The following is a 490,910-nucleotide window of genomic DNA, read 5'->3' as shown; positions in this document are numbered from 1 at the left end:
TGCGTGCCACCACACCCAACTAATTTTTTTAGTTTTTGTAGAGACAGGGTCTTGCTAATGTTGCACAGGCTGGTCTGGAACACCTGGGCTAAAGCAATTCTCCCGCCTCGGCCTCCCAAAGTGCTGGGTTGACAGGCATGTGCTACCACACCTGGCTGTCTTCCTCTTATAAGGCCACAGTTCTGTTGGGTTAGGACCTCACCCTTATGACCACATTTAGCCTTAGTTACCTCCTGAAGACCTTACCTCCAGATACAGTCACATTGGGGGTTAGTACTTCAATGTAAGAAATTTGGGGGACACAGTTTAGTCCCCAGCACTGCCATTTTTCAGAGTGTGCACATTTCCCCATTTATAAAAAATTTACTAAAGAACAACACAAACCATATTAGCTCAACTTTGCAAAGTTACTGCATTTGAAAGCTGTTTGTGCAAGGAGAAGCTATCCTACAAAGTGTGAATCCCTCTTTCTCTCTCTCTGGGCCTCACAGTGCAGGACTCACTTTGTGTGGCTCCTTCCTCAGGTTCCCCTGGATGCAGGAACTGCCCCAGGGCTTCAGCAGCACTCCTGAGCTCCTCCTACACCTGCAGGTCTACAGTTTCTTCGGGGCTGGGCGGGGAAGTTTGTGGGCTCTTCTGGGGCCTGAATGGGCCCCTCTGAAGGTGACTCATTCCCATGTATCAGCCCTGGGCTCTCACCTGGGGCTCAGCAGGGCTGTGGGTGGGCCTCCCTGTTTCTTTCCACACGCAGGGAGCTGGATTCTGGGAGCGCAGATCCCAGTAGAGCCAGGGAAGCCAGATCTCTTGTAGGCCCTGCTGTCTCCTAAGTCACACCCAGATTCCAGCCGTGGACTGCCGCACACACACACGAGCTGCAGGAGGGCAAGCGTCTGTGCCTGTGGACTTCATGCCAAGGATCCTCTTGACCTACAGAGCTGCTCCCCACCAGCAGCAAGGTCCTCAGCGCTGGCAGTCGTGACAAGTGCCTCCTACGTCCTGTGGGGCAGACACGGAGTGAACTCCTGTGGGTGAAGGCTTTGGGTGCTGCGTCTGTTTTCTGGCTACCCATGTGTCCAGTGGGGCCCTGTTCTCTCTCAGTGCTGGGTAAGGAAATCTGATCTTCCCTGCTGCTCAGCGTGGGGCTTGAACATACTTCAACTTTTGATTTAAATGATTTTCTTAGAGTAATTTGAATATTGGAATTTCTACCGGCATACCTGAATTTCATTCTGGATTTAATAGCGGTAGAAAGCTCAGGTTTGTCAACATTTCTGGGTAACGTATTGAACCGTCCATAGTGACACCTAAAGTCAAGGACTGATACTTTAAGGTAGTTGGATGGTTATTCTTAGCAATGAAAGAAACCACCTCAGTGTAGGTGTCCTTACATTCTTGGTGTTCAGGCCTGTTCAGTTCATTCTCACACTGCTATAAAGAACTGCCCGAGACTGGGTGATTTGTAAAGGAAAGAGGTTTAATGGACTCACAGTTCCACATGACCGGCGGGGCGGGCGCAGGAAACTTACAATCATAGCAACGGGGAGGTGAGCATGGGGAAAACTGCCACTTTTAAAACCATCAGCTCTCGTTAGACTCCCCCACTATCACCAGAACAGCATGGGGGAGCCGTCCCATGATCCAGTCACTTCTCGACACCTGGGGATTACAATTCGAGATGAAATTTGGGTGGAGACACAGAGCCAAAACATAGCAAGGCCTACGTCCAGCATGGCAGCATTCAAGTTCATGGGTGTCCATGTGGGCATATATCAGTGTGTTTGCATGGATTCAGATGTTGGACTTAATCTCTGCCCAAGTGTAAACTTGTTTGGTTCTTTTAAAACATCATCACAGGCTGGACGTGGTGGCTCACATTTATGACCCCAGCACTTTGGGAGGCTGAGGCCAGTTAGATTGCTTAAGCCCTGGAGTTCGAGACCAGCCTGGGCAATATGGCAAAATCCATCTCTGCAGAAAATACAGAAATGAGCTGGGCATGGTGGTGGCACCTGTAGTCGAGGCTGAGGTGGGAGCGTCATTTGAGCCCAGGAAGTCAAGCCCACAATGAGCTAGGATCGTGCCCTGCACTCCAGCCTTGGGTGACAGACAGAGACCCTGTCTCAAAAAACAAGGAAAACAAAGTCATCATAGCTAGCTTCCGTTTTCTTGAGTTTTATTGTTTTGTTAGATTTGTTTATGGTGTGGTTTCTAAGCGTGTCATTAAACACCAGTAGAGTAGTTCTTTCATTTCGAAGGCCCCTCATGTCTCTGCTGACAGTCTGGGCCTGTAGCTTTCTCTGATTGTCCCTGATTTCACAGATTTCACCATTATGCAGGGAGGGTCTTCGTATGCTTTGCCTCTGCCCAGCTGTGTTTGAAATAGTGTTTTTTTTTTTTTTTTCTGAGATGGAGTCTTGCTCCATTGCCCAGGCTGGAGTGCAATGGCATGATCTCGGTTCACTGCAACCTCTGCCCTCCGGGTTCAAGTGATTCTCCTGCCTCAGCCTCCTGAGTGGTTGGGATTATAGGCGTGAGCCACTGCACTTGGCAATTTTTGTGTGTGTGTGTGTGTGTTTTTAGTAGAGACAGAGTTTCACCGTGTTGGTCAGACTGGTCTCGAACTCCTGACCTCGTGATCCACCCGCGTCAGCCTCCCAAAGTGCTGGGATTACAGGCGTGAGCCACCGCGCCAGGCCTGGAATAGTTTTCAAGCAGGGCTTCCACTCTAGTTTAGTAAATCTAAATTTGTAATAGAAGTACCAGAAGCCAGATTGCAGACTTTTCTGCAGCATTATACACAGAAAGCCTGCCATGTTCATTAGCTGATTTTAAAATCATTAGTAAGCATTTAAAGCAGTGACTTAATTACCTTATTGTAGTTTGAGAATAATACAACCAAAGTTCACTAAAACTTTAAAACTCACCCTAGTGAATTTTAAACTCCCCTCCCCATTAATTTGCCTTAAATTACAGTGTTGCTTTTTTTTTTTTTTGAGACAGAGTCTCGCTCTGTCACCCAGGCTGGAGTGCAGTGGCCGGATCTTGGCTCACTGCAAGCTCCGTCTCCCAGGTTAACGCCATTCTCCTGCCTCAGCCTCCCCAGTAGCTGGGACTACAGGCGCCCGCCACCTCGCCCGGCTAGTTTTTTTGTATTTTTTAGTAGAGACGGGGTTTCACCGGGTTAGCCAGGATGGTCTTGATCCTCTGATCTCGTGATCTGCCCGTCTCGGCCTCCCAAAGTGCTGGGATTACAGGCTTGAGCCACCGCGCCCGGCCTTTTTTTTTTTTTTTTTGAGACGGAGTCTCGCTCTGTCGCCCAGGCTGGAGTGCATTGGCCAGATCTCAGCTCACTGCAAGCTCCGCCTCCCGGGTTTTACGCCATTCTCCTGCCTCAGCCTCCCGAGTAGCTGGGACTACAGACCTCACCCAGCTAGTTTTTTTTGTATTTTTTTTTTTTTTTAGTAGAGACGGGGTTTCACCGTGTTAGCCAGGATGGTCTCGATCTCCTGACCTTGTGATCCGCCCGTCTCGGCCTCCCACAGTGCTGGGATTACAGACTTGAGGCACCGCGCCCGGCCACAGTGTTGCTTTTTGCCAAGGTCCTTTCAGAGAAATGGGCCATTTCATCTACAGATTAGAGAAAAGAAGTTTAATTCTGGAATTAAAGAGTAAATGAAAGAGTGTGCTGAAGAACAGTAAGGCTTAAAAACCCAAGTTATGTGTATATTGTTTTCAACTCAAGAGAATATTTGCCTACATTTTCAGTCCCCTTTTAAAAAGTCCTCTGTGCTCCTCCACAAGGCTCTGCTGGCCGAGGCGCCTGCAGCTGGCCCTCACCCTTGCCTGAGCGGAGCGGCCCTCATCTACCCACCTCCCGCAGGCAGCCCCTGGGAGCTCTGTGTCGCTCAAGGACACTGGTGGAGAAGCAGCTGTGTCCCCTCCTTAACGAAGTCAGAGTGAAAGTGTGAACATTTACACCATTTCTGTCCATTTCAGTGCAAATCCAGACCCCGCTAGGAGCTCCAGTCTGCAAGGAAGTTTCACTGGGGGCTGGGCTGCAGCTCTGTCTTTGGTACTTGGGTTGCAGCTACAGCCTTCATGACAGCAGGTGGTCACTGTGATTCAGCAAGTGCTGTCCTGGTCTGTTCTACAAAATACCATGGAGTCTCATGGTGATGACAGGAACTCATTTCTCACAGATCTGGGGGCCGGCAGATTTGGTGTCTGCTGAGGGCTCTCTGTCTCCAGGGCAGCACCTCGCTGCAACGTCCTCGCGTGGGAGAAGAGATGGAAGGGGCTGGCAGAGCCCTCATGGCCTGGTCACCTCCCGAGGGCCCCACCTCCCCATGCCGTCATCTTGGGGTAAGTTCCAGTTTCAGGGTTTTGAAGGGACACACACTCAGGCCACAACAGTGCTGAGCGTCGCCCTAGCTGCCCATCAGCCCAGTGGTGAGGCGCTGCGGCTCCGCCCTGGACGACCCTGAGGCATGAAGAGGTGGAGCACTTGTCCAAGAGCCACCTGGTGGGATGAGCAGAGAGCTGGGACTCAGTGCTCAGCCCTGACCCGGGGCCCTGGAACCTTCTGTGGGAACCCTCCCAGAGAAGGGCTGGTGCACAACCCCGTGAGACGCTGGCATGCCTCCTCAGCCTCTCTCATGCTCCCTGGCCCTTTCCTCTAATGCTGCCTCTCTGAGGTACCCCCAGGATCGTTCTCCTCCATTGCCAACCTGCTTCGAGTGGCTGCTGCTGCTCTGAGCCATGGTCCTCAGTCCCCAAGGCAACTGGTGAACCAACAGAGGAGGTCACTTTCTGCTGTAACCGGTGATTGCTGCGGCTTCTGCACCAGAACACACTCGCCTGTGTGCGGGCCGGGGTGGCTGTTCCTGAGCACAGAGAACACTGGACTTGGAGAAGGAAAGATGCTCTGGAAACCAGACTGTTTTATGACTGACAGATTATCTTATTTTATTATTTAATGCATCTCATGTTTTTTCTGAAGGTCTCTATTGAGATAAAGAGATCCAGGGAAAGAAAGGTCAGAGTGCTCGGTAAATGGCCCAGCAAGTGGCGGCTCTGCTGCTCCGTGGGCTGAGTGGGTGGCCCGGGACTGTGACGGCCTCTAAGCGTGTGCTGAAGTTTCAGTGCTCTCCATGGTGGCAGTGCAAGCTTGGAATCCCACTTCAGGTTGTGTTCTTTCTGGCTGAGTTTCAGTTAGTTCATGATCCGTTTAAACCAGAGTGAGTACCTGGAGACCTTGGTGACAAGGACCGTGTGAGCCTGCCCTCCTGCTGGCTGCGAGCCCAGGACCCCTGTGAGGAACCAGGAGCCTCCGTGCTCTCTGATGACCACACTTCCCTCCATCCAGTGCACGGCCGCCATACTGCTTCTCTCACAGTAGGTCCTGGTGGTGACGGTCACATTCAGGACCTGCCCGCACTCCTCCCCCTCCACAAGTGTGACAGGCAGTGTGGTCAGCGAGTTACCCAGGTCAGTGCCATTGCGTGCCCAGCCGCTGAGGAGGCCCCCAGTGCGCGGGATGAGGAGGTGCTCAGCGAAGTCCTTCTCAGGGGTGCACACAGGGAGCCCCGCATTGGGGCACTGGATGGGCCACTCCAGCTCCAGCAGTGACAGGTCATTCTCCCCCGTGTCTGCGTCATACCGCATGTGCACATGGGCACGCATTATCTTGATCATCAGTGGGTCTTGGCTCGTTCTGTTAAAATCTGAAATCATGAACAATCACCAGTTCTTTAATCTGATTTTCAAGGGTGACATAATGCTCAGAAACGAGCTTCTCAGTGAGCCACATGAGGAGGGAGAGACCGACCCTGGAGGACCCGCAGGCTCACTGCCCCATGGTGTGGACACTGTCCGTTTCTGTGGACAGAAAGGCCCACTCACAGATTGCACGATTGCAACCAAGTGCCATGGCCTTTAAGAACAGTCAAGGTTAGTTCTTTTATTTTGGAGTACAGTGAGGTGTGGTGAAATGATTAAAAAGTAGGGAGCAGTGATGTGGAACTTCTCCAGGCCAATCAAACATTGGCTGTTGAGAAGTGGTTTTCAGGTTATTTTGTTGATTGAAAAATATTTAAGGGCCGGGCGCAGTGGCTCACACCTGTAATTCCAGCGCTTTGGCAGGCTGAGGCAGGTGGATCACTTAAGGCCAGAAGTAAAGATCAGCTTTTCCAACATAGCAAAACCCTGTTTCTACTAAAAATACAAAAAATTAGCGGCAGGTGGTGGTGCATGCCTGTAGTCCCAGCTACTCTGAAGGCTGAGGCAGGAGAATCACTTGAAACCAGGAGGTGGAGATTGCAGTAAGCCGAGATCGTGCCACAGCACTCCAGCCTTGGCGACAGAGTGAGACTCTGTCTCAAAAAAAAAAAAAAAAAAATTAAGGATGAAGAGTAAAAACATATTTATGTTGAGGTTCTTCAGAGTCATTATAGAGCATGTTGACAGGTTAATATGGAACTTTGCAGCCTCCTGATGGGGTAGAAACTATTGTGTGTTTGGATAGATAAGGAAATAGGCACATGGTCGGGGGCAGTGACTCACACCTGTAATCCCAGCACTTTGGGAGGCCAAGGCAGGTGGATCACCTGTGGTCAGGAGTTCGAGACCAGCCTGGCCAACATGGTGAAACCCCATTTCTACAAAATTAAAAAGAAATTAGCCGGCCACGGTGGCAGGCGCCTGTAATCCCAGCTACTTGGGAGGCTGAGGCATGAGAATCGCTTGAACCTGGGAGGCGGAGGTTGCAGTGAGCCCAGACTGTGCCACTGCACTCCAGCCTGAGGGATAGAGTGAGACTGTCTCAAAAAAAAAAAAAAAAATAGGCACAGATAAGCCAATGAAAAGGGCACTGTCTCAGCCCAAGGTCTCAACTGCTGAGGGATTCAAGCCCCATTCTTCTGATTTGTAGTCAATTACCCATCTCTTATGCCACAACTGCTCGATTTCAGTGGGAAAAGAAGTCATCCTTAGTAGGCTGTGATTCCCTCCCTTGCCAAGTGTGAGTTAGCACCTGCCCGTCGCGATTTCCTGCCTTGCCGAGTGTGAGTTAGCACCTGCCCGTCGCGATTTCCTGCCTTGCCGAGTGTGAGTTAGCACCTGCCCGTCGCGATTTCCTGCCTTGCCGAGTGTGAGTTAGCACCTGCCCGTCGCGATTTCCTGCCTTGCCGAGTGTGAGTTAGCACCTGCCCGTCGCGATTTCCTGCCTTGCCGAGTGTGAGTTAGCACCTGCCCGTCGCGATTTCCTGCCTTGCCGAGTGTGAGTTAGCACCTGCCCGTCGCGATTTCCTGCCTTGCCGAGTGTGAGTTAGCACCTGCCCGTCGCGATTTCCTGCCTTGCCGAGTGTGAGTTAGCACCTGCCCGTCGCGATTTCCTGCCTTGCCGAGTGTGAGTTAGCACCTGCCCATCGCCGGGCCCCGGTGTGTGCTAGGTATTTTGCATGTGCTTCCTGAGTTTATAAGTATCTCAGTTTTATTGAGAGTAAATTCAGTTCTATGTTGCATTAGAAACAAACAGTCCAGTTTTAAATTTTTCATTTCATTCTTACACAGAATAGTGTATTTCTAATGTGGTTTTATAAAAACTCATGATAAAATACTTACATGTTTTTGCACTAATATTCCTTTGTAACAGTGAACATCTTGCTGTTGTCAGTACAAAGTTTTCATGTATTATAACACCACCACAGAAGTCTTTTCCTTCGGCATTTGTTAACTTTACCTTTAAAAATCGAAACAGGCAATAAATAGCTGCTGACAGTTTGCAGGATTAGGGGCAGTAAAGTCTACTGGTTAGGGATATGGACTCCAAAGGCAGACAGCCGTATTTGAATCTTGCCCCAGCACTCAAATGGCTACAGGATTGTTAGCAAATTGCTGACAATCTAAGCTTTTATTTGCTCAGGGATTAAATGGGGCCGGCACTTCCCCTTTCGGCCCAGGTGAGGTAACAGTGATCAGATTTACGCTCCCACCTGAAGCAAAACATGGACAAAATCTGTGGAATGATGGTTTTCAGGGACTGTAATCCCCAAGAAACAACTGTCTCAGCTACTGTCCAGAGTTTCCCTGGTACAGGGCAAGACAGGGCATCTCAGTTGGAGCCCCGCCAACTCGCTAAATTGAAGAGAGAAAGCTGAGAGCCCAGCGAGGCCACAGTGCCTGCAGTTTGCAGAACAGAGTCCTGCAGAGGAGAGAGCTTGGTAGAGAATGCTGGAGGATGGCCACATGCCTAGCAGTTTTCAGCAGAGCAGTGGTGATCACATGTGCACGTGGAGACTAATAATGGCCAGGAAAGAACCACTCAGGAGGGTGCGCGGGACCCGTGCTAGACACTCACACAGGCTGGGAATAGCGATTCCACCAGCTGAGTTAAAACATCCCTGACTCGGGGGCACGGGGCAGGATGCACAGAAGGGTTTCACTTCAGTACTCAGAATAACTCTAGACTGAGCGCTGCCCTGGTCCTACTGACAAATCTTAAGAGCAGTATGCCAAAGGATGAAAGTATTTCCAACTTAACTGGGTCCCAGGACAATATCCAAGTGTATGTATAGAGCACAAAATAATCAGCACCTAACAAGATAAAATTCACAATGTCTGGAAATCCATTACGGATCACCAGGCATACAAACATACAGGAAAATGTGACCCGTAATGAGAATCTCCCAAAACTGAGTCAGCATTGACAGATATTAGTAGACAAGGACAATTAAACAGTGATTTTAACTATAGTCCAAATATTCAAAAAGTTAAGTAGAGACAAAAATATGTATTTTTAAAAGCCTAAATTAAATTTTTGGATGACAGCTACAATGTATGAGGTTAAACATCCCCTGACCAGGATGAATGGAAGATTAGACATTGCAAAAGAACAGATCGATGACCTTGAAGGCATCACAACAGAAACTATCAGAAGTAAAATACGGAAAGAAAGGAGATTTTTGAAAAACAAACAGACCATCTCTGAGCTATGGAATTTCAAACAGCTTAAGATACATGTAATTAGATTCCCAAAAAAGAGCAGGGAGAAGGAGGAGAGAAAGAAAATCTCTGAAAATGATGGGCCAGTCGGGCACGGTGGCTCATGCCTGTAATCCCAGCACTTTGGGAGGCAGAGGTGGAAGGATTGCTTGAGCCCACGAGTTTGAGACCAGCCTGAGCAACATAGCAAGACCCCATCTTTACATGAAATTTAAAAATTAGCTGTGCGTGGTGGTGCTGCACACCTGCGGTCCCAGCTACTCGAGAGGCTGAGGTGGGAGGATCAGCTGAACCCAGGAGGTTGAGGCTGCAGTGAGCCGTGATCACACTCCAGCCCAAGCAACAGAGTGAGACCCTGTCAAAAAAAAAAAAAAAAAAAGAAAGAAAATCATGACCAAATATTTTTCAAATTTGACAAACACTATTAGCCCACAAATCCAAGAATCTCAACAAACCCTATACGTGAGAAACATGAAGAAAACAATAAAGATACAGTATAAACTCAAAATCCATGATAGAGGAACTCTTAGAAAGTTAAGATTAAAAAGCATTTAAAACCTTAAAAGTGCCATGGGAAAGAACATGTGAGGAATAGCAGCAGGGTGACAGGAGCCGTCTTGTGGCATGAAGCAGACAGGAAGGCCGTGGGGCAGGCCCAAGTGCAGAGAGGAGAGGACTGCTGCCGGCCGGGGGCTCTGCACCAGACGCAGTGCCTTTCACAGATGAAGGTGAACAAAGACGTCTCCAGACAAACACAAGAAGGCCTCTTCCCCAGACGCCTCACAGCACAGCAGATATCAAAGGGATCCTTTAGGCAGGAGGAAAATGATACCAGAGGGAGGCCTGGATCTACACAGAGCAGCAAGGAATACTGGAACAGGTTATGACATCCCATTAAATATTTATCCACATTCCAGTATGTATGTAAGTTTTTTTTCTTATTCTTTAAACTTCTTTACAAGATACTGTTTAAGCAAAAATAATGGAAGTATAGAGTGGCATTTATAACATCTCTGGATGTGAGACCTATTCCAAAAACAGCACCCAGGTCCGGAGGGGAGGAATGGGGCTTGATTGCTGCAAGGACTCACGCTACAGCGAGCGGATGTGGCGTCGGCGAAGGTGGAGTGGACTGTGCTACGGTAAAGATGTATTCTCCAAACTGGGAAGCAACCACCAACAGAGAACCAGAGATGGTAAACCAACAAAGGAGCGAAAACAGAATCCTAACAATGTATAGTTAATCTAACAGAAGGCAGAAAAAGGGGAAAAGAACAGATGAGAAAAAAAATAGCAAGATGATAGCTTTAATCCTAAACATATCAGCAATCATAATAAATGTAAAATGGCCTAAACAGCCCAATTAAAGGGCAGAGATTTTTCAGCCTGGATATAAATGAAAGCCAATTATATACCACATATAAAACATGTACCTTATTCATTTTTTAAACATGTACTTTATAAAAATACAAATAGGTTAAAAGTAGAAGATTGGAAAAAGATAAATAATGCTAACACTAATCATTAGAAAGCTAAAGTGTCTATATCAGTATCAGACAAAGGGGATTTTAGAGCAAATAATATTTTCAGGGATGCAAAAGGAGAAAACAAGTTATTTGAAGGATTAAATGAAATAAAGCTGTACCCATGTAGTACTGGCCCTGGAAGTGTTAAAAGTGTTACAATTTTCAACAGCCTGATAAAATACAAAATGCTGGGCAAAGTAAAAAAGAGTTTTCAACTTTACCGTGGCATCGTTCCTGGAACTCTTTATGTGTTTATGAGTAATAGCTGCCACTTGTTGAATACCTACCATAAGTCAAGAACATTCTCTGTAATCCTCACTGCAACTCTGGGGGTGAGAGCCTCACTTTAAAAGGGATAAAACAGGCCGGGCGCGGTGGCTCAAGCCTGTAATCCTAGCACTTTGGGAGGCCGAGACAGGCGGATCACAAGGTCAGGAGATCGAGACCATCCTGGGTAACACGGTGAAACCCCGTCTCTACTAAAAAATACAAAAAAAACTAGCCGGGCAAGGTGGCGGGCGCCTGTAGTCCCAGCTACTCGGGAGGCTGAGGCAGGAGAATGGCGTAAACCCGGGAGGCGGAGCTTGCAGTGAGCTGAGATCCGGCCACTGCACTCCAGCCTGGGTGACAGAGCGAGACTCCGTCTCAAAAAAAAAAAAAAAAAAAAAAAAAAAAGGATAAAACCAAGCTCGAGAGAAGGCAGCACTTATGCCATCAGTCTGCCAGACTTTTAGTAAAATTTCTTTGCTAGGATATAAGAAACAAGGAAGTTCTAAAAATAATCTTCAACCCTATATCCTGCTAGGTCATTTAATTATTCTCCTTTTCAAAGTTTGTTTTCGGGAAATTTCATATATTCAGTTAAATAACTTCAGAACAATGTATAATACTGGAGTAAAAATCTAATAGTATGTAGCCTGCCTAAGTCAATAATGTCCTGTGTCTTAAACACACCAGCTGTGTTTAGAGAATGCCACCTCCTCGGTTATATGGCTCTTAGCCTTGCCGGTATGAGTGCTACAGTTGCAGACTAGAACCGCACCCTGTCTTCAGTTGGGTAAGCTGGGAAGCTGGAGACAGCCTGCAGGTGGTAGAGCCAGACCCTGTCACCACCTATGGAGGACCACTGCACTCTGGGCCTCCCAGGTACCGACCCTCAGCTCACTCATGGGGCAGACAGCGATAGGAAGAACTATTTTAGAAAGCTTGGGGAGGAAAGATGAGAACAGATTGAGAGGAAGTTTACGAAGCTGGTGATAGACCATTCCCGCTTCCATCCCCGCCTTCCATCACTCTGTCTGCTTTGCCTCCCTTCGGTCTCTTCCTTTCCACCCTGGAGCTGGGTGGCTTCAAGTCCTTGAGCTCCATCCTGTTCTCTCCCAGTCTACACAGCTGCTAGAGGGGGCTGGGCAGAGCTATCTTGTAAGAATCAGGTGAAACTGAAGCATGTTACACACAGAAACTTCAGGGGCTTGTTGCTCACAGGCCCTCACGAAGGGGGCCTCTGAGGCTGTGCCATCCACACGGCCGCCACACCCAGGTACAGATGTGGACATGAGGGCTGCACCTCAGTGTGAATTCACCCCAGATTCCAAAGATTCAGTGTAAAGGAAAAAGGCAAATGCCTCAATAATGTTTATATTCATTACATGGTGAAGTAGTGACACATATTGGGTTAAATAAAATATATTATCAAAATTAATGCCACACGCTTTTACTTATTGTGGCTACTAGAAAATTTTACGTGGTTTACATTGCGTTTCTGTTGGACAAGGCTGTTTTGAAGGATGTACTCAGGCAGAAGGAGATAATAGTGTTAGAGGTGTGAAAGGCAAGGAAAGTGGGAAATGAGGTAAGTAAATCAAAGCCAGTGTTGGTGGCGTAAAACCATAATAATAAAAATCGTAATATCCATTTTGTGAAGCTATACAGAAAGCAAGAAAAGAATAAAATACTGGCCAGACAGCAAATGGACCGAGAATGAGGTGCTGGGAATTAGCCTGAGGAGGGAGAAATAGCCGACTTTACATGTGCTGAATATGGATGTTTATGTGTCAAGAGTGACCATTAAATAAACAAAGTGAAGATGAGGCTAGGCATGGAGGCTCATGCCTGTAGTCCCAGCACTTTGGGAGGCTGAGGCGGGTGGGTCACTTGAGGTCAGGCATTCGAGACCATCCTGTCCAATATGGTAAAACCCCGTCTCTACTAAAAAGATAAAAATCAGGCCGGGCGCGGTGGCTCAAGCCTGTAATCCCAGCACTTTGGGAGGCCGAGACGGGCGGATCACGAGGTCAGGAGATCGAGACCATCCTGGCTAACACGGTGAAATCCTGTCTCTACTAAAAATACAAAAAACTAGCCGGGCGACGTGGCAGGCGCCTGTAGTCCCAGCTACTCGGGAGACTGAGGCAGGAGAATGGCGTAACCCGGGAGGTGGAGCTTGCAATGAGCTGAGATCCGGCCACTGCACTCCAGCCTGCGTGACAGAGCGAGACTCCGTCTCAAAAAAAAAAAAAAAAAAAAAAAAAGATAAAAATCAGCCGAACGTGGTGGCGCATGCCTGTAATCCGAGCTACTCAGGAGGCTGAGGCAGGAGAAGCGCTTGAGCCCAGGAGGCAGAGGTTGCAGTGAGCCGGGACTGGACCACTGCACTTCAGGCTGGTTGACAGATCGAGACTCCATCTCAAAAGAAAACAGAACAAACCAAAAAAACTCCCCAAAACAAGTGAATGGTTAAGTTCTAAATCAGCCAAGGAAGGGAAAAGGAGGAGAACAAAAATGAATGCCAAACCAGAGAAATTTAGTGAGCAAAATAACAAAGCTAGAATGCCAGCCAGGCCAGCAGTCGAGAGCAGAGTCGGTGCCTGAGCTGGTGCTCGAGCTGCCGCTCAGCCGCTCTGTGGCAACACCCAGGTCCCCAGGTTGGGGCAGCCCATCGCTGAAGCATTTCCCAGGCGTGCTGTGACTTCAAGATGCTTATGTTCTGAGAAAAATGACATTGGTAACAGTTGGGAACTGCAGAGGAAAGGTTTGGGGGCTGTAAATAATACTATCCTTTTGTATTTGGGGCAAGCAATGAAGACAGCTGAAGTTATGAACTTGGCATTAGAAAATACTTTGAAGTGTGAATAGAGGTTAGTCAATGCAGTCAATAATAGCCCATCGAAGTCAGGATGACTGATTCACTTAGTTGTTACATTTCTATTTAGGAAATGACGTAAAGTGAAAGTCATAACAATAAATTGAAGCACGCAGAGAGCTCTCTGTTACCTGCCACGGGAGGTCCTGTAGATCCAGTGCACGCTTCTCGGAGGTCAGCACCCCGCAGGCACACTGGTCTGCATTTGCAGCAGCAACATGAGAATAAAAATCAGCGCCTTCCCAGTGAATATCAGACTCTGTCTATGGTGTTAACCATTGCATAATTCCGGCTGTGGTACTAACCATTATAATCGTATCCTTAATGCTGATGAATGTGCAATAATTCACACAGACACGCAGACTGGAGTTAAACCACCCCCCACAGCGCTCATGGTTTAGCTCAGAGTGGTCTGAGCAAGCACAAGTGACAGAAACTGCACTTTCTAGCATTGCCATTGCTCCAGCATGGAGATGCGGACCACCTTCTGAGTCGTGGCAACTCCTTATCACAAATCTGTGGGCTTCACCCAGTACTACGAAGAAGGGAGGAGGATGTGGACAGGGTCACTGGCACTGGAAGCTGGAGGCTGCTGTGGTCTGAGCACTCACCGTGGGGAACGCACTGTTTGCGGTCCTCACCAAGCCTGTAGCCTTGAGCACAGCTGCACGTGTAGGATTCCTGTCCCGGGAGGCAGAAGTGTTGACACCCATCAGTCCGCTCCAGGTGACATTCATTTTTAGCTGAAAAGGAAAAAAAAAAAAAGAGAGAGACCAGAAATGCTGCCTTGGAAACAGGCATTTGATCACAGCCTTGCACACAGAGTTCTGGTGTTTTGGTCCATGTGTCCTCATTCTCTTCAGACCGTTGCCCTTTGTGTCAGTGTTTGCCACACTTCCATATTTCAGGAATGTGCATATTAAACAAAGACTCCATGAGTGAGGCCGGGCGCAGTGGCTCACATCTGTAATCCCAGCGCTTTGGGAGGCCAAGGTGGGTGGATCGCGAGGTCAGGAGATGGAGACCATCCTGGCTAACACGGTGAAATCCTGGCTCTACTAAAAATACAAAAATGAGCCTGTCGTGGTGGCAGGTGCCTGTCGTCCCAGCTACTCGGGGGGCTGAGGCAGGAGAATGGCGTGAACCTGGGAGGCGGAGCTTGCAGTGAGCTGAGATCATGCCGCTACACTCCAGCCTGGGAGACAGAGCAAGACTCTGTCAAAAAAATAAATAAAATTTTTAAAAAAGACTCCATGAGTGACGGCACTTCCATTTGTCCTTAGAAAATGTGGCCCTGGATGTATTTCCACGTGGACTATAACCCACGCGCCTGTTCTCCCTGCTGGCTTGCATTGGCTGTTCCCTTTAATGTGCTGCTTTGAGGAGGGGTCGTGGGATGGGAGGGGTTAGTGAGACATCAGTGCTGGCCGAGCAGCTGGGATGGGGGCTTTCCACCCAGACGGAGGAGATTAAGAAAGGGGCAGGTGGGTGAAGGTCAAAGCCCCCTTTGGTGCGTGGTAAATTTGGGATGTCTGTGAAGGCACTAGCTGAGGCATCAAGGAGGCAGATGGAGCAGAAATCCAGATTTCAGAGGAGAAGGCTGGGCTGGAAGGAAGGTTTTTCCCCAGAGAAACGGGCTCCCAGTTGACCAGTGGTGCTGAGAACGGAGCACACTTGTTGGCTGTAGTTGGCGATTGTGGACACTGACATTTGGCGGGTATTTAAGGCTATTTGTTTATGTGCTTTTCGTCTTCCTGGTCTGCAGTCTCCCACTGGGGTAGGTCCAGCCCTGAGGATGCCTGTGTGTGACCCCCAGCCTGTGAGCAGATTGTGAATGGTGGAGGCGGGGGTGGGGAGGAGAGGGGGCCCATGCCATGAAAAGTATGGGGGACATGTCTGGAAGGGGCAGCTCAGAATTCTGCCAGCCCCGCCGGGTGTCGTTTCCGGAGGAGAATCTGGTTGGGATGAGAGGAATCCACTGGGGTGAGCCAAATTGTGGTTCACACAGGCACCTTCGTGTCTACACCCCAGGAGGGGCCCACTGGGACCCTGCCTGAGGATGTGAGGCCCACCTGCCCAGGGAGGCCCTGGGGGAAGGGGACGGCCGGGGCCTCACCCAGCTCGCAGTTGCTGCCCTCATAGCCGGGGGAGCAGGTGCAGGTGTAGCCCCAGATGCTGTCCTGACAAGATCCGTTGTGGAGGCAGGGCTGGGAGATGCACGGGGAGCCACCTGCAGGAGGAGGGTGGGGGTTGGGGTGGTGGTGACAGGAACAGGGACCTGAGCAGGAGGAGGGTGGGGGTGGTGACAGGAACGAGGACCTGAGCAGGAGGAGGATGGAGTGGGGGGTGGCAGCAGGGACAGGGACCTGAGCACCTGAGCAGGAGGAGGGTGGAGTGACAGGAATGGGGACCTAAGCAGGAGGAGGACAGAGTGGAGCAGGGATGGGGACCTGAGCAGGAGGAGGATGGGGGAGGCGGCAGGGATGGGGACCTGAGCAGGAGGAGGATAGGGGGAGGTGGCAGAGATGGGGACCTGAGCAGGAGGAGGCTGGGGGGCAGGGGGTGGCAGGAACGGGGACTGAGCCCACTCGTGCTGCTCCCCATGCTGTCGCCTGGCCCCCAGGATACTCCTGCTCAGAACATAGGGCTGGCTGCTGGTGCCTCCTGCTCTGCTGGGCACCCTTTCTTCCTCTGCATGTGGCCTGCTCTGTCCCGCCCGGTCAGCCCTTCTCTGGCCTCCCGGGCCTCTCCCGCTTCCTTCTGTGCCAAGTTGTCCCCATGCTTGTCTGGTGGTGGCTGCAGCTCTTTGCTGACTCATTCCCAGGCCTCCCCCAGCCCTGTGGGTCTCCGTCTGCGTCACTTCTGTCCCATGCTCTTCTGCAGTTGCCCACCTAGAACTCCTCCCTTGGGAGGAGTCCCGCAACCAAAGTCTCCATGGGGGCCATCACTTTCCAAAATTTGAGACGGGTTCTGACCCTGCTGCAGCATGAGGCTCCCCAGGAGCCAGGAGCCCAGGAGCCCAGGAGCCAGGAGCCCAGGAGCCCAGGTGCCCAGGAACCAGGAGCCAGGAGCCCTGGAGCCCAGGAGTCAGGAGCCCTGGAGCCAGTAGCCCTGGAGCCCAGGAGCCCAGGAGCCCAGGAGCCAGGAGCCCAGGAGTCAGGAGCCCTGGAGCCCAGGAGCCCAGGTGCCCAGGAGCCCAGGAGCCCAGGAACCAGGTGCCCAGGAGTCCAGGTGCCCAGGAGCCAGGAGCCCTGGAGCCCAGGAGCCAGGAGCTCAGGAGCTCAGGAGCCCAAGAGCCCAGGAGCCCAGGAGCCCAGGATCCCAGGAACCAGGAGCCCAGGTACCCAGGTGCCCAGGAGCCAGGAGCCAGTAGCCCTGGAGCCCAGGAGCCCAGGAACCAGGAGCCCAGGAGCCAGGCAGCTGGAGGAGCCCAGGAGCCAGGCAGCTGGAGGAGCCCAGGAGCCAGGAGCCCAGGAGCCAGGTGGATGGAGGAGCTGCTCTCGGGGGGCCTCCTGGCCTGTGGCCTGTGTCCCAGCGTGCCCAGAAACTACCCAGACGCTGGGCAAGACAAACTGGCCGCTGCCTGTGGCCCTGGGGGAAGAGCCCGGGGGCTTCCTGACCTGGTCCTTGGGTAGAGTCCGAGCTGCGCCCTTCCCTGGAGAGACATCATGGGTTCTGGAGCCAAAGGCTTGGCATCCGCTGACCTAGGGTCATGAAGCGTCCTAAGCCCACCCCTCACCTCATCCCGAGGAATTAATACTTCTGAGGAGGTGGAGGAAACCGCTTACCCTTATATCGTCTCCAGAATTCATCCTTTAGAATTAAAACATAAAAATGTTACAAATGGGACATTTGTTTTTCTATATTCTTTCCTGTAGATGAACTTGCAGGTAAGAAAATGTTGATTTTATTCACCTAACAGGACAATAGTGTTTGAAACAGTGTACAGTTGTCCTGTTCTACAGCCTAATTGTTTATGTTAAATGTGTAGTAACTAGATGTATCTGTAAGATAAATTACTCAACATGTGCTTACCACCACGTATTTGAGGAAAGCCGGAGTCTGTGACGTGGCACAAACCCGCCACACGCAGCTCCTAATGTGGCCCTTCCCTCCTAGGGCCAATCTCCACGCCACCCTCCACAAAAGCATGTGATACAGAAGTCACATCACCTTTTCACTTTTTATAAACCGAGTTGAATTTTAAAGCTATGTACCTGTGTAGGGAGTGGGGATGCTTAGTTTGGAGTAGGAGTATCTAAAATTAGGAGAATTATTCAGACTTGAAGCCTAGAAAGAAAATGTATAAAAAATGGCATATCCCAAGATCATATTTGGACTTCTAACAACTTGAATAATGTCATAAGTAGTAAATGAAAACAATTTTCTGTACCAGGAAGTTTGAAAAATGAAATTTAGGGCAAAATACTTTGAAAAATTTTTACACTTTTCACATGCCTTTAGGATTTCTCTGAGTTGTATTAAAAATCGTCTATTTCAGAAGAGTTATAGATAGGTATTTAAGAAACTAGAATTTTAAAAACATTAAAAATTATACTAGAGAAACAGGTCAACATTTAATTTAGAATCAATTTTAGACTGGGCGCGGTGGCTCGCGCCTGTAATCCCAGCACTTTGGGAGGCCGAGGTGGGTGGATCATGAGGTCAGGAGATGGAGACCATCCTGGCCAACATGGTGAAACCCCGTCTCTACTAAAAATACAAAAAAAAATTAGCCAGGCGTGGTGTCAGGCACCTGTAGTCCCAGCTACTCGGGAGGCTGAGGCAGGAGAATCACTTGAACACGGGAGGCGGAGCTTGCAGTGAGCCAAGATCACACCACTGCACTCCAGCCTGGGCCACAGAGTGAGACTCTGTCTCAAAAAAATACAAAAAATAAATAAATAAAATAGCAAATTCTTACTTGTGTTATTTAGAGCATACACACAGTCACATGTGAAGCAAATCATTTATGTAATCCCAAGCATGGATTATGATTTTCTTACTATGTGGCATCCCAGAGAGGACGTTTCTGTTTTCAAGTTTTTTTTAAGGTCTCCATTAAAAGCATGAAATTCTCTGAAAGTCACCGCAAGCTGGGCGGCATGTGTGTGGGACTGTCTGATCAGTATGTGGGCCTTGTCTGACCTGAGGAAAGTCCAGTGGGGTCTGAGCTGACTTCCGGCCGCACTCACCTGCTGTAGGGAAGGGTGGATCAGTGGGTGGATTAAGTCACTTTCCTAAATTGTTTCCTCATCTGTAGAACTGGGATTGTGTCAACCTCATCGGTAAGTAAATAGGCTAATTAATTAAGCTGAATCTCTGAGAAGTGGTGCTTCCCTGGGTCAGCAGAAATCTAAATAACGAGGCAGCCTGTGGTTCGTGGTGGGGGGGTACGTACAGTGACTACTTCATTTTCAAACACTTCTCTTGCTTCTTCATAGGCACAGATTTCTTCATAACATTCTTTTTCCAAGTTTCCCTCGAAGAGTTCTTCCAGGAGATAGGAGCCCGCACGCTTCCACCTCACCAGAACGTCGTTTGCTTTGGAGGCCGGGAGAAGTACTACAGACAAGACAAGACGACAGGTGACTGGGAGCACCCAGGGCCCTGCTTTCCAGAACTGCCTGGCTTCCGCCCCAGCCAGCCGCCAGCCCCTGCCCCCTCGGTCTCCACAGCCTCTCAGCCTGCGAGGGCCTCAGGACCACCCCGCCACCCCCTCCCCCGAGGTAGGCAAGCACTTCATCCTCTGGGCGAATGGACCAGCCCCGGGATCCGTGCAGATACACTAAGGGTCTGCAGAGAGGCCACGGGCCTCAGTCGGGAAAGTGAAGGAGGGAGGGCTCCAACTGGGTTTTGGGTCCCAGTGCGAAGGAAGGCCGAGCTGGGGTCAAAGGTCACTGTGCTGAGAACTGGGGACCAAGAGCCATCAGGTCCTGGGCTGCCTCTGTGCACAGGATTTAACATCTTGATAAAACACAAAGAGAAGAAACTTTGCAGCAGGCTCTGCGATTTCCAGGAGGAGAAGGCAAACCAGTCAGCCCGCGGCAGTCGTTTCGAGAGGCTCTTCCCGCCCAAGGGCCCCAAAGCACGTTCTCTCCCTCTCCCGGAGGGTCAAAGCCCAGGTCCTTCACATCCTCCCTCCCTTTCTCTCAGTGCTGAGGGTTACAGCAGGGACGGCTCAGCTAAGTCCGGCCACGGTAAGTGCTGGGCAGGGCGGTGGGGGTGGGGGTGTCAGCCTCTCAGGTGGGAGACCATGGGGCCAGCGGGAGACCATGGGGCCAGCAGCGACGCTGGGTGTTTGACTTGCAGCTTTCCTGGACGCCTGTGCAGGCAGAGTCAGGATGGAGTCCGCGTCTGTTCCTCCAGCAAAGCGGCTGGTGGTAGAAGGGTGGCAGGCGGGCAGGGTGGCTGCTCCCTGGCTGTGTCTCCTGACTCAAGACTGAGCACTCCTGGCCAGCCTGGCCAAGGCACTCTCTGCCCACATTGCAGTCGGGGCTCGGCCTGCCCCACCCCCTCCCCCCTGTCCAATGCCCAGCCCAGGCCTGGGACCCCCCCTCCTCCCCCCTCCCCGCTCCCCGGCCTTTCCCCACCGAATCTCCTGCACACACGCTTCTTTCCATTTGGGCATCTCTTGGGAGGACCCCAAGTGACACCATCATGTCCCAAATACTTGTCACCAAATGATAAAGACCTAAACGGCTTTTTCAGGGGAATTAAGACAAGTCTGGGCACTCAGGGCTCCTCCGGCTCCTGGGAAAAGTGTCATCTACAAATCCACCGTGGACTGAATCAAGGACACAGCACAGGCACAACAGACAGGTAAGCCAGACGCCTACCTGAGGGCTCCGCACGCTGGAGGGCGAGGACCAGGACCAGGCCCTGGAGCAGCGGGATGCAGCCTGCCATTCCCACCCGCAGCACTGGGACAGGGCTGCAAACACAGCCAAAGTCCAGGCTGGGGGAGGTGCTGGCAGCAGGAGCCTCGGGGCATGACCTGCGCAGCTGTGTGCTTCCCTCCTGATGTTTTCTGTTTGAGGCCAGGCAGAGAAATGAACAGTGAAGGCTCAGAGGGCCCTGGGAGATATTTAGGGAGACAGAGAATGGAGGGTAAAGGCAGCAGGTGCAAGGTGGAAGGTGACACCCATGCCGTGTGTAGTGAGTTGGAGGTGAGACAGGCACAGCCCCAGCCTGGGGACACAGCAGTGGGTGGGACAGACAAAGTCACAATGCAGCTTATATTCTAAGTGTATGTGGAATACACAGGAAGGAACGAGGGAAAGAAAAAGGAGGGAGTGAGGGAGAGAAGGATGGAGGATGGAAGGAAGGAAGGGGAGAAAAGGAAGGGAGGGAGGGAGGAGGGAGAAAGGGGGGAAGGGCCAAACGGTGTCTGTCACTACAGCTCAGCACCATTGTATCAGAGGCAGCACAGGCAATCTTGAATGAACACTTGGTTTTGTGCCAATAAAGCTTTATTTATAAGAGCTATTAAGGGGCCAGATTTGGCCCTAGGGTTGTAGTTTGCTGCTTTCAGATGTAGGCCCTTTGTATTAGTCCCTTCTCACACTGTTATGAAGAAATACCCAAGACCGGGTAATTTAAGAAAAGAGGTTTAGTTGACTCCCAGTTCCACATGGCTGGGGAGGCCTCAGGAAACTTACAATTACAGCAGAAGGCACCTCTTCACAGGGTGGCAGCAGAGAGAACGAGTGCAAGCAGCAGAAATGCCAGATGCTTATAAAACCATCGAATCTCATGAGACTCACTCACTGTCCCAAGAACAGCATGGCAGAAACCACCCCCATGGTCCAATCACCTCCCACCGGGTCCCTCCCTCGACATGTGGGGATTATAGGAATTACAATTCAAGACAAGATTTGGGTGGAGACACAGCCAAACCGTATCAGCACTTGAAGCCTGAGGTAAGAACCTGGTGTTTCATTTCTACTGTGTTGGGAAGATATTGGAGGGAACAGGAATTGACATGGAAAGATTTGTGCTCTGAAGTGATCCCTGTGGCTGCTGTGTGAACAGAACATTCCAGAGAAGTCAAAAGGGAGGCTGCTGGCTAGTCTAGGACGGGGCGAGGGTGCAGCCATGCAGCGGGAAGCATGTTTGCAGTCTGGATGCTTCATGAAGGGGAAGCTGATGGGATTCGTGATGAATTGGGTCGGGCAGCATGGCTTCAAGGTTTGGGCTGAGCGATTGGGAGGATGGCAGTGCATGTGCTGAAATGGCCAAGCTCCAGGAGGGCAGAGGGAAGCAAGGTTTGGAGAATTTGAGGTGTCTGTGAGAAGTCCAGGTAGAGACAGGAGTGGGCATCAGAGAAGCTAGGACTCACCGTGGAGATTCAGGTGGTAACAGATGAAATGATGGCGTTGTCAGCATGTAGATTTTGTTCGATTGAATGATACTCAAAAGTGGCAAAGCTTAATGAAAGGATTCAAATACAATTTTGTTAAAGTGAGAACAGAAGAAAACTAAGAAGCTGACAGCCTTTGATTAAGAGGGCATGCCTGTGAATACACTGAAGTTGTGAAGTTTGCTTTAAAAAGCTGGGAAAAGGAAACAAAGTTTATCTTTAGTGAGTGAGCTAAAATAATTTGAAAGCCGGAAATTGACTGTATAGGATAGATCTTGGGTGGATTGCACCAGACTGGTAATCTACTTGGCCTTCTCTTAAGAAAAGGTGCCTTTTTTTGTGAAAATATATTCCCACATGGAGATTTACATACTTTAAAAATACTTCTGCGGATAATTTTTAATTTTTTTTTTGAGGCGGAGTCTCGCTCCGTCGCCCAGGCTGGAGTGCAGTGGCCAGATCTCAGCTCACTGCAAACTCCGCCTCCCGGGTTTATGCCATTCTCCTGCCTCAGCCTCCCGAGTAGCTGGGACTACAGGCGCCCGCCACCTCGCCCGGCTAGTTTTTTGTATTTTTTAGTAGAGACGGGGTTTCACCGTGTTGGCCAGGATGGTCTCGATCTCCTGACCTCGTGATCCGCTCGTCTCGGCCTCCCAAAGTGCTGGGATTACAGGCGTGAGCCACCGTGCCCAGCCTTCTGTGGATAATTTGAAAACCATCAGTAGCTGCTTAAAAATGGAAAAGCAGACAGGGACATACACGTTTGATCAGTAAGTATTAATTAAGCACATCCTACATGCCTGGCGTGGGTATCTGAGCTACAGGCTCTTCCTGCATGGGCCATGTTAGTCCATTGGGGCTGCGATAACAAAACCCCTTGGAGTGGGTAATTTACAATAAACAGAAACGTAGTTGCCACAGTTCCGGAGGAGGGAAGTCCAAGATCAAGGCACCAGTAGACTCAGTGTCTGGTGGCAGCCCATGGTTCATAGACATGTCCTTGGATGGTGGAAAGGAGGAATGTGGGTGCTCCCTGCAGCCCATGGTTCATAGACGTGTCCTCGGATGGTGGAAGGGAGGAATGTGGGTGCCCCCTGGAGCCCATGGTTCATAGACGTGTCCTCGGATGGTGGAAGGGAGGAATGTGGGTGCTCCCTGGAGCCCATGGTTCATAGACGTGTCCTCGGATGGTGGAAGGGAGGAATGTGGGTGCTCCCTGGAGCCCATGGTTCATAGACGTGTCCTCGGATGGTGGAAGGGAGGAATGTGGGTGCTCCCTGGAGCCTCTTTTGGGAGGGCAGTTGTCCATCCATGAAGGCAGAGCGCCCCCAAGAGGCCCCACCTCCTAGTACTATTGCACAGGGGTTAGGTTTCAACATGAGTTTTGGGGGATGATATGGTTAGGCTCTGTGTCGCCAACCAAATCTCACCTCGAATTGTAATAATCCCCGCAGGTCAAGGGCAGGCCCAGGTGGAGGTAATTGAATCATGGCGGTGGTTTCCTCCGTGCTGTTCTCGTGACAGTGAGTGCATTCGCACGAGAGCTGATGGTTTTATAAGGGGCTTCCCCCTGCGATTGACACTCAGTCTCTCTCCTGCCACCCTGTGAAGAGATGCCTTGTGCCATGATTGTGTTTCCTGAGGCCTCCCCAGCCACGTGGAACTGAGTTGATTAAACTGCTTTTCTTTATAAATTACCCAGTCTCAAGTATTTCTTCCTAGTGGCATGAGGAGACTCAGACAGGAAGGCACCAACATCGAGGCCACAGCTGTGACTGGCCATGTTGTGTGTGGACTGACTGTGTTGTGTGTGGTGATTTAACTTTCTCATCTGTCTTCTCAAAGGTATCACCTTTGGACCCAAAATTCTCCAATAATACATTGTCCAAACATGAAGATTCACCTGGTTCTACTCATCTTCGTCATCTCTCATATGAATCATCTTTCCTCTCTCACCCTCTTCTGTTCTGAAAAACAAACCACCCACCATTGGGAGACTTTTTCCACTGACTGGTTTACTTTCCTTCTGTACACCTGAGGAGAATCTTCCTTCCTTTGGGGTCTTTGTTGTGTCCTTCAGATGTTGGGGTGTCCTCTGTGGGGGTCCCCAGCTTAAATCAACTGACCCCACAACTTTGTATGGAACCTGAAATGAGCAGCCTATGGAGAACCTGGTCATTGAATATTTAGATCTTGCCACAGTCCCTATTTAATCACCTGTTCAATCAACTCCAGGACCTATGTTTTACGTTTCAACATCTCTGAATTGGCCTGTTCCCTACAACAGCTGTGTTCTAATGTCAGCCTGGACGAGGCCCAGTTCTTCCTGAAAGGGTTTGTGCTTTATGTTGCCCCCTGGGGGCACTGCCACTTTGGAATCCCTTTAAATACATTTTTTTTGTGTGTGTGAGTTGTGGGAGGCCGTGTGAATAGTGCAGATTTCTTGCAGAGCTGGGTGGGTTTCTGGCTGGCCTGTGGTTTAGGTTATCTGAGCTTCCCCCTCTTGCCTCCAGGCTGAGCTGCCCACAGCTAATTTGGGTATATGCTCTTTCTCTGAGGTTCATCAATAATGGTGCGTCTTAGATTCGCAGAGTACAGTGTGGTCTAGTCCACTTTGTGGTGCTGTAACAGAATATCTGAGACTGGGTAATTTACAAAGAACAGAAATTTATTTCTTATAGTTCTGGAGGCTGGGACATCCAAGGCCGTCTGGCGAGGGCCTTCTTGCTGTGTCATCCTGTGGTGGAAGGTGGAAGGTGGGGGGGGGGGACGGGGGGCACAGACACATCCATCAGAGCCCTCGTGAATTAACTGAGGCCACCACTGTAAGGGTGGGTTCATTATTCTGGAATAAAATGATGAGTTTGGCCCCTTCCTCTCTTCTCTCTCTCTCTCTCCCTCTCTCTCCCCCTTCCACCTTCCACCTTCCACCATGGCGGGAGGGAGCACTGCCTGGCTCAGGTCTTCCATCCTGACAGGATGCTGCAAGGGCAGGAGTCCTGGCCCCGTGACCTGCCCTGTTTCTGGTCTTTGCTGATGCTGATGTGTTTTAAGAGTCTATGCTTTCCGCCATTTGGACTTGCCTGACTCAGGATCCGGCTTGGCTTAGTCCGTGTGTTGGCAGCCCCCTGCCCTCGGCTCAGCGGGAGGCCGTGTCCCTGGGTTTTGCCATGCTAAAGCCGTGCTTCCCTGGTATAGTTAACAGACCAGTTCTGGGGTGACCCTCTGAGTCTTGAGGGTGTGCAGTTTCTCAGTGCCCTTCCACCAAGGTGGGGTTTCATGGGGGACGCCTGCCCACATCAGTGGTTACCCTGTGGCTGTGGAGTGGGGTGCTTCTAAACGGGAGCTTAACCCCTAGCCCTGCTGAGATGGCTCCATCACAATGATGGGGGGGCCGAGGTCCGCCATCCGCCAGCTGTCCTGGCTGAAGCTCTCATTCCTGCTTCCTCTCCCTCACAGCCTGGGCTGCATGTTCCCGGACAGCAGGCCCATCTCCCCATCCCAGTCCAGCTCTGCCCCACACAGGTTGGTCTCCCAGCACCCACGAGGGCCTCCCTGCCCCACCAGGCCCCCGACACCTGCTCTCACCTGTGTCCTCCAGAGGTGGCCCCCAAAGCTCCCCTTCCTGCCCGGGGGCAGCGGAGGAGTCACTGGAGGAGGCGATGGGGGCAGCGGAGGAGTCACTGGGGGAGGCAATGGGGCTCTCCGCAGGTTCTCTCTCCCCCACTCTTGGGGGGAATCACTTCCCCCGTCTTTGCTCCCCGCCATGAGCGCCTGCTGCTTGTGGTCCTCAGGCTCTCACCTCACACAAGCAGCCGCTTCCGTTATTTCCCGAAACAGAGCTGGGCTTCCCTCAGGGAGTTCTGGGGGGTCTCAGGTCACAGAGTCTCCCCAGGCCCAGGCCCGGCCCATTCTGAGTTAACATGGAGATGACATGGGTTTAACCCACTTGTCTTTACTTATGAAGAAGGAGATGTTCAGGCAGAGAGAAAATCCCCGCCAGGGCAGCACAGGAGCCCACGGAGCTGAGACATTAACACCGAGCACGCCTCCAGGACTGGGGCCTCTCCTCCCGCCGCCTCCCTCCCGAGGCCTCCTCTCACACCTCCCTGGATGAGACCCTATTTCTGGATGGGGCTTCGGCAGATGCTGAGCTGCGACCCCCCAGGCCCTTCTCTCTGCAGCCTCCGGTTTGCTTTCCGTCCTGAGATGGGCACGGGCACCAGGCACCCAGTGTGGCAGGAACCAGGGGTGCAGACAGGGACGGCGATGGTGGGCTTCACTTGTACATTTTTCCCCAGAGTTCTCTCTGGACCCCACTCAACCTTTGATTTCCAGAAATGGGAATCCAAGTCCAGGGTTTACCTCTGGGGCCCTGGGGACCACATTGCTGCCTCGGAAATGCAGCCCAACTGCGTGCTAGTTCCGAGGCAGAAGTCTCTCCTCCAGCAGGGGCTGGCGAGGAGCCCGACAGCTGGCTCCATGGAGAAGGCCTCAGCGTGGGCAGGCCAGGAACGCCCTCCTGCCCACCCCGGGAGACAGGCCCTCCTCGGACCGCTTCTGGGAGGTCGAACACCTGTCCACTTTGATCTTCCCTAACTTCGCAACATCTGTTTACGAACAGTTTTGCCCAGCTCATGACTTTTTGGGGGAGTTTTTGTACTAGAACTGTTGAACTTTGCTTAGGGACATTACACAAGACGCAAACTGCAGGGGCTGTTTGGGAGACACACGGCAGGCCTTGTCTGGAATCTTTGCTGTTTACTCAAGGTTCACTTGGTTTTCATGGCCATTTAACTTGAGGCCTAGGGACAGCGCTGGATGGAGCGGGAAAAGGACTCAACATCTGGACCCGAGGAGAGAAGGAGGAGCCCCCTGCAGCCCCTCCTGCCACACCAGCCCCATTCAGCACCTGAGGTGCTCCAGAAGCTTCCAGAAGCTCCTGGCCAGCTTCACTCCAGAGACTGATTTCAGGGGCCAGGCTGTGGCCTGGATGCAGGCATGCTAAAGCCCCCAGGGGGTTCTAGGGGTGGCCAGGGTGGGGGCCCACTGTGCGAGGTCAGGTCACCGCCTGGTGAGCAGGTCACCCACCCGGGGGATGTTCGCGTGCCCCCACCGTGCAAGCCCAAGCTGGGGTGGGGCCTGGCACCGTGGGGTTGAAGAGCACCCGGTGGTTTAGGTCAATGTAAAACGTCCGCCCCAACAAGAGGCTTTCTGGACGTTTCCCTACCGGGGAGTCTGCGAGTCATAGGCAGTCCCCGGGGAGGTGTCAGTTCCCCAGGGGAACAAGAGAGACCAGGCCAGGTGGGAGGTCTTGGGGAGGACATGCCAGCGTGTGGGCCCCTCCTGATCCCACGGGGCCTGCACAGGCTCCCACCTGCCTCTGGGCGTGACCCAGACATGGGAAGCTGTCCGGGGAAAGGAATGCCCATGGTAGTCACGGCACAGTATCATCCCTGGAGCCTCCATCCTGCCCATCTAGAACTGACTAGAACATTCCCTGGAGGAATCCCCAGCCTAGCTGGGAAGGGCAGGAGCTGGTGTTCCAGACATACTTCACCTTCCCACCCCGACAGGGCGGGAGAAGCCAGGGCAAGGCGGCCATCGAGAGACAAACCAAGCCTTGTGTGGGATCTCACTTTAATGGAGAGGACGTGCTGACCTCTGGGGCACGGCTCTCAGCCTTGGGCAAGCCCCTGGTTTTCATGGACCTGTCGATCCACTTGAGGAAGGCGGTGACCTTGGTGTAGATCCCGTACTTCCCCTTCCGGGCACAGCCTTCTCCCCAGCTGACGATGCCTGTCACGAAGTAGGTGTCCTTGAAGCGGGTGACGTGGGGGCCCCCGCTGTCCCCCTGGCAGGCGTCCTCCTGCTTGGCGTGGTAGCCGGCACAGAACATGTTCTGGGTGATGATGAAGCTGCTGGAGAGCTTGCAGCTGTTGCGGTCCACATAGGGCACCTCCAGCATCTTGAGCCTGGTGGACTGCCGGCCCTTCTCGTGGGTGCGCCCGAAGCCACTCACGATCCCCGTCTTCTGTGTCATCAGCGTGGACTCGGCCCAGTCGCGCTCGGGGAGGCAGGCGGGCGCCACGTTCATGCGGAAGGTGATGGGGCTCTTGAGCCGGAGCACGGCGATGTCGAAGTCGTAGGTCTCCTTTGTGAAACGGTTGTGCTTGATGATCACCTCCACCTCGTGCACTGCCTCGCCGCCCTCCTCCTGCTCCATGTCCCGGTCCCCTGGGACAGACGGGTGGGACTGTGCTCAGCTCAGCCGGGGACATGCTTTTGCACATCCGTTGATTTTTAAGGATTTTTTTTTTAAATTAAAAGTGACACGTGGTCACTTTTGAAACTTTGGAAAATAGAGGGGACTGCAAAGCAGCAAATAAAAATGACCGTCAGCCTTGCTACCCAGGGAACCACTGGTCATGTCTCACACGTTTGGTTCTCTGGACGGTCGCCACTCCTGTGTCCTTGGGCGGGTGCATCCTCCGTGCCAGTCGTGGGCACCAATGAGGTGTACCAGGGCCAAAGACTTGGCATCCCAGACTCAGGCTGTGCAGTGTGGCTGCCGGCCGAGAATGTAAAATAGTTGTGCCATGAGCGTAAAATAGAGACTTAGCATGAAAGAAAATGTGCAGAATGTGTTATGACGCCTTTAACATGATTACACGTGGAAAAAATATTTTCAATATGTTAAGATAGATTGTGAAAATCTGTATGTATGTGTGTATATATACACATATATATAATATACATATATAAACATACATGTATGTATTTTTTTTTGAGATAGTTTTGCTCTGTCACCCGGACTGGAGTGCAGTAGCACAATCTCAGCTCAGTGCAACCTCCGCCTCCCGGGTTCATGGTTCTTCTGCCTCAGCTTCCTGAGTAGCTGGGATTACAGGCCCACGCCACCACGCCTGGCTAATTTTTGTATTTTTTAGTAGAGATGGGGTTTCGCCATGCTGGCCAGGCTGATCTCGAACTCCTGACTTCAGGTGATCCACCCGCCTCACCCTCCCAAAGTGCTGGGATTACAGGTGTGAGCCACCGCGCCCAGCCTGTTTTTTATATTTAAAAATGTATAATAGAACATTTAGTGTTAGAAAAATACCAGTCGACATATATTGCTTTGCATTTGTAGCTTGTGTTGGGTTTGCACTGAGCAGCTCTAGGGTCTAGTGGACAAAGACAGATGCTAATGAAACAATGTCACAAATAAAAATAGAAGAGACAGAGGTGCTTGGTGCTCGGAGTGTGTTCAAGAGTGAGGGAGGTCTGGAGGGCTCCCAATAAAAAGCACTGAGACGTAAAACATTAGCTGGACACAGAGACCCAGAGACCCAGGACCCAGAGACTCGGAGACCCGAGACCTAGACACCCAGTGGGAGAAGGCCTGGGCTGCTTCCCCTCCCCCTCCCCACCCCCTCCCTGTCCTCCTCCCCACGCTTCCCCTTCCTCTGCTTCCTCATCTTCTTCCTCTGTGAAATGCCCCTAACCCCCACAAATAGGATTTCAGGATTTTAACCAGTGTTCCCAACAAATTCCATCAGCTCTAGTGGTCTCTGAAAAGCAGACAGTGACTGTCCCTCCCACCACGGCCCTGGGGGCTGTTGCTCACTTACCTACCCTCACCTTGAACCTCGTGGCTTGGTAGAGACAGTGGGCTGCAGTGAGGATGTAGAACTCGCTCAGAATGGTGCCACCACAGAACCCCTCGTTTTCCTCGTTGATGAGCAGGGCCTGTGACAGACGTGACAGGCTCAGTGTGGCTGACCAGGTGGATGGGGTTGCCTGACTGAGAAGCCAGCCCTTCAGGTGGCACTGCCCGGCCCTCCCCATACCAAGCTGTCCTCTCCGGTCTCCTGTTGTCCACCCAAAGACAGCTCCTTGTCTGTTTTCTCCGCCTGTGCCACACACTCACTGACACAGGGAGTCATCTCGTCTTTCTACCAAATCCATCACAGTGCTCTCCAAAGTCTCAAACACACAACACGTCTGTCCGCGCTTTGGAAGAGACGCTCCCTGTGGGAGTCTCTGTGGCAGGATTTCTACCCGGGACCAGGAGACGCCAGTCTGTGCAGAAACATCTGCCTCGACTGGTACGCCTGCCTGGTGTCCCGACGGTTCAGCAGTGTGAGCCTGTCCCCCCACGGTGCACAGACGCCTCCGTCCCAGTGACTTCCTGGGGGTCCCTGTGACAGCTCCTGTGAAGGGTCTCCTCCCTGCCAGGGCTTGGAACGTGGATGGTCCCAGGGGAGCGAGCACTGACAGGGCTGCCACAGCTGTCCCAGGGGAGCTGGACTTGCATATTTTGGTTTTCTTTTCTCCGGGGAGTTTCGCGTCCTGTGATAGTGGCTGGGCGCATGTGCAGACCAATGAAACTACTGACAATACCGAGTCTTAAAGGATTTCTTAAAACATTCATGGCTAGAAAAGGGGTCATGTTTTTGCCTCTTTTTTTGCATAATTTGTCAACTCATCATCCAGCTTACATGAGGGAAAGTCAGGCTTTCTAAGACATGAACACCAACCGTTCTTCCTAAAGATGCAGATGAGGCCACTTGCCAAGACTCGAACCAAGAAACAAGAATCTCAAACCTCAACAGACTGGACGAGGGCCCCTCCAGTGAGCCCTTGAGGGCGCCCCGCCCTAGTCCCCCAGCCCGGGACCCCCTCCAAAACCCCGCCTGGGGCTCCAAGTCCAGCTCCTCAGCCACACAGGAGGCTTTTCCTGCTCATCTTCAGTGGGGTCTCCTGCATTGAGGTTCTTACCCCAACCACATAGTGCCTGGGATTGGGAGGATTTGGGTCTCAGCTCCCTAACTAGGTTTAGATTTCTGTGTGTCGGTCAGAGAGGGGTTTCATGGTTTCATATCCCACCTACGCAGCGCCTGGCTCAGTGCCGGACACGCAGAAAGCCCTCAACAAACACGCGTCACAGCGCCGCCTCAGTGCACCCTCCCTCTCTCGCTTGGCTCTTTACAATTAGTCAGAGGCTCACCAGCCACATGGCCTGGGGTGGAGGAAGGCCTGGGGGAATTCATGGGTGGTGCGCTGGCAGCTCTGAGATTCTTGCTTGTAGGAGAGGACATTCTGGTTTTGGGCATTGAACATTCAAGTCCAAGTGAGGGTTGCCAGAGTAAATACAGGATGCCCAGCGACATGGTTTGGCTGTGTCCCCACCCAAATCTCGTCTTGAACTGTAGCTCCCATAGTTTCCATGTGTTGTGGGAGGGACCCAGTGGGAGGTAACTGAATTGTGGGGACAGGTTCCCGTGCTGTTCTGGTGGAAGTGAGTAAGGCTCACGAGAACTGATGGTTTTATAAGGGGAAACCCCTTTTGCTTGTTCTCTCATTCTCTGTCTTGCTGCTGCCATGTAAGACGTGCCTTGCACCCCCTACCGTGATTGTGAGGCCTCCCAGGCACATGGAACTGTGACTTCATTCAACCTCTTTTTCTTTATAAATTACCCAGTCTCTGGTATGTCTTTATCAGCAGTGTGAAAACTGACTAATACACCCAGTTTGACTTGAATCAGAAAAACAGTAAGTAATTTTTAGCATATGTATGCTTCATGTAATACTTGGAACATACTTACACTAAAAGTATTTCTAGTTTATGTGGAATTGAAATTTAATTGAAAGTCTTGTGTTTTGTTTAATGTGGCAGCATTAGTCTAAATCAACAATCAAAGATTAGGACCTGGTATAGGGGCTCACGCCTGTAATCCTAGCACTTTGGGGGGCTGAGTCAGGAGAATGACATGAATCTGGGAGGTGGAGGTTGCAGTGAGCCAAGATGGCACCGCTGCACTGCAGTCTGGGCGAGAGTGAGACTCCATCTCAAAAAAAAAAAAAAAAAAATTAGCCGGGCGTGGTGATGGGTGCCTGTAATTCCAGCTACTTGGGAGGCTAAGGCATGAAAATCACTTGAACCCAGGAGGTGGAGGTTGCAGTGAGCCAAGATTGCGACACTGCACTCCAGCCTAGGCAACAGAGCAAGGTACTGTCTCTTAACAAAAAAACCTCCAAGAGTGATTTTCTTTTTTACCTTTCAAAATAAGTAAATGTGTTTTTATCTAAGGTACTATCTGCCTCCATAGGATTTAGGTGTTTGGGTAAAAAAAAATTCCAAAATTAGGCCGGGCGTGGTGGCTCAAGCCTGTAATCCCAGCACTTTGGGAGGCCGAGATGGGCGGATCACGAGGTCAGGAGATCGAGACCATCCTGGCTAATATGGTGAAACCCCGTCTCTACTAAAAAATACAAAAAGCTAGCCGGGCGAGGTGGCTGGCGCCTGTAGTCCCAGCTGCTCAGGAGGCTGAGGCAGGAGAATGGCGTAAACCCGGGAGGCGGAGCTTGCAGTGAGCTGAGATCCGGCCACTGCACTCCAGCCCGGGCGACAGAGCGAGACTCCGTCTCAAAAAAAAAAAAAAAAAATTTCCAAAATTAGACATGAAGCAAGGACACCGATTCTTCCTGCCTCCCATCAAACAGAAGAGCGGATGGAGACCTCATCCACCCCCGCGCCATCCTCTCGCCTGCTGACACCCTGCCGTGGGCTGTTCCCTGGCTTTAGGCCTTGCCCACCCCTGCGCCATCCTCTCGCCTGCTGACACCCCTGCCGTGGGCTGTTCCCTGGCTTTAGCCCTGTCTCCTGGTATAGGGGAGGTTTGAGGACACTTGAGCGCCTGGCTGCGCCTTCTCCCTCTTTTCTGTTTCACAGGACAGCATCATCCTGGGCACGCCACGGGTAGCCACGGAAATGCCCAGTGGGATGGGGGTGAGGCGGACGTTACCCGGGCCCAGCCTCTCCCTCAGCCCCAGCCACTTCCCTGTGGAGCTCACAGCCTCCTTGGCTGCCCGGAGGGAGGCAACAGGTAGGTAGACTTGGGTGGCAGAGACCCTCTGTCCTAGTGCGGAACGATGCCTTCCCGGATTGCTATTCCGAGTGTCAGGCTGGCCTCCCCGAGGTGCACAGCGGGACAGGTGGTCCGTCCAGCAGGCCCGAGGGGCCGTCCTACTGTTACCTGCCAGGGACACTCCCCGTTCTTGCATTCCCGGCCGCCCACGATCCTGATGAGGTTGTTGTCGCCCCTCTCGGGCTGCGTCTGGTTGAAGTCAAGCAGGTCAAAGGGGTTCTCGGTGGCATCCAGGTCGGCTGCGTCATCCGGCTTCCATATGATGCTGTCGGGGGCTTCCCCGCTGCTGTTGGTGGCCTGGGCCACTGACCTCTTCCTGCGTTCCAGGGTCTGTTTCCCACAGGGGTAGGGTCCTGAAAGAAAGCGGATGGCTGGGGCCTTCAGCACAGAGAGAGGCTCCCCACATCCTGCACGGCTCACCCTAGTGGAGAAGAGTCAGAGAGCTGGGAGGCAGAGCACGGGGGCACCCGGAGGGGCAGCGGGCCTGCGGGGCAAGCCCCACATCGGCAGGGTCGGGTCCATGGGTGAGCACAGCCGTCTGAGCGTTGGCCTCCCCTCACGTGACAGCCTGTGAACAGTGGACCCTAGGCAGCAGCCCGGGCAGCGAGGGGAGTGTGGGCATCTGCGATTTGCCTGGAAATGCAGCAAGAAGTCAAGAAAGCTTGACGGATGGACAGAGCCAAAGGGGCTGGGCAAATGGGATGAATGCACCTGGCCGGAGGACGCCGACGGGAGAACCCAGGTGCTGGGCCTGTGCGGCTCCCTGCGAAATTCTTTCCAGTGTGCTGTGTGTTGGAAAAATTTTCCTAATGAAACACTGAAGAAACAAAAGTTTTCAGGCAGAAGGAATAGCGCATGCAAACAACCAGAGGCACAGGAGAGTGTCTGGAAGAACACAGCTCCTGGAGAGGCCATGCTAGATGTTAGGAAGCTTCCTTTTGTATAAGCAATTCTCCTGCCTCAGCCTCCCGAGTAGCTAGGATTACAGGCATGTGCCACCACACCTGGCTAAGTTTTTGTGTTTTTTGTAGCGACAGTGTTTCACCATGTTGGCCAGGCTGATCTTGAACTCCTGACCTCAGGTGATCCACCCATCTTGGCCTCCCAAAGTGCTGAGATTACAGGCGTGACCCACCGGACCCAGCCTAAGCTTTTTGCTCTAGGAAGTAGTTTACATAATTTTATTTTCACACATCACATTTTTTTGATTTTTTTTTTTTTTTAGATGGAATCTCGCTCTGTTGCCCAGACTGGAGTGCAGTGGCACAATCTTGGCTCACTGCAAGCTCCACCTCCCGGGTTCACTCCATTCTCCTGCCTCAGTCTCCTGAGCAGCTGGGACTATAGGTGCACACCACCACGCATGGCTAATTTTTTTTTTTTTTTTTTTTTTTTTTGTATTTTTAGTAGAGACAGGGTTTACGGTGTTAGCCGGGATGGTCTCGATCTCCTGACCCCGTGATCGTCCGCCTCGGCCTCCCAAAGTGCTGGAATTACAGGCGTGAGCCACCGCGCCCCGCCCACCCTTGGTTTTAAATGGATTTGTGATTATTTCTAGAATTAAAAAATATTCACATGTATGTCAAGAACTGACTTCAGTTAAAATATTTTTTAGCCAGCTTAAGTTTGAATGTCATTGCCAGTAGCAAGGTCAGCCACAGTGTCTTTCACTTGCTGGGACATTTCAGGCATGTAATTGAAGCAGTGCTTGAAGGATACATCTGGAACCCGGTCTTTTCTTCATCAGTCATCTTTGGAAGTAAATTGTTTTCAGTAAGAGGGATATGAAAGAAGGAGTGACAGGCCGGGCGCGGTGGCTCACGCCTGTAATCCCAGCACTTTGGGAGGCCGAGACGGGCGGATCATGAGGTCAGGAGATCGAGACCATCCTGGCTAATATGGTGAAACCCCGTCTCTACTAAAAAATACAAAAAACTAGCCGGGCAAGGTGGCGGGCACCTGTAGTCCCAGCTGCTCGGGAGGCTGAGGCAGGAGAATGGCGTGAACCCAGGAGGCAGAGCTTGCAGTGAGCTGAGATCCGGCCACTGCACTTCAGCCTGGGCAACAGAGCGAGACTCCGTCTCAAGAAAAAAAAGAAGGAGTAACAGAACACTCAGGAGTGACCTGTGTCTGGAGGGGACAGTCATGGCAGTGGGGGGCAGGACACAGTCTAGGGGCTGAGCCGCACCTGAAGCCGGAAGGTAAGCTGGGTCACCAGGCTCTTGAAAAGGCGGGCCTGGGACTCTGCACTTTGAATGTGCCCCTGGGTGAGGCTGACGCTGTGGGTCGAGCCGGCTATGAGTGGGAGTGGGGTCACTGTGCAAGGTGCAGCTGTGACGCCTAGGCCCCGCCTTCGGGGGCCCCACCTGTGCTGGCCGTGCGGAAGTGCCGGCAGCCAGGCAAGCCCAGCATAGGCGATGCCCACGGGGTGAGGACAGGGAGGCTCGTACCCCCCCTGCCCAGTCCCTGTCCTGTCCTGTGCTCACTGCCCTCTGGCCGCTTATTGTCCACATTCATCAAGGAAAAGAAAAACTAAGTTCAATTAACACTGGTCCTGGTAAAAGGAGCTCAGAGCCTGAGCGTCCTCTGCCTCCCACCCCAGCCCCGCACCTTAGCTCCAGTTCCTCGGGCCAGCTCTGCCCTTCGCCCGCCGTGGTGCTTTGAACCCTTGCACTGGATCCCCCACAGTCCTAACGCAGACTGAGGGCCTGTGGTGGGCCAGGCATCGTGCAGAGTGCTCCAGGGATCACCCAAGCAGTCAGGCAATAGTGTTGGTCCCATTTGTCAGATGGGGAAGCTGAGGTTAAACAGCACATCTGGCTTACAGAAATAATGGGTCTATTTCCAAACCTCATGGTCTTCATGTTTGAATCACCTGAGCCCAAAGCCCAGGGCTCAGTCCTGTCCTGTTGGTGCCGCTGTTACCTGCCAGGCCCACCCAGAACATGCCCACTGGCATGGGCTTTTCCTCCCTGGCCCGGCCCAGCGGCAGCTGGTGGCAGTGGCCCAACGTGCCTCCTACCTGTAGGAATGCAGGCCTTGCCGTTGTCAGCCAGGGTGTACCCCCTGGCGCAGGAGCACACCACTGAGTTCTGCTCCTCGTGGCAGAACTGGTCACAGTCTCCGTTGTCCAGGCTGCAGAGCTTCCGTGTGACTGCAAAGGAGAGGCACATTGACTGTGGGGACAGCTGGGGAAATGGAGGCTGGGCTGGCCCAAGGGTGACAACTACATCCACTTGCCTGTCAGCCACAAAGCAGCCACTGGGTTGAGCAAAGGGCCAGAGCCAGGCAACAGGCACACTTGCCTCGAAGGGCAACCTCGCAGGTCACGGGGAGTTCGTGGTGCCGTGCCTGGTGGAGCCTGGCTTCCTTGGCAGACACCAGGCTCCAGGGACCTGCCCCTCACACCTCCGGGCTAGCTGGCGCCCCCTGCCCCAGTAGCACTCACATTACGGTGACTCCACATCGCTCTGTGTGGGTTTTGTTGAAAAAGTAATCACAGTGCAAAGATCAACATGCGTGGAATTTTGGAAAACGTTCATAATAGCCCTGGGAGCCTGAGCACGGTTATGCCTCGTAAGTTACCAAATGGTGTTCCAGGGAGGCACTCTGGACTTATAATGAAATGATGCATAATTAATATTCCCATCAGGGAAAATTCAAAAGTAATCCAATCTAAGAACATGGTATAAAGATGATCAATTAAGTACTTTAAAAGAAACGCAAATCTTTTTCCTTAGGGAAAATTGATCTAATAGTAGCCTAACTTTTTATTTAAAAATTAACCACCACATTAGGGAAAACACTTAGTGATTTTTCCGTGTAGAACTAATTAAATGTATCAAGTTTTTATAATTGGACAATCACAAATATTCACAAATATTGACACCTGCATCCACACACATAAATAAGAGGTGATATAGAATCACTGCACAGGGTCACCAGGAGCAGGAATAACAGGGCAATGCACTTGGCCCTACGGAAAACAGAGTCTGCTCTTGTTTACACATGAATGGATCACACGCTTCTTCAGTGTTCTACAGTCTCTCTTGGAGGAGCAGAGAAGTGACTGTGTCTCTCTCATCATACCCCCAAACCGAGTCGTTTGGGGGACATATTGGGGCTTTTCTGTTTCTATTGCTATAGTGGCACAGTGTAATAGAGCCCAGACACTGTAAATCAGAAATGACTTAAGATTGTTTCATGAGGCATTTTCACTTCTTCCCCTGTCCCACCTGCCACTCTTCAGGAGAGTATGATCTGAAGGTATACCGAGCAGAGGAACCTACACAATTCACAGTTTTTGCCTTCGAATCCTTCTAAACAGGTGCAAGTGTATTCCCCAAGGCCGTCTCTACATTCGCCCTCGTTCTGGCAAGGACTGGTCTCACACTGGTCGCCATCTGCAAAGAGAGGATTTCGAAACTGGAGTCTGCAAGCTGTTTCCGGCATCATGGAAACAGCTTTGCTGTGCTAACCTTGGCACTGCTGTTCAGATAACTGGAAAAGGCTTCCTGTTTCTCGGTAAACAACTCCTCCTCTTTGGACTTTATTTGATCCACTCCCTTTTGTGGCCATGTGTACGTGATGCCTTTATCTAGGTGGATCACCGGCTTGGCTTTTTGATTTTTTTGCCAGTGTTTTGCAGTGTGTTTACAGTCAGAGGTGACCACAGGGACCAGCTGGAAGGATAGAGGAAAGGTGAAAGCCTGATGCTCATTTCTGGGCTGGGCCTTGATGGGAGAGGAGATTAGGGTTCCTCTTTCCAAATGATCCTGGGGCAAAATGAGAAGGGCACACACTAACATGGGGCTTCCCATTTCTTGGAGGATTTACATAATCTAATTTAGAGATAGGCCCAGTTGTCATTCTGAGAAATGTGAATACTGTTACCAGGTAGTCATGACTGATGCCATTTCAGATGCTATTAAGCATGAAATGAAGGTGGTTACCTTAGTCAGGAATCTAATCTTTCATACTCTGTTTTTTGCTTTTACCGAATACACTTGTATTTTAGAAAAGTTATCATGGAATTTGGTATCCTCAAATGAGAATGAACTGATTTAAATATATATCTCTAATTCAATAACAAAACTAGGATTAGTATAAAATTACTGTAAAAACTCTCTTACAATAACTATTATGGAAACACCCTGAGGGAAAAAGTCTTAAATGAGTAAAATTTAAACAAAAGCAGAAAGGAAATTCAGGAAATATGGTCAAAATTCAAATGTCCTAATGAACCCCTCTCCCTTAAGGTTAAAACAGAAAAAATACTGACCTTTGTATTTATTCCAGAATTCATTCTACAAGGAAAAAAGAGATTTAAAAATATATTAGGGAAAACAGAGACATTTTATACCAATAACAACCATAATTAAGTGACTCAAGCTGAATAGGATGTTTTCCCCAACAGAAGTCACTTTCAGGAATGAATTGTTCAAGAACTATTCAATCTAAAGAGGAAAGCTATTCAGATCTTCTGCATCTGTGAAGATGTGGCTTCAGTCATCTTAAATGAACCATCTTTGTTGAATATTGAAAATATTTTCAAGTTAATTACCTAGAAATGGGTTGCACCAAAAATGGCTTACTCTGTTTGCTACTCCTGAGCTGGTCAATGGATGGTTTTTAGTTGCTCTGCCTGAGCTAAACATTCAGACAAGGGTCACATGCTTGTCAATAGTCATTACGTTAGTTGAAAAATACTCGTTGCTGATTAGCTTAAAACAGGTCGTCAAGAACCTAGATTATACTAAAAAATGTCCATAGTCTTACTGTTTTTTAACTCTCTACAGGTGGTTGAATAGTGGCCTCCCTGTTAATTCAGGTCCACCTACAGCCTCAGAATATAACCTTAATTGGAAATCGGGTCTTTGCAGATGCAACTAAGCCAAGGCTGTAGATGAGATCATGCTGGTTCAGTGTGGGCCCTAAATCAAGGAGAACGTCCTTATAAGAGACAGAAGTCACACAGAGGCACAGAGAGAGAAGGCCATGCGAAGATGAAAGCAGAGACTGGAGCGATGCATCTGCAATCCAAGGATGCCCACGATTGCTGGGTGCCCCTGGAAGTGAGCAGAGAGCCTGGGACAGAGACTCTCTCAGACCCTCCAGAAGGAATGAACACTGCCGACACCTTAATTTCGGGCTTGTCTCCAAACCTGCAACAATAACTGCCTGTTATTTTAAGGTGTTTGTAGTGCTTTGTTATGGTTGCCCTAGGAAGCAAATACACTATCTTTTTACTTTTTTATTTTAAAAATTCTCACATAGTAAAACCAATGTTTTGGTGTGCACTTCTATGAATTTCAACACATGGAGAGACTTGTGTAGCCACCAGCATCATCAGGATGCAGAACAGGTCCATCCTCCCCCCAAAATTCCCCATGCCATCTCCCCCACCTGCCAACCCTTGGCAAGCCTTGCCCCACCACTAATCTACTCTTCATCACAATGATAACGACTTATTGAGAATGTCATGTAAATGAAAGTGTATATTACAGGACCTTGTGAAACTAGCTTTTCATTCAATACAAAGCCTTTGAAATTCATCCAAGTTATTGTTGTATCAATAGTTTCTTACTTGTTGTTGCTGACAACTATTATATTGTATGGCTACACCCTGCAAAAGACATTTATCTTACTTCCAGCTTTTGGCAATTAGGAATAGAGTTGCTGGCCAGGCGTGGTGCCTCACACCTGTAATCCCAGCATTTTGGGAGGCTGAGGTGGGTGGATCATTTGAGGTCAGGAGTTCGAGACCAGCCAAGCCAACATGGTGAAACCCTGTCTCTACTAAAAATACAAGAATTAGCCTGGCATGGTGGCACACACTTATAATCCCAGCTGCTTGGGAGGCTGAGGCAGGAGAATCGCTTGAACCTGAGAGGAGGAGGTTGTAGTGAGCCAAGACTATGCCACTGCACCCCAGCTTGGGCAACAAGAAGACTCCGTCTCAAAAAATAAAAATTAAAAAAAAAAAAAAGACTAGAGTTGCTATATACATTGATATACAGGATTTTATATGGAAATAAGTTTTCATTTCTCTAGGGTAAATGCCCAGAAATGGGATTGCTGAGTCATGTGGTAACTTATAAGAAACTGTCAAACTCCTTTTCAAAGTGGCCATGCCATTTTGCATTCCCACAAGCAGTGTATCAAAGTTTTGCTTTCTCCGTATCTTAACCAGCAATGTTATATGTCAGTGTTTTTTATTCTATAAGTATGTAGTCATTTTCATTGTGGTTTTTATTTGCATTTCTGTAATAGCTTATAATGTTGAGTATATTCTCACATGTTTATTTTCTATCCATATATCCTCTTTGGTGAGGTGGCTGTTAAGGTCTTTTGTTCATTGTTTAACTGGGTGTTTATTTTCTTCTTTCAAGCTGTAAGATTTCTTTATATATTCTGAATATGATTCCTTTGTTGGATATGTGATTTGCAAATATTTTCTCTCAGTTTGTACCTTGTGTTTTCATACTCTTAACAGTGTTTATTTTTGAAGTGCAAAAGTTTTTAATTTTTATAAAGTCCAATTTATTACATTTTTCTTTTATTAATCATTCTTTTGGTGTCATATCTAGGAATTTTTGCCTAGCTCCATGTCATAAATTTTGTTGTATTTTGTCCTAAAAGTTTTACAGTTTTGTATTTTATCTTTGGATCTATTATCTATTTTGTGTTAATTTTTGTATAATTGTGAAGTTTAGGTCAGGTTCTTTTTCTGCATATAAATATATAATTGTTCCAACACTGCTATGGTCTCAACATGCCCCCCCCATACATATGTTAAAATTTAATCAACAATGTAATAGTATTAAGGGTGAGATTTTTTTTTTTTTTTTTTTTTTTTGAGACAGAGTCTTGCTCTGTCACCCAGGCTGGAGTGCAGTGGCGCGATCTCGGCTCACTGCAACCTCCACCTCCCGGGTTCCCACCATTCTCCTGCCTCAGCCACCTGAGTAGCTGGGACTACAGGCGTCTGCCACCACGCCTGGCTAATTTTTTGTATTTTTAGTAGAGACGGGGTTTCACCGTCTTTTACACCTGAACTCACTATTCTGTTCTGCTGAGCTATGTGTCTATTCCTTTACCAATACCACCCATTAATACCTCTGTAATTAATGTAGCTTTACAATAAGTCTTAAAATCAGGTAGTGTGACTCCTCCAATTTTATTCTTCCTTTTGAAAATTGTTTTAGCCATTCTAGTTCCTTTACCTTTCCATATAAATTTTATAATCAGCTTGCCTCTATTGGCTAAATTTTGATTGGCAGTGTATTGCATTTATAGATCAAATTGGCAGAAATTTGTATCTTAATATGTTGAGTCTTTCAATCCATGAACATTGTATGTGTCTCTATTTATTTAGGTCTATTTAAATACGTTCATTGGAATTTTGTAGATTTTGGGATAAAGATCCTGTATATGTTTTATTAGCTTTACATATAAGTATATAATTTTCTTTGAAGCAATTGTAAATGGCATTTAAAAATTTTTGGCTTACAACTAACTCTACATTGCTACTACATAAAAATATTAAAATATGTGTGGTGACCTTATATTCTGTGACCTATTACACTCATTTGTAAATTTTAGGAGCATTGATATGGTTTGGCTGTGTCCCTACCCAAATCTCATCTTGAATTGTAGTTCCCATAATCCCCATGTGTAGTGGGAGGGACCCAGCGGGAGGTAACTGAATCATGAGGGTGGTTCTCCCATGCTGTTCTCGTGATAGTATGTTCTCATGAGATCTGATTTTTTTTTTTTTAAAGAGGATTCCCCCTTTGCTTGGCTCTCATTCTTCTCCCTCCTATAGCCATGTGAAGAAGAATGCATTTGCTTCCTTTTCTGCCATGATTGTAAGTTTACTGAGTTCTCCTTAACCATGCAGAACTGTGAGTCAATTAAATCTTTTTTCCTTTATAAATTACCCAGTCTCGGGTAGTTCTTCACAGCAGCATGAGAATGGACTAAAACAAGCTTTTTTCTCCTTCACATTCTTTAGGATTTTCTATATGCATGATCATGTCATCTTCAAATAGTGATAACTTTATTTCTTTTTCTTGACTTATTGAAGGTCTTCCTTAGAGCTAGGGCTTCCAGTATAATGTTGGATTAGGAGTGTTGGGAATGGACATTCTTGTGTTATTCCCAGTCTCAGGGAGAAAACATTCAGTATTCACCTTTAAGTATAATGTCAACCGTAGATTCTTTGTAGATGAACTTTATTATGTTGATAAAATTCCCTCCTATTCATATTCTGCTGATAGGTTTTTTTTATACAATCATAAATGGACGTTAAATTTTGCCAAATTTCTTTGTTGCATCAATTGACATGATTATGTAGATGTTCTCTTTTGTTTATATGGTGGATTACATAATTATTTTTAAATATTGAGCCAGGCATGTGTGGCCTAGATAAACTCACTTGGTCATGGTGTATTATTATTATTTTAAAAATATATTGCTGCACTGTTTGCTAATATTTTGTTGAGGATTTTTATGTCTAGGTTCATGAGAGATACTGTTACGTAGGGTGGTTTTCATTTTCATTATTTGTCTGGTTTTGACATCAGGGTAATGCTGGCCTAAAACAAACAGAAGTGTTCCCTCTTCTATTTTCTAGAAGAATTGTATAGAGTTGGTGTTCTTTTTGAAATATGTGGTAAAATTCTACCAGTGAAACCATCTGTGCCTGAACATTACTTTTTCAGAAGGTTTTAAATTAAGAATTGAGTTGGCAGTTATCTCTTTCATCTTGTGTATGTTTTGGTGGCTTGTGGTGTTGAAGAATAGTTTCATTTCATCCAAGTTGTTCAAATCTCATCCAAATTTATATGTGCAGAATTGTTCAAAGTATTTTCTTATTATACATTTAACATCTGCAGTTTCTGTAGTGATGTCCCCTCTCTTCCATTTCCAACATAAGTCCTTTTTCTTGCTTTTTTCTGTCAATTTTGTTTGAGTTTCATCAGCTTATTAATTTTGCCTATTATTTCAATTTCTTTGATTTCTGCTTTTTCAATTTCCTTTTGGTTTATTTTTTCTTTTTTCTAGTTTATTAAAGTAGAAGCTTACATAAACAATTTGAGACCTTCTTTCTTTTCCCATATGAGTGTTTAATGCTATAAATTTCCCTTGAAACACTGCTTTTTTAGCTGCATCCCACAGATTTTATGTTACATATTCATTTTTGTTCAACTCAAAATACTTTCTTACTTCCCTTAAAATTTTCTCTTTGACTCACAGATTATTTATACATGTGTGGATTAATTTCCAAGTACTTAGGGAAGTTTCCAGTTATTTTTCTGTTAGTAATTTTTAGTTTAATTCCATTATGGTCAGAAAACATACTTTATGTGAATTCAGTCTTTTTATTGAGGTATGCTTTAAGACACAGGATATAGTCTACCTTGAGGAATTTTCCATATATGGAAAGAAAGCGTACTTTGCTATGTTGAGAATCCTATAAATGTCCGTTAGATTCAGGTCAAGCAATGTCTGGAAGACTGGAGGAAAAAGTGATAAACTCACAGTCAGTTGTATCATATCATACATCTAATTCTAATCTTACTCAATACACTGCAATTTACTTTTTAGGGTCCTCAAATAGCTGCTGCATGCATTCTCTCCATGTTTTGGAGCTACACTCAGTGGGAGAGGCAGTGTGGAATGTGCTTTCTTCATCTTATCTGGAATTGGAACTTGTTGATAACCTTTAATTCAGTCATCTCTCTCTGGAGAAGCCGTTCTTAGGTGATAATCTAGAAGAAATGCATGCATATGTGTTTTCCTAATAGCAATATTTAGAAATAACTTATATGGCCAAACTCTGAGAGAGTAAATGCATCATACAATAAAATATAGCTTAGCTATAGGGTAGCTATGTAGAAGTAAAGAAGAGTGTCTGAGAAATGATGCTGAGTGAAACATAAACTTGGATCAGCATTATTTAATTAAAGAAAAATTCTACCAGTGGGAAAAAATACATGTATATATAAGAAGTAGTTGAAAATAGTTCTGAAAATTCTAATTTTTTTCTATTAGAGAAAAATCATTTATTTGCTAACAAGGAATAAAAAGGAATTCTTAATTGAAGAATTAGAGTAGACCTTGATCTTTTGCAGAAATGCAAAGATATCTGAGTCACACAACTTAGACAATTAACATTTTCTAGAAAGAAGTGTCAATGTTGTGTTTCCATTTTATTAGTGGTTGCTACATTCTTTCTTGTCTTCAAGTTTCATGCCAGGAGGCAGAAATATTTCCATGATGTTGTGGGAGTCTGTGAGAAACATGGTAACACATTTGATTGTCATGCTCCAACTAGCTGTGGGCAGAAGCCCATATTCCAGGGTTGTACAGAAGCTTTCATCTATGAATGTGGCCCCATCATCTTCACTGGCCTTGTCTTGTTTGTCAACAGCTGGTGCTGTTGCTGCATGGAAACACTCAGCTATCTTCATGACAAATAGCTCAAAGTGCTCAATGAGACCCTCTTAGAATGATCCATTTGGTCAAAGAGCTCATTATCTGCAGGTGATAACAGATAAATGTGGGACTGATGTAAGTCACTTTCAGGAACTCCTTGACAAGCTTATCAAGGAGCCTGGATGTGTTCTGAGGTGGAAGACTTTCAAAAGCTTTTGTTACATAGACATCACCAAGAATTTTTTGAGTTTCTTCAGTTCCAAAGAGGTTAGTTTCTGATAGCATCACACCCAGCACTTTTTCTTTTTTTTTTTTTTTTTTTTTTTTTTTGAGACGGAGTCTCACTCCGTCGCCGGGGCTGGAGTGCAGTGGCCGGATCTCAGCTCACTGCAAGCTCCGCCTCCCGGGTTCACGCCATTCTCCTGCCTCAGCCTCCCGAGTAGCTGGAACTACAGGCGCCCGCCACCGCGCCCGGCTAGTTTTTTGTATTTTTTAGTAGAGACGGGGTTTCACCGTGTTAGCCAGGATGGTCTCGATCTCCTGACCTCGTGATCCGCCCGTCTCGGCCTCCCAAAGTGCTGGGATTACAGGCTTGAGCCACCGTGCCCGGCCTCACACCCAGCACTTTTTCAAGCTCTTCTACCACGCTGATTCTCCAGAAGGGTGAGGAGAAGTCAACCCATAGGTTTGGTTTTCTGAGCCATCTGGATGGTGGGTGACCTTGTAACCACCTGTGATGTGCTTCATCCCTGACGTAATCTTTTCTTGGATTTCAATGAGATCATGATAGTCTGCACAGACCATGTAGGGTGGCAAATCAAATACATTCTCTTATTCCTTAACTGGCCTCCAATTGCATAAATCCAGTCAATGCTACTAACCAGCATCTTAAGGTAGAGCCCTCGAGCAATTCTCAAATACAAGTTAATACCCAGCTTGTGGCAGGTGATGAAAGGCTTAGCCCCTGCTACCCCAGGATGACGTTCATCATGAGGGTTTCAATGTCTAGAAATCTCAACTCATCCAGAAACCTCAGATATGTGGTGATCTTAGGGTAGATGATACACTGCTTTCTCAGAAAGTCACTCAGGATCAAGCCCAAGTACTCAAATAATATTGGGTCTCCTTTTCTTTGAGGCTAAAGTAAGGATGGGGCAACATGTGAGCCAGGAGACAGCCGTGCAATTTTGCAAGGGCTGATGCTGAGCTCACCCTTCTTGCTGTTTCCCAGATTTTCCTGGACTCTGAGTATGTCTCCCTGAGGCAATTTATTTATTGACTTATAATTCCTAGACCTGGCCATAACTTGCAACTTCACCCTGGTCCGTGGGGGTGTCCAGAAGGTGAAATTTCCCCAGCTCTTTTGGCGTGGATCTTCAGCGTGACATCAGTCAGGTGGCCCCAAGCTGCAGGCGACTGCACTCCTGGATGAAGCAAGTGAGTGATGTCCACATGGAAGCTGCAGGGGCCTTCCCCAGTAACCTTCGGCGGTGGCCTGCGCTGGGGGAACCTGTCAGGGGACTCCAAGTTTCCATTCGAGTCCATAGTCAGTGGTGTGGCTGACGGCACCAGCCGCGGCTGGCGTAGCTGTTGCTCACTGAGCTCCGGCGTGGCCCCCTTGCGGCTACTTTCTTCTCCTCAGCTCATTCTTGTCAGTTGGGGATCACCGCCGCCCACTTCCACTTCGGAGCCCTGTCCTGCAGGCACCTTTCCTGAGGCCTGGGGTGAGGAAGTCGAGACCCCTCAGCCATTTCCAGGTTCGACCGCAGCCCCGCCTCGTCGGGGGAGAGGAGGCTGGTGCCATCCGCGCGGAGCTGCTGCGGCTGCGCAATCGTGGCCTGGTGTCAGCGCGCTCCTCCTGCTGCGCAGGCGCAGTGCTGGGTTCGCGGCCCAGCCGCAGTGCTAGTCCTCCTGCTGCGCAGGCGCAGTTCTGGGTTCTGGCCTGGCGTCAGTTGTGCGCCTGCGCGCTGGCCCTCTAGGCTGTGCCTCTCAGCAACTACGGAGGGCAAGGCCGGAGGCGGGCTGAGGGCGTGGGTGGGCACGATCTCAGCCCCCTGCAACTCGGCGAGGCACTGGCCGAGGCCGTGACTGTTGGTTTTTAGGTTAACATTTTATTATTAAACGGACTTAACTCTGGCAGAAACCCTGTAACCCTCAAGGGACTTGGGCACATCCCTCCCCGCTGAGTCCTCGCTGGGAAGGAGTCAGCGCGGGGGCGGCACTGATGTCCCTGTGGACAGGACTCGGCGGAGGCCTCGATTCGCTGGACCCCGCCCCCGCCCCGGAAAGCCCTCGCGCGCTGCCCCTTCCTCCAGGCCGCCCCCTGGAGCTCGGGCCAGCGAGGGGCTCTGGTCTGAGCTCCTTCCCCACAGCCCAGCCCTCGCTCTTACCGTCTTGTCGCTGTCCTCGAAGACCTCGCGGGCCTCTTCGTATGAGCAGATCTCTTCCATGCACTCTCTTTCAAGGTTTCCTTTCTTCATCTCTTCAAGAAAGGAGTTGGACCTCCTGACCCTCGCCAGGACGTTGTTGGCCTGCTCCCTGCGGATGAACACTGGAGGCGGGAAGGACAGGGTTAAAAGCGCCGGTCGCCCTCACCCAAGTTCCCCTTCACCCAGACTCCCCTCACCCAGGTTCCCTTTCACCCAGACTCCCCCTCACCCAGGTTCCCTTTCACCCAGACTCCTCCTCACCCAGACTCCTCCTCACCCAGGTTCCCTTTCACCCAGACTCCCCCTCACCCAGGTTCCCTTTCACCCAGACTCCTCCTCACCCAGACTCCTCCTCACCCAGGTTCCCTTTCACCCAGACTCCCCCTCACCCAGGTTCCCTTTCACCCAGACTCCCCCTCACCCAGGTTCCCTTTCACCCAGACTCCCCTCACCCAGGTTCCCTTTCACCCAGACTCCCCCTCACCCAGGTTCCCTTTCACCCAGACTCCTCCTCACCCAGGTTCCCTTTCACCCAGACTCCTCCTCACCCAGACTCCTCCTCACCCAGACTCCTCCTCACCCAGACTCCCCCTCACCCAGGTTCCCTTTCACCCAGACTCCCCCTCACCCAGGTTCCCTTTCACCCAGACTCCCCCTCACCCAGGTTCCCTTTCACCCAGACTCCCCCTCACCCAGGTTCCCTTTCACCCAGACTCCCCCTCACCCAGGTTCCCTTTCACCCAGACTCCCCCTCACCCAGGTTCCCTTTCACCCAGACTCCTCCTCACCCAGGTTCCCTTTCACCCAGACTCCTCCTCACCCAGACTCCTCCTCACCCAGACTCCTCCTCACCCAGACTCCTCCTCACCCGGACTCCCCCTCACCCAGGTTCCCTTTCACCCAGACTCCCCCTCACCCAGGTTCCCTTTCACCCAGACTCCCCCTCACCCAGGTTCCCTTTCACCCAGACTCCCCCTCACCCAGGTTCCCTTTCACCCAGACTCCCCCTCACCCAGGTTCCCCTTCACCCAGACTCCTCCTCACCCAGGTTCCCTTTCACCCAGACTCCCCCTCACCCAGGTTCCCTTTCACCCAGACTCCCCCTCACCCAAGTTCCCCTTCACCCAGACTCCTCCTCACCCAGGTTCCCTTTCACCCAGACTCCCCCTCACCCAGGTTCCCTTTCACCCAGACTCCCCCTCACCCAGGTTCCCTTTCACCCAGACTCCCCCTCACCCAGGTTCCCTTTCACCCAGACTCCCCCTCACCCAGGTTCCCTTTCACCCAGACTCCCCCTCACCCAAGTTCCCCTTCACCCAGACTCCTCCTCACCCAGACTCCCCCTCACCCAGGTTCCCTTTCACCCAGACTCCCCCTCACCCAGGTTCCCTTTCACCCAGACTCCTCCTCACCCAGGTTCCCTTTCACCCAGACTCCCCCTCACCCAAGTTCCCCTTCACCCAGACTCCTCCTCACCCGGGCTCCTCCTCACCCATGCTCCCCGACTGCCATGCCCCTTGCCACACCCACATCACAAAAGGCGGATCATTCTCTTGTAAACCAAAAATAAAATTCTAAGCCCCCAGCCCACTGAGTGGGCCGCTCCTCTCTGCCGAGGGAATTCCATAGGAATCGGAAAGACGAGTTGAGGCCATGAGGGGAAGTGGGTCCCACCTGCCTCGTTATTTCTTCCTCCCCTTGGAATTCAGGCACAGCTGACCAGCATTCACATTCAGAGACCTTAAGGCTGACCAGATGCTTTGTAGCAATAAGATACCAGTTTCCAACCTGATTTCTCTAGTGTAGGATCACATGACATATAGCAGTCCCTAAAATAAATGATTTTACTCCAAATTGTATTTCTTTGACATATTTTGAAATGGCCCTGCAAAGCTGTTTCAGGGAAATCCACATTCTGTAGAGAACCCCCTTACCTTTCCAGGTCTTTTTCTGAGCTGAGAGTCTAGCACCGTTTTTTTTTTTTTTTTTCTCTCTCTCTCTCTTTAAGATGGTGTTTTGCTCTGTCACCCAGGCTGGAGTGCAGTGGCACAAGTTCAGCTCACTGCAACCTCTGCCTCCCAGGTTCAAGCCATTGTCTTGCCTCAGGAGGAGATTCTCCTGTCTCAGCCTCCCGAGTAGTTGAAAATACAGGCAAGCACCACCACACCCGGCTAATTTTTGTATTTTTAGTACAGAAGGAGTTTCACCGTGTTGGCCAGGCTGGTCTCGCCTCAGCCTCCCAAAGTGCTGGGATTACAGGATGACCCACGGTGCCTGGCCATGAGTGTAGCACCTTTTAAAGGTCCGAGAGGAAACAGTTGCCATCTGTTGCCTCTAAGGATGGCCACCTGTGAGTCTTCATCTACATGACAAAAACTTTGGTCTTTACCTCTGATCTTAACCCGGATACTCCTTTCTGTTTATTCCAGGTCTTTAGACAATAACTTTCTTTCTCTTTTTTATTTTTTTGGACAGTCTTGCTCTGTCACCCAGGCTGGAGTGCAGTGGCACGATCTTGGCTCACTGCAAGCTCTGCCTCCCAGGTTCACGCCATTCTCCTGCCTCAGCCTCCCGAGTAGCTGGGACTACAGGTGCCCGGCACCTGGCCCGGCTAATTTTTTTTTGTATTTTTAGTAGAGACGGGGTTTCACCGTGTTAGCCAGGATGGTCTCGATCTCCTGACCTCGTGATCCGCCTGCCTCAGCCTCCCAAAGTGCTGGTATTACAGGCGTGACCCACCATGCCCGGCTGATAATAACTCTTTCAACTGATTGCCAATCAGAATATCTTTGAAGCCACCTAGGAACTGGAAGCCCCCACCTTCCCCTTTTCTGGAACAAACCAGTGTACACCTTATGCTTATTGACTGGTGTCTGCATGTAACTTCTGTCCCCCTAAAATACATAAAATTGGCCGGGCGCGGTGGCTCAAGCCTGTAATCCCAGCACTTTGGGAGGCCGAGACGGGCGGATCACGAGGTCAGGAGTTTGAGACCATCCTGGCTAACACGGTGAAACCCCGTGTCTACTGAAAAATACAAAAAGCTAGCCGGGCAAGGTGGCTGGCGCCTGTAGTCCCAGCTACTCAGGAGGCTGAGGCAGGAGAATGGCGTAAACCCGGGAGGCGGAGCTTGCAGTGAGCTGAGATCCGGCCACTGCACTCCAGCCCGGGCGACAGAGCAAGACTCCGTCTCAAAAATAAATAAATAAATAAATAAATAAATAAATAAATAAATAAAATACATAAAATCAAGCTGTGACCTGACCACCTTGGACACATGTTCTCAGGACCTCCCAAGGCTGTGTCATGGGTCATGGTCCTCACATTTGGCTCAGAATAAATCTGTTCAAATATTTTACAGAGTTTGGCTTCTTCGTCAACACTTTCCTCAGGCACTTTGGGGACTGTGGAGGGCAATGCCCATCTGCCTCCCCTGCCCAGTTCTCTATGAGGTACAACATGAGGCACCTGCTCTAGACCCATGCACCCTTCTCTGGAGAAGTAGACACATCCCATCCAATCAGCTCACCAGCCTCCTCACATGCTCATGCCTGCTCAGGCTGGCCACCCAAGCCCCCTTCCTTGAATTCTCCCTCTCCAGGGTGCTTTCAGCCCACTCTACTCTGTGCTTTGGCTCGAACTGTGCCCCTTCAGCCTGGCCCCACTCGTCTTTAAGGTCTCTGCTCTGTGTTATGTGGGGATTGGTGATGCTGTTTTGATTACAAACTATAAAAGTACAATTTATAAAGTGCCAGGATACACATACATGCCAATTTTCAAGAAATAGTACTTATTAGTATTTCCTAAAAAACAGTACTTAGGACAAAGTGTTCTATTTGATTGTACTCTTTTTTTTTTTTTTTTTTTTTTTTTTTTTTTTTTTTTAAATTTTAATCCTGAGTTGATTTCATGACTGGTAAATGAGTCTTGATCTGCTGGTTAAAATGCCCTGGATCCGAAAATCTGTGTCCCTCGCAGGGTGTATGTCTGTGGACTGTGCTGTCCCCATCTCTCTGCCTGTGTCTCCTCTGTCTCTCACCCACTCCTCCTCCTCTTTTCATTGTGATAGCCTCAGTTTCTTTTCTTGGCCCTCTGTATACATTCTTTTTCTGTACTTTTTTCCACTGAAAAATTCAGTGTCTCACTACAATAAAGATGACTCTTCCAGTTGATCTCTCTAGCACTGACTTTTGTCCTGAGTTCCATGTTTTCAACTCTCACTATGACAGATGCCTTCCCTCATCTCAGAACTCCAAACTCTCCATGTCCAACATTTAAAACAAGACAATCTTGAGTTTCAAAAACATCTTAGTCACTTATTTATTATTGGCAGATGGGAATTATAATACCTACTCTTAGAGTTGTTTTAAAGATTGTATAAACTCCTAGTGTTGAGTTTGGAGTTTGGTATACAGAAGGTGCTCAGTAAATCTTGGGTTCATTCCTACCTCCAGTTACTTTGCCTTCCAAATTCCCCATTTCTTTTAGTGACACTGACATTGTCCCACCAGCGCTAGGCTTAGATTTATTATTTGTTGACCCTGCCGCATTACTCTGAGTGTCTGCTCCACTCCCACGCACTTGCTCTGAAATGCAGCCCACACATGGCTCCTGCAAGTCTGCACACCTGGCTCCCTGCAACCTGCAGCCTCATGTCACCTCCACTCCACAAAAGGCACTTAAGGAAGCTGGGGGGCAGGGAATGCTCATCTCCCTTGGGGCCCCTGGCTCTCATGTTGGGATGACCACAGGTTATCCAAGCCTGGCTTAGTGTTTCCCAAATTGGGACTTGCGGACCTTCCTGGGCTCCAACTGGGGTCTGAAGACCGTGTTCTGCCTTGCCCTCGGTGTTCTAACGCATTTCCACGTGAACACCTCTCTTGGTCCCTTCTCTCTTCCCCTTGGTCTCCTTCCTTGTGGCCAGACTGACATACACTTGGTTTTCTCTCTGCTGCCCTAGAGCCTCAGTGACGGTTCACAGACTTGCCAGAAGACTTGGTCCCCACTCAGCCAGGGCCTGACGCGCTCACTGTCTCTGGTCAGTCCCTCCCGCCTCCTCTGACCTCTTAGAGGAACTCGCTGTTCTGCAATGCCGGCCACAGCTCTGTTCCCCTTGGCATCCACCCCCAAGCATTCCCAGGCTGACTGACCACTAAGAATGCACCTTTCCTTTGCAGCCCTTGTCCAATTCTCGCCTTTTCCCATCTCCCTGAAACCTGCTCAGCTCTCCCCAGCTCATGGGGGTGGGACACTGCCTATAAGGTTGAGCTGGACTATGTGGGGAGGTGGATACAGGTGGCAGGTACGGGGTGGAAAGGGTGATGCAAGGAAGTCAAGGACCACCCAGAATCTGCCTCTAGTGGTCTTGGAACAGAGTCCAGGGTCTTTCCATGGCCAGGCCTCCCAGGCCACACCACCTTCAACCCTGCCCTCATTCACCTCTCTCTGCCACACTGGGCTCTGTGCTGACCTTGGCTGAGCCCAACACTCACACCCCAGGACTTCTGCACCGGTCACCTCCCTGTCTGGAACATTCTTTCCACAGATACCCACGTGGCTCAACCCCAGCTCCCCGCCGAGATCCTCCCTGACCACGCCCTCTGACGTTGCCCCAACTCGTGTCTCTTCCATCCCCTTAACACTGTGCTATTTGTCTTCTAGGGCCTAACCCCTCTCTGACATTACGTGCTGACAGGCTCATCCTTCCCTCTGCTGGAAAAAGACGTGGTGCGTTTGGTCCCAGCTGTTTCCCCGTGCCTAGCACGGCCGGGACTTAACCAATATGTGCTGAGGGAATGAAGGAAAGACTGCACGCCTGGCTTGGCCCTCTGGACTGAACCTGGGCACTTCTGCTGTGGCTGAGTTGCATCCATGCTTCATTCAGAATGAGCAGGCCAGGCCTCGGCCACGGGGCCACACTGTCTGATGTGAATAAAATGGGATTGGCAAAACGAAATTAAAACATGCCAAGGTTTTTAGACACTTGTCTCCAGAAATTAATGGAACACTCCAGAGCTCTGATGTGGAGCGTCCAGATTGGTAGATGTTTGTTGTGTGGGTTTGTTTCTTCAGAAGCCGTCGGGAGTATTGCAGTCCTTGAGCACATGGTTGTGTTTGTGGTTTTGGCAACATCAGTGAATTCCACAGTCAGCAACTGCATTTGAGCAAGTTTTACCAGCAAGCAAAATTTTCAGTCACTAAGGTCCAAACTCATGAAGAAGGGACTTAAACTTGCTGAATGTAAAGACTGAAACTGAAGCCACGTAGCTTTAACGATTGCCAGTGCAACAGCGATGGTTTAAAGGCTGGCACTGCAGGTGCTCTGCATATTCTGATTTTATTAACATAAAAAATTGATTGCAGAAAATGCTCACAGGTGGCAGGACAGGGCTGAATAACATCCCTGCAAATTCATGTCTTTCCCAGAACCTCAGAACGTGACCTCAATTGGAAATAGAACTTTTGTGATGTACTTAGTTAGGAAGACATTTTATGGGATAGGGTGAGCCCTAAATCCAATGACTGGTGTCCTTCTGAGAGAAAAGAAGACAGAAAAACAGCCATGGTGAGAACCCCACTCGATGATGGAGGCAGCGATGGGAGCAACGCTCCCACAAGCCACGGGCTCCGAAGCCACTGGCACCCCGAGGCCGGGAGACAGGCTCGGAGCAGACTCTCCTCCAGCCTCTGGAGGAACCAGCACTACTGACGCCTTGATTTTGAACTTCCAGCCTCCAGAGCCGTGGGAGAAATGTTTATGTTGCTTTAAGCTACTTGGTCCATAGTCTTTTCTTATAGCAGTACCAGCAAAGCAGTGCTGAGGTCCCACTGTCCCAGAAGAGCTTCCGTGACAGGCAGGACAGCCGAGTTCATTTAAAGGCTGAACTGCAGATGCTGTGTGCATTCCGATTTTATTAAAATCAAAAGTGTGCACAGCAGGGTCCTGGGTGGGACTTTCTGGGACCTGCGTTCAGCCCCACCCACCCCACAGTGCAGCTGCCGAGGTCTCTGAGGCGGAGTAGGGGAGGGAGACGGCCTGGCCCTGGCTCTCTGGGGCTGACTATGTCCACCCAGGGTCCAGGCCGGGCCCCCGGGGACACCACAGGCCATGGTCATGGGTCAGGTCCGCATCACACAGCTAAGGGTGTCAAGACCCTGTGGACCCAGAGGTCCGTGAGGTGGGCGCCTGCATTTCCCATTGGCAGAAAGGGAGGCTGGCGCTCCACCAGGACCCCGCGTGACTCCCCTACTTTCCTCCTGTGGGTCTGGGTGGGCTCCTGGCCTGTCCTCTCATCTCCACCCTCTGCTTCTTCCCAGGAAGAGGAGTCCTGCCAACTTCCACTCCCAAGAAGCCAGAGCGGCTTCCAGAGCCTCGGGCTGGGCTTAGGGTCTCAGGAGCCCCGAGCATTCTGGTTGCAGAATTTTCTACCAATGCAATGAAGCATCTGTCTGTTTGCAGAGTGGCTTTGCTGTCGACGATGACGGCATGGGCCCTTCCAGGGCCTTGCTGCACCTGCGCTGATCTCATCCCACCACACGCATCATGGTGGGCTCCTGCACGGGGCGGTGTGGCCTGAGGGGCGGGGAGAAGGCTGGGCGAGACGGAGCCACACAGTACCCCGTGAAGAGTTCCGTTCTGTGCGGGAGACGGGAAGACGTGGCTCAGGGGGCAGAGGCTGGGGAGGGCAGGGGGCTGAGGGTGGGATGGAGAAGACCCCCGGGTGATGTGACTGGAGCTCCAGGCCACCAGGTAGAGGGGCCGTTTAGGTCAGCGATGCACTGAGGATCCATTCAGCCTTCCCGGGAGTCTCCCCTTTCCACCCCACGAGGGTCTCCCCCTGCTCCATCTCTCCCTCACACACTCCCTTCCCAGGCCTGGGTCCCCTTGGTGCCCCTGCCTGTCCACTTTATCCAGGATGCAAACAAGTCTAGGGTCCCTGTCTCTCGTGTCCCCACCAGAGGGGCCTCCTCTTCCTCCGCTGCCCCCAGCCTTGCCTGGCTTCTGCCCTTTCTGGGCCTCTGCTTTTGGAGAGGCCTGGGGTCCTGGACAGCCCTGCTGCCCCCACCTGTCCAGCTGTGCATTAGGCAGCCCCTTCCCAGGTGGAGCCAGTCCGAGGGTGGTGGCACTGGCTCGGCTCAGCCTCCTCTTCCCTGGTAGCTCCTCTGCTGTGCCCCTCGTCCTGTGCCTCCCTGTGGTGGCAGACAGCCAACTGTCCTGCCTTTGCCTGCTCCCACCTCTCCCTCTGTCTCTGTCTCTCTGTCTATCTCTGTTTTTGCCTTTTGGCCTCCCATCTCACTGTGTCTCCGTTTCTCCCTCCCTCTCCCTCTCTCTCTCTGACTCCATCCTTGCGTTTTTGTCTCTGTGACCTCTGATCCGCCCGTCTGACTCTCAGCCACAGGGAGCCACAGCTGGCCTTGAGGACGCCCTTGGCTGGAAAGGCCAAGCCCAGCCATCTGAGGCCAGCCTCTGACAGCGGCCAAGACACCCACCGTCCAGGCTGTGGAGATGAGAGTGTTTCCCCAACTGCCGCCCCTCCCTGCTCCCCAGGGCTGCCTTTGGGCCTGAAGGGCGGGGGGCACTTACGACTTTCCCCGGGAAGCAGGAGGCTGGCCAGGGAGGTACTGAGCAGGACAAGGTGCAGTGGGCGCCCCATGGTGTGGCCGAGTACCGTGTGCCTGTCCTCACTGGGACAGGCTGCCGGAGCAAAGTCCACGCCCCGGCTGGGATGGCTGTTGTCTGGCTGCTTGTCACTTGGCTTAGGCCCCCTGATTGGAGCCGAGGCCCGCTGGCGACTCAGGGGAATGACCACGCTGGGAACATAGCCACTCTGGCCCCACCTTCCCCAGGCAGAGCTGGGCAGCCAGAGAGGCCCCGTGGAACCTCATCCTCATCAGTCACCAGGGCCGCGGGCGCGGGGACTTTCTGTTCTAAGAATGAAAATATCATTTCATGCTTGTTTTGTAGTTTCCAGATGTTTACATTTAGCTCTCAGTCCTCACAATCACATAAAAATGTCATTTTTCCCATCATTTTTCCAGAACAGAAAACTAAGTCTGGAGAGCACAGAAGCCTGAGCCCGAGGCCACCGGCCGTGAGTGTGGGATCTGAGCCCAAGACTTCTGCCCCAAGGCCCTGCTTGCTTCTGGGCGGGTCCTTCCACTCACGGCCATTTTCTGGGTGGTGTCAGGTGGTCTGATGTCACGGGGGGGCTTGGCATCTGCACCACGGTCTCCCACAGGCCAGGCTGGTACCTGCCCCACCCACCCCCAAACTTTCTGTGCCCACATGGTCCCAACATGTATTTCTGTGGGGAGTGGCCCTCCCCTGACCATCTGGAGGGACAGGCTCTGTCTGAAACCCCTCCTGACCTGCCCACCACTGGCCACACTGTTCCGAGGCTGAGAGGGCTTCTGGGCTCATTCTCCAGCACAGAAACCTCCTGTCACCAGGTCCCTGAGCATCTCTGCTCAATGGCTGTGGGAGTCACTGGGAGGTGCAGCCAGGATTTTTGCTTCTGGGGTCCCTGGAATAAATGGTCTAAAACTTGGCCAGTGTGGCAATCACTACCTGCTATGCCGTAGTGGCTGGAGCAACGCCCCTAAAACCCACAGCGCTGGCCACTGCCTCACGTTGTGTCTGCCTTGATGTGTCGCCCCATCTCGCAGCCACCTGCACCTGGGCCTGGTGTGCACACATTGTACGTCATTGTGCCTGGCACACAGGAGGCGCTCACTGAGCCCCATGCGACTACACAAACTGATGACACTGGGTGCCAGCGCCAGGCTGGCCTCCCACGGTGGGCACCACACACAGCCCAGTCCTCTAAGAGGGGCCTTCCTGGTGGCACCAGATGTCTGACTCCTGCCTCTCCTGGTCTCCACCCTCCGATATCGCCTCTAGGCACGTTTGTATGGAGAGACCCATGAGGTGTGTGCACCAGCAGCAGGATGCTCATGGCAGACATGCAGTCTTTGTCATCAACGCTGGGTGGTGATGCTGGCTTTGGAGGCCCGAGCCTGCCGCCTCGTCCCACCCTGTCGCAGGCCCATGGCCAGTGACCTCCCTGTATTCTATCTCGCCACTCACAGAAAGCTGGAGCTGAGCCATGGCAGGTGGCACGTCCCATATGAAACGTAGCCTTCGGGGGCGCCCAGGCTCTTCAGCAAAGTTTCTGGAGAGTCCCGGGCCCCTCCTTCGGCAGCACCGTGAGGTGGGTGCCTGCATTTCCCATTGGCAAGAAGGGAGGCTGGCACTCCACCAGGACCTCGTGTGACTCCCCAGTCACTCGGACAAAAGAGAAAGCAGAGCCAGCTCTGACCTGATCAGGGCCCGCCACTGACTCCCGTCCCTGTGTGGGGGGCATTAGGAACCGGGGTCTGGCCAGGGTCAGCCAGCATCTTTGGCAGAGGTCCTGATGCTAACCATGCTGGGCTTGCCGGATCAGCTGGTCTGTCTGGCTGGACATCTCTGTCACGGCCACTCCATGGACACTAATGTGGGTGTGTTCACATAAAACTTTATTTACAAGAGCAGGGTGGCTTGGAAGAGCCCTCGGCTGTAGTTCACGGACCCCGTCTGCTCTAAGTAGATGTTGCCTGAGTGCCCCTGAGGTGGGTTGCTGGTGCCTGCCTCACAGCAGTGAGCGCCACTGGTGCCCAGGACAGCCCTGCAGGGATGGCGTTGAGTCCGCTCTCAGAGCCATGCTTGCCGGAGTCTGAGTGCGGGCAGTGTCTGTCACCTCCCCATTTCTCTGTTCATGTGTTTCTCATTCTTCCCCCACCACCCTAGGGACTCCGCAAGAGTGCAGCTTGCCAGGTCCTCCCACTGCAGCCAGGGCCTGGGAACCTGCATTTAGTGGTACGTCCCTGATTCTCGAGCAGGTGCTCCCAGGGTCTCTGCGAAATATCACTGACAAGGGCTGTGGCAGGGAGAGAACATCCAATTCCACAGCGTCCTGGGAGCTACAGCCTCAAACATCTATCAAAGAGCTTTTGTTTTTTAAAAAAAAAAACAGCTGCCGGCCGGGCGCGGTGGCTCAAGCCTGTAATCCCAGCACTTTGGGAGGCCAAGACAGGCGGATCACGAGGTCAGGAGATGGAGACCATCCTGGCTAACACGGTGAAACCCCGTCTCTACTAAAAAATACAAAAAACTAGCCGGGCAAGGTGGCGGGCGCCTGTAGTCCCAGCTACTCGGGAGGCTGAGGCAGGAGAATGGCTTAAACCTGGGAGGCGGAGCTTGCAGTGAGCTGAGATCCGGCCACTGCACTCCAGCCCGGGCGACAGAGCGAGACTCCGTCTCAAAACAACAACAACAACAACAACAACAACAACAACAACAACAAACCGCTGCCATGGAGGGTTCATTTCAGCGATGCTGAAAATTATGAAAGAAAAAAGCATCTCAGAGGATGAGCACTGGGGGCTCTGAAAATGAATCACAGGCTACACAGTGGGTGGCAGGCCCCACAGGCGTGCAGAGGAGATGCAGCCGTTTATTGTGAAGTTGGGAAGCCAGTGGGGAACAGCCTGTGCAGCCCGGCACCCAGCGTAGGGAGAAATACATTTGGGGGAGAGTTTGGGGCATTTGCCAACATGCATGGTGATGCTTCTGAATTGTCTGAAATGAAGATGATAATGGATAAGAACGAGAAAAGTGAGTTAAACAATCACCTTCAGAGGACAGCACACATGGAGTCAGCATCAGTGTGTGTGCATCTCAGAGGACAGCACACATGGAGTCAGCATTGGTATGTGTGCATCCATGTGTGTGCATATCTGTGTGTGTACATTGGTGTGTGTGCACTCATCCTTGTGTGTGCATATCTGTGTGTGTGCGCATCTGTGTGTGTGCATATCTGTGTATGTGCACATCGGTGTGTGCATATCTCTCTGCATCCATGTGTGTGCATTGGTGTGTGTGTGCATTGGTGTGTGTGTGCATTGGTGTGGTGTGCACGCATCCGTGTGTGCGCATATCTGTGTGTATGCATCCGTGCATGTGCGTATCTCTATATGTGTGTGCGTCAGTGTGTTTGCATATCTCTGTGTGACCCTCTGTGTGTGCATCTGTATGTGTGCATATCTCTGTGTGTGTGCACTGGTGTGTGTGTATGCATCCACGTGTGTACATGCCTCTAGTGTCTCCAGCAATGAAGGCAGAACAGCAGCCTGAGGCCAGCGGATCACGGGCAGGTGGGCTTGGCTGAAGGGAGATAAGTAGGCTCAGCTGGGCTGTCTGCCTCCAGGACAACCGCGGCATTCCCCTGCCCCTCTGTCCAGCGCTGTCTGCCTCTGCATCTCATCTTTTCTATTCCTTCTCTGTGTCTCTATTAGTCTCTTTGAATCTTGGAGTCTCTTTGAGTCTCTCTCCATGTCCTCAGAATCTCTCCCTCAGTCTCTCTCTGTCTCTTTGTCTCTCTGTTTCTGTCTCTGTCTCCCTCCCCACCTCTCCCTCCCTCCCATGCCCTCCTCTACCCCATGAACTGCGGAAGAATTGATGGGATTTCATGCCAGGACAGTTCCACATAGCCTTGGCTTTCTCTCCAGGGGGCAGGGCTGCTAGGCTAGGGAAATGGGGCTCGCAGGAGGACGCCTGGGTGTGGCTCCGAGCGCATGAGCTTTTGCAGCCACTCGATGTACTGGGAGACTCTGGTGTACACCCCAAAGTGGCCCACGGCCGCGCAGCCCTGGCCCCAGCTGACGACGCCTGTCAGGTACCACGTGCCCCGGTAGCGGGTGGCGTGTGGGCCTCCACTGTCCCCCTTGCAGGAGTCCTTGCTGCCGTCCGAGTAGCCGGCACAGAACATGTATTCCGTGATATTCGGGGAGGCGTCCACCTTCCGTGACTGCTGCAGGCAGTCCTGGGTCATCAGCCGGGGCACACTGAGGGCCATGAGCTCCAGGGCTGTGGCACCACGGTCCAGCAGCTGACCCCAGCCACTGACCAACGAGAAGCGCACAAAGGCCAGCGTCCTCTCGGAGAATGTCCGTTCGGGCAGGCAGAGGGGCACCACATGGTCAGTGAGGACCACGGGCCGCTGCAGGCGGAGCAGCGCGATGTCGTGGTTGGTGGTGCCCGGGACATACGTGCTGGGGATGATGACCTGTGCCACCCGCCGGCTCTGCTCGTCCCCTTCGTGCTCGCTGAGGTCGTGCTCGCCTGGAAGGAGGGAGCCCTGCTCAGGCCCATCCCACTACCTGCCGCCTCGCCCCCTGGTGCATGGGGATGGGCTGTGGCCATTTCTAGGTCTGCAGGGGCTGCAGTCTCCTTTTGGGGTGAGGGAGGCCTGCATCCAACCCCAAGGTGACCTGGCCGGCCTGCCGCAGGTGGCAGCCTGTGGCTCATGTGGGGACGTGTGAACTGGAGTGAATCTGGGGCCTGGGTGTTGAGGTGGGGAAGGGGTGCTATGCCCTGGCAGCTGGGGGGACAGGGCGTGCCCTGATTCTCCACAGTTCTTCCCAGCCAAGTGCCCTCCTGGGAGTGCTCATCTCACCTGTAAACCCAGTGAGCACAGTCCCTGCCACCCAGTGGTTCCACGAAGCCCTGGAGTCGCATCCTCCTATGGGCTCTTGGCCAAGTGAGGCAGGATGGGCAGAACCCCCGTCTTTTACCATTTTATTTGGGCATGGGAAAGTGGCTGAGAGGACGGTGGCCACAGCAGTCATGCCCAGCACGGTTGCTTCCCTTTTGGAGACGTCTGTCTGTCTGTGGAAGTGACAGCACGAAGCCCAGAGCTGTGGCCCCTGAGACACTGAGAGCCATGGTCAGACAGGGGAGAGTGGCGCCTACTCAGCACCGTCGTCAGATAGGAGAGTGGTGCGTAACCAGCACAGCAGTCAGACGGGAGAGCGGTACCTACCCAGCACCGTCGTCAGACAGGGGAGAGTGGCACCTACCCAGCACTGCGGTCACACAGGGGAGAGCGGCACCTACCCAGCACCGTCGTCAGACAGGGGAGAGCAGCACCTACCCAGCACCGCGGTCAAGTTCCTCCAGCTCTTGATTTTGTCGAAACAGTGGGCCGCAGAGACCACCCAGAGGGTGTTTATCAGGGTCCCTCCACACAGCTGAGCTCCATTCACCAACAACAGGACCTGGGCGGGGCACAGGAGGCGTGGAATCACATTACTGTCATTGTTTCTCTGATGACTCGCCCTCCCAGGCATGCCAAGGGACCTCTGGCATTGCACAATTTGTTTCTGACATCCTGGGGTCTTTGCAGATCCCTCCCAGGCAAAGCTGCTCAAACCTGGCTCTGGGAGGCTGTGCCCCTCTCTAGCCGAGACGTGCTCTTGGGCACAGCCCAACAATACAAACGTCGCTATGAGATTTCACTGTTCACCTCACGGGATCTTCACATAGCTTTGATCCAATGCTCCTGATTTTGCAAAGATCAGGCAAAGATCCCACCTCAGAGTAACAGTGAGGACAACGTGACAACTTGGGAGGGGCATCTCGCAGGGTTCTCTGCACAGGGTAGACCCTCAGCGAGTGCGTCTTCTTTTCTCCTTCCTTGCCCCACTAAAAGCATGGGGGTGCAGCGAGCTGGAGGTTCTAGGTGGGCTGAATGGGAGCCTGGTGGGTTTGGGGCTAACCTGCCCATTTTCCCTTCCAGAGCTGTTGTTCAGCTCACATTCAAAAGGCTCCAAGACCCTCAGGGCTTGGAATCCTGAAGCCAAGGGAAGCCTTACCTGCCATGGACACTCTCCTTTGGGGCACACCGTGCCCCCGACAATCCGGCCTTGGGGTTTGCTGGTGTTTCTTTTTTCCAGAATAGGTATTTTTCCACATGGATGCTCAACTGTGTAAAACAAAAGTCAGAAAGACGCAGAAATTTGTGAGGCATGAACGAGCCACGAGGAAAGATTCAGAAACACCCATCCTCTGAGAGGCCTTGAGGCCGAGGCTATGGGAGGCCCCCAGGAGCAGGAGCTGCCAGGGCCCAGGGATGGTGGAAGGCAGGGCCTCGGCTGGGCCTGACTGGTGGGGCTGGGCCATGAGAGGCCCTTGCAGAAGTGGCTAGCTGAGGAGACAATGGTCAGGGTTGGTTTTGGAGGAAATGGAGGGCTTACGTCTCAATACCGCACTCTGCTCACTTTTCAGGAGGAAGATGTGTTGCTTGACTTTAGTAAAAGGTGAATGAAATTCTACCTAAAGATGAATCAACGTCACAAACAACTGTGTTGTTTTGATCCCACGCTTAGTTTTGATCTGATCCAATCAAGGTCTTGGGCCAGAAAGAAAACCTGAGGAGGTGGCGGGCTGAGTCCCAGGCTGTGTGGCCAGGGTGGGCATGTCCACCTCTTTGAGACACAGTGGGCATGGGGTGTCCCTGCCTTTGGAAGTGCAGCCCATTTATTCCAGGCTGGTTTGGAGAAACATCCCATTTTCCCAGGAGACTTTACAGGTTTTGGAATTCAGAGCGGGCAGCAGTCAGTACAGACATTGGCTGTGCCAAGGTAGATTCACAAACCCCAGTGGAGGTCCTGCGAGTGGGAGTTGGACGTGAGATAGAGCCTTGCTTGGCTCCCCTGGTCTGCCTAGCATGGGTAGGGGACCTGAGACCATTCAGGGACTGCCCCCAGGGTGCCCATTCTAGTCACTGTCGCTCTGGCCTGTGCCACCCTTGGTGCCCAGATCCTGCCTCACGGTTGGTCAGCACATGGTTGGTGCTCAGATGTGAAGCCACCCCCACCCATCTTTTGTCCAGTAAGAGAATCCGTAGTGGGACAGGGACTGGTGTCATCTGGGACTGGGACATGAAGCCTGGTCACCTGTGGGCATGCAGGACACCCCGTCCGCCAGCAGCGAGTACCCCTCGTGGCACCAACAGGAGCGCTTGGCGCCCGTGTGGTCACTGCAGTACTGCTCACAGCCGCCGTTCTCGTTCACACAGATCAGCTGGTTGTCCTTGTCTGGGGACAGGAAGGGGATACCCTGAGAGGGGCCTCTTAAGGTCAGTGAGAGCCAGCCCCGGGGGAGGCCGTGCCCTAAATCAGCAGCGGCGTTCTGCCTGGAAGGTGGCACTGAGCTGTGGGCGACAAAGCCTGAGCTTGGCACCGCCTGCTCCATGGACTGATCCAAAGGACAAGGCCTGGATCAGAGGAGTCACATGTCTGAACAGCCTTGCCAGTCGGGGGCAGTGCTGGCTGCAGTTGCATTTGGGGGGTGCCTGGCTGGTGGGCAGGGGCCTCCAGGGTGACCACTCTTCCGAGCAGCTGATGGGAAGCTGAGGGGAGCCTGGGGGAAAGTGAAAGTCCCTTAGGGATGGTAAAAGTGTCCAAGGGACTTCCAATCAGAGACTCAACTGACAAGAGGACCAGAGCGCTGAGACAGTTCTCCAAGCTGCCCTCATGCCACCGTGAGCCCGCCTGGGGACAGTCAGTCCCAGCACTGGCAATGGGCTTGGACAGAAACAGCAGAACCGGCAGCCCGACTGTGGTTGACGTGGGCAAGGGCAGTGGCCCTGAGTAAGTCCAGGACTCCGGCGGGAAGGCCTGCCCTGCAGGATGCACACCAGGGCTGCTGGGCACCAGGGCTGAGCAGAGATCCCCAGGCATTCCGGACCCAGATGACCAGCAGGAAGCCTCTCTCTTCAGCCTACCCCACCTTGCCAGGCTCTCTTCTACTTCGAGAAGAAAGTGGCTGCTGTGCCGGAGAGCTCGTTCAGTGTAAGAATGTGGTCTTGGGTGGTCAAGGATGAACTGCTCTTCCCAGAGAAAGGGTAGCCTTTGCCTTGTCTCCTGGGAAGTGATCGCTAAGCCCTGAGGGAACGTTGGTGTTTACCCGGGCCTTGGGCCATGCTGGATGGTCTAGCTGACAATGTGATGATGGCAGGGCCTTGGGCCACACTATTGGCTTGGCCTCTGGAGGGGCTGAGACTGAGGTCAGCCACGTGGGTGGTCAGCTGGGTCTATGAACCCTGAAAAAACCTCTGGACACCGGGGCTCATAGAGCTTCCCAAGTTGGCAGTACTTCCCACGTCTCATCGCACGTCTTTCTGGGAGAAGTAAGAACTGTCCACATCACCCCACAGGGAGAGGACAATGGGAAGTTTGTGCCCAGTCCCTCTGCAGACTTAAGTCAGCTTCCTTTGCTGTAATAAATGGTAATGTGAGTGTATCCACTTCAGTGGGTTCTATGAGTCCTTCCAGTGAATTACTGAACCTAAGGGAGGTTGGGGGCCTCAAACTTTGCAATAATTTAATATTCAGATGGTTAAAAAAAAAAAAACACCTCAAACCTTTGTAATGGAAAGTAGAGAAGGGGAAGTTTACCAAGCGGTGCTGCCTGGTGGGACGTGGAAGTGGGACAGGAACACAGGGACTCTCAGCTGGGCCATCTCGAGGGCTGAGAATTGCCCAGGGCCAGGAGCCCAAGGGGCCACTGAGCCTGAGAATTAGAACCTTGGGTCCCTGTCAAAGACCTCAGACTGGAAGGGACTTCAAGGTCACCTAGACCAACTTCCAACTGGGGCTGAGCCCAGAATGCCCGGTCCACACACCCCAGCAGGTTGTGCACCCTGCAACCCGGTTGGCCAGGCCACCGCTACCAGCTCCCCAGGGCCCTCTGCAAATATGGGACCCAAAGTGGGGCCTCACTCTTCTCACAGTTCCGGCCCTCAAAGGAAGGGAGGCAGAAGCAGATATAGGACTGGAGCTGGTCCTTGCAGGAGCCCCCATTCTGGCACGGATTTGAGGCACACTGGTCCCCATCTGTGGAATGGGCTGGCGTCAGTACGCTGAGGAGAAGGGTTGCAGGCAGGATGGGTGGCGACCATCTACTCACCACTGTAAGAAATCCAGAACAGCTTCTGAGGGAACAAAAGAGAAAGCCTCGTGAGACGCACCTTCACCAGCGCACCCGATGGTAAGCACTGGACGAACCACGAGCTGGGGTTGGGGGACGTGGACCTGGGCCTGGCGGGGTGGGCTCCGGAAGCCAGACTTTCCTGCGGAGCTGAGGCAGATTTCTTCAAATCTTGGCCCCTGCCCAGGACATCGGAAACTATGGGTGACCACACATTTCCTGCTCCCAAGTCAGAACACCCGAGGTTCAGCCCTGACTCTTCTGTCGCTGAGCTGTGGACCTGGGAGGAGGTACACAGGCTCTGAGCCACAGCTCCACCTCTGACAGGGTGGCCACACACACGGGCTGACACCGGGAGAGGGTGCAGTAGCAGATGCAAAATCTTCCACAAACAGCAAAAGCACTCCACAGAAAAAAGTGATTGCTGAAGAAACTGTTGGCCACCTGAACTTAAACTCACAGGGTGCTGTGAGAATACAACAGATGAGAAATGCTTTGAAAACTAGGTGGATAAAAATGCTAGGCATGGGCCGGGCGCAGTGGCTCAAGCCTGTAATCCCAGCACTTTGGGAGGCCGAGACAGGCGGATCACGAGGTCAGGAGATCGAGACCATCCTGGCTAACACGGTGAAACCCCGTCTCTACTAAAAAATACAAAAAAACTAGCCGGCCATGGTGGCAGGCGCCTGTAGTCCCAGCTACTTGGGAGGCTGAGGCAGGAGAATGGCGTGAACCCAGGAGGCGGAGCTTGCAGTGAGCCGAGATCGTGCCACTGCACTCCAGCCTGGGCGACAGAGCGAGACTCCGTCTCAAAAAAAAAAAAAAAAAAAAAAAAAGCTAGGCATGACCACCCTCAATTTGCCCGGAAAGGGTCATGTTAGCCTTTGTCTCAGACAGCTGGACTTCCTGTGAGTGTGAGGCTTCCTGTGAGCATGAGGTGCCCTGTGAGTGTGAGGTGTCTTGTGCATATGAGATGTGGTTCTCTGTGACTGTGAGGCATCCTGCGTGAGACATCCTATGAGTGTGAGGTGTGGCGACCTGAGTGTGAGATAATCTGAGTGTGAGGGGTCCTGTGAGAGTGAGGTGTCCTGTGAGAGTGAGATGATCTGTGTGAGGTGTGGTGACCTGTGAGTGTGAAGGGTGCCTTGTGTGAGGTGACTTGTGAGTGTGAAGTGTGCCCTGAGTGTGAGGTATCCTTTGAGAATGAAGTGATCTGTGAGTATGAGGTGATCTGTGTGAGGTATGGTGACCTGTGGGAGTGAAGTGTGCCCTGTATGAGGTGTCCTGTGAGAGTGAGGTGTCCTGTGAGTGTGAGGTGTCCTGTGAGAGTGAGGTGATCTGTGAGTGGGAGGTGAGGTGTGATCTGTGAGTGAAGTGTGCCCTGTGTGAAGTGATCTGTGTGAGTGAGGTGACCTAAGTGTGAGATGTCCTATGTGAGGTGACCTGTGAGAATGAAGTGTCCCCTGTGTGAGGTGATCTGTGTGAGCGAGGTGATTTGTGAGTGTGAGGTGACCTGTGGGTGAGGTATCTTACGAGTGTGATGTGACCTGTGAGTGTGGTGGATGTCCTGTGAGGGTGAGATCTATGTGAGCTGATGTGTGTAAGGTGTGGTGACCTGTGAGAGTCATGGGCCCGGTGTGAGGTGACCTACGAGTGTGAAGTGTGCCCTGTGTGAAATGTCCTTTGAGAGGTGACTGTGTGAGATGTCCTGTGTGAGGGGACCTGAGAGTTTGATGTAACGTGTGTGAGGTGATGAGTGTGAGGTGTCCTGTGTGTGATGGGACCCATGAGTGTGAAGTGCACCCTGTGAGTGTGAGGTGACTGTGTGAGGGGACCTGTGAGTGTGAAGTGTACCCTGTGTGTGAGGTGACTGTGTGAGGGGACCTGTGAGTGTGAAGTGTGCACTGTGTCAGGTGACTGTGTGAGGTGTCCTGTGTGAGGGGACCTGTGAGTGTGAAGTGTGCACTGTGTGAGGTGACTGTGTGAAGGGACCTGTGAGTTTGACAACCTGTGTGAGGTGGCCTGTGAGTGTGAAGTGTGCCCTGTCTGAAGTGTCCTGTGAGAGTGAGGTGTCTGTGAGTGTGAAGTGTCCTGTAAGAGTGAGGTGATCTGTGTGAGGTGTAATGACCTGTGAGTTTGAAGTGCACCCTGCGTGTGAGGTGTCCCGAATGTGAAGTGTGCCCTGTGAGTGTGAGTGTCCTCTGAGTAAGGTGATCTGTGTGAGGTGTCAAATGTGAGGTGACCCGTGAGTGTGAAGTGTGCCCTGTGTGGTGTCTTGTGTGAGGCGTCCTGTGTGAGGTGTAATGACCTGTGAGTTTGAAGTGCACCCTGAGTGTGAGGTGTCCTGTGTGAGGTGACCCATGAGTGTGAGGTGGAGAAAGTCCCAGGTCCCCAAATGTTTTTTCTCCCCGGCATGTGCCCTGCGGAGGTGCCGCTGGTGGGGTGGTGTGGGCCGCGAGCAGCTCCCCCAGGCCAGCTTCTCACCACGTCCCTTCTGTGAGCCGCGCATCCGTGATGCGCAGGCTGCCCCGGATCCTTAGGGGATTGGCGGTCCTCCCTTGGGAAGTTAAGGGGGACACCCTAAGTGTGCTTTTCAAATCGTGTTTTCTGATGTGAAAACTGGCATGCGCGGTGTGGCCGCGTAGGGAGAGCGTGTGCCTGGTAGGGTGTTCCTGGAAGCGGGGAGGGAGGGGAATCGCCCCGGAAAGCGGAGTCACCCCAGGCGGAAAGCGACCCCCGCAGGACGCGCAGTGCGGCCGCCGCTGCGTGTTCGCCGCTCACAGCCACAGCCGGAGAGACGCAGGCGGCCCCACACGGCCTGGTCCAGCGCCGCCTGCAGTCTCAGCGGTGCGGGGCGCCCCGAGGCTGGGCTCACCGTCCTCTCCAGGTCCTTGAAGATCTCCCGGGCCTCCTCGAAGGAGCATTGCTCCTCCTTGCACTCCCTCTCCAGGGAGCCCGGCCGCAGCTCCTCCAGGAACGAGTTGGCGCGCCGGCGCCTGTGCAGCACGCCATGGGCTTCCTCCTGGGTTATGAAGACTGAAAAGCGCCAGTTCCGTGAAACGCTCACCGCTTGCCGCGCCCCGTCCTCGGAGACCGCCCCACGCGGCCCTGCCCCACGCGGCGGGGGCATCGCCGGTTCCCGCCCGTCCTGGGGGAGGAGAGCGGCGCTGCTCGCAGGCCTGGCTGGGCGTCCTCCCTGCGGTGCTCCTGGGGCGATCACCCGCCTCGCTCATCCTTCCCGGCCCGGCCTCTCCGCTTCCAGGGGCTGATCCCGAGGGCGCGCTCAGGGGCACGCGCGGAAGCTGGGCCGAAGGGGGCCGCGGGCGCCCCGCATAAACGTGAGGCTGGGGGTTAATACCGGCGAGGAGAAGGCGGCGCGGCCCGGGGCTGGGCACCCCCTGGGCCCACATGAACCTCACGCCAACACCACCTTGGCGGTGCACAGCCGCCCGCGGAAATCCAAATCCCTCGTCGCCACCCGCGCCGCGTCTCCGGCGGCCAGATCTGCCTTCCCCAGGCCCCCGCCCTGGTCCGAGGGGCGGCCCCTGCCCGGCTCCCGCGACACCGAGCCCCAGGCTTCCTCGCCGGCTCTGGGCGGTCCTGGGCTCCTGCCGCCTCCCCCTCCTCCGCTTGGGGCCCGTCTGTGCCCTGCGACCCCTCGGAGCGCCAGACCTCGCGCGGATCCTCCTGGGGCGGGTCCTGAGAGCAGAGCCCCCCGCGGCAGCTCCTGGCCTCTCCGTAACCCCGACGGTCACTTGTAGGCAACTAGGACCCCCGCTTTGCCCATGGAAAACGGGGTCGGCGAGGGCCCAGGACGCCCAGGGCGAGGCAAGCCCGTGCGCTCGGCTCCGAGCAGGCCGTTCTTCAGGACGCCTTACAGCTGAGGGGACCGTCTCCCGGGAGCTGTGAGCTGTGGGCACCACGCGGTGGTGGATGAGCAGTGACCCCCGGGGCGGCCGAGCTGCCTGAACCCGCCTCAGCCCGCGAGGGGAGACCGGCCGTGGGGCAGGCGGGAGAGGGAGGCCCGGGAGCAGGCGACGGGGGCCGAGAGGACGCGCGGGAGGGGCTCTGGAGAGGCCGCAGGAGGCGCGCTCGGGAGGGACGACCTTTGCTGGGAGGACGAGGCCTCAGGTGGACGCAGATGGCCGGTGGGCAGGAGCCCGAGTTCTGCAGGAGCGGCCTAAACCGGTTCCTGAGCGCGGAAGAAGGGACGCAAGGTGAGCGCTAGCGGGCCACGTGGGGCCGGGAGAAACGCCACCGCCTGTTTCCTCTAAAATCAGTTTCAAATGTTGACGTCCCTAGAGAACCGGTCTGGTTTGGAAGAAGGCTGAGGATGCAGGCGGGGACACCAAAGAATCCAGGAGGTGGGAACTCATGGACCCAGAGTCCTCAGGGGAGGTGCCCCCAGCAGCAGGAGTGGGAGGGGAGGCCCATGTCCCTGCAGTCCTCGACATCCACGCCCCCAGGACATCCACACTCCCGGGACACCCACACTCCCGGGACACCGGCTCCCAGGACCCCCACGCCTCTGGGACACCCACGCCCCTGGGACACCCACGCCCCCGGGACACCCACACTTCTAGGACACCCACACGCCTGGAGCCTGGCGTGAGCCCTTGGGGGGCACTGCAGTAGCCACCCCGCGGGCTGGCTCCTTGCCGTGGGAGGCGAAGGAGGTGATGTTGGCCTCCACTGGGCCCGGGGACAAAACCAGTGGCAGTCCCTGCTCAGCTCTGTGAGGCCACGGCTTCCACAGCATGTCCTGTGTTTTCTCCTCCTGAGGCCTCAGCGACCCCGCCTGGGGCAGGAAGGTGGCTGGGGTCGTAAGGCCATGTGTGAGCTAGGGCTGCAGCCCCTCATCCCAGGCACTGTCCCTCACAGCCCACCCCTCCACTCGCCATCCCCACACACCATCCCCATGCCCCACTCGCCATCCCCACGCCACACCCTGTACTCACCATCCCCACACCCCACTCACCATTCCCAGGCCCCAGCCCCACTCGCCATCCCCACCCCACAGTCACCATCCCCACGCCCCACCCGCACTCGCCATCCCCACGCCACACCTGCCATCCCCATGCCCCACCTCCCATGCCATCCCCTCACCCCATCCCCCACACACCACAGGCCCTTTCCATGCCCCATCCCCCACACCCCACACACCCCATCCCCAACACCTCCATGCCCCATTCCCTGCACTCCACATGCCACTTCCCACATCCCATCCCCCACACCCCACACACTTTCCCACACCCCACTCCTGCACCCCATGCCCCATCCCTCATACCCCACATGCCGTTTCCCAGGACCCACCCCCTCATGGCCCATCCTCCACACCCCACACGCCATCCCCACCCCCCACACCATCCCCACCCCCCATCCTCACTCCCCATCCCCCATGCCCCAGGCGCCATCCCCCACGCACTTGTCCTCCCCAGCCTAGGAGCAGCCTGTGAACACCTCCCATACGCTGAGAGGCCCCAGACTCCCTGTGCTTGTCGAACCTCACAGGCAGGGGCCCATGGGGGCCAAGAAAGCACCACCCACTCCTAAAGTTCTTTGAAAAATAATCCCACCAAAGCCTGGGCCACTAAGAAGGGCTTCCCCTCCTGTGCCTGGATGCTGGTTTCTGGAAGGAAAAAAACTGAACAGGAGCCGCCAGAAAACCCTTCTGGTGAATGGGGGTGTCCAGAGCAAGGACGGGCTTTGGGAAGCCCGGGTTGGCTCCTGGATTTGCCCACTGCCCTTCCACCAAGTTTATGGGGAAAATCTCCCCGGACGCACCTGCAGCCAGACAGCCCTGAAGCCCAAGCAGAAGGCAGAGGAGCCCGAGGGCTTGGGAGACCATGATGAAATCTCTGCAGCGCTGTCCCTGCCTGTTGACATTCCCCATGGGACTGGCGGGCAAAGTTCTCTGCCTCCAAGGGCAACAGAGGGATGGGGGAGGGGGGGACAGAGGCGTCCTCTGAACATCCCAGCTGAGAGCTGCACCTGGCCGGCCAGTGGCTGTGCATCCCCTGCTGCCCAGCTGCTGAGCTCAAGCGGGGAGGACAGGAGAAAGGTCAGGCGGCCCCAGCTGTGCTGCAAAGCGGATGGTTTTGTTGCCAGCAGGCATGTTGCAGCATGCAGGTGTGTGTGTGGCACCAACACTTCAAATACGATCTAGAATTCCAAACCCCTAGGACATAGGAATGTAAGTTGGGAAACAGATTTAAACTGCAGATGAAAACTTGGCCCACAGCAATAATGCGAGTCAAATCTTGAGAGCGTATCTTGGGTGTGGATGTAAATATTTGAAGAGAGCCTCCAGGAGACCAGGCCAGCTAGGCCATTGCCTGCAAGGGAGGCTGGTTTCTTAGTTGAGCCACAGAGCCTGACTGAGAAGTGCTGGGAATAGGGTCATTCTGGCCCTGAGCTAGGCACCCCCACTCTGTTTTGACAGCAGGCAGCACACCTGTTCTCCAGCGGTCCGTGTCTTACGTCTTTTTGTTGTTGTTTTTTTGAGACGGAGTCTTGCTCTGCTGCCAGGCTGGAGAGTGCACTGGTGCAATCTCATTGCAACCTCCACCTCCCGGGTTCAAGTGATTCTTGTGCCTCAGCTTCCCGCGTAGCTGGGACCACAGGTGCACGCTACCATATTTGGCCTATATATATATATATATATATATATATATATATATATATATATATATTTTTTTTTTTTTTTTAAGCAGAGATGGGGTTTCACCAGGCTGGTTTCGAACTCCTGACCTCAAGTGATCCACACGCCTCGGCCTCCCAAAGTGCTGGGATTACAGGCGTGAGCCACTGCACCTGGCTGGCGGCAGTCCATGTCATTTCTACATGCTCTCATGGGCCCAAGCCACAAGCTGGGGTGACTGACCACCCCAGGTTGCCCAGGGACTGAGGGTTCTCCGAGTGTGGGACTTTCCATCCCAAAAACACCGGGGTAGATAGTCATCCAAGCCTCCTGGGTTGCCCAGCAGGCCTGGCTGACCCCTCAAGCAGGGAGTACCCTCAATGTGAACAGTTGCATTGCTGACGACTTCTTTGGAAGCTGATGTCCAGTTCTTATGGCTGGAGGGAGGGAGGTGATTCCTTCCCACCAGCCAAGTTTCAGCTCAGGGGCGCCTTTCGAAGCAGCCCCCAGCACCCCCGAAGCCTCCCTGCTCGCTGCTGACCTGCGTCTCAGTCCAGGGAGCAGAGCACTTGCTGAGGGGCCAACAGGCATGTTTTCTCTTCCACCCAGCGCAGCTGAAGCCCCTCTGTGCCCCTCCATGATATCGATCCCAGGGAGATCTCTTACAAAGTAGCTGCTCGGTCTGGGGTAGGGCTCATGTCCAGCTCAAATCTGGTCCCCGCAGCTCTTGGCCAGCACAGCCCAAGGTAATTTCAGGATGTGGAGAGGAGGGGACCACATCTTAACCACACCCCTTTCCCACCTGAGAGTAGATGCCTGGCTGGTCTTGGGGCTCCAGGTCAGAGGTCCTCAACCCTCTCTGGGCAGCAGAATGACCTGGGGAACCGCAAGTGCCAAAACCCCCTGAGAGATTCAGCGGCTCATGGCCTCGGGGCTGGTGAAGCTCTTCAGGTGGTGGACCCTCACCTGCGTGCCACCCTCTCCGTGCGGGCAGGTGGGAGAGGGCAGGAACCAGGCTATCTGACTGGGCTCTCTGCCCCTCTCACTGCTGGTCAGGGTGGCTGCAGGTGCTTGCCTATGGCCATTGTCCTGGTGTGGGTCCTTGAGATCACAGGTGTGAGGGGCTCCACCTGGCTCCGGGAACCTGCTTCATACCTCCCTGAGGGGGCCCTGACTGCTGGTCTCCCTCCCACGTCTGTCCCAGGGGCATGCCTGGAACCTTGCCTGGGGCTGGACCCGGCCACATGGAGCAGCAGGTGTGGGGGCTGCTGCCCCATCCCTCTCACCAAACCCCACTTCCTTCCTTCAGGGAGGCTAACCAGGCTCTCCCAGGACTCCCGGGACCTCCTCTGGGGCCCCCTTGGACATGCTGTGGCCCTGTTGCTAGGATGGGAGGGTCCTTCAGCCCACCCTGGGGAAGGGCATGGCCACAGCTCCGTTCCCAGGCCAGGCCTCCCTCTCCTGTGGCAGCCTCTGTTGGTCCACCCAGCCACTCATTCCAGCAAGAAGGGCTGGGCCTCCGCCTCACAGTCACTCTGGAGTGTGGAGGACACAGGAAAACTTTGGTTGTCATCTCTAGGCAAGTTGCTTGTTCGGGAGCTACAGAAACCACGTCAACACCTTGTTCATTTGCAGCTATCCCTGACTGTGGTGCTGGGCACACGGGAGCTGTCTGGGGAGTGTGCGAGTCAGATGTCTGCGACATCAGGATCTCCTGGGTGGTGGCTCGTGCCTGTAATCCCAGCCCTTTGGGAGGCTGAGGACTGAGGATCGCGTGAGGAAACAGTTCCAGACCAACCTGGGCAACATAGCAAGACCAAACCTAGACAAAAAATTAAAAAATTAGCCGGACTTGGTGGTCCGTGCCTGTGGTCCCAGCGACTCGGGAGACAGAGAACCCGAGAGGCAGAGGTTGCAATGAGCTGAGATTGTGCCACTGCACTCAAGCCTGGGCGACAGAGGGAGACCCCGACTCCCTCCCTACCAAAGAATCTCCATGCTCACACTTGTACATGAGCACCACACTCACGCAACCCAAACTCACGTCATACACACGCCACACTCACACAACCCAAACTCACACTATACACATACCACACTCACACCCACCATACACACGCCACACTCACACCCACAATACACATGCCACACTCATACCCCAAAGTCACACCACATAAACACCCCTATACACATGCCACAAACCTACACACACGCGATTTCCAGGCTCTTCCACACCCGTAAGGAACTGGAATCTCTGGGCAGGTCCCAGGAATAGTATTTAACAAACACCCAGGGAAACTGCTATGTGTTCTCATTTCGAGAACCTGTGAGCACATCCCACCCGGTGCCAGATGCATTTTGGTAGGACGCGTGCACGCAAGGGAAACAGGCAGACGCTGACAGGATTTGAGCTTGGGCACCAACTGGTGCCGCTAGAAGCAAGCGTTTCCTTGCGACAGAGGGTGCAGGGCATGGAAGGACAGAGGAGCTGCGTGCACAGATGCCTGTGTGCCCTGTGCCCATGAAGCCGCCATGGCATGCTGTCTTGCAGGTCAATTCCACTGGCTGACGGTGTCTGCCCTGGCGAGGAACAGCCTGTGCTAAGCGGGCCTCTGCTGTCTGTGTAGAGAAGGGAGCTGGGCCTGGGCACCACTGTCAGCCATCAGAGCCGGGGCTGCTCCCTCCTCCCCACCCGGGTGCATTGCCTTCTTGGGGCCGCAGCTGGAGACAGCTGAGCCCTCGGGCCGGCCGGGTGTCACTCCAGTGCTATAGGATGCTAAACAACTTTCAGTTGAAGAGAGAATGGATGCAACGTTGAACAGTTATGATTTTGAGCAGAATTTGTTTTCTTCTCTGGACCTTGGTCCTACTTTTCATCCTTGTCTGGGGTCTTAGCGTGGAGAGAAATTCACCATGGGATGTGATCAGATCGTCCATCTTTTCTTTTTGTCCATCTCTTAGAAAGTGCAGCTTGTCTTTTTTAGACATCTATCCTTGCCCTAGACAATAAGAATATTCTATATTCCTCATAATAATCTTTTGATATTTAAGATTTCCTTTCCTTTCCTCATAATAATCTTAATGTTTTAATCTTAAGTTTGGGGGGCGCTACCTTACGCCATCATCCACATGGAAAGGCAGTTGTCCCAGTAACACCCGTTCCTGAAGAGGCCATTCTGTGCCAAAGATTGACCAGCCCCAGGACAAGCCAGGTCCTTGCACACATCCCTGCCTGGAAATCCGAATTCTGCTCGACCCCTTGTCATGACTGATGGCAGGTTTATGATCTATCCAGATTCCTGGTAGGTGAGCCCTCCCCCTCCTGCCTCTGCTCCCCAAATCACCATGGCTATCCTCAGACCTTTATCTTCTATGTTTATTACAATCAATTTCCTAATTCCACAAAGAATTCTGTTGGGATTTTGATTAAATACACGGATTAACTTGGGGGAGGGTTAACACTTTGGTGATACTGAATTGTCCTATCCATAAAAATCTCCCATTTAGGTCTTCTTTTATGACCTTCTATCATGTGTCATGATTTTTTCCCAAACTTTTGTTACTTATTTTAGTATTTAGGTTGCTGTTAAAATAGTATTGTCATTGCTAGGAATATTGATAACTTTTTGTGGGGTGATCTTGTGGGCTTCTTGGTTTCAATAGTTTATGAATTCACCTGGATTTTCTAGATATGAAAAGTTATTTTTCAATTAGCATGCCTTGTTTCCTTTTTCTTTTTTTTTTTTTTTTGAGATGGAGTTTCACTCTTGTTGCTCAGGCTGGAGTGCAATGGCTAGATCTCGGCCCACGGCAATTCCTGCCTCCTGGGATCAGGCGATTCTCCCGCCTCAGTCTCCTGAGTAGCTGGGATTACAGGCATGCGCCACCACGCCCGGCTGATTTTGTATTTTCATAGAGATGGGGCTTTTCCATGTTAGCCAGGATGGTCTTGATTTCCTGACCTCATAATCTGCTGCCTCGGCCTCCCAAAGTGCTGGAATTACAGGCCTGAGCCACCGCGCCTGGCCTCCTTTTTCTTTGTTGTGGTAATCACTAGCACAGCCGCTAAATCGCATTGGAGAGTAGCAGGGTCCCTGTTCAGTTCTGCTGCCAATGGGGATGGTTCTAAAGGATTTCAGTACTTAAAATTTTTGCTGCAGCCGGGCGCAGTGGCTCACGCCTGTAATCCCAGCACTTTGGGAGGCCGAGGCTGCAGATCATGAGGTCAGGAGATCGAGATCGTCCTGGCTAATGCAGTGAAACCCCGTCTCTACTAAAAATATAAAAAATTAGCCGGGCGAGGTGGCAGGCGCCTGTAGTCCCAGCTCCTCAGGAGGCTGAGGCAGGAGACTGGCGTGAATCCGGGAAGTGGAGCTTGCAGTGAGCCAAGATCGCGCCACTGTACTCCAGCCTGGGTGACAGAGTGAGACTCTGTCTAAAAAAAAAAAAAAATTAAAAAAAATTAAAAATAAAAAAAACAATTTGCTGCAAAGATTTTGTTATACTTTATTTAGTTAAAGAAATTTCTTCTACTCCTCATTGGCCTAACATGACAAGTACATGTTGAATAAAAATTGAATTACTGTTTTGCCTTTGTTAAGATGGTGATTTTCCCCTTTACTTTGTTAATATGGCAAATTATAGCCCATATTAACTACCCCTTGCATTCCTGGGATAAATTTACTTGCTTAGAATGTATTACTTTTACTTATAACATACAATTGGGTTTTATTTAATTATATTTCATTTGGAATTTTTGCATTCATCTTCATAATTTTATTTTTTCTTACATTATCTTTTTGTTTGGTTGATTTTGAGAGACAGGGTCTTGCTCTGTTGCCCAGGCTGGAGTGCAGTGGTGCCATCATCATAGCTCACTGCACTGCAGCCTTGGACTCCTGGGCTCACTTGTAAGGTCTCAGCTTCCCAAGTTGCTAGGACTACAGGTGTGCCCCACCATGCCCGGCTAATTTTTAAATTTCATGGAGAGATGGGGTCTTGCAATGTTGCTAGTCTCAAACTCCTGGTCTCAGACAATTCTCCCACCTCGGCCTCCCAAAGTGCTGGAAGTATAGGTGTGAGCCACCTGGCCCAGCTGATTTTTTCTTACATAATCTTTGTCAGGTTTGGGTACCAAAGTTAAACTTGATTCATAACTTTATTGAGTTGCTTTTTCTTGTTATATTCTTTTAAATAGTTTTTATAAATATTTTTGTATGCTTATAAAATCGCCTAGGTCTGGTATCCGTTTTTTTTTTTTTTTTTTACTGCAATGTAATTTCTGTCATTGTTATTCATCAACCCAAGTATTTTATTTCTTCTTGACCCAATTCTAACAATTAAATCCTATTTCTCTATTTTCAAATATATTGGCAGAAAGGTGTTCATAATGGCTCATATTTAAAAATTTTTATTTGATATGGAATGTCTTAGGTTTTCTATAAATTAGTCAGTTTTATTGGATTTTTCAGGTACAAAGTTTGAGTTTTACTTTTGATTTTGTTATTCTCTTTTCTCAACTGTCCTAATTGACAGAAGTATTTAAATACTTTCTTTGGGTTACGCTGGTCTTATTTTTTGGCTTAAATGGTTTAGTCGTTTGTTTTGTCGTGTATAAAATCAGACACCACTAAGCTGTCGACGCCAATCTGAGCTGGCCATGGCTGTTTCCTCACGTGGCTCTGCGCACTCAGTCCAGTTCTAGAGAGCCGACTCCCCGCATCCCGTGAGTTAGAAACAAGCTTTTAAATTGCCAAACACTGTTTCAATGATCTTGCCATTGTTCTGTAAATATTTTGCTTGTGCTCCATGTGTGCTGGAAAATAACGCAGATTTCTCTGCTTAGGGACAAACAGGCATCACTTTTCGTGACAGTCAACATCTCACCCCGACTGCCAACTTTGCTGTGTTTTGAGCTTTACAGTCAGTTGCTTACGAGTTCCTGATTGCCATGCAGCCCCCCTTTACTCTATGAACTGTCCTGAATTCCATTTCATGTTGATACTGCTACATCAGCTTTCTTATGGTTAGTGTTTGTCTGTTCTGTCTTCTTTTATTTTAAATCTTCAATCTTTATATAATTTTGCTTGATGGTCTCTAAGCAGTGACTTGTCATGTCTGATCTGAGGCTCTTCCAGGAGGCCAACGTAAGATGATGTCTGTTGTGAGTCAGACACATCTGGGCTGTCTCTTCTGTCATATGTTGTTTCCTGTTCACCATGCTGTCCCATTTCTCCACCCTTCCCTTCTTCTACTGCATCAATACCCTCTCTTTACGCTCCCTTTCCTGGTCTGGAGCGTATTGGCTGCATTGTGATTCTGTAATGGTTCCTCTACGCTTCCTCTGCTGCCTTTGCGTTTCCGACACGCACAACCTTGTTGCTGTTTTGTTATCATCGCTGTCTGACAGAAGAAAGCAAAGGGGTTGGTTGGTGCCTGAGCCGCACACTGGGCCCTGCTCACTGCAGGCTTCTTTTCTGTCTCAACAATGACTTGCCAGGTGCAAGCATGGCGCACTGCAGCCCTGGAAACCCTGACCGCTAAGATGTTCTGTGTCTTGACAGACAAAGGCAGATGGCAGAAGTTGCTGATATTTATTCAAACTTCATCCATACAATAAAGAACTCTGCTTTTAAAATTCCATTTACATCAGCAGTTTAAAAAAAAGTGACAATGGATGAAACATGAAGCTGTAAAGTGCCTTTATGAGGAGGGTCACACAAGGGCGCGCAGCTGCGCGATGAGACGGAGGCACCGTGCCTGCACAGTACATCAGGGACATCGCAGGACACAGCACGTTCCAGATAACTTACACATCAGAGGAAAAACTACCGAGTCTCTGCACGCTTCCTATTGATTCCGCACCCTGGAGGTCTGGCCAGTGATGGCTGCAAGCCGCCTGGAGGGAAGCGTGAGGGGAATGCAGCCACGCCCGCCTCCACTGTGCTGGGACTGGGAACCGTGAGGCTGTGAGGCGGCTCGTCCAGCAGCACGGGGACAGCGAATATGTCCTCTCCAGCAAGACACACACGTACACACATGGTCAGAGGTGCACACATACCAAAACATCTGCAGACTAGACACTGAAAGGCTTTAAAATAACAGAATATGTTTCTGAAACACAAGAAGGGGTAAAACAGGAGAGGTTTTCTTTCCAGTTCTGCTGTGACTTGAATAAAATACTCTCCCCACTTACGCTTCTGTACTCAAGGGGGTCACCAGGTGGCAGGTGGACCTGGGTGGGAGGCAGGGGGTGTCTGGCGAGGGGAGCGGAGGTGCGGCCTCCGAGGAGGCTGCCGTGCAGTGAGGCAGGGGCGGGGCTCTCTGAGCTATGGTCAGCAGCACTGGTCCACGCGACACCCTGCAGAAACTGCATCTTTGTATTTTCTTTAAAAGCAATAAAAATATCCAAATTCAGTGAAGCTCTTCAAAAAAATCAAGTCCCTACTTTTTTTTTTTTTGTAGAAAAGAAAGTTAATTGTTTAAATTATAGTTTAAATTTTCTTTTGAAAATGAACCCTAGGTAGGTAAAGGAATCTCCTTGGCTTCTAACCGCTTTTGGTGGTGCAGACACCACCTGATGTCACCCAGGGACACGTTTTCACCCACCTGTGACCAGGGAGCTTCAGGGAGTGGCAGCCGTTCCCACGGGAGAGTCCCCCAAAGTCATTTAATGGTATAAACAGCGTGCTTCTATGTAAACCCCGGTAACAAAAAATAGTTTTCTATCAAATACAGTATCAAATTGTCATTTCATGTAAACACAGTGATTCCTGGTAAAGAATTGAGGCCAAAGTACCACAAAAAATGGCCATGGGATTGATCCCTGCTTAAAAAAAATCCTAAAACTTGTAAAAGAGAGAGAGTCCCCAGCCCCGCTCTCCTCAGGCCATTGGTCAATCATCCACTTCTGCCCAAGCAGCTCCACCATGGTCTGCCCGCGCCCTGAAAGCGCCGTCCGGAGGCAGAAGCAGCAGGGTGGAGCCAGGAGATGCCGCTGCCCGACGCCTCCTGCCCGGGGCTGTTCCCTGCGGCCCGTCCTCTGTGGGCTCTGGAGTCTCCGAGGAAGCCCCAGCGGGCCGGGGTCTTCCGTGGAACCAGCCTCTGCCCTGGAGGGGTCCTCTGCAGCCCGCACAGCCAGGCGCTCTGGGTCGGGGCGGTGAGGTGCCCCTTCCTCGGAACGTCCGGGGGCACTGCGCCCTCCCCGTGCCACGCCAGCCCTCGCAGTGGCAGCCCCAGACAGCGCGCGGGTCTCCTGCGCCCACGCTGCGCGGCGCTACCCCTGCAGGTCGGAGAAGGGGGCCTGGCCGCCCTCGCTGCAGCTGGACGAGTTGCTCAGCACGGCCGACCCCGGGCTCGACTCTGCGGGGAGATCAGGCGGGGACAGCCTTCGGCGTCTGCTCTCCTGGGCACACGCGGAGCAGCTTCCTCGCACACGGGCCCTTGGCAGCGTCACGGGTGGGCTCGGGGCACGTGGGCCTTACCTGAGCTGCTCAGGCACTGGGCCGAGCCGGACGGGCCGAGCTGGACGGACAGGCTGCTGGCCGGCACCCAGCCCTCCTTGCCAGTGGTCGGGTCCCTGACGTACCTGCAAAGGGCGAGGGTCAGCAGCGGCCACGTGCGGGGCAGTCTGGGGGTGAGCACCGGGTCTTACCAAAGGCCCTCGTCGCCCTGCTGCACCAGCTCCACCACGTCCCCGCTCCTCACGACCAGCGCGTCAGGGCCTCCCTTCTCCTGGTCCGCCACGACCGTGTATTTACCCGGAACCTGGTGGGAGACGGGCAGGGGCACAGGCAGCATCAGCCCCAGAGCAGCCAGGCGGAGAGCTGGGCCTTAGTGCCCTGCCCCGTGGGAGCTCCTAGCCATGGCTGGCTCAGGGGAAGGGCACCAGCCTTAGGAGGAGGCCGCAGGTCATGACCACGTCAGAGGGGATGGAAAGCGTCTGTGAATCTGTCCGTGGGCCCAGCTGCCCCAGCCTCATGCTGGTCTCCACACAGAGGTCTGGGCCCCAGGGCCTCTGCACCTGCATCCCCACCTCCCGGAGGGCGCTTCCCTGCCTTCGGGTCTTATTTCCATGCTGCTTTGCTGAGGCCTTCCTTGGCACTCCGCGACTCGCCCCTCCTCTGCCCTCCCTCTCCCCCTACAGCTGTCCTGCCCAACCTCCCCAAGCCTCACTCCTCTTATCTCCTCGCTGTGAGAGCAGAGGTTCCTGTCTGTGCTGTTTCCGCTTTGTCTCCAGGGCCTAGAACTGTGCCTGGCACACAGCAGACACTGCACAGATGTCATGGAACACGTTCCGCTGGGGAATGGGGAACCGGGAAGCAGCAGCTATTCCTACAGAGTGGGGAGATTCACAGCCTCCTGGTGCTGCGTGCGGTGGGCTGAGGAGGGCTGCTGCCGGCTGCAGGGCCTGGAGCGGGAGGACGGTGACGGGGCTGCCTGCCCTCACCCAGTGGCCTGTACTGGCTCCTGCCCCTGTGGTGCCCAGAGTAGCCGGGATCACACCCCACACTCCAGGATCATCCAAAGAATGAGATCCAAATCTCTCTCCAGGGCCCCTGCACCCTGGTCCACCAGCCTGTTTCCCCTCCTGCCACGTGGCCTCCGCCTCTGTGTTCCCCACGTTTGTTCTCACGCCTAGGCCTTCCTTTGTGCTGTCTCTGTGAGAGAGGCCGGCAGCCCTGAGGGCCCTCCCTACCCTTCCATGCCTGGCTTCTCTGCCCTTCCAGAGCCTCCGGGACCTGTCCCCTTTGCACCTCCAGCCTTGGTGCGTGGACCAGGCATAGCACAGAAGGTGCAGCAGACGCTTCTTGGTGTAACCCTCACTGGAATGACTAACACATGGCAGCTTTTTCTTGCTTCTGACATTAACAATGAATGTTGTTTCAAATGCAAATCCATGCTTAGCAGTCCCATTTTCTTACAAAATGAGAGAGAGTTGTGTGCAGTCAGGAAGGCTCAGCGTTCTGTGACATGAAGGGTAGTGGAGTGGGGGCTGCCTCCTCTGAGGAGTGTACCCGTGAGTGGGCTCTACAGGAGGCTGGGTGGGCACCTGGAAATTAACCCAGAAACACAAAGTGCCTGAGATAGAGGAGCCAGGAGGAGCTAGGGCTGTGTCCTAAGACCCAGGCCTGGGTGGACCTTCCAGAGAGAGTCAGGAGGAGCTGAGGCTGCCCCTAAGACCCAGGTCCAGGTGGACCTTCTGGAGTCAGGAGGAGCTGGGGCTGCCCCTAAGACCCAGGCCCCAGGGGACCTTCTAGAGAGAGTCAGGAGGAGCTGGGGCTGCCCCTAAGACCCAGGCCTGGGTGGACCTTCCAGGGTTAGGAGGAGCTGGGGCTATGCCACAAGACCCAGGCCTGGGGGGACCTGCCAGAAGCACCCCAATCCCCGGAGGGCAGCCCCCATCCCAAGTGCCCGCAGGGAGGCCTCGGTTACCAGCTTCTTGAGGCCCAGCCCGCCGTCCTCCTCGGCGTCGGACGAGTTAATCTGCTCTTCTGCACTTGACCAGCCCCCGTCATCCTCAGGTGCCTCCAGTGAGTGTGAAGTTTTGCTCCAACCTGAGAGAGACAGAACTCGTGAGGGACCCCCTGGTGATGAGCTGCTGTCTGCATCCATCTGAGGTGAGGTCACCTAAGTCCCACAGACCCCCTGAGATGTGCACCGTGGGCCCCCAACACAGCCTGTCATCTTCCCTGCTACATAAAGAGCTGAGCAGGACACCCCTATAGGCTTCCAGAATGCCTGGCACGTTTCAGGGTTTGAGAGCATCTGCTTCCAGTTGCTGGGCTACCCTGTGGGAGACCTCAATCCCCAGGCCCTGGGGAAGCCACGCCCTTGTCAGGCAGGGCAGTGCCCCTTAGCCAGAAGGGAAGCGGCCTTCCTGCCACAGAGGACCCCCCCAGGGCAGGTGTTTTCAGTGAGTGCCACAGTCATGTTCGACACCTGGCAGACCGAACCCGGAATCAGTTTCTAAAAGCAACAAGTGAGGCCCACTGAGAGGGCCCGATGCCCTTGACCTATGGGATACTGAGGGCTATGGTCCCCACTGGCAAGAGAGTAGCCCCTGGCACAGTGGCACTGAACCAGAAGGCTGAGGCCACGCAGGTGCCGTGGCAGAGATGGGCTCCCACTGGCCACACAGTTCCAAGCGGGAGAAGAGGAAGGAGTTTCTTCCAGACTTGAGACCACACATGTCCCCCTCCCCGACCCAGTGTTCCTCCTGCCAGGTGCCCAGAGGACGGCACCCGCCTTTCCCATGTGGGGGAGATGGGAGACACCCTCGCGGCTGAATAAACACGCAAAGGCAGCAACCGGCAGCAGGCCCAGCGCATCCCACCTGATGCCAAATGCATCAAGGCAGGACACATGCACTCTAGGGAAAAAGGCAGATGCTAATGGGATTTGAGTTTGGGCACAAACTGGTTCCAAATCCTATTTGGTGCCACTGGAAGCAAATGCTTCCTTGCGATGGATGATGCGGGGCATGGGAAGGCTGACACTGCACTGGCAAGGAAAAGCTGGTGCTAAGCAGGCCTCTGCTGTCTGTGTAGAGAAGGGAGCTGGGCCTGGATGCCACCGTCAGCCAGCAGAGCATGGAGCCGCTCCCTCCACTCCACCTGAGTGCTTTGCCTTCTTGGGGTCACAGCTAGAGGTAGCTGAGCCTTCCAGGCACCAAACCAGGCCTGCATCTGTGTGAGAATTGAGGACTGTGATTTTCCGGTTGCAGACCTGCAGCTTGGCCTCCAGAGTGTCCTGCAGCTGCCCCCAGCAAGGGAGGCTGAGACACAGCACAGGATGGGGGCCCAGCTGCCTCCTCTACAGCAGCAGGGACTGGCCTGTGGGGTCTGGCTGCCAGCGTGCCCTCCCTGTCCAGGCCCCCAGTCGCTCTGAGGCACCATACCTGGGGCCTCTGGCCAGACAGAACCAAAAATCTGATTGAGGACAGTGGGAACAAAAAAAGGGTGGCTGCTGTGTATGCAGAGGAGCCAGCATGGCTCGGGTAGGACCTCACACACGAACCTCTCCACGGGGCAGCGAGGCCGGCCTGTGCAGGGTGATAACCAAGCGGCTCTGCCCCGGTGCCACCAGACACACAAAGGGATTCTTGAGCTGCCCTGGCCGTGGGTGCTTAGTGCTCCCCAGAGCCTCTCTGTGGGCCATCAAGAGCGCGCCGTGTTGGAATAGGGCACGGGGGAGGCCAGCAGCAAAACGCAGAGGTCTGATTGTGATGGGAACGGCAGCGCCTGGGAGCGGGCAGCCACAGGCCAGGCCAGTGGCACTGTCCCAGGAGATGGGGAATTCTATGTGAAGGCAGGAGGCTGGGTGATGGCCAGGATGGTACCCTCTGTTTTCTGTACAACAGCCATTGGCCTTTGCTCGATGGAGTCACCACCTGCAGGGCTTGGGGAGCGGGCGCTGGGCAGCGCCCCAGGCCACCCAGGATCACCTGGGCTCACTGCCACCACCTATGGCAGAAATGACCCAAGGGCAGTGGCCCGGCTTTACCACCACACTGGCTTCCTAGAGACCCCGCCAGGCTGCACCGTCTCATTCACGGACGAGGAGGCGGAAGTGGAGGCTGAGCTTGGCCAAAGTACAGCAGAAGCGGCGTTTGGCCCACAGGGCCAGCCCGGCCCACCTTCGCCACCAGGGACCGGCTCTGCCGGCTCCAGGTCACAAGCGGAGAGGGCTTAACAGACAAGAGTAGCCTCTCCCGGAAGACTGTCAATGGGGAAATGGCTCCCTTCTCCCAAGCTCCTGGGGCCTCCTGGGGCCTCAATGCAGCGAGCCGGGCGTCTACCCACTTGCAGGCAAGACGGTCAGGAACGCCGGGCCAGCTCCCTGCCTCTGAACTCACGCCCAGGGTGGCCACAGCTTCCGCCTGGCTCCATGGGGCTGGCAGTGTCATGTGAGGAGGCTCTGGAGGCAGGTGGGATGGGGAGGCTGGTTCTGCTTACACCCCTGGGAACCTTTGCAAATTATTTGAAAACTCAGGCCCCCTCCCTGCACCTGAGGGTCCTCAACAGGTCAGGGGAGGTCTCTGGACTTCTCAGGGCAGTTTTCACCCTCAGAATATAAGGGAAGCAGGAAACAAAGAAAGCTCAGGTTCCACAGGGAGCTCGGCCTTGCCGGCCCCAGGAAAGGAGGGTCTGGGTCGGCCCGCCAGTTGCTCTGTGATCCTAGCAGGTAGTGTTGGGGCAAACTGTGCTGCAGGGAATGGCGGGGAACGGGGTGCTCTATAGCCGACAGCAGCCACTGGGCAGTGAGACCCCACCTAGCTCCACCAGCACGGCTGGGTGACCAGCGCAGCAGCCGTGGCCAGCAGCCACTGACGGGGTGGGCAATTCCACAGGCTCCTGACAGACCTGCTGAGAGGAGTCGGCTGAGAGGCGTGCTGTCCTCAAGGACCTGTCGCCAGAGCATCACACACTGAACACAACCACGTGTCTGCCTCTGGAGCACAGAGACCCACACGAGCTTCCCCCTTAGGTGGCCTTGACGGCCACCCGACAGCAGCTGGGCCGCGCTTCCTGCCGACGCAGAGCGGGTGCCGTGCCCGAGGGTGCCACTCTACCTCGCAAACCAAAAGGAGTCGGGTCGCTCTTTACTTCATGCCGCTTGGCCTTTTTGTCAGGACTGGTAGGAGAAGCTGCAAGAGGAGGAGGAGGCAGAAATACAACCAGAGAGAGAGGGTGAGGAACGGCAGAGAGGAGGAGGAGGCAGAAATACAACCGGAGAGAGAGTGAGGGATGGAGGCGGCGAGGAGGCTGACCCACGCTTGTGCCGGGAGGGGACACCCACGTTGTGGCCCCTTTCCACTGATGAGAAAGGAGCTTCTGTGAGCAAAATGCAGGGAGCCGAGGGGCCGCGCGGTGAGGGAGGGGCCGGGAGGGCGTGGGACTGGGGGCTGCGGCACTCAGAGGCGTCCTTTCAGGGGCCGTCTCTAGGGATGTTTTCTTAGTTCTGCGCTAGCAGAGTTTGCAGCACCAGAATCTGTTGTTCGTTTGTTTGTTTCAAGTTTCAAGCCAACTTAAAAGCATTTTTATAAATTGGAAAACACTCCTAATTCTCTGGAAAGAGCCATTGTCCACGCTGGCCTTCAGGGCTTCCCAGAGGAGCCGCCTGCACGCCAGGGCCGGCTTCCAGGGCCTCCTGGGCCTCCTGGGCCCATTCCCCCACCATGTATTTCCCAGCACGGAGCTCTCGCAGGTGAGTAGGGCGTTAGACATCTGTCTCAAGGGTCCCGTCAGCCCTGTTCACAAGCAGATGCCCCAGAAGATGGCTGAGCGGCCTCTGTCACTGGGCAGAGCAGAGCCACGCAGCCGGAAAGGTCAGCACCCTGCAGGGAACTCTGAGAAGGCGGGGGTTGGGGTGCAGGGAGAGGAAGGAGGGGCCCTGGAAAGCCAAGTACAGCTCCCGTTTCTGAGCAAGCCTCCATTTGAAAAGCTCGCCTTCATTTTTCCAAAGGAAAGCCACCCCTAAAGGATAACTCTGGGTGTCTGTGTGTGAGACACAGCATCAGTGAATAAGTGATCGGGTGGAAAGAAACGCTTTTGCGTGGCCGCCCTTGTGATGAAGGAGGCACGAATGGTCACACACGATGCATGACAGATGCCACCACGGTGACGGTGGGTTTCGGGCAGATGCTACTTTTACCTTTCTGACCTTTGAGGTTAGCAAAGCCCTGCAGGGTAAAGCGCTTTCTGGAAAGCGCAGAGCTTTCTGAGGCAGAGCTAGTGACCGTGTCATCTATGAAGGAAGAGAAAAAAACCATGCAGAGGGCATCGCAACCCGGCGCGGAGGCGGGTCCAGCTGTTGCGGGGAGGGCCCAGGGCAGCTGCGGGTTGCACGCTGGGTCTTGGCCGGGGCTCTTTCTGGGGCTGACCTTGCTGACACGGGTGCAGAGCAACGGAGAGGGAGGGGCTCTTCTGTGAGGTCCTAGGGCTCTGTTAAGGGGGGAGCAAGGGGCCCTGAACGCTCTGCAAACCTTCTTCACACTGCAGGAAGCGCGTGTTTCTCGGACACAGTGAGCAGCTCCATGTGAGGCCTCCATGTGAGGCCTGGTCCCTGCACACACCCACCTTTGCTCTTTTCGGGGGGCTTTGGCAGTGGTGCTGAGCTGACATATCCCTCCAGGCTCAGGGGGTCTGTTTTCCTTTCTTCCAGCTTTTTGAGGTTCCTTGAGTTTCCTCTTGAGGGACTGATGACATCAGACAGATCAAAAAAGAAATAGTGTGTTGTCTGGTTAGTTTTTCAAAACGCGCTGAGGACCTGAGGCATTCAGATATCTCTCAGCACCCAGCCTGATGCTAAAGCAGCATCTCTTGCACGTTTTTTTTTTTTGAGATGGAGTCTCACTCTGTGGCCCAGGCTGGAGTGCAGTGGCCAGATCTCAGCTCACTGCAAGCTCCGCCTCCCGGGTTTACGCCATTCTCCTGCCTCAGCCTCCCGAGTAGCTGGGACTACAGGCGCCTGCCACCTCGCCCGGCTAATTTTTTGTATTTTTTAGTAGAGACGGGGTTTCACCGTGTTAGCCAGGATGGTCTCGATTTCCTGACCTCGTGATCTGCCCGTCTCGGCCTCCCAAAGTGCTGGGATTACAGGCGTGAGCCACCGCTCGCAGCCTCCTGCACGTGTTTCTAAGTTAAACCCGGACGGGCGGGATGAGAGCAGGCGCCCACCCTACTCACTCCAAAGTAGGAGGTTTGTTTTTCTCGGCGGGGGGGCGGGGGTTGGCAGGGGGTGTTTCTTTTTGAAAACTACTGTTCTACAGATTATTTTTTAGGCCGTGTCTGTGTCCTGTTTCATGAATGATTAAAGGAAGCTTATATAAGAAACAGGATCAAGTGAAAAAAATAAGTCATGAATAAAATAAAGAAAAAACAAGGGAAGAAGAGACATGATGAAGCCACAGTCAGGATTGGAGTCTGAACTGTGCCCATACATGTGCTGGGCCATCAGCGTCGGGTCCCCACTGGGCACCCACTGTCTCAGGATCAGGAATGCTGGGGCGTGGCTGTGATCTGGACAGGCTGCGCACTGCCGTGCCGTGAAACAGCCCAGCCCGGGGAAGAGCTGGAGAGGGGCGGGCACTGCTGGAGGCACACATCTGGGAAATGTACCCTCTGGGACTGACCCATGAGCACATCAACACCAAGGGCCTCAAGGAAAACCCCAATAACCACGGGGTCCCACTGACAGAGGCCGAGGACCCTGGCGTGCAAATCCCCCACTCGGAGTGCTCCAGAAACACAGGCCTGCGGCGGTGTGTCTGTCCTCACCTGGTGCTGGTCGGGGCCGGCAGGGGCAGGCTCTGCGACTGCTCCAGCGTCCGGTGCTGGCTGGCTTCTGCAAGGAAGGAGCAGACAAACCACATGAATGAGCATCTTTACTTCAATGCCAAGGCGCCTTGCACACACAGGGACTGTGCGGTTGCTCTGAACACATGTAAAAATGCACCTGGAGAGGAAGCTACGGGAAAACGATCGCTTGAAGACAGCCTCACCTCGACAAGCCTGCAGCTGGCTGGTCAGCACTTTCCGAATTTCATTCACCCATGCGGCCTTAATCTCAGGAGTTGGTGCCTGTTTCCCCAAAAGAAACGCCAGGAGGTGAGTACTCAGGCCCCCGAGGAAACACACTTTGGTTTCACTCTCAGAACATCCAAGGATCATCTTAGGAGTCAAAGGTCAGATGGTTGCGTGTGACGGGAGAGGAGGGAAGCGCTGCGGGCTGGCCCCGGGCTGCGGGACCCTCTGTCCCCATGCACGGGACTGACTGAAGAGGTGTGTCTGGCACTCAGGGCACAGCACCCTCTCCACCGTGAGAATCGGCCCTGTGTGCTGGACGTGTCCGCACACTTGCGCTGTCCAGGGATGCACGAGCTCCCCTGGGGAGGCCAAGCCCATTTCCTCGCAGCACCCCCTCTGATGTGTACTTTTCCCCGCATTTCATCCTGGGTCCAGCTCAGGGTGAAGACAGCCCAGGGCAGGACCCTGAAGTGCACAGTGGCTGCTCCTGGCCTCGATGCAACTTCATGGCAGATTCTAGCACTGGTTCCCGTGAGAAACGGTTCATGGCAATGTGGAAGAGGCCAGGGGCAGGGTGGGTGGCCCACCTGGACGATGTAGACCTCCTCACGCGCGTTGTACCAGATCTCGAACTTCTTAGCATCTCCCTTCACGTTCTCTGTAATGCCGACGGCGGCCATCTGCCAGCAGAGAGCGGAGACGGGGTTCGTGCCCACAGCGGACCCGCCGCCTTGTTTTAAAAAGGCGTTGGTGCAGGCACGAAATGATGGAAATACTTTGGGGATGGGGGCTAAGAATGGCAGAATCCCCCACCCCCATACCTAAGGATGAGAGCTGGGTGTCAGCATGGCCACCTCAGACCAAGGTCTGTGGCAACAGGGACCCAGTTACAGATTTCCCCCCATCGGGGTCTGTGGCCAGGAGCTGCTGCTGTGGACCTGGCCTCACTTACGTTTAAGGACTGCTTGTAGCTGTAGGAGGGGGCTTTCTCGTACCCCTCCCCATTCTCCTCCCGCTTCTTACAGAAGAGCACCGCCTTCTCGTGCAGGAACAGGTGCCGCTGCATGGGCTTGAACCTGGCCAGCTCCTTCACCTTGGTGTGGCCCCTCTTGTGGTCGGTCCAGACGCTGAACGAGCCTTGCATCAGCAGCTTGCCCAGGTCGCTGAGATTCCCCTAAATGTGCGACAGCAGGGGTGTGTTAGGAACGGGATGAGCGTGGGGCCATGGGAGCACATCACCGAGTGAAAGCAGCCGTTTGCAAAGCCCACCCACAGTGGGATTCCAGCTGCAGGGCGTCCCAGGAAAGGCCAGCTCATGGAGACCGTGACAGGTCAGCGGGTGCCAGGGGCTGGGGGAGGAGGGAGGGACCGGTGGGGCACGTGGGCTTCTAGGACAGTGAAGCTGCTCTGTGTGATGCTCTAGCACTGGGCGCAGGACGCCACACGCCTGTCCAAACCGCAGAACGCGCAGCACCCAGAGTGAGCTCCGAGGGGAACAGCCCTCAGTCACTTATCAGCGTCAGTGCCGGTTCGGCACGTGTGGCCAGTGTGGCACCCATGCTGGATGTCAACACTAGGGGAAGCCTCAGGGCCTGGGATTTACACTGTTATCTCACAAACCAAAAATTGCTGCAATTAATCAACTCTATTACCTAAAACAAACAAACAAAACCTGAGAAGGAGGCTGGGGGGACATAAAGAGGGGGGCAAAAGATGAACAAGCTGACCTGACGTGGGGCTCTGTGGGGAAAGTGACATCTGCCTTCGGGGGCCACTTGCTCTAAGTCACCAGCCTGCAAATCGCAGCCCAGGAAACAGATGTCACGTCTGCTCCGAGCCACGCCTCCTCCCCAGGAGAAGACAAGGAGGGAGGTCTGAGCAGCATTCCTGCTGGAGATGTGTGCCTTCCAAGCAGGGGACGCTTCCTGATTTTCTCCATGTCCCAGAGAGCCCAGTGGGGTCTGTGGACCCGGCTGCGGGGCCTGGGAGTGGGCTTATCTAGGGACCACCCCAGACCTCCTGCTCAGAACCTGCACATTCACACCAAAGCGTGGGGAGTGTGCAGGGAGGCCGCCAAGTTGCTGGCCTGGCATATTCCATGGAGGCGGTGGGGAAGGCTGGGCCTCTGGGCGCCTTACGTCATAGCCGGTGATGGCAATGAGGTGCATGGAGTCATTCACCGCCTTCAGGATGCCCAGGATGGAGCTCAGCGCCTCCTGCAGGTCCTCAGCCCCCTCGCAGTTCTTGCTGTATTTCAGCATTTCCTGAGGTCCACGGGGTGAAGCAACCGTCAGGACACGCAGAGCTCTGGCTCCCCCAGAACAGACCCCTCAGGAGCTTGGCATGAGGCAGGGACGCTGCTCACCCTCCCCTGGTCTGTAGGGAGCTGCTCTGCCCGCCCTCCTGCAGCCAGGACGGACTGAGCGGTGCTGCAGAGGGGGCAGAGCCCCTGCCAGGTGCAGACCCTTGGCACCTGCTCCCCGGGGAGCTCCCTCCTGCCACCCTAATGCCCAGGTGCAAACCCCTTGCACCTGCTCCCTGGGGAGCTCCCTCCTGCCACCCTGCTGCCCAGGTGCACACCCTTGGCACCTGCTCCCTGGGGAGCTCCCTCCTGCCACCCTAATGCCCAGGTGCACACCCTTGGCACCTGCTCCCTGGGGAGCTCCCTCCTGCCACCCTAATGCCCAGGTGCACACCCTTGGCACCTGCTCCCTGGGGAGCTCCCTCCTGCCACCCTAATGCCCAGGTGCACACCCTTGGCACCTGCTCCCTGGGGAGCTCCCTCCTGCCACCCTGATGCCCAGGTGCACACCCCTCGCACCTGCTCCCCAGGGAGTTTCCGGGGAGTTTCCTCTCGCCACCCTAACCCTGGCCAAAGGCACAGAGCTGCAGTTTCCTGCCTGAAGGTTAGAGGGGCCCACGTGGCAAACTCATAGCTGGAATCCCCAGTCTAGGCCACCCCACATCCCTGCTGTGTGCCAGATAATCCAGGCACGGTTCCACCCTGGAGGGACGGGTCAGCACATCACAGAATCCCGTGCGGGCCGGGCTGTGTGGAAACCCATGGGGATGGGGACTCGTCTGCTCACCTGCGTCCTCAGCACCCCTAACAGCGGCGCACAGTAGGGTCTCGAAAGGCATCCCAGCCATCCCAGCCTCAGCACAGGCTTGGAGGAGGTGCCCTTGGCCTGGGAGGGGCAGGGCGCGATGGGGACGGGACCCCAGGGAGGCACAGAGACCTGGCCAGCGGGTGCCGGGGGAGGCCGGGCCACGGTTACCGTGGAGCCCACCTTGAGCAGCAGCTGGTACTTGGTGATCCTCTGCACCGGCTTCAGCAGGTAGGAGTCCAGGCTCAGTTTGTGGTCCAGCTTTCTCTGGCATTCCTGGAACCAACCCAGAGCCTTTGGTTTGCACAATTTTCATTATTCCGCAGGAGTCGGCTAGGAAAGGGGGTAACGTGCTGAAGGAAGGTCCGGGGACACACCTGGAAGAACGGGCAGTCGGAGCACTGTCTCCACAGGCTCTCGGAGCGGGGCTTGTTCTGACAGTACTTCTCATAGATCTGGAAATCCTCCATCTGCACCAAGGGACAGGCACCACATCACACAGCGTCTTCCCAGCCCCGCGAGGCACTGCTGCTCGCCTCACAGCTTCCGAGGGCCGGCACTGGCTCCCAGGCTCTGCTGGGGGGCCTGCCCTCCATTCATGGGGCTCCCTGTCCCCGCTGACTACCCAGAGCACAGGCGTGGCGTGGAGACGGGGTTCCACCGCAGCCATTCTTAGAACGCCGTTTATGGTGTGGTTTGTTGATTTGTTTACATAATAAACTTCTAGCATTTTCTCTGGCAGTTTTACAAATTACCTGTTATTTAGCAAAAAACAGACCCTAGCCCCACTGTGAAGTGTAATTGCTCCTGGGTGCCTCTAGAGCACAGGTGGTTCTAGGGGCACAAAAGGTTTTAGGGCACAGGGCTCAGAAGTTTCTAAGGGCATAGGAGGTTCTGGGGTTCAGGAGGTTCTGGGGGTTCAGGAGGCTCTAGGGGTACAGGAGGCTCTGGGGGCACAGGAGGTTCTGGGGCACAGGAGGTTCTGGGGGGACAGCAGGTTCTGGGGGTTCAGGAGGTTCTGGGGTTCATGAGGTTCTGGGGGTTCAAGAGGATCTGGGGCACTGGAGGTTCTGGGGGTTCAGGAGGCTCTGGGGGTACAGGAGGCTCTGGGGGCACAGGACGTTCTGGGGATACAGGAGGTTCTGGAGGTTCAGGAGGTTCTGAGGTACAGGAGGTTCTGGGGGTACAGGACGTTCTGGGGTACAGGAGGTTCTGGAGGTTCAGGAGGTTCTGGGGGTACAGGAGGTTCTGGAACACAGGAGGTTCTGGAGGTACAGGAGGTTCTGGGGTACAGGAGGTTCTGGGGCACAGGAGGTTCTGGGGTACAGGAGGTTCTGAGGTATAGGAGGTTCTGGGGGTACAGGACGTTCTGGGGTACAGGAGGTTCTGGAGGTTCAGGAGGTTCTGTGGTACAGGAGGTTCTGGGGTACAGGAGGTTCTGGAGGTACAGGAGGTTCTGGGGGTACAGGAGGTTCTGGAGGTTCAGGAGGTTCTGGGGCACAGGAGGTTCAGAAGGTTCTGGGGCACAGGAGGTCCTGGGGTACAGGAGGTTCTGGAGGTTCAGGAGGTTTTGTGGTACAGGAGGTTCTGGGGTACAGGAGGTTCTGGGGCACAGGAGGTTCTGGGGGTACAGGAGGTTCTGGAGGTTCAGGAGGTTCTGGGGGTACAGGACGTTCTGCGGTACAGGAGGTTCTGGGGTACAGGAGGTTCTGGGGGTTCAGGAGGTTCTGTGGTACAGGAAGTTCTGGAGGTTCAGGAGGTTCTGTGGTATAGGAGGTTCTGGGGTACAGGAGGTTCTGGGGGTACATCATTTTATCTCAGCCAAATTGAAAACATTTGCATTCTGTGATTTCAGTTGGTTAGAATGGGAACCTGCAGTAGAATCTGAAGTCATTATTCAGTAATTTTGAGAAGCTGTACATCAAAGCACCACGTACCCTCTCCAGAAAGCATCTTCCAACCAGTTCTGGGCAGTCGGTGTAGTTTTCCAGCTCCCTGAGGAATATCCTAGACAAGGAAGGTTTTTAAGTAGTATGAGAGACAGGCCGAGTCACGTGGCATTGGTGACAACTGGACAGACATCATTTCTCAGAAGCCTTTTATGCCTTGCTGTGTATGTGGCAACAATGCCCCGCATGACTTGGGGACGCTGCAGCCACGCCTCTCCTGAGCACCAAGCTCTCAGGCGCCAGCAGGTGCAGCCCCAGGCTGAGTCTCCTTCTATTTCTGGCCTTGGCTGCACACAGAAGTTGGAGAGAGCTGCTTTTCCCTCAGCACACACATGGCTCACAGGGCTACAGGCAAAGACAGAGATGGGACCCTTCAGGGCCCTGGAGGCGCCGCCCCCATAACTGACCGTGGGTCTGTGGGTTCTCTGCAGACACACCCTCAGTCCTGGCCCTAGGCAGCGCCATCCCCAGGCTCCTGGGCTGTTTCCCTTTAGTTTCTGACTTGCATCTGTCCCCTGAGGAAGTCTGGCCAGAGGGGAAAATCGTCTGGGGGACGGATTCGCGGCATGAGCACTAAGCTTAAAGCTGTGGGGACCCCTGTGTGCAGGACTGGCCGAGACCTGGGGGACTGTGAGGACAGATACTAAGGGACACTGAGGTTCTGCCCAATCTCCGTGGACGTAGAAGTCTTCTTGGTGGTCAACTGCGGACCTGCTGCCTCCTCGTAAGTGGCAGGTGAGGTGATGATCACGGCACGGGGCAAGAAGCAGGTGTCAGAACCACGTCCCAAGCACTGGCGATTCCCATGGCCAGTGGGGTACGCTGGTCCCCATGCACATAGCCACACGGGAGCCACTCACATGGCCTCCCTCCAGGACACGCAGCAGGGGCCGTCCACTGCAGCCTCCCTGGCACTCTGCACTGCATGCTCACCCTACACCTTCCCATGAGTGCTCCAAAACTGTGTTAAAGCAGCCCAAACAGCTCAGAGGAGTGGAGACAAGAGGCCAGACAGACAGACCACCCGCACTGGAGAGGCCACAGTCACTCGGGGGACAGACCACCTGCACGGGAGAGGCCACGGTCGCTCGGGGGACAGACCACCCGCACGGGAGAGGCCACGGTCACTCGGGGGACAGACCACCCGCACGGGAGAGGCCACGGTCACTCGGGGGACAGACCACCCGCACTGGAGAGGCCACGGTCACTCGGGGGACAGACCACCCGCACTGGAGAGGCCACGGTCGCTCGGGGGACAGACCACCCGCACGGGAGAGGCCACGGTCGCTCGGGGGGACAGACCACCCGCACTGGAGAGGCCACGGTCGCTCGGGGGGACAGACCACCCGCACTGGAGAGGCTACGGTCGCTCGGGGGACAAGCAGTCCCCGTGACGAGTAAGGAATGCCTAGTTTGCCGTCCTTTTCAAAAGTGTGGGAACAAAACAGGACTTGCCATGTGGTGTGGCTTTCGTGACCTCCAAAGGGCTGAATACACACCTGGGAGGGGTTCCAACTTCCACTTGCCCAGCAGGATGAGGAGGGGATGAGGGGCGGGCAGGTCCCATTTCCTGCACCACAAAATGGTGCACTCGGGGGGCTCAGAGCCCTCTCCTCACGGCTGGTGGCTCACTTACAACTCGGCTGCCTGGGCGCAAGCCACCAGGCACGGTGCCACGTGGGCACTCAGAGACGGCCCCATGTACCCACACTCATGCCTGTGCCTCTGTGAGTCCACCCCTTGGGCGCCCCTTCCCAGTCAGGCATGGCTCGCATCCCCCGTTCCAGCCCCCTGAAGCCAGTATCATTAGCCGCGAGAGATCATGGGTGCATGCCTGTGTCGAGAGGAAGGGCCCACCTGTTGTGGAAGTGATAGATCTCCTCCATGTTTCCAAACAAAACATCCTTCTTGTGGTGAAGGCCTGTTGACAGGAGGTGAGCCATCAGTGGGTTATCCATCTCCGCGGCGTAGCCCTGCAGGGAGAGCAGAGGGCAGCGGGGGTCCTGGGCTGCAGCCCACCCACAGGCTCATCTGTGGGCTAGGCCGTCCCTTCCTCTTTATTCTTAGGTGATTTCTAAGACAGTTATCTGGACAGGCATCCACCAAAGCAGAAGTATTATGAATAGCACCAATTTGGGGGAAAGGGGTGGAGGTTCTACCCTTCTTGCTTTAAACCTTTTATGATTCAGCTGTAACTGAAACAGAGGGTGCAAATCTTCTGTCTACACTCAGGTGATCACCACCTGTGCACACTCGGTGAATCAGACACCCGTCTACACTCAGGTGACTACCACCTGTGGACACTCGGTGAATCAGACACCCGTCTACACTCAGGTGACCACCACCTCTGCACACTCACTGTCTACACTCAGGTGATCACCACCTGTGCACACTGGGTGAATCAGACATCCGTCTACACTCAGGTGACCACCACTCACATCAAGCTCACCCAGGCAACAGCCCACTGCCAAGGTCACCCCTAATCTGCCTCCCACCCCAAACCAGTTTTGCTTGCCCTGGAGTGCTCTGTGCCAGGAACCGCATGCACCCTGTGGCCTGTGTTTGCGACAATCTGTGTGTGGTTCGTGCATCTGTTGTGTGTCAGCTCCTCTTTCTTGTTACTACATTTGTCCCCTGTGCGGACCCCCTGAGCTGCCTTGTCCCCTGTGCGGATCCCCCTGAGCTGCCTGGTCCGTGTCTTGCTGATAGGCCCTGAGGGGCTCCCCGTCTGGGGCTGCTGTGACCAGGCTGCTGTGGACGCTCTTTCACGTGCATTTGGTGGACAGCAGCGCTGCTCTGAGCAGCAGTTGTCAGAGGAAGCCCCACCAGGTAGTGCAGGTGAGTCCACGTGGTGGTCGGCCCTCCCCAAGTCCAGCCTCACCTCCAGGACACACAGCAGCTCCTCCACGTAGGCCCGTTCTGTGTCCAGGAGCTCACTCATCACGTGCCTGGTGGCAGGTCATGTGGAGAGCAAAAAAGGTTAGCACTGCCTCCCAGTGGTCTGCTCCGCAGTCTCACAGGTGCCACCTAGAACGATGGCCTGCCCAGCAAGAGGGGACTGGCATCAACCCAAAGCTCATGGGCTGGACGCTCCTTGGGGCTCCCCTCCCAGCTCTCAGCCTCAGACCCTGCAGATGGAGGCCGGACTCTCCCTGGTTCCCAGACTGGCCATCACTCTTGTCCTGGCCTGGGACACACTCCTGGTAGGAGGGATTCCCCACCCCGCCTCCTGGGCTTTTGGGTACCACCTGCTCAAAATGAGCTCAGTTCCTCATGCTCATGGGCGAGTCAAACCACCCCTAGGATCCATCCCTAGAATCCACCCGAGTCTCTTCTGCCAAGACGACGCCCGCCCGCTGCCCGGCCTCCCTGAGCCTTCCTCGTGGTGGGTATGTGTGGGCCCGTGTGGCCAGGGTGGGGGCCTGCCATCACCAGAGCTGCCCCCTGCCCACACCCTCACACCCAGCAGGTGGGCAGTGGTTGTCTAGGGAGTGGCCCAGCACCCGCCGCGCTGGATCCGGAAGGGGAGGGCGCACAAGCTGGCTGTGCAGGTCTTGTTGCTGGTGTGAGCATCTTTCAGCAGCCTACGGCTCCTGCTGCTTATGTGATGCACAGAAACTGGAGCCAGGGGGCTGGGCTGGTCCTAGGTTGAGGTTATTCAGCAAGTTCATTCCAAAACAAGCGGTCGGCATGTAAGGGCCCCCACCTTGGCACAGGGGAGAGGAGTGGGGAGCAAGAGGGCTCGGGACTCCCTCTCACAACCCAGGAACTGCCAGCCGAGGGCCACTCCTTCTGTGTCTCAGGGCTGAGCACTTGCTGCTCCTCCGTGTGGACGCCCCTCTGCCTGGACCTTCCTCCATATGGACGTTCCTCTGCCTGGACCCTCCTCCGTGTGGACGCCCCTCTGCCTGGACCCTCCTCCGTACGGATGTTCCTCTGCCTGGACCCTCCTCCGTACGGATGTTCCTCTGCCTGGACCCTCCTCCGTACGGATGTTCCTCTGCCTGGACCCTCCTCCGTACGGATGTTCCTCTGCCTGGAACCTCCTCCGTGCAGACGCCCTTCTACCTGGACCCTCTTCTGTGTGATGCTCCCCTGCCTGGACCCTCCTCTGTGCGGACATTCCTCTGCCTGGACCGTCCTCTGTCCAATCTTACGGAGCCTGCCTGGACACTCCTCTGGACAATCATCTGCCTGGAAGCTTCTTGGCAACTCCCCCTTCCCCCCATCCTGCTTCACCAGCTTCCATCAGAAGCCGGAAGTGACAGACTGAGCTTTCACACCAAGTTCAGTTTACTGTAATTCCCAGTTTTGCTCAGTCTCCCAACCCCGCAGCATCATTTGGCCGCCGCCTGTGGACACCTGCTTGTCAGCACATCAGGAAGAGCCTTTCCTTCTTTCCTGATTTTGGAGTTTTGATGGTCAAAGGGGCCTCCTGCTGTTCCTCGAGGGCCTCTGGGAGGGAGCCCCATGCGCCTCATGGGTGCTTGGCTCCTTCCCAGTGTTGCTCTGGGGACCTGCATTCCCTGGCCCTGCACCAGTGAAGTCTTTCTTGAAGGCGAAGGAAGCCAAGAAAGGGAACTGCTTTTGTTTGCATAACACTCCCTGAATTTGAGGGTCCAGGAATCCCAGAGGAAGAGGAGGGCTGGAGACGATGCCGTCCCCTACACCAGCTGCCTGGCACCACTGCCTGCCACACTCAGTCCTGAGCAGCTGTTGGCTGCTGCTGTGGCTGGCGCTGGTTGGGGCCTTTGAGTGGTGTCTCCTGTGGATGGCAGTGGAGGGTGGAGGCTCTCGCTGGGGTGGAGATGCCCCTTTATTCTTGCATTCAGCCATCGCCCTCTCTTCCCTCCCGAGTCCCCCAGTGGTGCGTGTGCGGCATGTGTGTGCTTCACGTGGTGGGGACCAGGACACGTGCTCGAGCCACGGCAGGCCCTCTGGATATCGGTTGGTGCAAAAGTAAGAACCACAATGACTTCTGCACCAGCCTTCTATCTGAGGCATCCATTCGAGTGCCTGACGGCACCTAGTGGTTCAGGCTGCGGTCGGAGGGCCCCTGTGAGGCTAGAAGGGCAGCGCACCTACCTGCGCAGGATGGCCAGGCTCTCCTCCTCCTCCCCTGCAGAGCTGCGGCCCTGCCGGCTCTCACTCATCTCACTCTGGGGAGAAGAACAGTGTCAGGTCTGAAAGGCGGGACAGAGCCTCAAGGGCCAACTCTCAAGGCCAGAGCCCACTGGTTCCCGTATGGGGACAGGGCTGAGCTCCCACGATGGGGAGCTGGCCAGGCAGCTGGGCCGCGCCTGGCAGGGGCCATGTGGAGAACCAGGCCTGGTGTGAACCAAGCAGGAGGGTGTGGACGGCGGGGTTGTCATGGGCAAGCCTCACCTTGGCCCTCCGGTAGGGCCCTCTCCGCAGTGCACCGCCCTCGGAGCTGGAGTTCTCCGAGCCTCGCCGAATGCCTGTTGGGAAGGAGTGGGGCCTGAAGTCCCCTCTGACCCTCTGGAGAGGGGACGTGCGCCCAGCGGGAAAAGGCCCCAAGGAGAGGGCAGGACTTGGCCTCTGAGGCCATAGGCAGTGGTGTCAGAAGGGGGAGGACCATGGGGTCTTGCTGCCCTGAGTCACCCCATGTTCCCACAGCCCATGGGGACACAGTGCCTGTGGGCTCCGGCCTGGGAGAACTCCCAACAGGCAGAAAATAAGGTCGCCTGGGACCCAGTACAGGAAGGCAAGAGCCTGGCCAACCAGGGCCCCTGAGATTCACAGCTGACTTTCACCAAGCTGGGGTGGCAGCTCGCCTCGTGGGTTCGTGTGTGAGAAACCAGCAAAGATGGGAAGAGGGTTTGTTTTGAGACATGGAGGTGGCAGGAAAGTCTCTGGGAAATGGAGCGGCACCCGGCTTGGCGTAGAGGGCAGGTTTGGGACCAGCAATGTGGGCCGGACTGAGGTGCGTGGACGTGGCTCTTCAGGGCTCCGGGAGCCCAGAGTCTGGGCCATGTGTGAGGAACGTTGTTTGGCAATAGCACCGGGAAAGGACAGACTGCGGAGAGGCTGGAGCTGGGAAAGCTGGAGGTGGTTCCTCCGTGGGAACTCTGCGTTTTCAGTTTTGGGTCACGTGGACTTCACTGAGACCACGGAACCCTGCCAGCCTCGTGGAAAAGCAGCCACAAACAATGCCTACAAGATGTGTGTGGCCGGGTCCTGACAAAATTCCATTTATAAACACGGGCAAGGGGTGGCAGGAACCGGCCCTCAGGCCCTGAACTGGGGCCCGGAGGTGGAAGGGGAGGAGGCGTGTGGAGACAGCTTTTGCAGGTGGCTGCTCAGATGTTCCAAGCTCTCAACGCCCGGGGCTCCCCGAGGGTCCCACAGCACCTGGGGCACAGGGTAGCCACACAGACCTGGGGAGGGGCAGGGAGACTTTGCCAGTGCCTCGGGTCTGGGGGCCACCGGCTGCACGGGCCGCGTCTGCCTGGCCGCCAGCTTCTTCAGGCTGGCCTGCCTGCGGTGGAACACCTCCTCCATGCTCGCCTGCTTCTGGAAGACCTTTCGCACGTGCTCCTGAAACCACACGCTCAGTAAGGCGCCTTGCACGTGTTGGCATCATTAAAAATACACGATCATGTGCAGAATGTGCCAGGGCACGCCCAACCCCCACTTTAAATGTTCTCCATGCTGAGTCTGTCAGTGCAGCGTGGCTGCGTCCAGCCCTGGCCGCTATGGACGGTGAAGGGGATGCAGCCCACCCACGGGATGGGACCCCGGTCTTGGGAAAGGGCAGCTCCATGCGAGGGAGGGGCCTGCGGCCTTCCCCAGGCATGTGGAGGGCTTAGGAGGAGCCTGGTCTCAAGGGCATCACCAGGTCCCAGGGCCAGGCCCTTCCTGAAGAACACGCCCACGCCACGAAGTCTGCCAGCAGAGATGGGATGGCAACCTCGCAGGGTTGGCGTGGAAATAACTTCTGTGTTGAAAGGAAAATTCAACTCGACCTCCCAACTGTGTGTTTCTCTCAAATGCCTATTATTTGGGAGTAATTCATTAAATGGGCCGGGCGTGGTGGCTCACACCTGTCATCTCAGCACTTTGGAAGGCCCAGGTGGGTGGATCACCTGAGGTCAGGAGTTCGAGACCAGCCTGGCCAACATGGTGAAACCCCGTCTCCACTAAAAATACAAAAATTAGCCGGGTGTGGTGGCACATGCCTGTAATCCCAGCTACTCAGGAGGCTGAGGCAGGAGAATCACTTGAACCTGGGAAGCAGAGATTGCAATGAGCCAAGATCGTGCCACTGCACTCCAGCCTGGGCGACAAGAGTGAGACTCTGTCTCAAAAAATAAATAAATAAAAATAATTCATTAAATGATTCTTTAAAACTCCCCACAGAGGAATGCCCCACTGCTAGGGACGGTGAGCTGCAAACGGAGAGCCCGAGTCAGCATTACCATGAGGTCTTGGTTGAGGATGGATTCGTATTCTTTGTAAATCGTGTTGAGCTCCTGGATCTTATTTTCCGCACTGGTCTCCAAAAACTTCTCGATTTCCTGGAGGGCAGCCTCCGCGCCGTCCTGGGACTGGCACTTGTCCACAGGTTGTGAGGCCAGCAGGTAAATCCCTTCATCACACCACTTCAGGGACTGGAAACACAGAGCATTGCCAAGGGCAGGACGCCATGAGAAGGTGAGCGCACCACCCTGTCCAGGCACATGCTGTCGGGGCGTCCTCCCAACATGATCCCGGACTACCAGCTCCTCATGCTCCCGCCACCGTGTCCAAAGCACCCTGAGGGGACACAGTGCTGGACAAGGCCAGTGAATTACCCAGGGCGGGGCCTGGAGAGGCAGGGAAAGTACAGTAGGATCAACCAGGCCTTAAGCTTCTGGACCTTTTAAAGAAATCATTATGGGCTGGGCAGGGTGGCTCACGCCTGTGATCCCAGCACTTTGAGAGGTGAAGGTGGATCACCTGAGCCCAGGAGTTCGAGACCAGCCTGGGCAACATAGTGGGATCCCATCTCTATCTCTCACACACACACAAATACAAGAATTAGCTGGGTACGGTGGCATGCACCTATGGTCTCAGCTACTTGGGGGCTGAGGTGGGAGGATCCCTTGAGCCCAGGAACCAGAAGTTGCAGTGAGCCAAAAAAAAAAAAAAAAAGAAATCAAACTGTGCAAATGAATTCTAGAAAAAGACCCGCTAGGCCAGCAAGACCAGAAAGGAAGGACGTTTTCCAGCCAAGGAGCTGCCCTTCCCATGACAAGGGTCAGCCGGTGGTGGAGGCGGGAGGAAGAGGCTGGTTTCACAGCTGGGGTGTAGTTCCGGCTCGGCCTACCGTCTCCAGGCGGCGGTGCAGCTCCAGGGACTTGCTGAGCAGCCCCCTCCTCCTCACGATCTCTGCAGAGAACTGGTCGCAGAGGTGTCGGAGCTCCTGGCACTTGGGGCGGATGGAGTCTACAGCGTAGTGCTTGTTCTCGATGAGCTGTTCGCCGTCCAGGGACAGGGCCCGGGCCCTCTCCACAGCCACCTGCAGACGGCCACCCAGAGGACCAGCTCAGGTCTCTTTCTGTTCGAGGCAGACGGCGCCTCGCTGTACGGGATGTGTGTCCCGGGGCACATGTGTGTCTTGCTTTCTTTCTTTACTGCTGTGGATGACTGAGATGCCGCCTAATGCCCAGAGCTGTTCTGTGGCAAGTGCTTCTGGGGGCTGTGGTGGTCCCAACAAAGGGCATTGCCTGTCTCCAGGGAGCTGACCCAAAGGAGGCCGGGCAGGGCCACGTGCTGTGGGTGGGGTGCGGGAGGGGAGGTGCACAGGCAGCAGCCCCCACCCCAGTGGACGACCCCCAGGGGCTGTGGGGGCCCTTTCTCCGTTGGCGGGAGGCCCATTCCTGCGCCTTCCTGAGCGGTACTTGATGCTGCTGCTCACACTCTCCCACCGCCCCAGCTGGGACCCCGCCTTACACCCGATTTCTCCTCGAAGCTGGCCAGGTCCCTCAGCAGGTGCTCCACATGCGCCAGACTGTTGCCAATGTCCGTGAAGGTTGCTACCTTCTGGCACACTGCGTCCAAGATGGCTTTGACCTGGAACAGAGGAGGACCCATCTCAGGGGAGCGTCTCCCTCACCTGAACAGAGAGAACCCGCTCCAGATCAGGGAAGTGACGGAACTCAAAATCGGGCCAAGTGGTCATCAATGAAGCAGGGACCACAGTCAGGCAGGCGCAAAGTCAGCCCCGAGTGGTCACCCATCAAGTGGGGACTGTGGGGCCTCTGGGTACCCACCAGTGACCTCACTGACCACTGGCAGGACACTTGTTTCTCTGTGGCCTGGGTGTGCCTCTGTTTATCAACCACACGCCTGAGAACAGCATGAGGAGAAGGTGAGATCACGCAAGGACAAGGGCTTTGGGAGCCGAAAGCGGCAGCAACGTGGACGCTGGAGCTATCGGCATTCCTGCTGGATCCTGGGCGTGGAGTTACGTAACTCAGTCCCTTCTAGCTTGCTACTAACTTCTAATGTCTACGATTTCTGCTGTTGGCAGGAAGACAACGGGTGTCATATAAATGATTTTTATTTTAATATTTATTTATTTATTTATTTATTGAGATGGAGTTTTGTTCTTGTTGCCCAGGCTGGAGTGCAATGACGTGATCTTGGCTCACTGCAACCTCTGCCTCTCTGGTTCAAGTGATTTTCCTGCCTCAACCTCCCAAGTAGCTGGGATTACAGGGGCCAGCCGCCACGCCCAGCTAGTTTTTGCATTTTTAGTAGAGATGGGGTTTCACCATGTTGGCCAAGTTGGTCTTGAACTCCTGACCACAGGTGATCCACCTGCCTTGGCCTCCCACAGTGCTGGAATTACAGGTGTGAGCCACCATGCCTGGCCTGATTTTTAAAACATGTAACTGCTTACTCCTTTAAATACAAAAGATTTTAACTTTTGTTATTGGAAATAATCCTGAGAACGGGTGTGTATGCAGACATCCCAGTGCCAAGGAGATTGTAGTTCAGATGGCCTGGGGCTGAAGGCCAGGAAGGCAGGATTCTTGTCCATCCTTGAACCTCCTGCATCTGGCACAGCTGAAGTCTGACACTTCCTTCCATGTTACCCACAGCCACTGAGTTATGGATAATGCACCACCTCTCAGAAACTAGCTCGGATATAGAAGAACTCAATACCATCAACCAACAGAATCTAACTGATATTTATAAAAGTTCACCTAACAATAGTAGAATACACATTCTTTTCAAGCAAGGAACATATATAAAAAAAGACCATATTCTTGGCCCATAAAACAAATCTCAGCACATTTATAAGAACTGAAATCATACAGAAGAGTATGTTCTCTGATCACAATGAATCAAACTTGAAATCAAGAATGGAAAGACAACAGGAAAATCTCTGAATACTGGAAGCCAAACAACATACATTTAAATAATTGATGGGTCAAAGAGAAAGTTCCAAAGGAAATTGGGGGAAAAAAAACTGGACTAAATGACAAAGAAAATACAATACGTCAAAATTTGTGGAACACAGCTAAATCAGTGATGAGAGGGAAATTTATAGTGTTCTTATTAAATATGCATGTTAGAAAAGAGGAATAGTCTCAAATAAAGAGTGTAAGTTCCCATCAAAGCAATCCATAGAAATAATAAAGGTAAGACCAGAAATCAATTAAGTTGAGAACAGAAAAACAACAGAAAAAACTAATGAAACAAAGAACTGGTTCTTTGGAAAGATGAGGAGAGACACATCTCAACCTAGATTGACAAAGAAAAAAAGAAAGAATATGCAAATTACAAATATCAGAAACGAAACAGGCAATATCACTACAGACCCTGCAGACATCAAAAAGATAAAAAAGAAATACTATAAACAACCCTACACATTGCCTTGAAAAACACACTACTATATCTCATTGTGAAAGATAGTTTCAATAGTTGCATAACTATTAAAGACACTGCATTCATAATTTTAAAAGTCTCCCAAAGAAATCTCTAGGCCCAGATAGTTTTATTGAGCATCTACAAAAATCCTACAACTAACATTATACCTGATAGTGAAAAACTAAACGTTTTCCCCCTAAGGTTGGGGACAAGGCAGAGATGTCCAGTCTCACCACTCTTATCAAATGGTGGAAGCTCTAGCTGGTGCAGTATGCAGTGGGGCAGGGTGTTGGGAGGTAGAATAAAAGGTGTATCTTCAAAAAGGAAGAAACCAAACTGTCCTTATTTGCACATGACATGATGGTCTCTACAGGAAATTTCAAGGACTTTACAAAAAACCATCTAGAATATGTGTGCTCAGCAAGGTCGCAGGAGACAAGATAAATATACAAAAATTAATCGTATTTCTATATGCAGCAATGCATACATAAATACCAAAATTAAAAATATAATACTGTGATGACTTCTTTAAATGGAATATTAAAGGTAAGTCAAACAAAATACGTACTGAACTTGTGTGCTGAGAACTACTTGACACTGATGAAAGAAATCAAAACAAGTGCTGAGAATACCATGTTTGTTGACTAGAAGACTCAATACAGTAAAGACACTGATCTTCCTCAAAATACAGGTTTAACACAACTACTATGAAAACCTCAGGAAATTGGTTTTTGTATATGTAGACAAGATAATTTTAAAATTGGCATGAAATGGCAAAAGAACTAGAAGCTAACACAATTTTGAAAAAGAAAACAAAGAGGGAAGAATGAGTGTACTTGATTTCAAGACATTATATAGTTGCAGTAATTAAGACCCTGTGGTATGGACAGAGGAACAGGCATGTAGATAAATGTAATTGAATAGAGTCTCCAGTCCAGACCCACATAAATGTGCCCACAGTTTTGACAACGGTGGAAAAGAAATCCAGTGGAAGAAGGAGCCTTTTCAACAAACGGTGCTACAGCAATTGGACATCCAGAGGAAAAACAAATCACGATCTAATTCTCATACCTTATACAAAAACTAACTTAAAATAGGTCATAGACTTCAATGTAAAACTATGACATTTTGGGGGAAAAAAGCTTAGCGGAATATACTTGGAATCTAGGACCAAAAGCATAATTCTTAAAAGGAGAAATTGACAAGTTGGAGTTCATCAAAATTAAATGCTTTGGCTGTGTGAAACGCCCTGTGAAGAGGATGAGAAGACAAGTTACAGACCAGGAGAAAATATTCGTAAACCACATAGGTGACAAAGAATGAGTATCTGTAGTATATAAGGAATTCTCAAAATGTAACAGTAAAACAAAAACACAAAACCAAACAATCCAGTTAGAAAATGGGCAACAGAAATAAGGCATTTTACCAAAGAGGATATGCGAATGGCAAATAAGCACACGGAAAGGTTAGTTTAGCGCCATCAGCACTGGGGAAACGTGACGGAAAACCACCGTGAGATTCCGTGGCACACACATCAGGATGTGAGCATAACGTAAAGAATCATTACACCACCACATGCTGGGGACAAGGGGAAGCAACTAGTCACTCATACGCTGAGAACCGTTTGGCACTTCCTTAAACAAAACATGCAACTACTATATAACCCTGCAATTACATTCTGGGCATTTAGGCCAAAGAATTACGAGAACTGACATTTATACCAACATCAGTACATGAATGTTTGTAACAGCTTTGTCTGTAATACCCAAATCCAGAAACAACCCAGATACCCTTCAAATGTGAATGATTGAAAGAACTGTGGTCCGTCCACACCAGGGAACACAATGAGTGAGCCACCGGCACCTGGGGGTCTGCAGAGAGCTGTGCCGAGCACCAAAGCCAATCCCGAGAGTGACATTCTGTGGGATTCGTTGGCATCACATTCTTGAAATGGCAAAAGTACAGCCATGGGGACAGACGAGCAGTTGCTGGGGGCTGAGGAGGGGTGGGCTGCGAGAGACACGGGTGAGTCTCTCACGAGGGGCCGCAGGCGGGAGACGTGTGGGTCTGGCTGCACCGGCTGTGTCGACGTGCACCTCAAGACTGTGACACTGTCCTACAGTCTGGCACATAGCAGGGACATCATACATGCATGTTGAATAAAAGGGCATGCAAATGACTATGAAGGGAGAGCAAAGGCTTCCTGCTAATTTACGAATAATGCAGGTGTAAGTGCATTGCAGTAAGCCGATTTTCAATCACCTTTCCATACAATGACGCAGTCATCAATGGTGCATTTCAAGGCTCAGCCCCACTTAATCTCACAGGCTCCACCCGGCAAGTGGAGACTTTTCTGCATTAAGCCGAAGTCAACCGCATGGCATGGCTCAGTTCCTGGCACTGGGACCAGGGCACAGGCACAGGAGGCCCCATGGGCATCAGGGCAGCTGCCGGCTCCACCCAGGGCCACTCACCTCCCGGAAGCCCTGCTCGAAGTGCCGAAGCTGCAGGCACTGCTCCAGTTTCTGCTGATGCTTTGCCCAGAACTCATCGAAGGCAGCCTCCGTTTCATTCAGCTGGGCCAGGAGCCTGGGAAAGAGGAGGAGCTGACCGTCTGCGTGGCCCAGGGTGCCCACACAACGTGGAGCACAGTGAGAGTTCTAGCGACCCCAAGGCTCACTCCACCCTGGGCCTTCCTGAGATCCTGGCCTGCACTCACTCCCTGCACCCAAACCTGGGATGTGCAGGCCCAGGCACTCAGGGCGTTAGCATGGGAGGGAGGCTCTGGAGAAAGCATCAGGGGCTGCCTGCTTTCCTTCCTGCTTCTCTCCCTCTAGGTCACTGCGACGAGGCTGCACTGCCGAGTCTGTTCATTTCATTTTTATTTTTAGAAATTTAAAAACTTTTTTTTTTTTTTTTTGAGACGGAGTCTCGCTCTGTCGCCCAGGCTGGAGTGCAGTGGCACGATCTCAGCTCACTGGAAGCTCTGCCTCCCGGGTTCACGCCATTCTCCTGCCTCAGCCTCCCAAGTAGCTGGGACTACAGGCGCCGCCACCGCGCCCGGCTAGTTTTTTGTATTTTTAGTAGAGATGAGGTTTCACCATGTTCACCAGGATGGTCTCCATCTCCTGACCTCGTGATCCGCCCGCCTCGGCCTCCCACAGTGCTGGGATATAGGCCTGAGCCACCGCGCCCAGCCCACAACTTTTTTTTAAATTTATTTTTTGAGATAGGGTCTGGTTGTGTCACCTGGGCTGGGTGCAGTGGTGCAATCTCGGCTCATTGCAACCTCTGCCTCCGAGTAGCTGGGACTCCAGCTGTGCACCACCCAGTCAGCCCCACGCCCACCCTGCCAGGTGTGTGCACGGATCAGCTTCACTTTACAGATGAGGAAACTGAGTCTTTGGGAAGCTGACAAGGTGCCCGACACCGGCCAGGGCAAGGCCAACCCTCATGGGCTGTGCTCCAACCTCCGCCTCGTGGACCACAGCACCCCATCTACGAGGAGCCCCTCAAGGATGCGTCCTTCAGTCCCCGGGGCCTCTGGTGTGTCCCTGGCACAGAAGGCAGCTCAGGGTGTGGGCCACGCTGCATGGGAGTCAATGGCAGCTGAGAGTCAAAAGGACCAGCTCGGTCTAGGCCTGGGTGCGCCCCACACACCCCTGCCCTGCTCCTCAGCTGGGAGGCAGGGCTGATAGCACCCACCAGCGTGGAATGGGACAGGGGAGGCTTGGGGAGTCTTGGGGAGGATGGGATGGGTGAGGCTCGGGGAGTTCTGGGGGGTTATTGGGGGGGGGGGCCTCAGGGAGTTCTGGATATCCTAGAGCACCATGCCAACCACACAAATGCCCTACCCTATGCTGCTATAAAGCTGGAAGCCCAAGAGAGGAATATGAGAATCACACTTTTACAATGAAAGTAAGAAACACTAGCTCCAGCGAGGAGAATCCCAAGCTTTCTCCCTGTCCGTGGAAGCCCCACTCATTATGCAGCAGCCCCACGTCTAAGGCCTCTGCTTCCCCTAACGTCTACTTCATGCCTGCAAAAGGGCATTTGCTCTAGGAAATTGTCCCTAGAACAGCGGCTTTCTGTGGGGTTCAGGAGAAAAGCATTTCAGCAGGAGGAGCCAGGTCCACACAGAGGCCTGGAGGCTGGCTGCTGTGCTGGCCCCGGCCAGGAGTGGGGCTGCCTGCCGCGCCGCTTGCCGTTTCCATGGCCTCTTTCTTTCCCAGAGGCTGTGTGCCTGAGAGGATCCTTCCCTGGACTCGGACAGCACAAGGGCAGGAAGGCGGCCGGGCCTCACCTCTGCACGGTGGCCTGGTTGTCGAGCTGGTCCTGGTTCACGCCGGGCTCTGAGCCCTCAGCCTGCAGCTCCCCGAGGCTCTCCAGAACGCTGTGCCCCTCTTTCAGTGCCAGCCTCAAATCCTCCTGTGGAGAGAACGCAGCCTTGCACCCCGGCCCCATCCAGGCACTCAGCGCAGGCCAGTGGTGAGGCCTTGTGGGGCCTTGCTCTTGAGGGGGCGGGGACTGAGGAGGGGTCAACCCCCAACCCCCGAGTCTTCCCAGTCTCTTCTGTGGGGTCGTGCGGGCAGGGCAGGCCGATGTGGGGGACTCCCTCACTCCTGTGTGCCCCGGGGCAGAGTTGCCGTTACAGGTCACTCAGGGCAACGGGTTATGGTGAGAGTCACTGGAGACCCAGACACCAGGCAACCAGACCAGGAGACCAGGAGACCCGGAGACCCGGAGACCAGGAGACCAGGAGACCAGGCGACCAGGCGACCAGGAGACCCGGAGACCAGGAGACCAGGCGACCAGGAGACCCGGAGACCAGGAGACCCGGAGACCCGGAGACCAGGAGACCCGGAGACCCGGAGACCAGGAGACCAGGAGACCAGGCGACCAGGCGACCAGGAGACCAGGAGACCAGGCGACCAGGAGACCCGGAGACCAGGAGACCAGGAGACCAGGAGACCCGGAGACCTGGAGACCCAGAGACCAGGCTTTCTCATGGTGCCTGCTCCTGGTCCTCACAGCGTCCTCACGGTGGAGTGGCCGGGTGAGCACAGAGGCACAGTCCTCAGGGACACACCAGCAGGTCATGGCCCTGGGCCACCGTTGCTGCAAAGCCAGGGGGGCAGAACAGCAGGGAGCATGTGCTCCTCAGAATACATTTGTCTCAGCAAGGGCTGTGGACACGTGAGCACTGGGAATGTTCTGCGAACAGGAACTCCAACCACCACTTCATTGCCTGCTCGGCATGAGAAAGCGGCACAGACATCCTGTCTCGGTCACACTCAGAAGCAACAGAGCAGTTTATTCGGGAGCTCCCTGCACAGATAGCCAAAAGCGCTCCTGAGAGGAGAGCCGCCCCCCGTCCCACTCCTGAAGCCACGGCTGACCAGGGCCAATGGTTGACCCAACGCCATAATGGCAGCCGTAGCTAGCATGCTACAGGGTTCATTTATGCTGCTTTTATTCCGTCCTCATCGGAGAAGGTGCCCAGCTAATCGCCATCAAAAGGCATCTCAAGCCTGCTGACTTCTTGGTTTCACACGCTGCCAACACGAACTCCCGCAGGGACGGAAGACCCCCCCGCAGCTTCTGACCGGAGCCCCTGCAGCTTCCAACCGGAGCGCCCCCACATACCTTCGCCTTGTCCTTCTTCTCTGTGTGCGCACACAGCACTGAGCTCGTCGACTGGACGTCATTGGGCAGCTCTGTTTCGGCCAGCTCGGTCCCGAAGGACTGCAGCATCTGAGCCGTCTGCTTCACCATGAGGGCGAAACTTTCGATGGCCTTGGGGACAGAGAAAACACAATTGCACGCCTTGTGCACTGCACCCACCTCCTGCTGCCCTGAAAGCAGACACCGGCAGAAACCATTCCCGCGTAGACCCGTCAGGCGAGGCTAGCTAATGCGAGGACAGTGAACACCCTCCCACGGCGTCCTGCCCTCCTTGACCTCTTCAGAAACATACCAGGCTACTCTACACATGTGCCCGCCGCCTAGAGTCGCCTGTGCCCGTGCTGCCTCTCCCTGTCAAGAGCAGTGAATGTTGCAAACCACAACCCAAGAGGTTTTTTTTTTTTTGGCCTCCAAGCCCAGAGAAAGCCACTCCCAAACTTATTACTCATGTTACTTCTTTACAATGACTAAGGTCCACTGAGACCATCTCCTCATTCTTGGGAAAGAAAACGACTGTTAATGTGAACATGTTTTTGGAAAAGGCTGTGCTGTGACGTGAAAGCAATTCCGTGGAGGTGCTCGAGCTGGTAGCAGCCAGCCCCGCCCCCCGCCGGCCCCGACGCGGCTCACCATGCGCTGGCACAGCCACCGGGAGTGGCAATAGTCCAGGGTCCCGCCCAGGTCCTCGGTCAGCTGCGACTTATCGATGTAACTGTGTAAATCTGGTACGGAGCTCAGCATTATGACCTGGAGGAGAAAGGGAGTGGGTGGTGGTGTTTGGGATTATTGTTGGCTCCCAAAAGAGCTACCCCTTCAGCAGAACACACAGCAGCACAGAGGCGACCACTTCTGCCTGGACTCTGTGGGCGGCTGTGCGGATGGGGGCACCTGGACGCTGCGGGCGGCTGTGCGGATGGGGGCACCTGGACGCTGTGGGTGGCTGTGCGGATGGGGGCACCTGGACATGGTGGGTGGCTGTGTGGACGGGGGTGCCTGAACGCTGTGGGCACCTGTGCAGGCAGGGGCACCTGGACGCTGTCGGTGGCTGAGCAGACGGGGATGCCTGGACGCTGTTGGTGGCTGTGCAGATGGGGGTGCCTGGATGCTGTGGGCAGCTGTGCGGACAGGGGCGCCTGGCTTTGGACCTGTGTGGACCCGGGTGTGGGTCCCACTCGCCCACAGGCCAGCCGCCCACTCTCTGTCTCAGCTGCGTCCTTCGTAAATGGGCATGTTGTGCCTGAGCTGATCACGCCACGGCGAGGAGCCAGTGACGCTGTTGGAGGTGCACAAAACCCAACGCAGAGTGGCCTGTGACGGCCACGGACACGCAGCAGGCATTTACACCTCCTCCAGCAACATCATCAGACAGCGCTCTGATGGGAAGGATGCTCATTTTTATGCCTGTTCCTGCCAAAAACACCCTGTGGTCATTGTAGACACCAGCTGAAATCAACACCCCACCACTGAGGCCAGACGGGGAGAGGCTGGCAGTTCCCGCATGGTTATGGTTACGCGGGAAACCCGTGCTTGCGACGGCTGCATAAGCTCCATGTGCCTTGTCTTCATTTCTCTGCCTTTCTCTTGCACTTTTTGAGGCCACTCCATCCATGGGTTTGGATAAAATCTAGGCTTGGCTTTGCAAGCTGTCAGACGGGACCACAAAACGGGCCTCCCGAGGTTTGGCTCAGGGGTTATTTGACACCACATGATGTATTATTAAATACCGTATCAGTCTAGAGTGGGGACTCTCAACTGGGGGTGACTGTGCCAGATAGTCAGCCATGGCAGCAGAGGTGCCGGGGCCACCGTTCTCCCTAATGTCTCCTTTCTAGGGCTGAGTTCAGCACCCAGCACTGAAACACGGACACACACGTGTCAACAACTGCATCCTTCACATCATCCGCTCTGTAACTTCAAGAATTATCTAAGCGGGGCTGTGAGTTTGAAGATACTGCTGATTTTTGTGAAACCCATTTTGATGGCTTGCTGTGGAGCCACTGTGCAGGGGAGCCTGTGGCATGGATGACCCGTGAGGTCAGCCTTGCTCCCTGTGACACATCTGTGGTCTCAAAGCCTATGGCTACTGTGCAGTGCCTGCCAAATAGGAGGGAAGGAGGGCACACGGAGTTATCTCTATCATACCATAACACGCACACACCACCGTGAGAGGTGCTGTCTGCGGGGCGCTGAGCTGCACACACAACGCCTAGCTCGTCCTGGTGTCAGGACACGAGCCTCCCACTGCCCACGAGTCCCTGCTCTGTACGGTTTTGTCACTGGTTGTCTCTAGGGAATGGACTGTTCAGAAACTAAGGCTTCTCCAAGGCTACAAAAAATGGTGCACGCACAGGGTTTCCCAGTGGCTCGGAAGCCGGTGGTTCTGGGGCCATCAAAGCACGATGGCATGGAGCCCCATGGGGTGCCATGCAGACCGCCCTGCACCTGCAGTCACTGCTCCAGACCAGGCACCAGGGTCACAGGCGACACCCAGAGTGGACTGCATGGGGGTGGGCAGAGCGGATGGGGCCTTGTGGCCCCCAGGGCTGTCTTGGGCATTGGGAGAGGAGGGGGAAAGGGAGGAAGAGAGGGAGGGGAAAAAGGGGGGAAGGGGAGGGGAGTGGAAGGGGGCAGTACATGGGGGAAAGGTCCCAGGCCGTTTTCTTCCCTGTCAGAGAAGGGCTCGTGCACGCTTGGTGTTGAGGTTGTAGCACAATGAGGGTGGAGAGGGAGGGCTTGTGCCACCTGATTCCCAGGGCACAGGGAGTAGCTTCACAGCGAGCGACCTGTACCCCAGATTCCCTGGCTTCCAGCAGCATCTGGCTGGTGCCATGGGGTCTCTCAGGTGCCTGGCGCTGGCCCATATGTCTCTGTTCTCTTTGTGGCAGAGAAGATGTGAGCTCGCCGAGTCAGCTGACCAGGGCTCTCAGGGGTGCTGACACAGCTGGGGCTGGTGACCGGGCTCCACAGGCTCCAAGAGACTTTGTGAAGCCTTTGTTCTTTAAAGGACAGCGGATCAGGGCTGAAGGTGCTTTCTCAGTGGGCAGTGCTGGGAGACGCTGCCCTGTGCCGGGCTAGTGTGGTGGCGATGGGGTAGTGGTCACCCTGTTGGCTGCTCCAGGACAGGTCTGGCCCATCCCTGTCAGCAGTGGGTCCCAGGTCCCAGGTCCAGGGACGCTTACAGCCCCCTCCCCAGCCCTTCTCTCATCCCTGGGGTGCAGGCAGGGCCTGGGCTGAGTTCCTCGCAGGTGGGCCGGGGGGACTGTCAGTCCTTAGGGTCCCGAGTTCTACAGTTTTCCTGGGGGTAGGAATGTCGCGTGACCCGCATCCTGATGGGACGCCCACACAGTGGCCTGTCTGAGGTTGATGCTCGGTGTACCCCCGGTGGGGTGGGGGCTGGGGGCGAGGGCGGGGGAAGAAAGGATTGCGCGGCTTCTGACAGCGTTGAGGAAGTGCAGCTTCCCACCAGGTCCTGCAGGGTTTTGTTGACCACGTGGCCCTGAAGTCAGCTCCTCGGGGATTTCGATGATCACAGATGAGCCAGGACGGCAATTAGTTCCGTTCTGCTCCCGCATTGTGTGTGTGGGGGGGAGGGCGGAACTTACCGGCACCTTCATCTTAAAGTCATCTCTATTGAATTTGAAAGCGATGTCGGAGAGAGTCCTTTGGAAAAAACCCGTCGGGCGAAGCACAAGGACGAGCTGCAGGTTTGCCGGGAAAGATGCCTGCGAGACAGGGTGAGAGACAAGAGCCTGCAGCGCGCTCTGCAGACAGCGGTCCCCTCGCGCAGTGCCTGCACACTGGGCTGACCAGGGAGGCACAGTTCGTGGGCCGGGCATCCTCAGAGTGGCAGGTTTACACTTAGATAAACATGGCAGAGATGCTGGTCTCTGTAAGAGGCATCACACTTTTCTAAAAGAAAAGAAAAGCCACATGCCTTGGTAGAATGTTATGCTGCTTACACATGTAAAAGTCAAAAGCTTACAACCGTTGTTAGGGGCTGAATTATGTCCCCCCCCAAGTTATTATGTTGAAGCCTAACTCCCAGTGCCTCCGAACGTGACCTTGGTTGGCGACGGGGTCTTTACAGAGGTAACCAAGCGAAAACGAGGTCACTAGGGCGGGCCCTGATCCCAGCACGGCGTGGAGAGCGCCCAGAGAAGATGCTGGTGGAGGTCAGGGCGGTGCTTCCACACCCAGGGACACCAGGGAGGCAGCCAGGCCAGAAGCTGGAGAGAGGCCTGGGGCAGAGAGATGCTCCCCGTAGCCTTTAGCCTCATAGCTCTAGCTCGGAAGGAGCTGGCCTGGCCACACCTGAGCTCAGATCCCGCCTCCAGGGCTGGGAGGGAACACGCTTCTGTGCCTCCAGTGGCCAGTCTGTGGTTACTTTGTTACAAGGCCCCAGGAAACCAAGACACTTGTCAAATTTTATAAAAGCCACGTAGACACGTATGTGTGTTACCTACAAAAATAAAAGTAATCTTGGGTCCTGGTGCATACACACGGCCTTGGACACAGTTACATGAATTTACTTGGAAACTGGCTCTGCCTCCTACAAAGCGTGGGCCTTGGGCAGGTCACTCCCCTTCTCTGTCTCTGCTTCTCCATTGGGAAAGTGGGGAGAGCGGCAGTGCCTACTCATGACACCCTTTCGAAGATGAAATGGACCAAGGCGTGCGTGGCGTTCAGTGGGCGCCTGCACCAAGGAAGCGCTCAAAAGCCACGATGATAGACGTGCAGTGACAGCTGCTCTCGACGCCAAGTTAAGTCCAGATGCTGAAATCCAGGGAGACCCCATCACCAAAAAAGAAATTGTGAAGCAACTGAGTTTGATTTCTGGATAACTAAGTTAAATGCACCTAAAATTTGACATATAGAAGAGAATGGCATTACCCTAAAGCCCGAAAGGAATATAGCAGCAAGGACTGGAGGAGCGACTGCCTCATCAGCATGTCCTGGCTGGGCACTGCCCCGGCCACACTCGAATGTCCAGGCTGGTCTAGCAAGGACGATAAGAAGAGGGCCCTGAGGTCAGGAAGCTGGGGGAGGGTCTGAAGTCAGGAGACGTGTGGGGTGTGGGTCAAGGCTGGGCCCTCCGGCCACGCTGGCTGCAGGGACACCTGGGTTCATCTCCACTGCTGACAACATGGTCTCAGGCGGGAATTCTAGATTGCGCACCCCAAGTTCCAACCCAGCTCTGGGATTACAACATAAGCAGCTGGGACCTCACTCAGGATTATACAATGCCTTTTCCACAGTTGTGGGATCCTAGACCTTGACAAGTCTGTCCTCAGCACCCAAACTCTCAGCACCCACGCACTCAGCACCCAAACAGCGCCCAAACACACAGCACCCAAACACACAGCACCCAAACACACAGCACCTAAACACTCAGCACCCACTCAGTGCCCACTCAGCACCCACACAGCACCCACTCAGCACCTAAACACTCACCACCCAAACACTCAGCGCCCAAACACTCAGTGCCCAAATACCCAGCGCCCAAACACACAGCCCCCAAACACACAGCACCTAAACACTCAGTACCCACTCAGCACCCAAACACTCAGCACCCAAACACTCAGTGCCCAAACCCACAACACCCAATGCCGAAACAGCACCCACTCAGTGCCGAAACACTCAACACCCAAACACACAGCACCAAACACACAGCACCCAAACACTCAGCGACCACTCAGCATCCAAACACTCAGCGACCACTCAGCATCCAAACACACAGTGACCACTCAGCATCGAACCACTCAGCACCCAAACACACAGCACCTAAACACTCAGCATCCAAACACTCAGCACCCAAACACTCAGCGACCACTCAGCATCCAAACACTCAGCGACCACTCAGCACCCAAACACACAGTGACCACTCAGCATCGAACCACTCAGCACCCAAACACTCAGTGACCACTCAGCATCGAACCACTCAGCACCCAAACACTCAGTGACCACTCAGCATCGAACCACTCAGCACCTAAACACTCAGCGACCACTCAGCACCCAAACACACAGTGACCACTCAGCATCGAACCACTTAGCACCCAAATACACAGTGACCACTCAGCATCCAACCACTCAGCACCCAAACACTCAGTGACCACTCAGCATCGAACCACTCAGCACATAAACACTCAGTGACCACTCAGCATCGAACCACTCAGCACCCAAACACACAGCACCTAAACACTCAGCACCCAAACATGAACCATGAGCTGCATTTCAGGTCACCTGAATACCTTGTAGGAATTAAAACCAGAGATGTGCCCCCGCACCATGTGCACAAACTAAGGGCTCAGTCACTGGGCGGCTGCCCTCCCTGTCCAGGGTAGGTGGACAATGTCCTGTCGCTGGCTGGACACTGCATACCTTTCCCACAGGGCCCCTCCCATGAAGACCTCTGCTTCATCTGCATTGCATGGCAGGGACCACGGCCCTCAGTGGCCAGCATACTTGGCAGGTGCTCTGCGGGTGTCTGCTGCGGAGTGGATGAGGGAGGGGAGGCTGATGGCTCTCGGGGGACTGTCCTGCCTCCGCTGCCCTCCACACCCATTCCCTCCACCTGCGGCCCTCAGGGAAGTGCTCTGGAGGGGCCCTGCATCTGAGCCCTCTCTGCCCCACTGTTTCACACGACGCCTGGATGTAGACCAAGGCCACGGCCGTTCACCTTCTGCAGGGAGCACACGTGGGTGAGATGCTCTGACGGACAGGCTGAATTACAAGCAGGGAATCGTGAGCTGAGCATCTACGGGGAGTGTGATCCTGGTGGATGGGACGCCTGGGCAGCTCTCCTTCGAGAAGCAAGCCCCAAGGAGTGGGATGCCCCAGGGCAGATTCTGTGTCTCCGCAACGAACAGACTGAAAATCCTTCACACTGCTGTGAAATTGGCCACTACTACTTACGAAAAACCACTCTTTTTCTGGAGGTGCAATGAATCATGCTCTTCTACATTTCACTGTCACTTTTATCACCTGGATCTTTAAGGACAGGCTGAGAGCCTGAAGCTCGGAGATGAAGCCGGGTGTGTGGGGGAGGGGTCCATGTCTCCAGCAGGTGCAGCTCATTTGCCCCTAAAGCCTCTGGGAGCAAAGTGCACCCCAGCAGCAAGGCTGGTTCCTGGAGGCTCTGCCAACATTAAACACAACCCCCTCTTCCTTGGTTCAGTTTTAGTGTTTTGTATTTTAAGTTATTGGATCATTATATTAAATAGAATAAATTGGAAGATCCTAGCTGAGTGAGAAGGTGCTAATAATGTACACAAACACATAGTTCGAATAAATATAACAGCAAATTAAATTTTCTCTAAATTGGAGCTGACCATTTGTATTAAAAGCTGGAGAAAGGTCTAAAATAAAAACTTTATTTTAAAAGCTGGGGGTAAGTACAAATGGTAACTGGATGAAGAATTTGGGATGGAGGCTGTCAGGTCAAGTCTTTTTGTAAATTACTCAACAATAAAGTAATCCTAAGAGTATAATAAGTTTTTATGTAATATGAAAACAATATTGCTTTTTCTGGGCTGACCTGGATGAACTTAGGAACAGGTATGTGTGATGACCACAGCATTGTAGTCTGGAGGTAGAAAAAGAGTTCACTGGTTTCTGAGTTAATATTCTTAGAGACTCACAAAATAATCACTGCATATATTTCCCAACGCAGCTAAAGCCCACAGGACACGCTGGGAACTCTGTAGAACTGGGTACTTTGGGGAACTCTGTTTGAAAAACCCTCCCCAAGTTCAAATCACCTTCCTTAAGGTCTGCTCCAAGCCACACTTATCCAGCTTGACATTATATATTTAATTTCAGTGCAGCTGAAACCTCACCAATTACACTTGTCTGATAGTAGCCAAAAAGCAAACACGAGTTTACATAAAAATGTGCATTTGAAAGTTTGTTTGTGTCTCAGCGTTAACAGATGAATAAAACTTTGGAGCCAGAATCAGAGACGCTGGACCGGGTGAGGAAAGCAATGGGCGTGGACCCCGTTCCCGTGGACGGTCAGATGTGAGTGCTCGGGATGGCTGCTGCTGTGTGTGTGAGGCCATCGCTCCTAAGACCAATCCTAAACCACAGCGCGGCCGTTTGGAGACTGGTCCCCTAGCAAATGTTCCTCTAGAAAGCCTGGGAGAAAATACAGGGAGAATCTGCACACACACTTCCAATCACACTCCCACTCCAGAATGTATAATAATCTCCATGAATTTCACAGGAAGCAGACCTGGAGAACAGGCGTACATTCCGGATCCTGAGATTGGACTCGAATGACATTAGGGCCAGGACTACTATGAAAACAGGACAGTCTGTTGATTGATTGATGGGAGGGAGCTCACCATCTCTCCCACACTCACCCCACAGCTCAAGCCAACCCCCAGAACCTCCCCCCTGCTTCTCAGCAGACGCTAGCAAAATTCTGCCAAGGTTCTGCCCAGCATTGGTTGCATCTCACAGATTCAGAGCCATGTGAGCCAAGCTCATAACAAGAGCTGAGAAGTATCCAGTTGTTTTTCTGGTCAACTTGTTAACCAGCTCCCTAAGGACCAGGACCCTGAAGGGGCGTGCATGTTTACTTTGTAATCAGTGCAAAACCTCACCCTGCAGAGGTGGAGAGGAAAGATCACTGGAGACACAGCTGCAGGGACACAGGAGGTGATGGAGTAAGAAATGGAGGGAGGCTCCCAGGCAGGTGTGGATGCAGACGCCAGGCACCTGCCACTCCCCTCGAAAACACAGCCCTGTGGCAACCACCACCGAACCACCCATTCAGGCAGAAACGGCCAGTGGACACCTCAGCCACAGGACCTTCGCCCTGTCCTGAGCATCACCACACACCACCCACTGATGACCAAGGGGAGAGGCACCTTCTCCTGGGGAAATTCGGATGCCTCCTTGGCCGTCTGAGCACAAGAGACCGCCCCAATCACGGGACACATGGACATCCTGGGCCTCCACGGGCTGCCCCAGAAGCTCACCCACCAGGATTCCCGCCCCAAAGGACCATGTGGAACCTAATTACAAGGACACCAGATGAAAGGATATTCCACAAAGCAACTGGCTTCAACCCTTTGCAAATCTCAATCTCATAAAGGACAGAAAGCAAAACAAAAACCAACAACTGGGTGGATTAGAGACGACTGAGAAGGGTGGACAGCCGACGTGGACGCCATCCTTCACTGGACCTAGATTTTAACAAAATATAGGAAGGACATGACGGGACACGTGGAGAAAGCCCCATGTGTGGGTGACCAGAGGGCAGTGTTGCCACAATGCTGACCCGCCTGTGGTTACGTGGCCTGTGGTTACGTGGCCTGTGGTTACGTGGCCTGTGGTTATGCGGCCTGTGGTTACGTGGCCTGTGGTTATGCAGGGGGTGGCTCCTCTCAGGAGACACCATGTCAGCAATCCGGGAGGAAAAGACACGATGGCAGTGCCAGCTCTCATCAGCAAAACCTGTGTGTGTCTGTGTTTATGGATGTGTGTATATGTGTATATATATATGTGTTTGTGTGTGTGATGTGTGTCTCTGTGTCTGTGTGATGTATGTTTCTGGGTGTATGTGTGTGTGATGTGTGTTTATGTGATGCATGTGTGGATATATGTGTATATATATGTGTGTGTCTGTGTTCTGTGATGTGTTTTGTCTGTGATGTCTGTGTGACGTGTGTACGTCTGTGTCTATGTCTGTGTGTGTGATGTGTCTGTGTGTTTCTGCACACACACACGTGTCTATGTCTGTGTGTGTGTGTCTGTGTGTTTCTGCACACACACACGTGTCTATGTCTGTGTGTGTGTGTGTGTCTGTGTGTTTCTGTGATGCATGTGTGACGTGTGTGCGTCTGTGTCTATGTCTGTGTGTGCGTGTGTGTCTGTGTGTTTCTGTGATGCATGTGTGGATATATGTGTATATATATGTGTGTGTCTATGTGTGTTTCTGCACACACACACACACACGCGAATGGGCACTTTGTTAATGGCCACAGCTGAGGATTGTTCACTGTGAGACTCTCCCAAATTTTCTGTAGGTCTGAAATTTTTCTGAACTGAAAGCTGAGAGGAAAAAGACACGTGGCTGCTGCAGCTCACAGCTCTTCTTCTCCATGCCTGGGGCAGTGGCATCCCCCCCCCTCCTGATCCAACCTTCACTCAAATGCCTGAGCCACCAGAATGCAGGGGCTCTGACTCCATGCAATGAGCTCTAAGCGGAAAAAAATAAACCAGGCAAATACTCTCGCTCCAGGCATCAAGGGTAGTGAAGAGCAGGACTGGAGAAGACTCAGCGAAGAGTCCCTGGCCCCTCACCAGCAAGGCCTGGCTCTGGGTTTCTCAGTCAGGGAAGCCAGCGTGCCCTGCAGGGTCCACGGTCCCACACCCAGCCTCACGAGGCACCTGGTCCAGGGAGCCCAGGCAGGATCCTTCCTCTTCTCTGGGAGAAAAAGCCGCTGAGTGAGCCTGGGTCTCAGAGCTCTTTTTCTTTCTTTCTTTCTTTTTTAAACGTTTCTATGTTTAACTGACAAATCATGATGGTATCTACTTATAGGGCACCCAGTGATGTTTTGCTACAGGTATCCTCAGTGGAATGATTAAATCAAGCCAATTAACCGATCCGTCACCTCACCCACTCACCATTTTTCTGTGCTGAGAACATTTAAAACCGATTCTTTCAGCAATTCTGAAATAAACATTTGGTGTGGTTGGAATGTTCGTCCCTACGAAACTTCGAGACTTGTGGCAGCTTTGAGAGGCAGTACCTTTCAGAGGCGACTGGGTCAGGACGGCCCCACCCTCATGAATGGATTCATCCATTCACGGATTCACGGATTAATGCGCTGTCGTGGGGGTGGGTGGGGGCCTGGTGGCTTTATAAGCAGGGGAGGCAGCCCCGCCTGGCTCCCTCTCCCCTCACCAGGTGAGGCCCTGCACCGCCTCGGACCCACCAGCAAGAGGGATCTCACCAGATGCGGCCCTCAACTGTCAGGCGTGATTCTTTTTCGCTGTGAAGTGCCCAGTTCCAGATGCCCTGACATATAAGCAGCAGACCTGGACTAAGACAACCTCGTTATTAACTGCATCGCCTCCGAGGTCTTTAGAGAGAGAAGCAGGGTGGCTCGTGCTGCCGTTCCTGGACCCTTGGATTCCACGTTCCGCAAATACACAGTGAAGAAGGGCTGGGGGCCTCTGGATCTCCCACCCTTGCTAGACACCTCAAGCCTGTTAAATCCTCGCGTAGGTGGGAGGAGCGAACCTTCGCATGAAGGACAGTCGCTCTCAGCATCATGGAAGCCTCACGGGCTGCCTCCCCCGGAAATACTCTGCATGAACCTGCACCGCCCACCGCCGCGGCCCTGGGACCCCCGGAGCAGGGAGAGAGCTCGGGTTTCAGAGACAGAAAGGCCCAGGCCGCCCCACCCCATCAGCCGGTTCCCTACTGCCCCAAAGCCCAGCTCCTCCACCTGCAATCGGGGGCTGACGAACGCGCAGGGTGCGCTGAATGCATTCGCCGCAGCAGCTGGTGCGTAGGAGACGCCCTGCAGGTCCTGGTCTCCTTCCGTCCACCGCGGCGGGACTGTGCTCACCGGGGCAGGTGCTTGCTGCACTCAGCAGCCGTGTGCGGAGAAAGCTCAGCCACACTGGGAAGAGCTGGGTCCCCCACACCCCCGAGTAGCCACGGTTATGTAGCGCGCATTTCAGTTCCCTGCCCTGGGGGACAGTCTCGCCTCTTCAGAGAGGGGCACGCAGACCTGGTCCTCTCTCCCTCGACAGCCAGCGCTCTAGCCCCTGACCCCAGGGCTGCTTTGTGTTCCCAGGGGAAGCTCCTCGCCCGCTCCATCTGGACGACAACTCCTCCCGTCAGGTTCTCATCAAGCATCACCTCCGCCGGGAAGTCCTCCTGGAGTTAGCACCGCTCCCACCGCCCCCGACCCCGTCCCCGCCTCCACTGCCCCCACCACCACCGCCCCCACGGTCAGCTCCTCCGCAGAGCCCCAGAAGCTGGCAAAGGAGAGGAATCCGGTCGCAGGGCCGCATACAATTGTATTTTGCCAACGTGAAAAATCTGCTGGACAACCTGGAAGTCCGAGGTCCCTCAGACACCTCGTTTTCCACCTTTCCTGCACACACAGACTGCACCGGTGTTACAGGAAAAACAGTTCTGGCCCCACGGGGTCTAAAAATTAGATTCGCTTTCTCCAGCCACCTACTTCAGGATCTAGACTTAGTTTGATTAGACCATAGCTCTAAACATGTATACACTCTATTACAAAATCCCAAAATGTGAGCGCACGCACACACACACACCAGCACACACGCACACACACACGCACACGCACACCAGCACACACATACACGCACTCACATCCACGCACACACATGCACACTCACACACATCACACACATACACATGCACACACATGCACACTCACACACATCACACACATACACATGCACACTCACACACATCACACACACCAGCACACACACGCACACACATGCACACTCACACACATCACACTCACACACACGCACACACGGTACAGTGGAAGAGTGTTAGATTTTGCAACAGCGTTTTACAAAAGAGGCTTCTATCTGAGGACCGAACAACTAAGGGAGAAGAGACGTGTGAGTTCTCGGAGGGTCTCGTCCTTCTGTTGCTGGGTGCTTGAGCCCCTGGGTGGGTAGCGGTGAACATATCCTGCTCCCACACGCCCTCAGCATCACACAGGCCTTGCTCTGGATGGAGGCACGGGGAGCCTGGTTTTAGGAACACTGGATTTTGGCTCTTCCAATGTCTTATTTTTCTATTCCAAGCCATGCTGAAGGCATCCAAAAAAGAAAAAAGAACACCCCAAATTAGGGAAAGCTCAGCTCTTAAGACAGCACATATGGTGGCTAAAAATAGCCCCGGATCACGGCACATTATGTAAGCGCTGCGTCTCCCTCGGTGGCCAAGCACTTGGAGGTAAAGTCTCTGCCACGGGCTTGCTTTGTGGTGCCCGCAGCACCATGAGCTGGGCACCCTGGTAGGGTCAGGCAGCTGGAGCCTCTGTCTGTTTGGAAACCTGCTTGAGGGCTCGGCTGGCCTAGGCTGTTGCTAAGTGCTAGTTTTCCCAAAGCCACTTTAGGCGGAAGCCCAGGCCAGTCAAAGCTCGCCGTTGAGGCCTGGAGCCCAGGGGGTGGTGTCCAGGTGCCCCCTGCAGGCACTACTTGATGCACCCACGTCAGGTCAACTGCACCATCTCCAAAAAACTGAACCAAGATGCCCAAGGAGTCACCCTGGTCCGCCCTCTCTAGGAAGTGAGTGGCCCATGGACAGAGTCTGGGGCCTCCTCCCAGCCCCACCACCCACCCCTTCCCCACTGCACAGACCCGTATCTCTCCTTGTCTGTCCAGCACCTGGGCTTGGCCGGGTCCACGGCTGCCCTCGCTCCCTTGCCCAGTGACCCTCTGAGTCTCAGTTCGTGCACAACCAGCTCCTATGACAGTGCCATCACCGCCCACCCCCAACCTCCTGCCTCCTTGGCCTTGTGGCCCACTTCTCCTTCATGAAACCACGGTTCTGAGCTCCGTGTCTCCTGGCCCATCCAACGTCCACCATCATTGTCTCCTTTTGGTTGCTCATGCCCCAAACCCTCCTGGAGGCAGCCCGGCTCCTGGGCAGCAGGGTCCTGGGGACAGGAAGACGCCTTCTCCGGGGTCACAGCCCAGGTGGATGGGGCCTGGCATGTGGGGCCTGACTCTGCCCCCTTCCCACGGCTCAGCCGCCCTCCCAGCTGTTCCCTGCCACCCCTGCCTGCGACCCCATTGTGATCCCCCTCAACTGTCCTCGCCCAGCTGGCGGTGAGCCTTGTTCATTTCCTCCCTCACATCCGTGATGCCTGGACAGTGCCCGGGACAGAGAAAAGCCTCAGTACCTGCTGACTACACAAACAGAGTCTGTGTATTAATACAACTATAAATTTTCATACAAGAAAGCACTGGCGTTCAGAGAGAATTCTGGGTGATTTTGCTGGAAAATGCTGGCTTCTATAACTTCCAAACCAGTGTCAGTGAACTCTGAGAATTAAAGGAAGAAGGACAGAAAAAGCCATATTTTTATGGTATAAGAATCAATGAAAAAATAAAAAACACTAACCTGGCGGTGTGTGCCAGGTTGAGGCAGGGTCAGGAACGGGGATCAGCAGCGGTGACGGGCAGAGGGGGGCCGTGGGGGTGCAAGGAGATGCCTCATCCCAAAGATTTAGGTGAGAACCAGCAGCTCAGGGACAGGCTTGCACCAAAACAATGAAGGCTGTGGGCACTGGAGCAGTTATGATGTTCACAAGACAGAGCTTTCAAGATGAGCCACTCTGCTTCAGAAATTCATCCAATCACACACTCGGTGAGCGGAACGGGACACGCGGCAGCTGAAGATCGACGCCTAAATCACGGGTCTGCTGTGGGCTACTTCACTATCCTGTAGAGTGACCTCGCAGAAACATTTTGCTTTTAGAAAATGATGTTTGTATTTCTTAAAAAGTAGCCTCATATCCGGGGAAGCTCTTGTCATCTAACCCGGGAGTGACTGATTTATCAGAGAGACACACGTGATGATGCGTGAGCAGAGGGGCCGGGGCACACGTAGTGAGGCGGGAGCAGAGGGGCCGGGGCACACGTAGTGAGGCGTGAACAGAGACGCTGGGGCACACGTAGCGAGGCGTGAGCAGAGGGGCCGGGGCACATGTAGTGAGGTGTGAACAGAGACGCTGGGGCACATGTAGCGAGGTGTGAGCAGAGGGGCCAGGGCACACATAGTGAGGCGTGAGCAGAGGGGCTGGGGCACACATAGCGAGGCGTGAGCAGAGGGGCTGCGGCACACATAGCGAGGCGTGAGCAGAGGGGCTGCGGCACACATAGCGAGGCGTGAGCAGAGGGGCCGGGGCACACGTAGCGAGGCGTGAGCAGAGGGGCCGGGGCACACGTAGCGAGGCGTGAGCAGAGGGGCCGGGGCACACGTAGCGAGGCGTGAGCAGAGGGGCCGGGGCACACGTAGTGAGGCGTGAGCAGAGGGGCCGGGGCACACGTAGTGGGGCGTGAGCAGAGGGGCCGCGGGGCACACGTAGTGGGGCGTGAGCAGAGGGGCCGCAGGGCACATAGTGGGGCGTGAGCAGAGGGGCCGCGGGACACGTAGTGGGGCGTGAGCAGAGGGGCCGCGGGACACGTAGTGGGGCGTGAGCAGAGGGGCCGCGGGACACGTAGTGGGGCGTGAGCAGAGGGGCCGGGGCACACGTAGTGAGGTGTGAGCAGAGACGCTGGGGCACACGTAGTGAGGTGTGAACAGAGACGCTGGGGCACACGTAGAGAGGTGTGAACAGAGACGCTGGGGCACACGTAGTGAGGTGTGAACAGAGACGCTGGGGCACATGTAGCGAGGTGTGAGCAGAGGGGCCAGGGCACACATAGTGAGGCGTGAGCAGAGGGGCCGCGGGACACGTAGTGAGGCGTGAGCAGAGGGGCTGCGGCACACGTAGTGGGGCGTGAGCAGAGGGGCCGGGGCACACGTAGTGGGGCATGAGCAGAGGGGCCGGGGCACACGTAGTGGGGCATGAGCAGAGGGGCCGGGGCACACGTAGTGAGGCGTGAGCAGAGGGGCCGCGGGACACGTAGTGAGGCGTGAGCAGAGGGGCCGGGGCACACATAGTGGGGCGTGAGCAGAGGGGCCGGGGCACACATAGTGAGGCGTGAGCAGAGGGGCCGGGGCACACATAGTGAGGCGTGGCCTCTGAGAGGAAGGAGCAGAGCAGGAGTCCAGGCAAAGGGACGCTGGCTTGGGAGCCGTGTGAGGGACAGGCTGTGGCGGGTGTGCAAAGATGCAGGTACCTGGACCCCATGGGCATGGAGGGCACCCAGGTGTGTTCTGACACCTGCAAGTGCCCTGGCAGGGAGGCCGACTCCTACCACCCACGTCTTGCTAAGAGTCATCCCAATGGTTTATATCAGCAGCAGATAAGTGTGAAAGATGTGGCCCTAACGGCGTTGTCTGTTCTTTAAACGATGACGTACTTGCTGGGAACATTGTGGACCTGCCCAGGACTGATGTGCTTCCCAAGAGTATCTGTTGTCCGTCCATGTGCGTCTGACCCCGTGGGTTCTTACGATTTAAATTTTAGAATTGCCTATGACTTCATGAGCAAACTCATTTAAAATGTACAATAATGAAAGGGACACGTTGCTATTAGCTGGTGATGGCTCATCTAAAGAACTTTCTACATTTCTGGGGATGCTTGACATGGATGGGACTTTTGTCCCCTCCAAATCTCATGTTGAAATGTGATCCCCAGTGCTGGAGGTGGGGCCTGGCAGGAGGTGATTAAGTCATGGGGGTGACCCCTCATGAATGGCTCGGTGCCATCCCCCTGGTGACGGGTGAGTTCTCGCTCAGTAAATTCACTCGAGATCTGGCTGTCCAAAAGTCTGGGACCTCCCCCTTCTCTCTTGCTCCCTCTTTCACCACATGATGCCAGCTCCCCGCTGCCTTCCGCCACGACTAGAAGCTCCCTGAGGCCTCCCCAGAAGCTGAGAAGATGCAGGTGCTAAGCCTGTGCAGTCTTCAGAACTGTGAGCCAATTACATCTTTCTTTATCAATTACCCAGCTCAAGTATGTCTTTATACTGATGCAAAAGCAAACGAATGCAGTGTTAAAACAAAGGAAGACTGATTCTATATACGTCTACTTTTTTGGAAGCATTCAGTGTTTTGAATTATTTCAGATAACGATGCTATAGGCGGTGTGTGCCAGGTTGAGGCGGGGATCAGCTGCGGTGAGGGGCAGAGGGGGGCCATGCAGGTGCAAGGAGATGCCTCATCCCAAAGACTCAGGTGAGAACCAGTGGCTCAAGGACAGGCTTGCACCAAAATGATGAAGGCTGTGGGCATCGGAGCAGATATGGGGCCTCTAATTCTTGTAAAAGATGAAGGAAGGAGGCAATGTGCAGGGAAAGGAATGACTTCTTTCACTGCACCCAGAACCTTGGCGCAGCAGCCAGCAGCCACGGAGAGGCCAGGGAACCCAAAGATGATCTGAACGCAGGACCCAGGAGAGGCCAGGAGAATCTGACTTCACTGGGGTTTGGTGCTGGGGAATGCTTGGAGCAGCTGTGCCAACACAGCTGAGGACCCAGGGTCCCAGAGCCTGGGAGGGACGGGCTGTGGCAGGCGTGCGAAGATGCAGGTGCCTGGACCCAGGCTCTGGGTCACCTCCTGGAAGACAGGCAGACTTTTTTGGTCCTTTGGCTGCAATGAAACTTGGACTGACAGGCGGGGAGAGCGAGCGTGGGTGAGAAATGCTCCACGCCGGGGTCGTGCATACGGGTGGGAGCTACCAACAAAAATAAGATTTGGGGGGCTTCTGCTGACTTAATCTCTTCCCTCTTAAATGATTACTCTGGGTTAAAACCAACAGCAAACCCGGCTCCTCTTCTGCTGTGGAAGGCAGTGTGCAGAATCTGCAAACACTCTCGGACGCCAAGGGAAAGTCCTTGCAAAGGAGGGTGGCTACGTGCAAGGCTGGGTTACTGGGGAAGGGAGGCGGTGGCGGCCCATTCAGTGTCGCAGCTAAAGATAGATGGCCCGATTTAGAAAGGAGAAAATCACTTAGAAAAGCTCTGCAGTACCACTTCAGACTTCCAGCCTGGAGCGTCTCTGCACACAGCCCCCTTCCAGCCCGGAGCGTCTCTGCACGCAGCCCCCTTCCTGCCTGGTCAGTACTGCTGTGCTTTGTGTAGGAGGGAGGGTGTACTCAATCCCGAGCATCTCAGACTCGGTGTTCAGAAACACATGGGCTGCCCTGTCTGGGGAAATTGTTTTCAAGTCACACGAGGCTCCCGAAGAGTTCCCCCATCTGGGAAAACACACAGGCACCAGCACCTCGGGAGCTCAAGCGGGGGGCCTTGGCGCTAGCCTCCACGCGCCGGGACCGGGCTCTGTCCCACTCAGCACAAAGCAGGAACTGCGGCAGATAGAGAGGAAGAGCACCATGCGGTCACCCAGCCCAGGATGGGGCCGGGCGCGGGGCAGAGCTCCGGGAAGCACTTACTGCGATGCGCAGGACGGACGCCTTCACGGAGGTCCATTTGTCCCGCCGCCGGTCTATCACCAGGATGAATCCGATGCCAGCGTCCTGCAGGCTGCAGTGAGGAAGAGACGCTGCCGTTAACGTGTGCAGGTGGGAAGCCGGCTGCCCAGGAAACCCCTCAGAAAACGTCCTGGGAGGGCGATCCCCCATATTCATGATGCCATTTCTGCAACACCAGGCGCGAGGCACAGCACACGGGGGCCCCGGCAGCCCCATCCCCACAGTCCCAGAACCTGCTCTCATCCACGGAAGGGCACACGCTTCCGATGTGTTCTTATTTCTCAGCCTAACACCAACCACCTCGATGCACAGATTCAGGCAGAACCACCTCTCCCAAGCTCAGTCATTTGCTATTCCACACTAAGAGCCGAGTCATTTGCTATTCCACACTAAGAGCCGAGTCATTTTCCTCTCCTGGGTGACCAGCTGACTGAACCCTCCAAAACAGTCTTATGGCGCATACATCACGCTGGTCCTGGCATCTGAGGTGCCCATGCAGGTCCACGTTAAGGATTCGCTCGTGGTGGCATTGCTATGGTGCTGGGAGAAAATCTCCAAGACTTCCGAAGGTTCCCAAGCATCTGCTGGAAACGGGAGAGGAGGCAGCACTCCCTGCGACAGCCACATCTGTGACAGAGACCGCACTTGTGCATTGTATAACGACAGCCTCCGTCCTCGGCTGAGCCTGGCGGCAGGAGCCTGAGTCACAGAGTAGGTGAGGAGGGCCCTCTTCCGTGGCTCACTCTGCAGCCAAGCCAATTGCATGATGCCAGCAGCTGCTACCACCAGCCAATCCACGGCACAAACAATCACACGGGCACGCCTAAGGCAGGGGCTGGAATCGCTAATTTCCAAGTCTCTGAACATGTCTTGGGTTTACATGAAAATCAGAATTCTGCAGGACAGAGATAAATTATGCAGTCTGTGGGCATGCTCTGCTCGCTGCGAGCATCATTAACAAGCCAGGGATTTATGTCGGATGTCTCAGATCCTTCTGACGCTCGAATTTAAAGACAGAAACAGCAACTCCCAAGACATGAAGGCGAGGCAGTGGCCCCCGAACGTGCGTGTGTGGTGTGTGCTGCTGCGTCTGTGTCCTTGCCTGCATCTGGCTGTGAAAAACGCCTCACATGGGGGTAATTTGATTCAATAATGGCAGAAACCTTCTGGGTGAGCGCATGAATAAACACTAGCTTTCATTCAAAGCAGCCTTCTGCAGTGGGCACTAGGCCTGTGCACGAGCACGGGGAGTCAGCAACTCCATTTCACAGCTGTGGGGGCCACAGACAGAATTTGTTTTCTGATCTGGCTTAGTTCTTATGGAGCTAAGATTTTTTTAAAGTTATATTTTCAGCCGGGCATGGTGGTTCACGCCTGCAATCCCAGCACTTTGGGAGGCTAAGGTGGGTGTATTACTGGAGCCCAGGAGTTTGAGATCAGTCTGGCAACATGATGAGACCCTGTCTCTACAAAAAAACAAAGATTGGCTGAGTGTGGTGGCACGTGCCTGTGGTCCCAGCTACTTGGGAGGCTGAGGTGGGAGGATTGCTTGGCCCAGGAGTTTGAGGCTGCAGTGAGCAGTGATGGTGCCACTGCACTCCAGCCTGGGCAACAGAGCAACACTGTCTCAAAAAAAGAAAGAAAGAAAGTTATATTTTCATGTTTCCTTATTTACTTCTTGAGTCTGAGCACTTTGACGACTTTTTCTGAACTGTGAGACAAAGTGGGTACTTCCCGTGTAGACCTGTGTGCTCCTTTGCGGGAGGTACACGGTGACAGGTTATCCTCCAGTAATAGGTGCTACACGTGCCTTTTCCACAAAGGGACCTTGGATGCACCAGGCCACAGAGGCAGAACCCAGCTCCCCTCCCTGGCCGGCGGTGTGCTCAGAGCTGCCTTTGGACTCCAGGCCAGGGAGCTGTTCCCGGAGCTCTCCGGGCCCCACTCCTCCTAGAGGGAAGGAGAGCAGAGCCCAGAATGATTGATTTCCACTGAGCACATAATCCTCAGCCCAGCGAACACAGTCAAGTGCTTCCAAGTCCTGAAGCAGGTGATGCTCGTGAGAAACAGCCCACGCGGCCCACCTGCAGGGTTTGCTAAGGAGCCCCTGCCAAGGGCTGTGTGTTGGGCGGGAGGGGCTCACTGCCTCTGCGACACTGGCGGGCTCCACAAAGGCATCACCCTGGACAGGTGGCTCAGCTGTGAACCATCTCTGCTTCCTTTTCTGTAAAAATGAGGGTCGTTGTAGAATCCACCCCCAGGGGTTACCGTGAGAGTGAAATGAAGCCACTGAGTGTGCTGCAGCCCGCCACGCTGGCGGAGCGGTGTCACTGTTTTGCAGAGCAAAGCCTGACTCAGTTTCTCCCCTTTTCCCTGGAATAGAGCTCTGACTGGGGTGGAATCTCAGCCTCTGTGTCCGCCCATGAATGTCCCCGCTACTCCACAACAGGCCGGACCAGCCACGGGGACCTCGACTGCCGTGTGAGAGCTGCTGGAGGCAGAACGCACACCCCCAAGACTTCGGTGACCCAAACACATCCAGTTATAGCCATGGAGCTTCTGCCCCACAGGCAGCCAAGCTCCTGCCCACAGTGCCCGGTGCCTCCCACATCTGGCTTCTCACGCCATTCAGTGTGCGTCTGTCTCACACCCGGCAGTGCAGGCTGACGGTGCAGCCCCAGAAAGGCACCATGTGCTCCCGTCACCACTGGATGCCACCCGGCCTGCCCATGTGGGGCTTCCACTCACTCTACGTTTAAGTCTTTGGGTTACATTGTAACGGGAACACCAGCATCACAAATAGGCATCCGTTTTCAATGAGAAACCAGTTACCAACAACTAAAACATTTTTTAGAAGTCAAAATTGCAAGTGAAATACAAGGTGTTGTAAATTTATTCGACTCAAAAAATGCATAGTAGAAAATCAGTTTCTCGATGAGGACGGACTGGTTTCCAGGTGGTGTTAACGGGGCAGCCACCGTTGCTCAGCTGTGGAAGGTGTGGGGCCTGGGCAGGACGACAGCGCTGGTTCCTCCCACCCCGGCCGTGCTCACCATCGTGGGTGCGGGCACAGGGCATTCGCGGGAACAGGGTGTGGGCACAGGGCGACAGGGCGTGTGTGGGAACGGGGTGTGGGCAGGAAGCATATGTTTCTTCAGGGAGAGGGACTTGTCCTCCAGGGCTGCTACGGACCAAGCACTGTACCAACAGCCCCACAGCTATTTATCAAGCTCCAGTGACCATCCCATGAGGCTGTGCTATGATCCTCTCCAGGCACAGAGAGCTTTAGTCACTTGCCCAAAGTCACACAGCTGTGAGCAGAGACAGGGGAATCTGGCTCAGACACCATGTGTGCTGCCTCTAAGGCCACGTCCACCCTGGCGGCCTCCTAATGTTCCCACCAAGCAAGGACCCGACCCCAAATGCCCACACACCAGCACTCAGCCTCCTGCTCTGTGCAGTCCCCCGCCATGACCTTGCCCCCTACGCAGGGCCCAGGTGGACGCTCATCCACGCCCCTTCAGCCCCGTGTCTCCTCTCCTACCACATTTCAGGAACACCGACTCAGAAGGTGCAAAGCCTGGACTAAAAAAGCCCCTGGCATGAGGATGTAAAGAGCCCCTAGCACCTCCTCTACCCACACTGACTGTGGTCACGAGGGCAGGGCCACAGGATCCCCCCGCAGCCCACGGCACTCCCGAGGCTGCACTGCCCAAAACCGTAAGGCAGGACCTGGATCTGCTCACAGGAGTGAGGACCCAGGGCTCATGGAGCTTGGATCTACGCCCACATCTGTGGCCTCCTGTGCCTGAGGGAGAGGGTGGTGTGGCTCCTGCCCAGTGTCAGCAGGAAACGGTCCCCAGAGGGATGAAGGTGACAGTGCCGGAGGAGTTGGGGTAGAATCACTCCAGCTGGCAGCCACCCCAGAAATGTCCCTCGCACCCAGGGCATGAACACGGCCCCTAGACGCTCCATCGGCCACCAACCCTGCAGCAGCTGGCCTTGGAGGGGCTGCCCTGGCCAGTCGCCCAACAGCTGAGTTTGAAGCCAATGAGCTCACTTTTGGCCCAAATAAACAAAAAAGGCCCAGAGGTCTCATAAACAGTTTCAGGAATGTTCCAACTGGCTGCATCTTCTGTGACAGAGACCCAAACTGCTCAGGGCTCACGACCTTGGGAGTCCCATGGTTCCCCACCCATGTGGGCAGACAGCCCGCTGGCCTGCGGGTGCAACCACAGCTCACTGGACAGGAGCAGCGCATGAGGGATGGTCTGGATGCAGCGGCTGGCTCCTCCCTACCAGTGGGGCAGGGAGGCCCGGCACCAGGTTCCCCCAGTGCCTGGCCATCTGCCTGTGCTGCTTGGATATGGTGGGGGCAAGGAGGATGCTTTCTCCCACGGCGGGGGCAAGCGGAGGCCAGGGCACGGGAGGAGCAGCGCTTGCAGAGGGCGGCAGAGCTTAGGAATCAACAGTTCGTGGCCAGGAGGGGCTGAGGGGACGTGAGGCCTGGGCGGGAGGAAGGGGACCCTTGGTGTCTGCTGCTCAAACGTCAACCTGCACCCAAGACAGGAAGAGGAGTCTGGGAGAAAGGTCCCTGCACAGCAGGGTGGTCAAGTCCTCAGGAAGAGCAAAACAAACGCACAGGAAGGCCCTCCCTGCACAGTGCGACTCAGTTACCTTGGCCCATTTGGGATAGAGTAGGTGGCACCTCTAAAAGAAAAAGTTCTTTTCCCTGGAGAGGACATCATTCTTTACGTGAATACTTTGTCCAATTATAATGCACATTATGCAGAAGCACAGAGTGTGAGTGATGGCAGTGAGTGCCCGGACTGAGAGGCCATTCCCACCATCCAGGGTGCCCCACTCGACTCCTGTCACCATACATTAGTTTTGCCTGCCATTGAATTTTGTCCAAATAAAAATATACAATATGTGCTTTTTTGGTGTCTGGCTTCTTTCGACCTTATGAGATTCATCCACGTTGTTGCAGTGGAGTGTTTGTTTGTTCGTTGTTGCAGTAGGGTGTTTTTTCGTTGTTGCGGTAGGGTGTTCGTTGTTGCGGCAGGGTGTTTGTTCGTTGTTGCGGCAGGGTGTTTGTTCGTTGTTGCGGCAGGGTGTTTGTTCGTTGTTGCGGTAGGGTGTTTGTTCGTTGCTGCGGTAGGGTGTTTGTTCGTTGCTGCGGTAGGGTGTTTGTTCGTTGCTGCGGTAGGGTGTTTGTTCGTTGCTGCGGTAGGGTGTTTGTTCGTTGCTGCGGTAGGGTGTTTGTTCGTTGCTGCGGTAGGGTGTTTGTTCGTTGCTGCGGTAGGGTGTTTGTTCGTTGCTGCGGTAGGGTGTTTGTTCGTTGTTGCGGTAGGGTGTTTGTTCGTTGCTGCGGTAGGGTGTTTGTTCGTTGTTGTGGTAGGGTGTTTGTTGTTGCGGTAGGGTGTTTGTTCATTCTTGTTGCTGGGTTATAGTATACATATATGATGAAATACAATTTATTAAAAAATTCTACTCTTAATGGACATTTGGGTTGTTTCTAGTTTGGGGCTAAACTGAATATAAGACTGATCATTCTTATATGTGTCTTCTAGTGCACACAATACACACTCCTGTTGGACATATTCTTAGGAATTGCTGTAATTATGTAGATGTGGACAAATATACACCCGCCAGAAATGCATATGACTTCTGGTTGCTCCATGGTTTTGTCAGCAGTGGATACTGTCTGTCGGTAGAATTTTAGCCATTCCTGTGGGTGCAGAGTGGTGTCCTGGTATGGCTTTAATTTGCATTTCCTAGAGGCAGGAAGCCTTCTGTGTTGAGCGGCTATCCTCTTTTATGAAATGCCTGTTCACATCTTTTGGTTGTTTTTCTGCTAGGTTCTCTTTTTTCTTGTTGGTGTGCAGTTCTCTGTATAAGCTAGAAACAAGTTTCTTATTGGATGCGCACATTGCAAACATCTGCTTCCATACTGTGCCTTTCCATGCCAATCTTTTCATGGTGCATTTTGATGAAAAGAGTAACTTAACTTTAATGTAGCCCAACTTACTGACCTTTTCCTTTCTGATAATTGCTTTTTTGATAACTGCCTTTTAAACCTTGTGTAAGAAATCTTTTCTTACTCTGAGATAAGCATTTTCCTATGTTTGTTGAGAACAGAGACTATATTACTTTAGAGTTCACATTTACACCCGTGATCTATCTGGAATTAACTTTTGTGTATGGTGTGAGGCAGGTATCAGCATTCATAATTTCCCACATGGACAGCCAATCACATCCACTCCTCTTACTGAGGACGTCCATCCCCTTCCACGCTACAGTATCACTTAAGAAATAAATCGAGAGACTGTAGATGTGTGGTCTGTCTGGATTAGATATTCTGTACTGCTGCTCTTCTGTTTACAACATCTGTGGTAATCACTGTCACTTTAATAATGTCTTAATATTTGGCAGTATCACCTTCTACCTTTTTTTTTTTTTTTTTTTTTGAGACGGAGTCTTGCTCTGTCTCCCAGGCTGGAGTGCAGTGGCCGGATCTCAGCTCACTGCAAGCTCTGCCTCCTGGGTTTATGCCATTCTCTTGCCTCAGCCTCCTGAGTAGCTGGGACTACAGGCACCCGCCACCTCATCCAGCTAGTTTTTTGTATTTTTTAGTAGAGACGGGGTTTCACCGTGTTAGCCAGGATGGTCTCGATCTCCTGACCTCGTGATCTGCCCATCTCGGCCTCCCAAAGTGCTGGGATTACAGGCTTGAGCCACCGCGCCCAGCCAGCTTCCAACTTTTTTCTTCAAAGTTGGGTTGACTATTCCTCACCCCTTGCATTTTCATATAAAATGTAAAGGCAGCCTGCCCATGTTCATACCTAAATAAAGAAAAACCTGCTGGAATTTTATTTGGCAATTGCATTCGATCTATATGTTTACTTAGAATTAAAATTGTTATAATACTGTCTTCTAATCTGTGAACTAAAATATTCTTCCATTTATTCATGCTACTGTAATTTCTTTCAATAACATTTTGCAGTTTTCTGCTTAGAAGCCTTGCACGTATTTTATTAGATATGATTTTATTCCTATGTGCTCAATTTTGATGTGATTATAAGTGATATTTATAAATTTCATTTTCCAATTGTACATCGTTGGTATATATAAAAATACTAAAATACAATTAAGTTTAGTATATTGACCCCTGGCCATTGATCTTGCTAAATTACTTACTCAGCTTAAGAGTCTGACTGTTACTTAATTTGGACTTTCTTCACACACAACCACATTGTCTACAAGTAATGAATGATACCTGTGTTTCTTACTGTTTCAACCCTTTAGACTTTTCTTTTCTTTTCTTGTTCTTGTTGTCTGCCTGGTACCTCCAAGCACAATCCTGAATAGAAATGAGAACAGTGTTCCTGATCTCAGGGGCAAAGTGTTCAATACTTCACCATTAAATGCAGAAAGTGGGGCTCACCTCTGCAAAATTCCAGAATCTGGCTCCCCAAGTCCTGGCTGCCTCTGAAGTCTCTCAATCCCTCAAACATATTTTTAAACAAAATTTTACCCCAGGTTTTACAGTGGCTCTTGGTGGAAATATCAGTTGGTTACAAGATAGTCTATTACAGCCAGAACAGAAGTTAGGTAGTGGGTTTTGAACCTGTTTCCATCTAATAGAAACATTTACGTGAATGATGACAAATGTAACTCAGGTCAAAAGGGGCATCTTGGTTCTGAACCAGATCAGTCCGACCTGAGTCTCCGACCCCAGGGTTTGCAGATGTTCAACCAACTCTCCAAGATTCCTACAAATGGTGCCGCTGGGAAGGGGTGGTTTCATCTTTGGTTACAACTCCCTATTTCCCCAGAACTTGTGTTCTTCACTCTGACTAGCTCGACCCTGCCCTGGCCTACCCTCCACCTTCCACCCCTGGGGGCTCAGCAAGGTGCTTTCTATCGTGGTCATTATCATCATCTTAACAGCACACAGAGCTTAGGATGCGAGCCAAGGGTTGAGTTAGCCTGTGGGGCTCTACCGTGCGCAGACGCCGAGAATGCGGCAGGCTGTTAGTCAAGAGGAATTCTTCCAGGATGACATGTTTGCACCTCCCCCAGGCCCTCTCTGCACTGAGATGGACAGCAGGGCCACTGGACCGTACGGCACTAAGTTCAAGTCTGGGGGTTCCAAACACCAGTGTGCAGACCAGTGCCAGATGGATGCAAGAGAAACATCTGCAACACCTGTCTTCTCAGGCCACTCCTGGATGTTCTGGCGCGATGATTTGAGAGTGGGCCTAGGAATTGACGGTTGTTAAAAGTTCCCCTTGGTATCTGAACCCCATGGACTGGATGAGAATAACACAAATAGAGGCTGGGGGTCCTCTGAGAGTCAGGGTCTGGTGGAGTTGGGGGGCCGCCCACCTGCAGCAGCTGGGAGGCGGGAGGAGCACAAGGGGAGTGTGATATCGCAGACACCTGGAGAAGAAAGGTGCGAGCTCAGAGGGCTCCTGGGTGAGAGGACAGGGTCGCCTTTGACACACACACTCCTAGGGATGCGGGGCTGGGACAGCACGTCCTTCTGTGGGTGGCTGCTGCCACTCACCCACCCCGCACCTGTCCCCACCACTGCCATTGCCCTCCATGGAATCAGCCCCGCCTGATGTCCTGGCTTTTGCTTTATTCCCCTGCCCTCCATGCTCAGTTAACTGTGGGCAGCTGGCGTCTCATGCAAAGCTCGTAGGGAAAGCCCCCCAGAGCACAGAGGCACAGGCGGCCTTGGTTGTCCAAGCACATCTGTGATTCCTAAAACCCAACACATTCCTAAAACCCAACACATTCATAAAGAAATAGCAAAAGAAAAGTGGCACTTAAAATTGTCTTAGAACTCTGGGTGTGAAAAGGAAACCAACCTAAGTTAACCTATGTATAAAATGAAGGAAGATCTATGACACAATTAAAACAGAATGGTGGCATCATTCTCATTTCCAGACTCCTCTGTGAGCCTCTGCGACACTGGCCACCGCAAACCCACAGAGCCTGTGCAACACTGGCCACCACGAACCCAGAGAGCCTGTGTGACACTGGCCACCACGAACCCAGAGAGCCTGTGCGACACTGGCCACCGCGAACCCAGAGAGCCTGTGCGACACTGGCCACCGCGAACCCAGAGAGCCTGTGCGACACTGGCCACCGCGAACCCAGAGAACCTGTGCGACACTGGACACCGCGAACCCAGAGAGCCTGTGCGACACTGGCCACCGCGAACCCAGAGAGCCTGTGCGACACTGGCCACCGCGAACCCAGTGGGCCTCTGCGACACTGGCCACCTGCGAACCCAGAGAGCCTCTGCGACACTGGCTACCTGCGAACCCAGAATCAGGCCGGGGTCTGCGGGACTGAGGTGCCACTGGGCATGGAGAATGGGTCCCTGGAGTTACAGACACAGGTGTCCTCTATAACAAAAAAATCCACTAATGTGACCCCAGGAATGTTGTTTGTGATGCAAAATCCTGACCTGCAGCCATCCTCCACCTGCTGAGGCTAAACATCCCTCAGGCCCCTGCTGTATCACCGAGAGGAAGGTCCCATCACCTGTCACACAGACTCACCACCGAAGGGGCCTCTGCCATTTTAAACGTGCAGAAACTGAGGAACGCGGAAGTGAATGACATATCCAGGGTCAAACAGCTAACAAGTGGGGCGCTGGGGTCTGAGCCCAGAGCCTACCTGGCAAACACTGGGGTCTGCTGATTGCTCACACCACAGTAAGACCCTAAAATCGCCATCCTCCAAGGAGCTTCAGGCGGAGGGCAGATAATACAGGAGCTCCCTGCAGGACCTGTGCCCACCCGAATCCAGAGGCGGCCGGCCACGAAGCTGTGCTGGGGGGACACCAGAACCTCATCCTCATGTGCTGGGGGGACACCAGAACCTCATCCTCATGGGAGAAAAAGGCGGCAGGCACAGGAGCCAGGGAGGGGGCCAGAGGAGAGGAGACAGGACCCCTGAGGGATCAGACACCCAGAGCTGTACACCGCAGAGGGGGTTTGAGGCGGAAAACGGCAAAGCAGGCTGCAGAGCCGGGTGAGTCAGAGAACCTGGTTTCCCACCAAGGAAGTCTCTGTGGCTGTGGGAGATAATTCCGTGGTTTGTAAATTTCAAAAACCACTGCCAGGACATCTTACCTGGGTAGGGTCGTTTATTAGGGTTTACAGACAGGCCTTAGAGTAAAATATGCACGATTCTTAAGTGCACTGCATGGTAGTTACAGCAGGACACAAAAATTAATCGTGAAGCAATGGGAGCGTCAGAGTCACCCAGAGAAGCCGCCCCAGTTTCAACATTTCTCCAACAGCTGCTGTTGCCCAACTGCGCCCTCGTGTGGTTGGAAGTGAATATCGCAAGTGTTCCTGCGGGAATGGTGAGGTCTGCAGGGGGTGCGCACGTGGGACAGGAACCCCTCCTCGAGGGGCTCCACGGGGACCATGCTGTTCCTCCTTTTCCGCCCTCCGGTGTGGGCACCATGGGTCCTTCGCTATCAGGGCGCCCACCCTGACGCCAGTCGCCCCGGACGGCGGGCCTGCCTTGCCTCAGGCAGGTCTTCCCCACCTCAGATCTGTGGCTCTGTGGCCACAGCAACCCTTAACCTCCCGGGACTGTCACTCCCCAAGGAAGGTTGGCCCTGAGCTGTGTCCTGGACCCTGAGCACAGACACTGCAACCCCAGGTCTCATCTTTCTGCTCATGCTGGTGAGACCAGGGCAAGGGTGAGGGCGAGGGTGAGAGCAGGGCAAGGGCGAGGGCGAGGGCGAGGGCGAGGGTGAGACCAGGGCAAGGGCAAGGGCTACGGTGAGACCAGGGCAAGGGCGAGGGTGAGGGCGAGGGTGAGACCAGGGCAAGGGCGAGAGTGAGGGTGAGAGCAGGGCAAGGGCGAGGGTGAGGGCGCCGCTCCTCCTCCAGGACAGAGCAGCATAACCAGCACACAGCCCTATAAGCAGCCATTGGTCACGTGTGAACAAAAATGAGGCTGCCTGACCAGGCGCCGTGGCTCACGCCTGTAATCCCAGCACTTTGGGAGGCCAAGGCAGGTGGATCACTTGAGCCCAGGAGTTCGAGATCAACCTGGGCAACATGGTGAAACCCCATCTCTACAAAAAATACAAAAATTATCTGGGTGTGATGGTATGCGCCTTCATCCCAGCTACTCGGGAGGCTGAGGTGGGAGGATCACCTGAGCTGGGGGGAGGTTGAGGCTGCAGTGAGCCGAGATCACGTCACTGCACTCCAGCCTGGGCGACAGAGCCAGACTCATCTCCAAAAAAAAAGGGGGGGGGCAGCCTTGCCTGCCATGGGCTGGATTTTAAATTTTATTTAGCTTTCATTTTACATTTAAATGGCCACAGGTGGTCAGGAGCGGTTGAATTCAACAGCAGTAACAGAAAAGGGCCTGGAGAACGCACTTTGGGAGGGCGCGGGGAGAGGGCCTGGGGGAGGTGGTCGCCGCGGTGCGTGCAGGACCCGGAGGAAGGAATGGCAGGGCCTCCGGGACGTGTCCCCAGTGCTCAGAAGCACCAGACTCCATGAAGAAAATGCTGATGTGGAGACAGGAAACACACCTGAGAAGTGGCTTCCCACCCAGGGCAACGCGCAGATGCCTGGGCCGCGCGGTGTCTCCTGGTTTCTCCTAACGAGGCTGGCTGTGGGTGGGAGAGCTTCCACGTGGGGCTTCAGATCGTGCAGGGCGACCGGGGCCAGCACAGCCTCAGGCTGTGGATGGCAGGGATGGCAGACAAGGGCAGCCCTGAAACTGCCAACTCCGTTGGGGTGGGGGTGGGGAGGGAATCACCCAGCTGAAGCATTCGAGAATTGCTAGACACATGGCACAATTTCGCAGACGGAATCACAGACAACACAGAAACCAGCCACACCAGGGCGGGCGACTCTTTACAGCAGTGACCCTAACAGGGAAACAGTGGGGACCACGAAATGCCCGCAAACAGGCCCAAGTGAGCACACGGTGATCCACTCACATCACAGAGGCCAGCCCAAGTGAGCACACCGGGTCCGCTTACATCACAGGGGCCTTAAGGCACAGCCGGGCGCAGTGGCTCAGGCCTGTAATCCCAGCACTTCGAAGGCGAGGGTGGGTAGATCACTTGAACCCAAGAATTCAAGATCAGCCTGGGCAACACGGCAAGACTCCATTTCTATAGAAAATACCCAAATTGCTGGTGGCTCATGCCTGCAGTCCCAGCTACTCAGGAGACTGAGGCAGGAGGAACTCTGGGCCCAGGAGGTTGAGGCGGCAGTGAGCTGAGATCCTGCCACTGCACTCCAGCCTGGGTGACAGAGCAAGACCCTGTCTCAAAACATAAAAAATATATATATAAAATGAAAGGCAGCAGCAAATGGCGCCCAGGTAGAAGGGCACCACGGCACACCGCTGAACAGAAGCAGCTGCGAGGTGGCGTGTCCTATGCTGTCCCACCACACGCGGATGAACAGCCTGGGGGGCGCCCCAATGCAGCTCCACAGTTAGCTGTGGGGGAGCAGGAGGCAAAGTGGAAGCTTCACTTTTTAATGCACACGTATGAAATTGTTTAGCACACGCACACACGCTCACAGACACTTCCTGTCCTTATATTCAAAAGCCAATTCAAAGTTCAACAGGAAATCACACCCACAGCGATAAGCGGGGCTCTTCCAAGGGCTGGGGTCCAGCTGCCCTCCAGCTCAGAGAGCAGGACAGGGTGCTCAGGTCACCGCAGGGGGACGACAAACCGAGCTGGCTCCAGGTGCTCATCTTAGAATCAGCGAGATAGGAGGACTCTCCTCTTGCCTGGGAGCCTAATGATTACAATCGTGTTTCTGTTCCGTCCCACACACACCCTCCCCACACAGTCCACACAAACTGTGCATGCATGTGGTGTGTACATGTGCAGGTCTGTGGGGGGTATGCATGCACCTACATGTCTGTGTGTGTGTGGTTATACACATGCACATCTGTGTAAGTGCACAAGTACCTGCATGTCTGTGTGCATGTGTGTGTGACATATAGTTTGGATATTTGTCCCTGCTCAAGCCTCATGTTGAATTGTAATCCCCAATGCTGCGGGTGGGGCCTGATGGAAGGTGTTTGCATCCTGGGGGCTGATCCCTCATGGCCGGTATGTCTCTCTGTGTGTGTGGTGTGAGTGCCATGCTTGTGTGTGTGGCATGTGTGGTGTGAGCATGTGCATGCCTGTGTGCATCTGTACATGTGTGTGGGTGTGTCTGTGTGTGAGTGCTCACATGTCTTTGTGCATGTGTGCAATTGTGTGCGCCTGCATGCCTGTGTGCATCTGTGTGTGTGGTGGGGGGCCATGTGTGGTGTGTGCAGGTCCATGCTTGTGAGCATGTGTGCTTGTGTGCATCTGTACGTGTGTGGGTGTGTCTGTGTGTGAGTGCCCGCATGCCTGTGTGTATCTGTGTGTGTGTGTGGCATGTGCAAGTCTGTGTGTGTGCACGTGTGCATCCGTATGTGTACATGCCTCTTATGGGCTGAACATGACCTCTGTCCTGGCAAGCTGGCTGGTAGATGGAGTCCCTACCTCCAAGGAGCTGGGAGCTTTGAGCCAGACCCAGGGAAAATAAGCGTCATCATCAGCTTCAGTGAACTCCTTCCACACTGCTCCTCCAGCAAGCCCCAAGCTCCCCACCTCGCACCTTCTCTGAGGGCTGCCACCCTCCTCCCCATCTCCCAGCTCCTCCCTCCACCCTGCATTCTGGCAGGTCATGAACTCCTTGGCACCTACTTCACAGAAAACACAGCCCCTCAAAAAAGGCTCCACAGACCCTGTCTCACCTCCCAGACTCTGTCCCTACAGCCCCTGACTCCCCGGCACTCTGTCCTGCCCCCTGGTGCCTTCGCTGCCCCAAAGATGCCACTGGCTCTCTCCTGGGGTCTCTGTGACTGTCCCCCCAACTCAGGCTGGCTCCCTCCTGGTGTCTCTGTGACGACTGCTTCCCAGTTTACATTAAGTTCTTTGTCCACGGTGATGTTGCCGCCCCCGCCCTCTGCTTCCCTCATGCTCTCTTTCTCTGTCTCTGTCTCTCCCTGCCTCTGTCTCTCTCTGTCTCTTTCTCTGATTCTCTTTCTGTCTCTCTGTCTCTTCCTGTCTCCTTCTTTCTTTGTCTCTCCCTGTCTCTGTCTCTCTTTGTCTCTCTCTGTCTGTCTCTGTCTCTGTTTCTCTATCTCTGTCTCTCTGTGTCTCTTTGTCTGTCTCTGTCTCTTTCTGTCTCTGTCTTTCACTCTCTGTCTCCCTGTCTCTCACTGTCTGTCTCTGTCTCTCTCTCTGTCTCTCTCTTTTTGTCTCTCTCTCACTGTGTTTTCCCGCAGCCCTGCTGCCCTGTGAGCCCTCCACAGCTGACATATTGTCTCAGCACCACAATTTTCTCTGTTTATTTGCTGTCGTGTTCCCAGTGTGCACTGACCATGGAGACTTCTCAGCAAGCAGTGCCTGGACACACAGGTCTGACGCATCTACCTCTGCATCTCCTCCCCAGCCCACGTGGCTCTAAGGGGGCCATACAGGGTCTGGAATCTGCTTGTCACTGGTCTCTATCGCCTCTCTGAGACCTTGGCGTCTACCAAGGCCTGGCCGATGTTGGTTAAATTGAGCACCACTCGGAACAGGAAGGGCTACAGGGTTTTCGGAGATCCGAATCTGCCCTCTGACAAACATGTGACAGCCCAAAGCCCGACATCCCCAACACGGAGGGCCCACATCGGGCATCAGCGGACACCTGAGTCGGCAAAGCACGAGGTCACCCCCTTCGCCCTGGTGAGTCGTCTTTCCAAGGACCAAGAACTTGATTTCTATTAAGAGGTGTCCCAAACCATTCGGGGCAAACCTGTCTATTTCAGTCTAATATTTCAAAAATGATGAGTATAGTCAGATGTAGTGCTTGAATGAGGACACCTGGCATTTGCCTATGAAAACAGAAGGAAAGTTACAGTTAGGATACAACATTCTTTCTAAATTGATGGCAGTGATGCTTGGTTTAGAATGTAACAGTTGAAACCCCTTTAAAGCAGCCTTCAGGAGAGATTTTCCATTTAATTTGCATTGACATTGGAAAGAACAGGCCTGGTCAATTTCACTTCTTCCCACTGAAAGAACGTGCTGGTTGTGCAGCTGTCTGCAAACTGCCTGCTGGGGAGCGGCCTGTGCCAGGGTCTCGCCCACCTTCTCCTGGAAGAAAAGGTCCAAGCTGCCCCTCCTCACTGTCTCCTGGGGATGTCCCAGGACCGAGCCGCAATGCCCCGCATCTCCAGCAGAGGGCAGGCCGCCCCCTCCTTGGGAAGAGGGTCCCCTGCAGAGGGTACTTCCCGGGGCACAGCACCCTCAGGGCGCCGCGGCAGGTCTCCTCCTTGTCACTAGCCTGGCAGTTTTGCTCGCCAGGGATGCAGAGACTTCCTCTGGGACGGTCCCCTCCGCCAAGCTGCACCTGCAAGGCTTGTGGGGACCCTGGTTTTATCTGCAGAGGCCGTGCTTGACCCCCACGTTTTTAACACACTCTGCACTTCTCAAGGCGGCATCCCTTAGATGCCCTTAGGAAGAAGATTTCCCTTAGAAATGTGTCAAGAATTGTTCACTCTTTCAGGAAGGACACGCTCAGTGGCAACACCCTGGAGGCAAAGGGTCCGCACAGCACGCCCGCGGCCCCCGTGCTCGCAGAAATCCAGGGAGCTGCCGTGGCTGCTGCGCCCTAGGATGCCGGGAGAGCCAGGGGACAGGTGGCTCTTACAGGCCCGCCGCGTCCCTTCTGTGGTCCTTCTGATCAGGGCACACGGGCGTCCTCCCAAATTCACACAGGTTGGGTTTTGTTATCAAAGAGTTTTATTTCCAGATAGAAAGGGAGCACTGGGTCTGACACTGACGAGACCTACCCGGGAAGAAAGGAAACGTGGGTGGAATGCACGCGTACACTCGCGCTCACACACACCCCACACACCCTACACACCCCACACACATGCCATAGTCCACACATGCCACACACACCACACACTCACCCCACACACGCCACAGGCTCACTACACACACCACACGGGAGAAAGGAAACGTGGGTAGAATGCATGCGTACACTCACATTCACACCACACACCCCACACACCCCACACTCACCCCTACACACCACACACTCCCCACACCCCCCCCACACACCACACACATACTCCGCACACACCTCACACCCCACACTCACCCCACACCCCCCACACCACACTCACCCCAGACACATCCCACATACTTCACATACGCCACACACACCACACACCCCACTCAGGCCACACATACCACACACTCCACACACCCCCCACACACCAAACACTCACCCCACACATGCCACACACACCTTACACCCCACACACCCCACACTCACCCCACACATGCCACATGCTCACATTACATACATACCACACAGGGAAGGAAACGTGGGTAGAACGCACACGTACACTTACACACACTCCACACACCCCACACACCTCACACACCCCACACTCACCCCACACACTCATCCTACTCACACCCCACTCACCCCACACACACCACACACACCACAGGCTCACATTACACACACACCACACAGACACGCCACACGTTCACACTACACACACCCCACACTCACCCCACACACTCAGACACCCACACTGAGTCCAGTGGGGGAAACAGCTCCATGGTCAGCAGTGCTGCTCAGGGCTGAACGAAGCTGGCATTTCCAGGATCTGATTTAGACCGTCTGGTGATATAAAAGGCCTCTTCCACTTTTTATAATCTAAGTGTGACCAGAAAACCTGAGTTTCCATACACAGGCGAATAGTAGGGAGCCACAGAGCTGCCACTGGGGATCCCGGGGCCCGCGTGTCCACAGTGGGGACTGGGCCTGCGCTCCAGCCACCTTCAGCCAGACCAGGCTGTGCGGCTCACAGAGGCACAATCTACAGAGATGGCTGAGTGAGTGTTGTCCTGCGGGAGTCTGGACCCATCTGAGATTCCTGAATCTCAGGAGAAGAAGCAGACAGAGAAGTGGGGCAGCGGCAAGGGGGCTGTGGAAGGTTCCAGAACACTGGATAAACAGCAGTGTGCACATATGAACACGTGTCGCGTACCACACTCTTATAGTCTTGATGGGTGGCCTCTGAGCACTGCAGATGCTAGAAAATCTCAAGAAAAGGGATGTGGGTAGCTAAGGGACTCCATGAAGTTTCTAAGACAAAAGAGACAGGAAGGTTCAACGAACAGGAGACACCCCAGCTCATGGCTCCAAGTAGCAAGCACTGACAACAGCCCTGACTTCTGAGAATGAGTCTGACCAGTCAGCATTCAGTGTGGACACCACAGAATCTCATTTAGCCCCATGCCGGGAGGCGCCATCAGGGGGCGGATGTACCTGCCAGGCCGGCCGTCCCCTGGGGCACAGGCCCTTCCTCCTGTGCAGGTGACAGACACAGGCCTAGAGACTTGGAGATCACTGCCCTCTTCAAGGACACCCTCTGGCCACAGCACACCTGGAGCCCTGTCCTCGGGGTACGGCCATGGGTCTGAGCCTTCAGGCGCTCGCCTGCCCAGCCATCCACTTTCTCCAGCCATCACCCCGTTATTAAGACTCATCTATAACATGGGCTTAATAACTGCCTTCCTGCCACAGTGCAACTGAGAACCAGGGAGGAATGTGGGGAAACCATCTGCAGCATCACAGCCTTGCCCCACCAAGCCGGTCCCATCAGCCCTCAGGAACTCGGCCACTTGGCCCGAGACCAGCCCCTCCTCCATGCACTCAGCTCAGCCAGCAGAGCCTGGTGCATGGTGGGTGCAAGATTCTCACAAAAGACAAGAGACCGAGGTCAGAACCACAAACCCAACACACAGTGATTTGGGGTTACCAGGACACTGCCATGTCCAGGCCTTTGACCATAGCTGGCCACGAGCCACCCCCCTTCTTTCTGCCCACCAAGACGTCCTGCCCCTGACAGGCTCACAAGCTCCCTGCTCCGCCAGCTCCCACCTCTACCCGCCAAGTGGACAGAGGTGCCCACCGCTCTCCCTCTCCTCAAGGCATTACTGCAGAGGCTGGCTGCTGCCAACTGGTGGTTACGTGACATTTATCAGGGGATCTATGTGCTGTTTTCCAGGTCAGGCCGATGCGCTGAGCTCTCAGTTACCAGGCCCAGTGCGCTGTTGTCTTTAAAGACTGAAGAATAAAGGAGAACCTTCACAGTAATGGCCGCGGCCACACTTTCACACTGACGGTTAAACATCTCCTCTGTTTTGCCACCTTATGTAATGTGAGGGATACAGATGCCACATTTAAGGATATTTCTGTTTTTACTTGGTGTGTGGTTCACTATACCCCAAATGGAAGCAGCAGCTACTCTGCCTGGTGTGTGGCTGACATTCTCAGCATCTTCCTGGTGGCTGGGGTGACCGCAGCAGATGCGAGACCCCCGTGGTGCCCCCCCAGGTCAGCCTGCGGCTCACGGGCCTGACACTGCTCTCCCGCCGGCCGCTGGGGAGACACAGAACTGGACTCCCTGCCTTTTCAGAGGACGGGGACCCAGCTATGCCTGGAACAAAAAAACTGCAGCCTAAGGGAACCATTTTTGCTAACCCGATTTTCTGGTACCTCTGGGGTCAGTTCTCTCCTGGAAAGGGCAGGAGGCGGCCACGCCCCCAGGTCCTGACCACACCACAGAGAGGCCACGTGGACGGGCTCTGCTCCCATGAGCATCAGGCCCCGTGCAGATGGCCTCCGCGGCATGAAGAACACAGGACCCTCGCACCAGAGCGCTGCTGATCACACAGGCATGCGCAGTGACAGTTTATGTGGAAGAAAAGCGGTGCCCAGGCTAAGCCAGATCCCGACTGCTGAGCAGCTGAGCCTCCAGGTGGTAACACAGGAAAGAACAGCAGCTTGGAGCGGAAAGGCTGGATTCGGACCCCAGATCAGATCCGAGGCAGACTCCTGAGCTCCTCAGAGCCATGATGCTGACAAAGCTCTAACCCCTCAGCAAAGCCACGGGGAATGCAACGATGGCTCCCACAGACCCTAATTCATCCCGCAGTCACGGGGACCCCACCATGGTGAAACCTCAGACTGCCCTGTCCCACAATCATGGGGGGCTCTGCCCCAACCCACATTCACAGGGACCCCACGACGGGGAAATCTCACAGAGACTCTGCCTCATCCCATAGTTGCAGGGACCCCACGATGGTGAAACCTCAGACTTTGCCCCAAACCACAGTGTCTGCCAGGCTCGGAGCGCACGCACCTGGGGATGCTGGTGAGGTAGGTCATGACATTCTGGAACTCCTTGTCCGGGATCTCGCTGAAGGCCGGGTAGTCAGGGAAGGTGATGACCGGGCTTCCGTCCTGCCCCCGCCCACCTGGGGAGAGACCAGAGGCAGACACTTAGCCGAGGGCTCCACGGCCCCTGAGGACTCCATGCATGTTGGCCCGTTTCCATCAGCACCCAGTATTTCAGTTAAAACTGAGGCATGTTCTTCATCGTTACATAATTTTTATTTGAAAGAAATGTGTGCTGCTTGAAGAAAATATTTGGACAGTACACAAAAGTGACGTGAATTTAGACAATTACCCGTTATCTTGGCCACCGTGGGACAGCCACCGTGGGACAGCCACCGTGACAATTCAGTGTGTTTCCTTCCAAGCCTTTTTCTCTGGGCTTTTTTTTTTTTTTTTTTTTTTTTTTTTTTTTTTTTTTTTGAGACGGAGTCTCGCTCTGTCGCCCAGGCTGGAGTGCAGTGGCCGGATCTCAGCTCACTGCAAGCTCCACCTCCCGGGTTTACGCCATTCTCCTGCCTCAGCCTCCCGAGTAGCTGGGACTACAGGCGCCCGCCACCACGCCCGGCTAGTTTTTTGTATTTTTTAGTAGAGACGGGGTTTCACTGTGTTAGCCAGGATGGTCTCGATCTCCAGACCTCGTGATCCGCCCGTCTCGGCCTCCCAAAGTGCTGGGATTACAGGCTTGAGCCACCGCGCCCGGCCTCTCTGGGCTTTTTTAACCTTGTTGGGATGATACTGGATAGAGAAGCTTGTCTCCTGCCTCCTTCCTAACCCCGAGAACAAACTGTTTCCATGCTTTTAAACAATGTAACCATTATTTTAAATATCGCATAATATTCCACGTCTATGTGCCCTAATAACCTGCTTAACTGTGCTGTTGGTGGGTATCGTCCAGCTTCTCTGACGTTGCCGGCTTTTAAGCAATTCAGTTTCAAAGGGTTCCATTTGAACATTGACTTTGGAGTCCCACAGGCCGGGCTCCAGGTCTGCCTGCTGGAGCTGGCCACTGACCCTGCCTCGCCACCTTGGCTGGACAGAATCCATTTCTCTCTCCCAAGCCGGGGTCCGGCCTTGTGACCTGTTTCAGGACTCAGCAGAAGTGAACTTGGGACTCAGGACACTGCAGCTGCCCTCTCATGCCCCACGGTCATTGGAGAGGTGGTTCCACCACCCAGCGTCCACCTGCTCTGAGGAGGCCCAGCACCGAGGGCTGAAGGTGGGCTTTGTGAAAGGGCAGGGAGGTGGGGGTGTGGGACGGCAGCCCCCAGGATCTTCCAGCCCGCCCCACACGAGGACACAGCTGAGTGAAGGACCCAGTCAGTGCCCCGTGGAGTGAAGAACCGCCTGGCTGAGCCCTTTGGAACTCCTGAGCCACTAAATGAAGAATAAATCCGTAAAATCGGGCTGTTTCAAGCGAACAAAGTCTAGGGTAGCTTTTTATGGAGAAGAGATAATGGTGAGTTCGCTGTTCCTCATCCATGTCCTCACAGAGAAGACCCAGGGTGCACACAGCCTGCGACAACCACAGCTTTGTCTCTTAACAGCGACAGTCCACCGCTGCCTTGCGCCCCCCACAGCCACCGCCTTCAGCTTCCGGAACTTCTGCTTCTGGGTCTTGGCGAAGCCCAGCCACGCCAGGACGCTAAAAGCAGGGCAGCTTTTACCATCCAGTGATCCTGGGACGCTGGGCCTGCGAGGTTCCCTGTGGGTGTCTCCTCAGCACAGGGCTCCGTGGCCTCCTCCCAAGAGCCTGTCCAGCCCTTGTCAGCACCCCTCAATGGGACGTGACTCATTATCTGACACAACTGTTCTCACCTCAGCCAGCACGTCACATGAACATATCTTTTCTCCCTAGCTCGTTCCTAACCTCCTTTGAGGGCTCATGCCTCAAGCCCATCCCAGCTGCCGAGCCTCTTAAAGGGCTGAGCCGAGGGGCGTCCACGCACCGTGATGGCCTCCCCTTCACCTGGGACAGCTCAGTCCCTGCAATGCTGGATTCTAATGAAGCCCCTGAATGGGAAGGCGGCTGCTGGGTCTGGCTCCGCTGTGCTCTGATGACTTTTGCCCTCTGAACTCTCCCAGCCCTCAAGGGCTCTTGACCTCTGCCCCCGTCTCTGGCAGCGCACAATGTCCCATGCAGTCCTCAACAGAACATGCCTGTCACTCACCCACAAACCTTTCATCATTGTTAACTCTCACTTCCTCTCGGAAAATTCCTCGATCTCAATGATAAGAGGCCGCTGAGTGAACACTGCGGCCCTGTGTCCTCCTGAGCGAATGTGACAAGCCTTCCCTCAGCCGCCGCCGCGGTGGGGGCTCAAAGCCCCCTGGGATGTGGCTCATGCATGTCTCAGCTTCACGCAGTACCTACCACAACGACCAGGAGCTCGTGGCAACTTTTCGGTTGCCATTAAAGGCAGCCTCCAGCTGCCCAGGGGAGAGGATGGGGGCCAGGTAACCCCAGAGCTGAAATCGCCTGGGGGCCTGACCTAGGCCGCACAGCCTGGTTCAGGGGGTTGCTGGTGCTGGTCTCAAGCTGCTGCCACCCTAGGTATCTCCGAACTCTCTGTGCTCCACCGCAGCCTCAATGGAAAGCAAATACCCTGTTCTTTCTGCCCAAGTCAGGAGTGGAAATCCCAGCCTGTCCACTGAGATTGAAAAGCAGGCACCAAAGCTCCCATACCTGCAGGTTATGAGGCAGTCAAACACCGCTGGATGCAGAGTTGGGGGCAGAGTCCCTCTCTTGAGAAACCATCCCCACCAAGGTGGGCAGTGCCAGGACCCTGCAGGGCCAATGGCACCAAGAACAAGCTCTACTTCTGCGTCTGCACCCGGCCTAGTAACTGGAGGCCGACGGAATGCCACAGAGGACAGAGGGCTCCGAAGTTCCTCTGTGGTTCAGAATAGCACCCTGCCACACGGCACCAGGGACAGCTTCCGGTCCCCACCCACGTCCAAGAACCACTGTCCTGGCTGAGACCTGTCACACCTGCACGTGAACTCTCACACCCAAGCAACTGGGCCTGTACCCACTCGCTAGGGGTGGAAGGCAGCTGCAACCCCCTCTCATCCCCGTCACCAGAAAGAAGTATGGTTCCTATGGGATCTTGCTTTAATGTGAGATACACACTCAGTTTAATACACACACAGCTACACAAATACACACACACAGCTACACACAGCTACCTATACACACACACATGCACATATACACACATACATGCACATATACACATGTACAGACACACAGCTACACACACAGCTACCTATAAACACAGACACACATACATACACAGCTATACACAGATACATAGCTACACATACAGCTAGACACACACCTATGCACACATGTATACACAGCTACACACATACGCATATATGTATATGTACATACATGTACATACACACCTACACATACACACATGGATACACACATACACAGCTACACACACATACACAGCTACCATACACAGATACCCAGCTACACATGCACATGCATACACGCTACACATCTACACATACACAGCTACACATGCACATGTACACACATATACACATCTACACATACACAGCTACATATGCACATGCACACACACTACACATACATCTACACATATCTACACATACATCTACACATGCACACACTATACACACATACATATACACACTACACATATACACATCTACACACACAGCTACACATACACAAACATGCTACACACACAGCTACACATGCATACGCACACACACTACACATACATCCTACACATACACACATCTACACATACACATCTGCACATACATCTACACATGCACACGCACACACACTACACGTACACACATATACACACTACACATACATCTACACATACACAGCTACACATGCACATGCACACATACTACACATCTACACATCTACACATACACATATCTATACATACACACATATACACACTATACATACACACATCTACACATGCACACCCACTACACATACACACATCTACACATACACAGCTACACATGCACACACACACCCACTACACATACACACATCTATACACACACATCTACACATATACACTGTTACGGATTGGATATTTGTCTTCCCCTGAATTCATGTGTTGAAATGCTAACCCCAGGCGGACAGTGCTGGGAGGTGGGGCCTGTGGGAGGTGAGGAGGCTGTGGGAGTGGGGCTCTGTGGGATTCTGTGGGCTTGCTCTGCTCGCCGGGCCACATGAGGACAGGGAGAAGGCGGCAGTCTGTCAATCAGGAAGTGAGCCCTCACCAGGCAGCACATCTGCCGGTGCCTTCATCCGGGACTTCCCGCCCCAGAACCAAGAGAAATAAACTCCTGTGGCTTAAACCACCCAGTCTAGGGGACTTTGTCACACATGCACACACGTCCTGGGCAGGAGGCGTGTGTGATGGCCAAGCTGGGTGACCAAGGGGGTGACGACTCACACGTGTGTCCTGCTTCGTTTTCTCCATGGACATGATGCATCTTAGGGACTCCCCCTTGAGTGATGCATCGGCCCAAACATGGCTTTAGAAACTCACCCACATGAGCTGCTTAGGAATGAAAGCATTCATGTGGTTAATTTACTGTGATATCTGTATGCTAAGTTAACTGTCGGGTAGGAAAATCTTAAAATAAGAACTAAAAACCTCCTGTCAGTGTGAAGATGACATCAAGAAGGCATCACTTTCTGAAACTGGACCCTACTTAGCCACACGGAGCTCCTACCTGGACAGGATGCCTTTGTCAACACCACTCGTTTATGGCAGTGACTCACATTGTCAACACCACCCCTTTATGACTCACATTTTCACACAGGTTGTTTGTTGGTCTCTCTGGGCGGCCATAACAAACCACCACAGACCGGGAGGCCCAAACAACAGAAATTTATCTCACAGCTCTGTCCAGGTAAGTCCAAGATTAAGGCGCCCACAGACCTGGTGTCTGGTGACAGCGGCTTCCGCATTCACAGAGGTCTCCTTGAGGCATGGCCACGCTGCGGAAGGAGATCTGGTTTCTTCAGCCCCTTACAAAGGCACTGATCCCACCTGGGAGCTCTACCTTCATGATCTAATCTCCCCCCAAAGGCCTCGCCTCCCCAAACATCACCTCCGGGGTTAGGGTTTCGACATCTGAATTCGGAGGGACAGAAACATTTATCCCACAGCAACTGGTTTGAGGTCGTGCAACCATCGGATTCCTTGAAGCAGGTCCAGAAAGGAGCACATGCGGCTCCGCCCAAACCTAACAGGATTCCTGTCTCCATCTCACGACTTTGATTCTCCGCAGAACACCCAGGGCCACCCCAGTGACCCTGTGTCCATTTCTGTTTCTCTCCAGCAAGGGCAAACCCCCACGGGCAGGGAACGTCTGTCTGTCTGTGGCTGAAGCCTGGGTGTCAAAAAGCTGTTGGCCTTAGGGAGTGCAGGATCGGATCGGTCCCCATAGGTTGGAGCAGCCGTCAGGTCGTGGTAAGAGCAGACTGAGCTTGGGACTTGGTGGCTGGAGCCTCAGACCATGTGCCAGGAAGGCTCCGGGGTCCTTCCCCACTTCGAATCCCTCTCTCAGGACTGCCCAGGCAGGTGCCATGTTGGAGTCCTGCAGCTCATCTGAGAACTGCAGTTCAGCTGCACACTTAATCCTCAGGATGAGATGTAAGCTGGGACCAAACTAAAATGGGGTGGGAGAAGGGGCAAGACAGGAGGCGGCTTGTGCAGCGAGCGCTTGGGGAAGATGAGGAAAGGAGAAGAGACGAAGGTCTCCAGTGTTCTTCCCGGGAAGACAGCACAGGCCAGGGGGAGGGTCTCCTAAGTCTTCCCCGTCTCCACACACCTGGGCTGCCTGGACATGGGATGGAACAATCCTGTCAAATCCAGGTCCCTGGACAGCTGATGGCTGCCTCTGACCATGCCACGTTCCTGTAAAAGCAAAACGAGATTTCCAAGAGCTGCCTGGGCAGTGGAAGGGGGCTGCCATCCGCAGCAGGCGTGAGACACGCAGCGCAAGTGGCCTCTGCGTTCCGGGCACGGCCTCCATTTCAGCTTTGTGGTTTTCACCGGTGGCAAGTCTGTTCTCAGCGTTTTTCACTTCAGATCATAAGTTCCTCAGTGGTAAATTCTCCAGCCCTGTTTTTAGCTCTTGCTGACGGTCGGCAAGTTGAAGCATCTTTTCTAGGATGACACAAGGACTGAGTTCTGAGCCCACGACGTCCTCGGGGCCTGACTCCGACCGCCACACCAGGGGATGCGCCATTGCCTCTGGGTCTGGGGCACCCATGCGCCCCCCGCAACCCTCATCCTTCAGTAAGAAAGAGTCAAACGGCTGACTCGCGGGACGCGGCTCTGCCCGGAAGGACAAGAATAATCAAGAATTTACATGTAGGATATTTCCTGATTTTACACCCAATTCCTCGTTCCTCAAATCTCAGAAAACTAGAGGGGACAGTAGGGTGGCAGGTCTCGTAGCTTCAGGGTGAAGCGAAGTGCTTTTGGGGCAGACGTCACTGTGAGTAGAGGGCGTGGATGATGAGGGACGCAGGCTGAACTGGGAGCTGCTGTCTGTGGGTGACAGACACAGAGTCCAGGTGTGATTTCCGCAGCTCGTCCTGACTTTGGGCAGCAACGTATGGGGGTCTGGAGCCCCGAGGTGTAGGCATCCCTCACTTGGCCGCCTTTCAAAAGCTGCCTCATTTGGATTCAGGACCTGGACAGAGCTGTGGGGCTCTGCGTGGCACCTGTGCATCCACAGATCATGGAGGCAGAAGAGAGGGGACCACACACATCACAGGGGCAGTCCTGGCTCCACGGCACACAGCACAGGGCCAGCGCGGACGTCTGCAGGGAGGGGAAATCAGCAGGGCACATGGAAAGAAATGCAGAGTCTCCTCTTGAAAAGGAGAATTCGGAGCCGTTCCTTCCTGACATCTTTAGTTTTTTGCTCTGGCACTTCATGGAAGCCATTCTAGGCATGCAGAGACCAGCGAATTCAGCCAATGTCCACAGAACAGGCTGGGGCGCCAACCTGTGGGCTCCAGCCACAGGGAAGCGTCTCGCCCAGCTGGGCCCAGCGCCACGGTGGTCCGTGTGCAGGAGTGGCTGGCGGGGGAGTCTGTGTTTCCTTCGGGTGGAGTGAGACAGGGAGAGCGAGTCCTGTAGGTGATGCTGGGGCAGGAGGGGAGCCCCGCTTGGGGGCAGCTGTCAAGACAGCAAACCTCGGAGTCAGATTTACCGAGTCCAAGGCGGGCCCTGAAAGGCACGTCCACTCCCTGTCCCAGGAGCCTGTGAACGTGACTTTGTTTGGAAAAGTCTTTGCAGCAGAGGTAACAAAGTTTTCAAGATGAGACCATGATGGATTATACGGTGGGCCCTAAATCTCATGACGGGTGTCCTGGGAGAAAGGCAGAGAGGCTTTGAGGCAGAAGAGGAGACGTCGACGTGCAGGTGAGGTGGCTGCATGAAGATGCCAAGGGACACCAAGGAACACCTGTGCCCCGGAAGGAGCCTCCGGAAGGGGCACACCCCAGGGAACCTGAAAGACGAACCCCGGATGTTTCCATTCCCCAGTGCACGGCCTTTGTCATGAGGACACAGAAGGGGGCTTCATGGCAGGAACCCGGAGTGCAGGTGCAGCCTCAGGACGCAGCCATGCTGGATACGGTGAGGAGGGGACGGGGTGATTGGAGACCTACAGACCCGAGGCTGCCACAGACTTCATCCAAATCCGCACATCTGCAGGAGAAGCTCAAGCCGACACCCATCCGTCTCAGACGCGGTAGTGCTGCTACGACCTGGATCCCGAGAACAGCGTGGCGTGCGTGGGGTCCCACCCCAGACGGGCCCACAGCTGAGCCCTCCGTACGTGGCTCTGAGGCTGGGTGTACCTCTAGGAGCCGGGAGGCAGCTGTGAGCAAGCCTAGCCCTCAGGAGGGACCCACGCCACACACAGGAGGATGCGAGGGCGTATAACGAGGGGGCGGAGCAAAGAGCAGGCGAGGAGGGAGAGGGCACGTCCAAGGGCGTGCCTCTGAGCAAGGACCTGAGGGGACAGGCCAGCCACAAGCCCCGCGGAAAAAAATTGCTGCATGGAGAGCGCCGCCCGTGCAAAGGCCCCGAGGTTGGTGGGAGGCAGGGCGATAGGGAAGTAGCCTGCCTCCAGGGCGTGGGCAGGAGACGAGGTGGGGGCAGTGGTGCCACAGGGGACTCTGGCTTATATTCCAGGAGGGAGAGGAGCCCACGGAGGCTTTGGTGTGGTTCCTAAGATCACTGACGCTCAGGCACTTATCAGCTTGTGGGTCTCTGCTCAGGGTCTCTGGGCCCACGTGGAGGGGTTGCTGGGCTGTGATTCTCTCTGAGCTCAGGCTCTCCAGCTCCCCCAGGGGCTTGGCAGAGCTCTGCTCCCAGATGCAGCATTGAGGCCCCAGGGTCCTAGCGGCTGCCCGTGCGGTGGCTCTTCTGCTCAGGCGGCCTCTGCCTCCTTCAGGGCCACACAGAGAACCCCTTTGTGTCAAATCCTCTCTGCACCTGGAATCTCTCATGCCAGGAAGAGCCCCATCTCTTTTAAGGGCTTAGCCGACTGGGTCAGGCCCACCAAGGAAGATCTTAAAGTTGCTGATTTGGGGCCTTAAATTCATCTGCAAAATCCCCTCACAGAGTTCCTGGGCCGGCGTCTGAGGAACGACTGAGAAAAGGTGGGTGGCTGGGGCCGTCCCGGGACTCTGCCCTCCCAGGCACCACTGGGGTGGGGGCACTGCCTGGCAACTGAAGGAAGGTCGAGGCTGGAGGCCCAGGTCGGGGCCCTCCTGGTGGCAAAGCTGTGAGCCTCTTGGGAGTTGTGAAAGGGGCAGGGAGAGGCTGGGGACGCAGGAGGAACTGGCAGAAACCACGGTGCCTCTCCTGAGTCATCACCACATCTGGTCCCCGACACAGGGGGATTGGAGCCCTTGTCCCCTGGGAGTTGTCAGTTCTCCAGAGACCCCCTGCTTTCTATCCTTCCTCCTCCTGGGCCTCTCCGCCATGGAAAGCAGGACCGAGTCCCTGGACAGCTCTCCTCCTCTGGCCATCATGTTGCTGTCTCTTCGATTTTGGTCTCGTAAAACTCGCCAGCTACACCTCGGCCCCTGGCAGTCAGCCTCCCTCAGACCCCAAGGCCCGGCCTGGGGTGTGGGCTGGCTCTGGAGGTGCCAGTGCGGGATGGAGGCCCTACCATGCCAGCCATGGATTGGGGGCCGGGCTGCTAATGAGAATGCAGAGGGGCAGAGGCTGAGCTCCCGAGAGCATTGCACCCTCGGCATCAGGGCACCCTTATGTCCCAGGGAGGGCACACATTTCATGTATTTTTTCTGATGGGTCCTGTTGGGCAGATTTGTTCACATAAGAACAGTGTCTGCACAGCTCAGGCTCACTGCAGATGCCCTTGCTGCACCTACACGGCGGGGCTGGGAGCCTCACTATGTCCCCAAGTCTGCAGGCACCACCTCCACAGGTGTGCCAGATGCAGGGCTGGAGGCCACAGTGGACAGAGGCGTGGCCTGGGGAGGTGCCCAGATGCAGCAGGAACTGCGGGTCACTGAGGCCCATGGGCTCGGCCACCCATGCCCCACTCCATCTGTCCCTGGTGGCCGCTGTCAGGGGTGCCCAGGCCACGTCCCCCTGACCCTCCCCCGCCCACCTCCTCCCAGTGGCCGTGTGCCAACTGGCATGGAGCTGCCCACTTCACAGAGATGGGGAGAGCCACCAGGTCACAGGTCAGACCCAAGGCAGTGAATGACCAGGCCGTGGGGACTGCTCAGCCCACACCTGGCCCCGGACACCTCCCTCTCCACCCCGTCCCGGCTTCTGGAACTCACCGGACAGGTAAGCAAAGCGCTTCTTCAGCTGGTCCTGGATGTCGGCAGCACAGAGTGGGACGATGTCCTGGTGCATGATTTCATCTGCACGGAAAGAGCAGACAGCACGCGTCAGTCCCAGGAAGCTGCCTCACCCTGCAAGCGCCCACCCGATCCCAGGCAGAGCCGGCACATCCACAGGCACCTACGGGAGCGGCATCACGTGGCTGGAAAAAGGCTTTTCAGTTTCCAATACGTGGAGTCCTTTGTTTCTCAGCACACAAAAGCTGTGTGTTGAATGATTCACCATTGATTTTGAAAGTGTGGTATAAGAGGTTCAGAGAGAGGGACTGACAGACAGAGGGAAGGACAAAGAGAGAGACCTGGGCAGAGGGGAGGCAGGGGAGCAGCAGGAAAGGGCTTGGTCCTGGTCCTGGGATAAATACACTTTGGTCTGAGTCCCACTCACACTGGGGAAAATGTTCAGGTGGCCCCTGCCCGCCTGTTGCAGGTGCAGTAACTTATGCCCTATGAGGAAAACCTGACCACGGAATGGGCCACTGCCTCTGCACACACGGGACCCTTGGGGGTCTGTGCCACATCCCTGGCCTTGTCATTAGCTAGACATAAATGAGGCAGGAAGGCAACAGCAGGGTCGACTCCCGCACCCATCCCCCCACCCAGCAGATTCCAGATGGGTCTGGACGCACTGAAGCACCTGTGGCCACCAGGCCAGCACCAGCCAGGAGCACGGGGGGAGCACTAGGCCAGCATCAGCTAGGAGCACGGGGTCAGTACCAGCCGGGAGCACGTAGCCAACATCAGCCGGGAGCATGGAGCCTGCACCAGCTGGGAGCACTAGGCCAGCATCAGCTGGGAGCATGGGGGAGCACGGGGCCAGCACCAGCAGGGAGCACAGGGCCAGCACCAACTGGGAGCACAGTGGGAGCACAGGGTCAGCACCAGCCGGGAGCACTAGGCCAGCATCAGCTGGGAGCACGAGGTCAGCACCAGCCAAGAGCACGGGGCCAGCACCAGCCACGAACACGGGGGGAGCATGGGGCCAGCACCAGCTGGAAGCACAGGGTCAGCATCAGCCGGGAGCATGCAGCCAGCACCGGCTGGGAGCACGAGGTCAGCAAGACCACAGGGAAAGCTGTGTGGACTGACAGGCTGGTGGTCTGTGCCACAGAGCGGATGCTGGGCTACTATGCCTTGGGGACACTGACCACTGACCACAGAGCAGACACGATTTCTGGCCAGCACGCTCATCATACAGCCACATTTGCAGTCTTGAACATCCACACAATTTCTCTCTGAAAGACACAGGACTCATGCTGATGACCTGAGAATGGCTTAAACGTTCAATTCTTCCACACCTGAGGACCCAGGCCACTAACAGCCTGAAGATATGGGACAGAAGTGTTTGTACCTGGAAATTCCCAGCAGAGGCCACAAGATAATATCTACCTGGCATCAGACTTAAATCCTGCTCTTCCAGTCTTGCAGACAAACAAGTGTAAACATGGGACACAGTGGAACACACAGGGGCCCCTCCTGGGCCGTGTTGGCTGCAGCCCTGCCGGCTACGGGACTGCTTTGCCTCGGAGCCGGAGACAACCCTGGTGCTGGTGAGGAAGTGGCGGGACCACGGTGTCACGGGGCCTGCCAGAGCCAAGCAGATGTCAAGGCCCTTGTGCGGAGCCTCGCAGGGAGAGTTCAGGGCACAGACCCGTTCCCAGTATGCAACCATGTGTCAGCAATGGCTTCTTTTGTGGGAGAAAGAAACAGGCAAGCAGTAAAGCATGAAATACTTTTTTATGCTCCTGGCAGGGTGACTTCCACTGGCGCACACCTCTCTGGAATGTGTGTCTGGTGCAGCTGACGGCAGCCTAGACTGCGCAGTTGGACGTTCAGATTTTACAGTAAGTTTTTCTCTCCCACCAGGAGTGACTGTAGCCTCAGAGAGGAAATCAGGAGGCACCGTCCTCAAATCCAACACCTGCTAACCCCACGAGAAGCACATCGCTGACATGGAAAGGGTCACAGGGGAAGGTCTCCCAGAGTTTTAGAAATTCTAGGGGCTACAAAAAAAGATTGTGGAACTGTGAGTTGGCAGGTTCATCACGGGGGGGACGGCTTGGACAGGGGGGTTCCAAGGTCGGTGATGGCCGCGGGATGCTGGTGGCCCAGGCTTACTGGGGCCACAAACGGGGAGGCATTGGCCCATGTCAGTGGCTCCCTCTCCGCACCTCAACTTTCAGAGGCCATCGACCGCAGGAGTCAGGCATCGATGTGGACACTTCTACCATGACTCCTAAACGCTGTTCTGGCAGCGCTGAGAGGTGGCGTGTCTGGCCTGGCCTGTTCCCTACGAGCTCAGGCGTTCCTGACCTGGCTCTGGACCTTACCGGCGCCTGCTCTGGGGCCCTGCTGACATCAAATGTCTTTCCCGTGTGTTAGAGACGAACAGACACTGCCCGCCGTCCCTCCACATTCTGAGAGAGTGGTGCGTGTGGGTGTGAAGGTGCCTCTGGGACAGGCTGTCCACTGTAGTCTCCTCATCCACCCCTCCAGGGGCTGCCACACACTCGGGTCCTTGGAAGGGTGAGGTCCAGGCCTGGGGCCCTTGCTCAGCCGCTCCTCTTGTGGCCAGTCTGACCCCACTCAATTTTCTACCAAGATGCCACTCAGAGAGGCCTTTCTCCACCTCCCCATCAGGCAGGGGCCCTCATGGCAGTCTGCACCCTCCATGGGTGCCTGCAAACCCCCACTCAAGGCTGCAGGGACCGTGCCTGGGGTTCCCCACCCTCACCACAGGGCCTGGCCCAGCAGCTATCCCTGCTAACATAGCAGAGGAAGGGAGGGGGTGCCTTCCCACAGCATCCTGTGGAATCCAATGTCAAGGCCCCAACCCCTCACTGGTGGGTTCCCACTTTCTGGCGTCACAGGCCCGTGGGGGGCAAAGCAACACCTGTGCACCATCCGCACTGCAGTGTCCACCGTCCACACCACCTGTCCACTGTCCACACCGCCTGGCCACCGTCCACACCGCCTGGCCACCGTCTGCATCGCAGTGTCCACCGTCCACACCGCCTGTCTACCGTCCACACCACCTGTCCACCGTCCACACCGCCTGTCCACTGTCCACACTGCCTGTCCACCATCCGCACTGCAATGCCCACCGTCCACACCGCCTGTCTACCGTCCACACTGCCTGTCCGCCACCCACACCGCCTGTCCACCGTCCACACCACCTGTCCACCATCCGCACTGCAGTGTCCACCTGCTGGCAGCCCCCAGTGCCTCTGGACTCTTTGGGCCAGGACAAACTAAATATTGTCCTCAGACCTCATTCTGGGTTTGAAATGCAGGGTTCCCCATGTGCGTAATCAGAAACTGCACACAGCTAAGCTCATACAAATAAACTCTAACATATCACGACATCTGAAGTGGTCACCGGCCACTCTGTGAACCTGAAAAGGCCTGCGGACGCTCTCCGACCCACAGCAGAGTGTCGGCCTTCTCCCATTCTTCAAGGAGCCTCTGCAGGCGGCGGCCCTGGCATTTTCAGGGCGCTGGGCGTTCTTCCATTTACGTGTGTAAGTTTTCATTCTTCCTGGTTTTTTGAACCCACTCAAGAATGATGGGAAAATTTGCCCTTTATGATCATAATTTCTATAAAAGTTCCAATCTACTTAATTTTGCAGCCACAAGACTAAGAAGTGCATGGAACAATGGTGGCCACTCGGTTCAGGAGACAGGTCCCCGGAGGAGACGCAGGCAGGCGAGCGTGGCCTCCGTGGGGCTCCGTGCTGTCGGATGTCTGGGAGGTGGTGGGCCCCTAACCCGTCTTCGCCACCCAAGCCCAGCTCCCTCCCCAGCCCCACCCCAACCAACTCCCCAGTGATGACCCCATGACGACCCCACGGCAGGTCTGAGAGGGGAGAGTTAGGGCCTCACGTCTGAGGCTGGGCAGAGGTTGCCCCGCCCATTCCCCTGCCGTGTGGGCAGAGGTTGCCCCGCCCATTCCCCTGCCGTGTGGGCAGAGGTTGCCCCGCCCATTCCCCCCGCCGTGTGGGCAGAGGTTGCCCCGCCCATTCCCCCCGCCGTGTGGGCAGAGGCAGCAGGTGGGACCGGCGAGGGGGTGGCCAGGCCTGCCCCTGCCCGTTCCCAGCACCGACCACAGAAGCCCCACCTGGGAGGGCCGATCTCTTCTGGCCACTACAGGGCCGACGTGGTGAGATTTCCCAAGGGTGGGAAGGGCAGAGGTGCCCTTGGCTCACCTGATACACAGGTGAACCGCCCCCCCACCGAGTTTTCCTCACAGAAACAGGGTCCCAGCAAAGACAGTCCAGGGAGGGGAGCCATGTGTCTATCTTTAGATCTCTTTGTTCCAACAAAACGAGACGACTGAAGCAAACTTCCTTCCTCTTACAAGCTGACTCAAAAGCTTGCTTTATTTGATGGCAATTTCATCCTGAAAACTGGGAGTGGGGGATGGGGGGTGGGGGGTGGGGGGTGGGAGGGCAGCCAAGACATCTGAGCAGCATCCCGGGCACCCTTTCCAGCCCAGGTGACCTCGCAAGCAGCAGAGAGAACACAGGAGACGGGGATGGGAGCCAGGTGGGGCCCCGGAAATCCTCTCACGGTGGGGGTGGGGGTGGGGTACACCGTCACAGGTGGAGCTGGGTGGGGCCCTGGAAACCCTCTCACAGAGGGGGTAGGGGTGGGCTGTCACAGGTGGCGGCAGCAAGGCAGCTCCTGGCAGCAGGAAGAGGCCCAGGTGAGGGAGGAAAACCCATCTCTGGTGCTCACTGGTGGCCGTGGGGCCCAGACCATCTTTTCCAATTGTCTCCTTTTATTTATTCTGGCAACAAGCCCATTCCCAAAGGCTTCTGCATCCTGGCCATCGGACGGGACAGTCGCGCCTTTTCAAAGTCCAAGGCTGAGCGTCAGATGGGATTACGTCACCAGTTCGTCTGGCCAGAGGCCTTTCCCAAGCCCATCCATGAGGATCTCCAAAGCCAGGAAGGGCAGGGCTGCAAAGCAGGGCAGTAAGAAAGGCAGGTCGGCCGGGCGCGGTGGCTCAAGCCTGTAATCCCTGCACTTTGGGAGGCCGAGACGGGCGGATCACGAGGTCAGGAGATCGAGACCATCCTGGCTAACACCGTGAAACCCCGTCTCTACTAAAAATACAAAAACTAGCCGGGCGAGGTGGCGGGCGCCTGTAGTCCCAGCTACTCGGGAGGCTGAGGCAGGAGAATGGCGTAAACCCGGGAGGCGGAGCTTGCAGTGAGCCGAGATCTGGACACTGCACTCCAGACCGGGCGACAGAGCGAGACTCCGCCTCAAAAAAAAAAAAAAAAAAAAAAAATAAGAAAGGCAGGCCGCAAAATCTGAACAAAATCTGAATTCAGTGAGGAGAATGCCTGAACCACAGGCTTCAGACAAGGACACCCCAGGAGGCCAGCGTCCCCGTCCCCTCCAGACAAGCTCCTGACACCACGTGGGTCAGGGAGGAGAACCAGGACACCCCGGGGCCAGCGCCCCATCCCTGCCATTGGGACAAAAGGGGCGTCCACACCTCTGTTTGTGACGTGGGTTAAAGGGTCTGTTTGATTTTGCATTCCCGATGCTCAAGGTTTATCCTGACGTGGTTGGCAGAATTCTCACATATTAAATCTCAAATATTTCTAATGAGCCATTTGCTAGTGGGTTAGGTATAAATATTTCATGTCACATACACAGTGACTTAAATCCCATGGCTCACTAAATAATCTTTCTCTGATCTCAGAAAGCTTCACCTTTACATCTTTTAAAATAAAAGGTCCGGCCAGAAAAGATGGTCAACAGAAGTGGTGATCGGGAAACCCCGCCCCGACCACGGGGGTGTCATCTCAGACCCGCAAAACCAACCGACAAGGGCCAGGAGCCGGCGGACGCCCCCGCGGGGTGCAGGAGTCAGCGCACAGCCACCCTGCAGAACCCTCCAGACGCCCTTTGGAGCGAGACGGTTTACACCTCGGGTAGGGAGGACACACACGTCCCGCACTTTGTCAATCTCCTCTGGGGTCGTCTCCAGAGCCGCCCTCTCCACGCTACCTCGCCCAGGCTTGCAAAGCCCTGGGTTCTCTGATGCAGGCGGACGCGAGAATCCCCTGGAGCGTGTCCTCAGCACACGTGGGTGTGTTGTTTGGGACCAAGCTCCTGCCTAGGCCCCAACAGACCAGACTGAAAATCAAAATGAAGTCCCCACGCTCACCAGGGTTGTTATCGGACCTTGGAGGAAACAGGAGACAGAGAGGCCAGTCTTCCAACCAGGCCAGGCTCTGTCTTCCTTGGCATAGTCACGGAGGTCCCTCTTTTTGTTGTTCTTGTTCTCAACTTGCTTAATATGTAAAAGGGCAATCAAAACGGTGGTCAGAATTTCCATTTTTGATACATTCTTAGAATGCGGCCCATCCAGAAAGCATCACTTCAAACAGATGAAGAACTACCCAACTTTTTCTGTCTCGAAGACTGTTTGCTTAGATTTTAAAAAGACCTAATTCCATGAGTTACGGCAGTGAATTTAACCATTTTAAATTAAATATAAAAACGTGGAGGTTCTGAGCTGCCCGCAGAGGTGGGACTCCTACGAGGGTGACTGCTGAAATCCAGGGGCTGAGACACGGCCACTCACAGCATTACCGTTCCCCTGTAACAAAGGGTTAAGACTTTACCATAACTTAATTATACATTCATTACGGTGCTTTAAAAGAGTCAAGCCTAAATAAATTCTTCACACTGTCAAAAAGATATACATAGTTGGCTGGGCACAGTGGCTCACACCTGTAATCTCAACACTTTGGGAGGCCAAGGTGGGCAAATCACTGAGGTCAGGAGTTCGAGACCAGCCTGGTCAACATGGCGAAACCCCCTCCCTACTAAAGATACAAAAATTAGCTGGGCATGGTGGCAGGTGCCTGTAGTCCCAGGTACTCAGGGGGCTGAGGCTGGAGAATCACTTGAACCTGGTAGGCAGATGTTGCTGTGAGCCGAGATTGTGCCACTGCACTCCAGCCTGGGCAACAGAGTGAGATTCCATCTCAAAAAAAAAAAAAAAAGAAAAAAAGAAAAGAAAAGAAAAAAAGATAAACATACTAAAAACCCATTTAAGCACAAACTTAGTCACGTGACAGCTCTTGGCCTAGGCCACACGCATGTGCAGAGATCTTCTGTTTCTTCAAGCTTGATGTAAGTCCGGCAATCACCTAATGTGAAACTAATCCTTACAACACAGAGCCGCCTAAAGTGACCAGTCGGTCAATTCTCCCGCTGACTCCCCAAGCTTACAAAGGACAGTGACTGAGGCCACAGAACCGCGTTTGCTCAGTTTCCACTTTCTTCAGCCCTGTCCACACAGCCGGCTGTGTTTCACTGGAGCTCTTATTCTAGTTCATGGAATGAAGTGCTGCCCACTCTAGAACTGCCAGCACAGCCCAGTGAGATCTTTAAATCACACGGATTGCAATTTGATCTTCTGGCAGGTATTTCCTATCTCTCTGCCCCACGGTGGCCACGGCCCACTCAAGTGATTTCAGAACCACGATGCAGAGGTCTCGAGGTGAGGCTCCCAGGTGATGCCGATGTGGGGGTTGTTCTCAAGGTCACATTGTCTGAGCCAGGGGCTCCAGGAGGGTCTGTCATCAAGGAGGGCACTTGCCTGCTCACCAGCATTTTTATGAACGTTTCCTGGTATCAAAAAAATGGCCCAAGTGCAGTTTCAGCCAGGTGGGCCTCGGCGTCCACCCCACACCTGGCAGGCTCTGCACGGGGCCTGGATCTGTGTGCATTCATGATCTGCCTGCATTCGTGCCCAGCTGCATTCATGCTCTGGCTGCATTCGTGCCCAGGCTGCATTCGTGCCCTGGCTACATTCGTGCCCTGGCTGCATTCGTGCCCTGGCTGGGGGTAGTCACACCATCCATGCAATGGCTTCTGAGCTAGAACAACTTAAAAAATCATGGGGCAGAGGGACCAGAGACCAAAGTGACTGAGAGCCACTGTCTGAGTGACACAGGAGGCCGGGTTTCAGGATGAGGGACGCAGATCCTTCCAGAGTTCAGAGACCCTGGCCCTGCCACCTTCTCCCCTGAGGGCCGGGCTGGCTGCCAGCTCTGCCACCTGTGGTCACAGCCCCACCTGCTGCACAGTACCCATGGCTCCACTGCCTCCCCACACCCCGCCTCCCGGGCCACATGCTCAGGGCGTTCTCAGGTGACTGCTGAGTGGGCAGGGCTGGTGGCACCCACAGGGAGCATTTCCACAGGGCCCAGACCCAAGGGTCTTGAACACCTTAGGGTCTCCCACCATCCCCCACTGAGATGCATACATCTCTCCCTTTCTCTCCTGGAGGCCGTCCAGGGTGCACCTGCTCTCCCAGCCACTGTCTTCCAGCACCTGTCCTGTTCGGAGGCAGCTGAGCTCTCACACAGACCCCCTGTCCGCAGAAGGGGTTGCACCAGCAGCTGCACCTGGAACGACTGGGTTCCAGGGAGCAAGGGCATGCCCGGGAGACCCCCTCAGGATTCAGATGAGGACCACCCTGTGCTCTTGGGGGGAGGATCAGGCCAGAAAGACAGGTTTTCTACTCACTCCTGGCACCAGTGATGGAGTGAGTCCTCGCAAGGACCTAGGGAGCAGGAAGCCTCATCATCCTCGTTTGAAAGACGGGGAATTCAAGGTCAGGCTCAGCTGTGAGCAGCCCAGGCCTGCAGGGCGGGCAGTGCCAGGACCGAGCCCATGCCGTGTGCTCCAGCGCCTGGGACCTTCACTGCCACGGGCTCAACTGTGAGGCTATGGAGAGGCTCTCACGAGGCCTGGGAGGGTGCCAACATGCGTGTTTCCAGGCTGATGGGTGGGTGAGACCCCAGCAGCTGGGACAGGGCACGCCTGTGGGCAAGAAGGTGGGGACATGGCAGGGCACGGCCTCCCATTACACAGGAGCTACCCAGAGTCATGGGACATGTTGGAGCCATCAGGGAGCTTCGAGCCCAGTGATTTTCGCTAAGCAGCCCCATTCACTCAGCTCTGTTCACTGTGCAGGGTGTTGTGAATGGAGCCACGGGCTGGCTCCTCACTTGCTGAGCTTCTGGCTTCTGGCTATTTTTTCCAGCTATATTGAGAAAAATAATTGTATATATTTAAGGTGCACACGTGCTCTTTTGATACAGTTCACATTGTGAAACCACAGCCACCACCAAACTCACTGGTAACTGTCACCTCCCACAGCTACCATTTCCTTTTGCAGTTAAAATACTCAACATCCACTCCCAGCAAACCTCAGGTACAAATACAGTGTTAACCACAGTCACCACAAACAGACCATAGCCACCTTGAACAGATCACAGCCACCATGAACTGACCATGGCCACCATAAACCAATCACAGTCACTGTGAACAGCCCACAGCCACCACGGACTAACCATGGCCACCACGAACCAACCATGGCCACTACAAACAGGCCACAGCTACCACAAACTGACCATGGACACCACAAACCAACCACACCCACCACGAACCAACCACAGCCACCATGAATAGCCCATGGCCACCACAAACAGACCACCATGGCCACCATGAACAGATCACAGCCATCATAAACCAACCACAGCCACCATGAACAGCCCACGGCCACCATGAACCAACCACAGGCACCACAAACAGACCACGGCACCCTGAACAGATCACAGCCACCACAAACTGACCACAGCCACCACAAACCAACCACAGCCACCATGAACAGCCCACGGCCACCATGAACCAACCACAGGCACCACAAACAGACCACGGCACCCTGAACAGATCACAGCCACCACAAACTGACCACAGCCACCACAAACCAACCACAGCCACCATGAACAGCCCACAGCCACCATGGACTAACCACAGCCACCATGAACCAACCACGACCACCACAGACCACGGCCACTATGAACAGCCCATGGCCACCACAAACAGACCACCATGACCACCATGAACAGATCACAGTCATTATAAACCAACCATAGCCACCATGAACAGCCCACGGCGACCATGAACCAACCACAGCCACCACATACAGACCATGGCCACCATAAACAGACCAGTCAGTCACCATGAACAGCCCATGGCCCACCATGAACAGACCCCCAGACTTCATTCATTCGGCACAACAGGAACTCTGTGTCCTCTGGCCAGCATCTCCCCAGGCTTCCCCACCCCAGCCCCCAGTGGCCACCGTGCTTGTTGGCATCTCTGACACCCCATATGCGTGGGGCCGTGGCTTTGCCTCTCTGTGCCTGCAGTGATTTTACTCAGCAGGCCGAGGACACCTGCGTTCTGGAGGGTCATACCAGAGCCAAACCTCCCCACTCACTGGGCCGGGGGGAGGTGTGACCTGCACCAGCCATGAGGGAAGGGCCACAGCCTGGTCTGCCTGGAACACATGTTAAAAATGCATAAAGGAGAACAAAAACGGTCGTCATAATGAATTCTTTCCTTTAAAATTAAAACAACAGTCCTGACTGTACCACGGTGACCTCTCTGTGGAGTCCAAGTGTCTCAGGCCTTCTGCGCCTCCCCCAACTGGCCCCTTCTGGGCCCGAGGACAGACCCTCCGAGGCCAGCAGGGCTTGCCCCGCCCTGCATTTTACCTTCTGAGAAAAGTCACCCACATATGGCAAGTTCCTTAAAGGTCCCTAGGCCTCTGCAGGAGCGAGGAGGGGCACAGTGAGGAACGCAGGCCAGGCTGACCCCGGCTGACCCTGGCACCGACAATGCTTCTCCCTCAATGCACCCTAAGAGGATGTGAGACACTAAAACAGAGCCTGGGGCAGGTCCCCGGGCTGATCAAGGAACCGTCAGGACTCAGAAGGATGATTTCTCCTCTTGTCCACGGTGGTCCTGGCTTTGCCTGGTCCTTCAGGAGGGAACTGCAGGATGGGATGGCCGGGGCATCAGGGGTGCAGACCCGGGGGGCACCCAGGGGACACAACCTCCCTTAAAGCAACCACCTGTCCCCGCTCACCCCGGAGCCTTCCACGGTGCCCCAGAGCCAACCCCATAACCCCGGCGGCCACCTGCACCTACTCATGCCCTCACCCAGGCTGGAGTACAGTTGTGCAATCATATCTTATTGCAGCCTTGACCTCCTGAGCTCAAATGGTTCTCCCCTCTCAGCCTCCCAAGTGGCTGGGACTACAGGAACACACCACCACACCCAGCTTATTAATTTTTTTTTTCTCAGATATGAGGTCTTTCTATGTTGCCCAGGCTGGTCTCAAACTCCTGGGCTCAAGCGATCTCCTAGCCTCAGCCTCCCAAAGTGCCAGGATTACAGGCGTGAACTGCTGTGCCCAGCCAGTTCTTTATTTTAAAATTGGAAACTTTAGATGTTTATTCATTGCCATTGGTAGCTAAGGTCTGATTCAATAAAATTCACAAAGATGCTTATTTTATGAATTATTCATCAACAGTTAGCATAAGTACCCACTGGAAAATATAATTAGGACAAATCTCTTGAAAACGAGTACTCCACTCTTAGAAAAGCATCAACAAAACCCAGGCTGTTTCCTCCCCACGTGGCCCCTTCTCCAAGGACCTTGCCCCAAAGCTCCAGTTGTCAGGACAGGGCCAGTGTGGACCAGCAGCCCCTGAGCCCCAACCAGACCAAATGTACCCAAACCTAAGACCACAGAGGCTGCCCAGCCAGGTCCACAGGCTCGGCCAGGGGCCTCCCAAGTCCCATTTGCCTAGAGAGGGCAGCTTGTCACGCCTGGCACCACAGGTGGCCCCACTGTGGGGACAGCAGTGGCCGGGTGTCTCCTCCAAGGAGGAGCTACAGCCTCTCCACCAGCCAGACGTGGGTGCTGCCGTCATTTGTCCACATAGCCTGTCTATGAGAAACCTCGAACAAAGGAGCCAGTGGAAAGGTGATCCAGCCTTCCGGGACCAGCACAGATGGTCCCTCACAGGCCAAGGGCAGAGGCGGCCCCAGTGCTCACCAGGGACCCCAGGGCCATGGCCTTAAACCATCCATCCGGCAAGGCCTGTGCACACCTTCCCTGCCAAGGAGCAGGGCTCCTCCCGTCTTGGAGGCACCTGTCCCAACATCCATCCCCGGCATCCCCCAGCCCCAGGCTCCTGCCCCAGCAGCCTCCGAGGACAGGGCTGGGTCCAGAACGTCCACCCCAGCCCCATGTCCCCACACAATCGCCCCACACCTTCCGGGGAGGCGAGGACCCACCTGTGCCCCACGCACCTGCGCCGGCCTTCAGCAGTAGCCACAGCGCCCAGAGGTCCCGGCACAGCAGTGACAGCCGGCTCACTGTCATGCTGCCCAATGCGAGTCAAGAGCCCCCGACCCGGCTCCTGGAACGCCCTTCCCGGGCACACAAAGGATGGCGCAGCACCAGCACCATCTTGGCTGCGGAGCAGGGACGCCACACCTTCCTGCGCTTGCTGCGCAGACCTGGCCTCTGCAGGGCAGCCAGCCGGCTGCTCCTCCCAGGGCCTCCGATTTGATGTCCCTGATTAAGGAGCAGCATCAGCTCACTTATCCCGCTGCAGGCAGCTTAACTGTTGCAGTCCTGGCGACAGCTGAGCCCCAGCCCGGGAGGCTTCAGGTTCCTGGTGTTGCTTGTCTAGACCCTCCCTGCAGGGGCCCCATGCTCTGCCAAAGTCCCATCCACTGAGTGGATGGGCTGGCAGGGGCCATGCTTAGCAGAGATCCGTCCCCTGAGGCAGCCCCAAGGCTATGGGGACTTGGGCCGAGGTCCCCAACCCCTGAGCCAGCCCCAGAGCTGCAGGGACCTGGGCTGGCAGGAATGAGCTGTCCAGAGAGTATGCTGACCCAGGGAGCCGAGCCTTCTGCCCCTGGCAACACATGCCCATGGGGAGTTGAGCCTTCGAGCGCCCGGGAGGCAGCTGTGTCTCCTGTTCTCATCTGTCCGTGGTCACTGAGTTCCTTTTAAAGCTGTGTGAGCAGGGGCTGTTCTCAGAATACCCCTGCACCGAGAACACAGAAGGCAGGCTCCTGGCTGCCTCTCTACTTTTCCAGGGCCCGGAGGGGGATACTTAAATACGACACTTGAAAACTGGCAGTCCCCGGGGGGGCTCCCAATCGCTGCCCTGGGTGGGAGTCCCACAGAGAACTCGTTCAAACTCAGGTTCTGTCCCCGACGAGCTCCCAGGTGACCTGAGACCACTCGTCCAAGCCCAGAGTTTGAGCAGAAAAACCCAAGAAGCTAAGGGGACCGATGCACATCTTCTGAGAATGTACCCAGTCCTGGAGTCAGCCCGAGCCAAGAAGGACTGGGAGGGACACTGGATTTTGGTGGGACCCCGGCCTGCCATGTCCCTGCTGGCCCTGGCCTCTCCTGGCGCCTCTCTCCGCAGAGCTTCACACCTGCCCTGACTCCTGCCCTGCATGTGACCAGCACAGCACAGCCGGCCCTCCAGGCTTCAGCTTCTCCTGCTGGGAACACTGGCTCTGGGGTTGGCTGACCCCGAATGCCAGACACCTGGCTCCTGCCTCTGGAAACTCGGCTCCCTCACGTCCAAACGCTTGCTGGAGGGGAAAGTGTGGCTTCACCAGGCCCTGCCTCTGGGAACGTCAGCCATGGACGCTTTTCTTGTGGGCATGATCGCACTGACAAGCACCAAAGCTAAGTCTAGAACCTCACCCTTCCTGCTGCGCACCCTGCGCACACCTAGAGGAGGGACGCTTAAGAGGGGCCACTGCTTTCTCCACACCTGGGTTCTCTTGAGAGTCAGCCTCATCCCTGGGGCAGGAACGTCACTTCTGTAAGCCCCTCTGCAGCACTCACGCCCGCCGAGGGGCTGTGACATCCACCCATAATTATTTCTGTCTTCCCAGCCCAGCTGTCCTTCCCTGTAAGCTTGGACCTGGGGCTGGCTGGTGCCCATGGTGTGAGCTGCCCCCGAGCCACAGCGAGTGTGGGCTCTGCACATTGACCCAGACCTCCCGTGTCTGGGATCTCTTGTGTTCCTACCTTCTGCCGTCAGAATGCATCCCAGATAAGCTCTCCCCGGAACATGAGCCCCGGGGGAGGCCACCGCATCATGGCCCCTCACGCTGTCACCATGGCACCAGCTGATGCACCTGCCACCCGCACCTCAGGCCTGCCTCCGCTCTGGGGCCTGCCGGCGTCTTCACTCCTGGCCAACTTGCCACCCATGCCTCAGCCCTGCGTCCGCTCTAGGGCCAGGTGGCATTCATTCGCAGTCCACTCACCACCCGCACCTCAGCCCTGCCTCCACTCTGGGGCCAGGTGGCATTCATTCCCAGTCCACTCACCACCCGCACCTCAGCCCTGCCTCCACTCTGGGGCCAGGTGGCATTCATTCGCAGTCCACTCACCACCCGCACCTCAGCCCTGCCTCCACTCTGGGGCCAGGTGGCATTCATTCGCAGTCCACTCACCACCCGCACCTCAGCCCTGCCTCCACTCTGGGGCCAGGTGGCATTCATTCGCAGTCCACTCACCACCCGCACCTCAGCCCTGCCTCCGCTCTGGGGCACACTGGCATCTTCATTCCCAGCCGACTCTAATGTCCGAAGCATGTTTTGCAGGAACAACTCCTACATCATCAGCCGGCAGGGGCATAGGAGCAGATCACGGTGCCACACATGGGTCCTCTTACAGCTGAGCACAGTCCAACGCATCCTCACCTCCAGCTTCCAACCCCCAACAGCAAAGCACACCCAGAGGCATCAGCCTTGGGACACACGTACCAAACAACCCCTCTCCCACAATGTGCTCAAGGCCTGCAGAGACCCCCGAGGCCCAGGGCCCACCTCCTCCCTCGGTGGTCCCAGCACTGGAGGACACGGAGGGCTGGGATGTCTCAGGCAGCCGCACAGTGGCCAATGCAGATGAAGTGAGCAAAGATCAGCCGAAAAAGAGGACTGTGTTCTGAACAGGAGGCTCTCACAGACAGGCCTCAGTTTTTAAACAGAGGGACAGTGAACGGTGCCAGAGGCTGTCCTCTAAGGAGAGGGCGCCGTGTGGGGAAGGAGGGGCCCCGGTACGGATGCAAGGACCTTGAGAAATCAGCTGCTCCCCTCTTCTGTGCGTCTCCCCCGGCCCCCGATGTCTTGTCACGCTGAAGTTTCTGGTGGGCAAAGGCCACGCGCCTTCAGGGTACACGGTGGAGTCTCACAGATTTGCTCAACAAGCAAGGGGGCCACGCCACAGTCACCACAGGGCAGACCCAGGCGGTCTGGCCCCAAGCCAGGGAGGACCTGGCCATCTTTAGGAGGGACTGGCTCATCATGGCCCTGTTCCAGGGAGGGCTGGCCCTGCTGTGTGTCTGTGGGGGTGCCGCGGATGATCACAGTAACACTCATCAGAGGCCGGAACACGTGGCCCAAACCACATATGGGAAACCATCCCGGGCTCATCGCTGTGGCTGCGGCTGCTCACCCACCGTTTCTCACCCAGTCCAGGAGACTAAGGGCTCCCCACCCACAGCTCTTGACCCTTCCAGCTCCCTGCTGACCAAGTCAAGGCCAAAGGCATCCCTGCAACTTCTCTGGCGGGGGCTGGAGATGGGAAACAGCTTTCCTCCAAGAGCCGTGGGAGCTCGCATGGCCTCAGGCTGGTTTCTGTCCAGTTTCCAAATCACAAAAGCGGCTCCAGGCACCTGGACCTTCAGCCAGAGACAGTGCACATGAAACCACACCCATAGCAGAGGCCTCCATCCGGCATAAGACAGAATCGACCCCACACCCGGGATCGGCAGCGCAGTAGAGAAGCCAAGTTCAGGCCGAGTCGATGCCAGACACGTGGCTGTTACCCAGGAATGCACATTTCTGACACACAGCCATCCTGTCCCCCAGGAACGTACACTTCGGACACAGAGTCATCCTGTCCCCCAGGAACGCACACTTCGGACACACAGCCATCCCGTCCCCCAGGAACGCACGTTTCTTGTGACTTCTTGCAGGCTTCCCTTTGGTGTGATTTCCGATCCATCCTGCAAGCCCAGTCAGCTCCATGAATAACGTAATCAATCACCTGGCCTCCTTGGTGAGGCCTCCAGGACCCTCCGGAACCCTCCAGAAATGTCCCCAGCCCATTTCCCCAACAGCCCCGGCCAGGCCTATGGTTCGCAGCCTCCTCATGCTTGGCCTGGCTCTGAGCTCCCCCTTCCCCGACACGCCAGGGCCCTGGGTTTTTAGTTGTTGTCTTTTGTGTGCTGTTTTCCAACTTTTTTACACATTTAAGTTTTGCCTTCCCAAGAACAGCAGTGAGGAGACTTCATGCTTTATTTGGCCCTTACCTTTTATTTGTGTGTGTGTGCTTTACAAATGTAGCTAGAAATTACATGAATGACCGTGTCTAGGAGCTGTGCTGTGTGTGGGGGTTCGGAACACAGGATGGAAAGTGGCCCAAACACTGCAGTTTGAGCCCAGCAGGCGCCCAGTGGACCCTGGGGCCCTCACTGAAATGCAACACAAAGGCCCTGCACACATGGGCTCACGCAGGGCACAGAGCTGACACGCCAGCTTCAGGGAGCCGCTGCTGCGGGCAGGCCCAGCACCTCAGCCAAGAGCCCACTCCTGCCCTGGCCGGATCAGCTAAACAGGAAGGTGCTCCTTGCCTGGAAAGGAAACCAGACACGCCAGCCCCAGATCGGCAGATCTGAACAATGAGCTTCACCACTCTGGGTCCTGCACCTTGGGGACGCCCGGGGGGCCTGGGGCCCATGTCCAGCAGGAACTCGACCCATCGCTTCCCACCCCAGGAGCTGTGGGGGTGATGGCACCAGGTGTGACAGATGAGGGTGGAGTGGCTGACCTGGACAGGCGGTTGCTTTCTCCTCCTCCCGGATCGACAATGTCATCTTACAAACCTGGTCAGCCCTGTCTGGAGCCATGAGGCTATGGGGTGGGACCCGCTGCACAAAGCAAACAGCTAAACCTTAAGTCAAATAAAACACTCAGTAGCAGCACACGCAGAGGGTGCGGCTCACCAGGTGGCTGGGGCTGAAGGGACAGTGGACACGGGGGCAGGGGTCAGAGACGTCCACGCCCCCTACCCTGCTGTAAACGCACGGGTCCTGGCTACGGGTGACATGGACGTCTACACAGGTATCTGCAGGAGCTGCCCGTGTGACACTGCTCCGAGAGTCTGCCTGCCAGCTCCTCGGCCCCCACCCTGCGCAGGGGTGTCAGCAGCACCCCCATCACAAACCTGGAAGCGCAGACGGCACCTGCTGCCTGGGTTCAGTGCAGTCGAGAGAGGGCAGTGTGTTTTCCTGGGCCAGACCCACAGTGCTCTTGGTCTCAACACTCACCTGAGGCTCTCGATGGGAATTTGGGGCTCTGGGTCTGCCGCCGAGCTGGGAAGTTGCTCTCCCCAGACGGAGACATGAGGACGAGATGATCTCAGAGTCCCCTGGTTCATGGGAAGCAGCTGCTCAGTTGGGAGAGCCGTGCAGGCGAGGGAGGCCCAGGGCTGGCAATAGCACCTGCCCAGGCCCAGCTCCCGCAACTGCCTGGCCACACCTGAGACAGCGAGGGCAGGACCGGCCCAGCGGCTGCCAGGGCGCGTCCAGATCTGTGCAGGAGTTTCATGGGGGTGGCAACAGCAGAGAAAGCAGCTGAGGATCCCAGGCAGGGGCTCGGCTGTGCACAGGCACAGACGACACAACACAGCCCCCGTCCGGATGCTGTGGGCAGCACTGCCAACCATCAGGACTCAGGAGAGATGAGGGGTGGCACCAGGTCTCCACCCACAGGGCTCACCAGGAGCTTGGACGCCATTCTGGGCCATGAACCCATTTGAGCAGGACAGTCTCGGGACCATTGGGTGCATCCAAGAAGGGCATTCCCGGGTCTGTGGGGAACACCTGAGGAGCACGGATGCCGTGGAGAAAAGATGGAGATGCAGGGCCTCTGAAGAGCGCTGCACACTCTGGAACACCATTTCCCCAACAGACGTTCCACGTGGTGGGAAACATTCGCGATCTTCTGGGTGGAAAATCACAGCACAGGTCAAGCCTGGCCCATCCCAGCCCCGCTGCACACACAGCCCAGGGCAGGACGGCCCATCCTGGAGTGTCAGGGTCACCATGGCTGGCTGGATGCAGGGACCAGAAACATTTCAATTCTTTTGTCGAAAACTCTCTAAAGTCAACACCTTTTCTTTATTTTTTTCTAGGCAAGGCCTCGCTCTGTCACCCAGGCTGGAGTGGAATGGTGTGATCTCACTGCAGCCCTGACCTCCAGGGCTCAAGCGGTCCTCCCGCCTTACTTAGTTTCCTGGGATTACAGGTGCAAGCCGCCAAGCCTGGCCTACATTTTAAATGCCATTTACCTTTGTGATGTAGGATGTCCTTAGAAAATGACGCGGGCTGGGCCAGCCTTGGAGACTGCATGAGTCTGGTGGCTTACAGAAAGTGGGAGGTCTCTAAATGGGGCCCTGGAAGGGGAACTCGGGACTACGTGGGGAGAAAACGCCAGGCTTGGATCTGGTGAAGGTCAGTCTGGTATGGGGTGAGGGCAGGGCCGTACTGTGCTTCAGCTGAATATAAAAGCTGCACCCGGCATCACTCTCTGGTGGCCCCCAGGTGCTGCTTTGCGTGGGGATGTCGGTTCCTGTGGGTATGCCTAGGACTGAACTGGCTTCCAGGCCATGCCTGCCCACTCACCTGGTAAGTCAGATCCCACCCTTCCAATGCCACAGGGAGAGGAGAAAAGTCTGGAGGAGAGGGCAGGAACAGCTGAGGCCCCATCTGCTCTCCCACTCATCCCCCCGTTCCTATGGAAGAAGGGTTCAGTGAAAGGATGCCAGCCGCCCCCCCACCTCCACCCCCAGAAGCCACACTCGTCCCTGCATCCTGCACGGTCCCACGCGGGGCACAGCCCAGGGGTAACTCTTCAGGCCAGCAGGCCTTGGAGCTGCAACACTGCAGGCTCACCCTGCCACCGACCCCACCTCAGCCGCCAGCTCCCCTCTGCTCTCCTGAGGCAGCAGTGGCAGCCCCGAGACACTGGCACCCAGCAGCAGCTCACACAGTGGCAAGCACAGCAGTTGCAGTGCCAACACGTACTGAGCACCAACTGTATACTGGATGCTGCCTTAAGCTCTCACACAGCTTAGTGCTGACGGTATAATGGGTGCTGCCCTAAGCTCTCAAACGGACCCTCTTTCCTTCTCTTAATCATATGCTCAGCAAACAGGTGTGTTCAGGGGGCGGCCGGGCTCGAGAGCGAGCCCTGGTTTATGTCCCCATTCTGCTGGTTGACACGAGCTCCGTGCCCTCAGAGAGTCACTAGACACACTGAGCCTCCGTGAGCGAGTCTGTGAAACAAGCTGAGCCCGGGGCACAGGCACAGCGCCTTCACACAGCGGTGTGCCGCCAAACAGCTGCATCCTGGAGAGGAGAACACAGCAGGGGCAGACACACGTGAGCGCCAGGCAGGTCAGAGGGTGCGGCACCACGTGCAGAAAGGTGACAGGAGAGGAGGGGATGGAGGGAAGCGCCCCGGGGCCTGTCCAGGAGCAGAACCTGGGGAGGTCCCCGCAGCCCAGCACACACGGACGCTGCCATTGTTCCCCCTTTCTGGGCGGTAAAACCGAGCCACACACAGGTCGAGGGCTGCCTGGGCTCACAGGGGAAGCGCAGGCCTGGGTTTGAGCCCAGCCCGCTGGCTCCACAGCCCCCAACCTCGGTGGCCTTTCCGACTCACTCCCCCGACCAGCGCAGATGGGGCGGCTTGGGGGGCCCAGATGTCCTGCCCGCAGCGGCGACCCCAGGCAGGAGAGCGTGTCCCGGGAGGATGCCCCACCCTCGGGGCTTGATTTACTCCCCGGGATGAAAGACATCGCGCGGCCTCACCGCAGGCTTCCGGGCTCTGGGCACATTGGTCGCCGAGCCCAGCTGTTCAAGCAGCCACATCCCTGACCAGCGGGAAGAAACGAGAAAGCTCACCAAAGGGGAATCCAAATGTCTGAAAATATTTTCACCAATATTTTCTCCACGCTCACTCACTTTTACAAACTCAACTCAGCTATTCACGACAACTCCCCCACCAGCCCCTGCCCGAGACACCGGCCCACACAGTGACGTCAGCTTGGTGTCCCACACGCCCCGCCCCGCCGGCAGCCACGCCCCTGCCCGAGACATCGACACAGACGGTGACGTCAGCTTGGTGTCCCACGGGCCCCACCCCGCCGGCAGCCACGCCCCTGCTCGAGACATCGACACAGACGGTGACGTCAGCTTGGTGTCCCACGGGTCCCACCCCGCCGGCAGCCACGCCCCTGCCCGAGACATCGACACAGACGGTGACGTCAGCTTGGTGTCCCACGCGCCCCGCCCCGCCGGCCAGCATGAAGGTGCTTTTTTTAATCAGGAAAAAGACGAAGGCAGAGCGTCGACTGGGACCCTGTACTGGGTACTGCCCTCCCACCCCACCCCTCCTCTGCTTTCTTTAAAATGAAGGTGTGTTTGCTGCTGTTTTGATTGTGCGTTTTATTTGAAAGGAAATCGAGCTGTGGATCTCCTCCCTGCCTTTCTTCGCCTCCCGATCTAAGGGAGGGGAAAATCCTACCCAGGAGGCAAACATGTCTCTTAGCTGGAGGCAGATCTCCAAGGTATCTGTGGTGTCATCCTCACTCAGAACCCCAATCCCAGCTCACACAGCCACTTCTGGTTCTGAAATGGGCCGGGATCACCTAACCACTCCCTCTGAAGTCTGTCTTGACCGATGGCACCACCGTCCACCCCAAATTCCAAACCCGACATTGTGGGGCCATTGACGATGACTCCTCGCTTCTTCTCTCCAAGAAACATCCCTAAGCCCTGTCCCTCCTGCCCTGAAACCTCTCTCCAGGCACTCTCCCCCTCCCCTCCCACTGCCACTTCTGTGGTTCCGATCCTGGAGCCTCATCTGACATCTGAACGACTAGGATGGTCCTAAGCCACTTGTTTCCATGCAGTCCCTCCCGACTGCCACCTGCTCACTGATTTCCTTGCTGAAAGCGGAGTCTCATTTCACATCTCTGCTGAAAACCCTCCTGGCGGTCTCTGTGGTTAACGGTCAAATTCCTGAACCAGTGTTGACACCAGACCCTTCAGGTCAGCCCACACTGCCCCCCGAGCCTCTGCTCTGGGGCATCCTGGAATACCCGCCATGTCCATGTTGCATGCCCGGCGCTCCCCTGCCTCCATGTTCACAAGAAGACATCACGTGGCTTTACCAGGGCTGTGCCATCCCTGTCTCCATCACCAGATCCTCCCCCAGCCTCTGTCAGCACAGCCTCTCTGTGGCCTCCCCATGCCCCACGCCACCTCTCCCTCGGCGGCAGAGCGCGTCGTAACCTCTGGCTTAAAAGCCACCTTGCTGCAGAGGCGGGAGCTTCTCCTCACCCCGGCGGCCCATGGACTCATGCCTGATGCCTGCACACGTTTGTCAGAGACTGAGCCGGGATTGCCACTGTAAGTATCTTGGGGTTTGCACCAGAGTCTGACCTCAGTGTAGACACCCTTACGAGATGAACACACATCGCTGAGAAGTGTTTTCTTTTGTTCCCAGGTCAAATAAAATGGGAAAGTCAGTGCTTTTAAAGCCAGAACTGAGGTGAACTTTTCAGTGTTTCCAATGTTCTGTAGATGTACAGTATAGGAGGCCTAATGCAATACAAATGATTGGCTATGAAACACTAAGGGGAGAAGGGTAAGTTATGTAAGTGCCAAGTTCCACCTTTCCCTACCTAGAATATTCGGTATCCATTTCACAAAAACGAGACCGGGCTGAGAAGCTTCCACGTCATTATTCAGTGGGCCCAGCTCACTGCTTCAAACTCAACTCCCTACAGGCCACACATTTCCCTAATCCACTCCCAAGGAACAGACGTGCAGCCACTGAGGATGAGAAGTGGCCACCACAGACGCACAGCAGGAACGTCTGGAGCACCCTGGGCAGGCGGTGGCTCTCCCCCCGGGAGCACAGCTTCCCCGCCTACCGCCCGCACTGAGATGGGGAAGTAGGGCAAATTCCAACTGGGCCTCAAGACATCAGGAAGCACAGTCCAGGTTTAGGCAGATTTTTTTTTTTTTTTTTTTTTTTTTTTGAGACGGAGTCTCGCTCTATCACCCAGGCTGGAGTGCAGTGGCCGGATCTCAGCTCACTGCAAGCTCCGCCTCCCGGGTTTACGCCATTCTCCTGCCTCAGCCTCCCGAGTAGCTGGGACTACAGGCGCCCGCCACCTCGCCCGGCTAGTTTTTTGTATTTTTTAGTAGAGACGGGATTTCACGGTGTTAGCCAGGATGGTCTCCATCTCCTGACCTCATGATCCACCCGTCTCAGCCTCCCAAAGTGCTGGGATTACAGGCTTGAGCCACCGCGCCCGGCCTATAGGCAGATTCTTAAATACACATCCATTGGCTCCCACTAAACATGGCCAAGTATCTCCTACAGGCTGAGTATCCTGTATCCGAAATGCTTAAGGCCAGCGATGTTTCGGATTTGGGATTTTTTTCAGAGTTTGGACTATTTGCATATACATAATGAGACATTTGGTATGTGACCCGAGTCTAAACCTGAAATTGATTTATGTGTCACACACACCTCATACATGTAGCTTGAAGATAATTTTATACAACATTTTAATTTTGTGCATGAAATAAGTTTTGACTGTGACCTATTGTGGGGTCAGGTATGGATTATCCACCTGTGACGTCATGTCAGAGCTCAAAAGTTTCAGGTTTTGGAGTATTTTGGATTTTCCAATTGGGCCACTCGACCTGTAATAAAAAGGGAATACTTGCCTTGTTTAAATAAATATTTTAAATACAGTGAGATGACTAGGGAGGGTAAGACAGGTGCTTTTAACAAGAAATTGTTCTTGTGGGCTGAATACCACATAGGCCAAGCCCTGTGGAGTCGGCTGTGGTTGAGACCAGAACCAGCCAAATCCCGCCCTGCCAGACATGACTTCCGGTAACTTGGCCTGCAGGGAAGGGCTCCTGGCTCTGAGCAAATGGCCCCCTTTCCCGGCCAGGGAGCACAGTCTGCTGCAGGGCATGAAAATCGGGTCACAAACAGCAAACGCCAAATACTCTCAAAAAAAGCAAATTTCAGTGCATCCTGAGCTGCCATCTTGAGGGTCTTTTTTTATCGAACCATTTGCAAACTTCTGATAGATTTTTGAAATACTTAGCAACTTCTTTTTTTTTTTTTTTTTTTTTTTTTTTGAGACGGAGTCTTGCTCTGTCACCCAGGCTGGAGTGCAGTGGCCGGATCTCAGCTCACTGCAAGCTCCGCCTCCCGGGTTTACGCCATTCTCCTGCCTCAGCCTCCCGAGTAGCTGGGACTACAGACGCCAGCCACCTCGCCCGGCTAGCTTTTTGTATTTTTCAGTAGAGACGGAGTTTCACCGTGTTAGCCAGGATGGTCTCAAACTCCTGACCTCGTGATCCACCCGTCTCGGCCTCCCAAAGTGCTGGGATTACAGGCTTGAGCCACCGCGCCCGGCCTGAAATACTTAGCAACTTCTAATAAAATTTACAATGTTCTAAAGAAGTCACACTTTAAAAATCTGCTGTTATTTCCTTGTGGAATGAGTACTGTAACTGGAGAATGTGTCTGAAAGGTGTTCGTATCCTGAGAGACACCCCCCAAAACACAGTGAATTAGGTCCTGGGAGACACCCCCCCCAAAACATAGCAAATCAGGTCCTGTGAGATACCCCCCAAAACACAGCAAATCAGGTCCTGGGAGACACCCCTCAAAACACAGCGAATCAGCTCCTGGAAGATGCCCACCAAAACACAGTGAATCAGGTTCTGGGAGATGCCCCCAAAACACAGCAAATCAGGTCCTGGGAGATGACCCCCAAAACACAGCGAATCAGGTCCCACACAACGTGTACAAAGTTAACAGAAGCAGGTAGCAGGCGGCCGGATGTCGCAGACAGCCTCGGTGAGGGCAGTGTCATGGCCACGCTCAGGTTCAGTTGAGACTCTGCTTCCTGGAAGGAAAGCTCCCATCCCGTCCCCTCCTGCAGGCCCCACAGAGCAGCTGGACCCAGGTGCAGAGCCCCAGGTGCAGAGCCAGGTGGCGGAGGCCGAGCAAGCTTTCTTTGTTTTCGTCTCTGTGGCAACGATGTGCTAGCACAGACCTAGTTTACTGTCATATGGCTGCAGGGTGGCGGCTCAGGGGAGGAGGCGGGGGTTTTTGGGAACGCGTTCAGCCAGCTGCACTCTCCTAAAAGCTGATAAACACGCCAGTTCTCCTTACCCAGGTCATCCCTGCCCGTTGTTTAGAGAACAGGGGCTGATTCTTTGCTTTCCCTGCAGCATTGAGCCTGGCCTGGCACAGAGCAGATGCTGGGCACACACTTCCCAAGTAAGTGAAGAAGGGAGGGATGAAGAAAAGCACCCCTTGGGCCATTGTCATCTTCTGCTAATTCATTTGTTCTTAGCTCCACACAGAAAACAGTTTGGTTTTCTGAAAATTCGTGCCTGTACATAGAAGTCACGGAAAGTCCTCTGAACTCCTCTTGGCAATCGTGGAAAGCAAAGGTCTCCTTGCAAGAGCAGACCCTTCCACGTGATTCTGACGAAACTGTGTGAGGGTCTCTGCCAGCCACTGCTCCCTGCCTTGGCCACCGGGTGGTTTATTATGTCACACTTCTTAAGGCACCGTATTTGGGATAAGCACTTGCATTGGGTTTGCTTAGCACACTCTTTACTTTGTCCTTGAAAAAACACACTTCTCTGGGATGAAGACAAAGTGGTCTCCTGTCCCCGAACTTACCTGACACTGCAGGGTTTGGAACAAATATCCCACAGTGTGGCTGGACCTGGTGTAGCCGCCACATTCTGTAAGTTCCAGGGGTCTTTAAAACATAATAAAGTGACGAAGGGTAGGAACTTCGCGGTAGTTCCTGTGCTTTAAGGAAAGACAAGGTTCCCACAAATCTGAATGGTGTAACACAGGGATCTCCAAGCCCCGGGTCACAGACCGGTACCGGTCGGGCCGCACAGCAGGAGGTGAGTGGTGGGTGAGTGACTGGGGGTGAGCAGGAGGTGAGCGGCAGGTGAGTGAGGACTGCCTGAGCTCCACCTCCTGTCAGATCAGCAGCGGAGTTTGATTCTCCTAGGAGCGAACCCTACAGTGAACTGTGCATTCGAGGGATCTAGGCTGTGGGCTTCTTATGAGAACCTAATGCGTGATGACCTGAGGTAGAACAGTTTCACCCTGAAACCATCCCTGCCCCTGGTCCGTGGAAAAGTTATCTTCCATGAAACTGGCCCCTGGTGCCAGAAAGGTTGGGGACTGCTGGTTTAAGAGATTGGCAAATTAAAAAAGAAAACATCACTGAACTCGCATGGAGTCTAAGAGCTCAGGGAGGACTCGGGTGTGGCAGCTCCATCCCCTGCTCAGCACAGACACCTCCCTCCAGGCCACAGAGAGCTGCCGAGGATTAAAACACACCACACCTGCGCACACACAGGCACCAGCTCCGCAGGGAAAGGTTCATGTGCCCAGGCCCTGCTCCCCACACCAGGCAAGCGCTGGCTTCCCCACGACTTTGCTTTCCACTCTTTTAGAAATACATTCTTATCATGGCAGGGCTGGACCCCAAAGGTGCTTAACAATCTTTTCGGTTCATCATGTAGAATTAAAAAAACCAAAAAACAAAAAAGAAACACAGTAGACGACGACCACAGAGAGCATCGTGCATCCCGGGCAGAGGCAGCCACACCACCACACACGGTGGGTGCACATGCGCTGCCACAGACGCCGTTGCCTTCCCTTCGGATTGGTACAAACTCCTGGTCTCAGCCCCAAGATGAGTGGCGTGTGTACCTCCAGAAGGAGGCTTCCTCGCCCCGCAGCCCGACCCCATGACTTTCTTCTAAACACACTGTTTATTCAGAGCAGTATTCTGATGCCCAGCCCCGTTCCCCGTCTCTAAAGAACAAAAATATACAGCAGGATTCCAAGTAACTGTGACAATGGGTGTGTGTTGCTTGGGTGAGGCTGTCCCCTCATGGGCTGGGCGGGGTCCGTTCTGGTCATTTCTCTCACAGGCCTCCTGTGACGAGGGGGACGATCCCACCTCTGTCCGCCCACAGCCATGGTGCCCGTGGGTACGTCCCACACCCTTGCCGGACTTCGCACTTTCCAGACACACACTGGCCCCTTCCAGGCCCTGGACAGGGATGGGAGGCTGGATGGGGGTGAGGGAGCCCAACGGCCAACCCTCTCACCACCGCACAAAGACCAACAAGCCACAGCACAGAGGACTCCACCATGGAAGTGAAAACGTCACGTGCAGCGCAGGCCGAGACCTCACACCTGGCCCCCTCCTTAGTCTGCTAGACCGTTCTGGGCAGAGCAGCTAAAATCTCTGAACTCCAGGACTCAAATGTGAGGCTGCAGAAGGCCAGCTCTGCTTCCCCTGCTAGGCCACTCTGACGTGGTTTTAATTTGTCTGAGGAGGGGAGTCTGAGCAGTGAGTGAAAAGCAAGAGAGGAAAAAGACAAATGGGTGCTGGTACTAAACTTGTGTTGGGCAGATCAGGGGGCAGACAATGAGCCCTGGGCTGCGTCTACAAGGTCCCCGCCCCCCACTGGGGCTGCAAGTGCTCCAGGCCCACACCACCCTCTGCGTGGCTGCAGACAACAAAATTTTGGAAAAGCACTGGAAGGGGCAGGTGGAGGGAGATGCCTTCTGGGACCCCATCAACCTGAACCGGAACAAGCTGCAGTGGCCCTGCGGCCCTTGCTGTCTGCAGCCCTGCAGCCAGGTGAAGGGACGGCATCAGGGAAAGGCAGCTCCACTGACTGAGTTCACCGGGTGCCATCTGTGTGAAAGGACCCACCGAGATGGAAACGCGGCAGCCCAGGGTGGCTGTGGCCCTGTGACCTCGTGCTCCAGCTCTGGCGCTGGCTCCCAGTCCCACCTGAAGCCTCCCTGGAGCCTTGGGCAGGACGCTGGCTCGTTTTCTTGTCAAATGTAACTGCATATTGTCCAAGAGTGGCTCCTGCCACCCTTGGGGCATCCCCACAGTCCTGAGAGAACCCTAGATGGCCCTGGTAAAGTGCAGTGTACACTCCGCTGTCGGGGGAGCTCACCACGGTCTGTGAGGCGGGCAGGGGAGTGAGGGCGCAGCGCAGACCTGGCTGCAGCAGGACTGAGGCCCCGTGGCGGGGTTGGCACCCTCAGCCCAGTGTCCACCCACAGGCAGGCAGGCCCCGCCCAGCAGACCCTCCGATGGGACTTCCCTCCCTCAGGGGGTCCCCAGTGTCGCAGAGAGGTCTGCGTGGCTCCTGCGTTTCTGTCCTAACCAGTGGGCCCAGGAGACCGCGTGTCCTCAGAGACATGCCTGTGGTCTCCCGGGAGTGCTGCCACTGTCCTAAACGCCCCTGCGCGGTGGGTCCTCCGAGGGCAGTGGGACCGTGAGGAGGTGGGAGGTTTGAGGGAAGCCCAGATGTGAATGGGTGGTGGTGCTGCCGTCTACTAAGCTCCTGCTGCGTCCTCCTGCACCGTCCGCGAGATGCTCTGACAACCCTGTGATACTCAGCATTTCTCTCTGTGACCTTCCAACTCTCCTCATCTGCAGAACGGGTGAGTTCAGAAGAGAGTGGATGCAGTTTGATAAACAGCAGAGCTGCGACTCTGAGGACAAGGACTCAGCACTCTGGGCCCCGGGAAAGCGCCACACGGCATGCATCTGCGGCCCCATCCTCATGGAGGCTGTGTCTTCACAGCCAGGATCAGACCCCGACCGCAGGTCATGCCAGGCAGACACACAGATGGCATTCAGCCAGTGAAGGGGCGAACCCTCCCTCATTCCAGGGCATTTTCTGGATTTCAAGGTTGAATGAAGGAAATGCCTTCTGAGGCAGGAGACCTGCTCAGCCCCACGCGTGGCCCCGGGGGCTCACTGACCACGGGACGGGAAGAGTGGCCAGGACTCATAGCTCCCTGCACGGCTGACCGCGGGCAGCTCTGCATAAACTGGTCTTCAGTGTGCCAGGGCCAATCCTCAGGCACATCACCAGGTGTCGTGTCCCATGGTCAAGGGGATGGCAAAGCGTTTGGTCATGGCCTCGACTTTGTCCTGCACCTGCAGCCGCTGGACATCAGAGCTCTCAGGATGTGGGGCAGCCTGGTGCAGGCTGAGCCCCCAGCTGTTTGCACAGTGGTATGAGGCTTAGGCTTGCCAGACAAAGGGAGCTTATTTGGTTTTGGTAGCTGTGACATAAATTAGGGTCAAAGGATAACTTTAGGGTGAAAAGCTCATTTGCTCCTCGTCCCCACTCCCTGAGCTACTGCAAATTCCACAGGGGACACAGACTGCATGTGCCCTGTGGAGCATGGGGCATCCACAGAGGGCACCTCCACGCCGCCTCACCCAGAGGCCGTCTCGACTGCTCTGAGCACACCACCTGCGAGGGACTCACGGGGAACCAGGAGACTCACCCTCAGCCATGGACAGCAGCCAGGAGCACCACTCAGAATACAGGTAGTAGCTTTTCATTTCCGCCACGGAAATCCGGACAGGCTTTCCGTCCCCCATGGTGAGGATCAGACGCCAGGGAGGACGCGTGCTGCCCTGGGCTCCTACAACCCTCTCCTTGTAACAGGACCTTTCTATGCTGAACTTTGTTCCCTAAAATCTGCATAAGGGACCAGTTGGCTTTTGACTTTCATTTTACCCACTACCTGGGACGGAGTACGCCAGGTAATTACCCTCCTGGAGGCCGATTCCTGGTCCGCCCTGATGTTTACACGCAGGTCCAGGCAACACACTGCGCCCGCCCAAGAGGGACTTGCGGAAAAAGGCACAAACCTGAGCTATTCTCGCCTTGGGTCCAGGGGCCCCCGCTGGGGGCGTGGCCTCCCTTGCTTTAAACAGGCAGCCAGAAGATGAAACGCAGCAGGTTTCCCACTGTGCCTGGGGAGCAGCATATTCCTGGGGAGGTTGAGCCAGAGAGTCCTGTCGGAGGTGACTGCTAGCCAGTCTTCCTCCATCTGATCACGGCCCCAGACGCTGACACGACTGGCAATTTGAGGGATGGACAGAAGCAGAGGGGTCTCTGAAGGAGGATGAGCTGCACAGACACCGGCACCCACATCCCGATGCCCTCTCCCCTTCCAGCTTTACCTCGAGGGAGCTGAGTGGGATCGCCGAGGAATTGGTTCCTCCCAGAAGAACAGCTTTTCTTTGTGCATGATCTTAGATCCAAATGTTTTCCTTTTTGCACGCACTACCAGGAAGCTTAAAGGGGAGTTTAGCTGAGATCACTCACCCCGGGTGCCTCAAATGTATTTATCTGCTTCTTACGGTGAATGCTGATTCTGTTTAAAACTTCCTGTGCCAATCTCGAACACGTTTTATGAAAAGAATTTCTAGGCCAGGCGCGGTGGCTCACGCCTGTAGTCCCAGCACTTTGGGAGGCTGAAGTGGGTGGATCACATGAGGTCAGGAGTTCGAGATCAGCCTGGCCAACATGGCGAAACTCCATCTCTACTAAAAATACAAAAAAAAAGTTAGCCAGGTGTGGTGGCATACACCTGTAATTCCAGCTACTCGGGAGGCTGAGGCAGGAGAATCACTTGAACCCAGGAAGCAGGGTTGCAGTGAGCCAAGATCACGCCACTGCACTCCAGCCTGGGTGACAGAGCGAGACTCCATCTCCAAAAAAAAAAAAGGAGAATTTCTAAATTCTAAGTAAAACAATCTGTTTTTCTTGGCTTAATTGGAACTCAGCTCCAAATACCCCAGGGCAGAGCAGCACAGGTGGACCCCGGGAGATCTGGCGCCCGGCGAGGGTGCCGCTGTCTCTGCAGTGTGGTGGTATCTCCCCACCGGGCCGTGCAGGACAGAGGGGAGGCAGACAACCTCAGCACCGGCCCTGACCTCCACTCAGTAAAAGGACAACATCCACTCCTGGTTATCAGAAAATCGCCACCCGCAGCTACATTTTCTGCCAGCACTGTCTTCTCCAGGCAGCAGAGGCTGCTCCTCCATGTGGGGTAGAGGTCCGCCTGCCTCCTAACCCAAAGGGGCTTTGTTCAGTGCTCAACCCAAGGAAAACAGCTGCAGTGCAGGGAGAGGGCTGTCCACAGAGATGCAGAAGCCAGCCTGGATCAGTGCTAAACCCAAGGAAAACAGCTGCAGCGCAGGGAGAAGGCTGTCCACAGAGATGGAGAAGCCAGCCTGGGTCAGTGCTAAACCCAAGGAAAACAGCTGCAGCGCGGGGAGAGGGCTGTCCACAGAGATGAAGAAGCCAGCCTGACCCAGGCACACGAGTGGATGGGTGGAGGAGGAGGGAGCCAGGCAGAAGGGAAGGCCCAGGAGGCTGCAGACGCCATGTTTCCCCAGGGCCACAATATGTCACGAGCACTCAAGTGTCTGTCACCCGCCTCACATCCTGATTACCAAGGGCAGAGCCAGCGAGATAAGGCAGGCGACAGAGCTGTAAAGAGGCCACAGGCATCCAACGCTCCTCCCGGCTCCCTGTCTACGCCTAAGACTCTGCCTTGCCCAGCGCCACAGGCTGCGGAGATGGGAACCCGCAGCGTGGCGGCCCTCAGATGTCGGGCGCTGCATTTACAGAGCTTGACTCAAGCCCTGCTGGGCCCGTCGAGGTGCAGGGCAATGTCCGGAGAAGGCCGCCTGCCGGACAGAAGGGAGGAGGCTCATCCTGCAATTGTGAGGTCCGGCCTGGGTTTCCGCCATGCCACTGGGCACGCTCCCCAGCAGATGGGAAGCCAAAAGCATCTTAACTTTTTTATTCTCACGACACAGAATTAACTTCTAGGAGTTTCTGGTGAAAAATCCCATGGTGGATCTTACTGGAGCTTCCCGTCCCTACCCAGCTGCCATGAACCTGCAACCCTAGACCTGTGTGAGGGGCCCTGCTACCCCCTCACCTCCAACAAACCCTGAGGCACCTGTTGAGTGCTGCATCCCTGCCACAGCCTGTGGGCCACACCTGAACCTCACCTCCGGCCTTGCACTGAACCGGCCTGGCTGCCCCCATCACTTTCCACTCCCAAAGGCATCAGGAAGCGCTTTCCCCAACCTCCTCACCGGAACCAGCGCCTCCTTAGAGTCACCACCACGGACTCAGGGACAAGCTGCGCCCCAGCCCCAGCCCAGCTCCTGAGGGTTCTTCCACCCACACCCCCTCCACACCACGGCACCCCTCAAGCTTCCATCCTTGCCCTTGTTCTCTGCAATTTCCCTGATCATCCTGTCCTTTGTCACGGCTCCAACTGGGTGTCAATTCCAGCCCAGACGTCACTTCCAAACACAGACACGATCGCAGACATCACGCCAAGCCCCTTATGCAGCACAGGCTCAGCCACTGCTGGGACAGCTCACCCTGTCCTGAGGGTCCGCGGCATGGCCCCTGCCCAGCTCCCCCCCACCATGCCTCTCCCCTCCCACAGCACACGAGGGCAGGCCTCTCGGCACAGCTGTGACACCTGCCTCCTACCAGACACAATGAGGGCTCAGCAGCCTTCAGTAGCACACACCCTCCTCCGCAGGAGGCCCCCCAGACTCCCCATCTGCCGCACCTCCCACCTGATGGACAGAGGGGGCAGAGCCTTGGGGAGACGCCCCCGGCTGCCCACCACAGAGCCAGGGCTCACTCCATCCCTGGGTCCCCTGCAGCCATCACTCTGGTTTCCTGCAATCCGCAGGCTCCAGGCTCCACGGACGCGGCCACCCTTGGCCCAGCGTCCACTCCTCTCCACTGCATGGCCGACATCTTGGAAAAAGCCTCTGTCACCTGCCCTTCCTACCCCTCCACATCCTGTGCCTTTGGCCCCAGCCCAGAAATCCCCTTCACGAGGTGGGTACAGCCCCTATTACTAGAAGCACGTGGGGCTTCTCTGCCCTCCTTGGAGCCCACTAGGCCCCTAGACCTCTTTCCAAAGCTCCCGAGCTCTTGTCCCTTGGTACCCCTCGTCGGCCCCATGCTCTCTGCTGGGGCCCCCACTGCCTGACCCCTCAGACATGGTCTCCACCGCTGCACTCCGGGCCTGGTTCCCCACAACCTTCAGGTCCAATGCGAGTTGAGCATGTTCCCCCAGCCCCGGCAGGGGCCTGCCCAGTCCAGACCTGGAAACACAAAGGGGTGTCTGTGACTCCTCCACCTTCCAATCAGAGACACACATTCTGGGAAGAAAACCTGTGCGGTGCCAAGCTCCTGCCAAGGGAGACAGCCAGGGCTGGGAGGGGGCCGGACAAGGCTCAGTCCCCAGGCGCCCATGCCAGGCAGGTCACGCTGGCAGCCCAGGCGATGGAAGGCAGAGAGCACTGGGCTCTGAGCCGCACCTGCACCGCCCGGCCTGGAGGAGGGGGCCCCACACAGAGGCCGTGCATCCCCCTGCCTGTGCCTCGGGGTGTGGACCCTGCCGGGAGCTGGTGGTCACCCAGTCTCAGGCTCACAGGCCCAGGGACCCAGGGTCTGCCTCTCACTATACCCAGGTGATCTGTGCCATGGGGGCCGCTCCACTCAGATGCCATGGGACCAGGGCTCGGTGCACACTTCCTTACAGGATGGAGGTGCCTCACCGCCCTCACATTCCAGCCAAGGGCAGGACGTGGCTCAGTGAGTGTGAACGTCATGGACAATGTCTTCACAGGGGACCAGAGCACCACAGAACTCACAGCGGATGACACTCATCGCCTTGTCTCCCACTGCTGCCACCGCAGAGGGGCCCCTGTTGCTGAGAAAGCTACAGGGACAAGTTCACTGTGGCTCCTGCGTTCTCCTGCTCCCACAAGGAACAGGGTGGTACCCCGTGCAGTGTGGAGACATCTTGGGGGTTCCTATGTGCAGTGAGGAGATGTCTTAGGGGTTCTCAGGCACAGGAAGGGGACAACTCAGGGTCCCCAGTGCACAGGTGATGTCTCGGGGTCCCCGTCTCCAAGCCCCTGCTGTGCTCATGTCCAGGGTCTTACGACTTCAGCTTTCAAAGGGTGGTGCGGCGTGAATGGAGCGCCGGTCACCCTGGCGTGTGTGGGATTCATGCACGGCCCCTGGCTGCCTCCCTGGCACCGTGCTGGGGTGGATGTCAGTGGACTCGGAGGGAGGCTGGGATCTGTTATTTTGGCCCTGGGGTACTTGCACCCACACAGCACACACTTAGCCGACTGGCAGCAAGTGACACAGTCCTCAGTGTGACAGGCTCTGTCCATGCCCAAGGCAGGGGAAAGGGAAAGGCGGCAGCCTGAGAGGCTGTCCTGCGCGTGGTGCCCCTCCTGGCCAGCGCCGCTCGGTCCCAGGGCAGTCAGGCACCATCTGGATGTGTGCGCTGCCTCCCTTTCCTCTCCCTGACGCTCGCCTGCCAATGCCCGGCCACCGCCCGTCCATCCCTGAAAGAAACGCTCCCAAACCCCACGGGGAACCAGGTCAAAGCAGGGCAGGGGGCTGGCTCCAGCCAACTTCTGCCCCACGTTCCACAGCCCACCGTGGTTCCAGGTCGCCAGATGGAGGAAAGGGTGGGAGGGAGCGGAAATAGAAAAGTTCCTTTCTCCCTCAAGCCGGCAGAATGCCCTCGCTCCTCTGAAGTTAATAAAAGCACTGGTTGTGACTTGTGAGAGTTTAGGCTGTGCCATCGGGCTGTTCCTGCTGTTCCTGAATGGCTGAGAGGGGCCTGGGCAGCCTGAGCTTCTCTGTGTGTGGCACTTCGAGTCTGCATTGTTGGTCCACCTGGCCTGGGCCACGTCTGCAACAGCTCTGCGCCCTCATCCCCCCAAAACACACCTCTTGTGACGCAAAGGACACCCAGCTGCCCACAGACCATGCGCGTGTGCCCAGGGGAGCCTCATTAAACCCGCCACCGCCGCTTCCCTCACTTCGAGTCCGCTCATCTTTCCCATCGGAACAGAAATTCCTAAGCCCAGGTTCCAGAACTGCAGGACAGGGCCGACCCCAAGATGAACAAAGAAAATTGGACCCACAGACCTGGAGCGGGACGCCTAGCAGTCATCTCCACCTTTTTAAAAAGTCTCCAAGCTGCACAGGTTTTTGCTGGTCAAGTGGGGAGAGAAATACCCTAGGGAGGTGCCTGCCCATTAAGAGGACACCTGCGGAGGGGACACCGCACCTGCCCCCATGCCTCGCGACCCCGTTGCATCTCACCTGGCCTCGAGCGCCCTGCAGTCCCCCGGCGCCTCCTGGGTAGCGACCACAGCCGCCGCAGGGTCCCCCGGGATGCTCCCTTCTCGGCCATCGAGCCGCCCTGTCACGAAGGCTGCTACAAAGCAGACACAGCTCTGGTTCTTCACGCAGGGACCACAGGCGACCCCTGATGCTGGAGCAGCAGCCTTCGGGTCTCTGTGGGGACAGCTAAAAGCCGGGTGGGTGCTGCATGGTCACGAGAGGCAGGTGCTCAGGACTCTGGTGACTCTGGGCTTCACCAAGTCACAAGAAAGAACCCAAGAGGGTTGAGCCACCTCCTCAGAGCATCTGGCCTCCCAGAGCCCTCAGCCGTCCTCGCCCCAGGCCTGGCCTCCTGGAGCCTGGCCTAAGCCACCACCGCCCTGCACGCCGGGAAGAGCAGGCAGAAATGCCGTGGTGCTAGAGACACCCGGCTGCCGCGCCTGCCCCGCCGTGTGCAAGCTCTGGGCCTTTCCTTCCTCGGACAGGGCGGGGGGACTGCGGGGCTGGACCTCCTTGCCTTATGGAGCCAAAAACACCTTCCAGGCCTCAGGAAGTCTCAAGTTCGAACAAACAGCTGCAAACCCGGAGGAAGGGAGGGGCGCGCTGCTGCTGTCCTGAAACAAAGTGGGAAGTTCCACGCCTGTGACCCCCGTCTACTTCCTCGAGGGAGGAAGTGATGAGGCTGCTTTGAGTGGCTGGAGATACTTTTCCCCAAGAGCTGTTGAGCTGGTCCCAAGCCAGCAGCTCCCACCCTCTGCCCCATGGCTGCTTCCGAGGGGGGAGAGGTGACAGCGTCCAGGGCTCCCCATGGCCCCCGAGCTGACGTGCCACCCTCAGGCTCTCAGAGTCACTAGGCACCATGCTGGGCACACCCAGGGCTCCAGGCCTCACAGCTGATGTGCAAGGCCATGCAAATGGCCTAATGCCATTTTAACTCTTATTAGTATATGCTTCAGGCCACAGGAAGAGAAGGTGGCAGGGCTGGAGCTCAGGCCTGCTTGTGAAAGCCACACAGTGTCCCAAGCACCACAGGTGCCCTTCTGTGAGCCGATGTGATTAGAGCGTGCATCTGGTTTGCAGCCAAAGAATGCATTTATTCAACATTGTTTACTGAGTGCACACCTGTCGCGCCACCCTGCACAGGCGCTCACAGAACGGCTGGAGGGTCCCCGCCGCCTGTGTCCCCCACAGAACGGCTGGAGAGTCCCCGCCGCCTGTGTCCCCCACAGAACGGCTGGAGGGTCCCCGCCTCCTGTGTCCCCCACAGAACGGCTGGAGGGTCCCCGCCTCCTGTGTCCCCCACTGGCATCCGGGACGTCAGAGGGAAAAACTGATTCCATGCCCGGAGAGGTGGCACCTTGGTGTCCCATTAGCCTCCACAAATACGGTGATTCTGTTCAAAGTGTTCTGTGCTGGGTTTGCTCCTCTGAGAGCTACAGGTGTTGAGAGCCAGCTTCTGCCAGGAAAGACAGAGCCCCACACACCATCCCCCTCCTGCCTTCCACATCCACCTGCCAGATGCAACAAGATGGTCCCAAGGCCGCCGCCCCTTGAAGCGGCCGGAAGCTTGTTCTCTGTGCTGCATCCCCCAAAACAGCTACAGAGGAAAATAGGGTGAGAGGCTCGATGTCTCAGCCACCCAGGAGCAGAGACCACGAACCCCACTTTGTTGGGGGCTTGTGTGCGAGCCCAGAACAGGTAAGCCCTAACCTGACTCACATGAAAATGGGGAAACGGATGGCACATTTTGCGTGGTGTTTCCAGAGCTCAGGCCTCTTTGGTTTTGTTTGTTTGTTTGTTTGTTTGGAGACAGAGTCTTGCTCTACCCCTCAGGCTGGAGTGCAGTGGCATGATCCCAGCTCACTGCAACCTCCACCTCCTGGGTTCAAGCAATTCTCATGCCTCAGCCTCCCAAGTAGCTGGGATTACAGATGCCTGCCACCATGCCCGACTAATTTTTGTACTTTTAGTAGAGACCGGGTTTCACCATGTTGGCCAGGCTGGTCTCTGACTCCTGACCTAAGGTGATCCTCCAAGGGCCTCTTTGAATAACCAGGAAATCAAGCCCTAGATGCTGGTTCCATCCACAAGGACAGACGCAGAACAGGCTTTGTATTCACGGAAGCACTGAGCAGTGAGCACAGGAGCCATCAGGGTCGCCTCTGGGGTCAGCACCAAACCTCTCTTTCTGCGTTTCCTTCCCTTGTGCGTGGTTAAGGTGCTGAGGAAAGTCACGGAAATTGGAATGGCAGAGCCACTTGCAGCTGAGCAGGTCGGATGTGCACACACGTTCATCATTCAACGTCCTAAACATCTAAATATGTTTTAAAGATGTTACTCATTAAAACCATTTTTCAAAAATCAGTCCTGAGATAGGAAGCTCGCTCACGATCGGCTCATTTCTTCTCATATGTCGCGCATACAAGCTTTGGGTTCAGCGACTATCGTGAAAACCCGGCTGTCCTCTCCTGGCTGGCGGGGGCCACTTCCTCCCTAAGCTCCTTGGTAGCCCCCCCCCATGAGAAAACACAAAAAACCCACGTGAGATCCAAGTTCTTCCTGTCACCCCGCTGGTTAGCCTCAGGGAGGCTCCAGAATGGCTGGGCCCCTGAGAAGCGGGTTGACTTTTGTGAACCCCGGGAGTCTATTTCATACAATGTGGCCCCAAGCTACTGTTAAGAAATCCATATCAATAAATGGTATCATTTTTGGCAGGAAAAGAGTCTTACATTAACCACTCCATTAGTCGTGGAGTAGGGAGTTGTTTAGGGCAGGTCTTAAATGAGCTGTTGGGTGATTTAAAATTCAACACTGGCCGGGCGCGGTGGCTCACGCCTGTAATCCCAGCACTTTGGGAGGCCGAGGTGGGCAGATCATGAGGTCAGGAGATCGAGACCATCCTGGCTAACACGGTGAAACCCCGTCTCTACTAAAAATACAAAAAATTAGCTGGGCGCGGTGGCGGGCGCCTGTAGTCCCAGCTACTCGGAGGCCGAGGCAGGAGAATGGTGTGAACCCGGGAGGCAGAGCCTGCAGTGAGCTGAGACAGCGCCACCGCACTCCAGCTCCAGCCTGGGCGACAAAGCGAGACTCCATCTCAAAAAAATAAAATAAAATAAATAAATAAATAAATAAATAAATAAATAAATAAATAAAATAAAATAAAATAAAATAAAATTCAATGCTCCTGGGCTGATGCGGGTGGGAGCAACCATGCACACCGGGGGTGAGGCACAGACGGAAGTGTCTCGTTTCCCCTCTCCGTAAAGCATGGGGTGCAGGGAAGGACAGAGCATGCTTGTGGAGACCAGTGACTTCCCCACACAGCCCCCACAGGGTAGTGACAGCAGTGCTGGGAAGCCCCTGACTGTCAGACTGGGCAACCCCAACCCTCTGCGCCAGCCCTGCCGGACCAGTCCTTGCCTCTGGGTTTCCCGCTGCCCGGGAGGCCTGTGCGTCAGGTTTGGTGTATGACTCCTCACAGCCCCGTCATCTTCCTGCCATGGTGTCTGAGAGGCTACTCGCCGAGCAGCCCCTCCTCTCCTTCAGTCCCAGCCCGGGACCCGCCAGGGAAGGTCGTGGCTCTGGTCTAGCAGAGGCACCTTTGGTGAATGGCCGGAAAGGCCACACAGCTCGGCCTCAGAGGTGCAGGTGACCCAGTGCTGCTCCCTGCGTGAGCATCACACACTGCCCTCTGTCCCACCCTTGCCACCCCATGACGGACCTGAAGACCAAGCCTGGAGCCGCGTGTGGTCCCCTGTGCAGCGTTTAACAGGTGCTCCAGCTGGAATCCTTCTCTTCATTGTCCATGACAAGTTCCATTTTAAGAGATAAGGCATTCTTACAAAAACGAAGTTTTGTTTGGGGCATTAGCTCACCATCCCTAATAGATTGCCAAAAATGTCATTAATGAAACTTAATACTAGTTCTTTCCTTTAGGGAATTAAGTAGCACAATTGTGTGTTAGGACTAATGCTGAGAAATTGGTTTTCATGCTTTGGAGATTTGTCTCATTTCTTTAACATCATTAATAAAGGAGTAAAGCAAACAAACAAACAAACAAACAAACAAAAAACCCAGAACATTTGCTGAGAGCCCAATTTAGATGCAAACGCCAGCCAATCCCATAATTTAGAAGGAACAATCGGTTCTTTTGTATTTTCAAACTCACAACTGTAAGTTTTCTTGAGTGTCTCCTCCCAAAGGTTCAGTTTCTTCTCAGCACTGGGCATCTCCTGGGACCTACGCTGGACAAAGGCTCCTGGGGTGGAGGGAGGGAGGGAGGACAGGAGCTCACTATGGCACAGCGGCCTGCGAAGTGCTGTGTGCTGAAGCCCGGGCTCGTGCTCTCTGTGACCGTGGGCATCTGTGAGAATAGTGACCACAGATGTCACCTCTATCACCATGTGACCATAATGAGGTCAACCACAGACCCTTCCTCTCAGAACCTTCCTTTTCCTTCTCATTTACCTGGAAAATCCCCACATACTTCATTACTGGGATCATCAGTGTGGTCACACACCTGACTGTGAGGATGACCATGGCAGTGGCTCCCTGCTGTGCACAGGAGCTCATGGCCAGCACCTGCCTGCACTAACCATGTGCACAAGTGACCCTAATAGCAAACAGTTCCCCACAGCTTCCTGCCTGCCGGGTGCTTCTAAGTGCTTTTCATGCAGATTTAACTCATTTAACTCATTTGATCGTCACATCAACCCTAGCAGGTAGGTGCTCTCCTGAGTCCATTTTGCAGATGAGGAAACTGAGGCACCACACAGTCACATTCACAGTCACAGACGGCAGAGCTGTGTGGAGACCAATGACTTCCCCAAACAGCCCCCACAGGGTAGTGACAGCAGCACTGGGAAGTCCCTCACTGTCAGACTGGGCGACCCCAACCTCTCAGCGCCAGCCCTGCTGGACCAGGTCCTTGCCTCTGGGTTTCCCGCTGCCCGGGAGGCCTGTGCGTCCGATTTGACCTCACAGGTCACGGGTCCAGCACCAGCGATTTTAACCTAATAGTCAATGCAACCCTTCTTCACAGTGGGCCCCGCTAACCTCACAAGGTGCAAAGCCTCATCCCACATCTTATCCACGTATGACCACAAGGCATTAGACGTTCTAACTTCAGTACTTCACTAGAATTCCAATGTAGGCAGCTCCATTTTTGTGTGTGTATCAGACAAGGGCAGTTAGCTTGTAAACATTCTGAAAGGCGTAAGAGATGCTTCTTTCTCCACACCTAGATTATAAAATGAATGTGACCAGACACATTCTGAGTTAATCCGAAAGGTAGAAGTGTGAAAATACTACTTACAGTGGTATCCTTCCAACTCTACGGACGGTAACGTGAGCTGATGTGGAGACGATAGTTCTGGTGAAAGAAGGGGCTACGCTGAGAGTGCTGCCCGCACGTCGTGGGTGGCAGAGGAAGCAAAACACACAGACAAAGCAGCCGAGCTTTCCATAATTAGGCTGCAGAACTAACGTGGCTCCAGAAATTGTATTTGGTTAAATTATGAATCAATAGACCCTAGGGTCTGTTAAAATTATTCTCTATTCATGAAAATGTGTTTATCAGACACAGCATGCCGTTCATGGGCAGCTGAAGCTTGGAGAACTTCTGATTGTGATGCTTATGCCTTGTTCTTTATTACAGCGAAAGCAGGTCTCCCGAGCCAGCTTCTCTCATATTTACTAGTCCCTAAAGTTCTAATTCTGGAGTGCACCCTCTGGTATTCAGCTGGTATCAATGATCAACAAATGTGCTCCCCAGAATGTCTGCAAAATGAATGGAACTCCTAAAATCCGTGCATCCTCCATACCCAAGGGGCCAAGCTTACGAAAACCAGCAGAACAACAGCATGCCAGGGGCGCAAAGGTCCAGGCAAACTCATCCAATGAGGTTGGCCATGCCGGGGACTTCATGGACTCGGAGGCTGGCCATACCGGGGGCCCTTGCAGACCTGGAGGTCAGCCATGTGAGAGGCTTTGCGGACTCAGAGGTTAGCCATGCCCGGGGGCCTTTGTGGACTCGGCGCCCCTAGTTCTGAGGAGGAGTTTGCACCACTGTAGAAGGTGGTCTTACCCTTAGGGAATGCCAAATGCAGGGAACTCCAAACGTAAGACTAAGGGAGGAGGCAGCCAGCAGGGGATGTGGAGTGGCAGGTGAGGATGAAACGCCAGGTAAGGAAGTGCCAGGCGATGAGGCACCAGGTGAGGAAGTGCCAGGACAGGAGCTGATGAAACAGTGGGGGCTGAGGTCAGAGGGGGCAGTGGGAGAGTCAGGAGTGGCTCTGAGGAGGGAGATTGGGAAGACACTGGAAGGCGGCCACCATCCCAAGGCACAAGTGCAGCGTGAAAAGGGGCCAGCGACTCAGGAGGCAGTGGCCAACACAAGACCCCAAGAAACTCGGCACGAACCTCGCAGGCGTCCCCTTCTCAGGTGCTGCCCAGCATCGCTCACTCCTGAGACCTGACCTGCGGTCACTCAGCACCAGCCCCTGGAGCCATGGGTCTCCCTGAAGGGCGCTCCAAGCAAACACAGGGTCAGCCCCCCAGTATCCTCAGAGCAGGCTGGAACTGAAATCCCCGGGAGCTCATCAGTCTGCCCCTGGTTCCACAGGTGGGGCCTTGCTCGTGCTGTCTTTGCATGGAGGGCGTCGGACTCACCCACCTAGGAGGCCCGAGCGCTGCATTCTTAGGAGCTCTCAGGATGCACTGAGCCGTGGCATCAGATCACAGAAGGTTGGCAACACGGGACGCCAAGGATGCTCAAATAACTCACTGTTTCCTCACAAGCCTCTCTCCGCTCAAATCTCAAAACCCACTCCTGAATCCCTACGGACAAGATCCATAACACAACATCCCAGGAAAGCTAATTGTTTTTTAAAAATGTTTCTGTACTTTATAGTCACACTTATCTAATTGGAGACCTAAATTTCATGTTACAAAACAGTCCGCACAGACGTCTACCTCATTTGGCTGCATGGTTTTCCTTCTAAAGGGCCTCAACACATTTAAAAAACCGACAAAGAAATCACGGCTCCTTGAGGAGACGCCAGTCACTGAGGCCGAAGGCAGGGGCATGAGAGGGGAGTGCTAAGGCGTCCGTCAGAAACTGCGGAGCGGGCTAATGAGCAGGCGGCATTTTGCCAGGGAGCCGCACCTTCTCCACTGAGAGCTCTTCAATTCCACACAGAAATGCGTGCTCCCTGCCTCCTGGGCACATGCCCCCCCGAGTTTTTCCTCTGAGACCTGCAACTGGGGGATGCCGGACAGCTGTGCCTGTGTGGTGGTCCTGGGACGCTCCTTCATCCCCCAAAGCCCCTCCGTGCTACTGTGTCCCTCAGCCCACCGCTCAGGCCACAGGCCCCTTCCCAGGAAGAGCTTAAGGACAGGAGGCGGCACACAGCTTTCGCTCAGGGAGGGCGGCACCCCACTCTTCCTTTACTCACAAGCTCCATCAGCTTGGCCTTCACTTGCACCCAGAAACCCGTGGCCCACACCACCCGCCACCTAGAGCCTGCAGCCCACGCATGTCTGTCTGCCACGGGCCGATTGTCCCCAGACTCATACGTTGATATCCTGACCCCCAGCACCTCAGAGTGTGACTGCATTTGTGGACAAGAGCTTTACACAGTTCATTCAATTGAAATGAGGTCACTAGGGTGGGCCCTAACCCAACAGGGCTGGTGTCCTTATAAGAAGAGGAGATTAAGACACACGTGCACACAGGGACGACCATGTGAGGACACAGGGAGAAACTACGTCTACACGCCAAGGAGAGAGGCCCCAGGACGAATCAGCCCTGTGACATTTTGACCTTGGACTCCCAGCCTCCAGGACTGTGAGAAGATGAGCATCCGTTGTTGAAGCCACCAGCCTGCGGCGCTGTGTTACTGGAGCCCCAGCAGACCAAGACCCTGGTCTCAATCCCTCTCCTGCCGTTTCAGGGACACACCAGCCTCGCACACTCCAAGGGCTTCCCAATCCCGTAACACAAACACTGTCACGGTGCCATCCTCAGCTGTGTGTCACGTGGCCATGAGAGAGAGAGGGCTCCATGCCACGGCAGGCAGATACCCGGCGGGGACGCCAATCTTGAGGGTTTGCTGGCCGGGAGTATCAGAGAACGAGGCAAGTCTACTTCCTATGTTTCCTTTTTCCAAAATTGATCACCGCGATTTTGCTTCAGGTGAGCTTCTCATAACCTTGGGGCAACTTGGAGGCTTCATGACTGAGGGGAACAAACTGTTTCCTCTGCTCTCACCCTGCAACAGTCAACACAGAAGACTTCCATGGCTCCCAGACACCAAGAAGTGTGTGGGGTCTCTCCGCACCACAGGCAACCAATCAATTCTGCACCAATCAATTCTGCAGCAGATGCCAGGCAGGTGACCCAGTTCAATTCTGACGCCTTCTACCTGGAGACAGCGTCAGACCAGCAGGGTGAGGGCTCAGACCTCCCACTTCCCATGCCAACCACAGGCCCCAGTTGTGACCTGTGCTTCTGCCCAGCCGGCTACACATCAGGGGTCCCATGACCCCTCCGTGGGTTGGGTTAATTTGCGGGAGCAGCTCACAGAACTTGGGGAAGCACTTAGTTACATTTTCTGGTTTAATATAAAGGACGTCACAAAGGATACAGATGAAGAGTGGCACAGGGTGAGGCACGCGGGAGGGTGTGACACTTCCAAGCCCACCCAGGGCGCCACCCTCCAGGAACTTCCTTGCACTCAGCCTCGGGCAGCTGCCCGAGCCCAGTCCTTTGGATTTCCATGGAAGCTTCCTTATGTAGGCATCATCCATCCATCCATCCATCCACCCACCCATCTATCTATCCATCCATCCATCCATCCATCCATCCATCCATCCATCCATCCACTCACCCACACAGCCACGCAACACCCTACAATCAGCCACCAACCCATCCAGCCACCACCACACCCACCCACTCCACCAGCCATCCATCCAGCCACCCACCCACACACACCATCCACCCGACAGTCTCCACCAACCCACCATCCAGCCAGCCACCCCATCCATCCACCACCCACCCACCACATCCATCAGTACCACCCCGACAGGCATCACCAACCCACCACCATCCACCCACCCACCCATCGACCCATCCATCCACCATCCATCCATCCACCCACCCACACACACTACCATCCATCCATCCACCAGCCACCACCCACCCACACCACACATCCACCATCCACCCCTACAGCATCCACCAACCCATCCATCCATCCACCACCCACACATCTACCCATCCATCCATCCATCCACCCACCCACCCATCTACCCATCCATCCACCCACCCACACATCCACTCATCCACCCCTACATTCATCCACCAACCTATCCATCCATCCACCCACCCATCCATCCATCCATCCATCCATCCATCCATCCATCCACTCACCCACACATCCACTCATCCACCCCTACATTCATCCACCAACCCATCCATCCATCCACCCACCCACCCATCTACCCATCCATCCATCCATCCACCCACCCACCCATCTATCCATCCATCCATCCATCCACTCATTTATCCATGCATTATCCATCTATCATCATCTGTCTATGACAAGAGTTAGTATGAGATCAACTAATGGAAAAGGTGGGGCTAGGTTTAAAGATTTTTCTACTACAGCAGTTCCGCAAGTTTGATTCCTGAAGAACTTCATCAAGAACTTAAAAAATGTCAATTCTCAGACCCTACCCTAGACTTGCTGAATCAGAAACTCTGAGGGTGGGCCCAGCAGCCTGTGCTTTAACAAGCCCCCCAGGTGATGCAGATACATGCTCTAGCTGGAGGACCACTGTTCTGTTTCATCATGTGCTTACATCAACTAGAGCCATAGCATTGCTCCCTCGAATGTCTTCTACCTTTTCATCAATTACTAAAATTCCAAAGAGAAAACAAAAACAGATGAAAACGAGCCCTATCACATAGAAGGGGGGCCAAGGGGAAGTTGCCACTGGAAAGTGCCCCGGCCTTGTTACTAAAGATCAGGTTTAGAAGAGTATATAAAACGTCAGTTCTCAAGATCAAAGGCAACAGGTTCACAGACCATATGGACAGCACACATTATCCTCCTTTACATGCAGATTAGCCTAGACAATGAAGGTTCTAGGTGACAGAAGAAATGCATAAATCTGAAATTAAAACACAGCAGCAGCATGTCCTGGACAGCAGCAAAGATAAAATGCTTGTGGGCTTGGAGTGAATCTACAGAAGGTGAGGCTCTGTGCAGCTGAATGAGACAGCTGCTCTAAGGCCAGCCGCTGTACGCAATCCCTCAGCTGTGACCTGGCCCCACCACTGCCCTGAGGACCTACGCCAGCTGCCACATCAGTGTCCTGTTGCCATCAGCTCTCACCTGGCACGGACCCTAGCATGACCCCAGAAGGAGAAGCAGCTCCATGACCTCGAGCTGAAAGGTGTTTGGCTGCAGGTGGGGAACTCGCCTGAGGAAGTGCTTGGAATTTAAACCCGAGGTGGGGATCAGGTTTACCTTGACCTTCACCCCTACCAGAGAATGTGCACCACACACACACACCCCTACACTCTGTGGTAGCGTCATGTCAATATCACACCACACACCCCCCTCATGATGGTTTTACAGCCTCTCAACCTAATAACTTGCCTCCACTGAGTGGTACCTTACACACAGCGTGAGCAGAAAATGGGTTTGTGCTGAAGGAAGAGGCCAGTGTTAATGGGTGGCAAGTGGAGTGTGATGTGGTGTCACCTCCCCTAACTAAACACTGCAGGGTGCTCATAACCGAAGATATCTGGTAAGCTGGATTTGAAAGTCCTGGTGAAGCATGCAATTATCAGTAATGCAGATGTGTGGGAGGACGCACATCTTACTGCCTGTTCCAGATGAGACAGCCCACATCGAGAGCCTGGCTCGCAGGACATTCAGCGAGCGGCCAGTGTCACTGCTGCTCTTCTGAGATGGCCTTTTTACAATTAAAAATGCGCACGTGTCTCTCGGAGCTCATGAAGAAACCCCAATCCCTAAAAATCTGGGGAATGACATCACCCTCTGGAGCGGTTCCCACTCTGTGATTCCGACATCGAGCCACACGCAGAGGCACGCAGAGCAAGGAGGCGCTTTCTCCTCCACCCCCGCAGCCGATCGGAAGCCTCCCTGTGAACCTGGCACCCACAAAGCCCTTCGCTGTACTCAAACCCTGCAAACCCTGCATGGAAAAGCTCCACTCAAGCCTCAGAAAAAGAGAGCTGATCCTCTAAGAATCAGAGAGCAGACGGCATGAAAATGGTTTTGTTTTCTTTTGACCCATATACAATAAACCCAGCAGCTTTGATCACAAAACCCCCATTAAAAACATCTTGATTAGACTAACCCATACGATGGTGCTTATGCTGATTTAATCACTGGTTCGCTCTCAAAATCCATTGGGGTGGGTAGAGAAAGACAGAGAACCACACCCAAACCAAGCAACCGACATTTTAATCTCCCAGGCAAGTACTAGTTAGACAACTAGTCATGGCATATATGACATAACATATGGCAACATCAGGCAAAACACTTGGCAACTTACTTTTAATGATATATCATTATTTCCTCTTCATTTCAAGGAAAACTAGTTAAGGATGCCTGTCCCTTCTGCATAACACAGCCTGAGAACTCAGATGGGACTGCCTGAAAGCCAGGGCCAGATGCAAGCTGTCAGCCCAGTCTCTGCTTACATCTAAAATAATCGATCTGAACTGCTCTTCAAAGCTTATTTGAAGTAATATTTCGATTAATACTGAAAATGAACGTCCAGTCCACTCTTTACCCATACCGTCTCACACATTTGTCTGAGGTTTAAATTGCATTTAATGAAGAAAAGAACCACCTGATTAGTCCAGGTTTTTTCCTCCTCAAAATGAGCTTCCAGGTAGCTTCACTATCCCCACCCCTGGCTCTGAAATCCCAAGCTCTGAAACCCCTTGGCTCAGATCATTGTCAATTTGCAAGCACTTGTGCATTCTCCATTGCGAGGGCTACGGACGGGCAGGTTGATGGGCAGATTTCAGACACACAAATGGCTCCGCATGCAGACCCAGCATCCCTGAGAGAGCCCGTGACACCAACGTGCAGTCATTTTAACTATCCGGGGCAGCATACGATCGCCGACAGCCTCTGAAAACACACCAGCTACCAACCAATGCCCCCCATGTCTCATCTACCATCGCTAGAAAGGAACACGAGGGCGGCTTACAAACATCAGACGCATTTCCCCACAATCCAGCCCATGATGTCAAGCTTAAGCACAGATCACTGACGGCCAGCAGCTCCTCCTACCCGTGTGCTTGGAAACCGCATTTAATCTCTGCACCATTTCTTCCAGGGCCATCTCTTCAGTCCTCAGCCAAAACCTCATCCTCCGACACAACAAAAATGATGCTGGCAGATCCGCTTCCTCCGCACGGGGGGCGCCTGCGGGTGGGGCCGTGCGAGTGGGGAGGGGGCGCGGCGGAGGCGGGGTGGGGGCCACGGCAGCGCTTTCAGCCTGGAGCCACCGCCTCCCTGCCCAGGATTGGTTCCGCGCCACCGGGAGGGGGGCGCGCGCTGCGCCGCGGGGGGCGGGGGGCGGCTCGGCGGAAGCGGAAGCGGCGCGCGCCCGCCCCGGCGTGTCACCACCGCGGGTCACCTGGGAGTCCTGTGAGTGCACCACCGAGGTCACCTGGAAGCCCCGCGGGTCACCGCCGCGGTCACCTGGGAGCCCTGTGAGTGTATCACACAGATCACCTAGAAATTCGTGTCACCGCCGAGGTCACCTAGAAATTCGTGTCACCGCCGAGGTCCCCTGGGAGCCCCGCGGGTGCCGCACAAGTGCCCCCGCCCCTCCCCCCGGTTCCGGGTCTCCACACTCTCCCGGTTTGCGGGCAGCCGCGCGGAGCCGCGAGTGGACCGAGCGAGTGCAGCTGCCTCCGCGGGGCCGCGCCTGGCCGCCGCCTCCCTTTACCTCCGGCCGCCCCGCGGCAGGTGCAGAAGCTGCAGAGGCCGCAGCAGCCGAGCGCGCCCCCTCCGCGTGGCCGCATGCCACCCGCGCCGCGCCCAGGTAAGCAGGTCCGCGAGTCGCTGGGTCCATGCGTGGGTCCGTGGCTGGCCGGAGATGGACCAGCCCCTTCCCGCAGGGGCATCGCCTGCCCAAGGTCGCAGGACCCGGTGTAGGAAGCGCGCACTGCAGGCACGGGACTCTCCACCCTCGCCATGGTTGGCACCAGGCCACACTGTGCACTTGACACCCGCAGCGTCCTGGCTGCCACCTGCAGATTCCAGCTCGTGTCTATGCAGGGCCATGGCCGCCACCACAGGGCCATGTGCAAGAAACTCTCTGAGCTCTCCTCACCCAAAACCGCGGCTATCCTCTTGTGGTTTGGTATTACAGGTAACGTGCCCTTCCTTAAAGAAACAATATTTCAGGCCTGTAGTCCCAGCTACTCCGGAGGCCGAGGCAGAAGCAGAGGCAGAGGCAGGAGGATCATTTGAGTTCAGAAGTTTGAGTCTGGGCAATGTAGCAAGACCCCCCCCCCCCCCCCCGCCCAACCCCACTCCCCCACCAGTTAAAAAAAGAGAGAGAGAATTCCAGCAGGAAAAAGTACCCTTTTCCATGAATGGTTTGAGAATTCAAGCATTAAATGGCTGAGGTTTGAACTACAGCTCATGCCAATAACATGTGCACATGCACCAGCATTCCAGTGTCCAACAGAGCATGCGTGCATCATTCCAGTATCCAGCAACAATGCACCAGCAGTCCAGTGTCCAACAGAGCATGCGTGCACCATTCCAGCATCCAGCAACAATGCACCAGTAGTCCGGTGTGCAACAGAGCATGCGCGCACCATTCCAGCATCCAGCAACAATGCACCAGTAGTCCGGTGTGCAACAGAGCATGCGCGCACCATTCCAGCATCCAGCAACAATGCACCGGTAGTCCAGGGTCCAAAAGAGCATGCGTGCACCATTCCAGCATCCGGCAACAATGCACAGGTAGTCCAGTGTCCAACAGAGCATGCACGCACCATTCCAGCATCCGGTAACAATGCACCAGCATTCCAGTGTCCAACAGAACATGCGCGCACCATTCCAGCATCCGGCAACAATGCACCAGTAGTCCAGTGTCCAACAGAGCATGCGTGTACCATTCCCGCATCCAGCAACAATGCACCAGTAGTCCAGTGTCCAACAGAGCATGCGTGTACCATTCCCGCATCCAGCAACAATGCACCAGTAGTCCAGTGTCCAACAGAGCATGCGCGCACCATTCCAGCATCCGGCAACAATGCACAGGTAGTCCAGTGTCCAACAGAGCATGCACGCACCATTCCAGCATCCGGCAACAATGCACCAGTAGTCCAGTGTCCAACAGAGCATGCGCACACCATTCCAGCATCCGGCAACAATGCACCAGTAGTCCAGTGTCCAACAGAGCATGCGTGTACCATTCCAGCATCCGGCAACATGTGTGTCCCCCAACATCCCGCTGTCCAGTGGCACATGTGCGCCTGGACATTCCAGTGTGGTGACCTTTCAGGCATGGAGCGAGGCCAAAGGGATTAAAAAAATGAAGGTGACACAGTACTTCCCCTTATAGCTCCCACAGGTCTGGATAGGCCAGACAGATCTGGAAATAAATAATTCATAATAAAAAATAATTACAGAATAAGAAGTACAACCACCACAGATAGGAAGTACTGAGTAAATCTGTAAGAAATGGCTGCTTTGTTTTTGTTTTTGTTTAACATGAGAAACGTATTGAGTATCAGCAGTTTCACTTGGTTCTATAGAATCTCTTTGGAGCCCAGTGAAAGGAGGACTCTGGAAAGGCCTCGGTGTGGATGGGAGCCTCTCCCTGTGTGGACAAGCATCCCCCGGGCTGCCCAGAGCTGAAGCAACCCCACTGTGCCTACGCCTGCACAATTGCTACCTCCTGTCTATACATGATCTCCAAAAAGTGCCCTCAAATGGGTCTGCTCCTAACTCATTCCCTGTCAGTTCAAGGAAACTTCACCACTCCCCATCCCCCACCCCCTACCCCAACCCTGCCCCTCCAGCTTCAGGGAAAGCCTGTCATCAGGCAGAAGGGTCCTGAAATGCAGGCCCTGCCCTTTCCACTAGTCTAAGGCAAAACACCCTCCCTGGTCCTCAGCCCACACGGCCCCAGGCCACACTCCCTGAGCACTTGCCCTCTTCTCCCAGTGCCAGGCAGGTGCCTTCCAGCCTACCCAGCCTTGGGCTGTGTCAGGATCTACCAAGGGCTTGTTAAGCTCACACGGCTGGGCTCTGATGGCTCCTTGCTGATCCAGGAGGTCTGGGGTGGGGCCTGAGGATGTGCATTTCTAGCAAAATTCCCTGGGATGTTGAATGTGCTGGTCCACATTTTGAGAACCACTGCTGAAATCTGTTGCATCTTAAAAGCAAGATGAAAGGAAAGGGCCACAATCTCTGGCCCAACCTGCTTCTCTGATCTCCCTCTTCACCCCTTGGGCATTTCCACACATGCTACTGGCTTCTTTCCTCAACCCTGTGCCATCCACTCTGTCCCCTGGCCAACATCCTCTAGCTGGCACCATGTCATGTTGGGGTACCAGGGTGGAGACCCTTGGTCTCTGTGGCCATTGACTTTATTACTTGCCAACTTGGCTGGGCCACCATGCCCAGATACTGGGTCAACTGCTATGTTAGATGTCTCTGTGAAGCTATGTTTAGATGAGATTGGCACTTATGTCAGTAGGCTGAGTAAAGCGTGTGACATAATGTGGGTGGGCCTCACCCAATCCATCAAGGGCCTTGAGAGAAAAAGACAGAGGTTCCCTGAGGAAGAGGGAGCTCTGCCCCCAGACGGCCTGGACTGCAACCCAACTCTCCCCAGTCCCCGGCTGCCCCTGGCCTGCTGATTCTGGACCTTCCAACACCCACAATTTCAGGAGCTGATTTGTTAAACTAAGTCTCTCTTTCTCTCTAGCTCTGTCAAGTCTTTATTCTGCCTCAAATTATAGCACAAATGATGCCATCTTTCCATAAAAATCATGTAACTCTTGCCTAAAGAACGACTGTCACCATTCCACCTGGCATTAGGGAGCACTGGGCACTCCAGGCACCTGCCAGATGCTTCCCACGCTGTAAACTATTGGTCTTCACAGAGAGCTGGGAAAAGGCCCTGTTTTTAGCATTTTACAGAATATGCAGAGAGGTTCAGCGACTTGCCCCAGGCCACACAGGGGCATAAAGATGCAGACCTGTGGTGTCTGTAGTGTTGCAAGGGGAATGGCATCCACAAAGTTCCCAGCAGATAGACCCAGGACACTTACGTAAGGTCCCAAGCCGTGTGTCCCAAGGGACGGCTTTCTTTCCATCCCTGGCTCGGTGTCTCTCCCAGGAACCAGAGGCGCTCCAGGAGGGAGGCTGAAGGTAACGCGACACCTGGATACCAAACATCCTCATAGCGACCGACCTTTCTGGATGATCAGCCACAAAGCGGAGGTGAGAACTGGCAGCTGGAGCAGGCAGGGCCAGGCTCCCAGAGCCAACCCCAAGGCTAGGAGAGCAGGGCTATGGAGGAGCACAGTGGCCCCGGCCACAGAAGGGAAGGCATAGGTGTTTTCTGCACAGCCTCACTCCACGTCTTGGGAGGGGAATCAGAGAGGGTGGAGACTGGAAAAGGACTGTGAGGAAATTCACAAGCTCATCGTGACTGGGAGAGCCCGGCGGGATAACACCCAGCATGTCAGGAATGCACTGAAGCCGTGGCCCCAGAAATCTAGAAACGAACCCTCAACTCCGGACAACCAGGGCTGGCTCTGAGGTGCAGCACTGAGCAAGGCTGGTGGCTCCTGCCCGCCCAGAGCTCACGCTGCAGCAGAGGTGACGTGGCACCTGGGTATGTGATGGCCTCCATGTGGTGACGGGAGGGCACCTGCTGGCACCTCCCCCTCGGGGGCCAGTGTGACGTGTGAACAGGTCCCTGTGTCCCAGCAGTGAGCAGGTCCTGGTCCATACACGGACGACTGAAGGACTGCACTTCTGAAGTGGGGGACAGGGAGGGGAGGGGCGGGAGAGGAAGGAAGAGGAGGAGCTGCTGGACTTCTGACTTTTTTGTACCTTTGCAGGGCAAGGAAGTCTGGAATTCACATTAACATAAACTATAAATGCAGAATCAGTTGATAAGGACAGTTAGTGAGGAGATGGTCTTTTGGGGATAAAATCTGGCAGGATTGCTGACCTGGACTCCATCATCTAAAGTTCTCACACACAAATGACCATTACATTTTGATACATAAAACAAGTAACTTAATATGTATTTTTGTCTGACTACAAAATCATTGCATTCACTTTGGAAAATACAGAAAATAAAAACAAAATACACTTTAACAGCATCACCTAGAGGTCCTTTTATCCTTGATGCCTTTTTATACAAAACTGTAACATCAATGTATATTCTTTGTAACAAATTTTTCACTCAAACGTTTTTTCATGATGCTACTCGTCTGCATGATTTTAAGTAGCTGGGTGAATATTTCCTGGGACGTGTGTTTCAGATTTTAATCAGGTTTTCTAGTGATTCTTGGCTGTCATAAACACTGGCAAAGAAACACACAGGCAGCTCCTTTTCTCACATCTGATTGTCTCTCAGGGTTAATTTCCTACAAGTAGAGGTACAGACCAAAGGGTATGGCTATTTTAAAGTTTCCGAAATCCGTACATGAGTTTTATATGTGCGTGTTATGGTAACGTGCATCCACGCGAGCAGACACAGGGCGCTGTGGGATTCTGCACCTTGTTCCTCGGCAGGGGGTCCCTGTCACAGGGAGCATCATGATGGGCTCACGCCATCCTGGGGGCAGCCCGGGTACTGCTTGGATGGGTTTGTTTGGTTAAAAAACAAAAGGCAAACTCACTTTAGCTAGAAACCATTTGCCTGCATGGTGGGGAGAGCTGCTCCTGAGGCAAGAACCACAGCTCAAAGCTTGACATCAGTGTGGGCAACTGTAGAACCTGGGGCGCCGGGGCCGCCTCAAGGGAATCTCAAGAGTCGCCGCCGTGGGCAGGGGCCATCCGAGATGGGCTATGCACTGCCCCAGCTGGGACCCTCCGTCCCCCGCAACCCTGCGCTGAGGTGCACTGCAAGTGGACGCCGTCTCCTCCCAGACAGCCTGGTTAACCCAACCTCTCTCAGTTACATCGAATGTGTCAGATCCCCATCCACAACCCTTCCAGTGGGGGCTGCAGGCCAAGCCTCTGTGAGTCCCCTGCGTCCCTGGGGTGGAATCCCTGAGGCCTGGAGCAAGCGGGTGGTTGGTGTGGCTGTGTATACCGGAGCCAGTGGAGGAGCCACCCTGCCTCTGCCAGCTTCTGGGGAGCCAGCACCCTTGACTGTGGCCCGACCCAGCTGCGAGCCTGTCTCCCCGTATCTCTCCCCATCTTCCATGGACACCAGTGGCTGGATTATGGTTCCTACTCCAGGGCGACTCCATCTGAGCTTATGCATCTTCAGAGGCAGCGGCCCCACCTCCACAAGGCCACACCCACAGGCACTGGGGGTCAGAACTCAACACATCTTTTCAGGGACGCAATTCTACCCACAATAGCAGGACAGGCTACGGAGCAGCCACATGCACGACTGGCTGTAGACACGGGTGCAGGGAGGTGAGTGGCGAGGGTCCTTGCTGACCGACCTGAGGTTCCACCTGGTGCCTATCCCGGTCCCCACACAAGTCATTCCCTCCTAGCCATGCCCTGCTGTGGAGTCCTGAGCAGAGAGCTCTGAGGAGCTGTGGAGGCTCAGTGACCCTTGCCCCACTCTGATGCCAGGCCCCAGGATCCTGGCCAGGAGAAGCACGCTCAGACCCTGTTGGATGAGGAGCAGGAATCTGCTGCATAGAGAAAGAGTTCCTTCAAAAGCAACTTTAGATTCCACGAGACGTGCCTGGGCCCCAGGTTGGCAGGAGGACGTGAAAAGACAGCAGCATTCCCTACTGAGAGTGGCAGAGGTAGGTGGGAGCTATGGACCCTTTCAGAGGGGATGTCTGTGCCCAGGGCAAAGCTGAGTCAGGCATGAGAGAAGGCTACCATGACAGATCTGGCACCAGCCTGAAATATTCCAAAACGTCTTCGTCCACCTCCCAGAGCTCCAGGGCCAGACAGGTTCTCACTCACAGGCCCCACCCCTTCAAACATCTTTTAGCTGCTCAGAGAGGGGAAGCACACCCTGCGTCGGGACAGGCCAGATGCTTGGTGAGAAGTGGGTACCAATGGGATTCTTCTTGGAAGAGCCAAAAATGAAGGCAAAGATGCCTAGATTCTGGGTTCAGCAAACTACTGTGTGTTGAAGGCATCAGCTCCCTGGGGGGTTCCCCTCCCACCTGTACCCTGGAGAAAGAGGCAGAGCCTGTGCACACAGCAGGCTCCTTCCTCATACCCTCTCTGAGTAGGGGTTGGGGCCTTCCCTCCCAGAGCCTGGGGGGAGGTCTTGGGAGAACAGCTCAGCAGCTGGGGCCTTCAGGGGTTTTGCTCCAGAGTTAGGGCTGTGCTTTGCCCAGCAGCCCTGAGCTGAAGGAGAGGGAGTGCCTGATTGCTGCAGTCTGGGCAAGAAGGGTCTGTCCATGCTGTCAGGTGTGAAGGCTGCACTGGCCAGGGACCAGGCCTGAGCACCAGGGATGTGGCCACCAACTGGGTCAGCTAGAGGTGAGGCCCACCCCCATGGCCAGCTCCTCACAGTACAGCAGGCCTGGCCAACACCACATGGGGACCGCAACCCACCCACACATGCAGGCCTCCGAGGAGACAGCACAGCCTCACTAGACGGTAAGTCCACATGTGTGTTTGTATGTGTGTGTGCATGTGTGTGAACATGTCCGTGTGTACATGTGTGTATGTGCATGTGCCTGTGTGTGTGCATGCATGTGTGTGAGCATCCGTGCCTACACATGTGAGCATGTCTACATGCAAGTGTGTGTGCATGTGTGAGCGTGACTGTGCATGCGTGTGTACGTGTGTGAGCATGTTTGTGCGTGCGTGTGTGTGCATCTCTGCATGCACAGGTGTGAGCATGTCTGCATGAATGTGTGTGCATGTCTGTGCATGTGTGTGTGCATGCCTGGGTGTGAGCCCGTGTGAGCGTGTTTGTGTGTGCATATGTGTGTGCATGTCCCCTTGCTGTGCAACGGAGAAGCTGGCACAGGGCAGAAACTGGAGGAGGTAGGTGAGTGAGGAGCACAGCGGGAGGGTGAGGGTGAGGGTGAATGAGCGGCCTCTCATGGTCACCGCAAAGCAGGAGACCCCTCTGATTCTGGACCCCAGCAGGCCATCCATCAGTGGCCTCTCCTGGGCTGGGGCGAGGACTCAGTGTCACAGGAAGCACCTTCTGGAAAGACCTGAACTAGAAGGACAGAGGGGCTCACTGAGGGTGACCACAGCTCCCAGGAAGTTAACAGTGGGGATGCCCTTAACAGCCCAGCTATATATGTGACCACGGATATGGGAAGGAGGGCCGCAGGTCCCGGCCAGGCCATGGCAGGAAGGGCCTCAGGAGGGGTGGGCGCTGGCCTGGGCCTTGGACCCCACACCAAGCCCACAGCAGCAGGAAGGGAATGGCAGACCTGGGGAAGTCATCCTGGACTATCCAGGAGATCCAGGGTCATCCCAGGATCCTTCCAGCAGGGCAGCGGGAGGCTCAGGCAGGGAGGAGATGTGAGGATGGATGCAGGGGTCTGAGTGGTGCGGCCATGAGCCCAGGAATGCGGGCAGCACCTGGGGCTGGAGAGGGCAAGGAAAGGATTCTCCCTGGAGCCTCCAGCAGGGACTAGCCCTGCTCACACGCTGGTGTTAGAACTTCTGGCCTCCAGAGCTATAGACCATGAATGCGTGTGGTTAGCCACTGTTTGCAGTGATCTGTCAATTGCAATAGGAAACTGACACAGTCCTGGACACTGAAACCCCAAAGCCTCCCTTCCCCAGAATGATGGCCTATGCCGCCGCCTCGGAGAGAAACTCCAGCATCCATCACACCCACGTTTCAATGAAACAACCAAAATGAGCAGGGGACAAGGCAGTCTGCTGGGGTTTAATGTGTCCCCCAAAGGTCATGTGTGGGAAACCTCACCCCCAATGACGCCGTGTTGGGACGTGGGGCCTAAGAAGAGGTGACCAGGTCTGAGGACCCTGCCCTCGTGACTGGACAAGTGCTGTTTTAGTTTTGAGAGCAAGCTTGGCCCCCTCTCGGGCTCTCCGCTCTCTTACCTTCTCTGCTGTCTCGCCAGGTGATGCTGTCGCTTGGGAAGACACAGCTCAGGGGCCCTCACCAGATGCAGCTCCTCAGTCTTGGGCTTCCAAGCCTCTAGGACCATGAGCCAAATAAATTTCCATTGTGTGTAAACTACCCAATCTGTGATACTCTGTTACAGCAGCAGAAAACAGACTAAGACGCAGCCTCTGAGGGCAGGCGTCCAGGACAGAAGACCTCTGCCCTGAAGTTACTGAGGGACCTCGGTGACGCAGACACCTCGGCCCCAGCCCGACGCGTGAGGACAGAGGGCCTTCTCCACACCTGCAGGAGGGGCTGTTGCCGTCACAGACAGAACAGGCTTCAGTGTGTCTACTGCGCATCTCCCACGATGGAGACATGCACGAGCATTCAGAAAGCCTCGTGAGCCTGTGTGCACTCCAAATATTCTAAATTCGGTTTCCAGCACCTGTGCGTTGCTGCTGAGGACACACCACGCCAGGCCACCATGCAGCCTGGTTGCCGTGGGCGTGTGCTGCACGTGGGCTGCTACCAATAATTTGCTTTTGGGTTTCGACATCCGCTTGCCAACAGATACTCCCCTCTGTCGATGCCGGGGGATGAGCTGTTCTCTCTAATAGGGAGAAAATCTAACCTAGAGCTGAAACCCATGGAAACACGGAGAATACCTTTGAACAGCTCAGACCTAGACAGCCGTGGACAGGATCCTCTGTCCTATTGTTCTGTGAGCTGCCGGCAGTTTTCCCCCCAGGATGACCCACCTCCCTCACTGGAGGAACAAAGCACACTATGTTCTCGAGAAGGAACAGCTTCCCAGAGAGAGGAAACCCCTAAATACAGAGGCCGTGCCAGAGAGTAAGGAGAACACACTTGTTCTGAAACAAAGGACCCACTGAAGTCACACCATGTCCGAGAAATTCTCGATGAGAGCTCCAGATGGCAGGATGTATAATATAAATATAACTGACACGCCAACTGCTGGGGCTGGAGTGGAGAGACTCGGAGGACAGGGTGGTGAGGGAGAACGTTACGAGGCTGATCCCAGCACAATTCATTAAATTCTTTCTAAAAGAAAAACTAGAGGAAAAAAGCATAAGGTATGTCTTGAACAAGCAGAATTGGTAAAAACAAGACTTTAAAAATTAAACTAGAACTTTTCAGATAAAAACCTCCAGGTTAACATTTATCCACAGTACCACTGCCAGTCATTTGGGATGTGACGTTCATTCTGTGCGTAAGGAAGTTTCTGGAAGAGGCATAGCAGCCACAGGAGGCCTCTGCTTTTTCTGCGGGACCCGGGTGCTCTGTGGGTGGAGGTGCAGCCGTCCTCCCGCCCTGGCTTTGCTTGCAGGGCAGCTGCTATATTCATGGCTCTCCCACGATCCATCCAGACCCTGCGCGAGAGGGTCTCAAAGTCACCTTGAGCCTCCAGGTGCTCTTAGCCCCAGGGCAGAACCTGGAATCCCACCAGGAGGTGCCTGGCACACATATCCCACATGTGAGCAGGGCTGGGGGCGTTCCAGGCCTGAGGAGCCGTGTGAGGAGAGGCCCCAGGGGTAATGAAGGCACAGGAAGTAAGAAACCCTAGGAGACAGCAAATGGTCCCTGCGGTCAGCCTGGGCGTGCACCGGGCAGGTGGCCAGGAAGGAATGATGCATTTCACGGAAATGAGGAAGGTGAGTCAGGATGGAACCTTGTCTCGGGTGGGTCAGGGGTCAGTCTTCAGCCCAGCCACCCAGTCGGACCCTCGCCGGGGGCTGTGCGGGGGTCGTGTGGGTGTGGCTGATTAATACCTGCAGTCAGCTGGCTCCGAGGGGAGCATGTGCCCCTCCACAGTGGGCTGGGCCTCATTCAATCCCTGCATGGCCTTAAGAGAACAGGACAGGGTCCCCTGGAGAAGCGGACACCTGCCTGCAGACTGTCACATGGAAATCCCACCTGAGTCTCCAGCCTGTGTCTGTACTACTGAAGTCAGACACGCCAGCCGCACAATTGCCTAAGCCAGCCCACGATACGGCGCACACAGAGGAACCACGCACGTCCACGCTTCTCCTAAGGTTCTGCGTCTCTGAGAATGCGGCAGGCCTGGTCTCGAGAGCCCAGGAAGAGCTTAAAGTCTTTATTTGCTGCCACATGAGGCATCAAGGAAAGAGAAATACATCTACAAACTGGCATCTGAGGAAGACTGACGGTGATGGCTGGGGAATGTCCCAGTTAAAGGGAGTCAGAAGAGTTGGATGCTGAATGTGAAGAAATTTTAGGAAGATCTAACCAAGTTACTTTGCTTAGCTTCCCTTTGTGTATATACAACATTGATGGCAAAAATGTGAATAAGTCAAATAGAGCTCTTTGAGTATAAAATAAAAACTAAGTGATAAAATTAAATTCACTTTCTTTGAGTTGCTCAAAGCATTATTCTAAATGAAATATATATTAATTAACTTCACAAAAGTCATCCACCAAAGCAGTATTCCCACATTAGGATACACGTGGTGGAAGAAGAGACTACAAGGGTCACAGGTTAGCAGTAACTTAAGTTATAAAAGCCCATGAAAATGAGATATTGTAATAAAAACACACAGAAATATATGTAATACATAAACCACATTCTACTTCATGAACAAAGAAATCAATAAAACAAAAACCTAACTGGAATAAGACCTTGAAACAGCATGACTGGCCACGTCTATCTGGCGAGGAAGCGTGGCATGGAGTCCAGAGTGGAAGCTCCAGGACCTCGGCCCCTCATCTGCAAAACAAGATTAAACCAGGGTGGTAAGATCCTAAATCTCCACCGTTCTATGTAGAAAGTGGGCCAAAAAGTCCAAAGCCTCTACAGTTCGGAGCCATCACAGCTGACTGCTGCTGACTGATGAGTACACATGTGAACTCCATTTCTGAAAATACTGCGTCCTCTAAAAGGAAACAGGGGGCCCCGGAAAATGCCGAGCATTGACCGCCTGTGCTGTGATGGCATTTATAAGCGCAGCCCCTGCTGAGCTGAGCGTACTGTCTGTGAGCAGCGGGGGCTGGTGGGGGAGGATTCTTCCATTCGTGCAGTTCAATTAGAGCTCTCCAGGGTCACATTAATAGATAATCCACCATTATCCTTTGCTCTCGGGGGCCACCTGTAAACAAGGCTTTGCACACAAAATCACAAAGCCATCACAAGAACGACACGCAGTAGCCACCGCTCCTCGCAGCCATGAGGTGGGCAGAAACACACATGTGCTTCTAACACAGGCACCAACGGCAGAATGTGACCAGATCTGGGTATCGAATGCCTTCCCGGCTGTAAGGACAAAGGCTTGGTCTACTCGGAGCTGATGAAATCCGGAGATGTCCTAGGAAATGCATGTGAAGTTTGATAGGAAAACCTTGTCGTGTGTCCTGGTCAGGGGAGTTTAAGGAGTGTGAGACTGTAGACACAACAGGCCTGCATTCCCGGGAGACCTGGCCTCAAAGTGGACAACCGCGAGGCTGGGCCTGGATGCGCCTGGCAGGGAGTCACCTCTGTGGCCACCCTCACCGCAGCAGCAGCAGACGCTGCACCGTGCAGGTCTGCATCCGGCCACTGTCCCAGCAGCATGAGAGCTGCAGCCGCTGGCAGGGAGCTGTGCACCGTCCTCCAGTGTCCTCTGAAGACTCTGGCTCCTCATATCTGTGGGCCAGATGCTTGCAAACATTACCCGATTTTAACAATGAATTTTATAACTGTATCGGGGTCCTGTTACACTATCAGTGAATCTCTTTAAACAGTGAGGTTTCAGAGTGTCATTACTACTTAATTCTCGGAATGGAATTTTCATGAGCCTTTTTCAGGCCGTATTTCTTGATGTTTTGGCTCTAAAAAGATGATCGGGGTATAGAACAAATGCAGGTTTTAAGTACGATATTTTTTTAAAGGTGTAACTTTTTTTTTTTTTTTTCAACCTGGATTTCTGGCAGAAGGAAGCTGCTGCATTGATATTTAGCTGCTCCCTTGACTCCAGGACCCTCCCGTCATCCCTGTGCCTGCACCCAGGCTTTGCAGCACAGACCAGCCTCTGTGGACCAGAGATGCCCTCCCAGGCCAGCCCCACAAGCACGGCTCTCGAGGCACAGCCCACGGCACGGCCTCCACGCAGTTTGCCATTTTGGCTCTTTGTTAATCATGCCTCCTGGGAAAAAAGAAAACTAAATCAATACTCTGACATCCAGGCTTGATTTCTACATTTCAAATACTGAAAGGAAACCACATGAAAAGCCAGAGGGAAGATTGCCTCTGGCCCCTGGGTGTGGCATCCGTCCTCTGGGACTAAATGCAGTGTCTAAACGCTGGCAACCTGAGCTGACGTTTATTCTCCAACGTTTCTGGGGATTTCCTGGGTATCTATATTTTAAAGGCACCCACATCCAGGATGTGTGTAGGTGGCCACTCTCTGACAGCAGACAAGCCCTCGATCCTAGCTTCCACACTCAAAGCTTGCAAAATGCTGAGCACAGGGGCTCTTTTGGGGAACAGCCTCCAGCGCAGTCTGCCTTAAGGCAAAGGGGTTCAGAGTTTGGGTCCCAGAGTCACCTGCCTGGGTTCCAATCCCAGTTATCAGGGGTGACTCTGAGGGAGTTACTCAATCTCTCTGCCTCAGTAGCCCCATCTGTAAAACAGGATCACAAAGTCCCCACCTTGTGGGTTATTTTGAGGATTAAATTCATATAATTGATTTGAACAGTAACCTGGCACGTGGTGAGCATTAAATAAATATCAGCCAATGCCACATTGTTCAGAGAATCAGAACCTGAATGCAAAATGGGCCATGGAAATAGCCACACCCAATCAGAGACGTCAGGTGCAGCTCCCGTGTCTCCGTTTGCTGGTAGCTTCCTGAGGGGCTGCTGGGAGCCTCTGGCTACTGCCTAAGAGACCCAGGACGGAGGGTTGGGTTCCACTCATCCTGCTTTGATGCAGGTTTGGGACATGTGAGGCCTCCTCTGTGTGAGATACTTCATGCTGGTGACCCAGCACTGAGCAATGGGATGGGGTCCCCATCTCACGAAGCCCCTCATTCCTCTCCTGCTGCCTCCGACAGCTTTCCCTCGGGTCCCTGAGTCCCCTGAGAGGCTATTCCTGGGACCAGGGTCCCGGCCATGTTGCCCATCACTCAGCAGAGCTCCGGAGGTCTGATGCATGCAAGCATCCATGTCACCAATGGCAAACCATCTACATTAAACTGTGGCTGCTGGATTCCACCATAGCGGGAACCTGCAGCCACAGCCATCATAACCAGCTCACCCTAAACAGCATGAGTTCCCATGGCTCCCGCAGGCCCCCCAGATGCTGGACTTGCTCCACAGATGACAGCAGGAAGGTGTAGCACATACAGCTCTAAATATTCAGGATTGCTTTTCTCTTTTCACAACAAAGTAGCAACTAGGAGAACCTGCTATTTACACAGCAATGTGCCAAGCTCCATAAAGAACACAAAAAGCACCCCAGGGGTTCTGGAGCAGCTGTTCTCCACCATGGGGCAGGTTAGAGCCACTGGGGCTGAAAACACCCTGAACCCACCCATGCCCCCTCAGGAGCCAGTCAGAGCCCGGTGGGAAGAGCCCACTGAGGGCCATGGCACAGAGGGAGGCTCGCTCCAAGCAAAGCAGTCATTCCAGGCAAACCCTCCTCTGGTCTCACCCTGTGGACTCCACGAAGTTCGAGGGATAGTGAAGTTAAATCAGGAGGGAGTGAGAATCACCGCGGGGCCTCCACCTCGCGATGAGAAGCAGCCTCAACAGCACGTCAGGACGCAGCCGGCAGGAGCCAGGGATGCTCCTCCTCAGGGTTTCAGGAAAGGGTGGCGGCCTCGGCCACTTTCCAGCCCCAGGAGGTGTCCTGGAGCAGGGAGGAGGCGTATGGGCAGGTGAGAAGGCTCAGGTGAGAAAGCCCAGGACAGTGCTTGGTGGGCAAAGCTGGGCACACGTTCTCTTCTCATGGGGTTTTGTGTGAGGCCCAGAAATAGGAGTTCCAGGGAGACAGAGCAGGCCCCAGGCTCCAGGCCACCTCCCCTCTCCTTATGTGACAAGACAAACGCGTAGCAAGCCCCAGGATGAGTGCACATTCCACAACGGCCTCACCTCACTTCGCAACATCGGGCACAAGATCAACAAACAAAATGACATTCTGAGGGTAGCGGTGCACAAGCCAAGCCCAGCATGCCACAGCATTCTCCCAGCAGATAGTTCTTGCAGGGAAGTCGGCCACATAGAGACCCTTTACCCAACCTAGACACTCATATGCGACCTGGAAACGTGCAGGGGGAGGAGAAGTGAGGCAGCGAGCGCTCACAGGTGGGGCCCTAGCAGCCTCCTCATCCTCCCAGCCTTTGCCCTCTGACCTAGCCCCTCCCAGGTGGCTGAACACTCCTGTCAGGCTGGGGTCTGGCTGGCGTCAGGCTCAGCCCCAGGTCTGTGCTTCCCCTGGGCAGGGAGGGCTCTGACGCAGGACCAAGGCAGGCCTGGCCTCAGGTGGCTGGGAACCCAGGTCAGCCAGGGGGCAGACACAACATAGACTGACCTGGTCTCCTGCCCAGGCCCCTAGAACCACCGACCACAGGTGAAGTCTGCAGGCGGGATCCTTCCCACCCCTGCTTTCTGCCTGACCTTTGTTCCTGCCTCCGCAGAAGTAAATTACGTGGAACACAGCAGACACTGCGGTCTTCGAGCTCCCACCACCCTTGGCAGATCTGTGGCTCCATGCACACCTGTTAGCGGGTTTTTGAGAGGGGAGTGGACACCATGTCAATTCAGCACCAGTGACCACCTCTCACCGAGGAGCCCGTCCTCGCAGCTGTGCTGTTGTCTGGGCCACGTTCCCCTGGGAGCTCCTTCAGTGAGAAGGGGGCCAGGCAACCCCACCCACCCTTTGTCCACAGGGGCTGGAGGAGGAGGACGCCAAGGCTGACACAGTTGTCAGATGGCCAGCGCTTCCCCACATTCCTACAGAAAAGCAGACCTGGAAATGTACCTTCCAGTTCACCAAAAACACACCAAGTAAATACTGATTCCAAAACAGTGCTCCAAGCAAGGGAAGCCTGTGTTTATTTAACTCTTGAAGTAAACAGAGGCCATTTCACTCTCTCCAGGAGGAGTGGGACCCAAGTCCAGTCCGCAGGACAGAGGATCCCCCAGAAGCAGCAGTCCTCGGGCCCACCCCATTTAGACCTTCTGAGAACCAACCGCCCCCCGTATAAACAGTCCATTCCCAAAATGGGCATTTAGTGTCACCTGCTTTGTGGCTGATCACATGGGGTGCCCCGTGTCTTTGGCCAGTGGCTGTGATATTTTGGTGGAGAGGAAGCTGGAACAATGGACACCCTGGGACCATAAAACACCAGGTTTTGGGAGCTTCAGCACAGTGGCGCCTGAGTGCTGACGCAACCCATGCTGCGTTCCTGCTCCACATGACTTCAGTCCCAAACAGCAAATGTTGGGGACATGCCAGTTTCTAGTTAGCTGGCATTCATTGCCCTGTTTAGAAATGTACTAATAGTAATGCATTTACCCTTCATTTGATCACTTATTTTCAACTTTCAGATTCTCCCCACCAGATATTCACCAATATCCAAACAATCCACAGACTATTGAAAAGGTAAAGAGAAGGAAGGCAAAGTTATTCAGATTCTAAACACTTGGGGTCCTCATTTTGCCAAGAGGATCCAGTGACTGGTCTGTGGGAGACCCAAGCATTTGAAGAAAACAGAGATTCCTCCTTGCCTCTCCTTTAGAAGGAGGTGGTTGGCAGGAAATCGCGAGGCAGCAAGTTCACAATCACATTGGGATCCCCAGAAAACAAACCTGCCACTTGAGGCATCCCTGGGCCACCCACACCCACCTGGCTGGAGGGAGAGGTGGGGCTCTAAGTTCTCTGAACCTGAACCAGAGGAGGCTTCAGTCCAGGCTCACAGAGAGCAGGAGGGAGCCCGAAGCACAGTGTAGCCTGCTGCCTTCCACCTCCCTCTGCCCGGTTCTGCGTATTTGAACACACCTGATTCAACCTTAGAACTGTTATTTATTCAAGCCTTAACTGGGAGGCAGTGTTTCAAAGGCTCAACACCAAGGTCACTGAAATTGAATTAACCTACCCTGACATCTAATTTAAACTTTTAGATCTGGACCTGCAAATCCGAAGCAAATATTGATTTTAAGTCAGTCAAGGTCATAGTTCCCTAAAAGGAAAGCCCTTTTCCCTCTTCCCACTTCACATGATTCTACGTATTGGTAAAGCCCTCATCATGCAGTGCGTATATGTGGGTTTGTCGACAAAGAGTGAATAGGTGTGAAATGATTTTTCTTGTTTAGATAACTGTAGGTTCACATGCAGTTGTGAGAAACAGTAAACAGAGACCTTGTATACTGTTTTCCTCCAGGGGTAGCATCCTGTCAAACTATAGCACATGACTGCAGCCAGCATACTGACATGGATGCAGCCAGACCTGGACTGCCTCCACCCATAGGACCCTCTTGTGACCCCTCCTGGACACACCCACATTCCTCCCAGACCACCCCTTGTCGACCTGCAACCACTGAACCATTCTCCACAGCTACACTTTTGCCATTTCAAGAATGTTATGTAAACGGAATCATACAGTAATCCTTTGGAATTGGCCTTTTTCACGCAGCATAATTCTCTGGAGAGTTCATTCAGGTTGTCACAGGTATCAATAGTTCATGGTGCGGACGTACAATTTAACATTTCACCCACCGAAAGACATTTGGGTTCTTTCCAGTTTTTCACTATGACAAATAAACAATATAAACATTCATATGCCTGTATTTATGTGAACATAAATTTTGATTTCTCTGGGATAAATTCCCAGGAGTGTAATCGCTGGGTCATATGAGAGTTGCGTATTGTGTTTTAAAAGAAACTGCTAAATTGTTTCCAAAGTGGCTATACTATTTTCATTCCCACCAGCAACTTATGAGTCACCTAGTTTAGCCACATCCTTGCCAGCATTCAAAAGACAGTGGGGCACTGTCTTTTATCTTAGCTCTCCTGAGGGTGTGCAGTGGTACCCAGGCCTTGCACTTCTCCACTGGCTGCTATTGACTGACACCTTTCCGTGGGCTCTTCTGCCATCACTGTGGCATCTTTGGTGGAATGTCTCTATGTCTGTTGCCCATTTTCTAAGTGTATTGTTTGTTTTTCTACTGGTGAGCTTTCAGATTTCTTCATCCTTTATCAACTATGTGGTTTGCACATATTTCCTTCAGTTTGTAGCTCGTCTTTTCATCCACTTCATTGGTTCTTTCACAGAGCATAAGTTTTCTTTTTTTTTTTCTTTTTTTTTTTTTTTGAGGCGGAGTCTCGCTCTGTCTCCCGGGCTGGAGTGCAGTGGCCTGATCTCAGCTCACTGCAAGCTCCGCCTCCCGGGTTCCCGCCATTCTCCTGCCTCAGCCTCCAGAGTAGCTGGGACTACAGGCGCCCGCCACCTCGCCCGGCTAGTTTTTGTATTTTTAGTAGAGACGGGGTTTCACCGTGTTAGCCAGGATGGTCTCGATTTCCTGACCTCGTGATCCGCCCGTCTCGGCCTCCCAAAGTGCTGGGATTACAGGCTTGAGCCACCGCGCCCGGCCACAGAGCATAAGTTTTCAATGTTGGTAAGATCTCATCTATCAATTTTTCCTTTTATGGATCATGCTTTTGGCATCAAATCTAAGACCTCTTTGTTCAGCTTTAGGTCCTAAGTGTTGTCTACTATATATATATATATATATATATATATATTTTTTTTTTTTTTTTTGAGACGGAGTCTCGCTCTGTCGCCCGGGCTGGAGTGCAGTGGCCCGATCTCAGCTCACTGCAAGCTCCGCTTCCCGGGTTTACGCCATTCTCCTGCCTCAGCCTCCCAAGTAGCTGGGACTACAGGCACCCGCCACCTCGCCCGGCTAGTTTTTTTTTTTTTTGTATTTTTTTTTTAGTAGAGACGGGGTTTCACCATGTTAGCCAGGATGGTCTCGATCTCCTGACCTCGTGATCCGCCCGTCTCGGCCTCCCAAAGTGCTGGGATTACAGGCTTGAGCCACCGCGCCCGGCTTCTACTATATTTTTTTCCTAAAACTTTTATAGTTTTATATTTCATGTTTTAATTTGTAATTCATTGTTAGAACTTGTAATTCTAATATAAGATGTAAAACTTAGCTCATGCTTCTTTTGTCTCCCTGTGGACATCCAATTACTCCAGCACTATTTGTTGAAAAGACTATCTTTCTTCCACTGAACTGATTTTGCATCTTTGTCAAAAATCAGTTGGGCATATTTGTGTGGGTCTGTTTCTGAGTTCTCTGTTCTGTTCTACTATCTTTCAGGCTGCCCAGGACCACACTACCCTGATTACTGTGGCAATAATAAGTCCTGGGATTGGGGAGAATGATTCCTCTCACTTTATTCTCCTTTTCCAAGATTGATTTAGGTATTCTAGCTCCTCTGACTTTCCATACAAATTTTAGGATACTCTTGACTATATCTACAAAAAAATTATGTTGGGATTTTGATAAGAATTCTGTTCATCTGTTTGAGGAAAACTGACATCTTTAGTATATTTTGTCTTCCAATCCTTGAATGTGGTATGCCTCTCCATGCATTTAGATCTCCCTTGATTTCTCTCATCAGCATCATGCAGTTTCCAGCACAAAAGTCTTGTACATGTTTGACTGAATTTACACTTGTGTGGTTTTTTTTTTTGGTAATTTTAAGTGGTATCGTATTTTTTATTTTGGTGTCCATAATTTTGGTATTTATGCTATATAAAGACAATTGATTTTTCTATGTTTATCTTGTATCTTGCAACCTTTTTGAACTTGCTAGCTTTAGGAGTTGTTTGTTTTTTTGTAGAATCCTTGGGATTTTATAATCAGATGATCATGCCATCTGTAACTAGAGACTGTTTTAATTATTTCGTTCCAATCCATATGCTTTTTATTTCCTTTTCTTGATTCATTACACTAGCTAGAACTTCCAGTACAATGTTGAATAAGAGCGACGAAGGCAGACAACCTTACCTTGTACCTGATATTATGGAGAAAGTACACAGTTTTCACCATTTAGTGTCATGTTAGTTGTGGGTACTTTTTGTAGGTAGCCATTAATAAGTAAGACGGTCCCCCTCTACTCCTATCTGTCCTAGAGTTTCTTTTTTTTTTTTTTTATCATGTGTGTTAAATTTTGTCAAATACTGTTTCTGCACTGGTTGATATGATTATATTATTTTTCTCCATTAGTTTATTAATATGGTAGATTACACTGATTAATTTTCAAATATTGATCCAGCTTTGCATCCTTAGTATAAACCCAAACTTGGTCATGGTGGATAAATCTTTTTACCTATTGCTTAAATATATTTACCAATATTTTGTTATGGGCTTTTGTGTTATATTCATGAGGGATATTGGTCAGTAGCTTTCTTTCTTGTTTTTGTCTGGTTTTGGTGTCAATGTAATACTGGCTTCATGAGATAACTGAGAAGTATTGCTTCCTCCTCTATTTTTTGGAAAAGATTGTGTAGAATTGGTGTTAGTTTTTTAAATGTTTGGTAGAATTCTTTAGAAAAACCATCTGGGCCTGAAGATTTCTTTTTTGAAATTACTAATTTAATGTATTTAATAGCTATAGGGCTATTCAATGATCTACTTCCTGTTGGGTGAGTTGTGGTAGTTTGTGCTTTTTCAGAAAGTAGTCCAACTTGTCTAAGTTGTCAAATTAATGTGTATACAGTTGTTTGTAGTTTTTCCCCTTATTATCCTTTTGATGTCTGCAGAGTCTGCAGTGATACCTCTGGGGAGTCTCGCTCTGTCACCCAGGCTGGAGTGCAGTAGCACAATCTTGGCTCACTGCAACCTCCACTTCCCAGATTCAGGCAATTCTCCTGTGCCTCATGAGTAGCTGGGACTACAGGTGCATGCCACCATGCCTGGCTAATTTTTGTATTTTTAGTAGAGACGGGGTTTCACCATATTGGTCAGGCTGGTCTTGAACTCCTGACCTCAGGTGATCCACCCACCTTGGCCTCCCAAAGTGCTGAGATTACAGACATGAGCCACCACGCCCAGCCACTTTTCTGTGTTTTATTTCCTTGATTTCAGTTATTTCCTTCCTTCTGCTTTTTCTTTGGGTTTATTTTGCTCTTCATTTTCTAGAGAGGTAGAAAAGAAGCTCCTGAGGTAGAAGCTGAGATTGATTTGAGACTTTTCCTATTTTCTAATGCATGCATTTTAGTGCTAAAAATTCCCCTCTCAGTACTGCTTTAGCTGTGTTCCATAAATTTTGATATGCTATATTTTCATTTTCCTTGTTACAAAGTGGCAAAAAACTTTACTGAATTGTGCCCATGTTCTAGGACTTTGTGGAAGACAGAGCTTAAGAGTAGTGATTTGGCAGAAGAAATCTCTAAGCAGAAAAGTATTCAGAATAGTTTTCCTTAACTGCTTATGGTAAAATTTGAGAACAGAAAATTATTTAAGGACAAAATTTATAATTAAAAGGGAAGCAGAATATAAAGATTTGAAAATTCTCAGCTTGGACATGTAAAGAACAACAAAGAGTATTTAGGGAAGAAAACCAACGGTGTGGCCTAGTTTCATAAGGAGATTAGCATGGATAGAAGGAAGCCTGGTGTTATTCATAAAGATTATGAAATAATGAATCCAAGGGCATTTTGGAGATCTTCAGGGCTACCATGCCCAACACAGCACAGAACAGTTTAGGGAGAGAAGCCCAGGACACCCACGCAACCTCACTGCCCCCATCTGAGGTCTCTATTCTCTACATTCTGGCACAGCATTCCTTGGTCACACAGCTATAGCTCAGGTGTTCAGAGGACGCAAGCGGTGATCCTTGGCAGAGTCCACGTGTTGCTAATTTTGCAGGCACAAAGAGTGCAAGAGCTGTGGGGGCATGGCTTTCTCCTCCACCTAGATTTCAAAGTATGCTGTGGATAGCGTGGGTGCCCCGGCAGAGTCTTGTTGCAGGGACAGAGCCATCACAGAGAGTCTCCACCAGGGCAATGCCTGGTGCAGCTGTGGAGGTAGGGCCACCCCTGAGACTCCAGACCTACCGAGCCACCAGTGTGTAGCCCTAGCTTAGGAGAACTGCTGAGGTGAACTGAGCCAGCAACCCATGGGGGCAGGGCTGCCTGAGACCTGGGGTGCCCAACCCCAACCCAGGGTGTCCAGAAGGTGGGGCATGGAGTCAAAGATAATTCGGCAGCCTCAAGATTTAATGTTGTTGGCCTTGTTGAGTTTTGGACTTACTTGGGGCCTGTTACTCCCTCTTGCCTATTTTTCCTTTTGGAAGGGAAATGTCTGTCCTATGCCTGTCCCACCATTGTACTGTGGAAGCCCAGAACTTGTGCGATTTCACAGGCCCACGGCTGGAGAGGAACATGCCTCAGATGAATTGTGCCTTGAGTCTCACTCATACCTTATTTAGAGGAGAATCTGGAATTTACATTTTTTAATTGGCTTTGGAATAAGCTAAGACTTTTGGGGTACTGGGATGGAATAAATGTATTTTGCATGTGAAAAGAACATGTATTTTGGGGAGCTGGGGGTGGAATGCTATGGCTTGAAGTGTCCCCTCAAAAATCACATGTTGAAACCTAATAGCCAATGCTGTGAACAGGCGGGGTCTTTGGTAGGTGGTTAGGCCAAGGGCTCCTCCTGAACAGAGTCTTCACTGGCCCTCTCACCTTCTACCCTGTGATGCTGGCTCCTTGATCTTGAACTTCTCAGCCTTGAGAACCATGAGGAAATAAATTTTAATAAATTACCCAGTCTGTGATGTTTTGTTATAGCAGCACAAACGCACCACAGTAGACAAGCCCCGCATCTAGAATGCAGAAGACCAAAAGAAGCCCTGGGAACTCACCATCCTGCCACTGCTCCCTGGGTCCTGAGGCCTGTGACTGTTCTGCCTCCTCCTCCCACTCTCAGAGTTGTCCTGTGTGTGCTTCCTACATTGAGTCCAGGGTTCTTTGTTTTACTCTTGAAAAGAGCAAGAAAAAGTACGCCTGTTTCACCTTCCTGGGATGAAGTCTTTTGCGGGTTAGTTTCTAAAGTAAAGCCACGGGATATGCGTCCTCGCAGTGCCTCTTCTGACTATGAGTCCTAATACACCCTTTATTCAGGTTCTCTACCTGAATTCATTCAAAGCGAAGTCCTAAGACAACAAGGAGTGTTAGGTGTCAGCTTCACCACCTAAGAGGAAAACAATGACCTTGAGGAAACCTCATCTGTGACACCCATTTTCGTCACAGCAAAGTCTCAAGGGGCTGGATCAGCAGACACAGAACTCTAAGTCCCTCTGAGCCCTCTGGAATACAACCCCTATTTGTCTTTGTAGTTCCCACTTCCAGCCTATTTGTACAATGTTTAATTTCCTGTAGTAAGGCATGTACTTCAATATAGGTTTCAAAAATTAAACAAAGCAATATGTTAACTCACAGGTAACTAGCCAGTGATGATCTCATGTGGGTCACAACCACACGTGTTTTATTTATTTAGGGATTAAAATTACTATAGTTTCTTTTTTTATCAGAAAGGGAGAAACATTATCTTTAGTCATATGTATTTCTTGAAGGATCTTGGATAGTTTTAGTTAGAATACTTTGGCAGGGTGGCAAAATGATGCTTCCTACATAAATTTTGACTTTTCAAATAAAAAGATGATAAAGCAAAAAGTGATTTAAACATTTTAGCATGAGTTATCAAAAGCTCTAGAATTTCAACAAATACAAATGGAAGAGAGTTTAAAATTTCAAGGAGAAATCTTCTCAAAATATGATACCCCAGAAGAGCCCGGGCTTGTGTGCTGATGAGCTCAGGTTTCCGGTCTGAACATGCAGCAGCTCCTCACCTGTCTGAAGCCATATGGAAGCCACAGGGACCGTCCCAAAGAGAACAAGAAAATTAGAAGAATAAAGTACACAGCACAAACCCATCTCTCCATGGACCCCTCCTCATCAATTCACCATCTACATGTTACTTCTGTACATCTATGATGAATGTCAGTGCCAACCCAATTATTGCTTTTGACAACCTCACTTACCGAAGGTACACACTGTGCCAGGCACACTTGATCATTCTCCCACTAGAAGGAACTGCCATGATACAAGATGCCATCCCATTTCACAGACCAGTGCATAAGGCCATGTGAGCATCCAGGCCTGTCTCCCACTCACTGCGTCTTCCTGCTCAGTAGGGCAGGAACTGCTGCTCAAGGTCAAAAAGGCATCCCAGAAGAATGGTGCTATCACTGCAAAGCAGTCACTACTTTAAAGAAATCTCATGAAAAAAGATCCCAAAGATAGTGACTCAAAATAATTTCTTTATATAATAAGCACTTTAAAAAACATTAATAGACTTTATATTTTAGAGCAGTTTTAGGTTTTACAGAAAAATTGAGCAGAAAGTACAGGGAGTCCTCATATACTCTCCCTCCGCCCTGCTTCCTCCCACAGGTATTATAACTTCTTGCATTGGTGGCCCATACATTATGATTTGATACATCATTATTAACTAAAGCATATCATTTACTTGAGGGTTCACGCTTCCTGTTATGCAGTTTTTTTTTCGGTCTTGAGAAGTGCATAATGTCATGGATCATACAGAATAGTTGCACTGCCCCAAAACTCCTCTATGTGATAAGCACTTTTTAAAATCAAAAAGGCGATGGAATATTCTGTATGACACTGCAATAGTAGATATGTATATAGAGCACCAAGAGTGAGCTTAAACAGCAGCTCCAGGCAGGACACCACTCCCTTCAGGGCCCACCCTGCACCATCTTCCTCAAATGTTTTATAGAAAAAAAAAAAAAAAGAAGAAGTAGTAGTGCCTAATTGGCATTGCATAGATTTTCTTAAGAGCCAGGACTAATATAAAGTGATTTCAAAGCTTCCATTAGGACACCACGAACCCTGGGCCCACAGTGGTGGCATCAGGCAGACCCTGCTCCCTTCTGCACAGAGCTTGCAGAGAAACCCCAGGCAAGCAGGGTGGAGGGGCTTCCTTACGACGCTGATTCCCTGGCTGTTTCAGACGTTCAGGGTTGGTAGGACAGGACTGACAGATTAACAGCTCTTCTGTGGCTTAGCACTGGTGGTGCATGGCCTTTCTGACACGCATACTAGGAATGCGACTCTTGAAAAGGCGGCATCCTCCAACTCCACAGAGAGACCCAGGTGTTCACCCAGGCGAGAGGAGCAGTCACAACGTCTGTGCTGCCTCCAGACACCAGGGCACACATGCGTTGTAGGGATTGGCTCAGTCTGCAAACCCCACTCATGACTGGGCCAGAGCAACGGATTCCCAGTAAATGCGCCTCATGAGCTTGCTCTTCACCCGGGACCCTCCTTCACAGCCAGGGACCCTCCCCTCACAGCCCAGTACCCTCCCCTCACGGCCTAGGATCTTCCCCGCCCATCACGGTCCGGGACCCTCCCCTCACCCGGGACTCACCCCTCAAGGCCCAGGATCCTCCCCTCACAACCTGGACCCTCCCTCACGGCCCGGACCCTCCCTCACAGCCCGGGATCCTCCCCTCACCCGGGACCATCTCCTCACGGCCCTGGATCCTCCCTCAAGGCCCGGGATCCTCCCCTCACCCGGGACCCTCCCCTCAAGGCCCAGGACCCTCCCTCAAGGCTCAGGACCCTCCCCTCACGGCCCGGGATCCTCCCCTCACAACCCGGACCCTCCCCTCACAACCCGGGATCCTCCCCTCACAACCCGGACCCTCCCCTCACAACCCGGGACCCGCCCCTCACAACCCGGACCCTCCCCTCACAACCCGGACCCTCCCCTCACAACCCGAGATCCTCCCTCACAACCCGAGATCCTCCCTCACAACCCGGACCCTCCCCTCACAACCCGGGACCCTCCCCTCACCCGGGACCCTCCCCTCACAACCCGAGATCCTCCCTCACAACCCGGACCCTCCCCTCACAACCCGGGGTCCTCCCTCACAACCCGGACCCTCCCCTCACAACCCGGGACCCTCCCTCACAACCCGGACCCTCCCCTCACAACCCGGGATCCTCCCTCACAACCCGGACCCTCCCCTCACAACCCGGGACCCTCCCCTCACAACCCGGGATCCTCCCTCACAACCCGGACCCTCCCCTCACCCGGGACCCTCCCCTCACAACCCGGACCCTCCCCTCACAACCCGGGACCCTCCCCTCACCCGGGACCCTCCCCTCACAACCCGGACCCTCCCCTCACAACCCGGACCCTCCCCTCACAACCCGGACCCTCCCCTCACAACCCGGACCCTCCCCTCACAACCCGGGATCCTCCCTCACAACCCGGACCCTCCCCTCACAACCCGGGACCCTCCCCTCACAACCCGGGATCCTCCCTCACAACCCGGACCCTCCCCTCACCCGGGACCCTCCCCTCACAACCCGGACCCTCCCCTCACAACCCGGGACCCTCCCCTCACCCGGGACCCTCCCCTCACAACCCGGACCCTCCCCTCACAACCCGGACCCTCCCCTCACAACCCGGACCCTCCCCTCACAACCCGGGACCCTCCCCTCACCCGGGACCCTCCCCTCACAACCCGGACCCTCCCCTCACAACCCGGGACCCTCCCCTCACCCGGGACCCTCCCCTCACAACCCGGACCCTCCCCTCACAACCCGGGACCCTCCCCTCACCCGGGACCCTCCCCTCACAACCCGGACCCTCCCCTCACAACCCGGGACCCTCCCCTCACCCGGGACCCTCCCCTCACAACCCGGGACCCTCCCCTCACAACCCGGGATCCTCCCTCACAACCCGGGATCCTCCCTCACAACCCGGACCCTCCCCTCACAACCCGGGACCCTCCCCTCACCCGGGACCCTCCCCTCACGACCCGGGACCCTCCCCTCATGGCCTGGACCCTCCACTCACAACCCGGGACCCTCCCCTCACAGCCCAGATCCTCCCTCACGGCCCGGGACCCTCCCCTCACGGCCTGGACCCTCCACTCATAACCCGGGATCCTCCCCTCATCCCGGACCCTCCCCTCACAACCTGAATCCTCCCCTCACCCGGGACCCTCCCCTCACAACCCGGACCCTCCCCTCACAACCCGGGACCCTCCCCTCACCCGGGACCCTCCCCTCACCCGGGACCCACCCCTCACGACCCGGGACCCTCCCCTCATGGCCTGGACCCTCCACTCACAACCCGGGACCCTCCCCTCACAACCCAGATCCTCCCTCACGGCCCGGGACCCTCCCCTCACGGCCTGGACCCTCCACTCATAACCCGGGACCCTCCCCTCATCCCGGACCCTCCCCTCACAACCTGAATCCTCCCCTCACCCGGGACCCTCTCCTCACAGCCCGGGACCCTCTGTGAACCCCTGGCCCGCAGGGCTCAGCTCCTCAATGCTGGTCTGAGAGGCCCGGGAGCGTCTCCCTCTCAGTTCTCCTCAGTTCTCGGGGCCGCGCTGTCCCCGTTGCCACCGGGATCCCCTCACCCCGCCTGCTGAGCCTCCCGCCGGGTCCTTCCTGTCCGCCTGAAGCCTGTGGAGGCTTCCAGAAAATGCTTCCAGATCTCCGCCTGTCCGAGCCGGGCCACCGCAGGCTGCTTGGGCTCCCGGCGGTGTGGTCCCCCCAGGAAGGAACTGCGAGCACTCCCGCCTTCCCCGTCTGCCCGCGGGTACCGGACTGGCCGGTAGGGTCCCGCCCCCGCGCCTCCTCCGCCCCCAAGCCCCTGACCTCAGGCCCTGGGCGCCTCCACGGGGCCTCCTCCTTGGAAGGCGCAGAGCCCCGGCTCCGGCTGCGGTGTTGCAGGCGCAGGCTGCCTGGAAGGCACCACGCGGGGAAAAGCGGCCGGTCTCTCAAAGCCGGGGCCGCAGCGCCCCGGCCCCTGCAACCAAGGCCGCGCCTCTCCTGGGCGCCGGCGCCCTCTGTTGGGCATGCTGGGCCCTCACGCCTGCGGCGCGGAGCCGGGAACCGGGAGCTGGGAGCCGCCGCCCTCCCCGCGCCTGGGCTCTGCGGCCAACTCCAGCCGGGGGCCCTAGAACTCGACCGCCACCCGCAAACCACAGCCTCGTGAGTGGGGCGCATGGCGTCGGGACTCAGCACCGGCGCCGCGGGCACAGGCGTGGCTGCCCCACCTGAACTCAGGCTGCGCAGGGAGGCGAGGCCTTCGCAGGCTGCGAGGCCCACGCAGGCGGCGGCGAGCACCGGAGCGGCCCGAGATGCACGAAGGCCGCGCGCGAAGCCCGCGAAGCAAGGCCCGCAGTATCCTTGCCCTGACTTAGCCGAGGGCTCCAAACATTGTGCTTAAATAGTAGAACAAGCAAACGATTTTGCCCAATAGAAGATCCAATGAGTCCTAAATACATATTCCTCCTCCGCTCGTCTGTCCCGGCAGCGCCGGCGGGGACCAAAGGTGCGGACGCGCTGCGCCCCCACCCCTGAGCCGCCCCGGCCCTCAGGAAACTCAGAAGGAACCGCGGGCCCCGATGAGCCCGAGGGAGCACCACCGAAACCCTTGGAGGAGACACAGGAGAAAGTCCTTGTAGTCTTCGATTAGGTGATGGCTTCTTAGCACACAAGAAGCACAACAACAACAACAACAAAAAGATCAATTAAACTTCATCACAATGTAAAACTTTTATGTTTTATAAAACACCATTAAGAAAGTGAATACAACCTACGCAATTGGGAGAGTGTTTCCAAATCTGAGCGATTTGCCTCCGAAACACATTAAGAACTCTCACAACTCAACAATAAAAAAGACAACCGCATTCACATATGAATAAACACTTCCTTAAAGACGATATAAAATGGCCAATAAACATGTGAAAAGATGGTCAACATCATTAGTTGTAAGGGAAATGTAAATCAAAACCACAATGAGATACGCTTCACCTGCACTGGGAGGCTAGAATAAAAGACAGAAAAGACAGGTAAGAATAGGTGTTGGGGAGGATGTGGAGAAACCAGAACCCTCCCACATGGCTGCTGGGAACACAGAACAGTGTAGCCTCTGTGAAAGACAGTCAGTTCCTTACAGAATTAAACAAAGGCCGGGCGCGGTGGCTCATGCCCATAATCCCAGCACTTTGGGAGGTCGAGGCTGGAGGATCACTTGAGTCCAGGAATTTGAGACCAGCCTGGGCATATGGCGGAACCCTTTCTCTACTAAAAATACGAAAAGTAGCCGGGTCTGGTGCTGCGCACCTGTAGTCCCAGCTACTTGGGAGGCTGAGGCAGGAGAATTGCTTGAGCCTGGGAGGTAGAGGTTGCAGTGAGCCAAGATCGCACCACTGCACTCCAGCCTGGGTGACAGATCGAGACTAAAAAAAAAAAAAAGAAGTTAAACATAGAGTTACCGTATGACCAGGCGATTCCACTTTTACATATATACTTAAAAGAAATGAAAACATATATCCGCATTAAAACTTGTACATGAACGCTCACAGCAGCAGTATTCACAATGGCCAACAGCAGAAACAATCCAAATGTCCAACAGCTGATGAATGGATGAAGTGTGCTCTATCCAGACAAGGGACTATCAGGCAGCCATAAGAAGGAAGGAGGTACTGATTCATGCTACAACATGGGTGAACCTTGAAAACTGCTGAGGGAAGGCAGCAAGACACAAAAGGCCACAAGTCATATGATCCCATTTACATGACATGTCCAGGATGGGTGGCGATAGCAACAGAAAGTACATTCGTGGTTACAAGGGATTGGAGAGAAGTGGGGATGGGGAGCAACTGCTAATCGGTGTGGGTTTGCTTTTGGGGTGATGAAAATATTCTAAAATTAGATAGTGGAGATCACTGTGCAACTCTGTGAATATGTCCAAACCACTCAACTGTACACACTGTATGGTGAATTGTTATGGTGTGACCTATGCCTAAATGAAGCTGTTATTAAAAATAAAGTGAATGCTGGACCAGACAATCTGCAGACATCCACCAGCCCCTCGTGGACAATGACAGTGGGGCTTTTTGAATGAATTCCCCTCATAGACTTTCCCTGCAAACCAGTCAGAAGCCCACTGAGAAACATGGCGAGGACATGAGCCCCCCGAGGGTGGTCACCTGCAATTCTTTAAGTCACATCTGCATGAGGCCTCGGCTGGATGCTCCTTGCAGCTATGTTTCTGGGAGCCTGCACCTCAAAGCTTACCAGGTTTTTGCTAGAAATCTCTCAGGCCTCTCTAAGCACCTTCCTGGCTCTGCACTTCCATTTCTTCCAAATGCCATTCCAAAATGTCCCCATCATCTTCACACACCATATCCTTTGGACACACGTCAACCCTAAATACAGAAGGGAAAATAGAAGGGCAGCTCAGGAGAGTGCTGTCCCACCTTTCCTGCCCAACGGCACCCTCTGCTGGCATGTGGGGATGGTGCGGAGAAGGACTTAGGACATGGCCAGGCCTACCAGGTGGGTGGAGAGAATGTTAGGTCACCCACAATAGGGGAGCAGAACCACATCAAGAAATTGTCCCTGCACCCACTGGACATTCCTACAGGCAAAACTTGGTTACCTGCATCTGAACTCATTCACTTCATTTAACACGTAACTAGACAGAATTTTTTTACTTATTTAAAACTAGACTAGATTTTCTTAGAATAAATTATTGTGTAAATCAAACAGGTGCACCATGGTTTTAGGAACTTTATCCAGAGGTTTTGCAGTTTCAGAAAACTCCATGACCACATCAAAGCTATTTGTGAACTCAATCACCTGATATCCACACCTGTGCCCGCCTACACCTGTGTTCACTCAGGATGCTCCACACACAGAGTGTGCTCAATACTAATAGATTTACATTTTACTATAAGTTATTTTCCTTTTACACCTAAAGGAAATGTACTAGGAATTTTATTTCAAATAGAATTCCAATAGAAATTATATAATATATTTGAATACATAGTTTGATATAATTTATATTTGAATTACATATAATATATAATATGAAATATGTATAATATGAAATATGTATATATGTATACATGGCTTATGGGCTTCCGGAGTGCCACCACACACACCACACAGACCTGTACCCTGGGCTTTGTGAACAGGACACATCCCAGGAACCATGTTTCTAAAGCAAACCAAGACACCACCAAGATAAAACAAGGTGGCATTATGGGCTGATGACCTGAATTTTTGTAGGTTGCATTTTTATGTGATAACCATGATGGCCACTCTGACCCTGCGGAAAAAATGGTGAAAATATGCACCCTATGGTGGTGCCAGACACAGCGGGGCTGCTAGGCGGATTTCACATCCAGAGCATGTGTCTGATTCAGTCACTCTGGGCTTCATGCTCCCAGGCAGTCCTCTCCAGGGACTGTACAAGGAGGAGGGTGGGCTCAGAGATCATGACCTCGGAGCAAAGAAAGGTGCTGACCGCGTTCTAAATCACACGCGACCCAAATGCTGGGGTCTGCATAGGTAGCTAAGTAACTACAGAGCAAGCCCATGAAGATGTGGTTCTTTTAAGTGCTCATGCAATGAACCATCGATATTTGGCATACATATACAAATATGTGCATAGTGAATACGTTATGCCATTTTTGTAGCTACATTTATGTTTATAGTAATACACATAAAGCTATACAGAAGACTGACTGCAAAACAATATATTCTAACTGCAAAAACTGATTTAAATGTACACGTATATATAAGAAAAGATTCATATTCAAGTGTTGGCACACGAGGTTTCAAAGTCAAAATGGAAGCTGTCTATTTTGCCATGTCCCTGAAACCCACTGAGAGGTGACCCACATAGGCAGTGGGCAGGGAGCTGGGCCAGGCAGTACACAGCCGGCAGGCCCTCAGGGCCTTCCCCACCCCAACGGACCGCAGGAAGTGACTGCCCACAAGCCATCTGGCTTGCCCGGCGCCTCCAGAATTCTGCATTCAGTTCCATTCAAAGCCTGGGCACCTTCCCGGTGCTGGCACTGGAGATGCATTCATGAAACTCCCTGTCTCCAGACAGATGAGACAGTGAAATGAACAACTAGAGTTTCTGGCGGTGTCAAAATAAACCAGTTATAAACTACTTATCATAAAACACAGATTTACATGAAAAAGTGTCAAGATTTTTTTTTTTTTTTTGAGACGGAGTCTCGCTTTGTCGCCCGGGCTGGAGTCCAGTGGCCAGATCTCAGATCACTGCAAGCTCCGCCTCCCGGGTTTACGCCATTCTCCTGCCTCAGCCTCCCGAGTAGCTGGGACTACAGGCGCCCGCCACCTCGCCCGGCTAGTTTTTTGTATTTTTTAGTAGAGACGGGGTTTCACCGTGTTAGCCAGGATGGTCTCGATCTCCTGACCTCGTGATCCGCCCGTCTCGGCCTCCCAAAGTGCTGGGATTACAGGCTTGAGCCACCGCGCCCGGCCTCAAGATGTTTTTAAAGACAAAATATTTATTATGAAAACAATGAGAAATGAAATTCTTGCATAAGGAAACTGACGCACCTCAACATTATATGTCTCGTTCACTCCGAAGCTGGAAGAACCTGCCTGGTCCCCGCGTGGCAAGCCAGGAGGTCGCTGCCTCCAACCCAACACCTCCCCACCCCCTGCACTGGCCCTACTGCCCTCCATGGCCCTCCAAGTTGCCCTAGCTTTCCTGCCTGGCCACAGCACCTGCCTCGGTGGTTGTGGGAGCTGGGTTAGTGAATGTGTGCTCCCCACAACCTTGCCCTGGTAGCGCCCAAACGTTGGTTGTTATATAGGCCACGCAAAAGGCAGGTCTTTTATAATAAAACAGTTGACATCAGCATGATAAAACTGAGGCCAAAAATATGTTCAATTTTCAAATCGACCATTTTGGTTTAAAAAACAAAACAAAAGAAAAAACCTCTTAACACCCCAGTTTCAGGTCCCAAATCTGCCGTCAACGCTGCCGCAGTCACATTCCTGCAGTTCCTTCATTTTACAATGAAACAAATTGTGAACAAATGTGGACCCGAAAGAGCCCACCCTGAGTGCCCAGCTGGGCCTGTTTACAACAGCCCCAAGAGGCTGCTTGACGACAACAGGCCACATGCTCTGAGCCCCCCCAGAACCCACACCTCTAGTCAACTTCTGGACTTTCAGAGCTCACCTGAACCAGCCACTCAGCGCTCACCTGAACCAATCAACCAATTAACCAGTCAACCAATCAGCACTCACCTGAACCAATCAACCAATTAACCAGTCAACCAATCAGCACTCACCTGAACCAATCAACCAATTAACCAATCAACCAATCAAAGCTCACCTGAACAATCAACCAATCAAAGCTCCCCTGAACCAGCCACTCAGTGCTCACCTGAACCAGCACATAAGAACTCACCTGAACCAACCAATCACAGTTCACCTGAACCAACCCCTCAATGCTCACCTGAACCAGCCATCAGTGCTCCTCTACCTTGGCTAATCAGGGCTCAGCTGCATCACCCAATCAGGGCTTAGCTGTATCAACCAATCAGAACTAACCAAATTTGAATCCTTCATGTGTATAAATGGACCTGAATGGGACCTGGGCAGGACCCATCATTATAAAACCCAAACCCTCTCTGCGTTCTCTGAAATACACTTTCCTTCACACCAAAGGCTGCAGCTCCCAGGTTTGTAAACCGTTCACTGGAATAAAGTCTTTCCTCCGAACTCCTTTTCAAAGAACTTTTGTTCACAAAATAATTTACCATCAGCTTTACCTAAGGCTTCTAAACAATGTATTAAGAACATGTTCTAGATTTCTTTTGAAGTGAAGATAACATCTACCATACTATAATTTCAAACCTGGAGTTTAAAAAATATGTAATCATGCTGGGTCCGGTGGCTCACGCCTGTAATCCCAGCACTTTGGGAGGCCGAGGCGGTCAGATCACGAGGTGAGATCAAGACCATCCTGGCTAACACGGTGAAACCTCGTCTTTACTAAAAATACAAAAAAAAGAAAAAAAAAAAATTAGCCGGGTGAGGTGGTGGGCGCCTGTAGTCCCAGCTACTCGGGAGGCTGAGGCAGGAGAATGGCGTGAACCCGGGAGGCGGAGTTTGCAGTGAGCCAAGATCACGCCACTGCACTCCAGCCTGGGTGACAGAGTGAGACTCCATTTCAAAAAAAAAAAAAAAGTGATCATCCCAGCACTTTGGAAGGCTGATGGGCAGATCACTTGAGGTCAGGAGTTTGATATCAGCCCGGCCAATATGGTGAAACCCCATCTCTACTAAAAATACAAAAAAATTAGCTGGGCATGGTGGCAGGTGCCTGTAATTGCAGCTACTAGGGAGGCTGAGGCAGGAGAATAGCTTGAGTCCAAGAGGCAGAGGTTGCAGTGAGCCAAGATCAAGCCACTGCACTCCAGTCTGGGCAACAGAGCGAGACTCTTGTCTCAAAAGTAAATAAATAAATAAATACACACATAAATAATCATTTTAAGTAAAATTATTGTACTTTACAGTGATGGAGAACAGTCATATCTGTGAGGTTTGGATTTGCAGATTCAATCTGCTGCAGATTGAAATATTCTATTGCATCTGTACTGAGCATATTTCTCATGACTGTCTCAAACAATACAGCGTAAAAACTATTTCACAGCATTTACATTGTATTAGGTATTATAAGTAACCTGGAGCTGATTTAAAGTCTACGAGGGAATGCATGTAGGTTACATGCAAATTCTACAGCGTTTTACATCAGAGATGATGGTATCTACACTCCATTGTTATGAAAAGACATATCCTAGGAAACAATTTCCTAATATAACCTGAATTATAAATGTTTGGGAGCATACTGTAAAACATTTCAGATTATTTCCAGATTAGGGAAAAATCTTTTACCAGCAGTTTGAGGTAAATAAACTTGTTAAGACATCCCTGAATTTTCTGCCGCCAGTGAATAAATCACACCCCTTGTCACCTCCTTCTCTTCTTCCCCACAAAACATCTCTTCCCAAATAACTAGCATTAGATCAAAGGCTTTCACCCAAAGCTCACTAACTACATTAAATGGCAGAGACTGATTAGGAAAACTGTGTTTATTCCTGGGCTGCAGGACCAAAGCACCATAGACTGGGTGGCATAAAAAATAGTAAATTTATTCTCTCTGCTCTGGAGGCCGGAAGTTGAAGGTCAAGGTGTCGGCAGGACTGGGTCCTTCTTGGGGTTTTTTTTTTTTTTTTTTTTTTTTGAGACAGAGTCTCACTCTGTTGCCCAAGCTGGAGTGCAGTGCAGTGGCACGATCTTGGCTCACTGCAACCTCTGCCTCCCGGGTTCAAGTGATTCTCCTGTCTCAGCCTCTCAAGTAGCTGGAATCACAGGTGCATGCCATTGCACCCAGCTAATTTTTGTATTTTTAGTAGAGATGGGGTTTTGCCATGTTGGCCAGGCTGGTCTCGGATTCCTGACTTCAGGTGATCCACCCACCTTGGTCTCCCAAAGTGCTGGGACTAAAGGCAAGAGCCACCATGCCTGGCCAAGGGCTGGGTCCTTCTGAGGCTGTGAGGGAAGGATTGGGTCCAGGCCTCTCCCAGCTTCTGCTAGTTGCTCCTGATCCCTGGTGCTCCTTTGCTTGTGGTTGCATCACCCCCATCGTGGCCTCCATCATCACACGGCCTTTTCCCTGTGCCTGTGTCCAAATTTCCTCCTTCTATAAGGACACTAGTCATATTGGACTAGGCAACCCCCACTCCTGTATGATTTCATCTTAACTACAGATGCTCCCCAACATATGATGGGGTTATGTCTGATAAACCCAGTGTACATTGAAAGTATCGTAGGTAGAAAATGCACTGAATACACTTGACCTACCAAACATCACAGCTCAGCCCAGTTATCTCAACTCAGAACACTCACATTAGCCTACGGTTGGGCAAAATCATGTCACAGAAAGCCTGTCTTAAAATGAAGTATGGGGCCAGATGCAATGGCTCACTCCTGTAATCCTAGCACTTGGTGGGAGGCCGAGGCAAGTGGATCACCTGAGGTCAGGAGTTCGAGACCAGCCTGGCCAACATGATGAAATCCCATCTCTACTAAAAATACAAAATTAGCCAGGCATGGTGACACGTGCCTGTAATCCCAGCTACCCAGGAGGCTGAGGCAGGAGAACCGCTGGAATCTGGGAGGCAGAGGCTGCAGTGAGCTGAGATCGCGCCACTACACTCCAGTCTGGGTGACAAGAGTGAGACTCCATCTCAAAAAAAAAAAGTACGGAATATCTCATGTAATTTATTGAATACTGTACTGAAAGTGCAAAACAGAATGACTGTATGGGTATTTGAGGTATGGTTTCTAGTGAATGCACTTTGCTTTTGAACCATCATAATGTCAAAAAATTAAATCCAACCACTGTAAGTTGAGGGCCATCTGTGATTACATACATTTGCAGTGACCCTAACACATTTTGAGGTACTGGGGGTTAGGGCTTCAACATACAACTTTTAAGGGGACACAATTCAACCGCCTTGCTGGATTTCAATCTTGTAATGTGATCTTATCACCTTTTCTAAAGTATTTATTTGTTGGGGAACATGAACACTAACGTGTCCAGGACCAGAAAGCAAAGTCAAGCTTCAAATGACTCCATTAATGCCTCTGGCCCAAGCATTGCGGGGAGTAGCAGGGGCGCCCATGGGGAAAGGCTGGCCTATTTGTAACGTGGGGTGTCTGAAGTGTCTCCGGGAGGCCAGCAGTGCCAGGCAGCGCTTAGTAGCCTCCAACTTTCCACCTGCCTGTGGAAGGGCCGCCCCAGCACACAGCCCCAGCACACGTGACCTCTTACCCCAAGTCACGGTGACAGCATCTGCTTGCAACTGGGCGGCTAAGAACGGGCAGCACAGCCAGAGACAGAGTCGGGGTCCCAACCAGTGGTTCTCAAAGTGGGGTCTCCAGACCAGCAGCAGCAGCGGCGGCAGCATCCCCTGGAACTCTGCACACTCTTGGAGCCCACACCAGACCTCTGGACTCAGAGACTTTGGATGTGGGGCCCAGGGAACTGAGCTGCACAAGCCTGGAGGGTGCTGAGGCACAGCGCAGTTTAAGGCCCTGTTCTAGCTCACCCTGCCGGCCCCTTCCCTGGCCCCGTGGCAATCCTGTCACAGGCACTGGATAAAGATGTGCAGACCACATGCCTGACTCAGGGCAGGTCCCTCTGGAGACAGTGCTGAGCCTCCCCGCTGTGGACTGGGATTCCTGTTGCTACAGTGGGAAGGACGTGTGCCCTGCAGGCTGCTGGGGGCCTCAGGGGCATGCTGCATATGGTGACAGTCACATTCCTGTGGCGAGCAGGGGGCTTCCATGCATCTGCCACCAGGGTCCCTGCCAGGGAGGTGGATGCACAAGTGAATGGCCAGATCCCAGCCCCTGGTGGGAAACAGGGTTAAGACATGGATTCCTTATACCTTAAAAGCCAGGAACCCAGTGAGCAAATAAATGAATGGGCAAAAGGCTGGATGAAGTTTTATGAAATGAGCAGAATGAGAATTTTGATTTCTATTTATTTACTAGGGAGCAGAGCTCAGGAGGAGGTCAGTACCTGCAGATGGCATCAGCACTGGACACAGACTGCCCAGCAGAAACCCAGGCCATGCCTGCTAAGTGCCCTTTCCTCCTGCAGACATCTGTTAGAAACGTATCCTCTGGGCCCGCCACAGGGGCTGCAGGGCAGAGCCGTCAGGGACACGGCTTGGGTTCTCCTGCCTGCTCTTTGCTGACCAATGGACAAGGGCCAGCTACGTGATGATTTCTGCTATCTATGAAATGGGTTAATAAGACTCGGGCACGCCTCGCAGGGTTGTCATGAGGATGAAGAGTTAACATCAACATATTCCATTTTGTGCACTACTAGAAATATTTGTGTGAAATAATGAAAACACCTGCTCACATATTAGAAGAAAAATACCGAGATCCCAGACCCTGCTTTCTGAATCTGCAGCCCGGCCAGGGCCATCCTGGGACCTCTCCTGTTCTCCCTCAGTGCATGGTCCCAGCACTCAGGCTTGGAAGGCGGCATGAGGCTGGATCTGGTTGGTCCTGACCTGCACGGCTGTCAAGCCTCTTGCTAGAGCCAGGCCTGGGAGAGTAGACGCAGGGCTCGTGACAGAACAGACCTCAGTATTCCTGGAGCACTACTTCCACAGGAGCTCCTGGTAGGAGGAACGACTGGCAGAGGAACCTCCAGAATTCCAACCACGCAGACCTCCCTGAATACAGAGCCCAAGAAGATGGCAGCCTGGGCATCTCTGAAAGTCCCATCGGATCAGACACACAACTGTAGCCAACTCCTGCAGGGCCAGAGCCTGGACCTCCAGGAGGCTATGGGTCTCCCAGAAGGCTCTGGGCCCAGCACACCTGCTCCTCAGCTTGTGGTTAAAATTGTTTCTTTCTTTCCTCCCTCCCTCCCTCCCTCCCTCCCTCCCTTCCTTCCTTCCTTATTTGAGATGGAGCCTTGCTCTGTCACCCAGGCTGGAGAGCAGTGGCACAATCTTGCCTCACTGAAATCTCCACCTCCTGCGTTCAAGCAATTCTGTCTCAGCCTCCTGAATAGCTGGGATTATAGGCGTGTGTCACCACACCAGGCTAATTTTTGTATTTTTAGTAGAGACGGGGTTCCACCATGTTGAAACCAGGCTGGTGTTCAACTCCTGACCTCAGATGATCCACCCGCGTTGGCCTCCCAAAGTGCTAGGATTACAGGTGTGAGCCACCGTGCCCAGCCAAATTCGTTTATTTCTCTTTTGCTAAAATACAAATACCTATGAGGGGCCACACAGGCCCACTGACAGTACTGAGATGCTTCTTTTTTAAGTAACTTTGTTTAACTCTGTTTAGCTTTGTTTAGAACAGCTTTAGATTTACAGCAAAACTGACATAGAATAGGGCTACCACACACCCCTCCCCCAGTGTCCTCCAATATTCATATCTTAAGCTTATGGTGCCTTTGTTGCAATTAATGAGCCAATATTGATGCATTATTATTAACTATGCACAGTTTATTCAGGTTTTCACAGTTTTTGCCTAATACATTTTTCTGTTGTAGGATTCAGTCCTCCTGCCTCCTTCGGCTCTTCTCGGCTGTGACAGCTTCTCAGAGTTCCCTTGTTTTTGATGACTTTGACAGTTTTGAGGGCTATTGGTGAGGTATACTAGAAGCCTCTGTTGCAGTCTGACATCTTTCTCGTGATTGGAGTGGGGAGGATATGCTTGGGGAGGAAGAACACAGAGGTAAAGTGCCATCCTGGTTGCACCTTACCCAGGGCACATGCGTCCACATACCTGGTCACCATCGGTGCTGACCTCAATCGCCTGGCTGAGGTCGTCAGGTCCTCTGCTGGGAAGTTACTCTTTCTCTCTCTTTCCATCTTGAACTCTTTGGAACAACATAGCTGTGCGCATCCCTCGCTCAGGAAGTCGGGATCTGAGCTCCCCTCCTTGACGGCAACTCACCTACATGAAAGATGGGGAATTCTTCTGCAGGGGAGACTTGTCTCTTCTCTCCAGTCATGTATTAATATCTATTCAATCATTTATATCAGTGTGGACTCATGCTTCTTCATCGCGTTCTTGGGGTTATAATACAATGAGACTTGCCTTTGCTGCTCAAGTTGTTCTGCTTTGGCCGTAGGGTGTTCGGTGCTTCCTGCGTCCCTCTGGCCTGCCCCCATCCATGTGGGTTTGGATTTTGTTTTGTTTGTTTTGTTCCTTCCTCTCTGGCACTGTAAGATGATCCAGTCTCATCTTGCATACTTCCTGCCCCCATCCTAGAATCCGCGGTTTCTCTAAGAAGCCCTGTTGCTTCTACTGAAGAATGGAATTAGAAACCAAGATCTGGCCATCGGGGGGCGCTCGTGGACACTGGGTGCTGCTGCTTCCAGGCCCTCTCAGCTGTCAGGGCAAGGAGAGGCACGTGTGTGCTATGGGGTGTGCACAGTGTATGTCGCCACCTGTACCTTCACTAAGCTAAGCGTGAGTTCACACTGACGCCGCACACCTGCTGCTACAACACGGGTGGTTCTCAACTCCTCCTTGCTCATCTGTAGCCTCTCCTGGAGCGGTGAGAAAGCAGCTCCCACTGCAGACAGCCGCTCACCTAATCGCTCAGTTTCAGCTTCAGGCAGAGCAGCATCAGCATTACCGACCTGTATCTATGTGAAACGACGTAATTAAGTGGAGTCTGGGGTGTTTGTGTGGCTTCTTTTGCCTCTAGTTTCACAGACCCCACTCGTGCCGAGTCACACAGGTCAGCACCCTGTTCCTCTCCTTCAGTGAGGCGGTTTCATGCATCCGTCAGCACAGGTTGGCTCTCATGTCTTGGTCTGCATTCCGGAATTTCCTGGGACCCCTCTGACCTAAATGATTTTTGCTATATATTTATGTATTTATTTATTTGAGATGGAGTCTCACTCTGTCACCTGGGCTGGAGTGCAATGGCGCAATCTCGGCTCACTCCAACCCCTGCCTCCTGGGTTCAAGCAGTTCTCTTGCCTCAGCCTCCTGAGTAGCTGGGATTACAGGCACACTCCACCACGCCCGGCTAATTTTTGTATTTTTAGTAGAGACGGGGTTTCACCACGTTGGCCAGGTTTGGTCATGAACTCCTGACCTCAAGTGATCTGCCCGCCTCAGCCTCCCACACTGCTGGGATTACAGGCATGTCCTAAATGATTTTTAAATTTGCAGGTATTAAGATTTACTCTGTGCTGTGCATTTTTATGGGTTTTGACAAATACATTATATCATATAGGGTAGTTTCACTGCCTTAAAATCCCCAGAGCTCCACCTACTCACCCCTCTCTCCTCTCAGCAACTATGAATCTTGTCACTGTCTCCATAGTTTTGCCTTTTCCAGAATATCACAGAGTTGGAATCATACAGTCTGTGGCCTTTTCAGATTGGCTTCTTCCTCTTAGCAATAAGCATCTGAGTTTCTTCTATGTCTCTTCATGACTTAGCCCATTTCTTTTCCCTGCTGAATAATATTCCATCATCTGGATGGACCACAGTTTGCTTATTCATCTATCGAAGGACATACTGGATGCTTCCAGGTTTTAGTGCTTGTGAATAAAGCTCCTATAAACACTTATGTGCAGGTTTTTGTGTGGACATAAGTTTTCAACTAGTTTGGGTAAATACCAAGAAGCAAGATCACTGGACCGTATGGTAAGAGTGCATTTAGCTTTGGAAGTAACAGCCATACTGTCTTCCCTACTCCCTCCACTCCATCCCAGCGAACGAGAGCTCCCCATCCCCTGTGTCCTCGTCAGTACCAGGCATCACGAGGTTTTGTGGAAGCCGCTGCTCTAACAGGTGTGTAGGGGCATAAGTAACTCTCTAATGACAAATGATTCTGAGCATCTTTTCTGGCACTGGTTTTTATTAGAACGTTGGTTTTTATTAGAACAGCACTATGCTGTGTATATAGACCAGCAACGATTTTCAGTGACAAATGGGAAGAATGAATGTCACAAAACAGGGGTCACTTGGGAAAGAAAGGATCACCACAAACAGAAGAAAACAACAAGCAACCCACTGCTAACTCAGCCATAGTGACCTTCCCAAGTCGCTTCCCCAGTCTGTGGTCACTCCGCCGTCCCAACTATGCCGTCCGTGATGCAGGCGTCATCATCTGCTTTCCGCAGAAGAGGAACCCGAGGCCGGAGATTCTGGGCAGGGTGCTCAGGATGCTGTGGCCAGCGGTAAGGGGCCAGGGTCTGGAGCTCTGTCCACCTGTTGATTCTGACACCGGCTGTGGAGGGCCCCGAGGGCAGGGCCAGACTCTATGCACTTCACAGATTTCATCAGGAGTGTGAAGAGTTAACCTGGAAATGAGTTTCAAATGAACTCCCTGTTGTTTTTCCCCAGTGGTTTTACTAATGCATTTAAGAGAAGGCGGAAAGGGCAGACTCCCATCCCAATAAAAGATAAATGGCTTTATCCCATTTCCTGGCCTCTAAGTGGCAGTGTGCCAGCAAGACCAAACTGTGACAGCACCCTGCAGCCACAAAGCTGAACAAACCGCAGCGTTGCTGCAGCTGCGCAGGAATCGGGGGGAAGAGATTCACGTTAAGGCCAACCATGAATCCAGGAATAAACAGCAAATACCCCTTTGAACAGAGAAACCCAGCGGCCATTTATAGAACTGATGTAAAACTGATCAGGTAAATCCTTGGTTTCTCCATGGCAGGAAAAGGAAAAATGAGCCAACAGCTGGAGCTCCCTGTGCAGGCAGGAGAAAGGGATGTGGAAACACTGAGTACCACTCCCTCCCCGCTGGGAGGCCCCAGAAGACACAGCCAGGATTCTGAACCTCTGTCATCTGCACGCCAAACAGCTCAGGTGAGAGGCGCATCCTGGCTCTAACATGCTCCAGTAAAGGCTGGCTTGTGTCTCCTGGTTCTGTGTCCACAGGTGCCAGCCACAGACAGCCCCACTGCAGATGCCACAGGCTGTCAGCCAGGAGGAGGCGCAGACCCTCATCCACATATATGGCCAGAAAAGGCCCTCAGCCGGGAAGTCCTCCCAAGGAGGGTCTGAGGAGCACGCACATTCATCTCCCCTGCAGGGAAGTGTTTCAGAGCTGCCAGAGACTGTTTTTAAAAAACATATGGCCCTTTCCCCATGCCAAGACCTCATGCATTTTACATGTGTCTCTTAGTCCTGTGTGTGTCCCATACAACAGGCAAATTAAAGTTTCAGAGTGCACACTCTAGCTATTCACAGACACTAATAATGCCAATGCGCCTATAAAAAAAAAAACTAGGAGTAGAGCGTCATCATGACTTTTTTGGATGTGGGGGGAGGAAAAAAGCACCATATTTATTTGAAAGATATGGACATAGTTCCTTTCCATTTAGATAGCATCTTTGCAAGTCACAGTAACTGCTGGCATGGCTACACAGAAATAGGCTCTGTGCACATTTCCAAGGATTATAACTAGGCACATTCACACAGAGAATTAATTATGACTGTGAGGAAAAAAGACCATAGCAGTGCTTAGGAAACTGAGGAACCAAGCAGGTAGGGCAGTGTCTACCACTCAACTTACATTATAGAAAGTTTTCTTTAAATCATAGAAATTTCAAACAAGTCAAAAACATCAGAAACAGTGCAATGACTGCAACAATATTGGTGCACGGCCGGCTGTGCTTCACCTTCATCCCCAACAATGGCTGCCCACCGTCAATCCAACGCAAACCCCAGGCAGCACAGAACTGTCACACATACAGAGTCCAGCAAATATTCCTAAAAGGTAATGACTTTTTATAACACATAAACACAATACAATCACTTCCACAGCCACAATACAATTAATAATTATTCAGAATTAAATATCTAGCCGGTGTTAAAATTTCTCCTGTTATTTTTTTCTCTGTGTTTTCTAGACACATTTTGTTTGAACTAGGATCAAAATCTCATCCAGTGCATAGACTGCAATTGACTGCTATTTCCTGAGTCTCTTTTGATAGACAGGTTTTCCTGCTGATTCTTTTATCTTTCCAATTTTTTTGTTGTTGTTGGAGAAACCAGGTCATTTGTTGTGTGGAGCTTCACATGATCTGGGTTTTGTCGATTACGCCGCCTCGGAGGTGTTTATCATGTACCTCTGTTCCCGGTATTTTCTATAAATTGACAGTTAACATCTAGATGCCTGGTCAAATTCTGGTTCAGCTTTTACTTTTACTTTTTTGGCAAGAGCACTTCACCAAGGGAGGTGCTAATGTCCAACTCGCCTTCTGTGATGCCAGCAGCTTCCTGATCAGAGGCTGTGGAACTGATTGTATTGTGTTTATGTTTTATAAAGAGTCATTAATTACCTTTTAGTCTTGCGCTTGCTGGTAGAACAAGACGTTGTAGGCTCGGTGGGCACACTTTCCCCCAGATCTGGTCATTTCTCCAAAGACCTCCAGATTCTCTCGGTGGGAATGACATGAAGAGACCACAACTGCATTCTCTGTGTTCAGTTTTTTCCATGGACAGATCTAAAAACCATGCATTTTAAGATAAAAGACACTGGACTTATACAGATGCTGCCAATTCAAACTCAAGACTAGAAGACTATTTAAAAAATTGCAAATAACTCTATTTCTGCCAGAGTACTTTTGGGACAGATTCCTAGAAGTGGAATTGCTGGTCAAAAGGCAAATATGTCTAAGACCTCACTAGATACTGCCAAGTTCGCATGATGAGGTCATGCCATTTGTGGCAGCCATGCCACGGGAGAGTTCAGCCCTCCCCACTTCTCCAGCTAAACTTCTGATTAGCGAGAGGCAGTATGTCAGTGTGTTTTTAATTCATATTTCTCTGTAAGTGTGATTTAGCATCTTTTTTCTTTTAAACTGACAAAAACTGTATTTATTTATAGCGTACAACATGATGTTTTGAAGTACGTATGCACAGTAGAAAGGCTAAATCAAGCTAATTAGCACATGTCTTAACTCACATGCTTATTTCTTAGTGGTGAGAACACTTAAATCTACTCTTGGCAATTTCAGAAATTCATTAGTTATGATCATCATACTGTACAATCATCTCTGACCAACATCTTCCCGGCACACCCCACACCTGCCCCAGGCAACCACCACTCTGCTCCTACGAGTTCCCCTGTCTTCCAGTGCACATGTAAGCGAGCTCATGCAGGATTTGTCTTTCTGTGCCTGGCATATTTCACTTAACAGAATGTCCTTTGGGTTCACATATGTTGTCACAAATGATAGGGTTTCATCCTTTTCCAAGGCTATACAGCACTCCACTGTGTATATAGACCAAGCTGCACAGCACTCACTGCAAACGTAGACCAGGCGGCGCAGCACCCCGCTGTGCACGTAGAACAGGCCGTACTGTGCAGGTAGACCAGGCGGTGCAGCACTCACTGTGCACGTAAACCAGGCGGCCCAGCACCCCGCTCTGGACTTAGAACAGGCCGTACTGTGCATGTAGACCAGGCCGTACTGCCCTCCGCTGTGCATATAGACTAGGCCGTGCAGCACTCCGCAGTATATGTAGATCAGGCCATACTGCAATATGCTGTTTATATAGACCACGTCAAGCAGCACTCCGCTGTGTATATAGACCAGGCCGTGCGGCATCCCGCTATGCATACAGGCCAGGCCATGCAGTACTCCGCTATGCATATAGACGAGGCGGTACTGCACTCTGCTGTGCACATAGACCAGGCAGTGCAGCACTCCGCTGTGTATACAGACCAGGCTGTACAGCACTCCGCTGTGGATATGGACCACATTCTGTTTATCCACTCATCTGCGATTGGTCCCATGTCTTGGCTACTATGATGCATTTCTTTTTCTGCGAACTGTTGGCTGATACTTCTAGATTTTTTTTCTATAGAGATAAAAATTATGCTATTCTTTACTTTAGAAACTATCTATATATTAAATAGCAACCTTTCATTTTGATAACTGCCAATATTTTTTCCAGTCTGTCACATGACTTTTTACTTTGCTTCTTGTTTTCTTCTCATGCAAAGTTCAAAATACGTTTAATGTAATCAACCCAACACTTTCTTGTGTGGTTTTGCTTTATGTGAAGATTCCTTTACTAGATCTAGGAACGTGCATGGAGCAGTTTATCATTATCAAAGGTATGTATCCAGTGACCACTGCCCAAGTCAGCTAAAGAGTATTTCTAGTACCCCAGGAGGCTTCCTGGCCCATTCCCAACCAATATTTCCCAAGAGGTAGCAGCCGTTAACACTATGACCACTACCTGAGAAGCTAGTTTTGCCTGATCTTGAGATTGATGTCTGAGCTGCAGGTATGTTGTAGTGGTTTATTTCTTCTCGTGTAGCTTTGTGGGGTATGAATATGATGTCCTTTATTTAACCCGTTTTCTCTTAAGTCTCCTAGAGGTTAGGGTGTCCGGCGTGGGGCTCCTGGGGATCGAGTTGCTCTGAACATCCACTTCCCTCCACATATAGAAGCACCCCTTCCTTTTGGGGGCACACTTAGGGTGGAATCGGAGGGCAGGCACATGCTTAGCTTTAGACCCTGTCCACGTTTTCCAAAGTGGTCACAGCAATATGCCTTCCACCAGAAAATGTGAGCACTGGTATCCCACTTCTGCACCAACCACTTGGAATCGCCAGGCTTTAATTTTAGCCACTCTGGTGGATGTAGGGTGGTACCCTATTGTGGTTTTAACGTACCTGTTGCCCTTGAATCATGATGCCAACTACATTCTCATATGCTTATTGGACATGCCTATTGGATTCACTTTTTACATTTAAATTACACGTCCAACTGGTACTTATCCAGGTGTAGGGTGTGAAGAGGACCTGACTTTCATCTTTTTTCCATGAGGCTATCCAGTTGTCACAACACCATTGATAACCAAGTTCATCTTTTCTAGCACGAAGTTTACATGCTGCCTTGAGTGACACGAATCTTCCCCGTGCAGCCTGATTTATTTCTGGATTTCTATTCTGTTCCATCCACCTGTCCTTGTTCTTATGCCAGGACCCACACCGCTTTCATTAGAGGTCTTATAGGAAATTTTAACGTCTGGGCAGCCCATTCCCCTCTGACACTCTCCGGGGTTTTCTTAGGTGTTCATGTTCGTTTCTCTAAGTGGGTTTTGTAATCAACTTGTCTAGCACCCTGAGGAAAGAGAGAGATGACGTGTTTATTGGGGCTCCTCAAGCATGTGCATAAATTCAGGGAGAACTGACGTCTCTGTCATGTGGAGCTTCCCTATCTAAAGACATCACACACCGTTCCATGTGTTCAGGTCTTCTGTGTCTCAGGAGTAATTTATAGTTTTCCTCATATCAGCATTTATTAAATGAGAATGCTAAAAACCGAGGTACTTTATTTTTGCTACTATAAATATTATCTCTCCCATTAGATCTTCTTCTTGGTTTTTGTGCCTACATATGATTTCTACATGTTAAGCAGCAGGGTATAAAATTTATTAATTCTCTTATTTTTTGTAGCATTTTGTCCAATGATTCTTTTGGGTTTTCCAGAAATATAACAACTGCATACAGAGAAATTGAAAGTAGAGGTAATGAAAAGGAAAAGGTAAACTCCAGTGTCTGTGCTGTCTCTGGAGCCCAGTTGCGTGGGGAGCACTCTAACGATGACACATTGTGGGGAGTCGCGGGGAGCTTCACTTTGTTCTTGGCTTCGGTGGCAGAACTTCCAGCATTTCCTGCTGAGTAGGATGCTGGCTTTGGGGATAATGTGTGTGCGTATTTTTAGGTCATGCTACGGAAGCTCTCCCTTCTTAACCATGTTGTCAAATTTACCACCACCGGTAACGGGATAAACCGGCCTGGCATGCTTCCTGATAGGACGCTCTGGGAAGAACACATCAGCATTTCTGGGCCAAAAATGCATCTCCTGGATTTAACAATAAACATTAGCCAAACCTCAGTTTAGGAATGTTCTACAACATAACTGGCCTGCCCGCTCCCAAGTGGCGATGTCATGAAACAAAGAAATACTAACGGGCTGCTCCAGAGTGAAGAAAGATAAAACGCAGGACAACTGAATGCAGCTCCTGCTCCAAAGTCTCATGCTCCAAAATTTTCTTTTGCTTTAAAGAACATTTAGGGGGACAACTCATAGACTCTGGATCTACATACAAAACAGCAGTGATTAGAGAAGAGTGTGTATTGAAGTTAATTAACTATTAGCTTAGTGCAAAGGTAATTGCGGTTTTTGCCATTGAAAGTAATGGCAAAAAACAATTTGGAGAATTATACTCTAGTTTTATAAGTGAACAAATATATTTGTTAAGAAGCAAACACTGAAGTTCATGGGGATAAAAGGGTAGCCTGTCTGTCCCGTACTCTCCAACATCTAGAAAATAATAATGTATATTTGTGTAATACGCACATATGAGAGAGAAGAAAGCCCAAACGTGGTGAAACATAATATTAAGGAATCTGAGTGTCTTATATGCGAGAATTCTTTGTGCTACCCTTGCCATTGTTCTGTACATCTGAAATTGTTAAAAGAAAAGGTTACAGAAAAAAGTATCCACCTATTCCTATGTGACTGGATTTCTTTTAACATAAAGAGGCACCTCATTTGTCAAGTGCTTTTTCCACATCTATGAAACTTACATGATTTCTCTCTATGCATTAATGGATTCTAATGTTAACCATCTTTGCATTCCTTAAATAAACCCCTAATTGTCACGATGGTTTTTGTTTGTTTGTTTGTTTGTTTGTAGAGATGGAGTCTCACTCTGTCGCCCAGGTTGGAATGCAGGGGCATGATCTCAGCTCACTGCAAGCTCCAACTCCCAGGTTCAAGCAATTCTCCTGCCTCAGCCTCCCAAGTAGTTGGGACTACAGGCATGCACCACCAAGCCCGGCTAATTTCTTTTGTATTTTAGTAGAGACAGGGTTTCACCGTGTAGCCCAGGCTGGTCTCGAACTCCTGAGCTCAGGCAATCTGCCTGCCTCAGTCTCCCAAAGTGCTAGGATTACAGGCGTGAGCCACCGCGCCTGGTCCATTTTTTTTCTTTTTTTTTATGTGTTGTGCATGCTTTAAGATTTTTACTTCAATGCTGAGAAATGAGATTAGTCCATAGTTTATTTTTGCCAAAGTACTATGTTGCCAGGTTTGGGGATCAATGTTGAAATCACTACATAAAGTGACATTAGAGGACAGAAAAAACCTCGCAACGCAGTTTAAGTTGCACTGAAATTGTATGATCTTTGGAGATCTGGAGGACGTTGCATGTGGAATAATCTGGCTTGGTACTCTGTCGGGGAAGAGTGCTTTCCTTTCCCCATGTATTCTAGGAGACTTCGGCTCTATCAGGATCAAATTTGGAAAGTTGTAATTTTCTGAAAAACTATCTGTTTCTTCTGTTCTTTCAAACGTATTGAGATTTGGCTATAAAAAGTTGACTATTGTATAAAGCGTCCTCTGGCTGCTCCCCACCCCGCATTTCCAGCTCTGGGCCTCTGGGCTTTTCCTCCATTCACTGCGAGCTGGGGCCTCACGTGTCTCTTTCAAAACAGCTTTTGGATTTATTATTTTTATTATTTCTATCATTATTTTCTGCTTTTATCTACTTTTTTGGTTTGTTTTATTGTTCTTTTTCTACCATTTTTAGGTAGGTATTTGCATCCTTTTTATATTTTCACTGATACATGTATTGATATAATCTTCCTGACAATCTCTCCTGCCATATTTCACAGATTCAGTATGTTGTGTGTTGTGCTTTTAAGAAACTCTTGGCCGGGCGCGGTGGCTCAAGCCTGTAATCCCAGCACTTTGGGAGGCCGAGACGGGCGGATCACGAGGTCAGGAGATCGAGACCATCCTGGCTAACACGGTGAAACCCCGTCTCTACTAAAAAATACAAAAAACTAGCCGGGCGAGGTGGCGGGCGCCTGTAGTCCCAGCTACTCGGGAGGCTGAGGCAGGAGAATGGCGTAAACCCGGGAGGCGGAGCTTGCAGTGAGCTGAGATCCGGCCACTGCACTCCAGCCTGGGCGACAGAGCGAGACTCCGTCTCAAAAAAAAAAAAAAAGAAAGAAAAGAAAAGTGTTAGGTAATTAACACCCCTCAGGTCACCATGGGGCACCGTCCCTGCAAGACAGCCCTCAGGAAGGTGAGGACGAGAAGAGCTCTCCACCAGCATCAGCAGCAAGAACAGGGGGTGCGGTGGAGGAGCAGGAAGCCCGAGCCCCCCTCGTGCCTACTGGTTTTCAGTCTAATTTCCTGTTGTAAGAAACATTTATTCTGACAGAGATAAGAGAGATAAGAAGGTTTCCTCATGCAGAAAAACAAAAAGAACAAATGGCACATGGATGATGAAAAACATTCATATTTAGGTGCATATCTTTTTTTTTTTTTTTTTTTTTTGAGACGGAGTCTCGCTCTGCCACCCAGGCTGGAGTGCTGTGGCCAGATCTCAGCTCACTGCAAGCTCTGCCTCCCGGGTTAACGCCATTCTCCTGCCTCAGCCTCCCGAGTAGCTGGGACTACAGGCGCCCGCCACCTCACCCGGCTAATTTTTTTGTATTTTTTAGTAGAGACGGGGTTTCACCGTGTTAGCCAGGATGGTCTCGATCTCCTGACCTCGTGATCCGCCCGTCTCGGCCTCCCAAAGTGCTGGGATTACAGGCTTGAGCCACCGCGCCCGGCCTAGGTGCATATCTTAAGTCTTTTACAAAACTGCACATATTTGGTGTTTACAAAATTGAAGACTGTGTATCGTTTTTATAACTGGCAATTTCACTTATTCTAGGGTAACATGTACCAGGGAGAATGACGATCTCAACAACTAAATGATTTCCAAACCCCTACTGCTGTAATTTTGCTTTCCTGCAAGTGTTCCTAATTATAAATAACAGCTGTGATGATCACCTTTGTTCATGAATGTTTGTGACAATATTTTTATCATTCTCTTCGTTTAAATTCTTAGAAGTGAACATTGCTGACTGAAAACTAAAAATATTTGAAGACTTTTACTCACATCGATTGTTTTCCAGTATATCGATAAGGACTGGAATTCCCACCCGCAGGCTTGGAATTTTTGGCCATAAAAAATGGAAAGAGAAAGAGACCTTGTGGTCAGTATTACATTTCTTTAAACTGAACAGGTCAGACTATTTCTGTGCAAGCTTTATATTCACTTTCTATGAACACGTGCTGCCTTTTCACTCTGCTCTGTAAGACGGATACGTAAATAAACACCTATCCTTTGTTGCAATTTTTTTTCAGGTTTTCATTTGCTGGTCAGTCTTCTTGGTGATTTCTCAGGTACAGTTGTGAGGTTCAGGTAGTAAAATCTCTTCATTTCTTGGCCAGGCACCGTGGCTCACACCTGTAATCCCAGCATTTTGGGAGGCGGAGGTAGGAGGATCACTTGAGGTCAGGAGTTTGAAACCAGCCTGGCCAACATGGTGAAACCCCGTCTCTACTAAAAATACAAAAATTAGCCAGAGTGTGGTAGTGCATGCCTGTAATCCCAGCTACTTGGGAGGCTGAGGCAGGAGAATCGCTGGAACCCAGGAGGCAGAGGCCACAGTGAGCTGAGATTGCACCACTGCACTCCATCCAGCCTGGGCAACAGAGCAAGACTCTGTCTCATAAAACAAACAAACAAAACAAAACAAGACAATCCCAGCACTTTGGGAGGCCGAGAGGGGTGGATCACGAGGTCAGGAGATCGAGACCATCCTGGCTAACATGGTGAAACCTCGTCTCTACTAAAAAAATACAAAAAACTAGCCGGGCGAGGTGGCGGGCGCCTGTAGTCCCAGCTACTGGGGAGGCTGAGGCAGGAGAATGGTGTAAACCTGGGAGGCGGGGCTTGCAGTGAGCTGAGATCGGCCACTGCATTCCAGCCTGGGCGACAGAGCGAGACTCCGTCTCAAAAAAAAAAAAAAAAAGACAAAAAACCCTCTTCATTTCTTGTTTCCATCAGATCCTTCAAAGGGATTCATCCTCTTGGTTACTAGACTCTCCTCCAAATGCCACTGAGCACTACCTGCATTTGAGTTGACAGATCCATTGGCTGCCCACCCTCTGTGCCAGCGTAGGACCTCCCAAGTGCACTCCTGATGAAGATGTTTGCACAGAACGCTGGGGTGAATGGTCAGGCCTGTCCCAAACCCCTGAAGACAGCCCACTGGGATCACGCCTTAGCCCGGCTGCAGTCCATGCTGGGCAGGGAGGCCGGGTCTGTAGACACAGGGGCGAAGGACGTACTCATGCTGCCAAGTGCCTCCCGAGACTGGCAGGACACTGGCTGGCTGTGGACGAGATGCTGAGCGCTCTGCTGGAATCGCAAGCGAGGAATTAGACATCTGGGCAGAGGTTGGTTACAAGGGCTTCCTTGGGAACAGGCAGTGTTTTTGCCAGTCCTGGACAGATGGGCAGAATCTTAACCCAGAAGTGGACAAGGCAAGCAGGAGGGAGAGAATTTCTTTGCAGTGGGAACAGTTCAAACCAAGTGAATCCCCCTCCCCAGATCACCCCCTCGGCAAAGCTGAGAGCAGCGTGAATAAACATAAGCATGGGCCGGGCGTGGTGGTTCACACCTGTAACCCCAGCACTTCGGGAGGCTGAGGCAGGCGGATCATGAGGTTAGGAGATCGAGACCATCCTGGCCAACGTGGTGAAACCCTGTCTCTACTAAAAATACAAAAATTAGCCAGGTGCAGTGGCGTGCACCTGTAGTCCCAGCTACTCAGGAGACTGAGGCAGGAGAATTGCTTGAACCCAGGAGGCGGAGGTTGCAAGATTACACCACTGCACTCCACCCTGTGCGACAGGTCGCGACTCTGTCTAAAAAAAAAAACCAAACAAACCTGGTGTTTGTGTCTGACAGGCTGGTGACTAGTGATGCTCGCCTTTGATTCTGTAACATCAAACACACTTTCTTCAGAGAAGAAATCCAACTTTAATCATAGAGCACATATTGTAGAGCAAGCGGTTAGGCAGAAAACCCCTAACTTTCTGATACACTCACAGAATCACGTGTGCTCCGGGGCGTGCAGCAGCTGCTTTGGCTCTGAGAAGGGGCTCATGGGAGAGAAGCTGCCTGCTGTTTTCAGACACCTTCTGTTCACCTGAGGAGTCTCTCCAGCAGCTCAGAACAGTTATTCCTGGTTTCAGGTAATACATCACATTCATTTTCATTAAAAGATGAAAAATATGCCGGGCGCGGTGGCTCACGCCTGTAATCCCAGCACTTTGGGAGGCCGAGACGGGCGGATCACGAGGTCAGGAGATCGAGACCATCCTGACTAACACGGTGAAACCCCGTCTCTAATAAAAAATACAAAAATTAGCCGGGTGCGGTGGCGGGCGCCTGTAGTCCCAGCTGCACGGGAGGCTGAGGCAGGAGAATGACGTGAACCCGGGAGGCGGACCTTGCAGTGAGTGGAGATCGCGCCACCGCACTCCAGCCTGGGCGACAGAGTGAGACTCCGTCCCAAAAAAAAAAAAAAAAAAAAAAAAAAAAGATGAAAAATACTCCAGCCAATTGCTTTCAGAACAGTCCACTAGGCACCCTTGAATCAGAGGGTGCTCGGGAGACCAGGAGACCCCTGTGCAAGCTGGGGTGGTGGTCTACTCCATCCCCCTAACACAGGAGCCCTGGCGAGTCAGAGCACCTGTGCCCCCCTGCTGGCATCTCACCTCGCCTTGGGAAGCTGCCCACACCCTTGGCATTGGACACGAGCAGATACCAGCCATGCTTCCAACATTAACCAGTAACACAACTCATTCCCAAATGTCTGGAGGTTCATATGCACCGAACATATGTCCTTTAAAAAATGAGGAATTCCTGCCAGCTTCCTGAGTAATACACAAAGTCCAAGTAGAAAAGATGCTGAGGAATCAGGAAAGGTTGAAAACGAGAAGTTAATCATTGACAGCCACCCTGCAAGTGCCATTTCCACAAACAACATGTTCATCTTCAGAGGCCATCTCACTCGAGACTCACAGAACCACAAAGGAAAGATGCGCAGAGGGAGCGGCGGGTGCCATCCTCCGACACGCGCTGTTCTTTAACCCAGCGTGCTGCTCAGATCGCCTTTTCTCAAAGCTGTTTTCTGCAACACTAAATGGCACGCAAGGAAAAAGCAATGAATCTCCCAGGAAAATCATGAGCTTTGAGAACTGCACGAAGAACCAGAAAGTTTCAAGTCCAGAGTCTACCAAATTATTAAAGAACATCTTCTGTGGTCCAAGAGAAACCAGCCCATCAGCATGCAATGGCTAGCGCCCAACCACAGAAGGAGCCTGAAGATGTGAAGAAACACATCCTCCCCCGTCAGATTCGCGAATGCACAACTATAGCCCCTGCAAAGGCCACAGCCACCAGGATTCAGCCATTCTCCACCAAGCCGCAACTATGACCCATGCCAGGAACACCGCGGATTCTCCACCAAGCCGCAACTATGACCCATGCCAGGAGCAGCGAGGATTCTCCACCAAGCCGCGCCTATGACCCATGCCAGGAACACTGCGGATTCTCCACCAAGCCGCGACTATGACCCATGCCAGGAACACTGCGGATAGCCAAAAAGCCACTTTTCTTCCAAGCGTCTGTTTCCTGTGGTCATTTTCCCCTTCCCCAAAGTACATTTTCAGTTCCAGCGGATTGTCTCTGCAAACCCCTCTGTGAGACTCATATCTGAATGCGGCAGCCCCATCACTTCTCAAGGCTGGGGCAAGTCTTGGTCCTTCCCGAAGTGCTTCCCAACCCTCCCGCCTGCCCCCAGGTGGAGACAAGGTCCCTCCTCAGAATCCTGTGCAATCTCCTACCATAAAGCATGGAAGTGTTAGGTCCAGCCACAGATTCATCCATGCTCCAAGGCTTCTGACACAGAAACAGCAATGTCATGACTCCACCCAAGGCGGCAAACGTGTCTGTTTCTGTGCTGCTCTCCTTTCGCCCTGTGTCTTCCACTTGTTCTTTTATCCACAAAGCTTTGCCAGCACCTGAACAGTGTGATGCTCAAAGGTTTGCTGGGACAAAAGTCACTGGCATCTTCAAAGACACCACTGACCAACGGGGATAGATGGAGTTTCTTTCTTTTTTTTTTTTTTGAGACGGAGTCTTGCTCTGTCGCCCAGGCTGGAGTGCAGTGGCCGGATCTCAACTCACTGCAACCTCCGCCTCCTGGATTAACGCCATTCTCCTGCCTTAGCCTCCGGAGTAGCTGGGACTACAGGCGCCCGCCACCTCGCCCGGCTAGTTTTTTTTTTTTTTTTTGTATTTTTTAGTAGAGACGGGGTTTCACCGTGTTAGCCAGGATGGTCTCAATCTCCTGACCTCGTGATCCGCCCGTCTCGGCCTCCCAAAGTGCTGGGATTACAGGCTTGAGCCACCGCGCCCGGCCCGATAGATGGAGTTTCTAACAGGAAGCCCGCAAGCCACGCTAGAGCTAGAGGTGCTCGCCTGTGCCGGGGGCCCCCACACCTCAGCTGTACAAGGAAGTTGTGCGTGAATCCTCTTGCTCTCTCACCCTCAATTCTAAGATGATAGAGGTTCTTCCAAAGAGGTTGAACAGCATGTTCCCAGGCCTCTGCTCTCACCTGGCCCACCAGAGCCAGAACACATTATACACCGCTGAAGAGCAAGGTCACGCACTCACGCTGGAGCGGGCGCTGGTGTTTTGATAGGAAGGCACTGCCAGGGAAAGGAGAGCCAGGCAAGCTCCACACGCACCCCATGGAAATGCGCCATGTGTGTACATACGCATGTGTGCACATTCCTGCGGGCACTTGCTGTTCTCAACGAGACAGGCCGTGCAGAGGGTGAGCTCCAGAAGCCCCAGGGAGCTGATGCTGGCCACGCCTTTCCCGCTCACCTGCAAATCCTGCAGCACACCTGTGACAGCTGACCTTCAGTGGAGCGAGTCAGCTTACAAAGCGCTGCAGGCTGAGGCAGGGGCCCTGAGGAGGCCTGTCTGCAGAGTGTCCCCTCAGATTAGAGGACCTCCCATAGCTGACTGTGAAACAGTTCATCACAGAGTCACTGAAACAATGTAGCGGAACACTGTCACGAAGCTGAAATGAAGAAACCTGAAGGAAAGCAAGAGCCGACAGAACAGCTTCACACCGCCCCAAGTGAGCTGGAAAATAAGCTCGTCAATGTTTACGCAGCAGGGCCCAGGCCTCCTATGACCTTCTCAAAGACAAGTGTCTGTTGACTGAGGATGTGGAAGTTGGACGGGACGCTGTTCCTCACCCAGCAGGAAAACAAAGGTAGAACTGGGGGAATCACCTTCTATCATGGTTTCAAAGTAAATACTTGTACGATTCAGCAATTCCACTTCCAGGGAGGCAACCCCAAGGCCTGAAAGCGGGGCCCACACAGGTATTTGTACACGGTGTTCATAGGAGCGTTATTCACAACAGCAGAGGCGGCTGTGACCCAAACATCCATTGATGAATGAGTGAAGAAACAAATGTGGTCCACCCACACCATGGAATATACTCAGTCTTAAAAAGGAAGGAAATTGTGTCACACGGTACAACACAGATGAACCTCAGAACCTTATGCCCAGTGTAATAACCTCCAGTTACATGAGGTCCCTAGAGTCATCAATTTCATAGAGAAAGAAAGTAGGATGGTGGGTGTCGGGCTGGGGGCAGAGGTGTTGGATACAGTGAGTTCCTCTTCAAAGGTTGCACTTGTTGAACTCCCTCGTTCTTTGTCCTCTATGTTCAAAGCCTAACTTCCTTGCCTCCTTGCCCCTAGTTATGGTAAACGACCTTCCTGCCGTTCCCAATCTGTAAACCACATCCATTCCTTATTTGGTGCCCTTAGTTGTGAAACTGCTCCTCCCACCGCTGTAGCCCCCACCCCTGCTCCGTGTGAAGTAGCCAGTCGTGATCAGCTTAGATTGTGTGGTCTGACTCCAGCCAATGGGGACCGGACACAGCAGCGGGGACTGACTGCATTAGGGATAAAAATCCCTTCCCTGCTTTGTTCTATGTGCTCTTGCAGTGACCAGAAGAGTGAGCAGCACCCTTCTGCAGAAGTAAATTTGCCTTGTTGAGGAATCCTTTATTTAAGTTCTCGTTTTCTTTGCAACACCGAGCTGTTATTTCCAACAGGGGGAATGGGAGTGGGTGTTTAATGGGGACAGAGTTTCAGAGAAGATGAGAAAGTTCTAAAGATGGATGCTGGTGATGGCTGTACAACAGTGTTAAATGTATAATACCAGGGAACTCTACACTTAACAGTAGTTAAAATGGTAAATTTCATGGGTGTCTATTTTACGACAAAAAAAGTGTCACTAATTTCAAAATTGTTCTGATACAAACAGGTTTCATCATCACCAAGGGTCTCCAGCTGGGCTAGGACATTGCCAAGGCCCAGGTGACCTGGAGACAGAGCAGGTGTGGTGCAGGCAGGGCCTGAGAGCTGAGTGCGGTTCTCCCGCAGGCCACAGTCCACACAGCATGCTTCTCTTTCCACAGAGCAGACGAGGCAAGGACAGCCAGGAGGGCTTCACCGCTCAGAACTCTAAGCAGATTATCTTCCAATCCCCTGGAGTCCAGGCTTAGAGGGAAGCTGCCTAAAGGGCTTTATTGGTAAAGCCAGCCCTGGGCCTCCAGGACTCAGGGATCAGAGAGGTTTTGTGAGTCAGGAGAGGAAGAAGACAGATGTGACATTATTAAGAGCCACGGCTGGCTGAGTGGGTGCTCTGACCAGCCACACGTCTGGGCTCCTCACAACAGCCGCCTGGCTGCTACTACTGCTGTCCACAGGGCAAGGCTTCTTGACCTGCTCGAGCTGGCAGGGACAGCAGGGGCAGGAACAAAGCCGGAGTGTGGGTCCAGGCTCTGTTCCATGGCTGGTGCACGGTGGACCCCAAACATTCCAGAGCCTGGGAGAGCTCGGTACATTGAGAAATAATAGAAGCACTAGGGTCAGTTGTGAGGGTTCCCTAAGCCTAGTCCTAAACCTGCCTTACCCCAAACATTGCCCCTACCCCTAACACCTACCCCTACCCCTACCCCTAACCTCTAACCCTACCCCTAACCTCTAACCCTAACCGCATCCAGCTCCCTCAGTCCCCAGAGCTGGTCCACACGAGGCCTGGGCGCTCAGGGAAAGGCACCAGTGCTGACCACAGCCAGGTTCTGAACAGCCACAGCAGTTAATTCACAGCCAAGCTGAGCATGGGAAGACTCGACAACCTTCCAGTCACAGAGGTCAGGGCAGCCAGCTGTCTGCAGGCGCTAAGTAGCCCCTCACTCCCGCCCTCTTCTGAAGCCCCCTGCAGGACAGCTAAGCTGTGTGTGGCACTGTCCTGACAGCCCCCCGCTTCGCTCTTGTAGGAAGTAGCTGCCTCCTGGCTTACGGGGTTTCTCAGGTGTGTACATCCCAGAGAAGCAGGCGGTGTGCCAGGGAATAATGACAGCACCTGGTTCTCAATCCGGGAGAGGTCCCGAGAGGCTCAGTCTTCAGTCTCTCATTTGTGACAGCACTGACAAGGGAAGTGACGGAAATCAAATTCTTTTTTTTTTTTTTTTTTTTGAGACGGAGTCTTGCTCTGCCGCCCAGGCTGGAGTGCAGTGGCCGGCTCTCAGCTCACTGCAAGCTCCGCCTCCCGGGTTCACGCCATTCTCCTGCCTCAGCCTCCCGAGTAGCTGGGACTACAGGCGCCCGCCTCGTCGCCCGGCTAGTTTTTTGTATTTTTTAGTAGAGACGGGGTTTCACCGTATTAGCCAGGATGGTCTCGATCTCCTGACCTCATGATCCGCCCATCTCGGCCTCCCAAAGTGCTGGGATTACAGGCTTGAGCCACCGCGCCCGGCCGGAAATCAAATTCTTAATCCCACAAAACTAAGCACATACCCTGGCTGGGGTGACCACACCGAAACGCAACCCCCCGTCAGCCAGCTCTAAACGAACAGCCTGTGTTTCCAGGTGCAAGAGTCTGCAGAGTTCTGGCCCAGAACCGCTGGGCCAGGGAACCACAGACACGCAGCAGTCACCAGGTGGAATCTCTTCCTACAGCAGCAGACACACAGAGCTGAGCTCTGAAGACACGGCCAGAGCGGTTCTCACCTGAAGACACCAAACAGGACGGAATCCCTGGGCAGCAGCCCTCAAGGCAGCGGCCGTGGGATGCGGACAGGATGGACTCAGAACACGAAAGCCTCACAGTGATGCCTTGACCCAGGAACTCCCAAGACTCCACACGAATCAGCACAGATGCCAGCTTAGGACAAGACCCTGGAAAGCGCCGGATTTAGAGCAGGTAGCAGAATGATCAAAATCCCTTCTCAGCTCAGCGGCCACCCTATTCGTGCTGGAAGCCTGCACGTCCCGTCCAGCCACATGACGGATTTTGCAAGGCCAGGCCAGCACCCAGCCACTAAATCCACGCCTGCCCTCGGTGGGTGGCGAGTGCCCATACTGGCTTTGTCCAGTGAAAACCTGACTTTTGGAATCAGTTTGGGAAGAAATGGCAACAAATAATTATGCAGGCAAAACTAGGAAGAGAGAACTCAGCCCCTTGCTCAGGTTAGAAAATACATGCAGAGCATTCAGACGGGCAGGGGCTGGAGGGAGAAGCATTGCCTGGCCTGCATCAGGAGGTCAGCCTGAGCTCGGAGAGGCCACTCACACCCCAGGCCTGCCGGGCTCTCACCTCGGGGTGCAGCCAATTCCAGATGCCCAGGCAGGGGCACTGGTCTGGAGACCAGCTGAGGCTTTGCCATGTTAATATGAAAACACACATTCAAACAATAGCTCTTTTGTTTCTGAAGAATGAAGCAAAGCCTACAAATTGTTCCCTTCAGGTATACTGTGCTTCATTTGCAACACAAACATTTCTTATGGTCTCTAACCGGAGCCAAACTCATTTTAAAATACTCACTTAGATAACCAGTGCCAAGTCAAATCAATGACCACACATCTTGAGACAAGTCGTCCCAACTTGGACCTGGGCAGGTAAAAGCCATGTGAACCCATTCAAAGCCCCTCCCACAGCCTGCCACCTGGGGGGTCACACATTCCTAGGATCTAAACCTTGTCAGCGTCTAAAAGGACCAGAATAGCAAAGAACAGCGCAGGTCCAATCCGTGGTGAGACCCGCAAAATCAAACGAGGCCGCAGCACCGGGCGCCTACCTGTGGCCGTGGCCGTGGCCTCTGGTGTGTCTTGAACAAGCCTGATGACGTCAGACACATCAACTTGGTGATCCGTTTCCTCCTTTTTGGCCTCATTGGGTCGTTGTGGGGACGAGTACCTGTTGCTTCCAGGTCTCCTGCACAGGATGAATCTCCAACAGTCAAACATGAGGCTGCAGAAAGGAGATTTTAAAAGGACAGTGAGGTCATGCTGCAGAAAGACTTCAGAACTGTTGCTTTGAACAAATAAAAAAGCATAATTCCTCACTGAAAATTTGGCAAAGAAACTTACACGAAGTTTTTGGGAAGAATCTTAGACGTACAGAGAAAACTAGTAGCTGCATTTCAGACCAAAGCCTCTGAGGCACGTGCAGGCAGCCAGTCCCTCCTAGGTGCGGACCTGCGGTGCCTCTCCGTGCCGTCTTTCAGCACATTTATGGCTCACTCCTACTTCCCACTGCTGGCATCCCACCCGCAGGACCCTTCCCTAGGAACAATGGCGGCAACAGTTTACTTAAATAAACTGTATTGTGGCTCATGCCTGGAATCCCAGCACTTTGGGAGGCTGACACAGGCGAATCACCTCAGGCAGGAGTTCGAGACCAGCCTGGCCAACATGGCAAAACCCTGTCTCTACTAAAAATCCAAAAATTAGCCGGGTGTGGTGGCAGGTGCCTGTCACCCTGGTTACTCAGGAGGCTGAGGGATGAGAATCACTTAAAGCCAGGAGGCAGAGGTTGCAGTGAGCTGAGATTGCACCACTGCACTCCAGCCTGGGCAACAACAGTGAAACTCCGTCTCAAATAAAATAAAATAAAAAATAAATGGTATCGGTGGCTCCACCGGGGACGTTGCTTTCCACGCCAGCGCTCACACTGCGTCCTGTCGCCCAGTTCTGCTGCTGCCCGGGCCTCAGCTCCCTGGGGAAATCCCTCCTGCTCTGGCATTTCCCTGGGAAGGGGCCGCCTGCCTCCCTCCGACCTGAAATCCCTGCTCCAGTGGCTCAGAGGCCCTGCTAGGACATCTCCCCCTTTCACTGTCTTCAGTTAAACCCCCTCCCCATCCCTCAGGTCAGACCTGCAGGTGCCCAGACCACCCCACAGGCGCTCTCAGGGCCGCTGCTGTCAGTCCCCAGGGAGCTTTGCAAACACCACCGCCCAGCCCTGGAGAGCCGGCCTGTCACGAGAACCACTGCCCCACCACGTGGAGCCCCGAAGGACGAAGAAGCCTGCCCAGGACAGGGTGATACCCATTGCCAACCCACAGTCCAGGTCTCAAACACTCCGGGACACCAGGGCCACACCCACGCCCCCCACAGGAGAGGCTGTGCCTGTTCCCCCCACACACAAGCTCCACAGCCTTGACTCCCACCCCACAAACACACTCAGCCCTCAGTGTTCATCAGGGCACGGGCCTTCCAGACCACCCCACACTCACCCCTCAGTGTTCAACTCATCCCTTTGCTGCTACTGTTCAGAACTTGGTACACGTTCCAGCTCCTGTGCGGTGTTTGTTTTTCTTTTTCTTTTTTTTTTTTTTTTGAGACAGAGTCTCGCTCTGTCGCCCAGGCTGGAGTGTAGTGGCCGGATCTCAGCTCACTGCAAGCTCCGCCTCCCGGGTTTACGCCATTCTCCTGCCTCAGCCTCCCGAGTAGCTGGGACTACAGGCACCCGCCACCTCGCCCGGCTAGTTTTTTGTATTTTTTAGTAGAGACGGGGTTTCACCGTGTTAGCCAGGATGGTCTCGATCTCCTGACCTCAGGATCTGCCCATCTTGGCCTCCCAAAGTGCTGGGATTACAGGCTTGAGCCACTGCGCCCAGCCTCCTGTGTGGTTTTTCGTGCATGTCATTTGCTCACGTGTGGCGTGTTCTCCGACTGACTCGCAGAGCCTGCTATGAGGCTGCCTGCGCATCTCATGCCCACCCTCAGTGGCTGGCACTAGGACCCAGCTGTGCTCACCACCTTGTCCAGGCACCTGCTTCATCTCTGCAGAAAGGTCCTGGTGGGGCACAGACCTGAGGATGACCTGGTGCAGGTCTAAAGGCTTATTTTCTGGTTACTTAAATCTAATTTCAATGAATAAAAAGTAGGAAGAAAAATGTCCCTTGTTATAAAAAACAAAACAAAATGCTATTTTGCCCTTTTTTTTCTTCCAAATTCTGCTCAGAGAATTTCAAACATGAGCAGGCTGATCGTGATCTGAAACCTCCAAAAGGGAAAATGAAAGGCCAGGTGTGTGTGGTCGCGTTTATGCCCCTGGCTGCAATCACGTCCCCAAGCCGGGTTCTGCAGACGCCAAGCATGAGGGCCACGTCCTCCCCATCCTGAAACCAACCCAAGAGGCTGTTCTGCTGTTTCTCTCCACTATGAGGCAAGACTCTCCAAGTATTCCTAACCACTTGACCTCAAGATAGGGTGGAAAAGATCCAGGTGAGGGACCTTCACTTTTACACAGTGAAGGCTGCAGACGGCACGCACGGCCCTTCACACTGACGTGGTGGAGAAAGGGACGCAGCGATCCCTCCCTCCACAGGGCAGGTCCAGACCGTCCTCTCCCGCAGCAGGTGTGGGTCAGCTCCAGGGTCCTGAGGACCCCCGGGTGTCATGTGAGGACACCTGGGGTCAGGAGTCTTCGGGCCGGTGTGGACCCTGCTTAGAGGTTCCCCTTTCCTCTAGGATCTCACTCCTCCAGCTGCCTCGGACAACAGCTCTCACGTGGCAAAGGACGTTGGAGTTAACCGCAAGCTACTTGGGTAGAGAGCATCTGGAAACTGCTATTTCTCCAGCAGTGGGTTTTCCTGAGGGCAAGAAAACAGACTTTCCTGCCCCGAGAGGATGGATGACAAAGCCAGATGCTGTTCATGTCTGTTCTCTTCAAAATCCCAAGACCAGCCTGACCACAGGGCACCCAACAGGTGCCACTGCCCTTGGAGTTTCTGCTTTCCCCTGAGCAAAGCCCCGAGAAGCCAGTCAGCAGTGAAGGCCGAAGGCTGGACCGAGAGGCCTGGGCCCCCTGGGCTTTGTGGTCCTGGGCTGAGCGAGGTGCCTCACGCACACACACACAGAATTAAATCCGTCTACAGATGCAGACACAGTCATGGGCGGCTAGAACTCGGCCCAGCAGCACGGAAGAACCAAGTCAAGGCTCAGTCCTCGTTTATGATGCACCTACTGCATTTGCTGCAGGTGCCGAGGACACAAACGTCAGGGCAGCTCCTGCCCCCCGAGGAGCTCGGATCCCAGGGAGTGGGCACAGGTTCAGCAGCCACCACCAAGTAGGGGCAGACCCAGCATGGCGGGGGGGGGGGCCCTGCCTGGTGCTCCCTGGTGGGGGGCACAGGGTGGGGTGGTGGGGTGGGGTGGTGGTGGGTGCAGGGCCTGAAGCAGGTGGCGAGAAGTCAGGCAGGGATGGGGCAGAAGCTCAGGGCCAAGAGCGGCACACAGGGCCTGAGAGCAGCTGACGCTGACTGATGGGGAGGGATCCCGAAGAGGGAAGCGGGAGGCAGGGGTGTGATGGACAAGAAGAGTCTGGAGATGATGGCAGCTGGGGACTCACGGACTTAAGGGGCAGGGAGGCTGTTTGGGCTTCTAGCCTGAATAGCTGGTGAAGTGACACAAGCAGCCGAATAGCAAATGGAGGAGGGGAGGCTAGTGTTGAGGGTCCCCAGGGTGGGGGCACCATGGGGGAGTGAAGGATGCTGGGGCAGGAGGAGCAGGGCCTGGATGGCCGTGGGCGTTACCCCTGCTGCCGCCGCGTCTGGCAGGGTGGGCCTGAGGATGGCCGTGAGTGGCTAGTGGTGAAAGGCTAGACCTGGACTCAGTTCCAGCACCTGGTGAGCTCAGTTCACAGGGATGGTTCCTTTACTCAGCAGCAGTGTGGGCACCCCCAGGGAGCAGACGGCCTCCTCTGCACACAGGCTCCAAGCAAACAAAACAAGCATGCGCCCACCTCATGCCCCGTACCCAGCTTGGGTAGTGCACGGAGAGGATCAGAGGCCGTGGAGCACCTGTCCATGCTGGGGGAAGCCGCTGAGGACTGGGCGGACATTACTTGGGCCAGGCATGTAGAGGAAGCAGTGAGCTCTCAGCCACGTGGTGTATCCCATCCCAGGCCCTGGGCCCTGAAGATAGGAAGGTCCCCGCCGCCGCCGCACAGCTGCCACTCACGACACTGCGTCAACTCCAAATAGCCAGTATTAATAATAACGTGGTGTAGAGGTGGGGGCGGCGGCCCCAGGGCAGGCGGAGCTGGGAGAGCTTCCCTAAAGAGTGAAGGCTGCAAAGCCATGGCCCGGAGCTGGGGCGGGGGCCAGGGTCAGGGCAGGGTCAGGGCTGGGGCTGGGGCTGGAGCTGAGGTTGGATAGGCCACAGGGCACCTCCAGGGCTGTCTCTGCTGCTGCAGGGTGAGAGGCCAGCTAGGCCTTGGCACAGAGTGGGTGCTGGGCCGACACCCCTGACTGTGGCCCTCACTCCGGTCCCCACTGCCAGTCAGCGCCGCCCTCACCCTGGCTCCACCTGCCACTCTAGTCCGCCCACCTGGGCACAGAAGCCGGCCTGTCCCCACAGGTGTTTCTGCTTTCTTTCTGCTGTTTCTCTAATGAATGAAAAGTGAAGATGGAGACTGCGAAGAAACCACGGTTACCCTCTGTGGTCTCCACGGCATCACTTTCTCACTAGATTTGCTTTGATTTCCTTACATCATGATGCAAATGTCAGTAATGCTCTTCACTTTCTCAACAGGTGGGGCTGCATGGCCCCCAACAGCGCCTCACATCCTACATTTCATCCGGGACGTCCCACAGCTTCCCAGCTCTGGTTCCAGTGGCCGCTTAAGCCATCATTGTCCCTGCTGTGACGACCCTTCAGGGCTCCGAGGAGATCCTGGGCATGCTTGGGGACGAGGAGTGGGGCTTCCTGTGAACCCCACAGAGCCGGCCGGGGCAGCCCTGATGCTCCTCTGAGTCCGGTTCCTGCTGGGTTCCTGACCACTGTGTTCACCATGGTGGCCCTCACAGATGTCCAAAGGCTTCTCAGTGGCCATACAGTGTCCTGTATCCTACCGTGGGCTGAAAGCTCAGAGAGCTTCACTTTAGGAAGCCAAGAGTGACCCTCATGATGTAGCTTTCCCAGAGAGGGGGTTGCCATGAACAGGCCATGTGAGTGAGAGGTTACCAAGGCCTCTGGACAAGACTTGAAATTCTCAAAGCGCCACTGCTGCTTCCAGCTGGCCATGCGCTAAAGACTCTGCCACCCGCACTCCAAGCTGGGACCCTGTGCTCCACCGGCCTGGCCTCCTCTCAGGGTGGGCTCCCAGCCAGCATGCCCCTGACCAGTGCCCTGCTGTCCTCTGAAGGACCCTCCACAGGGAATCCATTGGTGACTCAAGTTGGAGCCTAGAAACACCACTGAGTACCTGCTGAAGATGCAGGCCCCTGTCCCCTCTGTGAGGTGGGAGGGTCTGTGGTGGGGCCCAGGAACCTGCACTGGGATGCCAGGGGGCTCCTGTCATCAAGATGCAGCCCAGAGCCCTGCACCTGCCACATGAGAGTCTCGCAGCGTCCTTGGGAGCCAGTGCAGACAGTGAAGCGGGGTGGGCTGAACAGAAAGCTGGGCTGCACCCAGAACCTCACAACTGCATCCTTCTGGTCACAGTGCTAACCGTGGCTGGTCCAGGAGCCTCCGAAAATGATCCCAAATCATCTCAACTGGTGACAAAAGGCTGCCAACTGGTGGTGTTCCCGGCCAGTCTGTCTACACCACTCATCTCCTCTATGCCCTTTGTCAATCCCAGGCCTTCTCCTACCACATTACAAACGCAAATTACATGGCTGTAAAGACAGGGGGGCCTCTCTTCTGAAGGGACCTTGGGTCACCAAGAGGTTGCCTTTCCAAGATAAACGTTCAGATTCCAGCCAAAGTCTTCCCTGGGGTCCTCGATGTGAGCAAGGGTGCATCTCCACAGCAGAGCAGACTGGGACCACCCAGTCCGGGACCAGTTAAAGGGAAACCTCAGGAGGGGGCCTCGGAGGGCGGTGGAGAGACCTGAATTCCAGAGAAGGACAGATGTGAAGCTGCACACAGCCCTTTCATCTTGCAGCAAATCCAATCACCTTGGTGAGGGTGATGACTGTGCCCCTTCCTCCCTGCACCTGGCTGTGCCTGCAGGTCCTGAAGTCAGCACAGCGATGGCGGAGGCGGGCCACGGGGTCCCTGCCAAAGCCTGCAGGTTCCTAAGCTCACCTACCGTTGCAGACCCTTCACGGATTCCAGCAGTTTCCCACAATCTCAGGTTTCACAGCAATTCTGTGAGGCCCCCAGGGGAGGGGTCTCCCTCATTTCACAGACGGTGTGGGGGTTCGTGGGGAAACCCAATATGGAAGTTTGAGCCATGGACGCTGGGATCCCTGCACAGCCTGGTGAAGTTGGGACCTGGGAGGGCGGGGCCGGCCCCACAGGATGGGGAAGGGCTGAAGGAGAGTCCTGAGGGAGCCTTAAAACCCCCGTCTCCTGCCCACCTAGCTGCCAGCTGGCCCCAGAGTCCTCACTGCCCCCCCCAGGGCTGAGGGCTCCGCAGGCTCCCGGTGTCCTGTCCCCCCAGCTACCCATGGAGGCTGCAGAACTCAGGCAATGCCTGGGTGTGCACTCTGCTCTCACCACCAGCCCTGGACCCCTCGCTCCACAGTTTGCCTGTTAGGAACCCCCCCCCCGGGGCTAGGGGCTCCTCCTCAGTCCCAGCATCCAGCACCCACCTGGCCATGTGGGTCTCCTGCCTGCCAGGGAGGGGCCACACCGACACTCTGCAGCCTGCAGCCCTGGGGCCTCACTTCTATTTTTGTGGCCAGCCGTGCGGGTCCCCGTGGCCACACATCCTGGGGCCTCCCACAGCCATGCCGGCACATCCTGCCTGGGCGGCCCGGGCCACCTTAACCCCTTCAAGGTCCCGGCTCTGTGAGGGTCATGCGGGCCACGCCCCTGGGCGGGAGTTTCCAGGTAGTGAGCCTGCCTGGGCTCCGGAGCCCCCTCTGGCCCAACCCTCCGGCAGGATTCTATATAAGGGTCTGAAGCCAGGCCAGGGGCCCGCAGCTGGGAGAAGAGCCACAGAGGGCCCACCGCAACCAAGCCAGGTCAAAAGGGCTCCTAGGAGGAGTCTGCCCAGCCCGCGGTCCACGGCCTTCCCGCTGTCCGCTTGGGGATCTGTGGCCAAGGGGACCCTGGCCCGGGACAAGCAGGCAGATGAAGGATGCAGGTGTGGACCCGACCCCAGGCTACCCTCCGCTCCAGATTACCTAAAAACATTCCCCAGCCTGTCCCCAGCCACCAGATGTGGGCTCGACCCCAGCCTGACCCCAAGCTACCCTTCCTTCCAGCCCTGTCCCCAGGCGCCGTCCTGAACACTGGCCCCCCATCGCTCTGGCAGGAAGGGGTGGGCACAGCTCCCAGGGTGGCCCTACGACGTGCCCAAGGGAACGTCGGCAGAAGCCCGTCCAGGGGTTGACACCTGCCGGGGCGTGAGGCCCCCCGTGACAATGCGGAGGGGGCCTGGGCGCCGGGACACTCGCGGGGGCTCCTCCACTGCCATTCCGAGCACCCCAGGCGCCTCCAAGTTCCCAGCGCAGGACACTGGGCAGCGCCGCGGGGGCCGATCCCAGGCCGCCCTGACCGCGAGCCGGGTCCCAGCGCCTGTCCCCAGCCGGGCTGAGGGGGGCGCGGGGGAGACGGCCCCGCTCCGGGAGCGACCGCAACGTGCCCCGCCCGGCTCCGCCCTGCGCCCCTCCCGTCCCCTGCGCGTCCCCTCCAGGACCCGCCCCGCGCGCACCTGCCGCCCGTGGTGCTGCCCTCCCGCGTCCGCCGAGCTCCGCGCCCCGCAGGTGTCCGCGCGTCCTGACGCCTCCTCCCGGGGCCGCGCGGATACTGGGCAGGGAGGGAGAAGGGGCGGGGCGGGGCGGGGCGCGCGGAGGGCTGGAGGGGGAGGGGCGGAGAGGGGCCCGGAGGCGGGGGCGGGGCGGGGCGGGGGCCAGAGCGGCGGGGGAAGGGCGGCGAGGCGGGGCCGTGGGAAGAGCCTCCCCCTCTCCCCCTCCCCCTCTCCCCCTCCCCTCTCCCCCTTCCCCCTCTCCCCCTTTCCCCTCTCCCCCTCCCCCTCTCCCCCTCCCCCTCTCCCCCTCCCCCTCTCCCCCTCCCCCTCTCCCCCTTCCCCGTCTCCCCACCCTCTGCTCTCCTCACTCTTCCCCTCTTCCTACCCCTCCCCGCTGTGCCCGAGACGGGGGAGGGGGCGACGGGGTGGGGACGTGTTGGGGGGCCGGGGGGGGCGACTGCGGGGGCAGCGGGGCGGGGTCGTGCCTAAGGGGTGCAGTTCCTGCCACCTGGGGTCACCCTCGGCCCCGCCCAGAGGGGAGAGGGCTGGACAAGGGGACGGGTCGGAGGTCTTCTGGGGCCCAGGACTCACTTCCTTGGGCTCACCTGTAAAACGGGGTCCCACCTGCCCCCCTGGATCCGAGCCCCCTGGCAGGGAAGTTGTGTCCACTCTGAAGCCCCACAGGGACCCAGCTGCGACCGCCCTAGCTGGACCCTTCCCTGCAGCTTCCCGGGAGAAAGCCGGCGCACGTGGGACAGGGCTGGGGCCACTGGAATGTGGCCCAGCTGAGCTGACCAGCCTGTGACATCAGATAAGTCACTAACAAACCCTTCTGGCCTGTGTTCTCATCTGTGCAGCCGTCCCAGAGCGTCCTGGGGCCCACAGGTTAGTGCACACAGTGCTCCCAGCGTACCAAAGACAGATCACCAGTTAACTAGGTTAGCAGCAGAAATAGGACCCCATATTTAGGTCCTAGGGTAAAAAGGGACAAGAACCCATCTCACTCCTCAGTATTGGAGTGAGTAAGGAGCCGCTGGTCTGTGGGTCATAGCAGAGGACGCTGGCCTCTGCCAGCGCGGCCTTACTGTGGTACCTAACAGTGCAGCAGAAGTTGTTTGCAAAAAAAAAAAAAAAAAAAAGACAAAAACTATAAAAGACCCCACCATTTAATTCTTGTGTCTTCCAAGGTTCAGTGGAAACTTACTGATAACTTAAAAAAAAAAAAAAAGTGAAGTGACATACAAAGGTAAAATCATGGAAGATGCAGACCCAGCTACAGACTTTAGCGTTTGCAGTTGGAGCTTTAAAACGTCTCCATTTAGTGGGTAAAAAGAGGAAGCCTGTTTGAATGAAATGAAAACAAAGCTCTGGCAAGAGGGAGATAAACATTAACCAAGCAGGCAGCGGGAAGTGCAGTCCACCGTGCTGTGCCCACCTGAGGTGAGAACACTGAGGACAGGTGTGTGATACACAGAGACAGACTGAGTTCCGGGAGGAGGGTGCATGGACCGGAAGGAGGGTGTGTGGACCACGCCTGGCTGCAGAATTTCTCCTGGGGGAGCACACGTGTGTTCGGGTACTGGATCCTTGCTCCTGCAAGTTTGCTCCCTGGAGCAGCAGCAGCATCGGTGACCGTGCAGGGACCCCGGGCTCCACTCAGACCCGCGGGGAGTGTCTCCACTGGGGAACCCGCCCTCCCCAGCGTGCAGAAGCCCTGCAGAGACCTGTGCAGGGGACAGGAGAGGGGTCCAGGGAAGGCCAGAACCTGCCAGCATGGGCAGGAAAAGGGGAGGCTGGGCTCAGGGAAGGAGGAGGGATGATGTGAGAGGGACAGGAAATTAAAAACCCAAGGAACTCCCTCAACCCAGTAACATTTCTTCACATAATTAGTCCCGGAGACAGGAAGGGCTTGTGACTAGCAATGCATTCAGGAGCTTTGAGAGTCGGACTGGAACAGGCTTTCCTTCTCACAGGTGCCAGTTAAAAAGGTCAGAGTGGCCCACAGAGTGGGCCCAGGTAAGAAACAGGTGTTTCTTACCTGTTTTTTGTTGTTTTTTTTTTGGAGACCAACGCCCCCTTTCTCACGCTGGCATCAAAGACCCTCTGGTAACATAGCACATTCTGTCAGACTGTCAGACAGGCTGAATTAAATATCATTTAATCGAGCAATGAAAGTCCAAAGGGAGGCTGCCTGTGGGAACCCACCCTGAGGATCTCCTGCAGGACGTGCAAGCAAATGGCACCGCAGCTGTGGAAAAGGAGGGGACAGGCAGTGACCCCAGCCAGCCACGAGCCCGCTTCACACATTTGTGCAGGGTGCAGGCTCAAACCCACAGGTGCGTGGACAGTAGGCACCACACTGGAATGGACTTTGCCAGGAAGCAGGGATTTCCACCTGTTATCCTGAAAGATGCCTCCGCCTGCACACCGTGGATGGGCATGGAGCTGGCCCGCAGCCATCGGGGGACAGACAGACAGACAAGAAGCCAGAACGTCTTCTCCATGAAAGCTTTCCGCCTTGGCACACAGGAAACCAATGCAGCTAAAATACAGAGGACAAAACCCCAAGATGTGTGTGCCTTCAGAAAAGGCTAGGGCGCATTCTAAAGTTGAGGCAATTCAAGAGGAAATTAATTCAGCCGAGGACAAAGGCCCAGAGCAGCGCATCACAGGTTGCCCGCGGTGTCCTGCTGGGGCCGAGCTTGTTAGGGCCAGGCAAGGCCTTTGTGCTCCACCAGCTTTCACAGCCTCAGAAGCCCAGTGGGGCACAAGGAGATGACGTCACAAACAGGTTTCGCTGCGAGCGCAGCAGGAGGAGCAGAGACCTCAGGGACAACTCCCATCAGGGCGTCACGGCCTACCAGTCAGCAGATCCCGCAGGAGCTGAGGCTGCAGGGGAAAGCCGGATGGACGCCGCACTGTACCACAGCCACAGACTCCGCACACGTGTCTGGGCTCTGAACTTGGATGGGGGGAGTACGGCCTGCCTCTGTGGATTCCACGTAAGTCGTGTGACACAGCGAGCTCAGGTATCAGGCACCTGGGAAGCCGTGGCGCCCATGCCTGTGACCCCAAAGGCTGGAATCCTTCCAGGGCATCTCCGTGTGGTCACTGTGTCCTATAAGCAGTTTAGGAGGGTTCATCTGCTTCCAAATTGTTTCAATTTCTCAACTTATTGTTGGAAACTTTACCACTGGAGATTAAATGCTTTATGTGAAAGCATAGCTCCCACAAAGATGTCTGTAAGGGAAAGAAAAGGAGTGATCATATCTCAGGTGGAGGACACCTCTGCGCTCGCCTTACACAGCCGAGGAAGGCGGTGACAGCATCTTCCCACCTACAGAGAAAAGACCACGGGGCCCCATTGTAAACCTGTAGCCACCTGGTTTGTCTCGGAATCTGTCCTCCTGTGTTGGACACGTCGCAGGCAGACTCGGGCCTGGTCCTTCTGGAGTTCGGGGCGGCTGGAGGGAGCAGGACAGGCCTACCCTGGCCTCTTCCAGACTCCAAATCTGCACAAACCCTGCCTAGACAAGACAGCGGTACTGTCCCTCCCTCGACCCCTCCTCCAGAATGAAGGCGCTGAGGTCTTGGCTTCTTAGTGCCCAGGTGCCATCTGGCTCTGCCTCACGGGCTCCAGCTGTACAGGGAGGGCTTCCTGCCAGTCCTTGTCCCGAAACCTCTGGCCAGTGTGGTCTGGCTGGCTACAGCCTGCAACTGGCACCCAGCACCTGGAATCCTCACTGGGAAGTTAAGCCGGGCAGGGGCCCTGCGTCTGTGTCCAGCCAGCCCCATGGTCACTGAGTCCTTCCTGCACCCCACACCCCGTGCTGGACACAGGGCTCAGCCCGGAGCAAGGCAAAGTCTCTCACTTCTTGGAGCTTACGTCTCAGTAAAAATAGACAGAAAATAGGTTAATGAACACAGACACAGCCTCCAATCGGGGTGAGATTCATGCTGTGAAGGCAAAGAACACAGACCAGGAGGGTAGGTGGGGCGGTGGCCTGCGCCAGGGCCCGCTGGGAAGCAGAGCCAGACAGGACCCAGCCGTCCCACGAGGGCCCAGGAGCCGTCCAAGGAGTGGGAGGCAGATGTGGGTGTGTACGGAGACAGAGACAACAAATATCGCCACCTTTTGGGGAGAATTTTGCTAAAACGAGGTGAGAAACAAGAGCTGAGCCGGGCTGGGAGGGTCAGGGAGGGTTTCTGTTTGAGACTCTCCTGCTGCTCCGATGACTTGGCCGACTTGGCGGGCAGGAAGACAGTGATGCCGCCACAGAGACGGCGAGAGGTCGCCCGGCCGCCACAGCCCGCCCTCCCCCTAGGGCGACAGTGAGGGGTCACCTGCCCGCCACGGCCTGCTCTTCTATTAGAGTAAACACTGATGTCTTAAGAAGTCAGGAAGCCATGTGAGATGAGTGAGATGCTGATTTTAGCCCTACATTCGTGCGTGCTGCCTCGGCTCATCCTCTGTGGGGCGGCTTGCCTGTTGCCATGTGTCTGGCTCTGCCCTGCCCTGCCCTGAGCAGGGGCCCCGGGTGGCTTCCTGGATGCCTTTGCGGGTTGGGGACGCCTCGGACCCTCTTGGTCCACTGCAGTCACCCAGGTTGAGCCACTCGGACCGATGGCAAGTGAGCTCTCCTGGTGGGTTCCAGGTTGTCATCCAAAGAGCAGCCATGGCCCTAAACACCCCTCCAACCCCACCCCACCTCCGCGCAGGCCCGGATCCACCCGGTAGGCCACTGCCCTGCAGGCTACTGCGGCTGCTCCCAGGTGTGACCGCCCTGAGGCCGGACGAGGCGTTTCCATGGCCCCTCAGAACGGAGTGTTGGGGGTTGAATTGTGGCTTCCAAAGAGAGATGTTGGAATGCTAACTCCCAGTGCCTCAGAACGTGACCTTGGTTGGAGACGGAGTCTTTATAGAGGGGACCAAGCTAAAAGGAGGTCAATGGGGCAGGCCCTGACCCCAGCGCCACGTGGAGAGCGCCCAGAGGAGATGCAGGCAGAGGACGGGGCGGTGCTTCCACACCCAGGGAGACCCGGGGGTTAGTGCACAGACGGCCTCTGCAGTGCGCTCATAGGAAACGTATTTCACCCACGCTTTTGAGACAGGGACATGGCTCTTCTTCTCCTAGCAAACAACTTTTGATTCCAACTTTTATTTCTTCTCCGGGCTCCATCCTCCTTCTCCATCTCTCTCGGTCCCAGGTGCTGCTGGCATGTCCCCTTTGCTGGGACACCGGAGGACACCCGAACAAACCAGCCTGTCAGAGCCTGGAGGCTGCCCCAAGCCAGCATCTGTGGTTCCACATGAGCTAAGGGCCATTTTATGCCAGCCTTGCTCTCCCTCCAGCCCTTCTGGGCTTGGCTGGCCTTCCCCCCTCCCCCCGATCCCTCCCAGCAATCCTGTCCCAGGTGAGAGAACGAGGCTGGCATGGAACAGCCCTCAGTTGACGTGGGGGAGCAATGGATGCCCTGGGCGGGCTGGTGGATGCCAGAACACCCTGGAGACACCTGAGGATGCCCCAAGGACACCTGAGGACACCCCGAGGACCCCTGTGGATACCCCAAAGACACCTGAGGATGCCTGAGGATGCCCCGAGGACACCTGGAGTATGGAAAGGTAAAGATAAGCCCACATGAAGATGCTGAGAAGCCAAGGAAAGAGAGGAAAGCATTTCGGAGAAACCAGGGAACGAGAGGAAAGCATTTCGGAGAGAATCCAGGGCGGCTGTAGGTTCATTCACCCCACAGATGCCTTTGGAGCACTGCCTGTGTGCTGCCTGTGAAAAGTAGCCCCTGACTTTGTGGCGTTCAGGAGCCAGCAAAAGTCTCGTGTTTAGAATTCCAGCCTGCGAGCCAGGGACCCCGCTGTCCCCCCTGGGGTGTTTCCCAGGTGGCCCTGAGCTGAGACTCCATGGGAAGCAGGTGGCCGAGCAGGGAGAGGAGATGTGGCCAGGTGGGACTCAGGCACCAGCCGCCAGGGATGCTCTAGATTTCACCCCAAGGCCCCTTTCCAGGCACCCAAATGGAGCCGGGATCCCAGGAGTTGGACCCTGGTGGCGTTTTGTTTTTGAAGTTGGTGTTTCCAGACAAGACACAAAACCGCAGAGTATGACATGGCCCGGCCGGGTGGGGACTCAAGAGAGGGCGAGGTCAGGGTTGGGACGAGGCCACGGCCTCTGGGCCAGGGGGCATTCCGGGGGCTCCGTGGCAGCACTCAGAATTCTGCCAGGGGTGGGAGTGGCAAGGGGCAGGGAAATGCCCTCTACTTCAGAGTGGGAAAGGCTGGGTTCAGCCAACAGAGCTCAGGAGGCTGAAGAGCCTGGGGTTTGGTCAAGGAGAATTGGGATAGAAAGGGGGCATCTAGACCCCAAGAATGAGGTGGCAGGCGGGGACTTGGCAGAGGTCGGGGAGGAGCTCCTGGTGGGGACGGACCAGAAGGTTGGGAAACCCAGTCCTGTGCAGGCTCCAGGGCAGTCAGCACCAGGGCCCCGCACCTGGCACACCTGGTACCCCTGCAGGGGTGGCGGCCGAGGGAACAGCCAGGGCGGGCCCACACAACCCACAGTGGGCTTGTCACCTTCATCCCACACAGAAGCACGCTGCAGGAGTGTTCTGACTGTACAGTCTCTAACAGCAGAAAATGTACACACCACTTGTGTGATTTTCTTTATAAAGAAACTGAAGCAGATTTTTATTCTTTATTGCAAGCAGATTCAGGTCTCCTGCTTAGATAATCTAGAGAAAAGTCCAATATAATATTACCAAGTCAGTTTATCTACAGAAATAAAAGTTAAAAACAGGAGCATACAAAATAAACTTTACAGAAATGTTAGATTTGGTTTAATTTATATTTTAACTTTTCAAAGCAGATTAATGATCAGTTAAATGTTACTGTGTGGAGGCTTGATTTATGTTAAATGCACCTACTATGTTTAATAATTTAAAAATAAACTCCAGTATTTATGATGATCACAGCTATGGATACCATTCCTATTAAATACATTTTTGAAGACCTTCTTTTATTACATTACATAATGAATAGACATTTTAAATGGTAGCGCAGACATTATAATTTTAAGTCAGACACAATATATGCATATTAAAATTCTGTATACTTTGATAAAGTAAAAAATAAAGCTATATAAATTGATCTTTAGATTTTTTCTGCAAAAGTAGAATCACACTTTCATGACACTTCTAACACACCCCATCAAAGCTGCTTAGAGACACAGTATCAGAAAGATTTTCATTCCAGTTCACCCACCTTTAGCTTAAAAAAAAAAAATTGCATTTGCCAACTGACATTTTTCCTGTTTTTAAAGTTACAAATGGGTAACTTACTAAAGAAATGTAGGATGCAAGGACCTGCATATCAAGATGTTAGACACTGAGCTGCCAAATAAACAATATTAACATTAAATAAAAGTGGCTGCATTATTCAATACTAGTCAGTGCAAAACACATGAGCTGAGTGGTTTGAAGAACAAGGCTGGAGGTTTCCTGCTACGGCACCGGACCCCTGGCCAAGGCTCAACTCAGAGAAGTCACAACACCCTGTCTAAACATTTGTTTAAACGCTCAGCAAGCCAAGCGGATGGTCACCCTGTTGGAGAAGCTGCCGCATCTGGCCTCCTCCCTCGAGGTGGTGTGGACTGCTTGTTCGCCCCATCTGCTCAGACACAGGCTGGGTTGATTGGGGCTTTAGGAGGCCACGGCCCTTCCCAGCTGGCTCGTGGCAGAAGACTGGCCGTGCTCCTGTGTGCAGGGATGAGGTGCGGCGTGGGCGTGGCCAGTCCTGCTGTGGCCACCTGGTATAGGGCTGAACCAAGGGGAAGTTTTGGCTTGTGGGGCTGGACCTCCCTGAAGGGGAAAGGATCTTGTCCAGGGCACCAAGCACTGCCCACAGAGCAGCTGGTGTAAGTGAAGCTGTGACCTCAGCCCCGGGCCTGCTCTGCAAAGCCTAGACATTCTGCCAGGAGGGGACTCTTCATCCCTGGGAGGCGTGGGCTACGAGCCCCATCTTCCCATGCCCGGCCAGAGGCTCCTCACAGGCGCCCTCAGGAAGGAGGCAGGATGCAGTGCGGGACACCAGGACAGTATGCACTTGCTTGTGGCACATGTGTGCACACGTGTGCGCGTGTATGTGTTCACATGTGCGGGAGCCTGCATGTTTGTGGTGTGTACATGTGTGGGAGCTCACGTGTGTATGGTGTGTGCACACGTGTTTACGCCTGGGAGCTCTTATCTGTGGTGTACACATGCATGTGCATGTATGTAGGAGCCTGTGCGTGTTTGGGGTGGGTACATGTGCATGTGTGCTCGTGTGCAGGAGCCTGCATGTTTGTAGTGAATGTACATGTGCATGTGTGTATGCATGTGTACAGGTGTAGAAGCTCATACGTCTCTCTGGTGTGCATACACGTGTGTGTGAGCAAGCCTGTAGGAGCTATGTGTGCTTACATGTACATGCATGTATCACACATCTGTGTGTAGGAACTTACACCATTCATGGTATGTGCACATGCATTGTGTGGAGCGTGCACACGTGTCTGTGGTATGTGTACACATGTGCACGTACTGCATGTATGTCACACGTTTTGGTGTACATACACCTGTGTACATGTGTCACACTTGTGTACATGTTTGTGTGCATGCATGTGTGCAGGAGCTTGCATGTTTGTGGTATGTACATGTACATATGTATGCATGTGTTCCCGTGTGCAAGCCTGCAAGTGGACATGGTTATGAGTGAACGTGGAGCCAAAAGCCTGGGACACACATGCAGCAGACCCACCGTGTGTGTCTGAGACGGTCTGTGGCAGGGACTGGGTGTGAGTCATGCAGTAGGCCCACTGTGCGTGTCTGAGATGGTCTGTGGCAGGAACTGGGTGTGAGTCGTGCAGCAGGCCCACTGTGTGTGTCTGAGACGGTCTGTGGCAGGGACTGGGTGTGAATCAGCGACTGTGTCTCTGACCAACATGCTGAATTACAAATTGTCAATTTATTAACCTGTGCAGCAGCAAATAAGATTTTCAAAACTCGACAGAGTGCTCAAAGTTGACATTACTTGCTTCAAAGTTAGTTTAAGGCAAGTAAATACTAACTACTGTGAGGTGGAAAATTGTGTGCAAACCCTGCCGTGTCGCTCACTGAGTCTTCTCATACTTTTAGTTTTTATCTCATGCCCCTTATCGATTTCAAATGATCAGGTACATTCATTTAATAATTTCCCAAGCAATTTTTTAAAAGACGTTTGGGAGTGTGCAAAAGTTTAGTGACTTTCACACTAAGACTTGTTGTCAGAGGTACATGGTGACTATCTCCACACAGGCAGAGCTGGGACCCAGCTTACTAAACCTTCACATGAGAATCTTCTATTTTTAAGGCTGAAGGATGGAAATTAACAATGAAACACAGAAAGCAGAGGAAATTGCAACAAATTGTAAAGAAAAAGTATAGCAAATTATCGTACCTTAAATATACTGTTGAACTAATCACTGCCACCAGAAATACCAAGAAAGGAAGAGGTGTGTGTAGAGAATAAAATCAAATCTGAAAATTCACATTCATCAGAGATTGGAACATTCAGTCAAAACTCTCACCAGAATCTAAATGTAAAGTGGCCAAAATTACATAAACTTAAAAATGAAAGCTTTAAAAACCTATTTTTAAAATTAGACAATATGTTAAATAAATGAATAAAAGAGATATAAACAGCTATGAAAATACTTCAGTGCAAAGGCAATTTTTAGATTTCTAAAAAAATACATTACAAATAATTTGTTAACTGAACATACAGAGAATCTGCCCCCCATACAGGTATTACATATATGCCCATATTGGGTTCTTAAAAAGGGCTGTAAAAATGCACACACCGTTGTTTGCGGGGGTAGCGTGGGCAGGGCTGCCAAGCCAGGGCGGCCGCACGAGGACCTCGGGGCAGGGTGGAGTCCTCCCCGTTCTGTCTGCTCAAGCGGGTTGCTCACGACCCTCATCTTTGGTGTGGTGTTTATCTGTCACCTTAGTTTATCCCGACCACTGTGTTCACTGTTCTTACCGCCGATTTATCCTTCAGTTCAAATAAATATTGTACAGGTAAAAGATTATACAATCAAATGGTGAAATCTGAGCTTCCAAAACACCTACCGTCGAGCACCTCGGAAACACCCTCTGGGTTTTGCCGGCCGGAGCCCATCTGACGGCGTGGCCAGCATGGCTCCGGGCGGGCGTGGCCAGCGTGGCTCCTCCTCCAGCGTCTGGTACTTTCCTGAAAGGCAGCAGTACCGAACCTCACAATGAAATGTCTTCTTTAAGGACCATTAAGGCTACGTCAAAGATTATTTCCAGAAATAGAAATGCCAGTACAGACAGCAACAGGGACTTTGTATCACAGCAGCCCTTGGGTTGCTAACCCACCCAGAGCAGCGCTGGACAGAATCCCAAGACGAAGGAGAGCCCTGCATGGGGACATGGGGATGTGGGGGCAAAGGGATGCAGAGCCTGGCGGGCGGAGCTGCAGTGTGGGAAGCGGGCAGAGGTGCGGTGCTGCCTGCTGGGATCCACCCCATGTCCTGTGGGCCGCCCCCATCAGCCCGAGACAGGTTCTGGGGCACCAACACCACCTGGGTGGTGACCGCTCCACGGGGACAGAGGATGTCTGCCCATCACACTCAAGTATCTGTCTCCTGGCCCTCGCACCCATGAAATCAACATTCTCTTGTAACAGTGGACTGACGGCTCCGTGCTCTGGTGAGTGGCTGATGGACATCCTGGCACTTGTGCTGCAGGGCTGGAAGCCACTGGCGTGGCCTTGTCCTCCCACATGGCACTGCTTTCTGCACGAGGCGATGATAGGGAGACCGAAACTCAGCCAGCCCTGACACACAGGCCTGGACTGAACCACAGGGAAGCCGCTCCCAGATGAGCAGGACGTGCCGTGCGTCCACAGGGATGACGGTATCCGAGTGACCTGGCCCTTCCTACAGCACGAGGATTGGAGGGTTGTCGAGGAAAGGACGCAGGAAACAGCAGCAGATGTCCACACGTGGGCCACCATGGGGGCCTGGACGGCTCTTCTCTCCCAGCGACGACAAAGGCGGATGATGGTAGGTGGGTGAAGACATGGACCTGGGGGAATGGCCTCTGCATGACAGCACACAGGGTGCGCCAGCAGGATGTCCCTTCTGAGTCAAGCTGAATGCCCGGGGGCCACCAGTGTGGCTCAGCAACTGCAGCGGTGGGTCCAGGCGGCCAGCGTGCCACACTCGAGGGCAAGGCCTGTGACCCCCCTCCTTGCCTGCTGGGGGCCAGGAAGAGGCGTGTGCAGTCTCCACAGGCTTAGGACCATCCATCACACAAGCAGTTGAACACGGGACCCAGGGCAGCTGTGACTCGGGCTGGAACTGCAGTGGTGACGGGAACCGCTGAGGGCGGGTGGGGGCTCCACGGACACCTTCCCCTTCCAGGCTGCGAGTGTCACCTGCTGAGAGCGGGAGCTGTACCAGGCGGCCGAGGGACAGGTGCTCTGGTAGCCTGGGCTCTGCAGAGAGGCAAGAGGGGTGAATTCTGAGTCGCGGTCCCGAGGCTGTGCGCACCCATTCTGCTGAGAGAACGAGACACACGGTCAGTCTCAGGGATCCCCACGGGGCTGCTTGGGGTTACCTGAGCCACTCTGGGATGCACTCACTACCATCGCCTCCTGCAGGAACTGCTAGACTCAGCTCAGGACACGGCCTCGTCCTGAGGGCAGGCTGGGCAGGATCCACCCCACTGGAGAAGCCACACGGAGGCAAGGGGTCTCTGTCTAGGAATGAGTGCCTCTCCCTTTTGGTACCAACAGTGGCCATCCCCGTCCCACCATCCCAGGGAAGAACCCAGGGACCCCAGGGATACAGGCCATGGACGGGAAACCTATGAGCTTCCTCCCTATAGCTGGCTTCCTGTGCAGTGAGAGCTTGAATGCCATACCAGTACCCAGAGACCCTCGAACAAAAGGCGAACTCAGTGCCCCAGAGAGGGCAGGCCCCACCCCACAGGGACTGGGCTGATGGAGAACTGGACATGCTCGGCTTGTGTCCTGTTGGCATGTTGCCTTGGGTGTCCCCACATGGATGGGGCCTACATGGCTTCTGACAGCCCACTGGGGCCCCGGATGTGCAAGAGCCCTGCAGGTCTGACCAGCGAGGGGAGCGGCAGGACGCATCTGTCTGATGGGGGGGCCGTCCCCAGGTCAGCCCACTTTTAGACCAGCCCACTTTTAGACCAGCATTTCCAGTGTCGGAAATGCTGGCAGGAGCAGGCGTCTTCATGGCCTCCATGTCTGTCAGAGAGGCACAAGCTACGTGCTCCGGCTGGCACACAGAAGACCTGCACTCACACTGCCTGGGCCCCAGTTCCACAGAAACCACGCAATATCCACGTTTGATTTCAAAGCAGGCTCCTTCCTGAGAGGCCTTTTAGGTGAAGCCGTTTCCCCCAAGGACCAGGACTGTGAGCCTGTATCTGATGAAGCTGGGCCTGGTCAGGCTGCGTGCTGTGTGTGGGGGGAGTGTGCACGTGTGTGGGTGTGCACAGCATGCTCCATGTGTGGTCAGCGTGCCCTCAGGCGTGTTACTTACCTGGGACAGCAAATGCATGTGTGTGTAAAGAGAGCTGCTCTTTTTCACCGTGAACCTTTGTTATCAAAGAGCACAGCACAGCACAGCAAAACTTTGGAGGAAAAACAGGTCTGACAGTCACAGCACACGGGCGGCACGCAGCAGCCGCACAGTTACCTAGCGTGGAGCTAACTGCGCCTTGGCTGCCGTAGGAGGTCCTTCAGGAGGGGCCCGTCGCTGCTCTGTGCGGCCTGGACTGGAGCCTTGTGCTTCACGCCCCTCTGCAAGGCGAGGAAAGACACTGAGCAACATGGGCCACGCGGGGCTGCTGAGCCGGTGCCCACGAGCACCAGGAGCACTCTGGCCTCTGCCTGCACCATCCGTGGGACCCCAGCAGGAAGAGGCTCTAAACCTCTGTTGGAGGCTGCATGGGGTGTCACGGAGCGGCCAGGGCGAGGGCTCAGGGGCTTCTTGGGAAAACACTGTCCCAGCAGGGCCGCTCCCATGAGGAGCCCAAGCCCAGAACTGAGACAGCGACAGGCTCAGGGACAGGCCACGGCACCTGCGGGAGGCAGAGGGTCCAAGGTCCCTCAGCCGGAAGGTCCACCGGGCACCTCTGGAATCCTGGAGCCACATGTTCAGCCACACACCCACTTCCATGGCAGACAGCGAGCCCCAGGAGCCGCTCTGCCAGGGCCCTGCAGCAGAGTGTCCCGAGGCCAACATGCTCACAGAGCTCCACTGAGATCTTGTAGCCCAGCCTTATTCAAGGAATGAGGGAAGCGCGGGAGCTGAAGAACTGCGGGCTTGGAATTGCAGAACTGCAGGTCCGAATGGGCAGACGCCCAGGTGAGGAGCAGCAGGAAACAAAGGAGGAGGCTGCCACCCTTCCCAGGGACAGTGATGGAGAAGTGAACTGCATGCAGACACGCAGAGATGCCAGCACAGGCATATATGTGCAAATCGCACATATATATACGTCAGGCCTGTGGTGCTTTTCTTTTCCATAGGAACAGATGAAAAGAAAGCCATCCACTGGAAGTAAAATATGCCCCACGTGAGGGCGAGTGACATGTTTATTCCTCCAAAGTTTTGCAGAATGCAGGTGGTCTCAGCACCACAGTGTGTTCCTGTGTGTGCCGGGCACGTACTGGCTGCAGGCGCTTTGTGTTCAGGTGCGGACACCGGCCCTGCCTGTGGGGGTCACGCCAGGGCCCGAGGCCTCGCAGGCAGCAGGAGAACGAACCTCTGTGCCACTGTCTCTACACAGCCGGGCTCGGCTTCTGCACATGTTCAGAAGCAAATCAGCTCTCAACAAACTACATCATAGTTAGAATGCATATTTTTAGCCTACAGTTGGCATGATTTAATTAGTTTCTTAAGGACCTCCTATGAGTTATTAAAGTGTTCCTAATAATTTTATCCCAAATGTTTTCAAGTACAGAAATGGTGAGATGAAATTCTGCAATTTAATCTAACAAATTCTGATGACACTAAATTAGAAAAATTTTGATTCCTATTAATTGCTTGGACTTAAAAAAGGACCATTTTATCAGTTACAAATCGTGTTTAAAATATATAGAAGATGATGTTATTAAAGGGAAAAAAAGCCCTTTTCTGCTCTGGGCATTTTTCTAGGCTGCATTTGGTAAAACAGTAAAATACCAAACATGCACTTTCAGAGCATCGTTAATTTGGAGGCACGCGTGAATGCGGGCTTTGGTGCCGGAGCACACGGCTGAAAGACAGAACGCGACTTCAGGACGGCACGCAGGCCCCTGCAATCTCGGTGCTGACCACGGATGCCACCGCAGGAAAATGGCGTGGGAATGCCTCTACGCTGCCCAGAAAGGCCAGGGTCGTCATTTTTAAAGCATATTATTAATAGAAAGCTTTCAAAGAGGTCTTCATTCAAAAAATAGTAAAAAGAGAATTTGGTCGAACATCTGACACCAAACGCTTCTGTCCCCTTTGTCTCCAGCTGTGTGGCTCAGCCTGGCTCCCCTTTCCTGAAATGTGCGTGGGTCCTGAGCAAACCGTGTTATCGTAGCTGTCCTCAGTCTTTCCAGCTGCAGATGGGCACAGAAGTGGGTGCGTGAGGGAGGAGGCCTTGTGATCCACACTCTACAGGCTGCAGAGGGAAGGGTTTGTGAGCTCAGGGCCTGGATGGCCTATGAATTGCAAACTCTCACACCTTCCTGCTTAGGATTCCTGCACAGGAACCTCTCTGACACCTGTGTGAGGGGTCATGTGGCCGGCTCTGCGCTGTCAGCTGTGTCTGAACCCTCACAGGTGGGTTCTGAGGCTGCCTGGACGCTGAGGGAGAACCTGGTTAACTGTGACTGATGGAAAGCACAGCTCACGATCAGTCTGTGCATGTGAAGGTGTAAGTAAGTGGTGAGGCTTCCTGACGTGGGGCTGCCGTGCCCAGCGCCTGGCGGACACTGCGTCGGAGCGCGGGGACTTGGGGCTCTGGTGACGGGCATGGCCCTGCTGCCCTGCGTCTACCATCCCAAGCGTGCGGAAGGCAGAGGAGCATCACCTTGTTCCATCAGAAACTCAGGCTGCTGGAAGTCTGAGAAAGCATAAAGATGGTTGACTGCTCGACAGAAAGGCACTGGCTCTTAGTCTGAGTCCCGAGGTCAGCGGCCACGCACACAGGGGTGTGTGAACAAGATGTGGGGATTTAGGCAAAGTGGTCAGAAGGCGGAAGGAAACAGGAAGGAAAGAAACGAGAGACAGCTGAGTTAGTCGGAGGCTCGCCACCACGCGCACGTTCTTCTGGCCACTCTAGGTGGACACTGGTGCCCCCCGCCATGACCCGCCAGCCCCCCCCCTCCCTGCTTTATGCCTTCTGCAGGTCCCATGGTGTGGCCGTCCATAAGGGTTGCTGAGGCTTTTGTGGGACGCAGAGACCCACAGCAAAACGGGCTCCTGAACAAAGGGTGGGGCGGGGAGGGTCCTCACCGGCGTTCCCAAAGTGCCCGAGACCCGCCCATCCCGGAGATGTGCTGCAGAGCAGAGGGCCTGTGGTCAGACGCATCTGGGGGCGTGGCCCTCAGCAGCCCCGACTCTGGAGGCTGCGTGCACACTGTCATGGAAGAGTCCAGACTTCTGCGGGGACAGGACCTCCTGACCCCCCGAGTTCAACTCCTGCCTGCTCAGGCATCTCTGACCAAGCACCTCTGCAGCCACACGCACCCAGGGGCCAGGTGGGGCCGAGACTCTCGTAAATCTCAAGCCACACCACTGTGGCCACAGCTAGGGGCCCAGCAGACACCCCCAAGCTGGACCTGTTCTCTCTCAGGGTCAGACCCACAGCCCTGCTGTCTCCTGTGCCCTGTGACATGGGTGTCTGCCACGTCCCCATGTATGGGATGTGGTTATGAACACGTGTTCCAGGCACAGAGCCCTGTCATGAACCCGTGTGCCCGCTGTGGAACTGCACAGCTAAAGGGCTCAGGAACCAAGGACCGTGCTTAGAGAAAAGTACCACTGGACAGCTGCTTCTCGGGCCACAAGCAGGGCTGGGCAGTGGCTGCTTGGGGGCAACGAGTTTCCCCTGAAGCACTGGGGGCCGTGGAGTCTCAACCTGGGCCCTGGCTCCTGCTCCCACTGGCTCCTCTCCCTGCACGGAGCAGCTGACATGCAGGTTCTGCTGCGTTTCTCCTGCCCGTGGTCCCTGAGTCAGTGGAGCTGTGTGTGGACATTTTTACTACGCTGAGTGGGGGTCTCTTCACCAAGAATTTTGCTCGCTCTGATTTTACAAACTGTGGCAGGAGGCATGAAGGAGGGAGTGCCGGGAACTGGCAGCATTGGTTTCAACATTTAAATCGGCAAAAACTTCCCAAGAAAGCTCTCCAGCCAGGGTCCCATTCTGATTGTTAGAGGTGGGTGGTGGGTGGGGCTGCGCCCCTAGGGGAGGGCGACCTGTTTTCCCTCCCAGCACGGCAGCACTGCTGGGAGCCAGCCCCCAAGTGTCTGAGCTGCGTGAGTGAGTCAGGGCTGGGGCCCCGGGTCCCCTCACTTCCCGTCTTCCTCCCAACTGCACCGCTGTGTCCATCCTGGGCGGCCTCACACCCTGAAGGAGCGGCCACTGCGGGGGCCTCCCACCCCTCGTTTCCCCACCGGGCTTCAGCACTGCCCAGTCCAGGGCCCCACCTCACGGAGTGATTATAAATTTCAGGGATGAAACTTGAAAACCTGCATTGTTAATAGAGTCCCAAGGGACTGTGACAGGTGCAGTGGCCCTCCGAGGACAGGCAGGCTTCCTGGTAAAGCGGCAGAGTAGGGGACGTGGTCACTGCCTCTGATTTGGGGTTGAGCTTGGAGCCAGAGCCCAGCTGCTGAGAAGGATGGGGGGCCAGAGGCCAAGTCCTCACACCTGCCGAACCCTCTGCACCTGGGGGGGCACTCGGTATCGTCATGTCTTCCCCGGACCCAGAATTCTGCTTGTGGAAAATAAGCAGCCCCACCAATACCAGCATCTCCTGATACAGATGCTACCGTTTCCAGCCAAATTTACCATCCTTAAAAATTACGTAATTTAACCTTTTAAAGTAATGATTAATTTTAAAACAGGGTTGCATTTACATGAAATAATTTGCCTTTTGTATTAGTCTTTTTTCTCTTATTTGTGTCTTATTTCAGATTACTGTTTAATCTGAATGTTTAGGTTGAAACATAAAATTAAACATCAGTCATCTCAAATTTACCTGATGTTTAAAATCATGTATCATTAAGAAACTCATTAGTGATACCTGAACTGATCACGTTTTATGAAATCCAAACCTTTCACACTATCTTTCAAAGTGGTCATTTCCTAGTCCCGAGGCCAGGGCCCTGAAGCACCCCTGCCCCCGCTGGGGAAGCTCCGTACCTGGACTCTCTCTGTTGCTGTTGGCCACAGCTGCCGGCACAGGACTTTCTTGAGGACGTCGGGAAGGAGGCTGATGGTCACCAGCAGCACGATGGCCAGCCAGGCGGGCCCGCTGGACAGCATCTGGATGAACACGTAGTACATCCTCTGGTAGTTGAGGAATGGCCTGAGGGGCAGGGAAGAAAAGCCGCTGGTGAGGCAGGTACTCCCTGGGGCTGGCCTCTCTCCACGCTGCAAAGGGCGTTTGTTCTGGGAGTTCACACTTTTGTCAGTGAGAGTTGCTTGGCAAGCCACGGAGCCTGCTCTGAGTTTATCATATAAAAAACGAACGCTGAACCTCCCGGTAATGCTGGGGTAACAGGAACGGGAGAAGGAATTCTATGAAGTCATCTCAAAGGGAACATAGAAGTCTCTGAAGTTCAGTTTCACAGAAGCAAAAAAAAAAAAGGGATTGAAATAGGGATGTTTTTCTGTCTTGAAGTCTCGGATGGGAAGGACGTGCCGAGCACTGGTCGTCAATACAGAGCAAGCAATGACTTCTCTCCCAAGAGAGGATAATTCAAAGATGTCTGTGTCAGCTCCATGAGGGAGGCTGGCAAGGATGCAGGGACTGGTGACCCGCAGCCAGCCTGAGTCCACAGGTCCACGTCTACATGTGCCTTCCGGTCATGTTTCCTGATCGCCTTTCACATCCCAGGCACTATGGACGGTGGTAGAGACACAGAGACAGGGCCCCACCTCCAGGAAGCACAGTGAAACTGGCGTGTGGACAACAGGAGGGAAACGGGAGCAGGGCGTGGTGGGTAACGGGAGGGACGTGGAGCTGCTGGCAGGCCTGGGACGGGGCTGGAGGCACCCACGAGCTGCTGGTGGTGGGCAGGAGGATGGGGTCTCATCACCAAGCGGTGGTGACATGGTGAGCTCCCAGCACATCAGAGACACGGGAAACAATGTGAGAAGCCACAGTTCTACCACGGCTGACAGGCTGTGGCTCCTTGGTTCCAAAGCCCAGGAGCTGGTCAGAGAGGTTTTGGGATGGAATCTTCCTCTTACAGAGCCACGGCCTTCAGGGCTGCTAGAATGGCCGGGCTCTCCGGAGCTGGGCTGGGCTGGGCTCTCCAGAGCCAAGCAGGTTCTCTGGGGCTGGCAGGGTGACTGAAATCCTGGAAGCTCGGCTCTCATCTCTGGGACTGTGCAATGCAACCTGGGGCCACCAGGGGACGCTGGCTGAACGAGGTAATCGGGAGGGACGCTTCCTGAGCTGAGAATCCCGCCCAGGTCAGGGGCCCTGAGGGATCCCGAGAAGGTCGCTGGCTTTCCCTAGGCTGGCGACTGACCCCAGGTCTGCAGAGGGCTGTGGCAGAGGCTGCTGCGCGGGGGCTGAGATTGGGACCTGGTCCTGGGCCCACCACCCTGCGTAGTTTCCTGGCTTACGGCAACAGTCTCTGACCACCCTGCCTATGTCGCTCTCACCAGCTCAACACGCAGCCACCGTGGGGTTTTTAAAAGAGCCACCCAACGCTGCTGTGCTCTGCCCACAGCCCTCCAGTGACTTGACTGACCATGACAGCCTCAAGCCAGGATCCTCACGGCCGGCGGTCCAGGAGGCCACCCTGCCTGCTCTGCAGCCTGGTCCAGGACCCTGTCTGCTGGCCACGGCTCCCACTCACCAAGGACCTCCTCCCACCCGGGATGGCATGCCTGCTGCTGTTCCCCCAAACCAGAGGCTCCCCCAGGAGTCAGGCTGCTGCGGGCAAGGTCCCGCCCCACCATGCCTGGGCCCCATCTTGCTGCAGGGCGTGAGGATAGAGTGAGACAGGACCTGTCGAATGCCTGGCAGGTGCTTTGCTGTGGGAGGCAGTCACCAGCGGGGACATGCTGTGATGATGGTGTTCTTCTTCCAAATTTCAGATGACTTTCTGAGAAGTCATCTCTGGCCTTTTAATCTGACATAGGTCCCCTGGTGTAGAATCCTGGCTGTTCCTCCGTATAACTCGTCACAAGCTGTTATCAGTTAGTGTCTCTCTCCCCTGAAGGTGCAAGTCACAGGAGCAGGGACTTCCCCGTGTCTGGCCCCCGACTGTATCCCAGGACCCCACATGATGCCCAGCACACAGTAGATGTTCAACAAACACTGGCCCCAACCAATGAGGCTGCACGGAAAATATGTCTTCAACCCTTGATAAAAAAATAGTGCAGGACTATTAAGGTAATAACAATCACGTGATATTTATCAGATTATCAGCTACTTATAGATATTTACCAGATCACTCCTCCCCAGAGAAGCGAAAAGACGACGTAGAACAGCAGCGACCCCCAGATGACAAAATGGTTGATCCAAGTCCAGTAGTGTGTGTCTAACGCAAGCTAAAAGGAAAAAAAGGGCAGTTTACAGTGTCACCCGAGCAGTCAGAATGATCGTGACGGGCAGGACAGAGAGCCAGGGGCTGATGAAAGACTAAACCAAACACAGACCCAGCAGTGACGACCCAATGCCCGCACAAAAACGCTCAGGAAGACAAAGGCACACCTCACACTGCCCGTGGAGAGGAAGAACATGGGGACGCCACAGCCCCGGGTCCCGGGGAAGGGAGCTATGGATGCATTTCCCAGATGGCGGCACGGGGGCCACAGACCAAGGGGTTGTTTATATCACCACCGAAGAAAGTCATTCAGATTAAGGTGTTCTTTATGTCACTACCGAAGAAAGTTACTTTTTTTTAATTTTCGGAGACAGTCTCTCTCTGTCGCCCAGGATGGAGTGCAGTGGTGTGATCTCTGCTCACTGCAACCTCCACCTCCCAGGTTCAAGTGATTCTCCTGCCTCAGCCTCCCAAGTAGCTGGGATTACAGGTGCACACCACCACGCCCAGCTACTTTTTGTTTTTAGTACAGAAGGGGTTTCGGCATGTTGGCCAGGCTGGTCTCGAGCTGCTGACCTCAGGTGATCCACCCGCCTTGGCCTCCCACAGTGCTGGGATTACGGGCGTGAGCCACTGTGCCTGGCCAGAAAGTTACTTTAGGGTCAGGTGTTGTTTATATCACTATCTAAGAAAATGACCTTAGGAATGTTTTGGTATCACTTTTTAAGACTCAGTCTGATAGGTTTTGAGATTTCATAATGATACGGTCTGTACAGAACTTCACTGGACTTTAAAAAGAGTAAAATTTTCCAAAATACATTAATTTGTTTCAATTCAAATGTATTTTGATGGCGCTGGCGGGGAGGGCTACCTGCCGCTGAAAAGAATTCTAGCCTGAATTCTTTCTGAATTCTTTCACGAAGAAGCAGCTCGCTCCTGAGGTTACCTTCGGTGTCGCTCTGGGGTCTGCACGCGGGGTGGCGGGGTGTACTGAGTCTGTGCATTACTTGTCTAAACAGCAAGACGAGGATGCCTGGGGGTGCCCTAGGAGCCGGCCTGGGCTGGGTGCAGAGTGGCTTCCAGCCTGGGTACGGAGTTACAATTCAGGGAGCTCAGAGCGGGTGAGGCCTACCCTGCAGGGGTTCACTGTGGCCGGGGAAGGAATGTGAGCGTGAGACCACTTACCTTTAGTGTGACTGTGAACACCATCACAGTGAATACCAGCGTCCCAAATGTCCAGTTTCCAAATATCTGTTTGGGGAAAACAGTCCAAGTCATCTTGTTTTTATGTACTTTTTTTCTCTTTCAAATCAAGAGTTTTAGAAAATACACCTCATTTTTCTTGTGTGCCAACACTTCAAACCCCAAAGATACAAGCACTAAATTTTCTTATTACCACATAACAGAAGATGCAGCAGCCCCCCAGAGCATGGCAGGACGCCCCCGTTTCCTGGCTGCATCTCCCACCACCAGTTCTGCGGCGCGGTGATGGGCTCAGGGCCTGTCTGTCTGCAACCTTCTGCCTGCTCTTGACACTGGCCCTGCTCAACGCTCTCGGTCACAACGAACGTCGGTCCCAATGTCTCAAACTGAGCACAAAAATTCCCGCACAGCTGGCATTTAAAAATCCGTAATGCAAACTCGGGTACACGCGAACCTCCTTCTTCTGTTCTGTGTTTTACGTAGAAGAGATGGTTGCCCGATTACCCAGCTACGTTCCACAGGTTTCAGGAATAAACTCATAGATTGTGTCTGTTCCCTTCTGAACTCAGCTCAGACTCCTGCCTGCTGTGGAAGAACAGCTGCGGGAATGTTCTGCGAGTCAATGATCAGGGGAAACACCCGAGGCACCAGGCAGAGGTGGAAGCGCGGGGCTTCCCTCGGGGGAAACTGCCTCAGGACAGGGAAGACAAGCAGGCAGACAGGACAGGGCTGGACAGAGGCTGCCCCACGTGCGGCCAGAACCACAGATCCACCAGCAGCCATGCCCAGGTGGCCGTGGAGGAGGGAAGGTCAGCAGGACCCACGAGCCGCCAGCAGCACAGACACAGGTGGACCTGGGAGGACCACACACCTGACCCAGGAGGACCGCACGACCGACCTGTGAGGACAGCACACCCGACCTGTGAGGACCGTACACCTGACCTGTGAGGACAGCACGCCCGACCTGGGAGGACCGCACGCCTGACCGTCAGGACAGCACGCCCGGCCCGTGAGGATCACACGCCCGTCAGGACCGCACGCCCAACCCGTGAGGACCGCACACCCGACCCGTGAGGACCACATACCCAGCCCGTCAGGATCACACGTGTCTCCACTACACGTGAGGCACAGGCCAAAAAAAGGGCCTGCTGCCCGGACCCCGTGCCTTGGGGAAAACCCCCAATGGGAAACTTGTTTCTGGGAGAACTGCTTTCCCTCAGGACGCTCCTGCGCTGTGGCCCAATTTCTAGTTTGTCGGATTCTGTGAACTGCATCTCTCAGGTAATTTTATTTTATAAAGAATTAAAAAGCTGGAATACAAATGGCTGTTCTTCAGAATTCGTTTTCAACCAAAACAATACACCTATCACCCTACCCCGATTCAGCTGGGGTGAGGGTGTGGGCTACAGTCCTCCGACATGGTCAGTGGGATAACATCTTACTCGTAGATTCTAGAAAAGAGTGTTAGGACCTTTTGCAGTGAACAACGGCTTCTTAGGGGCCCATCAACACGTCGTTTTTTCCTCACTTCCTCATGGTGATCAACAGTAGGCTCTTCCTTCTGGCTTGGAAATGCCGGCCCCACATGTCACTCAGATCTACACACACTTGTGGTTCTTGGCCAGTGCAGCCTTGCCTGCGAGGGACACCTGGCCGTGGTGGAGACACTTCTGGGGCGTGGGGTCTGCTAGCTTTGGATGGTGGTGGAGGGGCTGCCGAGTGCACAGGACAGTGGCCCGCGAGGAAGTACATCTGGCCCCAATGTCAGCAGAGCCCAGGTGAGAGGCCTGTTATGCACTCACCAAAAAGTGCCCTCTCTTCATGGCTTAACTTCTGGGGCAGGAAATTATCATGCCTCTAGCTGTGGCTTGGCAGCAGCCTACAAGCGCATGTGGCCAGCACGGTGCTGGGGGGCAGGAGGCTGCTGTGCTGTAACTGGAAGCTAATGCGTTCAGCCAAATGGTGCCTCCACAGCAGGCGAGGGCGGCTTTGCACCCAGCCAGCCACATCGGCTGGGCCTGGAGGAAAAGCCCCTCATGCTGCCCAGCTCTCCTCTTCCTCCCACTAGCCCTCGCCTTGGCTATCCCAACACAGAACTCTGAAAAAGTTACAGGGCAGCAAGACATGGACTCAAGGGTGCCCTGTGAAGCAGTGTGTGTCACCAACAGAGTGGCAGGTGACAACTGCAGCCAACTCACATGGCCTCCTCACTGTCCCCTCTCCCTGCTGTGAGCCGGGAAGCTGCCTAAGCTCCCTGCTGGGGCTCCTTGGGTTTAAGGGGTCATGGCAGAGCTGGGATGAGGAGTCAGGCCTCCCGATGCTGGTCCTGCAGAGCACATGGGCCGCGGCTGTAAGCTTTATAGGTGAGGAACAAAGCACAGCTATCATGAATCTAGAATTGGGCATCTTGGTCAGGGCCCCTGAGAAACACTGACCCATTACTGACCTGTGTCCACGTCCTTTGGAAGCTAGTCCACTACGGAGCTATCCTGAAACGCATCTCTGGAAAGCCCTCTTATACCCTGGTTGCCCCAGGTGAACTGCCGTGATGTGGTTCGGCTTTGTGTTCTCACCCAAATCTCATCTCGAATTATAATCCCCATGTGTTGGTGGGAGAGCCTGGTGGGAGGGGACTGAATCATGGACGTCCCCATTGCTGATCTCGTGACGGTGGGTGAGTTCTCATGAGATCTGGTTGTTTCCAAGTGTGTAGCCCTTTTCCCTTTGCTCTCATCTCCTGCAGCCTTGTGAAGAAGGACCTTGCTTCCCCTTTGCCTTCACCGTGACTGTAAGTTTCCTGAGGCCTCCCAGCCTTGCTTCCTATGCAGCCTGCAGAACTGTGGGTCGATTAAACTGTTTTTCTTCCTAAATCACCCTGTCTCAGGTAGCTCCTTAGAGCCATGTGAAAATGGACTGACATGTGCGGATGGTTTATTATTACAATTGCTGGTCGTTATTTCCATTGGATTCTGGGGGTGGCAGGCATCCCTGGGACACCAATCTCCTTTCTCAAAGGGCCGTTCACAGGGATCCTTTTTTTCCCAAGTGACATCAACGCCATCCCCAATGAAGTTCCTGTTTCTGATTTCTGCAGAACCCTGTCCTCATGCGACAGGCACATCTCAGCCGAGAACCTGACCAGCGCGAAAGCCTCACTCCAGCAGATCTGCCTCTGGGACTGGCCACCCGCCACGACTGCAGGCTAAGCCCCATGCCCCCACTTCCTCCCTCCTTTGAGAATGAGTATTCCTACAGAAGCTTTCTGCTCAAAAAAGCCCTCGGACTAGACCCATTTAACTCTGATGTGTAAAGACACCCCACGGCCAGCATAACTTGCGCCTTCTCAAGGTCACAGTCACGAGCGGCACCCACTGCCTCCCCTCCCTGTGTAGCTCCCTCTGCCTCCCACCCTTGCCCATACACGGACCACTCATGTTTCAGCTGTTCTCACTGCATCCTACGTCTATCAAAGCACATTCCCAGCTTTTAACCGTTCACCTAGGAATATCCTGCTGCTCAACAAGTAACTGTTGTCTTCGCATCTCATTTGTGGCATCAAAATGAGAAGTTACTGTGGCTTACGATGTCAGTGCAGAAAATGCTCCACTGGTGAACTTTTGAAAAAGACGTCCGTGATTCTATTGCTCCTCCCAAGCCACACAGGATCTACAGACATTCCTATAGAATAATTTAGGTCTTTAAAACAAAGTAGCTCTCACCCGTGAACCATCAATCCCAGAGGCCTCTGGACTGTGACCCTGTTGGGAGTATCCTGGTTGGAAGGGAAAATTCTCAGGGGTGAGCACCCCAACCCCAAATTGCTATGCAAGGTCCAAGAGGGCTGTCAGCCGCTAGGACTGCCCCCAAGTTTCCTGAGGGCTGGCATCACGCTGGGGTTAAGTGCGGGTTCCGTGGGGGCGCAGGGTACCTTCCAGGATGCAGCCGGGGGCTGGAGGGTACAGCCAGAAGAGACCAGGAAACAGGAGCTAGTAGAAACCCTCAGATTCCAGGAAGGGCAGCAGAGCCACAGTGCCCACTGACCACCAGGTACAGCTGACCAGGGACACGTCAGGGTTCCAGGGGTCCAACAAGGTGGAGACGCGGCAGAGTCCCTGCCAGGAAGCCCCTGGCACTGCACTGCCAGCACCTCATTTAGGAGCACAGCCAGCAGCCCTCCTAGGACAGTGGCACCCGTGTCCTCGCCCCTGAAGTCCATCTCCGGGGGCTCTTGGGAGGCACCTTCACATTCACGCTGAAATTCGGAATTAGAACAACCCAGAGGCCGCACCAGGCAACACCATGAAGTCTGATGCTGGACGTCTGTGTGTGACCCAGGCCCTGTCCCTCGGGAGCTGACCCTGCACAGGGTGTCTGGTCTGTCCAAACTTCTCTTTCCTCAGCTTTCACGTGATCTGAACGTCCAGCTGAAAAGGGTGGTGGTAGTAAACCAGGACGACGTTTGTGAGAGAAAACTGGAAAATCAAGTGCGGGAAAAACGGGACTTGCTATCGCCACAGCAGGCTGCCAGGCGCCTGGAGTCTCAGAGCTCAGGACACTATGTCTTAGTTCTTTTTAACGGCTACACAAGATGCTTACGTAAGCCCGACCCGGAGGAAAATCTCATAAAAGACACAAAACAATCAACATGACATTCAGGGCCCGGTGGCATTCGGGAATTATTCAATTAAAATAAACTAAGACAAAGAATACATTCTAGAAAACCTAAAGCTTTCAAAACAGTGAAATAACATTGGAACGGATTCTCAAGATCGACCTGGTAAAAACGGATTTAAGTGATGACGAAGGATAACAGCAGTGTTTAGTTATGAGAAATGAAAGCGACTAAAGCAGGTAAACAGTGCACAGGACACGCAGCGGGACTTTTGTGTTTGAACCCAGCAGTCTGAGGGACACACACACAGGGAGAGGGCAGGCTAAACCGGGAACGAAGCCGATTTCTGTTTAGAAGTCACCCAGAAGGGGCTGCTGAAGAGGGACTTTCTCCGAGGTCAGCGCTGGCGTTTGCTTGTACGGCTGAATACCTGTGGCCTTTAAGCAGGGATGGTCTCTGACATCTACTCAGCGGCTGGTGCGGCTCTCTCAGGTAGCACAGGGCCCCACCGGGCCTCCCACACACGCCTGTGTTGCCTTTAATTTAAAGTCGAGGGAAGCTCCCATCAATCCAGTCAATTCAGAAAACATCCCTGACTCAATGGGCCACCCTGACATGGAAACCGAGGGAACACAGCAAGGATGTGTGTCAGGAGGCACACGCCCCTTCTAACACAGAGCTAGCCCCGGGGCGCGTGGGGCACACGCCCCTTCTAACACAGAGCTAGCCCCGGGGTGCGTGGGGCACACGCCCCTTCTAACACAGAGCTAGCCCCGGGGTGCGTGGGGCACACGCCCCTTCTAACACAGAGCTAGCCCCGGGGTGCGTGGGGCACACGCCCCTTCTAACACAGAGCTAGCCCCGGGGTGCGTGGGGCACACGCCCCTTCTAACAGAGCTAGCCCCGGGGTGCGTGGGGCACACGCCCCTTCTAACACAGAGCTAGCCCCGGGGTGCATGGGGCACACGCCCCTTCTAACACAGAGCTAGCTCTGGGGTGCGTGGGGCAGCAGCGGCTAACAGCGTTTCCACCGACAAAGCACACAGGAAGTCACGTTTGAAAATATTTTCGAGAAATATTTCATTTGTAATGCACTCCAAAAACACAGAGAAACGACAAACCCACGATTGTCTTACCACATGTGTGTTGGTAGTCATTATCTGAGGGTGGGAAGGGAAGCCAGTGGCAAAAAGAAAAAAGCAAGATACAAATAAAACAAACCCCCAGGGATTAGGCAAACAACCAGAGAGTGAATGTCCACTAGAAAACTACAAATCTGTTCATTGCAAAAGAAGCAGACTTAAGTACGGTGCTTGGGGAAATCTAACACGGGCTCAACGTGGAATTCATTCTCACATTAAAAATGCAATGTCTAGACCGGGCGCAGTGGCTCACGCCTGTAATCCCAGCACTTTGAGAGGCCAAGACGGGTGGATCATGAGGTCAGGAGATCGAGACCATCCTGGCTAACATGGTGAAACCCCGTCTCTACTAAAAATACAAAAAAATTAGCCAGGTGTGGTGGCGGGTGCCTGTAGTCCCAGCTACTTGGGAGGCTGAGGCAGGAGAATGGCGTGAACCCGGGAGGCAGAGCTTGCAGTGAGCCAAGATCGTGCCACTGCGCTCCAGCCTAGGGGACAGAGCGAGACTCCATCTCAAAAAAAAAAAAAAACCAAAAACAACGCAATGTCTAAATTGTATAATTCTACCACTAGGTAACGAGCTGATGGTGAAATGTAAGCTACAGAGATAGTCTGAAAACCTCAGCAGGCCAGCCAGGCAGGGTGGCTCACGCCTGTAATCCCAGCACTTTGGGAGGCCGAGGCAGGTGGATCACAAGGTCAGGAGATCGAGACCATCCTGGCTAACACGGTGAAACCCTGTCTCTACTAAAAATACAAAAAAATTAGCCCAGCATGGTGGCGGGCGCCTGTAGTCCCAGCTACTCGGGAGGCTGAGGCAGGAGAACGGCATGAACCCAGGACGCAGAGCTTGCAGTGAGCCGAGATCGCACCGCTGCACTCCAGCCTGGGCCACAGAGCGAGACTCTGTCTCAACAACAACAAAACAAAAAACAAAAAACCTTAGTAGGACATTTCCTTCCAGTGACACTGAGCACTCAGGTAATGCGACCCGGAGCGACGTGCATGTGGTGATCGACCCCATTGGGAGGCTGCACGGGCTGCACTGAATTACTGCTTTGACAAAATCATCATATGGGCTTGGGAGGGTTTATTCCCCAGCAGCTGAGTCGGCGCGCTCAAGCTCCGTACTGACCTGCCCGTTGCTCGTCACAGTTGTATTTTCAAACATGAAATAAGCACCAAAGAAGAACACCAGCGCGTCAAACAGTCCCAGGAGCGTCCAGTAGATGAACACACGCCAGCGCAGCAGGGCGTTCTTGGCGACATCCCTGTGTGAGGAGAAAAGTGCACAGTGTGTGTCCTCGAGAATCGGGGCTCAGCGCCTCCCCCGGGCTCCAGGGTGGCCGTCCCTGGACGTTGTCTTCATGGGATAAGATGTGTGTGGCCAGTAAACACGAGGTTTGTGCTCTGGCCACAAATGTGGCATGTCCGTCACAACCAGCATTTTAGTACCCATTCATGTCCTTGGCTAACTTTTGCTTGGATTCTTTCTCTCTCATATTCACTGCAATATCGTCATAGGCAGAGAGATGCAAGCCATGCACTGCTGCTTCTGAAAGTAACGAACATGGAACACAAGGCACACACCTGACATTCACCGAGCCTGTGACACCTTACGCCTGACGTGACACCTTACGCCTGACGTGACACCTTACGCCTGTTCAGTAAGACAGAATTTACAGGATTCCTTCTGGATACATGTCTAGAACAGTATAGCCTCTCCCGTTTTCTCAGATTTATTCCCAATTATTAAAGACGTACAACAAATTTTTTTATCATCGTCCTTAATCACCTATGGTGATCATTTTTGAGTCCAAGTCATCAAGATCCCACAGAATGGCTAAATATTCCGATGAGGGCAGCGAGGTTGATGCACGGATTCCTGCAGCATCCTGGGCAGGGAAGTGAGTGGTCTTGGCTGTGGTGGTGGATGCAGGAACCACGCATGTGAGAAGATTGCACAGAACTGAACACACATAGACAGGTGTCATGTACACACACGTACATGAGCACAGGGAAAGCTGGGTGATCTGAATAAGGGAATGGGAGAACGGCATCAACATCAACACATTGGACGTGATGCTGGACTGCAGTTTCTTGCATGTCACCACTGAGGGACATGGGATCAGGGTCCACAGAATCTATTATTTCTTTTGTTTTTTGAGACGGAGTCTTGCTCTGTCACCCAGGCTGGAGTGCAGTGGCCAGATCTCGGCTCATTGCAAGCTCCACCTCCCGGGTTCACGGCATTCTCCTGCCTCAGCCTCCCGAGTAGCTGGGACTACAGGCGCCCGCCACCACGCCCGGGTAATTTTTTGTATTTTCAGTAGAGACGGGGTTTCACCGTGTTAGCCAGGATGGTCTCGATCTCCTGACCTCGTGATCCACCCGTCTCGGCCTCCCAAAGTGCTGGGATTACAGGCGTGAGCCACTGCGCCCGGCCGGAATCTATTATTTCTTACAACTGTATATGGATGTAAAATTATCTGAAAAATAAAATTTTAATTTATGATAGTGTTTGGCTGTGTCCCCACCCAAATCTCATCTTGAATTGTAGCTCCCATGACCCCCACCTGTTGTGGGAGGGACTTGGTGGGAGGTGATTGAGTCATGGGGGCGGTTTTTTCCCATGTTGTTCTCATGATAGTGTCTAAGTCTCATGAGATCTGATGGTTTTATAAAGGAAAGTTCCCCTGCACACGCCCTCTTGTCTGCCACCATGTAAGACGTGACTTTGCTCCTCATTCACCTTCCGCCATGACTGTGAGGCCTCTCCCCAGCCATGTGGAACTGTGAGTCCACTCAACCTCCTTCCTTCATAAATTATCCAGTCTCAGGTATGTCTTCACAGCAGGATGAAAATGGACTAATACGATTTAAAAGACCATGGAAAACAGTAACATACTGAATCTGCCAGAGACCTTGGGGGGCATTTCTGAAATAGCAGAAAAATATCTCTTCCATATTATTAAAAAAAAATAACTTTTTGGGAGAAAAGACACCCTGAAAACAGAGCTGTTAATTTTTCTTTTTTCTCACTGAATGGAACACACATGGTTTTAAAGGTAACTTAGGCGACAGACTCCCCGGAGTCACAATGAAGAAGACGCTGATACTCCGGCTCCCTTAGAACTGTCAGAAAGCACAGGAAAGTGCAAACTGGCTCCACAACGTTCCAAATGCAGCGTAAACCATTCAGCAAGGCTTAAAGAGTCTCCATTTGAACTATGTTGCTTCCAGTTTAAAGAAGCTCCTGACCCAGCAAGAGTTATCAGTAGATGCTGAATGTTTCTGGCCCTTAACTGGGGTCTGCCAGGTGGCTACTGGAAGAACTGCCAGAGCGCTGCCTAGTTATTCTCTGTGCTCTCAGGAGAGGCTGTGTGGAGGATGGTACCTGTACAGGGTCGGGTCTCTCTTGAGCACGTCGATGCCAATATGCTGCTCCATGAGGCTGTACAGGAGGATGGGGAGGGAGGTGAAGCTGATGTTGTAGAGGGTCAGATACGCGGTGTCGTACAAAGTCTGTAAGAGGAAAGTCACAAGGAAGCGGCGCCTCAGTGCATTGTTACAAACTTTTTGGATCTTTTGATTAAATATATTTTCTTTCTGAAATGCCTAGAAAGACCAGAGCACTTTTCAAAGCTTAACGATATAAACTAGGGTCTGTGAGATCAACTGTGATTTCAGGATGAAAGTCACAGCTGGCAAAAAGCCTAACACTGACTCACCCCATTCTATCAGCACAAACTTCAAGAAAAAAAAAAAAAAAGGAAAAAAGTCATAGAAAACATTTGCAATTCTGATTGCCGTCTTCAAGCTTCAGTGACTCTGGTCCCAGTCACTTCCCATGAAGGCAGTTGGCCCGCCAACCACTCAGCACACGAGTGACAGAAGGAGGCGTCCATCTAGGGCAGGTGCCCGGGGAGTCCTTTACCCCTCCTGGATGGGAACTGTCTTCTTCCCCTATGGGCACACTGCACACGTTAACGTGCCAGGCACTGGGGTGGCCCATGTCCACAAGGACCTCGAGTTGGAGTTAATTCTTGCAGTGGTGTCAGAATGCCCAGCTTGGTACTGCTGGGCCCTGGGGAGACCACATAACCATTAGCCCTCATCTCAGGGCCAGAGCAGTTTCAGAAGACACAGAATAAGGGGCCTCCAGGATGGCAACTCCTCAGCACTGCGGCCCCCACCCCACGCTGGACCTTTCACCCCCGTCTGCTGCTGGGCACCCTGGCTTCCTTGCAATGCCGGGGAGTGCTGCTGATTCCCAAGTCTCCTCTCCCCATGGCAGCCACCCACTGGGGGAAGGAAAAGAAGGCTCAGACAGCCTGTCCCTGAAGACCCTAGGACTGACCTGTTGTGAAAACCCACAGAAGAACTGGTATAAAAACTGAGGGAAGATGAAGCAGACATTCTGAAAGGCAAGGCAGAGCTATTAGTTCAGTGATGGGGCAGAGGGAGGCAGCTGCCACTTCCAGCGTGGCCTGTCCCACAGGGGAGGAGGGATCCACGTGTGCCCAGAGTGCGGGAGAACAGCACTAATGGGTTCTAGAAAGTCTTCTCTTATTTCAGGGGCAACTGAAATGCACATGTGACCACGTTCTGGCCACTCTGAGGACAATGTATAGGGGAAATTTGTCAGCTCCAAGAGACACAAGAAGGCAATGCAGGTATCAGCATAAACAGGAAAGAATCGAACTGCACAGTGAATAAGGAATTCTAAAATACCATTCCTCAAACATTTCCACCTGAAAGGTTCTCATTGGTTCCACACTCAATTCTGTGGAGGGGAGAAAAGGACTGGGGGTCTCCCGTGGCACAGCAGGCTCTCCTCATCCTCGGGGGTACATTCCCAGACCCGGGGGGGGGATGAAGACTCTGCGGACGGTCCTGAACCCTGTCTACACTGTAGATGGGTATGTGTGTTCCTACACATACACACCCATGACAAAGTTTTATTTATAAAGTAGGCGCAGTAGAGAGTAACAACATAACTAAAATAATATACCATCATCAAAGGTACATGAATTTGGTCTCTCCCTCCTCCTCTTAAAATTTATTATCGGGTCGTATTCACCATTCTTCTTCTTGTGATCTGTCAACCTGGTCACCAAGACAGCTACAGAGTGGCTGAGGGGCAGGTAGTGTACACACAGCATCGGCACACCAGACGGGGGGACAAGCCACATCCCAGGAAGGACAGAGCAGGATGGCATGAGGCTTCATCACGCTGCTCGGAATGGCATGCAATTTACAACTTAGACCCTGTTTATTTCTGCAATTTTCCATTTGATATTTGTGGGCCTGGGTTGACTGTAGGTAATGGAAACTGTAAAAAGCAAAGCCACGGCTAAGCGGGAGATGACTGCAATCAGATTCACCCCTTCCTTTCCGACAGTTGCTGCTACCTCGAGATCAATGACCTCTTGTGGCATCAAGTGGTTCTGACAAGGGTCGTGCCAGCCTGTGCGTGATCTGCTGCTGAAATTGTGAGGGGGAGCGGTGATCCACCTACCTTATAAAAGAAGTACTGCACGAGCTCAGATATCCTAATGTAATAAAAATGCCCGTGAACAAGCAGCATCTTCTTCAAATGCTTAAACTTTGGGATTGCATAGTCGCTGTTCCTGGCAGCCTGGCGGCCTTCCTTGCCGATGACACCTAGAAGACGGAGGTGATGGAGCTGAGGAAATGCTTTCCGCACACCATGCACAGGGCAGGGACGGGGAGAAGAATGGATGAAACCATCATCACGAGCCTTCCTGGTCACACATGAGGGTGATGATGGGGGTGTCCTGAATGCATCTGCATGCTGCCATGGGCCTCTGTCTAGCGGAGGAGTGACCTGGCCACCAGGACGTGCCAGCAGCAAGGACGAAGCTCACCTATGCCCACGTGCGCTTCCAGAATCATGCTGACATCATTTGCGCCGTCGCCAACTGCTAACGTGATTGGGTGCTCTTTTGAAAATTTGATTAATTTAACAATCTGCAAAAGAAAGAAAGGCAGCGTTTATCTTCACTATTCCACTTCTGAACAGGTTATTCATTCACTAGGCAGAAATAATGAAGATGTAAAGTTAGCCTAGGCAAATTAAAAAATTATCTACTTGAGCTAATTTACGACATTCTGTTTTCTCCATATAGGATAAAACTTTTTTTCATACTGAAAACAAAACAAAATAAAGTAAAAGAAATGAAATATGATTAAAATGATGTGGGCTGGAAAAGGCTGGTAGACAAACTTTGGCAGTACAGACGTGAGATATATGAAGTAGTTTGTGGTTATTGTTATATTCATCTATTTAAATATATGGAAAAATGTGTAAATACTGGGAAAATACATTTAAATATACAGGGGCAAATGTGAACCCTGGATTCTGTTAGAAGACATCACTATTCCAAAGTACTTCAAGCTATTTGGTATAAAGCATCTATTTCGAAAACTAAACTATTCCTAATGCTATTTTAATTTTCAAATTTGTAACATGCAAAATCAAATAGGACAATTGTGTGTAAAAATAATTTCCAAGTTTTTAGTCAATTTCTTTTTCCCCCCCATGTATGTGCCTAAATGTAACAGTTCAAGATATGACTGAAGAGATGGGGGAAACGTGGGGGTGCCTTGTTTCAAGATAGGGAACTGAATGAAACGTTTCAAAAGCCAGTTGAGAACTTAAAAAAGTACTGTGGAATACATGAAGAGCAAATGGTAAACCCTGAGTTGCTGCTCCGTTCGGGAAGTAATCCTGTAAGGTTTATGTGCAGTTACACGTGTGAGGGAGAGGAGAACATCAAACCGTCTTCCCCACATGGAAGGTCTGTGAATGCTTGAGGCTCAGCTTGTCGTCCTGAGGACCCCAGCTCCGTGTTTTTGACGAAATTGACAGATTAATGCACCCACGGGCACCAACTCTCAACTTTTCACCTCCTTGGTTTCCAGAGTTTGTGTGAGACGTCTTTTACTTTAAACACTGGGCTGCTCTGACCAGTTATGGATTTACTCATGAACAGGTCAAGAGAAATTGACGTATCGTGTCTAAAATGTGGTATAACGAAGCTGGAACTTTTCTAGGCTTCCTGATATCAGAAAGACATCCATGTTTACACGTATATTCCATAGTGCTTTTAAAGTGTTTACAGAAAAAACTTCGGTGTGTGTTTCCCACAAGAACATGGGCGCGTGAGACATTCGGAGTTTGATGGACAAGACAAGTTGAATCCTCATGGCATTTCTCAACTGCAGCCTTTTGGGCAAATTATTCCCATTTGTAAAGCTGGTGCCCTCATTCGCCTGAAAGGGTTAGTTTGAGGCTAAAAGCATTTGTGTCTGTAGGAGGCACACACTAGGTGCTCAATAATGTCAGCTCCCTTCCCCTAAACCTTTAGTGTAGATTCTCAGGAGTGACTGAGGCAGCTTTTTTTTTTTTAACAGAAGTCAGCCAGGGCAGCTGTCCTGGCCGCTGCATCTGGAAGGGTCACACGTCAGACTGGTCAACACCCACTAATCACTGAGCCTGGCCCAACAAGCAAAACAAGATCTGCATTTTAAATCTCTACCATGGTTACTTCTCTTGTCAACAGGCGGTACCCTGCTAAGCTTTTTAACAATCCGCGGTGGTGAGACCTAATGGAAGGTTCAGTGTTTCGGACACCCCGACCACCAGCTATCGAGGACGGGCGGGCAGCACCTGGGCCTTCTGCAAGGGTGCCATGCGGCAGCAGAGCACTGCGCTGCAGCTCCGGCAGATTTCCAGGAAGAGCTCCCTGTAGTTGCTGGAACTCCCGTCTTCGCGAGGCTTCATGATGAGAGACAGCGCAGCTCCGTCGATAATCAAGCCGTAGTCCTGCATATCTGCTGAGAGTCTGTCAGAGGACATGAGTCAGAAAGACGCTCAATCACTAGATCTAGAGATTTTAGAAGACTCCGTATTTCTTTGGATGTCGACAGATGCTACAAATCCATGGGATTAAGAAACGAGTGTTTCTTGTTTTATCACTACAATCTTTATAGCATTGAATGTAACATCTTTGTCGACATGTAAGAGTGTATTTAGTGAAACCTTCCTATTTTAGGTAAAGCAAGTGCACGCTCTCTTTGTGGACTCGTTAAGTCCCTGTACTTTTGAAACAACAGGAAGGCGTTCATCTTGCAGTCTAAGACCTTGGTCAGTCTTTATTCTCAACCTGCTTGGTCACAGTCTTTATTTGTATAGCTAAGTCCTTGGGTTTCTGCCTGGATGACCTAAGTTGGAAAGAACGTGGTCATAATCTCCTCTTTGCTGGGTTTCAAAATGACAAGGAGGCTGGATGCGATGGCTCACGCCTATAATCCCAGCACTTTGGGAGGCTGAGGCAGGCGGATCAACTGAGGTCAGGAGTTCAAGACCAGCCTGGCCAACATGGTGAAACCCCATCTCTATTAAAAACACAAAAATTAGCCGGGTGTGGTGGTGAGCACTTTTAATCCCAGCTACTTGGGAGGCTGAGGCAGGAGAATTGTTTGAACCTGGGAGGCACAGGTTGCAGTGAGCCAAGATCACGCCACTGCACTCTAGCCTGGGTGACGGAGTGAGGCTCCATCTCAAAAACAAAACACAAAAAGCAAACAAAGAAAACAAACAAGGAACACCTCTAATCCCTAAAAGGAGTTTTGCAGATTGCAGATCAGGTAGAGGGAATTATCTGTGCTATTTATGAATAACTTAACATTTGTGTAAATTAGACAGCTGCTTTTGCTTTATGTACATGAATGAAACTCAAATGATTCAAATAAAATCTAATCTCAGATAATGCATCTAACACCAGTAAGGACAGCATCGATAAAATGTGTCTGAATAAACTACTGAATATTCTTGGGGAAAAAACAACTCTTGGGCATGCACTGCTTTGTCTCAGACGAACAACCATGCATTATTAATGTCTCCACTTCCTCCAGCAGATGTTTGAAGGTGCCTGCAGCACAGCCCCTAAGTCTCAGAAGCAGATGAGAATTATCCTACTCAAAATATTTTATCAATCATGTCTTTTTGTATCTGTTACCCGGCAGTCTGAAACCGAACATATACACACGTATGTGAAAAAGACACGTCACAACTGCTGGAAAAACCAGCCCGTCTTGTTCCCAGTGTTCACCTGACCCGTAAGAAGCTGGCATTAATGTCCCAGGGGAGAACCGAATTCCCAGTAAGGACAATGTGGTTCCCCCACTCGCAGGTGAAGGCCATTGGGTCTGAAGCCCCTTTTGAGGGAGTGGGGGTGGGGGCGGGGACGCGCTGCCTACCCTGAGAAGTTGTCTCTGGTCAAGCTCCCGCTGTGGCGCAGGACCGTCTTGCTCAGCTCGAACAGGACGTCGTGCAGGCTCTGCTCCTCGATCCTCTTGGTGGTCAGCTCCAGCAGCTGCGTGTTCCTGCGGAAGAGCTTGCAGGCATAGCACGTGGCTGCGGCCGTCTCCATCTTGTCTCCCGTGAGAACCCAGACCTTGATCCCAGCCTTTTGCAGGGCCTCGATGGTGTCTGCAGCTTTCTCCTGCAGCCTGAGGGAGGCAAAACCAAACACAACACAGAGAAAAGTCAGTGCTGACCCAGGAAATCCAAATAAGGAACTGCAGAAACTTGCAAAGCTGACAAAATATTGCAGCCCCTCAAAATCAAAACGTGCCATGCTGTGGTTCATGATCTTACCATAAAGTACCTGAACTGGCTTCTGAAGGTCTGAATTAGTGTTTCACAGCGAAACACTTCATAACAGCAGAGAGATAAACATGGATCAAACATGTGAGATGGAAAGCGCTGTCTGGTGTCACTGATGTCTGACAAGCCTGGCAGTTTTCTGTGTAGCTGGGACTCACTACCTGGGGAGGGTTTCAGGAAATTATAACCACCACCAAAAATGTCTCAACCATGGAAAGATGGGATCTGGACTCAAGGTGGTCAGGAATATTCATTATCTTTTGTTTTGTATAAACTGTTCTAAGTTTGTCACTTAGAACCCACTTGGGGTCCATGTACCTCTAAATAAAATAAGATACTGAGAATAATACTAGTGATTCTATGGCCAACAGGTATCATGGGCTTGCCACGTGCCAGGCCCATGTGACACTTTCTGTGTGCATTCTTTCATGCTTACCACTATGTCATGAGTAAGGACGTTAGCATCACACCCATTTTACATACGGAAAACCCAAAGCCTGCAGATGCTACAGAAGGTATCCAGGGATAAGCGGCTCTTCTGACACCGGTCAGGCCACTTCCCTCTCCTTGGGTGATCTGGGGTCAAAACCATGTTTGCCTCATTTCGGGGCCAGCATTTTTTCTAGGTTTTAGACTTTACTTTCGTGTGCAGGAACATGTAATGCTTCCGGAAAGCATGAAAGGAAAGGATTTAAATTCTAACTGGAATGATCTGGTTTTCTGGGAAGAACTTCCTAGCTAAAAGTCTCAAGATCAGACAATCATAGTACTCTATAGATGGAAAAAACGCCTCTAATTTTATGTGTGTGTGTATGTATATGTATATATATGTGCGTGTGTATATATGTGTGTGTGCATATATATATAGAGAGAGAGAGAGAGAGAAAGAGAGAGAGAGAGAGCACGAGAGCAAGAGAACGCCTTGTTATGCTGCCCAGGCTAGGGTACAGTAGTATGATCTCAGCTCACTGCAGCCTCCAACTCCTGGGCTCAAGTGATCCTCCCTCCTCAGCCTCCCAAGTAGCTAGGACAACAGGTGACTGCTACCATGCCTGATTAATTAAAAAAAAAAATTCAAGAGATGGGATCTCACTATGTTGCCCAGGCTGGGCTCAAACTCCTGGCCTCAATCAATCCTCCAGCATCAGCCTCCCAAAGTGCAGGGATTACAAGCGTGCTGCACCGGGCCTGGCCCTGTTTACAAGTGTGCCCCACTGGGCCTGGCCCTATAACTCGACTCAAAAGGAAGCTGAAGCTCAGAGACGTTTTGCACTTGCTGACTGGAGATTTTAAGGGAATAATTTATAAGCATCATCACTTCAGAGCCACTGAGACCCCCCGCCCCTGCCACCAGGCATTAACTCTCCACTTTTCTACATTCCCAATCCAGTCAAGTCAACCTGCCCCCGGCTCCGGGGACTCTGTCCCATCTGCTCTGCGGGAGGCATCCCCACGCTCCTCCACCACGGCCTCTAAAGATGGACCCAGCTACTCCCCAGGCAAGACCATCCTACGGACACCCCTCTCTTCCTGGACAGACAGCAGGTGAGTGGCTGGCCATGAGAGCAAGGCCCCACCTCCCAGCAGCACCAGTAACAAAGCCTTTCGGCAGTCGTGGCCCTGCGCTCTGAAGCCTTCCTGTGTGCAAGGCGCGTTCTTTACACGGTGCTCCATGCGCTTACTCTGGACTGAACGGGGGAGCGTGACTTCAAAACAAAACACAAAACCACCAAACAAAACTTCCCACTTCACCTAATACTCCCTTCAGATCGAGAACTCGCGGAATATTTGTTCAACACACTCAGAAAATGCAGGGTTAGTGATGAGGATTTCAGTTTTGGACCAAAATGGATCTTAAAGATTTTCAAACTTGATGCTTTTAACTTCTAGGAGATAAACTCCTAGTAAACTTCCTGAAGTTTCTCCTTCATTCTCATCAAATGGAGCATTTTTTTTCCTCCTCCATTCCTACAAACCACTGAAATCCATGCCTTTCACTTAGCTCTGAAGGTGCCATGTGGAGCTGATGACTGTTTCTTAGTGGCCTCGGCCTCAAACAACTTTCAGTCTCCATTGTGGAGCTGGGGCACACTGGCAACTCTCGCCTTAGAGGTACCTGAAAATCTGTAATTGGTAATTTTGCTGGTTATGATGATGATTAAATTTTCTACTTCGTTATTTTAAGTTTTTTCAAATAATGATAAACACATTGAGTATGTAATGACCTAAGAAGTAATACTAGTATTTGGAAAGAACTAGCAACGAGTTTAGGAACAGAGTTAGTTGTCGATTCCATTCTAAAGAGTAATTACAGCCGGGCATGACTGCTCACGCCTGCAATTCCAGCACTTTCAGAGGCTGAGGTGGAAGGACTGCTTGAGGCCAGGAGCTTGAGACCAGCCTGGGCAACATAGTGAAATCCTATCTCTACAAAAAATATGAAAAATTAGCCAGGCATGGTGGTATGTGCTTCAAGTTCTAGCTACTCAGGAGGCTGAGAAGGGAGGACAGCTTGAACCTGGGAGTTTGAGGCTGCAGTGAGCTGTGACGGTGCCACTGCACTCCAGCCTGGGCAACACGGCAAGATGCCATCCCTTAAAAAAAAAAAAAAAGAATTTGTAAGAGTCCTTCTATCTTGCCTGTTCATGATATGAAAAAGCTGTTTTCACTACTTCCTGGGAAAGTGTGCTTTCAGGCATCTTATTCATGGATAACAAAATATCCCACAGGCATGACCTTCCTGACATGACTCTAGCATGTAGCAAGACATCTAGCCTCTCCCTGAGCAGCAAACACGCCCCGTTTGATGTGCAGCTGGCCTCCCTCCCTTCCACTCGCCCTCACACGCCCTGGGCCGTCAGCCTGCATCCTAGTTTGTCTCTCAGGACGGGGTGCGTGTGTTTACTTTACCGGTCCTCAACAGCCGTGGCACCAAGCAGAATAAGATCTTTCTCTATTTGCTCATAGGCTTCTGCTAACTTTTTCTCTCGATCTTGAAGGGCCACTTTGGCAGCCTGCAGCAGTTTACAAATGCCTTCATATTCTTCTTGGATCAGCCTCTTATAAGCAACACACAAAGTTCGGAGCCCCTCCTGCAGAATACAACGCAGCGTTTAGCACAAATTCAAGGTGTCACTTGCTGAAATATTACGCTCCATGGCCTTCCCAGTATCCCTTCTCTCATTAGAAAAACTAACCCACGAATTGTAACCCTTTCAGAACTTACAGTACTAAGTAAACAAAGAAAGATTATAACTCAACCAACTTTCGAAAGGAGTAAGTCATCAACAAGTGAATTATTTAAGTCCACATTAAATATAAAGAATCATTATGGATCACAGACTAGAAAGCCTGGAAATCCGTAACAGAAATCAGGGTCATCTACCAAAAGATAAACTTCATTCCTTTACTTTGACAAATGCAGAGTTAAATTAAACCTTTTTTTAAGGATAATCATTTGTAATTTTACGGGCAATATCAAGTGATATTTCTAAAGTAACCATGTTTTATGCGGGAAGTTTGTAAGGTGGTTGTTCTTTCACAATGAAGGAAGCCTGCCAGGTTATTTATCAAAATCATCAGTTGCCCAGGAACATAAGAAATTAAGAATCACAAATTCTTTACTGTGATCACGATTCTGGATGTCACCACACAGAGAGAATGCAGCCGCCACCAGCAAGACACAAGGAAGGGGGGCAGAGGCTGAAGCAGCCACAACGGGGTGGTTCTCAGATGAACCTCTTCATTCCGTCAGTCAAGGCTGCTGAGGGCGACCGTCACAGAGGTTTACCGGATGATCTAGGGTGTTTCCCTTCCCTTTTCCCTGCTCCTTCAGCCCCAGCCCTACTGATAGCAAAAGAACCACAATCCTCCCAAATAACCATTTTAAAATCTGGGAGAATGCTGGTTTTTAAGAGTTTAATCATGTTTCCCATTCTATGGATGAAGCGTCCCCTAACTCTCAGGGAAGGCTCGTATTGATCACCAGTTCCAGACCTCTTAATTCGTGTGAAGGACAGAACTGACACTGGGTCGATGGCTCTCATGGCCCTTGAGCTCTCAAAAGCCAGAAGGGGAAAGGGGGAGTTGAAGAAGTGAGAACACAAGACAGGGTCTATGCGTGCCTGAGCCCTGTTCGCTAGGAACACTCTTAAACTCCTTCCTTCCCATCCTCCAGATATTGTCTCCTGGTCAAGAATAAGTGAGAAGGCAGTGGACCTGTCTCAGAGGAAAGCAGCCCTGAACAAACACCGCTCAGCCGCCCCAGCCTCACCTCCTGCTGAGCACACCACCTTGCGGCTTTCTGCTCATGGGTTTGCCTCTATTGTTAGGCGCTGGGTTCCCTGGCTGTGGACGCTGCGTCTGACTTCATCACTGAATCCCTAGCACACAGCCCAAACCCAACAACTTTTGCTGAATAAATAAGTGGTTGAAATTAGACCTTTTGTGCACCTGGTCATCAAGTTACAGACTGGAGACATAAATGCGAATTGCACAACGAATTCTCTGACTTTTCCTAAGAGGCAATAAAACATACAAGATACACAGCTTCAGTCTGAAACCAGAAAAACTGCATAACAAGAAAATGGTGTAGTCCCAGCTACTCGGGAGGCTGAGGCAGGAGAATGGCGTAAACCCGGGAGGCGGAGTTTGCAGTGAGCTGAGATCTGGCCACTGCACTCCAGCCTGGGTGACAGAGCGAGACTCCTTCTCAAAAAAAAAAAAAAAAAAAAGAAAATGGTTTTATAGGATAACCCAGAGTGGCCCCAGAACTTAGGTTGCTGTGAGTGGTAAGCAGAAGCTTTTGGAAATAAATGTTTCTGCTTTTAAAAGTCAATCAGGGACTTTCTCTTGTGGAAACACAGAAGAGAAATCCCTTTTTTTTTTTTTTTTTTTTTTTTTGAGACGGAGTCTCGCTGTGTCGCCCAAACTGGAGTGCAGTGGCCGGATCTCAGCTCACTGCAAACTCCGCCTCCCGGGTTTGCGCCATTCTCCCGCCTCAGCCTCCCGAGTAGCTGGGACTACAGGCACCCGCCACCTTGCCCGGCTAGTTTTTTGTATTTTTTAGTAGAGACGGGGTTTCACCGTGTTAGCCAGGATGGTCTCGATCTCCTGACCTCGTGATCCGCCCGTCTCGGCCTCCCAAAGTGCTGGGATTACAGGCTTGAGCCACAGCACCTGGCCAAGAAATACTTTTATCTATTCCTCCTGCTAAGTACTACAAAAACCATGGACACAGCACATAAAACAAAACCAGATAAATACACTACAAGAAAACTGTAGAACAATATCCCTTAGAAATATAGATGCAAATATCCTCAACAAAATACTAGCAAACTGAATCCAATGGCACACTAAAAGGATCATACACCACGACCAGGTGGGGTTTATTCCAGGAATGCAAAAGTGAGTCAGCATATGAAAGTCAACGCAATATATGACTTTAATAGAATGAAAGGGAAAATCCCACATGATCATCTCAACTGATACAGAAAAGGCATCTGAAAAAAATCCAGCCCCTTTTGGTGATAAAATCCCTTAATAAACTGGGTAGAGAAGAAACCTCCTCAACGTGGTAAAAACCACTTAAGTGAAAAACCCAGCTGGGCGCGGTGACTCATGCCTCTAATCCCAGCACTTTGGGAGGCTGAGGTGGGCGGATCACCTGAGGTGAGGAATTCAAGACCAGCTTGGCCAGTGTGGTGAAACCCCCTCTCTACCAAAAATACAAAAATTAGCCAGGTGTGGTGGTGCATGCCTGTAATCCCAGCTACTCAGGAGGGTGAGGCAAAAAAATTGCTTAAATCCAGGAGGCAGAGGTTGCAGTGAGCTGAGATCGCGCCATTGCACTCCAGCCTGGGCAACAAGAGCAAAACTCTGTCTCAAAAAAAAAAAAAAAAGAAAAAAAAAAAAGAAAAACCTACAGCTAACATCACCCTCCACAGTGAAGGACTGAAAGCTTTTCCATAGGATCAGGAACAAGACAGGGAGATGCTTTTGCCACTTCTATTCAACAGAGTATTAGATGCTCTAGTGAGAGGATCAGGATATAAAGAGAAAAAGAAAGTTTCCACATTAGAAAGGATGTCTTTCTAAGGCCTCTCCATTTGCAGATGACATGATCCTATATCTAGAAGACCATGAAGAATGTGCCCCCAGGCTAACTGAATTCAGCAAAGAAGCACGGTACAAAGTCAACACATGAAAACTAGTGGCATTTCTATACACTACCAATGAAAAATATGAAGAGGAAACTTTTAAAAAATTCACTTATAGTAACATCAACAAGAATAAAATACTTAGGAATAAATTTAACCAAGGAAGTGAAAGACTCGAGGCTGAAAAATACCAAAGTTTGCTGAAATAAATGATAAAATACCTAAATAAATGGAAAGATATCCCATGTTCATGGATTGGAAGATTGTTAAGATGGCAACGCTACCCAAAGTGATCTACTGATTAAACGAAATCCCTATCAACATCCCAATGGCTCCTCCCTCCCGCCCTTCCTCTGTTTCTTTTTTTTGAGACAGGGTCTTACTCAGTTGCCCATGGTAACATGCAGTGGTGCCATCATGGCTCATTGCTGCTTTAAACTTCTGTGCTCAAGCAATCCTTCTACCTCATCCTGCCTGGTAGCTAGGACCACAGATCTGTGCCACCACCCCTGGCTGATTTTCCTTGTGTATGATTTGTAGAGACAGGGTCTTGCTATGCTTCCCAGGCTGGTCTCAAACTTCTGGCCTCAAGTGATCCTTCTGCCTCAGCCTCCCAAAGTGCTGGAATTACAAGTATGAGCCACCGTACCTGGCCCCCAGTGGCATTTTCTGCACAAATGAAAAAGCCCATCCTAAAATTCCTATTAAATCTCAGAATAGCCAAACCATTTTATAGAAGAAGAACAAATCTGAAAGACTCACACATCCTGGTTTCAAAGCCTGATAGAAACTGACAGTAATCAAAACAGCAGGAACTGGGATAAAGACAGATGTAGAGAGAATGGGATGGAACAGAGAGCCCAGAAATAAACCGCCAGGTAAGTGGTCAAACGCTTTCCAGCAAGGGTGTCAGGATCACTCAGTGGGAGAGGAGAGTCTTCACCAAACGGTGCCAGGAAAACTGGATAACCATACACAGGGGAATCAAGTAGGACCCTCCCTTTACAAAAGATGTAAAAATTAGCCAAACAAGGACTACACTCCTAAATTCAAGAGCTAAAACTAGACAACTTATAGAAAAACACACAGCAGTGGCCAATCTTCATCATCTTGGATTTCACAGCGGTTTCCTCGACATGCGCTGACAGCAAGCACAGCCACCGAAAGGAGAAATCAACTGGACTCGAAGGACACACAGGCCCCTCTGGACTGTCTCTTTACTTATTGTCACTTCCCCTAAATCTGTAATTATTTCAAAATAAAATGCTGCCAACCGAGGGGGCCCTTCAAGTGCCCAGCTCACTGCCCAGACCCAGCTCACTACCCGGAGAGCTTCCAGGCCGAGGCTTGGGCAGGGGAATGAAGCCGGAGCCGGTGAATTCTGAGTTATGGGGCGGACCTGGGCATCAAGGGAACAAGTATCAGAATTCCCAGGATGAGTGGATGCCAGAGGCTGTGGATGGCCCCTCAAGCACCTGCAGTTGTGAGGAAGCTCCTGGAGGCCAGGAACAAGCCAGGAGGAGGAGGGTGGGACAGCCTGCTGCCAGGAGGCATGGCCACTCGCCAGGCACAGCGCTTGGGGCCTGGCAGCCTGGGGAGCACCACCCAGGGCAGGCACTGCTGTGGATCTGCTGAACATCATGAAGGCGTGGCCTGAAAGGAACAGAAAGGAACAGCTGCACCCCAGAACAAGATTTAAGATCTCCAGGAGGACCACGATACCCAGAATCCAACAAAGCTCACAGGCCACCAGCATGCAGGCGCACCGTCCCTGCCCCAAACAAGGGGACTGTGCAACTGCTGTGGCTGGCCCAGAGCTGGCAGCAGGGGTGCCATTAGCGAGGAGGATTTAAACAGTCACTGCCACCGGATCACACACGCCCCATCCATTAGCGAGGAGGATTAAACAGTCACCGCCACTGGATCACACATGCCCCACATTAAGCAGGGGAATGAGGATACAAAACATGCTGGCGGAATTTCTAGACATGAAAACTCCGACGTCTGAGGGGAGGGGTGTCCTGCGTGGGGCGCTGACAGGTTAGACGCTGCATGGAAAAGACTCATGACGTGGCAACAGAAACTGTCTCTAACGACACGTGGAAAAGCTTCAAGGGAGAAGCCTTCGTAAGCAATGAGAAAACATCCGGGAGTCGAGTACGTGGATCACTGGAACTGCTGAAACGGAGTGGGGAAGAAAAATATCTGTAGAATAATTGCTGAAAAATTTTAAACTTGATGCAACTCCACAGATCCAAGATGCTCAAGACTGCTGAGCAAAGACACACAACATCACCCCACAAAGGCATCCCATCACGAAACACCTGAAAAGCAGCCAGAAAAGGGAAGCTGTGGACAGAGAAATGCAGACGCTGTGACAGCAGGGTCCCCAGGAAAAAAGGTCACATCAGCCCAGCCCAGACACGCAGAGCAGGCGACCTCCAGCAGCTGCTTCCGCAACAGCCCCAACTGGAAACAATCCATGTCCGCCAACAGGCAGAAGAATCAAGAAACGGGCCCGTCCGTAGAAAAAACCAGTACTGCAAGTGCTCGGCAAATGAACTAGCACTGCTGGTGCCGGCAACTGGACTGGTTAGTACTGCTAGTGCCGGCAACTGGACTGGTTAGTACTGCTAGTGCCAGCAACTGGACTGGTTAGTACCGCTAGTGCCGGCAACTGGACTGGTTAGTACTGCTAGTGTCAGCAACTGGACTGGTTAGTAACACTAGTGTCAGCAACTGGACTGGTTAGTACCGCTAGTGCCAGCAACTGGTTAGTGCCACTAGTCCTGGCAACTGGACTGAATAGTACCGCTAGTGCCTGGTAACTGGACTGGTTAGTACCGCTAGTACCGGCAACTGGAGTGGTCAGCACCATTAGTGCTGGCAACTGGACTGGTTAGTACTGCTAGCGCCTCGTAACTAAACTGGTTAGTACTGCTAGTGCCCAGCAACTGGACTGGTTAGTACTGCTAGTGCCCAGTAACTGGACTAGTAGTGCCAGTGCCCAGAAACTGGACTGGTATCACTAGTGTCCGGCAACTGGACTGGTTAGTACCACTAGGGCCCAGCAACTGGACTAGTACCACTAGCACCTGGAAACTGGCCTGGTTAGTACCGCTGGTGCCTGGCACTTGGACTAGTACTACTAGCGCCGGCAACTGGACAGGTCAGTACCGCTAGTGCCCGGCAACTGGACTGGTCAGCACTGCTAGCACTGGTAACTGGACTGGTTAGTACCACTGGTGCCTGGCACTTGGACTAGTACTACTAGTGCCCGGCAACTGGACTGGTTACTACGGCTAGTGCCCAGTAACTGGACTAGTACTGCTAGCGGTTGGCAACTGGACTGATTAGTACTGCTAGTGCCTGGCAACTGGACTGATTAGTATCACTAGCACCTGGCAAATGGACTGGTTAGTACCGCTAGTGCCCAGCACTTGGACTAGTACCGCTAGTGCTTGGCAACTGCATGAGTGCTGCTGTTCATCACACCAGAAACAAACAGGCCCACATGGCCGAGCCTCAGCAGTTATGGGAGTGAAAGATGCTGGATGAAACAGCCGCCTTTTGTGATTCTGCTGATAGGAAGCTCCAGAAGGTGGGCACGAGTCTGTAGTGACGGCGAGTGGAGTGGTGGTCTGCAGCGAGTGGGAGTTGGCAGGGATGGGAGTATGAGGGCGCGAGACAGTCTCTGGGGTGAGGGACGTGTCTCCGTCCCAACAGGCAACGCTTCCACGTGTGCATTCGTGTGTCAACGCCCTTGTTGCTGTCACATTTTAAATATGTACAGATGAATGTATGGCAATTACATCTCAAGAAGGCTTTTGAAACAAGCAGCAAATGGACTTTAAAATCATCACAATTCACATAATCCATATGCAGGACACTTGTGCTACTCAGAGGAACCTGCTCAGCTTTCGTCCCGCAACTCTGTGGCTGGAGGAAGTCAGTGCTATTATTTTCCAGATCCCGCTTGGAGAAGTTCAACAATCCTAAACCTGCTGCTGATTTATGGATTCCTGTTGGTTCCAAGGCAGCTACTTTGTAGTGCTAGTTGTTGTTTTAATAGATACTTAAAGGTGAATGATCTGCACATTGACAGCATTCCACGAAGTTCAGAGCCGCTCTGGCTGCTGCAAGCACACGCTCACGCGTGAAAGGGCTCCTGTCCATCAGCAGGAATTCTTAATGCTCTGACATCTGCAGTAATCAAGTGTTGAGACTGACAGTGAGGACAAAGGTTGCTTTATTCATAAATGGTAAGTGAAGGCAGCGCTGAGCACTATGGCCTCTAGTCCAAGGTTCTCTTGGCTCAGCCTTCCTTGGAAGTCTTGTTCCCAGTGCGTAGCCATTCTGGCCAGCTGTCATTTTGGACCTCTGGGAGGACAGCCTGTCAGTCACTGTTTCCTTCTCATGAAAAGATGAAGAAGGTGTGAGACGAGGGGCTGCCCTGGGCTGGAGTGAGGGAGAAGACCCCAGGGTGGCATCGGGAGAAGGGTGCAGACGCCGTGGGACAAAGCAGCCACGTGGAGAGCAGAGGGAGCGCATCCACCCAGCCACGCGTCACCTAGCCACGCGTCGCCCAGTGTTAGGGCGTCTGACGGGAGGGAGCGCATCCACCCAGCCACGCGTCACCTAGCCACGCGTCGCCCAGGGTTAGGGCGTCTGACGGGAGGGAGCGTGTCCACCCAGCCACACATCGCCCCACCACGCATCACCCAGCCACGCGTCACCCAGTCACGCGTCACCCTGCCACGCGTCACCCAGCCACGCGTCACCCAGCGTTAGGGTGTCTGATGGGAGGGAGCGCGTCCACCCAGTCACGCATCACCTGGAGTTAAGGTGTCTGACGGGAGGGAGTGTGTCCACCCCAGCCACATGTCTGACGGGGAGGGGAGGCCCTGCTGTGAGAGACACTCAGGCCATCCCCCTACTGCAGCAGCCCCAAAGAGAGAAAGCCAGACCCGCAGAGTGGCAAGCTCAGGTGTGCGGGCCACTGGGCAGTGCTACACAAGAAGTGGTGGAAAGAAACCTTATCGTACAGGCTTAAGACCCAGACAGGGAAAGAAACCCGAACAGGTGATGTCACAACAGAAAATGAAAGCACTGACTTGTTTTGAAGCAAATCACTAGAAACGTCAAGACAAAGGCCTTTTTGCTCCAATACAAGGACCACAAACGTGCTCATTCTGACTCCCCAAAACATCAATCAACCAACCTAGCACCCACCCCGAAATAAAACCCTGCGCAAGGCTGGGGAGGAGACGGCCTGCGCCTGGCTGGGCATTGGAGGCCCCTCGGGGTAGATGCCGGCTGAAGCTGCCCGTCCGTCTGCACCTGGCCCAGCTGACTGCTGAACATTCCCCAGGGGAAACAATATGCCATTCCCAGCCAGGAACCCGTGGCACATGGAATTCCTTCCTGACAACAGGGGCGCTGACCGCCACGAGGCCCTCCCCAGCCCGGCTCTCACCACCGCGTTCCGCTCCACTCTGGCTCGGATCTGGTCAACTTTGCCTTCTATCACTCGGGGGAATATCGAAGAATCTGCTCCTTTGCAAAACAGATAAATTTCTCCTACAAAATGAGAAAAACGAGGAGTTTAATCACAATATGGGGAAGACTAGATTATTTTTTAAATTATGCCATTATTAAAAAACAACCAGGATAGCAGTGTAGAAACCTTTTTAAAGAAGATTTTAATGGACCGGTTAACATGTTACAGTCAGGAAAAAATAAAACCTACAGATTACCTCCAAAGCCTCGTTTTATTCCTACAACCCTAGAAATCTCACAGGAAAGCCAGGAACCAGGAAAAGAACTTGGCTCCGGGACTCTTTTCTCTAGGAAAGGCACAAAAGGGGATAAAACGCCCTTGGGACGGGGGCTGGGGTGACCCAAAGGGGGTCACGGTTTCTGAAATGCTGGAAGGTGAACACAAATCCCCTTCACAGAGCCACGTGTCCTCACACAGAGCAAGGCCGCCGGGCCACCCCCGCACGTGGAAGAGTCACAGGAAATGCTGCGTCATTTCCCCACGCCTCCTGTGACACTGTGCTTGCTGTGGACATACTTGTTTCCCACGCCTCCTGGGACACTGTGCTTGCTGTGGACATACTTGTTTCCCACGCCTCCTGGGACACTGTCCTTGCTGTGGACATATTTGTTTCCCACGCCTCCTGAGACACTGTACTTGCTGTGGACATACTTGTTTCCCACTCCTCCTGGGACACTGTGCTTGCTGTGGACATATTTGTTTCCCACGCCTCCTGGGACACTGTGCTTGCTGTGGACATACTTGTTTCCCACTCCTCCTGGGACACTGTGCTTGCTGTGGACATATTTGTTTCCCACGCCTCCTGGGACACTGTGCTTGCTGTGGACATACTTGTTTCCCACGCCTCCTGGGACACTGTGCTTGCTGTGGACATACTTGTTTCCCACGCCTCCTGGGACACTGTGCTTGCTGTGGACATACTTGTTTCCCACGCCTCCTGGGACACTGTGCTTGCTGTGGACATACTTGTTTCCCACGCCTCCTGTGCTTGCTGTGGACATACTTGTGCCGTGGGCAGGCTTCTCAGGCCTTGGATAAAGCGAGTTTCTCTTTCAGGCACTGCAGCACGCAGCAAAGGCCATGACAGTTCTGCCGTGATGTGACCTGCTCCCGACACACAGAACCCCCTTTGCCCCTGAAGCATCCCCTGGTCTGCAAAGCCACATGGCACTCTGCCTGGCGGCTGGTTTGTGCCTGGGCGCAGGGAAACGCCATGGTACTCCATCTCGGTGACGGCAGGGTGGGAGAAGCACCACAGCAGCCTGAGCGGCACGCTTAGGAAGCTCCATGCCCAGCTCCTGGTGGCGCAGAGCCCTGACACCCCTAGACACTGAGGTCCCTCGGGAAGTCTATCGGGGACCAAATCCAGAGGGCCCCAGGGTGGGCAGGCAGCAGTCCCCAGGGGGGTGGTGGGAGGGACGTGGGGAGGGGACGCTCCTGGGCTGACGGCCCGGATCCAAGGCCTGGAGCTTGGACGAGGACTCAGGAGTAGGAACGGGTCCACCTTGCCTTCCTTCCCGGATCCCAGGAAGCGCTAACTCCTGAGACACCGAGAGGGAAGCCGTGGGAACACGGCTACACCTGACGCTCACGTGGCTGAGGTGAATGCCAACCTGCAGCCAGAGAGAACAGCACCTGGTGATGCGGGTGTTGCCAATACACAGAGCAAACCAGTGCCGAGCAAAGGCTGGAGGACATGGGAGAGGGCTGAGGCTGGAGGAGGCTGAGGCTGGAGGGCGTGGGACAGTGAGTAGGTGGGGGATGGAGGGCACAGGAGAATGGGGAGGCTGAGGCTGGAGGGGATGGGAGAGTGGGGAGTCTGAGGCTGGAGGGGATGGGAGAGTGGGGAGGCTGAAGCTGGAGGGGATGGGAGAGTGAGCAGGTGGGGGATGGAGGGGATGGGAGAGAGAGCAGGTAGGGGATGGAGGGGACGGGAGAGTGGGGAGGCTGAGGCTGGAGGGGATGGGAGAGTGAGCAGGTGGGGGATGGAGGGGATGGGAGGGTGGGGAGGCTGAGGCTGGAGGGGATGGGAGAGTGAGCAGGTGGGGGATGGAGGGGATGGGAGGGTGGGGAGGCTGAGGCTGGAGGGGATGGGAGAGTAAGCAGGTGGGGGATGGTGGGGACAGGGGAGTGAGCAGCCTGAGGCTGACAGCTGGAACCCAGAGGGCCCCTGCAGAACTGCACAGGTGTGACCACAGAGTCTCAGTTGCTTAGCACAGAAAAGCAGGGCTCAGGGGTTAAACCACCCAGCCAATGTCGGAGCCGTTTCCCGACTCCCACGGTTTCCAGCCAATGCTGTGGTGTCATCAGATACAGTTTAGAATAACTATGGTCCAGATGACATAATGATGCACTCATTTGTCAGCAGCACATTTTTTACTAGAAAATTCATGTTTCATGGCTCACAACTCATGCCAAGAGCATGTGAATGGCTTAACTTTCCCACTGTCTCAGCTTGTGAATTCCGCTGTAAGACACAGGACACCTTCAGCCTGAAGAGTTGGCCAGGAACAGCCTTGGAATAAAAAAACCCAGAGGACAGAGCAAAAAAACAGCTGTGTTTTGCAGCTGTTTTGCAGAGCCGTGCACACGCAGGTGACGCGACCGAACACACAGGATCCTGTCCCCAGGACAGCCGGGCTGTGTCGCGGGTGCAGCCGTGGTTGGTGGCTGTCCCCTCCAGGACCAAGAAGGGCTTAGTGCCATTTGGAGAAGAGAAAGGGCTACAGAACCTCAGTTTAAGCCCATGGTGGGGGGTCTCTCACTGTGTCTCAGAGACGAGCTCAAGGACATGGAAAGCCAGGCATGACAGCAAATGTCCCCGAAATGGCTGGAAAACAGGGCATCAAGGAAGCCGCTCCCAGAGGAGCTCTAGGAGGGTGCACGGTTAGGACTCTCCTTCTTCTCTTTCGTCTTTTCTGCTTTCCTTTTTCATAGATGAATACACTTACGTACTCTCCCTTTCTTCTTTCAAGTCGGTGTTCCATGGACTGCATGCATCTTACCTGGGGTGCAGTGAGCATCCGCAGGATCCCCCCAAAGATAAAGACTTCACATCTCCCTTTGAAAGGGAAAGCCTGATGCAGCCAAGTAGCCTGTGACTTCCAAGTCCTCCCTCAAAATTCCACTGCGGAGAATCCCAGGAAAGCACATGACTGAGGTACAGACATCCGAAAATGGGAGGCCCCTGCTGGGGCTGCCCGGCCCCACAACAGTGAGATCCGGCTCCGACAGCCGCACCCCCACGCAGGGCTGAGCCCAGGAGGAAGCACGGGCTGTGAGCTGGCTGCAGCGTCTCCCCGCCCAGCAGGCAGAACTCCAGTGCAATTAGTGTGCCTCTCCAGGGAGGATTACCACTTACAGAACACCTTGCTTAATTACATATTCAAACTTCTCTTCAAAGTAACCGACGAGCGGCTGGCTTCAGACAGCAGGGCAGTCTCTCCTGCAAGCTCTCAGGTCCTCGGAGAGGCCCTAGGAGGTCCACAAGCGTCCCCGTGCGGATGGGGATATTCTCATGGCACAAATGCCTCCAACCTGGATTCTTCCAGTGATCCAGTGGCTCTTCAGCCTTTTGATGGTAACAGAAGTTATTTACAAAGATTCTGTGGCGTAGCCCACAACATGAGCCCCGAGGTCTTGGGCATTCAGGATGCAGCAAAGACCCTTTGTGAGTGGGTGGCAGGGGCGGCCGAGTGCATGCAGGGGCAGCTCTGGGGTGAGCGCATGGCAGGGGCAGCTCCAGGTTGGCTGATGTTTGCCTTCTTGGGCACTGTGGTCAGCCCCGCAAGTCATGGGCAGCATGTTCCAGCCATGGCTCAACAGCTAGATTCGACTTCTACAAGGAAAACTGCGTGATGGGATGGACCAGGAACTTCCTACCCAGGATGCATTTATCCCAGGTAACTCCAAGTGGCTGAGACTCTCAGGACCGCGCCTCATCCGAGCCAGGGGGAAGGGCTCCGAAACACAGCAGTCTCACGCATCCGAACCTGTTCTCAGACCCTGTCCTGCTGATCCCCTGGTCCAGCTGGCAGAAGGTCTTCACGGGAGTCCTGGCAACATTCACACACAGATGGTTCCTCGTCCTGTGACCATCAGTGGACGTCTCACTGTGGAGCCTGGATTCGTCCCACATTCGATGGCGTGTCTCAGAGGTGATGCAGCGGGACTGTGTCTAAGGAACCAGCGGAGGCAGGTGGCAGCCCCCCAGAGCAGCAACAGCACCCTCCTGGGGCTACTGCCCACCCCGGAGCCGCTATGACTCATAGGGCGTCACTGAGAGCCACACCGCCCCCCCACAGCTCCTTCCGGGTCTTAGAAAGTGAGGCACCATGGTCCTGATCAGAAGGGAGCCCGATGGCACTGATGAAGGCCCTGCTCCATCTACTCTGTGCTAAAATGAAACTCGGCACGTCTTAGGAAAATGCTGGCACGAAGCTCTCCAGCCTGGAGTCTGTCTGGTTCCAGGGAGTGGCTGTTTGGTTGTTTGCCAGGCATCTCTCCAAAGAGCTAAATGCAGCCTGGGATTGTCTGGTTTTAGGAAACAATGAAGAGTGAGATCCCACAGCTCTCGACAAAGCCCCGCTCCGCTACTGGGTTCTCAAGGGCACAGGATTTGGGAGCATTCAGTGGAAGGTGGCGTGACGTGAGCGTGTTGCTGAGAAGAGCATCGGTTCTGCGTTCGGGATGCGTATGGGCTGCCAGTGGCCGCAGACGGACGGACGGACAGCCCCACCACAGGGCAATGTCCCACACGCAGCTGTGGGGCTGAGGGCCGGGAGAGGCTTCCTGAGCCGTCCGAGGAAAGGACAGATGGGTGAAAGGCCCTTCTTATGGGAAAGCACTGCAGGCAGCAGGGAATGAGGCCACTGCGGGGGGTGTGGGCAGTGCCCTCTGGGGACACATAGGGACAGTCTGGCGATGAAGGTGGGTGAGAGCCTCAGAGGGGGCGCTGGGAGAGGCTCAGCACCGGCGGGTGGGAGCTCTTAGGAAGCGATGGCCATGCAAAGGGGTGGCTCCTGCAGACGGAGCCCATGGGCCCTGCCTGTCCACGGTCAACAGCCAGGGGCGCCCGCCCCTTCGAGCCTGAGCACTGTGGGCGGGAGCCTGAGGGGCTGCGCTGTTGAGTGACCTGTGGCACGTGTCATGTCCCGCGTGACCTGGTGAGAGTGGGGGGAGACGAGGTCGTCTGCCTGTGCATGGGGGATGCAAAGTGCCCGGGAGTCCCTCACAGGGAGGTCAGGGGACCACAGACGTGTCCACCTGGACTGGAGAGGAAATTGTCCGGGACAGGGGCAGCCACAGGTCAGAGTGGGGGGACCAGGAGAGTGCCCACCCGTGCGGGTCACCAAAACATCACGGCGGCCACGGGGCCCTGACTGCGCCCCGCCACTGCTCATCCCAGCTTTCCAGAGCACAAACCGAGTGTGCTGTTCTCACAGACACACTGTTAGGGCAACCGCCAATCAACAAAGCTCACTTTGCAATTTTGAACATTATTACAGATACATTTGCAAACCCACACTACCTTCTCCTTGAAAATGGTTATTTTAAAACATTTTATGTCATTTAGCTCTGCATGGAGAAAAGCGGGTGGGGGTAGGGATGGGCAGGGAACACTCACAAATGCAGTTAAGCAATTTTCAACAGTGAAGTGGCCCCAGCGCGACACTAAAAGCTGGACAGAGCAGGGGTGCTGGGTGTTTAGCCCAGGACTCCCTCCTCAGCATTTCAGGAATGTTTCACTTTTTAAAAATAAAAAATCCGCATTTTGAGAGGATCTGTCTATATTCTTTTAAAAAAGAACAAATCATTCCTAAACCCTAAATCCTTAAAGGTCCTGTAGAATTTAGTCATCAGAATAAAACACAACCACCATGTATAACTTAATAAAAAGAAATTTTACCTGTAGCGGATTTTACAATTACACTCATTCTCCTTCTAACTGAGTCAAAACTCAAAATTTCCAGCAATTCAAACCTGAAAGAGAAACACAGAGGGTCACACCGTCCACGTGGGTCCTCGCGCGATTCCATCTGGTAACTGCGAAGCTCTCCGCAGCAGAATGGCTGGGGCAACCCTGGCCCCTCCTCAGGGGACACACGAGGGCCGCTGGGTGAGGGCTGGCCTCGCACGGATGCCCTGAGAGGCCTGGATTTGAAGGACGTGGTAGGTGTACCAGTGAGGCAGAGTCTGGGCCCCGTGGCACCTGTGGCACCAGCTCCTCACCATGTCCACACCCGACCCAGGGCATGGGCTCACATTCTGCCAAGCAGGCTACGTTCCCTATGCACCGACTCCCTCCCTAAACATTGCTGAACAGACTCAAAGTTGTGTCAGAGCTCAGATCCTTGCCAATGAACCGGCGTTACCCTAAGAGATCAAAACCATGGAAAAAGCAAAGGACACTGGCGTTTTGCCTGGTGCCGTCCTGTTACTGGAAGACTCAGAAAACCTGTGTGGCGTCTGGAGCATCGGAAGTGTTTGGGAGCCCCTGCTGCTGCCCCTCAGTCTCCTCAGGGCCTTGAACTCAGCAGGAAGCTGAGGAGGGGCTCTGGCCACAGTGCCAGCCCAGTTCGGAGCCAGGGGTTCCTCGGCAGAGCCCTGATCTAGTCCACGATTTCACCGCCTCCACGGCTGCAAACCCGGAGCCTCAACAGCAGTGACTTGCAGCACCCAGGAAGCCCAGGGCGCTGTGGGGAGGGCACAGCTGGTGCCAGTGGAGGGCCGGGGTCACCCCGGACCCCGGGAAGCCCAGGGCGCTGTGGGGAGGGCACAGCCAGTGCCAGCGGAGGGCCCAGGTCACTCCGGACCTCGGGAAGCCGAGGGCGCTGTGGGGAGGGCACAGCTGGTGCCACCGGAGGGCCCAGGTCACTCCGGACTTCGGGAAGCCGAGGGTGCTGTGGGGAGGGCACAGCTGGTGCCACCGGAGGGCCCAGGTCACTCCGGACTTCGGGAAGCCGAGCGTGCTGTGGGGAGGGCACAGCCGGTGCCAGCGGAGGGCCCGGGAGCCGAATCACAGGGTTTGTCCTTTCCCTTCCACTGGGGAGTTTATTTTCCCTAAGAATGAAATTTTAAAATCCAGGTGTTTTGAGGTCGTCACCACCGTATCTTGTGTCTTTGCTGGAACTGTGACCGCACATTCATGCTTATTGAGTCAGATCTCAGGAAAACCATCCAGGGGAAGCAGCCCTGTGGCTGAACCCAAGCCCTTCTCTAACGGTCCAGCACTTCTCCAGAACATCTGGTAACACTCCCGGGGTGTCACTGGGAAGGAGAGGAAGCGAATTGTGGGAGAACACAGAGAACTTGTCTTTTCCCTCGAATGCAGAACCTTATAAAGAACATTCTTTATTCTTTAGTCCCTTCACATCTGAGGGCGAGGTGCACATACCTTTCGACGTGGTTCTCCCTGTTTAATAGCTCCATGTAACTGTCCTTCAGCCTCAGGTAGGTAAAGCCAAGTCTGCAACGCGAAGGGAAACCATGGGGTGAATCTGAGATACTGATGTTCCTCTTGCACTGAGTATCTGCTTTGTATTTTGGTAAAGCGTTCTTTTCAAAAAAGAAATACTTTCAGTTAAACAGAGATTATAAACTGCATTATAAAGATAGGAAATTATCATAATGAACTTATTTACCATCTCAAAAAATCTTCCAAGAGCAACAGAATTTCTACCCAACCCAGCCCTCCCTGGTACACAGCAGTGAGGCACTTTGTCAGTATTCATTGTTCTCCAGCAGACAGTGGCGGGCACATGGCCTGCAATCCTTGCTTCGATGACACCTTTGCTCACTGATTCGTGGGCTCTGTTGTTGCTGGTGAGCAGAGTACACAATGCCAGAGGGAGAGGGTCCCTGAGAGGCTGCGACTCACAGACCAAGCCCCTTGAGTCACGACGGGGAACCAAGGCCCAGCGCAGGCCTTCAGCCAGCACGTGGGTGCATCATGCCTGAGGGTCAGCGACCTTCAAGGCCTTGTGGGAGCCGCTGGGATGGCCGAGACAGAGCATGGCTTCGGGATGCGAGAGGCCAGCAGAAGACCCGGGAGACAGACGTGCTTCCCAGCACAGCTGCGGCCATCATCGCGGCACCAGGGGGATGGGAGTGGAGGCCTCTGGCCAGCCCAGGTGGGAGCAGGGGCTGGAGGAAAAGCTTCAGGGCAGGGAGAAGGCTCAAAGGCGGGCAGGGCAGCCTGCCCTCACTTCTAACACCCGTGATGAAGGCAGTGGCATTCCTGGGCAACTGTGTTCCAAGAAGAGAGAAACCCAGCTCCAGGAAGCCTGACCTACGCCTGTGTGGGTTTAAGTATGGAATGAAGGGCCCCAGTGAGACTGCTGACGTATCTGTGCTGCTACTCAAATTGCACGGAGAAAACACATTAGTTTAGCAGCGACAAAAACATGGCTGTAATTAGGGGAGAAGCGCTAACATGATTCTCACCACACTCAGTCCCTGAAGGCAGTGTCCCTTTATTACTTTTGGGGAGGGGAGATTCGGTATGAACAGAAGTCATGAGCTGGGTGGATTTGAAAACGGCTTCCCTGAGTTGAAATTATCCATGTATCTGGAATGTCTAAAGTATTTTTCCAAGCGTTTGCTTGAGAGGTGGGTGGTGAGAGGTCGTGCACCAGCTCCGCTCTGCCCCACCCAGGTTGTGGCTCTGGGAAGGCCGCTGGGCCTCTGGGCTTCCGTTTTCTGAGATGCAGGAGGGATATCTGTGTTAAAGGAAGGACTGCTTCCATATTTCGAAGCCTGTGGTTATTTGGAATGACCTCTAACTTACTGCAGACCTCAGGAGGAAAAGCCAGCCATGAAAAGTCAGAGCTGAAGACTCACGCGCCGGGGACCAGACGCTGCTTATCACGGTGGGAGGGGCTCATACAGGGACAGGGTCCCCAGAACCTGGGCGCAAAGGCAGCAGAGCTCAGTGTGCAAGGCACGGGGCGGGGCTGAGGACGCCTCCAGATGCAAGTCCCTGACTGGGGCCGGGGTGGGGCTGAGTCACATCGGGAAACCCAGGCAGACCCTCAGCCCGAGACGCACCTCTGGACACCTTCGACCAGCGCCACCTCGTCGGGCGAGGATGAGATGTACACACAGGACGTCCCCCCGTCGGGAGACTTCCTGGGGCCGTCCACGCTGTCATTGTCTTTCACCTGGACGGTGTGGCAGAGACAGAGCGCCCGGAAAAACAGCTCCTCGCGCTCCTATAAAAAAGCAGTTCCCAGAGCCCACAAATCACTATGCATCCACGGAAGATACAGGGAAACAGGCACAGACAGAAAACACGAAGGAGGGGTTGGTCCCCGCAGCCACGAAGGCAGCTTGCGGGCGGTGAGGGGTTATACGGTGGGATGGAATTACGGCTTTCCATCATTCTCAAGCGCTCTGTGGTAACTGAAACTGACAGGTGATGAAGACTGAAACGGGCGTGTGTTCTTCAGCACCGACACGTTTAGAAACCACAGAGGCTTAGCGTGCGCTCAGAAATGGCAAACAACCACGAGCGTCCAGGAAGGGAGACTGAGTCACACGGTGCCGCGAACACAGACATCCACAAACACGCTGGACCCCGGCTGTGCCTCCGCCCCGGTGCCTGCACGATGGGGATGTGCTCCTAACCGAAGCGTGTGTTAGAGTAGACATGACCGTGGCACTCCTGCTGTTGACTCACATCGTAATGTTCACCCTGAAACCCCCTAAGAAGCAGGAGCTATTATCCTGAGCCTGCAGCTGCAGAATCAGCATTCAGGAAGGTGAAGAGATGTGCTCAGGGCCACAGCTGGCTGGGACCTGATCCCCAAGGCTGCCCTGTGTGTGGGAAAATTCAGGAATGGCGTCGGCCCGGGACCCCAGCCCTGCCCCGAGATGCTGAGATCTGGAGCCACTGCACTCGGGGCGTGTGTGAGAGTGCATGCGTGTGTGTGTGAGTGTGTCTGTGTGTGCATACGGTTTCTGGGCATGTGTGAGAGTACGTGTGTGTCCGCGTGTGAACATGTGTGCATGTGTCTGTGTGCACACAGTGGGTGTGTGTGTCTACGTGTAAGCATGTGTGCACACGGTGTCAGGGAGTGTGTGCATTTGTCTGCATGTGTCTGTGTGTGCACACGGTGTCTGGGCACGAGTACGTGTGTGTGTAAGCATGTGTGCACACAGGGGTCGGGGGAGTGTGTGTGTGTCTGCAAGTGTGTCTGCGTGTGCACACGGTGTCAGGGAGCGTATGAATACATGTGTCTGCGTGTGAGTGTGTGTGCATGTCTATGCACATGGTGTCTGGGTGCATGTGTGTTTGCCCTGCTTCTACGGTTTTCAGAACCAATTCTAACACGGGTATCACTGAGCAGATGGGTCCTAATGGGACACTGCACACATCGAACCTTCGACCATCCCTCCCACTGAAGTCCACAGAGAGGAGCTGGATTTTCCTGGACACTCGAGTGTAAAGGGGTGGACTCAGCATGCACACACAGCCACCCACTCACACACCTGGACAGCGTGGAGGCTGCCACCTACCCTCCCGTTGACGCTGGGGGACGAGTCAATCATGTCGATTCCTGAGGACTCTGGGAGGACCTGCCCGTTGCAGATGACGTGGGGCACGTAGACGTGGCCTTCGATGCAGCACTCCTTGAACTCCATGTTGTTCTCCGTGAGGGTGCCGGTCTTGTCTGTGAAGATGTACTCCACCTGCGGGCAGGGCACAGCAAGTCAGGACGCTCTGAGGGAGGCCCGCGCGTCTCCGAGCCAGACACACAGCGGCTGTTTCCTCCCCAGCTCCCACTGCGACTTGAAGAGGCGGTGGATTTCTAAAGGTTTTTCCCCAGACAGACCCCCTCACCGGGCCGAGCCACACTCCCGCCCCATCCTGCTTCCCAGCATCCAGCAGGACCCAGCAGTCCTCGCAGGTGCAATTCAGGAGGACGGGTGGGGAGGCCTCGGGGCACCTTCTCTGGGTTGGGAGCAAAACAGACAAAACAGAGTGTGGTCGCGCAGTCACATTCCCCGGGAGGAGACATGGGTGGGGCCAGGGCTCCATTTGTTTGGGAAGACAGAGTGTGAGCAGGTCATCCCGGACCTTACTTAACAACAATAAAAACCAAGGCTACGGAGAGGACAAGTTTACTCTATCACGTCTCGGAGGTCAAAACCCACAATGCCATGTAAGGTTGAGAAGGTAAAATTCAAGCAAATGAGGACAAAACAAACCTCGGAGAAAATTGTGGTATGTGTTCAAGATACAACCCGCCTTAACCTCTGACTTCAGATAAGCTCACGGGTCACACGTTTATCGTGAATAACTGAAGGTGGGAATTATGGAGTAGCGGCAGCATCTCGAGACTGAGTTTGGGCGTGCCCACGGGGACGCCTCTTTCCCAAGCATTTTGGACAACGGATATTCAACCTGCGTACCCTTCTTACACAGGATTCTGAAGTAACTTAGAATAAACTCTTATTCGATCTCAAAATTTATTTTACTTTTATTTATTTTTTTGAGATGGAGTCTCACCCTGTCTCCCAGGCTGGAGTGCAGTGGTGTGATCTTGGCTCACTGCAACCTCCGCCTCCCAGGTTCAAGCAATTCTCCTGCCTCAGCCTCCCAAGTAGCTGGGAATACAGGCACGTGCCACCACGCCTGGCTAATTTCTGTAATTTTAGTAGAGATGGGGTTTCTCCATGTTGGCCAGGCTGGTCTTGAACTCCTGACCTCAGGAGATCCACCCACGCCGGCCTCCCCAAGTGCTGGGATTACAGGCGTGAGCCACCACGCCTGGCCCTAAAAACATTTTTAAAAAGGTAAAATGGATACGAACGAAACAACAAATGTTGAGCGGTTTTGGTTTATCCTCCTGTTGAGCTATAACTAAACAGTGGCATATTTCTAGGAACCATGACCATGAAAATGAACAATAATAAAAATTAATTATAAAAGACTTTTACTGAGCACTCAGAGTGTCCAGCCACTGGGCAGCACCTCATTTAATCTTCAACTGTGATGAATGCATCAACCGTGTTATTATCCCAGTTTCAAGAACGTGGAAACAAAAGCTTGAAACCTCTGGACACAAATCCAGTCAGTTCTGTTAGCTTGCGACACGGAGATAAGATTGTTTGCTTTGTTAATATTAAACAAGTTTGTGAAAGTCTTTGATTTCTTTTTCAAATAGTTTGTTGTTTGGTATATAGAATCACTACTGACTTTTGGGTGATTCTGTACCCTGCAAATTTTGCAAATTTGTTGATTAGTTCTAAAAGCTTTTTGGTGGCATCTTTAGGCTTTTCTATATATAAGATTGTGTCATCAGCAAACAATTTCACTTCTTCCTTTCCTATACGAATGCCTTTTATTTCTTTTTCTTGCCTCATTACTCTGGCTAGAGCTTCCAGCGCTATGCTGAACAGAAGGGGTGAATGCGGGCAGCCTTATCTTCTTTCTGATCTTAGAAGAAAAGCTTTCACCTTTTCTCCATTGTGTGTGAAGACAAGCTTTCAGCTTTTCTCCAGTGCCAGCTGTGGGTTTCTCATCTACGGCCTTTATTGTATTGAGGCACATTCCTCTACACCTAATTTGTTGAGAGATGTTATCATGAAAGGATGCTGAATTTTGTCGAATGCCTTTTCTGCATCACAGATAATCACACAGTTTTGTCCTCCATTTTGCTGATGTAATGCACCACACTTACTGATTTGCACACATCGAGCCAGCCTTGCATCCCACAGGTGATGCATGATCCTTTTGTGTGCTGCTGAATTGGTTTGCTAGTGTTTTGCTGAGGATTTTTACAACTTTGTTCATCAGGGGTCCTGGCCTGCAATTTTCTTTTCTGGTGGTGGGACAGTCAACCCTAAGCCCGGTGCTGGTCAATGCTGCCATCACCCTCAGCTCTCAGAACAAAAGACGGCCCTCACTGCAATGCACGCCTGCCTGCTCAACTCGACCTGAGGCAGGATTTGTGTTCCAAGGCACTCGTGCTCGGGAGGCAACACTGCCTCGTAGTACAGGGCACTGCCTGCTCCTGACTCGGTTTCTCATCTGAGAAACAGGGCAATGGCACTGAGCACACAGGACACAGAGAAGGTGCACAAAGCACACACAGGACACAGAGAAGGTGCACAAAGCACTTCTGGCACAGGATCTCCATGGAGATGGTTGTTTTCGTCGTAGACACAGACACTTGAGTGGTGGATGAATCTCTATTTCACATACAAAAGAAGTCGTGTTATCATACTGCACATCGACGGTGGGCACGGGCGTTTACCCACAGAGCTGCGGTCAGATGAACCTGCCTTTTGGGCTTGCCCACCTGTCTTGACCTCAGTGTGTCCCCCTGTGAGCAACAGTACACACTTCTCTGTGTCCGGGGAGGTCAGCCTCCAGGCTGGAGCCTAGTGTTGGTCAGGAAAGAATGACAGAAATCAAATTCTGTTTTGTTGGACTCCAGACAGATAGATGGAGGAGGGCAGAGAAGAAATCTGCCGTACTCAACACTGCTGGGCACTTTCCTTGCTACAGAAAAAAGTTCTTTCCCAATGAATTTATCAGACATTCACAAAATGTACCATCTATTGTTGAAAAGGAGATAGAATATTCCTAGGTAAAAACACCTGACTACGGAACAACTAAATCAGCATCTGCGCATTGCTGACTGAGACGACACACCAATGTGAGGAGTATGGGACACGCTGTAAGAACACACTCAAAGGTCAAACTCATCAAACGCAAAACATGATCCTTCTGTTTGTCCGCCTTCCTCACAGGAGGCAGCAGAGGCCTCTGTATCTGCCGGAGTCTAAGTCTATTTACAGGCTGTCATCGGGGAGGGAGATGGAGATTTCAGCTACCGGTCTATAAAGTAGCCTTGTTTGCTAAAATACCCCTCAAAATCGCTTTCTGTTTCTTCCGAAAACACCAATTACCCTTTCCTGGTACCTGCTCTGGCAACCCTGCACTCTGCAACATTAAGGCTGGGAAGGTAGGGAAGGTCACCGCTCTAGGCTGGGGACACCCAGGGAATGGGTATTTCCCTACCTCCCTTCCCAAGCCAGCAGGTCTGGTGTGTGCCTCCCAGTGGTGCGGTGGCAGGGCGGCGGTCACACCAGACTCTGCGCTGTGCACCTTGTGTCCATGATCTCATTTCATCTGCACCCCAATCCTGTAAGGCCAGCATCTGTTATCATCCCCATTTCACAGACTGAGACTCGAGGCGTGGCAGTGAAGCCTGAGCTCCTGCAGCCATCATGCAGCAGCAGGATCTGAACGGAAGAGTCTGAACTCTCTGCAATCAACCAAGTCACTGAAAGTCTGGCTTACTCATCTTTAAAGTGAACATACCCAGCTTGCTATGAGACTTGAATATCAGGTGCAGAAGCAGAGTGCAAGGCTGGCAAAGCCACTTTTGCCCACCAGCCTTGATTCACATCTGCACCCAGAAAGGGTTCTGCCCAGGAAGCTCCAGATGAGTTTCCAGGAGTCGGCGAGGGCAGGTACTTCTGCATCCATTGTAAATATAACAGCACTGCCGATTGTTTCATACATAGGGTTCAAAACAACCCTGCTGCCATCTTACCCCAGCTCCAGGGACAGCCACGCTCGGACGACAGGCACAGGACCTGAGGCACGTGAAGCAGACTCACCCAGATGCTAATAAATCACCGCAGAGGACGCAGGAGACACCAACCTGTCCCAGTTCTTCGTTGAGGTCTGACGTGTTCACCAGAGGCCCCTCGCCAGTCTCCTCGTCAAACATGTCCTCGTCCCAGGTGATGAAGTAAGAGCCGAGGAACTTCTGCATCTCGACCGTGACGTACATGGACACGGGGATGATGTAGTTAAAGAGGACCATGAAGGCCAGGAAGTCCGTGAACGCCCTGAGGAACTGTGAGAGCAGAAGGTGCGGGTCAGCACCTCCACCAGGAGGGACAGCAGGGCTCCAGCACGCTGCTCTAACACCTCAGGCTTAGACATAAGTTACACAAGTGCTACTACTAAATACAAGATTTCAGAGTCCAAAGACAAGGACGATGGTTGGGGGGCAGCCATCGGGTCATCTGGTCTCTGCACCAGGACCTGACGGGTCCAGGGGCTGAGCTGCAGGGCTGCCCTGCCAGCAAGTGGAGATTAAATCACGAGTTAAGACAAACACGTGCCAGTGACAGGAGACACGTCCACCAGACACCTGCGGCAATTTTACTTCTGCATACTCATAGGATCTCTTTGAGTCTCTTACAACCAAACTTACTTGGTAATAACCTACAGATGTAAAACTAAGCCTGGTGAAATGACTTTTCAGTATACTTTTATCCTGATCTGTGGGGCCATGTTAGTTTTGTGGGAGGGACAGATGATGCAGAGATAGCCCCACTCTGGACGGAGGGGACACGGGTCTGGGTTTGCACACGGCCCTGCTCTAGGCTCAGTGGACAGGATCTGGGTTTGCATACGGCTCTGCTCTAGGCTCAGTCAACACAAGTCTGGGTTTGCACACGGCCCTGCTCTAGGCTCAGTGGACAGGGTCTGGGTTTGCACACAGCCCTGCTCTGGACTGGGAGTAGACCCTTTTTTCCAAGTAGTTTACCACAAATATGTGCCATTTATCTCATAATCATTAACAAGCATTTACTCAGCACCCTCTAAACAAAGGACACAGTGCAAGTATTTAAGGCACTGTCCTGATGATTTCACTGTGGGAACCTCTACCTTTCCAGATCCAAAGATGGCAGGAGCAGCTGGTGTCCACTGAGACTTTAAATTTCCGTGAATGCATCTATCACAGAGATTGAATCAATCAAGGCTGCCTTTTGCCTACAGTAAATTCACTCTCATCTTTTTTCTTGCACCACATTTTCATAATAATGGCCCACAGGTCACCTGGGACCATACAAGGGCAGTGGTTGTCCGTACCAGATTCCTCTGTCTTTCCGACTCCGTTTTCTGATTATACCACGGCTCATCCCGAAAGGGCTCGCTCTGCCACACGTATTTCAGCACAGTGTTTATCAGAGCTTTGCTGATCAGAATGCAGAGGTACACGATGAGGAACGCATTCATCGATCTACAACAAAGGGACAGAGGTGATCACTAGCCCCCGAGGAAATGAGCTCTGCACTTTGAAGAAACACAACAGGAACGGCACGGTGATGCGTTCGCCCTCAACGCACCACGGTGCGTCCTCTGTACCTGTGTCCATGCCATGGTCCCTGCCACATACTTCTAGAGGCCAAAGGTAGGAAGTGCCAAGAGGGGGGAAAGTGCCACAAGCAGGAGAGAGAGGGCTGCTCACAGCCACACTGCACACTGCGGACAATGCTTCTGCACTGCCTGGACTTCCGTCGTTGAAAAGAACATCCAGAAATCAATTTCTACCTTTAAGCATCAACAAATTAGTTCAAAACTTAGTGACTACCCACCACTGTAAAGGAAGGAAGGAAAGGAAAGGGAAAGGAAAGAGGAAGGAAGAGAGGGAGGGAGGAAAGGAGGGGGAGGAAAAGTAAGTAACTCTGAAAGGAAGTGTCCTCAGTACAGGAAAAGCACAGATCCTTAACTAAGGTTTAAGCAGATCTCAGGAAGAAGCCTTTCTTTTCCAGTACAAATTCAGCTACCGTCCTGACATATTTATCATCAGGACTTTAATGAAAAGATGACTCTGTTCGCTCTTTGTAAAACCATAGCAGAGAATGCATAGCTTCGACCAAATCCGAGAGTTAAAACTAAGCCCATTTGGAGTTTCTCATGAAATGATGGGAGGAGCTGTTGGACACTGAACCTGCCATGAACCTGGTATCAGGCGTTAGAAAGCGCAGGAAGGAGGGGTGTGGCCGTCCACCTCACCACAAAATAAGAAAGTCCCTCTGAATGGCCAGCTCTGCAGTTACTAAGATGCTGTGCATTGGTAAAGGAACCTCCAATGAGGCCAAGAGGAAGCTACTTCCATCAGGCGCGCCCAGCGACGGGGCGGGGAGCCTTACTTTTCCACGGCGGATCGCTTCTGGGATTTCGATTGGTAATTTAATGCCATCTTGGTTTCCATGCCCGTGTAAATAGCCACACCTACAGAGAGGAAAAGCAAGGGTGATGACCAGGGCACAAGTGTGTCTTGCCTTACGGTGAGTTACACACAGCTGCAGGGAAAACCAATTCTTGGGTAAAGCGAATCCTATTTTTAATTTCACAAACTAGTGTCCATAGTCACGTAACACTAGCACTTGATTCCTTAGGATAAAGACCTTTCTTCATGCGTAGAAAGCAATCTATGCTTCATTTTTCAAGAGTTCCTGTCTTAATATACACCAGGCCCGCCATATCCACGAGTTCTGCATCTGCAGGTTCTACCAACTGGGGATGGAAAAGATGTGAAAAAAATCCCCAATAAAAATAACAATACAATGATACAAAATACAGATGATAAAAACAGTAGAGCGTAACTACGTACCTAGCATTTACATCGTGCCAGGTATTAGAAGTAATCTAAGATGATGTGAACTACAGGGGTGGACATGCATAGGCTACATGCAAATAGGGGCCTTGGGCATCCGTGGATTTTGACATCTGCAGGCGTCCTAGAACCAGTCCCCCAAAGACACCGAGGGACAGCTGCACAGCATTTCCTGACAGTGGGGCACACAAAAGTTACCTCGACTAAAACAGACGATAACCCACAAGAAATGGGAGATCCTAGCCAAGAAATGCAGACATGAAAGAAATTTCCTGCACAACTAAATTTCGTAAATTCCTTCAGGGATGCAACTTTCTGTTTCTGAATCCAAAACTAGAGGCCTTAATCCGTATGCCGTAATCTCTGACGCTGCTGCTTCAGGACCGCACTTATTCACTGATCCGAATCTCAGTGGGACAGAACTTGCGCGGCCAGAAAGCCTCCAGCACCTCAAGGCGCCAAGAAATGCTCTCAGGGTTCCGCGGCGGGTTTTAACTTTGCTTCATGCATCGTTAATGTTAGAGGCAATGGTGAATACTTAGTTAAATATTTACCAAAGATTTTCTCAGTGTTCTTCAGCGTAGCTCCTCTCAGCAGCAAGTTTTCCGATCCTAAGGGCCTGGGAAAGACACGATGATCAGAAACGACGCAGACACGAAGGCGAGCGGCCAGGATGGGGGCAAGATGCAGACGCAAAACCTGCCCGTTTGCTCATCAGATCTCATTTTCCGAGAGACGGCGGTTTGCTTCTATTCAGATGATTAAGTCAATCCAGGTGCATGTGAACACATGAGGTCTTATCTTTGGGGGGGACGAACACATGGCTCCAGGAGTAGCGGCAAGGGCCTCCTGGTGGTGCTTGTGGAACGCGGGACCTCAGGCCCCACCCAGACCCACTGAGCTGCGCCCGACAGCCTCAGCAACACTCCCCAGAGACCTGCAGAGCAGGGGTCCCTGCGGTGGCCCCACCAGTGCCGTCAGCAGCACCTGGAGCCAGTCAGGAACATCACACTAGTCAGGAAGATCGTCCGAAGCCGTCAGAATCTGAAACCCTGGGGTGGGGCCCAGCAGCCCTCTCCTAACAAGCCTCAGGTTGAGAACAGCTGCACTGGAAGGTCGCAGAATGTTCTGGAAAGGCTAAGGAGGGGCGGATGTGGAATAAAATAAAAGTCACTCAACCTTCAACTGTTTCCTTTTTCTTTTTCTTTTTTTTTTTTTTTTTGAGACAGGGTCTCACTCTGTCACCCAGGCTGGGGGCACGATCACAGCTCGTTGCAGCCTTGACCTCCTGGGCGCAGGTGATCCGTGTGCTTTGGCCTCCCAAAGTGCTGAGATTACAGCTGGCCATCCCCATGCCCAGCCTCAATCGTTTCTATTACATCCTCAGTGAGATTCGGGGAGTCCCATGTGGCACAGTCTTACTCCTGGAGACAAAGGCTGACACTCTATCTGGCCATTAAAAACACCGGTAGCCACGCTGCAAAGCTCCTCTGAATGGCAGGACCTATACATCAGGGACAGTCCATGCCTGGCTGCTTTGGGGGAAAACAAGCAACAGCCAAAGAACGTGAACATCTCACACGTGGAGGAACAAGCCCCGCTCTGCGCACTGAAGCCAGTCGAGCAGCAGCGGGGTCTCTGCCACCGGGGGCTTCTATCATGATATAACAGGGTTTTCCCTGCTGAGGGAAAAATAATCTCTTCTCATTTCCTAAGTAGTAAAGGAGAAATAAGCAGCAAGATTCAAATTTATAAATTTTGCTATTGGCAACATCCAAAGGATTGCTTCGGAGGGTAAAGGGTCAAAAGTGTTTGCTGAAGTTTGCTTTCCATTTGTCATTGTATTTACTGTCCTTCTATCACAGGAAAGTTAAGAACTTACTGAATATTATGAACGTAAAATGCATGGAGTATATTTGGTCGACAGACCTCACAACTGCATCCGGCTGAAGACAGGCAGGGTGGAGCTGCCCAGAGGGAGAGGTGTCTGCCCCAGGCTGCAGCTGAGGGCTCCACGAACCTCCTCGCCCGGCAGTCAACTAAAGATGGAGCTCCCAGGCTGCATACGGGTTGTCTGGTTGTGTTATAAGGATTGTCAGCTTCTTTTCACAACACACTTATAATAATTCCTGTCAAGTGTTTATGAAAACAAACAGCTTTTTAAAAAAAGCTGACTCAGGGAAGTCTAAAAATAATTTACTTGGAAAAGTACTTTGCTTCTAGTTAGGACAGAAGGAAGAAGAAACATCACTCTGGATGGATTGAGAATTTGGGTGTGTAATTCTTAACTGTCCATATCACAAATTTACAAACATCTTCAATAATCTAAATATTAAAAGGCTATTGAATAGCATAAATTTTTAAAAGTGAAACTAGGCCAGGTACGGTGGGTGGCTCATGCTATAATCCCAGTACTCTGGGAGGCCAAGGTGGGTGGATCACCTGAGGCCAGGAGTTTTGAGACTAGCTTGGCCAACATGGCAAAACCCCGTCTCTACTAAAAATTACAAAAATTAGTTGGGTCTGGTGGCACACAGCTGTAATCCCAGCTACGCGGGAAGCTGAGGCAGGAGAACTGCTTGAACCTGGGAGGCGGAGGCTGCAGTGAGCTGAGATAGTGCCACTGTACTCCAGACTGGTGACAGACTGGAGTAGAGCCAGACTCTCTCTCTAATAAAATAAATAAAATAAAATAAAAGTGAAACTAGAGTTAGTATCAAAATGCAAAATACATTAGCAATTAATCATCCCAAGTTGCTCAGCAATAAACGTGGTCTAACTACAGAGATAAAAGCCTGCAATGTTTACTACTTTGGACTCATCCCATAGGGAATATGAATAAATGTTTACTATTTTGGACTCATCCCATAGGGAACATGAATAAACCCAAGTCCGTTTACTCTTTCAAACGCAAATTAATCCTCATGGCACAGAAACACAAGTTCTCTCTCCAAAGCAAGGAGGGATTTACCTTTAGAACAGTATATATTTAGGCAGACCAAGGCAAGGCCACTAGCAATCCTCAAAAGCACCTACGAGCCTGCTGATGGGTAATGATGACAAACACATGCGAAGAATAAGAAGTGCACACATGGTTTTCTTTTTTTTTTTTTTTTTTGAGACGGAGTCTCGCTGTGTCGCCCGGGCTGGAGTGCAGTGGCCGGATCTCAGCTCACTGCAAGCTCCGCCTCCCAGGTTCACGCCATTCTCCTGCCTCAGCCTCCCGAGTAGCTGGGACTACAGGCGCCCGCCACCTCGCCCGGCTAGTTTTTTGTATTTTTTAGTAGAGACGGGGTTTCACCGTGTTAGCCAGGATGGTCTTGATCTCCTGACCTCGTGATCCGCCCGTCTCGGCCTCCCAAAGTGCTGGGATTACAGGCTTGAGCCACCGCGCCCGGCCTGGTTTTCTTAAAACAGTAACTCCAGGAGACTTACAAGGAGCTAAGTCCCAGGGACGTGCATTTCAGGAACTATTCACTTTGCAATAGTTTCCCAGTGAGTGTGTTTCTGTGTTTGGGAGATGTGTTGTTTAACACTCAACGCTGTACCTATGGAGACATCAACAACTTGGAGAGTGCTTACAATGGAAGAAAAATCATTTCCCTAACAAGTAGAGTTTATGAAGAAGATGCAACTTTAAAACCTAGTGAAAGCCAATTCCCTCAACTATGACATTCAAATATCTCATCAGCAACAAATGCTAGATCTTGAAATAATGTCAGAGAAAATATCCCCAGGCCTGGGAGCTGGGCGCTGCCCGGAGCTGGGCTCAGCACAGGCTGGCTCTCAGCTGAGGCTGCCTCGGGGCCACAGATGAGGTGTCTGAGGGTCGCTGTTTCCTTGTGGGTATGCGGTGTGACTGCCCCCGAGTCCATGCTGGTGAACAGGAAGGCAGAGTAGCCGACTGTGAGCACCCCCCCCGCCTTGTCCCAGTTACCAATTCCACCTTCTCAGGTAGATGTGAGCCTCAGATAGGCCTTGAGCCAGTAATGCACCCCAGTAATGATGGCAAGTGGATGAATAGACTCCCAAAAATGGCCTCCAAATTAGAAGTATTTCAACTTCACATCTGAAGACAAATCAGTACCCGAATCATGAGAGGGCATTTCTCACAGGGAAGCTGTACTCTGCCCTTCACTATGAAACTGCTCTATGGGACCCTGGCGCCTCCCGGCCTGTGAGACGACCCTCTGGGCAAAGTCTTGGGTGAACACTTGTTTCATGAGCATCACCAACATGTCAACATTCACAGATGTGTGCCTGAGACAAACCAGAGACAAGAGTGCGCCTGACCCTGTGGGAAAGTGGAACTCCACCTTCCAAATCCACTCGAGGAGCTGCCGTAGAAACCCTCGTCTGTGAAACAATGCATTTCTAATGCAACAAGGGAGATGGCCATGGCCAAGGCGTCTGCAGAGGCACTCACCTCACCACGGGGTCGTTCAGGTCACTGTAAACGTTGATGCGGCCCACAAACCTGGTGACAGAAAAGCCACGTTACTGACTGGATGCGCCCAGCAGCCCCCCGGAAGTACGCGCCTGGCCTGCCTGCCTTCCTGTCTCTAGAGGCCACTGTGAGCGGCGCGTCTTCACCCGGCCTGCTCCATGTGCAGCTAAACCAGCTCCGCTCCAGCCCCTTCCCTTGTCGTCCTTTCTGTTTGGATCAGCCCACGGCTTCAGTGATTTCCCTTAAGCCACAGTTGACAAACGTCTTTCACAAAATAAAGAAAACTTATTCTTTTTTTCCCCACAAATATAGTTCCATTAAATCACTTCAAATATTTGTCTAAAAAGCTACAAATCTGAGTGGTACAAGTCTATGAGAATAAATAAGCGATGTATTTTTGACTCAGTCTTAATCTTTAAGCAGTGATTTACATTCTCTCCAAACCAACAGATGGCTGGACTACCTGGGGTGAAAAGCAAGAGCAACGCTGAGAGCATAAAATCTGTTTCTAAAGAACCCGAAGCCCCTGCTTACTTGTAGAGGTCGGGCTGGGGCTGCTCACACTCGATGGTGGCGTGAAGTCCGCCGATATCCTCCTCCGTGTGGAAGCCCTTGGTGTCCTGGACCGCGTAATGCGTCTGCAAATGTGCAAGACGTGTGAGCTCACCGCCAAAATGGTCAACACAAACCCAGATGCTGGTGCCTCCAACCAAGTGATTACAAAGCCTGGCTGGCCCTATGAGTTTGTACACGCTCAATAGTTATAGGAAGATAAGGTACTACTGTTATTCCTGCATTTCTTAGGTGCCAGAAAATTCTAATCCTTCCATTCTTACCCAGTGTCCTCAACTTAAAACTAACAGGACAGAGAGCAATGCTCGAGTTCTTCAAGTGTGGACACTGATTTATCTGTCAAAGCAGTAGCCAGTAGCTATTAATTAGGAAACAAATCCAGGACCTGAAATATCCCTTTGCTTTTACAGAATGCCCTGTTGTTTACAGGGAGTGGTCACAGGATCACTTCACTTCACTTCATTTTCACTACCCAGCAACAACCTGCCTGTGGCCATCGCTGTTGGGTGGCAAACGTCTTCTACTTAACTGTTTGCGTGGCCTGGGCCAGGAGACTCCTCAAGCCTGAGTGTGTGTCAGTTTTACCCAGAGCTTCTGAAGCCCCTGATTCCTGGGTTCAGCCCCAGAGTTTCTGACGCAGCGGGGCTAGGGAGGGCCTGAGAACTGCACTTCTAAGATGGTGCCCAGTGATGCTGATGCTGCTGCTCTCAGAGCACATTTTGAGGCCTGGTGACCTCAGTAGCATCTGTGAGCATGAGCAGGGGGCTGAGGGCGGACCTGAGGTGGGCATGAGGGCTGCACTGGCCCTGCCTTGGGAGGAGAAAGGAGAAACTTGTGCCCAGGGATCTGGGAGGAGGCAACAGCATCTCTGAATCCCTTCCTATGTTTCTTTCTAGTGGAAGAATATTGGACAAATAAAACACAGAAGGAGTCAGAACAAACGAGAGAAACAATCACTGCACCATCACCAAATGCACAAATCAGGGGGACACAGTCATCGCTGCGTCACCAAGCGCACAGATGGTCACCGCTGCAACACCAAGCACACAAATTGGGGTCGGGGGTAAATGATGGCCGCTCCATCACCAAGGGCACATATCAGGGGGCGCCTGTTTTCTAAATTCAGTGGGAATTCTCTAACTATATCCTCACAAGAGTCCCTGAGAGACAGGGTTGTCCCCATTTCACAGATGCGAAGAATCCAGATAAGTGAACAAGCCTGTGCAGTCATGTGAGCCCCACGGGATCCCAGCAGAAGTCGGCTGTACCCTTCCCATGCCCCTACTCTGCTTTTAAGGAAAGGGCTCAAATAATTCCAGTCCCTCAAGCTAAACAAAATGCACAAAAATGACATTAGAGAACACAAAACTATCATGCAAACTGCAAAGCCACAAAAGGTCAAAGTGCACTAGCTATTTTACCATCTTCCACAACTGCTACAACATTTCATCTGGACAAACAAGGTACATCTGGAGGCCCACAGCATTTGTTCCCTAGCATGGCTGAGACTCGTCTGAGCCTGACCAGCCACAGTCTGCAGGGAAGGGGTGCAAAGACAGCCACTGGCTGCAGAGTGTGAAGGGCTCACATGGTCTCTGGGTGGACAGAACCTTAACCTCCTCCCAGGTTCCAGAGGGACCAGTGGCCGCTTACAATGAATACCTGAATCATCCAGGGATTCCAACCCCCCGAAGCTGCGGACAATCTATTGTTAGTGTGTTCATCCTCTGGGATATGCTACACAGAAAATGTGAAAGCAAATTTAACTGAAAAAAATCCACAGGTTTTTCAATTCCTGATACATATCATGAATTATCTATGAAAGACTAGCATATCCTTCAGTGATTTTGTAAAGAAAATGCCTCTATCTCATAGGAGAAATGGCTTATACCCGCAGGTATTACCTAAGTACCATTTCAGAGTTGCACTTTTGTGAGGTCATGACTTAGCTGAATCCACTGAGCTATGCTCACTTTCATAAACTCCTTAGAAACTTCCAGATTTTTTAAATAATAAGAATCTTAAAATTAATGGTGCTGTATCTTTTCTGATTGACAATTAAAATTCTTGCAGCATCAACTGTCTGTGCAGAATTTTATACTGAGTGCAGGAAATTACTTATGTAGTAATTTCAGAAAATCCTGATTAAAATCCTGATTACATTCACAAAAATGACACTCAATGAAGTAACAGGCAAAATCTAGAACTGTGTGTGACTTTTCACATAATTCTAGGCCAGTTTTCACATTAATTTTAACTAGTAGAAAGAAAATTCTTAAAATTCCAACAATCTATTCATTAAATCCTGAATTTGACACATTAGCTAATTGACACAGGCTAATACTGAAGTTATTTCTGTTAACCTGAGGTGATTGGTTGTTACAGACACTGAGAGTGGAAAGAAAAAGTGGGAAAGAAATGGGGAGGTGTAAGTCAAAGAACACAAGGTAGCAATATTTAGGATGAACTGTCCAAAGACCCAACGTACAACACGAGGACTAGAGCTGACCAGAGTGTGTTGGGCTCTGGGTTTTTGCTGCACTGAGTGGAAAAGAGCATGTTGGGCTTAGAGTTTTGCCACATCGAGTAGGTTATGGCTGCTCCTGCACAGGTGCCAGGGAAGAGAATGGGAAATCATGTGAGATATGGATGTGTTAATGTGTTGAACTCGAATAACAATTTCTCTATAAAAATATGTACCTTATAACATCATAATATACACCTCAAATATACACAATATATTTTTAAAAAGGAAAAAGAAAAAAGTGGAAAATAGGAGGAAGGAAAAGTGAGGAAAAACTTGGCTGGCGTAACTCCCTAGGTTTTCATTGTATACACTGAAAACACGGACTTTTCAAACAGGATGTTAGTTTCTGTGGCCACACAGGCATATTCGGAAGCACGACAGGAAGACCCTGCCCTGTAGTCTAACGGAAAGGCCCCTTACTTTATGGCTGGATTCTCCGTCCAAGCTGGCGGTGGTGACGTGGCACGTCCCATCTCCCCGGTTGCTGGAAAGGAAGATCAAGTCACAGGGAAAGGTCTCATCCTCCTTGACCATGACAATGTCCCCAACCTACAGGACAAAGCAGAAAGGACGGTCAATGGAAAGCCCCTCCGTGAAAGCTCGCCCATCGTGTGGGCCTGCTTCCCTCAAGCTGCTCATCTAGTCACAGGTAGATACGGGGATGTGGATGTGGTTCCAGGAAAAGACTCTTGCCAGACATTCTGCTGGGACCAAGGAAAGACCAGGTCAGGTTTCAATGTTCTAACTGCAGATCAAAGTAGTGGCAAAGTACAGCACGATCAAATATTCCGCAGCAAAAACACAGACAAACACCTGTAACAAGGTTATCTTTGATTCAGACCAACGAAGACGAGTTGGAGTGTTCTATGAGCGTGGCCAAGTGGGAAGTACTCCTGTGAGAAGCTTTGATCTAAATCTAGGCGTTTTATGAACCAGGTACTCGAGTTCTGAGAGTTTCCCGATCAACAGAACCAAGGCGCTGCCCAGATCATCAAAGCATGAGGACAAATAAAGCAAAAGTGGCAACAACGTTTCAAAAACTAAAGTAAAAAATCAATTACAGAAAGTTCATCATGTGGGTTTTTAATGAAAGGTGATGGTCTAGTTTGTATCTGTATCCATTTTACTTCATCAGGGAGGAAGGCATCTCAGTGGTTTGGGCTGTGTGTCTGGAGGGTCTGGAAGGCATCACAGTGGCCTGGGCTGTGTGTCTGGAGGGTCTGGAAGGCATCACAGTGGCCTGGGCTGTGTGTCTAAAGGGTCTGGAAGGCATCACAGTGGCCTGGGCTGTGTCTGGAGGGTGAGGAAGGCATCGCAGATCTCGGCTGTGTGTCTGAAGGGTGAACGATCATCAGAACCCTCGAGTGAGTGGCGGCAGGGCTCCAGCCAGTCTCGCTGCCACTCGGGAGGCATGCCAGGATCGAGGCATCACCATGCTTCTGTCTACACTGCAAACAGAGTTCTCTGTACCACTGCGTGATGGTCACAGCACACTGCGAATTTGTGAGACTTTAAAAGCAGAGGTTACTCTTCCCAAATGGACCTATGGGTTTAGTAAAATCCCTATGGAAATCCCAGCAAGGATGTTTATAGGCATAAATGAACTAATTATAAAATTTACATGGGAAGGCACAGGCTCTAGATTAGCTAAAACAACCTTGAAAAAGAAGACTGAGGAGGAATGAATATGTATCCCTGATACGGGGCTTCTGAGATAGCTACAGTGACCAACGGTGTGGGATTGGTGGGGCATGGGGATGGAGACCAATGGGACAGACCAGGGAACCAGAAACAGACCCACGCAAATGTGTTTAACTGATCATGACAGAAGGCAAGGGCCACTCCGTGGAGGACCACGGAGGGACAACTGGCCAACCCCTGCTGTAGGGGTGATCGGACAGCCACAGGCTAAATAAGGACAGAAACAAACCTGACTGAAACCTCACACCTTATACAAAAATCATCTCAAAATGGATCATGAACTAAAATGTAAAACATGAAACTGTAACACTTAGAAAGAAAGATGGGAGAAAGTCTTTGGGTCTCAGGACCAGGCAAAGAATGCTTCATTCAGGACACTGAACGTAAAGTCTGCAACAGAAAAAAAAAAAAAAAACTCGGCTGGGCGCAGTGGCTCACTCCTGTAATCCCAGCACTTTGGGAGGCCGAGGCAGGCAGATCACTTGAGGCCAGGAGTTCGAGTCCAGCCTGGGCAACATGGTGAAACACCATCTCTACTAACACTAAAAAATTAGGCAGGCGTGGTGGCGCACACCTGTAATCCTAGTTACTTGGGAGGCTGAGGCAGGAGAATAGCTTGAACCTGGGAGGTGGAAGTGGCAGTGGGCTGAGATTACGCCATTGCACTCCAGCCTGGGCAACAAGAGCAAGACTCTGTCTCAAAAGAAATAATAATTTTAAAAAAAGAAAAAAAATCAAGAAATTGGACTTGAACAAAATTAAAAACGTTGGCTTTGTGAAATATCCTGCTGAGTATTCAAAATCATATACCTGACAAAGTACTACTATCTAGACTATATGACCTCTCAACATTTAACAGTAAAAAGCTCAAAGAATCCAGCTAGAAAAATGGATAAAAGACATGAAGAGTTACTTATTTTTGTTTTATTTTTTTTTTTTTTTTGAGACGGAGTCTCGCTCTGTCACCCAGGCTGGAGTGCAGTGGCTGGATCTCGGCTCACTGCAAGCTCCGCCTCCTGGGTTCACGCCATTCTCCTGCCTCAGCCTCCTGAGTAGCTGGAACTACAGGTGCCCGCCACCTCACCCGGCTAATTTTTTGTATTTTTAGTAGAGACGGGGTTTCACCGTGTTAGCCAGGATGTTCTCGCTCTCCTGACCTTGTGATCCGCCTGCCTCAGCCTCCCAAAGTGCTGGGATTACAGGCGTGAGCCACCGCGCCCAGCCAGGACAATGAAGGGTTGTTTTTACTGACGAGGATACACAGATGTCAAACAATTGTGAAAAGATGTCCCACAGAGCCATCGGGGACACACTCAAGCTGCACTGAGACATCAGGAACAGCAGTAACACCCAGGGCTGGTGAAGATGCTGGCAATGTTGTGGGTGGGAATGAAATGGGACAGCCATGCTGGAAAACAGTTTGGCAGTTCCTTTCAAAACCAAAAGTGGATATGTTAGATGACCCAGCAACTGAACTCTTGAGCTTTTATGTCAAAGAAATGAAAACTGAATTCACAAGAAAACCTGCACACAAATATTCATAGCAGCTTTCTTGATAACAGCCCTAAACTAGAAAGGTCGAAAAGCCCTTCAGCTTGTGAATATGGTGAAACTGCAGTATGCCACATCACGGAATGCTCCTTAGCAATACAAGGGGAGGAACAGCTGGTGCACAGACTTTGTGAATCCCGAGGGAATTAGACTGCCTGAAAACAGACATCCCCAAAAGGTAACAGGCTGCAGGATTCTCTTTATATCACATCCTTGAAATGACTAAATCTTCGAGCTGGGCAACACATCAGGGCAAAGGGAACACAGGATGCCTCCGTTTTCTTTCTTTTCTTTTTTTTTTTTTTTTTGAGACAGAGTCTCGCTCTGCCGCCCAGGCTGGAGTGCAGTGGCCGGATCTCAGCTCACTGCAAGCTCCGCCTCCCGGGTTCACGCCATTCTCCTGCCTCAGCCTCCCGAGTAGCTGGGACTACAGGCGCCCGCCACCTCGCCCGGCTAGTTTTTTGTATTTTTTTTTTTTTTTTTTTTTTTGAGACGGAGTCTCGCTCTGTCACCCAGGCTGGAGTGTAGGGGCCGGATCTCAGCTCACTGCAAGCTCCGCCTCCCGGGTTCACGCCATTCTCTCACCTCAGCCTCCCAAGTAGCTGGGACTACAGGTGCCCGCCACATCGCCCGGCTAATTTTTTGTATTTTTAGTAGAGACGGGGTTTCACCATGTTAGCCAGGATGGTCTCGATCTCCTGACCTCGTGGTCCACCCGCCTCGGCCTCCCAAAGTGCTGGGATTACAGGCTTGAGCCACCGCGCCCGCCCTGTTTTATTTCTTACGACCACATGTGACTCTGTAATTACCTTGAAATAAAAAGTTTAATTAAAAAAGAAAAACTAATTAAAGGAATGCTTTTCTAGGACGCTCTAGTACCCTCAAAGGCCTGAGCCATTACGACCGATGGAAGCCGGATGTCTGCCGTTGCAGGAAAAGCCTGATCTTTTCTTTCTTGTCCTGAGTAGCCTGTTTAGCATCCTCTCAGTTACAACACACAGGATACAGAGAAGGCATTTCCCACAGGAGACCAATAGATTAAAAATTCAGTTTTCTGCGGGCAGACACTGTTTAGGTCTATTTTTTAAGAAAGATTTTTAGCTACAAGTAGGAAAGACTTTGCAAGGGAAATATAATCGTTAAAGGAAATGGCGTTGAAGGCCTGGAACCGGACGCCTGCTGACACAGGCATGGAGTTTGTGGCTGTTCCCCAGGCCGGGGCCATCTGCTCTCTGAACCCCTGACCCCTAGGGAAACCTCACTCACCTGAACTCACTGATGGAAAAAGCTGTCTCAGAAGCATTTAAACACCGGGATAGCACCTTTATAAGTGAAAATGTTTAAACGCTTACAAGTACATTTGGTGATGTGTGTGATACACAGAACAGCGAGAGCAAGGTGAGGCGGGGGGGCTAGTGGTTGATGCCAGCTCCTCTGAAGGGCCTCTGAACGCCTCCGGGGTCCCATCCCACTGGACAGGGAGTGGCTGCGGCCTTGTCCGGAGAGGCTCACTGATCCCAGGCTGGCCGGGCTGCTTGGAGGACCTCCTCCCTCCAGGTTTCTGGAATGCGCCTGGCTCTCCACATGCACGGGACCCAGTGGGGTGCTCCCTGCCTCCCTCACCAAACCTCCTAAGGCTCGACAGGGAAAACAGCCAGAGGAAACAGTGGGGCTGCAGAAGGGAGGGAGGCATGGGAGTTGGCAAGAGCCAGGCAGGGTGCACGAGGACCAGCGGGGGCAGGAAGGGGCCGGCGTGGGCCTGGCACCTAGATCCACCTCAGATGGGGGACTGGAGCAGGCTGCTGACCGCTACCACGACACAAATGTGAAAAACCACACTTATGGTTTCTACCTATACAGGTGCTTCCAAATGACTAGTACAAGTTTGAAAATATCTCATTTAAATAATTTAAACACATATTTTAAAATATATTGAGATATGAGTTACATGAATAATTCATTTGAAACAGATTTAAAATGCAGCCTTCGAGAAGAACTGTAATATTCCCAACACAAAGAAACAATCAATGTTTGAGGTGGCGGACAGCCCGGTTACCCCAACTTCACCATTAAACATTGGTGTGCAGGCATCAAAGTATCACATGGACCCCAACTATTTACAACTAGTATATATCAACAAAAAATAAATGTTTTGGCTGGGTGCAGTGGCTCATGCCTGTAATTCCAGCACTTTGGGAGGCCAAGGCGGGAGGATCATGAGGTCACGAGATCGAGACCAGCCTGGCCAACATTTTGTTAAGACCCTGTCTCTACTAAAAATGCAAAAATTAGCCGGGCGTGGTGGCAGGCGCCTGTCATCCCAGCTACTGGGGAGGCTGAGACAGAAGAATCGCTTGAACCCGGGAGTGGAGGTTGCAGTGAGCTGAGGTTGTGCCACTGTACTCCAGCCTGGGTGACAGAGCAAAACTGTCTCTAAAAAAATAAATAAATACATTTTTAAAAAATGCAATCTTCAATGAGGTATTCTGCTCCAATTTTCATAAATTTCCACCTAGTTGAGTTTATACTGATATATTATACTTTATTCTAAAACAAATTTTAGAAACAGTGTTTCCGACCTTTCCCTGCCTTGATTGGTTCGTGTGTTCCCACAATGATTTTAAATTCCACTAATCCTGGTGTGGGATGCTGGTGGAGGGAGTTTGTGTGTGGGGATGGGGGCAGTGATAATGGTTTTAAATTCCGCTAGTCCTGGTGTGGGATGCTGACGGAGGGGAGGCTGCGTGTGGGGATGAAATTCCACCAATCCTGGTGTGGGATGCTGACGGAGGGGAGGCTGTGGTGTGTGTGTGTGCGTGTGTGTGCGTGTGTGTGCATGTGTGTTGGGCAGAGGGGCAGTGGGTACACCCACTCAATTCTGCTGTGAACCTAAAACTGCTCTAAAAAGACATAAACAAATAAAAATTAAAGGTAAAAAAAAAAATGTAGTAGAGAGCTTGGGCCTATACCCAATAAAACACTTTTTTTTTGCCTTTTTTTTTTTTGTCTGTTTTGTCAAAGAAAATAAAAACTTTAAAAAAAATTATTTGTATTTTAAAAATGTTTGAGAGACAGGGTCTTTCTTGGTTGCCCAGGCTGGAGAGCAGTGGCTATTCACAGGCACGGGGAAGCCTGCTGAGTGGCCTCCGACTCCCAGGCTCAGCGATCCTCCCTCCTCAGCCTCCTGAGTAGCTGGGACTGGAGATGCAAGCCACCGCATCTGGGTAAAACTTATTTTTTAAACTGTTACTGGACTTCACCAGGGTAAATGTGTCTGGTGTCACTTACTCGCAGCTTTCGACTTTGTTTCCGAACGAGCTTGCCGTGCTGAATGAAATGAACAGGACACTGGTTCATGGCATTGTCCGCTTTATGTCGAAGCCAGTCTTCATAACCCTAAAAAAAGGAAGCAAAGAAGGGAGAGAGGAAGTGGAGACAGAGGGAAGGAGGAGAAAGGGAGGGAGAGACAGAAGGCTTGCGTTTAATTATGTCTAAGCATAATCCAAGTCTGTGGGGGTGTATTTTTTCAAAATCAGGATGCATTACACACACTATTCTTTGTATCCTCAACAGAGCACTGGCATATTCCCATGGCAATGGGAGCTGCTTTAAATGTCTGCAGCTGTAGAACTGCAAAGACGTTGGATCTGCTCATCGAAGTCCGTGTAAGTATGATATAACTGTACTTTCTGTGCCTATTCATGACATGGCCTTAGGATAAACTCCTAAAAAAGAAGTGTCTGAATGAAATGATGAGCAAGCCTTCCAGTTTCTTCACATCCACACCAAAAAGCCCTCAAGACTCCAGTGGGGCCAGGTGCATTTCCACCCGCTGAGTGTCGATCTTCTGCTTGGAAAAGACCTCACTGGCCACTCTTCTCTTTCATTAAAAACTGACTGCTATGAGATCTGGCAGCCCAGACTCTCGGTGAACCGCCGGCTCACTCTGCGACACCTGCAGCAGCCTTAGGGTTCTCCGTGCGTTTCTGCGTCTGGGTAACCCACGTGGGAAACATCGCATCGTGACTCCTGTGCACGCACAAGCATCCTGCTGGAAAAGCAGCCTGAGCTAACCCCGACCCCGGCTGCGCTGCCAGACCTGCATGCCTTTGACAGGCGCAGACACCCGCACTCCAATTCCAACTACCAAGGCACACCCTCTGCTTGGACAGTCAGGTGGTATCTTGAAAGCAGCAACAATAGGAGATGCAGCATGCAGACAATTCCTGGGATGACGAACATGCCTTTGTGTTTGGTGTTGCCGGGCCCAGGTGCCTTAGATAAGGATGGGGAATGCCGTCCTCAGTAACAACCCCCAGCATGTGAGAGACTGCACACCAGGGGCCTAGAGGCGTCCACCGCATCTAATGAGCGCCAAGACTGGGAACACAGCTCTGCCACACACAACACACAACCAGGCAGGATGGCAGCAGGAAGCCTGTGCCACGGGCTCGCTGCACGTATGCTGAGACACACAACCATGCAGGATGGCGGCAGGAAGCCTATGCCATGGGCCCGCTGCACGTATGTTGAGAGAGCCTGTGGGGCAGGAGGCTCACTGGGGGCCTCCTCCCTATGGGCCACGTGGCGGCATCAGTGGCCCTGTGACTGGAATCTTTTCCAAAGGGAACATTAACAAGTAACCCAAAACCTCCAGCTTCTGGAGAATTAAGAAGCCTGGGACGCATGGATATCCAAACATGCGGAGCTTTCTCCAGCCGTGACCATTACTGTGACACTGTGGCATCTGATTGTTTTTCAGAGATTCCTCCCAAATCGCTGAAATTCTTTCTGGGGAAATTGAAGAACAGTCTTCCTGGAAGGTGGCAGTGGGTAGATGATCCCTGGGTTCATTAAACACACTTATTTAGCACCAACTGCATGCTCAGAAGGTGCCAGGCACCAGGGTCCCACAGACAAAGGACCTTGTCCCCAGCGCTGCTGCTCTCAGGATCGGTGGGGAAGAAACAGGAATAACTGCAAGTTCAATGCAGGTGACGACCCCCAGTACCCCCGAGAAGCCCAGTGCCCAGGCTGCGGAAAGACGCCAAAGAGGAGGTTGCCCAGGAATGCCCAGCGGTGAGGGAGCCCCCGGGGCTGGCACTGCCCACTGGCCAGCCTGGCTGGAACCGGAGGGACACGTGAAGGCCCATGCATGTGACCGGCTGATCGGAGGGGCCCTGCACACAGCAGGGGAGGCTGGGCGCCACAGGGAAAGGCTGCTCTAGCAGGACCTGGGCGATGGCAGTGGCAGAGCCAGGTGCAGTGAGATGCCTGTCAGTGCCCAGGTGAGACACCGGGGAGATGGTGTGAAAAGAGAGGTGGGAACCTAAGAGAAAATCAGGGAGGCCTCTGTGAGTGCAGGGGGCTTTCCAAGGCAAGCGAGGAGGGGCCGGGAGCATGGGGACCCCAGCACAAACGTCCCTGCTGGAGCAAGCGTGTGGGGAGGCCGTTTGGGAAAGTCGCGGCTGCGGACAGAGATGCTGTTCCCGAGGAAGAGGGACAAGGAGGTCAGTAGTGGGGGAAGGCCAAGGGGGCAGGGGCGGTCTGGCGCACACAGGTCCAGACCAGCAGTGGGGGAAGCGAGGCCGTCCCCAGAGTAAAGGCTGGGTAGCAAGACGCGCGGGAGAGGAAGAGACCCCTCCGGCCAGGGGCAGGGGTGCTGGTGATGGGGCCCAGACCTGCAGCTCTGTTCATTCACCACCTTGCCCTGACCCCTCTTAACACCCCCAACAACACCCGCCCACTGCCCTGGGATGGGAGGGGACACAGCCAGGGAAGGGACACAGCCAGGCTGATGAGAGGGGACACAGCCAGGGACGGGACACAGCCAGGGACGGGACACAGCCAGGGAGGGGACGCAGCCGGGCCGAGGACACCGCATGTTGTCTGGGGCCATGGTCTGCACAGTGTAGAGTAGCAGCCTCTGCATCCATGGGGGCTCGGGCTCCCCAGCTGCTGCCTCTCTGGCCCAGCTGCGTCTTCAGAGCCGCCCTCCCTACTCCACGCTCTCCTCTCCTCCAGGACGCTCCTGGAGTCCTCAGGAGTTTCCTGCTCAGTGGGGTCCCAGGAGGGATGGAATCTTTAACAAATGCAGAGTAGAGGACGCTGAAGAACAGTGCTGTGCCTGCCTCCTGGGGCCGGGGCCGGGGCCGGGCTGGGAAGGACATAGCTCCGGAGCCTCAGCCCCTTCTCTCTGCTCCCCTCGAGGGGCTCCAGGGTCTCCTTCACGTCTGCAGCCTCTGCTCCCACCACACAGATGTGTCACAGACAGCATGGGACGCCCTCACCTCATCTCCAAGATGGGTTCGTGGAAACTGCGACTTTAGGCCCGAGGACACAGAGCAGGTCCCCGAGTAACATCGTTTCCTTCAGCACCATTTCCTTGTGAAGTTGATGAGAAAACCTGTCCTCTTGCTTAAAGTCGAAGTTTGCAAGAGCCACCGACACGGAGTGAGGCCTTATCCCACGTAGGGGCTAAACTGCCTGAGTCACGGGCAGTGAGTCCTTGGGAAGCATGAGTTTCCCTCATGTTGTTTTCCAGGCAGCGCAGTTCGTCTTGGCTACTGTGCTGTGTCCTGCCCCGCCCCAGAGAGGAGCTGCCCATTTCCTTACGGGGGACCCTGGGCTGCCTGAGTCCTTTGCTAACCAATGACAGCCACCATGAACATCCTAGTCCACGTATCCTGGTAGGCACGGCCGGCTCTGGCCTAGTGAAGACACACAGGCCCCAGGTACTGACTACACAGCTGCATGTTTATCATCTGCACCGGCCCCTGTGTGTCCACATCTCTGCCTGTGTCAGATGTTGCCACCTGCTGTGCTTGGTGCCTCCACCACGCTCCTGCCGGGTGCCCGTGGTGCCTGCCTCGCCACGCCCTCTCCAGACTTGCACATCTGAAAGCCGATCTGGTGGGTGTGAAACACAAATGTGCTCAGCAGCATGATTCAGAGCAGCCAAAAAGCGGAAACACCCCAAATGTCCATCCAGAGGAAGTGACCCACACACTGGGGGTGCGCGGTGGACCGTGACTCATTCCTCAGATGGAACGAAGCACTGACGCCTGCTCAGATGCGGAGAAACCTTGAAAACATCGTGCTAAGTGAAAGAGCGAGTCACAAAACACCGCACATGAGCCGTGAGCATGAAATGTTTAGAACGGGCAACTCTACGGTGACAGAAACATGAGTCTCTGCCAGGGACGGAGAGGAGAAAATGGGGAGTGACTGAACATGTGTACGGGAAATCTGGGGGTGATAAAATGGATACATGGAGAGTAAAACTGAGATGTATTCTTCTCCATGTTAGTCACTGGCTTTATTTACCAGGGCTATGAAGGAAAAACAAACAACAAACAAACAAGAAACACCACCCCATTTGCCGGAGTCCATGAACAGCATGTTCTGAGGTGGTCAAGACAGTCAAGGATGCGGAAAGGTTAGGTGACTCATCTGAATCAGATCACCCCTGGGTGATCTGGGATGTGAAAACCATAGATTTCTTCTCAAATTCACATGGCGACAGAATAGCAACGAAATGACATAATATCTCTTATTTTGCTTCAAGTATCAACACAGTTATAAAAATGAATTTCTAGAACTTGGCTGAATTTTCCATGAACTAGCTGAAACAAACCAATCACCTCGCTTCAAATGAAAGGCAATTCACATGGCCAAGACGGCGACTTGCTGCTTTTTCGTCTGTAAAATGCTTACCTGTTTGATAGCCGTGACAGTAATGACGAAGAAGAGTGGAAGTCCGCTTGTCACTGGACTTGTGGGTGTATCAATGATCAACTGCAGAAAGACAGAATTGTAAAATCATCTTCAAAAATGCAAATGACTGACTTTAGGCAGGTTAGTTTGCCCTGAGCCAGCACTTCCTATTCGCTCTGACTTATTTAAACCCTTTGCTGGCACCTGACTCTGCCCACCACGGGAGACAGCAAGTCAATCATCCTATTTCACTGACTGTTAAAATGAGGGCACCTTTTTAAAATTAAGGAACATGCTCAAGGAAACCACAGGGAGTGGCAGACACAGTCTGAAGTCGGGGCACACCTTGTGTTCATTCATTCTTAGGCTTCAGTGTCACATTTTAATTACATGATTTGAATAATGTTGGAAAAATTTTAAAAGTCCTTCAATAGTATTTTGTATGATGTAGAAAAATTAGAGGGCTGTTCTTAAAACACACTTGGCACATTGCTCCCTAACTCATACCCCGAGACATTTTTTCCCTCTTTTTTTCTTTAAACTCTCTTTTCATGTGTACTATCTTTGGAGTTTCTTTTCTTTTTTTTTTTTTTGAGACAGAGTCTCACTCTGTCTCCAGGCTGGAATGTAGAGGCACGATCTCAGCTCACTGCAACCTCCCACTCCTAGGTCCAAGCGATTCTCCTGCCTCAGTCTCCCGAAGAGCTGTGACTACAGGCGCACGCCACCACGCCCAGCTAATTTTTGTATTTTTAGTAGAGATGGGGTTTCGCCATGTTGGTCAGGATGGTCCCTATCTCTTGACCTCGTGATCCTCCCTGAGTGCTGGGATTACAGGCGTGAGCCACTGCGCCTGGCCTGGATTTTCTTTAGAACATCCACACACATTTATGAAGAGTAAAGTAAGTGAAACAATGCATAGCTTGGCTGTGAACTTGTCCAAAAGGTAACAAAGCTCTGACTTCCCCTCTGGTACTAGAAGGAAGGGGGCAGGAAAGGCAGTCACCAGCTTAAACCCAAAGTGGCGTTGTGTGTGCTAATTTAGCTTGTGTGGATCTCACAGAACCAACACGTTTTGTCCTTCCTTATGAAAATAAATAAATGAATGGTAGGTGAGGAGCACCACGCCCTTGCGCTTTCATTAGCCGTGTGGCAGTTACCTGAGAACAAAATGTCACTTATTTAGATTTATATTTGATGAGATGGAAAACAATGACCAGCCTTACCTGCACCAGAAATATGATAAGGAAATAAAAGTTGGCTACTCTTCTGAATTGTTCAAATAAATTCTTGGGTATAAAGTTCCAAAATGTGTACTGCATAAAAGAAAAACAAACATCCATCATTTAGATCAGATTTTACTCTCATAGTGTTACTCTAGGCATAGTAAGTAGCACTGGATTTTACAGCACAAAATGTTTAGCTTTAGATATAAAACTCGTAATTCATAATTTAGAGTGTTTGTTGACAGCTAAGACGGCTGAAATCAAGTGTGTACTCTGAAACACGTATGTAAATTACCTAACTCCAAAGAATTCAAGATAAAACGCAAGGTAGCTCAACAACAGTTTGATTATTGAGATGTCTTTTATAAAACGTAAACCTGTGATCATTAACTGAACACATTAGCATTTTACTTCAGTAATTTCTGCATGATCTCTCCTCTGAGTGACAGCATGACAGGCGATGACAGCATGACAGGCGATGACAGCGAGCTGTATGGAAGTCTTCACCCAGCTCCAGGCAGCTTCTGAGGCAGGGGTATTTCTTGTCCACAGCCCAGGCACAAGGGCTTTGAGGCCTCAGGGGGAAGGAGAGGAAAAGGAAGCAAAGGAGGGCAGGGAGGGGATGTCGGGGGAGTGAAGTGAAGGAGGGAAGGAGGGGAACGAGGGAAGGAGGGGAAGAAAGGAGGAAAAGGAGGGTAAGGAGGGTAAGGAGGGCAGGGAGGGAAGGGAGGGGAAGGAGGGAAGGAGGGGAAAGAGGAGAAGGAAGGAGGAAAAGGAAGGAGGAAAAGGAGGGGAAGAAAGGAGGAAAAGGAGGAAAAGGAGGGGAAGGAGAGAAGGAGGGGAAGGAAGAAGGAAAAGGAAGGGAAGGAGGGCAAGGAGGGGAAGGAGGGCAGGGAGGGGAAGGAGGGCAGGGAGGGGAAGGAGGGCAGGGAGGGGAAGGAGGGCAGGGAGGGGAAGGAGGGCAGGGAGGGGAGGGAGGAAAGGAGGGGAATGAGGGAAGGAGGGTAGGGAGGGGAAGGAGGGGAAGAAAGGAGGAAAGGGAGGGGACAGAAGGAGGAAAAGGAGGGGAAGGAAGGAGGAAAAGGAGGGGAAGGAAGGAGGAAAAGGAGGGGACGGAAGGAGGAAAAGGAGGGGAAGGAAGGAGGAAAAGGAGGGGACGGAAGGAGGAAAAGGAGGGAAGGAGGAAAAGGAGGGGACGGAAGGAGGAAAAGGAAGGAAGGAGGAAAAGGAGGGGACGGAAGGAGGAAAGGAGGGAAGGAGGGAAGGAGGGAAGGAGGGGAGTGCCCAGTCACCACAGCCTCTCCTCTCCACACTTCTCATTTTGCCTCTGTAGCAGTTTCACTCAACTTCTGTGTTGAAAACAATGTCCCAGATGTCACAAACCTTCACTGAGTTTGGAAATAGTTTCTAAAATTTCATCTGACATGTTTTTAGGCCATAATGAAGACAGTCTACCGAAACCTGAAGGAACTCTCCCAGCCTGCGCTGCAGCCTCTGCCGTCTGTGTCTCTGCAACGGTGCTTACTTCAAAACCCCATTCCCAGGTGGGTTCTGGCTCCGGGAAGCCAGAAGTAGTTGTCAAATTCTCACACCAAGAACTTCTTGAATTCTAAGCTCATGAACATAAGTTATTTGCAATTCAATGTAACAACTAAAGCCTGGTATGGTCCTAAACTAATCAACATATTCTGAATTTGCTATTTACAAATATTTCAGAGGAAATCCACGTGTGTCTTTTAAAACTTCTCTGCCTCAAGTTTCCAGTGGCTTAGAGAGTATATAAGGAATTTTCATTTTCTACTCTAACTCACATTTACAAAGTGATTTTATCTTTCATAACAAAGTTCCTTAATGAGGGTAAAAACCGAGTAGTGGTTCCCCCAAGTTCATGACAACTATGGCCGTATTTTCAGTTCCCTTCTCAGGAAAAGGGCAAGGGGTGCTCCAGGAGTGTCTCTAGAGTTTTAAAAAAGAAACTAAGTTTCCAGGTCCTCCCTAGCTCATCCCACCCTACCCATCCAAACACGTTTGTTTTCCATGTGTTGTTTGATACCAGGTTTTTATCAGATACGTGTTTTGCAAATCTGTTCTCCTAGTCAGTGGCTCATATTTTAATTTTCTTAACTGTATTTTGCAAAGCATAAGTTTTTAATCTTCATGAAGTCCAACTTACCAATTTTCCTTTCATGAAGAGTGTTTCTGGTGTTACATCCAAAAATTTGTTGCCAAACCCAAGGTCACCTAGACTTTCTCCTACATTTCTATGAGTTTCATTGTTATACATTTTACATTTAGGTCTATGACTCATTTTGAGTTAATTTTCTTGAACTGTGCATGATCACTGTCTATAGTCACAGTTGCTGGTTGTTTTTTGTTTGGTGTTTTTTTTTTTTTTTTTGCATGTCGTTTTTCTAGAACTATCTGTTGAAAAGAAATAGTGCTTCTCTGTCTGCCCTGAATTGCCTTTGCTCCTTTGTCAAAGATGGGTTGACCATCTGGGTGGATGGGTTGACTATCTGAGTGGATGGGTTGACTCTCTGGGTGGATTTACTAGGTAGGTCAACTCCCAGGCGCTCTACGATGTTTCATTGATCTATTTGTCTATTCTTACAGCAACACCACACTGTCTGGATTACTACAGTTTTACAGTAAGTCCTAAAGTTGGCTAGTGTCAGTTCTCTAACTTGGTTCTTCAATACTGCGAGGCTATTCTGGGTCTTTTGCCTTTCCACATAAATGTAGAATCAGTTTGTTGGTAGCTACAAAGTAACTTGCTGGGAATTTGATTAGGATTGTATTGAATCTACAGGTCAAAGTGGGAAGAACTGACATCTAAAAAACACGGAGTTTTCCCATCCGTGAAGATGGAACATCTCTCCATTGACTTCAATCTTCTTTAATTTCACTACAGTTTTGTCGTTTTCCTTACCTAGACCTTGTACGTATCCTGTTAGATTTACACCTATGTAATTTGGCAGGTGGGGGGATAAATGTAAATAGTGTTGAGTTTTAAATTTCAAATTCCAACTGTTCATTGCTGGCATATAGGAAAGTGATTAATTTTTGAATCCTGCAACCATGCTATAATCGCCTCTAACATCCAGAAGTTTTCTTGTTATTGTTGGTTCTCTGGGATTTTCTGCATGGGCAATCATATCACTTGTGAACAAAGATAGTCTTATTCCTTCCTTCCCAATCTGTATGCCTTTTATTCCCATTTCTACTCTTACTGTATTAGCTAGGATTTCCAGTACAATGCTGAATAGGAACAGTGATGAGGGATTCCTTGCCTTTTTTCCAGTCTTAGGGTGACATCATCTAGTTTTTCACCATTAAGTATGATGTTAGCTACAGGACTTTTTGTAGATGCTCTTTACAAAGCTGAGGAAATTCCCCTCTATTCTTAGTTTGCTGCAATACGTGAGTGGGTACTGAACTTTGTCAAATTCTTTTACTGCACCTATTGAAAAAATCATGTAAGTTTTCTTTTTTTAGCCTGTAAATATTATGGGTTATATTAGTCGATTTTCAAATGTTGGATTAGCCTTGCATACCTAGGATAAACCCACTTGGTCATGATGAGGAAAGAGAAAGACCCTCTCATAGTGTTTCATATTGTTTTATACTCAGTATGTGTTTTAAGAAAAAAACAAGTATTATTGTACTGTTCTGGAGGTCAGAAGTTTGCAATGTGTTTCATTGGGTTAAAACTGAAGTATCAGCCGGGCTGGTTCTTTCCTGGAGGCTCCAGGGAGAAACTTTTCTTGCCTTTTCCTGGTTCCTGCAGAGGCTGCCTGCATCCGTTGGTCCCCTTCAACTTCTGAAGCCAGCTGTGGCTTGGACGGTCTCTGTTCTGCCTCCCTCTTCCACTTACGAGCGCCTCGGTGGTTACTTTTGGCCTGCATGAGTAGTTCTATAATCACTTCCCTATTTTAGTGTCAGCTGTTTGGCAATCGGGATTCCCTGGCCACGGACACTGACACAGGCAGAAGTTCTGGGGATCAGGATGTGGACCTCTGTGGGAGGCCATCCTTCTGCCTGCCACACTAGGTTTTCTTCATGTGAAGGCAACAAATCGAGAACCAAAAGGCAAGAGCTCTGGACGGAAAAGTAGCCATACAAACTGAGACGGAGTAGAGAACACATGGCTGGCTCTTCACTCCTTTTGCTTCTCATTCAGAAAAAAAGCAAACAAAAACTCCAGATTGCCAATAAAAGTATAGGGACTTTCTTCCTTTACAAATTGAGAATTTGGTAACCCCACCTCAAGATAATTTAGTTACTCTATGAAATTCTGGAAATATTTACTCTTTAGCATACTACGAATCACACAGACTTCAGAGTCAGAGTCAGTCCCCACCTTCGATCCTGGCCCTGCCATTTAAAAACCATGTAAAATTCAGCAAATTAGTTAATGATTCTGAGCTCTAGTTTTCTTGTCTATACAACTTGGCAAACATTATACATGTGATCGGTCTTTTTAAATATTTGAGAAAGATATATTTTCTCTCAAATGGGCCATAATGAAAAAGTCAGTTACTGTCCATTAACTTTTAAAGGGACACATTAAAGAAATAGCTTAGCCCACTCATGTGAGGCCAGTCTTACTTTCCAGCACCCAAGTCAACAAACTTACTATAATTAAACATTTCCACAAATTTCTATAATACATCACTCAGTAACAAAGTCACATTAATGAAAAAAGAGTCTACTTAAAATTCCACCTTTCATTTACTGAAGTACTTTCAGGTGAAAAGTTCACGCTGTCCAGGATCCCTTCCAAAGGACCCTTGGAACTCCAGTGACGGTGCAGGTGCGACAGGCTGGCCACAGGCCGGGAACCGTGGCAGTGGAGATGAGCCACAGAGATTCACAATGCTCCTCTCTACGATTTTGAAAGTTCCCGTGTTATACGAGGAAGTTTTGGTCATATTTATGAGATAAAATATGATCTGCAATCCTTCCAAACATGCAGATCAACTTCCATCAAGCCTGGAAGGCTGTGCAAACTCATGGTCTTGCCATCATTTTTTTTTTTGTTTTTGAGATGAAGTCTCACTCTGTCACCCAGGCTGGAGTGCAGTGGGGCCATCTCGGCTCACTGCAACCTCCACCTCCCAGGTTCAAGGGATTCCTGTGCCTCAGCCTCCCGAGTAGCTGCCATTACAGGTGTCCCCCATGACGCCCGGCTAATTTTTGTATTTTTAGTAGAGACAGGATTTCACCATGTTGCCCAGGCTGATCTTGAACTCCTGACTTGAGGTGATCCACCTGCCTCAGCCTCCCAAAGTGCTGGGATTACAGGCGTGAGCCACCGTGCCTGACCTGGACTTGCCATATTTGAATGTTACTGTACAGCTTTGGAATTTGAAACCACCTGCACAATTGTTTTATTCTTTTCTTTTCTTGAGACAGGGTCTTACTCTGACTGTCACCCAGGCTGGAGAGTGTTGGCACAATCTCAGCTCACTGCAACCTCTGCCTCCCAGGTTCAAGTGATTCTCCTGCCTCAACCTCCCGAGTAGCTGGGACTACTGGTGCCCACCACCATGCCCAGCTAATTTTTGTATTTTTTGGTAGAGACAGGGTTTCACCATGTTGGCCAGGCTGGTCTAGAACTCCTAACCTTGTGATCAACCCGCCTCAGCCTCAGCCTCCCAAAGTCCTGGGATTACAGGTGTGAGCCACTGCTTTATTCTTGTGTGGCACTGAGGGCTGCAGCCGAGCCCCATGACACTGTGTAATCTCTGCATTTCACAGAGTAAGTTATTACTGCTGACCATTACTATTGTCAAAAGGAGGGTTATTAATTCCTGGTGACGTCTAACAAGAAAAGTGAAATCCCAATGAACTCATTTAAATGGTCATAACTACACTGATAGAGCAGTACCATCTGGATAAAATAAACTAAACTGAGCATTTTATTCCACACATTAGAGTGAGAAAGCTGACAAGGGTGGTCAGTTATCCTTTGCTCATTGTTGTTGAATTGTAAAAATATAAATATTTGCCTGGGAACACAATGTAATGTAACGCTGGGCCCTTCAACTGTGATACAATCAGTAGATGTCCTCAATCCTCGGAACTCCTGGCATGAAAAAGCCACAGTATGGAACCAAGTGGTTTTCCTTCTACAGGAAATCTGGGAAAACTGAGTGGCCCTCGGCACCCCTCTTCACCTCCAAAGATGCCACGCATTTTGCTGAATGACACGGGACAGTCACTCTTTTCATTTCTCACTTGTACGACAGACACCACAGCCAGAGTCCACAGCTGCCCCGGCTCTGCTTTTGGCCCTGAGCCGGAACGTCTCACTCGTGTCTGAGCCTCACGCTTCTGCCCGCCTCCTGTCCCTTGGGAAGTCAGTCTCTGGTTCTGTGTTACTCGCCAGCAGTGTTGTATGCAAACAGGGAAGAGCATGGCCTCACCTGGCCTGCCTCTGGCCACGAGACAAATCCGGGCACTGTCCTCTGCCAGCAGCCCGGGCGTCCGCAGGAGCCCCTGAAAGCTGTCTGAAGCCTCAGCTAGTGTTTACCTGAACACGGCTCCAGCACCGCAGGGCCCACCTGACAGTCCTGAAAACGACGGGGACACCGAACACCCATCTGCTTGGGACAACAAGCCACTCGCATGGAAATGAGGTCACTCTTTCATTTGGGAGGCAGGGATGCAAAACACAGAAAATTATGCCAGGACGGTGGATTACTGATGCTGGAAATTCGTGAGCACCCAGAGGGGCTGTTAAGAAAAGTGCCCCTGGACAGGCGCGGTGGCTCACGCCTGTAAACCCAGCACTTCGGGAGGCCAAGGCGAGCAAATCACCTGAGGTCAGGAGTTCAAGACCAGACTGGCCAACAATGGCAAAACCCCATCTCTGCTAAAAATATAAAAATCAGCTGGGTGTGGTGATGGGCGCCTCTAGTTCCAGCTACTTGGGAGGCTAAGGCAGGAGAATCACTTGAACCAGGAGGTAGAGGTTGCAGTGAGCCAGGATCGTGGCACTGTACTCCAGCCTGGGTGCAGAGAGAGACTCTGTCTCAAAACAAAAACAAAAACAAAACAAAAACAAAACAAAACAAAACAAAAGGGTCCCCGGCTCTGCGGAAGGAAGTCCTAGCCCAGTGCCAGACTCCAGGGGTTACAGACTAGTCTCTCCTCTTCTGCGGCCTCAGACACACGACTGAGCTCTAAGCCTCAGCCTCTTCATGAATATGTCGGGAATCATCAGTATTGGGGGTTCACAGGGGTGTTTAGAAGTTACATGATATAATAAAACACGGAAATCATTTATGCAAATATAAGTCACGAAAACACTGGCTATCCCTACGAACTGCAGAGGGAATTTTTCCTCCCCAATTACCAGAAGGGGATTCAGTTTTCTTGACGGCACGGAGGGACAGCACAGGCTAAGCCAAGATTTAATCCTGTAGCCTCCTGTGGGCAAAGCAGGGAACCACGTGAATTCTGTGCCCTGAAGGACAAATCCGGAAGGGGAGGCATGCAGGGATCCATCACTTGCTGGAGTTCAGGATTCCCCACGTGGGGGAGTGCAAGCAGGCCTGGGGGAGCTCTGCACAGCACCAGAAGCAGGGAATGGGGCGTGCTGGGCTGTCATTTCGGGTTTCTGACACTGCCCAAGTCTCTCCCCAAGAAGGAAACGGAATTCTATCAATCACCGATCACCAGTAACTGCAGTTCCGTCAAACAGATGAGAAGTTAAAAATAACCCGACGGCATTTTCATCTCGTTACAACTTCTTCCATGACAAAGGCTTTCATCCTTTGATTTCATAAAAGCAAACTTGCTGAGAACAAGCTTCTGTGGTACTCAAAAAGTCTTAACTACTAGCATTTCTTTCTTCTAGGTAGAAATCATTTCCTCCCCGAGCCCAGGAAAACACAGATACACTGTCACAACTGTATTCTCCAAAATCAGCCATAAACGTATGTTTTACAAATTAGACAGCATTTTTTCACACATCCTGAGCTGTTAAATTAAAACAATTATGAGTCCTCAAATCCAGGCTCCAGAATTCCACTTTGGTTTATCTGGATCAAGGTTACTGTCAGGCCCGCTACCTGCCTAGATTCCAGACTCCAGCCTTTCTGAGGGCCTTTCCTTCCTGAGTTCTATTAGCAAAAGAGGTTATGCCAGACGTAATTTTCCCCTGAAATTACACAACCTCATCCACTTGAAACTAAGACTAAGCCGTTAATCCCACCTCTGTGAAGAGCGAAGATCTCAATGCATGGGTGGATTTGAGAGCACAGCCCCCTTCTGTCCTCGGAGGCTGAGATGAAAGGCGCCCAAGTGCTCTCCTGGCCCCGCCGCGCCCTCCACCTACGCTCAGATGGCGCTCCTGAGAGCCTGTTGACCCCGGTCTGTGTGTTCCTGCATGAGGGCTTCCTGGTAGGAAGGAGCCTACGGCTTCTAAAAGGCCCTGAAAACCAGCAATAAGCCCACAAAACCCATCCTGACAACCCAGCCACCGCACGGCTTCCCAGATCAGAAACCGAAGAGGCCTCAAGGGGCTCCAGTTCCACAGCGAGCAGCAGAGCGGGGGAAGGGCCCAGCCGAGGGGGAGAGAGGGTAGCACAGAGCCTGGGAGCAGGGCCGGGCGGCGTGAAGCCATCAAGGCCACTGCCTGCAGGGATGTTCGAAACAGACAGTAGGGAAATGACAAAACTTGAATGATACAGCAAAGGGGTCAGGAGTGAGAGGCAGAAATCGCCATGCTCTGTCATCTCCTCCAAAACCGCCATGGGCAATCACAGGAAGCAGTTTCCCCGCCAGTGCCTGCCAGGGGGACCAGGACCCTCCTCCAATGCCTGGATCAAGCTCTGCTGCTGCTGCTGGATTCTTCCCTGCGGCCCCACACAGCACCCTCATCTGCAGGTAGTACTAGGCATGTGGGGCTGTCGGGCGAGCTCTGCCCCAGGAATGGAGAAGCCAGCTCCCAGGAGGTGGGCTGGGTGATGCCTTCACAGCCCCCATCCGGCTCAGATGAGTTCGCTGTGCAGGGGGGGCCACGGTTCCACACGCCCATCACCCATATCCTGGAATCCCGTCCTACAAGTCCACAGTGGCACCACATGTGGACACCTGGGTGCTCCCTGCCTCTCTGTACCTCTGGGCCGCGCAGGCTGAGTTATAAGAAGTATGTCTGGGATTCGTTTTGGGCTGGAGGGTGGGTGAAGTACATACTAGCTTGGAAACTACCTTCAGTGGGCTCCACCTGAGACTGTGTCGACTTTAAAACTTTATATATATCACCACTGCAGAGACAATATTTTGGATGTGATTTCTCATCAGTACATTTCTCCTTCCAAGAATCATGCCTGGGAAACCACCCACAGCACTTATCTGGTTGGGACTTTGTTTTTCAGCATTTGTATGTCCTGTTTCTAGAGGTTAAAGCTATTAAAATTTTTTTGTAATCCTATAGTTACAAATTAAATAATCCCATAAAAATGCTTTAAAAAGGTGACCTTTTCTGTTGTAAAATATTCTTCAAAAATGTGCAACTCTTCAAGAGCACATAAATAATTAAGAACCACAGGGGTCTACATGCCAGGACACCTGGTGTGGATTAAGCAGATCTCCACAGGGGTCTACACATCAGGACACCCAGTGTGAATTAAGTAGGTCTACACAGAAGTCTACACATCATGACACCTGGTGTGAATTAAGTAGGTCTACACAGTGGTCTACATGTCAGGATGCCTGGTGTGATTTAAGTAGGTCTACACAGCGGTCTACACGTCAGGATGCCTGGTGTGAATTAAGTAGGTCTACCACAGGAGTCTATACATCAGGATGCCCAGTGTGAATTAAGTAGTTCCCCATAGCGGTTTACACGTCAGGACACCCAGTGTGAATTACGTAGGTCTCCACAGGGGTCTACACGTCAGGATGCCCAGGGTGAATTAAGTGCATTTGCATGTGAGGACACACGTGTGAATTGTGGGCCGCCACACGCGTCCCCGTGTGCAGCTCGGCCATGCGTGTGCCTGTGTTTGGCTCATCCATTTTGAAGGACAATGAAGATAAACGGAGTCTGAACACAGGCACACGCGTTCCACGTTATCTGGAAAGCACAGTTTACCCCGTGTTTAACTAAGACTAAGCCGCTAATTAACGGCGGCAGCTAAATTTCCACCCTATTCTTAAGACCCGTTTCCAGGTCACTCTCTGAACATGGGAAAGGTGTGTGCCCTTCCACACTCCCGTCCGTGGAGAGAAACATGCTTCGTTTAGACGGCGGCACTCTGCTCACGCTTCCTACGCTTTGCCTGGGCTGCACCTCCTGAACAAGCTCAAAGACCTCCCGGGTTCTGCGTCCGGCCTGCGTTTGTCGGCTCTTTCTCCAGGGTGGCTGGTATTGTTTCTACCTCACCGGTGCTGAGACTCTGGCCAGGGTGGCCCACAACAAGCATACGGCCAGACACCTCAGAAGTGGGAGCTGGGTGGGGTTTGGATCCTGGACTTCAGAACTGCGCTGCCTCTGTGACATGGTCGCCCGAGAGTGGAGACACTGTGCTGTGAGCCCTGGCCCGGTGGAAAGCCTTCTGTGGGTGGTCACCAGGAGGGAGAGTGCGGCACCCTTCGTGAGGTCCTGATCCGAAGCCTTTGCTGGCGGTGGCTGGTGGCCATGACAGCAGGGCCAGGAGCAGAGCTGGTCTTTGAAACCGAGAAGCACTAACACCCCCCGGCAACTGCTTTTTAGACACATTATGGACACTCAGACCCGAGTTACCTTGGACGAGACGATCCTGTTGTCTGGGTATCTCTGTGGGATGTAGGCCTCTGCGCCCGGAGGTGGCTCCCTGTGTCCCACGTAGATGGTCCTACTGTCCACCCAATTCTCTTCTCCTGCACACTGCGGAAAGGAGAGTAGTATTAGGCGGCTGCCTCAGAACCCGCATCAAAGGCTCTTGCCCAGAGTGTCGCCCTGAGGCACGTTCATCGGAACAGAGACTTGTACCTGCTGCTGACAGCCTTGTTCAGGGCTGCGGGGAGACCTGGGCCCCAGCACCCAGGACCGAGCCACCCTGTCTTACGCAGCCCTCCTGGGCCAAGGTCTTCTGGTGAGCACCAGGAGGGTCTGCGCTCCTGTGAGAGCCACACAGTGAACTCCAAAGTTGACTGCCAGTGGCAACAGCTCAGGGCGTGCACATAAGAACAGAATGCATGGCCAAATCGTAAGGCTTCCAAAACAGAAGAGACAGTGATGCTGCAAAAGGTCTTTAATGGCAGAAAAAAGAAAAACTATGATATTGGGGTAGAAGGCAGGACTCGACTCCAGGGGTGGGGCTTGGACACCGGACCAGATTGAGGACTAGTGAAAACAGGGCTGGGGCAGACGCAGCTTTCCATAAGACATGCCCGCGGTATGCCTGTCGGTTTAGCATTGCCATGGCAACAGCCAGGAGCTGCCGCCCCTTTCCATGGCCATGACCTGATTGCCTGGAAGTCACATCCTTCTAGAAATTTCTGCAAAAACCACCCCTTAATCTGCATGCAATTAAACCTGCCCTGAGCTACTCCTCTCTGCCTATGGGGCAGTGCCGCTCTGCAAGGGCAGTCAGGGAGCTGTAGCCCTGCCTCTTCAATAAAGCTGTGTGCTTCCCCCTCCTGCTCCTGCTTGCCCTTAAATTCTTTCCTGGGCAAAGCCAAGAACCCTCCAGGTTCTTGCCCCACTGCGGGGTCACCGGCCCTGCATCTGCACATGTAGAAGAGTCACTCAACCCTTCCGGGTATCTGCTCAGGAACAGGAAGGCTCTCTTGCAAAGATGACTTGGGCCTGACCATCTCTGTATTACTCAGAACACTGTATTTGGAGGAGTCAAGGAAACAGCTCTGACAAGAAATATTTCAACAATACTCAGGCAGGCTATTTGATGTCAGCATGAAAACCACAAAAATACCTTAGCTCGTAATGAGAAATCCAAATGCCACATCTGAATACGCAGCCCTGGCCATGGCCCCAGCCCACCTCAGAATGCACGGCCCCAGCACATGGCCCCGGACCCACCTCAGAATACATGGTCCTGGTACATGGCCCCAGGCCCGCCTCAGAATACGTGGCCTTAGCATGTGGCTCTCGTCCCATGCCCCACTTCTCTGAAGGAACTGCAAGACACTAGCCTTTCTGGGGCATGAGAAACACAGCTGAAGAGGAGACGGAAGCCTCCTCCGCGAAGGGAACGCTGGTGCGATGGGACAGGAAGGATGAGTGGGCACTGCCGTCAAAGGGCTGACCGTTGGCTGCTGGGCCACTCCTCGCCACAGGTACGGGGACAGTTTCCCACTGGGCTTCTCATCGATGAGGGGGATGCCCGCACTTTCTCAGGGTCCTGGAGCACGAAATGAGGCAACAGGAACAGAACATGGCCAGGGGCCTGGCCCAGCACAGATGCCTGTGAACGCTCGGGGCGACTCCTCTCTGTGTGGGCTGCCCCTTGGTGCTTCAGAGAACTCTTGTTTTTTAAAGCCAAAAAAGGCAGGCAAGGCCTGAACAGTCCGGAGTCCCTGTCTGCGTGGTGCTCTTGCTTATAAACCTCACGCTGGCTGTTTTTGGTCTTGTTTATGTCATCAGCTCCTCTGCTCCTCTAACGTCCTTTCAGAGGAATCCTTTCCACACTGTCCCACCCAGAATGTCCCGGACAGGAGCTCTGTGAATGTCCGGACATTTGCTGTAATAAAGTCCATCGGCAGGTAATTCACTTCCAATTTCTTTTATTAGGACTCAGCTTTGTAGAACAGTCTAAGTAAAGGAAAGAGATCACAGCAGTCCCCGTGTGCCCCAATTGTGTTTTCAGAGACGGTTGGCTGAGACTATGAACCAGCGTTTCCACGGGGAGCCAAGGCTTCCACGCTCCTGGGGACAGATGTACACAAGGCAGCCACCAGGCCAGTGAGGAGCACTCCACCCTCACATGAGCCAGAGGCAGTTTTCCCCAGCGCGACCTTGGGTTGTGGCCTCCCCGCGAGCCTGCTGGCCATGCAGTAACTGTCATCCTAGACTCAAAGCCAGGTGGGCAGCGCAGCCCCACTGCCCTGACCACGCCACAATCTGGCTGCCCCTCCCCACAATGACAGGCCCTCCTCCTCCGAGACTGGGTCTCCCTGCCTGATAGGGGCCTTCCCAGCTGCCTCTATTTTGTGGTGAAGTCAACAAACCTAAGGGATGCAGGGATGTGGACTTTAAAAGCATCTTAAGAGCTTCATAAATAAACTGCTGCCTATAAAGGCTAAGAAAAGTCCCTGGCTCCTTTGTTTTCTCAGAACATAGCCAAACAGATGCTTCTCATTCTCGTGGAATCAGGAAATTGCACTGAATGAGAATATAAGTGAACCAGAAAAAGAGAGAAAAGCATACAGGTATCTTTTAATACAAAAGTGAAAATCCTAGAAACTTTCTTCTAAGCTTCAAAGACAGCAACTGAATTTTAGGAGTGGCCACGAGCCCAGACACTGGCTCTGAAAGCTGAATGCTTTCCTGGAGCCGTGTGGCATCGCCCACGCCACGGCGAGCTCACGCTGCCCGGACACTTCCAGCCAGCAACAAAGGGACCCTGTCTCATGGAGGCACGATCAGGATGAACGGATGAAGTCCACTCCATATTCTCAACAGTGCCGAGCAGACGTTTATCGTTAAATAATTACATCAAAAACAACTCAAATACAGCCCAACAGGGTAGTGGCGTTTACACCAACACAAGTAGGAATGACTATTTTTGTCTGTGCCATGACATCACAAAGTAAGCTGCCTGCCAACACGCAGTGGGCCTTGCCTGGCCAGTGGGCTACTTGCCTGACAGCCTTCTCAGCATCACAGATACCAGACTGGATGAGGAAAGGACCTAAGGCCATGAGGTCACTCAGACGGCCTCACCCAGGGCATCGGGAAGGTCAGAAACCCAAGTGTCTCTTCGGGTTCACGCTTCAAACCAGAGGGAGCTCTGTGTGTTGTATTCTCCACAAATGTTCACATTTTTTTTTTCAAAGTGAAAGCAAGTTTATTACAAAACTAAACAAATAAAAGAACGGCTACTTTATAGACAGAGCAGCCCACAAACGTTCAAATTCTAGGAAGACTGAACTGACCAAAAGGAACAGAGCCGAAAATATGCTAGAGCCCCAGAGGATGCAGACACATCCCAAACATCGGCCTGGGGACGGGGCGCCGGTCCCTGCTGCTCACTGGCTCTGTGGCTGCAGCTGCATCACACCGCGTGTCTCCGTCAAATGTCGTCAGCAGCGACATGAAGGGATTAGGAGGGCCAATCTTCGTGGTCCTCCCAGCCCTAAGATTTTGGTTCTCTGTACAGTTAGCAACAAAAACAAACTCAGGAGCCCCAATCATGTAACTTCTGAACCTCACCAGTCTTGAACCCAGGGCCAGACATGCTATGCATAAATGGCGGCACAGACAAAACAGGGTCCCCACCAGGCACAGTGGTTCATGTCTGTAATTCCAGCACTTTGGGAAGCTGAGGCAGGCGGATCGCTTGAGGCCAGGAGTTCAAGACCAGCCTGACTAACATGGTGAAACTCCATCTCTACTAAAAAAAAAAAAAAAAAAAAAAAAAATAGCCAGGCATGGGGGCACCTGTAGTCCTAGCTACTTGGGAGGCTGAGGCAGGAGAATCGCTCGAACCCCAAGGTGGAGGCTGCAGTGACAAGATGGCTCCACTGTTCTCCAGCTTGGACGACAGAGCAAGGCTCCGTCTCAAATAAACAAACAAGCAAACAAACAACGGGGTCACACCACACAGGGTTTTTTTCAGGATTCAGAGTAAAGACACAGGTAGTCAGGAAGCTCTCCAGGGCAAGAGGATGGAGACCCCAGCCTCTCTCTCTCTGTGTTCCCAGCCAGGATCAGTGACACAGCTCAGCCAGCCCCACAGCCAGAGGCTTCCATCAGCAAAGCAAAGCTGAAACCAGGCACCAAACTGTCTGTGTCAAGTAGCAGGTTTCCTAACGACTCCTTAACAACCCATTGTCCAAAGAGCATCAGAAAGCCACGTGGCATGTCCCCTGGAGGGCTGGCATCAAGTTCCAGCTGAAGTAAAAATCTACCCTGTGCTGATGGGACTGACCAGAGGACACAAACTGACCAAGGGAAACATCTCGAGCAACTCCTGGGAGTGGCACAAAAAATTCAGTGAGAAGGTTCACAGCTGCACTCTTCAAGGAAGACAAAGGTGGCAGTCTCCAAATGCACATCCACTGATGAAGGGACACATGGAAGGGAAGGAAGCGCTGACACCCACACCAACACACGTGGGGCCAGAAAGCCTCCCGCGTGTGAAGCAACACCGTGGTGTGAGTCCATTCTGATGAAATGCCCAGAAAAGGTGAACGCAGGGACGGGGGCTGCCGGGGGGTGCGGGGGGCTGCCGGGGGCTGGGCGAATGGCTGCCCAGGGGATGAAAACCTTCCGGGTTAGAGGGTGGTGGTAGTTGCTGATGGCCCCTGCCCAGCGGGTGAAAACCTTCTGGGTTGGAGGGAGGTGGTGGGTGCATGACTGAATATTTTCCAGTTGGAACCAACAGATTGCATGCTTTAAAAGGGAGGATTTTAAGGTATGTGAATTATACCTCAGTAAAAATGTTATATTTTCTTTTTAACAAGACAGAGTTTTGTTCTCTTCACCCAGGCTGGAGTGCAGTGGCAAAACCTCGGCTCACTGCAAACTCCACTTCCAGGTTTAAGCAATACTCCTGCCTCAGCCTCCCTAGTAGCTGGGATTACAGGCAAGCACCACCACATCCAGCTAATTTTGTATTTTTAGTAGAAATGGTGTTTCACCATGTTGGCCAGGCTGGCCTCGAACTCCTGACCTCAGGTGATCCGCCCGCCTCAGCCTCCCAAAGTGCTGGGATGACAGGCGTGAGCCACCACACCCGTCAGGAAAAGTCATTCCTAGATGTCAGAACTGCTTATCTGTTTCATCTTCCATGTAAATTCTAGAAACTTAGATATAAAGCTCTTCCTGAAAATCTCCGAGGAAGTGAAAACTATTTACTTTTAAAAAATAATTACTTTTTTTACAGATGGGGTATTGCTGTGCTGTCCCAGCTGCAGCACAGTGGCTATTCACTGCAGTGACCGTTCACAGGGACAATTAGAGTGCACCGTAGCCTTGAACTCCTGGGCTTAGGCAGTGCTCCCTGTGCAGCCTCCCAAAGCACTGAGATTGCAGGCATGCCACCATGCCCCAAATTACTTCAACTTAAAATGAAAATGTATTTCCAGCTACCTCAGTGTTTTACCAACTCTGAAAAGAGTTACAAGGTTTTGGCCCGGCTGCCATTTCTTACACAGCATAACTGCATGGGAGCTGGAGTGTGCGGGGGCTTTCAAAGCTGCTAACCCCGACCACCTCGTCTCACAGAGCCGCTCAGCTCAGCAAACCTCCGCCAACCGCACCTCACACACTGATGAGAGGCATGTGGAGGCTTCAAGGCCTCAGGGCCTCCGGTGAGCTTTCCGTCCACCACATCAGCTGCTCACCTGGCCGCTAAAAAATACATTTTTGCAAAAGGTATGTGTGGTATGATGCTAACCATGACCATCTGTCTCATTTCCATGACTCACAGAAGACTGTAGAAGAAGGAACAGGGAGTGCCACAGGGTTGGGAAAACAGGAAAACGGACCCCAGCGTGCCTTCCAGACAGAGGCGCCCGCACATGGGCTGTGCCTTCCTTCCGGGCCAGGCCCAGGCCTCCATGTGGGATGCCATGGGAGGACCTCCGAGAGGAACTCCACATCTGGAGTTGCGGGAGAAAGAAACAGTGCGTGGCGTGTGGGCAGCATGTGGGGAGGGGCGGCAGGGCCTCCCGGCTGCATGGAGCCCACGGTGGAGGGAGTCTCACACCCCTTCTCCTGATATGTGTGCTCAGGACACAGCGCTGTGCAGCATCCTGGCCGCCTTCCCACCCACCTTCCAGCGGGAGGGGCTTCGCAGAGGGGCAGCTGGAACTGCGTAGCACAGGAGTGTCAGAAAAAATGTCACCACAAATCGCAACAATGCAGCTACCTGGGCAGCCTCCGGGGCTCCTTTTCTTAATTATTATTATTATTATTTTCTTTTTCTGAGACAAAGTCTTGCTCTTGTCCCCCAGGCTGGAGTGCAATGGCGTGATCTCGGCTCACTGCAACCTCCGCCTCCCAGGTTCAAGCAATTCTCCTGCCTCAGCCTCCCAAGTAGCTGGGATGACAGGCATGAGCCACCAAGCCTGGCTAATTTCTGTATTTTTAGTAGAGACGGGGTTTCACCATGTTGGCCAGGCTGGTCTTGAACTCCTGGCCTCAGATGATTCGCTCGCCTTGGCCTCCCAAAGTGCTGGGATTACAGGTGTGAGCCACCATGCCATCTTAATTATTTTTTATTTTATTTTATTTTTTTGTTGAGACGGAGTCTTGCTCTGTCGCCCAGGCTGCAGTGCAGTGGCCAGATCTCAGCTCACTGCAAGCTCCACCTCCCGGGTTTACGCCATTCTCCTGCCTCAGCCTCCCGAGTAGCTGGGACTACAGGCGCCCGCCACCTTGCCTGGCTAGTTTTTTTTTTTTTTTTGTATTTTTTACTAGAGACAGGGTTTCACCATGTTAGCCAGGATGGTCTCGATCTCCTGACCTCGTGATCCGCCCGTCTCGGCCTCCCAAAGTGCTGGGACTACAGGCTGGAGCCACCGCGCCCGGCCTTTAATTATTTTTTTAAAGATAGTTTTGATATTTGGGATTGATCCACTGCTGCATGAAAACAAGTCTTTGTGCACATGCCTGGCAATGTTGCTTTCTGACAGGTGCCAGCGCCTGAGCTCGGTGGTGCCTGGTAAGTGTGGCTTTCTGACTGGTGCCCAGCACTTGTGTTCAGTGACTGAGGAAAATGTCCCCAAGGAGCAAACGCCCCTGAGGCCACTGCCACGGGAGCATGAACTCTAAACCCACAGTGCAGAGAGGCTCCAGTGGCGAGATGCTGCGTTTCAGAAGATCTATGATGCGACACTCTCAGTGTGCACCACAGCATGTGGTCACATATTAATCCCAGGCCAGGAGCTGGAGCCTGTCACCTGACAGGTCATCTCAGCTGGGCGCAGGGGCTCACGCCTGTAATCCCAGCACTTTGGGAGGCCAAGGCGAGCGAATCGCCTGAGGCCAGGAGTTCAAGACCAGCCTGGCCAACATGGTGAAGCCCCGTCTCTACTAAAAATACAGAAATTAGGCAGGAGTGGTGACACATGCCTACAGTCCCAGCTACTTGGGAGGCTGAGGCAGGGAGAATGGCTTGAACCTGGGAGGTGGAGGCTGCAGTGAGCCAGGATCATGCCACTGCATTTCTCCCTGGACGACAGAGTGCGACCCTGTCTCAAAAAAATAAACAAATAAAATAGAATTTACTATTGCTTCCCATTTGACAGAGCGTGACAACACACCCAGAACCATCGCCACACAGGCCGGAGCGCAGCGTGCAAACTCACCCCCGATCAGTTATCCAGATGGTTCAGGCAGCGTTCAGCGTCACACAGCACAGGGGTGGCACTGGCCTCGCTGGCCCTGTGACCCTCCCCGCAGTTCTCTGTTAATGAAGTGTGGAAGTGAACAGGGCAAGGGAGAGGATGGAGCAGGTAGCATGGAGGAATTTGCTCCAACGCGCCCAGTCTGGGGATGGAAGGAGGGTCTGGCATCTGCCCTGCACTTTTAATCACACACAGGACATACGAGAGGGTCTGTGGGGAACTGCCAAGGATGTGGCCGACTCAGCAGCCCCGAGGCGTGCCTTCATGCAGACGGGCACACTTTAGTATGAGTAACAGATGTCAACATGAATCCCCATGGAAACAAATGGCGGCCACCAGAACAAGCAGCAGTGGCCACGGACTCCGAGCTGCAGCTTGGCGCCTCCACAGGCTCCCAGGGACTCCAGCCAGGCCAGGAAGGCAGGAAGGAGTCCAGGGAAGAGGCCTCGGAGGGCAGCCATGGGCCTGGTGGGGTCGGGGGGTGCATGGGCTCACGCTCGGGAGGTGCGGCATCCTGTGGGGCTGGCAAGGGGAGGGGGGTATTTGCTGTTCTCTGGCTGACCCTAAGTTGGAACTGGGGGCAGAAACTAGGTCGTCGTGAACTAAGTTGCACCCGCCCTGCACCAGGGCTATGGAGGTGTGGGCTGGGGTTCCCTGGCCACAAATGGCTCAGCCACTGTCCCTCTTCAGGAAGGATGATACCTCTCCAGATACACCCACTCATAGGTGGAGGGGGGCATTATGAAATAATTCGAACATGCAGAAAACTGGAGTAAGGAAATAAATCACCCAGATTTCACAAATGTTAACATTTTTGCTATATTTGTACCAACCAATTTTTCTCTTACAGAAATAAACTTAAAATATAGAGTTTTATATAAGTCATTTGAAAGTATTCTTTTTAAAAAATCTGGCAATGGGTGAGTAGGAGAGGAGAAAACTGCAGTTACCTAACACCTCTTTAGAGGAGGGATGTCCTCGAGGCCCCAACCTGCTCAGCCAAAAGCACCCTGAAGCTGCTGGGAGGGGTTCCTCCTGTCAGCGCCCCCGACCGATGGAAGTCCGCCTGTGTGCATGCCATGCCTCCGGCTGTGTGGTAGGAAGGAAGAGGATGGGGCTAAGGCAGAGTCGATGATGAGCCCTTCAGCAGACAGGGGGCGCTGTCGGCAGCATCTTCACAGCAGGGCTTCACGCTGTGCTCTGCCAACCCCACTGGAAGAAAAAATACCTAGAAGCTATGCAGCCAGCCCACGAGTACTTCACCTGCACATCAAGGGCCTGCCTCAAAGCAGGGAAAGACCGATAAACTGAGTCACACCAAACACTGCTAGCTCTCTAAGCCAGTGCAAGCAAGACCCCTGCGGGCAACCGACTCGCAGTCCCTCAGACATCACATCCGAGGCACACACCACAGCCTGCTGGCCTTGCCACCGACCCCGAGGAAGGGTGGGACCACGAAACAACGCCCCCATTCCCTAGGGTCTTGCAACTCTGCAGCTCCCGTGACAGGGGAAGGTGGAAGGAGCTGCTCACACACACAGCCTCGCTCGCCAACGACGCTTTTCACCGATGCCAGGAGACGTATGTTGCTTTGTCAGTTTGACACACACAGGGCAGTGATAGGAAGAGGCCCAAAGGAAAGAGTGTTCATTCAGACCTGACCCAGAGACCCAGGGGTCTCATACTGAGACTGTGACCTGGGATGAGAAATACATTGTAAGTCACCATGCAGTCCAGGCTGTGCATGCAAACACAGGAAGGCAAAGCCTCCCCTGTCTGCTCTGTCTGGTCCCCTGCTCTGGTTCTGCGGTCTTTCCGTGCTGCTTTACCTCAAAATGAGCTGCAACTGTGATCTGGTACGCGTCTTCTGTGAGTGGGTGCAGCACATCACACATTTGCAATTTGTAAGTTGGAATCTCAACCTCCCCTGAGAGTACCGATTAAAATAGTTGCTGGAATGGGATCTATGTTCCTCTAAAGTATCATCGTCTCCCGTTTCTCCAAATACAATAAACAGGGCCCAGGTTTGACATCTTCTCAAGGGCGTCACCCAGGAAGACATGGTCCTCAACCACCCTCTTCTAACTTCTGCAACTGGAGATACCGGAAGCTTTGATGTAAGACACCTGGCTTCCAGTTTAGACCAGATGACTTACGAAACATGGGAGGTGTCAGCTGACTTTACAAGTAAAGAAAAATCCTAGCACCAGACTAGACCCAAGTAATTCTCTTTCATAAAAGTTCTGTTAAAAAACAAGTAAAATCAAAATAGCCTGCAGTCTATCCTTTATATTGGACATTTCCTAGAAGGCTGCAACCTTCAGCCGCAATGCTTAGCCAGGTTCTCTCTCCTCCAGACACAGGAGGGAATTCCTTCGGCCCCAATGCTTAGACATGTTCTCTCTCCTCCAGACACAGGAGGGGATTTCTAGTTCTCCTTGAGAGCTAGACAGGAAGCAGTGAGGCAGCAGGCACTGTGTTTGAGGAGGTGACGTTCCTGGTGCACCTGTTATCTAACTTGCAATGAAGAAAACCCGTCAGGTCTTCCCAAGGGCTGCCATGAATGCTGTGAACCTGGGCGCTGCGGGTCTTGAAATGCAAAAGCAGAGCCCTTCCTCTAATTTCAAATCCACTACCAGACACCACGGCGGTGTCCTAACCCAGGCAGAAACTTAACAGATCCTTCCCATCCTGTTGCTCTGACACACGCCCAGGTGTGCAGAGGTCGCATGGGCCAGGGGACTGGAAGTGCAGAGCCAGCCCTCCCTCCCCTTGGGAGAAGAGGGAGGAAAGGATCCCTGCGATTCGGGAAATACTTCAATTGAGAGCCCACGGGGGAGAAAGGGCAGCTTGTCCCTTTCCCTCTTTTCAGGGACAGCGAGGTGGACTGAAATGGGCTGACCTGGAGGCGCTGGGCTGGTCTAGCACAGAATGAGGAAGACGAGCTGAATGGGGGAGGCCTTCCAAATCACGCAGCCAGGGCTCAAGCACGCCCCCATCCCCTAGTCCCCACACGAAGGCAGTCTCCGGCTTTGATGCCTTCCAGCCTTCCACCGCCCTGTGAGTTCCCCTGGGACCCCTTCTCTTCCCAAGGCAGCAGAGGCACAGGCAGGACTTCCCTGGAAGGCACGAAGTGGGGTGGAGGGTGGAGGTGGCGTGGAAATCCTGCACAGGTGCGTCTCTCCATACCCCATGATGCGCATCACCCACAGACGCAGATCGCCACTCACGCACGCAGAGCGTTGGTGGCTGCCACACAGAGGGCACCGTGACTAAAAACACCATGTTCCGCTGCAGGCTGCATGGAGCCCAGGGCCACAGCTGCTATTGAAAGTGTTGAGGAAGGACCAGTTACCCAAAAAAGCACAGGAAAAAAGCTGTTTCTGCAGACAAAGCCCTGGGCCTTTCCTGGGACCCCCATCCGCTTCAGGGCAGCACATTTACAAAAGGGCTACAGCTTCCCAGAAGTTCAAGGATTCCCTTCGTTTGCTCTTTCAGAGGGCAGGGAGAGTGGGCAAGGACTCCTGGTCACGAGCGGAGTGCCAGGCATTGGCTTGGGACCCGTACAGCCCGGGAAAGCAAGATTCTCCCATGGGAAGGGAAAGGCATGGTGGGTTTGGTCGATACAGAGAGAGGGCGGCGTTTCCTTTGCCTAGATTAAGCAGCAAATAAATTAAAATACATGAAAACAGAAGGGCTGGGTAACACCACGCAAACTGTCGCAGGCCAATCTAGGCCACCACTAAGCAGTTTACAGCCTGCACTCTGTTCTGGGGGTGGCGATGGTGGGGCACGGCAGGAGGTGCCACAGCTCATCAGAACCCAGATGGCACCCTCTGGGGAGGGAGATGGACAGGCCGTGGCCTGGGGCAGCACCTCATAGGCCACAGCCCTCGGGGTTCTGGGAGGGTCCCGAGTTCCGCCCAGACACAGGCCACCGTGGGCCAGGCCTTCCCCGTGCGGCCCACGTAGACACATGCAGGGTTCCTGGGCTTTCACGGCAGAGCCGCTCCCTACATGGAGCACTGTGATCGGATGCCAATCATATATGATTAGGGACTGTACCTGGAATATATACAGAATGATTCAAACTCAAAAACAGAAAGACAAGGCGGAGTTTCTCTAGAGACCTGCAAACGACCAGCAAGCCCAGGAGAGGACGCAGAGCATCCTTAGTCACCAGGGAGATGCGGGGCAGCCTTGCCGAGCGGCAGAGCCAGTCGTAAAGCCCCAGGCTGTTTGACTCCACCCACAAGAAGTGTCCACACGGGCAAATCTGCAGCGACAGAACATGGATTAGCAACTGCCCAGGGCTGGGCTGGGGCGGGAGTGGAGGGGAGCTGGGGACACAGCTTGGGAGCGCCTGGTACTGGGGACGGGGTTTCACTGGAGGGTGATGAAAATGTCTAAAATTAGATTGTGGTGATAGTTGTGTAGCTTGGTAAACACAATAAAAATCATCAAATTGTTTAAGTGGGTCATTTTATGATATGTAAGTGATATTTCAACAAAGCTCTCTTCCTACACACTCGCGACAGGCTGAGCACTGCTCACGGCCCTGCTTCCAGCCACACGGCCCCACCACGGCCGCTCCAGGTCAGCACCCCTCACCACTGGAACCTTCTACCTGCTCATCTTCTGCACAAACAGGCTTCTCTCAATTTTCGTGTAAGCAACATTTTTAAAGTTTAGTTTTTATATAGTATATAGATCACTGTTGACATAACAAACTCCATCTTAGAAAAATACTTTGTTTTACATTTCATAGCGCACTTTGCCAACAAAGATAAGGTGATTTGCTTAACAAACAAACAAAAAAAATAAAGACAGTATCCAACCAGGTAAGGACACAAAAAGCACACCCTTGCTCTCAGTTCTCACGGGAGGACTCTGCCTCAGCCGCTGCCGCCTCGCAGTCACTTGTGATAAGAACTTGGCATCTGCCCCGCAGGCTCTGCCACCTGAGTCCTCCTTGCAAGACCACGGACCACCCCGCCCAGCCCAGGGCTCCTGGTGTCTGCTTCACTCCCCCCCGACTGGTTCATTAACCCTTCCTCCTATCTCCCTTTTTCTCTTGATGTTAAATGTTACTTTGTTTGTTGCGGAGTATTTAAAACATTTATGTATTGATTAGGTATACTATAATTATGGTTTACAATATTGACCGATGTGAGGAGTGGCTTGAGCCTGGGTGCCCGCTGCTGGGACTACCCAGTGACAGGAAGCACCAGCAGTTCCTGGCTTTCGTGATTGAAATAACGTCAACAAAAGCCTCACACTACGGAAAGACACAAGTGCACGTGGACCCGGTTATCTCTAACCTTGCACCACTCATGACAAATAGCATCACATAGGTGGTAAAAGTGAGCCCAGTAAGTTTCCAAAGGAGTATGCCTAAGAGCAGAGAAACTAGAAAAAAAAGAGATTATTCCCAAAGAAGAGAGAAACAGCTGAGGGCAAGCACCATGCAGCCGCATCCTCTGGGTTTAACCAAGGGGGCAACTCCTCCCACCAGGGCAGATACAGTCACCTGCGCCCGTCCCAGAACCCAGCAGACACATCCAGGCTGGGTGGGATTCCGAGGTGTCTCTGTCTGGCGCACGCCTTTCCTCCCCTTGCTGCCCCAGTAAGGGCAAGATGTTTCCGCATTCAAAGTTCAATCAGAAAATCGCCGGATTACCCGAAATAACCAACCTTCCACCGTGGGTCACGTCTTCCCCAACCTCACCATCAACTCTGTTAGGGTCTGCGTTGCGGCTGCTAGAGTCTGGTTAGAACGGGGTTAGAACGCATGCGGGGACAAAGGAGATTTTTTAAAAACAGGCTGAAAACCACTTTTAGCCAGGGTTAGTCGCCTAATGGAAGTTTCACATTTCAGCTGAGACAGACAAAACCTATTAGCTGAATGACACGGGGGCAGAGCAGAAGCAAACCAGCCAGCCTCAATCACTGGATCAATGTTTACGGCGGCCATTCCCCCTAATGGCCGGTTTTCAAACGTACAGGTATCCAGTGACACAGCAACTTCTTGTTCTGCTGTCTGTTTATAGCTTCAAACAGCAGCGCTCCTTGTTTGATGGTCAGAAGATCGTGGGCACTTAGGCGTTTCTAAAAATAGGCTTCCTCCTGACTCGCTGTCTCTGCCTCCTCGCAGTCCAGGGAAGCGGTGCGTGGCGCCTGTGCCTGCCCGTCTCTCAGCGGCTCCTGGGAGCAGCTCCCCAGTGGACATGCGGGGCTTGCTTGGGTGTAAAAAATGCAAACAAGCCCTCAGCAGGTGGACTGCGTTTCCACCGCTGTGCTGAGACACACGGTTCTCTCCCACCTTTGTCCCGGCATGCAAGCAGGGTCTGGGGTCTGGGGTGAGGCTTCATGTGGGCGCGCCCGTCCTTCTGTCCTCCTTGGTCCGAGCCACTGGCATCTGCTGGGGCAGGATCAGAAGCGCCACTGGTTCTCCCCACTCTCATCACACTCATGATAATGACTAGATTTCTCTCCTTCCTTTTTTCTTCTTTTTCCCCCAAACAAATCTCAGGTATTTTCAAGGTTCTCGGTGGCATTTTTCTGCCATGAAAATATTTTTCACACGAAATCACTTGGGTCACAATGATCCACAAAAGCACAGGGACATCCCTTTGATCTGGAAACACAGTCAACCTGGGAAATGCTGGATGCCAGCAAACCTAGACCATAGTTTACTGGGTCCAGAACTGAAATAACGATATAAATTCTCACCCCAAATCACTCTTGGCCTACTCTGGATTGCCTAATTCTGATAGTCTGCAGCAGTGGGAAGAAACACAGCTTCCTAAGAGTCCGGACACAGGAGACACAGAGGAAAAGGGCCGGCGACCAAAGCATCGCTTGGAGCCCACAGCACGTCTAAGGATCAGGAGGGCGCAGTTAGAACAGACTCTGCAGGACTCATGAAATGCAGCAAGAGCAAAAGCAACGCTGATTTCATGCGATTCACCCTCCATTTTTGACAGGAACGCGTTTCTGACCAGGCTGCTTGTGAAGCAGCAGCCGTGGTTAGTGTGCTTCCATTTACAGCCGCGTGGAACGTGCAAGGAAGCAATCAGACAGACCCGTCTTCCCCGCGGCTCTGAAGCCAGCCTCAGCACGGTGCCTCTGTTCGGACAGAGACGCCTCTTCATCACAGGGCACTGGGCAGGCTCACCCATCCCTCTGCAAATCAGTGCTAGAAATGGGCAGCTTCCTCTTAGACTCAGGCCGGTGCGTTCCTCACGGCCATGTGTTTCTGCCTGTAACTGAGGCTCATCTCACCTGGAAAACCAGGGTGGTGACGAGGTTCACATGACTGAGCTAAGGGCCAGCTCTGGGGAGGCTGAGAGAACTATAAACTCCGGCATTAGAGCTTGAGGCCAAGGTCCCTGCTCCAGCATGCAGAGGAGAACCAACCTGGTTTTGGCTCTGGCCAGAGGAAGCGCAGCAAAGAGGCCACGGCTGCCAGGGACCCGGGTCACAGGCTCCTTCAGTTCACCTCCAAACGCAGCAGGCAGAGGGTCGCGAGCCACTGGCCAGGATAACTGTCCCGGGAGCCCTGGGGCTGAGGCCGTGCTGCACCTGCTGTGCCTTTGCGCCTCAGAGAGGAGGGCAGGGAGGTCCTGTGCCGGGTTTGGAGCTCAGTCCTGGCACATGCTTGGGGGTGTGAGTGGTGCTGAGTCAAGAAGAGAAAGGCAAGTGGGGGAAGCCGGGGTGTGGGGAAGGGTAGGAGCCTGGGAGGAGCTGGGGCTTAACTTAAGATAAGTTAAAGACTTATCTTAACTTCATGCTGACTTCAACTCTTCATGCCAAGTTTCGCTTTTTCAACCAGTTGCCAGTCAGGATGGGGCCCCGTGGGGCCCCATCATTGCTCCTGTCTCCTGACTTGCAAATCTGCCCCCAAAGCAGTTCCACCCCCGATCACAAACACCTCCCTAACAATACACTCTGGCTCATCCCGTTACTAACGTCCCAGTGCAGCCTCCACTGCCCCTCGCAAGTGAACCGCAGGTGAAGACAAGAGAGCGCCAGGAATCGGAAAACAGGCCCAGCATGAGGATGAGCAGCAACTCCGCCCTGAGGACTAGGTGAAACCAACCGGCAGGAGAAACGCTCGAGCCTCAGCACCCGACCTCCAGATTCTTCCCAAGCCACCGGAAAACGCTGCGTCACCCGCGAGCCCAGCGGGAACACTGAGGGGTCACTGCGTTTATTTCCCACAACTCAGTCCCTCCTTCTAAAGATAAATGAGCCAGAAAACTAAGCAGGCATACCCCAATTCCAATTCACAAACAAACATGTGAGTACACGTGTTGCCTTTTAAGAAGCAGAAATTATATACCTTCCAAACGCATTGTAGGCATATTCCCAAAATATTGAATATATATCTAAGGAAGACAACTGCAGGACTGCAAGTAATTACAGCCTGCTGTTTAGTGAAAATACAGGCAAATTGGGTAACAGCATACACAGAACAACTCCAGACACCGCGGCGGTTCAGCTGGCGACAGTCTGCGAATGCGCTGCCTGCAATCCCGCAGGCACCCTGGATCCCCGAAGCTGAGATTACACCGAAGGGACAGTGCAGCGTCCGCTGGAGAGGCTGAGGTTGCCCCACAGCCAGTGGCGACGCCAACTCTATAGAGGAAGAGGCCGCAGAGGGCAGAAGTGGAAGTGAAGATGCTGCTGGTGGAGGTGGAGGCGGGCACCTGGGTCTGCCTGTGTCCTGCGTAACTCATCACAGTGGCCAGGCTCCATGCCATCTTGGGAGGCCAGAATAAAAGGAAGGACAGCCATGAGGAAGGAGGAGGAGGCATAGAGGGAATTCCTAGAAGCAAACGGGCACTTGGAAAACCTTCAGGAGAAAGGAAAGAAACAGGAGGACATGGATCCCAGGGGTGACGGGGCTGCCACCAAAGCCACCACCAAGCCAGGCCAGAGAGCAGTGACCAGAGAAGGGCATTTCTGTGACCAGTGCTTGGTGGGGAAGTGAGGACCCAGACGGGGTTCCCCACCCAGCAGCGAAACCACAAGTCTGAGAGCCACACCTAAGTGCTGTGGGGGGGTCCACACACAGGCACTGCCACCAAGCAGGTGACAAGGATGAGCCTCAAGTCAAGCCCACTGCCACAGGTGCACTCACACTCTGGAGTCCTAGACCAGAGCTCTGAGAGATTTCAGAGTTTGCAGTGTAGATACTGGTATCATTGGCCAAGTGGGGAAAGTAAAGGTGGCAACTTTTTATTGTGAGACTGGATGTCAGAAAAATGTCCTCTCTTCACAGTAAGAGAAGAGTCACACACGTTTCAAAAGCCAGTTATGTGCAGATGATCAGTCACAGATATTCTGTGGTTAGGCAAAAAGCCAGGCTCCCAACAGCACCCCCACATCCTCCCCACCTTCTCACAGGGGCCCCCAACACCCCCACATCCTCCCCACCTTCCCACAGGGGCCCCCACACCCCCACATCCTCCCCACCTTCCCACAGGGGCCCCCAACACCCCCACATCCTCCCCACCTTCCCACAGGGGCCCCCAACACCCCCACATCCTCCCTACCTTCCCACAGGGGCCCCCAACACCCCCACATCCTCCCTACCTTCCCACAGGGCCAACACCCCCACATCCTCCCCATCTTTCCACAGGGGCCCCCACAGCCCCACATCCTCCCCACCTTCCCACAGAGGCCCCCAACACCCCCACATCCTCCCCACCTTCCCACAGGGGCCCCTAATACCCCCACATCCCTCCTCACCTTCCCCCAGGGGCCCCCAACACCCCCACATCCTCCCCACCTTCCCACAGGGGCCCCCAACACCCCCACATCCTCCTCACCTTCCCACAGGGGCCCCCAACACCCCCACATCCCTCCTCACCTTCCCACAGGGGCCCCAGGCACCCACACATCCTCCTCATAGGAATCCGTGTTCAAAGCCTGCTTCCTGCAGAACTGGGCACCTGCTTCAGCTTTCAGCACAGTGAATGTGGAGGGAAGAGGCGGGCTCCCTCAGGTGCTCTGCCCCATCCTGGGGAGTGGGTGGAAGCTGGTGAGGGAAACCCTCCCCCTTCCCCTTCCCGTCTCCCCGGGGAGATCGATGCAAGCATGTGACGGCGGCCCTGCAAGGACCCTAACCCCAGAAGACATCGCCGGGGCAGTCGCTGAGCTGAGGCTGCAATAGAGATTCAGCCAGGATGCCCCTTCCGGACGCAGCTCTGCAGGGAGGAGAGTCTGGGAAAAAGGGGTCCCAGGAATGCCCCGTGACAGCCTCTGGGTGAGGAGCTTCTCCCTCCAGCAGGGGTGTCCAAGGGAGAGAATACATTTATGGGTTCTTACTTTCTGTTTCTGGTTGGGCCAGTAAAGCCCCTTCCTCATCCCTCTTCCTCTTATTACTAGAGATAGAAACGAAAAACCACAGCTTCAAGCTGCTAAAAGCCTAAAACAAGACGAAACAGAAAAACAACAACAAAATAGGGCAGGTTGGACGACCTTGCACGGAGAGGCAGAGATCGCCTCGTCTGAAGAAGCAGCAGCCCGTCCCCACCACTGTTGCTTCCTCAAGCAGGTGGGCATGTCAGAAAATGCTGCATCAATTTCTACAACCCGTGACGGGGGATCCGACCCCGACCGTATCCAAAGAATCCACACTTATGAACTAAAACTGCCCGTGGTCGGCTCAAGGATCAATGCTGGACACCAGCCTGCAAGGAAGCTGCGGCTTCAGAACGGGGAGGACCCTGGCGGTCACGCCTGCTCTGTGCCGTGAGGGGAACGGCTGCTTTACAGGAGTTCATTACGTAAAATCGTCTGTGTTGTTGGTTTGCTAAGCTACGCACCGAGAATTGTTCATGAACATCCTTCAGATCCACTATACAGGCTCCGGTCAGTCAGGCGCTTTCACTCGCAGAGACGTTTCCCGACACCTAACTGGAGTATTTAGCATCTGAGATACTTTGTTGAAAGTGAATCTAGTTTTCAGATTGAATGGTTCTTACGTCTCTCGCAAACCCGTGACTCATTCAAAAGATCAACCCTCGTTCTCAACATGAACATGGACTGAACGCTTCTTCCTGTGTCTGAAGTTCACTTCGGCGATTTCAGTACGTTCTCCCTCACTCAGAGGCCGCTCCTTCATCTTAACTGTGTCCCAGAGACACGCTCAGAAGAACGTGGAGTGGACAAGAAAACGGGGGCGAATCGGATGGAGTGAAGGGAACGGGGCGGGGCCTGCCCGGAGGAGGCTGTGCCAGCGAGACCACCAAGGCATAATTCAGGCAGGACTGAGGGTGAAGATGTCAGAGGTGAAGCGTCCAGGAGTGATGTCACCGTGAACACAGAGGCACCACCGTGCCGGGACGCCTGGGGTTGGGGTTCCGTCACCCTACACAGATACTCCTGCTTTTACCGGGGGCGACAGCCCAAGAGGGCTGCTGTAAGCTGTGACTTCCAAGACTGTAACAATTCCTGGTAACACTTCGAACTAAAGACGTAATCTCTTTCCGCAACTTACGCTTACACCAAAAAGTATCTGAAACAGGTCTCAATCAATTTACGGGTTTATTTTGCCAAAGTGAAAACTGTGGCCTGTGACGTGGCTCCAGGAGGTCCTGAGAACATGTTCCCAAGGTGGCTGGGTCACAGCTTGATTTGACACATTTTAGGAAGACAGAAGCGACAGGCAAAGACCTAAACCAACACATGGAAGGTGGCGTTGGTCTGGCCCGGGAAGGTGCAACATCTCCAAGCAGGGGGTGGTGGGGCCTCCAGGCCACAGGTGGACACAAAGATTTCCTGACTGGCAACTGGTTGAAAAAGCAAAACTTGGCATGAAGAATTGAAGTCAGCATGAAGTTAAGATAAGGAAGGAGGTCGTGGAAGCCAAGTTTCCTCCATGCAGAAGACACCTCCAGGTAGCAGGCTTCGGAGAGAAGAGATGGTGTCTCTTATCAGAGCTTAAAAGGGTTCAGACTCTCCAGAAAAGAGCTAGAAAGAGAAGGTGATTCTCTATAGAATGCAAATTTCCCCCACAAGAGTCAGCTGTGAGGGGCCATTTCCAAAGACGTCAATGAAATATATTTGGAGGTAAGATCATGTCTCTCAGTGTCTGCTATCTGTCATGTGAGGGTACACTAGATTCAGGTGGAAAACTGGTCTCTTATTGGTACAGAGAGTCTGTTGTGTCAGTCTCAGGTCTCTGTTTCATGTCACTGCTGGTCCAAAGGGAGGAGAGTGGGATGAGGCCTGTCCGAGTCCCTCTTCCCATCAGAGCCTGAACTCGCCTTTCCCGTTTCCTTGGGGTCCCCTTGGCCAAGAGGCAGGTCCATTCCATTGGCTGGGGGCTTAGAATTTTGTTTTCAGTTTACAACGTAATAGCTATTGTTATAACATGTGCCTGGGATTTGCTATAATCAGGGGTGGTAAGACATGCAGGCATAGAAATCCTTACGAAGATAGATCTTTATACTCAACTCCCCAGACACAGGCACTCAGCCACCACGCAGGGCTGCTCCGGGATGCACTCTTCTGCGTGTGTCAAATGCTTTTTGAAATTATAGGCATAAAATGGAGCGAACTGAAGAATGGTTTTATTCTTTGCCCCTAAGAAGTTACCAGAAAAGGATGGGTCACTGCCACCGCCTACCTCACTCAGAGCTCAGGAGCTGCACACGGCGAGGAAGGCCTGTGCGCCCGGCACACACATGACTGAGTGACCCAGCCTCCACGCCACTCCTGGAGGGCTGCCCATCATACTGTGGGCATTTGTAAAGAGACACTTTTTGCTTGTGATGTTTTATGTTTTATGATCTTTATTCCATGGAACTTAGCTGAGCATAACTGAGTTTGCAGGTCATGACTTCACAGCAATGGAATTTTACCACAAGGACACAGGAGTTAAGGAGAAGAACAATGAACCACTCCCGCACATTTCCGGCCTGTGTCACACCCAATACACCCCATCTGTAGCTAACTTTTATCTTCAGATAAAGAAAATGATGGAGCAGTATCCTGAAGGAGTTTATCGTGGTCTCCTCTGAACCACGGCTGGGACTGAAGACACCACCTGTCAATAAGCGTTTGTTACATCAGGCGCACAGCAGTCTTGGAGGCCCATAGAGACAGTTCTCACAAAGCCCTGGCAGTCAGCTGTCTTTCCAACAGCGGCCTTTCAGGTCACGGCTCATACTCTCAGAAACCGCTTCTCAGCTTCAAAGACCGATCTCCTAATCTCAGCGTCAGGCATCAGGAATGATGCAGAAATGCCAGTCCCGCAGTACAGATCCCAACCTCTCTGTGATAGGAGGCCAGGAGGACCCGGCCCAGAAGCCCACCCTGAGCTGGCGCAGAGGAGGAGAAGGGCGTTGGGAGGTCTGCAGTTAGCTGCCCTGTGAAGGTTTCCCACACACTTAAAACACACATACACTTCATAAGCACGAGTCTCCATGACCTTAGTGAAAATGCCTTGATAACAGGCACTGTGTTTCCTATTGCTTTCTATCTTCTACCACGGTCACGAACTCAAACACCTACAGGGCCAGGAAGGTGACTCCAGCAGGGAGGAGGTGAGTGTGCCACTCTCAGCCTATAAGCCTGGGGCAGCTGCTGACAGCTTGGCCAAAATGTCCCTGGGGAGGCCCCACCCCTGCGGCAGGTTCACCGGGCAACCCGGCCAAGGTGGTGTGTCTCAAGGCTTTTCTAAAAGCACAGCTAGAATGAGCCACAACGTTCCAGCCGGGGCCACAACTGCTGACAAGTGGCCGACTAAGGTGTGCAATGGTGAGGGTGCAGCATCCCCCTTATCCTCAGGGGTACCTCCAAGACCCACAGGGATTCCTGACACAGATAGTACCCAACCCCATGTACACGATGTCCCCCTTATCCTCAGGCGTACCTCCAAGACCCGCGGGGATTCCTGAAACCAAGAGAGTACCGAACCCTAGGTACACCATGTTTTCCCTATGAACACACACCCCTGATAAAGTTTAATTTGTAATTTAGGCACAGTAAGAGATCAGCAATAACTAATAATAAAATAGAACAATTATAATAATATGCTGTCCCCAGTTTCACAGACAGAAGATTCCATCTGACTGCAGATCTTGGCAACCTGAGTGTACCGTTTTCTTTTTCCTTATTAAGTCGAGAACTTTCACTTTTCACTTAAAGGAGCACCTTCCGGCCTCTCTTATGTGTACCCACCTCGCCAGGCTCACTGCTCTTGTGCTTTGGGGCCATGATGAAGTCAAATGAGGGTTCCTTGAACACAAGCACCGTGATCCCTGGACCGTGGATCTGACAACCGAGAGGCCATAAGGGGGCGGGGAGCGTCCGCAGCCTGGAGACGCTGGACGAAGGGAGGGTTCAGTCCAGGCGGGACCGAGCGGGCAGCGCCAGATTGCGCCACGCTCTGCAGAAGGGTGCACAAGTTAAAACTTGGGAATTGTTTATTTCTGGAATTTTCCTGTTAACATTTTCATCCCTCGGTTACCTCGAGTAACTGAAATCACAGAACGGGAAACTGTGGCGAAGGGGCCGTCACCCCCACTCCACCTCCCAACAACGTCAAAAAAGACCTGTGGGCTGAAGGAATAAGGAAGGCATCATCACAATTACCTTTGACCCTTCCGGCCACTGTGTTTTAAATCTCAGTTTGATTATCAAACGCAGATCAAAGCAATACATACTTATTGGCAGAACTGTTAACAAATGCGCTGGTAACTATATTTACGTAATACCGTGTAACTACATTTACGCCAACATGGCCTGGTGCGTGGGAAGTCCTTCCAGCCTCTGAGCAAGACGACGGAACAGGACCAGCTTATGAACGCACACTGAATATCCGTGTGAACTAGCTGAAAAAACTTAGGCAAGTTTGTTTATATTGAGATCAAATCTTTTTAAAAAAGAACATTAAAAGAACAACTTAATAAACCAACCCAAATCATGTTGATATCATTTGAGCACGTTTCTATCTGGTATGTAAAACATCTTTTTTACTGAAATCACCAGGAACTCTTCTTGCAGAGCCCTCAGCCGAGCGGGCGATGCTAAACTTACTGGGGGCTTCCAGATGCATCTCTGCCACCCACCCTGGACTCGGCGGGGCCCCTATACACACAGCACCCAGGACACAGCAGCCTCTGGTTAGGATCTACGGGATGAAGGGAAGCATGAAACTCACAGCGAGGTGTCCCCTCCTCAACTGTACTTCTATGAATTTTGAATAATTAGAGAAAAACAAGAAAAGTCACTTTTATTCCCACTTTCTGGACTGCTTACATGAAGACTGAGAAATGAAAAGACTCACATTTTGTTTCTAAAATGTTAAAAGGAATCCGGCTCAGGGATGACACATGACTCAACACAGTCAAGTCTTTCTATTTATCCCCCTTTGAGCCTCAAGCTGCATCGGCCACCCTAAGGCATATTGACAGACGGCTTCCTGTGGTTCCTATCCAGTTAATGATGACAGGAATTAGCTCAGCATATCGACTGGACAAGGTTGTGTTTTCTGTTGTAGGCATTTTTTTTTTTAAGTGAAAAGCAACTCACATGAAAAATGCATAACTTGTTACCAAGAAGGGCACAACAGTTCTCCAAACAAATAACCTACCCGGGGTGTTTATAACACTTCACGTGATTATCTGGTTATAAAATGTTTATAACATTTTGTAAACAGAAGAATTTGCCATTTCAGAACTGACTTCATTCTGTCTCCTTGGCAAAATAGGAAAAAATAAAATTTTTCTATTAAAAAAATTAAAAGTTTACAAAACAGGCACTGAAAACCTTCCAGATCATCCTGGAAACATCCTTTACACAGTGAGCAGAAGATAAAGAGTGCCAATTTCCAATTTCTGCATCAATAAATGAAAGTACATTTGCCAAGCCCTTCACGGTGATAGAGAAGTTTTATTGGTGTGTAAGTTCAATGAACTGTTAATGTAAAACTGAAAAGTCATCGTCACAGCTGACTGAATTTCTTTGTTACATGGCTCAGGTTAAAAATGTGTCCACGTATTGTTGTTGAAAGAGCACGCAGGTTAGGAAGTCTTCAGAGCGGGGTCTTGGGAACAACCCCCACCGTCATGACACTCAAAAGTCTCCGGACCCTGCCAAGTGTGTTCTGGGTGGCTGGAACAAGACTGCTCCCAGGTGAGAGCCTCTGCTTCAGAGTGAGACAGATCCAGGTTTAAACCCCAGCACGCAACAGGAAAAACCTCTCCAGAGGGCTGCAGGACCTGGCCTCATCCACCTAGAGTTGCCCCAGCTCCCACAGCCTCCTCCTGCTCTAAGCCCATCCTTTGCTGCAGGCACCGGTGTTTCTGCAGCAAATCCTCAGCTCTGCCTGAGCTCTCGCCCAGGGTAAGAGGGGAACACCACGTGGGGAACGGATGAATTTCTATATCCTGCACACGCTGTTGTTTTTACAAGAGAAGCATTTGGTGGTGTGTTTACCCACGGAAGTGACAAAACATAAACGTCACTCAACTTTTTATTAAATGAATTGGTTCAATGATTTTCCATCTTAACTGAAAATGTAACGTACAAAATGAAGACTACAAAACTGTACATTCCAAAGCCAATTATTTGGATGACGGCTGTTTCTGAGTCAGTTTGCATTTATGAAGAGCACACACCCCACGGTAATGAACCGTTCTGAGGTAATATAACTGTATGAAAATTGAAAAATGCTTCACAAGTGTTAGTTGCTGGAGTGTTTAAGTGCGAGAGGAGCTAGCAAGATGGAGTTAAGGAATGTGGGCCGGGCGCAGTGGCTCACGCCTCTAATTCCAGCACTTTGGGAGGCCGAGACGGGCGGATCACGAGGTCAGGAGATCAAGACCATCCTGGCTAACACGATGAACCCCCCATCTCTACTAAAAATACAAAAAAATTAGCCGGGGGTGGTGGCGAGCGCCTGTAGTCCCAGCTACTTGGGAGGCTGAGCCAGGAGAATGGCGTGAACCTGGGAGGTGGAGTTTGCAGTGAGCCGAGATCACACCACTGCACTCCAGCCTAGGGATAGAGCAAGACTCCGTCTCAAAAAAAAAGGAATGTGAAGTGTTTACTGACCCGTTCTTCTTATTTCAAATGTCTTTAGTGGCCGGGCACGGTGGCTCATGCCTATAATCCCAGCATTTTGGGAGGCAGGGGTGGGTGGATCACCTGAGGTCAGAAGTTCAAGACCAGCCTGGCCAACATGGTGAAACCCTGTCTCTACTAAAAATACAAAAATTAGTCAGACATGGTGGCCGGCACCTGTAATCCCAGCTAGTTGGGAGGCTGAGGCAGGAGAATTGCTTGAACCTGGGAAGTGGAGGTTGCACTGAGCCGAGATCGTGCACTGCACTCCAGCCTGGTGACAGAGCAAGACTCCATCTCAAAAACAACAACAACAATGTCTTTAGTGTAAAAACAAAGGCTGAGACTTGGATGGAACCTGAGTAGCATGTGTCCTGCACTCATGCATGTGGCATGGACTCCCTGGAAGCTTCTGGAAGTTCAGAAACAGCTCTCTGGGAACCCTACCACGCTGGCCCCTGGCTCCCCTAACACGGTGTGCAGACGTGCAGCCACTCACCCTCGCCAGAACCTTGCCTTTCTGCCGCACACACGATCCTCGGAAGCACAGACTGTGGCGAAACACACAGCAAGGCAATCGGGAAGAAAGACGTTTTGAGTAGGTATTTTTAAAGACTTTTGTTTTTAATACAACTTAATTGTTTATATAATTTAATGTTTAACAGTGTCTCCTGGGATTCCTGAACACTGAACAACTGGCCTACTGGTCCGTGCCCCTTGCCCTTCCCTCGTGGGGTGAGACGATGAGGCCAGCCTGGGACGGGAATGGGCGTCCCGTCCACCTCCGTGAGGGGACCTCCCGCTTTTCCTAATTCAAATCCGTTCTCCTCTGCAAGGCTCTAAAAATAACAGGCCCGTTGTGGAAACACCAAGTAAAATGTGAAAAAAGATAGAAGCTAGTCTTGACCTGAATAGACTTTGCAGTTTTCGCAAATACCTGTGACAGTAATTAACACAGACATAAGAGGAAGTCATGATGACAGTAAGAGACTCGGAAAACAAGTGGATTAAACGCATAGCCTTCTAGAAAAAGCTGCGTGAAATGGGCTTGGAATTTCTGTTTACTCTAAAGATGAAAGCTTCCTATGTTTGTTCACCACTGGAGAGAACACAAGGGCCAGAAAAACAGCACGCCTTTGTTTTGCCATGAGCACAGCTCTGCTCCCGGACCCTCGCCTCTGCTTTCTGTCACAGGCGGCCGTTCTTGCAGGGTGGACTCCCTCAATCCATGAGCTTGGATAGCTCCACTTCAGATCGTGGCAGCAGTAACTTTCTATCTTTTGCCTAAATAAAAAGCCCTTAGTATGCTATCTCATGCACAGTAGGTGCTCACATCGATGTGGAATAAATCCACATAAACCTAATTCTTAAAAGATGATCATTTTGTAAACGATGTAACTGGTATGTAACAATTTCAACTAGCAAATTACTAGATGTAGTTGATGTGTTGGGAGCAGGCCCCACACTGGGAGCAGGCCTCACGTTGGGAGCAGGCCCCCCCCAACTGCCACAAGCTGCTCTGGCTGCTGTGGAAATCATCAGACACCACACAGGCTGCCCTGGGGTGCAGAGGGCCGCGCCCCAGAAGAAAGGCAAAGAGGCATCTGGGAAGCTTGGCCACCAGCCGAGAAGCACCTCTGACACCGTCCAGGCTCTCCAGGTGAGGCCCACCTGAGCTCAACCGCCACCAGCTGGTCTGAAATCGTGTCTGCTGTTTTTCATGCCATCCCCTACCCGCCCCACCATCCACTAGACTCTGGGAGGTAAGGTCTGGCGACAGGGACCCTGTTGCCAAGAGAGTGCCCTGGTGAGAGGTCAGACTCAACAGGCACACATGCTCTGGGCAGAAGGCAGATGCAGGGGCCTCTCCAGGACCCTGATTCTGAAGCCCAACACGCAGGTGAGAGAGGTGGCCTGCAGGGTCTAGAGAGAAAGAACTGCCAGGAAAGGCCGGGCGTGGTGGCTCAAGCCTGTAATCCCAGCACTTTGGGAGGCCGAGACGGGTGGATCACGAGGTCAGGAGATCGAGACCATCCTGGTCTACACGGTGAAACCCCGTCTCTACTAAAAAATAAAAAAAACTAGCCGGGCGAGATGGCGGGCGCCTGTAGTCCCAGCTACTCGGGAGGCTGAGGCAGGAGAATGGCGTAAACCTGGGAGGCGGAGCTTGCAGTGAGCCGAGATCGCGCCACTGCACTCCAGCCTGGGCGACAGAGCGAGACTCCGTCTCAAAAAAAAAAAAAAAAAAAAAGAACTGCCAGGAAAAACACTTACCCCTTTCCTAAAGGCACCGCAACGATGGACATGACCCTTAGTTATTTGGGGTCAGAGGTCGATTTGCACAGCCAGCCAGAATCACAGGCCCTGCCTGCACTCTAACCTGTTTCATAGGCTAAATTTTATTTAATTTGTATTTTGGTTTTGGCTTTGTAGTTTAATGTTGTAAGGATATCATTATAATCAACATATGTCAACACCAAGGTTTCTAAGAAATTTATGCTGCTCTAAGTAATGCTTCCATGACAGGAAATGGTTCTGGGAGCCACTCTGAGTGATGCTTACTTGATTAGAGATGGTTCTGGGAGCCACTCTGAGTGGTGGTTCCATGATTGGAGATGATTCTGGGAGCTGCTCTGATTGGTGTTTCCGTGACTGGAAATGGTTCTAGGAGCTGCTGTGAGTGATGATCTGTGATGGGAAATGGTTCTGGGAGCCGCTCTGATTGGTGTTTCCGTAATTTGGAAATGGTTCTAGGAGCTGCTGTGAGTGACGATCCATGATTGGAGATGGTTCTAGGAGGTGCTGTGAGTGATGATCCGTGATTGGAGATGGTTCTGGGAGCCGTTCTGATTGGTGTTTCCGTAATTGGAAATGGTTCTAGGAGCTGTTACTGACAATTACCGGGTTCTGGACAATGCACATGACCAATGGCCTTGAAGGTGGGATCCATAGCTTGTCCATTTTTAAATCCCTTGCCCCTGGTGGAGTTCAGTGAGTAAGGTCTCTGGCACAAAGCTTGACACACATAGATGCTCAGTTGCTGTTTTCTGAATGAATGCATACATGCCTGCCGCCTTGGTGGAGGCAAATTAATGCTTTAGCTATACTGGACAATTTTCCCAGGATGGAAACGGAGTATTTGCAAGCTTTGGGGTTTGAAGGCAGGCATCAACTCTAAGTTTACATGAGGGGTGTTCATGAGTGACGTCAACATCACACCACAGCCAGGCAATGTGTTTCCCTGGGCAGTGGGTTCAGGTCGACAGTCACATCTGAGCCTCACGTGAACCCTGCAGGTATTCACCTGTTTTGCTGACAAGGAAGTTGAGAAAAGAGTCCATGGAGACAAGTCAACGACCTTTATTATCATAAACTAACTATATAACGTCTGTAGCCTTACACATGAGGGATGGTTCTGGTCACCTCCAGGCACTCACACGGGGGTGTCTGACGCAGAACCCACGGCAGCCGCACACATGCCCAGTCCATCCGTTTCTAGCCCAGCTTTAAAAACCAACAGCAAAATCCAAAACGGTAACAGCCTAGCTGCCATTTCTGAATGCCTGGGAGGCGGCCAGAGGTGGCAAATGTTAACCTTGGCCACAGTCCTGCAGGGAAGGTGCTTCTTGTGTCAGTTTTACAGGCAAGAAACGGAGGCTCTGAGAGGACCTGGAGGGATCCCATAAGCAGTTCAGGGCCATCCTCTGGCAAGTGCCACATGGATGACTGCTACAAGGGACACAGATGAGAAGCGGAAAATCGGTCTCTTGGTGTAGAAAGACTGTCCAACCTGGGCAGAGTTCTAGGATCTGAAGAGAGGGTGGGGCTGTGCAATAGACAGCAGAAGAAGCCAAAACCTAGTGACCTCTGACCTGTGAAGTGGGGGCCCACAGGCCAGCCCCCAGTCCGCGTGCAGCCTGCAGCCTGTCTGTGCAGTCCGTGAATTGAGAATGCTTTTACGTCCTTAAATGGTTGAAAAAAATCAAAAGAAAGGTAACTGTTTGGGGACACGTGAAAATGATCGGAAAGTACAATTTCCTCGTCCTCAGTCGCCCTTCATGGGCCCACAGTGGCCCTCCGAGCCATGGACTGACAATGGCTGCCCTGGCTACCAGGGCACAGCTGGCACTGCAGAGGCCAAAAAGCCCGGGTCCTCGCCATCCAGCCCTCGGCAGGAGCTCTGCACCCACGTCGGAGCAGGTCAGGCACACACGCTGGGGAGGGGCAAGTGCAGGGCGCCTACGAGGGCTGGGGAAGCCCTTTGGGGGGGCCGGGCCAGCATTCCCGGAGCTCCATGGACAGGTGGTGGATTGTGGATCACGGACAGGACTCCTGAGCAGGCTTGCAGGGTGGAGCCCTCCCACCCCCCCCGATTTGTGACATGCCCCTTGGTGGCCAGGTGCCCTGCAGTGTGAGACATTCCAGCCAATGAGACCCATGGGTTTGGAGGCGATGGGCCCACCTGTGAGTGGAGTACAGAGCGTGGGGGAATAGCTTCCTAGGAGTCTGGGGCTCGACCTCTCCAAGAGGCCCTGAAGGTGGCCTGAGAGCCCTGCTCTGGAAGTTCTGCCTCTCGGGGGGCAGCAGGGAGCACAGTGACTGCAGCGAGCCCCGCCTGGCTCTAAGCACCACTTCCCACGCATGCAGCTTTGGCAGGTGCATTAGCCCAGCTCTCAGTTTCCACAGTGGGAGAGCACGGCTGTGGGGTGGCGCCTGCCTCACAGGGCCGCTGGGAGAGATGCCCGGGTTACAGTGAACATGAGGAGCAGGCTCATACACCCCACACACGGCGAGCGTTATCCCAGGGGCATGCAGAGGTGGGACTGGAGACAGAGTCTCCAAAGACCAAGAATCGGCGGAGGGACTGAAGGGCAGATGACAGAGGGGAATGGTCCCGCCAGTGAGAACCCAGCCCTGTTATTCCAGGGCCTTCTCTGCCTTCTGTGAGAAAACGACTTTCCCAGACCCCAGCACGGGCCTTTCTCACATCTCAGCAGCCCGGACCACGGCTCCAACTGCAGCTCAGGATGAAGGCCCCAGGCGCTAAAGAGGGTGAAGCCAGACCCCGCCTCCATCCCGAAACACCGGGAACCACGGTGAAAGCGCCACGCCCGGGATGCTGCCTGGCCAAAGGCTTTGATCAGCCCCTGCCAAGTGTGTGGCAGAAGTGGCTTCAGAGGCAGCTGTGCCCACATCATGAGCTCTAACGATGCTCCAGGAAGAGCACAGACGGCTTCCTTCTCTAATTCCTCAGCATGTTTTTAAATTTAAGTAACTCTACGTTGGATTTTGGAAAAAGCGCTTCTAACATAAGCCTGTTTGACTGCAGTTAAATAATTGATAGGTCTCTTGGCTTGGGAATCACTGTCTCCATTACCTTTTTTTATGTGACTCACTTCATTGCTCCATTATTATTAATAATAAATATATCAAGCATCAGGCACACAAAAATATCAAGAATAAAGAAATATATAAGGAGCTCCTCATACTGACAAAAAAAAGATATAACCCAAATGAAAGACGGGCAAAAGATATAAATAAGCTGTTCTTTTTTAAAAAAGAGAAAAGAACGGCAAATGGGCTTAAACACATAAAAAGATTCTCAACCTGCCTGTTAGCAGGACAAACATAAGATAAACCACAACAGGACGCGGCGTCTCGTCCAGCAGCAGGGGGAAGGCCCAGAAGCGGGGCAGCGCAGGCCGCTGGCAAGGTGAGTGGAGAACAGACACCCTCCTACAGCACTGACCAGCAAACTGCAAACACACCCTCCTCTCAGAAATCTCCCTTCTCCAAAGCGATCCCAAAGCTGTCCTCGCAGAAATATAACTGATGTACTCACAAGGCGTCTGCAGCACTATTTATAAAAGCAGAAGACTGGAGACCAGCTGTCCATAATGAGGAGCGGCTGGGGGCGGGGGCTCCACCGGGGAACATCACGCAGCTCTGCAGACACGCGCACGCCGCCCACATAACACGCAGGTACGAAGGGATTGTGAGGCGGAGTAAGAGAAAAAAGTACGTGCCGGGGTAACCGTAAGCCACCGTATATGTCATTGAGAACACTGGCTTATTTACCCTGGGCCTGATGTCACTGACTTCTACCTCCTGCCCCAAGATTTAGAGTGAAAGATGAAAACAGGGCCTGTTAACTCACCTGTGGGCAGGATGTGAAGACCATGTAGCACATGTGATTAAATACACAGCCAGTCCTTCCACAAACTCCGAAGGACACGGCTTCTTCGGCGGCTGCTGCAGGCCAGGCGGAAGCCACTCCTAGGTGCGTGCATCCTGGCTGACATTCCTGGAAATTCCTGATGCTACACTGACAACAACTACATTCTCTTTAGCAATTTTAGGATGGCAAGCAAGGACATTGTGGTTATCGGTGATGGAAAGTAAATTCTTGGCATTCTACTGCTACTCCAGGCTATTAAACTACATTACGGTATTTTTTTTTTTTTTTTTGTAGAAATGTGTGGTTCCTTCCATTGAGAGGGCAATTAAGTTTGTATGGTCAGAACATCTCTGAGTAAAATCCATCATTAATTTTCTCACATAGAAATATACAACCCATCAGATGGAGGCGTATTCAGTGCTGAAGACGATGGCAGGAGGCTGGGGGTGGCGACACAGAGAGGAGCCCCCATCATTCACAGCCCACTCTGCACAGGGGCACCCACCAGGCACAGGGGTGCCCGCTCCACACAGGGATGCCCGCTCCACACAGGGATGCCCGTTCCACAGGGGCACCCACCAGGCACAGGGGTGCCTGCTCCACACAGGGCACCTGCCAGGCACAGGGTGCCCACTGGGAGGATTCTGCTGAGCTGTACTCCCCACCCCTGGGAACCCAGGAGGCTTCGGTAAGGTCGTGGTGTGTCACTTCTGTGCTCACACACGTCCTCACAGGAGGCCTTCCTGACTGCAGCACAGAAAACAGCTGCCCTCCTCCCGGCCCCCTGAGCCCCTCTATCCTGCCTCATTTTCTTCTCCACGCACATCCCCACCTGACACGGCCGCCATTACTACTGTGGCTTCTCTGCTGCCGGACTTCCCCCCACCTTGGGACGAGGCAGCCCATTTCTGACATAATCAGACATAGGGTTTACAGTAAGAAGCCCTAAGAAAGGAAACATCCTAAATTTCCTAACAAATGAATGACCAATACTAGACCAATTCCTGAAAGGCTTCTACCTGTGGAAAGGGAAGTGGTCCCTTAAAAGCATGTGGCACTCCAGGGGTCAGGAAGAGATGAACGATTTGGCCACATCATTATTTACAAAGATGCAATGACATATATATTTGTGTATTTACACACACATGCGTGCACACAAACACACACGTGTGTGTATGTGTATACCATAATGTCAAAAGACAAATGAAAATTTGGGAGGCCAGGCATAGTGGCTGACGCTTGTAGTCCCAGCACTCTGAGGTGGGAGAATCACTGGAACCAGGCTGCAGTGAGGTGTGATCACAGCACTGTACTCCAGCCTGGGTGACAGAGTAAGACCCCGTCTCCAAAAAAGGTGGGGGGATTATCTGCAGTATACATATTAGTCAAAGGGCCAATGTCTGGGTTTTTTTTTTTTTTTTTTTTTTTGAGATGGAGCCTCACTGTCGCCCAGGCTGGAGTGCAGTGGTGCGATCTCGGCTCACTGCAACCTACATCTTCCGGGTTCAAGTGATTCTCACGCCTCAGCCTCCCTAGTAGCTGGGATTACAGGTGCAAGTCGCCACATTCGGCTAATGTTTGTATTTTTAGTAGAAATGGGGTTTCACCATGTTGGCCAGGCTGGTCTCAAATTCCTGGCCTCAAACAATCCACCTGACTCAGCCTCCCAAAATGCTGGGAATACCGGTGTGAGCCACACTGTACCCAGCAAGGGCTAATTTCTTTAATGTAAGAAGAGCTCTCACAAATGAAGAGAAAAAAATGAACAGTCCAATAAACAAATGGCAGGGTATATTCGCAGGCTGCTCATGGAAGAAAAACATACTGTGGCAATTTAGCAGTAAACGAACAATCCCAAGACGCATGCCTTTCGACACAGCAGCTCCACCTCTACAAAAGTCCACGGAAGGACGCAAAGGCGCGCTTATACCAGTGTTCATTTTGCTGGGAAAGGAACAGCTCTGCTCACAAGAGTGAGAAAAGGGCCATCCCACAGGCAGCGGAGAGACCCTGTGGCCCCACACCAAGGTTCAACTCCTCCACAGTGGGCAACTGTCTACGTGTTATGCCTCAATTCCCACCTGTAAAGTGAGAATAATAGTAATGCTATCGTACCGCATGACATTACACCGATGAAGTTAGAATGGCCCAGAATTAATTGCTCTATAAATGTTTGATGAAGGAGAGGATAATGATAAATAAAAATACCATGATGGCGGTAGTTACAATAACAATTCTATTTGTTACAAAAAGGCCGGGAGAAGCAACGTAACCCAGAAGAGGTTAGAAGTCATCTCTCCCAAATAGGCAGCTTCCACTTCTACCCTTGCACGAACTTAAAGGAGGCCTTGTCATGCTCCCAGAAGAAAACAGAGTGCACAAAACACCAGTGAGCATAGTGGACTGGAAGACTGAGAAATTCACGAGGCTGAAGGGGGATTCAAGCCCACATCCTTCAGCACGCGTGTCCCCACGTGGGAGGATGGAGACTCTCCTTCCCTTTCTCTCCCTAGCACAGTATCCACCTTCCTAGGAATCAACGTTTCCAGCTTTCTCTGATTAATATTTAGGTTCAGTACTTTCCCCAAAGCATATCTGTGTCTTTTCTTCTTTTTTGACTTCTGTAAATCTCCTTTGGTTATTTTTATCTGTAGGACTTTTAATATTGAACAAGTTGTAACTTTTCGTAAAAAATTCCTTCAGCCTTTGACCAACGCTGGGAATATGTTTGAGAATGTAGTTAATTCAGGAAAGTCATTCTATAGTGAAAGACTTTTAAAATAAAAGTTAGAATGCTACAAAATAAAAGTTTTCCTTATTCTTTTAAGTGTGGCATCAGAAATAGAAGGCTGGGGCCAGGGATGACAAATTTCAGCTCTCTCCACTTGGCTACTGCTTGAGTTTGGCACAAAGCCTGGTGGCTTAGGGAGCTGGACTGGCTGCACTGGGCAGAAGTGGAGGCGCACCCGTGGCCCATGGCATCCACCAGAGCAGAGGGCCTCACGCTGTGGCATGCCAGGGAGGCCGCTGGGGACGTTGCGGCCACCAGCCCTGGGGCCCCAGCAGGGCCGGACTCTGTAGGTCATTCCAGCTGTGGGCACCCTGATGCCCGGCCCACTCGTGACCCAGTGCATGTGTGCTCCGTGATGCGGAAGAGGTGAGGCACACGGCCACAAAGGGCAGCAGTGACTGTCTTTAACAAATGCGAGTGTTAAGGACACCGGCATGACCTCGAAGCTCCTCCAGTAGTTAGAGTCGACCACATACTGAAATTTTAATGGGCAACTATTGAAGATATCGATCTACAAGCACCATTTTCTGCTTGATAATATGGTTTTAAAACATTTTTTACATTATCTCTGTAGCTGGCTAGCAAAAAACACAATTGCTTATTTCGGATTACCAGGAAGAAGCACAAATGACTATAACGTAAAAAATGCATTCAGGCCGGGCGTGGTGGCTCACGCCTGTCATCCCAGCACTTTTGGAGGCTGAGGCAAATCGATCACATGAGTCCAGGAGTTTGAGACCAGCCTGGGTGACAGCAGAACCTTGTCTCTACGAAAAATACAAAAATTGGCTGGGCGTGGTGGCGCATACCTTTAGTCTCAGCTACTCTGGAGGCTGAGATTAGGAGGATTGCTTGAGCCCAGGAGGCAGAGGCTGCAGTAAACTGAGATCATGCTATTGCTCTCCAGCCTGCACAACAGAGCAAGACCCCATCTCAATAAAAAGAAATGAAAGAAATGCATTCATATTTATGATCATTTCTCAAAATAAATATGTCTACTACACGGCCATCAAAGTTAGAAGGTAATAAAGACCCATCTTGGTTTGAGAGTCCCATAAATGCCTTCTAGCTTCTATCTGTAAATACAGGCTGAGTAGCCCTTATCCAAAATGCTTGGGACAGACGTGCTTTGGATTTTGGAATATTTGCATATGCATAATGAGACACCTTGGGATGAGACCCAAATCTAAACACAAAATTCATTTGTGTCTCACACACACAGCCTGACGGTAATTTTATACAATATTTTAAATAATTTTAGGCATGAAAGTTCATGTCAACAGCTTATGAATGGAATTTTCCACTTGTGGCATCATGCTAGTGCTTGAAAAGTTTCAGATTTTGGAGCATTTTGGATTTGGGATTTTGGGATGAGGGATGCTCAAATTCATCCCATCCCTTCAATTTTGCCTTACCCTTTCTGCATATAATCCTGTGTTCCTTCGTTTTATTTTGCTTGTTGAGACGGAGTCTTACTCTGTCCCTCAGGCTGGAGTACAACGGCGTGATCTTGGAACAATGCAACCTCCGCCTCCCAGGTCCGAGCAATTCTCCTGCCTCAGCCTCCCGAGTAGCTGGGATTACAGGTGTGCACCACAGTGCCCGGCTAATTTTTGTATTTTTAGTAGAGATGGGGTTTCCTCATGTTGGCCAGGCTGGTCTTGAACTCCTGACCTCAAGTGATCTGCCTGCCTCAGCCTCCCAAAGTGCAGGGATTACAGGCATGAGCCACCGCACCAGGCCCTGTGTTACTTTTTGTAATTTGCTAAAGAGCTACAGTAGGGCTATTGAATGTGCACATAATGCACTCTCTGTGTCTTTGAAACACTGCCAAAAACACTATTTTGCCTTTGCAGTTTCTTGGCACACTGGCTGAAGACGTGTTGCCCACACACTGAGGGAGGTCCTTACTGTGGACACCGAGCTCCGGGAGGCTGCGGTGGCGGTGCTGAGTCTGCAGGTAGAGAGGAGCAGGGACTGTTTTGCCTCCACCTCCTTCAAAACCTACTCTTCTTCCCAGCAAGAGTCCCTTCCCTTACGCTCCCGAATCCACCCTGGCCTGAGGGTGCGCCTGAGCACCACATCCTGACTCCACTTGACTGCGAGATGTCTGCATGTCCACAAGTGCAGCGCTCGTCTCATCTCCTCACACAGTCGATCCCTCGGAGCAGACCGGCGATCCCCACCACCTACTGAACACTCTGCATGTTACAGCTCCTACTCAGCATCTCGGTCAGACCTGGGGTCGCTCTACCTGTTCCACACCTAGACCACAGGTTTTCACCCTGGCCACACATCAGTACCACTTAGGAAGTTTGGAAAAAAGCTATGCCAGTGCAAGCCAATGACAGAAAAAACATTAATTACCCGATTTTAAAATAGGCAAAGAACCTGAATAGACATTTGTAGCGAGAAGGTGTATAAATGTCTAATAAGGAGATGAAAAGTGGTCCATATCACTAGTCATGAGAAATGCAGATTAAAACCACAATGAGGCCAGCGCAGTAGCTCACAGCTGTAATCCCAGCACTCTGGGAGGCCAATGTAGGAGGATCACTTGAGTTCAAGACCAGCCTGAGCAACCTAATGAGACCCTGCCTCTCCAAAAAAAGTTGTCTTTTTTTTTTTTTTAAATTAGCCAGGCATGGTGGTGCATGCCTGTGATCCCAGCTACTGGGGAGACTGAGGTGGGAGGATCGCTCGAGCCCAGGAGGTCGAAGCTGCAGTGAGCTGTGATCGTGCCATTGCACTCCAGCCTGGGTAACAGAGGAGACACGGTCTCTAAAAGACAACAACAAAACCCCACAATGAGATACCACTTACACAGAGCAGGATGGCTGCTACCAAAAACTAGACAGCGCCAAGTGCCGGTGAGGACGTGGGGAACTGAAACCCCAGCTATCTGGTGAGGACGTGGGGAACTGGAACCCCAGCTATCCGGTGAGGACGCGGGGAACTGGAACCCCAGCTATCCGGTGAGGACGCGGGGAACTGGAACCCCAGCTATCCGGTGAGGACGCGGGGAACTGGAACCCCAGCTATCCGGTGAGGACGCGGGGACTGGAACCCCAGCTATCCGGTGAGGACGCGGGGAACTGGAACCCCAGCTATCCGGTGAGGACGCGGGGAACTGGAACCCCAGCTATCCGGTGAGGACGCGGGGAACTGGAACCCCAGCTATCCGGTGAGGACGCGGGGAACTGGAACCCCAGCTATCCGGTGAGGACGCGGGGAACTGGAACCCCAGCTATCCGGTGAGGACGCGGGGAACTGGAACCCCAGCTATCCGGTGAGGACGCGGGGAACTGGAACCCCAGCTATCCGGTGAGGACGCGGGGAACTGGAACCCCAGCTATCCGGTGAGGACGCGGGGAACTGGAACCCCAGCTATCCGGTGAGGACGCGGGGAACTGGAACCCCAGCTATCCGGTGAGGACGCGGGGAACTGGAACCCCAGCTATCCGGTGAGGACGCGGGGAACTGGAACCCCAGCTATCCGGTGAGGACGCGGGGAACTGGAACCCCAGCTATCCGGTGAGGACGCGGGGAACTGGAACCCCAGCTATCCGGTGAGGACGCGGGGAACTGGAACCCCAGCTATCCGGTGAGGACGCGGGGAACTGGAACCCCAGCTATCCGGTGAGGACGCGGGGAACTGGAACCCCAGCTATCCGGTGAGGACGCGGGGAACTGGAACCCCAGCTATCCGGTGAGGACGCGGGGAACTGGAACCCCAGCTATCCGGTGAGGACGCGGGGAACTGGAACCCCAGCTATCCGGTGAGGACGCGGGGAACTGGAACCCCAGCTATCCGGTGAGGACGCGGGGAACTGGAACCCCAGCTATCCGGTGAGGACGCGGGGAACTGGAACCCCAGCTATCCGGTGAGGACGCGGGGAACTGGAACCCCAGCTATCCGGTGAGGACGCGGGGAACTGGAACCCCAGCTATCCGGTGAGGACGCGGGGAACTGGAACCCCAGCTATCCGGTGAGGACGCGGGGAACTGGAACCCCAGCTATCCGGTGAGGACGCGGGGAACTGGAACCCCAGCTATCCGGTGAGGACGCGGGGAACTGGAACCCCAGCTATCCGGTGAGGACGCGGGGAACTGGAACCCCAGCTATCCGGTGAGGACGCGGGGAACTGGAACCCCAGCTATCCGGTGAGGACGCGGGGAACTGGAACCCCAGCTATCCGGTGAGGACGCGGGGAACTGGAACCCCAGCTATCCGGTGAGGACGCGGGGAACTGGAACCCCAGCTATCCGGTGAGGACGCGGGGAACTGGAACCCCAGCTATCCGGTGAGGACGCGGGGAACTGGAACCCCAGCTATCCGGTGAGGACGCGGGGAACTGGAACCCCAGCTATCCGGTGAGGACGCGGGGAACTGGAACCCCAGCTATCCGGTGAGGACGCGGGGAACTGGAACCCCAGCTATCCGGTGAGGACGCGGGGAACTGGAACCCCAGCTATCCGGTGAGGACGTGGGGAACTGGAACCCCAGCTATCCGGTGAGGACGCGGGGAACTGGAACCCCAGCTATCCGGTGAGGACGCGGGGAACTGGAACCCTGTGCACTACTGGTGCGAGTATGAAATGACGTGGCTGCGATGGAGACAGCAGAGAGGTTCCTCAGAGAATTAAACACAGGTATGACCCAGCACGGGATCCTGCAGTCCCGCCTCTGGGTGCGCATCCAGAAGAAATGAGCTCAGTATGTGGAAGAGACGTCAGCACACGATCACTGCTGCAGTATTCACAACAGCCTACGAGGGACGCCCAAGAGTCCATCTGCAGGTCAATGGACAAAAACCGTGGTGTATACACAACAGAACGTGATTCCACCACAAGAAGAGAAGACGCGGATGAGTCCACTGAAATGACGTATCTAAAATGGTCAAAATCACAGAGAAAGCAGAACGGTGGTCACCAGGGCCTGGGGGAGGGGAGGTGGGGATGCCAGTTTAAGGGCACAGAGGCTGAGCATTGCAAGACGAAGAATTTCTAGAGTTCTGCTGCCTGACAATGCGGAAGTGCTCAATACTGCTGAACTCTACACTTAACACGGCTGCAATGGTCAGGTCCATGCCATGCTTTTTTTTACAATTCAAAACTTTAGAAAATTACTTAAAACAGAACAATACCAAGCCTGGGTCCTGCCTCTCAGAGCTCCTAACCTTTTTGTTTTATGCTTCTCGATGATCCTATTGTTTTTTTGGCCTTCCTCACTCATTCTCATACGATTCTGATATAAAGGTGTGAGTAGGAACACCTACAAATTATAAACTAAAATTTAAAACTGTCTCTGATTAGGGGATGTATATTTATTGTGCATCTTTTATTCTCTTCATACTAGGGTACACAGTAAGTGCTTAGCACTCATTAAATATTCACATTATTATCAATTGAATAAAAGAATGAATGATTATTTGGGTGGTAATAATACTCTAAATGTACTTTAAAACACTGGGATAAAATTTTAAATAGCTACATTCTAATTCTAATTATGGGCTGGGCGTGGTGACTCATGCCTGTAATCCCAGCACTTTGGGAGACCAAGGTGGGAGGATCATCTGAGGTCAGGAGTTCAAGATCAACCTGGCCAACACGGTGAAACCCCGTCTCTTCTAAAAGCACAAAAATTAGCCAGGCGTGGTAGCAGGCGCCTGTAATCCCAGCTACTTGAGAGGCTGTGGCAGGAGAATGACTTGAACCCGGGAGGTGGAGGGTGCAGTGAGCCGAGATGGCACGACTGCACTCCAGCCTCGGCAACAGAGTGAGACTCCGTCTCCAATAATATAGTAACAGTTATTATTACTATGCCACTAACTTATCTCAGAACTAGTAAGTCTTAGCTATCCAGTGCCCAATTACCCCATCAGTAAAATCCTCACATTCACTCATCAATTACTATGTGCCAGGTACTATTTTAAGACTCCCAGATGTATGATCACATTTAAAACTCAGCATCGTTGGAAATGGATATAGCCCTGTTATTTTCATTTGCCGGCTGAAGAAATCGAGGCTGGAGAGCTCACGTATCTTACGTGAAGTAGGGAAGGGATTTGAACTGGAGCTGGCTAACCACAGTGGTTTCACTTGGGACACACTTGGAACACTGTTCAGAGCACTCTGCGCTTTACACACCAGCAGGGTGACTAAGAGTTGACCAGGAGGGAAGGTGTGGAGGATGCACTTTCCTGGCAAAAGCAAAACACCTCCACAGCACCGAGAGCTGACTGCAGGCCAAGGAGCCTGAGAGGTGCAGTGGCTCACCTGCGAGGGCAGGTGGTGAGCAGAGGGCTGGGGAGGGAGGCACCAGCAGCTATCAGCTTTCACATGAGAAGCTGCCGGGGAAGAGTCATCAAATGCCATCAAATGTGGAGATTAGGAGGCTCTCCATGTCTGAGATGGACTGGACAGAAATAAGCATCCCTGAAATCTCCACCCAGAGAAATCCATCAACACACACAGAACACTGCACTCAAGCACACCCTCCCAGACCGTCCCAAGCTGGGTGCTGGGAGGACAGAGAAATCCATCAACACACATCAACACACAGAACACTGCACTCAAGCACACCCTCCCAGACCGTCCCAAGCCATCCCAAGCCAGGTGCTGGGAGGACAGCGACACTCTCCTGCCTTCTTGTTTAACTTTCTTGACCACTGACAAATGAGCGAAGAGGAAGCCTTCCTTACTTGAAAGAGGCAAGTGGCCCATCACCGCAGCTGGAGACACAGCTCTGCCGTCACAGTATTATGACTAAAATGACCACGTCCACACCAGCAGGAAATATTCTCACCTGAAAACTGGCTTAACCTGTAACTTGCACTGTTGGTTCAATCAAAACCAAGTACTTTACAAATGCACAACTCCCCTTTTTCCTTCAGCCCTGGTTAGAGTTCTTGGCAAACTCCCCAAATTCAAAATGAAGCTCTGGATGGTGGATGGGTCTATACTACATTCCAGGGAGGGACACGCTGAGACCACGGGAAATAAACAACCAATCCTCTTTTCCTGAAGCTGTATAGGTAAACTTAGGCCCACTGTGTTACAGTCCTAAGCTCAAAGGAACCGACATCTGCCTAAGCCATCAACTCTAGAAAGCACCTGCAACACCTCCCTATGCCGTCAATGCTAGCAGGAATCTACAACATTTGCACAGGTCATTATGCTGTAGCAGGAACCTGCAACATCTGCCTAATAACCACACCCTTAAAAACCTCCCTCAGCCCATTCTATTTTCCAGCAATGCTACTGAATAGAGCCGCATTTTTTTCACGATGGTGAAAATACACGGTTCCCACCCATGTGGCAGACATCTCACAAAACACATGCGCTCATCACAGGGAGTAAGCAGACCAAGGATGAGGGCACTGGAACAACTGTCTGCCAGTCTGAATCATCCCCAGAGAAGCCACAGCAGGCTACTGACTTCGCCTCTCCATAGAACCCTCTGCACAGGTGAGGTCTGCCGGCACATGTGCTGCTGTCCTACACTGTGCTACTGACGCTAAAAACCTAACTGGACTCACGGGGTGAGTTCTGTTTATCAAACCTCTAGGAAATTCTTGAGTGACCTCCTCTCCCCTGCCCATGTACACAGTAAGGAAAAACAGGTATCTGTCTGCAGAAAGTCTCGCCATTGTCAGGGGTCAGAATGGCAAACGTTCTTTCTGACCTTCAGTTTGAGCACATGTGTCTGAGTCCCCTGAGATTCAGCTGCACTGCGGGGACGCAGGGGGCAAAGGCACGGCGCGAAGGCTGGCCATCACATGCGGGGGATACCACCTAAGTGAAATAAAATGGAGCAGGCTGAGAGTGCCTCAGGAAGCCGATGTTACACTCCACGGGTAGCTGGCATAAGTGGTAGCTTCGCAGAATTATCCTAAGTGGCATCATTTTTACACAGGTGAGCAAATTCTCAGGTTTTCCCTTTTCTCACTTTTGGTCGTCCAGTGCCTGAAATTAATGCTAATGTCAAGTTTACTCGAATATCCAGACTACGAAATCAGACAGCACCTAACCTAAGTCTCCCTACACACGACCTGTGAAACCGCGTGCTCACACCCCAGTCTCCCGCAGAGACCAGTGCCTGCGGGGGCTCCTCCGTGGGGCTCACGTGCTAAGCAGCACAGATGCTAGTGTCTCAGGTGCAAGTCGACATGGGAGGTGACAGCACAGCACCCCCTTCCACAGGAGGCGTCCCCCCCACCAACCCCCAAGGGTTCTGACGCTGTTTCCCATGCAACATCAGGCCAGGCAGCAGCCATCTCTAAATGAGCCTGCACTTATTTAAAAACTTCCTTTCAACCTGACACCATCTAGATCAGGAATTAGTGCTCCCATTTGCCTTCAGGGTGGCTGCTCCCTGCGGACAATGCGTTCACCACCCCATGCCACCCACACTCAGGACACGTGAGACAAGCATACTGTGGGGAGGGGGAGCACTCCTCTGTGGGGTGAGCACTCCTCTGTGGGGGGAGCACTCTTCTATGGGGAGGGGGAGCACTTCTCTGTGGGGAGGGGGAGCACTTCTCTGTGGGGGGAGCACTCTTCTGTGGGGCAGGCGAGCAGTCTATGGGGGAAGGGGAGCACTCTGGGGAAGGCAAGTACACCTCCACAGGGAGGGGAGCACTCTATGGGGAACGGGACTTCACCTTTTCTCCCCTGGGCCCAGAGTAGTCACTGTGAGGCTCAAAATACCTGGTAAAACATTAAAGTCTCTAATGCACAGAGGCAGATGGAAAACAGTCCAGAGAGAGCCACAAACAAAAACAGCCGGCATCCACTGAACATGGGCAGAGAGAGAGGTGGCTTGGCTGGAACAAAGGACTAAGGAGCATGGGGCCCCAGGTCTCCCTGCAGCCCACCCATCCCAGATCAGCACAGGGACAGAGTCTCTAGCCCACAGTGAGGCTACAGCCTGCCCCAGTTGGCTGGTGCCTCCACTCTCCGCCACTGGTGTGATGGGCAGCCTGGAGCAGACTAGGCCAGGGAAATGGTGCTGGACCAGTGTTCTCTGCCCTTCACCATGACAGAGGCCCCCAGAGAGTTCACCTGCCCCACAGCCCCGCAAGGACCAGGCCACCTTCTCCACCCCTAGTGTGGCTGCCCAACCCTCCCGACTAGCGCTCCCTGTCCCTCACCTCCCCAATCCCCACCCTCCCAAAACACATAAAGCTCTGTAGGAACACAGACACAGCCAACGGAGCACTTCCACCCACACCTTCAATCTCTTTGTGGCTTTCTCTGGCTTTATATGAGAAATACAAAGTACTAGAAACACTGACCTAAACAGGCAAACAAAGCCCATGTAAGTGATTCAAACCCGTGCCATGCCTTCCTTCTTTGGTTCTCAACCACAAAAATTCTGAAAATGCACTATTTTAAAATGCTCCCAAATCCATTTTTGATGAGTGAAATTCTGCCCTGAATAACGCTGAGCACAGCATGACGTGAGCAGCGGAAGTGGGTGGGTCAACGACACGGGAGCGTGATGGCGAGCACCTTCCGCAACAAAATGGCTGGATCTTTCCTGCACAGCCAGAGCTCCCCAGGCTTCCAGAAGCTTCTCTGGATGTTACACAACAGGAACTCCTCCCTTGGGATCTGTGGGGAGGAGGAGACCAGTGGCGACAGTGCAACCCAGTTACAGTGAAAACCGAGCTCCCTGGGCAGCACACCTTGTCTGCTGAGATCTACAAAGCCCTCTCTTCTCCATGCAAGTCTTTTTCTGGAGCCCTGGGCTATGTTGCATTTTAAAAGCTACTTCTAAAAGGTTATCAGATGCCATCATCACTTGAAGAGTAAAATGCTCCTACCTTGGCTTTGTGGCTATTTCTGCCGAAGGCCAGACATAACTTAAGAAAGATTCAGGCTGGGACAGTGGCTCACGCCTGGAATCCCAGCACTTTGGGAGGCTGAAGTGGGTGGGTCACCTGAGGTCAGGAGTTCAAGACCAGCCTGGTAACATGGTAAAACCCCATTTCTACTAAAAATACAAAATTAGCCAGCTGTGGTGGCACATGCCTGTAATCCCAGCTACTCAGGAGGCTGAGGCAGGAGAATCACTTGAACCTGGCAGGTGGAGGTTGCAATGAGCCGAGATGGCACCATTCCACCCCAGCCTGGGCAACAGAGCAAGACTCTGTCTCAAAAAATAATAATAATACACACACACACACAGAGAGAGAATTCACATGCTATAAAATTCACCCTTTACAATGTACAATTCAGTGGTTTTTTAGTTCATTTACAGAGTTGCCACCATCTAATCATCACCACCATCTAATTCTAGAGCATTTTCATTACCCCAAGAAGGCACAAGAGCCACACACAGTCGCTCCCACACCCCCTCCCCCAGCTCCTGCCAACTATTAATCTACTTTCTGTCCCTACAAATTTGCCAGTTCTGGACATGTCACATAAACAGAATCATACAATGTGTGGCCTTTTATTTCTAGCCTCCTTCACTTAGCATCGTGCTTTCAAAGTTCATTCATGGTGTACATAAATCAGTAGTTGGTTCCTTTTTGTGGCTGGATAATACTCCATGGTAAGGATAAATCACATGTCATTTATCCATTCATCTACTGATGCGCATGAGAGGCTTCCACTCTTTGGCTACGATGAATAATGCTGCCAACAACACAAGAACATTTGTGTGAAAGTTTCTGTGTGGACACATGTCTTCAAAGCTTTTGAGGATATACTTAGGCGTGGAATTGCAGGGCGTATCAGTAACTCTTCATATTCCCGTACATCAAGGAATTGCCAAAGTATTTCCGGAGCAGCTTCACCATTTTACATTCCCACCAGCAACGCACAAGACTTCCAGCTCCTCCACATCCTCCTTAACACCTCTTCATTGTCTGTCTTTTTTATTACACCCCTCTTAGTGGGTATGAAGCACAAAGTTTTTATGTACATTTCTCTAATGTAAGTAAATGCAAATAATGTTGACCATCTTTTTTTTTTTTTTTTTTTTTTTTTTTTTTTTTTGAGACGGAGTCCTGCTCTGTCGCCCAGGCTGGAGTGCAGTGGCCGGATCTCAGCTCACTGCAAGCTCCACCTCCCGGGTTCACGCCATTCTCCTGCCTCAGCCTCCCGAGTAGGTGGGACTACAGGCGCTGCCACCTCGCCTGGCTAGTTTTTTGTATTTTTTAGTAGAGACGGGGTTTCACCGTGTTCGCCAGGATGGTCTCGATCTCCTGACCTCATGATCCGCCCATCTCGGCCTCCCAAAGTGCTGGGATTACAGGCTTGAGCCACCGCGCCTGGCCATGTTGACCATCTTTTCATTCATTGGCTGGCCCTTTGTATTCTTCCTTGGTAAAATACCAATTAAAATCCTTTGCCCATGGTTAGATTAGAGCATCATTTTGTTATGAATTGACAGAGTTCTTTGTGTCTTCTGGATGCAAATGCTTGACCAGAGCTATGCTCTGCCAATCATCTCTCCCATCCTGTGAATTTTCTTTCCATTTTCGTAATGGTGTCCTTCGAGGAACAAGTTTTTAATTTTAATCTAGTCCAATTTATTTATCTTTTCCTTTGGTTGCTTATGCTTTTTATACCATATCTAAGAAAAGATCACCTAATCCAAGGTTACCATGATTCGCCCCTGTGTTTTTCTGCAGTCAACTCAATAAAGTAACTCCTGCTGGCCGGGCGCGGTGGCTCACGCCTGTAATCCCAGCACTTTGGGAGGCCGAGACGGGCGGATCACAAGGTCAGGAGCTCGAGACCATCCTGGCTAACACGGTGAAACCCCGTCTCTACTAAAAATGCAAAAAAACTAGCCGGGCGAGGTGGCAGGCGCCTGTGGTCCCAGCTACTTGGGAGGCTGAGGCAGGAGAATGGCGGGAACCCGGGAGGCGGAGCTTGCAGTGAGCTGAGATCCGGCCACTGCACTCCAGCCTGGGCGACAGAGCGAGACTCCGTCTCAAAAAAAAAAAAAAAAAAAAAAGTAACTCCTAAGTATCTGCAGTATACTTAGTCCTCTGCTAGGCTCCATGGAGTAGGAGAGACAGGTGAGATGCCGCTTCCCACCCAAAGGAATCTGCTGTTTCACTAGGGGAAGAAGACATACAAGCTGGCCCCACAACTGCATGGGTCCCCTAGACTCACAGTGGGACACAAGAAGGGAGGCTCTGTAGGGGCAGGGCAGGAGAAACAGCCTCGATGGGAGCCGTCATCCCACGGTGGGCCAAACGGCCTCGATGGGAGCCGTCATCCCACGGTGAGCCAAACGGCCTCGATGGGAGCCGTCATCCCACGGTGAGCCAAACGGCCTCGATGGGAGCCGTCATCCCAAGGTGAGCCAACGGCCTTGATGGGAGCCGTCATCCCAAGGTGAGCCAAATGGCCTCGATGGGAGTCATCATCGCACAGTGAGCCAATGGCCTCAATGGGAGCCGTCATCCCACAGTGAGCCAAACGGCCTCGATGGGAGCCGTCATCCCACGGTGAGCCAACGGCCTTGATGGGAGCCGTCATCCCAAGGTGAGCCAAATGGCCTCAATGGGAGTCATCATCGCACAGTGAGCCAACGGCCTCAATGGGAGCAGTCATCGAAACAACGTGGCTGATGGCTGGGACCTGGGGGAGGGGGAGGGGGAGGTGGAGGCGGGTGGGTGGGGGGCATGCCGGCAGCAGAACAGGGTCAGAGAGGCTAGAATTGGGCCACATGGCCTTGGGCCAGCACAGAAAGCTCCCGCTTGGCAGACCCACCTGTCCCACGATGTTTAAAGGAGCTCTGCACTGCATGAAGCCAGTCGGCTTAACTGCAAACACTGCCTTGGTGAGAAGAAACAAGCAAAATGTTCCCAGCTCACATTTCTTTTCCTATTTGCAGCAAATTATGGCAATAACCTAAGGTTCGTTCAATGCTCCACGAGCAGAAGGTCACATACTTTTCTGAGTCACTAACACTTTAAGTTGAAGCTATTTCTTTTTTTGTTTGTTTGTTTGAGACGGTATTTCACTCGTCATCCATCCTTGAGTGCCGTGGCGCGATCTCAACTCACTGCAACCTCCACTTCCTGGGTGCAAGTGATTCTCCTGCCTCAGTCTCCCAAGTAGCTGGGATTACAGGCACCCGCCAACCCACCCAGCTAATTTTTGTATGTTTAGTAGACAGGGTTTCACCGTGTTGGCCAGGCTAGTCTCAAACTTCTGACCTCAAATGATCCGCCTGCCTTAGCCTCCCAAAGTGCTGGGATCACAGGCGTGAGCCACTGCGCCCGGCACAAGTTGGAGTTATTTATCCCAAGGCACAGAGCTTTGGGAAGCTGGCGCTGAACAGATATGGGAGGACTGAGGGTTTCGGACCACAGCTTGGGTTCAGAAAAAAGTAAAAGGGCTGAAGGAGAGAGGACCTGTGAACTCTTCCAGGGTCAGTTCCAGGCTACAAAGGAGACTGAATGGGCTTCCGGAAGCAGTATTTCCCTGCACCATGAAAAAGCAGCAAGGCCAGTTATGGAGGGACACAACCAGGCTGACGGCTGTAGCATGGGCAGCAAATCTGTGTTCGTTAATCCAAGACCCAGAGCGGCTTCCACCCGAGCCCCCTGCTGAGCCAGCTGCAGTTATTCTCAATACAAACCAGACTGACCATGTAACCTTACAGCCCGCTCATTTCGTGCTCTTCCCAAAACCCTCCAAGGTTTCCATCCACTCAGATGAAAGGAGAAATTAGACGAGCCCTCGGTGACCTCCCTGTCTCACGGCTCCTCAGACACAGCCAAGCTGAGTCCTGTTTTGAGGCCTCTGCCCGTGCCGTTCCTCAGCCCAGCCCCTTTCCTCCTCTCCTTCAGGTCTTTATGCCCACGACAGCTCAGCATGGCTGGCCCTTGCCAACCCCCCCGGAAGCCCATCCCTCCTGTAATGAACATATTACAAATATTTCTCTGTAATATTTAGCACTACCTGACTCATGATCTGTTTTAACGAACATTTCACCGAAGGATAACTTGCTCACAAAGTGCCTAACCTGCCCTAGGTGTGTGGCTCAGCCTTCACCTGGGTAACCAGTGTCATCAGGACCAAGAAACACAACATCGTCAGCATCTGAGAGGCCCCTTCTGTGACTGCAGGCCCTCCCACCTGCCAAGGTCTCACTCTGACCTCTGCCTCCATCCCCCAGGAGTGCCCAGCTTTGAACTTCGCATCAGTGAACTTATAATATACTCTTTCTGTCTGGCTTCTTTTCCTTGTTTAGGCTGTCAAAAGTCACCCATGTTGTTTGTTCATTTTATTTAATGTGAGCATTTCATGATTTATTTTTGCTTTTTCTACTGCTGACAGACATTTGGGTTGTTTCTGCGAGCATGTATTTACTGCAAACTGCCAAAACAGTTTTCTGAAATGGTCTTGAACGCTCCCACCAGAGGCACATATGGGTTCCAACAGCTCCACAGCCTTCCAACGCTGCCCTGGGTACAAATACCTGACCAGACCTGCGCTCTGCCAATCCTCTCTCCCGTCCCATTAATTTTCTTTTCAATTTCATAATGGTGTCCTTTGAAGCACAAAAGTGTTCAATTTTAATCTAGTTTAATTTTTAGTCTTAATGTAAGTTTAGTAATATATTTGTTTACTGTCATCGCTGCCTAAAATGGACAGTGCATTAGATGCATGCCACTAGGGGACAGATTTCCAAAACGTACTCAATATAGAAAACCTGCACAACTGTATTATAATTCTGGCACGCTGGAAACAACACACATTTTAATTTAACTGGGAGAAGAAAGATCGCAACTTCTCATCAGCAGTTCTCCTCTTTCACCTGCATCAGCAGCTCTCTTCTCTTTCACCTGCCTGGTGCTCCTGGCTGAACAGCATCAGTGGCTCAGATCCCTCATATTCTAGAACGTGAAGCACATGTAAGATAACGCTTTGTTGCTGAGATGCTACCGCAGAAGGAAAGCTCCAGGCTACCCCAGAAAACACAGTAATAACACCTTTTCCTATAAAGTTAGCTGAGCTGTGTGTGTGTGTGTGTGTGTGTGTGTGTGTGTGTGTGTGTGTGTTCCTATGTGTCAGGCACTATTTAGCAGCTCTACAGGGGTTTCTTATTATTATGCAACTCCCATGAAGGTGCCATATAATCCTCGTTTTAGAGACAAGCAAACTGAAGCTAAGAAAAAACAGATAACGTACCAAAGATAAAACACGTGCTAAGTGATAGGGTCAAGTTCAAACAGTGTGATTGGATCAGGGCTCGAGTTCTCACCCTCTGTCCATGCTACCCCTCACAACTCGCATCCTGGCACCATGGTCCACACCAGTGCGCCCCTTAAGCAAGGTCAAAGGGGCTCTGCGCCTGCTCTGGGCACGCGCACACAAAGGCGCGGGAGGCGGCCCTGCACCTGCTCTGGGCATGCGCACACGGAGGCCCTGCACAGGCTCTGGGCATGCGCAGATAGAGGTGCAGCGGTGGCCTGGCACCAGAGCATGCGCACACAGAGGCATGGAGGAGCATGCGGACCATTGGGCTCATGGCTGCACCTCGGAAAACTCAGGGGCTCCTTAGTGCTGAGCCCCACTTTGCGACTGCCGAAAAGTTTGGTGCGCTGCTTAACTTCACGTTGAGAAATGTAAGCAATGTTAGACGAATCGCGCAATGGTTGGTGAGTTCAACTCCGTAATGACTCTGTCAAGGTTCTGGAGCTATTTGAGGTTGCACGGTGCAGGGTTCTAAGCCCTGTGGCCACTTAGGACTTCTTATCTGCGCGAGTGAAGGTTTATTCTACACAATGCAACTAAAACGGAGCCTGGAAATGAACAGATCGACTCCAGCAAGCATCATAACCTCTCGCTTCAGATTTTGTGTTCACTAAAGTCTTAACTTTTTCACCGAATTCATAGGAAGTAATATTAAGTCTTAGAATTTATAAATGTATACAAATAAAATGCTTTGAGAAGAAGTTCTGTTGACAAACCCGCAGAAATCACTGCTGTGGGTTCTGTAATTCCTGCGCTTGTGTGAGCTCAGGCAATCGGAAACGGCCTCCATCAGTCGCGCCGAAGGCTGTCTTGCTGGGCTGCCATGCAATGCCAGGCTTTCGGGGCACTCAAAGAAATCAACTTTTTATTTAACAGAAAAAAAAAAAAAAAACCCTCAATCTGAACATTCTTGAAATGTCAGCAAAACCCGTTTACGGTATTTAGATTTCCCAGTGTCCTTCTATAATTAATTCTCCCTTGAATGAAAAAGTTTCTTTTCCCCAGTGTATCTATGGAGTGCCTTTTATTAGACCCAGATGGAGATTTCCTTTTTTACCTTCACTGCCAGAAAACGCACAGCTAAATCCATCCCAGACGTCTGCTAAAATTTTTCTCGGCTTTTTTTTTTTTAAGTCCTCTTTTATGTTGTGTTTAATTGTGTCAGCTACTTCAAATCCTTCCTGGAAGGGAGACTAGAAGCCCCAGCGGGCAGCCGTCTTCTCTGTCTCCTGGCGCTTCACCTCGCCAGTTGGTATCCATGGTCCTACCACTGACATCGCCTCCTGGAAATGGGGGCATGGGCAGAACCACGCTTACCTTTTGGGGTTGCTGCCTCAGGAGGAGGCACCTGCCACCACCCCACCAGGTGCCACAATGATGCCCCCCACGTGCGGCCATGAGGGCACGTGAGCCAAGTACAGGGTATAGGATAGCTTTCTGGTGACGAGAAAAACCATATCACTGAAAAAGAGAAATATTCATATTGCTATCCACTTTGAAAACCACTAATTTATGAAAAGAAAAGTACAGAGGAGTGTGAAAGCATTGGGTCACATTCTCTAAGTCTGCATTTGTCACTGATATTTATTTTTTGAGTCCAATACAGTCAGGGTTTGACTCTCCAGGCAGCCTGTGGTTCCACGGCGGTTGATGGCTGAGGTCACCGATAGGCACTGGAAACCCAATTTCTGCCCAGACTCACTTTTCTAGTTTGCAAATTAGAAATAAAGACAAGAAATTTCACTCCTGTCTTAAACTCTGGGTTACTAAAATTCCATGAAGACCAACCTCGTTCAGTCCATTATTATTGTGATTGCAATGGTTTCTTAACCAAGTTGCAGGAAAGGTCCTTTTCTTAAGTATTTTAAGAATCTTTCCCTGTCCCTCACCCGCCCCCTACACGTGCCCCATCCCAGCACCAATTAAAAGCCAAGCAGGGGGAACAGCTGAGCTTGCATGTCTATTCTGCTGTGAGGCCCCGTCCAGAGGGCTTAGTTTCTCAAACAAAAACTCATTATCAGCTGGAAGCAGTACAGCTAGTGAAGCTCAGGAGCACCCACTCTCCTGGTGGCTCACTGTCTCCGGTCTCCTGGTGGCTCACCATCTCCCGTCTCCTGGTGGCTCACTGTCTCCCATGCCCTTTTAGCTCATTAACCCAGATGAAATCATTTTCTCAATAACTAAGTAACACAAAGGCCTGGTTTAATGGTATTAATAGAAACTCAATGAGTATTTGCTTGACAAATGACCGATCAGTGAAACAGAACTGCTAATTTAAAACTGGAAAGAAAAGGAAAAGAGAACCACTGCTAAATAATCTAAGGAGCTCTGAAGATAAGAATCGCAGAAGTGAGTCAGAAAAATGAGATTTAGCTGTCCACCGACTTGGGCGATACCAGCAAGGAATTTCTTGAACTCTTAGACAAAACAGAAACCAAAATATATAAATATAGAGTTACTATATTTTAAATATATGATTTTTCCCCCTAAAGTAGTCTCTCTTTGTGTAGATTAATGCATTTTATAAGGAAAGGAAAAAAATTCTGTGCAATACTCCTTCACTTGTGATCCACACTTGTGAGTTTAATGTGATAATGTGGGCCTACCTCGAAGATTCTAGATTTAACAAACCATTCAACCTGTTAGCTTTTCAGCAAAAAGCCAGTCAACAATAAAACTAGGCTCAACAGCTCAACTCTTAACCATCAAGACATGAAATACAAGTGAAACTATGTCAAAGGTGTTTTAAATTGTTAATATCCAGTGTTAGTAAGAACAGTGAAACTTAACACCTGAAGCTTTCGCATTCCTGCCTAGAAGAATCTCTGCATCAAACAAGCTCTACAGTTTGATTAATCCTGTCCCCACTGCGGATCCTGCATCTGCACAGTAGGATCCTGTATGTGCCCTGCACGCTCACTGCGCCTGAATCCTCCACCCACCGCTCATTTTTAAGTAAAGCAGAGATGCTGTACCCCACGCCCTGTGCCCTCAAGCCATACTCAGCTTCCCCTCTCTGCTTTTGTGGGGAAGAGCATGGACAAGAAGAAAAACAGATGCCTTGTTAAATATTAATAGTGTTTGCCTGTATAGTTAACTCTTTAAGAAATGTACCATTATGCTTCTAATGCCCAATTTAACAATGAAATGTATGTTTAGAAGAAAAGCATGTACAGAAATTTTCATATAAATAACTTGTAAACCTGTGTCTATTGCTCCAACTCTAAAATAGAAGGGTTTTAATCAAAACTGTAATTCAACACCTGCCACCTAATAAAACATAGGCACTAATTAAACTACAGGCAGAGGCTGGGCGCAGTGACTCACACCTGTAATCACAGCACCTTGGGAGGCTGAGGCAGGTGGATCATCTGAGGTCAGGAGTTCAAGACCAGCCTGGCCAACGTGGCGAAACCCCATCTCGACTAAAAATACAAAAACTAGCCAGGCATGGTGGTGTGATCTGCAGTCCCAGATACTCGGGAGGCTGAGGCATGAGAATCGCTTGAACCCGGGAGGCAGAGGTTGCAGTGAGCCGAGATCGCACCACTCCACTCCAGCCTGGGCAACAGAGCAAGACTCTGTCTCAAAATAAACAAATGAACAAACTAGAGGCAGATATGGTCATAAAATAAATTTGTAAGTGCTTTTTATTCTCAAGTTTAACTACAAAGGCCAGAAGAGAAAATAGGGAGAGATGCAGCTGGAGAGAGATGGAGCAGGAGAGAGATGGAGCTGGAGAGAGACGGAGCTGGAGAGAGACGGAGCTGGAGAGAGACAGCGCTGGAGAGAGACGGAGCTGGAGAGAGACGGAGCTGGAGAGAGACGGAGCTGGAGAGAGACAGATGGAGAGAGACAGATGGAGAGAGACAGATGGAGAGAGATGGAGCTGCAGAGAGATGGAGCTGGAAAGAGATGGAGCAGGAGAGAGACGGAGCTGGAGAGAGACGGAGCTGGAGAGAGACGGAGCTGGAGAGAGACGGAGCTGGAGAGAGACAGAGCTGGAGAGAGATGGAGCTGGAGAGAGACGGAGCTGGAGAGAGACGGAGCTGGAGAGAGACAGATGGAGAGAGATGGAGCTGCAGAGAGATGGAGCTGGAAAGAGATGAAGCAGGAGAGAGACGGAGCTGGAGAGAGACGGAGCTGGAGAGAGACAGAGCTGGAGAGAGATAGAGCTGGAGAGAGATGGAGCTGGAGAGAGACAGAGCTGGAGAGAGACAGATGGAGAGAGATGGAGCTGGAGAGAGAGGGAAGCAGGGAGTGAGAAAGAAGAGGATGGGGAGAGAGAGACTCACTGGCCCAGGACCTCTAATCACCCACTACAACACATTATTTCTTTTCGTTTTTGTATATATTCTTACATTTTTGTGCAAAGTTTTCATTCTATTCTACAGTAAGTCAGACTTTGTTTTAATTTAGAAACGTTTAAAGGTGCCCACCTCTGAGCGCAATGGATGAACCAGAAGGTCGTCTGTGGCTCCTCAGACTCCAGACTGTCAGAGGCCCTGAATGGAGGAGCTGCTTAGGATGCAATTATTGCCACATATGTTCCTAAAACCCCCGACCAACTTCCCAACAGGACCGAACTCACTGCCGGAGACTTTTATTCACTGCAAAACACTATAGGTATAGGTGTGTGCAGGACGCCGCCGCAGGCCACCGTCTCACCTGGGGAGGCCAGTGTCCACACACCATACCTTCCCATGCTGGAACCTGGGCCACCTGCCCACACCCGCCCCCATTTCTCCACCATCTAGTAGGTTTCCCACACACACTGCTGGGACTCACACTCTCCCATGCACCCCTCGGGCCACTACTTCCTTCCTCACCTGCCTTTGCCCTTACCTGCACTTAACCTGCTCCTAGAGTCTTGGAGGGCAAGACGGGACATTTTTTGAAGGATAGGATGTGATATGTTTGTAGCATAGGATGTTGCAAGTCTCACAGGATAGGATGTGATAGATCTCATAGGGTAGGACGTGATAGGCCTCATGGGACAGCCATGAACATGAGTGACACCTACTGTCTCCTCCCACACCTTCCTTGGGGACAGCAGTACCTGCTGGGCCATCGATAGGCAATGAGTTCATGCACATCCAATTCCCAGTCTCGAATTTTCACTTACATCGTCACACTTAAAACTTTACTCATAATAAATAAAACAGAAAACTGGTGAGTGCCGTGCAATTGATTATCAACTACAGAACCTCAGCTGGCTGGAATGTGGACTCCTGGCTGGGGAATGGAGTGGGAATGTGGCTGGGGAATGGAGTGGGAATGAAGCGTGTGGCGCAGTCACCGCAGGAGTTCTGACAGTTTCTATTTTTGCTTAGATGGCATTTCTGTTCTCTTCAGTAATAAAGCTAACCTGTTTAGTAATAAAGCTAACCTTCATGTTTTATCTAAGGAAGACTGTATACGAGGCCGGGTGCAGTAGCTCACGCCTGTAATCCCAGCACCTTGGGAGGCCAAGGCAGGCGCATCACTGGAGCGCTTTGGTGGCTGAAGGGGGTGGATCACTGGAGATCAGGAGTTCGAGACCAGCCTGGCCAACATAGTGAAACCCCGTGTCTACTACAAGTACAAAAATTATCCAGGCATGGTGGCAGGCACCTTAATCCCAGCTACTCGGGAGGCTGAGGCAGGAGAATCGCGTGAGCCCAGGAGGCGGAGGTTCAAGTGAGCAGGGATCGCGCCACTGCATTCCACCCTGGGCAACTGAGCCAGAGACTGTCTCAAAAAATAGATAAATAGACTGTCTACGGAAGGAACACCTGTCCCATGAGAAAGTGCTGCCCGAAGACCCACTTCCTCCCACCCCGCCCCCGACCTGCTGCTGTCACGGCGGCATCTAATTCTGAAAATCCTTCCTCATTCAGGCTCCCTGGGGCAGTTTTCTACCCTTTCCCCCCAAATATTTGAAAGCCTAAAAACCTCACTTTTTAAGGTTTATTTACAAATATATGATCTGCCATGCTGGGCTCACGTGATGGACCCAGCAGTGTGTCCAGAAGAGCGCAATTTCACCAGGAGGCCCTGCGCAGACCCCGCACTGCGAGCCCCGTCCTCCTGCACCTGCGCAGGCACCCGGTGCTCACGCCGTGAGGTTTCCTGGGAAGCGGCTGTGTGTCCCATGCCTGGCACCGTGTTACTAGAGAACAGGGATGTGTCAGGAGCTCTTCACACATCAGCAGGGGAGATCATCACATCACACGCCAGCCACGAGCTTCCAGATTACAAAACTGCTGTGGGCTCAGCTGGCTCTTTGAGAACCAACTGTTCCATGCCAGGAATTTGCCATCTTCACCTTCCCTCATCAATGCCTGTCCTCCGGCCTCCATGAGGCTTCAGATCCACGTGAATCACAGATCCACGCAAACAAAGATAACAGCATCACCTCCAGCACAGAAACTCTGTGGCTGCCCGTGTCCTGGCAGACTGGACTCCTCCGAGGTTGCACTTACCATGTGACTGCAGGGTGACCCCTTCCAGGCCACCGGCCCCACGGCTCCCACGCAATCCATGGTCTATGTGGGCCACTGCGAAGAGTTCCCATGGGCTGTTTTATTTCCCAAAAAGAAACTCGCCCTCCACCACCTTCAGAAGCTGCACTTAGCGCGGACACAGAATGAGACTCTGCACCCTCCCAGCTCCCAAATCTATAACTAAAAATTGTGCTGCCCATTTTCCAAAGTTCAAGCTTTGGCTATTGGAGAAGTAAGTATTACTGTTACGTCTAAGCCTTGGCCAAATCATCGTCAGGAGCCATTTAAAAGTAACAACCATTCCCCGTTTGCTTCCAGATTCATCACTGACAACAATAACAGTTTGCGTGTTTTTTCCTCGCAGGTTTCCCGCAAGCTGAGGGGCCAGCATCACAACTTCCTAAAGCCCCCGTGAGATTCAGCGGCCTGCTGGCCTCACCGTGGCCTGACTCTATCAGCTAAAGATAGCAGGACACTAAAAATAGCAGGAGTGCTGCGGCAGTGCCTTCTGACACTGTTCACACTCGGATGCGTTAGATACTCCAGGTCGGCAATGCTGAGGTAGGGACTGTGCTGCCTCAGTGCCTTCTGACACTGTTCACACTCGGATGCGTTAGATACTCCAGGTCGGCAATGCTGAGGTAGGGACTGTGCTGCCTCAGTGCCTTCTGACACTGTTCACACTCGGATGCGTTAGATACTCCAGGTCGGCAATGCTGAGGTAGGGACTGTGCTGCCTCAGTGCCTTCTGACACTGTTCACACTCGATGCGTTAGATACTCCAGGTCGGCAATGCTGAGGTAGGGACTGTGCTGCCTCAGTGCCTTCTGACACTGTTCACACTCGGATGCGTTAGATACTCCAGGTCGGCAATGCTGAGGTAGGGACTGTGCTGCCTCAGTGCCTTCTGACACTGTTCACACTCGGATGCGTTAGATACTCCAGGTCGGCAATGCTGAGGTAGGGACTGTGCTGCCTCAGTGCCTTCTGACACTGTTCACACTCGGATGCGTTAGATACTCCAGGTCGGCAATGCTGAGGTAGGGACTGTGCTGCCTCAGTGCCTTCTGACACTGTTCACACTCGGATGCGTTAGATACTCCAGGTCGGCAATGCTGAGGTAGGGACTGTGCTGCCTCAGTGCCTTCTGACACTGTTCACGCTCGGATGAGTTAGGTACTCTGGGCCTGCAATGCTGAGGTGGGGACTATGCTGCCTCAGTGCCTTCTGACACTGTTCACACTCGGACGCGTTAGATATTCCAGGCCGCAATGCTGGGGGACTGTGCTGCCCCCGTGGGCAGTCGGATAAATCCACAGAAACCGCAGGGGTAAGAAAGCAAACATAGTAGAGTGATTAAAACGGCATCCAGTTGTTAACAGGGTGGGCTGTCATAAGGTCAGGCTCAATCAGAGATGAGCGGACCACCAACCAGACGTGTGGAGAGTCCTGTGTCCAGGAGCACCCGGGATGATATGCTAACAGAGGTGTCTACAAGTTCTAAATTTTCACTCAGGTTCACTGATTTTGTCACTCAGATTCTTAAGATGTCGGGATCCTATCCTGGACTCTGAACAGGGAACAAAGCCTTTTCTTTAAATGTGTTAAAAAACCAAACATCCTAAATGTTGCCAATGTGAAAACCTGCTTTAGTCAAGCCTCCGGTCACTGCATTTGCTTGTCACACGCCCACGGGCCGTGGTGGAGTTTGCAGTGGGCCACCCCCAGGAGGGGAGCTGCTAGCAGAGGGCAGCGGCCACTGCGTATTCTTCTCTTAGCTTTGAATTTTGAACTGTTTGTATATCCATTCAATAAATCCAATCAGTCCACAACTATATCAAGGTAGACAAAGAGAAGAGGAACAGCAGAGGTAAGCGATCATGGAATATTTGTAGTTAAAGCTCCGTGGATACTAATAAGGTGGTACATACAGGTAACACAGGGAGACGGGCCGCACAGTCTCACAGCCTCTCCACACGCGGACACTGACAACGCGGTACATACAGGTAACACAGGGAGGCTGGCCACAGAGTCTCACAGCTCCTCGACGTGCGGATACTGACAACATGGTACATACAGGTAACATAGGGAGGGCGGGCCGCAGTCTCACGGCCCCTCCACATGTCGACACTGATAACGCAGTACATACAGTAACACAGGGAGGCGGGCTGCAGTCTCACAGCCCCTCCCTGTTGGGTCCAGCAGTCCAGTTATCTGGGTAAGGGTCAGTGACTGGCTTTGTAAATAAAGTTAACTGGCACCAGCCACACTCACTCATTCCACTTTCTCTGTGGCCATTTTCCTGCTACGATGGCAGGTGTGGGCAGGTGCGCAGACCTCAAGGCCCCATAAGCCTACAACATTCACTATCTGCCCTTTTCACAAAAAGGTTGCCAGCCCCTGGTCTAGGAAGAAGGGGTGTTTTTCCCCTGCTCACCAGACATGGCCCTTGCTGGAACCCTACATGTATCGATCTCTCATTCACTCTGAGTTCTGAGTTACACAGAGAATTCACTTCTGCAACGCATGTGAGAAATGGGCCCGGGGCGGGGGGGGGGCGGGGGGCAGTGTCAGCCTTTAACAAGATGCACCTGGAGCCGAGTTCATCGCCCAGCACCAGAGCCCCCAAGCTGTGTGGCAGGCTGCACGCAGCCAGAGTTTAGCTCCAGAAACAGATGAAAGCCGGTTTGCATTTCAATCTGGTGTCAGGTGAATTTCTCAGGCAGCCACCAGCCCTCAAGAAAATGGGCAGGGACTACCTCTGCCTGCCAAAAGGGGCCTGTGCGGACCCTGCACGGTGTGTGGAGCCCCTCCACCTTGGGCAGCCTGGTTCCTTCATGTGCAAAGAACAAAAGCAGTGTTTTCTAGAGTCACCTGGGGCATTTATCAGCTTTTTTTTGTTGTTGTTGTTTTGTTTTTGGAAAGAGACTGCTGCTCCCACTAGATTTCAAATTCCTACCAGGGAAAGACCAATTCTTACTTCTGTTGTTTGCTTTGTTTCCTGTGTTCCCAGAACCTGCCTATAGCAGATGCTCAGTAATTATTGGCTGAATAAAGTAAATAAATATAGTAAACTTGCTAAAAATAGAGCAGCAAGTTATCACTAGAAACAGCGTTCAGTAGGGCATGGTGGCTCACGCCTGTAATTCCAGCACTTTTGGAGGCCAAGGCAGGCAGATCACCTGAGATCAGGAGTTTGAGACCAGCCTGGCCAACATGGTGAAACCCCTATCTCTACTAAAAATACAAAATTAGCCAGGCGTGGTGGCACATGCCTGTAATCCCAGCTACTCGGGAGACTGAGGCAGAAGAATCGCTTGACCCTGGGAGGTGGAGGTTGCAGTGAGCCAAGATTGTGCTGCTGCACTCCAGCCTGGGTGACAGAGCAAAACTCTACCTCAAAAAAAATTTTTTTATAAAAAAGAAGAGGCAGCGTTCAGATTTACCATTACCTACAACCCCAAGTTATGGTAAGAAATTCACATAAGCTATGCAAGAATTGTAAAGTTGCATATTAGACAAAAAATTTGCAATGTCCTCAAACTTTTCTATGAGATTTTTCCCTCTTAGCCACGTCCCAAGGAAGATGTCTTTACAATTATTTATTCTGAGGACCTACAGTAGCATTAAGTCGTGCATTTTTTATTCTGCTTGTACTTTTCTCAAGGCAGAAACACCTTCAGCTTCAAGTTTACAGGTTAAGGCACTGTATCCAATAATTTTATAACACTCTTTAATTTTCTGCTCCTGTGAGCCCTTCAAACTGCAAAAGTAATGGACGTTTTTTTCCAGTTTGCAAAGCCAGGCATTTGATTGGCTCTGTTTTCTGTCCCCCAGCATCTGCAGTACCCCCTGGCTGCAGCATCAGAAAGGACATGGCAGCAGCACAGATGGAGACGGTCAGGAGCTGCCATCCCTTTGATGGCCCCCTTGGGCTCCTTTACCTCATTCACCTACAGATCTGGGAATCCGCCAGGAAAGGCTCTCAGAAGTACAACTGCCTTTAGGCCTGTCCCCCAGCACCTATCATCTGCCCCCGGCCCCTCTCCCTGCACACAGATGGTGCCCCAGGCCCCTCTCCCTGCACGCAGACTGTTTCCCCCCACAGCCCCTCTCCCTGCACGCAGTGCCCCCCGGCCCCTCTCCCTGCACACAGACTGTGCCCATTGGTCCCTATCCCTGCACGCGGACTGTGCCCCCAGCCCCTCTCCCCACAGGCACACTGTGCCCCCCAGCCCCTCTCCCTGCACGCGCTATGCCCCCCGCCCCCTCCCTGCACGCGCTATGCCCCCGGCCCCTCTCCCTGCACGCGGACTGTGACCCCGGCCCCTCTCCCTGCACGAACTATGCCCCCGGCCCCTCTCCCTGCACGCGGACTGTGCCCCCAGCCCCTCTCCCCACATGCACACTGTGCCCCCCGGCCCCTCTCCCTGCGCGCGCTATGTCCCCCCACCCCTCTCCCTGCACGCACTATGCCCCCCGACCCCTCTCCCTGCGCGCGCTATGCCCCCCGGCCCCTCTCCCTGCGCGCCATGCCCCACCCCCAGCATTCACCTCCTGGGACACACTGTTCCCTTCAGAGAAGCCTTCTCCTCTTTTCAAGGACCGATTGTGACTCCCTAGACACCAGCTGCGTTTACAGAAGCAGAGTCAGTGAAAACTAAAAGCACAAAGCTTGCTTGGCACAGAGGTGCAGTGAGCAGGACCCAGGACCATGGCTTCCCGCCCCCTCCCCAGCACCTTGCTCATGATCACAGGTTTACCTGTCTGTCCCCCTCCCCACTGCCTCGCGCCCAGCCCAAGCCTCAGTCAGCTCCCACAAGAGGGGTGTGCAGTGTCTCTTGTGACTCAGAACAGGGTTGAGGGCTAGAGTTCAACTCTTCCCCCAGGTACGCATGGCCGGCAACCTATGGAAAGAGGTGTCGGCCATCAGCTGTTGGTCCCACACTGGGCCACAGACAATCCGCCCTGAGGGAGGAAGAAAATGACGTGGGGACCAGGCCCGAGGCTACAGCCAGCCCACACGGGACCACAGGCACGGCCGCAGGGGTGGCTGGAGCAGAGGAAGGCAGATCACCTCTGGAAACAGAAACGCTCGGGTCAGACCCTGGCTCCGCGGTGGAATGAGGAACACACCTGGCCTCTGTTCCGGTGCCCGGCCTGCTTCAACACCCTTGGAACTTCCCACATGACAGGAGTGTTTCTGTTGCTCACCAAGAGTCCCTGTGGACCACACCTGAGCTTATGCTAATGAGGAGCCTCAAGAGGGGCCCAAACAGCTTCCTGGGGGGACCGGCCTCACCCCAGAACAGGGCTGCAGCTTCCACCCCCAGCCTGACCTCTGACCTGCGAGGAGAAGGGAGGCACTGGAGACTGAGTTCAATTTCTTGGTCAATAGTGTGATGAGACCCCGGTGCAGTGGTGAGACCCCCGGTGCAGTGGTGAGACCCCGAGCAGCGGTGAGACCCGAGCAGCGGTGAGACCCCGAGCAGTGACGAGACCCCGAGCAGGGGTGAGACCCCCGAGCAGCGGTGCGACCCCGAGCAGTGGTGAGACCCTGAGGAAACGCTGGTGCACCAGATTCCTGGCCGCCGCACACACACGGTTCTGAAGTAGGGAAGAGGGAGGAGGGCCACATGACAGCTCCACGGGGACAGGGGGCTACCAGTGGACCCCTCGCATCGCTCCCACGCATCATAAGCCCCTCGTCCTCAGCACAGTGACCTCCTGAGTTCCGCGAGTCCTTCCAATAAATCGTCAACTCTGAGTCACAGGGACCTTCCTGACGTGTATGGCAGGCACTCAGAAGTGTGGGTGGCCCCTGAGACTTGTGGCTGCATCTGAAGCACGCCGTCTTGGGGGACAGAGTCTGTAACCTGTGGGGTCCACATGAACTCAGGGCACGCAGAGTCGGAATGGGGTGATGATGGCAATGGGGACAAAGGGGGCGAAGGGGGAGAAGGGGGCAAAGGCGGCAATGGGGGAGATGGGGGAGAAGGGGGCAATGGGGGAAAAGGGGGTGATGGGGGCGAAGGCGGCGATGGGGGAGATGGGGGTGAAGGGGGCGATGGGGGAGAAGGGGGCGATGGGGGAGATGGGGGCGATGGGGAGAAGGGGGCGATGGGGGAGAAGGGGGCGATGGGGAGAAGGGGGCGATGGGGAGAAGGGGGCGATGGGGAGAAGGGGGCGATGGGGGAGAAGGGGGCGATGGGGAGAAGGGGGCGATGGGGAGAAGGGGGCGATGGGGAGAAGGGGCGATGGGGGAGAAGGGGGCGATGGGGGAGAAGGGGGCGATGGGGGAGATGGGGGCGATGGGGGAGAAGGGGGCGATGGGGGAGAAGGGGGCGATGGGGGAGAAGGGGGCGATGGGGAGAAGGGGCGAAGGGGGCGATGGGGGAGATTGGGGGCGATGGGGGAGAAGGGGGCGATGGGGAGAAGGGGGCGATGGGGAGAAGGGGGCGATGGGGGAGAAGGGGGGCGATGGGGGAGAAGGGGGCGATGGGGAGAAGGGGGCGATGGGGAGAAGGGGGCGATGGGGAGAAGGGGGCGATGGGGGAGAAGGGGGCGATGGGGGAGATGGGGGCGATGGGGAGAAGGGGGCGATGGGGGAGATGGGGGCGATGGGGAGAAGGGGGCGATGGGGGAGAAGGGGGCGATGGGGGAGAAGGGGGCGATGGGGAGAGAAGGGGGCGATGGGGAGAAGGGGGGCGATGGGAGAAGGGGGCGATGGGGGAGATGGGGCGATGGGAGAAGGGGGCGATGGGGGAGAAGGGGGCGATGGGGGAGAAGGGGGCGATGGGGGAGAAGGGGGCGATGGGGGAGAAGGGGGCGATGGGGGGGAAGGGGGCGATGGGGAGAAGGGGGCGATGGGGAGAAGGGGGCGATGGGGGAGAAGGGGCGATGGGGGAGATGGGGGCGATGGGGGAGAATGGGGGCGATGGGGGAGAAGGGGGCGATGGGGAGAAGGGGGCGATGGGGGAGAAGGGGGCGATGGGGGAGAAGGGGGCGATGGGGAGAAGGGGGCGATGGGGAGAAGGGGGCGATGGGGGAGAAGGGGGCGATGGGGGAGAAGGGGGCGATGGGGGAGAAGGGGGCGATGGGGAGAAGGGGGCGATGGGGAGAAGGGGGCGATGGGGAGAAGGGGGCGATGGGGAGAAGGGGGCGATGGGGAGAAGGGGGCGATGGGGAGAAGGGGCGATGGGGAGAAGGGGCGATGGGAGAAGGGGCGATGGGGAGAAGGGGCGATGGGGGAGAAGGGGCGATGGGGGAGAAGGGGGCGATGGGGGAGATGGGGGCGATGGGGGAGAAGGGGGCGATGGGGGAGAGGGGGGCGATGGGGGAGAGGGGGGCGATGGGGAGAGGGGGCGAAGGGGGCGATGGGGGAGATGGGGGCGATTGGGGGAGAAGGGGGCGATGGGGAGAAGGGGGGCGATGGGGAGAAGGGGCGATGGGGAGAAGGGGGCGATGGGGGAGAGGGGGCGATGGGGAGAAGGGGGCGATGGGGAGAAGGGGGCGATGGGGAGAAGGGGGCGATGGGGGAGAAGGGGGCGATGGGGGAGATGGGGGGCGATGGGGAGAAGGGGGCGATGGTGGAGATGGGGGCGATGGGGAGAAGGGGGCGATGGGGGAGAAGGGGGCGATGGGGGAGAAGGGGGCGATGGGGAGAAGGGCGGATGGGGAGAAGGGGGCGATGGGGAGAAGGGGGCGATGGGGAGAAGGGGGCGATGGGGGAGATGGGGCGATGGGGGAGATGGGGCGATGGGAGAAGGGGGCGATGGGGAGAAGGGGGCGATGGGGGAGAAGGGGGCGATGGGGGAGAAGGGGGCGATGGGGGAGAAGGGGGCGATGGGGAGAAGGGGGCGATGGGGAGAAGGGGCGATGGGGAGAAGGGGGCGATGGGGGAGATGGGGGCGATGGGGGAGAAGGGGGCGATGGGGAGAAGGGGGCGATGGGGAGAAGGGGGCGATGGGGGAGAAGGGGGCGATGGGGGAGAAGGGGGCGATGGGGAGAAGGGGGCGATGGGGAGAAGGGGGCGATGGGGAGAAGGGGGCGATGGGGGAGAAGGGGGCGATGGGGGAGAAGGGGGCGATGGGGAGAAGGGGGCGATGGGGAGAAGGGGGCGATGGGGAGAAGGGGGCGATGGGGAGAAGGGGGCGATGGGGAGAAGGGGGCGAAGGGGGTGATGGGGGCGAAGGGGACGATGGGGGCGAAGGGGGTGAAGGGAGAGATGGGGAGAAGGGGGCAAAGGGGGAGGAGGGGGAGAAAGGGGGTGAAGGAGGCGAAGGGGACGACAGGGGCTGGTCTGCACCCCTTGGAGGGGGTGATGCCTCATCTTCTTTGTTAGAAATTGAGATCAACTGCGCCACATGTCAGGCTTGTATGCACATTTGCACATTAAGTGGTATGCCCCCGCACGTGCCACCTGAGCCCGTGTGACATGAACGTTCCCGGGAATCCACAGGCCCTGAGGGCCTCTAGGTTTCGGACGAGACAGAGGACCAGGTATGCACACTTTGGGGACATCCAGGCATTTGGCTTCATCAAATAACCTTCAGTCAGCTGCCTAGACAATCAACTTGCAAACTAAAAATAAAATCCTAAGCCCCCCACTGACTGAATGGACCCCCTCTTGGCCAAGGGAACCCCAGAAAAATCTTAAACTGAGCTCCTAGCCATGACAGAGGTTAGATATACCTCATTCTGCCCCCTCCCTTTTGGAGTTTAGACACAACTGACCAGCATTAACATCAAAACAGAGATCATAAAACGAACAAAATACACTCTGGCCAGGCGTGGTGGCTCACGCCTGTAATCCCAGCAGTTGGGGAGGACAAGACAGGCGGATCACCTGAGGTCAGGAGTTTGAGACCAACCTGGCCCACACTGTGAAACCCCGTCTCTACTAAAAACACAAAAATTAGTCAGCTATGGTGGTGTGTGCCTGTAATCCCAGCTACTCAAGAGGCTGAAGCAGGAGAATAGCTTGAACCCGGAAGGCGGAGGTTGCAGTGAGCAGAGATCACGCCACCGCACTCTAGCCTGAATGACAAGGGGGCGGGGGAGGAACCTCAGTGGCAATAAGACACCAAAGAAACCTGCTACCAGAGGCTTCATCTGTGTGATAAAGCCCCGGTCTCCACAACCTCTTTACCTCAACCCAGGCTCACAGGACCGAAGGAAAAAAAACAGACTCTGTGGCACTAAGATGCCAAATTATAAACAGGCCCCAGGGCCATTCCAGATGAGGGTTAAGTCCCACCTGCAGGCCGTCAGTCCTGCTCAACAGGACTCTTTGACCCTGTGGCTGACTCTGACAGGGCCTCCTTATCTTAAACATTCCTTTCTGCTGACTCCAAGTTTTAGATAGAACCTTGTTCCTTTAATCAAATGCAAATTTAAAAATCTCTGAAAAAAATACTTAAAAAGAAAAAAGTAAAAAATTTCTGAATCCGCCTACTTTAGTTCAAGACATCCTGCCCTTTCCGGCTGAGCCATGGCAACCGTCCAGGCATTGATTACGTCTTTCCTGTAACTCCTGCCTCCCTGAAATGTATAAAATCCAACTAGCCCGACCACCTTGGACCAGTTCCTCAAGGCTTCTCAGGTTTGTGTTTTCCCAAGCCACAGTCACTCATATTGTCTCAGAACAAATCTTTCTAAAGTATTTTACACACGTACACCAAAAATAAAATTCTAAGAGCCCCCACCCACATGAATGGACCCCTCCTCTCCGCCAAGGGCACTCCAAAGTTATCCTGAAAACCAGCTTCCGGCCCTGATGGGACTCAGATGACTCGTCATCCCCTCCTCCCTTCCGGAATTCAGGAAAGGCTGACCAGCATGAACGTCAGCACAGACCTTAAGTCTGACCAGAAACATTTACAATCTATTCATTCTCTCTGAAACCTGCTACCCGAAGGCTTCATCTGTGTGATAAAGCCCTGGTCTCCACAACCTCTTTACCTCAACCCTGGCATTTCTTTCTACTGATAAGTCTTTCAACCAACTGCCCATTAGAAAAATTTTAAATCTACCTATAACCTGGAAACCCTCTCCCCCAGCCCTCCTCCTCCACTCCCCACCCACTTCGAGTTGTCCTGCCTTTCTGGGCAAAACCAACGTACACTGATTGATGTTTCATGTCTCCCTAAAACGTATAAAACCAAGCTGCGCCCCGACCACCTTGGCACATGTTCTCAGGACCTCCTGAGGCTGTGTCACAGGCCATGGTCACTCATATTTGGCTCAGAATAAATCTCTTCAAATATTCTGAGTTTGACTCTTCACTGATACAGAGTTCGGCTTTTGTAAACTGTAGGGTCCTCCAGATTGCAAGGTGACATGGCCCCAGGATATTTAAGTTAAAATAACCCCAACAGCTCCCATGGTGGGCAGTGTGCCGGCCTCCCCCTGCCTGCCCCGGCCTCCCCGCACCTGCCCCGGCCTCCCCGCACCTGCCCCGGCCTCCCCCCGCCTGCCACAGCCTCCCCTCGCCTGTCACGGCCCGGGCTTTGCACCTCCAGCAGCTGTGGTGCTGATGGCCTGGTGCACCTCCTGGTCAGCCTCACATCCTGGCTCCTATGTGCTCTCCTTCTTTTTGCTCATACTAATCTGAATTTGGGAAACAGCCTTTTTCTTAACACTCTAAAAAAGCAATTATATGCAACGTCATTCGCTAGGGGCCAGGAGAAGAGGCGGCCAGGAGAGAGGTTCATGACCCCGGGTAGCCCAGCGGTGGAGGAGACGGAGCACCAGCGTCCCACGACTGACCCCGGGACTCACCTAGGCCCTTCTGCTGTCTTGTGGGACCCTCCCACTTCCCCACTCCTGGCTTCCACGCTCCACCCCCGTTCCGTCTTTGATGTCAAGTTCAAGAACACGGGCAGCTGTTTCTGTGTCTTCAGCAGTGACCGCTGCGGTGCGCTGCCAGGGTGACACCACCTCTGGGCCCCGCCTGGAGCCCCCGGCTTCCCTCAACATATCCAAATGCACACGCCAGAGAACAAAGCCTCTTGTATGCTTAGTGAGCAAAGTACGTTTTCTCTTTTCAACCTTTCTTCCTGCTTCTTTCCATAACATCTGTGACCTAAGAGATCAAAACAGACAGTTTTCTTCACTAAGATGGACCCTAACGCTAAGGAAACAAAAGTTACCTACAGGGCAGAGGGTTCTGGCAACTTCCTAAATTCCTAAGGCTACAAGAAAAAAACACACTCTTGCTAAACTCCCTCATGAGAGGAGCAATCGGACCTGTCCTAACTCTAATTTACAACCCAGACCCTTCCACTTCTGACCCGACAGGACTGGCCTTACACACACCCTTTCCCGATCAGCAACTGCAGCCCTCAGCTGGCAGCAGCCGCTCCCAGAGGTTGTGGACTGTGGCCTGTGGTTTCCTTTCTGACATCAAGAGCCAAATTCCAGCTCGGCCTCCACTAACAGAATGGACCCCTCTTGGCCAAATGAACCCCAGAGACACCTTCAAAACTGAATTCTCGGCCATGACACAAGGGAGGCTGAACACACCTGGCCCCTCCCATTTGGAGTTTAGGTACTGATGTCAACATAGAGATCACAAAAGACTAATCCCAGCACTTTGGGAGGCCAACGCGGGTGGATCGCAAGGTTAAGAGATCAAGACCAGCCTGGCCAACATGGTGAAACCCCATCTCTACTAAAAATACAAAAATTAGCTGGACGTAGTGGTGAATGCCTGTAGTCCCAGCTACTCAGGAGGCTGAGGCAGGAGAATCACTTGAACCTGGGAGGCAGAGGTTGCAGTGAGCTGAGATCGCGCCACTGCACTCCAGCCTGGAGACAGAGCGAGACTCCGTCTCAAAAAAAATAAAACAGACTCTACCCAGAGGCTTCATCTGCGTGATAAAGCCCTGGTCTCCACAACCTCTTTAACTCAACCCAGGATCACAGGAGCCAGGGCCACAGCAGATGAAGGTGAACACACCCCACAGGTAACCCTGACCCTGTGCGTGGGGTGCGGGCTGCTTCATTGAAACATTCCCTTCCACTGGCTCCAGGCTTTAAACAAAGCTTTACTGCTTTAACCAATCGCACACTGAAGAATCTTCAACCCCACCTATGGCCTGAGACACCTGTTTCAAGAAATCCCACCTGTCTGGGCTAAACCAATGTATACCTTCCATGTACCAATTCGTGTCTTTGCCTGTAAGTCCTGTCTCCCTAAAATATATAAACCCAAACTGTGACCTGACTGCCTCAGGCACACCTTCTCAGACTCTGTTTCCCCAGCCCACGGTCACTCAGACAGGCTCAGAATAAACCTCTTTAAAATATTTTACAGACTTTGGTCTTTCCATTAACAGAATGGTCAATAATGTATTTATCAATCCCTTATCAACAGACTTGAGATGTTTTCATTGATACAACAAATACCGCCGCAAGGATCCTGGTATGACTGTGGGCCTTGGGCTGTGACTTTCTTAGGCTTAACTTCCAGAAATGAAATGGAAATACTTTTTTTAAATTATGGGGGGCTGTTTTGGACTGAGCTCCAGCAACAGGCCCCAACAGACCAGACCAAAGAGGAATGGAGTTGCCCCTGCTCCATGCCACGTCACCAAAACAGAACTTTAAAGAAGTAACAGACCAGTTCTTCTCGAAAACAGGAGATGCTGCTGACCCGAGTCAGCAAGTAACGAAGTCCCCTCTGCTTTACCCTCTACAAAGAAGTAACCTGAAGTAACCTGAAGTTCACCATCAGCTTTTTTCTTACTCTGTTTCCTTGCTTCCGCCTTACAAAACTTAACTGTTGTTACTGTCCAGTGGGAACTCTCATTATGTAGAATGGAGGCTGCCCCGTTAAGAAACTGTAAATAAAATCCAATCAGATCTATAACTAAATGTTTTGTAATTTTGTCTTCTGACAGTTGGAATCAAGGATACATTATTTTGATTTGGCAAATGGGATTATTCCCACAGCCTAAGAGTTAATCTTACATTTTAAAAGTGTTTCAAAACAAAGCCATGAACAGAAGATTACGTAAGAATATAACAAAAGGCATGCAAGGCATGAATCTTTTTCTATTGACTTGCTTTTGTGTTGTCTCTCTGGTGCAGTCTGCATACCTGAGACACACCATTATAATTTCCCGCATGCGCGTCACAGGGTGTCCTGAGAGCCCCGCCAAACTGTTCAGTGAGAAGGCATGTGACGCAATTCAAAGTCACACCTGTGCGTCACAGAGCGTCCTGAGAGCCCCTCCAACTGTTTACCGAGATGGCATTTGACGCAATTCAAAGTCACACACACGCAGTTCAAATAAGCCGGACTTTCAGCATCTTCTCTTCTCCTGTTAAAGCCAATGTCGAAATCTTAACCCTCCCCTCAATCCCTACGTCCTATTTTAAAAGCAGGCCGGGTGCAGTGGCTCATGCCTATAATCCGGGCACTTTGGGAGGCCAAGGCAGGTGGACAGCCTGAGGTCAGATGTTTGAGACCAGCCTGGTCAACATGGTAAAACCTCATCTCTACTAAAAATACAAAAGAAAAACAAAATTAGCTGGCAGTGGTGGTGTGCAACTGTAATCCCAGCTACTCAGGAAGTTGAGGCAAGAGAATCGCTTGAACCTGGGAGGTGGAGGTTGCAGTGAGCCAAGATCATGCTATTGCACTCCAGCCTGGGTGACAAGAATGAAACTCAGTCTCAAAAAAAACCAAAAAAACACAAAAATGCAGCCTGCAAGGCCACCCTGGTCCGACTGCTAAGTGTTTACTCCAAACCCAGGGATCCAGGACCCAGCGACAACCTCTCGAGGGCGGTTATAAGAACCTAAGTGGCAAGTAGCTGGGTGCCCCCCTGCGGGTTCCCATCCCCACGGCACACCCCTCGGAGGGAGGACCCCCAGCGGAGGCAGCTGCCCTCTGGGGGATCTCACATGAAACTCACGGCAGGCAGCACAATTGTCTTCTTGCTTAGGCTGTGTTTGGAACAGGCAGAAGAGTTGTAAGTTTGTTAGCTGGAAACACTCGGTTTTGGCTAACAAATAAAATTTCATGAGCACAAACAAAAAGCCGTGTTGAACACTGTTACCCGAAAAGAAACTTAAAATTGTTAAAGCTTCAAAAAAATCCAGGTGCTTTTAATATTTATAGTTTTTATGCTTTTTATCCAATGGTAAAAAGCAATGAGTATTCTTTACGGAAAAGCCAGATAAATTAGCAACGGGGGAGAGACAACTCTGTTCACACCTTGGCGGGGTGGGGGGCAGTGGGCAGTGGCTATCATTTATTTATTTATTGAGATAGAGTTTCCCTCTTGTCACTCAGGCTGGAGTGCAGTGGTGTAATCTTGGCTCACTACAACCTCCGCCTCCCGGGTTCAAGTGATTTTCCTGCCTTGGCCTCCTGAGTAGCTGGGATTACAGGCGCCCTGCCACCACCACACCCAGCTAATTTTTGTCTTTTTAGTAGAGATGGGGTTTCACCACATTGATCAGGCTGGTCTCAAACTCCTGACCTCATGTGATCCACTTGCCTCAGTCTCCCAAAGTGCTGGGGTTACAGGCGTGAGCCACTGCACCCGGCCATGTGGCAATCATTTCTAACGGACAGGTATGTGTTTGAAACGTTTTCAGAATGGCATCACACAACATGTACTGTTTTGTCACCTACCACCATAACTTAATCAATTCCATCTCATCATCTGTTTAGACAGTTTATCAGGTTTACCTGATTAACCAGCAGTGCAGAGAAGTGGACAACAAATTAGCAAATAATACGAAAAGCTGTAAACTTGACAGTAGTGTTTGTAATGTACAATATGAAGATTGTACATTCAGACCAGAAGCATCAAAATCATAAACATGTACCACAAGAGTACCTGGGGATGTTTATTTTCAACCAAACCATGTTCAGTTGTTAAAAGGGTGCTTTCTAAAAATGTGTTTTCAAAGGAACCCAACAGGCCCTCTTGACCAACCCTCTCAGCTTGGAGGTAATGGAGCTCAGTCAAGGAGGCAGAGAGCTGCTGCATCTCCCGGGCTGGCGGGGCGGGGGCGGGGGGCACGTTCTGAAATAAAAGTAGAAAAACAAGTTGGATGCGATTAGGAGAAAAAGTATTATGCTAACTTGGGCCACTCCTGCACCTACTTTCCAGCGGCCTTTTATTACAAATAAATGAGAACGTATTTGCATTTTAAATTTTGTCCCCATCCTTGGGTTCTTTACACTTGAACAAATGCTGTCCTCGAGGCGGAAGCGTGTCTGCTCTCCTCCTGGTTTCCCTTTCTCTTCCTGGTCAAGGTCACAGCAGAAGCCTCCCCCCCATTTCAGAACATGCTCGTGTCCCCCACTTGTCACCAGGGCCAACAACAGCCTCTATGAGCCCTGCAGGCTGGTGGGTCTGCGTCTGTGGGTGAACACCATGAGCCTCTGCCCGTCCCAGGGAAAGTGCAGGTGCACGGGCCTCCAGCTCCCGGGTGTCCACCTGATCCAGTACTGCCCCATCATTTCACCTTTATTTTGCACATAGCCATCTTTGGAATGCAGAAATTGAGGGAGGCTGGGAGGCTAGCAGACTCCCTGACCTACCCACACCCCACCTGGGCCCTGCAGGAGTTGCCACTGCCCCACGCACACAGAGCCCCCAAGTCCAGGATGGGCCCTGTTACTGGCTGAGACCTCAGAAGAAACCTGCTCTCACACTCTCCCCAGGAGCCCAGCCCCATGGACATACATGCCCAAGACATGGGTGGCATTCAGGACCTGGCTCAGTGCAAACCCAGCCCCGAGCCAGGCTCTGGCCCTGCATGAAGACCAGCATGGTGGAAGGTGGTGAGCGCCCCAGTCCAAAGAGGCCTCCTTGCCCCCGCCATCCTGGCTCCTGTATGCCAGAGGTACACCCAGAGGGGGTGCCTGCCAGGAGACTAGAGGTAGTGGCCCCCACAGGTCCCCAGAGCCACCACAGAGCACTGGGTTGGTGGTTCCTTCTGAGCGTCTGGGCCACGTGAAGTGAAAATCTGGGAAGTGAATCTGGGGAGACACCAGGCCACATGCACCTAGATGGGCATTCCCAGGTGATCCCACAGCCGTCAGAGCAGAGCTCACCAGGAGGGGCAGAGACGAAATGCGACTTGCTAAAGCCCCCACTTCCCACCAGACGGGGAATGCCTGGGGCCGAGGGACTTGCTCAGGCTCCACCACAGTGGAGGCTTCTCATGGAGAGCTCTGGCAAAAGGTCTATTGCAGGGTGCTGTGGCTCCCAGCATCTGCAGGAGGCCAGAGGACCACGCTCAGAAGACGAGCGGCCACTGGGAACTCCGCTGAGAATGAGCTCCGAGCCTCTCCAATACTAAAAAGTCCAGGCGGGAGCTGCTCCCAGGCCCCCACACAGCCAGCCTGCCCAGAGCTGCTGGGGAGATAAAGCAAAGCAAAACCCAATTCCACACCCAGCCACTGCTGTCCCACTGAGAGCCCTTAGTGGGAGAAGGGGAAAGGAAGGGGATTTCTAAGGAGAAGGTGCCCTCAAAGCCACACACTCTGTCTCTCTCTGGCAAACACCTTCCCCGGCCCCCAGAGGTATAAGCAACAGGGCTCCAAGCCAAAGCCACTTGGGAATGTTCACAGAGCAACATAGAAACAGGTGCGAATTCGTCCTGCAAAACAGCACAACTGCTGAAAAGGCACAGGTTACGGTTGTCTCTGGAAGAAGAATAATCTGTAAAGAATTCCCAGAGAAAGGAAGATTTTAATCAACTGTAAATACAGAAGGGCAACTCTTTGGGGAGGAGGGGCAGTGTGGCCAGGCTGGGGGGGATCGGCCAGGTGGGGGGGGCGGGGAATCAGCCAGGTGAAGGTGGGGGGATGGGCCAGGTGTGGGGGGATGGGCCAGGTATGGGGAGATGGGCCAGGTGTGGGGGTGCAAGATAGCTGGGAGGAGTGGAAGCGAAACTGTGGGGCTAGGAATGGAAGCCAGGTGGGAGGAGTAGAAGGGAGGCTGGGACCAGGGTTGAGGGGAGTGGAAGGGAGGTGTGGGATCAGGGGTGAGGGGAGCGGAAGGGAGGTGAGGGATCAGGGGTAGGGGGAGTGTAAGGGAGGCTGGGATCGGGGGTGGGAGGAGTGGAAGGGAGGTGTGGGATCAGGAGTGGTGGGAGTGGAAGGGAGGCTGGGATCAGGGGTGGGAGGAGTGGAAGGGAGGCTGGGGAAAGGAATGGAAGCTGGGTGGGAAGGGAGGCGTGGGATCTGGGGTGAGAAGAGTGGAAGGGAGGCTGGGATCAGGGGTGGAGGAGTGGAAGGGAGGCGTGGGATCAGGGGTGAGGGGAGTGGAAGGGAGGTGTGGGATCTGGGTTGGGAGGAGTGGAAGGGAGGCGTGGGATCAGGGGTGAGAGGAGTGGAAGGGGGTCATGGGATCTGGGTTGGGAGGAGTGGAAGGGAGGCGTGGAATCAGGGTGAGGGGAGTGGAAGGGAGGCTGGGATCGGGGTGGGAGGAGTAGAAAGGAGGTTGGGGCCAGGAGAAGAAGCTGGGTGAGAAGGGAGGTGTGGGATCTGGGTGGGAGGAGTGGAAGGGAGGCTGGGATCCAGGGTGGGAGGAGTGGAAGGGAGGCTGGGGCCAGGAATGGAAGCTACACCCTATGAACCTCTCCTCCTTGTCCTACATAGATTGCCTGCCTGTATCCTGACAGCATCCTCAGCCTTTTCCCCTCAACTGGACACAAGCAAACCGATGTCTGGTTTCATTTTATCTTTATCAATAGTTAGCTATCTGTCATCAGAAGATTAAATGGCCAGAATGTGATCTTCCTGCAAATTAAACCGCGAGTGAAATGTCCACTCTGCCGGAAACAAATGGAGTCTCAGAAGCTGCGGCATTAAACAAGAACCAGACACCCGCCGAGACCTGCTTCACAGGCGGCTATGATGGCACTTTAACAAATACTACAAAATTATCTGTCACTTATGCAGTGCACAATTTTTTTATTTAGACTTGTTTAATAACATGAATTCTTATATGTATGAGAACCGTTAGACTTTGAGAAGTCACTTCGTTTCATGATTATTCATGCCACTTTGTGAACTCCATGTTTTTATTTATTTATTTATTTAGAGACGGAGTCCTGCTCTGTCGCCCAGGCTGAAGTGCAAGGATGTAATCTCGGCTCACTGCAACCTCTGCCTCCCAGGTTCAAGCAATTCTCCTGCCTCGGCCTCCCGAGTAGCTGGGATTACAGGCACCGCCATCACGCCCAGCAAATTTTTGTATTTTTAGTAGAGACGGGGTTTCACCATGTTGGCCAGGCTGGTCTCGAACTCCTGACCTTGTGATCCGCCTGCCTCGGCCTCCCAAAGTGCTGGGATTCCAGGTGTGAGCCACCGCGCCCGGGTCTCCAAGTTTGAGAACACTCTGAGAATGCTAAAACCGATGGCTGTGTAACTACCGTCATAGTCTACCGAAATACAGCTGAGAGTGCTCTAAATTTCCAAGCCTCTGCTCGCGTTAACCAGATACGCCTCTTTCAAACATTCAGACAAACGCTCTAGGTCTCCTCAGACACTGAGCTCCAGCGTGGCTGCTATAAAAAGAAAGCCCTCACCTCTGAGGCGTCACCCACTTTCATACCCTTTGTGCTCAGCAAACACTAGAGACACCACCTCCCCGGGCCCACGCGGAGCCCCAAGTCCCGAACGACCGGGCACGACAAACCTCTCTTTATTTTTTCCAGTGGACATAAGAAAAGGCAGAGGTGGCACCCTGACCAGAACTGGCCCTCACCTAACCGATTTTGGTCCAGCCATAGAGCCACACCTTGGAAACAGGTTTCCAGTCTCCGTGGCGCACTGACGCCGGTCCAGTGAGAGGGGCTCTGCGCGGGGAGTCGAGGGGCTGTGGACGCCGGCTGACCAGCCAGGACCGGCACCCACACTAGAGAGACGAGCCTGTCCTTCGGGCCTGTCTCAGAGGCCTAGACAAGGACAGGAAGGGGTTGCTGTCCCTCACCTCACGATCCCCCACTATCAGCCAAACTGTGGGGCCCACGTGTGCTCAGATAAAGATCGGTGTGGATCCAGGTAGAGCTTTGAGGGCCATTTAAATGGCACGACCTGGCTCCAAGGTGGCTGCAGAAAACTAGCCCTGACTCCCTTAGCCCCAGCAAATTAAATTCTAACCATGGAGGGAGTGCTTTGTATGTGGGGGTGGGTGCCTAACTAAGCTGCTCTTCCTGCCCCCCGCCCCCCGCCGTGGGCACGACCCCATTGTTTACTCCTAGGGAACTACTGGCCACATTTCACGGGAAGCAAAATGCATGTGCGCTATTTTCAAGCAGAGTGTGCCACTCAGGGTGGGGAGGGAGAACAGGAAAAACACGTGGGAGCCAACATGCGAAGGAGGCACCTGGCAGCTTTTGTTTTGTTTTTTAAACTCATCAATAAAAGGTCCTGCCCCTGACACTGCAGCCAGCTGTCCTCACTCTGGGTTCAGTACATTGCTCCCCAGACAACAGGGCTGGGAGAGGGAGCCCCAGATTCCTACAAATGTTAATTAACTAAGGCCTCTCCCCTCCGCCCCCTCCATATCTATGTGCTCCAGAAAATGAGTCATCCAGGCTCCTAGGCTGTATTCAGAAGGCAGAGAGGCTGGGACAGGACGCGGAGCCTCGCTTCCCTTCCTTCATAGCAATCCAAGAACTGCCTTTTACTCCACACATCCGGGCTGTTTCCCAGTCCTAGGAACACTCTCTAGAAATTCAAGCCTGGAATTCTCAACAGCCAGGACTTCCAGCGGCTTCGAAATGGAAGCAAAACAGAGTCCTGCCCGGTCCAAAGCACTGACCCCTGGCTCAGCACGTGGTGCCCATGGACGGCGACGTCCCTGCAGAGCCCCTCCCGGTCCAGAGCCCTGACCCCTGACCTCTGACTCCTGACCCCTGGCGGATGCGGTGCCTGTTTACGGTGACGTCCCTGAGCTGCTTCCTTTTTTTTTTCCTCATCAAGTGGATTTAAAATTGGATCTCAGGTTCTTCCCCTCTGAGTTTTTAACTTTTATTTTATTTACGTATGTATTAGAGACAGGGTCTTGCTATGTTGCCCAAGCTGGCTTCGAACTCCTGGGCTCAAGCGATCTGATCCTCCCACCTCGGCCTCTCAAGTAGCTGGGATCACAGGTGTGCATCACCACACCTGGCTGAGCTTTTATTTTTAACAAGTAATTTGGGACAATTTTCCTGCTACTTCAAGTCACTTTTTTAAGCAACAAAATTTTAGAGTGAATACTACCTTTTAAATTTCAGCACATTTTTTTTAAATGGCTCTGGCTCAGGAAGCATGATGAAAAGTCGGAAGAGCCGCACACAGCCCGGCTGCCTCGTGGTAAAGTGTCAGCACGCAGGACGAGTCCCCTGCGGGTCCTGACTCCTTCCCCCAAATGCGAACATGCCAGCCCTCCAACCCCATCTGATTTCAGCAGCCTCTGGTGACCTCTGATCCCAGAGCTTTGAGACCCGAGTCCCTCCTTTAAACAGCGGTGGGTGGGTCGCTCCGGGTGGCTGGCAGGGGCCCTGCCCTCTGGTCTGAAGCCTCCCGCACCGTGACTAGTGCCCCATCACATGACATGGGGCTGGGAGAGCCCCGGGGAGTAGAACCTTCTCTCTCTGCAGGGATGAGACAGTGACAGGAGGTGAGGACCAATCAGAGCTGTGGCTTGTCTGTGCTGCTACGAATTTTTAAATGATTTTCATTATCATCAGCGTTTGCCAAAGACTGGAACTGGTCTTCCCCTCACCGTCCACGCTCACCACCTGTGAATGCCCTCCCCATGAAACAGCAGCTCTGCCTGGAGTATTACAACCACTCCCTAGAACCAAAGGGCAGCCCAGGCCCAGGAAAACCCAGCAGCTCAGCCCCGCGGGGCCTACCCGACCACCACAGAGGCCTCGACCACCTCCTGGAGCCCTGCCTTCTTCCGCAGGCTCCTTCCTTCCTGCTAAAATTCGAATGGAGATGGCTCCTGAGGGCCCTCGTGGGTAGAACTCTTCCAGGGCAGTGGTAGAGAAGGGACAACCTGGGGCGCTTGTTTCCTGGGGAGTGGCTCGGCCCTGCCACTTTAGTTACGAGAGCTTCATCACAGCCTGTCAGGAAAAGCTGATTCTGCGAGTCACACACAGTGTGGGCCACCTGCTTAGGGGCTGACTGGGTTTTGAGTTGACATTTGGAGGCATGAGCTGGCTTTGCGAACACGCTGCAGTCTTTGTGAGAAGGAGCCTTTCCAAAGGACCCGAGGCTGCAGACACAACTTAAACACCACGGTCACACACACGTCTGCAAAGAGAGGATGACATGATGACACTCGAGATTCCCGACCACAGTCGGCCTCCCGTGACCCTCAGGGAGTGTGGATGCTGACAGTGGCTGCCTGACACCCAGGTGTCACGCACTTCCAGGCCCTCACCATGGCTGATTCCCAGCTCCACGGCACACTGCAGGGAGAGGACCTGTGCTGTTGAGACACCTGCTCTCAGCTGCGGGCCATGGGCGGCATCAGCTCCGACAGGGGCTGGTCAGCAGCAGAGAGCTGGTACGGCCCACCCGGGCTATGCCCTCATGGGGGCAGCTCCTATTTGCAGACTGTTGACAACAAGCGTCAAACTCTGTAAAATATCTGAAGAGATTTATTCTGAGCCAAATAAGAGTGACACAACCCTCAGGAGGTCCTGAGAACATGTGTCCAACATGGTTGGGGTGTAGCTTGGTTTTACACATTTTAGGGAGGCATGAGACTTCTATCAAATACACCTAAGAAATACACTGGTTTGGTTCAGAAAGGCAGGACAACTCAAAGCGAGGGGCTTCCAGGCTACGGGTAAATTTAAACATCTTCTGGTTGAGTTCATCTGAAGACCTGGGATGACAGAAAGGAAATGTTCAGGTTAAGATAAAGGATTGTGGAGACCAAGTTTTATTGTGCAGAGGAAGCTCTCAGCAGACTTCAGAGAGGGCAGGTTGTAAATTGTTTTTTATCGGACTTAAAAGGGTGCCTGGCTCTTTGCTGATGATTTCCTGGACCTGGAGAGGAAAGAAGGAAAACAAAGCAGGAAAAGGATTCTCTATAGAATGTGGATTTTTCCCACAAGAGGCCTTGCAGGGTAATTTCAAGGTATGACAAGGAAATATATTTTGGGGTAAAACAGTTTTGATTTTCTTCCTTGTTCTGCCAGAGTCAGACTGGAAAGTAAGTCATGATATACAGGGTTCAATAAAACCCATCTGATGGGAATTTATGATTTGTAGGGCATGACTCCCCAGTCCCATTAGAAAGGAGTTTGGGTAAGTTAAAAAAAAGTCAGAGGCCGGGCGCGGTGGCTCAAGCCTGTAATCCCAGCACTTTGGGAGGCCGAGACGGGCGGATCACGAGGTCAGGAGATCGAGACCATCCTGGCTAATACGGTTAAACCCCGTCTCTACTTAAAAATACAAAAAACTAGCCGGGCGACTAGGCGGGCGCCTGTAGTCCCAGCTACTTGGGAGGCTGAGGCAGGAGAATGGCGTAAACCCGGGAGGCGGAGCTTGCAGTGAGCTGAGATCCGGCCACTGCACTCCAGCCTGGGTGGCAGAGCAAGACTCTGTCTCAAAAAAAAAAAAAAAAAAAAAAAAAAGTCAGAGCTTAGTCCTGAAGATGCAGCCAGGAGGGGCACAGAGGCCTGGCCAAGAGTCCCACATGGATCCCTGAGATGGGCTGGCTGGGGACACCCAATTCCCCCTCCCAGACCTGCTTCCCAGCACTCCCCTTCCCACCTGGATCCCTATGGACACATGACACCCATCCCTCCTGGAGTCTACCCTGGAGGGCGTGCCTGGCCCAGAGGGTCGTCAAGTCAAGACAGGAACCAAATCACTCTCTCCTCCTTGGCCAGGCCCACTCATTAAAAAAATAAAATCAGATGCACACCATCCTAGATTCTCTGCACAAACCCCCCTCCCCCTCCATGAGTTCAAAACACAGGCGGGAGAGCCACTCGCTGAAAGCTATAGGCTTGTCGGGCAGGGGCGGGACAGACTCACAGGGCCACACGCAGCCCACGTGCAGCCCACGTGCAGCCCACAGGGAGGGGCCACATCTGAGTGACAGCCAGGGAAGCCACAGTGAGAGAGACTGTCCATTAGACTCAGTCACTCTGAGGTTTGCAAGGGTAACATGTTGACAGAAATCAGTGTCAACCCATTTTTTAATGAACTAAAATCGTGAGTGGGGGTGCTAAGGAAAAGCCATTAATACTCCTTTTACTACTTTTCTGTAATGAGTATTAATACTCATTAATACTCTTCTGTCAACTGCAAAGATTGCCTGCCAAAAAGGGTTTCTAGTCAATTTCATGCTATACTTGTGGTTTTTAAATGAGTCTAACGATCTAAAATATATAATTACTCCATTTTACAATTAAGTTTCTTACTAATAATAAGGGGACTTAGGTTGGTGCAAAGGCAATTGCGGTTTCGGACCGTGAATTTTAAATCATTATAACTAGGCTCAAACACGTCTTTATTAACGAAAATAGGAACTGTTACAATCAACACTTTTTTTTTTTTTTTGCCAATGAGAAATAAGTTTGTTTATTCCCGTAGCATAAAAATTCATGCTTTGGGATTCGACAAACTCTTGGAAAGCATTTTCTGCATCCTGCTGGTTATGGAAGCGTTTTCCCTGCAAAAAGTTGTCGAGATGCTTGAAGAAGTGGTGGTCGGTTACTGAGAGGTCAGGTGAATATGGCGGATAAGGCCAAACTTCGCAGCCCAGTTTCCACTTTTGAAGTGTGGGTTGTGTGGCGTGCGGTCGGGCGCTGTGGGAGAGAAGAATTGGGCCCTTCCTGTTGACCAATGCCGGCTGCAGGCGTTGCAGTTTTCAAAGTGTTTCATCCATTTGCTGAGCGTCATTCTCACATGGAATGGTTTCTTGGGGATTCAGAAAGCTGTAGTGGATCAGCCCGGCAGCAGACCACCAGACAGCGACGTGACTTTTTTTTGGTGCAAGTTTGGCTTTGGGAAGTGCTTCAGAGCTTCTTCTCGGCTCAACCACTGAGCTGGTTGTCACCAGTTGTCATATAAGATCCACTTTTCGGCACACATCACAATCTGATGGAGAAATGGTTTTTCTTGTGTAGAATAAGAAAAGATGATACTTCAAAATCACAATTTTTTTGATTCTCGCTTAGCTCATGAGGCACCCACTTACTGAGCTTTTCAACCTTTTCAATGTGCATCAAATACCGATCGACTGTGGAATGGTCGACGTTGAATTCTTCAGCAGCTTCTCGTGTAGTTGAAAGGGATCAGCTTCAATGACTGCTCTCAGTTGGTTGCTGTCAACTTCTGAAGGCGGCCACTACACTCCTCATTTTCAAGGCTCTAGTCTCCTCGGCAAACTACTTCTTCTTTTTTTTTTTTTTTTGAGACAGAGTTTCACTCTTATTGCCCAGGCTGGAGTGCAATGGTGCAATCTCAGCTCACTGCAACCTCTCTCTCCCGGGTTCAAGCGAGTATCCTGTCTCAGCCTCCTGAGTAGCTGGAATCACAGGTGTGCGCCACCACAGCGGGCTAATTATATATTTTTGGTAGAGATGAGGTTTCACCATGTTGTCCTGGCTGGTCTCAAACTCCTGATCTCAGGTGATCCGCCCGCCTCAGCCTCCCAAAGTGCTGGGATTACAGGCATGAGCCACCGTGCCCAGCCTGTAAAACTTCTTGACCTACCACTGCACTGTGTGCTCGTTTAGCGGTTCCCAGTGGCTCCTGGGCCCATTGCAGTGTTGATGTTGCAAGTTGTCTCCACCGCTTTACGGCCCATTCTGAACTCGAATAAGAAAATCGCTCGATTTTGCTTTTTGTCCAACATCTTTTCCACAGTCTAAAATAAATATAAAATAAATAGCAAGTAATAAGTCAGGCGCAAAAAAATAAAGTGAGAAATGCACATTAAAATGATGTGTGGCATAACCACATTGGTTTAAGAACATATTCCAACATCAAACGGCAAATTTCAACAATGCAAAAACTGCAAATACACGTGCACCAACCTAACAGCTTTTGAAACCATGCCCATTAGAAACCAACACAGCAATTCAAGAAATCAAAGAATTATTTCAACAGAACAAAAATCTCATATCATATTTAGAGAAGAAATAACAGGAATTGTTTCTCACAGAACCAACAATTTTACAGGAAAATACTCTCAAATGTAATTTTCAAATTAATCTATTTCTTCATAATTTCTTAGATAGTAAAAGAAATGTTACAGACCAACTGGAAAGAGCACTTATTCAAACCAAGCAATTAGCAGAACTGAGCACCTAGAAGAAAATGCCACAGAAAATATCCTCATTCCAATTTCTTACAAACACACTTAGGAAAAAGTCATAGAACTGTATAACACCATTCAACTAACATCATTATGAGCTGTATGATTTAAATGTCTTGCCTGCCGAACATCACGCTTATGACTTTCTGTCTCTTACTATCAAGTATTATTTGCTCTAAGATGAAACACCAGATTCTCCTCTCTTGCCGCTCTCAGCATATTGAGCAAAACATCAAGTGCAAATGAGTCCTCACATTCAAGCGTTTACCGTTTTAAGAAACCTACTATGGCCAATTATTTAAAAGAAAAAAAATCCTCCTATCTCGGTCCATTCTGCATTTAAATGTAACTGGCACTTTTGTTTCAAAGTCTTCTCTTTACCCATTAAGATGTTTCTCACTGATGAAAAAAAAAAGTGTTGCCCAAAAAGCAAGCTACACAATAGCAGATGCAGAAACTACTTAAAATTGCCCCAATCAGTTTCAATTTGGGATGATGAAAAAGATCTGGAAGTACATGGCGGTGGTGACTGCACAGCACTGAGTGCATTTAACGCCACGGAACTGTACACTTCATAATGGATAAGATGGTAAAGTTTATGTGTTTTGCCACAATAAAAAAATTATCTATAAATCAATTTATTGTATATTCATTCAATAAAGCAATACATCTTTATAATGCTAAAAATCATCAAAATTTACCTACTATGTAACATTTTCCTCCTTTGGCCGTATAATATTAAACAAGCTTAAAACACTATTGAAAAACAACGCATATATTCTGTATTTTGAGCAGGAAAACTAAAGGGGCAGTCGACACCTGCTTAGGTCTCAGACTAGGCCTCTGCTCATCCCTCTTTGGGGGCGGCCTCCTTGTCAGCAGGCCCCAGGGCTTCCTCTGCCTAGAACTGTCCTCTGATGGCCCCTGCCAGCTTCCAGTCCTCTGTGCCTGCTCCCCGACACCCTTCCCTTCTCATTTTCTCCCTGGCGCCTCCCCACAGCCGGTGTGCTACATGCCATGTGCCTTCCAACCTTGCCCAGTCTCCAGGAGAGCCGGGGCACCTGTGCCTCTTGCTCCCCACAGAATCTGCAGCACATACAGCAGGCGCTCAATGTGTGTGGGATGAACATCAACTGCTGAGCACCGACGTGTGCTGAGAACATCACACACCCTTCCCTAGAAGAATCCCAGGGATTCCCTCTCTACGTGTCACTCACTGCCAAGGGCTTGCACATTTTATTTCCATGTTACATCACAGAAATGGTGAAAGGAGTCAGCACCAGAAATGAGGACAAAAGGAAACTCCAGCCACCATGACAGTCGCTCCAGCTTTCTTTTTACGTGTGTTGCTTTCAGATTTATACCAAAGTCATTTATTACTGAAAAAAAAAAGCACGTGTGTACTTGATGGTTACCTAATATTTTAATGGTTTGTCTCCATTTATCTGAGTGAAATCACGCCACCTCACTGCACTTTCTAAAGAGAAGCAGAGGTGCCAGTTATTCCACATGTATATGAGGCATTTGGTCAGAAAGTGAAGGAGAACCAGTGGTCCCATTCGCCTGCAAACCTCCCATCCCCCACACCAGGGGTCCCACTGAGGTCTGAAAGCCATTTCCACATCTTCGTGGCAGTCTGAGACCTTGGAAAACCACACCAAAATCTAGATGGCATTCTAGTGGCAGGACTTCACTGCCCCTAATCCTTTGCTGAAAATAGGTTGGAGGAAATCCTCTTTTCTCTGAAGCAGGAGATTATTTAATTATTCAGGCAGCCGCTTCCTTCCCAGGCAATGGGGAGCAACAAAGCCAGAAAGAATGAAGGAGATGGGCGAGCTGCTCCTGCACTTGGGTAGGCACAGAGTGGGGGGCGCCCCCAGCCCACCTCAGACTCCGGCGAGCTGCTCCTGTACTTGGGCAGGCACAGAGTGGGGGGCGCCCCCAGCCCACCTCAGACTCCGGTGAGCTGCTCCTATACTGAGAGGCACTAGAGTAGGGGGCGCCCCCAGCCCACCTCAGACTCCGGCGAGCTGCTCCTGTACTGAGAGGTACAGAGTGGGGGGCGCCCCCAGCCCACCTGCACTTGGGCAGGCACAGAGTGGGGGACGCCCTCAGCCCACCTCAGACACTCATGTGCCCCAGATACGAACCTAAGACGCACTCCGCAGTCAGAGCCTCGCCTCCCACAGACATTTCCAGATAAGACAATGCGGGGGCAGAGCAGCCACTGCGGCCTTGGGCTCCCAAGAGCATGGAAACCATTTGGTTTCCGCTGAGTGCTGGAGCCACTTGGCCTTGCATTTTCTGTCAAAGAGAGTGCAAAGTACCCAGAATTTTTCCAACAATCACCAGAGGCCACCCTAACTACCGACTGAGAGTCACAATCTGTGATCATCTCTGAGCTGTGCATATGACAACTGGGCAGGTAAAGACCTTTGATTATTTAAAAAGACACTAAGCCAGAAAGCTGGACAACAGCTGGCTTGGGAGCTCACTGCTTGATTGAGGAACCCGCATGGTGGCTGATGTGTGGGTGACATGGCACTGGAGCTGTCCCGCAATTCCCCTGCCTTGCAGAGCAGGGACCAACGTGTCCTGCTGTTCTAACTTGCATTTCAAGTGCAACTTCCAACTAGCAAGTTCCAATTTTGCCAAAGGTAAGACGTCATCCTCCACACACGCAGGTGAACAGAGTATGGGCTCCAAGCAATTCCATTTACTGGAAGAACTAGATCATGATCCAGCAGCCTCCGAGTTTACTGAGCAGACAGGCCCAATCCCGTATTGGGACGTAAACCCTAACGTCTGCCTTGTCAATAAGCCAGATGCTGCGCGTTTGGATTGCAACGCAAAAACCAAAACAATACGTTATAGCATTGTTTTAATACCAACCACCAGCCTTCTCCAGGGGCAAAAAAAAAAAAAGCAACAAGAAGATACAAATACACAGAACCTTAGATCCGATCCAACCATGGGAACTGCGGTCTGTTACATCTAAGAAGGGTCAAAATTACCTAAGTTTGTCCTACAACTTAAAAAATTACCCATTCTCACTAAGCATGTAGTGTCTTTCCAGACTTCGTGAAACATGCTTCTGTCATCTATTTCATAAAGCAACAGACAAGGCATCATGTGTTTTTCTGACTGTCCTCTTTGCCATTTCCCATCTGTATGAGTATTTGCCACCTAAATAGTGCCTCGGCCACCACCACACTGCTGTGGGCTGAACTGTGGTCCCCTCGAAAATCTGTTGAAGCCCTAACCCCTAATGTGATTGGACCTGACACTGGGCCTATAGGAGGTACTCAAGATTAGATGAGGTCATGAGGTCTGTGTCCCAATCGGACAGGATTGGTGTGTGGTTAAGAGGAGGAAGAGGGAGAGTTCTCTCTCCCTCTCTGGGAGGACACAGCCACCTGCCCCCCAGGGAGGGCCCCTCACCAGACCTCGCCATACGGACACCTGATCTGATCTCCAGCCTCAAGAGCTACAAGAAATAAATTTCTGTTGGGTCAACCATGCAGCCTGTGGTATTCTGTTACAGCGGCTGAGCTCTCTGAGACACACGCAGTACCTGTTCAGCTCCACGCTAAGTTGCTAGGTGCTTAAATAACAATAAAACCATTTAAGTTTGTAACCTCAGCAACAAGCATCTCAGAGAATCATGTCGTAAACAATATATCAGTTTTTCAGCATGAAAATTACTCATTCTGTAGTCACATTCTTAGCACCTACTTTTTCAAGCATCAAGCCTGTATGCTAACATGATTCTCACTTCATAAACTCACTTTGCTGGTGAGACGCTGGGAAAAAGCTGGAAGATAGCAAGGCCCTGAGCCGCTGAGGCGGGGACGCTGCAAGACACACACACACACTGCCTGTTCTTCAGGCAAAGCTCTCAGACCCATGCTTCTGGCCGCCTCGCTCTCATGCACATGTGTTGGACAAGGTTAGTTGTCGCTTTTGAACCCGAGTGGACCTGAGAGGGGACAGATATCAGCAGCATGAAGAAAGCCCTGAGAAATGAGCCCATCTCACAGAGAGAGAAGGCCCAGCCGAGGCCACCCAGAGAGACGCACGCACAACACAGCAGAGAGAAGAGATGAGGAGCCTGCAGAACACAAGAACCCTCCTTGACACATAGGGCCTGAGGCCCAGCCGCCTCAGGGCAGAGGGCGACACCACCACACACCCCGAGTGCATGCCTTCCGAGGCTCTGCTTCCCACCGGAACATGCCGGGGACGGGGCGGGGGCCTCCATGTGGTTACTACAGTGTCTGTACATACAGTGGTTTTTTTTTTTTTTTTGAGATGTAGTCTTGCTCTGTCACCCAGGCTGGAGTACAAAGGCATGACCTCGGCTCACTGCAACCTCTGCCTCCCGGGTTCAAACGATTCTCCCGCCTCAGCCTCCCGAGTAGCTGGGATTACAGGTGCCGGCCACGACGCCCGGCTAATTTTTGTATTTGTAGTAGAGACAGGGTTTCTCCACGTTGGCCAGGCTGGTCTTGAACTCCTGACCTCAGGTGATCCACCCACCTCAGCCTCCCAAAGTGCTGGGATGACAGGCGTGAGCCACTGCGCCAGGCTGTAGAGTTTTTGCACACTCTGTGACAAGAGGAGGAACTGCTACTAGCAACGCCTGTCTCCATCCATCTCCTCAGGAATGTGTGCACTCATGAACCACCAGCTGGATGACCATGGGCCCGTCCACAGGACGCCGACACACAAGCACAATGCCAGGGGTAACACTCGGAGGACAAGGGTTACGTAGAGCCTACTCACACCTGGGTCCACTGCTGGGGTTATAAATGTGTCGACAGATAATTTTTTTTTTTGAGATAGAGTCGCGCTCTGTTGCCCATCCTGGAGTGCAATGGTGTGATCTCCGCTCACTGCAAGCTCCGCCTCCCGGGTTTACACCATTCTCCTGCCTCAGCCTCCCAAGTAGCTGGGACTACAGGCAGCCCACCACCGCACCCTGGCTAATTTATTGTATTTTTAGTAGAGACAGGGTTTCACCTGTGTTAGCCAGGATGGTGTCCATCTCCTGACCTCCTGATCTGCCCACCTCAGCCTCCCAAAGTGCTGCGATTACAGGCGTGGGTCACCGTGCCTGGCCCTGACAGATAATTTTTTATAGGAAAAAAATCACTGTGCTGAATATCCACTGTGGACCAGATCTTCCTCTGGGCACTTCCTTCAACATCTCTGGGATTCTCGGCATTTCAAAGGTCAGGCGGACTAGGGAAGTTTTCCCTCAAATGGTAGATTGTTTCTGTATTCTGTAACCTTTATTCAAGTCAAAACTAAACACAGCTTGACTGCCAAACGCCAGACACTGCCAAGATGCGTGGAAGTTACTAGCTGTGCCTGAGCCTAACTGGTGAGCACGCAGCAACAATACTTAATGCACCTGCAACTTCCAGACAACCTCCCAGAGTTCTCCTCTCCTGGCTGGGATGTGTTGCTGTTGCAAGGGACACGGAAGAATCATGGTAGAAAAGACCGAGGAGACGGCCACAGGTAGACTCGAATTTCTGTGTATTCCACATGTTCGGGTGCCACTCCCATTCTCAGGTGGCCGCTGGCCACTCCTGCCCCCCAACATTCTCCTGAAAGGGCCACAGCGACTTGTGGGTCGGCTGATCCTTCAACAGTTGAGCCAAGCCCAGCCTCTTCCCCACAGCACTAACGTCGAAGCCTCACTACTCAGAGATACAGAGATACTCAGGCGGGAGAAGCAGGTCCAAGCCCACACACGTGGGGATGGATTCAGGGGTAGTGGGGATGCTAGTGAAGAACTGCCCTGGACATGTGGTGTGGGGACAAGTCCTGAAACAGCCGGAGGCTCCTCAGGGCGAGGCGGGTGACAAGCAGAACGGGGCATATGGCGAGAGTCCACCCCAGGGTTTGTGACCCCGGGGTGGAGTGGCCGTGGAACTTCCTGTCTAAGCTGGGACGCTATGGATAATTAACGATGTGAGGACAACAGGCACACCCTGGGGCTGAACTGGGCCAGGAGGGTGTTCGCTCACCCTTCGCAGGGTGCAGACCATGCCAGGGAGAACAAGGTCAGAGTCAGGCAGAAAGGCCTGCACCCACCCGCCACCCTCAGTACCCAGTGCCAACGAGACCCGGCTGCCCTGGCACAGGACGGCACGGTTCTCCTTCACAGGGCTGCTGTGAAGATGGAGAGGGGCTGCGGGTACAACCCTTCGGGAAGGAAGGACCCGGCCCCCAGACGCGCCGGACGGCAGCCCCTTCTCTCTCCGGAGCAGGCCCCGCCTGTCCCAGGCTGCCTCCCGAAGATGCCCACAGCACGGACCATGGGTGCCTCTCATGCCAGCCTCTCCTGCCCTTCCTGTATTGGATGTGGGCACACTAAGGACAGAGACGCCTTGCCAGGCTGCACACTCTTCACATCTTTATTGAACGTGTAATTTCCAAACTTGTCGAATGTGTTAATTCAACAAATTATGCCTTTGATCAAATCAGTTTTTTTCACATGTAACAAACCTTCTCTTTAAAATCTTTTATCTTCCAACCTAGGAAAAATGATCTTATTTTTGTTCCCTTTCCAAGCCAAAAAAAAAAAAAAAATTACCTTTGTCACATGAGATGTGACAAAAATTGGCAGCCCTTTCCTGAGGTATTTTTACAGCACTTTACAATGTATCACATTGAAAAGCTTATGCAAAGTGTAATCTCACTGTATGAAATTACAAGGTTATTTTCATGTCCATTAATAAAGGTTCATTTGATCCTCACCACCCAGGACAGAAGAGATAGCAAAGGCCATGAGTTTCATTTCACAGCTGCCTCTGGAGGCGACATGAATGGCTCAGAGCAGAGCCAGGTGGGACACAGGCTGCCGGCAGCAGGCTGCACAGGGGCCCAGTGTAGACCATCGTCCGGCCAAAGCACACACGGATCAGGTGCTGGCAGGCTCAGCCTCCACCAATGACACCATCTGTGAAATGTGCCGCTTTCAACTCAGCAGAAGTAACATGAACTTAAAGAAGTTAAAACCCTTCTTGCCGGCAGCAACCTGTCTTTGTTAAAATGTTTGCACTTAAGGCACACACACCATAATGTGCAGAGTTCACACCGGACCACCAACCCCAGGGGCAAGCAGCCGATGTCCTTCAACTCTGCAGCCACAGCCGTGGGAAATTTTGATACCAAATGATGTGTGACATAATACTATCTCCCAGGAAAAAAGTGATTTATTTTATTGTCTCAATTGTAAACTTTTAATATGCCTTCCAAGAAGTCATCTGGTTCTGAAAGCCACAAAATATAAAATACAAACCACAGAAAAATGGGAAACATTTTGCCAAATAGGAGTAGAGGGTGGTTACTCAAACACATTCAGAGTAAGAATTTGAAAGTATATTCATCTAAGTGGTCTTTATCCTTGAGAATGACTAACTCATCTGAGTTGAGTGACAAAAAATCTATAAGGAAAGGCACTTGCAAATAAGTGAAAATATGTCACTAACAAATTTCTGAATGGGAACACAAATCACATTTGAAAGAAAGACTTACACAATCTTTATTCATAGAAAAATCAGCTTCTTCCCACTCTGCTTTGAAAATGGAGAACAATATTTAAAGGATTGGTTTAAAGATCAGGTGTGGTGGCTCATACCTATAATCCCAGCACTTTGGAAGGCCAAGGCGGGCGGATCATTTGAGGTCAGGAGTTTGAGACCAGCCTGGCCAACATGGTAAAACTCTGTCTCTACTAAAAATACAAATTAAGAAAATGAGCCAGGAGTGGTGGCAGGCGCCTGTAATCCAAGCTACTTGGGAGGCTGAGGCATGAGAATTATTTGAACCCAAGAGGTAGAGGTTGCACTGAGCCGAGATAGCGCCACTGCACTCCAGCCTGGGTGACAGAGTGAGACCTTGTCTCAAAAATAAACAAATAAATATAAGATTGGTTTAGCCGGGCAGCGGCGGCTCAAGCCTGTAATCCCAGCACTTTGGGAGGCCGAAACGGGTGCATCACAAGGTCAGAAGCTCGAGACCATCCTGGCTAACACGGTGAAACCCCGTCTCTACTAAAAAATACAAAAAACTAGCCGAGCGAGATGGCAGGCGCCTGTAGTCCCAGCCACTTTGGAGGCTGAGGCAGGAGAATGGTGTAAAACCGGGAGGTAGAGCTTGCAGTGAGCTGAGATCAGGCCACTGCACTCCAGCCTGGGTAACAGAGCGAGACTCCGTCTCCAAAAAAAAAAAAAAAAAAAAAGATTGGTTTTAAAGAGGCAACTAATGATTTATCTGCCCAAAGGGTTCACATATCAGCCCTGGTTACCAAGGTAAAAGGTGGCAGAGAAAGTCTAAAATTCCATCTCCTGACTCCCAGCCTAACATCCCAGCATCCCTGCATGAGTAAGCCACAGAACCCTCTTGTAGGTCTGGCTGCCAGGGCTTCCTTCTCAGGATATGTAATAAGGAGAAAGCTCTGCAGGCTCTGCTGCAATTACAGTCGTGGTGAATTACAAACAAATGTGCCACGGGACAAAAGCACGCAGCAGGTAAGGCACCATTAGGTAACTTGCAAAAACAACCCAGCAGTTTTCTTTAGGCTCCGCAAGTCTCAACCAAACCAGAAAAGTCTGTGTCCTCCTTGGGACGGGGTGGGGTGGTCTCATGCTTCGACACAGCAGTGATGGGCCCAGCAACTCAGGCCAGTGGAGAGCACCGACCCTCCCCAAGTGGCTGTCGCTCCAGCAGAAGTGGTCCGTGGGGAACCAGTAGGCCAGGAGTCACGAGACTTCCAAAAAAGTGAGGAAATGTGGGGATGTATGTGTGGTCCTCTGTTCAAATGTTAGCAAGAAGCTCAAATTGTGTTGAGGCCGCTGAGTGCGCCCATGCAGCCACATCAGAGGAGCAGTCACCTGCCTGTCCCAGGACAGAAGTCTTAAACTTTAGCAGGGGCAGGGGCTTCCTCGAGAATCTAACAAAATTGGGAAACACCTGCCTGGAAAGCAAATGTCATGCACACCAGAGATTGGCATATTGTTTCCAGGGATCAGAGTTTAGTTCTTAAGAACTCATAGTTTTAAAATGAAAGTAGTTTTAGGGCCGGGCCCAGTGACTCATCCCTGCAATCCCAGCACTTTGTGGGGACGGAGGTGGGCAGATCATCTGAGGTCAGGAGTTCGAGACCAGCCTGGCCAACGTGGTGAAAACCCATCTCTACCAAAAAATATATATATACACACACACAAAAATTAGCTGGGCATGGTGGCATAAATCCCAGCTACTCAGGAGTCCGAGGCAGGAGAACTGCTTGCACCTGGGAGGCAGAGGTTGTACTGAGGCAAGATCAAGCCACTGCACTCCAGCCTGAGCAACGGAGTGAGACTCTGTCTCAAAAATAAAAAATAAAATATAAATAGTTTTAAAACTATGAGGAGGCCCTCAGAACTCTGGCTCTGGACACCAGGCTCCGGGGACAGGGCGCTCCGGCTGCTCTCCCTGAATTCCCTTCCGAATCGCCAAGGGCAACCTCTTCACCATTGTGATTAACACTAATGACCTGGGGCCTCCGTGTTGGCCCAGCAGCTGTTTTCTGCGTGGCTTTTTCGTGCCAGGAACGTTCCAGGCACATGGGAGACGCTGGAACACGGAAATGAACATGGCTGCACGGCAGGCAGCAGGCAGTGGACACCTCCTCCTGGGACGAGGGTGTTGATGGAGAGGGAAGGAAGGCCACTAGGAGCCCAGGGTGGCCCCGGGGAAGGCAGAGGCCAGCACGGGAGCCTGAGGCCAGCACGGGAGCCTGAGGCCGGCACGGGAGCCTGAGGCCAGCACGGGAGCCTGAGGGGCGGCCAGCCCGCGGGAGGCCACAGGAAGCGGCCCATGGAAGGCCCCAGGGCTCCCAGAGGCTGCTGCGTGGGCCGCCCCTCAGGCTGGACACGCAAGCACCCACCTGGCCAGGCCCTCACCTCGTCCACCCCGCCACCCCCTGCACACACACTGCCCCCCATGCCTCATCCTCCCGCCAGCCTGCACGTGCACTGCCCCCAACCCCACTCTCTTTTTCTCAGCACCCTTGCCTGTGGTGCACCCCAACACTCACTGTGGTGGTTTCCTGTTCGCCTCCCCCGAATCCAAGGTAGCCCCAGAGGGATGGGACTTGGGTCTCTGTCCTGCCTGGCTCACTGGCGTGTCTCTGAGCACACAGGGGCACTCACTAACTGCAGCTGGGATCACATAAGCCCCACAGAGTCGCTGAGGTTGAGGGCAAGGGCAGAGAGGGGCCGGAGGGAGGTGGGCCTGGGGATGATGGAGACCTTGGTAAGGGAACCCCCGACAGTAGACACAGAAGAGACAGGAGAAAGAAGGACTGGTCAGCTACACGGGGCAACCTGCTAAAAAAAAATGGTAGCTGGGGCCGGGCGCAGTGGCTCAAGCCTGTAACCCCAGCACTTTGGGAGGCCGAGGCGGGCGGATCACGAGGTCAGGAGATCGAGACCATCCTGGCTAACACGGTGAAACCCCGTCTCTACTAAAAATACAAAAAAATTTGCCGGGCGAGGTGGCGGGCGCCTGTAGTCCCAGCTACTTGGGAGGCTGAGGCAGGAGAATGGCGGAACCCGGGAGGCGGAGCTTGTAGTGAGCCGAGATTGAGCCACTGCACTTCAGCCTGGGCGACAGAGCGAGACTCCGTCTCAAAAACAAACAAACAAAGAAAAAAAACGGTAGCTGGATGTCAAAAAATGAGCAGGGTGACAGGTGGGAAATGTGGGGTCTAAAATGGTGCCAACAGCAGGACGGCGAGCAGCAGGGCAGATGGTGTCACTCAGAGAGGGAGAGAGATGGGGCCAGAGCACACGCGGGACTGGACTTCGGCAGAACAGGTCACTCACCCCAACCGGAGGAGGCAAGGGTAGAGGCAGAAAGGCTCCTGGGCGTGGCAGGGGGCGTCCCCAGCAGTGACCACCGGTGGGGAGAAGGATCCGGAAAGCCCAAGGTGAGACACAGTCTCCTTAGGAAGCCCAGAAGCAAGGACGGTGACGCAGCCGCAGATCCATGCACGCAACAAAGACGCCCGGTGCACTCAGTACGCAGCACGCACGAGCGCCGTGACTTGTCCGTCACTGCACAGACCCACCAGGTGGGCACCATCATAGTCCCCACCTTGCAGATGGGGCATGAAGCGTACAGTGGGCAACCAACTTGCCAAGGCCACACAGCCAGCAGCCGAGATGGAACTTGAATGTGGGTCTGTCAGACTCCAACGCCTAACCTCGTCGCCTCTGGGATGTACTATTTTGTTCTTCTCAGATAATAATATCCAAGTGAAAGAGAAAATCATCCCTTATCTGATCTTCTTGAATTTCTATTGCTGTAAAACTTGCTTGCTATTGATTTTCATTGCAAATAAATAGCATTTTTACTGGCATTTAACTTGGTTAAAAATACATTTATAAGTCTGGGACTTGAGAATCTTTTATTAACCCTGTTTCTGTTGAACCTATGCTCCAAGCACCAAAGAACAATTTGTATTTTGGGTTTCAAGCTTTAATATATCTGTAAATAGAGGATTTCATGTGTAGTTAAGCAATTAAGTATTTTTGTTCATGGATTCAGTGCAATTTTAACTAATTGTAAACTAAGGACAGTGTTCTCATCCCTAGAAATTTAACTGACTATAGCCAAAGCTAATAATTTTTCCCCTAGGTTATTAAATACACTCCCTGGCAAGAAATAAAAGCACCTCAAGATGCTTGTTCCTAATAAGCAGATATTCAATAGGGCTCCAAAAAGCAATGGAAATGATTCAACCTTTGTGTAGACACAAAGGTGAGGTTATGCATCTAGGCAGACGGCTTTAGAATGTCCAGGTGGAAGACACGAGGCCCTGAAGACAAGAAGGGTGCTTGGTGAACTCGTGGGATGAGCTGCCTGGTTCAACATTTGTTAATTATGAACACTTTACGAGTCTGTGCTGCAGGCTTTGCCACCACACGGCTGGAGACAGATTATTAGTCTTGGATTCTATGCCTCAGGATTCACTTATTTCAAATACCTGAAGACCTTGGCAGCTAAAGCAGCTTAACTCAGTGCTCCTGTGGTGTAGACTCCAGCAGCTAACAACAGCAAGGCCCCACTGGATCGTCTAATCCTGGATTAGGAAAAGAAACTCCAAAATTATGTGGCATTTCTGAAGTTTTAAAACGGGCTGGCATAACTGAATTAAATAAATAAGTCCGTCTTTCAGAAGGGGCAACCTCACAGTTGAACACTGATGTTCACATTACACACCATTTGGTAATAAATAAAAAAGCAGACATGTATGCATGCATATAAACAGCTGGACTTTCTAGAAGGTTTAACACACTCTAATATAGCAGTGCTTGAAGTTCTCGGGAAACAAAAATGTTTATTTTTCTCTTAGAAAAAACTTATAACTTTGTGTTGAAAGTAATTAGCTACTGTCAGAAAGGAAAGCCTTCAGATCTTTCAGTGTTTTCTATCTTGGAAAGTTAGAAATATGTTAAGAAGCAAGAACGGTAAGGTAGAAACACGCAGAAGCTTTGACAAGCAAAAGAACAAAATTAACAAGAAATACCTGGGCTGAATCATTGAAAAAAGATTGTAAGACCATAACAGGACTGAGTTCTTGACCCACAGAACTCTGAAGAAAAATCAAATGCTCTACCTACACGGAGGCATGGAAGGGAAAAGGGAGTGAAGCGTTCTGCCCGGGCCGGGATGCTCAGTCTTACAGAGATCCAGGGCCGTTTTACAACAGCGTTGTCAAGCTTTCTGAATCCCACCTGAGCTCCACACCATGCTCAGTGTCAGGGTGCAGGTTTACCTCTCCTGTGACCCACGATGCCAGCAGGCTGGGACCCACGGGTAGCTGAGCAACAGAACTGTCAGCCATAGGTTTGCTCTCTTCCCAGCCAACCCTACCCAGGGACTTAGCTCTGTTAACAGCCAGGCATGACAAATGGACTGAGCGCTTCCCCATGCTTGGCTCTCCACCCAGATTACCTCATTCAGCCCTCACAATAGCTATGAAATGAGTACTGCTCTTACCCTCAGAGGAGAAAACTGAGGCAGAAGGAATTAAGCCACTTACCCAAGGCCACATGGCTAAGAAGGGCAGGGAGGCTCCCACTCAGCATTGAGGCCACTGCCCAGAGCGTATCTAAGGAAATTAAGCTACCCGCTGAGGCTGTCCTGGTTTCTCTCAGAACTTAAACTACCTGAATTGGTGTTGCCCACCTTACAACTCTGAAGAGGAAATGGAACTAGCTCTCCATCCATGCTGTTAAAAAATACTCTTATTTGAGACGAGATTCGCTCTTGTTACCCAGGCTGGAGTGTAATGGTGCGATCTCAGCTCACTGCAACCTCCGCCTTCTGGGCTCAAGCAATTCTCCTGCCTCAGCCTTCTGAGTAGCTGGGATTACAGGCACCTGCCACCACGCCTGGCAAATTTTTTGTATTTTTAGTAGAGACGGGGTTTCACCATGTTGGCCAGGTTGGGCTTGAACTCCTGACATCAGGTGATCCACCCTCCTCAGCCTCCCAAAGTGCTAGGATTACAAAGGCATGAGCCACCGTGCCTGGCCTAAAAGTGATTTCAAAGCGTTACATCATGGAGGTCAAACTACCTCAGGGCACAGGCACTACCCCACGACTCATATGCTACCCCACAGCACATATACTACTCCACAGTACATACGCCACTCCACGGCACACACATTACCCCGCAGCTCCCACAGCACATACACCACCCCATGGAATATACACTACCCCACAGCACAAACACTACCCCACAATATGTACGCTACTCCACGGCACACGTGGCACATACACCACTCCCCGCACACAGGCTCTCCCCCTGCCCCTGCGCCCCCCACAGCACATACACCACCCCATGGTGCATACACCACCTCACGGCACATACACCACCCCACGGCACCACACGCTCTCCCCCGCACCCCCCATGCACCTACATCACCCCATGGAGCATACAGCACCCCATAAGCACAAGCACCCCCTTGTGGTATACAAACACGGCCCCATTTACAAATACAAAATATCTCTGCATGACTCCTGTCCATTCAAACACCCAAACAACTAGTAACCCACAGGGTGGAGTACTCTGGCCTAATTGTTCATCTGTTCTCTCACTCATTTGCCTCTGCTCTCTCTCTGGAGTTAACCCACAATAAAATGCCTACAGCAATGTTTTTCCAGGGACTTCTTTATCTTTTAGCCACCCTCACACATCAGAAGTAGCTGGAAAGCTTTCTTAGTCCCAGGAATTGACTACGTGAACACCAAGAGGGAGCAGGGTCTATTTATCTGTCCTTTTTTATAAAGTAAGTCACATAAGGAAACCATGAGGAAATATGAGTATTCAATCCCAGACTCGTTTTTCTGTAGCAAAAGGAAATATAATTTAGTCCCACATAGTGGGCGATAATGAAATAACAAGAAAACAGATCATGACTGTTTCTGGAAAAAGTCAAATTAGTTTAATACCATAGACATGAACTTAAAATTATAGAGATGAACGGTTTTGTGTGTAAATATGGGTAAGGTAGCCAGATTACACTGCAAAAAACACATGTGGAATGAGAAAAACAGAAACAACACTATCCCACAACTTGTATTCCCAAGACGTTATCAAACAATGTACATGCTGGAAAAGTTCACTAAAGAATATTTACCCCTTAGATTAAGAGAAAATGTGATGCCACTGGCGTAATAATCCAGCAAAAGGGAATTAAAAATGTAAGCTACGCACTTATATAAATCTATATAACAGAAAACAGCCAAAGGCCTGGAGAAAGGAAGGGAGTCAAAGCATCAAAACTGGACGTCTGTCTGTCCCCCTCCCAGGATGAAGGGGTCAGGAACCGGCTGGGAAGGTGAGATTCTCCACAGGGTGGGCCGAGCTGGCCCATCCATCTCCCATTTCTATGGAAAGAGGCTGCACATTAGCACCACAACGTGACCCTCCTTTTTAACACTGAGTGTTAGAAGGGAACGGAATGAACTGGGAACACCACGGGCACAGGTAAAGTGAATAGTTAGTCCCTTCCCTCTTCCATTTCCCTCGGAGGAAACAAGGCAGGAAAATAAGTTGTCTAGGGACCCACATTTCTAAGCGACACAACTGAGAACAGAAGCTTCCGCCCACTTTATTAAGCACATCTCTCACACAGCAGGTTACCTACAGTCACTGTGATGGGGTCTTCTGTAACGTCACCACAGTGAAACACAGGTCTACCACTCACATTAGGATTTGAATTGGGGGCTCGAGCACCAGTGAAGAGGTAACACAAGGTTCCTGCAGCTAAGCCTTTCCAGATCTAGCACCGGAATCATCAGAATCACCGGGGTGAGTTCTCTCCACTTAAGTAAAGCAGGCCGACCTTCCTAAGGCTTCCCCGACATCAGGAAACAATGTAAGGTGCACTCAAGTCCCCTTGACTCTCCGAGGTTTTTGATTAGTAAATAAATCCGGGGAAAGCATTGATCTGGCATCCTCCACTGAAAAGAAACCTATCTTTGGCCAAGGTCTCCTATTTAAAGAAAGCTCATAAATATGAAAGGCTGCCTGAGGTAATCCCTAGGCCAGGAAAGAACGAAGTTCCCATAATACTGCCCTCTCTAGTACCAAAACCGGTGCATGCGACTTCTCGAACCTGTGACTGACCACTGACCGCCAGCCTCTATGGAACAATGAAGCCTCTTGTGCAAGACAGTGGCAGGAAACGCTGTGCTTGGGACAGTTTTCTTCCTCTTCTACACACACACACACAATTTTTTTTTTTTTTTTTTTTTTAGACGGAGTCTCACTCTGTCACCCAGGTTGGAGTGCAGTGGCTCCATCTCGGCTCACTGCTGCAACCTCCGACTCCCGCGTTCAAGCGATTCTCCTGCCTCAGCCTCCTGAGTAGCTGGGATCACAGGCGTCCACCACCACGCCCGGCTAATTTTTGTATTTTTTAGTAGAGACGGGGTTTCACCATGTTGGTCAGGCTGGTCTCAAACTCCTAACCTCGTGATCCGCCCGCCTCGTCCTCCCAAAGTGCTGGGATTACAGTCGTTAGCCACGGCGCCGGCCACACACCCCTTTTTACACCTAACGCCAGGGATTCCGGTTTCCCCTCCTCTGGCATAAAACACAATCAACTTTTCTCCTTCCGAGTCTTCCCTCCTGAGCTCTTCACTGGCTTATCACTGAAGGGGCAGATTCCAGAGGCACCCGAGAAGACCCGAACTTCTGATCTAATCGGTTACTTTAAGGTAAAAAAATAAAAAGATTCCAACTCCGCTTCTGAATCCCGCGGGGTGTTAAAGAACACAGTTGCTAGCTGCTTCTGCAGAAGTGTAACGCTTCCTCCCAATCTCTTAATCTTCCTGCAGACACGGCTGCGCGGAAGCCGCATCTGAAGGTTCCTCCCCGGACCCGGGCCCCGGCGGGGTCGAAGTTGGCTCTCTCCGGGCGCCCGGTCCGCCGGGACGGCTCGAACCCCAGCCAGTCTCTCCGATGAACCCCCAGGGCGCTGCGGGCGGGAAGGGGGCGCGCCGCGGCCGCGGCAGGAGAGCAGGTAGCGGCCCCAGGCGGGGGCCGCGCGCTGTGCCCATCTAGACCCCGTCGGAAGCCCCAGAATCTCAACTCCGAGGCCACTCCCCAGCATCCCGCTTGGCCCCGGGGGCGGTCAGCGTCCCAGACATGGGAGCCCCCCCAGGACCCCGGGGCTGGACTGGCCACAGGGTCGGGGCTGCGGGGCCGCCCCGCGTCTGTCTGGTACCCGGGTCCCCCAGCCCGCGCCGGGAGCACTCACGTATCTGTGCACGAGCGTCCGCACGAGGCTGCAGTCCATGGCTCCTCCGGCCGCTCCCGCTCCGCCGCTCAGCGCCCCCGCGCCCGGCTCGGCGCGCCCATGGGCTCCGGGGTCCGAGTGCGGCCGCGCCCCCTGCTCCGGTCACGACCTGGGCGCGCCGGGCGGTGCAGGGGGCGGCCGCGGCCCCTCCGCGCTCATGCCCGGCCCGGCCGGCGAACGCTGGGTTCGCGGCCCCGCGCCTCGGCGGCTGCTCCGCGGGCGGCGAGGCTGCTGCTCGGGGCCGCGCGCGAGCTCTGGCGCCTTCTCTCTCCCCGTCGGTCCGCCCGCTGGGTTGGGCTCGGCTGGAGCACCCCGGCCGCGGCGGAGCCTGCGCTCTCCTCTTCCCGAGTCTCCTCCTCCCCGGCCCGCCGCCCTCTGGAGCCTCCGGGCCCCGCTGGCTCCTGCCCCTGCTCCCGGCGCGCACGTCACCGGCGCGAATGAGCATGCGCCCCGCGGCCGCAGCCCCCGCCCGCCCCGCGCCCACACCCGCGCTCGCACCCGCGCGCCAGCCCTGCCCCCTCACGCCTCGGCCCGGGCCCCAGACCCTGGGGGTAGAGGGCAGAGGTCAGAGGCCGCGGGGAGGAACCCCTGTTGCTTCCGCCTCCCGGGGCGCAGGCGCGGGGCGCGGCGGGAAAGGGGCTCCGCACTGGGGGAACCCGGAGTCTCAGCCAGGGTCCCAGGGCTTCCTTCGCGGGTTCCTGAGGGAAAACTTTTCTCCTCCTCCCGGAAGCCTCGATGGAGCAGTGAGATCGCGGGGCGAGGTGGAAGTGTGGGAGGGGGCCGCGGGGAGAGAGCGGGAGTCCGGCCGGGTGGGAGATCCAAGCCGAAGCTGGGTTTCGCCCCGGAACGTGGCGCCGCCGACCCGCCGGCTTTTCCTGCTCTGCAGGTGGCTGCCCCTGCTTCCGAAACCCAGTGGCTTCCAGGGCCTGGCCTCTGGTCCTCTGGCCCCAAAGCTGCGACAGCGGAAGACACTTAGGTGGCTTGAGGGGTTGGTGAACCACAGAGGAGTTCAGCTTCGCCTGGTCTCCAGCTCCCCGTGGCGTGTCCTTAATGCTGCTGGCTTTGAACTGGGCTGAGAAGTATTTACCACACAAGCGCTACCATGTCCATCCCAGAGAATGCCTCTGTTTTCCCTAGGGTGGCCTGGCCCGGGGAACAAGCACTTTGTTCTCTAAATCCACCCAGCCTTGACTTAATTGAGGTACTTGGTTTCCAACTTCCTGTCTTACTGCCATAGATAATCACTGATGAAACCAGACAGGCAACACCTTTTGGTGCCTGTGGAGAAGGCTGCCCCGTCTGGGTCTTAGGAATGCAGTTGAATATGAATGTTCTCCCGAGTGCTTGCGGAAAAGAAATGGTGTTGGCCACCTTTTAGACGAGTAGAAATGAGTACTAGTGAACAGTAATCGTAGTGACTAAACAGTAAACGGCTCCCATTTCTTGTCGTCCAAGTCACCGATTCTCCATTTTCCATCCCAGCCTGTCCTGCTCCGGCCTGCCCTGAGCTCAGGAAGCTGGTGGTCCCCCTCAGTGGATCTTCACCCACAGGGGCACCTGCTGCAGACCAGGTAGGAGAGAGGCAGGGGCCTCCTCCCCCTTCCTTCCCGCCTGCCCCTACATCCGCCAGTGTTGGTTTACCTCTGCGGCCAAGATTCTTCCTGGGTGCCCGTTCCATTGCATAACTCCTCCAGGCTCTACGAACAGAACTTATCCCTGTCCCCAAGCCTCTTAGGGTGAAACATGTTGTCGGTCTGCCATTGTTTCTGGTCCCTAAATAGCAGCACCCTTTGAAGGATCCTTGAAGCATGACCTCACCGCAACAAACAGTCCCTTCATCAAACTCCCTTCCAATCCCCTCCCAAGAACACCTTCAGTTTCCTGCAAGAAGCCTGACTGCTGGAGCCGGATTTTGACTAAGCTTCCACCTTATAAACTGTGACTGTGGGATTGGGGTCGAGGCGCAAACAGAGGTTGTATAAGGCACTATATCAAGGCTGCCTGCCTGTCAGGAGTGTCTGCTTTTTTCAATGGTAAATGCGAATTATTTTTCATTCTGTGGCGAATACTACAGGGCAGCAGCCATGCCCTCTCTATCCTTGCTGGCTCAGGTATCCACCCTCTGTGTGGCTAAGGGTAAACTCTGTCTCTTTTGAGAAAATCTTGGTAGCTCCATTTCTCTTTCCAATGATTGGCTTCAAACAAGCTCAAGTCAATGAGTCCCAACAGGAAGCCTGCTGGGGGTTGTCTGGCCAAGGTTTTCTCACTCCTACAGGAACATAAAGAGGAAATGCTCCTTTTTCCCTGGCGGATGTTGCATTCCCTGTCTGGATGCAATGCCTGGTGCTCCACAACCCTTTGCACCCACGAGAGAAGGTGGCCGGAAGAGCATCTTCACTCTGGCCGCCTGGGAAGATGAGAAGAGCAGGAGTCCTCGGCACAATCAGGCAATTCACCAAAATCCTGCTGCCCTCACCTGGAATTTCCTGCTATGAGAGATGTCTTCATTTAAACCACATGAGCTGTATTTTCTAACACATGTCAGCATCTCCGTGGTAAGTCTAAGGAAAAAAATCATCAGAACTATTAAAAAACAAAGTCCAACTCACCCTGTGCTATGGTTTGAAAGTGTCCTCCCAAATTCACATGTGGAAATCTAATCCCAAAGACCTAATCACTAATCCCAAATATTAAGAGGTGGGGGCCTTGTGAGGTGATTAGGAATGGGATTAGTGACCTTTAAAACAGGTTTTTGGGAGCCTGCTTGCCCTTTCTGCCATATGAAGACGCTTAGAAGAGGCCTTGAGAACATGAGGGAGAGAACTTTTCTCAGATGCTAGATCTGCTGGAACCTTGATCTTGGATTTCTCAGCCTTCAGAACTGTGGGAAGCAAACTTCTGTGTGTATGAATAGCCATCTAAAGGATTTTGTTACAGCAGCCTGAGCAGACTAAGACACCCTGTGAGTCAGTTATTTTTGGCTGTGTCATGAGTGACCGTGAGTGCAGGAGCTGAAACAACAGTGAGGGGGTTCCCATCTCTCGGGACCCTGTGGAATTGGCGAGATGGTGCTTCTGCTCCACCTGGTGTTGGCTGGGATTCTCCTGCAGCTGCATTCTTCTGGGGGCTCAGCTGGGGCTGGAAGGTTCCTGTGGCTCTAATCACATAGCTGGGATCTCAGCTTGGGTGATAAAACACTGGGGACAGGCCGGCCTTGCTGTCTCTCTCTCTGGCTTCTCATCATTCAATGGTCTAGCCTGAGTGTTTACATGGCAACCCAGGAGGGTCAATGTGGACACTATACAGCCTGTAAGGCCTGGGTTTGGAAGTCTGAGAATATGACTTCTACCTTGTTCTGTTGGTGAATATAAATTCCAAGTCCACTAGATTCAAGAGATAAGGACATAGATTTCACTTATTAATGGGAGGATCCCATGTACAGACAGGGATCCTTATGAGGGATTATGAGAATTCCTTCTAATCCTTATGAGGGATTATCATGCAGGGAATTTATGGGGGATTATCTTTGGGAATAATCTACCATAGACTGACTCAACGATAATGTAATGTGTTGGTGCCCATCACAGTGAGTTCAAAAGTGAAATGACTGCCAAAAACTCCAGGGCCTCCAAGTTTCTTCCTTCACATCCAAGCAAGAGAGACTTCACAGTGATGGACCAGCTAAGTCATGTGCCCACTCCTGGCCAGTCCATCACGTGGGTAGCAGAGTCCCTGAGATGATCGGCCTACGCCCGAGGTCAGTGCGCATCACCAAACTAGTAAGTGTCCAAGGTGAATGAAATTGTCTTAGCCTTAGGTAACCAGGACCTACCCCTGACCGACTACCAGCACAGCTGCTTCACAGTGCTGGAGGGATGGAATGAATGAGGAGGAGGCAACAGTTAGGAAGCCAACCCCAAGACTTGAAATTTTGGGTTTGCAAATGGGTGCTTCAGGCGACACCCTGGCCACACCCTCACCTACACACAGACTCATAAACACCCATCCTCCATTCCTCCCTCCTCCTTTCTTTCCAAAGAAATCTTGGATTCATTGGCCCTTAAGTGAAAAAAACTGGAGGGAAATAAGGGCATGGGGGCAAAAAAATGAGGTCTTCCTGTAAAGACAGTTCAAAAGAATTATTGCACCGAGACCCGAAACAACAAACCTAAAGCCAGAGCTGATTGCTGTAGACACAGAACCAGGAAGTGTGAATTATTCATGAGTGTCATTTTGGTGCTAGAAAGAGCTGTTACCTGAAGGTAGTGACTCAAGCTGGGCCTCCGAGGGCAAACAGCCTTGCTCCTCCAAGTTATTGGCCCATGCTGTCCACGCGTCTCTTGAGTTGCTATCCCCACAGGTCCAGAATTACGTAGGTGACCATCTCCCCAGGGATTGGTCCTAAAGTTCTTTTTTTTTTTTTTTTTTTGAGACAGAGTCTCGCTCTGTCTCCCAGCCTGGAGAGAAATGGTGCAATCCCAGCTCAACGCAACCTCCACTCCCCAGGTTCAGGCGATTCTACTGCCTCGGCCTCCCCAGTAGCTGGGATTACAGGCACCTGCCACCACACCTGGCTAATTTTTGTATTTTTGATAAGAGATGGGGTTTTGCCATGTTGCCCAGGCTGATCTTGAACTCCTGACCGCAGGTGATCCACCTGCCTCGGCCTCCCAAAGTGCTGGGATTACAGGCATGAGCCACCACGCCCAGCCCCTAGAGTTCTTCAATGGCAGAAACTTCACTTTCTGCCCCTCCACAGGCCATTCTCTAACCTCCCTGCTCCCTTGTTCTGGAATCTTCTGCCCCACCCCGTGTTTGGCCCCCTCTTAGTCACTCTCAGATGCCATCTCTCCCTACACCTGCCTGGGTTCCGGCTTGGTTATCATTAATCACTCCCCCCTTAGCATTCCTAATGGCACCACTTAGTAAAGCGTTGTTATTTTTGCACAGCAGTATTTCTAAACCCTGGTTATAGATTAAACTCAGTTAGGGAATTTTTTTTAACCAATAGCACTTCCCCAGGCTGGGCATGTTGGCTCACAACTGTACTTCCAGCACTTTGAGAGGCCAAGGTGGGACGATTAGGCAACCTAGCAAGACCCCATCTCTACAAAAAAACACACATAAAAAATAAAATTAGCTGGGTGTGGTGGCCCACACCTGTAGTCCCAGCTACTCAGGAAGCTGAGGTAGGAGGATTGCTTGAGCCCAAGAGGCTGAGGCTGCAATGAGTTCTGATCATGCCACTGCACTGCAGCCTGGGTGACAGAGTGAGATTGTCTCAGATAATACCACTAATAAAATAGTACTTCCCCGGGCACGTTTCTCCCAGACACTTTGACTCAGTTGGTTTGGAGTGGGATCCAAGCTTTTGTAAAAGCTCCCAGCATAGCAGGTTTCAGACTCATCTAAATGTCTGTCTCCCACCTGAATGTGAACCTGTTGGACGATCAATTACCATCAGTTATCAGTCTTTCTCTCCTTAGGCATAGCATGGTGCTCAACAGATGCTAAAAGAATTAGTTATACATAAACTGCTATTTTAGCCGATGAGCGTTAACAGAATAAAGGAAGAGCATAAGGCGTGAGAACTCGCAGACTGAAAAGTGCCCCATGCAAGGCCATCCATCCCGCCAGACTCCTGTCACCGTGAAGGAGAGCTGCAGAGAGTGAGGTCCTGCTCAAAAGCCCCCTGAGATCATCTGCCACGCTCTGCCAGGGTATTTGTCCTGGAACGTGACGTAGAACATTGTCTGCTGTTCCAGGAAAGGGCCACATATGCAACACGACCCCCAAATGCTGAAGGAGCCAAGAAACCAAGGAATAAGCCAGATCAATCACATTTGTTAGTAAAGGGTGTTTTATTGGGGGAATTTACAGACAGAAGCATGGTCTTGGGTGGCTGGAGGATAGGTAGGTCTCTGTACCTGTCACCCCAGACCCAGGGCTTCTGTGCCCTAGGGAAGAGGTGTAAGTGCTCTTTGCAAGACAATTAAAGGCAGCCCTTCAGAACAGGCAGAGTGGTAGGTGTGGTGTAATCACATCAAGGCCGACGTGTTTACACACTAGGGACAGGAAATCACATAGGAGTTGGGAGGCGCTCAGGAGACTGGCGCTGGTCTGAAGTCAGCATAGTGGATCAGCATCCAAGATGGAGTCGCCACTAACTGGACCCACATCTCCCCGGCCCAGGAGGAGTTTGCAGGGCAGGGCCTCTGATTGTTTTTGAAAATCTAGTTTAATTTGGTCATTACATTGGTGTCAAAAATGGAATACGTTAAATTTCATTGTACTTCTTAATGAATAGCATGAGTGCCAATCTCAAAGCATAACAACATTTCATCTTCCACACAATGCCGGTGTGAGCTCTGCCATGAAAACTTGCACCGCATCCCGGGATTCCTGGACGTGCCTGGGTTTAGCTGTCAGGGGATCTATTTGTCACTTTCACACCCATCTCGAGTCGCCATGCGTTCTTGAATTCTGCATCTTTGAGACTTTTGTCTCCTCTGTCACTTGAAGTCTTTCTTCTTAAAGTTTCTTCCTTCAGGTGTTCAGATGCAGGTCAGGAACAAGACTGGATGAGCCAAGGTCTCCAAGTCTTTTCTCTTCAACAATGAGCGATCACTGGCTCCGTTTCACACCTAACAATGGGTAATCATGCAAAGTGGTTGCTTGTCCCAAAGCGAGCCTAATCAGCATTAATTTTGCTTCTCAATGTCCCATTTACTTTTTATTTCTTAGTGAGAATACAGGAAAGGAAAGTATGCTAAGAATTCTTTTCTTACTTATTTTGTACACTCCCTTCTCCTTTGTTCTATTTCTCTAAAGGATCAATGATTTTAATTCCAGTTTTCTTCCAGAAAAAAACAACTAAGTTCCTCGTAGTGCTTAAAATTACCAATAAAGTAATGAAAGCAATTTGTTGGAATCCTTTGTCTGAACAGTAACTTTAACATAGACTATTACAGCTCCTCTCCAACAAAGTAAAGATGATAGGGTATCTGAAATAAGAGGTGGATGATAATTAGAAATTTAGCATTATTCAAAGTAATTTGCACCTTTGCTCAAGCAAGTTGCTTGAATATTACATAACATCACTTTAATGAATGTTCAATTTATGAAAACCTAACTTTTTACTTTTAAAGGTAAAACTAAACTGTTTACTTTCTAGAAAACTGAAAACTCACCCCTTTGGTCTTGCTCTGTCCCCAGACTGGAGGTCAATGATGCGGTCTTGGCTCACTGCAACCTCCGCCTCCCAGGTTCAAGCAATTCTCCTGCCTCAGCCTCCTGAGTCGCTGGGATTACAGGCGCCCGCCTCCACGCCTGGCTAATTTTTGTATTTTTAGTAGAGACAGGGTTTCACCATGTTGGCCAGGCTGATCTCGAATTCCTGACCTCATGATCCGCCTCCCAAAGTGCTGGGATTACAGGCGTGAGGCACCGCACCCGGCCACCCATTCACTTTTTCAAACAGAAGGATAAAATGGTTTCTCTTAAAATGTTTTTCAGCTATTGTAACTTATAAGAATACTTAAATATTCTTAGACAACTGGAAATTATCTCAGTCTGCTCAAAAAGCCAAAAAAGTGTGTAAAAAATGTAATGGTTTTGTATGCTACTAAGTGAAGCCAGCCTAAAGGGGCAAATACTGTAAGATTCCACTGATATGAGGTCCCCAGAAAGGTAAAATCCATAGAGACAGAAAGTGTGATAGAATGGGGCTTGACAGGGGCTGGGGTAAGGGAGGATTGGACAGTAAGTATTTAATGGGGACGGAGTTTCAGTTTGGGATGATATAAAAGTCCTGGAATAGATGGCGGTGCTTGTACCACGGTGTGAATGTCTAATACTTCATGCCACTGAACCGTGCACTTAACATGGTTAAAAATTTTGGCCGGGCGCGGTGGCTCAAGCCTGTAATCCCAGCACTTTGGGAGGCCGAGACGGGCGGATCACAAGGTCAGGAGATCGAGACCACCCTGGCTAATACGGTGAAACCCCCGTCTCTACTAAAGAATACAAAAAACTGGCCGGGCGAGGTGGCGGGCGCCTGTAGTCCCAGCTACTCGGGAGGCTGAGGCAGGAGAATGGCATAAACCCGGGAGGCGGAGCTTGCAGTGAGCTGAGATCCGGCCACCGCACTCCAGCCTGGGCGACAGAGCCAGACTCCGTCTCAAAAAAAAAAAAAAAAAAAAAAAAAATTTTTAAAAGAAAAAGAAAAAAAGTGTTTCCAGAACCAGAGATAACTTTTTATGTTAATATTCAATTATTCTGAGTTCCATTTCAGAAGACAGAGCTCATGAAGAAGAAAGCTCTTAAAAAAGAAAACCAGTCAGGAGTTCAAGACCAGCCTGATCAACATAGTGAAACCGTGTCTCTACTAAAAGTACAAATATATATATGTATATGTATATATATTTTTTAGCCGGGTGTGGTAGCGTGTACCTGTAATCCCAGCTACTCAGGAGGCTGAGGCATGAGAATGGCTTGAACCTGAGAGGCAGAGGTTTCAGTGAGCCCAGATTGCCCCACTGCACTCCAGCCTGTGTGACAGAGCGAGACTCCGTCTCAAAACAAAAAACAAAACAAACAAACAAACAAAAGCCAGGCATGGTAGCTCACATCTGAAATCCCAGCGCTTTGCAAGGCCAAGGCAGGCAGATCACTTGAGCCCAGGAATTCGAAACCAGCCTAGGCAGCATAGGAAGACCTTGGTCTCTACAAAAAATAAAAAATTAGCTGGACGTGTTGGCTCACACCTGTGGTGCCCGCTACGCAGCAGGCTGAGGTGGGAGGATCACCTGAGCCCAGAAGGTTGAGGCTGCAGTGAGCTGTGATCATGCCACTGCGCTCCAGCCTGGGCTACAGAGCAAGACCCTGTCTCAACAACAAAAACAAAACAACATTGATGAGACGAGTTTCTGTCTTAGTGACATACGTGAAGAAAAACTCTGATGCCGCCATAGTTGTGTTGGCAGCTCACAACCTCACCACGTTGAATGTCGTCATACAGGCTGCACCAGTGCATGCTTCAGCTTGGATCACTTTAAGGAGGAGATGGAAGCTGACGCTGGAGACCTGGCCATGTGCCAGGAATCTCACACCCACCCCTGTGTACTTCTGTAAACAGACGGCAGCACGAGTGCGGGGCTCCACTGCTCCGGTTTTTCTGATGAGGAAACCTACGTCCAAAATCCCACTACTTGAAGACAGTGAAGGCAGGAATCATGCCCGGGCCAGCTAGATCCCAAGGCCACCACAGGCTTGTGGCTGGATCACCTGTCTCCTAATCACAGCCATTCCCAGCCCCGTCCCTGCAGTCTGCTGGCCTGACCCACCGCAGGACAGCTGGAACCCACAGTGGGTGTCCTTGGTCTCTGGCACACACCTGCTTCTCCCTCACTTCCCACTTCCCCCGCAAGGCCCATCTTGCTAAGGTGGAATGAAGGAATTGAAAACACCGGCTCTGCGGTCAGGGGAGGACACGGTGCATCCTGCAGCAATGCCTTAGCCTGCCGAGGCCCCTGCTTGCCTGTCTGTAAACTGGGCACAATCACGCCACCTACTTCTTGGATCCACAGAAAACGACTTTGCCTGAGGCCAGGCACTAGGGGCCACCTTCCCCAAGCACACTCCTCTCACCCGTCCTGCTGGGTCTCCCTGATTTTCACCGCCTCATCCAGGGAAGAAGGCCCTGGCCCAGGTCCACCTCTTCTTCCAGCTGGAGGTAAGATGGTCTGGTGGGCGTGGTTAGTATCAGGGAGCAGAGAGACCCCAGCTGAATTGACAGAATCTGTATAAAGTGGCCAGCAGGCTGCCCAGTGCACAGTCTGCTCAGCAAGGGTTTTTCCTTTCTGCTTGGTCCCCGCTGTCGGATGCACAGAACCCGTATTCTCCTGGTCGCTGCAGTCCAGCAGCAGGTTCCTGATAGCTCACAACCCCACTGAGGTTCCACGCAGCTCGGATCAGCAGCTCATCACAGGGTGCATCACAGGGGCCTCCCTCCAGATCTGCTGGGTCCATCTTCAGGGAAGAGGCCCAGGCACGTGTATCTTTCAGAGGCTGACACCCTGGGTAAGAGTCTCTGCATTGAGCAACCCAGGACGCCTCTGGTGAGTTCCTCCTAACAAGGTCCCGGGATGCACGGATATTCAGGACCACCTGGAGATAGGCCTCAAACCTGGGTTCAGCTCTCAGACCACTCGAGACTGCTGCAGGAGGCTCTCATCTTCTTTGTAGGTAATATTTCAGTGGGTCAGAAATAACCTTCTGATTGGGAATGGAAGAAGAAAGGCATCGAATGGTTGGTTTTCTTCTGTGTAATCCTACAGGGGTACACCAAGAGTTTATTTTCTCTAGTACAATGAAACTTTGTCAAAACTTTAATTTTAGCCAAAGAAATGCATTTGCCTTTTGTTTTTTTGTTTTTTTTTATTGGAGTCTCACTGTATCGCTCAGGCTAGAATGCAGTGGCATGATCTTGGCTCACTGCAGTCTCCACTTCCTGGGTTTAAGTGGTTCTCCTGCCTCAGCCTCCCGAGTAGCTGGGATTACAGGCATGCACCACCACACCCGGTAATGTTGTGTTTTCAGTAGAGACAGGGCTTCACCATGTTGTCAGGCTGGTCTCGAACTCCTGACCTCAGGTGATCCATACGCCTTGGCCTCTCAAAGTGCTGGGATTACAGGCATGAGCCACGTGGCCGGCCACATTTGCATAGTTTTAAAAGAAAATAGCGCTACCCGGCCATAAGAATAACCCGATGTCCTTGCCATCGCCCACTCCGGAACCCCCTGCAGAGAATCACTCATAGCTCTTTGCTCCTCTACCTTTATTGTGTCCATATTTCCAAATCATATGCTTATAGCATAATTTTGAAAATTTCAACAGCACCAGTTACATGGGAAGATAAGTATTTAGCTCATTCGTGCTCCTACCTCTCTACCTCTTTCTGCTGCATGTGTCCCCGCAGAGGCTACACGGGTCTCCGTTCAATCCCTGCCTGTGACGGTAACAAGATTACATGATCGTAGCTGCAGTGTCAGTGCGTGTGCTACATGCCGCCCCTGTGTTCATGCATTTTCACTGCATCTTCTTTCTTTCTTTCTTTCTTTTTTTTTTTTTTTTTTTTGAGATGGAGTCTCGCTCTGTCACCCAGGCTGGAGTGCAGTGGCCAGATCTCAGCTCACTGCAAGCTCCGCCTCCCGGGTTTATGCCATTCTCCTGCCTCAGCCTCCCGAGTAGCTGGGACTACAGGCGCCCGCCACCTCGCCTGGCTAGTTTTTTGTATTTTTTAATAGAGACGGGGTTTCACCATATTAGCCAGGATGGTCTCGATCTCCTGACCTCGTGATCCGCCCGTCTCGGCCTCCCAAAGTGCTGGGATTATAGGCTTGAGCCACCGCGCCCAGCCTCTTTTTTTTTTTTTTTTGAGACAGAGTCTCACTCTGTAGCCCAGGCTGGAGTGCAGTGGCGCGATCTCTGCTCACTGCAAGCCCAGCCTCCTGGGTTCACGCCATTCTCCTGTCTCAGCCTCCCGAGTAGCTGGGACTACAGGCGCCCGCCACCACGCCCGGCTAATTTTTTTTTTTTTTTTTTTTTGATATTTTTAGTAGAGACGGGGTTTCACCGTGTTAGCCAGGATGATCTCCGATCTCCTGACCTCGTGATCCACCCGCCTCAGCCTCCCAAAGTGCCGGGATTACAGGCGTGAGCCACCACGCCCGGCCCACTGCATCTTCTTTCTTATACGACCTTTTTTCCTTGAAGACAATCATCGCCTCCATCTTTCATTTTCTTAGCTTTCTTTTTTGAGACAGTCTCGCTTTGTTGCCCAGGCTGGAGTGCAGTGGTGCCATCTCAGTTCACTGCAACCTCTGCCTCCCTGGTTCAAGCGATTCTCCTGCCTCAGCCTCCTGAGTAGCTGGGATTACAGGGGCCCACCACCATGCCCAGCTAATTTTTGTATTTTTAGTAGAGACGGGGGTTTCACCATGTTGGCCAGGCTGGTCTCGAACTCCTAACCTCAAGTGATCCTCCTGCCTCAGCCTCCCAAAGTGCTGGGATTACAGGCATGAGCCACTGTGCCCAGCCTCATTTTCTTAGCTTTCTGTATACTTTCTACTAGTTCACAGCCATACACTCATATTTGTCAGTGCCATTCTATTTTTTTTTTTCTGGAGACATCCCTCCTGTCACCCTTTGGCATCCTGCCCCAATCTGATGGTGACTTTCTAAACTTGTTGCATACTTCTATACTCAGGCTGCACTTTACAGATGTCAGGAATTCCCTCTACCTCTCTCATAAGCCCTTATTTTCTGCATTCCATGATGTCTTCCTCCTTGATTTATCTGTTTAATTTAGTGGAATGTATTCTGTAGTAGCTTCCTGGGAAAGGGTGCATGAAACATCAACAGTTAAAATATTTTTCTGACTCTATAGTGATGGATAATTTGGCTGGGTATGTTAGTCACAACTAGGAAATATTTGTCTTCAAAATGTTCAAAGTGAAAGGTGGTGGTGGCATAGCGTTTAATCTTTCTAAATCCCAAAATTAAAACAGAGCAACTAGACAGCAAAACCGAAAACCTATGAATCACATTGACAACAAAATTACATAACAAAGTATCCCCATGAACCTTTGGATCGGGGGTGTGAGTACAAGTGGGTGTGTGAGGAGATGTAATAAGGGAGTCTTCAGAAGGATTAGACTTTTTGCATTTTACTAAATACAAAACTTTAAAAAAGCAAAATGCATTATGAAAATTTCTTAAAATGATATTTTACACAGAGAATTTCACTTTAACTAAAAGAATTTGTTTCAAACAGCAAGTAGGTTAAGTTTAAACCAGTACCTTTCCACTATAAACCATTTTCTGAACATTTTCTCCTGTTCTTCAATCTGAAATACAAAGGAAGGGAGGCTTGCCCATTTTGGATAGAAATGATCAGTCTCTGGACTAGCTTAGCAGGAAGTAGTAAAATTATCGTGCCTGGGTTAGTGTGACATCTCACATGAAAAGAAAACACCTGGAGAGTCTCTGCAACCAGAGAGGCTACGGTGCTCCACTTCCTTCAATCTACTTTCAGAAGCCGTGAGAAAGGTTTTGGGCACACATCGTCAGCCAGAACCCGACACCCTGAGCAAACCGTGCTGCAGTCTGTGTACCTGACGTGCCTTCAGCCTTTGGCGATAAAAATAAAAAGTCTTTTGCCCCCGACTAATCAAATCAAATTAAATTAAAATGTCATCGAGTTCCGTGTGCCCACTTTGAAATATTATTCTTAACAACAGCATTGGCCGGGCGCGGTGGCTCAAGCCTGTAATCCCAGCACTTTGGGAGGCCAAGACGGGCGGATCACGAGGTCAGGAGATTGAGACCATCCTGGCTAACACGGTGAAACCCTGTCTCTACTAAAAATACAAAAAACTAGCCGGGTGCAGTGGTGGGCGCCTGTAGTCCCAGCTACTCGGGAGGCTGAGGCAGGAGAATGGCGTGAACCCGGGAGGCGGAGCTTGCAGTGAGCTGAGATCCGGCCACTGCACTCCAGCTTGGGCGACAGAGCGAGACTCCAGTCTCAAAAAAAGTAAAAATAAAAAAATAACAAGAGCATTTGCATTCATTTCTATCTTCAAGGCCTTTCCTAAACACCCATTTTTTCCAGCTCTTCAAGGGGAGCATCTGCTGAACGGGATGGGTGAAGTGATGGGAAGCAGAGGAGCAGGCCTGCGGTCGTGGTGAGTACATCACATTGCGTGATGGGGGATGTGGGAGTGTCTGCGGGAGACTGGCCGGAGCTTGTGTCTTTCGCAGATGTAAGTAAGAGGGGGATTCTGGATGTGCTCTCAGGTTCGCAAGGCTCTTAATGAACCTCTTTATCACCTGTTTGGGCTCTGATTTTCCATTGTTCAGAATTCCATATACATTACAATGGAAAAATTTTTTTAAATTAACTCTTTTAATTGTTGTTATTCCTGAGGACTCGGAACCGTGACTGATGCGAGGCTGGTGAGGCCGTGTGAGCCTCGGGTCAGTAGCGGGCAGGGCTCAGAACCTCTTGCCACTCCCTGAACCCTGGTGTGACCAGATGTCCCACTTTTCCCTTAAGCTGACTTTCTCCGCCTCCCTCCCTCCCCACTTCCGTTCCTCCCGCCTGCTCCCACCTCTCCCAGTCTGCCCGTTTTCCTTCATTTATTGGCACTGGATGCCCACACCCAGGGCACACTAGGAAGCTGCTGAGGGCGAGCAGGCCTCATGACAATGTCATCAGATCAGGGTTTGCTTTAGAGGCAGGTGGGGAAGAGGAGGTACAAGATGTTCATCTTGATCTCTGCTGTATGAGAATCGATACCACCAAGACTTCCTCAGCATAAAGAAAATGTCAATAGCTTTGTGGCTTTTGGACCCAAATGAGTATTAAGTGGCTGCTTATTTTTAAGGCTCATTTTTAAGGGACCATTTTTAAACCCTGTTGTTTGCTATAATACAATTATAAAATAATTTTACTTTTGTAAGCTTTACTGTAAAGAATCTGATCCTATTACCCAACTTAGGGTATATTAACTAGATTTGGTTGCTTTTTATAGCATGAAATACAAACTTCTCCAACTGGTTGTCACAGTCTCTCAATCTGGCCAACCTCTACGTATTCATCCAGATTTCCTTCCTTTCTCAGCATTGCTGTCTCATCCCCCTGGAACATCTTCCACCTCATCCACCCTGTAGACTCAGCGCTACAGTGCTCCCCTCGTTCCTGAGCCGCTTCTGTCTCCAGGACTTCAGGAGACAGTTCTGATAGGGCTCACAACATTCCCAGCCCATGCTGGGGGGCTCCACTGCAATCCCCTCTCCTCGGTGGGAACAGAGGCTGATGTGCCTCCCCTGATCAGGTTACATTCTCTTGTAAAGATGAAGGAATTCTTCAGTGGAATTAAGATCCCTAATCAGTCAACTTTGAGCTAGTCAAAGGGAAGGTTATCTTGGGTGGAACTGGATACAAGATAGGGAAAGTCAGAGAGATTCGAGGCTGCAGAGATGTGCTCCTGTTGGCCTTGAGGGAGCAAACCGCCATGCTTTGCGGGGAGCCACATGAGAGGGAGCAGAGGGGCCTCCAGTAACTGAGGGCAGGTCCCAGCAGGCAGCAGCAGGAAACAGAGGCCTCAGTCCCACAAGCACGAGGAACTGAATGCTGCCAACAGCCAGTAAGCTTGGAAGGTGACCTTGACCTTCAGATGAGCACCTGGCCCAGCAGCACCTTGACTTCAGCCTTGTGAGGCCCCAGTTAGAGGACCCAGCTGGTCACATGCAGACTCTTGACCCATGGAAACAAAGAGTGAGAAATGTGTATGGTTTTAAGCACCTAAGCCTGGGATCATTTGCTATACAGCAAAAAGAAACTAATACAGGGTCCGGGCGTGGTGGCTAATACCTGTAATTCCAGCACTTTGGGAGGCCAAGGTGGGCAGATCACCAGAGCTCAGGAGTTTGAGACTAGCCTGGGCAACATGGGGAAACCCCATCTCTACTAAAAATACAAAAATTAGCTGGGCATGGTGGTGGGTGCCTGTAATCCCAGCTACTCGAGAGGCTGAGACAGGAGAATCTCTTGAACCCAGGAGGCAGAGGTTGCAGTGAGCCGAGATCACACCACTGAACTCCAGCCTAAGGGACAGAGCGAGAGTCTTAAGAAAGAGAGAGAGAGGGAGAGAGAGAGAGAGAGAGGAAAGAAACTTCATCTCAAAAAGGAGAGAGAGAAAGAGAGAGAAAAAGGAAATAAAGAGAGAAAGAAGGAAGAAAGACTCCATCTCAAAAAAAAGAGAGAAAGAGAAAGAAAAAAGACTCCATCTCAAAAAAGAAAAAAAAAAGAGAAAGAAAGACTCCATCTAAAAAAAGAAAAGAGAGAGAGAGAGAGAAACACAGACAGGTATCCTGTGGCACATGGTGTGGTCTTCCAGCACTCTCTCTGCTAGACAGAGTGCTAGACCTGTAATTTTTTTTTTTTTTTTTTTGAGACGGAGTCTCGCTCTGTCGCCCAGGCTGGAGTGCAGTGGCCGGATCTCAGCTCACTGCAAGCTCCGCCTCCCGGGTTCACGCCATTCTCCTGCCTCAGCCTCCCGAGTAGCTGGGACTACAGGCGCCCGCCATCTCGCCCGGCTAGTTTTTTGTATTTTTTAGTAGAGACGGGGTTTCACCGTGTAGACCAGGATGGTCTCGATCTCCTGACCTCGTGATCCGCCCGTCTCGGCCTCCCAAAGTGCTGGGATTACAGGCTTGAGCCACCGCGCCCGGCCGACCTGTAATTTTTTGATGCTATGATGGTCTCTTGCACTGCTTTTGTGAATTCCTTCAGTGGAGGGACGTTCACGTCGCCACCGTTTTTTGCAAAGCACTGTGTTTTGCAGCCCCCGTGCTGGTTTGTGCTTCTGTTCCATGAGCACTTGGCCTCCCAAAATGCTGGGATTACAGACCCCGACAGTCATCCCTGTTGCAGATGTGAGCCTCCAGGCTGTGGGGCACTGGGACACATCTCTTGGTGTCTTCCATGTCCTCCCTGTTCACCCCAGCTGCTTCCGCAACACATCAACTGTGTATCACGTTCCCTCTGCCTGTGGAGGCTGGCCTCAGGTTCCCCCTCTTGGTGGGGCCTGCTGGGGGACGTGGGATGGTTTCTGGGCCTCCAGCTTTGCCAGCTTTCTCAGCAGGCACCCATGCCTGTCTCTACAGCCTTGCTCTCCCTCCTGGAGGTGCCACTGTGCATGGCCTTGGACAGAGGATCGTTCCAACAGCCACTCGCCCCTTACTGCTTCAGGTGAGCGGCTATTCCTCGTGCACCCCTTCTTTGGCACCTGATATGGGAGGGAACCATTTGGTGCGGAACGGGCAAGGTATGGTCTTTAACTACAAGGAATGTGAGGAGAGAGGCTCCTCTTTCTGTTCCCTGGGACAGCCAGTGTGTGGTGTTGGACCAAAGCACACGGATGTTAGTTATTCTTGGACCAGGGACCCAAAGGAACGTTTGCAGTTCAGACCCAGCCAGACTTGGCTGCAGCTCCCGCCCCTCAACCTCTCTTGGTAATTTTCTGAGCCATTTCTCATCCTGGCTTTCTGGCCTCCTTCAATTCTGTGAGCCTTGTATCCTTTCAGTTGGTTACCTCTGACTCCTAAGATAGCATGATTCAGCCAGGCGCAGTAGCCCACACCTGTAATCCCAGCACTTTGGGAGGCCAAGATGGACAGATCATCTGAGGTCAGGAGTTTGAGACCAGCCTGGTCAACATGATGAAACCCCGTCTCTACTAAAAATACAAAAATCGACTGGCATGGTGGCAGGTGCCTGTAATCCCAGCTACTCGGGAGGCTGAGGCAGGAGAATCACTTTAACCCGGGAGGTGGAGGTTGCAGTGAGCCAAGATCGCACCACTGTACTCCAGCCTGTGCGACAGACAGAGTGAGACTTGTCTCCAAAAAAAAAAAAAAAAAAAAAAAAATAGCAATAGCATGATTCGTTTCAGTTGCTTGTAACTGGGACCCGTGATGGATTCAGCTCCCCAGTGATAATGTATAACAGCCACCGCCGTGTGTGTCTCATAAATGTCTGTAACATCCCTTGTGCACGTAACAACTCGGACATGGGTCAGTGCAGCAGACCCGAGCCACACTGCTGGGGCTCAAGCCCTGGGTTTGCACGTACCAGCTGTGAGACGTGGGAAAGCTAGAGGAGCCCTCGGCCCGTTGTCTGTGAAACAGGGACAATGACAGTCCTCGCCTCATTGGATGACTATGGGATTGCACAAATTCATATACACAAGGCTCTCGGAACTGTGTCAGAGAAGTGTTTGCTGTTATTTCATCCTAATCTGTTTGACTATGGAAAATGATATTTTATTATTTCTCCAACTAAATTTTAAGAGGTTCTTTATTTTCATTCCCTCCAGCGCACCAAGCCTGGCCAGGGAGTACATGGTTCTGCACAGGGGTCGGAGTCTGTGGCCTTGGTACCTCCCCAGCCAGAAGATCACACGTACCCCTGGATCTCACAGCCTCTTCAGCAGTGAGCCCTGGACAGCACTGTCAACAAGACGGATGCTCAGTGCTTTCCCTGTTTTCTATCAGAGAAGGTTCTGGTTTCTGATGACTCCAACCTGCATGCAGATTACATGCCAGCAGGGAGTTGATGGCAACTGGAATCGTGCCAACTTCACTTCCTACTGTGATCCGACAACCCTTGGCCTGCCCTCTAACCCTCTCCACTCCAAGGTCATCTCTCAAGCCTCAGTGGAACAATCACGGCTCTTCCTCACAGCACAGGGCAACTTGGACCTGGTCTTACAGCTCTCCCATCTGATCTGGGAACTAGGACTGCTCATCTACTGAGACTATATTGAGGGGGCTGGGCACGGTGGCTCATGCCTGTAATCCCAGCACTTTGGGAGGCCGAGGCAGGCAGATCACCTAAGGTCAGGAGTTCGAGACCAGCCTGGCCAACATGGTGAACCACGTCTCTACTGAAAATACAAAATTAGCTGGGCATGGTGGTGCGTGCCTGTAATCTCAGCTACTTGGGAGGCTGAAGCAGGAGAATCGCTTGAACTCATGAGGCAGAGGTTGCAGTGAGCCAACGTCGCGTCACTATACTCCAGCCTGGGTGACAGAGCGAGACTCCGCCTCAAAAAAAAAAAAAGAAAAGAAAAAAAGAAAAAACTTGGCAATGACAGCACCAGGGCCTTCTCTGACGGGAGCCTGGATGGAGAGTGAATTACCCAGGAAATGCAGCAGAGGCCGGGGTAGAACAAGGGTTCCCAGGCAGGAGCCAGGGTGACCCCATCTGCTCTCCTGTCACTGGGGGCTGGGACAGTGGTGGTGTTGTCTTCAAAGCAAGGTGAGCTGGATGGAGGCTGGGATCCTCAGGACTGGGCTGCTGGCCTCTGCACTGTCTGTCTGAGGGCAGATTACATGTTCTTCTCTTAGTTTAGTCACATTATTTTGAGTCATGTCACTCTCACCTGAAACTACAGCTAATAATAAACTGACCTGTTATCCACCCGACTGGCAACTTAGACTGGGTGAAATGGATTGTGTTTTCTGATCTCTCCTGTCATACAACTCGTATGGGCTACAGACCAAACGTTATCATATTAACAATACCGGCTAGACTGAACTGCGCAGGGGAGAGCGCAGATGGCTGCATATGTTAAGAGCTGGAGGCATTAATTATGAAGCATCCTCATCTTCTGGGGTTCACTCACATCATGACAGTACAAGGTTTCCTGTGACATTCTGTAAGTAAAGCAACTTCAGGAGATTTTAAATTCGAACAATTAACAAATAAATAACAAGTGAGGATTCTTTAGGTTCTATAGGCCGGGCGCGGTGGCTCAAGGTACAGCACTTGGGAGGCCGAGACGGGCGGATCACAAGGTCAGGAGACGGGATTGGCTAACACGGGAAACCCGTCTTAAAAAAACAAAAAAAACTAGGGCACTGCGCCGTAGTTCAGCTACTTGGAGCTGAGCAGGAGAATGGCGTGAACCGGGAGGGGAGCAGTGAGCTGAGGGCAAGCATCAGCCTGTACAGAGCGAACTCCGTCTCAAAAAAAAAAAAAAAAAAAAAAAAAAAAAAAAAAGGTTCTATTTTTTTTTTTTTTTTTTTTTTTTTTGAGACAGAGTCTCGCTCTGTCGCCCGGCTGGAGTGCAGTGGCCGGATCTCAGCTCACTGCAAGCTCCGCCTCCCGGGTTCACGCCATTCTCCTGCCTCAGCCTCCCGAGTAGTGGACTACAGGCGCCCGCCACCTCGCCCAGCTAGTTTTTTTGTATTTTTAGTAGAGACGGGTTTTCACCGTGTTAGCCAGGATGGTCTTGATCTCCTGACCTCGTGATCCGCCCGTCTCGGCCTCCCAAAGTGCTGGGATTACAGGCTTGAGCCACCGCGCCCGGCCCTAAATGTTTTAATAAGCTTCCTTTTGGAAGGGGCCAATTTAATTAATTAAACCATGATATTAAAAAAAGAAAAACAACCTAATAATGGTTCTGGCCAAGTAGAATTTTACTTTTTTTTTTTTTTTTTTTTTGACATGGAGTCTCACTCTATCACCCAGGCTGCAGTGCAACAGCACGATCTCGGCTCACCTTAACCTCTGCCTCCTGGGTTCAAGAGATTCTTCTACCTCAGCCTCCTGAGTAGCCGGGATTACAGGTGCCCACCACCATGCCAGGTTAATTTTTGTATTTTTAATAGAGACAGGGTATCACCATGTTGGTCAGGCTGGTCTCAAACTCCTGAGCTCAGGTGATCTGCCCGCGTCAGCCTTCTAAAGTGCTGGGATTACAGGTGTGAGTCATCATGCCTGGCTTAGAATTTTACTTTGATAAAAGTATAAAATGATCGAAGGGAAGTATGCTATCGAGTATACAGAAATATTAAAAGATTAAAAACAGAGGGATCATAAACCAAATAAATAAGTTTAAATGGCTAAGTTTGATGCACTTTATAAAGGTATTAAGAAGATACTGAAAAACATGGAAACTTCCTTTGTGTATGTTGTGTGGTGTACAATAACGACAGGCGGGGCATTGGCGAGTAACAATGTCAGTTGGTTTGTCTCTTTATCCATCCCTTCTCACATCTTCTCACTCAGCCCTGCCAGGCTCATCCCTTGTCCTGTGTGTGCCAGGAACAGCCCTTGGCCGAATAAGGACAGACACAGGCCAGTAAGGGAGCCCCACCGCGGCCACCTGATCTTACAAAGGAGCATGCGGCAACCCCCTGAGTGAGACACTGGGGAAAAGTGAAGGAGCCTCCTCCCTGTGGCAGAGGCTTGAGACCCAGCCAGGAAGCGCTGGGAAGCCAACCCCCAGAAGAGTGGCATCGAACCGAGTTCTTAAAGAATTCATTGGGTTAATTACAGGTTAATTAGGGGAAGAGGAGAGGGACTGGATTTGTGAATTATTTATGTTCCGTAAGGAAGAATGACGGGGAAAACAGTTGAAACAGCTTACATCTCTACATACCTGTTGGTTATGAGCATGGACTGTTGGGTTTTTCCCTATTAATAAAATAAAATCAGTAAATATTTGACTAGATATTTTGTGATAGACTTGGATTAAATGAAAAGTTAATGGGTTCTGATTTGTGTAAAATTAGCCAATAGCTTTAGACCGCAATCATGAACTGGGGCTGACCTGCCTCAAAAAAAAAAAAACAAAAAAAAAAAAACAAAAAAAAAAAACAAAAAAAAACAAGGAAAAAGTGGCATGGTTTCTCTTTTCATTTAGAAATCTCTGAGTTTTCTGAGAATGTGTATTATTCCTTTAAAAACATCTTTCAATATTAACTTTTATTTAAAAGTTACATAAAAGTTTGTTTTTGTTTTTTGAGACAGAGTCTCTGTCACCCAGACCGGAGTGCAGTGGCGTGATCTCGGCTCACTGCAATATCTGCCTCCCAGGTTCAAGTGATTCTCCTGCCTCAGTCTCCCAAGTAGCAGGGATTACAGGTGTTATGCACCACCATGCCAGGCTAATTTTTGTGTTTTTAGTAGAGACAGGGTTTTGCCATGTTGGCCGGGCTGATCTCGAACTCCTGACCTCAGGCGATCTGCCTCAGCCTCCCAAAGTGCTGGGATTACAGGTCTGAGCCACTGCACCTGGCCAAAGGTTGCATACAATTTTAAGCATATAAAAAATCAGAGGAAAAGTGCATCCATTATTACCAGCTCCTGGCCAACCCTGCTCCACTTGCACTGCCCCCACTCTGCCTTGGTCTGCACTGTTCTTCTGAAATTTCAGACAGAAATAATTTCACTTCTTCATTTCCAGCATGGAGACCTTGCCTTTCTTTCTCTCTGTCTTTCATTCTCTTCTTATTCTGTACTAACTTTTATCTAGAGCCTCCATTACAACATTAAATAGAAACAGGAGAGCAGACCTCCTCCTTCTACTCCTGAGCTATAGGGAAAGCACTCAGATTCTTCTCTGTAACTGTGACTTTTCTGTAGATGCCCCTTGCCAGGCTGAGGAAATTCTCTTCTATTCCCAGCTTTTTAGGTGCTTTATTCTGAAGGGGTGTTGGATTTTCTCAAATGCTTTTTCTGTGCCTATTGAGATGACCACGTGGTTTTTGTCCTGTACTCTTTGGAAGTGTTGTGTTACATTGATTTTTGTGTATTGAACCGCCCTTGCATTCTTGAGATAAATCCCACTCGGCTGTGTCATATAATCTTTTTTCGATGTTGCTGGATTTGGTTTGCTAGTATTTTTTTTGATGATTTTGCATTGATATTCATTGAGGATATTGGCCTGTAGTTTTCTCTTCCTTTGATTACAAGTCAGTCTGGTTTTGGTGTCAGGATGATACTGACCTCATGGGATGAGTTAGATTGTTTCTTCCTCTTCTATTTTTTTCTTTCTCTCTTTCTTTCTTTTCTTTCTTTCCTTCCTTCCTTCCTTCCTTCCTTCCTTCCTTCCTTCCTTCCTTCCTTCCTCCTCCCTCCCTCCCTCCCTCCCTCCCTCCCTCCCTTCCTTCCTTCCTTCTCTCTCTCTCTCTTTCTTTCTTTCTTTCTGAAAGAATTTGTGAAGGTTTGGTATTCTTCTTCTTCAAATGTTTGGTAGAATTTACAAGTTAAGCCATGTGGGCCTGGGCTTTTCTTTGCAGAAAAATTTTAATTACCAATTAAACCTCTATTTGTTGTAAGTCTACTTGATTTTCCATTTATTTTTGAGTCTCTTTTAGCAGTTTCTGTTTTTCTAGGAACTGGCTCATTTTACCTAAGTAATCTAACTTGCTGTCAGAGAGGTCCATCTTCTGTTACTTCTGTTGTCCACAAAGTGAGTGAAAAGATGACCTCGTACTTTCTGAGATGAGCCTCCTCTGTTTTCCATCACTGTGGTCTGGGCTTTCTTTTCCTTTGCTCTTAGTGTCTCTATCCTGCTTGATTTGCTTCCAATCTCAGCACTTTTCCCCCAGAATAGAGCTCCGCTCGGGAAGGAACCTTTCAACTGTTTATGGGGTCCAGGCACCTTGCCCCTCCAGAGTTTACCAAGGGCCAACTGCCGTCTCTTAGTAAAATCAGAATCTGCAGCCCCCATGATGGTTTGTGCTTCTGTTCCATGTGCTGCGCTGCCTTTCAGGCCGTACCCCGGCTGCTGAGGCCTCCTCCGCTCTCGAGGCTGCAAGGTGCCCCCTGGTTTTGGACACAGATGCTGATACTAGGAGGACTTTTCAGTTGGTGACTGTCCCCACCTGCTCACATTTTGGGGCCTGTGGAAATAGTTTGTCATTTGGTTTTGTTGTAGATGTTCTCTATGGGTTTTGAAGGCAAATTACTTAACTTTTTTTGAATCTTTGTTTCCTTCTGGTAAAATGGGATAGTACAGAAAGTGAGGTGACTATAGGAAATTCCCTGGCACGTGGAATACACTTTAATTGTGAATATTATTCTCCAACTTCTCCCTCCATGTGGAAATGCCACAACTCCAAGGCTACACAATTAAACTCTCTACTTAATGTTCACACATTACATTTACAGTAAGCTATTTTTAAATAAAATGAAAAGAAAAGAGCCGGGCGCGGTGGCTCAAGCCTGTAATCACAGCACTTTGGGAGGCCGAGACGGGCGGATCACGAGGTCAGGAGATCGAGACCATCCTGGCTAACACGGTGAAACCCCGTCTCTACTAAAAAATACAAAAACACTAGCCGGGCGAGGTGGCGGCGCCTGTAGTCCCAGCTACTCGGGAGGCTGAGGCAGGAGAATGGCGTGAACTCAGGAGGCGGAGCTTGCAGTGAGCTGAGATCTGGCCACTGCACTCCAGCCCGGGCGACAGAGCCAGACTCCGCCTCAAAAAGAAAAAAAAGAAAATATATATAGGTACAACTTAAGTTTAAAATTTAAAAACAACAATAAAATTAGGAAAATAGAAAACCTTCACCATCATCTATTAGAGTAACTCACATGCAGCTGTTTTTCTGGCATCATTTGAAACAACATTGAGTATACCTGTCTGTGTAGCTTACACGTACAAAGCATAGAGATCAATTTTTTAAAACTGGAGCTATAAATATTTAACTCTGACAAATTATACATTCATTTTTTAATAATAAATGTAAATCAATTAAATTTTTATTACCTACGCTAGTGATTATTTTTCTCCAGTAAGTCTTGTTTGTATTGACTACCTGACTGGCTATGATAAATTGTTCCAATAGCTTCCTAAGAAACCAAAAATCACTTTTTAATCTTCATTAGTATGCTATTGATCAAACCTGATTTTGAGTGTCCTCTAACCTCAAGCTTCAAATGGAAACGGTGACGTTATTACTGCTTCAAAGGTGTCCTTGTGTTGGTTGAGAAAAATCACAAAAAAATAGTAGAACTACTACACTAATAGCCAAACAAATAGGAGCTGAGCCCATGTACAACACAACGGGCAATCTTAATTGAAATAGAGGAAGAAGAATACACATTTTTTCTTGGTCAGTTTTGTTTATGTAATGAGAAAAATGTCATGGTCTCCGTGTAACAATATCTGGCTCTCCCCTAAGAAGTTCAGCTACGATCCTAGGTAGCATATTCTCTTTAAGAAGGATCACTAAAGGCACTACACGGAGACCAAAGGAGGCCGTGTACACAGCCCACACCAGTGGCTCTCACCTGGGGCTGACTTCATCCCCCAGGGGACATTGGCAATACCTGGGACACTTTTGATCTTTGTGACTTGGGAGGAGAGAGCGTGTGCTCTGGAAGCCGGCGGGCAGGGGCCAGGGATGCTGCTGAATGTCTCGTGACACACAGGACTGTTCCCCGCAACAGAGACCGTCTGGTCTGGAATGTGGGTAGCGCTGAGGTTGGGAAACTTTGTCTTTCAGTGATCTCCTAGGTATGAAGGGGCTCGCGGACCTGAGTCAGATGTTGGGATGGTTTCCTCTCCTGTGGCGCACCCACCGCAGAGGCCAAATCACAGCCTCAATCAGAATCCGGCTCGGGGTGTCCTAGGTAGCGTCGCCAGGGCTTAGAGACACTGATGAGCCTCATCGCCGGAATTTTGTCAGGTCCAAGTTGAGAACACATTGAACCAATTTTAAGGAAACCAACTGACATGTTAATATTAGTTCAACTCACTGTTGCCATCCCACTGGTCCAAAAACAAAAAAGAAAGAAAGAAGTTTTGCTTGAGGGTCATTGGCAGAACTCTGGAGCACGTTTTGACTCATTGTAGGAAAGAACTTTCAGGCTGGTCTGAAGGTGGTGAGTTATCTCGATTGTTCATAGTCAGGTACAGATCCAGGTCCTTGTTCTACTCTTTCCCATTCTCACTACAAAGAAAGGGGGCGGGGAGAGAGAGGGGGAAGGAAGGAAGGAAGGAAGGAAGGAAGGAAGGAAGGAAGGAAGGAAGGAAGGAAGGAAGGAAATGGAAGGAAGGAAGGAAGGAAGGAAGGAAGGAAGAAGGAAGGAAGGAAGGAAGGAAGGAAGGAAGGAGATGGAAGGAAGGAAGGAGATGGAAGGAAGGAAAGAAGGAAGGAAGGAAGGGAAGGAAAGGGACTTTCTAATAGGCAAAGCAGGTTAAATGGAATGGGCTGCCTGGCAGGTCTTGAGTTCTTTTCCGCAGAGGCATTCAGTATCAGGCAGACGGCTGTGTGGGAACGTCTCAGAAGGCGTCTTCACCTAGGAGAGTCAGGTAATAGGATGTTTATGGCTCCTTCCAACCTTGATATTCTTGATTTTACAGTTGAATGCAGATGGCAATCAAGGCTACCTGGGGAAATATACTTCCATGAGGCCTCTAAATAACAGTGAGGATGTGTGGAGGTGGATCCGGTGCCCAAAGCCCCGTCCTGTCCTTTATCTCATTCCGTGGTCTTTATAAAACCATCAGCGTCTCAGTGGTCCCTACAGCCAGCAGTCATGGGAGAGGAGGACCCACACGAAGTGCCACTAGTGTTGCTGGAAGTGCCTCCAAGAAGCAGAAAAAGGCTGGGCGCGGTGGCTCAAGCCTGTAATCCCGCACTTTGGGAGGCCGAGACGGGCGGATCACGAGGTCAGGAGATCGAGACCATCCTGGCTAACACGGTGAAACCCCGTCTCTACTAAAAATACAAAAAACTAGCCGGGCAAAGTGGTGGGCGCCTGTAGTCCCAGCTCCTCGGGAGGCTGAGGCAGGAGAATGGCGTGAACCCGGGAGGCGGAGCTTGCAGTGAGCTGAGATCTGGCCACTGCACTCCAGCCCCGGCGACAGAATGAGACTCTGTCTCAAAAAAAAAAAAAAAAAAAAAAAAAAAAAAAAGAAGCAGAAAAAGGTCACGACATAACAGGAAAAAGTGGAAATGCTTGGTGTGTACCATAGATTGAGGTCTGCAGGGGTGGTTGCCGCTATTTTAGATGGATGATTCAT

The 490,910-nt window shown here is 52.4% G+C and overlaps 7 protein-coding genes, 5 long non-coding RNA genes and 2 pseudogenes across 38 annotated transcripts; 4 read left to right on the top strand and 10 right to left on the bottom strand.

Moving 5' to 3' along the window:
* Positions 1-4,939: 4,939 nt before the first annotated feature.
* On the bottom strand, positions 4,940-20,590 carry PROZ (protein Z, vitamin K dependent plasma glycoprotein). Its single transcript, XM_010360067.2, has 8 exons — positions 20,508-20,590; positions 19,070-19,233; positions 17,457-17,481; positions 15,785-15,898; positions 14,280-14,411; positions 13,800-13,867; positions 7,621-7,738; positions 4,940-5,723 (listed from the first exon to the last, which is right to left on the bottom strand). Exons 1-8 carry the CDS (start codon positions 20,575-20,577, stop codon positions 5,212-5,214), a joined length of 1,203 nt encoding a protein of 400 aa, XP_010358369.2. The 5' UTR covers positions 20,578-20,590; the 3' UTR covers positions 4,940-5,211.
* LOC115894592 lies at positions 5,323-14,433 on the top strand. The gene is made up of 2 exons (XR_004054721.1): positions 5,323-5,949; positions 13,739-14,433. It is a non-coding gene; the product is annotated as an uncharacterized LOC115894592 (long non-coding RNA).
* On the top strand, positions 18,517-21,489 carry LOC104659905. Its single transcript, XR_004054720.1, has 4 exons — positions 18,517-18,956; positions 19,113-19,868; positions 19,981-20,490; positions 21,358-21,489. It is a non-coding gene; the product is annotated as an uncharacterized LOC104659905 (long non-coding RNA).
* Positions 21,490-27,653: 6,164 nt separating this feature from the next.
* F10 (coagulation factor X) lies at positions 27,654-55,537 on the bottom strand. The gene is made up of 8 exons (XM_010360072.2): positions 55,417-55,537; positions 46,794-46,954; positions 38,243-38,267; positions 37,251-37,364; positions 35,984-36,115; positions 33,070-33,314; positions 29,662-29,779; positions 27,654-28,267 (listed from the first exon to the last, which is right to left on the bottom strand). The coding sequence occupies exons 1-8, from the start codon at positions 55,484-55,486 to the stop codon at positions 27,666-27,668; spliced, it is 1,467 nt and encodes a 488-aa protein (XP_010358374.2). The 5' UTR covers positions 55,487-55,537; the 3' UTR covers positions 27,654-27,665.
* A 2,662-nt stretch (positions 55,538-58,199) lies between these two features.
* F7 (coagulation factor VII) lies at positions 58,200-70,538 on the bottom strand. Of its 8 annotated transcripts, none has more exons than XM_010360078.2 (8): positions 70,429-70,538; positions 67,520-67,680; positions 64,624-64,648; positions 64,437-64,550; positions 62,610-62,750; positions 61,527-61,636; positions 60,806-60,929; positions 58,200-59,994 (listed from the first exon to the last, which is right to left on the bottom strand). In XM_010360078.2, exons 1-8 carry the CDS (start codon positions 70,535-70,537, stop codon positions 59,399-59,401), a joined length of 1,380 nt encoding a protein of 459 aa, XP_010358380.2. In that variant the 5' UTR covers position 70,538; the 3' UTR covers positions 58,200-59,398. The 8 variants fall into 8 exon arrangements, with proteins under 8 accessions (XP_010358380.2, XP_010358375.2, XP_010358379.2 ...); XM_010360073.2 differs by having other exon boundaries at positions 59,291-59,994; positions 64,624-64,924; positions 70,429-70,532; XM_010360077.2 differs by having other exon boundaries at positions 59,291-59,994; positions 64,624-64,823; positions 70,429-70,515.
* A 6,140-nt stretch (positions 70,539-76,678) lies between these two features.
* Positions 76,679-270,684, bottom strand: MCF2L (MCF.2 cell line derived transforming sequence like). 10 transcript variants are annotated; one of them, XM_030922081.1, is made up of 32 exons: positions 203,253-203,492; positions 156,730-156,813; positions 146,830-146,944; positions 127,513-127,603; positions 113,038-113,157; positions 110,066-110,182; positions 109,397-109,546; positions 108,054-108,178; positions 106,225-106,339; positions 101,825-101,944; positions 101,199-101,390; positions 100,309-100,500; positions 99,268-99,427; positions 98,255-98,328; positions 97,955-98,028; positions 95,751-95,817; positions 94,727-94,842; positions 92,858-92,927; positions 91,298-91,390; positions 91,104-91,196; positions 89,952-90,077; positions 88,766-88,987; positions 88,401-88,493; positions 87,789-87,867; positions 87,565-87,631; positions 86,365-86,483; positions 85,940-86,032; positions 84,858-84,932; positions 81,719-81,840; positions 79,938-80,050; positions 79,768-79,871; positions 76,679-79,645 (listed from the first exon to the last, which is right to left on the bottom strand). In XM_030922081.1, the coding sequence occupies exons 1-32, from the start codon at positions 203,329-203,331 to the stop codon at positions 79,560-79,562; spliced, it is 3,546 nt and encodes a 1,181-aa protein (XP_030777941.1). In that variant the 5' UTR covers positions 203,332-203,492; the 3' UTR covers positions 76,679-79,559. The 10 variants fall into 10 exon arrangements, with proteins under 10 accessions (XP_030777941.1, XP_030777935.1, XP_030777936.1 ...); XM_030922075.1 differs by lacking the exons at positions 84,858-84,932; positions 85,940-86,032; positions 203,253-203,492 and adding exons at positions 262,775-262,947; positions 270,592-270,684; XM_030922076.1 differs by lacking the exons at positions 84,858-84,932; positions 85,940-86,032; positions 203,253-203,492 and adding exons at positions 262,775-262,947; positions 270,274-270,295.
* Positions 189,690-190,364, bottom strand: LOC104659910 (annotated as a pseudogene).
* On the top strand, positions 209,123-214,533 carry LOC115894557. Its single transcript, XR_004054664.1, has 3 exons — positions 209,123-209,944; positions 210,567-210,758; positions 212,357-214,533. It is a non-coding gene; the product is annotated as an uncharacterized LOC115894557 (long non-coding RNA).
* On the bottom strand, positions 244,549-253,727 carry LOC115894556. Its single transcript, XR_004054663.1, has 3 exons — positions 253,641-253,727; positions 246,998-247,162; positions 244,549-245,002 (listed from the first exon to the last, which is right to left on the bottom strand). It is a non-coding gene; the product is annotated as an uncharacterized LOC115894556 (long non-coding RNA).
* A 6,615-nt stretch (positions 270,685-277,299) lies between the features above and the next one.
* LOC115894611 lies at positions 277,300-280,628 on the bottom strand. The gene is made up of 2 exons (XM_030922408.1): positions 280,509-280,628; positions 277,300-279,079 (listed from the first exon to the last, which is right to left on the bottom strand). Exons 1-2 carry the CDS (start codon positions 280,626-280,628, stop codon positions 278,621-278,623), a joined length of 579 nt encoding a protein of 192 aa, XP_030778268.1. The 3' UTR covers positions 277,300-278,620.
* Positions 279,615-464,661, bottom strand: ATP11A (ATPase phospholipid transporting 11A). Of its 10 annotated transcripts, none has more exons than XM_010360085.2 (30): positions 464,478-464,661; positions 366,776-366,898; positions 356,020-356,109; positions 354,794-354,874; positions 350,366-350,473; positions 344,246-344,374; positions 341,260-341,363; positions 340,705-340,755; positions 336,833-336,897; positions 335,812-335,893; positions 334,748-334,898; positions 333,525-333,722; positions 329,362-329,535; positions 327,892-328,055; positions 326,240-326,311; positions 324,752-324,825; positions 318,760-318,863; positions 310,036-310,217; positions 306,717-306,968; positions 305,125-305,299; positions 303,320-303,422; positions 302,950-303,095; positions 301,789-301,848; positions 300,826-300,953; positions 298,564-298,699; positions 291,657-291,722; positions 290,372-290,475; positions 288,109-288,274; positions 283,407-283,510; positions 281,865-282,172 (listed from the first exon to the last, which is right to left on the bottom strand). In XM_010360085.2, the coding sequence occupies exons 1-29, from the start codon at positions 464,514-464,516 to the stop codon at positions 283,418-283,420; spliced, it is 3,420 nt and encodes a 1,139-aa protein (XP_010358387.1). In that variant the 5' UTR covers positions 464,517-464,661; the 3' UTR covers positions 281,865-282,172; positions 283,407-283,417. The 10 variants fall into 10 exon arrangements, with proteins under 10 accessions (XP_010358384.1, XP_010358385.1, XP_010358386.1 ...); XM_030921886.1 differs by lacking the exon at positions 283,407-283,510 and adding an exon at positions 285,772-285,858 and having other exon boundaries at positions 282,044-282,172; XM_030921884.1 differs by lacking the exon at positions 283,407-283,510 and adding an exon at positions 285,772-285,858 and having other exon boundaries at positions 282,098-282,232.
* On the bottom strand, positions 413,830-414,564 carry LOC115894529 (annotated as a pseudogene).
* Positions 464,635-468,087, top strand: LOC115894528 (translation initiation factor IF-2-like). Of its 2 annotated transcripts, XM_030921887.1 has the most exons (3): positions 464,635-465,259; positions 465,999-466,087; positions 466,298-468,087. In XM_030921887.1, the coding sequence occupies exons 1-3, from the start codon at positions 464,674-464,676 to the stop codon at positions 466,319-466,321; spliced, it is 699 nt and encodes a 232-aa protein (XP_030777747.1). In that variant the 5' UTR covers positions 464,635-464,673; the 3' UTR covers positions 466,322-468,087. The 2 variants fall into 2 exon arrangements, with proteins under 2 accessions (XP_030777747.1, XP_030777748.1); XM_030921888.1 differs by having other exon boundaries at positions 465,403-468,087.
* A 3,326-nt stretch (positions 468,088-471,413) lies between these two features.
* LOC104659915 lies at positions 471,414-488,494 on the bottom strand. Its single transcript, XR_004054752.1, has 3 exons — positions 488,474-488,494; positions 474,362-474,683; positions 471,414-471,520 (listed from the first exon to the last, which is right to left on the bottom strand). It is a non-coding gene; the product is annotated as a putative protein ATP11AUN (long non-coding RNA).
* Between the last annotated feature and the right edge of the window lie 2,416 nt (positions 488,495-490,910).

Source organism: Rhinopithecus roxellana, chromosome 18, assembly GCF_007565055.1.
Source record: "Rhinopithecus roxellana isolate Shanxi Qingling chromosome 18, ASM756505v1, whole genome shotgun sequence".
Taxonomy (NCBI): domain Eukaryota; kingdom Metazoa; phylum Chordata; class Mammalia; order Primates; family Cercopithecidae; genus Rhinopithecus; species Rhinopithecus roxellana.
Note: the sequence above shows the minus strand (reverse complement) of the source record. Positions and strands in the feature narration are given on the sequence as shown.

What these genes read in the sequence shown, in the direction of transcription:
- F10 (XM_010360072.2), bottom strand. Translation starts at nt 55,486, where the DNA reads ATGGGGCGCCCACTGCACCTTGTCCTGCTCAGTACCTCCCTGGCCAGC. An exon ending in ATTCTGGAATAAATACAAAG is followed by an intron (nt 37,365 to 38,242) that starts GTCAGTATTTTT and finishes CTCTCTTTGCAG; the next exon opens with ATGGCGACCAGTGTGAGACC. An exon ending in GAGGTTCAAGGTGAGGGTAG is followed by an intron (nt 28,268 to 29,661) that starts GTAAGTGAGCAA and finishes CGTCTGTCCCAG; the next exon opens with GGGACCGGGACATGGAGCAG.
- ATP11A (XM_010360082.2), bottom strand. Translation starts at nt 464,516, where the DNA reads ATGGACTGCAGCCTCGTGCGGACGCTCGTGCACAGATAC. An exon ending in AAGCGATCCGCCGTGGAAAA is followed by an intron (nt 334,899 to 335,811) that starts GTAAGGCTCCCC and finishes CCTTTGTTGTAG; the next exon opens with ATCGATGAATGCGTTCCTCA. An exon ending in CACCCTTGCAGAAGGCCCAG is followed by an intron (nt 303,423 to 305,124) that starts GTGCTGCCCGCC and finishes TTTCTTTTGCAG; the next exon opens with ATTGTTAAATTAATCAAATT.
- PROZ (XM_010360067.2), bottom strand. Translation starts at nt 20,577, where the DNA reads ATGGCAGGCTGCATCCCGCTGCTCCAGGGCCTGGTCCTGGTCCTCGCC. An exon ending in TTGAAAATGAAGTAGTCACT is followed by an intron (nt 17,482 to 19,069) that starts GTACGTACCCCC and finishes TTAATTCTAAAG; the next exon opens with GATGAATTCTGGAGACGATA. An exon ending in TACAGGACCTCCCGTGGCAG is followed by an intron (nt 7,739 to 13,799) that starts GTAACAGAGAGC and finishes CGATTTTTAAAG; the next exon opens with GTAAAGTTAACAAATGCCGA.
- LOC115894528 (XM_030921887.1), top strand. Translation starts at nt 464,674, where the DNA reads ATGCCCGGCCCGGCCGGCGAACGCTGGGTTCGCGGCCCCGCGCCTCGG. An exon ending in CCGGAAGCCTCGATGGAGCA is followed by an intron (nt 465,260 to 465,998) that starts GTGAGATCGCGG and finishes TTTCCATCCCAG; the next exon opens with CCTGTCCTGCTCCGGCCTGC. An exon ending in GGGCACCTGCTGCAGACCAG is followed by an intron (nt 466,088 to 466,297) that starts GTAGGAGAGAGG and finishes GTCCCTAAATAG; the next exon opens with CAGCACCCTTTGAAGGATCC.
- LOC115894611 (XM_030922408.1), bottom strand. Translation starts at nt 280,628, where the DNA reads ATGAGGGTCGTGAGCAACCCGCTTGAGCAGACAGAACGGGGAGGACTC. An exon ending in CGCTACCCCCGCAAACAACG is followed by an intron (nt 279,080 to 280,508) that starts GTGTGTGCATTT and finishes AAGCACACATAG; the next exon opens with CTCCTACAGGCTTGCTCACA.
- MCF2L (XM_030922073.1), bottom strand. Translation starts at nt 204,274, where the DNA reads ATGGCCCTGTGGTGGCGGCCATGGCCCTGCATAGACACGAGCTGGAAT. An exon ending in GGTGGCTGTGCCAGCGCATG is followed by an intron (nt 109,547 to 110,065) that starts GTGAGCCGCGTC and finishes TCTGTCCCCAAG; the next exon opens with GCCATCGAAAGTTTCGCCCT. An exon ending in AGAAGAAGGACAAGGCGAAG is followed by an intron (nt 108,179 to 109,396) that starts GTATGTGGGGGC and finishes TTCTCTCCACAG; the next exon opens with GAGGATTTGAGGCTGGCACT.
- F7 (XM_010360074.2), bottom strand. Translation starts at nt 67,774, where the DNA reads ATGCCCCCGCCGCGTGGGGCAGGGCCGCGTGGGGCGGTCTCCGAGGAC. An exon ending in GTTCTGGATTTCTTACAGTG is followed by an intron (nt 64,551 to 64,623) that starts GTGAGTAGATGG and finishes CCCATTCCACAG; the next exon opens with ATGGGGACCAGTGTGCCTCA. An exon ending in GAACTTGACCGCGGTGCTGG is followed by an intron (nt 59,995 to 60,805) that starts GTAGGTGCTGCT and finishes CCCTCCTTCCAG; the next exon opens with GCGAGCACGACCTCAGCGAG.